Consider the following 550,029-nt stretch of genomic DNA (forward strand, 5'->3'; position numbering starts at 1 on the left):
GTTGTAGCTCTCGGTATTTTTTAGCTAAAAGTTTTTCTGTTGCAGAAGTACAGTTTAATTTCACTTGAAGATTTTCTAAATGTGTTTTATAAAGGCAGATAGATTGCTTTTGAAATTTTTCTGTTTTAAAGAGCTACGGTAGATAATCAGGTAGTTTGGTTAACTTTATAGCGTTTTTCTCTTTGATCAGGTAGTTACCAGCATACTTTGAATAGTATGTAGAATTTAAATATGGAGAAGATTTCATACCAGAATTTTGGGAGACTTGTTGCTTCAAGGGAAAGGAATGTTCTTGGCTTTAGATTGCCCATGTTTCTGCTGTCTACCATGAGATACCTTTTCATGTCCTGAGATTAGTATATAATCTTACTCAATAGAAGTCCTTAGTTTTTCTGTTTTTTGATGTTTTGTTTTTTAGATATCACAGCAAAAAGGAACTGGTTGAATTTGAGTAAGACTTTTTCTTGATTTTGCAGATTGTATTCATTTTTACTTTAAATTGTGTATTATCAAGACTGGTAGTAGTAAACCTGGGAAACAAATTTTTAAATATTTTAGCTAAATGTTTGTATAAGTAATTTATAAGTGCATTTGAGTCTTAAGGTTTTAGAGGTCTGGGGAGAAGTTGAGTTTATTTATCCAGTTTTACTTACCATTGGACTCAAAACTATAGTAAAGTGAGAGGCTAATTTTTATCTGTTTCATGTTACTGCTATTCCTAACACCTGCAAAATTATCTCTTGGCTATCTTTTTATTTATTTTTTTTATTTTTTATTTTTTGGCTATCTTTTTAAATATACATTCCCTCTCTTACCTGCACAGTTCTGTTATGCCCTAGGCACTATGCTATACACACTCTCCTTCAGTAGCTCATAGTCCACTAGAGAGGCTTGTGCATATACCGGTAGTAATGATCTGTGGGATAAGAGCTATGACAGAAGGAAAGTGGTGTTCAGAGTTATAAGGAGGGAACCAATTCTGTTTAAGAATGGGGTAAGTGAAAGTCTTCCCAGAGAGAGTTGGCATTTTATTTCCCCTTTGCTTCTTTCTGGCTTCTCTAGAATGTAGCCCCACTTTACCAAAACCTTTTCTTAGTTTTCTTGTGACCATTCATATTACATCATATCATCACTTTATTCATACCACTCACCATGGAGTTTGTTTATTTTCAACTTATTGAAATCTTATGTTTCAGGGCTGGGCTTGGATTCTACACCAGTATACCTTCTTTACTGTATCTTTCTCACAACTCAGCTGTGTTTTATACTGCTTAACATAGCGAATTACTAATGTTATGCAAAACAGTAATTTATTCATGTGGGAGAGGAAGTATCACATTACTTCTGCATTCCCTGTAGGAATTTTTCCCCCTGTAAGAATTTAAAACAATGTTGGGCTTACAGTAGATGCTCATTTCTTTTTTGCTTATTTGACATAGCTGAAATTTACTTAAATCATCCCTTCATTGATTCAACAAATTTATAGTTAGTACCTACTATGTGCCAAGCACTGTTTCAGGTGCTCAAAATAAAGCAGCAAACAAAGCAGAAAAGGTCCCTGTCTTTATGGAGCTTAAATTCTGTTAGATGTAATGTGCTTTCTGTCATGATTGGTCAGGTTCAAATTATTTATTTTTATTTAGTTTTTAACGATTTTATTTATTCATGAGAGACATAGAGACAGACACAGGCAGAGGGTGAAGCAGGCTCCCCACAGGGAGTGCGATATAGGACTCAATCCCAGACCCTGGAATCATGCCCTGAGCCTAAGGCAGATGCTCAACTGCTGAGCCACCCAGACATCCCTCAAATTATTTTTTTTAATGTTCTCTCTGTAAACATCAAATGGAATATTTTGTTGTTAAAAATTTGCCAAGAACTCTTCCTTTTCCTCTTTGCTTTTCTTCTGTTTTCCATCTTAGTGAATAGAACCATATCCATCAAGGATCCAAAACCTGTCATCCTAAATTTTATCTTCTTTATGGTACATCTCATTCTAATTATGCAGCTTGTTCTGTTGATTTTTATCCCTCTAAAATGTCTCCTATCCATCACCCTTTCTCCATCATATTGCAGCTGACTTAATCTGGGTATTAATCCTTTGGTCTAAACTAGTGTAATAGCCACCAATTTGGAAGAATGTAAAGATGGGCAAAGACACAGTGTCTATCTTCAACAGGACTTTTATAAAATAAAATTCTTACATCATATTTACTAGGCACTAGGACTGTTCTGAGTGCTTTACAAATACAAATATACTCCTTTAATCTTTTGAGAACCTTATGAGCTATGTGTTATTATTATCCCCATCTTACAGGCCAGGTAAATGGAGACATAAAGTAAGTTGTCCTAGGTCAGACAGGCAGGATTCAAAGGCAGGCAGTCTGGCTCCATAGTTGATGCTCTTAATTGCTGTGTGTTCACTGCCTCTTGTGGGCGTAGAGAGAGACACAGCATAGTTCAGTATACTACATATGGCACATGTTAACAATTGAGTAATGCATGAAGTACTATGGGTATACAGAGGAGGAGCATGTAGCCCAACCTCAAGATAGCCTTCCTAAAATTGATGCCTGAGCTGATGGGAGAGGTTTTCCAGACAAGAAACAACAGAAGCATATACTGAAGAGTAAAATAGCATGACAGCTTCAGGGAAAAGTACAGGCAATTCCTAATAACCAAAGGTCAACATTTATTTAACAAATTTATTTGAGCAATGCCAATTGCCAAGCACAGTTCTTGGCATTAGAGTTACAGCTGGTTCTCTTGGAGCTTATAGTCTAGTGGGCAAAGAGGAAACCAGATGTTAGCTAATAGTAGCCAGAAGCTTGGGTGATAATAAATACAGTAATAGTAATAGCAAACATCTGAGTGATAGGTACTATTTTAAGGATTAACCATTTAATTGTCATAGCATTTATGAGGGAAGTACTGTCCTTGATTCCACTTAACAGAAGGGGATGCTGTTGGTTAAGCAACTTGTCTGAGACTACACAGCTAATGAATGTCTTGTGTGAATTCTTGGATTCTTAACTGATTTATCACTAAGGTGAATGATAAATTCATTTGCCCTTACTCAGTTTTTTTTCACCTATTAGTAAACCTTTTAAAACTGTAGAATACTGTAGAGAATAATACAACATGTATGTTCCTATCATCCAGGATTAAATGTTAACAGTTTATTATAATTGTAGGGTTTTTTAAATTTTAAACATTTTTTAAAAAGATTTTATTCATTTGAGAGAGAGCATGAGGGGCTGGGGTAGAAGGAGAGGAAGAAGCAGACTCTGCTGAGCACGGAGCCCTATAATGTGGGGTTCGACCCCAGAACCCTGGGATCATGACCTGAGCCAAAGGCAGATGCTCAACTGACTGAGCCACCAAGGTGCCCCTGTAGTTCTTTTTTTAAAGAAAAAAGTTCTAGATAAGGTTGATGTCCTCTTCCTATCATTCCTTGGTCACATTCCTTTTCTTCTTCAGAGGGAGCTATTCTCATAACTTTGATGAACATTCTTTCCTGTCTGTTTTTAATTCATTTTTTGAGAAGGTAATAGTATGAGCACTGAAGACAGACTGAGTCTGAATCTTTAGTTATGTCCCTTCTTGGCTGTGGGACATGAAGCAAGTTACCTCACTTCCCTGCGTGTCAGTTTATCTGTACATGGGGGGATAACTATAGCGCCAAGCCTGTGGTGGTTATTATGAAAATTATACACTTGAATCAACAAACACATTGTTGATCTGATTGATGACCCTAGAACAGTCCCAGGCACATGGTGTGTTGAGTATGTTTTAATCATTACTACTATAATTACTACTGTTTGTATGTATCCATAAAAATAGTTTGGGGGTTTCTTAAATGTACATAAATGGAATTATTTTACATCTTTAAATATTTATATATTTTTAATTTGGAAATGCATGTGTGTGGCTTTAAGAATAAAGTAATTCTAGAAGACTTGTTACAAAACCAGTTACCCCTGATGCCTCCTTCCACCCTTTCATCCCCCCAAAAGGAATAGTCTCCCCCAGAGCCAATTGTTTTCAACAGTCTTAACTAATTATTTAGATATACATCTCTGTATTTCTAAGTGATATTCTTATGTGACTACTTCTTTACTTTCCAGTTTTTGCCTATATCTTGATTTCCCACCATGGAAGAGAATAGTCACACCTGTTCCCCATGTACCTCCATACTTGTTTTCTTATCCTTCCAGTTAGTTTTAATTTTTGTTAGATCAGTATTTATATTATTGCAACTATGTAAAAACTACCGACAGCCGGGATTTTCAGGATGCTGTAGTTTCCTTTCCTGTATACTTTTTTGTTAATAATAGTCTTTGTTAACAAAATAGTCTTTGTTGTTATTTGCCTAGTGTTATTAACAACTAATTTGTCCCTAAGTTCATCCCCAGCAATCCGCCTCTCTATTTAATATCTTCAGACATACCAGGTATTCTAGCATTTTATCATCCTGAGAAAGTTTCTACAGGAGCATTCTAACCTTTTTCATTGGAAAGTTGAAGGTCTTACATGGTGGTTTTCCTGGGATCTCCCTTCACTGCATTCCTTCACCTTTCTCTTCTTATTAACGTTTATATCCTGTGTTACTGTGTTACTGTCTGATTTTTTAAAAAAATATTTTTAAATTTATTAGAGAGAGAGAGAGCATGAGCAGGGGAGAGAGAAAGAACTTCAAGGAAACTCCCTGTTGAGCATGGAGCTAGATGCAGGGCTTGACCCTCCAACCCTGAGATCATGACCCGAGCCAAAAACCAAGAGTTGGTTGCTCAACTGACTGAGCCACCCAGGTTCCTCTATTTTGATTCTTGGTGCATTTTCTTGGTTTTGTTTTCCTTTCCTAAAGCTTTTAGAATCTTCACTTTAATGTTTTGGCTAGGTGTCTGTGCTAATGGGCCTCTCTGCTCTGAAAATTCATGTCCTTTAGTTCTGAGAAATTTTCCTGAGTTACTTCCTTATGATTTACTCAACTTGTTTTTTGTTGTTGATGATAGTAGTGGTGTGTTGGTCTCCATTTCTAGAATCACTGTTCTTTAGATAGAATTGACTCTCCTAGACCATTCTCTAAATTCTGTTTCCTTCCCAGTTTTTGTGTACTTAATTTGTTCAGAGCTGTTGTTCTCTAGATTTTTATTTTTTTCTCTAGATTTTTAAGTATCATTTTGTTCTTGTTTAATGAATGTAAAGTCGATCAGTCTCTCTTGAGGATATTAATAATTTTTTCTTTCTTGATTTTTCTTCCCCTGCATAGATTCTCTACCTCTAAGTTGCTTTTCCTATTTGTTTTGGCCCGTTTGGTATCGCAGCTTTTCCTTAAATGTTTGGTAATTCTTTGCTATATACTCATGCTAGGGAGTGGAGGACTAAAAAGCTGCTTTCAAAACATAGTGTAAGAATATCCAGATGGCAGAGTAGCAGAGCCTTCTCTGGAAAATGCCATCAGCCTAACTGGAAGAAAGCTATAGATAGTAACACTGGGGATCCCCTCAGGAAACCAGCCAGCCAGATCACCTGACAAAGCTATGTAGATTGGAAATGATGAATACAAAGTTGAGTGTTGGCTACTTCAGTATCATTCTCTATTCTTTTAAGAACTGACCCTGAAATTTTGCAGCTTGCTTGAAGTTTCTTGGTGGGAATGCTTTTGTTATTAAATTATTTTTACAAACAAGTTTGAGGTTTTTGAATATATACATGTACTCCTTTTGTTTGCTCCCACCTTTGCCCTCTTAACCTCATTTTCTTTTTTTTTTTTCTTTTTTCTTTTTCATTTATTTATGATAGTCACACACACAGAGAGAGAGAGAGGCAGAGACATAAGCAGAGGGAGAAGCAGGCTCCATGCACCGGCAGCCTGACGTGGGATTCGATCCCGGGTCTCCAGGATCGCGCCCTGGGCCAAAGGCAGGCGCTAAACCGCTGCGCCACCCAGGGATCCCATTAACCTCATTTTCCTTTCATTAGGTCAGTATATTAGATCCAAGAACTCAAGGGAAATTAAAGTGTTCTTTGAAAGATTTTACACTGATGCCTTTTACCCTTTTAGGAGCACCAGTTGTCTTTAGAGCACTTGGAGGTGATGGAGTCAGGTTTTCTCCTCACTTTGACTTCTATTAATGCAGCTACTTTCCTCACAGCACCTCTTGTGCAAGAAACAAATGATTGGTCTATGTAAGACCATGTGGGTTAATGGCCCTACCAGTAATGGCTAATATGGCAGGTCTGAAAGGCCACACACCAAAAGTCCAAAGACATTCTCATTTTCTTACTGTAATTTCTATTTCTTTCTGGAATTCTGGGTATCTAGAATTTTTTCAGGTTAGCATTTTGATTAACAGAAGAAGCATAGCTTCAGGGAAAGAAGTCCCTACCTAATCTTTTTGTATTTGTTCCTGATGACCTTTAAACCAAGAAAGATAAGGAAGACTGGACTGGATTTAAAAAGGTGAGTAAAACAGAAAAAAGTTTAGTGTTATTCATATATATGTATGGGGGGGGGGAGAATACTTGATAGGTTAAAAGTTATCTTGGCCTTTTCCCTACTACTCATCTACTGGAGATATGGAAGTTAGGAGTGTGACCATTCCATTCAGGTATCTGTGGCAACATTAAAAAATAAAAATTGGTTATAAAAGTAAGCTCTATGCCCAACATGGTACTCAAACTCATGACCCCAAGATTAAGAGTTGCATGCTCTACCAACTGAGCCAGCCAGGTGACCCTGTGACAACTTTTTTTTTTTTTTTAAGATTTATTTATTAGAGCAAGAGAGTGCATGGTGGGGAGGGGCAGAGGGAGAAGGAGAGAGAATCCCAAGCAGACAATGTGCTAAGCGCTGAGCTTGACTAAGGGCTCCATCTCACTGCCCTGAGATCAGGACCTGAGCTGAAACCGAGAGTCCATCACTCAACTGACTGTACCACCCAGGTGCCCCTACAACATTGTTTTTAATACCATGATGCATTATAGAGTAATTGCTGATAAGTTGCTAAGTAAGTATTAAATTTAAAAGGCCAACATTTTAATGAATTGTAAGGATTTTGGAGGTAGGGGTCAAAAGTTGGTTTGGAAGACTGTGTGTGTGTGTGTGTGTGTGTGTATAAGCATGGTGGAAGATAAAACTGTATAGGTAGTTTGGGGTCTTGTTATGGAGGACCGGGCTAAAGGAATTTGTATTTTGACAATCTTGGAATGTTTTTGAACAGCACCATGACATGATGAAAATGAAAATTTAGAAGTACTGATTTGACAAGAATATGGAAAATAACTACTTCCTTTCAACAAGATATGTTGACTACCTACCATATACTATAAGTATGTGCCAGGCACTGAAGTTACAAATCTAAGTAACATAGTCCTTGCCCTAGGAAATAACTACTCAGTAGAAGAAGATATATTAAGAAAACATTTTTTTCCTTTTTTTTTTTTTTTTTTTTAATTTTGGTAAGTGCAATGACAATGGTGTACCTGGGGTGCTATCAGAGCATAGAGGAAGGAACTAACCCACCTAGGAATTCATGAGAGGGTTTTCTGGTTGGATGTGATAACAGCATCTCAAAAAATGAAGGAATGTGGTAAAAAATTGGTGAACATTCCAGGCAGAGGGAACAGTGTAACAAAAGCATAGAAACAGAGGACAAACATGTTAGTTTCATACAACTATGGGCACTTCCCGTTTGCTGTATTCTAAAGCAATAAAAAAAGTGAAGTTAACAAGGACTTTGCATGCCTTTTCTTGTATTAAAGGTGAGAGATGCTGCAGGCCTGAGCAAGGTCAGTTGTGGTAGGGTTGGTGAGAAAGGGATGGTTTCTTCTAGAAAATGTAGGGGTAAAATCATTAGAACTAAGTGATTGGATTTCAGGGACAAAGATAAAGGAGAAGCCTTAAATTGCATGTAGATTTCTGTCTGGGCATTCAGGAAGATTAGTAGCACTATTAACTGAGAATGGACAGGGGAGAGTAGCAAAGCTGGAGTGAAGGCAGTATGGGACAGTTCGACATCTAGGTCCAGCAGACATTTAGGTAAATATATCTGAAGCATAGGAGAATTCAGAGCTACAGACTTTTTGGGGTTAGCTGCTGTAAGTGTTGTTCCAAACACAAGTGTGCATCAGACATGGGTGCTTCTTTGAAGCAAAATGAAAATGGTTCATAGAGGAGCAGTAATATTTAAGCTGCAGTAGAGAATGTCTTACAAAGGAGATTGATCATAACTTCTCAAAGGTTAGACAGCCAAGAGTAGTCTCACAGAACTCAAGGAAGAGAGAATTTATGTTCAAAATTACCAATATCTAATGCTCCAGTGAAGGCTATTTAAATATGTACTAAAACCTTGCCAGTAGATATGACAATTTGGTGATCTTTGTTTGGTGTCAGGAAAAAGGGAAGGAGTGAGAGCGTAACCAGAAAGGTACACAGAGTTGAGGGACGGATTTTGATATTTATATACTGAAGGTGATGAAAGCAGCTAACCCTTCCTGAAAATGTTCTGGATTCCAGGCCTTCTTCCAAGGGCTTTCCATATATTAACTCATTTACTCCACACAGCAACCCTATGAAGTAGATACTGTTTTCCTCATTTTACTGAGGAGAGTTAATCACAGAGAAATGGTTACATGACTAACAACTGGTAAAAGAGCAGAATGAGAATTTGAACCCTGGAATTCTGACACATAGCTCCATTATTTACCACTGTCTCTGTAGAATGGTGGGGTTTGTAGATATGGAGAAGAGGAGTGATCTTAATGGATCAAGATCAGAAAAGACTGGAGGGGGGATAAAGTCAGGAACATAGGTGGGAGTTTTGGTCTTGAACAAGAGTAAGGATATTTTATTCTTGAAGACCAGAAACCAGGGCTACAGGTGGAGGTGGTAAGTTTGGGGGTGTGAGGGTCCAGGAATTGTGAAATTTAGGAATTTAATCATATCAAACTTTTCCCTCTCAAATACATATTTATCATTAGACTTATACACAGATAAGGAAAACTGCTGAAAACAAATGGATAGCTTATCATGAACTATTATTAAGATGTAAACACCATCCAGGTGAAAGAAATTGTCAGCCAATCCAGAAACTTTGTGCTCCATTCCAATTAAAACGCTCTTTTTCTCCCAAAGTGTTACCAGTATCTTAACACTTACGGTAATGTTTTTGGTTTTCCTAACAGTTTTAGCACCTGTTCTAAGTTCTACATTTAAGTTTGTCCTGCCTTTTTACTCCTTTGTCTTTTAAATCTTAACCTACAGATTCTTCCTCAATCTCTGTTTTTCCTTGCCATTAATATGATGAAGAAACCAGGTTTTGACCTTTGAATTTCCAAGTCTGGATTTTGCTGATTGAATACCTATGGTGAGGCTCACATGTTCACTTGGGGTTTTTTTTTTTTTTTTTTTTTTTTTTTTTAATTTCCTATAAACTGGTACTTGGATCTAGAGTTGTGCTAATAAGGTAGCCCCTAGCCACATGTGCCTATTGAACACTTGAAATATGGCTACTCCAAATTGAGATGTTGGCTATAAGTGTAAAATGCATACTTACCTTAAAGATTTATTATAAAAATAATATGAAATATCACTCATAATTTTATATTGACTGAATATTGAATGATACTTTGGATATATTGGGTTAAATTTCCACCTAGTTCATTTTACTCTGTAATGTGGTTAACTAGAAAATTTAAATACATATGTGGTCTATATTGTGTTTCTGTTGGGCAGCACTGATCTAGAGGCTTATTCAGATTCCAGTTTTATTATTTTTTCAAGACTACTTCATAAATAAGAGTGTGTTCTTTTGTTAGGAGGCACGTAGTATCTGGTTATTGTCTTTCTTGTGATATCATTGGTGATTGATACTAAATGCTTAGATAACTTAATTCATTAGAGTTTGCGAAATTCTGAGTTCTAATGAAATCACTCCCTACTCATTTATTATTGCCTTATCTATTATCTGGTTATCCAGGTAGGATTAATGGTTGATTCATTATCTTTATTAACCAGTTTTAAAAATGAATGATCTTCCTACTCAAAAGTGATGAATTAGTTTTCTTTGTATAATTATGAATTCATAGCTTTGAACATATTTGATATAGTTTAGTGCATTGCCCTTATTAGGCTTATTACTAAAATGGCCTGTGGGAACCTTTTCAAGTTGGTTCCTGAGCCCTTTTGACACAACCCTACTAGTCTTTGTTTACTTTTAGATTCAACTTTATCTGTAGTGATACCCTTTTTTGGTACCTGAAATTGACAGTTTGTATCTTCTTTTTATTGATCAATCTGTTTTTACTCATCTTTTCAAAAAAAACTAGTTTTTGGTTTCATGGACTTTTTCCTATTTTTTTTTTCATTTTCTTTTTTAGTTTTCTGATTTCTTAAATTCCTTTCTTCTGTTTTATGTAGTTTCTTAAATGGGGAGTTTAGATTATTGGTTTGAGGTTTTTTTAAAATATAAAGATGTACTGTTAAAAATTTATAAGCAATGTTTTAGTGGCATCCAACACATTTTGATATGTTGTATTTTCTTTTTTATTCATTTAAAAATATTTTCTTTTTTTTTTTTTAATATTTTCTACTTTACTTTGAAACTTCCTCTTTGACTCCTAGGTTATTTAAGTGTATGTTGTTTAATTTTCAAGTATTTGGGATTTCCCAGATTTTGTGTTGGTTTCTCATTTAATTCTGTTGTGGTTAAAGAACATACTTTGTATTATTTTAATTCTTTTACATTTATTCTGATTTTTTTGGTTATCTAGCATATGATCTATCTTGGTTTGTTTTTTTTTTAAAGGTGCACATGTATCTTTCTCTCTCTCTCTCTTCCTATCTCTCTATTTCTGTATCTATCTCTCTATCTCTACATTCAACGTGGGGCTTGAACTTGAATTCAGGACCCCAGATCAAGAGTTGTGAGATGTACCGACTGAACCACTCAGGTGCCCCCTGATACATATTATACATATTATAACTAAAGTCCATAGTTTACATTAAGGCTCAATTCTTTGTATTGTACATTCTATGCATAGGTTTTGACAAATGTATGACATATATTCATCACTACAGCATCATTAAGAATCATTTCACTGCCCTGAAAACCTCCTGTGCTCCACCTATTAATTCTTTGCTCCCTCCATGGCAACCACTGATCTTTTTATGGTCTCCATAGTGTTTTCTTTTCTAGAATGTCGTGGAGTGAAAATTATGTAGTATGTAGCCTTTTCAGATTGGCTTCTTCTTTTACTCAGCAATATGCACTTAAAGATCTCTCATGTCTTCTCGTGGCTTGATAACTACCCCCCCCCTTTTTTTTTAAACACAATAACATCCATTGTATGGATGTACCATTGAATGGATAACAGTATGTTATCTGTTAGCCTATCGAAGGACATCTTGGTTGCTTCCAAGTTTTGGCAGTTTTGAATAAAGCTGCTATAAATATTCATGTGCAGGTTTCTGTGTGAACATAAGTTGGCAATTCATTTGGTAAATACCAAATATTGTGATTGCTGGATTATATGGAAAGAATATGTTTAGTTTTGTAAGAAACTGCCAAACTGTCTTCCAAAATGGCTGTGCTATTTTACATTCACACCAGCAACAAATGAGAGTGAATACCTGATGTTCCATAACCTCCCTAGAATTTGATATCGTCAGTGTTTTGGCCTAACAGGTGTGTAGTAGTATCTTGTTGTTTTCTTTCTTTTTCTTTTTCCTTTCTTTTTTCTTTTCTTTTCTTTCTTTCTTTTTTTTTCTTTTTTTTGAGAGAGAGAAAAAAAAGCATAGGGTTGGTGGGGAGGAGCAGGGGAAGAGGGATAGAGTAGTGGGGGGGAGAGAGAGAGACACAGAGAGAGAGAATCTTAAGAATGTTCCATGCTGAGCTGAGGTGGGGCTCAATCTCACCACACTGAGGTCATGACCTGAGATGAAATTAAAAGTCAGAAACTTACCAACCGAGCCATCCAGATTTTGATTTGCAGCTCTCTAATGCTGTGGTATTGAGCATCTTTTTATATGTTTATTTATCATCTTTATATGGGAAAATGTTGGTTTAAATTTTTTGTCTTTTTAAAATGAGTTGTTTCCGTATTAGGTTTTTAAATTTTTTAAAAAATTTTATTTATCTATTTGAAAGCGAGATTGAGGGGGAGAGCATGTGCGGTGGGGAGGAGGTGGAGGGAGAGGGAGAAGCAGACTCACCCTCAGTCCACTGAGCAGGGTGCCCAATGCGGGGGCTTGATCCCAGGACCCTGAAATCATGACCTGTGCTAAAGGCAGACACTTAACCAAATAAGACACCCAAGTGCCCCTGAGTTTTTTTTTTTTAAATACCTTATTATTAAGTCATCTCTACTGTACACCCATCGTGAGATTCAAATCTACAACCCCAAGATCAAGAGTGGCATGCTCTACCAACTAAGCCAACTGAGCCTATATTGTTGAGTTTTAAGAGTTCATTGTATACTTTGGATAGCAATCCTTTATCAGAGGTGTATTTTGCAAAACTTTCATCCCAGTCTGTGGCTTATCTTTTCATTCTCTTAACTGTGTCTCTGTCACTTTACTTTGAATTTCTCGGTATTATTATATTTTTAGTAAGTTTCTTTTAGAAAGCTGTATCTTTTTACTTTTTTTTTTCCAAAAAACTCACAATCTCTGTTTTTAAATTGGGATATTTATTTACACTTAATGTAAGTTTTTAAAATTGTAAAATACACATAAAATTTAACATCTTAACCATTTTTATTTTTTTATTTATTTTTTTGGGGGGGGACTTAACCATTTTTAGGTATACAATTAATGGTATTCAGTATATTCACAGTGTTGTGCAGCTATCATTATTATCCACCTCCAGAACTTTTTTTAAGAAAATATTTTATTTATTCATTTATTTTAGGGAAAGAGAGTGTGTAAGCAAGTGTGAGTAGGGGAGGGTCAGAGAGAGAGAGAATCTCAAGCAGACTCCATGCTGAGCTCAGAGCCAATTGGGGCTTGATCTCATGACCCTGAGATCATGACCTGAGCCGAAATCAAGAGTCAGACACTTAACTGACTGAGACACCCCTCCAGAACTCTTTATCTCGGAAAATTGAAACTCTACTTATTAAGGAACAACTCCTTTCCCTCCTTTTGACAGCCTCTGGCAACTGCCATTTAACTTTCTATTTCTGAATTTGACTACACTAGGCACCTCATATAAGTGGAATCGTACTCTATATGTCTTTTGTAACTGGCTTATTTCACTTAGCCAGAATTTCCTTTCTTTCTGAGGTTGAATACTATTTCATTGTATGTACATATCCCTTTTAAAAAATCCATTAATATATTGATGGTTTCCTGGGTTGCTTCCACCTTTTGGCTGTTATGATTAATGCTATGAATAGGGGTGTACAAATATCTCTTTTGAGTCTCTGCTTTTAATTCCTTTTGGTATATCCTGAGAAGTGGAATTGCTGGGTCATATAGTAATTCTATTTTTAGTTTTATGAAGAACCACCGTTCTGTTTAATATCGTGGTTGCACCATTTTCCATTCCCCCCAACAGTGCAAGAAGGTCTAATTCCTTCCCATTCTCCTCAACCCTTGTTGTTTTCTGTATCAATTGATAGCTGCCATCCTAATGAGTGTGAGGTAGTTTATACTCAATGTAATTGTGGATGTGTTTGGATTTAACGCTGTCATTTTATTTTTCTCTTTTGTCTCCTCTTTTTTATTTCTCTACTTCCTCTTTCTTGGAGTCTTTTGGACTATTTAAATACAGTTTAGTATATAATTTTATTTATTTTTAGTATATCATTTTAATGTATCTGTTGGTAAGACAGACTTGGCAGATGCAAGGAAAAAATGTTCTTCCCTGGAGCTCCAGGAAGGAACACAAGTCTTTGACACCTTGATTTTAGGTCATTAAGGACCATTGTTTACTTCTGGCCTCCGGAGTTATAGGATAGTACATTTGTGTTATCCTAATTCACTAAATTTACAATAATTTCTTAACAGCAGCAATAGGAAAATGATATAGCTCCACATATGCACCATTCAGAAGCTGGTCTAGGAGGATGTGGGGGTGATCCACATCACAGTTTGCTCTCTGTTGATTTGGGTTAGCTCCTGAGTGTGTGCAACTTGCGATTTCTTTTTTTTTTTTTTTAAGATTTTATTTATTTATTTATGAGAGAGAGAGAGAGAGAGAGAGGCAGAGACACAGGCAGAGGGAGAAGCAGGCTCCATGCAGGGAGCCCGACATGGGACTTGATCCCCCGTCTCCAGGACCACACCCTGGGCTGAAAGCGGCGCTAAACCCCTGAGCACCCGGGCTGTCCCAACTCGGGATTTCATACAGCAATCATTCTCCTGCTCCTTTCTTTTTATTTATGATAGTCACACACAGAGAGAGAGAGAGAGATGCAGAGACACAGGTAGAGGGAGAAGCAGGCTCCATGCACTGGGAGCCCGATGTGGGATTCGATCCCGGGTCTCCAGGATCGTGCCCTGGGCCAAAGGCAGGCGCTAAACCGCTGCGCCACCCAGGGATCCGTCCTGCTCCTTTCTCTTTGAGATCTTCTCCCACACTTTTGGGTTCCTAAGAGCCCCCTTTCCTGGTGGTCTGGCTGGAAAGAGAGAAAAGAAGCTTCAGGGATATGCCCATTATCTTTGTCATTGCTGCCATGGGTTTAGGTCTGGAGAGTCCAGAGAGAGCATTTGTCTTCTGTAATTCTCGCTGCCCTGGAGTGTGATCCAGGACACACAGGAAATAAAAGGCAAACCCAGGAACTCAGCACTGTTTGGGTCATTGTGTGAGTGCTGCATTTCCTGCCCAGTTCACCTGCTTTATGTATTTTGCAGAGTCCTTAGGTAATTGCTTTTCCAGGACTTCTGGGTGTAATCAGTGAGAGAGGGGATGCAAGGAGGGGAGGGGGTAGAGTGTGGTCACTGAATCTTAACCAGAACGAGAAATTCTTTCATTTCTTTATTACTTTAAGAAATTGCCTGTCTTTTTTACCTTCTGTTTGTCATAAGGCATTACCTAATGTTTTTTATTAACTCGTAAGTTCTTCCTACTTTAGTGTACATTTCTAACGTGATCTTTTTTTCCCTTCTAATTCTAATCTTCTTTGTAGGATTCCAATTTTAGTATATGTGCTGCTGAAGCACTCTAATTCTTCCTGAGTTATTTCATATCCTTTGTGAGTTTTTCTAATTCTGGTTTATATTGTTCTTTCATTCTTCCATTATTGTTTTGTGTCCTTTAGCTTGTTTTGAAATAGTAGGTCATAGTTTTCTTGTATTCTTTGGCATGTCTTTCTGGAGGGCTTTTATTACCTATAGGGGGTAGCCTTCTCCTTTTAAAGCTTTTTCTTATAATATATGGGATTTTCCCTCAAGCCTTTTGTTGCTCACTTTTATATGAAATTTTCTTGAACTTTTAGAAGGAAGCCTGAATTTCACAGTGTTAGAGCTCTCTCTTCTGTTATGTTTGTGAAGTGTTTAAATACAGGACTGCTTACTTTCTGAAATCTCTTGACTTTGTTCCTCTCCCCTACTTTTATCTGGGTCTCTCTTTTGTCCCTGTGCTGTTCAGTTTAGACTGTATCCCTAGTAGCTTTGTCCATATGGGATGTGGTCCTGAAAGGGGGCTGGCATTGCCTTTGAGGATTCACAAGGCTCCCATTACCTTCCCCTCACCTGAAGACTAGAGTTTGCAAGGCTTCTTGGACTGCGATGCTCTGAGCTCTGCCCCCACCTCTCCAGTGAGTGTCTGTAGGGGTTCCTAATTCTATTAGTTGCCCCAGGCTCTCTTCACATATGGACCACAGTCTCAAAGGTGTTAGTGGTTTGATTCTACACACTTGGGATTGGGAGTTCCAGACCTTCCTTGTCACCTAGTTTTGTTTTTAGATGTTATCCATGAGTCTATGAATTTTCCATCATGATTTCTCTGTTTTTAATGGGCTGTTGAGAAAGATTCAAACAACGGTACTGCCATTGCACCATCCTCCACCTCAGTTGTTTTTATACAGAGTCATGCTCATGTGCTAAGAATGAGGGGTTCTATGTATGAAATGCAAGGGGGAGGAGAGCTGCTGGAGGTTTGCTGTAGTCACTGATGGAAATAGGGAGCTCTTCAGGAACGATGAGAATAAGGTAAACTCACAGGTGAGAGTGGGGAACATGTTCGAGTCATGGTACCAGCCCATGTGAATGTGGGTTTTTTTTCTCTGGTAGGTATCACCCCAAATGAAGCCTCAGGGGAGGCTGACACCTGGATTAGGATTACAGTTAGGATTATAGTTTTGCCTTGTTGGTCTGGTCCAAGGACTGAAACATCAAGTGGTTGAGATAACTTTTGGGAGGGGAATTTTGTTCCTGGGTATGGGTGGACGTGAGATCAGAGTAACCAGGGTAGGGCTGTGAACTTGGACAAGGGAAAGGATCTGGGAACTGAAAATCTGTAATGAAACTAAAGAGCAAATACAAAAGGGGAATCATGTGAATGTGCTCAATGGAGACTGTTGTCAGAGCTGGAATTGGAAGATTTCATAGGTCAGATACAGGTTAAAAAAAAAAGAGAAGAGTCTAGAAACAGGTGCAATTTCATATATTTGATCCCTATAAGTTATCAAATGCTCTGGAATTTCCAATTTCTCAACAAATGGTGAAATCAGTTGGCATTACTCTACAATTGTCATAGGAGCTTGAGAGCCACAAGTAAAACCACAGGCTTAAAAAAAAAACTTTAGAACTATTAATAAAAACACATGAATAGTCTGAATCATGTGTCTGTGGCTATCTACACAGAGCACAGAGCTTTTCTAATGTTCTCATTATGACAACAAAGCAAAATTAATTTTGATATGAAATAACATTATTTCTAAACATTGCATATAGTTACTTTGCTTATAGCATAAAATTCCTTGGGAAAGTGTTGGAAATTAATTACAAATTTCTATTTTAGCATTTTAATGAGTGCAAAGTATTTTAACAGACTTTGCAACAAAATATCCTTTTAAAAAGAAAAGTGACAATCCACAAGTAGCATTGTACTTAATACGTTACTGAAATAAAGGTTATTGGTGGTGGGAAGAAATTACTTCATATATTTAGAAGAAACATCAGTAAGCTGTCAGTTTTGTCGTTTACCAGAGTTTAATAAGGAAATTTCTTTAATAAGATAATGTTTAAAATGGAGTTGGTTGCAAAGAAAGGAGTAATTAATTGCCTATCACACTATAAAAAATCAGTTTCACATGTTTGGAATGTTTCTTTACACTAATTTCCACATCGTTTGAACTTAAATATGTATACAAAGAATCAAAAAAAGCAAAATATCATCAAAACGCATTTTTTCCCACATGCTTAAGATTTTATAGCTGGAATTGGATGGAAATTTATCTCACTATTAACACAAATGTTAATATAAAAAATACTTAATAGAATTTTTGTTTTAATAGATTTTAATAAGAATATTGGAATTTGAAAGTTTTTAATTTTCAGTGTTGATGGGACAAGTGATGATTTCTCTGTTCCCTGATCTCTGATGCAGTCAGTCCCCTTGTTGAGAAGACTGTCATGTTGTTCAAAATAAATTAATAAAGTACAAAATGCCCGAGAATCTTTTCCAGAAATTGTCAGGTCACACATTTGCAACTATCTAGTTGTGTGGATATGTGGTTGGGTATTTTCGTTGGGTAGAGAGGTTATAGTGTGATTGTTTACTTTAATCTTTTTATATTCCAGCATGAGAGATGCTGAAGTCTTTTTGGTGCTTAGAAAATTGCAGTGAAACATATTTTGCAGTATTCAGAAAAAGGATTTGTTGAGTTTAAAGAATACTGATCTGCTAATTTATAAAAATATCAATTTTAAGAAATACTTTGAGAATTCTAAATCAATTGCTTCTGAATCTTTCACAATATTACCTTTACTCTGTGCATCTTTCAAAGGTGAGGGTCAGATGTATTGACCCCAGGATCCCATGTGACTATGTGCGTGCCCAGGGGTGGGGAGGGGCAGAGGGAGAGAGAGAATCCCAAGCAGTCTCCACATCCAGCAGGGAGCCTGATACAGGTCTTTTTTAAAGATTTTTTTTTTTAATTTTTATTTATTTTATGATAGTCACACAGAGAGAGAGAGAGGCAGAGACACAGGCAGAGGGAGAAGCAGGCTCCATGCACCGGGAGCCCGACGTGGGATTCGATCCCGGGTCTCCAGGATCGCACCCTGGGCCAAAGGCAGGCGCTAAACCGCTGCGCCACCCAGGGATCCCACTGATACAGGTCTTGATCTCAGGACCCTGAGATCATGACCTGAGACGAAATCAAGAGTCAGATGCTTAACCAACTGAGCCTCCTAGGTGCTCCTTGTGTCATAATTTTAGAAGAGAAGTTTTCTAGATTTGGGGGTAGGGGGGTGGGGGGCAATTTGTGGCCAAATACATTTGGAAAACACTTGCTTTGTGTATCCACTTTCGTAAAGTTGGAATGAATGCTAGTCTGTTTTTGACTCTGAGAAGTTCCATAGTAAAGAAACCTGTTTAACCTTGTTTAACCTAGCATTTCCCAAATTAATTTAGTCTCAAAACCTTGCACAGTATACAAAAGTTTATAGCAGCGTTATTTGTAATTATTAAAATGTGGAAGCAAGTCAAATGTCCATTGGCTGATGAATGGATAGACAAAATGTATCCATTTAAAAAAAATTTTAGGTAATCTCTCTGCCCAATGTTTGGCTTGAACTCATGACCCTGAGATCAAGAATCATGTTCTCTACCAACTGAACTAGCCAGGTGCCCCAAAATGTATCCATATTTTTATATATGTCCATTTAATATACTCACTCAGTGGAGTATTATTTGGCCATAAAAAGGAATGAAATACTGATACACACTATAACATAGGGGAATCTGAAGAACACTATGCTAAGTGAGAGAAGCCAGAGACAGGAGACCATACATCACATGATAACATTTGTATGATGTGTCCATAATAGACTAATTCCTAGAAACAAAGTAGATCAGTGGTTGCCATGAACTGGTGAAGAGTGACTGCTAAGGGATTGGGGTTTCATTTTGCTAAGGTGAAAATGTTCTGCAATTAGGTAGTGGTGATGGTAACTCAACTCAGAATATACGAAAAGCCACTGAATTGTATGCTTTAAAAGGGTGAATGTTATCATAGCCAAGTTATGTCAAAAGGCTGTTATTTGATGAATAACCATAAGAAAGAGTCTACACCAACAACTAGGTAAGAAGTCAGGAGGGCTTAAAATAAGGTAGTGGGATGGAGAGGTAGGAGAGAGAGAGTGGAGGGGTGACCTGTAGAGCTCCAAAGACTGATTTCTACCAATGAGGATGCAAAGTCTCCAGGCCGAAACTCTGAGGAGGCAGGCTGATGGGTCCCCTGGCGCACAGGCTTGCACTATCAGTGGCTAGCTTCCCCGAAAATGATGGAATTCCACACACGTGGTAAATAAAAATGCTTGGACAAAAACTGTTGCTTCTTTAGTCATCTGTAGACAAGAGGGATGGTCAAAGCAGTGCACAGAATCATAGCCTTGCCTTTATACTTTCCATAACTCAAAATATTTTTCATGCTGCCAGTAGAGGTTGAGTAATCTGGCTGTCTCTGCTCGTCAGGGTGAGGTGCTCTGTGGGGCAAGGTAAGAGGCCGTGGCCCTTGCCTGCTGAGGACATAGTCTTACTGACCTAGTATGATCCACTCAAAGGCTCTCCTCACCTTTCATGAGGAAAGACACTGAAGTGACCTGCCAAATGCTACATAGAGGGCAACAGAGCACATAGGTTTGAGATTTGGGATGGTAAGCATAGATTTTTGGATTGTCTAGTTTTTGCCATCATGTGGTAAAGGCAGACTTTTTGGAGTTGACTTCACATTTTAGTCAGCCCCTTGACCTAGGTGGGGGGGAACACTTTAACCTACCTCTTGAATGCCAAGGTCATGATTATGCCCTTTATAGCCGAGGATGGTGCAGCCAACAGTGGGCTGTTTTTCCCTTTTCTTAACTCTCCCAGGCTGAGATTGTGGTCGGTAAGAATGTTAGGAACCCCTTAAAGAGTCCTTTACAGAGTGAAGGCTCTCAGGAGGAGTTTCAAATGAGGCAGCAAAGGATGTCTAATGTATCAGTGGACTCTTTTCCTTTCCCTAGAACCATTTCCTGCATAAAGTCAAAGCCTTCAGTGGAGGAGCCAATGTGTTGCTGAGAATTCTTACTAGGCAAAGGGAAAATTGCTTCCCAAGAGGACCATGTCTAACACAGAGCAGCATGTCTGTTCTATTAACGGAATTCTTCTTAGTAGAGATTTCTGAGGTAGCTTGGGGTGGGGGTGGGGAGATGGAGTCTTAGTCTTGGAGTCTTAAGAGCTACATAAGTCTCGTCTGCCATGTGATGTAGCACAGGCTCTCTGGAGTCTCACTGAGTGGGGTTTGAGTGCCAATGTGCCTTAGACCAACTCTGTTTCATGTCTGGAACCTGTGCAGCAGGGATAGCCATCTGCAATATTGTTGGGAGGATTGGATGTGATAATGTATGGAAAATACTTGGGGTATGGCACAACTATTACTGCATACAGGTCACTTAACTTTTCTAAGATTGTTTCTTCCTCAGGAGTGAAGATGATGCCCTGTGACTTTTAGGGTAGTTGAGAGGATAAAATGAGATAATGTATGCAATTATGCTATACCAATACGTGATTGAGATTTAATTAGAGAAGCCCTTCAAGGATCTTGGTAACCCATTCCAGAGTTTTAGTGCTAGTACGTTTATCCTTATGCTGAACTAGAATTTTTCCTTCTTTGTTATTATCCTTTTCATCTCACTTGGCCTTCTAAGAACACAAAAGAGTTCATTTGTTTCATGAAAATCTTCATGCACTGAAAGATATATTCCATTTGCCTTTAACCTTTAGGTTTTTTTTTTTAACCTTTAGGTTTAAAAAAATATTATTACTGTAAATTTTCTTATCTGTAATTCTTTGTTGTTTTATTCTAAACTCTCTAACTTTTCCATTGCTTCTGACAGCCAAAATAAGAAATGATCTTTGAGAGTTTCTCAGACTAAAATATAGAGGGAAATTTACTTTCTATCCTCAATTCCTCGTTAAAATATCTATATCTTTTATTATAAAAGTAACATTTCTTTATATACATTTTGGAGAAGAGGGAAGGAAAATTGCCCACAATTGCATCAGTACAATTAATAGTTTTATGACTATATATCTGGTTATTTTTATGTACATATTTTATGTATATCTTTGTAGTTTATATATCTTTGTACATATCTTACATAATCGCAATCATATACAAATATGAATCTTACAATGTTGTTTATATTGCTGCTTGTCTTTAGCACCTAACCCATAGAATTATAAGGATTCAATGCTCTAAGTGCTTACCACAGTGTCTGGCATAAAGTTAGTGTCAATAGGTTGGAATTAGTTATTATATGACATTTTTCTGATGGGTGCCCAAAAGTGGATTTACTGGGTCAGATACTTTTTACACTCTTGATAATGTCACCTTACACATTGCTTTCTAGAAGCCATTTCAGTTTATAAAGCACTTGGCATTAAAAAGTCTCGTCGCTCCTCGTCAGCACTTGGAGCTCCCCCAGTACCTCCCCACTTTGTTTTTAGGTTTGGGAAGGTAATTTAGTAGGTAAAGATGATACCTCGTTATTTAAGTGTCATTATTTCATAACTACCAATGTTGAACTTGTCTTACATTTACTAGCTAATGTTCCCTCTTGTAGAGTCTGTCTATGACTTATTTAACAATTGGAATCACTTAACGTTTTCTTATTGAATTATGTAGGCTCTTTAATAAAGATATTAATCCTTTGTCATATGGACTGCAAATATTTTTCTTGACTGTTTTCTTCTTATTTTGGCTATGATTTTTAAAAATTCATACATGCACATACACAGACGCACACACACACATACACATGTGATCCATCTCCTATGTGCCTGACCCTTGCCAGGTCTGATGGTAGTACCTTGAGTCCAATGAGAGACTCCTCCCATAGTTACACGGGCTCCTGATACAGTGGTCACACATGTTTTTTATGGTGAAAGTACACAGACTCTTCATAGGCCCAGAGAACACTTTTCCCTTGATTTGGGGAAACAGAAGAAAGGAGCTAACAACTATTGCTTGGTTTTAATAACAGGTTATGTTTCAACTCTTCATGATTGGAATCTTCAAACATTCTCCATCCTTTCCTCTAGGATTGGTGTTTCTGAGGATACTATTTCAGATATTTATTTGGCAAGTAAGTATATGGTCTACCCATCATAGGCTTCAGCTGAGTCCTCTGAAGAGGACTCCCACCTACCCTGATCTACCTTCTTCACATCTTTTCTTGCAAGAAGATGCTAGGTCATAATGATATTTGGGGACTGAGGGCACGGGGCTCTTCACATGGATGAAATGCTGGTGAATCTACCTTCTACTACTACCCTGTTAAATTTAAACTTCTTTCCCTGTAAGAGAGTGAGCAATCCTACCTGGCACCCAGGAAAGCTTTGTGTGGATATCCTTAGGAGAACAAATTGGGTCTGTATGTTCCCTTGCTAAGGAGTGCTGTCCTTTCTCATCATCAAGATCTGCACTAATGTCTATAATAGAGCCCAGATGGCTGATGTGTGAGAGCAGGAGCAGGCCTCCATGGGGTTTCTCCTCACTGTGGCCAGGGTGGTGGCACACAAAGGCATTCCATTGGCTTCTGAGTCTAGATCTATAAATATATTTATTATAATATAACAAGAACTTAACAATAAACATATACTATGTACAATACCATTACAGAGAACCCTGTTTTATATCATTCACAGAAATAGCCAGTTTTGCTCCAGTGTGATAATGAGGAGAGAAACGGAATTTCAATGTCATCTGTGTTGAGTCTTGCTGACCACTAACACCTCCTTTGGAGGCAGATGCACACCAAACGCTAACATTAGCCCTGCCCCAGGCAGTTAGAATTTTGTGCTCCGGTCCTTGGGTTCACACTTGCACCCTGTTTGACATAAATACTTTAAATGACATACAATGTATGTAGTTTTGTGCTTATTACTTTTTAAAAGAATAAATAATATTAAAAACTGCATAACGAAGCTCGGTATCTTGTCCAAGTGGGAGTCACACTTGTAGTGCTAAAAGTTGATGCCCGACATTAGAATCGGAATTTTGTGTCATTAAATACCGAAAGATGGAAAGCATGTCCTGTCCTTTTGTCCTTAGAAATGGTTTTTATCATGAAATGACGGCAAGTTGACTTCCCAGATATAAAAATGGTAAATGCGTATTTGGTACCAACTTCAACTAAACAGCGCAGTGGCGGCGGCTCTCTTCTTGCCCTGGAATGGAAACTGATCACCGCGTGAGGTTTGAGGGTCTGAGGACTGGCAGGAAGGCCTTTCTGTCATGAGCCACGGTGTGACCTTCCTCCTGGCTTCCCTTTCTCTGGTTAATATGCTACAGGAAGAGTGATTCTGCTCATGCCCCCTCAGGCCTTGGCTGTCATGGCTCGCCTACGAAGGCTGTCCCCATCCTGAGAGCTCTTGTGGCAGGTGCCTTAATATATAGCTATAAATATCAAAAATAGTCTCCTGTGCTTTGTAGACATTTATTCTCCCTCCCTCCCTTCTTCCCTTCCCACCCGGCCTGGGTCCTCAGCTTTACCTCATGGAGGGAGCTGGACTGGTGTCATGAGCCAGAACTGGTTTCCTTCTAGAACAGAATCTTCTTTGACAATGCCTCCATGAGGCACAGCTCTTATGGGGGCTGTCTGGGAGTTACATTTTTTAAAAAATAAAATGAGGGCATTCAGCCCCCACCCAGGAGAGATCCTCTATTCTGCACATAGAAAAAATTAGAGCAAATGCCCCTCTCTGGCACTACCTACAAAGAGCTTTGGGAATTCCCGCATTATCCTCTCATGGCCTCCTCCTTCTCTCAGTACTTAAAAATAGCCTTTTTGTTTATCAAGAAAATGCCTTGGAAATCTAAATAATTCATATCGGACAAGAGAAAACTAGCACAGTCACCTGTCCTCCAGCAAAAATGTGGTAGAAAAACCTGTGAAGGACAAAAGGTTCTCCCAGCTGTCCCTAGGCTGCCCCTGCACTGCCACTCCAGCCACACACATCTGGCTCTGCATGGGTGGCTGGACTTCTCTTCGGCCCGGCGGGGACCAGGAGCCTCCTAGGCCTTGTGCCGCCCAGTATTGTCCCTTCTCTTCTATCGGCCACGGAAAAGTGTAGATTGGTTAAAAACAAAAGTAGGAATCAAAGTGATAAGGACACTTTGATCTTATTCCAAGAGAGCCTGACACCTAATATTGTCATAGGATAACTGATCTACGGTTCTTTAGGGATCAGGCTTGCTCTGCAGGAAGGAAAAATCAGCTTCTCTCTCCCAGTCGAAAAATATGTGAAACTCTATTGCACCGGGCAGAGTGAGCGCCTCCATTCAGAGCAAGTGCCTTTGCAGGAGCCCCCAGGCCCAGCTCCTCGGATGGTTGTGGTTCCTGCTGCTCGGAGCACTGTGCTCCCGTTTCCCCCAAAGGCGAGGATGATTTTCTACATTCAATGTAGAGAGTATTCAAAATGTTTAGCGCAGTGATTCCCTTGATTGTGTCTATCAGCCTCTTATTGATGTTGCTGAACATTGATCATTGTGAGTAGCATCTGCCTCACCAGACTCGTCCAGTCTCGTCGCGGGCTTTCTGCTGACGTCAGCCGCTTTGAATATATTTCTTTATCACGACGCAGCCGTGTCTGAACACAGGGCAGGGCATGTGGGGTAGTAGCGTCCATGTGTTGGTCGCGGGCTCGTAGGCTTCCATGTTGCCCAGGGCAGGCCCCTCACTGCTAACAATGCCTCCAGTTGCATAAATCTTGCCATCAAGCACCACGGCGCTGCCGGGGAAAGTGGGGAGAGAATTAGCCACTTAACTTCCAGCTTGGGCCTGGAGATGGATTCTTTTTGTTTTTGTTATTTTTTTAAGATTGTATTTATTCATGAGAGACACACAGAGAGAGGCAGTGACACAGGCAGAGGGAGAAGCAGGCTCCCCATGGGGAGCCCGATGCAGGACAGGATCCCAGGACCCTGGGATCACGTCGTGAGCCAAAGAGAGATGCTCAACCACCGAGCCACCCAGGTGCCCCTGGAGATGGATTCTTAATACCCTGTCCTGGTGCAAGCTGCCTCTCCCCCTTTGCAAAAGTTGTAGGGGGTTTCACTGCTTTTCTCTGTCCTGTGACCCAAACTGGCATAAGAAGAATACCTTGCCTCTAGGGCCAGTAAGGATATGGTGCTTACTGTGGGTGACGCTGATGTATACTGGGCATCCCAGGCCCTACTGGACGATGGAAGGTGGCTAGGAGAACAGCCTTGTGTACAGGCACCTGACTCACTTCACTGGCTGTTTACTGAATGTCATTCTGCGTGGCTCATACAGAGGCTTCGTACCCCTCCAAGTGGAGGACTCTCAAGGATGATGGCAGACAGGGTAATAAGGAGCTAAGTCATAACTGAACACTGACTACTTGACTGGGAGATTCACACTTGCCAAGGCGCTCAGAGTCCCAACTTCCCACTGTGATTTCTGAGCATGAGTGACCCCGTGCTGCTGCCCACCCATGACTGCGAGGGCCTGGTGTGCTCTCTGCAGGGTGGTTACTGTGGCAGCCTGGGGCACCTTCCCATACCACGAGACACTGGCACCGTCCTGTCATCTTAGCCAGCTGTTCCCGCTGACAGCACCACAGCCTGCTCCTGCCTGCACCTACCATCTTAGAGCATTTCAGTGACCCCATCACACCTACAGTAAGACCCATGCATCCAGCCCCAGTTTCTCTCTCATTTCAGCTAATGGCCTGTCTTCTTGACTGTCCCCTGAAACTGAAGAGATACCCTTGCAAAGTCATCACCTCTTTCTGAAATCCTGAGCCTGATATAGAACGTGTCGGTCTAGACATCTTACCTGGAGTTCTAGCTTTATCGCTTGTAGCTGCATGCTACAGGGGCCCTCAGAATGCTCCCTTGGTGGCATATCTTTCCCCTGCTTCTTTTGCAAGACCCAGCTTAAATCTCCTCATAGGCATTAAGTCTTTCTGTGCCCACTGTTAGTCTCAGCCGAGGCACAGAAGTCCTCCCTACAAGTGGTGCTCAGACTCCAGTTGCCTTTATTGTGAACAGCGTATTCAGAGTGGCTTGCACCCTGCCACCATTTGGAGTATGTGACAGGAAAGTAAGGCCCAAGAATCTTCATGCTATTAGGAACTCCGCGGTTATCTGGCCTGCTTCGAAAATAGGAGAACTGCCCCAGAGAGTGGAAGTTGCATGTCCAAGGTCACAAGACACGTGAGTAGTAGGTTATAGCTTTTCTAGCTTTGCTATGCCAACAGCGAATGCTCAGACTGAGGGTTCGGTGATCACCTCTGCATGGGTTCAAGATGTCTTCAGCAGAGATCTGCTATGTAAATGCTGACAAGGGGGTTTCTGGGACGTCTTTTTTTTTTTATTTCCTTGTTCCTCTCAATCCAGGAAAGGGTGGAGCTAGAAGAGCAGGATCTGCTGTCTCACTGCCCAAGATAGTTACTATTTTTCTGGGCCACAGGGCCAAGCCGACCGGGAGCCCAGCCACACTCTGATCCCTACCTCTCTCCTCCTGTGGGGACTGCCCTGTCAGACTCCACGGCGGATGTGCCTCATATGGCTCCTGGATTGGGTGGTCACTTGTCCCATGTAGGGCATTGCACAGGTGTGGGCCTGGCACTACCGCTTGTCTGCAATGGGGCAGGTGGTCCTGGGTGAGAGGTCCCGAGAGAAGGTGTGGCCTCCAGAGACCCGGGGCTGGTGCCTGTAAGAAGCCCTCCATCGTCGCTGGCTTTGAGATGGGTCAGCTGGGGCCACAGGGTTGGGCCTGGGGGCCTCGGGCTGCCCTTGGGCACTTCCTGTTCTGCCCTGGCACTAATGTCCAGACCCGTGGTTGGAGGGGCTCCTGCTCTGGGCCTGGGATTGTTCTGCTCGCCACATGGGGGCAATCGCTATTGTGCTCCAACCTCTCCTGTTGTCTTCCCCTCCCGAGCCCCTCACCTGCAGAACTGGCGAGAGTGATTCATGTTTGGGCCGGCCTTAATGTTCCCTTTCTCAGGGTCGTAGATGGTGGTGGCTCTGGCGTAAGCCCCGCCCAGGATGAAAACGAAGCCGTTGAGGGTGACCGCAGGAGCATACTTGTTGTCTGTGAGGAGAGCAGGGCCGGCGGTCAGGCACCTCTCCCTGGCCTCCCCCTCCCACCCTCTCCTTCGCCAGTGGGCCTCAGAGGACGGGCTCCGCAGGCCCTCCAGGGTCACGGGTTAGCCTGAGGACAAGGCCCAGGGCCAGGGGGCACCAGGCAGGCGCCCTAGCTGGCCCTTTGTCCGGGAGGTGGGGTCAGCCGCCCCCAGGGCTGTGCGACCACTGGGCGCGGGGGCCTCTGGCCTTGGGACACTGCGGATCTAACAGGGAGGCGGGGAGGCTGCGCGGGCCCGGCTGAGGAGAGGCCGCTTCTCACCAATCATCGGGGACTCGATAAAGCTCCACGTGTTGGTCTGAGGAACGTAAGACTGTAGGACGCCGGCAGCTCTGCCCGCCTCGTTCACGCCGCCGAACACGTAGATCTTGCCGCCACACACCGTGGCTGCGGCCGAGTGCACGGCCTTGGGCAGAGGAGCCACAGCCTCCCACTGGTTGGTGATGGTGTCGTACCTGCCGAGGAGAAAGACCAAGGGCCCCACGTCAAGGATGGGCCGCGTGCGGGGCAGGGGTGACAACCAAGGCAGCGGACGTGGGCAGCCACCAACATCTGCTTCCCGCCCTTGGCGTCCCCGCACGGCCCCTGACCGCACGCGGCTGGCCCAGCCTTGCCCTCGCGGCCGGCCTCCCTCCTGAGCCTCGGCGGGCTACCTCGGTGCCGATTCTCGGCTCCTTTCCCTTGCTCGCTACGGCTGCCCGGCTCCTAGGCCCCTTCATTCCTCTCTATCCCGCTCATTCTTACCCTTTCGCCAACAGGGCTGCAATGAGCATCTCCCGGACACCCGAGCTCTGGGTTGGAACCCGGGGAACAGCGAGCTGGACCATGGGAGGGGGAAGAGGAGGTGGAACGGGAGCGGTGGACCAGTGGGAGCCGGTCATGAACTGATGCTGCCGTTAAGGAAGGCAGGGCTACCTAGGATGACGCCCGGGCTCTGGCTTGGGAAATCGGAAGGAGGGGGCACCACTCAGTGGACAGGGAATTGAGGTTGGGGAGTTTAAGGGAGAGAGATGATTTCAGTTTTATTCATAGGAAGTTTATTTTTATTTATTATTATTATTATTTTATTTATTATTTTTAAAGATTGTATTTATTTATTCATGAGAGACACAGAGAGAGGCAGAGACACAGGTAGAGGGAGAAGTGGGCTCCCTGTGGGGAGCCCAATGTGGGACTCGATCCCGGGACCCCGGGATCACACCCTGAGCCAAAGGCAGATGTTCAACCACTGAGCCACCCAGGCGTCCCTTCGTGGGGAGTTTAAAGCATCTGTGGGTAATGAACTGAGGATGATGTGCAGAGGGTGGCTCGTGTGCGACCTACATCTTCAGCTTTGGGATCACTGGCACAGAGGTAAGGGCGTTCACAGGGAGTGTGTGGATGAGAACGAGGCTGAGGACACTCTGGGGGAAATGCTGGCTTTGAGGAGCGGAGCTGGGGTCCTTGGAGGGCTGGTAGTACAAAGGACACAGCTCCATGGGTGGGGATGTGGTGGGAGGACAAGAAGTCCCAAACAGGTTCCTGGGGGTCTTCTCAAGGGTACTCGATACAGAATGGGAGGTGCTGAGCTATTTGTGTATCGAGGAGTGAATGGGAAGGAAGGCAGTGGACGTGACAGGGAGAGACTTCTCTTGCGTGAAACTTAGCTGGGAAAGGGGCAGAGAAGGTGGGACCTAGAAAAGCATATGGAGGTAAGAGATGGCTTTTATCGGTGGCACGCTGATGAATGTTTCAAAACAAGTTCCCGAGACAAAAAGTCCTGATATATAGCACTTGCTGATTTCTGTGATGTGAAATTGGTAGCTCGAAATCTTGGCCGATTTCAAGCTACCAGTGGTACATAGCTGAACATGCCACTGGGAAGAGATGCACAACAGCGTACTGCTGGACAGTATCCCCACCGTATACAGACACACAGATCCGACCCCCAGAACATAGACAGTACAAAATATATAGTATTTAAAAAATGATAGTGAGGAGTTTTGAGTATGGATTTTCTTTGTTTTTTCAGTATAATGTATTTAATTCTAATTTAAATGACTTAATTTTTAGTTAATACCTGTAACTAATGACTAGCTTGCAGAATTCCTTAAAAAGGTAATAATCAGCTCTCAGGAGCCAGTATGAATGAACTCTAGCACACCATGGGTTTTGTTTTAATTTTAGGGGGAAACGTTTACTTGTGTTTACATGCTGATAGGAAGGAGCCCAAATGGATAAGGAAAGATTCAATATATATGAAAGGAGAGGGAAGAGCTGATAAAGAGAGGCTCTTGGTAGGGGGATGTAGGTTGGATCCACAGTGGAGAGGGAAGGGGCATCCACATGGGCATGAGAGAGGAAGGCAACGATGGCATGAGTGTCAGTACATATGCAGGACTGATGGCATTTAGAGGACAGTGTTCTGGATTGATGGCTCCACCTGTGAAGCAGGAGTCCGCGTTGGTGGGGTAGTGGAGTCCATGGGATAAGAGCCTTGATGGGGAAGGAGGAGATGAGAAACACATGCGCTTGAGAGTGGGAGAAATTGCTGACAGGGGCATGCAGCACGAAGGACTTGGTAGACGTTGGAGGACTTCCGTTTGTAGGGGGGCCAATCTACAAGATGGTGGGATTTTCCCCACCAGGCTTCAGTCTCCGGGGGTGGGCATGGAGAAGGGGAAGAGCTACAGGATCGAACAGATCTGTGGCATGTGTATTGCAGGACAAAGTGGCAAAGTAAGAGCACAGAAAAGTGATGGAATGTGAATCCCAGACAAAGCGAGGACAAAAGTGACAACAGGAAGCACCTTACGGAGAGAGACTTGGGATCTAATTGACCAGTCAAGCAACTGGGATATCTGAGGTCTTCCGGGGCAGCTTTTGGATCTCCATTCTGGGTGTCTCTGTCAATCGTTCCTGCAGGGGTGCTCTCACAAGCACTCACTCTGGACCTTCTACTTGGTGGCCCATCTACCGCTCACCACATGGCTCTTTCGAGTGTCCTGGAGCCAAGTTGGGGCCTCTACGGTGGGCTGGGTTTGTCCCAGCACACCTTTCCTGGGAAGGACGCGGGGGGTCCACTTTTCCCCAGGAGCCTCCTTGGGGCACAAGCTCAGTGATCCAGAAGATGGCCTCTCTCAGCCGGTGCCCCTGGCTCTGAGACAGGGGTGAGGGGACAGTGGTGAGATGTCCAGCTCTGTGCCTGCGAAGACTCAGGATTTGAGGAGAGGCTGAAGTACCTTACAGGGCAGCAGGGGCTGATTCAATTAAGCCCCAGACGAATGATATGTGGCTAATAGGCAATGGAGTAAGTGTCTTTTTGGACAGTGTCAGAAGTTCAGATATCTGTTTCTTAAGCCAATATGGCAGAGATCCAACGAGCTCCTGCAGAAGGAGCTGGGTGACAGTGGAAGATTATGTGGCTGTTAGTCTTCAGGCTTTCGGTATAATGGCACATTCCGCCAAATGCGAATTTCCCGAGAGCTTGTTATTCCAGGTGGCTGATTGCCAAGCCACAAGCCCTCCTTCAGCTCAATCTGTCAGCTTCCTGCTTGAGAAGGATATGCTAATGACATGCAAATGACCCTGTGGAGTGAGCACTCTGCTATCATTTATCCGGTAACCACAGCTAGTGCAATATATTGCTATGAAGTATTAGACCTAGTTATTTATATAATGATATAATACAGGTTTGTCTATTGCACTGTTGTTTTAATCTATAATTATATAATCTTGCTCTATTCCTGTAATACAGTAATGTAATATAATTATAATGTACCATATATCTCATTCATTATCAATATAAGAGCAATTTCTACCATTAGTGCTTCCTGGGGAACAAAGCACCCTCGTGTCTGTCCCCATTACCCTGACCTTCTTGTCACCCTGGATTCTCATCATTGCCGCCATGTGGCACAGAAATTACTTGCCCAAAGGAGCTCCGGCTAGGTTCCTCAGGAAGCAGTGGGCATCCTCCACCCCACCTGTATGCACACCACCCAGAGGTCCTGTCCCTGCAAGGACAGCCGCAGGACACCAAAAGGGCTGAGGCAGGGCTCAGGGCACCTGTTATTACTGAGGTTCCCAGGTGGTCTTGCTCACACGATGCCCTAGCTGCTATCTCACAGCGGAACAAAGGCCCTGCCCTGGCCCCCAGGCAGGCCGGTCGAGGCTGCTACCCAGCCTTGGAGAACCGCTCCGGAGCTTGTCCCCCCCTCCTTGGTGCATTTGATCCTCGAACAAATCCCTGTATTTATCAACAAGTATAAGTTTGCAAAATGAGTAATCAGCATCTTAGGAGATTAAAAATAGCTGACAAAAGCAAGACAGGATGACAGATCTAGCTCACTTTGCTCCTACATAGAGAATGTCTCCTTTTTCATGTGTTTATTATTGGATGACGAACGGTCGGAAGCCGGTGCTTCTGGAAGCCTTGGGCCGTGCGGGCCGTGCAGTGGGCCCCACAGAAGGCTGTCAGCAACAGGGCTGACCCTGGTTCAGCAGCAGTGTTAATATCCTCATAATCACACAGGGATTCCCCATTAACTCCAAATCAATATGACAATTAAATGTCGTTACTGAGCCATCTCTGGGCTCCACTTGGGGGAGTTAAAAGCCCACAGTGAACATCCAGAGCTTGTCTCACTCTGAAACTATCTTTGCTGTAACATTTGTCAAGTGTCCAATTAGCCACCGAGGGAAAAATACAAATTGAGGGGTACGTGCAGGTCCACAGGCGAGATGCTGTCACCTGGGAAGACGAGCTTTTCGTGACAGCTGATGACGTGGGTGGAGGGTGGTGGTGGGCAAGCATGAGGGAGGGACATGGAGTGAAGGCTCTAGTGATTTGAGCTGTGCCCTCCTGGGTCGGCACCTGGGGCCAGCTCGGCCTAACCTGCTACTCTCAGACGCACTAGTTTCTCCAAAAGCGGGACAGTGCTGAGGCCTCCCCTGTTTGCTGCTGACTCATGAGCCTTCCTGACTTCTTTCTGCGGCTTCTCCCCCAGGTGTCGGTTCTCGGCAAGAATGGTCTCCAGCTCCAAGGGAAAGACGGAGTATTTGCACCCCGAGAGGTGCCCACCTCCAGCCTATGCCCCTTCTGCCTACATCTGATCCCACACTCTGGCCTGTTGTAAATGGGCCTCAGCAAGGAAGCCAGCCTGGCCTTCCAGCAGAGGGCAGGCTTACACACCTGGTGTCCGGCCCATGGCTTTGTATTCTCTTCTGGAGAATTCCAGACGTTTGGCCAGACCCACATGCAGTGATTGTTCCCCAAGTTGCAAGCACTTTCCTGGGATGTGCGGAAAAGAGGGAGGAAGGGGCTCCCCCGGGTGTGGAGCCTCCCCGCTCGGCAGGGACATGGAGGCACAACCACGGACGTGGGACACATTTGGGCCATCGGTTCCAGCCTTGCCCTACATCCCTGGGAGGCTCTGGGCTGGTACTTCCAGGCCCCATGTGCCTCCTAGCTGCGCAGGCAGGTCGGCCAAAGCCCACAGCTGGGTCTCTGGCCTCCAGCTTATCTGACCCCTGAGTGGGACAAGAGTGTCTCATCCCAGAAGTGGGCAGCTGTCATTTTCCTGCCGCCCCCTCACCATTCTCAGTCCTCAATCTTTGCCGCATTTGGAGAGCCCGGGACTATCGCCTTCTAAATGTCCCGTCTCCGGTTGGCCTCAGCCGGGTCGGTGCTGGGTAGGAGGAGCAAAATGATTTTAGCTTTCGTGACTGTGGCTTCATTACCTCTCCACGTGGTCCACGTTGCCTGCCACACCAAGTCCCCCGAGGGTGTAAATCTTCCCATCGTAGACAAGGCTATTGTGCCGACAGCGGGGGACCGTCATTCTGGAGACGAGGTTCCAGTTATCGAGCAGGGACATGTAGCACCAGACATCGGCCAGCGTCACCCCTGATTCCATCCCACCTGTGGGCAGTATGGGAGGTCCAGAGAGCAGGCAGGGAGTGAGGGAGGCCCACAGCCAGGTGGGCCCAGCCCCAGGGGCAGAAGAGAAGGTTGCACCTGCAGAGTGGACACTTCTGGGCCTTGGCTTTCTTTAGCCCTGGTGTGGGGAGAGGAGCCCTTAGGAAGTCTGTGCCCGGTCCCCAGCCCAGCCCCGAGGGGCCTCACCTGAGAGGTAGATGTTGTCCCCAGCACTCACGACACTGAAGAACTCTCGGTCGTAGAAAGGCAGTGAGGCCAGGGGGTACCACTTGTTGTTCTGTGGGTTCCAGCAGGTGACGGCCACCAGTGAGCGCTGGGTCATCCCCACCATCTGACGGCCCCCGACCAGGACGATGACCTCCGCCACACCTGCAGGGACAGACGCACAGCTTTCGGACACACCTCAACACTGTGAGCATTGGCGCCTGGCGCCTCTCCGGGGGGACCGCCCAGAGTCCTGGGCTGACCCCACGGCTCCTGTGTTTGGGGTGCTCAGGGCACGTCCCTCCATACCTGCCGAGAGGCGGGGCCGGGTTCGGGGTGTCTGCATCTCCTGGCGGGCGTGGGGCAGCATGTGGTAGCGTTTGGCTTCGTTGACCAGGTCCCGGCACGCTTCGGACGACTTGATGAGTTCCTCATTGTCAACCACGTTGAGCAGGTAGCTGGGGTGGATGAAGGGGAGGCGGACCACGGCCAGGAGCTCCGCGGCGTACTGCAGGGGCGAGAGACACAGGGCGGAAGGGGGTCATACAGGTGGAGCCAGCTCTGGTGAGTCATACTGAGTATAGACACGGCTTGCCACGGCCCAGGCAGTGGCAGTGGGGGCTCCCATCAGCCAGAGGCGAAGAATGCAGGAGGTCGGGTGTGCTGGCCCCCCACCCCCCCGCCCTGGGGCGAACCAGCCACCTGCCTCTTCGCCACATTCCTCCCTGCCCCCTCCCAGGTCCTGGGCTTCTGCTTCACCCCAGGCTGCAGGGGGAATGGAATGAGGATCCTGAGCCCTGAAGAGGTGTTCATGGGGCAGGAAGTCAGGAACAGGCGGGAGGGCCCGGGAAAGCTGATAGGAAGGCACCCCTGTCAGAGCCTGCGAATCCCCAGCCCCAACAGGCTCCCGGAGTGGCATCCCATGGCCTCAGACTGGCACCAGGACCCCTTCACCTGCAGTGAAGGCTTTTCATGAACCAACTCGATCCCCTCCTGCCTGGCAATCTCTTTGCTCACCACTTGGCTTTAGTTTCATGCACACTCCTGATTGTGGGAGTGTCACCAACACCAATTGTGGGAGTGTCACTAACACCCATAAGACCCGGTCTCTGAGCTTCGGGGGTGCGCAGTAAAATGGCAGGTGGGGGAAGGGGGTCATTACATAGAGGGCACTAGTGGGGCTCCAAAGAGGAGTCTAGTCAGGAGTTTTGGGGGTGCAGGATAGGAGGCTTCTGGAGAGGATGACGTCTGAGCTGGGCGTGGAAGGGCTGCAGATTTCTCCAGGCCTCAGGTGGAGAGCGGGGAGGATGCCCGAAAGCACATAGAAACACATCGGACCGTGGAGAAAGGTGCATCTGGGGGATTCTGCGGAGCTTATTCTTGTTGGCTGTGCAAGGACTTTGTTGCGGGTGGGGTGTAGTGGGCAGGGGAGATGACACCGGAGAGGCTTAAGGAGACCAGCCTGGCCCCCCGCCCTGCCCATGTCCCGATAGCAGGGCTTGTGTGGTCTTTCCCTCAGAGCAGATGATGGAGACCACGAGGGGCTTTCTTTCTTTCTTTCTTTCTTTCTTTCTTTCTTTCTTTCTTTCTTTCTTTCTTTCTTTCTTTCTAAGATTTTATTTATTTATTCATAGAGACACACAGAGAGAGAGAGAGGGGCAGAGGCACAGGCAGAGGGAGAAGCAGGCTCCATGCAGGGAGCCCGATGTGGGACTCGATCCTGGGTCTCCAGGATCAAACCCCGGGCTGCAGGCGGCACTAAATCACTGCGCCACCCGGGCTGCCCCACGAGGGGCTTTCACCAGAGAAATGACATGATCAGATGTGTTCTTCGGGACACAGGCTGCAGGGTGGGGACCAATCTAGGGTGGGGAAGACAGAAGGCAGGGCCAACACTCGGGGGACAACCTCAGCAATGCTGGTGAGAGGAGGGCCTGAATGGGGAGAGGAAGTAGGTCCTCTCCGGAGGGAGGTACAGAGGTGACGCGTGACAGCAGCGTGCGGCCCATCGGACACGGAAGGCGTGGGAGGAATCTGGGCTTCTGGGTGATGGGCAGAACTGAAGGAAGGAACACAAGACGTGTGGCTTTGGAGGTGTACGAACTGGAGGGGCCTGGGGGACGTTGGCCATAGGCATGCAGCAGGCAACCAAAGACAGAGGTGGGGGCCTGAGACCCAGATGTGGGGGCTGTGGTGGATGGGGCAGTCACTATTCCAGCTGCCCAACCTGCTGGACTGCCTTTCTCCAGGAAGGAATCCTGCCCCTCCCCGCCTGATCGGAGAACCCCCTTCTCCTGGGTGCAGTGGCTGGGCCAGGGTGGAGAGCCCCATGCTGCCCATCCCAGCGCCTGGCCCATCCCTCCCTCCCTTGTGCCACTTCCCACTCCCCATGCAACGAACTACCCTTGTCGTCCACGCTCAGTTGCCTTGAGGCGTTCTGGGCCCCAGCCTCCCTGGCTCTGGCCTCCCCTCTGCTGCTCGGCAGGTGGCCTCTGAGCTCTCCCAAGAGCTACCTGGGTCTGCCCTAGCTCCTGGGGGCCCCTCACATGTTAGAACCAAGGCAGTTCCATCCTGAGCAAGGCCCTCGGCCGGTGCTTTCTGGCCTGGAGATCCCAATGGGGTGCGACTGATGTCCGGTGACCCAGAAGCCCCTCCTGGGGACCCTGCCCTCCTTTCCTTCTGCCCTGGATCCTGCCTCCGATTTCTCCAGCTGCCCCCTCTGAGGGACTAGCCTTCCCTGCTGTGTGGTGTGTGCCGTGGTTTGTCATCTCCAGCACGGTTTCCATTTGGTCTGGGTGCTCCCCACCTCCGCAATAAGCGCAGCATGGGTGGGGCTCCTCCTGCCCGTCTGAGGTCACGGGAGCTTCGGCCTGCCGGCCCCGTGGCCTCTGGCTGGCCTGTGTCTCCTTTGGGTGGGAGGCCAGCACTTGCAACCCTCTGGCGACTGACCTCTCATCTCTCATCCCTCCGTTCACCTCTCTGCGGCCACAGGGGCAGTTCTCTCTGCCCCTGGGCTCCCGGAGGCTCCTGTGTGCTCCCACTGATGGTCAGACCAGACGGTCCTGCCTCGGCCACCTTCCTTCACCCCTGCTCCAGACGCCATCCCCACACTGTGCCCTAGAGGCGGGGGGGGGGGGGGGCGGGGGAGGAGGGTCAGGGCGGGGGGCTACCTGCGCACGGGACACGGGGTCCTTCTTGATCCACTTGATGACAGTCTCATAGACTAGCTCCTCGGCCTTGGTGTTGAGGCTGTCATTGGAGATGTAGGCGATGAAGTCGTCCTTGGAGATGCTGAGAATCTCCTCCTGGGCCGCCACCTCAGGGAAGATCTGTAGCGCGAAGGCCTTGGCCATGTGGTAGAGCTCGCTGCACTGCATGGCCTCGGCCATGGCCAGTACCCCCAGGCAGTTGCTGGCTGTCAGCTGCTTCTCTGGGGACAAGAGCACAGGGCCACTGACCACAGGGCCCTGGAATGGCGGCCATCTGTTCCTATCACGCGATACTCCAGATCTGTCTCGGAACCCGCGTCCTTGGGACCTGTCTTCAGTACCTGGGGTCCCCACAAGACCACTCTGGCATCCCTGGGCTGTGGATCTACCTTCAGGTTTTCCTGGGCCCCGTCTCAGGCTGCCTACCCTGGGGCCTCCCTACCTCAGGTCCCAGCAGGAGGACTGAGGATGTGAGGTGTGGAGCGTCAGCTTCCTCACTGCTGTGGCTTCAGAGCTGGGGCCTGGGCTGAGGGCAGGGGTCATGCTGAGACTTACAGCGTCTTCTAAAACTGTGACAGGCTCCCACTTGAGGATGGCACCAGCAGAAACACCCCTCATATGCCCACCTGCCGCCTCCTGCAGGCCTCAGCCTCACCAACCTGGCCTCTGGGCCTGGCATCAGTCTAGTCGGCTCTCCTGAGGTCTGGCTAATGGTTATTTTTGCCTGGACGTGTCTGGGTCTGTGCTGGTGCATACAGTTGTCCGAATTTTCATCTCCAAACGGCCTTGTGACATCCAGCTGCACCCCAAGCTGGACACACAGCTCTTCCCTCTAACGCCCGGCGAATTTCAAATTTCGTGCCCATCCACACCACCCCTTCCAGGCGATCTGGGCGCACCCTCCGCAGACTCACCGAGGAAGGACACGCAGACTTTGCAGAAGGTGTGGAACTGGAACTTGCTGGCCGCCTCCAGCAGCGTCTTGGCGTTGGCCGAGTCGATGACCAGGGAGCCCGTGTAGACGAACTCCAGCAGCAGCTCGAGGACGTCGGCCTGCAGGTTGGACAGGACCAGCTCCAGCTTCTCCCGGCCGCACTGGCTGCCATCTTGCACCGACCTAGGCACAGAGACCAGGGTGTCCCTTACCTGCCACCCTGCGGCCACAGCGCCGCCTCCTCACAGGGCTAGATCTCCCTGCTCGCCTCGGTCACGCCCTTCATTTTAGGACTCAAGGGACACGGCAATGACACACCTGAACCTAACGACCTGACACAGGATCTGAAAGAGAAGAGTCTGACCAGAGACGCCCAAAAGAACAGAAAACCCTGCTTATCACTACTTGGCATGTCCATGCAAAAAAAGATGCAAATCAAAAAGCATGAGCTGTGGATGGGGACGAGGACCAGGACTGGCCTCAAAGGGAAACAATACGGTTCTGCCCCGCTGCTGGCTCCCGGGGCTCCGCCACCCGCGGCCAGCAGGTCCCGGCCCCGGGGAAGTGGGGGGGCCCGGCTGCCTCCAAGCGGAGGGCCGCCAGCGTGACCCAGGCTCCCAACCGGCCGAGGACACAGCCGATCCGGAGACGCCCTCGATCGCCCCAAGCTGTCCCGGAACCCGGACTCCAACCCCGCCTACTTCCAAAAGCATATTGTTTCCTTTTAGGCATGGAAAGGGAGCCCTCATGACATTGCTTTGAAACTGAGGACGAGACGAGATAGACGGACAGAATGGTTAGAGCCGGGGGAGGGGAAGGGAACAACCAAGGACTTCCGCCACAGACAGCCAGCAGCCATGACCTGGGACCTGGCCCGGGGGGGGCCCTCCTGCCACATGGAACACGGGGTCAGAGGTCAGGGTGGCCTGCGTGTAGAGTGTGCATCGGGCTTGGGAACTGGGGGAGCGGGGGAGGGACACAAATATATAAATATGTTCGTATCTGGTGTCTATAGAAATACAAAACCATTGCAAAGGCTCCTAAGGCCTGGCAGCCGCGCCCTACAGCCGGACCTGGAAGGAAACAGACAAGATGAAGCAGAGATCACACGGGTACAGAAGTGACCAGGAGGAAAGACACCCTGAGCGTTGAGAGTCAGGAGGCAGGTTGTCAGAGGTGGCTGGTTGACACCCCGTCTCGGCCACTCTGACCACGGGTCCTGCTCCTGCCCGAGGCCGCGCTTGCCATGTGGCTGGGAAGTGACCGCTGGCGTCTCCCCTCCTGAGGAGGCCAGGGGCCCCGACCCTCGTGACCGGTCCCCGGGGCGCCCTGGTGGCGGGCTGTGGGGGTGGGGAGGTGTCCAGCAGCTGGAGCCCCCCGAGGGAGGCTGATTCCTGCGTGGGCAGGCAGCCGGAGGGCCTGCGTGCCCCAGCCCTGCCACGGCGGGCGGGCCTGGCCTCTCTGGCCCTCAGGCTCCCCTTCTGCAAAACAAGAGGCTTGAATTGGAGGAAGTCTAGAGTCCCGTGGAGTTCACGTGACAGAGGCTGGAAACACTGCCCAGGAGACTGCTCTACACAACAGAACCGCAAATGCCACCAGGAGAGCAACATTCTCCCCAGTCTGGCCACCAAGGGCTGTTAAGGCACCGATACAACGGGGCGGGGGACAGAGGAAGCTGTGACTTCATTTGGGGCTCCCCTCCCCACAGAACAGCTCATGGCACCGGGGCCTGCGGTAATGACACTGCCTCCAGGCTCGCGGGGGACGGTGCTGCCTGAGCCGAGGGTCTGAGCAGAGCCCCTTCTCGAGCCCACACGTATACACGGTGAGTGTGACTTTTAAAGTGACTTAACACACCGAGTCCTCTGCTGTCGGGATAGATTTTCATGCTCGGGTAACTTTGTTAAGCATAAAAATAGTTCATTATGTGATCATTTGAAAGCACAGAAATCTAACACCCCAGGCCTCAGAGGCCATCTGGTCGACCTCTTACTCCGGCCTTGCGGCCTCTGCCTTCATTCCTACATGCTGTGTCTGGCCTCCCCTCCTCACAGCCTTCCTGCTCTGCGGGCTGGGCCAAAGCCGGGCTGCTCCCCTTCTCCCAAGGCACCCCAGCCACTGCTGCCTCCACTTGGGCTGGCCCTCCTGCCACCTACGGTTCCTCAGCAGAGCTCCAATTCTGTGAAGGGCTGGGGTGGACTTCAGCTGTGTACACACACACACACACACACACACCCAGGAGTGCGTACGACACATGACCCTGAGAACCCCCAGTGTGGGGAGGTGTGTTGGGCAGATGGAAGGCCAGGCAAGTCCTGAGTGCAGAGTTTGATGGAACAACTGTGGTCATGCTCGTGGGAGATGCTTGTCCTGCCCAGAGTCTGAGCCATGGGGAGGGTCCTGTGGACAGGGTGGTGCCTGGATGGCTAACGAGCACAGGGATGACATGAGGAGGCACGTGGGGCGTTGATCATCATGGGTGCTGTCCAGGGTTAGCTGTAGCTGCTCCTTCAGGACCTCTGTGAGTTGCCTGTGGAAAGCAGGGGGCTGCTGGACAAAGGAACTTTGGGGAGTTGCTGGAGGCCCCTGGGGCCAGATACCAGACGTCATGGGCAGAATGACCATTCCACTTGACTACAGAGGAATACTTGGGAACGTAATGGAGGCTTTGGTGGGGAGCTGAGTTCAAGATCTATAGGGGGTGAGGCCCCAGGCAGTGAGGCCTCGTGTGGCTCATCTGCACATGCGAGTCCATGGTCTATGCAAGACCTCTGTGGTACTGAGAGAGGCTGGTGGTGACTCTCCATTGCTGGTCATCAGACGGTCTTGGGACTGGGCCTCAGGTCTCTTCCCCATGAGCAGGGATCCCCTGGGAGGCACTGCCCCTGATGGGTGGCCCTGGTCACCGGTGGGGAGCCATGTCCTTAATAATTGACTTTTCTGTCCCTGTCCTAGCTGGCTCTTGAGGTCCAAGCATCCTGTTCCACTCAGCAGCAATGGGGTACTGGGAGCTGCTGGTTAGTGTGGCATGACATGGCCTTGGAGTGGGGTGGAACAGGGTAGGAATGGTCAGTGATAGCCTTGTCAGGTTGGGCCATGAACCTAACACTAGGGGTGGGAGTATGGGGTAGGCTGGTGCTGTCCAGCCTGCACAGGATCTGGGGCTCTGTCCTAAGACCAAATGCCCCCAGGCTCACCTTCTCACAGGGTAGTGACACAGCCTCTGCTTGGCAGGCCTGGGTCTGTGGATGTACCAGGAATGCCTCATCCCAAATATTAGAGCGTTTGAGATCCCTCCATCAGCAATTCGCTCATGTGGTTAAGCATTGCCTTCTCCAGACTTTGGTCCTTTGTCTACCCCTCACACACCTCAGGGAGCAAATGCTTTCATTTTGCAAGTTAGATCTGGAATAATGGGGGGAGATCTGTGGGGCAGCGATGGATGGGGGGCAGTCATGGAGCAGGTGGTGAATATGGATGGCACCCCGACCTGCTCAGGAGGATGACCCCACTCTTCCAATGCAATTCCTACCCCGCTGCGTGCGTAGGAGCTCAGGCACGTCGCCAGCTCCAGGGCACCAACCCAGCCCACGCTAGCCTCACTGGGTCCCGGGGACCTTCAGAGCTCAGGCGGGCCCTGGCCCACCCGTGGTGATTTGGCGATGCATCTGACTCACATTGTTCTGCTGGTCTCTGAGATGTGTCTCTCTTTTTATGATCTGCTCTTCCAGCCACACCTGTCTGTTCTACCAGGAAAGGGGTGCAGACTGCCACCCACAAACACCCAACTTCACAGGGAAGGAAGGGAAAGGCAGCATATGGCTTGACTATTGTGTTAACGTCTGTTGGGCAACCCTACCTCCAACATCTGTGTCACTCAATTAGGTAGATCCCTTTAAGTTTCCCTGGAGAGAAGGATGGAGGGAGAAGCCCAGCGCCTACCCATGGGGCTTGTGAAAATCAGCTTGGCCCAATCAGTGTGTCCATCCATTTTCATTTAATACAAAAAGAAAATAGAGTTCAAATGTGCCATTGGCTCCAACAGACTTGGTGAGAAGAGGGTTTCGGCTGGAAGGTAGAGTGCCGGGTCTCCGTCCCGCTTGGTGTGATGGGGGCAGCTCTTCTCCGGGCTCCACCTGTTGTCCCACCCAGGCTTGGGCGCCACGTTCGCAGGTGCTGGCAGGGAGGGCCGTACGTCTGTGATCTCTGAAGGACTATCCCTGTCCTCTGGGATGGGGCCTGCAGCCTGCCGGGCCAGGGAGTCTAGCCAATGCCTCCAGTGGCACCAACCATGCCTGAGGGCTCCTTGGCTCCTGGGGATAAGTGAAGGGACTTCTTCATGGGCTCCCCAAAACAGCCAGGGCAGATTCAGGCCCTGCTCAGAGGGGTTGAGAAGTGCCTCTGGACTTGGGAGGCTGTAACCCCAGAACGCCACTAGCTCTAATGGCCACTCAAAATGGCCTTCCCCCTTCCTGAAGCCTGGGGCTCAGTCCACAGAATCCTGGTGGGGTCCCCTCCGGCCTGGATGCAAGCGAGGTGTGGTGATGGCGCAGCCCTATTCCACACATTGTCCGAGGACAAAGCCGAGGCTCCTCTTCCTGCCGTGCTTTCACCTCTGATTGTCACAGGGACTCAATGGGATGACAATGGGGTGCGGAGGCAGCCGGGGGTCTCAGCACCGCTTTGCTCTGCGCCTCCTGACGGCCTCATGTGCTCTTCTCCGTGGCCGCCCGGAGCCCCTCCCGTGCTCCTCACTCCAGAGGACACGGCCTGCTCCCGGGGACGGGGGCAAGTGGCCACAGCCTAGGTACCTGTTTCAGGTGAGGATTGTGTCTTCTCTTGCACAGATCCAGTGGCCAGTTTACAAATGTTTCCAACAGATACACAGGGGTGCATGTGTGCGTGTACACACGCACACACACACACACACACACACACACACACACACACACTCTGCATCCTTTCTCCTGGCCTATCTGTCCACACTGTCAACCCTGAGTTTTATTTTCTTTCCTTATAGACTTCATGCACAAGACTACAATTTTGTTCCTCTCTGGGCTAGCAAATGGACGGTAAGAGCATGAGCTTTGGAGTCAGACCTCAATTCCCATCCCAGACCTACTGGTTACTTAAAATCCTCTGGGCCTCAACTTCCTCATCTGCAAAGTGGGCATATTAATGGTACCTGCTTCTGAGGGTTAGTGGGAGGATTTTCAGGATGACATCAGACATCTCTACACGTCTCCCTGTGGGCTGGGTCGTGGCCTTGTCAGGGAAAAAAGACAAGAGTCTGAAACAAAATAAGGGAAGACTATGGAAAGAAGCCGTTGCAGCCACACCAAAGGGACATACACACGTGAGGAGAGAGCCTGTGGGCAAAGTGGGGGGGGGGGTGGCCCGGGGCTCCTGGGCAGCCGAGCTAGTCGGGAGAGGACACCGTGACACCTGGCTGTCCCGCTCACTGCCTGTCATCCGTATGGAACACACAGCTGACCGTGACACCTCCAGGCTCGGCCAAGGCTGGGGTCCGGCCCCTATGCTGGCCTCGTTCCCTCCATCGCCACCTTGCACCCGGCACTGTGGTGACACTGAATTCCTTGCTGTGCCTGGACACCCTGCTGTCCCGAGCTGGCTCCTGTCTGTCAGCCGAGCTCTGTCCCCCTTGTCAGCCTGGGCAATTCCCATCCTCTGTTCAATACCCATGCCAGATGCCACCACATCCGGGGGCCGTCCCTGAACACCCCTCTTCCCACAGCTCAGCGCTTTGCCGGTGAGCCTCTATCCCCCTGACTGTGCTCAGTCTGCTGTCCTGCTCTTACTTCTTTCCACCCCCTTCCCCCGCCCGGCTGAGGGCACAGACCTGCCTCATCTGGTGTTTCCTGTGAGACCTGGCACCCAGGGGGCTCCTGCTCGTTCGCTGAATGACTTGGTTTCCCATGTCTGCCCCGTGACCCCGGGTGAGGGGGTGTCCACACTGGGGTCTCCACTGGCTGGGGGCTGGGACAGCGTCCTCACTGGGGCTGGAGTGGTGACTGTGTGCCGGGTCCCAGGACGGGGGTGGGCAGGAGTCCAGCCTGAGGGGTGCGGGTCCTGGGGCGGCAGGGAGGCGTCACCCTGCCCCTGACAGTCTCCCTGCGGCCCTCATGAGAGTAAGGACCGGGACACCATGTGGACACAGACTGCCCCTACTCTCTCTGGTTCCCTAGTGCAGCCGCGGAGCGGGCAGGGCCCCACCTCTCCTCCTGGGCCACCCTGGCCGCTGCGCCGTCTCCAGGGTCGCACGCAGACTGAAATCACGTGGTAGCACCAGCTGCTCCTGAGAGTGTGCACTTCTCCAGGATTTTACGTGGCCAGAGAGGACATCACCTCTCTGCAGAGTCTACTTTCCTCCCCACAGGAGGAACTCGTTTGCAGCTATGGGCAGGAACGATGATGCACGTACGCCAAGGTTAGGACAAGGGAAGTAGAATTTAAAATGGCTGCAAATTAACCTTGGGACCTTCAACCACAGGGGCGCCCCTGGGCCCGGCCTCAGCCTCCCCTCCTCCGTGAGTGCCCCTCCTGTACGCCCATGGAGCCTCCCCAGACCTCAGACCTCTCTGGGCTCAGATCCATCTATCTGGCTGCCTACCAGGCATCTCTACTTGGGCATCCGTCAGCCACAAGCCTGCCATGCCAGACGCTCAATTAACCGTCCCCGCTAGCTCTGCCCTGACAGTGGTCCTTGGACCCACGTCCCACCCTGTGACCTCACCTTTCTCACATCCTGGGGCTGGTACATGGGAAGCCTCTGCAGGGCTGGCCGTGCCCACCCCCCGACACTGCCACTCGGGGATGCTGGAGCCTGAAGGAAACCTGGATGTCGTTGGAACCAACCTCCTGTTTTACAGATGAGAAAACCTGAGGCCTGAGAGAGAGGACGTGACTTGCCTAGGGTCATAGGACAAGTGGCAGAGTCCGGTGTAGGACCCAGGTCTCTTAGCTCCCCGGGGGCGAGGGGGTGCCCTCTCCCTTCCAGGGACTGCCTCTTAGCTCCAGCGCCCCCATCCTTTCCAGATAGGGTCACTGAGGCACATCCTACAGTTCTTTCACCTTCAGGTGGCCATCCTGTTCCCACTGCTCTCGATGGTCCCCACATCCTCAGACCAAGCCCAGGGCTGTAGCCCAGGGATTGGACTTGCCTGCCTACCTCACCCCAGCTCACACCCATCTCTGGGAAGGCTCTCTTTCCCTCCACACTGCTTATGATGGTCTCTGTCCCAACTTTTCATTCCAGGCAACCCATGCCTTGTCTGGAGTGTTCTAGAACATTCCAGAACATTCTTTGTATTCTAGAACATTCCAGGCAATCCACCCTTTGCCTGGAATGTTCTTCTTCCTTCTTTTTTGGCCTAAGAAGCCTTCATGACTTTTGGGTTCTCACCAAGTGGTGTCCTCTGTTGTGAAAAAGTTTGGTTTTACACGTAAGGTCTCTAAAGACAGTCAAAGGACTCCTGTGCTCCTCTGGCCCGCATCTCTCTAGCCCAGGGCTGGGCCATCACTGAGTACCAACCTGCCCCTGCATCCTGCCCGCTCTGTGCTCTCCAGCTGGTCTGTAGCAGGGACCAAAGCCCTAGGATGCTGGTCACTGCCAGCACCAGAATTTGCCAAGAGTGGTAGCACAAAGACCTCCCTTGGCCTGAAGAAGCCACTGGACATGCCCCTTTACCCCAGAGCTCATGCCCCTGACCCCTGTGCTTGGACAGAGAGGACCCAAGCACTGGGGGTGGGAGACCCAAGCTGTCCATGAGGCTGGAAGTCACAAAGAGCCTGCCCCTTCCTGCACGGCTGGGGCCAGCGCGGCTGGGTGGGGCTTGCACGCCGGGCACAAGAGATTGGAAAGGAGATGCCAGCCAGTGTGCCATCCTGAAACAAAACACAGTCACTCTGGGGTTAGTTGGCAAGTCCAAACACAGCATTGGGAAGCAAGCAGAGGTCCTGTCCTCCCACTCTGAGCCAAGTCCCAGCTCAGCGTCCGCCCCGGAGAGGCTGCAAGGCAAAATGAGCAGCGGCATTAATCTGCTGATGGGTGAGAGAAACAGGAGCGTTACCCTGGGCCGGCCCCCTCGGCTGCTCTCCCTCACTAAGGAGCTAGAAGGTGGCCCCTGACTTGTTTGCGAGGGTATGAAGCAGACAAATTAAAAAAAAAAAAAAATCAACAAAATGGAAAAAAGAAAAAAAAGATGCTCATGCACCATTAAACTCATTCAGGTAGAAATAGCCGGGGCAGAGGGTGGAGGGGAGGGCGCAAAGGCTGAGAGAGACCGTGTTTAGGACACACCTGGTCTGTGCTCAGACAACGCCGCTTTGGGCTCAGTGTACAAGTATCAAGGCATGCAGCGTGAACGAGGATTCGGCTACAAGTCTCTTCTCCCCGACTCAAGCTGTGGAAAAGCGGCCCCGGGGGGCGCCTGTGCTCCTCAGCAGGGGGTTGGGGGGCAGTCTGGTCGATGTGCTTTCCTGGCATTAAGTTCACTATCGACAGCAGTGATGATGGTGCCTGGGACCCTGTGCTGAGCCAACGGGGATGGTGTGCAGTGGTCCCTTAAAGTGGAGTCTAAAGTTCTCCTAATCCCAGGGAGGGCTTGTGAGCCACTGAGATCTCGGGATCCTCGGGGCAGGGCAGGGGTGTTGTCTACTGCTGGCAGAGGCCCCTGGTGACCAGCAAAGCTGCGTGGGGCGGGCTGGGGGCAGTGGCTGCTCTGAGGCTGTGTGTGAGAGGGCACTCGGGAGGAGGGGGGGAGGAGAGATGGCTACTGGCTCTGTGACAGGGAGTCACGCTTCAGGAACCTGCAAGAGAGGGAAGGAGAAAAGACACAAAAGCGTCCTACAAAGGAACAGACCCGACCACAGCTGGAAGGAAGGCAAACCTTTGAATCAGGTCCTTGAAATACAAGCTGCAGGAAGCTAGAACATTTTGGTGGACTTCAAACTCTCTGCCTTCAACAACAATTTTCAGGTCTGTAAACGCTTTCGCTCTGCGCTGCTGGTTCAATTCCTTCAACATTTCTGCAGAACAGAGAAGACAGACAGGGCCAGGTTCCCATTAAGAGGTTTTTTTCTTGTTTTGTTTTTTTTTTAACCAAAAATTTTTCTTTCAAGAAGTAGAGAAATAGGAAAATACTTGATACTGTTTCTTGGCAAGACTGGCTCAACACAGATTGTCAAAAGAAGTCACAAACAATGCGTCAACGAGCAGCAACAGGAGGAGCCACGGAACCAAAGGAACCACAACTTTTCAAAGCAAAAACAAAAACAAAAACAACCAAAACCAAAACTAGAAAACCCCCAAACAAACAAACAAACAAACAAACAAAAAACCCCCAAACCAAAACAATACAAAAAAAAAAAAAATCAAACCCAGAAATTGAAAGGCTGGGGGAAAAGATTCCCATACCGACAATTGGAAACATAGAGAATACATTATCACAGACAACTAAAAACTATTGTATAATTACAGCACAACTTCTCCAAATGCCAATGAGTGCTGATGGGTCTGATACCAAGTAAAGCATGGCATTGTGATGTCAGATGGGCTGGATATGGTTCAAAGGAATAAAAACCACAAAACCTGCAAAAACAGCGTCCCTTATGTTAAACACTCAAGCCATGGCATGGGGTGAGCTTCTCAGAGAGGGGCCCCCGAGGAAGGACGGGGTGGAAGGGGAGCCCGGAGAGCCCCTCCTTCCATCGCACACCTCTGGGGCCGTTGGGGAAGGCTGGAGAGAAGCAGAGGCTGCGCGCGCCTCCTCCCATTTCCCTGGGTCATCCTCTTGGGGCTCCCATCCTCAGCTGGGGCTTCAGCATGGGAGAGCCCGGCTTGCAACCCCAGCAGGTCCAAGGAAGTGCCCTCTAGGACTTTCCCACCCTGACGCACACCTACCTTTGCCTGGTGTCTTGGGCACCTGAGGCTGGCACAGAGTATCCCAGGCCTGTGGGCTCCAAGCCTGGGGATGCCTCCTAGACCCACCTCAAGACTCAGAAGGGGGGAGGAGAGCCTGACAGCTACCCCGGTTCGTTGGTATAAACTCTAATTAACAAAAGTTAGGGCCTTCAGATGACCAATGCTCCCACTAGCCTCGCCTTGCCTGCCTGCCCCCTGGAACCCCTAGTGGCTGGTAGTGGACATTAGAGGCCCAGATTCTTGGGCCAGGATGACCTGGACTGTTGTCAGGCTGAGTTTTGTCCTTTGACAGGAAAATGGGGGTGGGGTGTCTGCAGAACTGAGCCCTGCTTCCAAGCTGCTCACCGTCACCCTGAGCCCTCCAGGTCTATACTGCACCTGGGCTGGTGTTCTAGAATTACCCTCCGCATGCCCTGCTCGGCCTGACTAGTCATCTCTGTCCACATAGGCCTACACTGGCTGCCTGTCAAGATTCAGCTCTGTCTCTGGACAAGCCCCTGTGCTCTCTGAGCCTCTGTTTCTACATCTGAAAAATGAGGACAGAGGCTCCCTGCTCTCTTCCCAGAGCCTGGTGAAAATCCCTGAGCCCGAGAAGGGGCTTGAGGGCTTTGCAGTCAGGCCAGCCTTTCTTTTTGAGGACGTGCTGGGTTCTGGCTCCACCGAGGACCAAGGCAGACAGTGAGAACAGGGGTCTGAGTTGTGTGGCAGTGCTGAATCACCACTGACCCCATATCAGGCCAAGCACCTGCAGGGGTGTGTGTGGGCCGCAGGCTGGGGCCTCAGGAAGGCTCCCAGTGGGTGTGCTAAGACCTGGACACGGGAGACCAGCAGGCCCAAAGCTGTAGGTGGAGGGTGTGGAGGGCGCCTGTGGGGCAGATAGGGAGCAAAGCAAGGTGATTGGGGGGGGGGGGCGGGGACGGACAGGCAGGGTCAGACCTCAAGAGCCTTGCCAGGGGCTCCAGCTTGGTTTTGGGGGCACCAGGGAACCCTGGGATTCTGTTCAGGGGAGTGACAGGTTTGGACCTGGAGGCCAGACACACACCCCTCTGGCAGCCGCGATAGAGGCGGGATCGTGAGGAATGATGGAAGCTGGAGACCAGATGGGAGATGGGAAAGCACTGGGCCTCACATCCAGGCCTGGTGGGGGAACCTCAACTCTGCCTCCTATCTGCTGTGTGACCTCGGGAAGGTGTCCCTGAAGCCTGTTTCTCCCTTGTTGAAAGTTAAATGAGCTAGCCCATGGTAAACTGTGAGCTGTGGCCAGGGCACACAGTAGGTGCTCAACAGGCGGCAGGCACCATGGCCTCGTCGATGGCAGTGATCGCTTCACGATCTAAGTGGGAAGTGACAAAGACCTGAGCGTCAATGGTGACAGAAGGACAGAGAAAGACGAGTATTTAGACCGTGAAACTGTGGCCCTCAGCGCTGGAGGGATCGTGGAAGCCACAGGTGCGAGAACTACTTCTAGGTTTCTGGGGGGATGCCGGCAAGAGAGGGAATGGTGAGTTCAGTTTGGGATTGGGGTGCGGACCTAGGGGACACTGTAGGGAGAGGTGCGGGAGGTGGTGGCTGGGGCCTGGGCGGGAGGCGAGGCCAGTGGGACCTGCAGCCTGAGCTTGTGGCCTGGGCAAGGATACGATGCGGGGTGATTGGGGGAGACCTGCAGGGTCCAGCTGGGTGGAGGCTAACGGCTTGCTGCACCCACACAGCAGCTCCAAGACTTGAGCCACCAACTGAATTCACTCCTGAAACAGGAGCCAGGTGGTGATGTCAGCTTTTTGGGTGAAGTCGTGAGGGGGTTAAAGAGTTCCAGGCTGGAATTCCAAAGAGCTGGATCCAGGTTCTGGTTCCAGCTTGGCCACTAATTGGCTGCGTGACCCTGGGCAAGTTGCCCCAGCTCTAGGTGCTTGATCCCCTGGAACATCAAGAGGCACCTGCTCTGTTGCCTCCCAGCCTCTCCCTGCAGTGAGTGACAGACGCACGCCCGCTGCCTTAACCATGCCCAGGGGGCCAGGAAAACACAGTGGTTACAAAATACCACTCCTCCTGGGCCCAAAGCGTTCTGATTGTCTTTGAAAGCTCTGACTTCCAACTGAGGTCCCAGCAACGATGACGTGTGCAGCCTCAGCCCGGCCCTACTGCCTGCTGCCCCGGGATTTCTGGTCGGAACTGGGAGGTGCTTGGAGATCCAGGTCACCGTCTAAACGCGAGCACTTTCTACTCTGACTCTGTGGAAATCTGGATTTAATAGCCGGGCAGGATTACTCAGTTTCGGAAAAAAATGTTCAATTTATGAAAGTGCTCACCAGGGGATTCCTTTTTCACAGCAGGGCCCCAAGTGCATTCAGAGTATTGATCAGGCTGTTTGTGCTTACTGCTGCCGGCTCAGTGCCCAGCTGGAGAGGGACAGTGTCTCGGGGCATCGCGACCCAGGATCCACGGGAGGTCAGCACCGGCTCCAGGCACAAGCTGACCTCCTGTCTGCACCCCTACCTACCCCCTCTGTCTCAGCCAAGGACTGAGATGTGTGAGGGGATTGGAGGAATGTGGGGTCCTGGGGAAACTTTTCAACCAGCCATGCTGTGCCCAGTTTGGGCAGTTTGGGGGCTTTGAGGTGGAGCCTGGGGGGGGGCTGAGCCTTGGGGGGAGACTTCAGTAGCACCCCTGCACCCTCAAGAATCTGACCGCTTCAGGCTTGTGGAAGAGAAGTCTTGACCTCAGGGTCTTTCCTTGTTGGCTGATATCAGGGTATTGTTTTCTGGCCTCCGGGGTTTTGGGTGTGGGATGCCCCACCTGTGCCTGTAGGACCCCTCCCCCTTACCTGGCCGCACCATGGGAACTCTGCTGCTCAGACTGCTGGGCAGAAAGCACAGGCCCAGGGGCACTGAATCTCCCCGCTGATTCCTCTCCTCCCCACACCAAGCCCTGCCTCTTTAACAGCCTAGAAATCTCTGCCTTCCATTGTCTTTTGGCCTCAGGAACACCCAGGCCCCCTTCTGAGCCACCACACTCTTCACCTGAGTCAGGGCAGCAGCCTCCAAAGATGTCTCTGTTTCTGCCCCTACGCCATCCAACAACATGGCCATCCATCTCTGCTTAAATAAACCCTTTAAAGCCAAGCAGGGGGAGCAAGTGTCCTCCACTCCCCACTGAAGCCTCCCTGTACCCCAGGCTGCCAGCCTTCACCTTTCTCCCTGCCCTCTTCTCCAATCTCTCCTCCTCCCTTCTTCTTCTGGCTAATTACAATTTTGTCCTGCAATACCAGTTAAGGTGTCACTGTATCCCCAAGCCTCTGCCTCCTCCCCCTCCTCCTCTCATATCCCACCACCCTTCACACTCCTCCATCCTCCCACAGCACCCATGTTTTCTTCTTTAGAGCATACTGTATGTTGTAATGACTTATTTACGTGTATGTCTCCGGACTTGACTGTGATTTATTTATATTTCTATCTTTAACATTTAGCACAGGGCCTGGCATATATACGACTGGTGTGGTAGATGGCAAAAATTCTTTGTCTCCCCTCCCATCATGGGGCGGAGTTCATTTTCCCATTCTTTGCTTCTTGACTGCCCTTGTGATTTGCTTTGACCACAGAATGTGATTGAAGGGACACTGTGCGCATGTGAGCCACAGCCTCAAGAAAATCTGCTTGCTTTTGCTCACTCTCTTGGGATCCCTGCCACTACCACCCTATGAACAAGCCTGAGTGAGTCTTTTGGAGGCTAAGAGGCCACATAGAGCAGAGATGAGCCATTTACACCTGCCAGCCCCCACCAACATCGGCTGAGCCTGACTTAGATCAGCTGAGTCCAGCCCAAACTGCAGACCAGAATCATAATCTAAATCAGTGGTCGTTGTTTTAAGCCACAAAAATCTTAGAGTTGCTTGTTATGCAGCAAGAGCTAACTGATACAGGAAGCACAAATAAATGAGAGGGCTCAAGTGCTCATGGAACTTCCCCTGTGTCAGTCTCTCCTTTATGGTAGCGTTCAAAGCTAATTCTGTTTTTTTTTTTTTTTGTTGTTGTTGCAGTAAAATTTATCATCATAACTATTTTTAAGTGCACAATTCAGTAGTGTCAAGCACATTGACAACGTTGTTCAGTCAATCCCTAGAATACTTCATCTTGCAAAAGTGAAACTCTGTATCCACTTCCCTCTTCCCCAGCTCTTGGGATTGACCCTTCTATTTTCTGTCTCTGAATCTGACTACTCTAGGTAGCTCAAATAAGTGGAATCATGCAGTATTTGTCTTCTTGGGGCTAGCTTATTTAACTTAGTATAACATCCTCAAGGTTCATCCATGTTGTTGCATTTGTCAGAAATTCCTTTCTTTTGAAAGCTGAATGCAATTCTGTCATATGTATGTACCACAGTTTGTTAACCTATTCATTTGTGATGGATGCTTGGGTTGCTTCTGCCTTTTGCCTATTGTGAACAGTGCTGCCATGAGGCCAATTCTTGACACTCTCTGATGGACATCTGTAAATACCCCATCTCAAACCCCATTTTAAGTGGCAAGGTAAGCTGGCTCTGTGGACCCAGCACCAAGTGGCATCTGAGAGAAAGAGGACACTGGGGAGTGTTGGCTGGACCTGGATGCTGTATTTAGAGAAGAGGGAGGCCACAAACAGAACCAAGCCTATAAATGACATTGCCGCAGCCAAGCTTCTGCATATTTTTCACCAAACGACACGAGTTATTTGTCAGAGACTAATGGGCTCATTCCAGCTGGACTAGAAGGGCTGTCTGAGGTGGTAATAAAGAGGAAGAGATGTCAAATATTAAAAGGCAACACATTTCAGTGGCTTTGCAGCAGAGAAGTCCATTAAATCAGAGCCCCGAGAAAGGTTGTATAGCCAAATAATTTTTTTTCAGAGCTCAAGAAAAAACCCAGCTAGGTGATAAATGCTCCTGATTCCAATGGTATTTATAACACATATTTGATAAAGGACTTGAAAAAATTATAAACTCAGAGCAGTTGTGAAATGTACTGAGAAAGCCCAGCAAAGACTGTGTCATGCATGCCCAGAGAATAATTCACCCAGAAGTGGAGGAGCTCAGCATGTGCAGACACAGTGGGGACAACTGGTGGTTTTACACAAACAGAGCTTCCTGCTGCTGCTGTTCAGTCAGGCCACAGACGGTTGGGGACAGGCTCCTGCCCCTTCCTCCCTAACTGATCAGATGTACATATCCCCTTTTCCAAAGAACAGCTCAGAATTGACCTTGTGTGCCAGCTGGGCTCTAGCTTCTGGGTAAGACAGGATAAAACCACCTGCAGACAGCATGCCCAGCCTGAGTTGGAGGGCCAGTCCTCTCCTGGGAAGTCATACCACCCCCGGCCCAGGGCCTGACAGCCTCACACAGGCAAGTCCTCCCTGGAAACGGGTGCTTCTAGAGAAGAGAAGCATGAAAGACTCAGATTTCTTGCCTGACTTATTAGAGTTTTGTGAGGAGACCTTCTGGTTGTCCTGTTGTCCAAATGGAAATTCCTGCCATTTATCTGAAAGGAAAAAAGTCCTAAGGACAGTCACCACCTCTCACCAGCCTGCCTTTTCCAAGTCCAACGCTGGATGACAAGACCTATTTCTCAGGCAGTGAAATTTGGCACTGAAAGGCTGTTCCGTCCCTAGAACCCCTGCCCCAGGGCTGTGCACTAGGGGGTGCTTGATATGCATGTGATGGGCAGAATTGAGGGTTACCTTCCAGTTGGAACATTCTCAGGCCCTCCAAGATGATACAAAAGTCATTAAAATTTTTAAAAATCTTCATTAAGGGCAGCCCGGGTGGCTCAGCAGTTTAGTGCCAACTTCCGCTCAGGGCCTGATCCTGGAGACCTGGGATCAAGTCCCACGTCAGGCTCCCTGCATGGAGCCTGCTGCTCCCTCTGCCTGTGTCTCTGCCTCTCTCTCTCTGTGTCTCTCATAAATAAATAAATCTTAAAAAAAAACTTCATTAAACTGCAGAGGTGGGGGCAGACCTGTGGCTGAACAAGGAAGGCCAGTGGGCAAACCCCAAAGCTGCAGTCAGAGGGAAGTGCCCTGGATTGGGTGGCCATTGGCAACTGTTAGTCCTTCCTCCCCTCAGAAAAGTAGTTTTCACTTGGCTTCTTCCGCTGCTTTGAGGATGAAGACCTAGAGGTGATGGGCACACTCTGAATAATAGAGGATGAAAATGTTGTAGGGGTCTGGGCTACAAGGCCTCAGGGGAAGTCCAGGGCTCAGGAGAGTTAACAGTATGCAGACAGCTCTGCAGGAGCTAGGGACGCTAGGCTAACATTCTGAAGCTTGGATGAGGGGATATGCAGTGAATGAAGCATCCTGGCAAGTCAAGTCAGGACACTGAAGAACTTTGTGGGGACCAGAAGCCTGAAGGTGGGGTTTGCAATTGCCAGGAAGGCCATAGCAGATGGGCTGGGAGCAGCTAGGAAGTCAGAGGTTTGGAGGGAAGTGGTCAGACAGTCCCTCTGAGGCAGAAGTCCTCCTCTAGAACTTGGCCCCAAGGAGGTGGGTGCCCTGAGGAGCCTTGGTCCTTAGGACTAGGGGAGGATGAGACTTCTATCTGGCCCCAGGGAGAGAGCTGAATCTGTTGATGGGGTGGGGCTGGGGAGTTCACCCCTCCACCTGTGCCCCGTGAAAATGCCTAAATTCTGCCTACAGCATATTTAGAGACACTGCTTCTGTTCATTGGAGGGTAGATTGTGGAAGGTGGGGTGGCGGTTGGTTCTCTGCTAGAGGGACTACAGAGTCCAGAGGCCAGGAAGGATAGTGCGGCCATGTTGAGACCCAAATTCAGCACCTCGGAGAGCTCCAAGCACCCGGGGTCAGGGCAGAAGGTGCGGAGGGCTCTAGAGAGGTTAGGGGTGCCGAGTCCACAGCTGGATAAGGCTGAGGCATGGACATCCCCTTTCTGTCTGGTCTTGCATCTGTCCCACCCACTTGCTTCCTCACTAAACAGGTGCGCTGGGCAAGGGGGTGGGGTGAGGGTCCCAGGGACACATATGAATGAACACATTCACAGACCCGAGGAGCTTATGGTTTAACAGGGGACACACTAAATGACTGTGGTGCCAAGTGAGGGGAATTTTACGGGGCAGGCGCTGGGTAGAGGAGGCTCAGAGGAGGGACTGCTGGCTGGCTTGTGGAGCACAGGGAAGACTTGTGGGGGGATGGTGAAGATGTGTAATAGCTCACCAGGTGGGTTGGGGGGCAAGGTGTGACCACATGCATATGTATGTGTGTGTCTGAGCGTGTGGTGTATGTAAGCAGGTGGGCAAGAACATATGGTGTGTGTGAACGTGTGGTTGTATATGAGAATGCATGTCCATGTACAAGCATGTGTGTGTGCATGTGTGCATGCATGTGTGTGTGTGTGTGTGTGTGTGTGTGTGTGTGTGCGGTGTAAGAGGCAGGCCCATATTAGATTGTGGAAGAAACACCCAAGAGACTGGGGGCCATTAGTGAATTTTATGAGAGGCTGAGAGAGTCAGGTTTGTCTCTTAAACTCAGAAACTCTGCTCAGAATTAACCATCAGTGGCCTCACCCCCACACCTCTCACACTCTGCCCCCACCCCTGGTCTTTATACACCATCAAGCCCTTCCTTTCTCTTATTCCAACCCATTCTGCTGCCCCTCTTCTGAGTTTACCAAGTACAGGGCCCTGGGCCCAGAGCTTGGGTCGGGGTGGGAGATACAGAGGAGCGGGGGCAGCAGATGATGAGCAAGACAGTCCCTGTCCCAGGGAATAGTGCAGCTTGGTGTCGACACAGGAGCTACATCAGTGGTGGTAATGAAGGCCTTCTGAGGAGGAGAGACAAGTGGCCCAGGGAGGGAGGGTCAGGGTGGGGTGACCAGGAAGTGCAGGGGGTGTCGGTGGCAGCTAGCTATGTCACTGGTGGAGAACCAAATGGACATAACAAGGGGTATCATTCTTAACTTACTAGTTCATAGTCTAATACTAAATACACATTTACTGAGGGCCATTGTGTGTCAGGACCTGGACCATGAATATGACACCGGTTTCCATCTTCAAGGAGCTCACAGTCTGATGGGGGAGGTAGATGCTGCAGTGGACAAAGGTCAGTTGGGTTGCTTGGCACCAGGATCCCCTTCTATTGGGGAGAACTCCAAGGTGGGCAGGGAACTGGGTCCCGTGAGGTGAGTCCAGAGTGGGCAGCTTCCTGGCAGCTGGCAAGAAGCCATGAGACCTGGGCTCAGGGGTCTGATGAAGTCCTAGGGTGGAGAGTAGAGCCAGCCAGCGATGGCCACAGTGGTTGTGGTGAACTGGCGGAGCTGGTGGCCCAGGGGTGCTTGAGCAACCCAGGGTGGGGGTGGGGGGAGACAGTGCTGGTGCGTCCTGACCCTGTGATGGATCTGTGGGTGCTGCCCTACTCCCCAGCCTCAGATACCTGTTCTGGTTAACTCTGAGAGCTGTGGCCTATGGTTGGTGTCCCACGACCCTCAGTGGCACATACACAATGCATCTGTGTTACACTATGTCGTGTATACCAAAGGTGTATAAACAGCACTAGAAGCAGAGCCTACTTGGGGTAGAGGGGAGCGTGGAGGTGGAAGGGGGAAGGCCCACGGGGATGGGGAACTTGGCGTGGTCTTGGGAGGCGAGTGGGCCTTGTTAAAGGTGGACAGGAGGGCATTTTTGTTAGCAGTTTGCCTGTGCAAAGGCCCAAGTTGCACATCAGCACACTGCAAGGGCAGTCGGCAGCTGAGTAGGGCCGGAGTGGGGGTGGCCAGGTGGAACGGAAGCTGGAACACGAGCAAAGCCCCTTGACAGGGCAGGAACCATAGACTGGGGGCTGGGAGGAAAACTGAGAAAGTCACCTAGGTCACCTGGGGCGTAGAAGAGTGGGGTGGATGGAGGGCAAGTGTCTGGAGAAAGCCAGACCCCTGCCCCGAGGGGCTGCTGTGTTAGGACGCTGGGCAGTGAGGATGAGGCCTGGCCTTTAGCCTGGTGAACAGTGGAAGGGGCCCTGAGCTCTGATGGGGAAGCACAGGTTTTTGAGTGTCCATGCAGGGCTGGGGCTGAGGGAGGGATTTTCCTAGCACCGTCCCCATCTTCAGGCCAGACTACCTCCCGGCTGGGCCCGGGGCATGGCATTCAGATAGCAGGCGCTGGTTGCTGCCTCTCTTCCCTTCAGCATCGTGGATGTGCCTCTCAAGCTGATGGGTCCCCACGCTCTGCCTGGTAGGCTGTGAGTACAGAGGCCCCTCTACGATGAGCAGTCACCAGCCTGTGGTCTATCCTTGGCTGTTACCATTTTACAGCTTCCTATTTTACCACTCACTATTTTAGGGGCAAGACGTCAGATTTCCAAATACATACGAGAGTCTGTAGCTGGCCCCTGCTGGAGAATTGAATAAAGATGTGTGTTGAATGGAGCAGTACTGCATGTGCCCCCAGATAGGGATAAACTCTAGACATCTTTACCCGGAAGACAGAGCTCAGCTAAGGCAGTTGGGGAGCTAATAGTCACCGCCACACTCTGCAACACAGCCCAGCCCCCAGGTTGGAGGGTTGGGGCTCTAGGCGCCTAGCCTGAAAATTCATCACATACATCTGGTTTCTTCATCCGGGGCGAAAGCAGAGAGTATTTGCTACCCTCCATTCCCGGCCAGCGGTCAGGGAGGCAGGAGAGGCCCCCTACGGGAGCTGCTTCCCTCTTTCACTGTCCTGGATTCCCAGAGGGGCTGGGCTCTTCACTCTCATTGGCCACTACTGCCACCCCATCCTCTTTCCATCCAGAGGCCCTGGTTGACCTGCCTTCCCCCAGGTTCCTGAGAAGCCTGGGTGAGACAGCTGTCTGTGTGGATAGCAGAGGGGCTGGCTGGGGAATAGGCCGAGTGAGGGACCCCAGAGCTTCTTCACCCATCACCCCAGGCCCAGGGAAACAGAAGAGCAACAAGAACCCAGAGGAGAAAATAATATCTCAAATAAAGGGTGAACATCTCAACAACCAGACTTACCCTCAAAGCCTCAATTCTCATGCGTGATGTTCTATAGAACCTTGCTTTGTTGTTGCAAACATCCTGAAGACTGAATCCCTACAGGCCCAGGTGGCTAGGGCTTTGGTAAAGTCAGCCACCTGCTCCAGGAGGAGACAGGATGGCACAGAGAAGGGGTGGCAGGAGGTGCTGGGGAGGAGGTGATGGGGGGCAGGCAGCTGAGAGATACAAGAAGTGGGGGAAACAGCACCCCTCCCTTGACCTGCCTTAGCAAAAACCAGTGTTTCCCAAGAATCTCGAGAGCACAGATCCCAGCAAATAAATCAATAGTTTTAAAGGATTTGCAAGAATTAGTGAACCAGAGCTGGGAGCACGATCAGTTCAGTTACCCGGGTAAAGAGGGAAATGAAACGGAAAGCCCAGATGCCAGGGGCTAATGGCAACTCAGAGCACTTCGAATCACATCACTGGAGAAGAGAATTCATGGCCAGAGAGGCCCTGGGGTAAGGATGCAGGGCAGGAGAGCATAAGCCCCTGTGCGTGTGTTTGTAGGGGTTGGGGACCCCACTTGTGCCCTCTGGGGTGTCTGGGAAGGGATGTCTCTGGCTGTTTGCCCCTGAGTCCATCTGTGTCCACCCCTCCTGCTGGGCCTGGCCAGGGTCAGGTCTGGGGCAACACCTTGCTTTCTGTCATTTCAGGGGAGGTGAAAGCCTGGGAGTCATTTCAGTTTTTCATATTGCTAATGGTCTTTAATGATCATACAACAATCGTCATGATCATTTTAGGATAAAAATTAGCAAAAAAAGAAGAAAGTGGTTTGTCCTCCAGCCGACCAGGTGCCAGCTTCAGGCCCTGGAACAGAGTCAGAGGGTCAGGTCTGCCTTAAAGCCAGGCAGGTGTCATACCCATGGAGAAACCATGGCCACCAGGGAGGAGCCAGCCCCTGGTTCATGGTTGGTATCCTTGTCTAGCTGTCATGGTGTCCTGCACACCTGCCTGTCATACTGGCTGGCAAGGTCCTTGGCACTCACCGGCTTGTGGAGGAGGCACCCTAGGCTTGCTCCTAGGAGGTTCCTGGAAGGGTCAACAGGTGGTCTCTTCTGACATCTCCCTTCCTGTCTCCTGTCTGCCAGCTCAGGCCTCTTCCCTGCTAATCCCTCCCTCCTAGGTCTGTGATCCTTGCCTGAGAAGTCTGTCTGTGGTTAGACAGACAGCTCTGGTGTGGTAGAGATACCGCCTTTCATTCCCCGAACTCCCAGAGCTTCACGCAGCCTCTGGTACCCACGGAACCCATGTTGGGGTGGCCCACAGAAGGCACCAGGTGGATCTGCAGTCCTCCGTGATGGCACAGAGTCCAAAGGAGAGCCCTCCCCTCGACTCCAGCTTCAGCTCCAGGCCCGGGGTGGGCAATGCTGGGCCTGACCTGGGAGCTGGCGCTGCCACCTGTGGGCTGTGGTCCGCCTGCCCAGTTCTGTCTTTCTGATAAATAACAGTTTCCACTTGGCATCACAGCTCCTTTTAGGAACAGAAGGCACCTCCAGGCTCCCTGGAGCTTCTATGACTCTACTGTGGTGGCCCAACGCTGGCTCCCACTTGGGGTGGGTATTACTTCTGGTCAGTGGAGGTGAGGGTCTGGGTGGGTAGCTACAGCCCTGACCCCTGGGGGCTGCAACTAGGGCCCAGGGCAGGTGGGGAGGAACTTTCCCCAGCACAACTGACCTAGGGCTAGGAAAGGTCAGCACACCAAGCCATGGGGCTCTGCAAGGCCCCAGGAACGACCCCATGTGTTCCAGCAAAGGTAGATCCAGGAGAGGAGTGGGCAGGGCCACCCTGACTGCCCCCAGAAGCTGCTCTCTCTGCTCCCACCTGCCCCCTGGAGGTTCTGAAACCAACACTTCCCTCCTCGCTCACCCCTGCGGGCGGAGGTACGGCTGTGCCTGTCTCCTGTTAGCAAGGCCTGCATCATCTACCCCAAGCAGCATCTAGCAACATGGTCCATTTGTGTGGCAGCAGGACACAGGGCCTCCCATTGCCCTGATAGGCGCTGGAGATGGGAACATAACAGACTTTGACCATCACTCAGAAAAGCTCTCACAAGCAGAGCCTGCATCTGGCTGGTCTCTGTACCCCAGTGCTTGGCATGGTGTCTGGCCCGGAACAGGTTTCAGGTAGAGAGTGGAGTGAGTGATGGGGTGAACAAATGAATTGTTGAATTGTTGCTGGATTGGAGAAGGTGTCGTGGAATAGGAGGCACTGAGCTGGGTCTTGAATGGGTCGGATATGAGCCAACAGCCGTGGAGAAAGGGCTGCCCCCCAGAGTGAAGCAAAGGCACAGAAGCAGCGACCAGGGACTCTGGAGGGAGGCAGGACAGCTGGACGGGTGGGGTGATGGCATCAAGCAGGGAGAGCGGGAAGCAGCCGAGTGGCAGAAACTGGGGAACAGCCACAGGGAAGGCTGTGAGATGTTTCCAGACCTCCAGCATTTTTCTTTGCCCAAGCAGCACCCCTCGGGGAGGGAAAAGGCCCTCAAGCCCCACGGCCTGGCTCTCTCCCAGCCTGGGGAGACGAAGGGAACAGGCGGGTGGCAACAGGAGGGCTTGTTCGGGAACACATGGCCTCCCTTTCATAGGCACTCACTTCCTGGGCATCTGGAAGTCATCTGGAAGGAGAAAGAACCATGTGCCTGAGACAGAACAGACCCTGGGTCCCACCTGAAGCACTCATATCTCCTAGGGGCTGACTGATGCTCCAGGTGGAGTCCAGGGCGGACTGGGGGTGGGGTGGGGTGCGGGCCAGGAGGAGCCGCCGGGTCTCCAGATGCTCTGGCTGTGCACGGTTTGACGTGGTAAGGTGATGGTGCTGGTGCAGAAGGGTGCGGTGGAGTGCTGGTGCGGCCCTGGCCCTTCACATACCTCACTGTGCTTAAGTTTGGGAGTGTCTGGTACATATGAGGGAGGTGAGGTGGGCACCCGGTGTCTCCAGCTGGAGACCAGGGTGTTTTGAGTTGATGCATGCCTGGCCCTGGCTCAGGCATCAGTCCTCAACCTGTGTATGCGACCAAAGCATTCACCAAGATGCTGACGCTTGGGCCTCACCCCTAGCCTTGTAGCCAATAGTACGGGGGACAATCTGGGCACCAGAACTCCTAAAACCTTCCTAGAAAATTTTAATGTGCAGCAAAGTTTGAGAATCTCTGATCTCATGCCCCAGTGCTGTTGTTTTTGGCCTTTTTGTTCTCATTCCTAAAGTGTCCAGATCTATGTGCTCAGAGCTCAAATAAATTTACTGAAAAAAATAAAATAAAATTAAGGAACAACAGCTCAAAGAGCCAGCAATTTATGCAAATGAATGCAAATAAATACACACTCCATACATATGTTTATGCAAATATTCTTGTGGTCCTTGCAAATCACTCACCCGCCTGCAAGCAGCTGCCTATGATTTCTTGGTGAGAGCCCTGGGCAGGGTGCCCGGGTTAATGACAGGTGATATCACGACCTCCCAGAACAGACATCTCTATTAGTCAACTCATCCCAAACGTCCTCCAGGGAGCTGCTCACTGAGCCCAGCTCTGTGCACCAAAACCTCCTCGCCTACACGTCCCGGCCTCAAGAGTTACTCAAGCCCACAGGCCAGGGAGGGACTGGGAACAGCTGCTCAGCGAGTGTTTCAAGGCCACCAAGCCTGTGGGCAAAGACAATGGGGGCCTGGCAACTGCCAGGGGCCTGATGGCTGCCGGAGGACAGCTCGGATCCCCAAGGGCATAGCTGGCCTGCCTTTTGCTCTGGCCCAGTCTGCGTCAGCTGGGCACTCAGCCCCACTCACACTGAGTGTCCCATGTGTGCCGTTTGCCTGACCAGGTCCTATGGCTCATTTACATAAACCCAGTGGGAGACACTGGACCTCAGAAGAAAACTTGCCTAGTCAAGATGAGAGATTGGCACAAACACCCACATGCCCTCAAAAATGCTCATGGTGGCCCCAATGCCAGTTTGCAACCTATTTTCCCAGCCACAGCCTCCGTAACTTCAGGACACCCTTGTCTTGTTGCCTCAAGGACGAGCCAGTCCTGTAACCCTTTTGGCCCCTGGCTCTGTTCCCTCACTGCTTCTTTCCCACAGGCTCAGCACTCCCAGGGGGTCCTCCTGGGCTGTGCACACACCCTCAATGGGCGGAGGAAGTTCGTCAAGGGGGCTGGGATATGAGTGAAGACCATCTACCAACTGGGGCCCTGGCATTCGGGATCCTAGCTCGGCCTGCTGTGGACAGACCTGCGAAAGTCCCACTCAGTTTCTTATTTCTCTAGTTGCTGCATTCAGGAGATGGCGGACATACCATGAGGGAGGCTCTGGGGAGTCAGAGTATGAGCTCCGTGAGTGCGGAGAGCTTTGTTCGTTATGCACGGTAGGTAGGTAGGCCCGGGCTCACTGCATTGCTGTCGGCCGCCCGAAGGAGTGAGCATTTCCTCCACCACACACCTGCGACGCTATCTTCCCCAGTTGTCCTTGTCACTCCCCCAATGTGGAGTGGGGGAGCCGTGGCCTGTCCCCACGAGGGAGCTCACCTCTGGGAGGGCAGCTGTAGACAATGTTCCCCTGGGCACAGCTCTCCCTTTGGGTGGTGCCGGTGGCAGGGAGATGGCAGAGGGGAATCAATCGCTTCAGGTCGTGAAGGAAATCCAGTGTCTGCTGTTACAGGTGGGTACCGGGAGTCAGGTGGGGGATGATTCTGTCTCAACAAAGACGAGTTACGGCAACTTCTCCATCCAGCACCAAAATCTCTCAGCTCCTGGTGACAACCCACCCATCCAAGCCCTAATGAGCCCTGGAATCCAGTCTAGTGGAGAGAAGTCCACCATATTATATTGGGATATAACAGCTTGGCTTCACTGGCCACCGGTGTCCACTCAGTGCCCTCAGGGGTCATTCTTAGTTTTTGTTGGTCCAACTTTCCAAGAGGAGAAAGAGCTTTCACGTTCAAAGATCTCCACCAAAGTACCACCAGCTAGCTCCCGCTCAGCTACCAGGGTTCCCAGAATTGCCACCCAGGCATGTGACAGAGGTCCAACCCCCGGAAAGCACTATCTCCCTGCTGCCTGCTTCATTCTTGCTGGCTTGAATTGAGCTTCTAAAGGATGATTCTATTCTTTAATTATTTCAGGCTGACCCTTCACCTCTTCAGCTCTTCCAGGCTGTTTGGGAGATTCCCTGTGGCTCCAGTCACTCTGCAACTATATCATAAGGGACAAAGGAGATAAAGGCTTCTCCTTTGGAGGAAAGGGAAGTGATTAGTTCTGGAGCTTCCATGGCTGGTTGGCTGTGGCCCTGGCCATCGAGTCTGGGTCTGTTCTGTGTCAGACTGTGTCTGGAGGGACCAGCCTTTGCCCACATGCTGACCCTGGGGGAGGCTGGCCATGGGCATCCTGAGACTTCCCTCCTCTTAGTTGGAAAATGGCTAGAAAGGTCAAAGGTAAGAGGAAGGTCCATGGGATGAATTTCTGTGGTTAGTGGGATCCACTGAGCTTACAGCGAGCTAAACCAACATTGTTAGGAAAGAGCCCCATCCCCCTCCTGGCTCTGGGTACAGATGTAATGCGGGAGCAACTCACTCAGGACCTGTGGACCCAGGGCTGGTAACCCAGAGTCTAGATTTGAGAGCCTAGAACCAACCAATCTAGAGCCCAGAACAAACTCGGAATTTACATCTAGAGCCTAGAGCCCAACATTTAGAACCTAAAGCCCCAGACAGAGCCCAATGTTTGACATAAAGGCTATAATTCTGATTTAAAAACCTGGCATTCAGACAACTGGATGGAGTCCTGAGAACGGTCCCAGCCCTAGCATGCTAGAAAGTTCCCTTTGCTGCTTCCAGCCCTCTGATTGGCACCTGACAGCGTGTAGTGTATTAATTATGGTCAGAGCTTTTCAACATGCAATAAAAAGCCTTTTAAACCATTCCGATGGGAGGTGATTAACTCTATTAAGTGGCATTATGGATCTTCCTATCTGTTGCTTTCATAAACATACTTGTAGGCGGAATGTTTTATTAAGGGCATAAAAATGTCCCACATTACAATGCATAAGCACATATTGATGTTATATTTCTTTACTGTGCTGCACGCCCTGGTCCCCAACCACTCCGAAAAGAAACTACATGTCTTAATAATTTATGCTCCAAGTTTTAACCAGGATTATCAATGGCAGCTTTTGAGCTTTCTCTTTTGGCAACACAATAGATCATAGTAAAAATGCACCGACAAGCGATGTGTCCGTTTGATTTTTTCCACCTGAATCAGCAGCCCAAACTCCAGACACAGCAGTTTAGGGCAAGCAGCACACTGAAGAATTTAAGTCTAAGCATTTAATCTGTTCTTTCCATAAATTTCTGCTGCTTGTGCTTTATAATGATTCTACCAGAGGAAGTTTATTTATATCGCAGATTTTCAGCATCAGCACATTGAGAACACAAGGGCGATCGCTCAGTCAATAGCTTACAGCCATGTATAATATCACTCCGGAAATCAAAAGCCCATTTGAAGAAAAGAAGGCTCAGATTAAAGTCACTTCAAGACATCCATAACTTGGAACTGGCTGCAGCGAGGTTATAAATAGCCAACCTGCGCATATGCAAATAAGCGCTGCAGACGCGCCTCCGCCGCCGCGCGCCCGGGAACCCCGGCCGCCCCGCCGCGCCCCGCCCCCTCCACGCCCCGCCCCTCCCCTCCCCGCGGCACGTGCTGCGGCGCGGGGGCGGGGCCTACACGTCACAGAGGGCGGGGCCTCCGCTCTCTCCAGCCCGCCGGCCCCGCCCCCGCCCCGCCCCCGCCCCCGCCCCCGCCCGCGCGAGCTGCGCGCGGGAGCCGGAGCCCGAGCCCCGCAGGGGTGTGGGGTGTGGGGCGCGGGCTGGGCTCTACGGCCGGCGAGGACGGGGACCCCGGCGGGAAAACGCAACGGACAGAAGAACCTGGCCCCAGTTGCCGGGCCACGGGGCGCTTTAATTACATCCGCCGCCCTCAGCCATCTTTCGGACCCCATACCTGTCGCAGACGCCCGGGGGCCTCTCCCCTCGTCTCCTCCTGCAGGGGCGGGGGCGGGGGCACCCCCCCAGGGTGCACGCATCCTGCCAACCCCCTCTGATGCCCCCTGATGACGTGATCGCCTTTATCCCCGGCCGGTAATCCCAGGACAGGTGGTCCCCATTTTACAGATGAGGAAAGTGAGGCTCAGGGAGAGTTAACTTGTCCCTTTGCCAAAGAGCGGCAGAAGCAAGGTTTGAATCGAGCTCTGCTTAGTTAAAAATCCTGCTTTGGGTTTTTTTTAATTTTTATTTATTTATGATAGTCACACAGAGAGAGAGAGAGAGAGGCAGAGACACAGGCAGAGGGAGAAGCAGGCTCCATGCACCGGGAGCCCGACGTGGGATTCGATCCCGGGTCTCCAGGATCGCGCCCTGGGCCAAAGGCAGGCGCCAAACCGCTGCGCCACCCAAGGATCCCTGCTTTGGGTTTTAAAAGTTTTAAACCACCGTATCTTGCTGCTTCCTGCTTGCCCTAGCTGCCTTCCTCAGGGCAGGGCAGGCCACTTGGGAAGGTGATGCTCAGGGTCCGAGGAGCATCATAAAGAGCTGTGATGTACACAGAGGAAGGCGATGCCGGTGGTTGGGGCTGGGTAGGATTGGCGCAGAAGGCAAGCCAGAGGGCGGTGAGATCCCTGGGATGTCCCGCAGGCTGGGTGGGAGGAGCTAAGGCAGAGCCCGGGGTCTGGAGCCAGCTTTGGGGCTTGGGCTCTGGTCTTGAGGGACCTCAGGCTTTCAGGAAGGGAGGGAAGGCAGGGTGAACCCTCTGGGAGGGGCTTGGACCTCAGGCAGGGCTGGTGAACTCAGTGGCCATAGTCCGGCAGTTGTACTATCCTGGGCAACCCTAGAAATCGCCAGAGCTGCCAATAGCTGAGAGCTTATATGTATGGCCCAAAGCTCCTGAGATCAGAACAATCCCTCAGGAGAAAGGGGGAACCCTGCTCATTGCCCAGGAGCATGATGTGGTCCTGCATAGCCGGAGGAACCGCACAAAAAGTCAGTTACCTATGGTCAGTGGGCAACAATAAGATAATGAAGTTAGGAACGGCTGGGTGGCTCAGTAGTTGGGTGTCTGCCTTTGGCACAGGGCATGGTCCTGGAGTCCCGGGATCCAGTCCCACATCGGGCTCCCGGGGGGCCCTGCTTCTCCCTCTGCCTGTGTCTCTGCCTCTCTCTCGGTGTCTCTCATGAATAAATAAATAAATAAAATCTTTAAAAAACTATATTTAAAAAAAGATAATAAAGTTAAACCCTGCAAAAGTGTCTGGACAAGAGAAAATGTACCAAAGGGCTGGAAACCTTTGAATGAAGTCATGCAAAATCATGGAAGCTGATGACAGAAAGAAGACAGACATTCTGTCTTCAAGATGGCTTTTGCCTACAGATGCCCTCACTCTGCAGCTGCCTCTGTGTCCTTGCTCAAGTCCTCGGACTCCCACACTCTGTGTTCTGTACCCACAATCCTGTGGGGTTCAGAACCATGGGCAGAATTGAGCGCTTAGGGCTATCGTCCTTCATTCATTTATTCACTCATACAGTCAGCCAATATTTACTGAGCACCTACTATGTGCCAGGAACTGGGGAGACATTGATGAACAAAAAAGACCAAAAGGCCTGCCCCGTGGAGCACTGGTTCTGGGGCATGTTTGGTGACCTGTCTGTCTCCTCCTCTCAAGGGCAGGCGTGGTTCAGCTGGCTCATGAGGGCTGGTCAGTCATGCGTTTGGCTGTACTAGGTCCCAAAGCTCTCTCCGCAAATGGCTCTTCAGAGTCTCAGGCCTCATGACTCATCATCTCTCTTCCCTTCTTTCTTGTGCACCTGGGGGTTGCTCGTATGTTTTGGAGTTCCTGCCCATGACAAGGGTCAGTGGGGGGATTTCTCCTTCCAGGTCAGTGAGCTCATCCCAGGAGGGGGATTATACACTCCCATTCCCACCATCTGCCCCAGTGCGAGGAGGGCTCCAAGCCAAGCCCCAACTAGAGCTTAGCAGGGTGGGGAGCTGGCCCTCTGATGAATACAGAGGGAGGTTGTGCACAGGTGTGCAGGTGCTGCCTGGGGGCTGGGATACAGTTGGAGTCTACACAGGAGGGTCTCCTGGATGAATGGAATTTTCAGAGCTTTGGTTTCTCTCCTTACTGACTGGGCCAGAGGCTCTGTGGACACCTGATTTATCCCCAGCTGCTTCCTGTCTCCAGAGAAGGAGCTCAATCCTTAAGGGCTGGGGGCTGGGAGGACAGTTTCCTGAGTCCCTCTCCCCTTTTTGGCTGTAAGAACTAGCTCTTACTGGGTTGGAATGTTATACTTTTCTGGAACTCTCTGACGGGCACATGCATGACTATTTTCTATAGCTCCTTAGCAGGGCTCTCTGGTTTCTGTGTGGTGGCAGTCACAAGAGGCCTGGGGGGGTGGCCCTGGGGAACCCTGATGAGGTCACACCTCATTTTACCTGAGGAGGACAAGATGCCTCAGCAATTTGGGGATCAGAGGCCAGTGTCAGCTAAGGGAGGAGGTGGCCAGGAGCTGGGGCTAGCCAGAGCCACAACTTGGGTGGAATTAGATGTGACTCTACTACCTGTTTTTCCAGTCAGGGGCCTGTTTGCCGCTGGGCCCCCACTTGGCTGGGCTCTGGCCCAGATCCTGACCCAAGATCCCCCAGCTTGGGGAGAGGAGTGAGTCGCAGGAGAGCACAGTCTTGTCAACCCTAGGCCTGCCACTGGGGCCTGGTGGTTCTGTGTGGTCTAGGGGGCCTGGGAAGGTTTTCTGGAGAAGCAACAAGACTAAAGGCAGGTCTGAATAGGGGTGGGCATTGTGAGCAATGTGCAGAAGCTGAAGTGAGTGTGTTGCTGGGTAGAAGCCCTGAGGGGCCAGACCTGTGGGGCTGAAGCGGGGGAGAGGCTGGAGGAGTCAGTAGCCTTGAGTGACAGGTGAAGGAGCTCCATGAAAAATGAAGACCACTGAAGGTTTGACTAAGGCCTGGTCACACGGTGCTTTAGAAAATCTGCTCTGACAGCAGAGTGGAGGGTGCCCGTGAGAGGGCAGGCCTTCTAGAGGCAGGAGAGGCTGAGGAGCGAGTCCTGGGGGGCCGAGCAGGAGGGAAGGAGGGCCTGGATGAGAGGGCAGGTGAGCCCTGGAGGCCAGTCAGGTGGGCTGAGTCTGAAAGGCTCTGGTGGAGATGAGCTGACAGGCCCCAAGTCCTTGTGTGGGTGTGGGGCTCCCCAGCCATGGGCACAGCTTGGGTCCATGCAAGGGCACCTCCTCCAGGCCAGGCTGCATGGCAACTTGCATGGCAACCTGCACGGGTCTGTGGGGACCCAGGGTCCCCTGAGCCTCTGACACTCTGCATCCAGCCCCTCATTTTATAAATGGAGAGGGAGAGATTCAGTGTGCGGGGTGGCAGGAGCAGGGCTGAACTGGGCTGGAAGCCAGACCCTTTTTGTGCTGTTACAGCAAACACACGCTTGTGGGCATCCTCAGGGCCAGGCCCAGAACTAGGTACTGAGGCTATCATGGAGCTTACATGGCGAAGGGCAAGGCTCTGGGGCCCGATGGCCCAGAATCCACCCCGACTGCATCCCTGACCAGCTGGGTAAACACGAGAAGGTTCCTTCATGTTTCCGAGCCCGTCTCTCTGTGGCATGGGGGTTATAACCGTAGCCGTTGTAAGGATTACACGTGTGAGTGCACGTGCTACCCTTCCACGAGCATTTGGAATACAATACCCTCAATGAGTCACTCTCAACCTGCTCACTTGCACACTGTACAACTCCAGGGGTCGCCATTCACCTCACGCTCACCAACATTTCTTTCATTATTGTGACAATTTTCTGGTAGATGGCAAGCAAGGGTCTTGAGAAAAGGGTATCTTAAAATTTTGCAGAAGGTTGCTAAATTGGCCAGCGGCGGGGGTGTTCTAAAGTCATTCACAGTCGAGTGGGGGAGACAGTCATGAAAATAGACCATCAAGATGCTCGCTGGTGAGACGGGTGAGTGAAGTCTGCACGCATGCTGGGGTGAGCTGAGGAGAGGCTCTAATCCTCCTGCGCTCCTCTGCTTCTGGCTAAGGCTGCTGCCCCAGAGCCCTGCCTTGGAAACTGGGGTGTTACAGAAACCCCGGCCTCACAGGTGGTCTGGGGGCTGGGGAGGGCCTCCCGCCAGGCTCCCTGACTCTTCTGTCCCAACTTCACTACAACAGGCGAGGCTGGGAGGCTGCGGCTCCAGCTCTGAGGAGCCCAAGTGCCTTCCTTCTGCCTCAGAATGTAAATGTTGAGTGCTCTCCTCTGCATTCGATTCCACTGTGGCAAAGGCAGGCGAACACAAAATAAATAACCAGAAGACCTCTGCGCTCTGGCTCTCTCACCCCTTGGTGACTCCTGACTAGCTCAAAGCTCACCTCCCGTGTTGACAACAAGGCGGGCCTGTAGCATATTCAGCAACCCTCTGGCCACCTCCCCCTGTTCCGTTGACTGGCTGCTCCAGCCCCCGGAAAACCAAGCCTCGAGTTCTGTCTATAAAGGGGACGTGGTGGCCTGTGCCGAGCACGTGGAGGGGACTTTTGTGAGCTTCATGTGGAGCCCTCTCCGGCCTCTGCTGCCTCCTGTCTAACCAGCAGGCCGTGGAGGCCAGACCCAGTCACCCCCAGGCTCAGCACCCTGTGCTCACGGAGGTGTCTTCTCCACCCTGGTGACCAGGGGTCCGGGCTGATTCCTGAAGGGCAGGGGCTTTGTGGGGAGTGTGGGACTATCAGTGGGGGTGTGCAGGGTAGGGGAGGAGGGCTGAGAAGAGGAGCGCCAGAGAAAGGGAGATTGTAGGGCCGACTTCAGATGGTGATGCTGCCTCTAGAAGTCTCCCCAGGGCTCCTCATGGGCCTTTACTTCTGAAATCTGGTGACCCTAGAGGGGCTTTTTATCAGGCAGATGAGAGGCCAGGGGAAAAAATGCTTCAACCTCTCTGTTCCTGTACCTGCCAGCACCTTGGGAGCTTGGAAGGCTCTAGAAGCAGAACACCCAAGTGACAAGTCAACTCAGATGAGGCTGATCTGGCCAGAGTGGGGGCCAGTCCCCTCCTCCCGAGGCCCAGCCTGAGTACTCCAGGAGAGCCCCAGGCCCAGGGGAGAAGATGCCAGCTGGGGCTTCAGCTCTGTCCTCCAGGCCTCACAGAGTCCTGAGCTCCCTCCCAGAGAGGGCCAGTGAATTTTTCCTGCTCTGCTGAGCTCCTTCAAAGATATCAGCACATGGTTAATCTTCCTTCTGTTCAGAAATGCAGAGTAATTTGCCCGAATGGGGGTTTCTGCATATTTATACTAATGTCTGTGTTTAAAGCTTATGAGACAGGGAATTGCTGAGAGATGTCCATTAGCAATATATACAGACTGCAATTATTTCTTTATGGTGTGTGGTTTGACTGCAGAATATTTTATTTCAATGGAAGTAGCAGGCTTTGCCTACTGTGTTTTCTTATGGGCCCAAAGAAATCAATAAGAATAGAACAGAAGTGAAAAGAGGCAAGAATAAAAGGAGTGTGACCTTTTAGGATTCTGGGAGCCTTGAATATGCTACTCCAGGAACTGCCTTCGTTCTCAGAATCTAAATGGATGCACCCGAGTGGCGGGGGGTGAGGGGAGTTCTGTACATTTTAGACTGTGAATGAAAACTTGCACACCCTCCCCAGGACAGAGGCAAAGCTCTCAATTCATTCACTCCCATCAGAGACAAGCAGAAAATGGGAGCGAGGGGTGTCCTCAGAAGACCCCATTTTAGAACCTCCAGCATCCCCCCACCCCCCATTTCTAGGCCAGGACAGAAGCTCAGAAGAGAGGCAGGTTTTGATCCGAAACAAAATAAGCCTTAAGCTTAGAGGTTCACAGACCAAGGCTCTCTGGAATCTGCTTGGATTCTGGTAGAAATCCAACTTTTTCATGGGTATGTGTGGGAGAGGTGGAAGGAACAGGGCTGTTTCAGAACCAAAGAACTGGAACAGCCAACGTGAAGGCCAGGAAGGAAGGGCCTTTTGTGGAGTCGCAATCAGTGGGTGCCCCACCTGGGAGAGCGTGGTCGGGAAGCTGGGGGAATGCCTCCTGGCTGAAAGTCCCACCTGTGCTCAGCTAGGCCCCACCTGCATGCCCAAGCCAGCTTCTCCAGACTTTTCTATCTTGGTGCCGAGAGACAGACAAACCCTGAATGGGCCTCACACTAGACTCCCACACACTCTGGAAGATCACCCCAATTATCAGCCCCTGGAGGGGAATCATTGAGCGGGTGGTGGTCCCCAAGATGCAGAACTGTCCTAAAGGGCTTTTTGGATAAGAAAGGCCAGACAAACTGAGCAGAGGAATGCAAATGGATAATATCAGACTTTGTGCAACAGGTATGTCCAAACTGGAGATGCCATCTTCCACACCTTCTCCTGGGGGCCCCTGATCCTCCGGGTCTTTCCTCTTGGGCTGCCCTCACATCTCTCATCCTCCCAGTTGGGCCTTTGCACAGCTGGAGCATCTCCCCAGACCCACAGCTGTGTCCTTCCTGCCAGCGTCTACCATCTCATGGCTTCCACAGAGCGGCTTCCATCTGCCGCCTCAACTTCCCCTCAGTGGGGAGGCACCTTCTTTTCCGGCCTCAGAATAGTTCCCTGAAGTCAATGCTGACTTCTCACTGCCTTCTTGCACAGAAATCTTTTCCAAGAGGTGCTGGGGTCCAGAAGAGGGACAGATGGTCCCTTTCTTTTTATAACACAGCAAGTCTTTTGAAGTGAAGAGCTATGAACACAAGTTTTGCCTTCAGCAGATGTTCTGTGGGCACAACAAATACCACTTTGTGTTCTTCAGCAACTGTGAGCAGTGTTAACTGGAGAGGAGACTGGAATTGGGCAGAGCATTGGTAGAGCATAGTCAGAGGGCCCAGGGGCCATGGCCTAATGGTCCTTATTCAGTCTGAAGTTCGGGCTGACTCGTGTTTCTCCTCAGCCAGTGCCAGGTCTATACTTCCTACAAACTGCTTACTTTCCCCCAGCTCAGGGACCACTGGGCAGCAGTTCTCCCCTGGCAGTGGCCAGTTTTGTAGGGCTGACAGTCTAGCTGTTCTTGTGCATCTCTTCCAACTAACCCTAAGGCTGGGCCTCAGGCTATAGGCTGGGCTGGACACCATTCAGGAGAGTCATGGCTCCATTTGATCACTTTCTTCCTTGGGTTGTCCAGTCCCCATGGTTGTAACTGGGTTGATCTGAGGACTTCGCAAAGGACAAGGATGGCTGGCCAGGCATGACATCTGTTGAGCTCCCAAGAGCTGAAGGCTCTCCAGATGTCAGTAGGAAGCTGGTTCTGGGAATCTCTCCTTATCCATCGGTGACAGTGGTACAAGACTTAGTTAACTACTTCTAAGTGGATGTGCTGCTGTTTGGTGGATTTCAAGAATTGTATTCATTTAAAAGGGCATAAGCTCAATAGACCTTATTAACTCCAAAGATGCATCATCTTTGCACGGAATTGGCTCCTTCATTGGATGACTGGCTCCATTAACTTTATTGCATTGGTAATACTTTGTATAAGGTGTGAGAGATGCCATGGTGGGAAAGAATCTCCAGGGCTGCCTGACTCCCAAGCTCCAGTGGCTTCTGTGGTGGCCAGTGCCCTGTCTGCACCTTCCTCCAATGGTCCAAAGTCCCTCATGGGTTTACTTGAGGAATTATATCCATTCACTCACCCATCCACCCATCACACAGTACTTTTAAGAGATGAGGAAAGAACCCAAGAATCACCAATTTATGTTGAGAGGTATCAGACACATGACCCTAGATGAAAGACAGCCATCGTGATCCATATTTAGCCTGGATACGCTGAGTGACAAGCTAGGGAAGCATTAAGGTGTAGTATGGTGGAAAGGGAATCAGTTTTAGAGGCAGGTGGTTTTCATCCTGACTCTCATTCCCATGCTACCACTTAGATCTGGATGGGTATCTCATCCAAGCCTTGGTTTTCCCTCTGTGAATCCACTCATAGGGCAGCTGCAAGGATTACATAAACGCAGAGTGAATGTATAATGAATACAAAACATCCACTCCGTGCCCTTCCAAAAGACAGGGCTGCATCTACCACCATTGACTGCCGTCCCTACTCCCCAGCTGTGCTCTCCCAGGCAATTCATCACCTTCCCCTGTTGATGAGAATTTACTCCTAAGCAACAACCCATCCCTCTCCTTTCTACCCCTCTCACCCCTTCCACACCACTACAGTGAATATGAGAGTGGAGTATTACTGTAAAGGTCATTTAGAAACCCCCCTCCCTGCCCCATTTTATAGGTGGGGAAAGTGACATTCAGAGATCTCACCAAGATATCACATAGTCCTCAGAAATTGTCTCTAGGGAATCCCCTGTGAAACCCTCCCCACTCCTTAAGCAATTACTTCATCTGCTGCTAGGAGCTCTTTGCCTGGAAACATCTGTCCCTGCAGACTGAAAGCCACATAGAGACAGGGCCCATCATGCCAGGTTGCTCTGGGCCTGCTCACTGGGCCTCTCCAGGCCATGCTGCTGTGATCAGAGTGGCACATCCCACAGAAGCACTGTGCTCACTGCCAGCAGCTCCCCAAGGCACGAATGGGAGGAAGAGTAGGACCAGACACTCACACACGTATGGGGGTCCAGTCATAAATGGTACCATGTAGGCAAGGTCAGTGAAGGTGCTAGGAGTGTGGTCTGACTGGGGAGGAGACATTGTCCAGAAAGAAGATGGCAAGATGACAAGGACAAACTCTAATTCCATTTGCCAACTAGACTGACATGCAGAGTGTTATGGACTGAATTGTGTCCTCCCACCCCATTCATATGTTGAAGCCTTAACTCCCAAAACGACTGTATTTAGGGGTAGTGCCTCTAAGAATTTATTAAAGTTAAATGAACTCACAAGGGTGGGACTCTAATCCACTATGACTTGAATGCATATAAGACAAAAAAGAGACACCAGGAGTGCTTGCACAAAGGAGAGGCCACGTGAGAGGCCACATGAGAAACCAACCTTGCTGGCACCCTAATCTTGGACTTCCAGCCTCCAGAACTATGAAGACACAAATGTCTGTTGTTGAAGCTGCCCAGTGGGTGACATTATGTTATGGAAGCCCCAACACACTAACACACAGCCCATGACATTGGTCCCACAGCGAGTGGTGGAAAACAGGATATGTGCAGACCTGGGTCTGAGACACAGAGCAATGACAACACTGCGAAGTCACTTGGAAGAGAGGAAGAAAAGGCAGTGAGAGGCCACTGGGCAAAACCAGACAGTTCACAGTGCTGTGCTAGGTCATCCAAAAGGCTGCTGGGAGAGCTAGAAAGTAAAAAAGTATTTTCCTGGTGATGCATTGATGAACACTTGGGCTTCCTTCTAAGATACGTTTTTTTTTTTTTTTTTTTTTAAAGAAAGAGAGTTATGCTATGAAAACAGGCAATGGTTAACTATTTTCATCAGATAGCAAACTTTTGGCCATTTTTTCCCTTTAAGCAATTTACACAATGTTTTTGGTTCCTAACCATGCATGTGCTATTTTGATCTTTCATGTTTCTAGAATAGTGAGCATGTTCTTGAATGGGATGTAATTTCAACCAAAGCCGGTGTTGTGCCACGTTTCCTCCAGTTGGTTTCATGGTTTGGGGTACCATTACTTCCCACCACATAGGGACAGGCAGCAGGCACACCACAGCTTTGCCCAGCTCTTCCACTTTCACAACTCATTCCCAACCTCACAAACTGAAAAATGTTAGGGATCAGCCTGACAGGGCATGCCCTTCCTAGCAAAGACAGCGTGCCATTAGATGCCTGCATAGTGATTAGGCAACAGGAAACTTGCCATTAACCTGTCACAATAGGAGAGAGAAAGGTTTACACAGAATATCTGGTCCCTGGGTGTGTTCCAATTTCCCAGTCAGGGGTAAATGGCCCTCAAGGGTTTTCCACCCAGATCAAAGCCCCTGAAGACCATGGGGTCTTGCAAGCCAGACACAGAGCAAGCCAGAGTGGCCTTCTAAAACCAGAACAACTTGACCTTTACCAGAATGACTTGACGTTGGCCAGAATGACTTCACCTTGGCCAGAATGACCTCATCTTGCAAGACCAAAATAGCTAATAAAATAGACTCTTGCCCAAGATCATGGATCCTTATCTGGCCATCATCACTACCTTGGCAGGTGAAGCCAAGAAGCTGGAGGAAAGTCCAGGCTTCCTGAACTTTGTGTACCAAGAGGTCAGGGAACAGATTTCTGGGGCCCTTAGGTGTAAATCACTAGCTGAACCTGTCTCAACTTAGGACAGGTCATATAAACCATTTAAACAGAAGTGTGTGTGTGTGTGTGTGTATAACAGAAATCATGATTTCTCTACTGAGAGTCATAATTCTATGTCACTGGCTCTTATTTCAAACATTCTTCCCTAAGATCTTGCCTCTGTAGGACCATCTCCCTTCTGCTCAGTTTCCCTCCAGCATTCTGACTGCCTTTGAAGGCCCAGCCCATACTGATCTCTTTTCTCTAGCCCCTGTGGCTTTTATTGCTAGCTCCCCTTGGACTCCCCAAGTGGGGTGCAAGCTCCTTCAGGGAGACTGCCATTTCTCCCAGCACCTGGCACAGTGTCTGGAACATTGTAGGTATCCCCCCAGGGCCTCATATTCAGTAGGAGCCAAGAATATTATTGGGCATGCAGCTAGCACATTCTGCAGGATCTTCTGAGTAGGAGAAGCTAAGTGTGGGCCTTGCACACAGCAGGTGACTAATACTACACACATTACTTGGTCCATAAATGCTTGATGGGCACCAGGGAAGGAGGTGACATGACTCAAGCCCTCCAGTGGCCTTTGAGGGTTGGTGATCTGGAACCTAGTGGTTATCCCTGCTGGTATCTGTGTGGGCTTGAGACCAGGACAGCTGGCTTCCTGCTGTGGGTCAGCACCACTTCCTGAAGCCCCCGGAAAGCAAATGTTCCCTCCCTCTGCTCTAATCTGAAGGCCCCTCTCATTCCCATGGTGTCTTGACTCTGCTGGCTCTGCCTGTCAATAGTTAGAGCCAGAGTGTGATTTCTGATCTCACAAATGCTCAGCAGAGATTTGAGGCTGAAATCCCATATGCTATTCCCAGTTGCATGTACTCGGCTCAGTGAGGAGGGGGCCCTGGGTGCCCTGTTGAGCAGAGGGCCCCTGAGAAGGTTGTACAGAGGCTGGGGTACTGGGGTAAGCCTCTGCTCTGAGAACAATATGGTCACTAGGTGGTCTAGTGGCCTTTGCTGCATCTTTCCACTTGCCTGGTTCACTCATCATCAAATGATCTGTTAACATGACAGTTAAGCCATGGACAACCCTCCAGTTAATGATCAACAAACCCCAGGAGACCATAGCCCTGGGAAGCGGAGGAGGGCTTTGTGAGGCGTGGCTGGGGCAGGTACTGCTCAGGCCAGGACCAAACACCTTGTGTTGATGAAGTGTCACATTCCACAGGCTCTGAGACACATATTTCTTGGGTGAGGGTGTGTATGTGTTGGGGGGTGCAGGTTGGAAAGGGAAAGTTAGGGTAACAGTGGATCTGTGCATTTGGTTCCAGATCTGTAGTGAGGGTTATGTCAGTTGCATCTGGGAGATTATTTTGGGCAACCTTGTTCTAGAAACAATGGTGGGCCTGAGTCAAAGGTGCTCCAGACAATATCTCTTCTCCAGGATTCTTTATAGTGGTGGTAGTAATAACAACGGCTAACATTATTGTGGGCTTACTATGCGCCATGCACTGTTTTAAGACTTTGCATATAATATCAAGGCCTTAAAACATGTCTTTGTCTAGGACTATAGCACTAATATTCTTTCCATGTGACCACTAAGGAAACTGAGGCTCAGACACCAGTGTTCTAGCACAGTCCACTGGGTTAGCAGACAGTGGAGGTGGAGTTCTATGCAAGGAGTCTGGTGTGGATCTGGGCTCCCTGCCACCTTCCATGCTGCTGGCCACATGCTCCTAACCCACTCCCTCTGCTTCCATCCTTGGTTGATCCGTCTGCAGGAGCAACAGAATTCCATTTGTCCCATCTACTGATATGGCCCTGGAGGAGGCCCCACGCAGTGAGTTTGGCACCCTGGCATCAAGCTGAATCTAGTAGGATGCTGGGATCCCCTGAGGGTAGATAGGAGGAGCCCTCCTCCCACAGAGAGCTCCTGCAATTAGGGGGAGGGTCTCCGCAACAGCCTGGTTCCTTCTGGTTGTTGGGGTAATGTGAAGGGGTGGAAAGAGTTACAAGGAGGGAAGGCAAGTTCTTCTGTTCAGAGTGGACCCCTGGGAACAAGGTGCTTCAGACAACACCATGTGGACACAATCTTTCAAGACTCTCAAGATAAACAGGCCTTTGGCTTTTTCATGTTATCCTGGGGCCCCAAAGGGCCATGGACACTGAAAGGTGGCTCTGGCGGTGGTAGTGAAGAGGGTAATAGCAAAGACTTTTGTAGTGATTATGACATGCTGGGCATTATCCCAAGGGCTTTATGTAAAGGACCTCACTCAGTTCTCACAATGACTTTAAGAAGCACGTTCTAGTATGTCCTCTCTTATAGACAAGGAAACTGAGGCAGAGTTTCAGATCCCTGGTGCTCTGGGGCAAGTATTTGGGTGGAGGTGCCTGGGTACAGGAGGGACTCTGAAATAGATGGTTTTCCGTTCCCAGCAGTGTGGGACAGGTGTATGTGTGGGGGAGTGGCTGGCCGCAGGGTGAGCTCTCCTGTGGGGACTCTGCTGTGTGCCTGGGCGCCAGCCTGCTCTCTGCACACAAAGGGGAGGTGGCCGGTGAGGAGTCACAGAACCTCGGCGGTGACTCTCAACCTAGTGCTCTGTGCCTTCCTTCATCTAATTCTTCTTGAGCATCTCTCAGCACTGGGCGCTGGTGGGGATACTGGGGGTGCAATGCGAATGGGAGGGAGTCTTGCCTACCGCCACCCCAGTGCCTCTCAGTCTAGCGGGGAGAGTGACACAGGAGCAGGGGGACTGTATTGCAGGTGTGTGGCCAGGCACCGAGCACAGCTGGAAGGGAGACGACCCTGGTCCTGGAGTGGCTTCAGGACAGCCTGTGAGCTAAACAGCAGAGATGAAGGTGGAGGCAGACCCTGAGGCCCCATGTGAGAGGCTGGGCACTGTCCTGAAAGTGCAGGGGGTGCTAAAGGCAGGTGCCGGGGAGTGACAGTATGGGACTTGTGTTCAGCAAAGACCACGTGGGTGCCCCACGGATCCGGGTGGGAGGGGATGCGCCGTGAGCCTGGAGGCCACCAATGCAGGCCAGAGGCGTTGGTGGCCTGAGGAGAGTGGTACTGGGGACAGAGAGAGGAGAGGTGCAGAGAGGGCTCAGTCAGAGGACTTTTCAGACTCAGGGCATAAGGGAGATAAGGGCAGGTCAAGGACAACCACGGGCTTTGACTCTGGACTCCTGGATGGTTTCACGATGTCACTTCTGAGACAGAGGAACAAGAAGAGCAGGTGTGGGAAGCTGATTTCAGTTTGGACATTTTGTGCCTCTGGGCTAGCCATGCGTGGGCAAACAGCTTTATCATGAATTCCCAGCTGCTTCCAGAATATGTACTGAGCAGAGTGCCCTGGCATGTCAGAGGGTGGGGCAGGGATGGATGGGATCTGTGCTGGGCTCCACGCTGGGGAGAGCAGTCCAAAATCTTCCTGCCAGGAAGGTGACACATCCCTCTATGGATGGGGACATGGCGGTCCCATGAAGCTGCTTGACCAGGGGCTGCCAACCGTAAGAACAAGCTTGGGCTGCTGCCATCGCCTCTGCACCGTGGAGGGGCTCTGTTTCCCGCTCCTTCACTAGCTTCTGTCTCTGCTGAACTCTCTAGACCTGGGGTCAGTGTTGACAGGAACACTGGTTTTCAGAGGACAAAGTACTATGTATGTTCATGTCCACAATCTCATTCAAACCTCCTCTATGCCCGGTGAGGATGCTACTGTCATCCCATTTTATTTTTTATATTTTTTAAAGATTTTATTTATTCATGAGAGAGAGAGAGGGAGAGAGAGAGAGACAGGCAGAGGGAGAAGCAGGCTTCATGCAGGAAGCTGGACGTGGGACTTGATCCTGGCTCTCTAGGATCACGCCCCAGGCTGAAGGCGGTGCTAAACCGCTGAGCCACCTGGGCTGCCTGGTCATCCCATTTTAAAGATGGAGAAAAGGAGGCTTAGAGAAGTGAGGAGACTTGTCCACACCACACAGCTATTCACTATGCCTCAAAGAATCTTTACCAGATCCTGTCTTTGCCACTCACGGAGAAAAGGTGGCTGTTGTCCAAGCAGAAGATGACATAGAGACGCACAGAGCTCCCCGGGGGGTGGGGTGGGGGTGGGTTCTGGGGCAAAGATGAGAAGGATGAGGCGAAACTACAGAGAAGGGGCTGAGCACACCCTACAACACAGCTACCTGGGCGTGGGAATCCTCATAGCCCCCTTCCCTGTGCCTACAAAATCTAAAGCCAGAAAAGGCAAGGCTCATCATTTCTGGTCAACTTGGATTTGGCTTTTTGGCTCAGAAGCAAGAGGGAGCATGTGCAACCTTACTTCTCTCTCCCTGGACATGCAGGTAAAAATACAACCTTTCTGCAGCTCACTATTAGTCTGGGGCTTTAAAAGGACTCCGGACCCTCTTAGCCACCAAGAATCATTTGTGGAAAAAGGTAGAGGATAGAAAAATGACACCAAGAGCTTGCACCTCTACCCTGACACAGCTGGGCTCCTGAGGTACCGGGTCAGTGACACTAGACTTCTCTCCTTCATCTCACAAGGCCTGACGTTGGCCACCACCTCTGCCCATGGATTGCTTCACAGTTTCCAGTCCAACAAGACAAAGGCCTCAGGTAGATGATAACAGGATTCAAATGGAACTAATTCTTTTTTCTTCCCTTATCACTTTGCACACACAAAATCTATTTTAATTAGCTTTCAATACATAATCTTTTTTTTTTAAAGAATGAAACCCTACCCCCAAATTGTTCTTAGAGAAAGAAAGATTTATCTTATAAGTTTCTTAAGAAAATCTATATGTGCTCAATGCATTTAAATAACACTCATTAAAGTGAACTGCATGCAAGCTGGCTTCTCTAGTCACAGAAGAGAGACAATCGCTTGACCTATTGCAAATCAAAAAGCATTTCTGCACCACCTTTATTTTTCAATTGGTTAAGTTTTAAATTAAAGTCCCAACGCCCTTTTTGGGAAAGCAGACTAACATAGCCCCAACAGAAATTTCAGCTCAGTCGATTGGAAGATAATTACAAGAAACAAAATGTGAAATTTTAAATCAGGGCACTAATGAAGTCTAAAAATACCAGTGGCCCATCCCTCTGGCTGGCAAGACCTGTTCTTCATGGAGGGGATCTCTCCATAATTACTCAACCCCGTGAGAGGCCAGGTTGTCATGTCAAACAATAGAGGAAAAATCGCGGGACTTTAATGAGCTAGATCTTAAGGAGCTCTATGGTGAATCTTATTATAATGCCGGGCAAGCTTTCAAACAGGAGAAAAGGAAAGTTCCTTTTTTTTCCTTAAGTGGAATTCTGACTGGTGTTGATGCCATCACACGGTGCCTCCTGGTTCCCACTTGGAGTCAGCCGTCTGTCATTTAGGAGTGCGAAATCAATTGGGTTTTGGAGATGTAAAATCCCTAGGGGCAAAATTAAAAGTGACCCAAATCCAAACCCACATAGTCTTGTCAGGAATATGATTCTCACATGGTAAGTTTCAAAGATTTGGTTTCAAAATCTGGGTTTCTTATTTTAAAAAAATATGCAGTTGTTTGACATTAGATCTGACAGACAAATTATAGCTTTAGCAATAAAGGCTTTTAAGATTAGAAATGAAAGGAGAAATTACTTTTAAAAAAACCTCCAAAAACCCACCCAGGCTTGAGTTTGGAGGCATTTGTATGTTCATGCTTCACTGTCTTCACCACAAATATAAGGGGATAAATCAACTGATGAAGGCGGTAAATAGAGAAGTGAGTTAAATGTAGTCTCTGGGGGAACAGCTAGCTCCCTGGCCAACTGTGGAAATCAATGTGACGACGGGCCACCGGTTGTCACTGGCTGGAGCTGGAGGGCTCGCACTGGTTTACCAGAAGGCAGGGCTGTGGACACTTTCTGGGCTTACCCCAGGCGTGGCCCTCACCTCGCACTGGATCTGCCCTTTAGGGGCAGACAGAAAAAATTCCATGGGGGGCCTCTCCTTCCCTCCTGTCTGTGGGCTTGGGCTCACCACGGAGGATGGGTCACACCCTCTGGCCCCAGAAAGATGTCACAGGTGCGGCTCTGCAATGGTCCGCTGGTCCGGTGTGTCTCTACCACCTGTAGCTCCCCGAGCTTATGGGCTCAGTTGCCTGACGATGGGATACACCTGTGCCTTTGGGGAGGCAGCCCCCGGTTCTGTGCTAAGCCCCAAACCAGGGACTCCAGGCCCAACTGGGCCAGTTACCTCTCTGCCCAGAATAAGCCCTTTTCCTAGGTACCTGTCTGAGACTCCGCAAATCGGCAAGACCCTTTGTCAGCAGCCCCAGGAGGCCTCTGGGGGTGGGGGGAGATACGCCCATGCGGGGGGGAGGGAAGCCCTCCCAATGCCCCAGGCTTTGGCACAGCCTGGGGAGCAGCCAGGACATCCAGCTCCCACTGTGTCACAGCTGGCAGCGTATAAACTGGGAGGAAGCTTTTTTTTTTTTTCTTTTTAAGGGAAAGAGAGCTTAACCAAAACAATTCAAACAAAAAAATCAATTTAGTCAATTTTTTTTTTAAAAAAGATCTTAAACAAAGCAAGAGTTTACCAGAATTTAGATGTAATTTTCTATAATTTTGTCATTTAAAACTAGTGCTAATTTCCAAAACAAAGGCAGTTGGGGCGCAATCAGATAGGGAATGAAACCCAGTGGAGATCTAGACACGGCTTTGTTGTTGGGATGCTTGACGAGGTCTGAAAATTGCTCGAAAGGATAAAGATAGAGATGCACGAGAGCAGGCAGGAAAGAATGGCTAGTGGGAGTCGTTGCTGTGTGGAGAGGCAGGGCCCCTGGAGAAGCCACCTCCCGGGGACTGCGAACGCGAAGGCCGGGAAGCGGTACCCAGAGGTACCCAGAGGTCCACACCTCTAGGACCATCTACTCTCTCCTTCCAGAGGAGGCCAGGGTACCCCAGCAGGCAGACTGCCCACCAGGTGCCCTCCTGCCTGCACCTGGGTCCAGGCACGTCTGCCTCCCTCCTCCACTGGCTGTCTGGAGCTCTAAGACATAGCAAGTCAGTCTGGGGCAGATGAACCCCACCCACCAGTCTAATATCTGTGGCCCCCAATCCTCTGCCCCCTTCTGCATTCCAGCTGGATAGACCCCTCAGACAGATGTTGGGAGTGAGGCCTGTTTGCTGATGCACTTAGTCCTAAACCCTAAGGCTGGGAGGCTCAGCTTGCAGGCTCTGTTCTCAAGGATCTGCCTGAACACTGCCCTGGGGCTGGGGGAAATGGGTTAACTGAAGGCCGAGGGTAGAGGTGCTCCTTCCTGGAGCCTCACAGAGCCACGCTTGGGTCTTTGAAACAAAAAATCCCAAGTGGCCCAGGATGGTCTGGGAGTATCTCCTGGGGAGACATCCCTCTCACCTAATTTCTGGGGAGCTGGTCTCATCCAGTAGCACAGCAGGGGGTGGTTATCTGGGCAAGGACACAATTTGTGTTCTGTTCTCATGGGTGGAAAATGGAGAAGGTTCCATGGAGCCCTAAGAGGAGCAGATGATTCCTGCTCATTTCCTACCTGGCCTGGCCTCGGGGTCAGAGGTGAGAATGGCCTAGGGCTTGGGCTGGAGGCAGAAGGACCCCGGACTGTGCAGGCTCTCCCTTCCCTTCCTCTCTTTGCCTGCTCACATGTCCTCACCTCGCCTGTCCTTCCCTCCTCCACCTTTCTCTCTGCCTCCTCTGTCTGGGCCTGGCTGTCTCGGGCAGGGGAGGCCCCACGTCTACTCTGGGCTGGGCGAGGCCAGTGGGGGAGCTGCTGGAGAGCACAGGGTGCCGGGAACCATACTCCTGTCCGCGCTGCATCGTGACCACTCGGGGAAGCCTAGGTGCGGGCACCCGGGAGTATGCGGGCAGCAGAACTTACCTTTGGGGTGCCCGGGGTCGGTGAACTCATACTTCCCCACGCCAATGGTCCGTAGCATCTGCAGCCCGTGGGCCGAGTCAGTCGTAGGGGGCCCATTGGTGGCAGGGGCACCGCTGGGGAGGGTGGCGGACGGCTGGGCTGGTGGTGGTGGAGGCAGCAGGGGCCCTGCCATGTGGCCGTTGCCCACGGCAGTGGGTCCCGGGCGGGCCACCTGCCCCACGCCAGGCAGTGTGGACATGGCCAGGGGCTGCGGGCTGGCATACAGGGCCTGGGCGGGCATGTTGACCACCACGCTGCTTAGTGGCTGAGAGGGTGGCTGTGGGAGCGAGTAGTGGCCTGGCATCAGCGGGAGCTGGGGCCCCACGTGGGGAGGCAGTGAGGGGGTCACCCCAATGACCGGGGCCTGGACGTTCACAGCTGGGCTGAAGGTGGGAGGCTGGGCCACTCCATAGGAGTGTGCGATCAGGGCGGGCTGGCTCCCGGCGGCCACCGTGGTCACCCATGGCCCTGTGCCTGCAAGGGAGACAGAAGAGATGTCATCTGCCGGATACATATTCACTCAGCAAACACTGACTGCCCCAGGCCCTGGGCTGGGTGCTGGGGTCACAGAGTTGGTAGCATAGGATAAGTGCTTTGGGGGTATGTGAGCAGATGGCCGTGGAGGCTCAGAGGGGGAGCACAGTCTGCTTGGGAGAGCTCAGGAGGCAACAAAACAGAGAGAAAAAAAAGGCAGAGACCTTCAATGAGTTCTGGGTTCAAATCTTGACTCAGCCATTTATTAGCCAGCAGCCCTGGGCAAGTTGCTTATCTTCTCTGAGCCTCATTCTTCCCATCTGTTAAATGGAACTAGCAATACCTACCTCAGAGGTCTCCTGGGAAGAACGGAATGAGGAAAATATATTTGGGGAAGGAAAAAAAAAAAAAGAAAAGCTAGCAGAGTGTTTTGCATGTGTTAAATGCTCCATAAATGTTGATGTTTTTCCTTCCTTTCTGGAGAAGAGCTGTCTGGAGGAGGTGGGGAGAAAGGTGGATTGTGAAGATAGTAGGTGTTTGCTGGGCAAGGTGAGAACACCAGAGCCTGGAGCCGTGCAAGAGCCCTGTGGTGCATGAAGGGAGAGCAGGAGGTATGGGCACTAGGGGAAGGCTGGCAGGGGCTGCTCTTCACTGCCCTGCTGGGGGGCCGGGCTTTCTCCTAAGCAACCCCTGCATGGCTGGCCCTGGGGGAAACAGCAGAAGTGCATTTGGCCCCTAAGGAAATTTTGACTGAACAGGGTTGGCCCAGCACACCTCCTGAGTCTTGATATAAGGTTCGAGGCCAGCTGTGCCCAGGTCAGGCAAAGCAGGGCTAGGTCCCCCTGAGGTGAGGTGACATTAAGGTGACCCAAACATGCTTGTGAGTGAAGCCAGAAGATACTGTGACAGGGAAGGGCAGTCTGGGGTTGCCTCTGAGTGAATGAGTGTGGGGCTCAGTCTCCATCACCAAAGGCCACCTTGCTTTTCATGATGCTGCTGGAAGTGGCAGTGAAGACTGGCAAATACTGGTGAAGCAGTACCAGAAAGATTCTAGAATGGATGCCAAGGGGGATTGTCCCCAAGCCTGAAGCAGAGGAGGTGGTATCACTGTGAGCCAGCCTGGTGTCTTAAGACAAGGCTTGCCTTCCTAAGCTCATTTTTCTCTGGAATTAGCCAGGGAGCCTGGAACAATGCACCAGAACTCTGGAGCACAGCTGGTGGCTTCCCTGATGACTCTGGTGAAGGTACAGAGACGCTGGGCCACGGAAGCAGCTGATCTATGAGAGGGCGAATGGCCCAGAGGGTGCTGGGGACCTAGAGGAGGTCTCTAGGGATGTGCACCGAGTCCTGCTCACCATTTTTATCAATGGTTTGGATAATGATAGGGAGGATTGGCTCACCACCCAATCTGCAGGTGACATTACATCGGGAGGGTTAGGCACAGGTCAGCAATAAAAAGCTGGAATTGAAGAGATCTTAAGAGTCCTACAGGAAGATACTGATGAGGACTTGCCTGTGAGTCCCCACATCCCGCTGCCTGAGGCCGGTTGAGAGAGGACACGGACAGGGGTCAGAGTTGCTACCACGACAGTCTTAGGGGCTCACTGGTGACAGCGCATGTCTGGGGCTAGCAACAAATCAGAAGTGATCTAAGGCTGCAATGGTCAAAGTAGAGGGGCTGAACGAAGGAGGGTGGGCATAGCATGTGCAGGTCCTTTGCGTTGGGTTCTGGGTATCTGGGGATGCAGAGGGAGAAGTAATTCTCTGGAGGGTAAAGGAACCAGCAGCCCCAGGCTCCAGAGTGTGGCTGAGGGACCTGGGGTGTTTATCCTGCGGCTGACTTGGAGGGGAGGCTGAGTGAGGTGTCCACATAGCTGTAGGGCTGTAGTGAGGAGACGTGTTTTGCGTATCCTAAGGGGAGGTCTGGGTCCAACATGCAGTAGTGACAGAGAAGGTGTTTGTTTTGGTCAGAGCCAACCCAGTCCCAGTGGCGGGGAGGGGTGGAGCATCCCGGTTCTCATATGAACGTCGGCAAGGTGAAACCTCACTGGCAGGTGTGGCTTGAGAAATGTAGGAACCAGAGTACTAAAGTTTGGGAGGGGCTATTCACAACACCACAAAGCAGACTCGAAGTCACTGCTGTGATGTCATTCTTGCTTCCTCGGCCTCCCAAAAGCTTTCTTGAGTAGCAGAGAAAGGGGCAGAGATGCAGCTGCTGCCCAGGACACATGTGGTCCCTACTCCCAGGCAGCCTGAGGCCTGGGCTGCTGCAGGCCCAGGGACCAGGACCTGCCGAAGAGCTGGAGCACCCAGGGGACCTCTGACGCCTCTCCCAGCCCTGGCGTGGGGGTCTCTGGCTGCCGATGAAGTACGCACCTGGATTGTCGCTCTCCCTCATCTGTTTGGAGGGCGGCTCATCAGTGTCCCAGGGCGTGGACTGATTGATGGGCGTCTGCCCCCACCGGATGCTGGTCGTGAGTCCCTGGGTCTGATTGTCCGCTTTGGAGATTCCAGGGGCCTGGGGAGAAGCAGAGAGGAAGGATGAACACGGCCTGGGAAGGAGGGCTGCCTGGGGGCCCATCCCCTGAGCAGTGCCATGGGGTCAGCGGCAAAGACTGGGCCCTGCAGCCGGCGCCACCAGGGAGTTGCAGAGCATTTTGGCTTAGCGCTTGTAGGCTTCTGCTACCCTCTCACCCCTAGGAAGACCCAACCTGGTGCCTCTCCGGCCGTCCTCTGCAGCCACTCACTCCACCTCAACTATTAGGATAGAAAGCTTTCTGGGCTGTGATAAGTGAAGCTCCCCGGGTTCTCAGGTCGTTAATAAATTGCAACATTTATGGGCATGGGCTGAAGACCAGCTGTGTCCTCAGCCTAGGCTCAATGCCACCACGGGCCTGGCCCTTTGACACGTGAGAAGACGGCTCTCCAAAGCACCACTGTCGGGCCCCATACAGCCTCTGAGGCCCCCAATGTGTCACTCCACAGAGGCAGTGTGGGAAGGTGGGGCTGAGACTCATGGGAGGACGGAATGTTCCCTCTCAGAGCAGGGAACATCATCCCTGGGACCCTCGGCTTCTCCTGGGAGGGTCCTGGCCCCCTTCTGGGAAGGAGGCAGGCTCTCTGTTTCAGGATCTCATTCTCTAATTCAGATATTTAGATTAATGAGAAAATGAACCCCAGGCTGAAAACAAACATTAGCACAACATTGGTCTCTGAGCTACAGCCTTGATGGAATATTATATGGTCATTAAAAATCATGTTTACTGAAATGAGATGGCAAAATGCTTACACTATAATGTTAAATGAGAAAAGCAGGACATAAAATGACACAAACATAAGCTCACATGTAAAACAGTATGTGCAGGAGAGAAAAAACCCCAAATGCTAGCAGGGGTAATATGTGGTGAGACAAATAGGGGTAACTTCTATCCTCTTGTCTCTACTTTTCTGTATTTGCCAAATTTTTTACTATGGCCATTACCATTATAATAAGAAAAAAAGAAAAGAAAGAAGAAGAAGAAATCCAAAAGCATGTGGAGAGCCTGGGACCCAGATAACTGGGTTGTGGTGGGGGTGGAGGGAGGGGTCTCAGTAGAGGTGGTTTCAGGAAGTTTCTGCAGTTCCCAGGCATGCAGCCAGAACCCAACCAGGTTTGGGGTGAAGGAGGAAGTGGGGTTAGGGGCAGAGATGGCTGTCCACCAGGGACAGCCACAGAAGGCCAAAGGGGCCTCAAGGGGCATCGGCAGGCTTCTCTCAGGTGAGGGCCTTGGTTCTCCTGACTTCTCATGGAAGCTAACCCAGTGAGCCAGTTGGTGGGAGCAGCATCCCCACTGGGCCCCTCTGAGCAGCAGGAACGGCTGGGTAGGAGCAGGTAGAGAGGATGGAGGACAGCACTTATTGGGGCTTTGATGCATAATGCAGATGACAAACAGCGCCTGCATTAGGGCCGACTGGGAGGAGCGGAGCCATATCCCATTAGGACCTGTAGGCTGCACAGAACTAATTACATTAGGCTGCACTTTATCTCTGGCCTGCATTTCAGATGCTGCACTTCTGTGAACAGAGCAGGAGACAAAAGGGAAAGAGTGAATCTCCGGAGGAAAGAACAATTCGAGGGACAAGCTTCCTTCTCAGAGGCCGCTGCCCCATTTCTGTCTGTGGGACAGATGGGAGCTTGGGGTTGGCTGTGGTGGTGGAGGTGGTGGTGGTGTGGAGGGGGTGTTAGAGAAGGGGGCTGGGGATTTGGCCACACTCACCAATAGTCCTATGGAATTTATGGAACAAAAGCGTGGCTTCTATAGTGTTCTCTAGAGGGCTTTCCAGAGTGCCCTGTCTGCAGCCACCTCTGCATTCCCAGGTTCCCCTGGGTGCTCGTGGGCTGGGAGGTGCAGAGGTCTCTTCCCATAACCAGATGCATGTGAAGGGGAAGGAGCTTGTGGGATGTCCCATTTGGGGCCCTGTCTTGGGGTGAGGTCTGAAGGATGACACTCCAGCCTCATCCCAGCATCTTCCTTCACGGACAGTATGGAGAGCCCACTGCCAGTAGGGGGTGCTGCAGCCCCTCTCTGCGGCCCAGGGTTCCCGGAGGCCTCTCCGGTCTGAGGCAGGCCTGGTTTTCAGGGCCCTCCCACCCTGCCATTTGTACCCCTCTGAATCAGCATGCGTGCCTCCACCTGGTACTTTGACAGGGAAGGGAAGGGCTCTGGGCGCTTGGGAGACTCTGGCCCTTGCGCAGTTACCACCACCATATAGTGCGGGTCGGGGTCTCCTGCTCCACTGTGAATAATCAGCTTCTGAACTCTAAAACTTTAGGAGTTCCTGTTTTTGCTCTAAAATTGCAGAGTTTCTGCACTTGGAAAACTGCACACTTTCCCAAGGGCTTAGGCCCTTGGCTCCAAACACTCCTGCCAGGTCATTCACTTGAGTGGTTGTTGGTGAGGTGGTTTGTTCAGGAACAAGCACCAGGCCCCTGCCCCTTGCCAGGCCCTGCCCCGGGCACTGGCACTCAGGCCCGCCCTCAAGCAGCTGCTTGGGAGCTCCGCTGGGAGCGCTGAGCTCTGCAAACTAGGCACCTCAGCCTCCCAGGGGAAGCCGGGCGCCCAGGGGTGGGCTGCGGGGTGGCTGGCACTACTGGGTGTGGCTACAACAGGCCTGCTGCTCGGCTGTGTCTTTCATGAATATCACAAGTGAGTTCTTACGTACAAGAACGCCGTTCTGCTGGGAGAAGGGAGACAGGGTCTTTCATTTTTCTCCTTTCGGAAAGATAAATCTGGCCACTCACTCCACGCGCACCAGCAACTTCTGACGCTGCAAGCAAATCACAGCTCAGAAATTTCTATTTGTTTTTATAAAACAATGAAATGAACATTCCTTTCTCCCCTCGGTCTGGAAAAAAACTGGATACGGTCGTGTGCTCTGCCAGGAGCCTGGGCACCCAGGTGGGTGAGGGATGTTGCAGCTGGTGACGTGAGGCACCGCAAAGGGCTCCAGGCCCAAAGGAACATGGTCCCCATGTTCTGGAGGTTTCGGGGGCACCGTGTGGGGGGGTCCATGTCTCCAGCTCTGAACTAAGCTCCTGCTAATACCTTCTCCGTCGGTCCAGAGTTCCCAGAGGTCTGTGATCTGTGACCCCACCAAAGGCTCTCCAGGTCTCTTAAGTTCCACATCTCCCTTCCAGGGGGTTGCCAGTACAAAAACGCCACAGAAGCCAACCAAGAGAGCAGCCCAGGCCGGGGGAGCCTCCTCCGGCCCCCTCCCCCGGCATCATCTGGCACCTAGACATCGGGCCTTTTGCCAGTGTTCCTGGCCATGTTTCTGCTCCCCTGACACGATGACACTGAGCAGAGAGAGGCAGGTGAGGAGAGCCCTCCTCCTGCCTGGTTCTGTGGAGTGGCCCTCTCTGCCCATCATCGGGCTGGGCAGGCTTTTCTCTGCTTCCCTTTAATGAGATGCTAATAGGATGCATCATTAACGCAGTAGCTTTTAAACCCAGAGCTCTTGTAAATTTTCAAAGGTCACATTTTTACGGCAGCTGACAGCATCCTGCTTCTTTCCGAGACTGAAGAACACTAAAGACCCCGATCCTTCACGGGTGCAGCTCTCTGTGAGATGGCAGCAATGAGCCAAAGCGCCTGCTGGTTCGGGGGCTGGGAACCTCCACCCTGAGACAAGCCTCACAGGGCCCCTGGGTTGTGCTCTACCAGCTTGGGGAGAACCAGTTACACAACCCCCACCGAGCTGCACGGGGTGGGGGGTGCTGCTCTGTCTAGGGGACGTGTGCGGGGCCAAAGGTAGTGCACAGTGCAAAGATGCCCAGTGGAGTGGAGAGGGTTCAGGGACACTTTTCCTTCCACGGGGCATCTCGTGCTCACCAGGCGGTTCATCCAGGACACTGCGACCACCCAGGGGGGCTACTTTTTTCTAAGCTGTCCATCCAGAGGGATTAGTTTCTTCTACTCTGCACAAAGGTGCCATGTAGGTGAGCAGGATCCCAGGTGGTCAGGAAGGTTTGAAAGATGGTGGGACGGAGCTTGCCTGGGACCCTCACATGCCCACTTGTTCTTGGACCCACACACTGCACGCGACGACCACAGTCTCCACACACTGCCTTGCAGGGCCTGTATGGACCCCTGTACTGGTGGGCCAGCTCCATGAGGACAGGGAGCCGGGGCAGTGTCCGGCCTGTTGTAGGTGCCCAGGGAATGAATGAATCGGCAACATCTCTGAGCTGCAGTGTTGGCCAACAGTAGGAGCATTCATCACTGTTGGTGCAATGGACATAGGGATGCATGGGGGGCACTTCAGAAGAGCGGACCCTGTAATGGAACAGGGATGTGAAATAGCTTGGTGTACTTGGAAAATGGGAGGCAATGAGCTCCCCTCATTGGGGGAGATTAGGTTTCAGACCATGGGGACCCTGTGTGTTGGGCAAATGTTATTGCCCTGAATGCTGCCAGAGGCTGCTCGGAGGCCTAGTGCCTGGCTCCACTGGCCCCCTCCCATGTGGCTGAGTGGGAGGGAAGACGTGGGATGCTGAGGTTGATGCTTGCCTCCGTGGGGCTGGGAGATCGCCTGGAGAAACCAGAGCTCAGCCTCCTCCACTGTTTGCCCAGGGAGATCAGAAGATGGTGAATCAATAGAGCCTGGAAGTCAGGGAGAGCATCCAGAGGAATGGGGTTGGGGTCAGGCCGCAAAAGCTAGGCGAGATTCACTAAGGGAGATGGATCTGGGCTGAAGTTGCCACCAATGACTACTATGTTTCCAGCCTACATACGTTTGACAGAGTCAGGCTCCAGAGTCCACTTTTGCGGTTCAAGTGGCCTCCTCTGGGAAGGGTGACAATGCCAGCGCCCATGTCGGTCTCCTGCTAATGCTAATAAACCTGCCCCCACAGACCAGAACCTGTGAGCCTTGACATTCTTGTCACTGCGTGGTGCTGACAGAGCTGGCAGGGACTGCCTTCCACTGGGTGTCACTGGGCACAGCTGGACCCCTCCCTCACAGCAGGGAGCCTCCTCCCCCACTCCCCTCAAGGGACCCTGGAGTCCCCCAGCCCTCACCTCGTTTTAATCGGTCACACAATACTTCCCTGCTCACTGTGGGCCAGAAGCACCACTGGACACTGGGTCATAGTGATAGTCAAGCTTGGCTGCTGCCCTCGATGAATCTACACCAGCAGGACAGGATATGCCTGTGCCAGGGACTCATGAGGATGACAGGGGCCAAGAGAGCTACTGCAGGAAACAGACCCTTGATGCTATGACACTATGCCAGCTTGGAGCCAAGCCTTCTAAGAGTTCTCACAGTCTCTTCCTGAGTCCCTCAAATCTCCCAATCAGATGAATACCACCAAGTGACTCTATTCTGCACCATGGAAGCAACAGATGGTCCAGCCCAGACCTCTTAGAGTCTTAGAGTTTCTGTGCACAAATTTGTGAGATACTTTGAAATATTGTTTAAAGCCACTAAAAAAAAAAAAAAAGATACACAGTCTACTGTGTATATTGCAAAATAGCAAAAGACCAAAGAGTCATGTGGGTGTTGCTCTTGACATATAAATGCAACAGTTTTATTTGTATCCTTTGTGTTCCAGAGAGGATGCCAGCAGCACAACTATAGTGGGAACTGTACATAAATGCTTTAGCTAAAGCTGGTATATCCCCCCCCCCCCGCCCCAGGCACCACTGGATGGGGGTGTGAAGGGATCTTGGGTGGAAACTGACAAGCCACGGGGAGGGCAACATGGTGGATAATCTGGGGCTGATTGTACTCTGAGCTTGACCTGCAGCCTCAGTTTTGTCTCATGACTCCCCATAATTTCCACCTAATTTGGAAAAGACAAGCAGTGGCGTGGCACCCTTACAATCTTTGGCTCTGGGTCTTGAGGGTGCCTTCTGATGAAAGACCACTGCTGATCCAGCCTGAGCCCCACGGTGGACTTTTGGCATCTTCTCTGACTGCCTGGCACCCTGGCAATATCCCCCATCTTGAGGTGGAAGCCAGAAAACTTTCTCTGCCAGCTTCCCTTGCAGCTAGATTCCAGGTACATGTGCCCTGTGGCTCAGACATACTTGGGTGAGGTTTTGGTCTGGCGGTTGGGCAACATGAGAAAGCCAGCAGAGCCCCAAAGTCACAGTCTGCAGAGGGTGGTGGCAAAGACCCACAGATTTGGGAGCACACAGATGGTGGAGGCCCTGGGTGTCCCAGGCATAGCATCGACTATGAAAGCTGTCGTTTCCTTTCCCTTCTTACTCTGGGCAACTCTGAGAACAGCAAGAGTAGGTTCCCACACAGCTCCCAGCAGAAGCGACTATGCTCAAGCACCTCTGATCACCAGGCCCTGGGTCCTGCTGGGAAATCACACTGCAGAGGCTGCTAGCTCCAGGACTGTGCACAGCAGGCAGGCCACTCCTGGGAAGAGGCGGATGTTTCATCTCCTTTCCAGCCTCCCTCCCTCTGCAAGGCACTGAGGCTCTTCATGGTGTCTAGTCCTAACCTGTGGGGGCTGATGGAAGCCAATTTAAACTTATTCAGACTGGTATATTGGGCCTGATTGTACGACTCTCCCTGGGGCTCTTGCACCACAAAGCCGAGGCCCTAGGAAGGCAATTTTTTACCTAAAGAATGGTATTCTAATATTGGAAATCCAGGTTTGGGGAGGAGCTATTTTGGTGTCTGGGATTTTTAGATTACAGCTTATGCTATACTAGACTGTTGGCTTTCTAGGACTCGCAAGTTGTCAGTGAGAGCACTGATTCCAAGGTCATGCAGGTAGAGCATTGACCACCTCTAATCTAGGGGTTCTCCAGTGTGAGTTCACATAAATATCTGGGGGTGGGTGTACGTGTGTGTTGGGAATGTAGGTTTCCACGCCAGAGCTTCTGATTCAGTAGGTCTGGGACAGAGAACTCCTAAATGTGGTGGTTTAACAAGCCTACCAGGTAATATAGGTAGTCCACGGACCTCACAGTCTTGACGTTCAAGTTTGCAGGCCTGTGTGCCTGAATGTGGGGAAGCCAGGAGCTGAAGCTGCCAGGCAGGTCCTGAACGGGACAGGTTTTTGGGTGTTGCTCATGTGGCTCACAGGAGCCAGCTACGTGGTGACTCCGTGTTCATGGAGCCCTGGTCTCAGCCTAGGTTTCAAGGGGTCAGAAGGACGTTTTGTCAGATGCTAAAGCTATAAATTTGTGTCCTCTGGGAAGAGCAAATGACATTTATGGGTCTCTCAGTTCTTGTTTCATGATTGCCACTGAACTACAAACAAGAGAATAATCACAGTTAAATCCCCACTTGGGGCTAGGGGAGGCTCTCTGGAGCCCCTCCTGCTCTCATTAATGGGGCTGCCCTCTCTGGCCCCCTGGACCCAGGCCGGCGCCCTCAGCCTCCCCTTCAGAGCACCGCCATAATGTGCTCCGGAGACCGCTGAAATTTCTAATAATACTAACCAATGATGTGTTAAATTGAGACACTTCTGGCTCGAATGCCGGAAACTGCATGATGGTTTAAAGGACCAGTGCTTACCTTTCTCTATCAATTTGCTGCTAAATTACTGCTTTCGGAGCAACTTACAGAAAAGTAATTCTTTATTTAAATTTTAATTTCAATCTTGTCATTTTAAATATATATTCAGATTCCAATCATATTACAGAATATGATGATGTCTCTAGGGGGCAGGTGTTCCTGCCGGGAACCTGGGTGGGGGAAGAAGATGTGATGGGAGCAGTGTAAGAGAGCCCAGGAAGGAGGGAGTGACCCCAAGGCACAGCTCGCCGAGGACAGCCATGTACAAGGGTGGGAGACAGAATGGGAGGCCAGTGGTCAGTCAGCCCCTAACCTGGCCTTGTGATCCTAGGCTTTGTGTCCTGCCCTGAGAGTCACCTGCAACCGCTGACCACTTCCTTGCCTTTTCTCTCACGGGTCACCACAAAGATCCAGCAGGCCCAGCCATAAGCACATGCCAGGAACAGATGAGATGGGGCTGCCGGGACTGCTGCCATCCCAACGGCTCACATTTATTGGGTGCCTCCTACATGGCAAGCACAGGCATGAATGATGTGATTTCCCTCCATGAAGAATTCTGGAGGTGATCTCACCTGTATTGTATAGATGAGAGTAATAGGGCCTGGAGAAGTTTGATAATGGCTACAGTGGGCCACATGTGGGGCTCTAACCCACGTCTATTCTATCCTTAGACCCTCCGAAGAGATCTGGGTTGGCTGGAACATTCCCAGGCCACCTCCCTCCAGCCTACCCCTGCTGTGGCTGACAGCCGCATAAACTGGTTCAGCCGTGTCAAGGCTGCATCCACACTCAACCCTGGTGGAGTGACACTTAGACCTCTCCCCTGGTGCTCTGAGTACCAGAGCGGAGCCATGGCCTCCCGGTCCCCCACTGTGTCCAGCCCACTTGAACCTCCTGCTCTGACCCTGACAGCATGCTGAGCTTCCCTCATGTCTCCCACTTCCGCAGACCCTCTAGACCCTAAGCCACCACAGACGTGTTCCCTCAAACCCTGCTAGTGTGGTCGTGACACTCTCCAGTGGGGCCAATTCTTCAGCTTCAGAGCAGGGCAGTACAGACACCCCCCACCTCCAAAGCCAACATGTGCTGCAGGGCTCACCTTCGAGTCCTTTCTGTCTCCACTTCTCTCCCCCTCTCGCCCTCCCACCCTCTCATCCTCAGCCCCTTTCCCTTGGCTTTCCAACACAGGGAGCAAAAACTTGAAAAAGCGTTGCCTGACCATGCTACCTGCTATTCTAGAACCCATCTGCCTTTTTCTTTCATGGCCACGCCCTGCATGGTGTTCTGGATGCCCCGGCTCCCCTCTGTAACTCTGCCCACCTTTGTGCTCCACTGTAGCCATCCTCTTCCTCAGATTTCCTCCTTCCTCCCTTCCCTTCCATTTTCTGGAACATGCTTTTCCTGGTTTTCTACCTAAGAACTCTTCTGGGCTGATCACTGGCTCTTCCTCACGTCAGCATAGACCTGCGCCAGGGCTCATGCCAGGCCACGCCCTCCTCTCCCTCTCTCAGGTCTGTCTGGGCCTTAACGTCTTTCATAATGATTTTTCTGATAGGAAACGTCTGCGAGGTAGCCATTGTTTTTGATAGAACCCGGCTTCCTATAGTATTCTGGAAGTACATTTGCTTTTTCTTTTCCCCACATCAAAGTCTATACCTTGGAGACATTTCTGCTAAAAGTGCAGCTCAGATGGCTCCCCTCGCGGACGTGAAACAGCCGTGGCTGGGGCCTGTTCTGGTGCGTGCCCTGTCTAGGCCCCCGGCCCCTTCCTCGGGCCTGCCTCCGCCCCCACGGATGGGCCCCGTGGACAAAAGACATGATAAATCTGGTAGAACCGTACAACTCAAAGCTTTCAACTTTCCTCTAACAACTTTCAACTGAAAACTTCTTAGTCCCATTTCCAAGTTACTTTTCATCCATTACAAAACCCACAAAATTTTCAAAGGGGCTTTGAAATAAGATCACCTAGAAAAAAAAAAAAGCCCATCACAAATGAAAGTCTTTGAAAAGAAAGAGGCTCTTTTCTGTGCTTCAGTTCCCTGTGATATCGGTCTCCCTTTCATTCTGCTGAAAGGTGCAGGGCAGGCCTGGCCCTCAGCGGACGCCTGTGATGTGGCGGGAGCCAGTGGCCCAGACGGACAGACGGGGCCGAGGGGGAGCACGCGGGGCACCTGCGCGCAGAGCCGGGCTGGGCCTTTCATCGTCCCCCTGACGGCCGTGGCTCCTTGTAGCCTGCTCGGCCCGCTCCGAGGCCCAGCTGCCCTGCGTGTTCCCGCTCACCTTGGCACAGGTGACAACGCAGCTCCCTCTGGAGCAAGGCGACCTGTCTTCATTCTCAGCGGCGAAGTGGGCGGGAAGGGAGGCACGCACGAGCAGCCTCTCTCTGGCCTTTGATGGGACGGTTCCCAACGCGGGCCCTGCAGGCAGTGACACTCCCGGGACCACCCCGCGACCTCCCAGCCTCAGAGCCTGTGACACGCCCATCCTCCCCAGGAGCAGCTCCAGACTCACAGACACACATCACACAGTAGCCATTTGGGGGCCTCTGTCATTCTCAGATTTGAAGTCCTCAGTGAGGGCAGCCCGGGTGGCTCAGCGGCTTAGCGCTGCCTTCAACCCAGCGTGTGATCCTGGAGACCCGGGTTCGAGTCCCGCGTCGGGCTCCCTGCATGGAGCCTGCTTCTCCCTCTGCCTGTGTCTCTGTCCCCGCCTCTCTGACTCTCATGACTAAATGAATAAAATCTTAAAAAAAAAAAAAAAAAGATGAAATCCTCAGTGAATCTGGTGGGAAGTGCTCCGTGCAGGACCGCTGAGCTAGGAGCTGGTGTGGGGACACACGTGTGTCCCTGACTGAACTATGTGCTGTTCCAGCCTGGCCCTCAGAGACCTGGACTCTGAGCCCCCAAGATTAATTGTGAACCAGGCTCCGGGGCCTCCAGAACTGGTTCCCAACCACCCCAGGGAGCAGTGGGGTCATTTGTCCATCTTGGCCGGGGACCGGCCTGGCCACTCTGCCCCTCGAGACCCTGCCGGGCTCTCCCTAGAGGGCATTCTCGGGTGAAGCCCGGCCTCCTGGGGTGCAGGCCTCACCCCCGGAGCCAGCAAGAAGCCCAGAATGAGACCTGGGAGGCGGTCTGCAGCTCCCCCAGGGGAGCTTTCCTCAACAAACACCTAACGCTCCTTTTAAAACTCCTGTGCTCTACCCTCGCGGCCTCGGCAGAAGGTTCCTTACTTTTTCACACAGACAAAGGCTTGGCAGGGAGAGGGGCCTCGGAGCTCTGAAGCTCGGCCGTGGGACTCGCGCCGCCGCCGCCTCTCTGAGCGGGAAGTGACCTGCGAGCCGGCAAGGCGGTCCCGACACAGACGTCTTTAGCGACCTCATTAGAGCCTTCACAGGCGAGGGGACTGTGGCAGGGTCACCCCAAGGTCAGGCAGGACAATGAGGCAAACAAGGCAGCACAAATGTCCCTGTGAGGCAGCTCCTCAGACGGGGGTGGGGGGGGCACGGATGAAGGAGCTGACACAGGTTTACTGCGGGGACTTCAAGACTTCCCTGAAGCAGGTCAGCACCCGAGCGTGTGCGTCTCAGGACCGCAGCCCGATTCCCACGCAGTACGGGACCGACCAGCTCTGCGGTGGAATATTCCAGAAGCATGCCACGAGGGACCCAGTGGACATCTTCCCTGCTCCCTGGCCCCCCCCCCGCCTCTGCTTTCTGCTCGCTCAGGCTCTCTGTCATGAGAACAACTCGCAGCCTGGCGGAGTCCTGAGGGACAGGAGTGCCCTCTGGCCACAGGCCAGCTCAGCTCCCTTAGTTCAGAATTGAGGTGGTTTGAGTGATTTTGTTTTTTAAAGGAGATGGCATCATTCAGCACCAGTCCATGTCTTCAGAAAGCTTGCTGGGTAGGGCAGACTCTATGCCGGCTCACTGGAGGCCCAGGTGCAAGAGGGAAGTGGTGGTAGGCGGCGATGGGAGTCACAGGGAAGCAGCCCCCTTGGGGCAGATGGTTCCTCCTCCTCATGAGTGACGGTGGCGGAGGAGCCGAGTCCTGGGTGACCAGAGCAGTGGAGGGCCCTGGCCGGGCTCTATAAGAGGATGGCGTGATGGCTGTGCCGTATCCGTATCCTGGAGTGCTTGGACCTGGCTCACCACGGAGACATCTGAGAGATGGCTCACAGGGCTCGCCACCTGTGGCTGCTTGCTGTGGACCCCTGGGTCAGGGAGAGGGGTGCCAGACAAGCCCCCTCCACCGATGCCCCTTCCTCAGCAGGGGTCCAGACTGCCTGGTCCAAGGCTGCCCTCACCGCTGAGCAAGGCGTCTTCCCTGCCACGCATGGCTGACTGGCATAGCTTCGCCCATTCTGTGCCGGGGCTCCTTGGCTTCTGCTGTATCATGCATGCATGCATTCATTCATTCATTCATTCACCCCACACTTACTGAGAAACTATCCAGTGTGGGACGCACAGTGATGAATAATGTATGGCCTAGGAGAGCACACAGGCAAATGGAGGAACCAGGATCATAATGGTAACAGCCAATAGCTGCTGAACCCTTAGATGTGCCAGTTGACAGCCCTCAAAGCCTGGGAGTTCTCTGAGCCCAAGGTCTGGCTGTCCATCTCTGTTCCCTACTGAGTCAGCTCAGACTGCCATAACAAAATACTATATAGACTGGCTGCCGTAACAAGAGAATTTATTTCTCATGCTTTTGGAGGCTGGAAGTCCAAGATCAGGGTGTCAGTGTGGTTGGGCTCTGGTAAGAGCTCTTCTTGGTTTGCAGATGGCTGCCTTCTTGCTGTGTCCTCACACAGCAGAGAGAGAGAGAGAAAATTCTAGTCTCTCCTCTTATGAAGACACCAATCTCTTTATGGGGGCCCCGCTCTCATGATCTCATCTTAATCTAATTATCTCCTAAAGTCCCCATCTCCAAATACCATCATGATGGGGTTTAGAGATTCGATATATGAATTCTGGGGTGGGATACAGTTCAGTTGATTGCAACTACACAGCACGCACACAAGGAGGGTTTGGAAAATGCTGGCTGAATAGAGTGAAGCTCCGTCTGCTGATCGTTTCTGGGCTCCACCTTGTCCACCAGACCCGGGGGGTGGATATTTAATAGAGGGACACCCATGGGCCTGACCAGCATACAGTGGGGCTGCCCAGCAGCCTGAGCTCTAATTTTCTGATGGTTTGCTTTTTTCCTCTCACAACATAATCTCCATGATCTCTAGTCTTTCCTGAATGCTGTCGAAAGGCTTGTTGTATTTATCTCCGGAGAATCCGCCGTGCCCCTGTGCAATTTTCCATTGTCATGGTTCATTTTAATTTCCTCTAAGGCTGTTGGCCACTCTTGTGTTCAGAAATAGCTTGTTCCACTTAATAAAAGCGCTTAAATATGCAGACACGAGAAGTTTCCTTTGCTTGCTCCTAAATATCACAGTAAGTGGAGTGAGTTGCATACCCTGCCTCATGCAGTTAGGCTGAGCACACGCCAGGTGGCTTCCCAGGAAGGAGAAGCTTGGAATGAAAGGTGCGAGGGGAGAAACAGGATCCAAGAATTTCTAGGGGAAACCCAACCAGCCTGGACGCCACACATTGCATTGTCAGGCTGACAGCACACAGGTCTCCTGAAGTGCCTCCCCTCTCCAGAACGATCAGGGCTCTGGGTTCGAGGCCTGCTCCACCTCTAACTTGCCCTATGACCTTGCACGAATCAGGTCACCCCTCAGAGTTCCTTCTTTTTCACTATAAAGCCTGCATGATAATCCTGCTTCAGAGACTGATTTCAGGGCCTAATGCAGGAGCTGGGACAAAGCAAACGGCACACAACATTCAGAAAATGGCACTATAATTACTATGAGGGGACCCAAGAATGCAAGAAGGACGCTGTGCCCCAGGCAGTCTTTCTTCTACATCATTTTGCTCTGGGTGACTGGGGTCAGAAAATTCCCCACAGGCTGTGGATTATCAAGAAAGGACAAGGGAGAGGAAAGCAGGCTGAATCTGAATTTACACACCACACCTGTGGGAAACGCCGTTGTTTGGCCACAAGACCAATGCCAGGGCACCACAGGCTCTGGTGGCAGCTAATCTGAATTCCAGGTCAAGGTCTTAGAGCCGTGGTAGGCTTGTAGACCCAGACTGCCAGGGGCAGAGTCACGGGGCACCCTTCTTCTTCTTAAATAACAATAGTTCTTTCAAATTCTTGATAGAATGGTAGCTCAGGAAGCCAATGCTTACCCTGTGATGCTCAGCAGGACATGGAAGGCTCCTGGTCCTACAGAGAAACCCCAAGCTTAGCTCTGGGGTTGGGCTGGAGGTGGGCAGGGCAATACACTTTCTCAGCCAGATATGCCCCAGGAGAGGGATGCTTCAGGCAGCCACCTGCCGCTCACCCTCAATGCCAACCACTGCTCCCGAGAATCACCTCTGGGGGCTGTTCACTTCTATAAATCGCCCCAAATAAGCCCGTGCCCTCACTCATCTGCAACCAGGGTCAGGCCCTGACATCACAACTTACATTGCTCAGGCAGGGGTAATTTCTAGATCCACTTGAGGTCACATATAAGTTGAGAGCAGAGATAAGGGACTCTCCAAACCTAGACCTTGGTCACAGCCAGCCTGTAGCTCTCCTCGTCTGCATCTGTGTCTTCGTGAATGTAAGACTCCAACCTCCCACAGGGTATGCAATCTACCACCGCGCCCCTGGATGACACACAGGTTTACACATGCCTGCACGTTCACAAAGACGCACAAGTGCACACACACACACACACACACACACACACACACACACATCCTTGCCTCCTGACGCACCAAGCCCACACGTGTGCCTTCTCTACTCCCGCACAAACCCACACAGCCCCAGCCTGCTCAGGCTTGGGGGGAACTCCAGCCCCCACGGGGCAGGAGACGCTGGCAGACATCCCCTGCTTGCCCCACAGAATCTTTTTTTTCTCCCACAGCTCTGAAACACGGAGTCCCCCATGGCCACTTTGAGCTTCTCTCCCAGACACTTTTTCCTAAATCAGCTTCCAATCTGACTCATTTCAGTTTTAAAACAAGAAAACATCAACAAACACGATGGAAGGAAACAGATGGTAACAATTACAGGAGGGAGAAAACAGAGCCGTTCTCTCTACAAGGGGCAGGCAAACATATTGTCCCCAGACAGTGCATCGTGCCCCCAGCTACCACTGTGTGAGTCTGGGTGCCAGGCTCCCCGGGTCCGTCCCCACCATGGGGACAGACCAGCACGGGAGGGGCACAAAGGCCTGCGAGCACCACAGGACAAGGCCCACTGAACCTGGCAGCGGCCCGTGCTCCAAAGAGGGAGGTTGGCTGTTCCAGCACATTCCAGGCTACCTCACCACATCTGATGTCCTGTCTAAGACTGGAGATGTGGGTGGGATGCTTCCTCCCTGCTGCGACTGGCTCGGGCTGTCCCTTCACGACTGCAGCTGCCTCTCTCACCTGGCAGGGCCCCTGACAGCAGGATGGGGTCTCTCACTGTGGGTGGTGGTGACTGCCAGGCTGCCTGGTTCAAATGCAAATCCTACGACTTTCAAGTGGGGTGAGCTGGGCCAAGCTAACAGACCTCTCTGTGCCATCATTTCCTCACCCCTAAAATAGAGAAAATCCTGGAACCTATGCCATAGAAGTATGAATTAATATGTGCAAAGGACTGAGAACCAGGCCTAGCACACATGGATGTGACATGTGGAAGCTGTCTTGTTATGACCCACGCAGACAGCCAGCTTCTTGTCTGGCGCTCAGCATCGGTAAAGGCCTGCCGAGTGGAGGGCATTCCAAGGGGGGGGAAGCCACGCTGAAGGCAGGGCTGAGAGGATGAGCCCTGCTGTTGAGGCAGGATGCCTGAGGGCCCGGAGCAGCACATGGCCTGGACCAGGGTCCTGCGCTGCAGTCAGCTGTCATTTCTCCATCCTGCGTGTTTTTAGCAGGACAAGGTCTCTGCCCTCTAGCAGGTCAGACTGGTGGAGACAGGCAAGGAAGCAGGTGCATCCCAGAGAGATCAAGTGATGTGACCGAGAAGGGGGCACCCACCCCAGCCCTGTGGGCCCGAGAAAGCTGCCTGGAGGGAGGCTGAGTCCTGAGTGGCAGGAGCAGGGGTTGTGGGGGCGGGGGAAGGACCGGTAATGCGCCATTCTGGGCACAGGGGGCATGATGCCTGTGGGGGTTAGACTAGCAGCGCATGGAGAGTGAGCGGTGCCCCAGGCAAAGATCCAATGTCTCTGAGCTGCTGGATGAGAATTATAGTCCCCTCCTTCCCAAGCCTCATGTGAGGGATAGAAGTAAGAACGTGTATCAAAAGTGCCTGGTTGATGCCTAGCGTGTGGGGTGTCCACCACAGGGGACCCCTGTGAACCTGCCATTTGGATAGGACTTTCTCCCATGGGTCCTGTCTTAGACACATTTACACACACAGGCTCTCAGGCAGGATGAAGGCTCCCTGGCACACCGACGATCACACGTGTCCTTACACACTGCTAGGGCCTGAAGTCCGTGCCCGCAGAATTCATGTTCCAATCCTAACCCTCATGTGATGGTGGGGGGCGGGGGCTTTGGGAGGTGATCAGATCTCAGAGGTGGAGCCCTCATGAAAGGGACTGCTTCCCTTTCTGCTGCTCTCCAGGGAGGAAACAGGGTCGGTCAGCAGGCTGCAAGCCGAAAGAGGCTCCCGCCAGAACCTGCCCCTGCTGACATCCTGACCTCAGCCTTCCAGCCTCCTGAACTGTGGGAGACCAATTTCTGTTGTCGAGAAGCCCCCCAGGTCATGGTACCTTGTTCCGGCAGCCTGAGGTGGATAATACATGCACCCGCCCATGTGTTCACACGCGAGGGTACAAGGCGACACCGTTGGCTCACACTGTATATGCCTTGTCTCCCCCCTTGCTTCCATCTGGTCCCCTCCCGCCCCCGGACTCTGCTGAGCCTCCAGCCTGTGGGAGGTCTGTGGCTGCCCGCTGCAGGGCCCTGGGTCGGGGGCGGGGGGGGGGTGCTGCACTTCACCGCCACACAGAGATCCTTCCACGCTCACTGTGTCAGGCGGCAGCAGGCTGTGGGGGCTCCAGGCTGCGGGGGAGGAGGGTATATTCTATTCCCTCTCGCCCCCTCCCAGGGCCTGTTCCTTACAAAGGCGCATCAGACAGCCTCTGTCAAGCATCCCAAAATAAAGAGGGGAGACTCTCCCCGCCACACACGCTATTTTGGCCGCTGCTTCTATTTTAAAACATATTGACATCCCCGCTTGTTCTCCTGGGGGGCTCAGCATCTTCAAATTCTTTTCTGTCCTTTTCCTGGCCCGGAGGAGGCGATCCTGTTTGCACCAGGGGCCAGCGCGCTCCTCTCCTCCCGTTTGCTCCAGGCACCCACTGCTGTTCCTTCTTCAGTAGCCCTCTGGGTAGCCTGGACAAGACGCTTCTCTCCTCTGGGCCTCATACGCTCAGCTGGGAAATAGCAGAGGGTCTCGAACCTTAATGTATGACCTGAGCTGCTAGGGTGTGCACCTTCCTACTTGTTCTCTGAACGCTGGTCCCGTTCCCGGGGACCTGGCTTCCCGTGCAAGTTTGCCCCCGTGGGGATCTCACCATACAGGGTATACGATGGCCCCGGCTTACACTTCTATCTCTGTGGGCTTGGCCTCCTTTCTAAGTGTTGGTGTTTCTCAGGGTGCCATAGTATTCTCATGCCCCCCTCTCCTACACCTGCACGGGACCCTGCTTGCATTTCTGGACCTAATTATTGCCCAACTGTCAAATCTTCATCACTTATAAATTCAAGATCCCACTCATTCAAATGCCTAGCAGATAGCTCCACTAGGATGTCCGCCGACACCTCAGACCCAGCCTGTCCTCCTCCCCAGATCTGCTCCTTCTGCTGTTGGCTGTGTTCCAGAGCTGGTCTCACTGTTGTGCAGGCGGGAGCAGGGACTGAGCTGTACCCCCTCACTCCCACCCCACGTGTTCCTCACCCACCAGCAGCCTTGTGGAGGCTCTCCTCGGGCCTCTCTCAGCAGCTTGGACCACCCTGCCCCTTAGTCTACTTCCACCCGGCTTCCCTGTCACCCAGGGGGACTGCCCCCATCTGTTTGCTGTGTTGCAGCCTGTTTTTTCGTTTTGTTTTGTTTTTGTTTTTTCTAAAATGTTAAGGATGCCCATGTCACTCTTTCCTCTACAACCCTCCAGCCACACCATCTGAGGAGTCAAATCCAAACTCCCTGTGTGGTTCCCAAAGCCCTGCGGGCCCCCTGGGACCCATCTCTGGTCCCCCCTAGCCTAGTCCTTCATCCTTGCCAGCACTGCCTGGCACACAGTCTGCAGCTTCATGTCTCCACACCTTGGCCCAGGTGTGTGCACTGACCTCCCCTTCAGCAAGGCTCACATCATCTTCCCCTTGATGACTCAGCTCGGGAGTCTTCTCCTGAGAAGTGTTCCCTGAATAGCTCCCTGTCTCGCATGTGGCTCCCTGGGTCACAGTATCATCTCTGGCCTCCCAGCACACCCATGAGGACAGAGCCCCTGGGTTCCTGTTTGCTTGTCTGTCCCCCACTAGACCACGAATTCCTTGAAGTCAAAGACTGTGCTTTACCTTTGGAAAGGGTCTGGGACATAGCAGATGCTCAGTAAAGGTTCAAGGTGCGAATTAAGCCTTATGAAGGAAGCTTCTCCACGATGCTCTGAGAGGATGGGGCAGGCTGGGCTGGACTTTATGCAGTTGTTGGCTTTACCAAGGCCCCAGACAGGGTCCCAGAGAGGCCCCCATCTCTCTTTCTGGTTTGATTCCAGGGCGAAGTGTGTTTTGAGTCCTTTCTAATCAAGCTGTCAATAGGGAGTCCTGACACCAGACATTGATTTTTTGCCAAAGGGGAGGTAGAGGCAGCCCCCCCTCTGAATTCTGCATCCTGGCAGTCAGTTCATATTTTTAGACCCTAATCTCTTCTGTCCTCACAGACCATGCCTGCTTCTGCGCCACTGGGACCTGGTTTTCTAAAACCAGTGTCAGAGTTCCTGACACTGAGATGCTTGGATTTCTAGAGGAGCCACAGCTAAGGCCTGCACAAATGGACCCACTCTCTTAATCCATTTCATCCCACCCCCAGTCACTTTGAGGCCCCGGGCCCTCTGGGAGCACCCACTACCCTCAAAATATTTCACTGGCCTAGGCTGGGACCAGACACTAAATGCTGCAGGAGAAGTGAGCCCTCGCTCTCAGCTTAGCCCAGGAGATGCCCCCAGGTGTGACACCTTAGGCTTGGAGCCTCACCTGCTGCAAGGACAATCTCAGGCCCATTGCTTTACAACGTTTCCTTCAGTTTCCTCTCCCTTCTAGCAGGGGATGAGCAGAGGAATAGTCACTGAGTCTGGGGGTCAAGGAGCAGGGGCTGTGGCTGGAACTGCCGCCTGCAACTGGGAAGCCCCCCTGCTTGAGTGGTTGCAGCTGCTGACTGTAGGTCTGGCTGCTCCGTAGCCAGGCGCAGGTTTGGTGCAGGGACAGGTAGCTAGTGAGAGGTTAGAGGGCTGAGGGCCATGGACACCGCAGGTGTGGCCAAGTCACCATATATATGTGCTTGTGCAGTGCCCTTCTCTGTTTGCCTAAGCCGGATGCCCTGGCAAAGGGACATGCACACCTGGAGGGATGCCTGTGATGGTTAATATTCTTTGTCAACTTGGCTAGGCCATGGTGACCAGAAATGTGGTTATACATGATTCTGGATGTCTCAGTGAGGCTATTCTCGTCAAGATTAACATTTATTTTTTTATTTATTTGTTTTACTTACATTCCAGTTAGTTAACATACAGTGTAATCTCAGTTTTGGGTGTGCTGAGATGAACATTTAAATCAGTGGACTTTGAATAAGCAGATGGCTCTTCCTCAAGGAGGTGGGCCTCATCCAATCAGTTGAAGGCCTAAATCAAACAAAAAATGGACCTCCCCTGAGCAAGAGGAGATTTTGCCAGCAGACAGCCTTTGGACTTGAACTGTAACACTGACTTTTTCCTGGGTCTCCAGCCTGATGGGCCACACTTGCCAGCTTCCAGAATCACATGAGCCAGTTCTGTAAAATAAATATTCGGTCTCTATATACATCCTATTGGTTCTCTCTCTTTGGGAAACTCTGACTAATAAGTCTCATTTATCAAAACTGAACCTTTCTTGTATAAGGACTAGTGGGCATCCTGGTAGGGAGATGTGTGATTCGTATATGTACTGCATCTCCTTTAAAAGTTTGACTTGAAGGGTCCCAGATCCTGGTGAAATGGCCCCTGGTGAAAGGATTCTTTTTGTAGGGGGAAGAATCACTACTACATCCCAGGTTGTGACTTTTCAAGGCAGAAAGCCTAATGGCCCCCAGGTTTTCAAAAACTGCAAACCTGGCCATGCCACTCCTGTTTCAAGCTCCTCAGGGGCTCTATACTGTCTTCACAGCAAAGCTTGAGCCCTGCCACACAGCCCATGACTAGCCCCCAAACCAGACAGATCCTGTCTGATTTCTAGCTTCATGGCACACACCACACTCCTCACATGCTCTTGAGCCCTCCCTCTCCACCCCCACCCATTCTTTTCTGGTCTTTCTGCCTTTGTGTTTCCAATCCACACTGGAGTGTTCGGCCACTACCTCTTTGCTTGCCTAACTGGAACTTAAACTTCAGCAGAGATGTTACGTCCTCCAGGAAGCCTTCCCTGACCACTCTTTATGCCCAAATCCAGGCTATATCTTCCTCCTCTGTGCTATGATAGGGTTCAGGGTTGATCTTGATCTTGGGGCTCTTCACAGAGTACTGTCTGTTTCTTCATGTAGGCTGTGAGTTCCTTGAGGGCCTGGGCTGGGACAGATTTAGCATAAGTTTTTGTTGAATGAATAAGAGTACAAATGAAATGATCACTTCATATGGCTTCCCTTGGGTTTTTCCCAGTTGAAATGCTCTGGTGTGTCTGGTGTGTCATTTTTGTACCATTTTCATGGACAGGGTAATGTTATTACCAAGGCCCTAAAGTCATGTGTCAGCTCATGGGTATTGCTCTATCTGGTGAAAAGTGCTACTGATTTAAATAGGAAAATGATAACAAAATTTTATTGAGCATTAACTCTATTAAGTACTGAGCTAAGCTTTTTACTATCTAATCTAATCTACTTCTCATAACTAGGTTCACTAGGTGTAAGCCTCAGAAAGGTTACTTAACTCACTCAAAGCTGCACAGCTAACAACGTGGAGCTAGGAAAGGTAAACCTGTGTACTTAGCTGCTGAGCTTCAAAGCCTAAGATTGTTTTAATTCTTGGTAATAGAGCCTAGGTGGGCTATATAATCTGTACCAGCTGGTCCATTTGGGTGTGCTGAGATTAACATTTAAATCAGTGGAATTTGAACATGGACCTCAAAAGGAACCCCCAGACATGGCTGGCCATTGGTTGTGGATGCTAGGTGATACCCAGTCTCTCGGACAGGAATCTCAGCTGCTTTCAGTTCAGGCTTGGTTCTCGGCCATTGTGGCCCCTCCCTGCCCCTCCTGTCAGCCCCAGGACCCCACTGCCTGGGCAAAAACAGAGGCTGTGCAGGTACAAAGGAGCCATGTACAAAGGAGACCTCGCTGTGGCTGAGTCCACCTTGGGATATGCAGTTAATGGGAGGGCAGCTGTGAGGCTGCTAGAGGGTTTTCTGTTTTTTTACCAAAGCATTTCTGAGGGTATGGGAGGGACTCTTCCGGGGATCTGGGCTACAATCTCAGTGAAAGGGTGTCGACAGCACTCAGATGATGTCAGGTTTTACTCTTAGGTGCTCAGCAGGACCTTGGGGGCAGACCCAGGCCAAACTGGGAAGAGGGGACATGGAGTTGGGCCTGAGTCCTTTGCTCTTCCAAGGGCCATTCTGAGTAGGAGGAGCCAGGAGGGGCCAGATGAGAGAGGCAGGTGGCAGAGGCTGGGGCTAGGCTCATTTCCCTGTACCTCATGTCACCCTCTCCTCATTTCCATTTATAACCTCTGATTTCTCAACAGAGAGGTATGACCACAGAGCTTTCTAGAGCCACTGGCCATATTTTGAACAATTTGGAGATTCAGTGACTCTCTTATAGAAAACATAGCTGATTTGGTCAGGTTATGGATTCAGGAAAAACTATAATATTTCACTCCCTGACTTATTAATGTTCTCTATATTTTCAGGGTTCTCTAGAGAAGCACAACCAATGGGATATATATATATGTAAAGAGATTTATAAAAAGGAACTGGCTCACGTGATTATGGAAGCTAAGAAGTCCCAAATCTGTAGTTGGCAAGCTGGAGACCCAGGAGAACCAATAGTGTAAGATCTAGTCCAAAAGCTGGCAGGCTCAAGGCCCACGAAGAGCCAATGTTTCAGTCTGAAGGCAGGAAGAAAACCAATGTTCCAGCTCAAACTGTCAGGCAGGAGGAGTTCCTTCTTATCCGTGAAAGGGTTAGCCTTTCTGTTCTATTTAGACCTTCAACTGATTATATAAGGCCCACCCACACTGGGGAGAGCAATCTGCTTTCCTCATTCCTCTGATTCAAATGTTAATCTCAGCCAGAAACACCCTCACAGACACATCCAGAATAATATTTGGCCAAATCTCTTGGCCTCCCTTGACCCAGTCCAGTTGACACATAAAATTAACCATTATACGATCTACTACAACTTTCACAATTACATCACCTCTTGTTGCAATTTTTGTATGAATCTGTGTTTGGGGTAGGGAGAGTCCAGGCAGAAAAAAAAAGCCAAAACAATATGAATACTAAGCAGGGTTTGAGAATTCCTTCCATGATTATGGAACATTTCCTCTGGCTCTGCCTTGCCAGTAAATACTGCCCACTCCCAGGAGAGGCAAGGTCTGCCTCTCCTCCGCCCCCGCCCCCAGCAAATAAAATAAATAAGCCGCTTCCCAGCCACATCTGCTCCCACATCTCAGCATATGCTCTGCTTAGCTTGCTTCTTAACTGTTCAAACTATAATGGGCAGTGTCTTCTGTGCGTCCAACACCCTTGGGTACTCCTGCTGGTCCAGCCTTCCCAAGCTGCTGCTTCATGCATTACCCACAACATCAAAAATGTTCCACTGGTGGTTTCAAGATTCCTAAAAAATAGATTCAAAACATCTTTAATACTCTCTGAAGAAGCAATATATCACAGAAAAAGCTGTAACCTTTAGTATGGTTGATATAATCCAGACGGAGGGCTGATTAGCCAGGGAACAGCAGCCAATTCGTATTCTGCAAGGCTGCTGCCGGAGGGGCACGGTAGCCTGTCCACCCACTGTTTGTGCTCCCAAGAAAGAGCTGCCGATTTTCCGAGTGTTTGCCTAATGCCCTTTTATATGACCTGAAAAAGAGTCACAGTACTTGAAGGCGGTATTTTCCAAAAAGCAGCCATCCCCTATTAACACAGCATTCCCGAAAATAATGCTGGGCGTTTGTACAGCAAACACAAGTCCTGCATGGAAGACCTTTCTCTTCCTTTTCATCCCATCCCAGAGCCAGGAGCGAGCGAGAGCACAGAGCTCTGAGGGAACCTTGCCAAGGCAGCCAGACAGAGGGAAAGCTCAACGAATTGCTATGTATGCAAGCTTCACATTGACCCAAAGCCAGCAAGGAGCTCTCTGCCCCCAAACATCAGGGGACAAGTGCGGGGTGGGTGGTGGGCCCACCAAGGCCTCTCTGTCGGCGACTCCGGTGAGGGTCTGCGGCAGGTGCCCCTGTCGAGCCCCAGGAGGATGGGGCCAGGAAATCAGATACTTAGATTTGCCAGGTTGTTTACCCTCGTTTCTTTCTGAAGGTTAATGTTATGGGCAATCATAGCGGGCTGAGAGGAGGAGACGGAGAGGCAGAAGAATGGAAACCTTCAAGCCAGGAAAAGGTTTCGTTTACTTTTGGTAAATCAAAGTGTGTTCATATTTTCACAAAGATATTTCTATTTCGCCAGCTTGCTACTCAAGCAGGGCTGGGCAAACACCCTGTGATTTGGTCCCAGCTCTGATCCAGGGAAAAATGGAAAATAGAGACCCCAACGTAGGGATCGCCCATGGTTCTCCCTTAGCTTCACAAGTCAGAACAGCTTCTGCCTGTAATGGAGGCCCAAAGAGGCTCTCCCACCTTCTGCCTGCCTTGGTCTGAGTGAGGATCCATCGTGAGCCACCCGGGGACCAGCGCCAGAGACCTCTGGACTCAGTGCAAACCACAGCACCGCCTTTCACATCCTCTGTGTCCTTGGACAGGCCACCAGATTTCTCCCAACCTGTTTCCTGTTTTTCTGGGTGGGTGGGGGCAGTTTCAGAGTCCATGGGATGGCAAGAGTGATGGATGCCGAACCTGCAGCCTGGGCCTGGCACAGATCAGGTCCCTCCAAAACAAGAGCTTAGTATTATTCTCATTATTCTAGAAAATGTCTTTGAGAATTGTTTGCTTGGTGATTGAAACCGTGTTTCTTTTTAATAAAATCTTGATTTGCAAAAAGCCCAAAGGCACCTCTGTCTTCTTTATTCAGCAGGGCAGGGAGTGTGGCAAGGAGGACATTTAGACACTCAGCACATGCCTCACTCTGACCTGCTACGCTCTGTTCTCTTTCTGTCTTTCCCTTTGCCTCCCAGTTGAAGAAAGTTTAGATTAGGTGAAATGAGAGCTATGAGGCTCCCATTAGAATAAGGTGAACCCAAGCTGGGTGTGAGCTTTCTGTAGGGTTCAGTGGAAGAAGCTGGTCAGAAAAGAAGGCCAGATGCTCGGTGGGGGTGCCTGGGGCAGGGGATCAGCCTGTGGGGCTGCAGGGGGATGAGGTAGGGATGGGCTGCCTCTGGGGATGCATGGCCAGAGTGGACCTGGCTCAGCAGATGGGAAAGACAGGTCCACATTCCCTGCTGGGACCCACAGCCCTGGAGACATCATCTCCCTGAGTCTGAGGGGACTGACTTTGGGATCCCTCACCAGGAGGATCGAGGCCTGGAAGGCCAGGGGCCGCAGGGAGCCTGGTTCCCCAAAGAACAGCATAGGCGAGACTTGCAGGCCCTGAAGCAGAGGCAAGAATGTTCTCTGACAGGAGATGGAAATGAGCAGAGGCTTATGCTGAATGAGGGGACAATGACATCGCTTTGCTAAAGGCCACTGCAGCTGAACCAGACTGATGTGGCCACTTCATTTTAATCCCAAACCCTCAGCGCCAGCCACGTCCGCACAGTGACCCCAACAGGTGCCTAATCATCTGACTGCAAATGCGGAGCGTGCGGGCGCCTGCGGGTGTGAAGCCACCTAGACCGGAATAATGGGTTTTCTCCGAGGAGCTTGGGAGCGAGCGGGGGCGGGAAGCCCATGCGAGGTGCAGCGTCAGCAATGTTCCTTCCCACCCGGTGCACTCGCCCAGATGCTCTGCAGCGTCCGCGAGAGGGGTGCACACTGCAGATGAAGCCTGGTTCCATGGAACCCAGGACCTCCTTGCTGGCATGATGCCCCTTTTAACAAGACAATTCTTGAAGCAGGATGCAGTAGAGAGAGGCTGCTGGGCATGTGGGCTCCTGGCCTTGGGCCATGAGTATGGCCTTTTCTGAGGGTGTGCTGACACCGGTGAGCTCTGTGAGCTCCTAATGACTCTGAAATCAAAGGCAGGGTTGGGGGAATGGGCGAGTATGTTCTCTAAGCAAGGGCCACCAGGAGGAAAGCATTATTAGCAGCAAACACAAAGGACTGAGAAAAATACTTTGACTTATCTGCTAATTTTATTAAGGCATAAGAGGATTTTAAACCATGCTGGACTTTGAATAAATCTACACAGTGCAAGAGACGTTGAATGAAGCCCACAAATATGGAAGGGCCAAGAAGGATGCTCTGTGCCCAGAGTGGTGTCCAAAGCACCAGATAACCTGCTCTGGCCATTGTGCCTCCTCATTCTGGGGTGTGGAGAAAGGGACATGCCCTGGGGCTCAGAAGACCTGGATGTGGCCCCTGCTGTGTCCCCCAGGGACTCCAAGTGATCTTATGTCTTGGTCTCCCCAGTTTAAAAATGGGATAATGACCCCAGCCTCATTCAGTCATTTATTTGCCAGATAGGTAAACTCCTGCCACATGCCAGCACTGTTCCAGCTCCCTGGGAGATGGGAATGGAAAACAAGCCAACTCTGGCAAGGACCCCACTGACATGGGTCTAGTGGGGTTCAGAGAACAAAATAAAACAAGATGATTTAATGCACAGTAAGTTGTCAGCTAGTGACAAGTACTCTTAAGAAATACGAGGCAGGGTAGGGGTTTCTGAATAGTAGGCGCAGTGCTGGATGTGCTGTTTCATCCTCCAGGACCATTCCCTGCTTCTTTTCTCTGTTCTGTGCCCTGGAACATGACTCCTGAGGACTGCATCTGTGGGCTCCTTTGCCCCCTGGCTCCTGGTGAGTCTGGCCAGTGGAAATGTCCATAGGTTTCTTGCCAAGACCCTGTCAGGACAGGGCTCAGGTGGTGAATGTATCCTCAGCATGTGAGAAGGCTAGTCAAGAAACCAGGGAGGCTGAGGCACCTGGAGAGAGACTCCGGATGATAGATGAACATGGAGGAGTAGCCAGGGCCAATTCTTGTAGTCAAGGGAAGGAGTTTGGTTTTTTTTTTTTTTTTTTTTTTTTTTTTTTTTTTGAGTGACATAGGCTTTTGAAAGATTTTAAGTAAAATAATGAAGACTAGTTGGGAGGCAATACCAGTGGCCTAGGTAGAGAGAAGGTGGCCCTGACAAGATGGCAGCCTGGACAAGGTGGCAGCAGTGGAGACAGCATGAAGTCGTTGGATTTGAGAGCTGCACTGAAGGGAGAACCCATTGGATTTCCTGGGATATGAGAGTCAACAATGATGTGGTTTCCAGCTTGAGCATCAGGGAGGAACGTTCTTGTGAGACACAGGGGGAAGGTCAGTGAACACACGATAAAGTATAAAATGTTGGTGGGTGCTAAGGGGTTGAGATGAAGATGAAGGTGTTCGCAATGGGGCTAGAACCTCACCCAACCTCAGATTCCTGAACAGTATTCTCTCTTCCTCCTTGGGACTTGGGAATAGAAGCCATCACAGCCTCGTGCTTGTTAGAAAGATAAGACTCACATGCAGCAAGAGCAGAGGTTAGAAGGACGCCTTGAGTGACAGGTGAGAAACTGAGCAGTGTGGGCCACACATCCCCCAGGGATGGGGGCTCTGAGTCAGGAGATCTGGATGGAGGGAGAGGGAGGCTCTCTCTGCCTTCCCTGGACTGGAAGCTGGGGCCACCCTTGGCATGACCAGGATGAGGACAAGACTTGCAGAAGAGAATGGGGCTGGGTGCTGAAGTCTGTCCTGGGAAAGACTATAGAGCCATCAGAGGCAATTGGAAGAGCCTATAGGAAGCTCTGAGGGTCCCACCTTGTTCTTGGGGCTCAGAGATAAGTACAAGGTGGGAGAAAGAGCAGTGACCCCCTGGAGGTGGCTGCCCTAGAAGCTGGCTACCAGCAGAACCTGGTGACAATTCAGATGGAGGGTAATGTGAACATCTGTGAGGAGGCTAAGTTTACAAAAGAGCAAAAGACCCAGAGACAGTTTTCTCCTCTGTCAAATGGGAATAATAATAATTCTTACCTCCAGGCTTGTGAGGATCAGATAAAGTACCTGAGGAGGACTGTGTGCTGCAGAGCCACAGTACATGTCCCATGGACACCAGGTTCCCTGGCTTCCCTGGAATGTTAGCCAAATGAGACACTGAGCAGGGGCTGAGCTCTGGAAGGTGTGCAGTTCCAGAGCCAATGGGGGCCTGGTGGGCCCAGCAGACATAGACAGAAGTAACCTGATGTCTTGGGTAGAATTTTGGTGGAGTCTTGTTTTGACAGAGGCAGTGCTGGTCTGGATCTTGGGGAACAGTAGACCTGAATTCCTGTCAGCCACATCCGGGGCACAGGTGCCACTTCCCTGTGGGAACTGTACACCCACGTCCTCCCCCTTGGCAGGCTACTCTAGCCACGTGGACTCCTTGCTAGTTTCTGAACAGGCCACATAAGCAACCTCCTGCCTGAGCCTGTCATGTTCTTCCCTCAAGCTTCCGTGTCACCCATTCTTATCTCCTTGGGGTCTCTGCTCAGATGCCGTCTCTGCTCAGATGCCACTTCAGTGAGGTTCGTCCTGACCCTGTTATTTAAAATTGCATATCCAATACTCCCTATTTATTTTTCTTCATTGTACTCATAAACATTATGTGTGTGATTCAAAAGAATGTGTATGATCTAGTTTTTGTGTACAGTCATATTTTAAGTCATATTTATTAATTGCATTAAATCTTTAAACTCATATTTAAGTCATATTTTAAGTCATATTTATTAATTGCATTAAATCTTCCAAACCCTTACTTTTTTTTTCTTTTTTTTTTGGTCTACTCTGTTATTTAGAGAATGTGTTAAAAATCTTCCATTGTGGTTGTGGATTTTCTGTTTTTATTTTTTTCCTTTGTGGGTCTATCAATTTTGGCCTTATACATTTTGAGGCTCTGTTCTTAGGTGCATACAGTTGTTGCATCTTCCTAGTGAACTGAGGGTTTGTTTTTACATTATGTCCTTGAGCACTTACATTAATTATATCCTTTAGCTCTAGTATTGCTTTTTATCTTAAAGTCTACTTAGAAAAAGAGAAGATACATCATGCAAGGAGCTGGTGTAGTTACACCAATACTAGACTAAGTAGACTTTTAACTTTTAATCTTTCTGCATCTTTTATCTTTTAATGTGTTTTTTTATAAAAAGCACATAGTAAGAATTCTCAGATTCAATTTGAAATGCTTGGTTCTTTTAGTTGGAGCGTATCCATTTGATGCCTTTAGGTTTTTAAATTTATCATTTCATGAAGTGTTTTTCTATTGGTTTCACTTGTTCTACATTCTCCCTCTTTTCCCTTTGCTTTCTTTTGGATTAACTGTTTTATATTATTTCATTGTAATATCCATAGATGTCACCATCTGCATCCTTGACTTACTGAAGTCTAATATCAATTGATATTTACACTCTCTTCTTTGTCAATTCAAGAGCCTTAAAATAATTTAGCTCCATTCCCCACTCCCCGCCAGTTTTGCATCTATTTGATTTCCTTGTATGAGTTAAGGTCCATATAAGAAATTTTTTTATTGTTTTATAAGCCAACATTCATTTAGATACACATTTTTTATTTTTTTCTCCATTTCGTCATCACCTGAAATTCCAACGTTTAATTTTGAATAAATTTTCTTCTGCTTGAAGAACATGCTTTCGTATATTCTGTAGTGTGCATTTTCTGGGGACAAACTGTCTCAGCTTTTGCCTGTCTAGACATTAAAAAAAAACTCCCTTTTGTTCTTGAAGAGTATTTTCACTGGGTATAATATTGTAAGCTGGCAGTTTCTTTCAGCACTTTAAAGATATCCTCTGACTTCCAAAGTTACATGTTTAATTACTATATCTTGAAAGTAATCTGCTTTTTCTTGCTTTTTATAATTTTTTCTTTGTCTTTTGTTTTTCACAGTTGTATCATGAGTGCCTCAGTGGATTTCTTTTTCTTTATCCTGCTTGGAGTTTGTAGTGATTCTTGTATCTGTGACAGTGTCTTTTCAACTATTTGGGGATGTTCTCAGCCATTATCTCTTATTTTATTTTATTTTTTATTCTTTTAAATTTTAATTCCTGTATAGTTAACATATAGTTTAGTTTCAGGTGTACAATATAGTGATTCAATGCTTCCATATATTACTCAGTGCTCATTAAGATAAGAGCCTTTTTCATCCTTCCTCCCACCCGCCTCCCCTCTGGTAGCCATTAGTTTGTTTTCTGTAGTTAAAGCGTCTGTTTTTTGGTTGGTCTCTACCTCTCTTTTTTCCCTTTGTTATTTGTTTTCTTAAAGTCCACTTATGAGTGAAATCATATGGTATTTGTCTTTCTCTGGCTTATTTCACTAAGCATTATACTCTCTAGATCTATCCATGTATTTCATATGGCAAGATTTCATTTGGTTTTATGGCTGAATTATATTCAGTTATATATATCTCAAATATATATATGAAGATGTGATATATATCACATATATGGATGGGCACTTGGATTACTTCCATAGTTTGGCTATTGTAAATAATAGCCAAATAATAATATATGCACCCCAATAAACATAGGGGTGCATATATTCCTTCAAATTAGTGTTTTTGTAGTCTTTGGGTAAATTTCCAATAGTATGACTACTGGATTGTTGGGTAGTTCTATTTTACATTTTTTGAGGACCTTCCATACTGTTTTCCACAGCGGTTGCAACAGTTTACATTCCCACTGACAGAGCATAAGGGTTCCTTTTTCTCCATATCCTCACCAACACTTGTTTCTTGAGTTTTTTATTTTAGCCATTTTGACAGATATAAGGTGGTATCTCGTTGTGGTTTTGATTTGCATTTCTCTGACGAATGATGTTGAGCATCTTTTCATGTGTCTGTCAGCCATCTGGTTGTCTTCTTTGGAGAAATATCTGCATATTTCTTATCTCCATTTAAAAAATTGGATTATTTTGGGTTCTACTGTTGATTTTATAAGTTCCTTATATATCCTTTTGGATATATATATATATATATATATATATATATATATATATATATATATATCTTTTTGGATACCAACCCTTTATTGGATATGTCATTTGCAAATATCTTCTTTCATTCCATAGGTTATTTAGTTTTATTGGTTGCTTCCTTTGCTGTGCAGAAGTTTTTCATTTATATGTAGTCTTAATAGTTTATTTTTGCTCATTTCCCTTGTCTCAGGAGACATGTCCAGAAAGATGTTGCTATGGTCAATATCAGAGAAGTTACTGCCTGTTCTCTCTAGTAGGATTTTTATGGTTTAAGGTCTCACATTTAGGTCCTTAATCCAATTTGAATTTATTTTTGTGTATGATATAAGAAAGTAGTCCACTTTCATTCTTTTGCCTGTAGCTGTCCAGCATTCCCAGTACCATTGGTTGAAAATATTGTCTTTTTCCCATTGTATATTCTTGCCTCCTTTGTCAAAGATTAATTGGCCACATAATTGTGGGTTTATCTGGGCTTTCTATTCTTTTCCATTGATCTATGTGTCTATTTTAATACCAGTACCACACTGTTTTGATTGCTATAGCTTTGTAAACAACTTGAAGTCTGGAACTGTGACATCTCCAGTTTTGCTTTTCTTTTCAAGATTGCTTTGGCTATTTGGGATCTTTTGTGGTTTCATACAGGATTAGAACTGTTTATTCTACTTCTGTGTAAAATGCTGCTGGTATTTTGATAGGGATTCCATTAAATGTGTAGATTGTTTTGGATAGTATAGACATTTTAACAATATTTGTTCTTCTAACCCATGGGCTTGGAATGTCTTTCCATTTCTTTGTGTCATCTTCAATTTTTTTTCATCAATGTTTTCTAGTTTTCACAGTACAGGTCTTTCACCTCTTTGGTTAAGTTTATTCTTAGGTATTTTATTATTATTATTTTATTATTTTTTTTCTTATTTTAAGTAAACTCTACACCACATGTGGGGCTCAACTCATCACCCTGTGATCAGGAGTTACTGACCCTGCCAGCCAGGGGCCCCTATTATTTTTGTTGTAATTATAAATGGAGTTGTTTTCTTAATTTCTCTTTCTGCTGCTACATTATTAGTGTATAGAAATACAATGGATTTCTGTACATTGATTTTGTATCCTGCAACTTTAGTGAATTCATTTATCAGTTCTAGTAGCTTTTTGGTGGAGTCCTTGGGGTTTTCAATATACAGTCACGTTGTCTGTAAATAGTGAAAGTTTTACTTCTTCCTTACCGATCTGGATGCCTTTTATTTCTTTTCTTTCCTTGAAAAAAAAAATATATAGAGAGAGGGAGTGTGTGTGAGCGTGTGAATGGTGGGCAGGGAAGGTACAGAGAGAATCTTAAGCTCATGGGCTTAAGACAAGGACTCGGTCTCAAGACTGAGATCATGAATTGAGCCCAAATTAAGAGTCAGACACTTAACTGACTGAGCCACCCAGGTGCCCCTGGATGCCCCTTTTTGTTTTCTGATTGCTGTGGCTAGGACTTCCAGTACTATGTTGAATAAAAGTGGTGAGAGTAGACATTCTTGTCTAGTTTCTGACCATAGGGGAAAACCTCTCAGTTTTTCTCCACTGAGTATGATGTTAGCTGTGAATTTCTTCATAAAAGACCTTTGTTATGTTGAGGTGTGTTTCCTCTAAACCTACTTTGTTGAGGGCTTTTATCATGAATGGATGTACTTTCTCAAATGCTTTTTCTGCATATTGAAATAATCATGTTTTTTATCCTTTCTCTTGTTGATATGTATCATGTTGATTTATTCGTAAATATTGAACCACCTTTGCATTCTGGGAATAAATCCTAATTGGTTGTAGTGTGATTTTTAAAAATGTATTGTTGGATTTGGTTTGCTAATATTTTGTTGAGGATTTTTGCATCTATGTTTATCAGAGATATTGGCCTGTACTTCTTTTTGTCATGTCTTTACCTGGTTTTGATATCAGGGTAATGCTGGCCTCATAGAATGAATTTGGAAGTTTTTCTTCTGTTTTTGGAAAAATTTGAGAATAGGTATTACCTCTTCTTTACGTAAAAAAAATTTGTGTTGGGATCCCTGGGTGGCGCAGCGGTTTGGCGCCTGCCTTTGGCCCAGGGCGCGATCCTGGAGACCCGGGATCGAATCCCACATCGGGCTCCCGGTGCATGGAGCCTGCTTCTCCCTCTGCCTATGTCTCTGCCTCTCTCTCTCTCTCTCTGTGACTATCATAAATAAATAAAAATTTAAAAAAAAAATTTGTGTTTAAAGATTTTATTTATTTATCTGAGAGAGACAGAGTTTTCTAACAGGCTCCCCGCTGAGCAGGAAGCCCTTTGTGAGGTGAGATCCCAGGACCATGGGATCATGACCTGAGCCGAAGGCAGACACTTGATTGACAGAGCCACCCAGGTGCCCCTTGCCTCTTCTTTAAATGTTTGGTAGAATTTACCTGTGAAGCTGTTTGGTCCTGGACTTTTGTTTGTGGAAAGTTTTTGCTTACTGATTCAATTTCATCATTGGTAAGTGGTCTATGCAAATATTCAATTTCTTCCTGCTTCTGTTTTGGGAGGTTATGTGTTTCTAGGAATTTATCCATTTCTTCTAGATTGTCCAACTTGTTGGCATATAATTTTTCATCATATTTTCTTACAATTGTTCATATTTCTGTGGTGTTGCTTGTTTTTTTTTCTCCTTTTCATTAGTGATTTTATTTGAGTCCTCTCTCTCTCTCTCTCTCTCTCTGAGTCTGGCTAGAGGTTTATCAATTTTGTTGATCTTTTTGAAGAACCAGTTCCTGGTTTCATTGATCTATTCTATTGCTTTTTTAGTTTTTATATCAATATTTCTGCTCTAATCTATTATTTCATTCCTTCTGCTTGTTTTAGGTTTTGTTTGTTTTTCTTTTTCTATCAGCCATTATCTCTTGAATAATTGCTTCTGGCTCATGTTTTCTCTCCTCTCTCTCTGGAATTCCAATCATACATGTGTCAAACCTTTTCATCAAAACCCAAATATCTCTTATTTTTAAATTATTATTGTTATTATTTTTTCTCTTGCCTCTCTGTATTCAATTCTGGTTATTTTTATTCTAACCAATCTTTTAGTCCATATATATTCTCTTAGGTTGCACCTGTTAAGTCATTATAAGTTCTTAATTTGGGGTGTTATGAAGTTATTTATTTATACTTGGTTTAAAAAATATATAGTTTCTGGTTCTGTGTCAAAAACTCTCATTTTGGCTTTTAACACTTTGATCATGGTAAGGTATAGTAATTTTAAAGTTTGTTTCTGATAACTCCAATATATCTGGAACCCTTGTGGGCCTGTTTCTATTTTGTTTGTTTGTTTGTTCATTCGTTTGTTTCTACTGGTATTTGTTCATGTTGTCTCCTTGTGTCTGGTTATTTTCTTTTTCTTTTTATCATGTGCCAGATTCTGTCCTTGCATATTACTTTTAAAGATAATTTGAGGCCTTGGATGCTGTTATCTTCCTTCCAAGATTGTTGGTTTGCTTCTCCTGGGCACCTGGGTGCACTAGCAGTCTAAGATTGCTTTAATTTAATTTGAAGCTGAGAGGCCCAGGGTGCAGCCCTATGGAGTTCCAATCCAAAGCAAGTGAAGGGGTTACTGGTTCCCACTGCTTCCTCTGCAGATTCTGGACTCCAAGCCTGGTCCTCTGATCCCACAAGGCTGTCAAAAGTCTTGCTCAGTCCTCAGCTGTTCCTTCAGAGCTGGCAAAGAGTCCTGGGGAAAAATTAGCCCAAGATGCTCAACTCTGCTGAAACCAGCATGGGCCTCTGTTTCTCCTTGGACTTCGATCTGGCAATTCCTGACTATCTTCTTAGCTCTCTAGAGCCTTCAAGACTCATTGCCTTCTTTTCTAGTTGTGTGCAGCAGAAGGATTGGTCAGAAGTTCCTAGTCAACCATTCTAAAGATTTTAAAAAATTTATTCACGAGAGACACACAGAGAGAGGCAGAGACATAGACAGAGGCAGAAGCAGGCTCCCTGTGGGGAGCTGGATATAGGACCCAATCCCAGGATGCTGGGATCGCAACCTGAGAGAAAAGCAGACGCTCAACCACTGAGCCACCCAGGTGCCCCCTAGTCAAACATTTTAAACATGGAACTCATTAGCACTTGTTACTATGTAGTGTATTATATATTTTTGCTACTAATTTTCTTGCTATCTTCTCATTCACCAGAAGGTAAGCTTCATGAGGGTAGTAATTTTTGTCTGTTTGCTTATTGCTCTATTCAAAGCTCTTGAAACTGTGCTTGGCACATCGTTGGTGAATGGATGCATGAATCTATTACCTGACTCTACAGCCACAAAGATTTACCCAACAAGCAAGAATCTGCATTTCTATGTTGTAGAGGCATATGAGGTCCAGAAAGTAAGGTGACACGGGCCAAGTTTCTGTAGTGAGTTGAGATAGTAAGAACCTGGGGTTTTTGAGTAGCAATTTTGGACACTTGCCCAGTGCACAGAGCTTCTTTGCTATCCTAGAACCAAGGATAGGACTGGAGTGGGGACAAGGAGTGACCTGCCTGTCGGATAACCAATGACACCGAGGATTTCGGGTTCAGAAGCCACACAAGCCCCTACAGGGCAAAGGCAAATAGAGGGCTTGTGGGGAAGTGCAAAATCAGGGAGATGACTTTTTTTAAAGCTTGCCATTCCATGCAGCTCATTCTTTACTGCACCTCCCCAACACCCCAAATTTATGAACTTTATTCCAGGCCAAAAAAAAAAAATGAAGAAAATGTCCATTAAACTGCTCACAGTAGCAGATTCTCCACAAAAGCTCACTCAGATGGTGATGAGATAAGGAGCTAGAAAATCAGTTGGTTTTCCAAGCCACACCAGAATAAATACATCAGGGTGCCTTTGACCGCAGGAGGGCAGCAAGAGTCAGGTGAGGAGCCTGGCCAAGCCACTGGTCTAGGAAGTCCAGCGAGGGCAGGGTGAGGACATACCCCACCCCATGCCCACCCCATGCCTACCCTAACACCCAGGTGAAGGGCCTGTGAGTCAAACATGGGGAGAAAGGACTTTGTGGCTGGGAGAAGGCCAACCAGAGGATGAGAGCTCTCTGCTGCTTCTGGCACCACATGAGCCCTGAGGAGTGTCCCATCTGTTTGTCACACCAGCACTCACCTGCTCAGCCTACTCTTCCCACCTGGGTGATAGGCCTCCCATCACCAAGCCACTGCATGTAATAGTTAGGCCCACAGGACTCTGGAATCACACAAGGGTATGAATTCAAATCTCAACAGGAGTCTGGTTTACAAGTGTGGCTTTGATTACTGGTGTGGTCTTGGGGCACTTATTCCACTTTGTGTCTCAGTTTTCTCTCCCATTAAATGTGGAATAATAAACACTACATCATAGGTTTTGTTTAAATATTACACCAAAGGAACAGATACAGTGCCTACTAGAGTCTGGCATACAGCGAGAGCTCATTAAATACTTATCGTTGTTATTTTCACTTGTCCTGAATCTCTCAACACCCGCCCCTCCGCCCTTTCTCTTTCCCCCAGTGCTGTTACTGATACATAGGCCACCATCACCATGAATTTCTGCATCTGGCTCTATAGCCAGTGTCTCTGCTTCCTGTCTCATCACTCCACAATGCAGCCAGAGAGAACATTCGGAAGTGCGCAATGGAACACTATGACAATAGACCCTTCAGTGGCTCCCCACTGCCCTCAGGATATGGTCCACACTGACATATCCAGCTCATGTCTGACTTCTACCCTTTCAGTAAAAGGGTGGAAAGGACCATCCTCCAAAGGACCAAGCTCTTTCCTATCACAGTCTTTCCCTCTCTGGCCACTCTCACCCGGATATTTCCACCTTATCTTGCAGGTCCAAACTTAGCTCCCAGTACCCACCACTGACGTTCCTGGCTCTGTCGCACCTTGCTATAAAGGTCACACACCTGTCTATAACCACTCCTGGACCTGGAGAGCAGGCTCTCTTAATACATATTTGTCAAACAAATGATTAAACAGTATCAGGGGAACAGGTTAACGGAGTCACAGACGGAAGAGAAACCTGGGACCGACCTCACCTCCCAATTGAAGAGTCTTCTGGAGGCGGCTCTTACACAAACCTCCTCGTAATTATTCAATTCCTGTTCCTAGCGCAAGGCTCACTAAAACCTGTAAATATTTTGTTTCCTAATTGCTTATCTGCACCTTAATCACATAGTAGTTTTATTATTATTGTTACCATTATCGTTATTATTAATGGTGATAAATAAAACAGTGCACAAAAGTATTTCCAGCAAAAAAACAATTGGGTGATTTAGAATTTTTAATTAATAAGAGTTGGGGTTTGTATTGAGTGCTCTGTGTGAGCATGGATAATCCTCAGTGCCTCCCCCAACGGGTTTGGTATCTAAATGCTCCATATTGTAATTTCCATCCTGAGGGGCCCGCAGCACTTAGAAAATTCATCAGTTCTCTGGTTATCTGGTTCCTATCAGCATCGCTTTCTCCAAATGAATGCATTTCAATTAAAGGAAGAATTTACCAGAGTAAATGTGCGGTGTGTATTTTGTGAATTATAGTTCTAACTTTGAATAAACACAAAACAACAAACACTTTCTGAGCTCCTATGATATTGCAGGCATCGAAGATAAGACAAAGAAGCAGCAGCCCGGGCCCCACCTCCGAGGAGACAGGACGTACACAGACCGAAACGTTCGAGTGTGATGCAGGGCAGCAGGCGAGAGAGCTTGCAGGGCGCCTGGGAGATCCTGGTGCAGACAACAAACTAGATGCGTTCAGGAGGAAACAAATCAAAGACTAGAACTTCACAGCAGATCCTGCCATTTTAATGTTTATGGACACAGTTTTAGGTCCCTCGCTATGTGGTAACACCTCCCAAATTATTTCTGTGCATTGCCCACCCCCCCACCCTTGTAGCAGGAATGGAGACAGCCAGGGTGTGTGTGTGTGGACTCCAAGAAGGGACATTTCTGGCCAACGACGGATGGTCTCTACTGGTGACCCGACCACTCACCGCCCTGCCCTCCCCATCCTGAGTTTGTTCAGGGTCCTTGGAAAGAGAGGGCCATGTGAGAATCTCGACTGCTCGAACCGATGAACCGGGGATGGCAGTGCAGGCCACGACAGAGCCTTGCTCACAGAAGGAGCAAGGCCAGGGCCCTTTAAAGAATGAAACACCAAGTCTACACATAATTAGATAGGATTTGATTTTAGATATTCAGTTAAAAATAACTTTCCCCTTTGGTCCAAGACTAGAAAACCAAAGTGGATCACTGGAAGTCTCCACCTGCCTTTCTGCACCCCCTCTGCATTTTTCAGTTCTTTCTCTAGCCCGCCCCAACCCTCTTGGACCCCCCCCTCCCCCCGCCCAGGCCAGCAGGAAGAGACTCTTCTCTGGTGTCAGAAGGACCCCCTCTCAGGCCCCCCGCCCATGTCTGCCACCCCATGTGCTCTGGGAGACTGGCCGGCTGCTGAGTCACATCTCCTCTTCTGCCCTCACTACTCTGTGGGCGGCTGGGGTCCAGGGCAGCGTCTGCCACTTGCTGCAGGCTCAGCAGGTCCCTGGCTCCCTCTCTCCCTCCTTGATGTGCCCAACAGGTGCCCACTTCCCGGGTGTCCAGACCGGCATGAGGGACTCCCTCCCCCTCCACCCTTCTGCTCTTCCTTTGGTTTAGCTTTAAAAGAAAAATGGATAAAATCAACTCACACCATGCAGTGAATGATTTGTTCCCTCAGGGGCTTGAAAGTACTAATTCTGTTTTATAAGAAAAGAAATTTCATAACGTGAACTTTTAATTGTTAAATCGGTTAGGCTGAACACAGAATTTTGGGCAGATCCCTTAAGATGCTTTCAGGCAATGTTTAACACGGTGCCTTAGGTCTAGCAGCTGGAGGGAACAGAGAGTCAGCTACACTACGGGAGCAAGTCACAGAGACGGCAGTCCCCCCGCGGGGCGTGGGGGACTCCTAAACAGATGAGGCCAGGGGGCCTCTGTACCTTGCAGAGGAGTCTGCCCGGTGAAGAGGCCTCCAGCCTTCCTGAGACCCTACTGTGTGCAAGGTCTGGCTTTGCAGCTGGAGCACAGCTTCTATCTGTGCCACCTTCCTGAGCATCTAAAGAATGTTCTGAAGGGGCACCCGGGTGGCATAGTCAGTTAAGCACCTGACTCTTGGTTTCAGCTCAGGTTGTGATTTCAGGGTTGTGGGATCGAGCCCCATGTCAGGCTCCATGCTCAGCGTGGAGTCTGCTTGACTTTCTCCTGCTCTGGTCCCTCCTCCCGCCGTGTTCTCACTTTTTCTCTCACTCTCAAATAAATAATCTTTTTTTTTTTTTTTTTTTAAAGAATGTTCTGGAATCTCTCTCTCTGTCCCCTTCCTTTCAGACACACACTTACAGGTTGACTCTGACCCTCACCCTCTACATACTCTAACTTGTCCTTCAAGAAAAGTCTCCCCAGTTCCTAAAGACTTCGTAGAATTTCATGGTGCTGAAGGACCTGAGGAGGAGGTTCTGGATCTTTTTTTTTTTTTTTTGGCTTCTTTTCTGGTTGTTCTTTTTTCAGGTCCAGAAGCTAGGATATGTGTCAATGTACAAGGACACTTTCATTAGCAAGAATTTGCATGTTCTGAAAACATGACCAAAATTTACTTTATACCTTAACAAAAATGGAGAGAAGATGAAGGGTGTCTTTCACTAGGCAGCTGGGGGGCTGGGGACCATGTTCTCTAGAGGGCCTGGTGGGACCCCTCAGGGTGACAGTGCAGCATGGAAGTCACCAGTGAGAAACAGGGCCAGATTGTCCTTCAAGTGCTGGAGGACTCACACACATCTTACTAAGGAGGTCAGGTCCGGCTGGATCAGGTCTGACTCCAGCAGGCAGGGTGCCACTCTCAGCTGACAGTCCTCTAAGACTTTCCTGCTTCACCATCAGAGAGGCCTGGCCTTGGGTCTGCAGATGGCCAGAGGACAACCATGCCTTGGTTGCAGCCCTGGGTGGGGGCAGAGACACCAGTCAGGATGGGGACCTCATGCCAACAGTTAGCCAAGGAGCAGAGAAGAGGAGGCCTGGAGAGGAGCAGAAAGAGATAGGCTTCAAGGAAGGGGTCCTCTCCAAATTCAGAGGATTGGGGTGGAATTCATACATATTTTAAGTTCTCCTTTCTGATCCCATGCCCATTCTTGCTATTATATATACATATAAATACATGGACTGAAATGACCTGGAGTGACTGGTCTTTCCATTTTGCAGATGGGCACCCAGTGCTCCAGGGGCCTGAGTCCTCAGGGCACGTTCAGTGTCAGAACAAGAAGGAAAAGCTCTCAGTGTCCACCTCCAGGGCTCCTGCTGCTGCCTGGAAGGGACGCTGTCTCCCAGGAAATCTGCCACTTTCATCATTGTCAATTCTTTCCTCTGGTGACACCTGCATCCCAATGGGACCACTTATCAGCAGGCCTTGTAACCAGCAGCAAGTGCCTCAGTTACAGAGAGGAGAAATGATCTTCCAGCTGTCCAATGGTTCTGGGTCCAGATGTCTCATGCTGGATGGCACCAGGGGTCCCATTGGGGCAGCCCCAGCCCCTGGGCACTGATGACCAAGCCCACAGTAAGACTGTCCACCAGGCACCCAGGCCTGAGCCCATGGAATTGACTTCATGGTGCCTTGGCCACCTCACCATAAATCCAGGCACCTGCTTGGGCACAGTCCCCCAGGAGGAGATGGGGACAGTGTCAGGTGACCCGAGGTTGCCCCACAAGATCCGTTCCTGCCCTGAGCTCCATGATGAGCTGAGTACAGACTCCTCTTTGCTCTACCGCTGCATCAAGGCCTCTGCTAACGAGTCCGCCAGGGCTCTGCAGGTGGGAAACTGCTCACCAGGGCTAGACAGATGTTAGACAGGCCTGGGGAGGGGCATGGGGTGCGGGCTCAAATGTGTTCATTTGGCTTTCCTGGACTCCAGCACCAGACAGAGGACATTCTTTCCCGGCCACATTGCTTCTACAAATGCCTCAGAGCCCAGCTGTAAATGAGCGCTGGATGGGAGACCATGAGGCTGTGCCAGCTCTGAAATCTCTGATTTTTGTCCTGAGACACAGAGCTCAGGACCACCCAGAGGTCTCCCAAGAATCCAACAGCCCAGGGCCTGGCTGACTTCTCTGGGGCACAGACCCCTGTCCGGACCCCCTCTGTCCAGCCTCAAAGCCCAACTCAGGAAACTCCTTGACTGCTGCTTGGAGATGGGGGTCTGGTCAATCCTGCTGGGTGACTCTTCTGGCCCAAATCACTCCCAGGCATGCAAGACTGGAGTAGCAGCTACCAGAATTCCCACCAGCTGGAAATTCGCCACTGTTTCAGGTTCTGAGAATCCTGCCCACCTTTACCTCCGACCACTGACCTGCTTTCCTAAGCCCTTGCTTGTCCTGGAGTGGGGGCCCCTGCCCTGACCTTGACCTACCCGGAGAAGAGGAACCATCTAGCCCTGTGACCTCACACCCAGTCCAGCACAGAACTCTGCTCACTCCATATTTAGTGTCTTACTTGCTGATTGGCAAGAGCCATGATGTTGTTTCCTGAGAAATCAGAGGGGTGCACAGGCCGCAGAATCACCGGCAAGTCTGAGGAGGCCCGGGATGGCAGATCGTCTCCCACTTTCTGATGTTTCTGAGCCAATGGGATATGGCCCCCAGGGGCCAGGCCTGGGAGCACTGAGATCCAGCCTTGCACACCTCCATGTCATTCCCTCCCACCCACCCAGGAATCAGATCCTGGAGTAGAGGGCCTAGAGTGTGAAAGAGCATTTGCACTGAGGGCAGCTGCCTAGAGCTCTCCGTAGACTGGGGTAGGGGGGTGGCGGGGGTGGGGGTGTGCGGGGGAGTGGCTGTTACCTGTATTTGCCACTGCCCGTGGCTTTCCTGAACCCCTTTGTGGCTTCCCAAAGGTATCCCACTGACCTCACCCAGGGCCGGGCAAGGTGAGGAGGAGGCTTCCCAGATGAGGTGGATACGCTGACTCAGGCTCAGCCTTGGGGCTGACCAGGACAGAATGTCTCCAGGAGGCCCCTGTGCAGTGGCCACAGACAGTGCTGTTACTAAGAAAAGCCCAAGGAGAAAGGGTAACACAACACGTCCGCCTTGGACTGGCCCTGCAGCGGGGGGGGGCATGGATGACTCAGGAGATGCTCCGGGAGGCACAGGGACAATGTCACGTCTAACTGTCCGGCACGGCTGTCCCCTTGTCTGTTAGGGTGAAGGGGCTCTGAGCTCCCATTGCCTCCAAATTCTGCAAAAACTAGGTATGGCCTGGCAGGCCTCGTGAGCCTCTGGGCAGTGGGCATCCTGGCAAAGGTGCAGAAGACCAGGGGCGCACTCGGGGATCTTTGCTCTTACCCCTAGCCTTGACGAGAGGGTTTCTCCAGGACTGTCACTGCCATGGCCACTGGACTCTCCCTCCACCCTGCCTCAACCTGGCCATTTGGCCTCCTTTGGACCAAAGGACCCTAAAGCATTATTCATGCATGACATGGGAGTAGCGGCTGCAAACTGGGCCTCACCTGTACCCGACACTGAGGAGGCTCAGGTGTGCATCTGGCGTGGCCTGTGAGAGGCTGGGGCATAAACAAATGGCATGCTAGGATAAGGGGTGGAAATCTCTGGAAATGACTCAGAAACGCCATCAGGCAAGATCACGCGGTATGCTAGCTGGAGAACCTACCAACCAGAGACGCACCATTTGTTAGGTTGTTAGGCATCGAATGTTTGTATTCCCCCAAAGTCATATGTTGAAATCCTGACCCTTAGATATGATCGTATTAGGAGGTGGGGGCCTTTGTGAGGTGATTAGATCATCAGTAGGAATGGGATTAGTGCCCTGATCAAGGACACCCCAGGGAGCTCTCTAGAGCTCTTTCTGCCATGTGAGATACAACAGGAAGACGGCCGTCATTAGGACCCTCTCAGCCTGGCACCCTGATCTTAGAATTTCAGCCCGGCGAACAGTCAGAAATAAATTTCTGCTGTTTACAAGTCACTGTGACATTTCTTAGAGCAGCCAGAAATGCCTAAGACGGGGTGGGGGGGGCTCATGTTCTTCACTGGGCAGCTCAGAGCTAACGTGCATTCGCCCCCATTCCAGTGGGCTCACCTAGAGGAATCTGTAGCATCTGCAAGGAGATCACAGGTGGGTGGCTGAGCTCAGCTCTCGCAGACCCTGGCTTGGCCTCGTGTTCCCTGGGGACCGAGGTGGTCCCTCCAGGGTCTGCCCTTATCTGAGGGCAGAGACCCCGGAGGGCAGCATTTACAAGCACAGGTTGGGTTTAATAAGACCCCACACCTGCCCATGCGTCCCTGTGGCAAACCACGGGAAGTGCGGGCATCACATACATACCTGTTCCACTGTGGACGTTTGCTCCCTTACAGCCACATAAATTACTTCCTCTCATTTAACTGCCATGAGCAAATTATTAATATAAATTCATGCATCCAGAGTGAAATCACTGAACTCAGACATTTTACTATCAAGGACTTTCCACCCAACCAAAGCCCATTAAAAGGTGTGTGATTTTTTTTTCAGCCGAGCAGAGCCCGCGTCCCCACTTGCTGAGCCCCTGATAGCCCTGGAAGGCATTTACAAGCTCTTTTTCCCTTTTGAAGCTTTTTGTTCAGTTTTCAAGTGCGTGGGTGTCTATAAGTTGGAGCAGTACTGTGCAGTGGTCGGGAGCCCAGACTTGGCGGGAGGAGTGGGGGGGCGGGGGGCAGACACATCCAAATTTAAACTCCAAACAGTTTGAACATTAGCTAGCTGCAGATGAGCTCCCCAAGGCTTCAGCGTTCTTGTTTGCAAAATGGGAATAACAATACTTGTGTCGTGGGGGTTGTTTCGAGGTGTAAATGAGATGGAGCCGGGTGTTCCACACAGTGTCAGATACACGCAGGTGTTCAGTAAAGGACGGAGGTCACTGTGGCTGCTACTATCCTTCCCTAAGTGAAGGGGCACAGGGGTGAGGGTGGCCCCTTCCGCTCTGTGGCTCAGACAAGATGGTGATCAGAAGCCAAGGGCAGACTCTGGCAGAGAGGGGACGTCCAGGCCTTTCTCAGTCTTCCAGCCCGATGGAGCCCCATCCTTCCCTGCGCTCCCCTCTTTCCGGCAGATTCTCTCACCCAGAGAACCTCCCATTGAAGAAGGTTCCACATGTCTCATCCAGGAGTACAATGGGGGCACTTTCACCAAAAGGGCAAAATGGAGCAAAAATAGCTGGTAGAGGAACACGATTCCCTTCAAAGGAAGGCCGGGGGAGCCCTGCCAGATGAACGTGCAGTGCATGTTCCACTTGGGGTCCCGTGGGCAAGGGTGCTGATTAGACCACAGACAGAGCCGTGAGGGCCTGGTGCCTGGGTGGGGAGACCAAGGCCTTTCTGTCTCAAGGCTATGTCTTCAGCACCTCCAACTCTCACGCTTTCTCCGATCCATGTTCTAACAACATGCTATTTAATATGGGCCAGTCTGAGTAACTTTTTTCTTCCCTTAGATCTATGCCCATAAAAGGATACTGTGTTGTCCAGATTGCCCATAATTCATTATGCTGAATTCCCTTCCATCTGGAGGCTTATACAGTTGTTGAAAAGCTGTCACTATAACCTATTGTCACTGCAACCTTTTATGAACCAGCCTACATTTTTATGTCAAAAATTTATCTTAATGGCCTCACAGCTCTTACCTCCAATTATTTCGGTGTCACCGACCTCCAGCTCAGGCTGCGTTCCAGCTAATATGCGGGGACAAATTCCCTCTTTGCTCCTATCCTGGCCCCCTACTGAAAATATGAAGAAACCTTGTGGTTCATGTGGCATATCCTCTCAAGTGGCAGACATGTGCCACAGCAGGGAACATGAGGGAGGGCCAGGACCTCCGGGGGACACCCTCGGGAAGGTGACGGGATGGCAAAAGCTGCGCTGGACCCACAGGAGCTCTATGTAACCAACGTGTGGAAGGAAGCACGGAGAAGGGACATGGCTCCCAGTGGCAACTTGCAAAGAGGCTGAGCTCATTTTCCCTATTTATATATCTATTTATGGGACAGAGAGCGCATGAGCAGGGGGGAGGGGCAGAGGGAGAGGGAGAGAGAGAATCTCAAGCAGGCTTCATGTGCAGCACAGAGCCTGACATGGGGCTCGATCTCAGGACCCTGAGATCATGACCTGAGCTGAAATCGTTTTCGACACTTAACAGACTGAGTCAACCAGGTGCCCCTTCCCTTAGTTTTCCAATTATAAAAAGTATTCTACACATTTCCTGCCTGCAGCAGAAAGTGCTAGAGAAAAAAAAAAATTATGGGTAAGAATGGTACCAGTATTCGCATTTAAACCTCTTCTCACATTTCCAAAATACATATGAGTATGTGTTTGTATAGATTTACACGTGTGTGCACACATATGAAAATGCTTATATTTGCATACAAAAATTTATATTTTCTAGATTAGATGTATATATCACATAATACACATTTACAAGTACTTAAAGATTTGTCAACACTGCAGAAGATGCCGACGGTTAAAGCCCTGGCTGAAGAAACGGACATTTCTTCCCACAACTTCTCTTATTATTACTGGTGGGAAAAGCCCTGGCTTCTGCATTTGGAGAACTCCTCGACATTTTCTACAGCTGCCTGTGAGGTTTTCAGGGTTACTGTATTTTCCCCAGAGGAAGAAATGGGGACATGCTGAAGGTCCAGGGGACACCTGGGCCTCGAACCCAGGGCTCAAAGCTCTGCTAGTATCCTTGCACCAGCTTCAGATGATTCTGCAGGATGCATTTTTTTCTCCTCTGTTCTCTGAGAAGGGTAACATTCCCTCCTTCTCTTGCCCCTGCCTGCCCCAGTGCAGCTGCTTAAGTCCTAAACGCTCCTTAAATAGGAAGGAATGCTAGGCTAGGAATCTGGGGGTTTCTGTGACCCCTCCCCAGGCAAGCTGGCCTGAGCTGTGGCCAGCTCCCAAGGGGCTCCGTGCAGGGTCTGGCTTTCCCATGCCTCCCCCCATTTCCCAGCCTTCTAGATCTGAAGATGGCTGCTCTGTGATCTGGCAAGCACAGGCACTGAAGCTCTGTGCTCTCAGGCCTAATTTCAATTTTGGCCGTTTTGAGCGATCAGCTCCCTGTGCCGGTATTGGAGGGAGCACAGCCCAGGGACCCGGCATGATGAAGACTCCCAATCATAAGCCAAGTGCACCACAGCCCAGACCTCTGCTGGAGCCTTCCCCTGGGCCACCCCGGGGCCGCACGCGGGCGCTCTGGGAGTCTTCTCTGTTGCAGACCCTGCTATGCTCCGTGAGTATGTGATCTGTCCTTGGAGAGAGGCAGGCAGTTCTTTCTGGGACTGTGTAGTGATAGGTCCCACGCAGCCATCTGTGGCTGCAGGGGGAGCTGTGCATCAGGGAATGTGGGTGCAAACAGGACAGGGCTGTGTGTCCCATGCATAGCCTATGTATGAGTGTGCACATGTGCGTGCAAGCCCTTCAGTGAAAACCACCTGAATTTGAATTTGCATTTTTGCCTGAGGCAAACACAAGAATGTTAAACTCTTGCACTCTTCCTTGGAGTCAGGTGAACCTGGGGTCCAAACTTTGGACGGTCACTTACTTTGCAAATGATTTTGGCAAATGAACTTCCCTAAACCTTAGTTTTTCATCTTAAAATGGGGATACTCATACCTGGGTTTGATGCAAAACGTCTGCAAGGCATTTACCCATGTCCGGCAGACAGTAAGATCCATAAGTGCCAACCATCATCAGCCTTGTTCTTATTGTCAACCCTGAGTGTGCTCAGTCTGGTTATCCCTGTCCCCAAGACAGGATGCCTTGTCCCGTGTGCCCTGCAGAGCCACCCAGCTGATTTCCTGATGCCTCCAAGTCCTGCAGAAGTGAGAGTTCCCTGTAGCATAAGGGAACCCTGCTCCTGGCACTGGGCCCAGAGGTAGTGGAAGCCTTCGTCTCTTTTCTCTAGAAGGATCTGCAAGGGCACCGTCCTGGATAGGTGGTATGTCAGAGCCAGAAGGGACCTTACAGATGCTTGTGTTAGGGGCAGATGAAGGGACACACGGCGGCTTTGCAGCAGAGCCTGGAGGAGGTCCAGGGCTTTGGATCCCGAGTCTAGGACTGTTTGTCCCTAGTGTGCACTCTCCCGCACCCCCCCCCCCCCCCCCGCCGGCTGTGAGGTCAAGCCCAAACTATCATCCAGGTCTTTGAGCCTCTGCTCCTTCTCCTTTCCTCTTCTGCAGCCTTATTCTCCTTGTTCTCTGCTGATCCCACCTGCTTCTGCCACACTGGTGACTTCTGAGCCACTCCCTGCCCTTTCCAGTCTCCACCCAAAGCCATTAGGCTCCAGATGACCACCATGTCTGCTTCCAGTGGCCGCCCTGTCTGCGTAGCCAGAAGGCTAATTACCAGCTGCCTGACCTCAGTCCTGACCTTCTCCTTGCCTAGTTCTGCCTCTGCAGCCAGACCAAGGGCCACTGGAGGCAGGTGCTGGCCGAGCAGAGGAAATAATATGTCCATCAGAGGCCGGGACCTGCATGGATCCTCAGAAAAGAGGGTCTCTGAACACACAGAGGGGCGTGCAGATTTTGGAGTAAGATGTGCTATGTCTTCCCAGCTATGTGACCTCAGGCGGGTTTCCTGAATCTCCAGGCTTCCATCTTCTTTTCTATAAAACAGAGGAAATGGTAAACACATGCCTAATTGCACTTTTTACAAGGAAGCCTCCCCTAAAAATGCCTTTTTAATGTGTGGGTCTGGATTTCAGTGGGAGCCCACCTAACAAAAGCAGGCTCCCCTGTATAAAACAGCAAGAGATATGACTCTGAAAGCTATTTTATTTCTCTTTCCAGGGGCAAGAGACTTTGCCATTAGCTCTCTCTTTGAGTCTAAATGCAGCCCTGGGACTTCCTGCCTCCCCTGGGCACCTATCTGGGGGGGCTGGTACCAATCCAGAAAGTACCAGTTAGTTAGTGCCATGAATAAGAAGGAAGAAAAATCTGAAAAATGGGCAAAGTATGCACCAGGAATCTTCTATTTATTTATGTCCTCCTGGGGGAGCCTGTGTCTGAGATGGAGACAAGGATTTTGCCATTCTAGGTAAGAGATGGCTTTGCCCCAGCATTGAAGTCTTTCTGGCTCCCTTATTTAGAGAGAGATGCTCACAGGAGACGAATTAAAAACGCACTAAAGAGGTACATTCCTGCTCTGGCGGGGGACTTCCCCTAACACGCTGTATTCCTGCTAATACAATCTCCTCTTCCGTCATGGAGAAGGATGACTCAGTGTGAGCTCTATTTTTTGCTCAAATTTAAGCCATGTTGTGCGCAAGGACAGTGTGGCACGGCTTCTGTTTAATCATGGTGAACGTCCGAGTGGCTTTATCTGGTTATGAAACGGGCTCTTTCCTCTCCCCCGGGACAGAGCCACCAGGACACCAAGGCCTCTGCTTGGAGACGGAGTCTCTCTCGCAGGGGCTGATCTTCTGCTGGAGTCTGTATGAGAACTCCAGAACACCCCTGTGGAATGAAGCTGGCTTCATCCTTTAAATGAACATGTTTTTAACCTGCTACTAGCCCGAAGGGGTGGGGATGGGGATGTAGGGATGAACTGGCTGGCTGGGTCCCAGCAGAGGGCACTGCGGCCCGGCGAGGGCCCCAGGGTGCGAGGCTGCTGCCCTGCCCTGCCCTGCCCTGTGTGCTCAAACCACCAAAGGGCCCAGCTTCTCCATGGCAACCCCAAACAGCCCGTTCATTCCAGAGGCTACGCTGGCAGCAAAAGTGGTGCCATGGAATGGTGTCCTCATGACAGACAATGGAAAGTGTGCAAACGGTTCCCGCTGACCACCAGCTGCCTTCTGGGAATGCTTCCGAGGATGATGCCGGCCAGAGATGGCTGAGCTGAGATGGCCATGGGGAGGCAGGGGAGAGTGACTTACAGACCCGGAATCAGGATTTATGGGAGCTCGAACAGACCGCCCTGGCAGCCTCCCTGAAAGGGGTGAGGATCTAGGTGGAAAGAAGACGTGGGCGGGAGGGGAGGCCCCGGGCAGGGCGGTTCCATAAGACTTGGTGGCTCTAGGGTAGCTGGACTGAGCCTCCTGGCTGTGCGCAGGCCGCTGTCCCTTCGGGACGACCGAAGACTTCTGTCCCTGACAGTCAGGAGGCTTCTCCCCTCTCTCTCCTCGGATGCACACAGTCCTGCTCCTGGTCTGGGCAGTGGCCGTCGCCTCCACCCAGCCCTGCTCTGGGTTTCTGTTCTTGCTCGGGTTGCCGTAGCCTCGCGGCCGGACTCCACCCAGCCCCAGGTTTAGACAGACGCCTGTGCCCACCTTCCCAGGCTGTGGCCCAGAGAAAGTGGGAGGGAGGAGCAGGGGCCGTGCTTCAGAGTCCGATGTATTTGGATCTGAACCTGTTGCCTGGATGGAAGTGGCCTTGGGCCAGTCAGCGAGCAGGGACCTCCGCTTTCTTATGTGCATAGCAGAGACAAAAACATCTGGATTGGGAAGGGTTGGGTGGGGGGAACAGAGGGATGCCTTATGACAGCAGGGCTTCTCCTCCCCTACTCACATCCCCCACTTTCCACACCCAGTGCCCCCCTCCCTCCCGGGGCCGTCCTTCTGGGCACCTGCGTAAGAAGACCAAAGTGGGGGAAAAGTGATCACCGAGGGGCACGCCGAGAAAGTCCACCAGGATGTTCTGAACACTCTGTCTCTGTTGTGGTAAACGATGACTTTAATTTACAAAGCAGATGAATACTAAATCTTCATGAAATTAAAAACTATATTATTTATGTGAACGGAAACGGAAAATGTTCTGTAGCTAGCAGTGATCCTGCTTTGTGGGAGGAACACTAAAATAATTAAAACCACTCGTGCTTCAGTAATAAATAATGATAATAAATAAATGTCCTGACCTTAAGCGAAAATATAAAATTAAAACCCATTTGGTATGTAAATTCATTCAGGACGCTATCGAGTCTCCCAGCCTAAGACGGTGTGGGACAGAGGAAGCGTTCACTACATGAATTTTGAAAGGAAAATCAAAGAACAACAGAGTTGTGTGTGTATTGACTCATTATTCTACTTTAATTCCATCTAATGCTGTGTGGAGCCTTGAGGCTGGGACATTAATTTCCTGCTTTTTCTGTTTCACCAATTCCTCATGGAGACCAGGAGAAAGAATTTCAATCCTGGAGGCTGAAATCAGGGGAGGCCAGAAAATTGCAGGAGAGGTGGGGAACTCGAGCCGGAAGGCAATTTTTAACATGTTTACAGAGAGAGAGAGACGCCGAAGAGAAGCCAACAAAGAATGACTCTGGTGCTGTCGAGCCCGGGGAGGGGAGTTCCCAAGGGCCTGGGCCACAAATCATCAGGGGAATGAAGTGTCCCTGGTCTTGGGTTCAGGTGGGCCCCACTGTGGGGCCCGGAGAAGCCAGGCAGGAAGTCTGCGATTGGCCTCTGACTTCGGGAAAACACAGATCAGTTCCAGATGGTGCACGCCGCCCCCGACAGCCTGGCAGCCCAGCGCCCGGCTTTACCATGAAATCATGGAATGTTCCACGGGACCTGCGGCTGCCCAGGCTCCTGCAATAGGGCGGCCCAGGAAACCCCAGGCGTGGGGCCAGGCGGGAAGATCGGAGCCTGCTGTACCATGACCGTAGGGGCACGCTCTTCATTTGGCCCCCTCCTGCAAGGCCTGCCACACCCCGCCTCCCTTTTCACGTTCACAGCTACCTTGTGGGGTGTGTGGGGGCAGGGTTGTGCTTTCCACCTGGACCGGCAGGGAAACTGAGGCACGGGACCCCGCAGTATGTGGGTGGCAGGGAAAGGATCAGGATCCTGCTCTCAGGCTGGTGCCTGACGTCCTCCCATCCCTTCTCCCCCTCACCACTGCCCCAAAGGAAAGGTAGGAGGGGGCCACCCCACGGGAAGGAGGGACCCACGCACGCTCTCTGCTCTTCCAGGACACCTAGGATCACCAGCATCCTGGGGAGACAGGGCCTCAGGGGGAGTAAAAGGCCTGTGGGATTACTGAACGCAGACCCCCGTGTTCACTACTCAGATTCAACCCCCTGCTTGTGCCGGCGGAAAAGATGGGAAAAATCCAACTCAAGCCCAGTGTTTGCACGGCTCCAAACCATCCAGGTTTTGTAAACAAAGCACCAGGACAAATGACTGATTTTCTCCTCTTCTGAATCGCAGACCTAAGAACTTGCTGAACTGTCAACAAGCCACTGGACAAGGTTCCCTGATGACCTGGGATGTTCTTTCTCCCGCTGGAGAGACAATCCGCCCAACTACTCCTGGGAGCCGGGGAGCGCCCCACACAGGAAATCGTGGCCTGCTCCAGGTCAGCCTGGCGGTCAAGATCCCCCTCGACTCCTGCTTGCTTGTTCCTGTGTGACCCTGCCATGGGCGCAAAGACAAAGCCCCTGGGAGGACCAGTGGGCTGGCTGGGAGGAAGAGCCTGAAAAATCTATAAAACCAAGTGCTGTAAGTCCCCTAACAAAGGCTTCCAGGTCAGGCAGTAAGTGTCTGACTGCAGGGCACCAGCGCACCTGCAGGAGGTCAGGGAGGCTCCCACGGCTCGTTTGGGGCCAGAAGACAAGTCCCTTTGCTCCCATCAGATTTACAAAGCCTTCTCCTAGTGACTGTCCTCGAGGTCACTGTTCTCCCCTCTTTTTGGGGCAAATGAGCCTTGGCATGTCCATTCTGGAAAGGGGACTGATTATTTCTGTTAAAAAGCCTATGTGACCTCAAAGCAGGGGCTTGACCTCAGGACAAACCTGGACAGTAGCTGGTCTGGTAGGATCTCTCTGCTCCCCAAGATTCCACGGGACTGCCATCATGTGGAACCCAGGCTTCTCTCTGGGGTGGCCCCTTCCCTGTCCCCCAGGTCCTGGATGGCTGCTCTAGGATGCCAGCAACAGCTCCGGGAGGCTGACTCCTGGGTCTTTGGATCAAAGTAACCTGGAGCTCTGCATGGGCTGCTTAGGGCTCAACCCGGGAATCAATTCCCCTGGAACTAAAGAGACCACCCCCCCCCCACCCTCTGCCACCAGCTAGGAGCTGCCACGTGTAGCCTAATGCCCTGGGCCCCTCAAACCTCCTAAGCCCCTAGTTGTGTCCCCTTTTGTGAACCCACAGCCGTCAGCTGGGCCCACTTTCCCCTGATGACGATGGGACTCCCCAGGGAGCTTCCCTGACGCTTCTCCTTCCATGGCAGTGAGTGGGCACAGGCTGACTCAAATCGGTGCTCAAAAAATGCCCACTCGTTCACCAAATGTTTACAGAAAGCCTTCCGTGCTCCCAGCCCAGCAGGTCCAAGGACAGCTCAGAGGCTAAAGCAGAGTCAGAGGAAGGAGTCTGGGGGCAGTCAAGAGTCTGCATTTCCCACTCAGCACTCCCCAAGGACCTACATATGCCAGACTCAGTGTGGGGGGCAAGGGACGGGGACACAAAGGTCATTCCACCTTGAGAGGCTGGGAGGGGAGAAGATGACAGGGCCAGGTTTTGAGTGAGGTACTGAATGTTCCTTGGTCAGAAGGGGCGATAGAAGGAGTGGAGGCAAAGCTGAATTGGCAAGAGGAAGCCAGGCTGCTCCTCAGGTGGTGCTGGGCAAGTTGGAAGGGTGTGGAACGCAGACAAACCCTGAGGAGGGCCAGTGCCATCCTCTTGCCCCTTTCAGCCCACTCCTCAGTGCGGCAGACAGAGGGGTCCAGCTTGGAAGCCCCAGGGGCACCGCCCTCTCCCAGCTCCTTGCAAGGCCAGGCACGCTCCTCCCTCAGGGCCTCTGCACTATTTCATCCCTCTGTCTGGAATGCTCCTGCCCAGATACCCAGGGGGCTCCCCACCTTCTCCAGGTGTCTGCACAAACGTGGCCTAAACAGGCATACCCTGCTTTCTACCCTGGCACTCTCACACTTCCTTCTCTGCTTAATTTCTTTGGGACACAGGACACCACTTGACATTGACTATTTTATTATCTGTCTCTGTCCCTTAACATGTAAGCTCCATAAAGGCAGGGATGTTTGTTTTGATTAGGCACACAGTAGGAGCTAAATAAAGATTTATTTAGTGAATGAATGAACGCATGAACATCCTCTGGTTGGCCCCCACCCCCCACCTCCACTGAATAAAGGATGCCCTGATTGGCTGCTAACTCAGAGTGGAGCTCTCATCACCCAGCCCCGGGTGTGCGCATTGAAAGTGTCAGGTCCCAGAAGGGCTACTGGGGACTGTGGGTTCTGGGCAGCTGTGACTTCAGACACGGTCCCTGCAGTCTGGAAACTGAAACGCAGCCTCCCTGCCGGTGGTGATCTCAGCAAGCGCTTGGCCACCCTGGGCCTCACACAGGTCTGGAGAGGAATGCAGAGCCTGGGCAGGACGCCTGGAGTTGGATGCAATTTATTATTCCGAAGACTCCCTGAGTTTCAAGGTTTTGAATATTAACCCACATACTTTGAAGGGGGGTGGGGCAGTTGCAAAAAATAAAACCCAAAACCTAAAGGAAACAATCTGGGGAGAGCTGGAGGGGAAGCATGAAATGGATGAAACATATGTGCCAAAGCCTGAACAAACAGAGCGAGAGGAAGGGGCAGCCCAGTCTAGGGCCTTCGAAAAAAATCACAATTTAGAAAACTGCTTGGGAAGAAGCAGAAGACTCCAGAATGTGATCTTTCTTCGAGGCTGCATCTCTCACTGGTACCAGGGAAGGTAAGATACAAGAGGAAGCTAACAGTAAAGGTAACAAAAGGCAGGAGAAGCCCGGGGACTAGGAGGCTCAGCCATACACTTAGCTCTGCCACAGATGCTGTGTGATATATTTCTTCCCTCTCTAGGCCTCTGTTTTTGTCTGTCAAGTGAGGGGTTTGAACACTGGGCCTTCCAGCTAGCTGCTCCATTTCTTGATATTTAAACAGCCTCCTTCAGAACAGCCAGCTGGGCTCTCCCAAGATGCCAGCTGTGTGCCCTTGCAAGTTATTACAATACAGTGGAACACCGAATGGAAGTTTGCAGTTTCTCAGTGCGCAGCCTGTGCAGCTGTACATGGCAGTCTCATCTGCCTGGCACTGTAGGCATTAGTACCCTTTTTAAAAGCTATCACACCCCAATATTTGGGAAGGCTCCTCTGAGAACTGTTCTGGTAAACAGGGGTACTGGATTTAGCTTCTAGACTGTGTAGCATCCAGATGGCTGCTGGGTTGGCTCTGTTTCGCGCAACTCAAATTTTCCTCTGAAGCAGAAAGGAAAACCTTGTTTCCCTGCAGGTCCCAAATGTGCTCTCTGTCTGCTGACCCTTGTGCTGTGTCCAGGAGCGGTTTTAGGAGTTCTTCTCTGGTATCTTGGGCCACGGCTGCTCAACTTGGCTCCTGCTTAAAAGGTGACCTGGATTGACACCTGCCGCCGTCTCCCACCTCCATCTGCAGCAGCGCGGAGAGGTGCAGAGCCGAGGCGGGCAGGGAAGATGAGCGGGGGTTCCAGAGTAGCCCCCCGGGGCCTCTCCCTCTGCCCAGACACGCCCAGGCCGCCCTATTAATAGACCAGCGGCAAGAACCCTGCCTCCTCCCCAGTTTCCATTTCACTTGTACTAGATCTGGCTCTCCCAGTGGGGACAGCTTCCTTGCAAAACAAACAGCAGAATCAATATTTCCTTCACCAGGCGGGGAGGTGCAGGGTCTTCAGATGGCAGGCCTGGCCTCTCTCCACTCCTGCTCTCGGGTCCATGGAGAGGGGCCCTCAGGCACGGGGTCCTTTTCTGCCTCAATTCAGCAGATTGCATTAAATGAACAGACATTTATCGAGCACCTTCCATGTGTCAAAGCCCACCGGGTACGAGGGAGAGAAGAATGACTAAGATCCTGAGCTTGGAGGAGCATTATGTGTTGCAGGAGACAGACACATAAATGAAGGTTATGGGGCGATGTGTCACCGGCAGACAGGGTGAGGCCAGGCAACAGGGGTCTGAAATCCTCCATCTCCGGGCCCAGTCTGTGCATGACACAAAGAGGAAGCCAACTCACACGCCCCACAGCACACACAGCGCGAGCGTGGGGACCTGGGTCTCCCAGGCGGCAGGGTTCTGGGTGAGGTGGCTTCTCCCAGGGGCTGCAGGGACACCTGCCTGGGCCTTGTACCAGTGTCCATCGTCCTGCTAGGACAGCCTGAAACAACCCCTACAATGTCTGGGGGGAGCTTGGTAAGAATGCAAATCCAGGCTGCAGCCCCCAGAGATTTGGAATCCATCAACTTTGGCTGGGGGAGACGTGGCACGTGGGAACCCGGCCGTTAGACAGGACCCGGGGGATTCTGAGCAGGGAGCCCTCCGGTCATACTCCGAGAAGCACTGCCTTGGCCGCGGGCCCGCAGGGCATAGCCCCGGAGACTCAGGTCCCCTGCCCCCCCCCCACTTGGACCCCCGCATGGCCCCCCACCCACAGCGCCACTGCCCGTCAGCATCTGGCGAGTGACCCGTTTGCTGGATGGTTCTCTCAGAGTGGGAAAAAGAGGAGTACAGAGCTGACCTCAGGCCCCCCGACCTCTAGGGCTTGTTTCTCCACACCACAGATCTGCAGGCCCAGGCCTGGCTGCCAGGGGACCCCCTGCCATTCCAGCCAGGGGGCTCTTTCCCAGCTCGGGGCTTAACAGACCTCAGAGTCTCTGGAGCTCTGTGTGTTCTGTGTGTTTTATCAGGATGCTGGGTCCAGGAAAAATCCAAATTCCACATTCTCAAAAGATGTGAACACAACACCGCCCTCCCCCCACTACACCTACTACACCCCCCACTACACCTTACTCAGGTGTGCCAAGATATCTGAGGGTGAGGGGCACCATGGCCCCCAGATCAGCTGCCACGTGCTCCCTTGCAGACTCTCTCATGTTCTGAGTGTTGTGTGGCTTGCTGGCCAGCTGGCCTGTCCTGACTCTCCACTGGGCTCCACCGCGGGCAGGGGCCACCCCGGCCTCACCCCTGCTGTGCCCAGTGCGGAGTCCTGTAGAGGGCTGGGCCCAGGCCAGGCACTGTGTGGCCCTCAGTGAAATCTCTGGCTGACCATCTCCAGGTCCCCAAGTCTCCAGGCCCTGGGCTGTTCCCTCCCTGGCTGCTCCAGAGCCTGCCCTGTGTGTGTGGGTGGCCTCACAAACGGTGTGCCACCTGGCGTGAGACAGAGGCATAGAAAGGTGGAGCCAGTCAAAAGCAGCCAGGCAGGGACGTGGGATTCAGAGCATTTCTCCACTGCAAGGGTTCTGGAGACATTCGGCACACACGGTCTCATTTTTGTTCCATGTGACCGTTCAGCAAAGGATTGTGTCAATTGCTCCATCTCTCCTAAAAACAGCTCTGTGACGACAGCCTCTGTCCCCAGGGAGCTCAAGCAGGACTGGTCACAAATATCACGGGGAGTGAGAAGCCCAGAGGTACTACTATCACAGCCTAGAGAAAAACCACATACGTGGGAAAACAGTCACTTGTGGCCAGGCCACGTGTCTCCAAGGCCTGGGCGCCCGAGGGAGTCCTGGGAAGGCCCTTGTTGGGAGCACCCTGTGGAGCCGGTGGGAGGGGGCGAGTCCAAGGTGGCGAGGGGTGCTGAGGCCCCATGATGCTGCCTCCTTGTCTGGCCTGCTCCCAAGTAAGCGAGGGTGCTCTCCCACCAGGAAAAGGAGAGGCCTGGGCCTGCCTCCTAAGGCCCACTGCTGCCCAGCTTCGCGCCAGCCTCGGGGTGGGGAGGCCAAGAGGAGCCCTTGCCACGGGGTCATTGGGAAATGTACGGAGGGGACAGGTCAAGCCCAAACTGCATGGTGGGGATCAGGATGTCGGAATTGTCAGAGGTTTCTGTGAAGACTGACCAGGGGGGTGGGGTGCAGACGGGGTCTGGACGACAGGGTGGGTTGGGGTGGGCGGAGGGCACGCGAGAGGGCTTTTCAGAAGCCAACCGCCACAGGACAGGCTGCAGACCCCCGAGAGGAGGGTCACGACGGGGCCAGCACACAAGCTTGTTTCTCCTCAAGGCCCTAAATTTTCAGTCCATAGAAACTAAGCCGGTTTTCCTGTCCCCGTGTCGAGGTTCGGTGTGCAGCAGGGATGAGAAGGACCACAGGGACTTTAGACCCTCAACACGGAACAGCTTAGCCGGCATGTTTTAAGGTAATAAAAGAGACTAATGGAGAAGAGGTGCTTCCTTCCCCCAAAGTCTCCATTAAGCTCCGGAGTATGGGTGACACGTAGAGCGAGGAGGACACAGCACAGTTAGAATTCAGCCAGCAAACATTCTAAAATATTCATGAAACACGGGACCAGGCCTGACTGTTAACACTGCAACTGGTTTCCTCCAATAGAGTGACAAATGGGCGCCAAGCACTGTCATCTGTCCCTTTGATCTTTCCTGGTCCCGCCTGGGAGGAGAGTGGGGACTCAGGGCCCAGCCTGCGGGGGGGGGGGGGGGGGGGGGGGGGCGGCGGGGAGAGCTGAGCTCTCCTGGTGGCTTATATTTCCATGTAAGCAGGCGAGAGAACAGTGAATGCCTTCAGACCATGAGGCAAAATAATTGATTCTCCACGTCCTACTCCATCAAAAGTCATTAGTGGGGGGTCCCAGGGATTCCACTCCACCACACTAACCCCCTTTGTGAAAGGAGCATTGTTATATACACAAATCCCAACGAATGGAACAGGCAAAAAAAAAAAAAAAAAAGAAAAAAGAAAAAGAAAAAGCAAATGTCTAAAAAAAGTAAATTGGCCTTCGGAAGAAAATGAGGAAGAGAATAAAATGAACTCCTGGCTTTCTTGGTTAAGAGCTTCTTCAGAGCTTCTAGACACGCTGAGGGGATCACAGTACAAAATTGCTGCAATTTAACAGGACGCCTAATTAAAAGGAGCGACACGAAGGGTCTTTTCTTCCTACTCTGGGTTAGGCTTCTTTCTGTGCAGAGTTCAAAAGTCTGACAAGTCGAGGACAAAGAGTTATGTCCCCAAACAATGAGAAGTAGCATATTGGCTACTGAATTACTGGTTTTTATGTCTGTCTGTCCAACAAATGTGGCTGAAGCTTTTTACGTGCCAGCTGCTTTGCTAGGAGCTGAGGTCACAGAGGGAGTAAGATGCTGGCGGAGCCGGTGGGGGAAAGAGACAGAGTTCAGACAAGTCAAATGCAGTGTGGCGTGTGCCCAGGCGGTGGGGCGCGTGGCCTCCAGAGGAGGGGCGGATGACCCTTCTCCCTCCCTCCTTGTTGGCAAAGAAGACATTCCATAAGAGCCCTCTATTACTCTTCCTGTAAAAAAGTAATGCTTTCAGGGAGCAGGGTATGGGGAGTGACTGCGGAATGGGTCTGGGTTTCCTTTGGGGATGATGAGGATGTTTTGGAACCGCAGAGCGATGATGGTTGCCAGACCTCGTGAGTGTATGAGATGCCACTGAACTGTGCACTTGAAAATGGTGAATTCTATGTTTCCTACCACTATTTTTAAGAAGTAACGTTTTCTGGGGTCACATTCAATTTTAGTTCGGCTCACAGCTTCAAGGGTCGCCCAACTAGGCCTGAGTCGGGGGTCGGGGGCATCTCCAGATAGTGAAACCTGCCCAGAGGCTTGCCACTCAGTCCCCGCTCTTGGCTGAGCTTAAGCATTGGAGATGACAGGGCCCCACCAGGCCACATCACAGCCACCCTCTGAAAGGCCACTAAGTATCGCTCCCAGCAGTATGTCTTCTGGAGCTTTGCCTGGTCTAGTTTTAAGCTCTCCTGTGGCAGAGCGATGACAGTGCTACTCCTCTTGAGAAGAGTCTGCTTTTCCCAGAAGTTCATTTCTGGGAAGGTGGCCGTGGCCTGGGCACAGTCTCCTTCCTGTCACCCCTCAATGCCTCCCGGCTCCACCCTCTTGCTTCCAGGTACATGTGGCTCCCCTCCTCTTGAGAAGAACGCTTATCTGGGAGGGGGTGGCCCTGGGGGCAGGTGGCAGGGCGGGGTGGGGGGAGAGAAGGGAGGTGGTAGAGATGGAGCCTTCCCAGATTTGGCAGTGACCCTGAGCCGGATCCTTCCCTTGGATCTGAACTTACTCACCAAGCATTAAACTCAATGTCTGTGTCCCCCCCACCCCCACCCTTCCCGTGACTGTGCAAATATTTAGCTTCACCTCCGTGCAGCCGGCAGCCCATCTGTTAACACGCTGGCCAGTCTGGGGCCTGGTGGCACGGAACTGACCCAGAAGTAGGTATAATCCTCTCTTCTAAATGTGCTTAATACCATCGATAATCTTGTCACATAAATCTCCCGGTTAGCAGTGAGCTGCAGCTATCACTGCTAGACTCCAAGAATCTTTCAGTAACGGATTCCACCTCCTGTAATCTATCTCCTTTCTTATACCGATTGCAGCTGCCTTGTTGCCGAGTGCTTGGGAGAAGCCCCCCGGCCTTTAACGGTGCTGTTTCTTGGAGCAGTCTCTTGCCGGCCAGGCCAATCGAACCAATCCATTCATTGTTTGGCCTTCTGGGGGGTCCCCTCGGGGTCTCTCTGTGCACCTCTCTTGCGGCAGTTTGCTGTGGGGTCTAGTAGGTACCATGGTCTGAGTCTTCCATTTTATCTCCTTGTTTGGTATAGTTGCCCTTGACTTTCTCCGCCGCCGGTCACCTCCCAAGTCTCTGTGCCCAAGTTGCTGTTCTAGCACGGCCCACTTGGGCCTACAGTGTGGCCAAAGGCTTGGAAGGGTATGATTAGCCCAAATAGTTGATTTGTTTCTCCAAAGAAATTAAACCCAAGTTGTTAAATCACTTCCAAGTGATTTAGGTACCAGCCTAAACACCATTGGGCAGAACCAATACTCCCCAAATGTAGATTCTCTGCTCCCAGTTTCTGCTGTTTTAATCCCCAAAGGGCAAATCTGGGAGGAGTGTGCTTTCTCCAGGAGCACAGTACACAACTGTGTTCCCAACTTCTAAGTGGTTAAAGAATAAATATCCTCTGAGCAGCACTGACGCCTGCCCCAGGATGGGCTTTGGGCCACCAGTGACAGCTGGGTACACAATTAGGATGCGATCTAACTTCATACCCAGACTCCAGGGAGCAACTGGGGAAAAGACACAGGGTAGGTCCAGTCGGCTGACCTGAGCTTCCCTGGGGATCGCTCGTCTCCCGAAATAGGCCCTAAGCCTTGGCTTACACTCGGGTAGTTTTGTCTTGGGGTGTGTGTGTGTGTGTGTGTGTGTGTGTGTGTGTGTATTTGTAGAAGTCCTCTTCTTGCCCAGTGCTTGTGCTGGAACTCTGTAAAATGACCCGTTGCCAATCACACGGTCAATGTGGCATCTTTGAGGATGAGGTGTTGCCAAGACCACAGCTCCAGCAGGTTTTTCTCCTTTCATATACAGTGAGTCAAAGAGGAACAGACATGGCAGCCGAGAGAATTTCCCTCTGAGTGAAAGTCAGTGAGAGGAGAGGGCGGTTCGGGCTTGGAGCTTTTATTTGTCTTGTGTGGTCGTTGGATTTAAAGAATTTCCTTGATAGCTCTCTGCATTTGATCAAGAGCCTTCTGCCAGAGGAATAACCAGCAGAATCTGTCCATTCCCATTTTCTCACTCCAGCCACAGTGAGTCTTGCCCCAAACTCCTAAGTCCATCTGTGTCTGCAGACACCAGCACGTGGAAATGCGGTACCAGGTGCCCTCCCACACTAGGGGCCGCTGCTATAGGATGGGGGAGGGATCTGGGAGCACCTGGCTTCTCACCTTACTCGCCCTTTGAAAGTTTTCCCAACCAGAGTCCCTATGTCACAGGAGGCAGGCATGTGGTCATTAGAAAGCCTTCGGAAGCAGCTTTTGACATGGAGGAAAAAGGTGAGATGGGATTTCATTTCAACTCAGCGGATAGGTCAGCAGGCCCTCCTGCTCCTGGATTCAACTCAGAGCGTCAAGAGCATCCTTTGTGAAAACCCAGCCCCCCTCAGTGGGCCTCCTTTAAGGAGGTACCAGGATGAGACACTTTGGTGGAGCATCGCGGTTCCCTGGGACATCACAACAAATCACCACACAGAGGGGGGCTTAAATGACAGGAATTTATTCTCTCTCAGTTCTGGAGGCCAGGAGTCCCAAATCAAGGTGCCGGCAGGCCGCGCTCTCTCTGAAGGCTCTAGGGAAGAGTCCTTTCTCATCTCCGCCGGCTCCTGGTGGCCGCGGGCGTTCCCAGTTTGTGGCTGCGTCACTCTGATCTCTGCGTGTCAACCTTCCCTCTGCTTCTTCTTCAAAGGATCCTCGTCGTTGGACTGAGGGCCCGCTCTGATCCAGGGCGACCTCATCTTGAGAATCTTACCTTAGTGACGTCTGTGAAGACCATACTTCCAAACGAGGTCATCTCTAGAGGCGCCGGGTGGACCTATATTTTGAGAGGGGGGCAATATTTGACCCCCTACAAGGAGTGCCCCTGAAATAAAATCCTGTCTGTCTAACCCTGCTTTCTCATGGACTCAGATGTTTTAAAGAAGAGATGAGTTTCTTTGGAGGATGCCTATGTTAAAACAGCTCAGATCTCTACCCGGGGAGTGCCAGGAATTCTTAGCGAGTTCACAGGTGAGCACAGGACGGGGTTGGGACACAGAGCCTGGGCCTCCCAACTGTGTCCTCAGTCCACTAACCAGATGGCTGACTGGCCCCCTGAGAAGTCTCTGCGGGGCAGAGAGACCTCCGGCAACTGAAAAGGCAGCTGCCAGTCCCCCAGGGGCCCCTGACACGACCACCCTGAATGGTAGGCACCCCTAAGACCTTTCTGCACTCCACCCCGCACCATCCCTCCTGGCTCAGCGTTGGGGCTTAGCAATGTTAAATAACAATAATAATAATAACACATCGGAGTATGACGCTTTAATAGCCAATCTGTCACTTTCCTACTTTATTTCTGAGATTTTAAGAACTGTGCCCTTCCTGCACAAAACATCAGGGTGCATTTATATTAAAAATGAAACTAATTAAAATGTTTGAAAACCATAAACCACACCACCATAAAACAGCAGCAGCCCTATTTTTCCAGTCTAAAAAGATTTTTCTTCCTCGTTTCATGGCCTTCCCTGATGAGCAGACTGCTACAGGCGGGGAGGCACGAGACCGGGGGGCCTGGGGGCAGTGGTGCTGCCCAATGCAGGCGTGGCATCGGGGAGAAGTAAGGCCAGGGCCGCATGCTACCCTGAGGGACATCAGAATCCAATCCACTTCATGAATGCTTGTGTCTTGGGAGAGGTTTCCAGGGCTGAGCTTGTAGGGTGCACTCCAGCGTTTATATATATATACAGTGTTTTTTTTTTTTTTAAATTCAATTTGCCAACATATAGTATAATACCTAGTGTCTACAGTGTTTTTTTTTTTTTTTAAAGATTTTATTTATTTATTCATGAGAGACACACAGAGAGAGAGGCAGATTCATAGACAGAGGAAGAAGCAGGCTCTCTGCAGGGAGCCCGAGGCAGGATTAGATCCCAGGACCCTGAGATCACGCTGTAAGCTGAAGGCAGATGCTCAACCACTGAGCCACCCAGGCATCCCTGTATACAGTGGTCCTTAAACATACCACCACAGCGCTGAGCGAGGTGTGTGTGGCAGCAATGTGAGGCCCATCGTCCTTCATCACAAATGGGCTGTCCAGGAGGGTTATTCTCCCGTAGGGAAGCAGCACTCACAGAAGTCCCTGCCAAACCACCTGGGCCAGCAGAACCTTCTTGGTAAACAAAGTGTACACATTTGCTGAATGAATAAATGAGACAGGACCCGAGGGATGCGCAAAATGCTGGGTGGGGTCCTGAGGACTAGAAGGAGAGGTGCAGCCAGGTTCCCTGGAAGGCCAGGCCTTTCTCCAGGCTGTGCCACAGACAGTAGGTGCCTGACATCCTTAGAGGAACACAGTAGAAACCAGTGAGATGTCATTGTAAAAACGCTCATACTTTGTATTTTTTCAGACAAGCATCTGTTTCTTTAAAAAAAATCAGCCTCCAGGAATTTATCTATGTAACAAAACTTGTGTTGCATATACTGTTGCCCACATCCCCAGGATTTTCTGAGCACTTCTTGTTTGCTCAGTGATGGGCTAGGTTTTTGATCTGGAATTTTCTTAATTCATACACGAGTCCTGTAAAGTAGTATTATTGTTCCCATTTTACAGATGAGGAAAATGAGACCACAGAATGATTAAGCATCTTACCAATGATACAAGCCCTGCTTTTAACGCCTGTGCTCTTTCCAGTTCACGCTCTGCCTTGTGTGGTACTGTGGGCTCACTCCCATGCTCCAGCCGGACTCACCTGCATCAGAGGTGGGCTTGCAGCTGATGTCTGGCTGAAATGTGGGGCACGAGAGGTGCAGAGGTACAGAGGGCAGAGAGAAGGGGTTAGCAGGGGAGGCTTAAGGGTCTGAAGCCACTTTATCTTCAGGCTAAATTTCGGGTATTTGCACTTTTACTATTTGTTTTTTTAAGTAGGCTCCATGCCCAGTGTGGAGTCCATTGCAGGGCCTGGACTCATCATCCTGAGATTAAGACCTGCATTGAGATCAAGAGTCAGATGCTTGGCACACCTGGGTGGCTCAGTGGTTGAGCATCTGCCGTTGGCTGAGGTCATGATCCCAGGGTCCTGGGATCGAGTCCTGCATCAGGCTCCCCCCGGGGAGCCTGCTTCTCTCTCTGCCTGTGTCTCTGCCTCTCTCTCTGCGTGTCTCTCATGAATAAATAAATAAAATCTTAAAAAAAAAAGAGATGCTTAGCCAACTGAGCCACTCAGGTATCCCTGCACTTTTTTTTTTTTTTTTTTAAGGCAGCTGCATGAAAGATCAGATTTTGTGATGAGGGGAATGGATGGGAAGGAGGGGGGCATACTGGAGTGGGGAGATGAGTGTGGAGGCTATCTCTGTCCCCTAGGTGAGATCTGATGGTGTCCTTCCTGTACTATGGCAGTGGAAGTGGAAATGGAGGGAAATAGGTGAACCTGGTGGCAGTGGTGGAGATAGGGAAGGAGAAGGGGTTCCAGGAGGCTGTGCAGCTGGGCAGGTAGTGGACTTGGCCTGGAGCTGGGTGTGCAGGGGAGGAGCAGAGTGGAGACTGAGAATTGGGAGTTTGATTCTGGGCACATTATATTCGAGACCCCCAGAGGAGGCAGGTATCCAGGAGAAAGACAAGAGCGAGAAGCACGGGCTTAGACCTATAAGAAAGGGCTGAGTTCAAATCCCTCTTCTATCACTCATGAACTGGTGCGCTGAGCAAACTCCCCGGGCTTTCTGAAACTCAGTTTCCTCATGTGCAAAATGGGGATAATTGTAGGCTTTCTAGATGGGGCTATTGTAAGAACTGAGACGAAACATGTAAAGCTCTTGGCGCAGTGCCTGGACCTCCACAAATGGTTTAAAAAGCAAAACAAAATAAAAGCCGCAGAAGAAGACAACTATCACTACAGCCATTGACAGAGAGAATATGGCTTGGAGCCCAGGGCTGTTCAAGGCACGGGCTCTGGATTTGAGATCATCAAATACAGGAGATGATTTTTCATTTCAAGGAAGCACAGTAATTGCTTTGCAAAGTGCCTTACTTTGGGATCCTTTTAATCAGTGAGGAGCTGCATGCCTTTCAAATACATATTTAATGTATTTGTAGGCTCTTGACTACTGTCACTGAGATGCCACATGAAGAACCAGAAGCAGTCACGGAACCTCTACTGAAATGAGAATATATGACCATGGAAAAGTGGAATATGATTTTTAGAAGTGCACAGCTATTTTTTTTTAAGTAAAGCAAGTGATTTCCATGACTACACCTTCTACCCACAATACAATTTGATAATTCAACACTTACTTCCTAAGCACATAGCAGGCAAGTGTGAGGTGCCTGTAATGTGAAACCTGAGGCAGGATCTTATGTCTCAAGGACCCACTTTGCACAGGGAGGGAGACAGAGAAGCAAAGACCACACAATGAAGGCCACGTAATAATAATAAAAGCAGATCACACTTACAGAGAGTCTTCTCGACACCACATACTGCTGGAAGTGCTTTGTATTATTAATTTGTTTACTCTCCCCCACAACCCAATTAATAGATGGTATTATTGTCCCCTCTTATAGAGGAGGAAACTAGGTTCTGAGAGGGTAAGTAACTGGCTAACGGTCACACAGCGAGAAAGTAGAAGAGTCAGGATTTGAACCGGCCAGCTCAAATCTGGAGTCTGGGCTCCCAGTCCCGTCATGGTGCAGGCAAAGATGTGTGTTAAGTACTTACATCTGATGTGCCATGGGTATCCCAACTAGGATTGATGACTGGGGTTGGCCAACCAATGATTGTTTTTGCCCTCCGCATGACCACCAAACCTTTGGCCCCGACTGCCCCACAAACTACAGCCCCTCCTCCTCTCTCTACTCCCTCTTGCCCTGGTTCCTGACAGATCACATTTGAAATCCAGGAACAATACCTCTGATGACAAGGGGAGTCACTCATTTACCAATGACCAGCCGCTTCAGAACTGCCCACAAACTTAGAAATGGTCACAGAATTTCTTCAGCCGCCAGAGTCCCTACACAGGACCAGGTCAGGTAGAGGGCCTTCTGAATAGTCCACGCCACAGAAGCAGGACGAATGTTCACCAGCTCTGCCCAGATCCACGCATGGGGCAAGGACGTGGAGCTTCCTCCCTAACTATCCTTTTTAGATTTTTCCGGGGAGTGAGGGGGCAGCCACTCCTCTGTTCTGAGCCAGATTCTCAGCATTGATAACAAAAGATAGAACTGGACTCCAGCCAGGAAGCCCTGTGTATTTTTCATAGGACCATATGGAGACACCGGGGGTCTGAGCTAAGGGGGAAGGCACGGCATCGCAGCAGGTGACGAAGGATCCTTCAGGTGGCACAGCAGGACCGAGAAGCCCACTGGAGGTGGGTGATGGCCAAGCAGGGCTCATTCCACCAGGATCGAAGCTGCTGATGCTTGGCCAGCTGCCTGCGTGCAGGTGTTACTGGCGCTCCAGTCTTTGCCACCGCGGGAAGCAGAGATGGGCTTCACTGGTGGTGGGAAGGCCGATGCCGACTCAGTCATGTCACCACGGCCCACCTGGGGCAAGGGACACAGGATATCTGGACTTGGGAAGGTTTTCCAAGAAACACCTAGAGCCTAGTGTTGGATGTGGCAGTTACTAATTTCTTCGGGGAGGAAGAGTCTGTTTGGAAGCATAAAGCTCCTTTTATGGAACGTTTGGACCTGCCAGGTGCAAACTTTCCCTGTAGCTGTATGAGCTGTTGGATCAATGGGGCCCCATCAGCCTGGTGAGGGGAACTGCTGGGATCTCAGAAAAGGATAATCCCAAATGCTGAGCACCGGCTTCTTCCTCAATTATTTACAAGGAACACGATGTGGTGCAATGGAACCCGATTCATAACGCCTTTTTAATGCCTTTATAACACAATATTCACAATATTCCCTTCTAATCTAGCAGATGACAAGTTGCCACCATTGAATTCCCATTAATATGAATTATGGGTGCAATATATTTTGCCCAATATCCTCTCCTCTGCCTAATATTGTGGGGGAATAAAATCATACCCTCAGCATATTCTTGACGTGGGAGGGGACAGCAGTGCGAGTCCATTGGCTCTGCTCCTGCCTGGGGTGAGGCTCCCGTGCTGGGCAGACGGGTGGCAAAGCCCTGGAGCTCAGTCGGTGGGGGGAGCTGTGGTGGCTTGAATCCTTCCTCCTCCCTGCCTTCTTCCTGCATGGGGCTGGACAGTGTAAGCCTAGAGCCTACATCACCTCGCTGAGCCATATGAGGAGGACACGTACAGCACCTGCCTTGTACACTCGTGAGATGCAGTGGGTTAACACGGCAAAGACATGTAGAGCCCTGGCTGGCTCATAGCGAGGACTCAGTGAACATTAGCGTCAGTGGTGCTGATGGTGGCGGTGGTGGTGGTGGTGGCAAGTCCAAGGACTTATCTAGGGTCTCAGCTGGCCGGCAGGCCAGGTCTCTACCTTAGAGTACCCTCACTGCTGATGAGACTGAACTGCGCAGTTGAGGTTCTACCTGAAGCCCCAGCTCATGGGGATGGCAGAGAAAGGGAGCACACAGGACCACCAACGGCTCCAGCAGCCCCAACATATCTTCCCAAGGAGGTCAGGCTGCGGCGTGCGTCTACGGTGGGGATCCCCCAGTGAGGCCAATCCCTCAGCCCCCCACGTAGCCCCTACCTATTCCCAGGGGCTCCTCCTCACATTCCAGTCAAGCCCCTGCCTGGAGGCATTTGACCTCCATTCTGGCCACTGGGGTCGGCACTCCCATTTCTCTCAACACGGGCAATCACTCGATGCCCCAGCTTTTCCCGAATTTAAACAGACATTGCCTCTATCTTTTGATGGCAGGGTATTTCTTCATTTTTCATATTTTTTCATTGTAAAATATATAGGATATACCATTTGCCATTTTTCACCATCATGAAACCCAGAGCAAATAGTAGCCTATCTTCTCTCTGTTCCCCCAGGGCAGTGCTAGGCTCACAGAGAAGATAGCGGCCAGTCGTGGCTGCTCCAACCCTGTCCACTGTTAGCGGCCAGCCCATGATTCCATGGCATCTCCAGTCCACAGCCCAGGTGTAAATCCACCAAGATGATGGAGCTACCCCCTTGAGCTTGGGTCCTGCCCCAAGCCCACCTGAGCCATACCTGTGGGCAGCTGTGATGACCCAGAATGAGCTTCTGGAATGAAACAGGCCAAAGCAGTCTGAAAGCAGTCACTGACATGGACGCCAGCCTTGTACTCTGCCGTGGACCAAAACAAGAAATCCTGAGAAAGAGGTTGTGGCCTCAAGGCTCACCAGTCCCCAGTGTCCTGCATCTGAGCAGAGTCTGTACTGCACACAAGGTTTGGATGTTAAGGAAAGAGAGTCAGGTGATCAGAGAAAAAATGAGCAGAACTGCAGTTGGCCCTCTAGGAGGGATGGGGCCAGACCACAAAAACCTACACGTGCTTTGGTGCTAGCCTTCGTGGTTATTTCAAATTGCTGATGAACAAAACTGCTCCAGTGGGAAGCCTGCAGCTCTCTCTTTAGGAGGTACCGTGAGCGCCTGGGAAAGATGTTAATGTCAAGATGTTCTGCCAGTTGCTCATTCAACAGATTTTACTAAGGATGATTCTGGGCAGGGCCCATAGAGATCCCAATGACCAGCTCTGGAGCTAGACTGCCCAGGCCGAGTCTCCGGCTGCTGAGTGATCTTGGCCGAGTCCACTAGTCTTTCTCATCTCTGCTAATAGCAGGTACCTCAGAGGGCCTGATGGGGATTTTATTTTTTTTGTTTTTTAAAAGATTTTATTTATTTATTCATAAGAGACACAGACAGAGAGGCAGAAACATAGGCAGAGGAAGAAGCAGGCCCCCTGTGGGGATCCTGATGTGGGACTCGATCCCAGGGCCCTGGGATCACGACCTGAGCCAAAGGCAGATGCTCAAACAGGTGCCCCTATGATGAGGATTTTAAAGCTTAATGTTGGGGAAGTGGTTAGAACAGTGCATGGCACAAAAGAATTACCATACAAGTGCCTTAAATAAAATAACCAAATGCAAACGGCTGCCAAGAATTGCAGGCGAAAGGGAAAAAGTCCCAAGAAAGTACTAATACTGGAGAGGAAAGTCCTAATGCTGGATAAATAGTAATATTTGTGATCCCGTGAATCCAAATACTTTGGGAGAGATGGGAAGGGATGCAGGACCTAGAGCAAAGGCCTTGATGTGTAAAGTCCATACTGCCATCCAGGCTTCATTGTCTGGACACGGGTCCCATCTGCAAGCCTGTGAAGGCTCCTTTCTGGCTCCTCACATGGGTCCCGTCTTCATCCTCCTCCTCATGGGCATCCACAGAAATTACTCATTCTTTGAAGGTTGATCCATCATGTAAGGAGAGGTGATGTCAAAGGCATTCACCCTCTCCACCCCAGCAATAGAAGCTCAATAAATATTTATATGCATAAATCCATTTATTCTGGTCCATACACACTTGCTGAGAACCTCTATCTGCTGGGCATCACATGGAGCCTATTCCTACAGAGTTCACTGCCTAATAAGGATACAAATGAATAGATGGATAAGTACCCTATAGTATAGGCATTACACAGGAACATAAGCAAAATGTTATGGGGACAAGAGAAATAATAGCAATTTTTTTTTTCCACCACAGATGTAGTAACATGTAGGCTGCCAATTGTTGGATGAACAGCGGCTTTGGGTGGGCAAGAGTGAGTGGCAAGTGCAAAGGTCCTGGGGCATGAGAATTCTTATGTCTGGGGAACTGTGGCTGAAATGGCTGGTAAGGGTGAACTCTCAAGTGACCCCACGGTTCAGGCACCCAGTGTTTTGGTGGATTTCCCTCGGCCAGAAACACAGTCCCATGAAAACACAGGAGTGTGGAAGTAGTAATCTATGTTCTGCTGTTGGCATTTAGCAAAGCCACTGATAGCAGAATCCCTGTATATAGCAGTGAGTGCTGAAATGAATAAATAACAGGTAGACTATACTCACAAAGGTCACTGTAGCTGTTTTCGGCAAACCAATGTGCCAGGCAAGGTCTGGAAAATGCATGAAGGCACCCATGTTGTCATTAGGGAGCCATCCACAAAATGAAAGCAGTTGTGTTTTGTTTATTTTTTATACAACATACAAAATGGAGGAAATATATTAGCTCATGTATCAAGAAGCCCAGAGGCAGGAAGGAATGCACATGAGGGCTCTGGTTCCATATTTCTGGAACTCTGTTGTGTTTTTCCTATTCCTCACGTGTTGGGTTCATCCTCAGGTTTGTAGCATGATGGTCCAAGACATCATGTCCATATAGGACAGTACAGAAGAAAGACCATCTTTTTCTTGTGATTCTTCCTTACAGGGAAGAAAACCTTTCCCCAAAGTCCCCAGACAGTATTACCCTCGTGTTCCACGGCTGGACTTGGGTCACAGGACCCTTCCTAAACCAACAACGGCTAAGGGGATGGGGATCACCAACACCTGGCTTAGAACCACCATAATCCCAGTAGGAGCTGGGGGTTTAATTTCCCCAAAGCACGAGAAAGGGTGGTGGGTACCTGGCCAGAACGGAGATCCTGTTAGGAAGAGGGAGAGAAAATGCACATCTGGTAGACAGCCAGCAACACCCCTACAGACCTCGAAGGTTGTTTCGTCAGGCCTGGAGTTCCCCAGCTTCTCTGCTCCCACAGTGAGAGCGCCCTGACTCATCTGCAGGCTTGGTCATTCCAACTTCCTATTCTTGCCCCTACACCCAACCTGCCAGCTTCAGGGCCACTTCTAACCTGATGAAGGAATTCTTCAAGTAGTATGTCAGGAATGTGAAATGATGTTCAGGGGCCAGTCTAGTGCTGGGCTGGGTATCCTTTAACCTAGAAAAAGGCTACCCTGTGCTCAGAAGGTTTCTCTGCTGCCAGAGGAGCTTCCCCAGGGTAACCTTAAGGCAGATACTGTCCTAGGATCACAAAGAGGATCACAGACGAGTCAAAGCTGGGGCCCAGGGCTAGCCAGTGTGCCGGGAGAGTTGGGAAAATCTGCTCTTGTCTAGGGAGAGAAGAAATCTTTAGGGTGGGAGTCCCAGGCCTGCATCTGACAGCCAACAGGAAGCAGACCAACCCGGGACAGCCATTGACGAAGCTGGGCTCACGAGTTTGTCCTTTTGCCCCAGCCACTCTCAATCACTTAAATCCATGTTTTTAAAATAAAGAAGCCAACTGTGAAAGAATGAGTGATGCCAACTTTCCCCAGCATCTCGAGACCAGCCTCTCAGCCCAGGGGAGTCCTGTGGGCTTTGATTGCTTTCCCCTCCAGGTGTGAGGGACTCCCTCTAGCACCCCAGCTCTGTCTGGATAGGACAAGGAGCCTTGCTCGCTGACAATCCAAGGAGTGGCCTGTGGGGAAGCCAGGCCACTGGGTGGGGGTCTGGGGTGGGGGTTAGCAAGCTTAACCAAAATGCCTTGGCCTCTGAAGCAGGTGTAACGAGGACAGTGTGTGGGGATGGAGGAGTGTGTTCCTTAGGGGACCGTGATAGCCAGCAGCCAAGAGTGTGAGTCTAGGGAGGGAGGTGCTGACCACTGGCCTTCTGCTCTCGGTGTGCACTTTGCTCCATCCCCAGCCCCAAGGACTCCCCTCACTGTGCCAGAGGGTCCAACATGTTGGACCAATAAAAGGCCCGAGAGAGGAGGCTGGAACAGTAAGGGTCCCACCCTGTCAAAAGGAAAGGCGTGTGCACGCTGATGCTCTGTTGAGTGGGTAAGGCCCTTATTTTCCAGGGTAAAATGAGGTTTCTTGCCTACAGTTTCTGCAGAGGCAAATGCACGATGCAAATGAACACGACTGGTGGAGCTGGTAGCTGGAGCAGCACAGAGTCCTCCAGAGCCTTCATTTCAGGGCAGCGACCAGGACGCTGAAACTGATTGATAATCGGCTGCATTACATCAGTTCAGCTCTGCGGGGACTTCACAGTGACTCTTCTTGGTGGCATTATGCTTTGGGAGGGCTCAGGCCAATTTGGCGGCCTGTGTCATGAAAGTGAGTAAAACAGGGACAGGGTCAGCCTGGGTTCGGAGAGAATTCTCTTCCCTGAAATTAGAGGAAATCTGTAGATGCTGATGGTGAACACATTATACAGGGGTATTCAGCTCTCCTTTTTATGTTTATTTCCCTCGAGTTATTTTTAGCATTACAGACAGTTCCCAGTTAGCAAACGGGTTGGGTTCTGAAAGTTCATTTGTAATTTGGCTGTTTAGATTTTGGAACATACTTTCCCTATAAAAAACTATGTTATAAATGGTGATGAGACTCCCAGGCTAGTTCTCCAAAGCCTATTTAACCCATAATGTAGCTAAAATACTGTCCTTTTGCGATGAAAAAAATTGTTTAATTGCAACATGAGTAATTAAGTAAAACAGGGAAAACCATTAAAAGTGAATAAGAAGTAGATTTATGTTCATCTTGAATGATGCTGTTTGCAGAAAACCTAATTTAATTTAAGAAGAGGCCTTTCCAAGGGCTTTTTGGGAAATTGCATGGGATTTAGCCTATTAGGGAGAAAGAGCCGTTGGGCTGTCCAATTTTCGGCTACTGAACATTTGCACCACATAACTGGCTCCCTTTCCTGATTTCAGGCTTGTCAGAAAGTCTTCCCGCGCGGATTCTCACAGGGAGAAATCCACTGGCCAAAATCCATAGGGGTGGATTTTAAAAAATCTGAACCATAGTTAGCATCTGTACATGAGAATGTCCTGAGAACAGCAGTGTCCCAGTCCCACCAACTCTGGACAGGATCACGTGGGGGCCAAGTCCTGGCCAGCAGTGGATTCTCAAGGTAAAGGTACCAAGCAGGGTTCCCTGGGGGCCAGCTGTCCCTCCTTCTCTCTGGCAACAGAATCCTTGCTGGGCACCTTCTTTCTGATCTCAAGAGGCAGCACTTGGTGCAGATGGGAGGTGTGTAACCCTGCTGTGTATGTGTCATATGGGTCCCATATTAATTTCCTACACCAGGCCACATAGAGGACAGTAGCAGATTGACCCCCTCCTTTCTGTTAGAGGCATGCGAGCCTTGGTTTTAAGCCAGCGCGCTGGACAGCCTGGGGGTATGTTGCAAAAATGACCACAAATCTTCCCCTTCTTATATGCCCACCCCTCAGCAATAGATTGGGCAGACTCAATAGATTGGGCAGACCCAAATCTCTGATTTAGCCTTTAAAATTAACTTTTAGGGAGCCTGGGTGGCTCCTATCAAGAAGCAGGGTCTCTCTTCCCACTCCTTCAATCTGGCTTGGCCAGGGGACTTCTTCACCAGTGGGATTTTAGCAAATATGTCTCAAGCAGAGATTACGAAAGCCCTCGTGTGCTGAGCCTTGCCCTCTTGCTCCTCTTGGAAGCCTGAGACGGCCGTGTACACAAGCCCGAGCCCGCCGGATGGAGGGCGGCACGGATGCACGCTGGCTGGCCGGTCCGCTAAGCACAGGTGTGAGAGGGAGGCCACCTAGATCAGCTGCCCTCAGCCAACCTGCCGCTGGCCACAGACAAATGAGGAAGCCGGCCCAGACCAGAACTGTCAGCCAACCCACAGAACTGTGAAGGTGCGAGCCACTAAGTTTTGAGATGATTTCTCCATAGCAAAAGCTAACTTATCTACACACCTGGCTCTAGTCCACGAGATCTCCTGGCAGCTTTCTTCTGGAAGCTAGCCTGTGGCTCACCCCTGACAAATGTGGAAGGATACATAGTCCTCTCCCGTCTCCCACCCCGCCCCCCTGGCCCCCGCCACAAATTTAAGGTCAAGCCACTCAGGTCTGCCCCCCTTAAGCCGTAGGTTTTGAAATGGGTGCTTTGGTAATCGTGACATTTTTCAATTGTACGCATTTCGTGACTGACAGATGGGTTTTAAGTCAATGAAGATAGAATCCAAACCGTGGCTGCGACTCGAAGTGCAGGCAAAACCCATTAGCTCGGCACGAACATGCACAAGCTGTCTCACGGCGCATGATCAGTGCCTGATAATTTATCACAAGGGAAATCACAAATTCTCATTCACGGAGCAAGAACAGTCTTCTGGATAAAATCACGCACAGTCTGGAAATTCACCACAAAAGGGACTTGAGCGATTCTCCCCCCCGAGCCCACTCAGTAGCCTTTCATTTTCCCTGTGAACACAAGAGGGAAGGGAGGTCTGCTTCGTATTCTGTGACTGTGCCCGAAGCATTCCTCATCCGTTCACGGGCCTCGGAACCACCCGCGGCGGGGCCTCACGGTCATTCACACGATTCCCCGTGGACAGCCCGGATCATCTCCCTCGGGAGGGGCGGCTCTGCAGAGAATTTCGAGTGTATGCGGAAGCCACGGTGGCCCATGCCATCTCTCTGACACCCACCTTGAAAACCCCACATGCTCATAAACATAAAAAACCTGGGTGCTTGGTGCTCTGAGGATGGAGCCTACAGGTTTCATGGCCCCTTTTGGTTTTCCTTGGCTTCCGACACAGGCTAAGTCTCTCTCTTCCCAGCCCAGATTTATTTTCAAGGGCTTAGCTCTGAGGAACGATGGGAATGTTTCAGCATGAGTGCTCCTGACCACAAGGAAAAAAGCCCTGAACACATTTCACAGACATCAGCCAGGATTCTGCAAAGTCCATTCTTTCAAGAACAAAATTGCATTTTATGAAGCCGTCCCTTTTCTGTTTCATCTGTCAGGCAGGTTTGCTGAGAATAATTTAAATTTCATGCAGCAGCAACTGTAGGGCAGCAGTGCTTCCCCTCCAGTCCCGCAAACGGGCCTGGCCGCAGGGTCACGTTTCTGCTTCTCAGGGCTACCCTCCTCCCCGGCGTTTGACAGCCAGCAGCCCAGAGTGGCAGCGTGGGCCAGGCACAGGGCTGTCCCAGCTCTCAGTATCCTCAGGCCACATGAGTCAGGGGAGGGGACCGTCCAAGGAGGGCGCCCACCAGCACCAACCGTCAGAGGTTGGACCAAGTGGTATGGACCCCTGGTCTGATCCAATCTCTGATTTAGCTTTTAAAATTAACTTTTAGAGGGATCCCTGGGTGGCTCAGCAGTTTAGTGCCTGCCTTTGGCCCAGGGCATGATCCTGGAGTCCCCGGATCGAGTCCCACATCAGGCTCCCTGCATAGCCCTCTGCTTGTGTCTCTGCCTCTTTCTCTCTGTGTCTTTCATGAATAAATAAATAAAAAATCCATAGGCCATAAAATTAACTTTTAGGGTCGCCTGAGTGGCTCAGTCAATTAAGCATCTGCCTTTAGCTCAGGTCATGATCCCAGTGGGGTCTTGGGATTGAGCCCCACTGGGTTCCTTGCTCAGTGGGGAGTCTGCTTCTCCCTCTGCCCCTGCTCCCCACTTGTGCTCCCTTGCTCTCTTGCTCACTCTCTTTCTCTCACATAAATAAATAGATAGATAAAAATAAATAAGTAATCAAATGTAAACGAAAAAATAAAAATCTTAAAAAAATAAGAATAAGTAAAACGAACTTGTATGGAGGGCTTAATGGGTAGCAGGTACTGTTCTAAGCTTTCCCATAGAACCTAATTTGACCAATCCCACAACATCTCCACGAGGAAGATACTATTATTATTCCCATTTTATAGACAATGAGGCTCAGAGGTGTACTCAGCTGCTAAGAGGCAGAGGTCAGATTCAAACCCAGCTCTGTCTGACTGGACAGCCTGAAGCTCTCCCTAGCTGTACCACATAAAGTTGACAGAACCTTTGGGCTACACTTCCCCACCTCAGCCAAGAGGTAAATATGCCCATATTGTTGCAGACTGGCATTTGCTGTCAGGTAGGTGGATGAAGGGATGGGAAAAGTTATCGTCACAGCGCTGCACTAACGGTTACCATGGAGAACTCACTGTGCCAGGCGGCCCGGGGAGAGGCAAGGAGCCAGCCCGGGCGGTCCGTTTCTCACTCACCAGGGGCCCTCGGCAAGTCTGGTTTCCTGTGGGTCTCACTCTTCTGACTAGCAAAACAGAGGGGCCGGAGGCCACGGTCACTCTGCTCCTCTCAGGCTCTGGGGACTGTGTGTGTGTGAGTGTCTGATGCATCTAATCACGCCCTCCTCCTGCCTCAGTGGCCCAAGAATCTGTGCTTGTCCAACTGGCCTTTCATCAAAGACCAGCAAGAAATCCTCAGGCCACAGAAAAATGAAGAAACATAAAAATCCACTCAGGCCTAAGGCAGCAGTGACAGAAAGAACTGTCACCAGCTCACTAAGCAGCCGCAGGGAACACAGCCAGCCTTCCCTACCCCCGGGAGCTGGGACCGTCCCCGACGGCTCGGCAGAAGCAGCCCCAGCACCGAGTAAGCAGGTGACCATGCCTGTGGGACTAAGGGCAGGAGAGGGGCAGACTGTTTCTGCGTTGCTGGTGATGGCATAGGGTGTTGGGGGTCACCCCCAGCCCCCAGAGAGATGTGATACCCTGCTGCATGCCCAGCCCAGGGGGGATGCTGAGGCCTGACAGTGCTAACACTGAGTCCTCCAGTGTGACTGGCCCATATGTGGCACCAGACAATTCACTGAAGAAGGCCAGCAGTACGTTCAAGCAGCCATCGCCACACTGCAGGGTGGCAGGAACACACGGCTCTGCTCCTGGCTTCTATGTAGCCCTTTCCCACCAGAGCAAGGTCTTGGCTCTGTATACACACCGGGCTTTCCTCTCTCACCACGTGCCAGGCCCGGCTCTGTCCTGAGCACTTTATATATGTTTGAACTCACGCGATCCTCACAACAACTCTGGTAGCCAGGTGCCACTACCTATTCCCATTTTACAGAAGCGAGGCCCAGAGAGGTTAGGTAACTTGCCCAGGGTTGCTCAGCTGGTAAGGGATAGGGCAGAATTCAAATCCATTCTGGCTCCATAGTCTGTCTTTGTCCACAACACTAAGCTGCCTCTGCCAATAACCTCAACGGGAGTGAAAATCTCGGGTGATATGGTCACACTGTCCAGGCCACAGGCCTGTCACGTCCTGACCTGTGTGTTCCTTGAGGGCCAGAGCTAGCCTTTGGCTACTCAGTAAAGATGCAGCTTGCTGACCAGGGAAACCATAGCTTCCTCGGTTTGGGCCTGCATGTCCACTGATGTGGTGGTGGCATGGGGTCGGACAAACAGGCTGGGGGACAGGCATCTGGGGTGGTGAGCAGCAGCTTGGCCAGATGGCAGAGAGGCACCACAGCCCAAATTCAGTGACAGTGTCCTGGACAGAAGCTGCTACTGGCTGCTGACTTCCGTCTGCCCTGTACACCCCATCTCCTGAGCACCTCGACAAACCCAGGCACCTTTGTCTGACTGGACAAGCTCCTGCAGGTCTGAAGCTGGGCTGGAGCTGGTTACGTGTGCCGAGGAGCTGGCTGTCCCACCGGCATGAACTTTTGCCCCCGCTCCCCTCCCAGCACCCAGCACAATCCTCCCCAGATGCTGTTTTCTGTCAGAGGCGGGTTCCTTTCCTCCCATGTGCTGTGGTTTGGGGCCCCGCCAGTGAGGGATGCTGAATATCAAGCGGTTTGGGAGCAAAGCAGGAGCCGTGTGGGCAGGGCAGCCCTGTGTGACGGGCCCTCACTGCCAAGTTCCCGTCCAGCACCCTTGCCTGGAGGGCCAAACCCCTGCCCCAGGTACAGCCCGACAGCATCCCTAAAAGGGCCTCCATCCAGAGAGGGCCGAAATCATCAAGTGGGCTCCCAGGTCCAGCTTCCCTCTCCCGACCTGGTGGAGCTAGCCCCTCTGCCCCCACTCGGCGGTCAGTTCCAGAAGCTGCTATTGACCAGATGGCCAACAGCTGGCCTTCCTGAGTGGCTGCCAGATGTGGCTGGCGGGGCGGCCGGCTGGCTCCACCAGGCAGAGGTCACTGCAGCGGGCCAGTCCTGGGGGCTGGTGCCCAGGGGAGGGCTGCGTTTGGCCGGTCTGGGGGGGCGTCGCACCCACATAACCCTCCAACTCCTCTCCCCCGTCCAACATTCCTTCCCTCCACACCTCAGTGGGGAGGTATTTTCATAACAGGAAAATAAAATCAATAAGGCTCTGCAGCAAGATGTCAGCGTGCTCCGAGCTGGCCTCCAATAGCTCCATTGTCTCGGGCCTCCGCTGGGCTCCGGGCCGGCCGCGCTCCGTTATTAATGGGAAGCAGGGCTGAAAGGGAGTTTTGAAAATCACGGAGACAAAGGCGCAGCACACCTGGAGCTCGGCTTTCCCACACCACGGCCACCTCACAATGGCTACGCCGGGCCGCCCCCGCCTTTCACTTCTCCCGCAACTTTTATGAAAGCAGGGAAGAAAACACTAGCTACACACACACACAGGTGCACGCACGCATGCACACGTACATGCTGCCTCTGAGAGGGCTCCTGGAGGCCGCTCTGAATGGCTGGCAGAGCCGAATGCGGCCTGCAGAGCCCCTGCTCGGCCAAGGAAACAGGACAGCTGTAAGCGGGCTTCCTGCCGCCTGCGTGGGTCCGTCCCTGGAGGGCTCCGGCTGCCCCAGGGGCTCGGAGCAGCGTGACGGGGACCAGCCAGGCCTGAGCTGGACAAGAGCCTCGGTGACATTTTCATTTCAGCATCTCTGTTAGTATCACGGCCTGGTTCATGCTGTCATTTCCAAGGCTGGAGCCGCCTCCAGAAGAGAGGGAGTGACCTGGAGCGAAGGCCCCTGAAGCTGACAGCTGGGGCCCAAGGCCTGGGTCCCCAAGGAAGGTCCAGCCTCGGACCAGCTCTCACAGACTTGGTGTGACTCAGTATCCCCAACCATCAGGTCGGGGACAAAAGTACTGATTCTCGTGGTTGTCTGAGGCTTGGAAGACCTCACGGGCACGAGAATTCTCGATTGAGTTATTCATAAGTATTAGATTTATGACCGTTTCTGCCTGACTGCTGGTCACTGTCTTCTTGCAAACCCGAGTCACTGGTACCCCAGGAAGACTCGCGTGGTCTAAGGTCACCTATGTAAGGGATCTTTCTTGCCAACCTGGCATTGGCTGTCCCTACACATATGAAATAGCATTTACTCAACATGGCATAGGACGAGTAGCTTCAGGTGAGTCGCAGAGAGAGACTTTACGGCAAATAAAACCATGTGAGCCTTCAACAGTTGGCCGGCCCAGCTCCAGAGATGCCAGTCGTCTGGAGAGCACGGTGGCCGGTGCACAGGCCGGGAGCCTGCGGAGTGGCCCCGGGCCTTCAGGGGAAGCAGGGCCCCTGTGCCCAGCTCCTGCTCAGAGAGGACACCGGTCTTACCTTGGTGGTGACGGCGGAGGCAGAGCTGGCCACGAGGCTGGTGATAGCCTCACCGCTGCCCGTAGTGCAGGGAGCCGGAGCCGTGGCAGGCGTGGGCAGCCGGGAGGGCACCACGGGCAGCGGCAGGAGGCCGGGCCGGGCACCGAGGTTACTGGCCGTGCCGCCACCGGCCCCGGCGGTGGCACTGCAGATGCTGGTGGTCCCATGCGTCCCGTTGGCACTCCACTCGCGCCGGTCCCAGCCCACCCGGTAATCTCTTTCGAAGCGGCTGTGGTGCCGGGACATCTTGCCGGGCCGTGGCTGCTCCTCACAGGGAAACAGAGGCCGGACCTGCTGGCACAGAGCGGAGAGGAGGGTGATTTAGACAAACAGCCACGCCGCTCGGATGCCAGGAAGGCAGCAACAACTGTCGGCATCTATTAAGCACCTTCTCTGTGTGCAAAAAAGGCTTTCAAACGACAGCTGATTTCATATTCACAGCAAGCCCACGATGCACGGATCATTAGCCCCCCGTCACAGAGGGGGAATGAATGATTTGTCCAGGATCACGTGGCAAAAGTGGAGGAGACAAGATTTGAACCCAGCCTCAGTTTAAGAGTGATGCTTTTTGTTCGGCAGTGTCATGTTGCCCTGAACGATGTGCTTGTGCTCATTTTAATGATGGTTGGGATTTTATCCCACCATCTCCACTGTGAAAAAAAGATCCTGGGGACTCCTCAGGCCACGCTCCCCTCAGCCCTATGATGGTGAGAGCAGCCACATCTGTAGACCCCCTTCTGGGTGGACAAGGCCCATCACACAAACCACATTTTATCCTTTTGGGAGCCCATTGCCGACCAGGGATGGCTCATCCCCTGTTTGTGGATCAGGGAGCTGGTGGAGAATAAGTGACTCCCGTGAGGTCAGAGGAGTAGGAAGGGAGAAGGTGGCCAGGACCTCTGGCCTTTAGACTGAAGCTCAATGTAGAACTCCTTCTGAAAAGGCGCTTAGCCCCTGGGTGTTAAAAGTTCTTTATAACCCTATGGTTTAGTCACTGGCACAAGACCCCCACCCCCCACCCCGCCACGCTCCCTGTGAACCAGACATCTCCCATGCGACTTTCCTGAATACCTGAATGTAAGGCCCTCAGCGTTGTCATGGAGACCTAGACACCCCAGGGTACGCTGAGGGCCTCTCCCATCATGAGGACTGGGCTTTGCTCAGAATTATAGTGACTTGCCTGGCTTCTTGCCCAGCCTGGGTGTGATGTCACCCTCAGGCATGAAGGATGTAAAGATACAGGAGAGGCTGACTCGGCTGGAGAGGCCACAGCAGGCCTGAGGCAGAAGGGAGGGCGAATGGTAGAGCCAGGGCACGGTTGGCAGGTCGGGGTGGGGTCTGTCCCGCCCATCACATCCTCAGCTCTAGGCACCACGCAGGCGCACTTTTCTTGAACTTTCTTCCACTCTGCAACCACTTCCTGTCTGGGGTGTGAGCTTCTGGACGTTGGGGATAGCCCCTGGCTCATTTTCTTAGCCTGCAAATCCAGTCATGGTGGGGGGCTCTGGAGTTACTAGCTGAGTGGGTAGACAGGCCACCTATTTAAAAATTTCTATCAATCCTGACCCTACTCTGATCTTCGCACACCAGATCTAGTTGCCAACTTCTAGTGCTACAGAATCAGAGCCTGGGCCTACTCCTAGTGACTGCTATCTACGGCCCACTTGTGTGTTTGGTGGGCCCTGGCAGCCACCGACCCCTTCCTTGGCACCGTCCCCTCCAGCAGGCACAAGCAGCACACGAAAGCGGAGCGGACCGTGACCTCTTAAGGCGGATGGTGGGCTCATTGTTTACTTTGTCATCATGCTTCACAGCCTTCACAATGCCATATTATTTTTTCATCTATCCAATAATAAAAAATAAAAATGAATCGCCCTTTGGTCACCTCCTTGCAGACTTCTCTTGAGAGACTACTTTAGTTTAGCTCTTGTCACTTTTATGCCTCCTGCCCACGCCATAACCTGCCCTGATGTGGCTTTTGCTGTGGCCACTCCTTGGGAGCTGGTCTCACCGAAGTCATGAATGATCTGCTTGTGAAATTCCACGGGACACTCACACCTTCTTCCCTCACATTTGGCATGGTTGATCTCTCTCTCTCTCTTTCTAGAAACCTCTTCTCTGTGATTTCTGAGACATTGCTCTCTCTCCTTGTTTTGTTCTCCTACGTCTCTGCTATTCCTTTGTAGTCTCCTTGGCAAGCTCATCCTTGGGGATCTGTTATTTCCTCCTCTTCTTTTCTCACCCTACACACTCTCCTTGGACAATCTCATGAGCTGTCACCTCTTTCCCTGATGCTCTCAAGGCTACATCTCTAGCTCCCTCTCCGTCCTAAGCCCCACACCCTCTGTCCTAGGCTCTGAAGTACACCTTACCTGGCTGCCCTACAGGTACCTCCATACGGTATGTCCCAGAATCGACTCAGTGCTCCTTTGTCCAGTCATTCTCAGGAATTCCCTTGAGAAGACAGGAAGTCTCGTCTGCTCGGCAAGCCCGTTTCCCCATCTCTATTCACATATTCAACAGTGGGGTCTTTGATTCTGTCACCCCAGCTGCTTCTCAAATCTGTTCCCTCTCCCCCTGCACATCCACCACCCCAACTCCTTGTGTCCCGCATAGATTACTTGTCCCAGTCTCCTTGCTCCAGCTTTGCCCTTCTTACCCATTCTCCACCCAACTGCTTTTGTGACTTTTTTATTTTTTAAAGATTTATTTATTTGAGAGAGAGAGCACGAGAGAGACAGAGAGAGAGAGAGAGAGACAGACAGACAGACAGAGAGAGACACAGACAGAGAGAGAACAAGAGAGTGCCAGTGGTTGGGCGGCAGACGCAGAGGGAGAGAGAATCTTAAGTAGACTCCGTGCTGAGCATGGAGCATGACGTGGGGCTCAATCCCACAATCCTGAGATCATAACCTGAGCTGAAACCAAGAGCTGGATGCCCTACCAACTGAGTCACTCAGGCACCCTGCCTTGTGACTTTTGTTTTTAAAGCACAAATCTGATTGCCATACTTTACTCTTCTGTTTTGAATCCCGTCCTTCAGAATAAGGTCCAGACTTCTCAGTGTGGCCCAAGAGACATCTGAGGATTCTAGGCCACTGATCATTCTTTCCGCCCCTGAGGCAATGCCCACCATTCCAAATACCTTGCTAGGTTCTAAAGGCATCATGCCCTCTCTCAGCTTGGGGTTCAAGTCCATGTTGCTCCTTTGCTAGGAATGGATTCTCACTCCACACCCAAGCCCTGTGTGTCTGTTCTAACTCAGCTCAGGCACTGACTCTTCTAGGAGGTTGCATGGACCCACCTCCTCCAGATCAGGCAAGAGGCCCTCCTCTATCTCCCTGGACACTTGGCACCCACCATCATCCCAGCGTCGATGGCTGTGGTACATTTGCTACCTTGAGAACAATTTATTCCTAATTGCTGAATGTTTCCAGAAAAGATGAACACATTTGTGTGAAAGAAGCTCAGAGACAAAAACCCAAGTCTTCCAACTGGAAGTTCCGTGTAGATGCCAAGGTAAGGAAATGTCCTATCTTCCTGGCAAGTCAGCTCTGGCTGACTCCAAGGATGGCTCCAAAGGAGAACAGAATCTCTGCATGTGCAGGGTCAGCTGGACCCCACAGCTTAGGCTCCTTTCCCCCAACATTCACCTGCAAGGCTCTTCCTAACTACCAGTGTCTCAGGGGAGTTTCCCTAGGCTGGATCCTAAGTATGGCAGAGATGAGATGACAAAGTTCACCACAGCATGTCCTCTCTCCAACCACCCAGGAAGACCTCCCCATTGCCTCCCTTGCAGTTAGGTTGGGAGTCACACTTCTGAATTCAGACAGCTAGAGTGAGTGGGAAGGAGATGGAGAACATTCCCAGACCTGACCCTTTAAGAGCATCTTATATTAACCTCATCTCCCTTTACCTGCCACGGCAACCTTGGAAGTGCAAGAGGGTTGCCCCACCAGCACTGGACTTGGCATGAATGGGACATAAATCTTCATCATGTTAAGATGAGATTGCAAGGTTATTTGTTGGTACAGCCTAGCCTAGCCTGATACACTAAGTCAGCACTTACATTCCCACAAAACAACACAACTTCACACATTGTCAAGGAAATCATCTCCTTCTAGCTGGTGAGTGAGGATGGAGATGAGGAGGGCAGACTTGAGATGTACCCCCAGGAGGGCAGAGCATGCTTGGGAGCAGGTCAATGGGCCTCCTGAGGCCCAAGGACACCTCTGATGGCAACAGAGCCTGTCAGCTCGCTGCTTAGGGAGCACCTGCTGCGGCGCACCGTGGCTCCATTGTACCCATGGTCCCGGCAGCCTGCACCTCCCGCCACCCTGCTCCGCTGCTCATCTCTTCAAGGCTCTGTATCACACTAGAGAGGAGCTGGAGGGGACTCAGGCAGCTGGAGGCCACACAGTCTGGTTTGAGCCTCATTAAGTGTATTCAAAACAAAGGTCAACTCTTTGCACGCCAGGTTCGGGTTAGACTTCATTCCTCAGTTTAATTTTCCCTTTCAAATGGAATGAAAGAAATGTGTTGCACAGTTTACCCTGGGTGAGACGGCAGAGTGCCAGCTCCAGCGGTGGCAACTTTAGGATTTCCTGCTGGGCGCAGAGCCAGTGTGTCAAAAAGGTCCCGTGTGCCCACACGTGCGCCCAGGGTGGTAGTGGGGGAGGTGGCAGGAAGTGCACCTCAGGGCGGAAGGAGGCCCCATATGGACGGGGCACTTCAGACAAGCCCGTTCAAGCAATTACACACAAAACACACAGATGTGCTTCCTTGTCAAGGTGAGCACCTTTCCCTGGCAGGCTGCTGGGAAGCTGGCGAGCCTGGCATGGGGCCCTTTACTGAGGGTTGGGGGGGAGTCTGAGCAGCAGCCATTCCCGACTGCTGGGTGCACTTCTAGCTCCTGTCCCAGACCTTTGTCCACCACCTGTCTCTAGATCCCTGAGCTCCCTGTCGCTCCCCTTTCTGCGCACCTGATGCCCAGATCTGAAACATGCCCGGCCTCTACTCCGAACCACAACTTCCCTTTCTTCGGTTTTGCACACCCTCTGAAGAGGAGCCATCCCCTGCTTAGAAGAAACTAAGAATTTGATCCGAAGTTTTAGGTGTTGTTTCTTTTGTTCTTACGTTTTCTAAAACATGTTTAATTACCTCTAGAATGATAGAAGAGGTAATGTGAAATGAAAATAGTTTTCTTCAGTACTTTGGAGTCCTGTAAGAAATAGTCTGGGGCTACGGAACCTACTCTATGCATCTTCCCTGCCAAGAAATGGGGGCTCCGCCCCAGTAAGTGCCTGGTTTAAGGCCCTGTTCAGGCTCTGGAAACCCCACAGAGCTGGACCGCCTTCTGCTCCTGCTCCTGTCAGATCCTGAAACCCGACCAGGCCCCAGGTGTTCGGGCACCTCTCTGGCTACCACCCAGCCTGGTCATTGAATTGTTGGATTTCAGAGCCTCTCTGCAAAGGGATCCAGGCTTCCTGCCCTGTTTGGTAAAGCCACATCCCACTGGGCGCCAGAGTCTGAGTGCTGGGACTGTCCTGTCTGCTCTACAAGCCCAGAGCTCTTCTGACCACTCCAGGAATCAGACCTGGGTCCCCAGGCAGAGGAAAGAGAGCTGAGTCAGGGGTCAAGAGGGCCAAGTCTGAGCCCCAGCACGACCCCTTACTAGCTCCAGGAACTCAGGGTTGTCTCAGGTTGTTCATCTGCAAAGTAGGGAGGGACAGCCCTACTGCCCGCAGGACCATGAGAGGATCCAACGTGACTCCTTGCGAGCCCTCTGCAAGAGGCGAAGACTTATCACTGGGCAATGATCAGACCCTAAAGTCACAGGGTAGAGAAAGGCAGGTCAACAGGAACCAGGTTTCCAGGATGAGGACGAAGGAGAACATCAACTATGAGGTTGTGCATGGTCTGGTGTCTGAAACACACAGCTACAGACTCCCTGAGAGCCCCATGCTAGGTGGATGGGACCTTGTAGGGGGCTCTGTTACTCAGGGCCCCTGGGAGGGAACAGACTTGGGTGAGACAGAGGTCATCGTCAGCTGAATACCTGTGACCTGAGGGTCTTGTACCAGGAATCCCACGTCCTGCTTTGTCCAAAAGCCTTCTCTCTGTAGCTCAGGGTGCCATGACAGACTCAGGCCTGGGCCATCCGGGCAGCCTGAGGACAGCCTGGAGGAGGGGACTCAGCTGACACCCGGGCTCAGCCCCACTGCCTAGGCTGTGTCTCTGTAATTTGGTCTCCTGGACCCTTGCTGGGTCCCAGATCAGCAGCCCTGCCCCCGAGATTTGCATCCACATGAATAACTCATGAGTAAATAATTAAGAGTTGCATGTGCCATAGTTGTTAGTGTTACTATCCATGCTGGGCTGGGGCACAGGGACCACTGTCCAGGAGCCCACAGTGCTAGCCACACAGACAGGCACACTGTGCACAGCTGAGCACACACCAGGACGCCTGTGCTCTGTGTCCGGGGACCCCCGCGATGTGCTCTGGAGGCTGCTCGTGGCCACACATATTGACATGCCTGTGTGCACATGCTGTACCCAAGATCACAGGTGGCTAATGACCCTCCTCTCGCTCATGTCATGAAGGCACGTGCAGGAGCGGGCGCCGGCTGTGAGGGCCCTGAAGGCGTGATTAATCCACAGAAGGTAGGGGAGCCCGCACTGCCTCCAGACAGGGAGCTGAGGAATGAGCCACGGCCTGTCCAGCCCGATTGGAAAATGTATGATTGCCTCATTTGGGGGAGACGTGCTGCCAAGTCGGTTGGAACAGGCCATGCCCATCTTTCTTATTTTCTTCTCCCTCTCTGCATCTTTTAGCCTTTCTTCTGAAGCAAAATAATAAATAGCAGCCGAAAGACCATCTTGGCAAATGCAACACAAAGAAATACTCCAGGTGCTTCTGGAGAAGCCGGCTCGGCCATGAGTTGGCACGGATGCTAGTGGGAGTTGGGGTGCCCTCAGAAATGCCTCCCTGCTTCCTGGGGTTGCTTCAGCTCCCACTGACACCCATCCCTGCCAAGCCCCCACTAACTCTGAAGACTCACTTTTGGCTGAGGCTGCAGGAAGCACTCTCTCACCGGCCCTCTCTCCTTGAAGCGCACAGAGGCAGGCCTGTGGCCCAGCGATGGACTGGCGTGTCCTGCTCCCCATGTGACTGCTGCTCCTGCAAGGATGTGCTCCCTAAAGGCAGGACGCACCCCACCCCCCAACCTCCGTATCCTCCATGGGGCTGTCTGGGCACAGGGTGGGCACTGGGATCAAGGTGGCAAGTCCTTTCCAGCTCAGAACATACCTCAGGGTGGGGACCAGGTGAGGCGAGAGGTGCCTAGGGGGCAAGGAGGATGTGTCAGGGTCCACCCTACACTTGCTCAACCCCGAAAGCTCCTCACATTTACCCGACCCACCTCAGCTAGGGCCTGGCCAGGCCCCCGAGGGAGAGGGAGTCCTCAGGGTGCGTGCAGGGGTTCAGCATCTCCAGGTGGATATGAAATGTGTGGCTAGTGGATGCACCCAGAGGTGCCAGCCTGGGCCCAAGCCCTGTTTCAAATCCTTTGGATCTGATCAGAAGCTAAAAAAGCTCTGGAACATTCACAGGCTAACAGCAGCCTCTGCCTGGTTCTCGTAGGATGAGTGGCTGGAGGTGTGATTTTATTGCTAGCTTTTTCTCTTAAAAGACCAAAGCCCCAGTAGGCTGGACACAGTCACTGTCACACTTTCCCTTTGCTCTGAAAGGGCTTTTTCCCGGGCAAGGTAAGATAGGAGTTTACCCTGGCCAGCCATGAGGATGCTCTTGTGAACCCTCTCCTCCCACCACCACCATCAGTGGCTCACTCAGCAGGGCAAGTGTGGAGATTGTCCAGCCCAGGTGCCAGGCTGGAGTGGCTCATCTCAGCCCTTTAGTGTAGTTGCTGGAAAGTTCCACTAAGACCTGCTATAGCTAGCTCCAAGGTCTGGACCCACAAGCAACCTCTACCAGGCACCACAGGCGGTGGGGGAGGACTCAGGGATGTGAGAACTCAGATTGGACCTCTGACCTCTGCTTCTTCTTCCCAGGTGGCATCAATCTCTGTAACAGAGGGCTTGAGGGTCTCTCTCTCTTTAAAGAAGACTGGGCACCTGCTTAATTTCCCAGGTCTTGGCACATCTGAAGTTTTGGTGGAGACACAACCCAGCAGACCCTAGATTAGTAGGTGGACTGGCCTCAGGGGAGGATGGAGTGGGGTGGGGGGAGTGGCATGAAAGGTCCAGTAGCGATCACAGCAACAACTATATGGCTTTTATAGGGTTATCTCACTCTTGCGACCCTTCACGTGGTTCTTTGAAAGCCACCACATCATTTGCTTTTCACCGCATCCCGGCGGTGTCAGCGGTGTAGGCAGAGATGCACTGACACTCATTTCATAAGTGAGAAAAAGGAAGAGAAGACCAGGGCTGGGACAGTGGCTTGTGCCCCCTCACCCACAGCATGGTTTATGGTCTGCAGCATCACCCTAGGTGCTTGTTGAGGTCCCAGCACTATTGAGGAGGAATTTGCATTTTTCGCAGTATCCCCAGGAGTGGGGGGGACTCAGCTGTAGGTTACAGCCCCAGACGTGCCAGCCTAAGGTCCGCCTCTTAGCCGGACCAGGGTCGGTCGGCCCTAGGACCCAGGCATCCTGACTCTCAGCAACGCTCACCACTGCACCATGGTCCTCGGAAGGCATGGAGGGGTGTGTGTGGGGGGGCAGAGGTATTTTGGGGAAAAGCCATATTCCATAATTACAGCCCTTAATACATGACCCAAAAAGGACAAATGTTTCAAAATGCTTTTCTGATGATAGGTTTCAGGAAAAATGCCACCGATTCCTTTTCTGGGCACAATTGCTCACGCAAAAAAGCAATCTCTCTGCCTCGGGAAGGTGGGATCCAGTGCCCGTTTTAGATGAACAGTATTAAAGGAACAAGCCTCTCATTTCCCTCCCTTCCCATGTGCACCTTTGCTTTGAGAAATCTGGCTGTGGGTTTTGATGTAGTGATTTTTTTTTCGAAGAGGCGCACATGATTCAGAGACTTTTCTCCTGGGACTAATTGACTAGGCATTTGTGCTATTGCTACTGGTGTAAATCATTATAATGGTGATAATGAAAAATAAAAAAGATATTGGAAATGACAGTTGGCAACATAATATCAGCATAAACTGGGGGAAGAAGGGAGGCGTGTATAAATTAGGGGCTCGTAAACATCAGGATCAATGAGGCTGCTGTGGCGGGCACGGTGTGATCGTTTAGAGGGGGGTTAACCACAGTTATCATGACCAGGAGCCATCTGTGTTCCTCTGACTCCTTGTTTTGGGGGGCTCCACGGGCAGCGGGGTCACTGCAATCGGGAGCCTGCAGACACACGCCTGCAGCACCGGGAGCTACATGTTGCAGGCACCTCCCTTCTCCGAGCGGGCCTTCTGCTGTCTCGCAGGCCGCCTCTCGGGCACGCCTGATTATTCCGAATCTTGCAGAATTGACTAATTCAACGAGATCTCTCTTCACAGCAAATGGTGTTCATCAGTGACCCGAGCTGATGAATAAATCCCACTCGGTGCCTGGAGCCAGACCCAGCAGCAAGAGCCGCAGAGAAGAAAGACCGATGCACTCTCTCCATTTGGCTGCCAAAAATGCTCTTGCAATTTGCTTTCTTCTAGACAAGAGTCTATTCAAAAGTCTATTTGGAAACATTAGGGAACGGCCGTCACATGGCCGGCAGATCATACTGCCTGTGACAGGATATTATCTTCCTTGGGAGAGACTCCACCACGCTTTTATTTCCCCGAGTAAGTAGCGTCTGGTGGCTGCGGGATTGCTCCGAGGGCTGGGGACATTAGAATCCCTGTCCAGAGTGAGTGCGGGCCCACAGCCTCGTCCGCGGTCCGCATTCGTGGAACCTTCTCGGGCAGGCACCCGGCTTCCTCTTCCTCGTCTCCACCCCTGGTGGGACCGGGGGGGTGGGGGGGTGCTGCCTTTCCGGAATGCCTTCCTGGGAAACCATCAAGTCGCCGACCATCCCCACCTCTGGGAGTCAGGACTCCGTGTCCCCCCTTCCCTCCCAAGCAACCCCTGCTAGGCAAGCCCTCGTGCCTCCCGGTCCCCGTCGAATCGCATCAGATACACTGACCACCCCTCTGCCCCTCGTGCCTGGCTCCGTGCAAGCTCCTGAAAGCCGGTGAGGAAAGTGGGGCCCCTCCAGGGACGAGCATGCCGTGCGTGGGCCAACAGAAAAGCATGAACACACCAGGGCCCGGGGGAGGCAGCGGCCTGTCTAGGCGGCCAGACACGGGGTGGGTCAGGATGGCCCTGGAGCCCAGAGTAGCTCTGCCTCCCGGGGCTGCGTTCGCTACAGAGGACAGACGGGACTTGAGCTAGGACAGCGCGAGGGCAGGCACGTGGGGGAGGAAATAAATGCAGCGAGGCCCAGGATGGAAATGCCAGCTCCGCCTGCCATGCATCCAGCCTGCAGAGCTCACGCCAGACGTGGGCTCTAACACATCTCTCAATAGGGACAGGAGCCCCAAAGGCCCACGCTGCGCACTGGGGCTTCCTCCAGGGATCAGCAGGGGAGGAGAGGGGTGTGTGTGGGGGGCCACTTGGGAGATGCTTTTGTCCCCTGGCCTGGACCACTGAGCCTTTGTCTTGGCCGCTCTCCTGCTGACCTCTCTACCAGGGGCCAGGCTTGTCCTCGAGCTCAGAGCCCCTTCAGCCCCCTTCAGTTTTGGGAGCTGCTACTCTATCTTTATGTACTTGCTTTAGATTTTCACTGTCTTTATTCTATGTCCGTGTTCTTAATTTAATTTAATTAAAAAAAAAAAAAAAACCCAACCACCCAGACCAGAGGGCAGCCTGTTGCGAGGTTGTGTGTTTTATCACCACCCAAGCATGCAAACGAGGCAGCCTCTGTTGACAAGTTCACATCTCCAGTGCAGAGCTGGCTGTTTGAACAGCTTGTGTGCAGTAATTGAAACATAGATTTTTGTTGCCTTTCTGTTTATTTTTAGATTAACCAAGCAGGGATACTTGGCTTCCAGGCTGCCACTTCCATCCCTGTTGGGTAGCTTGGGACCACTGGCCCCATGAGCACCAGCAGCAAGGACCACCATGTGCCCCCTGAGCTCTCTCCCAGAACCATCCTGGGTTTGTCCCACACCTGACTCTGGTTTTGCCCTTTATTGTGTTCCCCAGGGCCCAAGGCTGGGAAGCTGATGAATACACGATGCCCGCTGGCTGTCTTCTAACTACACTAAACTCTCTCAGAAGCTCTGGAGTCAGCCACCTCCTTTGACGACAGAGGAAGCGAGGCAGAGAGCATGAGGGCAGGGATGGAACTAGAATCCATACCTTCCTGGAACTAGGGGGCTCCCACAGAAGGGTCACATGGCTCAGCAAAGATTCTCTCAGGGTCAGTTTTCTATTTGGGCCACTTAAAAAAAAAATATGATCGCATCAGTCTGGATGGGTGGGTGATGCTACAATGACAGCCCCAAATCCCAGGGGTTTAAGCTATAAGGTGTGCTTCTCGCTCCTGCTGCACACTCCTTGCTGGTCAGCTGGGGCCCTGCACCAGGCTGTCCTTCCCAGGATCCCTGCTCAGAGACCGAGCCTCACCTGGGCTTTGCTGCCCACTCCCGCAAAGGGAAACCATCCTTTCTGCTCTCATGTCTCAAGCCACATGGCCATCTGTAACTTTAAGTGGGTGGGGAAGTGCAAGTATCAGGTACCCAGAAGGAGAAATGGTTGTGGGGGAGAAGACAATGAGGGAAGGGTGTGTGCATGTGTACAGAGCGGAGCGCCCGGTGGGCTGGGCTGTCCTTCTCCAGACCCTGCAGCATCCCTTTAACCACATTCTGAAGGCAGAGCCTGCCTCTTCTTTGTCTCACTGCCAGGCTGGGCATATCGCAGGGGCGCCTCTGACATTTACTGAGCAGAACTGTCCTAAGGGCAGGGGTGTGAGTGAGAAGGACATGACCATGCACAATCTTCAAGTCATTTTCTTCTCCTATGGAGTATCTCCACCTGTACTCTGTGCCACCTCTTCCTGGAAGCCCTCCTGGAGTTTCTCAGGCAGCAGGAACAGCCCACTCAGGCCTCCTCTAGCACCCAGGGCGACTCTCTTCTCATTCTAGATCCCACGAAATGATAGTTGTATGGCAGGTTTATTAAACAGGCTGAGCTCAGTGGGAGAGCAACAGCAAACAGATTTCTTTTTCTCCCTTCTTCTTTCCTTTAAATCCCACTGTCAGACCCAGACAGCTTTATTTGGTGGGGGGCACTTTTGGGTACGACTCCTGTTATTATTACTGCTGCTGCTCGGACTTCTACTACCACGGGCTGTCACCTTCGAGCGTTTCCTGTGTGCCTGGTACGGCACAGGGCTGTCCACACAACAGCTCTTCCAGTCCTCGCGAGAAACCCGTGATGGTGGGGGTGGGGGTTTAAGCAGCTGACAGGTTGAAGTGACCTAGTGGCCACACAGCTAGTCACCAGCAAAGTCAGCTCTGAAAACAATCCCATCCTTGCCTCTCTCCACAGCAGAGCTTTCCTGCAACTCCGACCTCATATCGGATCCACAGCTCCCCACCGCGCTGACCCAGGCTCAGAATCTGGTAGTGGGGCAGGGACGTGTGGTGAGCTCCAGGTCCTGCCTCCTCCACACTCACGAACTGTCTTCTGGCTTCCATGGAGCAGCCAGGAGAAAGGCGGAGAGGACAAGGCCAACGTGTGTCTGGAGCATCACCAACCTGCAGCGGTGGCTCCGCTGCCTGTGGGCACTGCGGTGGCTTCTGTGCTGCGTAAGGGGCAGTCAGGCACAGTCCCAGGGCTCCCAGCTTGAGGGAACCCAGGTCATAGCCCTCCCAGTGTTCCAGCCTCGGGGAGCATCAGGAGGACTGTCTTAAATCAATGAGGGGGGGCATAGCAGGGGCATCTCCCCAGGAGGAAGAGAAAAAAGCCTCAGCACTCCTCCTAGCACAACTCTGCTCAGGGGCGTTCTCTCCTGCAATCTCAAAACCTTCCTAACTTAGGGACTGGGGGAGGCCCAGAGGGGATTTGGGACTGTCTACTTTCTGTTTTTAATGTGGCAATACGGGACACCTTTTATGCTTGGCCTTGAGCCTCATCCGAGTCTCCAAGACAACAGGAGCAGTCTAATTTAACATGCCGCTACAGATGATTCAGTCCTGCTCTAGCTCAGTTCTCACCTCCTCCAGGAAGCCTTCATGATGACGCCCAGTTACTTTCCTACCTCATCCTTTGACTGCGCTGCCTTCTAGCCCTTGCTCTGCAGAGTCCCACGTACGTGATCATGCGCTGAGCTCTGAAAATACACAGCAGTGCCCTCCACCACTGGTTGCCTGGGTGGAAACCCTACTTATCCTCGGTCTGCAGTCACATTTGTGTAGACGCTGGCTGCACCGAGCTCAGCCCCAGGGTCTACTGAGGACAAGGGAGTGGTCAGCCTGAGGACAATTGGGGATGACCGAGTCAGGGCCATCGAATGGGTGCTGGACAGCTGTCCACAGGCCAGATCTCAGCTGCAGCAGCCCCAGGAGAGGGAGTGAGATGCCTATCTGTTCTCAGCTCAGCTGGGTCCAGGCTGCAGGCACAAGAAGCCCATTTACAAGGGACCAGCCTGCAGCAGGCACCCAGAGCAGGGCTGACACCCCGATGTCTGGGGTTCAACAAAGGATGCTACAGAGGTCTGGGCTTGAATATGGGCCGGAGGGGTAGGAAGGGAGTCCCTGCAGAGGCCTGGGGGACTCTGGCGTCAGCAGGCAGCCTGGCACCATTGGGGTGGACTTCCGGGGCCAGAATGAAAGGAGCTCAGTATTCCCCATGCCAGGAGGAGGACTGGCCTGGCACCCCTTCCCTGGCTGCCCAGGAAATGACCATCCACGGAAGCAGCATGTAGGGGGTGCCCCCTCTCCACACCCCCCGGAGCCTCCCACCTAAGGGCAGTGTGTGGTGAACTCATCACGAAGTCAGAGGAAGAAATGCCAACACCCCCTTTGCTTGCCCATATGGGCGTGAGGTGGTGCGGGCATCACTCCCACACCCGAGCTTTCGCTTGCATTGGCTTCCCGACCTGGGGAACCTTCTCCTTGGAGTTAAGCCTTCCTCACTGGGCTGCAAGGGGACGGTGGGGAGGAGACGCAAGGAGCATTTCCTGAGCACCTCCAGCATGCCTGCCATTCTGAAAGTCACTGAGGCTGTGAAAGTCACCGCCTCCATTTTAGAGGGTGGAGGGGACTGAGACTCACAGGTTAGGTGCGTGCTCTTTCTTCTGGCTTTGAGGCCATTGCTCTTTCCATTTCCCTTTTGGGCTTGGACTCCCGACAGCCCCAGCCCTGCGAGCCTTCACCTCAAACTCACGATACTTCTTATAGGCCCAACTGCTGTGACTCACGGCTGTTCTCTCCATCTCCCTCCACCTCCCTCCTGGCCAGCCTGGTATGAGCCCCCATTCTCTCACCTGAGTTTCTGTTGGAGCCTCCGAACTGCCCTGCCCTCATGTAGTGTATTCTCCATGCAGCAGCCAGAGTGACTCTGAGAAAATGTAAGTCAGACCATCGTACTCTTCAACCAAATCCCTCCAATGCTTCCTATGTCGTCTTGAGAAAAAGCCAAACCCTTAAAGGTCCATGTGGCCCTCAGGCCCACTTCCTTCTCTCACTCACTCTCTCCTCTAACCACTCAGCCCTAGCACACTGGCCTCCTTGCAGCTTATCCAGCAGCTTAGGCCCCTTCCTACCTCAGGACCTTTGCACATGCTGCTCCATCTGCTCCCCCCAACTTCCCACCCTTCCCAGGTTATCCACAGGGCTAGTGCCCTCATTTCCCTCAAGTCCCTTCTTAAATGTTACCTTCTCAGTGACTTTCTCTGATCATCTTATTTTAAGATGACCAGCTCTTCCCCTGCTTTATTTTTTGATAGTTCTTATTCCTTCTATCAGTTTCCTTAAATTTCTCTGTCTCCCTCTCACTGAAATGTAAGTTCTGTAAAGGTAGCACTTTGTAAGTATCGATTCATTTAAACCACACACCACTCCACTGTTATGATGGCTCTATCTTCCCGATCAGGAAACAAAGGCATAGAAAGGTCAAACAACAGTCATCCAGCCCAGAGTCATCCAGCTCGGAAATGGCAGACCCAGGATTCCAACCCGGGCAGTGTGGCTCTTAGTCATCACCCTCTGACCACCAGTTCCGTTCGCTGCTGATGCTTGACTCTGACAGTGCCTGGCCTCTTGTCAGCGCTCAGCAAACACTGAGCGAATGAATGAACGTGTGAATCCTGTAAGGCCACATCACAGGGGCCTGTGAGGTCCCCTCCCCCTACAGATTGAGGACCCCTGCTGTCCCCTCCTACATGGCCCTGCCCTCCCAGGCTGCCCACACCTAAGGGGGGCAGTGTCACTCCAGGTATGTTAAGGGAATGAAGGTGCCCTGAGGCCTGAGGTGGTTCCCTCTGCCTGTGGCTGTGGGGGAAGGGCCAGGTCAGGCTGAAGGCCCCACATGTGGGCGTAGGGGTAACCTCGTGAGCCTGGGGTGGGTGGACTTGATGGGCTCCTCTGGCCTGAGCATCCGACTGACTCATAATGCACAGCCCCAGGAGCAGTCGGAGGGAACAGCCGGCGCTCCCCCAGGAGCAGGCACATCTACGATGCAATTCCTTCGAGGAAAATTATTCAGGCAGCCATTTATTAAAACACAACTGCTCCTGAGGAGGCCTTTCGGCAGTGGAAATACCAAATAGCTTTGAAGCTCCAGCCGTCCCCGAAACCGATGAGGCAGGCTCCTAGGCACTATCTGACTTTTCATCTGCTCTTTCCCCATCTGGAAGGGCTAATGAAATGCTACACTGTGAGGAAACCAGGAAATAAGCAGCTTCGGAGGTGAGGGACATATATTTAATTTCTTGCCTTGGTCTGCTATTTGCATAAACCTCAAGGGAATAACCAATAGAGGAAAGAGAAGAGAAAGAACACGACGGTGTCTCGGGGGCCCGGCACCGTGCTTGCAGAACACCTGCGTCTGACATTTAGCGCTCATGGGCGGCCCTGGGAGGGACATTTCACTGCTGGCTCTCCGGCAGAGGCCACTGGTGCTCCCCGCGTCTGTGTCCCCCTCTTTCTTGGGGACCACGGTGGGACAACACTCCCCGGTCCCGCTTGATTCTAGCTGGGGCTGTGTGACTGGTGTTTGTCGGTGTGTGCACATCGAGTGTGCAAGTCACATGGGTCCCTCTAGGTCTACGTGGTTACAGCAGGATTGCCTTCTTCACCCTCTCTCTTTCCCTGTTCCCTGCAGGAGGGGAGGGGCCCAGGTGCCCAAGACCCACCAAGGAAGGAGCTCTGGTTCTCATCAGGGTCACAGAGCAGATCCACTGACCTCCTCCCCCCATTAACCTGGGACTTGGAAAAGAAACAACCTTCTATTGCACTGAGCCACTGCATTTTGAGGTTGCTTGTTTAGCAGGTATCCTGCCATGACTAATGTGATCTTAATTTTACAGATGGGAGACACAGGGTGAGGGAATCGAAAGTGATTTTTCAAGGGTCACCAAGAGCCCAGAGCCCACCACAGACAAGCTGTGTGTTAGTGAGACCTGACTTCCCCGCCTTGGTGGTCCTAGGTGAAAGGCAGCTGTTGTGAGCCTATCTTCCAGATTCAGCTCCCCGGGGCCGAGCAATGCAAAGGCTGACTCCCTGACTCCCTGAGGTCCCAGGCAGGAGACTGGCCCTGTGGGATGGTCGCCAGTGGCCTCCGGCGTGGAGAGTGAATGCAGGAAGGGGAGATGCTGGACCCTGGCTCTCGGGGGGATTGTCTTCTTCCAATGCCCGACAAGCCCTGTGGATGGCACGTGCTTTGTGGAAAAGGTCAACTCCAGAAAGCAGGAGACTCAGCAAATCCCCAAATAGCCAGACCCTGAGCACAGGCCGCCGCTGAGTGCACGTGCCATGTGGAGTGGGAACAAGAGAGGGGCAGAGGGGGAGCGCCTCCCCCCGACAGACCCCTTACGGCCCACGGCTAATCCCCGCTCAGACGGGGCCTCTCTGGGCGGGAGCGTCCGGGGTGTGCAGCTTCCAGACAGCTCTGTTGAGGCTGCAGTAAGTCCTCTAGACGCCTCATGAATTTCTGCTCCTTAATGAACATGTGCACAGGAGAAGATCCGATGGAAGAAAGGGTGGGAAAAGCACACACTTGCCAGGGAAGGAATACGATTGCCAAATGCTGAGAGGCTATTTTAAACAACAGATTAAAGGGATGGAAATGAAAACAGACCAAAACAAAGCACCACACCACCCTGGTTGCCTGGGTGAGCCCTTTACTCTCATTAACACTGCTTCCCAAGGCCACCGGCGCCGACGCTGGAGACGACGACACGTGGCCGGCACTCCAACCACTCCCTGGGGTGCCAATTACTTCCCAGGATTAATTCTTCAGTTTACTAGACAGTTCCATCAGCCGTACCGCCATGGCCAGAAACAAGAGCTCCTGGATGGAAGGCATACCTACTGGTTCCTGGGAGCTGGACTTTGGGCCAAAACCCACACATCCTCTTGCACAAGAAGAAGGCACTAGCCCTGCTCCTGCCCACCTGGGAGCATCAATTGTGTGAGTTTTTGGCTTGGACTTAAAAAACAAACAAAAAAACATGTTTTCAATTGTGAAGGGCTTGAGTAAGAACAGTGAGCATGCTGTGTCTGAGACCAGGAATCCAGGGACAGTAGCTGCCTCAGACACCTAGAGTAACCCTGCATGCTGGTCAGCTTGTCTTACCATCCCGCTAAAACAAAAGACGCATGGAGCCACTGCCAGACTAACAGCACATCGGCCAGCTCTGGCCAGCACTTAGCACCATGCCAGGGGTTGTGAGGGGCAGCAGAGATGAGTCTGTCAAAGGGCTTGCTCAAGAGGTCCACTGTCTGCCTGGGCTGGGCCAATCCTCAAGGGCATCGGAGACCATCAGACAGTAAGTGGGAGCATGCCTGTGAGCTCCCTGAGTTCTGAGACCTGGATCTCTGCCCTTGCCTTCCCCATAGCACCCCACGGTGTTAGCTAGGCATATGGGTACCAATCCTTTGTCCATCCATTCACCCCTCCTCTCATGCACCCATCCATCCACCCACTCATCGATTCATTTCTCCACGCATTAGTGTTATCAACTATTCAGATACTTTGCCAGGCAAGGAGGAAGATTACTATAGAGTGAGAAAGGTCTGAAACGAATTCAACAGCAAAATTTGTGCTGCTATCCATTACTGCTTCATCTGATAATAGAATGACTCCTTCCTATGTGCATGTGGCCTATTAGATATGTTTTGGGTGTTCTGACCCACCCCTGGGGTGAGCACGCAACCAAGTTAAGCAAATCAGTGTGCTCTAGCCCCTGGGCCATAATTACTCATTCAAGGTTGGGGGCGCCTGGGTGGCTCAGTCGGTTAGGTGTCTGCCTTTGGCTCCAGTCATGATCCCAGGATGGAGCCTCCCATTGGGCTCCCTGCTCAGCAGGGCACCTGCTTCTCCCTCTCCTCTCTGCTCATGCTCTCTCTTTTGCTACCTCTGTTGCCATCTCGGTCTCTGTTTCTCAAATAAATAAATAAAATCTTTAAAAATAAGAAAAATTTACTCATTCAAGGTTCTTGGCCCAGACAGACCCAAATGCCTTAGATCAATAGAAGAACTCAGAAAACAAAGGTCTGTCTTCCCTCAGAATCATGAACAGTATGGGTGTTATAAGCTGGAGCTGCTCCTGGCCATCTTCCCTGATTGTGAGGAGGAAGCAATCTGCAGAGCAGAGAATGAAGCCAGCTAGAGAGGCAGAGATGAGAGCCTGACAAGAGTTCTGATATTCTAGGAACCCTTGGGTCTAGCTGTGTCGGAAGCTGTTGCTGAAACTTTCAGTTACAAGAGCTAACACATGCTCTTTTTTGCTTAAATTAGCCTGGGTTGGGTTCCTGTCTGCTGCAATCACAAGAGTTCTAGTATGTTCTAATACTCTCAGAAGAGCTAAGTTCTGTGCTGTTTCAGATGAAGTCTTAAGATGGAAGGAAACTTCTCTGTGACTCTCCAGGAAACAGGAAGGATTCTGAGAGAGGGAGAGGAAAGAAAGACGTTCAAGATGAAAGAACAGTGTGGGCGGCACTGCCCAACAGAATTTTCTGCGATAATGGGGATGTTCTCCAATGGGCTTCGTGTGAGAGAGGATTTTGCCCAACTGCAGGCAAATGGCAGTGTTCTGAGCATGTCTAAGGTGGGTGAGGCTACACTAGGATGTTCAGTAGGTCGGTGTAGGGAAGGCCTTTTCGACCTAACTGTATTTTTAACTTATAAAGATTTTTAAAAATTTTATTTATTCATGAGAGACACAGAGAGGCAGAAACATAGACAGAGGGAGAAGTAGGCAGGGAACCCAGTGCAGGACTCGATCCCCAGGCTGGGATCATGACAGGAGCCAAAGGCAGATGCTCAACCACTGAGCCACCCAGGTGTCCCTATTTTCAACTTATGATGGGTTTATCAAGACGTAGCCATGCTATATTGTTGAGGAAGATCTATATTTAATTTTTAATTAATTTAAATAGTACATGTGGCTGGTGGCTTCCGTACTAGACAGCACAGGTTGGAACAAAGGCCCCTGGGGAGAAGGTGTGAGGAATAGGGGGCCCTTCCACAGGATCAGAGGCAGGCATGAGGGAGACAGATTGAGCATGGACAACTGGAAACACGGACATCACTGGGGAAACATGCAAGTAGCCTGGGAAGGGTCTGACCGTGGCGGAGGAGACAGGGAGGAGGCCAACAGGAGCAGTTACAACGAGACGCCGACCGGGGGCTGGTGTGGCCATTCACCGAAGTGAGGAATGCAGAAGACAATACAGGTGTGCAAGGGAAGTGGAGGACTTTGTGTTTGGATCTTCGGGATCTGAGGTGGGAGGACGTCAGGATATAGGTCATTTAATAGAAAGCTAGAAGCTGGAGACACAAGGTTTCAGAGCCATCGGGGTCACTGGTCAAACTTACAGAAATGTATAGCAAGGCTAGAACTGTGAAGAAGATTCCCAGCACGAGGTGGAAGAAAGAGAGAACGAAGACAGGGGGCATATGAAGTAACCAAAGGAGGTAGAACAAGCAGTCGAGCATCATCCCAGTCTGCTGGGATTATCAGTGAAAGGCTCATTTTTCTTACCTACAGACGTATTTTTGAGATAACTGAAATTGATTCCTTTAAAATACCCACTCTTAAACAAGAACAAAGCATTTTAGCCATTTTAAAGACAAAATGTCTTGAAATACAGTGCTTACTTCCCAACATGCTGAACAGAATGTAACATCACAGGGACACCGGGCTGGAAAGCAGCGTCACGCCAAGGACGCAAGGACCGAAGGGGAGGGGCAGGAGGCAGGAGGCAGGAGGCAGGGGGCAGGGGGCAGGTCTGGGTGCTCCGCCGGGGCCAGGCAGTGCCTCCCTCCCATGCACACTGCATACTAGAGCTTGCGGCTGCTTCATTTCCCATTAGCTTTTACCAAACATTGCTTGCTTCTGTTATCTTTCCAACTCCTCTCTTGCCAGATCGAGTGTTTGCAAAATTTGCTTTGAATTCAGAATCTAGGTAATCAATCTTATAGTCAATTTGTATTTTGTTTTGTTTTGCTTTGTTTTTTTTTAAAAACGCTTCTGAGTTAAAGCCCATGGGATGGATGACAGAGAAAGAACAGATTCTGGGTGCACACATTTGGTGATGCCTATTTGTTCTGTTAGCTCCTCAGAGATGCTTTCCTGTCTTTTCTCAATCTAGGCTCTGGGCTGGGAGAAGTTTCCAGGTAAGTGAGAATTGGTGGAAAAAGCAGATGCCCTGACAGTCTTGCCACCCAGGACCTTTTATTCTAAAAAAGATCAACAGCTCACATTGTCATATCGTCACAAATGTTGAGGACAGACACTGTACACTAGAGTTAGCCAAGTTATAGCCCAGAAAGCTAACAGAGTGACACATTCCACAAAGTGTTCCTCCCCATAACCAGAGATCATTTCTCACGTTCACCCCCACAAAACCACAGGCACACTCCTGCTGGTGTCTGTGATGCACTTTTCAGGCTGGATGCAGTTTCTGGCATGTCAGGGGACGCTGGATGTAGGGGCAGCAGGAAGCTGACCAAGGGTGACAGATCAACCCCCCTAGTGGGGGTTTAGGCCAAAAGCTTTTAGACATCTTGGTATAAAAATAAAACAGAGCAAGAACAGAGCCAAGTGGATCTGATGTAGAATCATAAATTCCAGCTTTACACCAAGGACCATCTGGCTTCCTTGCCAGTGAAGCTGACTTTAGGCATCTTTGTTTCTCAAAGAGTGGTTCCTTGGGAGCTTGTCAGACATGCAGAATCCCAGGCCCCACCCCAGCCTACGGGATCAGAATCCGTATTTTAACATATCTTCAGGGAAACTGGGTGCACATTGAGAAGCGCTGCCCTACCCAGTTCATGGTCCATTTAGGTGCTCAAAGTCTCTCCTGTGCTGGCAGTTGGGAGCCCCGGTCCTAATTCTGCCCTCACTATGGGGGTGATTTAGCTATGTCCTCCTCCTTTTGGCCTCTGTCTTCCCAAATGCTAACTGGGGCCCAGCCCAATGGGTTCAATGATGTGCCTAAGTGCTAATCCTCGAAACGAGGTCTGTAGGTACATCAACAGAGCTGCTTTTCTTTGCAGACCAGAGCCTCCTTTTCTCCTCAGGGACAAATCACCGTGGGATTTCAGAAACATTTCCTACCCTCACATAAGCTGTGGCATGAATCCTGACATCCTCTGGATGCATTCCAAAGCCTCCAGCAGCCCAGACTCAAACCAAGTGAGTGTCATGAGAATCCACCCCTTCCTTCTGGGCTGGCCTATATGGAGGTGCTGTGCTGGCCCAAGACCTGCCTCTCCAGCACCTCTTAGCATGCAGCTTCTTGGAGGTGGCCAAGCCCCACACGCCCAGAATCTTAGTAAAGAGCCCACGGACTACCCCTTCCCAAGTGCCCAGATGGGGCCTCCGGCTTCCTTTCGTCCTTGTGGTTTTGGGCTCTAAATCTGCCAACAGATGAATCCTGGTATATTTTATAGTTAAAACAACTCTGCATTCCAAGCACTAATGCAGCTGACATAATATTGGTCATGAGTGGTTAAACAGGATGCCTCCTCTCGATCTGCTGGAGAGGGGTGTGTGTGTAACTGTGTTACATAGGGTGTCACGGAGCTCATGTTTCTGCTCAGTGCAAGGATCTATAGCTCAAAATCAGCAGAAAATTTACTCTTTATTCCTAAAGGACTTTAACTGCCCTTCCTCTCACAGGAGCTAAACAGAGGAGGCCCAGTGGGGAAACCAGCCCCCTGGCCCCAGAGCACAGAGTGTCCAGTGGGGCTGCAGGCAGGCTGTCCACGAGGAGGGAGGCAGGCAATCACCTGAGGACCATGGATGGCACTGGGAGGGGACTCAGAACAAATGCAGAAGCAGAGACAGAGAGCCAGACCGTAGGCAGGTGGTAACCAGAGGTGGGCTGGTGTGGGGCAAGAGCCACGTACCCTCATCCAGGCTCCACAGACAACAAGAACACGACAGACACGAGGGAGATGCCAGCCAGTCCAGAACAGAACAGAACAGTCTTCCACTGTGCCTGAAGAAGGGTGGGCGCGCGTTGTGTTTTGTTTTTCACTATTCATTAGATAGAAGGAGAAACCAGAAGTTCGTCTTAGAATGTCACTGTCCTTGTTTATAATGTGTGCCATGTATTTTTTGACAGCCACTCTAGAGTCAACAGTATATGACTTCTTTCCACAGCATGGGCTCAGGATCTCTCAATGGATCCTCTTTCCATTTCCCCTCAAGACCCAAATGCAACAGACCTTTGTGGAAAGATAGCAGGAACTCAACATTCCAGGCTTGTTTTGCAAACAAAAAAGGTCAGCAGCCCCTTGCGGAATGCTGCTGTGCCAAGACATTCTCTCCTCTGCGTGTTTGCTGTGAGTTTGAGATGGTGATGGGTGCAGCGTTATGACATTCCGGGGCAAATCCAATCTGATCCTGGGGCAAAGGTGGGAGAGTTGGCCTCCTTAAGTCCTCTGCCATGTGCCTGTCTGGGAGCCTGGCTCCCCGCTGTGACAAGTGCTGGGTGTCACTCTGCATTAGAGGCCATGAGCCAATCCACCCTGACAGCCAGGCCCCTTCTACAGAGTGTGCTGTAATTTCTGCAGCTGGGGCTCCCTTGGGTCTTGCAGATGGGGTCATCCCAATTATGATGCTAGGAGTTTCCAGAGCAATAAAGGAAAATTCACCCCTTGGCTGTCAGGTGGAGGCTGCATGTCACCTGAGAGAGTCAACATGAGAAAATCAAGAGAAACCAGAGGTGTGACTGTGTCTGTCTTGAGAAAAAGATCAGCATTAAGGAGGGACACTTGTCACTCTGAAAGGGCCTCCACTCTGTTTTTAAGAAAAGAGGTAGGAAAAAAAAAAAAAAAAGGAAGAAAAGAGGTAGGCGGTCAGAGATGGTCTATGTTTTCTACATCTGGGTTTTCAGTACAGAAAGTGCATCTCCAGGCAAACATTGCCTCTGAAATAGGAGATGTCACAATTTATGGGGGGTACAAGGTAGGCTCGGGCTTTGGTTTTTTTGGGGGGTTCTTTTAAAAAATTTTAAAATTGTGATATACAGAATATAAAGCTGACCATTTTTGTCATTTTAAGCATAGATTTCAGTGGCGTTGTTGTGTGACCATCACTACCATCCATCCATCTCCAAAACTTTCTCATCTTCAGCTTTGTACTCATTAAACACTAACACTCCCTATTCTTCCTTCCTGAGAGCCCATAGTAATTACCCTTCTACCTTCTGCCTCTATGACTCTGACTCCTCTGGGGACCTCGTAGGAGTGGAATCATACCGTATGTGTCCTTTTGTGTCTGGCTTATTCTAGTACAATATCTTCAACGTTCATCTATGTTGTAGTATCCACCCATGACTGTAGTAGTTCCTTCCTTTTTAAGGCTGAATAATACTGCATTGTATTTTGTTTATCCATCCATCCAGTGATCGAGAGGGCCCTGAGTTGCTTCCACCCTTTGGCTATTATGAATAATGCTGTTATGAACATGGGCGCACAAATATTAGAGGAGCCTTGGGATTTGCATTAATGTTAACCCTCTGCCCTCTGGTGACAGGTGGCCTCCAGCTTGTGACTGAGTGAGGCTGCAAAGCTGAGGGCCGGCACTTGGCAGCTCTGCAGAAGCAGGCTAAGGAAAGGGTGTGGGGGAGTGAGTGGGGGTCTCCTATGCAGCTGGACCAGGCTCAGGGCCGAAAGGATTATAATTCCACAAGCACATAGGCTGTTCTGTCCCTTTCCTTCTGGAGCAACCCTGTGACATGCTGGCTTTAGCCATACTTCTCAATGCCAACTCACCCACAGAGGAAGAAGAAGACAGGAGGACCAGAAGAGGCCCCTCAGCCTTGTCTGCCTAGGCAGGTTGCAATTTTTTTTAAGTAATTTTATGGAGATGCAATTTCCATAAAGTAACTGGTCAGATCTTAAGTATGCAGTTTGACAAGTTGTGACAAATGCATGTGCCTGCATAACCCCTACCCCAATCAAGATGCAGGCCATTTCCATCTGCCCAGAACATTCCTTTGTGCCAGACTGCATTTTGGCAGCTTCTTCTAGAGCCAGTCGATATTGCTGCAACATCAACAGGGTTAGGGGGCTTATAAAAAACCTGTTGGGGGTTCTAGGCTGTGAAACCCAAGATGTCCTCAGCCCTGAGTCACCACAAAAGACAGTTTTAGGTTTTTTTTTGTTTTGTTTTGTTTTTATAATTTTGCAGGTCATTAGCCATCCACAGTGGTCTGGCAAGGGAAGTTTTGCATCCCTGGAGCCCAGAGTAGACCGTGGGACCCAAGTGTCACTTGAGTCCCATTCACTGTACAAACCTGTCTCAAGCACTTGCTCTGTTCAGGGCATGGGACTGGGTGCTGCCATGGCAGGTAGGGGACGCCCAGCTGTATAGGAAGAAGACTGGCATCTGGGCTGGAGCCCAAGGTCAAACCTTGTAACGCCGCAGAGACATCCATCATTCTGGCTGAGGCCCACGGGAAGGCTTTTTGGAGGCAGGGGGCAGTCAGGCTAGCCCTTTAAGGGATGCATAGGATTTCAACACAAGGCCAGAGAGAGGAAATTCCAGGCACTGAGAGCACTTACTGAAGCCCTGTTACCCTGTTACGTAGCAGGCATTAGGTTAGATGCTTCACCTCATGATTTCACATCATAAAATCATCATGATGACAGGGGCCCTACAAGATAGATCATAAGAGGTGCAATGTGGCTAAGTGACTTCCAGGTTCACAAAGCACTGCTCTGGGATTCAACCTTGGCTCTGGATGTTTCTGAAGCCCACGTTCGGCGGCCTGCTGTGCTGTGGGAAGACATTCACTAAAACCAAAGCTTCAGCCTGCTGCACTGAGGGGCCAAGGCCGAGAGGCAGTCAAACAACTGAGGACTTTCAAAGCTCGGTGCTTCCTTGCTTGGTTCAAATTTCACTGAAGATGGCTGGGGCAATACCACATTCACAAAAGGAGCTCTGTAAACTCCACTTTATGTAAGCATATATCTGTTATTTTTTTAATGTCATAGGAAAATCTTATTTATTTAAAGTAATGGGGGCTAATTTAAGTACAATTATTTTTTCTAAAAGCAATCTTAATTATACAAACTGGTCCAAAGCAGGCTCAGAACGTTGGAAGCAGAGAGGGCCTTGTAATTAGCACAACTGCCCACGAATAGACCTTCTAGAGTATGCTAGCATGAGGAAATTCGCTTATCTTCATTGCTATAGATGCCCCTAATTCTTGCTTACGCTGTTAGTCCTGAGAGAAGTGGGGGGATAGTCCTCAAATGACTACAAAGTCATTTCCCTTCCCTTTACCCCAAACACCCCGCTCCACCTGGAGCTTTCTGGGAGCTTCTACTGCACCTGACTTTTACCTGTTAGCCAGGGTCAAGGATCCTTAGAAGTGACACAGAAGTTGTGTCAGAGACCAGGAGCTCCTGCTGTGGCATCAGCTGCGTTACTCCTGAGAGAGGCTCAGATATTCTTTTAACACCAAATGCCATGAATCTCTTTAGCACCCCAGCCCAGACTGTCCCAGCCTCCTCCCCAAAGTGTGGAACACCAGCTCAGAAGCGTGCTCTCAGAAAGACAGACATTCCTGACCCAAGTCCACATTAACCCTGCAGCCCCGGGAATGGGCAATGGGTAGTCACATTACAAGGCACAGCTTATTTTACACACACACACACACACACACTCACACACACACATTCACACTCACAAACACATACGTTCTCCACTGCCTTTGGTCACCCAGGCCTGCCATATATGTACGCCACCCTTCTTCCTCCCCAAATATCTCCAAACTACTTTATCTGCACAGAGGAAGGGAGAACTGCTTCTCAGAGAAGCTACTTGGTGGCAGAAAACCTGTGAGCTCCCCAAAGACCAGGCCACACAGCCCCTCATGCTCTCAGCTGGGGTATCTGAGACACGAGGGAGCTCTTCCTTGGCCCCCAGGACTTCTCACTGCCAGCAGAGCTCCTACTCTCTGCCCATGTGCACACACAGCTGCAGGGCTGGCTCCGATCTCAACAAAAGTTCATCTCCCTCCAGTTGGCAGTCTGGAGCCAGGCCAATGCCCCTCCTTCCCCAGAATGCTCCTTGATTTGCAGAGGCCTGCAGTGAACAACAAACCTCAGTGCCCTGACCTTTCTCCTGGTGCAGAGGGTGGGAGGATGATGCTGGGAATGCACCTCCTCCTGCCCGACACCGACATGCTGACCCACAAACCACAGGCCTCTAAGTGTGGATGAGCTCCCCACACCCCGGGCTTCAGCCACATCTTATAAGCTCACCACTCCCATGGTCTAGTCTTGAAAGAAATGTTTTAGCTTCGAAAGAAGTGTTTTAGCTTTGAAAGAAAGCAGAATTTAGGTTTTAACCAAGGATCCCAGACAAAAGTCTAACCGTGGAGATACAAATCCGGTGATGGCCTGTTTGCAGGGGCTTCGCTCTCGGCCCAGGAGGGGGTGGTGGTGCAAGGAGCAGAGGGGGTGTGAACCCACTACACGCCTCACCAGCTCCCACCCGTCTCCATTCAGCTGCAAGTGGAGCACACTGCAAACCAGAGTATCTCTCCCTGCCAGCGAGCCCTCGCTGTGTGTGTACTCCAGGAGGAGGCCATTACAGGGAGTTAATAGAGTTTTAAATTTGTTTTTAAATTTTATAATGCAATTCATCAAATTCAGTGTCTGAGCACAGCATTCACGTTCAGACGAGGCAGCATATGTCAAAGTGGCCCCAGCCTTCCCCCCACTCCACTTCCCCCAAATGAGGAAAAGTTAACTCTTTAGGGTAACTGTCAGGCATGGCCCCACTTGGGGCGAGAATGGCAGCAGGGTAGGCCTGGGCCTTTCTGGAATTGGTCTAAGGGAAAGGCTGGTGACTTAGCCGAGATGCTCTGGGCACCTTTCATGAGCAGGGGCAATAGAGGCTGCCCTTGGCCTTGGTCACCTCATTGAGAAGGCCACCTGGGAGTGACCGTGACACAGTTCTTTCAGACACGTGTCTGTTAGGGTACAGGTGTCAATGAGAATGAGCAAATACCCAGGTCATAGATGTGGAAAGCAATCGTGCAGTCTGCTGATCAGGGACAGATGTGAGCACAATTTCTGCTATTTTTCACCCAGAAGGATCTCCTTTAAGGACATGTTCAGCTGAACTTAGGATCATTATTGTAAGTTGGGATCAGTTGCTGCTGAATTGGAAATAAGTGAGATTTATGGGACCACGGTTTTGTGAAGAACATCTCGGGTATCAGGACTTGCAGCAGATCTTCTGTATCAGTAACTGCAGTCAATCTTGCCTTTTATTAAGCCTTAATAAGTGACTTCGCTTCTAGGGAAAGTTCCAGAATAGACAGTGCCGGGAAGTGAAACTGTACTGGTCCCAGAGCAGATTACAATAAAATAGTGTCCTCCTGGTGGCTCTGACAGCAGAGCGTTCAGCTCACTGAGATCACAGAGCCCCGAGAGGAAGTACAGGGTCCCCTCGCTGAGCATGACCTGGCAGTGGGTGGAATATGGGGGCATAACCATCAGAGCATGATCGCCAAACAAAGGCCTCCTGTTGGCACTGATCTGCTTCTGAAACATATCTGTTCTCAGTGGATGGAATCCACAGGGTGGCTCTACCCCTGGGCCCCAGCTGTCTGGCCACAGGTCAGGGAGTGGCCACCAGGTGGCTGGTAGTCACTACTGATTGGTGGCGTTGTGCTGGTGACCAGAGAAGAGGGGCTTCACGCAGGCTTCTGCTGAGCCCCAGAAATAGACCACCTCCACCTCACTGAGCAACCAGGTATCGACTTGAGACTTGTACTTCTTAAAAAGAACAGACACAAATAGAGAGTTAACCCTTCCCTGAAGCCACACACCCAATTAAACACCCTGTGCTACTTTTCAACTCTTGGGGGATTTGTGCCCAATGTCTTGTGCCCTTCCAGATGGAGCTCAGGGCTCTCGCTCTACATAGCTTTGAACCTCCTGCTTCTAATTTCACACAAATTAAAAACACAAAGGTGGGGTGGGGCGAGATCCCTGTGTGGCCTCGGCCACACTGAGCAGATTTGGAGACAGATGCTCAGGCCCGGGCACAGGTGGGATGTGGGAGCCGGGGCGGGGCTGGGCCTGGCAGGCGGCAGGAGAAGGGCACGGGCTGGGATGGAGGAAGAACATCTTGAGGTGATGGAAGTCTTTTTGCATTCAAGGGCTTGCCGGCTTCCAACTTGCTACTTATTGCATTGAAAAATATTCCACACGATTGAAGAACTATTTTCCAAAACAAAATGCTGGTATTCATCAGGAGGCGCGGGTTGTGCAGTGTGAACAATTCACTTTCGTTAAGTACCATATGGCCGCTGGTAGGAAAACGCTAACATGTTTCAACAGTACAGCTGGGGTAGGGCTCCTTTATTCACCGTGCAGATGGCTCTAATTGACATCTCTCCTAAAACAGGTCTCCAGCATTTCTGCAGGATCATTAGAGTAATTAGTTATTAAATACCATCACCACTTTTAGAGAGGGGGTCTGATCCTTGGCAACATTCCACAGTGATGGAGCTGACAGGTCCCGGTGGAGGACAAGCGGTGGGAGGGCCAGTGGGAAGGGTGTGCTAGCTCCTCCTCCTCAGTGGGGAGGCCAGGGAAGGACAAAGACTGCTGATTCCAGGACAGCCCCGTGGAGACAGCTCCGACGACCAAAGGGCTCTGGACCAGGGTTCTAGAGCTGGGCTTGTATCTTTAGCTGTGTGACCAGAGGGCTTCAATCAGACTCAGTTTGTTCATCCCTTAAATAGGGGTAATAACATATGCCTTCCTGCTCTGTAGCGCTGAGATTATGCGGTGCAGGGCAGAAGGGCTGGAAGGACGGAAGTGCTATAGTTGAACTGGTTTTGATGCTTATGTTTGAGGCCCAGCCTGGTCCATGTTCACCTCTTTGGCAAGTGATAAGCCGTGGCCTCTCAAGAACTTGGCCACACCTGAGACGTGATCCCTGACCCTGTGACAAGAGAGCCTTTGTTGTATTGTGACCAGATCCACAGGCCAGAAGATCAGTTCAGGGGGTGGGGAGAGGGGATTGTGGGGCTCACACGTGCAGCCGAAGCACTGAGCCCATCATCCTCAGCCACCCCAAGACACAATGGGCTGCCCTCAGCTATCTTGCAGACTCGGTTCCCTCGACCCATCCTGGCCTGCCATGACACACGCCGGGGTATTGCACGGCCAATCATGCTGCCTTGGCGGGAAAGAAAGGAATCTAGGGTGTGCACGTGCTCCCAGGAGTTCTTCCAAAAAGTAAATACATGTATCCAAAGGGTAATATGGATTTAGGAAATAGCCTTTACTTGGAGCTCTTTCCCCACTGATCAAGGGTTAATAGCGTGGCATTATTAGTTTAATTTCACAGTCTAATCACTTTCCTGCTTTATTGATCAAAGGACTTGGAGCAACTGTAATTTGGTGAAGCTGAAAAGTAAAATTCTCGGCTAAGGGAATAAAGCTGGGCGGCTCTGGATCTCTGGGGCCATGCAAGGGAGTACCTGGCCCTGTACACACAGCTCACCTAATGGGCCACACAATCCACAGGTCGTCCAGTCACATTTCCTCCCTCCCACTGGTGAGCCACTGGGAGGGAGCAGGGTCCACACCTCACGGTGACGACCTACTAGCATCGGAAATGGGGACTAGCCTCGGGAAGAGCCCCTCCCTGAACTATACTGGAGCCCAAATCCACCTCGAATGCTACTCTGAGCCCTGAACCGGCCTGGAGCTTCATTGTTAAACACCCTCCGTCAGCAGGGCCCCATCTGTGCGATGGAATTTTTTTTTTTTTTGTCACTTTTTCAAATCAGAATAGAAACAATTTTTAGTCTATAATTATCATTTCTTTTCTCAACAGACAAATGTTTCCTTTTAAATTGTAGGGCGGAAAAAGCAAAGAACAACATTTTAAACCAAAAAGAAAGACTAAAATTAATTTCCTCTTTACAGAAAAATAAAATACAACAGCTCTAAGAAGCCAGGTTTTTTCTTTTCCCAAAAGAGCAACAAATGCAACAGTATATTCATTGCCACCACTAATGCCCGTTTTTAGGAGGCAGGTCCTTGACAGGTGGTGGTGATGGGGTTTGCAGACCTATCTCTGGAGTTAGGCCTTATACTCCGATCTCCTGGACAAGGTGGGCTCCTGATGTCTGATCTCACTCAGGATGGAGGATCTGAAGCCCTCGGTTCAGGAAGCGAGCTCTAGATGGATGGTCCTAGGAGCCAGGGTCAAGGCCTGGGGTCTACCAGTTGGCCCTCAGTTTCCTCATGCCTAAGATGGGAATGCTACTCATTTCACCAGGTTGCTGGGAGAATTCTATGGGCTTTGTGACTCTAAAGCATTGAACAAACCCTGCTGCTTCCACCGTGTAGTCAAGACTAACCAGACTCACTATTAAGAAAAAAAGTCCTGCACAATGCTTTCTCTGCTGGCAAGCTCCTCTGCCCATCCAAGGAAAGGCATCCCTCCCCATCCTGGCTCTCACGCTCTGCCAGCATGCAGGAGGAGAGCTACGGCCAGCCGGGTATTTACTGAGTGTGGTCCTGGGCCCAGCGTTTCAGTGCCCAAAGCTGGGAAGCGCGAGATGGGGTGAGCTGAGAGACTTCTCGGGGAGGGACAGCATGTGCTAAGCTTGGAAGGAGGAGACGCAGGTTGCATTTCAGGAGCTGAAAGTAGTTCAGTGTAGCTGGGCTCTGGTGAGGGAGCAGAAAGGCAGGAAGAGCATGTTTCCTCCGGGTGAGGAGCATCCCAGCTCCTCTGGTCCATGTTAAGGAATCTGGTTTCAGGATCGGCCAATAACGTTGGGACTGCTCAACTAAGGTCTAACGACTGTCCTGGCAGAGGCTCCCTCCCCGCTTCCATCCTTGGCCTCCTCCCTGGGGCAGGGGGCATGTCTCCTGTCCACGAATGTGGTCACTGCTGATCCTGCTATTACTCCTCAGCATGGATTCTTCTGGGAGCCACTGTCACCCAGGGCTGTGCTGGGAAATGTTTGCCAGCTGGCTCTCGTGGTGGTGGGGTGGGGGAGACAAAACAAACAAAACAGCTAGACCCTGATGTGTAGCGTTTGCCAGTCTCTGTTGTATAAACACTCCCGGTTCGATTTCAAGCTACCAACAGGATGTCAGTGACCACAGAGCTGGGAAGAGACGTCAACAATGGGCTCTTGGGAGCCGCCAAGCCAGTCCAGCACACCACCCTCACGGGACTTGGGAACGCAGTCGGAGGGTGGGCTCATGAAGATGCTGCCCGGAAGCTGTGGCTGCTGCCCTGGGGCCAGGAAGACCCACAGCGACCTGGAAGCGGGAAGCAGAGCTGGCCACCATGCCCCCACCCTCCTCTATCTTTTCCTGTTCTGACCCTCAGTGGCTCTGATCCACTAGATCGAGTCCAAACACCTCACTTGGCATTCAAGGCTTTTCACACCTGGTGCCACCTCTTGTTCTCCCCAGGCTCTTCTCGTGCTGTCCCTGCAGAGCCGGCTGTGCCAGCCTCACTGTCTCCTCGTGGTTCCTAGTCATACCCTGAGCTATCCCCACTTCCAGGCCGAGAGCACTCCTTAGGAGTCTCCTGACACCTTCCCTCCTGCATTCCCTGATCAAACCCTTCCTGATGCACCACATCTGTACAAAGCTTTCTCAGAAAGCCCACAGCCCCTGCATCTGTTGGGGAATGAAGTGCACGGTACACACAGGCATGCTCCTGCTTGACTGCACACGCTGTGCAGCTTCCTGGTAGAACAAAGGTTCTGGGACCTTCAGCTCAGTGAATCGATACTCCTTATGGTGGGCTCCCAATTCAAGACTCTTCCTTTTTTTTTTTTAATTGTTTATTTATTTATTTATTTATGATAGTCACAGAGAGAGAGAGAGAGAGAGAGGCAGAGACACAGGCAGAGGGAGAAGCAGGCTCCATGCACCGGGAGCCCGACGTGGGATTCGATCCCGGGTCTCCAGAATCGCGCCCTGGGCCAAAGGCAGGCGCTAAACCGCTGCGCCACCCAGGGATCCCTCAAGACTCTTCCTAACCTGACTGTACTTTCTGACCTTTGAAAACTTCCTCTCAAGGATGCAGAGGACGACAAGCATGAGGGTCCATCATTTGTAATTCCAAGGACAAAATGACCATGGGCCAAGGATGTCAGTGGCTCACTTGCCATGGCCAGGCAAGCCTGGAGAGATGGCTTGGTTACACTGAGAGGGAGCTTAGTGGCTGCCCCAGACCCAGTGAGACTCTTATGCCGACAGGCAGGGCCTGTGGCACAGTCATAGGATCCCTATAATGACCCCAAGCAGGTGGAAAAAGGCAACTGGCTACCCTGTGCACCTGATAGCTTTCTAAAAATAGCTGGTGGGCCCTGCCTCTGCAGGCTTCCCTGTGGGTAGGGGCAGGGACTGGAGATTTTGGGTCATTAAGTTTCAGAGGAGTGAGGCGAGTCACAACTGGTTCTATACCTTGCCCTTCCTGCCCAGAGCTGCAGCAAGACCTCAGCCAGGCACGCAAAGCTAAGGACCGGGCCTGGCCTGCATTACCTCCTGCTTAGCTCTGCCCCACCACCTCGGGTTAGGCACTGTTCCTCTTCGGCTGTCACATGGGAGGGGAAGGGAGACGGAGCAGCAGATGCCAGCAGGCTCTGGGCACCAGTTCTTCTTGGCCAAGGGACCTGGGTACACAGACATTCTCCTCAAACCAAGGCACTGACAGCATTGAACAGAAATGTCATGCTCTGAAGCCACGTGGCGTAGGAGGAAGCAAGAAAGGAAAGGAATTCCCCAGGCCAAGCCCAAGAAAGTCTCCTCTGCCCTCCTGTGGGGCCAGGCTCAGGAATAAGCAGTGGGCAGTGAACAAAGGGAGAGTTCTTCTCTTTCAGGGGCAGGCGGGGCCAGTTTCCTCTGGTTTCCTCCTCCCTCCTCCATGTCTAGACGGGAATATTTTGCTCCCAGCACCCTTAAGTGGTGCATTTTGGCCTCCCATCCCCAGAATCAGCCCTGTGGCTGCACCTGGGTGCCCTGCTGACTCAGGGAAATGTTTTGAAAACAAATCTCAGTCATTATAAGTTAGATCTATTCTTATGGGGCCAGAATGTCAGCAAATTTTGGAGATCACTGCCACTCAGCTGAGAACCAAAGTCCGAGAGGGTTTGAATAAAAAATTAGAGGGGGCTGGGGATCCCTGGGTGGCGCAGCGGTTTAGTGCCTGCCTTTGCTCAGGGCATGATCCTGGAGCCCCGGGATCGAGTCCCACATCGGGCTCCCTGCATGGAGCCTGCTTCTCCCTCTGCTTGTGTCTCTGCCTCTCTCTCTCTCCGTGTCTCTCGTGAATAAATAAAATCTTCAAAAAAAAAAAAAATTAGAGGGGGCAAAATTACTTTCAAATAAGATCCTTAGCAAATATAAATTGCCTCCTCTCCAATCCCCCTACACACATGCACTTGGAAAAGGCTTTTCCAATTCTTTTGCCGAGAGGCAGGGAGACTGGGAGGCTTTTGTTTTCCTGGAACGTTTTCAGACCAAATGTGCTCCTCTCTCTCTCGGCGAAGCCCTTCAGAAACTCCGGCTTTTAGACGCGGTGATTTGTCCTGGGTCTTGGGTGGGGGGACGCAGGGCACTGCTTACTCTGAGAAAGCTGGCACGGTGGGCCAAGAAATAGAAGAGATAGAAGCAAGGAGCACCCCGACATGGCCCGGGCCCGACCCCAGCCCCTGCCTCTCTGAGAAGAAGACCACGGCAGGGAGGGCTGGCGGCCTGCTCCCACGCACTCGCCCTGTGCCCTGCCGGGAGCCGGAGCCGGAGCCGGAGCCGGAGCAGGATCGCGTTGCTGAAATGCGACGCCTGGCCCAGCAGCCTGCCAGCAGCGCGGCCGCGGAAGCCACCCCCCGTAGCTGTGGACACGAATCGGTGTGCCTCTGCGCCGCCCGGCTTCTCCCCTGCCACCTCTTACTGGTCCCCGGGGATGGGGCATCTCCCGGCTCTCCTGAGCCCCTCTGAGCCCCTCCTGAGCCCCTCTGGCCCGAGCGCCTGGTGCCTGGGCCACCGCGGGGCCAGCTGGGCGTCGGTGGAGTGGAAAGGGATGCGGAGGAGAAGCCAGCGCCCCGCGGCCTTGGCTGCTCCCCACTGTGGCTGAGCAAGGCACCTCCCTTGTCCCGCGTCGGCTCCCTGCTCGGGGAAATGGGAATCCTCAGGTCTACTCTACCTACCTCGTGGGGGTGCCGTGGGGGAGGACAAGAAACCCCAGATGCAGAAGGAATTTGGAAGAGGAAAACCCGCTAGTAAAAAAAAAAAAAAAAAAAAAAAGAGTCATTATCATTACAGAGCCGGGCTGGAGGGTCCAGGCCAGTCCCAAGAGAGGTACCAGCCTTCCTCCATGAATCGTCTCTTTATGAGATAAGCACTTACTTCAAGGTTCCCTCTTTGCTAGCAGGAACTGTAGGATCGTTGCCAAGTCCAAGCCGTACAAACAGCAAATAATCACTTGGATGAGAAGCCTGTTGAAATGAGCCTTTGCTGGGGACAAGGTCGGCCAACGGCTTGGCCTATAAATCTGTGCTCCCTCCTCATCTCATTGGCTCTCCCTGGGAGATGAACTCAGCCCGACTCGGGTATTTCACAATTCCCACCACCGCCCCTGCACACAGTAGGGACTCAGCCGGTGTTCACTGACCCGGGGCACCGCAGCAGCAGCCGGACGTGGCAAGGGGCAAAGCCCTGTCCACTCCAACTGGAGATTCACTCCCTAAAGGCCAAGGCAGAGGGACAAATCCGAATCAGACAGCACTTGAGGCTGCAGCACGGGCCTCCAGCCGTAGCTAAAAGGGATTTCAGGGAGTGGGGGAGCCGAGCGGGGTTAGAATTTACATACTTACTGTATTATGTTGCAGCAGTGATAAGACTAAAATTTTAGGATTTTCTTAATGAGACTCCTGCATTCACTGGTTTCCTTATCAGCACTGGCAAGAACCATAGTTTAGCATTTATGTCCTTTGCTTTAGAATGCAAGACAGATCATAAGAGGAATTTGAAAACTCACTATGGGAGAACACCTCTGCACCCCTTTCGCTTTCCTCATGGAACTCGGGCTCTTGGCCCCGGCCTGCCCCAGACACGCTGCACTATTACTCATTGGTATCCCGGCAGCAAGCTTTCCCAGTCCGGAATTTGCTGAACAAAATGCAAATTGGGGCTCTGAAAGGAATCTCTGGAAGCTGGAATGCCGGGTAGTTTAGAACACCTCTGCCCTTCTTTCCCATCCATCTGAGGCTCTGGAACATGCCCCCCAGCTCAACCACCCGGTGCCCGTAACCACCCCTGAGAGGTGCACAGGGTCTAATACTCAGTTCCACAAAGACCGCTCTCATGTCTGCCCACGGGGGCAGCTCTTTGGGGACTGTGATCAGAGCACACAACGACAAGCTCGGTCCCACACAATACATACAGGGCCGAGTTTCCTCTGTGCAGACCCTGTGGGAGTGGCCCCAGGGTGCAGCCTGGCCCCTAGAGATGGTGGGTGACATGGCACCATCTAGAGAGACCTAACGCTGGAGGCGGGAATAAGACTGAGAGTCTGGATCTAGGGTTGGGGTTGGATGAAACCAAACCTCCTCCCTAGGGCCTGGGCTGTAGGCGTCTTCTCTTAGAGCCCTAGACCTTGGGTCCTCTTGGGGCAACCGGCCCACTTTGCACAAGGAGAACCCAAAAGGCCTGCCTCATCTTCCCATCCTCTGAGACTCCTCAACCTTCAAAAAGTCTTTTTTTTTTTTTGATCAGATTTCAAAAGGCAAAAGGTCTCCAGTCTGCCCTGAAATAAGGAAGAGCTACCCTTCCTTTATCCCAAATGTAGCCACAGGTCCAGAAGCAATCAAACAGAGCCTTAGAACAAGCAAAGCATATGGCATCCCCAGGCAGGAGCTCCCTGTGCACAGGGAACCCCAGCATCCTTGTTGGTGGCCTATGAATGCTTCCTCGGCACACTGTTGTAACAAGTAGGTTGGCAGCAGGTGAGAGGGTGCAGTTGCTTCCGGCGACACAATGACCATGGCAAGTTTCATGGATGAGGATGAGAAAAGATGCAGAAAGACTGTGAAAAGCAGGAGCACAGCCTCAGCAAGCAGGACAGCTTTTGGTCATTGGGTTCAGAGTCTAACATCGTAACTACCGCCGTGGGATGCCCAGGGCACCCCAGCACCGCTGTGTAAGAACTGATACTCTTAAGGCCACAGGTGGTCAGGAGAACAGGCTTGGGAATTTGACAGAGCCTTGTGCCCCGGCTCTGATATTTATCACTTGTGTGTCCTTGAGCAACTGGCTTGAACTTTTTGAAACTCTGTTTCCTCATAGGAAATGGGGACACAGGTGATCCCCACTTTTTGCTGGGGGGACTGAGGTTGTCTGTAAGGTGGACAGTGCTTGTGTCATGTAGAGAGCATCCCCCTAGTGAGCACTGCTGTGGAAGAGGGAAGTGGGTGACAGTCCCTTTGGGAGGACATACCCAACATGGTTAAAATAAAACAGAGTTTGGGCTTGGCTGCGGATAGAAGTGACAGTGGAAAGAAGACCCACATGAAAAGCTAGAGAAGTGTGGATGGGAATAAAAAAGGCGTGGCCCCCTCATCACCTGTGGGGACACCTCTGGGTACCAGGCACCGCTTAAGGTACTTGATGTAATTTATCTAATTCCATCCTCCCAACTTAGCTGTGGTTATTACAAAACTCCTGTTTTTTTTTTTTTTAAGATTTTATTTATTTATTTATTCATGAGAGACAGAGAGAAAGAGGCAGAGACACAGGCAGAGGGAGAAGCAGGCTCCACGTAGGAAGCCCGATGTGGGACTCAACCCTGGGACTCCGGGATCATGCCCTGAGCCAAAGGCAGATGCCCAACCACTGAGGCACCCAGACATCCACAAAACTGTTTCATAGGTGAAGAATCTTACACAGGAATGAAGACACTTTCCTAAGGTTACATACCTCGCAAGTGGGATTCAAATACAGTTATCGAAGTCCAAAGACAGTTTTTTTTCTTTCTTTTTTAGAGAGAGAGAGCAAGCAAGGGGGTGGGAGGGGGCAGAGGGAGAGGGAGAGAGAGAATCTCAAGCCAACTCCATGTCAGCATGGAGCCTAACACGGGCTCAATCTCACAACCCTGAGATCATGACCTGAGCCAAAATCAAGAGTCGGGCATCAGTTCTGCCAATGGTCTGTGACATGGTTGAGGGGGAAGCTTCCAGCACATGAACATCATGTCCAAGGAGTCTCCTACGCAGCAGGCAGTGCCCAGAGCCTTCTCCAGGAGTTCCTCTGGATTGTCAAAAAGAGAGTGTTCTGGGGGAGCCCCCTGTATCACCGTCTCTCACGCTGCCGTTACCTCCCACATATACCGCAGCCCCAGGCTCCATGCCTCGGGTGGCCAGCAGAGAAGACACAGAGAAGACACAGAGAGGACACAGGGGAACACTCCATCATAAACCCTCCTAATTCTCATTGTCTGGATCGTGAACCCAGCAAAGAAAAATACTTACAAAGAAAACACCAGAGTGAGGAAGAGGGTCTTTGTAAAGGGTGGGCAGTAATCAGAATTTGTACCCAGAGAAAGATGACAATTGTTAAAACCCTATATGCAACCTGAACTCTGGTTTATGATAATGTAACATTTCGAGCAATAATATTCGGGGAGGAAAGAAATGAAAATGAACTGAACTTTATTCAGGGATCTCATTACTAGGAGTATGGTTCCTTTTGCTAAAATACAGAAATATCTATAATGAGGATTTGTGCTGTCCTAAGAAAAAATGTATGAAAAAGCAGCCTGAAAGCATGGGAAAACTTTGATGTGCTATAATGCAGAAGTTTAGAAGTTTGTTTCCCCCTGAAGAGTCGGGGGTGTGTAAATAGTCCACTGAAAGAAAAGACTTGTGTAATTAATCACTGGTATCGACCCTTCCCAGTGAGTTCTGGTGATCTCACGGTCTTGGGATCCAGGGAACAGGAGTCAGGGCAGTGACCCGGCCTCGACCTCCAGCAAGGGGTGGGAAATCCCAGTGAGTCCATTCCCTGGATTCCAATACAAACAGACAAGGCATGCTTTGTTCTCTCCCCACCACCCAGCCCAGCTGCAAGTCTTTGTTTTTAAGTAGTCAGTGAATCACAGAAGTCCAGACTGAAAGGCTCCTGCAGGCTCCTCTCTCCCTCCAGCCCTCCCATTATACAGACTAGGAAACTGAGGTCCTGGGAAGTACCCGCACTTGCCCTGGATCCCATGAAACTGCAGACATCAAGCCTAAGAAAATTAATGATGCTCACCCCCACCTAGGACCTCACCTCGAGGGGGATCTGGCTCTGCTTGAGCTAGAGTCTGTTTGGCTGAGGGCTTCACCCTCCCCAGGACTGGCCACTGATATTTCTCAATGAGATGAGGAAGACTTTAGTCCCATTCTGCTCTCCCTGAGTCTCCCTTACCTAGCTTCTCTCCTGGGCAGGCAATAATCCTCAAAGATGGTTTATGCTGACACCCATCCTGTTGACAGCCCTCAGGCAGGGTGACACCTGGTCCTGGGCCAGAGCCTGGTCCTGATGTGGGGCTGGCCCGGCTGGCTGGGTGCTGTCTAGAGGCCATGACGCACTGGCCAGCAGAGGAGTCAACGGATAACACAGAAGGCATATTCTGGGGCTCAGTTAGCAGGTAAGGATGTCCAGAAGGAGGAAGAGATAGGGAGGAAGAGGGCAGGAGCCCTGCGGAACCCAAAGCCTGAGGAGGTGATGGTTGCAGCTGGCTAGATAAAGTGTCCTGGATAGAAGATGTGGAGTGGCCAGGCCAGGTTGACAGCGAGGGAGGAGCACGGCACAGGGTCAGTTTACCCAGGGAGATCCATCCCCACCTGGCGGCTGCAGCTTCCAACGGAGCCTCTGAGCACAGGCTGTCAGAGGGCCACTAACCAGCCCTGGGCCTGGAAAGTGCATCTCAGGGCACTGTGTGCAGGACTCCCAGAAACAAGCTCCTTCTCCACAGCTGCCTGGCAGCCCTGGCCCTTGCTGGGCTCACAGACCAGGCCCCTTCCCTGCTCCCAGGGAGTCACGAATAAAAAGAAAGTATTGATTGTTCAAATGAGATAGGTCACTTTGGCTGCTTCCTGAGCTGATCTGGGAGCTTGGGCTCCATTCACAATCCAGAGTCACTCACTCGTTTATTTTTTTTTTTTGGGGGGTGGGGGGACAGTCACTGGATTCATGATATAGAGGCAGGAGAAGGGAGGGGATTTGATTCCCTAACCCCATGGCCTGGATGCTCACTCCTCCCCAGAGGACCAACACCTCACTCACGAGTCAACTGGGTGGACCCCAAAATTCTTATCTTTCTTTCTAGGTAAGAAAAATGTGTTATAGTAAACCCCCCAACATTTCATGCAAATCTTAAAGGGGCAGGGTGATGTGGGCTAAGGCGTCAGACAGCGCCTCTCATGTTGCCTCCATTCGAGATCCCCCAGGGCCAGAGGAAGGGAGCTCCTGGCCTGAAGACTGCCACTGCACTAGTGAACTGGGATCTAGCGGTGTGCTGGTGATCTAAACCCCAGCTCATCACACCTGCCTGCCCCCTGGTAACAACAGTGGTAGCAGTATTTACTAAAATTCCTAATTCTATCCCACCCTTTTCTGAGTATTTATTATGAACCACACATTATCTCATTAATTCCTCACAAGAGCCCTCTGAGATAGGTATTCTTATCATGCCCATTTTATAGATGAGAAAACTGAGTCATTAGAGGTGGAAGATGACTTGTCCCTGTAGTAGCTGATGCAAACAGAAACATCTACTTCCTTGGCCCATGTCATTAACCTCACAAGGCTCAAAGAGCAGAAAGTCCAGTGTACGTGAGGCAAGACAACGGTGCACTAGTGAATTTTTCTAAGGGTGGGAGCTGGTGAGCAAAACTCAGCATGGGCAGCAGGGCCCCTGGAGCAGCTTCCAGCCACCTAGTGTGGCCAGAGATGAGGACGAGGAACCCCATCACGAGAGAAGTGGAAACCGTGAGAGTCTGGTATCCCTCTGTGTCTGCATGTTAAGAAGATGAAAGGAGTACTTGGAAAGGCTGATAATTTCAAATTTTATATTAATTGGGTTCTTTAAAAAATTTCTGTCAAATTGCTTACATGTCTAAGTTTTAAGAAAAAAGAAGTTCACAGATGACAGGCCCCTGGGCCAGAAAAGAGGCTAAAAAATGCTACTACTCGGCCTTGCCCTTGGACCTGGGGATGTGGGAAGCCTGCTCGGCACATAGCTCTCCGCATGCATCCTCTCCGCAGACCCTGTGAGGAGCTCCAGGAGGCAGCTGATGAAGGCACCAGCTCCGTGCTCTGTGCGCCAGGTGGAGGCACACCAGTCATTGGCCTTCCCCATTCCGCTCTGCCTCCCCTTCCCTCAGAGCCACTGGCATGGATTTACACAGGTTGGGGAGGCTTGTTCTGTGCTCAGGACGCTGCTACCCCACACCAGACCAGACCATGGGAGCTTTGGAAGCAGGGTTTCTGTACCCCGATTCCTTCTTGGCCTCCCTAGGGCACAGAGCAAGCCCAGACCGGGGTCCTGGTGGATTTGCTAATTGGCCAACTGGCCTGAGGGTCTACTTCCCAGACCCTTGCTGGTGAGCAGCTCAAATTCTGAAAAGTCTGCCAGGAAGTCGGCTCTTTGTGACTCAGACTGTAATTCCCTGTAGAGACAAAGCCATCAATGGTCATGGGTCTGTGTGGCTAGACCACAGAGGCCAACTTCATAATCTAGCTTGTTGCATCGTGGTACAAAAGCTCAAATTATGTGCATTGCCGCTGGAAGGTCTGCAAGGTCTGCAAGGTGGGTGGGAGGAAGAGGAGAGGGAATGGGTCCCTTCTGTTTCTTGGTGCTAGCACTGTGTTCGGCCAGTTAAGCATTCTCGTGTGTGTGTGCATGTGTGTGTGTGTGTGTGTGTGTGTGTGTGTGTGTGTGTGTAAGTGAATTAAGGGGAGGCTGGCTGAGTATTTAAATCAACAAATCTGGAAACCATGACCGTTGGCTTTGATGAGTGCAATTCCTGAGCTGTGCGTGGGGTGCCGTCCCACCAGTTGCTCCTAGTCAGCCCAGTACATGCCCACGGCACCAGAAACGAGGGTCTTCTGGAAGTGGCACCCTGCCTTGGCTTCTCTTCCCATCTCCTCTACTGCTCTGATGGCCACCCTGGGCAGGGCAGGAGGGACCTGAACGTTACCCTGAAGCCAAGCCCAAGAACTTTAGAGAGCCTCTCCAAGCTTAGTGTCTATTAAGGTCAGGGCTTGGACAGTCCAACCAGAACTCATAGCTTAAGCATTGCCATTGATCATTCATTCCTTCAATAAAGGATGCTTTACCAGTCCCATCCTTTTGTCGGGGATAAATGCCAGTTAAAACGTGAGGGCAGGCTTCCCCTATGTTCTTCATTTGCTCACTCATGGAGCTTCCACTGAGGAACATCTGCTCTGTGCTCAGATACAGTGAGGGCTGGGACTTCTCAGGCTGAGGCTTTGTCAGTGCTCAGGCCCTCAGGGGAGACAGGATGGCCTGGAGTTGGGCAAGGGCCTTGTCCCTGACTGTGCAGAGGTATGGCTTCACTGGAGAGCTGTCTGTGATGCTCTAACACATTATTATCAACTGTTTTTTCTTCTGTGGGTCGGGTGCTATGCTAGGTGCTGGCCATGTTCAAACGGGGAACACAGCATTCCTGCCTTTAAGGGGAGACATTCGTGGTTGATTAATTGTGGTAAGAGTTACAGAGAAGAACCCAGGGGGCGGTATGAGCAGGGACGGAGGCTCCAGGGCCCTCAAGCTTGGCTAGAAAAGGCTTCCGGAGGACATGTGCCTGAATCTTCTCCAAAGTGGGCAAGTCAGGTGAAGAAGAGAGGAAGGACATTCTAGACAGAGAAATTACCTTAGTAATGGAAACAGAGTCAGGAAACTATATGGAATGTTCAGGAATTGAAAGGAGCTTGGGGTAAGTGAAGCAAAGACAGGTGAGAGGGGCATGGGGGAGATGAAAAGATGGAGGGCATGGGGGAGAAGGCAGAGGCCGAGACATGGCCCCAAGCACTAGCCAGGTCTGGCATGTTGGGGGTCTGGCAGGGGGTCCCCCCAAGAATAGCCAAGGGCCCGGGCTAGGGCAGTGATGGCAGGGATGGGAAGGAGGACACGTGGGGAGCAGTCAGGAGGGATTTTGGGTGAGACCTGGCAGTTGGCTAGCTACCGAGTGCATTAAGCACCTTCCCTGTGCTGGGCTAGCAGTGGGGTGGGGGAAAAAGAGGGGCGTCTGGGAAGCACCCTGGATTTCAGGCTGGAGACACAGGGGTGGTGAAATCCTCTGGGATTGGGAACGCTGGAGGAGGAACAAGTCCAGGGATGACTCTGGTGGAAGTGGAGGGACGGGAAGGCTGGCGGGCGGTGTGGGGGGGTGTCCACCCAGGTGAAGGGGGCAGGATGGAGGGAAGGAGACAGAAGGAAATGCTGCAGGGACAGACGGAGGGAATAAACATGAGACTCGACCCTCTTCCCTGAGTCCAGACGTTTGAGTTATGAGACCCAGAGCTGCCCATCGGGCCCCAGACGCGGTCCCTCTTTGCAACCTCACCTCAGAGGAATCGAGCCACATCAATGACTCACTGACCGATGATGTCTGTGCACCTTATGCGCCAAGATCCAGGCTCTGTGGCCAAGGAGCTTCTTCCCCAATTTAGCAGATGGTGGCGCCAGTAATTCTCCCACTGGCCGTCCTCGGACCCCTGTTGTCAGCCCTCACCGAGGAAGAGGAAGCCGAGTGGGTACTTGTCAGGATGAGAAAGAAGGAAGAAACGTACAGAGGCATCTAAAGCAATTTCCACCTGCAGGGCTTCCTGCGAGGCCGTGGCTGCCCACCCACTCCATGCTCCTCTCCCAGAGGCCACTTAAGGGTGCTCCGATCAGGGGTACCACGGCTTCTTCTGGTTTCTACTCCTCTGCCCAGGGCTCCAAAGGAGCTCAGAGGGTTCCAAGAATAGGAAAAGTGGGAAGCCCGATATACAGCTCCTCAGATGAAAACCCGGCAATTGCATTTCATGCTCCTCGGAGGCTCCCCAGCCCCACTCCTTGGCAGCATAATTACAGATGCCTCCCTCCTTACAAACCCTTCCTACGCACCGCATAAAGGAATACAATTTCTGGCTGTCCAAATTACAAGAGACCATAATGCACAAAAGCAATAAACACAGGTTCTAACAGCAATCAGATACCACTTATCGTAAACAATGGTTTTTGTGATTTATTGCGTTTGAAGCAGGTTCAGCATTACTCCTTAGAAGATTTGGTTATTCTTGTTTTCAAGCAGAGTTGCCGGCAGCCAGCTGACGTCAGAAAAAATTGCTCAAGCGCAGCAGATTTTTAAAAATAGGGCCAATGTGGTGTTAAAATAATAATAATAGAAAAATTGGAGTGGCTGTAGGCTGATGTGGAAGTCTAAAGACAGAGCCACTGGGAGTTTGAAGGCTCCCCTGCTAAAGCCCATGCATCCTCAGTAGGTCCCGAATGAGGCTCACCCTCACTTCCTGATGCCCAGGGCTTCCGATCCCTCCCACTGTCCTCCTGTCCCCTGAGTGACGTGGGAGGGAGGAGGAGGAGATCAGTAACCAGAGTGGGCCAACTGACAGTTCGGATTAACACATCAAGCTGTTCAGCTGCTCGGCTTAGGCCTCAGTTAGCTCTGGTAGTTAGATACGAGGTGAGTACAGAAAAGTCAAGTTCAAACAGTGCAACTGGGCCAAGAAGTCTGCAGTGATTATCCAGAAGGACATCGACTCCGTTCTAGAAGGATCAATCTCCTCTCTTCTCTCCTGGACCCCGTCTCGTCCACTCTGCAGGGAAGGTGCTATGGATACTGTCATGAACAGAGGCTGGCAGCGGAGGCTGGGATGGGCTGAGAATAAGAAGAATGCCCACCCAGCTTGGAGCAAGAGTTTTCCAAGTGGGTTCAGAGGCATCCTAGGATCCCCTGTGGGAATTTCAGGGGCTCCTGGAGGAGGTCCCCCCTGATTCAACCAGGGAGCTCTGCTTTTATTAATTGTCTCTAATGGGTTTCTACACGATTGTTAGAAAAAAAAAATTGGATTAGAGAACTAATCCCCAAATAGGAGTCAGTGCCTTCTGCCTCTTTGATCTTTCTCCTTCTCTCTTTGAATCCACCATTTTGCCATGATTTTAAAGCAAAAGTAAAGGGAAGCCTGGCTCACTGCCAGGCCAGGGGACAGTGAGAACCTCTGAGAGGAAGCGTGCTCCCATACTGCGTGGCCCGTGAACTGGGACTTGGTTCTGAGGGAAACGGAGTGACTAGTGTGCATTCAGGACACTGCCTCGCAGGAAGCACCATTTCCACTGCACAAACAGAAGAGTTTGCTCCAGAATCTCCAGGAGCTGGAAGAGACACTCTCTACCCAACCTGTAGTACCCTTGGGACTGAAGGAGTTTGCACACGTGCACACACACGCACCCATGCATGCACATCCTCAGACCTGCCCCTTGCAGGAAGGCTGAGACCCCACGCTGGCTGATACTTCATTTCAGTCTGGGGGGGGCGGTGCAGGTGCAAAGCTTTCTTGCCTTAGTTTGGAGCAGAGAGCAGAAAAATCACTGAGCTATACAGAGCACGGTAAGGAGAATGGATGTTAGTGACTACCCAGTCCCTAGGGAACAGCCATGATCTCTTGTTTGAAGTAAATTCTCAGAACATCACTCACCCAGGTGGAAAAAAATATATCGATCACGAACATTTATTGCAGACTTATATTCCAGGCACTACTGTAAACCCCTTTCATGATTAACTTATTTAATGCTCAATGCATGACCATGCCATAGGTAGGAGAGTAACTTGCCAAGCTCACGCAGCCGGTAGGTGTGAACACAGTTCCCGAGTCCACGGGCCTCACGGCGCTTCCTGCCCATTTCTATGCACGTCTTTTCCCATCAAGAGGCTTGCACAGTTCTGTGTGGTCTCCTGTCAAGTCTCCGCTGGCTGCGATCGATATGCGTATGGGAAGATAGGTGGGATGGCTGTCAGTAAAGACAACCACAACACTCACCAGCTGGAGTCAGAAGTCACCAACAGTGCCCAAACCCGTCCCATCTGCTGTGGGGCCACCGAGCCTCCTTCCTGCTGCACATCTCTCTCCCGAGAGAGAGAGAGAGAGAGAGAGAGAGAGACAGAGAGACAGAGAGACAGAGAGACAGAGAAAGAGAGAGCCACCATGGCCACACACCTCACCAAACGTCCCAAACCTCCAAGTCAGTAGACCTTTGCTGAGTGTTGATGCGTCAGGCACCAATACCCCATTCCAAGACCGCAAAACGGGAATTTCAGAAAAAAAATAATAAAATTTGCTTTTTGGTAGGTAACGACAAAGGTGGTACACTGTTCAGAGATATTCTTAACACCAAGATAAGTTTTTATACAGAGCCTCACATCTTCAAGCTTCTCTGTCCTAACGTATTTCCAGTCCTTGGCCTTGAATTGTTTCTATGCAGAGGGAGATGTGAGCAATCTCGCCCTCTAGGACTGCTTCCCCAGTGCCTCCTACTTCCCGGAAGTCTCCTTCCTTCCAAGTTACCATGGCATTTCGGTCTGTGTTGTGCAATTGGTCACTGGATTATACCCTGTATTCTGTGTTCTTTGATTGTTCAAACAGGTCTTGTTTCTTTGACTTGGCATGTCCTTGAAGGTGGAGAACTCTGTCATCCCCATGGCCACCCCTCCAACCGCCCCCCCCCCCAATAGCAGAACTTCAGAAGTCCTCAGAATCACCTGGGGAGCTAATTTAGTTTATTTAAATGCCAAATCCTAAAGCCACACCCCTAGAGATTTTGCCTCAGTGGATCTGGTGTGTACCTCAGGAATCCACATTTTTATGTAGTGTCCTAGATGCCTCTGATGTTGGCAGTCTCAGGTTCATGTTTTAGGAAACCTTGCTAGCATACCTCTCCAGGAGAGCATCCGCCTGGGTAGAACTGTGTCCCCCCACCAAATTCATACACCGATGCTCTAATCCCCAGTGGCTCAGATTGTCTCCCTATTCAGAGACAGGGTCTCTACAAAGGTAATTAATTACAATGAGGTCATTAGGGTGGACCCTCACTCAACACAACCAGTGTCCCTATAAGAAGAGGAAATCTGAAAGCTGACATAAAGGCTTTGGGAGAAAACGGTCATCTGCAAACCCAGGAGAAAGGCCTGGCACAGATCACTCCCTCATGGCCCTCAGAAGAAACGGACCCTGCTGATACCTTGACTCTACCGCCAGAATTGTGAGAAAATAGAGGTCCATTGTTTAAGCCACCAGGCAGTGCTACTTTGTCGTGGCAGTCCCTGCAAACTAATGCCGCATCCACAGCAGGTATTTTGCAATTTTTTTTTTTTTTTTTTTTTTTGTCCAAACTCATCTTTGCCAAACTTTTTCACTGCCCTGAATTCTTCACTGGGTATTCCTCCCAGGGCTGTGACCTGTTGTCACCCAAAAGTCTGCCAGGCCCGGCTCAGCATCCTGGCGTCAGGGCAGATGATGGCTTGGGAAGGCATCTCTCACTAGCTGCACACCTGCCGGGCCTTGGGATCCCGCCACGGTGCTTCTCCCCGTGGTCAGCAGGAGCCAGCCTCCCCCGGAGCTCCAGCTTCTCGTCACTGCCACCAGCCGGGCACTAAGCTCTGCTCTCCAGGGCTAGGGGCCACCAGCTCATGTGGCCTCCTCCGAAAGGGTGTGACTGCCACTCTGCCTCCCAGATAAGCCAGGCATTATCACCTGGAAGGCCTGGCCAGTGACAAACAGGGACTCTGTGGGCAGACCTTGGGAAGGTGGCACCTCTATTTGTGCCTGTGTCTGTTTGGGAGACAGCAGCAAAGCTTGTTGGGACTCCTCTCATGGTGCCTGCCACCCCCACCACGCCTGGGGTGGTGTATCAAGCTGTGCTCACAGCCAGGGCAGAGTTTAAAAAGGGGCTCCTAGGACACCAGCCCCAGAAACTGCAGTAAACTCTGCATGCCAGACGAGGGGGTGGCTCACCACCAAACCACAGCAGCCACAGTGGCCACCGGTCACACTTCTTGGTAAGGACGCCTCCACCCTCTGGACATCTTGTGTGTTTCTCAATTCATCCCTCACCACAACGACTAGAAATAAGCTTTTCTGCAGGCAAGATTTAAACGAGCTCTCCTGTCACCGAGCACATGGCCTCACACTGAATAAAGGGTCTTTAGAATGCTCAGATCCACCTTCTTCTCATTTCCTTCTCTCCTTGATCCTGTTTTCTCCCTGGGGTATGGGTGTCTGTGCAGCCAGTGTGATTAACTCAGCCGGGACTATAATCTCAGGAAGGAATGGAATGGAAATCATTTTTGGAATATAAATCAAATAGGATTTCAGTTGAAGTTATTTAAAAGAAATTAATTGACTTGTACTCGCCACAATACACTGATAAGAGTTCATTGCCAGACCCATCAGGAGTAATGAAAAAACAGTTAATAAAATTCAGCTGTCAAAAGCAGCCTGCGCAGGCTCTCCGGGGATGTCCCACAGCCCCCGGGTCGCAGGGGGTGGAGCACACCGGTTTGTAGGGGCCAAGCTCAGGCTTTGCTGAATTTTTCTCTTGTGTGGGATTACTTGAGTTTTAATACTGTAAGATTCTTAGGGCTGAGACTTTTTCCCAAGCTGCTTTGTATTTCTATATAGCACCATGCACATATTAAATCACAACCGAAGGAAGGATGCGGGCGAGATAAGAATGGTTTTGCATTCAGTAGTTTGGTTTTTCTTTCTTTTTTTTTTTTTCATTTGCAAGGCCTTCTAAAGAGATATTTCTCCTTCCCCTTATTGACTATAAATGACCTTAAGGAGGAGGGAGTGGCAATATTTAATTAAACACATCTTCGCCTCCTCTCCCCTACTCTCCCAAATCCAAGGAGGAGAATAAGTTATGAACTTGAAAAAACCATGCATGTGCAAAGGAAAGGGAAAGGGAAAGGGGAATTTCTATACTGCAGTGTAAATGCAAGACCCTGGACTTGGCGGCCAGCCCCAGCACCCTGTGCAGTGCTTCCCGGCCCACGTGGGCATCAGTTGCCATTCTCATCAAAGATGTGAGCCCTTGCAATACAGGAGCAGAAATCACCCCATGTCTCTAGGACTCCATCAGCCACAGCCTTCTGGACAGCAGAGCAGCTGCTTCCTGTTCTGAGCTCCTCTCTTGATTTTTCATTTTATTTTGTAGTGGCAGCCTCAAGGCAGGCAGCATTCTAGGCACGTGCCAAGCAGTAACTCATGTGATCCTCACAGAGGCCTTACAAGGAGGTGCTTTTAGTGCACTGAAGTGGGTCCCCCCTCCATTCATATATTGTAGTCCCAACCCCAATGTGATAGTTATGTGGAGGTGGGGCCTTCGGGGAGGCGATTAGCTTTAGATGAGGTCATGAGGGTGGAGCCTCATGGAATGAGACAACAGGATTAGTGTCTCTTTAAGAAAGGATGCCAGACAGCCAGGTGAGGCTGCCATGGGAGGAGAAGGTGAGAAGGCAGCCATCTGTGAGCCAAGAAGAGGGCATTCACCAGAAAGTGGCTGGGCCAGCACCTTGGTCTCAGACCTCCAGCCTCTAGAACAGTGGGTAAATACATTTCTCTTGTCTTAGACACCCAGTCTGGCATTGGGTTACAGCAGCCTGAGCTGGCTAATGCAGGTGGTACCATTGTATCACTCCCATGGGTGAGGAAGCAGAAGCAGAGAACCGAAGACACTTGCCCAAGGTCACATTGTAAGTGGCAGAGCCAGCCCCTGGGACCAGAGGTCTAGCTCCAGTCTCTGCTTTCGAATCGTGGAAGCTGACTTTTGCTATATTAGGTTGTGCTTTACGTTAAATGTCCCCACAAAAAGTCAATGTGATTGGGAATTGGCTTACCAAATTGCTCGTACTAAGTCACGGGCCATGGGACCCCCAGGTGGGAATCCCATATGTGGGCAGGCCTGACGAATCTGCTTGGGACAGGGCACCACATCAAGGCTTTGGGTTTTTATCTGCAAAGTGGAGGAACCCCGCAGCAGGGATGTTGTGGCAGACTGTGATCTCACACTCTTTTGAAACCTCGTCCCTCACCCACCAAGAAGCAGAGTCTAAATTCCCTCTTCTTGAATCTAAGAGGACATGTGATTTGCTTGTAACCAACAGAACAGAGCAGAAGAGACAAGGTGTGCTTTTCAAGGCTAAGCATCAAAGGCAATGTGCTGCCTTTGGGACACACCTGGTCCCCCAGCACCGAGCTTCCATATAAGAAGTGTACCTGCCTTGAGGCGACTACAGTGTGAGGAATCCCAGGCCCAGAGGAGAGACAGAGAGATGTTCCCATTCACAGCCTGTCCACACTAGCCATAAGAGAGAGGATGCCTCTGGATGATTCCAGGCTGGGTGGTAGAGTCACCAGCCTGTGAGTATTCCCAGCCAAGGTCCCAGACATTGTAGGCAAGCTCTCCCGGCTGTGCCTGGTCTAAAGTCTTGACCCAGACTCTCTCTCTCTCTCTTTTTAAAGATATATATATATATATATATATATATATATATATATATATATATATATACCAGAGAGAGAGAGAGAGAGAGAGAGAGAGAGGCAGAGACCCAGGCAGAGGGAGAAGCAGGCTCCATGCAGGGAGCCTGACGTGGGACTTGATCCCCAGTCTCCAGGATCATGCCCTGGGCTGAAGGCGGCGCTAAACTGCTGAGCCACTGGGGCTGCCCTGACCCAGACTTAACAAAAATGGTTGTCCACACACCTAGGTTTGGGGTGGCTGGTTATACAGCAACAATGAGAGTTCACATGGTCTCCCTGGTGCCTGCCTTTCACCACTCCGTCCCTGTGCTCAGCATCAGGCCCTTGGAGGCTGGGCCCAGACCCCCGCTGGGGAGCTGAAAGGAGGACCTGAGGGACAGTGGACAAATTAGATGGCAGGAGCAAATGTGCTGCTCTGGTTGAACTTCCAAAGCCCAGGCCCAAACAAGGGCCTACTGAACTGCCTACAGTACACACATCGGTCTGGGTTTCTTGAATCAAGATATGGGTGAAGAAACACCAGAGCGGATGCCAAAAATTTAGACCAAAGAAAGTCACCTCTTTCTAGAGGCTCTACTAACTCAGGAAGCTGAATCCCTGGAGATATTTGATCCCCAAAAGCGAGCTGCCGTGATCATAGGATGTGGAGCAGGAGAGGAAGGATGTATGTCCCACTGTCACACTGCTTGGACTGGGGCTGGCATGGAGCCAGTTTGTGGCAGAGATAAGACATGTGTAATCCTATTATCTGGCAGGTCAGAACATACAGACTCATCTCTACAATGGGCACTTCTCCCTCTCCAGTTTTTTATCTTTTGTCTTAAATGTTCTGCAAGTCTTTTGTTATTTTCCTGCCCCTTCTCTATAGGATCCTGACACTTGTGGTGCTCACAGGCTCTCAGGAGTGCCAGCAAGTGCACAGACAGCAGGGCACTCCATGCAGCCCCACACAGGGCAGTGATGGGCAGCCTGTGGGAGATGCAGTCACAGCTCTGCTCAGAACTCCAGGGTGGGCTCCATTCTGGCTTTGGAATGGTTTGGAGTGGTTTTTCTGCATTGCATAAAATAAATCTGAACCATCTGAATCTGGGAAGTTCTCTGGCATTAACTCAACATCCAGCTGTCCTTGTGCAGCTCCAAGAGCACTTCTGCCCTGCTCTGCAGGTGCCAGCGGTACAGTGAGCACTGGGGCCAGGTGCAGAAGGTAGGCTTCAAGGGAGCTCTGCTTCCATCTCGCCTGCTCCCCTGGTCCTTTGAGGAGCCAGGCTGTTGAGGTTTGAGCTCTTGGGTGCTGTGATGGTGTCCCACCACATCTTTTCTGAGCTGGACCCAGAAAAGGAGCTGGTGAACCCTGGAGGAGAGGCAAGTGCTGGGGAGCCAGATGGCCTACCGGTGTAATACTCTTTGTCTTTACTTCCCTCGTGCTCTCTCATGGCCCTGGGTAGAGCCCCTTCATATGTTCTAGCCTGATCTCAGCGGCCACAGGGAAGAAGGTAATGGCCCTGAATACCCATAGTTAGGCCAAAGAGCAGTGGGAGTCCTTGTCCTTGACCTAGGACATGGCCTGCAGGAGAAGCAACCCTTGGGGGATAAGAATCGGTTTGAGACTCCTGAGCACCACTCTGGAGGGTCAGGGCTGATTTTGCCAAGGAAGGCAGAATTTCATGGCACAGGCAGCAGGACCATGTGTCTGCAGGCCACTTGTGGGGAAGGGTCAGTCAGGACATGTGCCTTCCATTCCTTCAACTGCATGGAGATAAGCAGCTCTGTTTTTTAATGAATGACCTGTTAACCAGGCCAGCTGCCCAGCCTGTTGGAAAATGAACCACTAGGGGCAGGAATGGGCTCCAAGTCATGCCCATCTGGAGTATGTCTGGACAATGCCTACCATTCCTAGGGAAGTTTGCATGTTTCTCCTCATTTTCTTGAGAAGACGAAAGGTGTCAGGTGTTCACCAGCAAAGTGCTCTGGTTGCTGTGGAGGCTGGCGTGAGGCTGAGCGATGAAGCCGGTTCCCCTGAGAGCTGCCCTGTGGTCAGCCACCCGGCTGACCTGATTAGCTTGGCTGGGACCTGCCTGGCATGTGGCAGATGGAAGGTCCTTGTTAGAGACCCCAGGGGCCCAGAGGTGGTTTCCAAACTGGGTCAGGTGTCCTCCGAAGCCCACCCTCCAGGTGTCTGTAGCATCAATCCAGTCCACGCACCCGGCCATGTCCCCATTCTCTTCCCAGGAACAAAAGGGGCGTTTACTCACAAGTCAGCATCTGGGAGGGCCTGTGCACCACCCCTGAAAATACCTCTCTGGTCACCCAGAGCACCAGGTTCTGTCCACCTGCCTGTTGGAGGTTCTACAACCTCCTGGATGATGGGGCTGAGGGGGAACAGACAGGGCCAGGGTTTTGAAAGCTTGTTCAGGAGGCAGAGATGGAGCAGAACAGGCATGGTGGCAACCAAAGTCAGAGTGTAGGAGGTCTCTCAAGGGTCAGCAGACAATGCACCTGGAGTGTTCACTAAAAGGGGTGGACAGAGAGTGACCAGGATGGTGGGTTTGGAAAGCAGGGGTGCAGTGTCAGCTTTGCAGGAAAGGAGAGAGCTGGTAGGAGTGCCCAAGTGGCTGAGCCAGTGCCCATCATGGCCTTATCTCACCTGGAAGAGAGCCTCCTAGCACACTGTGCACACTTTGGCAGGAGACCCCGCCCCTGTGTGGTGGGAGTTTGGGGGCAGCAGTCACTGAGGCCCAGAGATGCTCAGGGACCCACCTGCCAGGACAAGGTTAGTCTCCTCTGACACCTCTGCTCCCCACCCTCCCAACCCCTGGTCACAGGGCTCTCCACCCTACCTCTCTTGTCAGCACCTGGTCCTCAGTTTCTTAACTTGGGAAGCAAGAGAGAGGTAGGGTGAACATCTCCCCAAGTGAGAAAATGTCAAGAACGGTGTCTGAAAGGCCGGCATGGCAGCAGACTAAGTGTTCCAGCAGAAGGGAGGAGAGAAACTAAGGGTGTTTATTCCCTGCGCGAAGATTAAAGGCAGAAAGACCTTCTGAAAAAGACTGCCTCTTGGGGGCAGGTTGGCAGATCAAAGCCACGACGCGCCCACCAGTGGAGGTTTGAGACGGCTGCCTGGGAGACGAGGCCACCGGACCACTGGTGGAGACTGGGGGGCCCGGGAGGGGCCCGGGGCTCACCCACCGGCAGGCAGGGCTTCAGACCACAGGCCAGGGGCCTCAGGGACACAGCTGCCTGGCCGCAGGCCCCACACTGTGGGCAGCACACGCCAGCTCGAGCGGAGTCCTCACCTGTAGCTCTAGGCCTAGGACAGTAGCAGGATCCCTAGCCTCTCCCCTGCCAGGAGAAGCGGGTGCACCAGCGCACGTGTCCCCGTGCCTGTCACTCACTCACCAGCACCCTCTGCGGTGCCTCTCACACCCCTGTTGCAGAAAGCTCAGGCTGGTGGGGTATCACTTATGCTCTGAACGCTTTCCAAATGAGTGGATTTTCCAGGGAATGACATTTGTCACTTTAAGCACTAAATATTAATTTTTAAAAAATATTTTTTTGGGGGGGGCAAAAAACACTTTTGAAATGTATTATAAATTTGTCTGGCCCTGCACATAACACATAGAACACATATTCTCTTCCCTTCGTGACCGGGAATTGTTCTCAGGAAGACCCGTTTCTGGCCTGAGCTGTCGCTGGTAGAGCTCCCACGTGTCCCGAAGCCCTGGAGCCCTAAGGCCCTCAGGGAGCATCCAGAAGAACACGGTGTGGCCCCTGTTTTGTGGAGCTCACTGGTTGATTCAGAGAGTTCTTTTCTGAGATGTTCCCAGCCCAGTGGACTCCTTTGGGCTGGATCGAGAGGCTCCCAGTGGAGGAGGAGGAAGGATTCGGGTACATAGAAGCATTTGATAATTTATAGGGCCTGGAGGGCCAGCCTGTTCTCCACTGAAACAGGGAAAGCAATAAGTTGCGAGACCATGTGTGAGGACAGAGATGCTGCACTCTGAGGTCTGCGTGCCTCTTCTTCTTCTTCTTCCTTCCTCATAGCAGCTGCCTCTGGGGGTCAGGGCCCTCCTTTCTCACCTGTGGCCTTACTTCATTCCTGGGGATCTGGGTGGGAGCCAGAGCATGGACAGGGCAGCTCCTCTGAAAGAAGGCACAGGGGCAGCCTGGGTGGCTCGGGAGTTTAGCGCCACCTTCAGCCCAGGGCGTGATCCTGGAGACCCAGGGTTGAGTCCCACATCAGACTCCCTGCATGGAGCCTGCTTCTCCCTCTGCCTGTGTCTCTGCCTCTCCCCCCTCTCTCTGTGTCTCTCATGAATAAGTAAATAAAATCTTTAAAAATTAAAAAAAAAAATGAAAGAAGGCACAGGTGCCTCTTGGCCGTGGGCCCGAGACTCCCTTTTGCTGTCTTCTTTCTGGATAAGCGAGGCCGCACAGTCTGAGCTGGGCTAGCAGGGCTGTCGTGTGGTGACGGCAGACATGGGCCTTCTGCATGAACCATAAGCCATCGATGGCACAGATAGCACTACCCATGGCCTTTTCTGTAGTTCCCAGTCTGAGTCTCTAAAACCTACTAAACTTTCACCAATGTTGTCTGCAGTGATCACAGCAGACATTTAAGTGACCAGTGATAACAAAGGAATTGTGAAGCCACAGAGGGTCATGCTGAGGTGACCTCTGACCTTTGTTCCAAACTTCACTTGGATGGGGCGATTGGGTCATAGGCCAGGGAGGGACCTGTCAATGCTCAGGGGGATGACAGAGGCATCCCAGTCCAGGGCTGGGTGTGCCAGTCCCAGGCCACCCCCTCCACTTGCTACAAGCCCACACATCTTAGCATCTTAATCATTTATACCTTTAACTCTCCTGCCTCAGGGTAATTTTATAAAGAGCATGATTATGACATTCAAACAAAGCACACATATTCTTAGGTTATTTTCCCTGATATAAATCTTTATGATTAAATAGGAGAATACAATTATAGGAAAGAGTCAAAAAAATTAAAATTGAAAAAAAAAAAAAAGAGAAGTCGTTCTTCCAATCTTGGCCACCCCTCAAAGACTTGAGTCCTGATGGAGTGTTAGGGAGCAAACCAATGAAGTCAACTGCAGGAGGTCACAAGGGAGAGACCTGACCTAGAAGGGGCTTGGCCACACCTCAGCCTGGCGCTTTGTTCACTTCTATCTTGTTGTAGCTGACCGCCTGAATGCTTCTCTCTGAGAACACCCATGGTGCCTAGCACAGTGCTGCTGCCGACGCACTAGATAGAGGGACAGATCGGAGAGTTTGACAGGGAACCCACGGCAGCTCCTGTGAGAAGATGGAGTTGCCATCAACATCGTGGAATGAGACACACATGGCATCTCAAGAGGCAAGCAAAGTGGCTACAGTAGCATGAGACGGAGAATCAACTGGGCAGACAGGTGGGTTTGCAGGCATTTTATTTTGTAAGGATCAGAGGGATGGAGGCATACAGAAGCCACAGACATCTCTGCCCTCTGCTAGACCCCCTGAGAGCTGTCTGCTCCTCAGAAGCCAGAGAGTCTGGGGCCAAAGAAAAAAAAAGAGTTGGGGTGGGTGAGGTGGGCCTGGGGTACTGCTGAAAAGTGTGACTCCCTCCCAAGAGAACCGCCCACCAGTGAGCTTCCAAGCCGCATAGCAGCATCTCAGGAACACACTGTTCTCTTTGTTGGGGCAGAAATATGTTCGATGCTGATTATGCAGGCCGACGAGCAGGCCTCTCTCTCTCTCTAATCTGGAGCCCTCCTGCTCAGCAGGCACAATTGCATGCAAGCAATCCTGGAAAAAGCACAGAATGAATTTTCTTGCCATCCATTGTTCTCGAGGTATTGCGAACGTCTGAGATTCCAGGTGTGGAGGTGTGCGGCTGATGAGACTTCAGACGACCTCCAAGTCTGAGCCAGGGGGCTGGCAACCTCTGGAGCAGGTCCCTCAGGCTTGGCCACCACAGGGGCTCCCAGGAGCCAGCTGCAGACCTTTCTCAGAGGGGGTCCTCTCTCGGTTTCAAAATGCAGGTGATGTTTTAAATTAAAGCCATGAATTAAAATGCACGTGACAAACCAACCATTCAGTGGTTGCTTCTGGAGTAGGGGGTTGCCTGGGAAGGGGCGGGAGGGGGGGTGGGGAACTTCCTGATGTAAACATTTGTTTTCTTGATAGGGACACTGGGTTACAGTGATGTCTGCATTTGTTGGCACCTCAACGATGGAACCCTCCCCCTAAGAGCTCAGCATTTCCTTACAGAGAAGTTACATTAAACACTGTTATTTAGAGAGGAGCTTCGGGGGGGGGGTGGTGGTGGTGGTGGTGGTTAAGGAATTCTGGAACGATGAGTTTTCCAGATAAAAATGGTAACAGTTTAAAAATCAAAACCATTTTTAGGTTCACTATTTTGAAAGAAAACTAACATGTCCCAACACTGGAAAACTCAGAAAACAAAGCACCGTATTTAAACGCTCTTGCTGACATAGTTTCTTCAACCTGAACACCAATGTTTGCGCTTCATGGGAAGGGCATTACGCTGCTAAGCTGCCCTCCACGGCCACGCTCCCGAGCTGTTTCCACCGCCGCCCGGAGCCGGCTCCGTTCTCACCCCCAGTGACTGTGGCCGCACCTGTACCACCTCCCGCCGCACACCTGCATCTCACTTAGAGTCGGTTCAACCCGTCTCAGCCCCTGCTCCTGCCTTGGCGAAGCTCAGGGTCTAGACAAGAATGGACCCAGGACCCCAGCCAGGACTGGAAGGGAGACTGGCCCCCGTCCCTGCTGGGGGTCTCTGGCTTGAGCTAGACTGCCAGCCGGCGCCGCTCAGAGCAGCTCCTGCGTCCCCGATCCCTGAAATGACCCAGTTCATCACAGCGCCGACGCCCCCGAACTACCGCAGGAAGCAATTTCAGCTAATCAAGACGCTCATCAGCTCTCCAGACTGGGCCACAACTTTTCCAGACAGCACACACGGGCCGGGAGAGGCTCCGCGGCAGACAAGCAGATGCTATTTCCACTTTTGTTCTCATTAAACAGTAGCATAATCATGATTTATAAAAATATTCAAATCTTGAAAAGCATGTCAAAGTGCAACCTCGTCAACTGAACTCAAAAAAGCTTCTCACGCCGCGGGCGTGAGTTGAAATCTGATTTTTTTTTAGAACGGCCTCAAGATGTGGAGTTGCGGAAAGTAATCAGGTTTTCAAACTCTTTTCTAGGAAATAATTAATTATGTTTCCAAACTCAAAATAGACGGGGTGTTTTCTTTTCTTTTTTTTTTTTTATAAACCTAGAAATCAACTTCCCAAACTGTGTTTTAAATCAGAGGAAATGTGTGAAGAGTGGCTTCAAAGTCACAGCTGATCGGCCATCACATAAAACTCATGTCCCCATTCGCAGAGTCTTGTCTGTTTCTCTACCTTTCTGGCCTGGGGGGAGGTGGGTGATGGTCAGGGGGGTCTCTAAATCCACAAACCAGGATCTAACACATGATACCAGGTGGTTTGCTGATTTGTAAGGTTTAAACATAGCAGGTAAATACCCCAAATAACAGATTATACTAATAAAGCTTTCTTCACGGCTTCCCTTCACTTACCGTTTCTTTCTCCCGCCTGTACTATTGAAGAGACCCCCTCGCTCTTTTCAGACACCTGAAGTCTGCTACTCACATTGAGGCTCAGCTCATGTCTCCCTCTTCCAGGAAACTCTCCTGGATTCGCTTTCTGTACACTGGTGTCTGGCATGACTGCACCACCTTGCATCCTTCCTTGCTAACACTGAGTAACTTGTACCCCCCGCCCAGACTATGCTGGGAAGAGTCTCTCCTTTAGGGCTGAGATGAGGGATGGGGGACAGCACAGGGCCTGCTGGACAGCTGGCATCAATACATATCTGTGGGTTTAAGGAGAGTCCTCATATAAGTTAATTATTCTTACAATGCTAAACCCACAGCAAATGCTCTTAAAGAACCATTAAGCCTTCTATCCTAGGAAAAGCAAACACCCCCTACTCATCTGTTTCCACCCTTTTCAGCCAGCGGACAAGGGCTCTATTTCTAGATTAAGGTTCTAGAATCCTAAGCAGCCTATGGAGAAAATCTGTGCCATAAACACAATGAGACTGTTGAGCTATTTCCCTCACCCTTCATTATTCCCTGAGTCCACACAGGGGTCTGAGAGATTCTGGATCTCTAAGTGCTGTCCCACTTGACCCCCTCCCCCCATAACATTTACCCTCTTGGGGGGCTGGTGGGGGAAGGCACAGACCAGGTGCTACCTCCACTTCCCCAAAGGTTTCTCCTCATCCTGGGGTTCTGACTGGCTCCCTTCTTTTCCTAGTACCCCTGCCCGCTCCAGGAAGTATGATTGTTGAAAGCAGGAAGGGATTCTGACTTTTCTATCAGTTACCCCAGAGCCAAGGCACTTCACCAGAGCACCCCAAATCCAGCCACTGCTTGGGCCTGGCAGTTCTGGAGCAAGAAAATAAATATCTATCTAGGCGTTCCTAACTTACACCCAAAGAAGGCACACATTTGTAGTGGGAGGGTCATCCGACTGCCTCCATCTGCCCATTTCCTATGAGGGGTGGCAATCAGCCCCTGGATGTTCTCTCCAAACACCCCAAGGAAGAGAGATGTGGTGGCCATTCTGAACTGTTCTATAGGAAAACCTCACCACCCTGGCCAGGAGTGAATCCTGAACAGCCAGAAATGAAACGGAGAGCGGCAACCCAGGTACAGTTTCAGTGAATGTGGCAAAGAAATATAAATAATAATAATGAAGCCTTGCAAAACCACTTCCTCGGACAGCTGAAGCAGAGGAAACTTTGTGTGGCAAGAAAGAAAATGGCTTTGGGGGGATGTGGAGCTTCTTCCCCCAGGCCGAGCACAAATCTTCTGACTACTAAATGGAATGTGCCTGGTTGCGGGGACCTCTGTAAGCATCCCGCCCATTCTGATTTTCAGGATAATTTCCCACTGAGAGCTCTGCATGCTTTGCCACTTTGAGGTGTAGAAAGGGACAAGATCTTCTGGAGTTTTGGGAGGCATAGAGCAGCCTCACCCAGGCTCTGCTGTGGGGCTTCTGGAGTCATGCTGCTAATAATACTGTGGCTACCAGCCCATGTGGCTATTTCAATTAAAACTAACTTAACTTGAAGATAATTAAAAATTCAGTTCCCCACTCACACGAACTACATTCGAAGTGCTCAATAGTAGTAGACAACATAATGTAGAATATCTCCATGACTGCAGAAGGTTCTGGACTGCGGGCAGTACTGTTCCAGAAAGTCCTTGACCTTGCTGAATTTCCTGATGGAGGTGCCAAGAAAGCAGTGGTGTGGTTGGGTGTTGACTTAGGTGCTAGAGCAGGGCCAAATTCTCCTTCCAGTTGGCTTGCTCTCCTTCCTCTCATTGCTTTCTGACTCCATCCAGAGGGGCTTCTCTCCATCTAGAGGCCTGGAGCTCCCTGCCTGGCTGGGCATTTGTTTTGATTTGCCACATTCACCTGGATGTCAAGGCACTCGTTGGCACGCCAGCCCCAGCCCACTTGGCATTGAGGCCAAGGTAGTAATGCAAGAAGGGAGTGTACCCGGGGATTTCAGAGAAATGAGACTTACTGCTGCCCAAATCCCAGACTTCCCGATAGTCAGGGAAATCTTTGCCTGCTTTTCAAGCAATGACTTTTGTGTTCAAACAAACACACTCACACAAACAAAACTATCATGGCAGCATTTGAGATTGAGAGCTCACAGGATCTTGCACACCTGCACACACATTCACACACGCCAGCATCAGGCCAACCTTCTCTCTCTCCCAGCTGGCATTTTTGCTCTTCTCCACAGATCTCAAGTCCACACTGAAGTGGATCCAGTGATAGATGCTTGAGGGATAGAAATCCTTCCCAGACTCTTCCAGCCATTTATTCTGTCTGAGACCCTTATAGTACCTTCCCCCTGGCCCTCTCTCTCCAGGCAGAGGTGAGTTCTATTTCTGCCATCTCTGTTTACCTTGGTTGACTCACTGTCCCACTGTCCCCCTATGCCCGCAGGCTTGCTTAAGGAAAATGTTTTTTTTGGGTGGTGATATTGGGGGGGTATGTGCACAGGTGCACTGCCTGGGAGTGCTCAGCATCGCTCTGCTCCAGGAAACCATCAGCTCCCCGTGTGATCCTGTGATTCAGGAATTCGGGACCAAGGAGGGGAGGTCAGGAATGAAGAGAGAAGTGGAAGGAGAGAGAACCGAACAGCCAGTGGCCGTGGGAGGGACAAAACCATGGAGAGGTTGCCGAAGAGACAAGAGTGATCACTTTAATCCTGTTTTTAAGAAACCGCAGTTGCCAAGAAAGAAACCAACTGGCCCAAAATATGTGAGGACCGAGGGGAGCCAGGAATTTCATACAGAGAAATAGCACGGTTGGACATTACATTAAGTCATTCTAAAAGGGCTCATAGTTTTGTTTTGCTTCCTATTCTATGAGACATTTGTGATTCTTACATGGCGGCAAAACAAATATAACCATGACTTATGTTTCCCAATTTACAGAGCTGATTTCATGTGCTTTCGACAGGAATATGATATTTCTGACAATCACAATTCTTCTTGTCGCTGGAGTGTTTGGAGGGCAAATGTCCCATATGCCACACTCCCTGATTTGTTTTTAGGGCCTTCCAGGTATGTGAGAAACTCTCATAGAAATGCAAATTGATGGCATCTAAGGATGCAGAAGTCTGAGCTCCTGTGTCTGCATGCTGTAAATAACCTTCCTCCAAGCACTGCCATGGCAGTCACTGGAAGAAGGGGGGAAGCCGGGGAAATTCACAGAACTGAGAGAGCTCCTGTCTTGTCACCATCTCTGGACTCCACAGGATGGCTCTGGCCACTCCTGCTGGGCTGGAGGCTACTGATGCCTTGCATTTTGGCCAGGGCCCTGCTGAAGGATGGAGATGCTGTTGCTGCAAACTGGGGGCTCCTGGGGAGGTGTTCCTTGCCCTCCAAATGGCCACAAGGTGGGGCTGGGGAGGAGAGAGGGGCCAAGGCCAGAGCTCTTCCTGCAGACCTTTTTCTAAATGTAAGGGGTGTTGGAAAGAATTGAGCAAAACAGGTCATTTCAATAGTCTGGCACTATTCTAGTTCTTAAGTTCAGAGGTGGGGCCGAGTGTGCTCATTTTATTGTCAAATTATAAAACTTACCTAAACGCTGCATGTATTGTTTTGAGTGGGTCACATTACATCAAAAATTGCATGTGGTACCCAGGGATGTCTGATGTTTTGGAACGCAAATGCGGAATTTGCTAGGGTCAGTCCAATTGCTAGGGTCAGTCTGGCTCTGGGAACTGAGGCTATCGGGCGGTGAAAAGCACGCGGGTGGCCAGGTGGAAAGAGAACTCGCCTGGGGTCATGCTGCAGGTGACTGGCTGCAGGGGAGGAGTGCGGCCAGCAGATGCAGCAGCAGCTCCAGGATTTGGTCTATAAGCAAAAACAAGCAGTGGGGGAAGAACAGCTGGTGTTGAGTCTGGTGCTAGGATTAGTCTGCAACGCTAATCACAAGAAGTGGAAAAAATTAGGAGGTCCTGCCTGCCAAGGAGGTTTTCAAACACATGCGTATGCTGCAGTCGCGGTGGTATTAGGTTCTCCCATCGCCAGCAAGCAGGCGCCCACTGCCGTGAGCCAGAGCCCCTTCCTGGGTCACACTCAGAGCCTGGCTCTGATGAGACTCCAGAAGGGCCAAGTGCCCTCGCTGGGGCGTGACATGGAGGGGGTACTGTGTGCTGCAGGCCAGCCCTCCGAAGCTCCTCTGTGATGTCCTGGAGAGAAGCTGGGACGAACAGGTGGGGAGAAAGGGAGGGTCCCCAATCCCAGTGGACACACAGCAGGTTGAACGTTATACCTGTTGCCACCCTGGGCAGAAAAATGGTGAGAAAATAACCCTATAGACTGAAATGAGATGATGTTCAGGACCCATCCCTCAAATCAGTGGCAGGGCCAGACATCAGAAGACATGACCTTCCAACACTTCTGCAGCAATATGATTGCCCTGGGCTAGGCGGCACGATAATCTGGACCCAACCCACCAATAAGCACAGTGTGGAGGTGACTGGGGGGGGTGCCCTGTGACCTTGCTACTTCCTCTGCTGCCCACAGGCTCCTTACCACCTCCTAGAATTGCCACCAGAGGGATGCTTCTGGCAGCCCCTCATATCTGGGTATAGTTTCCTTTAAAGATGGGTTTCCCTTCAAACAGAGGAACTAAGGCACTTGGGTTCTTGGGGTTGGGCGTGAGTGGGGAAAGAGATTAGCCCAACAAGATGCAAAGAGGACTTCAAAACAGGTGTAGGCTGAATCATGTCCCTCCCAAATTCCTGTGTTAAAGCCCTAAACCACATTGCGACCATACTTGGAAGTAGAGTCTTTATAGAAGTATTAAGGTTTAGTGAGGTCACAAGGTGGAGCCCTGATCCAATAGGATTAGTCCTTTTATACGAAGAGACACCAGAGAGAGCTCTCCTTTTCTCTCTTTCCTCCTTCCCTCCCTCAGATTCTACAGTATGAATATGAGGACATAGCAAAAAAGGTGGCCATCCACCAGCCAGGAAGAGAGTGCTCACCAGAACCGGACCTGCTGGCACTCTGATCTTGAACGTCTAGCCTCCAGAACTGCAAGAAACAAAGTTTCTGTTGTTTAAACACCTGTGGTATTTTGTTGGGGCAGCCTGAGCAGACTAGTGTAAAAACTGACTTCTACAAAGTGAGGCCCATATGAGAGGCAGGACAGATACCCGATGCTCATAGGGTGTGAAAACAAGACAGGAGCCATGAGTAGTGGGCAGAGGACCAAAAAATGCAAGAAAAAGTAGGTGACAGGTCACCAGAATCCACCCTGGACGAGATAAGAGCTGAGAGAGTCCTTAGTGGTCCTCAGGTTCAGAGCCAGGATGAGGGGTCACTCATGCCACTGCCACTCTAGGATGAGGGGTCACTCAGGTCATCACCAGGCCACAATGAGAGGTCGCTCACGCACTGCCAGTCTCGGATGAGGAGTCAATCATGCCACTGCTAGGCCATCATAAGAGGTCACTCATGCCCCTGGTAGGCCCTCAGGCTGAAACAAACCCTGTTCTCAGAACTCTCCAGAGAAGACTCAGCAGCCTGCATGAAGGTCCCTCCAGTCCTAATCTTGGAAGCATGCCCCATGGATATTCACGGCAAAGCACGTGTCTTTACAGCAGCCTGGAGTAGTTTCATTTCAATTTGGACCGCATGGAGATGAAAAAGATGCTCGGGCCTGTGGTGTGCTTGTTCCCAAGGAACTTCCTGGTAAGGTCACAGGAAAGCCTTTCTGTGGAGATGCTGCTGGTACAGATGTTCCTCAATGTCCTTCCCTGCCTCTCCCAGCTCCCCCAAACCCTCATTTTGGTGTTGCTATTTGCCTCTACAAAATGTGGAGCTTTTCAAAAGACATTCAATTTCCTTTGTTACTATTCAGTTGCCATAGTCAATTAAAATCTATCAATGCCCCTGAATAAATTTGTGCTAGGTGAAGAAAGAGCCTCAGTGCAATCTCTCGACATGATCTCTATTACCTTATGTTGCTTTAATAGCTAGAGTAATAGTTTGTTATTAATGGAATTAAGCAATTCAGTTCAAGCTTCCCAGAGGTCTTATAAGACAACTATTATAATTTGTATTCTCAGATTTTCCATTGAGTAGATGCCATGTGTTTTACATTACTTGCTAATGTTTCGAGAGATAGCAGTAGTATATTTAATATCTGGCTTTGTTTAATGATTCCAAGCCACTTTCAATGTAGGTAAGTGCTGCTGGAATTTTGAGCAGTTTAAAAGTCTACATTGTACAAATAATTATCTGGGATATTATTCAGCCCAATTTCAATTTGTACTTTTATTATGTCATCCATCCATCCAAAAGATTTTATCCAAATGTGTTTTTTACTTTTCTCCCCGAACAGTCTCCTGTCCAGAAAACAGGCTTCAAGTCACAGTCTGTGACCACACAGACAGGCATACACGTGTACACACACACACACAGAGACCACTCTCACCAATTTAGCATATTTGAATAGAGTCATATTTAATCAAAGATCTAAAAAACTTTTTTTGATGGTTGCAAAAACCTGTTTTTAGAAGAAATAAATGTATGCACTGCATTCTGAAACAGCTTGAGAAAACAAGATCTTACAATGTACACCATCTCTGTATTTAAATAGTTTCATTTCTATTCATGAGCTCCCTGATTAGATACATGGAAAATATCATCAGCAAAATATGAATAATTCTGACAAATTAATAGCCGATTTTTTTGTAAAGAATGAAAATATGTGTAAGCATTGCGTCCTCATTAGGCAAAGCTGCTATCAGGGATGCCTGGAAAATTGTGGCCCGCCTGGCCTCGGCACAAATCCCTCCTAAATCACTAGTGGTGGTGAAAGGAAGAACCCTCCACAGGGTGGCGGTGGGGGGCCCCAGGGACCTGTGTGAAAGGGGACCCCTATGTGTAGGAACATGTTGGGGCAAATGCCAGCGGGCCAAGCATGTGCCATGCTCCATTCTCTGCCATTCCTGTGAGGCACACGGGGCAGAGGTGACACAGCCATGAAATCTCAGAGCGGGTAAGGACCTCAGAAACCATTTCTTCCAACCACCAATTACATCTTGGGCTATTCCCACTGTTGCTGGCACGGGAGAGGTTTTATAACCTTAAGGGGCACAGGCACACTTGAACTCTGGCTTTGGGGCTCAGAATCCAATGCTCTTTCCATGGGCTACATGGAAATTCAGTCATACCCATCAGGCATACGCAAGGCCTTCGTGCCAGAGCCTGTCGTCAGCAGTGGGGGCTCGGTGGCTAATGAGGCACAGCCCCATCTTCAAGGAACCCAGAGTGGGAGAGGAGGGGGACATGATCACAGCTAACGGGATGTGACATGGTGGTGGCAAGCACTGAGCATGTCTCGGCTCTATTCCTCCTTGCTCTGTAGCGTTGAGCATGTCACCTAACATGGTGTGAGCAACAGACTTATCCGTAAAATTGGCAATAATGATTCCTACTCGTAGCATGACTTCGAGGTGCTCAAAAGTAGTTATTCTGGTTAGGATTCTGGTCTCACTAAAAAGAGCCTGCCCACACCAGCTCATGTTAATGTTGTGAGGCAATGGTAAGGCTTCAGGGGAGCCAGCAGATGGGCAGACAAGAGCTTCGGGGACCAGTCACGGTGAGCACAGCCTCTTGCCCACGGTTCACCTTCTCCCTCATCTCCCTTCTCTTTCCTCCTAGTCATTGCCTTTAAGACTCGACTTTGTTACTCACAGAACTCCAGAATAACTTCTGTCTTGCATCTGGGATACCATTTGGCTAAAGTGCATGACCCCAAATCGGAACTGTCTCTGGTTCCCTTACTTCCCATTCTAGAATCCAGAGATCCTATTGGTCTAGTTGATTTTTTGAGGTCAAGAGCAATCAGTCCTATGTTGCTGGCCAGCCAGTGGAAGGCCACTCTTGCAATCAGGAATCTGCTCCTAGTCCAGTAAATGAGGCTGAAGGCAGGGATGCTGCACTACCTGCTGTCAGCAGCAGGGATTGTGCGTGGGTACAGATGTTTCCAGAAGGTGGTGTGTGCTAGGCAGGCAGCTCCAAACACATTTGATATGGGAGGCCCTCAAAGGTTCTATCCCTTCCTTGCATTAAATGCATGGACATGTCAGAAGAGCACAAATGTGAATGGCTGCCTCTGCCTTGGGAGGAGGCCTGGGTGGGGTGGGAATGACATTGCAGGGGGGAACTGCAGGTAGAGCATTTCATGTGAGACACTGCAAGTGGGGCATTGCAGGTAGAGCATTGCAGTTGGGGCATTGCAGGTGGAGCAAACAGCACGGGAAAGGCACTGTGGTAGAAAGTACCAGAGTGGGACCACAGGTGGTGCTTTCAGCATGGGCGGGGCAGTGGTGCTTTCAGAGGCAGATGCCTGGACTTTATCCTATACGGACTGGCAGCTGAGTGTGGCTTGTTCCCCGGAGAAGGCCCTCCGGGGCTTCAGAAGGGGAATTAGAAGGGGGCAAGAGGGAGGTAGGGAGAGAAATGGGTTTAGCACTGATGAAGACCTTTGAGCTGGGAAAGAGCAGTGGGAATGGAAGGGAGGCTAGAGGAGAGGCTGGGAGATGGAGCCAGGAGCCTGGGATGTGGGGGTAGAGAGTAATGGGGGAGGGGAGCTCCCACAATTTTGACTTGGGATCTGGGTAGGTGGTACCGCCATTCCCAGAGGTGGGAAGCACAGGTTGAGGAGCCGGCTGGAGAGCCGAGGAATTCTGTGAGGTCTTGTGGCCCCTGAGAGATATCCTGGGGAGGGGGAGGGGGCCATGTGGACGGACCCTGGGGGCAGGTCTTGGAGTCGCCAGTTTATACCTGGGCGACAGGGGATCAACAGTGCCTAGAAGGCTGGGAGATAGTGATAAGGGTTCAAGTTGCCCATTTGGGGATGGGCAGCTATCCAGGGGTGAGAGGGTCAAGAGTGGGGCTGATGGCCCAGCTGGGTGGGATGCTGGCAGGTGTGGGCACTATGGCAGGTGGGCAGCCCCCATCACCCTCAATCACCAGCCCTTCCTAAGAAAAGTCCTAGGCTACTTAGGGTCTGCCCCGACTTTTCTGGGAAACCTAGAGCTCATTTCCGTCTTTCCCTGAGCAGGAGTAAAGAATCAGTGGAGAAACTGTTCTGAAACCCTCAGTCCTCGTGTCCCTGCACTAAAGGCCCCTCTACTGAGCTGTTCCGTAAGAACAGCAAAGCTAGAGGCTGCATCGGCTCACATAACCCCTGGCCTGCAGAAGCTCAGAGCAAGCCCACTGAAGCTTGGAGCTCTTGAGGGGTGCAGGCAGAGGGAGAGACTTTTCCAGGCCACCCGGGAGTCCTCGGGCCTATTGGAGGCTGTGGGCTTCCACAGGGCAGAGGAGCAAGCTGCTGGTCTCCCCAGTAATTTTCATAATAGGATCTCATGGGAGGGAAGGAGGGGTTGGGTGCAGGCTGGCTTCCTAAACTGGCACAGGGGGTAACTCTCTCGACTCAGCCGCTGGGAGCCCGTCCATTTAACCAGCCCTGGGGGGTGGGGTGGGGGTGGGGGGTGCAGTGCATAAACCAGCATTAATATTGAACGACTGCCACTCTGTTTACTTTTACAAGCCCCAACTTCCCATAAATCCAAGTCAGAATCAATCATCTTTTATGGAAGATATTAATGGCAATTCCATTATTTAAATCCAATCAATGTTGGGGCTTTTTTTTTTTTTTTTCCAGCTTTTTTTTTTTTTTGGTTCCTTTGTGTTGAAGCCAAGTAGTGTGGAGGGTGCTTTTGACCAAGCAATGGAGAAAAAATAGTCCAATGACCTTGCTCACATCTCAGTATTTTGGTAAGATAACTGCTTAGGGAAAAGGTTTCCATTTCTGTCCATTTATCCTACAGAGGAGGAAGGCTTTAATTCCAGGGGCGGAGGAAAAATAAAAATTCTTCTCTTGCAGTCACCGCGCCCTGCCTGAGCGCTGTCAGGGACACTCAGCGTCACTGCTTTTTAAACTCAGCCTTAGCGGCCGTCTACGGCTTTCCAATCGAATTCTATTTATTTATTTATTTTATTTTATTTTTCTTTTTTTTTTTTTAGCCATGAGCCCCCAACTCTTCCAGGAATTGGCTTCAATGGCCCACAAAATAGCTAATGTTTAGCAGAAACATGTGGGGGTTCTTTGTTCCCAGAAGTAAAAAGGCACAAAATGAAGACAAACCTAGCAGCTCAGGAGATTATCAACAGGCCAACAGAGGGGCCCACGGGACACATGCGGCACGTACCTGGCTCCTGGCGGCCTCCCCCCCATATGATGTTCACGAAGAAGAGAATGAATGGGTCAAGATGTGGAACTCCTAATTCCACTTAAACCCTGGGGTCAAAGAGGATATCACTAAGAGAACTAGCTTTTCACACCCAAATGTGGGACAGGGACAGGGAGAGACTGACAGTCCCCCTGATACCTGCTGCGAGGCCTCCTTTTGTCGGGCCCTGTTTCTCCCCTGCTTCAGGACTTCACGGGGGTGTCACCTCTTGCAAGAAGCTCCCCCAGCTCCCTGGCCAGACGGCAGCCTTGCACCGACTCATGCGCCATCTACCCCCCTTTCCCCTCAGCATCCCCAGTGGGGGGCACCTCTGTGCTGTGCCTGCAGGACACCTCTGTGTCCCTTGGGGGAGCCTCATCTCCTGCACTAATGGAGCCTTCAGCGGGGAGGGATACAACAGGGCAGGTTTCGGAGAATGCTTCAGCGTGGCAAGAGGCATGAAGGCCTGTGAGTCAGCTGGCTTTTGGAGGAGGCAGCTGGGGACTAGCTGTTCTCCATTTCCACTCAAAACAAAACCAGGGAAAATGGGCTTAAATTGCAGCAAGGGAGATTTAGGTCAGATAGAAGAGGAGCCTGCCAGAGCCACCGGAATAGGGACTCTGGGGGCTGATGGAATTTCCTTCCCTGGAGACCTCAGCCAGCAGGCTTTCGGGCCAGATCCATCCATCCCCACAGCTTGATGCGGGAGGAGGACCAGGACGGCGGGCCCTGGGGGCCCTCCTCCTCCACGGCACCTCCTCACTGAGAACAGGAGGACGAACGACATGTGAGCACACGGAACAGCATCGTTTCTTGGGGCCATCGGAAAGATGTCCTTTCTGTTATAGCCCACGGACAAGCCACGCTCTGCCTCACGACAAAAAACAATTTCTCTCACTCCTTTGACTGCCAGGGCTGGAAACTCCCCCTCCCACCCTCCATCCTTCCCTCAATGAGAGTTTGGTTTTCTGTCAATCCATCCACAACTGGGCGGGCGTGGAAAGTCCTGTCTTAGAGGCCTAAGGAGCTGGCCTGGTGCCCTGGAAGCAGCACAGCAGAGCCTCAGGCCATAGCCACCACCAGTGACAGGAGGTGTGAGCCCCACGAATAGGGCTCTGAGCACAGGTGGATGTGGGCCCCTTTTTTGGGGTGGATGGTGTCACAGTAGTCACCAAAAGCCCTCGGCAATTCCAGTGAGAGGCCACAGTCAAAAGCACCGCCCAGCCTCAAGGCAAATCTGTGACCCACCTGTAACACACATAGGGAACTTTCTAGATCTGGTTTCAGGGAGGCAGCAGTGCCTGTGCCATTTCCTGCTCTTACATTTGTCAGTCCCTGCTCTGCTTTGGACTGACCTCATCTTCTTACAGGCATCCCTGGAAGTTACCTTCCGTCCTTCCTGAAACCGGGTCAGGTGAAAACACAATAGAAAGCTTCCTGCTTGTCCCTGGCTGGGCCCTGGCATGGTTCCCATCCCCACTTCAGGCCTCTGAGGACAGAGGGTCAGAGACCCCTTTCCCGCCCATGGTGGCCGGGTCAGCGCCCTCCCTTCTGGTAAATCCCACAACAGGGTCAATGCTCCCAGTTCTGTAGAGAGCTCTGCGAGGCCCTGGAAGAAAATCATCTGTGTGCTGGTTGGGAGGGGGGCAGAGAAGGGACTGACGGGGATGGTGTCACTGTGTCCAGAACAGTGGCTGGGCCGCCCTTGTCTGCTCTCGTCAGCCTGTGAGACTCAGCCCCTTGATGAACGACATGCTGAGGTCATGGGTCAAAGGCAAGAGGTGTCCCTGGAGTGGAATCTTTCCCCATTTCTGGAAGCAAAGGAACTCAGGACAGGACCAGCACCTCCCCTGAGGATATTCCATCCAACAGAGATGGGAAGGTTCTAGTTGTTTCAAGCTGTTCTAGGACGTAGCAAGGTGACCCCTTCTCCTGGCCTTTGTATCTACCAGTCTTAACCACCCCACTGTCCACAGTAGGAGCGGTCAGAAGGCTCCTTGGGCTGGCCACCACAATTATTGAGAAATTTGCATGCCTGGGAACCACTGTGGCTTCCTCTACCACGCGGCCTGGCCCTGGAGGTTTGTGCAACATTCCAGATGTGTGACAACTACAGGGCCTAGCATTCAGTAACTCCACCCTGCTCCTTGAAGCTCCCAACTCAGAGGAGCTCCGGTAGACTGAGAAGTGTAACTAAGACCTTTCACGACCAGGCCTTAGGGAGCTCACTGTACAGGTACTGATGATGTGCCTCTACCTAGAAGAAGCCAACCTAGTCTTAAAGACCAACCACACGGCATAGGTTTACTTCATCCAGGCAAAAAGCTCCTTCCACAAGATAAGAGTTCTCTGTGGGAGTGTGGCCAGAAGGATGCAATGTCTTCCTGACAGGGAAAAAGTGCACCAGGCCTGTGAGAAGATGGGTGTCCTGAAAACATGCCCTCCTGCTCCCCTTCTCAAGCGCCCTTGGATTGGCTGCCAAGCCTGCCCGCACCATTAACCAGGCAGCCAGCCCAGTGAGTGTCATCTGAAACCCTATGAAACACCTCCAAGGCCCTATCCTTGGTGAGAAAGACTGGAGAGGGGAACATAAGCTCCTAGGACTCCCAGTTCACCTGGGAGGGCATAGGTCACATGGAGACAAAGGCCAGACGAATGACGGGAGGTCGAGGGTCACAGGTGGTTAGAGTGGCCATACTGGCCAAGAGGGAGAGCTCTCACGCCAAGAGGACCTGAATCCCAGCCCAGCGCTTTCAGATCTTGGCTCAGACTTTGGGTAAAATGTGAATTCCCCTGAACCTCAGCATGCTGCCCTGCAAAGGGGGACAGTGACCACACCCATGTGCACAGGGCACTTGGGAGGATTCAAGGAGAAGCTGTATGCCAGTTGTTCAGCATAGTCCTTGGCACTTGGTCATCACTCAATATTGTTACTCTAGAAACCAACTCCTGCCTGAGCCTGGAGGAAGGGTGATGCCTTTGGTCAAGGGTGAGAAGGGAGGAGGGCTGTAGAGGCTCTAGCTATGGGCTGTGCTGATACCGGAGGCAGGGATGGATCCACACCATCCTGGCAGCACTAGCCCTTGCCAAGCCTCCTTCTAAATGGATTATTGTTTATTGGCGGCTTATCCCATCTCTCGGGTTATGAATTATTTACCAGATAATGACTTCATAATTGTTAATGACAGCTGCCCCAAGGACATGCTGACATACCTTCTGAAGCCACAATGCTAATTGTGGTGTAGTCCCAGAAGCCCCCATGTGGCCACATCCCTAGCATCACTCAGGGGGACAGAGTTTGACTGGCCCTTGGGAATCCATCATAACTCCAATCCCTCATGATACAGATAAGGAAACTGAGATCCAAGGATGGGTGAGGACATGCTTCCAGGTCCCAGAGCCAGCCAGTGGCAGCCTGGGGTGGGTCAAGCCCCAGTGTTTCTGGTGATCATTTCTCCGCTGTCTGGGTATAGACTGCTGGGGCAGGCCTAACACAAGGTTAGGGCCTGTCTTCAGGAGGTCACAGGTATGGGGGTGGGGAAGAAAATGAGTCTGTGATGGGTGCTGAGAGATCCCCTCTCCCCCACGCCCGAAGTGAGCAGGAGGGGCCCCAGGATGCCCTGTTGTCCACGGAGAATCAGGATGTAGCTCTATAGCTGCTTGGGGGTCCCTGTGAGCTAAGGAGGGCCACCTCCCTGGGAGCAGAAGTCCTCTGCTGATTAGCTGCATTCAGCAATGCAGAACTGCAGGATGACTGACGGGGAAGGGTGGGGGCAAGGGGTGGGTACACCAGTACCTTCCTTGAAAGTGCATTTGGTCCTGAAGAGAGGATGAATTAAGTTCATGACTCAGTTGGAGTCCTAGCCCCTGAGAATAATAGCAAATGTTTGTAGAGGACTATGCTGCAAGTGCTATTCTAGGCGCTGTGTTACGTTAACTCATTTAATCCTTACAACCACCATATGATGTAGGTATTATTCTAATCCCTGTTTTTCAGATGTAGAAACTGAAGCATAGGGAGGCTCAGTAATATGCTGGAGGTTGCACAGCAGGTAAGAGGCAGGGCTGGGAGCAGGACCAGGCAGTCTGGGTCCACCATCTGGGCTCAACCATTATGCCATGTTGCTTACTAGAAATGTTTCCCAAGTGCATGAATGCAAGGCTGTGAGGCTCCTTTGGATGCGGGACACACCTTTCTAAATGTGGCTTGAATGCGAAATTGGGCATATGGAGACCCTGCTTCCCAGAAGGGCCCAGGGAGGCCTATTTCCTCCTGGATTGTAGAGTGTGGACTGTGCCTGGAACAGCAGGAAGGAGAGCTCTGGCCTGGGGTGTGTGGCCTTGCAAGGACAAGGTCAGTGTCTTGCCCTCACTCCTCTAAGGTTGGCACTGTGAACTGCGGCTGGTCCTTGAGCTCACAGGCGAGATAGGCTGAATGGCCCTCACTCATCCATACATTTGAGGCCTTCTTTGTGCCAGGCTTTGGGGAGGGACCCAGAGGCTAATATAGAGGCCTTGTCCTCAGGGCACTGCCAGCTGTCTCCCAGGGCAGAAGAGACAAGAGCCAGGTGTCAAGTGTTGAGGGTCCCATGATGGAAAGGAGGCAGAGTGACTGAAGGACTCAGGAGCACATAAGCATAGCTAGAGACCATGTGAGGTAGCTTTTTCTATCATCAGTGTTTATTAGGTGCAGAGATCACCTACACCCCCTACCCCTATGTTGAGAGCTCACAGTGGTAGAGGGATGAGCGTCGAGCACACTGGACAGCGAAGGGACCACATCTGACCCAAGAAGAAGCGAGGGAATGGCTGCCAGGGAGAGTAACAGCGTCAGGAAATCCGAGGAGAGAAGATTCCTGTGCGTGGGTGGCTGGGAGCTCTTTGCCAGGAGATGGGTGGGGATGGGAGAGGCCTTTCCGGGATATTCAGGCTTGCAGGATGAGTGCCTAGAGGTGTGATGCACACATGTAGAGTCTATTAGGAGCATGAGGGTCTGTTTGCATGGGAACAGAGGCTGTGTGTGTGTACACATCGGTGGCGGGGGCGGGAGGGGGTGTCACGGGAGGTGAGCTTGGTTAGCTGGTGCGGGGCCTGATTTACCTTAGCTGGTTCACAGAGCCAGAAGTGCGGCTCAGTGTACCCCTGAGCAAGACAGCAGAGCACTTTGAGTGCATTTCAGAAAGCCCTGATCTGGTGCTAAATAAATAATCATACTGCTCATTCTGGGATGGAGAGGCAGGATGCCTCCTGTACACGCTAATGGGAGGGTGAGGCTCTCTGGCTGGCTGGCTGGGGCCGCGTTGTGCTGTTCTGTGAGTGCTGATCTGAGAGACCCTGGGTAGACCCTCTCTGTGTCGGACTTTCATTCCCCACTTAAAGCACCTGTCTGACTGACTACCTGGAGAAGGGGGGCTGGGTTAATTGTTATCTCCTGCACTGTTACTAGGTTACTTTGTAAAATCAGAAATACGCTTTAAATGATTTTTTGTTGTTGTTGCTTTCTTATGAACCAGATGCTTTTATCTAAATGAGTTGCTACAAATATTAATAATAAAAAAAAAAACCCTCAACCCATGAGGGTTGCTAGGCTGCGTCTGCCTTACTCCAGCGAACTGTTGCTCTGCAAATGAGGCATAAGCCCCCTAGTTTTTCAGCCCCTGGCTCACTTACAGGTCAGAGGGAAATATGTATCGGCTATAAATAGCGTGCCTCCAAATGGCTGGAGGAGAGGACCCAGTGAGGCAGTGGAGTGGTCTCTGGCCAGTGATGGTGATGTTATTGCCTGTTCAAGTGGTGCTGGAGCTTGGTGCTGGTGGGTGACAGCATAGGTCTGGCTGACCTGTAGCCTTTAGGCCTCTTGGGTCATGGTGGATGGGAGGAAGGACAGTTTTCTTTCTGGGTTGCTTCTGGAGTATACTGAGGCCCAGAGGATGATCATTCCATTGCTGGCTTGATACATAATAGGTGCTCAATTAATGTTTGTGGAAGACAGGCTGGCACACCATTGACACTTGCTCAGAGCTCTTTAGGCTTCAGTATAAGGAGCGGCAGTTGACATGAAGGCAGGAGGGGCCTCTGGATTAGGAACCAGGGCACAAGGACTCCAGTTCCCCTTCTGCTCTGACTGGCTGAGTGAGCTCGGGCAAGACACTGGCCCTCTCTGGGCTTCAGCTTGCTGCTTGGTGTAATAAAGGACAACAGTAATTTCTCTCTTTCTACCTCCTCAGGTCTCCCTCATGACCGAGGAGAAGGAACTGTGTAAAAATGTGTTGCAAACAAAAAGCAGTAGGTCAGGGGAGGAGATAAAAGAAGTCCTACAATCTAAGCCTTGGATGGTCTAACAAATTGGGGTTGGGGCAGTGGTTGCCCAGAGCACAGGCTGCCAGAAAGTCTCTGTTTTGGGGTCAGAAAGTGCATGGGGAGCTTGGCTGTGAGAGGGCTCTATGAGCCTGCAGCTATGTCTCCATTATCCGGGAGGGTGACTTTCAGAGGCTTAGCACAGCATTCAGTGGCCACCAGGGCCAAGACCTCGTTACCTTTCTTGCTGCATTTCCCAACCCACAGGTCTCTCTTAGTCCTTAGGCTCTGAGCTCTCTTGTCTTTTTATATCTTGAGACTTTTGCACAAGCTGTTGCCATTGCCTGGAACATTCCTTCGGTGCATGCACATGCGCACGTGCACACAGACACACACAAACACACAGACACACACACACACAGACACACACACACACAGACTTCATTTCCAGTTTAAAGCCACCTCTTCTTGGCAGCCTGTTAGTTTTGACCGAACTAAGTTAGTTGAGTACTCTCCTCCACTCACATGGAAGCTCTGGGTCAGGGATTTGGTCTCGCATGGTCACTGCCTAGAATGATGCATGGCATATAGTAGGTGCTCAAGAAATATTTGTTCAGGAAATGAATTGTTCTTTCGTAGCACTTCCATAGTACCAATTCCTATCGTTGCATTTATCACATCTGCTTATAAGAATATATTCACTCTCTGGTCTCTCTGGGCTGCCAGCTGCTTGAGGAGAGGGCTTTTGTCTGACCTCTCTGGACTCTGGCCCTAGAACAATATGCAATGTGGTTGCTACTAAGTGCTTGAAGGGATAAAGGAATGAATGCTGAAATGCCCTCCGTTTCACCACGTACAGGCTGTTCCTCTACAGCTCCAGTACTCCTGCAGTGTCATGCTGTGCGCACGCAAGCGAGAGAGAGAGAGAGAGAGAGAGAGAGAAAGGGAAAGAGAGAGAGAGCAATTTATGATTGAAGGCAAAAACTTCAAAGTTCTTTTGAGTGGACTGTGCATACATGAGATCTTCAAGAAGGGACAGAAGTCCAGTAGTTTAGGAGCATCCTTGCATGGTCGCTGGACAGATGTATGCATGGTGCTTTCCCTGAGCAGGGCTCTGGTGGCAGGGCCACTACTAGCCTATTTGGTATTTCTGCGCAAATTAAAATTCTGTGCAAATTAGGCGTGCCTCCCTCTGGGCGCTCACAGTACACAGCAAAGCTTGTAAGGTGTAGGCTGGGTCAGTCTCGACACCCCCAGGGCCAGGTGCCCTCCTGTAGGGGACAAACTCACAACTGTTCCCAGCAGCCCCAGCCACTGGGGCGCATTCAAGGTAAGGAAGAAGACAGGTCGCTTGGAAAATCAAACTTGGCCACAAAAATAAACTCTGAGGTTTGCAGATAAGCTATTTCTAGCCCAGGTGCCAAATGAGGTTTTGCAGCTAGAGTGAACTGCTGTGTGCGCGCTCCACCCCAGCCCTGTTAACTAACGGGAACTGCTCTGGATATTTGCTGTTCCTGAACAACTTTGCTTCCAGAATGGGGAAAGATTCCACTCCGGGGACATCTCTTGCCTTTGACCCATGACCTCAGCATGTCGTTCATCAAGGGGCTGAGTCTCAGAGGCTGACGAGAACAGACGAGAGGGCGGCCCAGCCACTGTTCTGGACACAGTGACGCCATCCCCGTCAGTCCCTTCTCTGCCCCCCTCCCAACCAGCACACAGATGATTTTCTTCCGGGGCCTCGCAGAGCTCTCTACAGAACTGGGGGCATTGACCCTGTTGTGGGATTTACCAGAAGGGAGGGTGCTGACCCGGCCACCATGGGCAGGAAAGGGGTCTCTGACCCTCTGTCCTCAGAGGCCTGAAGTGGGGATGGGAACCGTGCCAGGGCCCAGCCAGGGACAAGCAGGAAGCTTTCTATTGTGTTTTCACCTGACCCGGTTTCAGGAAGGACGGAAGGTAACTTCCAGGGATGCCTGTAAGAAGATGAGGTCAGTCCAAAGCAGGGCAGGGACTGACAAATATAAGAGCAGGAAATGGCACAGGCACTGCTGCCTCCCTGAAACCAGATCTAGAAAGTTCCCTATGTGTGTTACAGGTGGGTCACAGATTTGCCTTGAGGCTGGGCGGTGCTTTTGACTGTGGCCTCTCACTGGAATTGCTGGGGGAGCCTCACAAAATACTAATGCCTGGGTCCCATCCCGAGAGATTTTGATCTAAATGATTTTGATCTGGTGTATCTAGCCTGGATATCAGAATTTTTTAAATGTCCCCAGGTGATTTTAATATGCAGCCAGAGTTGAGAGCCACTGTCTTGACTTGGAAGAGGCAAACAAGAAGCCGATGTTACAACATGATTCAATATGAGGCAGTATGACAAGGCTGGCGAGAAGAGTATGTCGGTGCTGAAATCAGAGGCACTTCTCCCAAGGGGCCCAGCAAAGGGATCACAGTGACAAGATAAACATTAACTGCCACAGAATCCTGAATGTGGGCACCTCAGTATGATCGATAGGAAAAGAAGATCTTCTAAGAGCCCGTAGGGTTCATGCGAAAGCATTCGGGGGGTGGGGTGAGATGAACAGGGTTGACAATGTGACAGCCAAAGTACCCGGCTTTTGGATGGTTTGATCAGGGAAGGAGGGAGCGGGGCAGGGGGGCGTAGATTTTAGAGTATGTGAAGAGTACATTAATGACATATCACCCAGGAACTTTGTTTTGCTAAATCTCCATAACTTCCATGTCCATTCCTCAGGGCTCAGAGTCCAGGAATTTGGTAACACCTGGGAGTTGAGAGCAGTGTAAAGGATCTAAAGTACACGGACACCCATCCCCAGAAGAACAATGACATTAGGAAGTCTGGGTCCTATAGGACCCAGGGATCTGTAGGTTTTAAAGCTCTCTGGGTGATTCCAGCATTCACAGAGAGCTGATACTTCTGGCCCAGGAAGACCTGCCAGTCTTCTCCTGGGAGTTAGGCAGGACAGGGGTTGCCCTCAGCCTATGCGGAGGGGATGGACTCAGCAGCTCCATGGGGCAGTTTTGCTCAGTTAATGCTGGAGTTGGGACCAGAGCCCAGTGGCTGCTTCCCGGTCTAAGGTCCTATCCATCTGCTGTCTGTGTGGCTACTTTCTGCTGCGTCTTAGAACTAAGATGGTCTGATCTCACAATGTGGAGACAAGAGGACAGTGCCTATCTTTAAGGAGGTTGTGGTCCAGGAAGGAAGATGAGAAATGCAGCGCAGGGAGGAGTGAGTACCAAGGTCCCCAAAGGCTGCCTAGCGGTGAGGCGGCTTTGTGTTAGCCAGGCTGAGTCTGGGATGCAAATCAGACAGGTTGTGACTGACTCTCAGGACTCTGGAGGTGGTCGGGACCTTAGGAGAGAGGTGCCACCTGAGAATGAAGCCCCAGAGACAGCTGGAGCAGAGGGAGTAGAGGGACCGCTGAGAGGAAGGAAAGCTGAGGAAAACCTTACAGCTCCAATGCCCTTACTCACAGCAGGAGGAGGAAGAGGGGCTAGAGTGGCCACAAAGATGGACATGGCCCACCAAGCCAAGGGGGAGAGAGGCCCATGGTCTCCTTGAAGCTAGCAGGGAGGTCACTTGCTGATCCTTACTTAGGTGGAGAGGTCAGGCCAGAGGTCTTGGGTATGATGGCAAAGGTGGGGCTCTGCGGAAGGATCTGTGCTGGGGTGGCTGGTGTGGTTCCACGGACTCCTCGGCGGGCTGAGTGCCCAGAAGTTTCCCAGAAGGTTCCTGGGGTGGTGCTGGGAGAGGAAGCGAGGACAAGGACAAGTGGGGGAGAGAGTGGATGTGTTGGTGAAGGCAGCACTGAAACATCTGCCCATAGGTCTGTCTTTGGGTGGGAGCCATGGAAGCCAAAGGCAGAGGGATGAGAAAGAGAAGAAGGGGGAGGGAATGAAGCAAGGCTGTTGAGAGTGAGGGAGTGAGAAGGGTGTGGTCAGCAAGGGCACCTTCAGATTGGCTTTGCCAGCTGAAGCTGTGGTGAGCGCGCAAGTCCAGGGCAGGGCAGGGCACACGGTGTTCTCTAATGGAGGAGTTCCAAGTCCCATCAGCTTGGGGAGACATCTGCAATGTCCTCTCAGGATGCAGGGCATGCAGGGGGGACGAGGGGCCTGGTTGAGGAGTGCTGAGGCAGGGATCGAGACAGGGGAGGCCGCAGAGGGGCGCTCCTCAGCACTGATGGGGATCCAAGTCTGCCCTTCACCACCTCCAAAGTCTAGGCATCTGTCAATGTCATTCTTGGCTCAGCATTAGGTCCTGCACAAACCAGGTCTTGAGCTTTACCTCCCCTGAGCTCCACCCCTGCCCAAGTCCCTCACTGCAGGACAGGGATCAGGTTTCCCTCCTGCCCGCTGGGTGAGCACCACACTCTTGGTCACTGGCCAGCACAGCGCACCCTTCCCTGCTTTGCACGGGAGCAGGCTCCGTTTTGCAGCAGGATCCACACAGCCCAGCGATCTGGCCCAGTTTCCAGAGGAAGGTGATAGCTTCTTCCACTGGTCACCAGGGGACAGACTGGGCTGTGCAGACTTCCTATCTTCTTGGGAATCAATGGAGCTCTGCACGTGAGGGAAAAGCGAAAAGCACACCCGGGCAGCGGGCCACGTGCTACGGTGTTCCCAGGAGCAGTTGTGGCTGTGCAAGCAGTGATGTATTCACTGAGAGCCCCAGCAGGTGCTGCGTGGGGGTGGTGGAAGGGGATATGGAGATGAATCAGATGTGATTCCCATCCTCCAGGAGCTGGCCAGGTGGTAGGGAAGACTAATGTGAGTTCACAGTGGGGACACCAGTCTACCGGTGGATCGACCAGGTATCCTATGAAGGTCCCTCCCACCCTAAAATATATGCTTCTTGAAGATCAGGATAAAGAGCCATGTGCCACTCTGTGTCAATGGGAAGGAACAGAAGATCCTAAAATAAAGGCCGTTGAACCCATTCCCTTGGGTCTCTAGATCCCTTTCACTCCCGCCACACTCGCATCACCTAAAACTTGGAGGCTTACCCTTGGAAAGCTGACTTCTGTGAAGAGCATTCCTTATTCTCGTCTCAGACAGTCACCTCCACTTCTAGGAGCTAGAAATGCCACCATCACCAGATCCAAGATGCCACTGTCACCAGATCTGTCTAGTTTTCCAACTCCCCTCCTTTCACCTGATAGTCACAGAAGCAAAACGCTACCTAGGGCCTGGGACAACTAACCAGGATGGCTGTCTAGCTGCTCAGTGGCTCAGGGGTGCCATGAAATGCACGCCAACAGCCTACCAGCTCCCAAGGCCAGAAACCCATCTGCCCCCACTGGCTGTCCCTCTTGGGCTGCTAGGTGGGAACAGTGGCAGCAGGCTGGATGCCCAGTGAATGTTTCTTCCATTGTGGCAGCTGATCCAGGCCCAGCCTGGAGCTTCCTCCTGCTTCTTGCTGACAACCATGGCTACCTACAATTCAGAATCCTAGAGCTGCAGTGTTTTTTCTGTAAGCCAAGGCTCTGGGAGTGGAGGACCATCCCCAACCTGGCTGTTTCCGAGTCCATAGGGAACCTGGACATGGCAGGAAATTTGCTAGTCTGCTGCCCTGGCCCCTGATGCGGAAGAAAGCTGGAGTTCAGACCACACAAGGGGGTCCGGGTAGAGGCCATGAAGTTCCTGGCCAGAGGGCACCAGGGTGTGGTGTCTAAGGACACCTGGGGCTGCTATGGCTTGTGCTCACCCAGCACCAGGCACAATGTGCTACACAGAGATGACTCTGGCCCATGGACTTCTAAAGCATCAAGTGCCATCAAGACATGCTAGGCTGGGCCAGCTGAGCCTTGTGTCCTGAACCCCAGCACCCATGCTTCCCTCCTCCAGCCTTCATCCCAGGTCTATCCTCCTGTCCCTTGAGCAATAGCAAACAGGTGCTGGCAACTCCATCTCCAGGCTCTCCTACTTCTGCACATGCAGTTCTGGCCTGCTGGGTGGGTGCTCAAGCAATCTTATCGATCTTTTCATCAGATTTTGTGCCCTTTAAGCCACGTTCCTCCCAACTCTCCTGGCTACCTGGTTTTTACAATCTAGGTTTGAAAATCCTGAATCAAAAGTTTAGGCCAGACCTCTATAAATCTAATCCATGAAAATTACCAAATCACTATGCAAAGATAAATGTTTGTTGTGTTTTTATTTGTAGGAGTGAAATTTAAAAATATACTAAATGCCCACCATTAGGGCACTGGTTAAGTAAATTGTGTAGATTATTATATCCAGATGATATGAAGAGTCTAAAAATGCTACAGATCTGTATTTACTGAGGTAAAAAATGTACATGTGACTATTGTAAAGTCAAAAGAACGCATCACTAAGCAGTACATACAGTGTGATCCCATGTACGTGTGCATGTGTATATACATATGTGCATACACTTTATGTACATGTATAGAAAGAAAGTCTGGAAAGGGACACTAAAATGGTTATTTCTTGGGATTATGACTATAAGTAATTTATATAATTTTAGGTGCTACCTTTTAAAATATTTTTACAATAAACAAATAGTCTTTTACTGATATTGAATACTACTACTTTAATAACAAGAAAAGTTAAATAACCAAAGAAGTAATTCAGGTCTTGAGGAGATTAATGGTCACCCAGCTGCTGGCTGCCCCCAGATCTCTGCACCCCCCCAGTCCCTTGGGGAGCCAGAAGAGCTGCCATCCTGCTCGTAGATTGATTCCTGAAGGATTGGGGCTCGGTGGCTTTGCTAGGTGCTAATCCCACATCGTGTAAAAATCCCCCTGACCAAAGGGCTGAGAGGACCAGCTATACTCCCTCTGGCAGTGCCCGGGTTTGTTGCCTTTCTTATTTGCAAGCGAGCTGAGCAGAGTCTTACCTTTCGATGTCCGTCTCTGGCCAGCTCAGGATTCGTCCCCAGGATGCAAAAACCTCGATGGCCACCAACACTTAGCACAGCGTGAGCATCACCAGGAGGCCAGGCGGTCTAGAAAGAGAAGGAGAAAGGTGGGGGTGATGTGGGAAAAGCTATCATCTTCTGCAGAAGTCTTTTTAGAGTTCCAGTATCTTAGTCCCCACCCTAAGTGGAAGCCTGTCCCTGTGCTGAGTTTCTGAGTGTGGACCATCTCCCACGGGGCGTGCCCAAATGCTGCCACGGGCACCCCCAGACAAGGGGGCCAAGCGGGCAGCAGAGAACCCCGTGGCGCAGACCCTCGATGTCTCTCCCTTGTCTCCCAAACACACAAAGCCCTAATCCCCACATCACAGCCATTAACCGTGGATAAGGGAGAATAATGGCATTGCCTTCCATTTGATTCAAACCCAGGAACTCCAGAGACGGGAAAAATGAGAAATTTAAGTCTTTAATCTAATGCTGAAAAGAGAACAGGACACAAATTCTAGATTTACAAAAACAAATCATTACTTCTTTTAGATAATGGGCAAGGAGACCTTGAGGAGGCAAAGGATGGGTTCCCTGGAAACAATTTTTTTTTTAATATAGATTTAAAACCTAGTAGAAAGAGCCTATCTATTATGGTGAGGCAGGGCTATTCCCAGTTCCCTCTTTCAAATGTAATATATGTGAAAGCCATCTTCACGACAAGAAATGGCATCCTCCACTGCAAAAATGCACGGCTGTCATTACCTGGGAATCGATATATTTTTCTAAACTGAATATATCATTATCAATTGATTTTTCTGTTTCCTCTTAGCACTCCAGAGTCCGGGATAGTAGGGGAAAGCTTTAATGTGATATGAGGGATTTGGACAGGTAAATAAGTTATTGTAAACTAATTCCACCTTGCAACGAGCTTCTCTCCCAACAACGCAACGGGTCTTTCTCCGAGCCTCTTTCAACCCAAGCTTTTCCAGCTGCCACTGACAGAAACACACGTGAGCCATATCAAATAGCCATTTTCAAGCTGAAGGTGGCAAAAATATTATTTTTCCCAAGGAGAGAGTGTTCCCTTTACGATTAAGAAATAACCTCTGTGGGGAAGCAAAGTAAGCCAAGGTCACCATTTAATTTTGACACAGAGCCAAAGTCGTGAGTACATTTCCTCTACCAAGCCTATGTGAAGCACACGGATAAATCAATTGCTTTGGCCACGAAGTATTGACAGTACTGGTGATAATAAACGATCGATGTATTTCTGGGAAAGATCCTTGGCAGATATGTGTTGGTGAAGAGAAAAGCCTGGGAGACAGCAGTCAGATTGTTTTTAGATCCTTGAGAATTTTATTCATTCATTCATTCCCTAAATATTTATTGAGCGCCTCCTGTGTGTCAGGCAATGTTCTAGGCACTGAGGATACATAAGTGAACAAAGGAGAAGGAAAAAAAAAATCCCTGACCTAATGGAGCTCATCTTCTACTGGGGGAAAACACAGAATCAACAATAAGCTTAAGAAGGAAGTACAAATTGTATGGTATATTAAAAGGTAGGCAGTGCTATGCATCAAAGAAGACAGAACAGAAGAGAAGTATCAGTTTAAAGAAGGTGGTCTGGGTAAGAGATATGACATATGAGCTCATGGGAAGTCGATGAGGGAGTGGGCCATGTGGGCATCAGGGGTTGAGCGCTCAGCAAAGAGAAGAGCCAGTGCAAGTGTCCTGGGGTGTGAGAAGGAGGGGGGTGCATACCTCTCGTGCTTCTAGCCCAGCAAGAAGCCCACTGTGGCTGGATGGGGAGAGTCTAGTAGGCCATTCAGCTGGAGCGGTGAGCATCTAGATCGTGTTAAGGCCTTGTAGGCCACTGGAAAGGCTACTAATTGAGAGTCCAAGATTCTGGCCACCCAGCTTTATTTTTTTTTATTTTTTATTTTTTTAAAATAATTTATTTCTTCATGGGAGACACATAGAGAGGTAGAGACACAGGCAGAGGGAGAAGCAGGCTCCATGCAGGAAGCCTGATGTGGGACTCGATCCCTGGACTCCTGGATCACGACCTGAGCTGAAGGCAGATGCTCAACCACTGAGCCACTTAGGCTTCCCATGGCCACCCAACTTTAGAAGGAGCTCTCATTCTCTTGAGACAGACTCCCAGCTCTGTCAACTTCATCTGCTCACCATCCCTTAAACCAGGTGGCTCCGTTCTCCAGGCTGTGCTAGATGAACAGGGCATAGGTCAGACCGGGGCCCAGAGGGGCAGTGGAGGGGGGATGAGCCACCAGGGATGCCTAGCATCTTCTGATAACCACAGCCTTGTCTTCCCTCCTTTGTGTCCCCAGAGGCCACTTTTAGAAGAGGTAACTGAAACAAAGTCTTGAACAAGAATACACTGCACTGCACGCAAGGCCGAGTTCTCTGCGACTTTTCCCTAACATGCTTATGAAGGTGATGGGAGCTGATGCATTAGACATTACAGGTTGTGCTGGGTGTACTCCCCATGTCTGCTTTCCACGCTGTCTGTCCCCAGGGGGGCTCACTTGATCTGCATGGAAGGCATCATCGGAGCTTGGAGACCCTGTGATTCCTAGTTAGGTGCAGGCAGTGTGGACCCCAGCGGGAGACTGGAGACTGGCGTGGGGTTGGGTGTTTATTCCCCTACTTGTCTGCCTCTTTGCAGTCACTTCACGGGCTGGCTGTAACCCTCCACTGCGGGCTTCACAGAACATCCTCTCTGTGCCCCGGCTTTCAGCTGGAAACTGCCCTACCCCATTGAGGGCTGGGGTCGGCCCTGGCGGGGTCTCTGCACCCGCATCTCATTATTATGAACAGCCCTGTCCACCAGCTCTCTTCCCAACACACATTTCAGTGTGCCAGTTTCCCGTTAAGACCCTAGAGGGTAAAAAAAAAAAAAAAAAAAGACCCTAGAGGGTATGTTCTCAGAGGCAGTCGAGAGCAGGGCTTTGGAATCAGGGATCAGATGGAAGCCTAACACTGCCCCTTAGTTTTGTGACACAGGCCAAGGCATTCAATGCCTTCCTTTCTCACTCTTGGAACTAGAGAAACTGATGCATAATTAGCAGCAGCAGCAGCAGCAGCAAGGTCACTGCCTCCGCACTTCCACCACCTACTCCACCGCCCAGGGCAAGGAGCACCTCCTGGCTGACATCTGGGCGCACCCCAACCAGAAACTCCTCCCTCCAGGGGTTTCTAGCTCTTCTCAGCTCCTATTTGGCAGTAGTTCATGTCTCAGTGATTTCACTTATTTCCTCTTGCTCTTCTATACACCCCACCTCTATTCCTTGCAGTCAAATCCTGGGCATCCGGAGAACAGACATTATCTTAATATTTGAATTTCTGGCCCACAGCACCCATCACATGGTGCCAAAGACCAGACCCTCTAATTTGTTAGCTTGTCTTTTTAGGAGGCCTACAAGCTACATCCATGCACCTAAGCACATTCTACTCTAACGAGATGTATGGCGGTCGAAGTGCTTTTAAAATAAATTACTAGAAACTGATTCCTAGTAATAATTTTGTTCCCATGTAAACATAGGAAAACTTTAATTTTCCAAAGACTGTGGCCTGGGGGAAAGGGGTTCAAGAATGAACCCTCCTGGGAGGGAGACAGGGAGACAGGTATGGTTTTCCATCTCCAGGTTGAGGTGAAGGCACTATCTGTGGGTTTGACTTTGACATCTATGATCAAACTGACCCCTTTCTCTTCCACTAATTTCATCATTAAAGGCCAGCTTCCAGGGTTAAGGAAAATAAAATTAAAAAGCCAAGGGATGAGGGACTTTTACCTTTCGTTTAAAAAATACAGTGGGTAGTAAGTCAATGCCTGTGAAAAGGGTCTTACATGTCCCCACTTTGTCCAGGCACTTAAGAGATGCTAATTGAGTTTGGCAGGGCATAAAGGCCAATATGAGAGACCCTCCAATGGGGTCTTTGGGTCAAATAACTGCAGAATGATGCGAGATCTTTAAAATCAACCCCCCAAAAATGTTTGAGACCCTTCTCACTCTAAGCCTATAAATAAAGATGGCTCCTGACATGAACCAAATTGATAGCCAAGAGAATTACAAATAAAGGCCCCAGGATTTTTTTCCTTCCCTATAAAAGATACCAATTTTTGGAGAGAAACTGCCCTTAAGAGAGGATAAGCCAATTAGGGAGTCTCCCATTTGATGCAGGATCAGAGACTGGCCCTGCTTGGGTCTTGACCAGGCTACCCAATTATTGCTCCAGCGCCTGGGCAGCTACCAGCCCTCAGCCAACTGGGAAGCCAGGATTCTTTCTTCTTTGGAAGGAAAAAGCAAAACAACTAGAGGCTGCAAACTATGGAAAAAAAAAAAAAAACCCAGCTCCCACACCCACCTTCCTGTCAGTCCAGGCTCAGGACCCTGGAGCACCCCTGGCACGGGGGTTACAGGCCTGCTCTGAATGTATCCTGTAAGGGGAACTCTCATTCACATTCTCTTAAGAAGAGGGAAAAAACAACCCATCCATTAATAACATCAACCATGGGTTCACCAAAGCCTGCAGGCATCTTGCCAACCCCGAAATAAACACTCTCACAAGGTTTATCCATCAGGTTGGCGACAGTTCATGGGCTGAGGGATCCGGAAGGCTCTGCTTTTACAGAAGAGAATGGACACGCAGAGATGGAGTGTCTTGCAAGAACCCACCCAACACAATGCAGAGGTTTCCTCTTTCCATTAAGGAGCCAGAACCGGCCACTGATGAGACCCATTACTTATTCTCAATGCCGGAATGCACCGCCTGGCCAGCCTTTGTGTGGGCATGTGCTCTTCAAAGAAAGACAGGATCTTCAGAGACTAAGATGGAATCATGAAATTTTCAAAATGCCTCAAGTTTACAAAACCTCGCTCATTCACATTTTCTGATTTACTTTTGCTCAGAAAAGTAAATGAGCTGATTACTATTAGGATTCCCATTTTATAGACAGAAAATAAGAACTGCCTCAAGTTACATGGCAAGTATGTAAGGGAGATTCCAAGCCAGAATTGGAACTCTTGATGTGTGCCTTCCATCCCATGCTTTGTTCCAAATTCTTCAACTGCCTCATCCCAGGGGCCCCAATCGGTGGTAAGATTAGAGCTGTCCTGAGTTCACTCTGCAGTCACCACCCCTGGGCTGGATAAAAGGACAGGCAGCAGGGGGTATCCTCACTCCAGTCTGGTCCTGGTGAGCCCAAACCAACCCTATGACCCAATTCGGCTGCTGCCCCTCACCCACTTCTCCGCAGCCCCTCATGCCCTGGTGATGCTCAGGTTCCCAGGTGACCCCCTCTCACAACACAGAAGCCACAGACTGGCTCCCACACGCCTACCACAAAACCAGTCAGCACTAAGGTAGCTTACCGGATTCTCCATTTACTCTGAACTCAGTGTTTCTCAACCTTTTCTCTTTAATTATTATTATCACTCCCCCCACCAAGAAAAAAATTCAATTCAATTCTATTTAAGTTCTTTCTAATGTCTTTCTTAGACATTCAACTCTAAGGAGTATGATTTTGTCTGGGAGGGTGGAGCTGCAGGGGGGGATGAGCCATTATAGTATCCGCGAGTGTTTATGCCGTCCTTCACTCCTGGAATCGATTTACAACCTCCTCCCTCCTCCTCCCTAGCCCTTGCATTAACTGACTTTCTCCAGACCTGCCACTTCTAGACTTATATGTCAGGATCCAGCACTGCCACCTCCTCTGCCTTAAAAATCCCAGTTGTTCCTCCTCTCTCTTGCTCCCCGCCTGTTCCCCTTCCCCACAGCATTGTCCTTAACGATGTGTCTTCAGGTCACCTGATCTCTCTGATCTCCACTACTGCTGAGCTGCCAGGCCTCCCCGCCTCTCACCAGGATCACAGCAACAGCCCCCAAGTGGCCGGGCTGCCGCCACAGGGATTGTGCTCAACCCCAGAATAGTCATAGCATTCCTGCCCCAAATCCCTCCATGGCAGGGGCCCCGGGATACCCAGGCAAATTCTGATTCTTCCCATGTTCCACACTGTCCAGCCTCCACTGCCTGGGCCACCAGCCCCCAGCACCGCCCCCGCCCCCCTCCTTCCCTGGCCACACACCTGCTCTCCTCCCTGAATCTCCTCCCACCTGCCTTCACCCCTTCTCCTACTGAAGACTTCTCTTTACAGTACAGATACTCTTAAGGAAACTGCTGGCAAATATCAAGCATGTGCATCACCCAATGAAATTTCTTGACAGCCCGTCTCCAGGTCCCCCTTGACTGGTCTGGGCAAGGAGAATGGGCAGAGAAGGAAGAGGGGGTGCCCATAGACTGATCGGATCCTAAATTATGTCACATCAGTGCTCTGCCAGACATGCGACTGGAACAGTTCAGAAAATAAAATTGAAATCAACCCCCTCCCCTACACCCCACCCTGTCGTCTTGTCACCCAGCAGGCCCTTCAGCACTTGCATTAACTAGGAATCCCCTAACTCGGCCCCACCACTCGGTGCCGGCACGCAGACCCTCCTCCAGTTAATACAGATTTCCTGATCAATGGAACTGGAACTGGCATGACCTTTGCATTTTCTGAAGACCACTAAGTGAGGACCGGGGTGGAGGTACCAGGGGACCCAACAGCCTGACTTGCCCATGGTGGCGTGTATAGCACCTGGCACGTAGTAGATGCTCAGTAAGGCTCTGTTGAAGGAAGGAAAGTGCCTACCAGACTCAACTCATTTTCTACAATTTTGCTTCACACATCTGGAGGTTCACACCATGGTTTCATGACGGGAATACAAACCAGCTAAAAATAAAAAAAAAATCAGACATTGCTTCCAGATTTCATTCTTATAAACAGGCCTGCATCCTCCCTTTAAATTGCAATAATTCCTTCCCAGATGTTGCTTCTCCTTCAGACCCATAAATTTAAGCTTTTCATGATGACGCTTCACATTCGCCTGGTGCTGTGGGCTCTTTGGAGTGCTTGTGCATCTTCTCTCCTTCATTAGACCGCCACACGGACCCTGGGAGAGGCAGGACAGGCATCCGCATCTCTAATTCACTGACAGGGAGGCCAGCTGCCGATACTGCCAAGCTGGACCGCAGTGTGAATGGGTTCCCCTCTCCTTCCTGCTGTTGAGAGACATGCAGTACCCTCCTTTCCAGCACCTGCCAGGTCTCCATGTGCAGTGGAGCATGTAGAGAGGCTCACCTCCACCATGTTGGCCTCAGTGGAGCTGTGCCACTTAAAACTCTGACTCCATGTGAGCAAGTCTCTCCTCTGGGTTCTCCCTAACACTCCTGTGAGGCTGTAACATTTCAATAAGAATTGTCTAGAATCTTGGAGTAACACAGAACAGTAGGCCAACTGGTGGGTGGTAGCAGTGCACAGAGGAAGTAGTGCGTGGCCAGATGAGTTGGCTCCCCAGCTATCTCCAGTAGGCTCTACGGTCCCAGTCATGTTCATCCCAGCTCCACAGGGTGGACCCCATCTTAGCATCAACCATGGAGGAACTCACACTCAGGGAAGAGACCACTTCAAGTCTGGACCACATAGCAGAGCCCGAGAGAGTAGAGATTCCCTCTTTCTTTTCTTTTTTAAAAGATTTTATTCATTTGTTCATGAGAGACACACAGAGAGAGAGAGAGGCAGAGACACAGGCGGAGGGAGAAGCAGTCTCCATGCAGGGAGCCTGATGTGGGACTCGATCCCGTGTCTCCAGGATCACGGCCTGGACCAAAGGCAGGTGCTAAACTGCTGAGCCACCTGGGCTGCCCAAGGGATTCCCTCTTTCTTTCCAACTTTCCTGTTCTAGCTTCTTGTCTGAGGCCTGCCGCCTTCCTTGTCATTGGCCCTGGAGTTGTTTGTTTTAGTTCTTTGGGAGCCGTTGACTGTACCTTAAGCCCTCAAGTAGTCAACCACAGCAGAAAACACCCAAGTCCTCTATCTGGGCCACAGCCATCCATGCCAGGGGGCAGGAGAGAGTTGTGGTGACCGGGGAAGTAATCACCAAACCCATTCACTGGATGTGGCATCTGCTCACTGCCAGGGTCTGGAAGGAGCCAGTCTGGCGGACACTTGCTAGCGAGCACACAGTGGTCCCACAGCATCCCCTGCCCCCTTGACACTCCCTGCCCACAGCTTTAGAAAGAAGCAATAGGCAAAAGTGACTTCACAGAGTAAAACATGTTGGGCTTTTAGACTCAGTGTGTTTCTGGTCAGTTCTGGGAGATGCAGAGAGATGAGACAACCCCTTCTCCCAAGTCTGAATCCCCATGGCCTGAATGGCATGGTTGGAGCTTCCTTCTGGATTTACATCCTATTCCCTGTTGCATGGGTTCTGGGGCTGGCTAGGCCTGTGTGTGGTCAGGAGCATGTAGGAAAGGCACTCAGCATAGCCCATGGCACACATAACGGGTGGCTCTAACCATTATTTAGCCATACCTGCTAACTGAAGCACACAGGAGGTGCGCCTAAAATACCTACAGTGCCATGGGGAGGGCTGGGAATCACCCGAGGTGATGCTTTCTCTCAGGAACTCTCCACAGAAGTGAGCATGCAGGGACAAATGCACAGGCAGGGATCTTCCTTGGGAGGTAGTCAAAGCAGTGGGCTGACCACGGGTACAGGAGCCCTGGCCATCTGACACTGGTCAGCTGCCATTCCTTGTCTCCTCCAGCTATGACCCTGAATGTCCTCTGAGGGGGCAGCTTCAGCCTCTCCCCTGCTTCCCTGCCCAGCGATTGGTAAACTAGACTCCAGGCCTGAGGGAAGATGCCGCTAAGGCTCCTATTCCCTCTTTCCACCTCTGTTCTGAACCCAAGCCTACAGGGCCAACATCTGAAAACCACTGCTTCCTTGCCCAGTAAAAAGCTGTTTTATTTGAGTAGATCTGAGGCTGTTTCTATACTCTCAGAGAAAAAAAATTGTGAAAGAAAAGCCTTTGGAGATTACAGTACTTTTTACCCAGATATGATGAGTTATCCATTTAAAAATAAACCATAGACAGGCATGTTTCTCCGTACCCAGGCAGAAAGCAGTCATTACCAGGAATTTCTCTAAGTTCTCTGCTTTTCTTGGCCAATATAGAAACAGCCTAGGAACTGAAAATAGAATTAGGAGCTAATTCTGTTTTCCTGATCTCTACCAACGTGTGCAGGCAAGTGGCTTGATCGCACCATGGCTTCACGTTCCATCTGAAAAAAAAAAAACAAAAACCAAAAAAAAACCATGGAGCCATTGCTCACCAACCTCACGGCACATCTGCGATCTCAACCAGCAACCGAGGAGCCAGGCCAGAGCCCAGAACAGTCGATACAAATGCACGGAATCGCTGAGCTGCGGCCTGGTACGGCTTGATATCCAGATAGAGGCAAGAAACCAAAGGCAAGAGTGGGTGAGTGACAAGCTCAAGGTCACACAGCTGATCAGCAGGAGGGGCAGGATGATGGCAGTGCTGGCTTCCTAATTCCCCCGCTGGTCTCTTTCTCCCCCCCCCTCATCTCTCTGCGGTTTAACTGGACGTGAAGATTCCAGGAAAGTCCCCTAAAAAGGTTAAACAACTTATCAAACCCAGTCTTCCTTCCTGCAGAAAGCCCCCGTCTTCCTCTCTCCTCTCCAGCGAGCAGTAAATCAAATATTCCTTGCTGCATTACTTTTCAAGCTCGATGTTTCTAAATCCAAAGACATCTATAAATAATACATACTCATTTATATGTACATTTAAAAGATTAAAAAAAAGCCATAACAAAGATACCTGTAGATTCTTCTGAATACTAATGGCCTATTTAAAACACAGTGGGAGCAAATGGCTAACGAGCACAGGTAACCACATACACGAATCTCCCTCCACTCCATCTCGGGCTGCACCCAGGAGTGGGGAGCCTCCATTCTGAGCACTCCATTCACTGCTTCTCTCCCACGGTCACATTTAGCCATCTGCTTCTTCTTTTATATGTGGGACTGTGTATTTTTTTTTCCCTCTTCAGTTTTATATGAAACATTTAGCAATGAAGTAGCAAATAAAAATACTACATATCATCTAGAATTCATATAAAATTGTAGTTGGCTTGAACGCATCTAAAGGTTGATAAAAAGAAACACATAGATGCTTCTTAAAGGCTTATTTATATTTTATTACACATTACACACATCACACTCCATTGAGAAAATTTAGAAGTTGATGTGGTTCACTCTGTCACAAGCTGGCATGGTGAAGACTACCGCGTCTAGAGAACATTCTTCCGTTGGAACACAATGCACTTGCTTGCTGTTACCCCAGCAGACGAAAGTGACACAAATAATCCATCAGCACTCACTTAGTCTTTGAAGGGAAGGGTTTCTGTACTCCTGCCCACTCACCCCAGAGTGTGCACTCTTGGCCTCGTCTAGGTACCCCATCCTCCAAAGTGAGGATGTGGCTGCAGCACCATCGCCTCCCAGACAGATGCTCAGGTCAGCTAGAAGCTGGCAGAGTTGGCATCTACCCGGTCACGCAGCCATATGCAGAATTACAGGATGTCACAAGGCTGCGGATGCTAAGGGCCAAGTTAATAACACTCCTGGGACTGAAGGTGATCAGCGGAGGGAGGCCCCAGGCTGCAGGAAGGCTCTATGTCAGGGTGTACTCTAGGTTCTAAAGGGTGAGAGAACCTGCAGAGTCAGCATGGAGACCAGCAGGGTGATTCAGCCACCCCCACACCTGCAGCCTGCCCTCACGGACCACGAGAGAGAGGCAGGAGCCAGAAAGTGTCAGCAGGTGACCCCCACCCAGGCTGGGGAAGGGCCGGGGCAGCCTCTGTTACCGCAGGTAAGGGGAGGCTCTCTTCTAAACCTCAGTCCTGCCAGGGACTGCAGCCTCAGCATCTGCTCTGTTGCATGCTCTCCGGGACCCCTCCCCCGCTTCTGGCATTACAGGGAGACACACACTGCTTGCCACAGTAGGAGACCTTGAGTTTGCTCATGCTCACAGCACATGCCATGTCAAACGTGTCTGTAGCAGGATCATCTGCTGTCGGCCGTGCAGCAACCATGTATGAAAAATAACACTGAGGAGTAAATTAAGTGATCTGTCTACAAGCAGCCTGTTTAGATGAGGAAGGGCTGCTGTTGACAAATCTATGAAAATTATACATAAATTATCTAAAAGCACACAGAGAACATGTTCAGAATGAGGACTTTGATTATGGGCATTTTAAATACAACCCGGATTAAGTCATCTTGTCTTCCTTGAATGGGGTAATAATAATTAAGAGAAGAGGTAGGAGAAATCAATTATACTCATCACCTTCACAACCAAAAAAAAAAAAGTTAAGATTTTTTGTTTTTCAGGATAAGGATGCCTTCACACAGCAAGACTTCTGGGTGCTGCCAAGAATCCTCTGTGAAATGGATTATAGGACAGTGGGATCCAGAGCAGCCCCTGGGTGCCCTTAAAATGGGAAGAAAATGCATGGAGGCCAGGTATGCCTCTCCCTGTGGAGCAGGACCCAGATAAGGATTTGAGGCAACTGATTTCTTTGGGTAGTGATTTCAGAGAGCTTGGCAAGTGGGAAATGACACAGGTAAGTGAAGAAAGCCAACACAGATGGTCCTAAATGAGCAGACCACTGCTGTGGGCACCCAGGCCAATCTCACTGCGAACCTCTGGGGGACAGAGAGGGGCAGGTCTCAGAGGCATCCCTCACACTCCATGGTGTGTGCAAATGCAGCTGGAGCATTTTGCACTGACCCCCCCTTTGTCCTAGGCCGAGAGAGGCTGCCAGAGAATTAACCCCCTGGCATTTCAGGTCTGCCCTAAGTGGTCAGCAAAAGCACTGGGGGCGCATAGTTGGGGAGGACCCTGGGAAAATGAACTTCCAACGTGTGCAAACACACTATGTTGGAACCTTATAAGCTCTGATTACTTGGATGGAATTCAATTTGCCACTTTCAAAAGTCTAACAAAAACAGACTACCCCCCCTCCCATGTAATCACTGAATAATATTATAATCATTTTGGGTGGAAATTGCATTATTTCCCTGATGGAGGCACAGGCTCTGCAACTCTCAGGGCTTCGCCTGCTACATTACTTTTCAAAGTATGAAGTAGCAGGTTCCAATTATCTGAAAAAAAAATTTAAAACAGTAACAGCACAATACATAGTGTGATCCAGGCGGAAAGAATACACATTTTCCAGGACAGGCACCTTGATTGGTAGCTGTAACTGTTAAACACATTTCAGGTAATATAGTGATAATGGACATTAATAGTAGCAATAGTGCTGAAGTGCTGGAATATAATCATTTCTGATTATATTACTATTTCCTTTTGTGGAGCACAGTGCATATTTCCAAACGACTCTATGCTCATTAAAAGACACAAAAGCCCAGCAGCAGGTTGGCAGAAAGGTGGCCGGAAGGTGCTTGTGGTTCCTGGTGCTTGGAAAGTGGGAAAAGATGGTGGTCAGAGTTCTTAGTGGGCTGAGCAGCCCCAGCACCATCCTCTGTGATCTGGCTCCAGCCGAGACCTCTCTGCTGAGCAGCCATGAAGAGTGCCCGTAGGTACGATGTACTAAGCGGATAGGTTTTATTTTTATTTTTATTTTTATTTTTATTTTTATTTTTATTTTTATATTTATTTATTTATTTATTTATTTATTTATTTATTTATTTATTTTAGTGGATAAGTTTTAAAGGAGAATTTGGCAAGTTATAAAATGTTTGTTTATGCTCAGATACATGATCATTTTTCCCTTCATCTCTCATTATCCGAAAAAGGAGATTGCCTTCTCTTCAATATACCCAATAGATTGACTGATAAATTCTTTATCCATAAAAAGGTATCTCACAGTGCACTCTCTTGCCTAATTTAGCAAAAACAGATGTGTAGTTGTTCTTGGGATTATGACTTCATATTTTTAGGATTTGGATATTGTTGTAAATAAGACTAAAAGGTCACTTTAAAAAGATGCCTGACAACAGCTAAATGCTGCAAGAAATCATGAACATGCACCTGTGAGGCAAATGGAAACGGCACAACAATGGTTACACCTGATAGGAATTGGGTCTGGTGGCTTGGGACACAATTTTAAAGGAAGGTGCAATTCCCAGATTCAAAAGTGGCTTCTCCTGAAAACTTGGATGGAAGTAAGAATTGCGACCTCTGGAAAACTGTCAGGGGACTCAAAAAAGCTATTCTAGTGGGGTGCCTGGCAGGCTCAGTCCGTAGGGCACGTGACTCTTGATCATCTTTTTTTGTTTTTTTTTTTTTGACTCTTGATCTTAAGGTCATGAGTTCAAGCCCCATGTTGGGCATGGAGCCTACTTAACAAACAAAGCTGCTCTAGTGATAAAGAGTACACTGGGAACGAAACACCCACTGGAGTTGAAACTGCACGCGACAGGCCTGAATGATGATTCGTGAAATCTATCAGTGAAAAAAGTCGTTTTTTAAAGTTAGCATGCTATAGATGTTCTAATTCTAAAGATGTGTAACTAAGGCAATTAATTACATATTTTAAGTAAATGATAAGTTATCTGTACTACAACAATATACTCCATGTCAGTGTGTAATACTATAGATATGTGCATCTATATTCCCCAAAATTCATATATTCAGTGTGGCTGAAAAGGTTTTTTCAGAGACCTTTTCTTTGGGAAAGTGGGGGAATATTTTATATTTGGGTGGGAAGTTAGTTTTCTTGGCGCTGTAGAGAGGTGGTCACCATCCTGGCAAAGGCCCAATTTAATCTACAAATCAAAGCCACACTAGACAATCTTTAATTCAACAATTCCTTCATTGTACAGATGCGAAAACTGAAGCCCAGAGAACTCTCTGTCCTACCAAGGAATCTTTAAATGACAAAGTGAAATGTGTAAGAAAATCTAGACATCTGACCATGGCTTCTCCCATGGATACGCCATGCAGCAGTGGTTCGGCCTAAGGCTCTTCATCTGGCCGGAGGGAGTAATTTGGGGCTAACCTCAAAGAATCTACCTGTAGTGGGTTAATCTAGAGCACTGCAGTGTTTGCGTTCTCTTCAGGAGGCTTTCCTTCTGGATCACAGACCAGTTTGCATTTCCAAAGCTCTCCCAGAACCTACCAACTGCCTTAAAAAGAAAAAAAAAAATGAAGACACATTTATTGAAAAGCCTATCTAAATATGAAAAGGTACGTCTGGTCTTTTCAAACGGGAGGAAACCATAAGGTGCCAGGCAGGAGCGATCCTCTAGTCCTAACTCTGTCCATCACCCTCGGCCTCCCCCAGCGGCAAAATCTCTTCTCCCCTCTAGCCTGGAGCAGTCCCTTCCACTTCCAATCCCTGGGATCCCGCTCTTCACGCCTGTTGGTGCTGGGCCAAGGCTGCCCACTGGACTACTCATCCTGATAGAAGGAGCGGCTGCTGTTACTAGAAGGTGAGGAAGCCAGATCTACACTGGCTTGTGATGAAGCTTTGGGTGCTGAGACATGCTTTAAATTTTATCACTTATGCAGACCCACTTCTTCCCCCTGCAGCAAAGATAAGAGGAGGAAGGGTGCATCTGACAATGGGTGTGGTGTCCTGCTGAAGCAGTTACAGAGGTTCCTGGGGTCCTCTGAAAATCCCAGGCAGCAGAGAACAATTCTGAGTTCCCAGAAGCACACTTCTCTCTAGTGTTTGTCTTTCGATGGGGCATTTCAGCCACAAAGTGCCTAAAAATTAACAGCGACATGAGAACTCCTAATCAGGAAGGATTAAGCCGGCTAGCCCAAGGCCACACTCCTCAGAGCTGCAGGCGTGGGATTCCTGGAGCAGCTGCAGAAAGCACCGGAGCACATGAATTATGAATTGAGACCCTGCGGATGCTCAAGTCTGGTTCCAGATTCCAAGGGGAGATGGGAAGAACCACATCTCATGCTTGCTGGGTCTATCCTGGCTCCTCCACTGACTAGTTCTCTGGTGCTGAGCAAGCTTCATGACTTCTCTGCCTCTGTCTCCTCAGCTGTAAAATGGGATAACAAGAGCACTTCCTCCAGAGAGTTGTTGGAAGATCAAATAAGGTAATTCAATAAAGTATGCAGAAACGTGCCTGACGCACATAGTATATTCTCAATAAAGGTTAGTGATTTTTGGTTGTTCTCATCTGCCACCAGAATGATCTTCCTGAGACACAAATCTGCTTTGCTCTCATTTGGAATCCTCCCATTGAATAGACAAAATCCAAAATGCTTGGCATGGTATCTATGGCCCTGGCCCTACTCTAGAGACTTCTGCCCTTATTGCCCGCGGTGCCTCGGCTCTGAGCTTCTGGAAGCTCCTGAGTATGCACCATGTTCTTCCTGACCTTCGTGCCTTTCCACAGGTGCTGTGTCCACCTGTCCTGTCTGTCCCTCATCTTCTGCTTGGCCAGTTCCACTGCGCGTGCCTAAGTGCCCATCCTCTGAGCTCCTGCAGTTTCCATATGCACACATTTATTTTTTTTAAAGATTTATTTATTTATTCATGAGACACACACACACACACACACACACAGAGGCAGAGACAAAGGCAGAGGGAGAAATAGGCTCTTTGCAGGAGCCTGATGCAGGACTCGATCCTGGAACCGTGGATCACACACTGAGCCAAAGGCAGACGCTCAACCACTGAGCCACCCAGGTGTCCCATATGCACACATTTATTGAGGCACCTTGTACTCTATCCAAATTTTGGGCCAGATAATTCTTTGTTGAAAGGGCTGTCTGGTACTATGTTGGCTGATTAGCAGCATTCCTGGCCTCTACCCACTAGATGCCAGTAGCATCTCTTCTCTCCCTTGCCCCCAAGTTGTGACAATCACAAATAACTCCAGACATCACCTACTGTCCCCAAGGTAGAAAAGGGGATAAAATTACCCCTGGCTGATAACCACTGTACTCGACTATAAGCCCCTTGGACACATAGGCTTTTAATGTACTCATTTCTGTATCACGGGGACCTGGTCCAGTAGTTGGCAAATAGTAAGCACTCAATAAATGTCCACTGAAAAGGAAAGAAGGAAATACAATGAATTTATGCTCATAACATAGTAAATACCTGCCCCCCACAACACCCAGGATGAGATAGGCATGTGGGATCAAATAATGAATAAATGAACATGACAGCATTTGATAAGTCACTAAACACACAGTGTATTTTTTTTTTTACAGTGTGAGTATTGAACAAACAAGTGCCTCTCATCATTTCAATATCTTAAAGAAAAATGTCAACCCCCCATTGCCTCCAGTTTCCCCACTATCTGTCCTATTTGGCTGCTCTGCATCCCAGCAAAACTTGGGCAGGAGCTGCCTGGACCTTCTGTCTGCTTCCTTACCCACCATTCCCTTTGTAGCCCATCGCTCCGTCTCAAGTTCTCTTGCTAAAGGCACCAACCATTTCCTTGTTGCTAAATCGGGTGAAATGTTTCCACTTTCCCAACTAGTTTGCTCCCTCAGAAGCCTTCTACCCTGATGGCCATTCCTGGGATGCAGGCTTGACAGTCTGATATTTAATAACTGCACGGTGTGGGCACCAACCCATCATAGCGCATGCACTGACCAGTCCGAACGTCCACAGGATATGAGCGGCCAGGTCAACTGTGCCGTGTCTATAGGCTGAATCTCGCTTGAGACACCATCTCCCTTAGCTCAGGGCCACAGCAATCTCCCATTTCCTCCCTGTGACACGGTCTGTCTGTGTTGCAGCTCGCCCACCTCCCTCTGGTTATTAAGTATGGGGGTTCCTGAGGATTTTCCCTAAGCTCCCTTCTTCTGACTTCGTTCTCTTCCCCCAGGTGACCTAAGCCATGCTCAAGGCTTCAGGTACCCCTCCATGCTACAACTCCCCAAAGCACATCTACTTGCAGTCCCCACCTTTCCTCTGGGCTCCATCTCCGATCTGCTTACCTGACACCTCTAATTTGATGTCTCAAAGGCAACTCAACCTATCATGCTCCTTCCTCTGACCAAAACAAACAAAACCAAGCAAAACAAAAAAGCCAGGGGACTTCCCCAGGGCTGCGGATCTTAGTAGACAGCACTTCTATCTCATTGTACAAACTTGACACGCAGCCGTCCTACAGGCTCTCTCCTGCCCTACCCATCCTTCTGAAAGATCTCTTATCTCCATCTGCTTCTCTTTACCTCCATTACCACTTTCCTGTCTTGCAACAGGCTTTTTCTTTGGCCTCCCTGAATCTTCACTTGTTTTGCTCTGATCTCTTCTCACGTGGCAGCCAGAGAGATTTTTCTCAAAATGCAAATCTGATTCTTTCTCTCATCTGCTTCAAGCCTTCCTCATTAGTCCCAGATAGACTGGAGCTCCCGCATGGCCCCAAGGCTGTGTGTGGACTGGTTACGGCCTCATTTTACTCCTCCCCGCTGCTCTCCTCTATACTCTACCACACTGGTCTTAAGTTTCTGGAATGTTCCAGGCTCCTGCCATAGGGCCTTTCGATGTGCTGTTTCCTCTCTTCACCTGGTTATGCTTTTTCAAAGCCTAAATCAAGCATCAAGGGTTCATTGATCTGAGACTCTATCACATCCCTGTTTCTGGAGCTTTGAGAATATATCTTTCCTTTGAGCACCAGTGTTCATGTTTGTGATTATATGATTAATTTGTCTTCTTAGCCTAGAGTGTAAGCCCCAGCAGGTAGAGACTATGTCCACTTTTGTTCACCTCTGTGTTTCTAGCCCAGGGGTTGGCAAACAATGGTCTTTGGGCCAAATCCAGCCCCTTACCTGTTTCTGTCAATAAAGTTTTATTGGAACAAAACTACACCCATGCATTTATGTATTGTCTGTGGTCGCTTTCACCCAACAAGAGTTGGGTAGGTTGTGGCAAAGGCAGTATGGCTCTCAAAGCCTAAAATATTTACGGAAAACATCTGCCAGCCCCTGCTCTAGTCAGAACATCAGCTCCTAGCAGAAAGCAGAAATTCAATACAAATTTGTGAAATGAATGAATAAATGGGCAAGCTGTAAAAAATGAGCTTCTGATATATGCTTTGGTGTCTGCTGAGGGAGTGTCTCAAATAAGCCCTCTCTAGGGCAATGCTGGCCACCTGCAGACCTCCACTGGGGCCCATGGGGGCTGGTATTCATGTGCTGACCCTCATTCTCTTTAGGAGCAGGATTCCTTAAATTTTCTTTGGATTCCTTGCCAACAGGCAAGGAGGGGGCCTTTCATGTGACTGCAGGGCCTCTGCTCTTGGTGCTTCAAAGCCTGGGAAACTCTCATTGGCTATCCCAAACCAGCCAGACCCTGTCGCAATCCTATGACACCCTGAAGGGAGAAAAGGGAATTCCAGAGCCACTCTCACCTCAGGGACATGGGATGGTGATGGGGGAGGACTGTAGGGGTCCAAGGAAGTCTCAAACACGGTGGGCACCCTGGTGGGGTAAGGAGCCCAGAAGTACATCAAACCCCCTAAGGGAACAGAACCAAAGCAGAGAACCAAAAGAGAGAACTGACACTCTCTCCAACTAGTCCAAACCTCAGGATCCTACAACTCAGTGCTCTCACGACCCATAGGAAAAGACTGCCTTAGTCATTCCGGCCCCCAAAGACCTGGCCATTCCTTGTCCAGAGCCCATTCTGAGTTCAGCCTTTGGTCAAACGTCATCCTATAGCCAACCCTGTGTTTGAACCAGGGTCTCTGCCTCGATACCCTGCATGATCTCAGAGCAGGGCCTGCTCTATGCTTCTCTTGCCTCTGTCACGCCCTTTCCAGCTCCAACACCTGGATCAGGAAGGCACAGAGTAAGGCACACAGGAGGGTCTCGGCAAACACCTAGGAAAGGCAAACTGGCTTCAGAATGCACTGGATCCATACAGCACTGCCTCTGACACCTGAGAGGCTAATCGCCACCACCCAGCTCCCTTCTGCTTCTTCTATGGCAGGCCTGACCTGGGGTGACCCTGCCTCCCTCCTCCTCTGCTCAGCACCGTCCCAGCTGGGCCCTGTCAGCACATTTCAAACCAGCCTGGGTGCATCGACTGCCCAGTCCTGTAGGTTTATTGGACTCCAGGCAGGGATCTTCTTGGAGCTGCCATCCTGGTAAAATTTCAAAGTCAAAAAGTAGCTATGTTCTTTTCTTTCTTTCTTTTTTTTGATGGGGAAGATTCCAGAATTTTAATACTCATAAATAAGTTGTAACAAATTCCCAAAGCAGTGATAAAGCTAGATTCAGGCTGAAGCGTTAAATGTGGCAGGAACAAAAAATGCAATGTGAGCATTTACACCAAAGCACAAATAGCCAGAAACCCGCAGAGTTGGTGCGGGAGAATGTTTCCGGCTCTTCACTCATGGGTGCTAGACGCATGCATCACGTGGCTTTACTAGAGAAAGAGTTTCACATTTAGTTCTCAGATGTTTTGTAAAGAGCCACAGAAAAGAGAACGAATACTCCTGAGCAAAGCTCAAAGCACTGCTCCAGATATTCTAGAACATCCTCTTCCAACTGCATCTTTCTGGGTCCCAGGTACGGCTCTAGGAACACTGGGGCACTAAAGGGACCCCCCTGGGGGTTCTGTGGAGGCAGCTCCCTCTCAGTCCTGTCTCTGCCACTGCCCCCACTGCATCAAGGGCTCAGGGTTCAAAATCTTCTCTGCCTTGGTTTCTCCACTTACAAAAACAGAGAGGATGGTGGCTCCTGTCATCCATCATGCAGGAATCTGCTCAGTAAAGGAATCCTTTGAAACAGTCTTGGTGGCTGTATTAGTCGCCTAGGGCTGTCATAACAAAATACCATTGACTAGGTGGTTCAAACAACAGAAATTTATTTTTCACAGTTCTGGAGGCTGGAAGTCCAAATATCAAGGTGTGGGCAGTTCTGGTTTCTCCAGGGGCCTCTCACCTTGGCTTACAGATGGCTGCCTTCTTGCCGTGTCTTCACATAGTCTTTCCTTTATGTGTCCACATCCTTGCTGTGTCTCCGTGAGTCTAAATTTCCTCTTTTTATAAGGACACCAGTCAGATTGGGTGAGGGGCTGCCCACATAACCTCATTTAGCCTCAATTACTTCTTTAAATGTCTGTCTCCAAATACCATCACACTTTGGTGTACTGGGGGTTAGGGCTTCAGTACATCAGTTTTGTGGGGGTGCACAATTCCGTGTATAATAGTGGCTAACAAGTGGATAGAACAGTATGCTTTATCTCATTCTAGGAGAATTAAGAAAAATGGGAGGCTACTCTTTTGTAGACAGGTCACCCAATGGCACACTTGACTGCCCTTGGAGGAAGGTTTTGAGTAGAAAGACAAATAAAATTCTTTTTTTTTTTTTTTAACAAATAAAATTCTTAACCAAAATATCCTCCGTTAACTGGATTCCCATTTATTATTTATTTATTTATTTATTTATTTATTTATTTATTTATTTATTTTACAAAGGGCTTCAGTAAAAACAAATTAATAATGATGATAGCAGTAACAATAATAGTAGACCAACCAACAGCCAACCATACCAAGCAAAGCCACAAACACATTTAACCTAAAATAGCTTAAAGTTGACAAGAAGGTAACTCTGAGCTACAATACCTAGCATTTATAAAACAAATTAGTTAACTTTTTTAGAGAGTGTTGTAAGTCCATCACAAGAGACCATGGACTATATATATGTGGTCCAATTTTACAACAAACCAAAACTTTCTCACCGATTATTTAAGAGACTAATAGACAACAATTCTACCAAAAGGAGCCAGACCCGAGGAGAGAGGAGTTTGTTCTGGAAGCACCACTGGGTGGTCTTATTTAATTCACAGTAAATCTGTCTCCAGAGACTATAAGCTGATCGAACACAGGGTGTGGACGTGAGGAAAAAATAAATGTGCCCCTATCTCCTATTTCTACAAGTGGTCAGACTCAGCATAACATCCTTAGCTCCTGACTTTCAGCAGGAGTGTCCATGGAACATGGTGCCCTAGGCACTGAGGCGAGGGGTGGGGTGGGGGGGTGGCTGGCTGGTCATCCACTTTCTACACTGGGCAGTTAGCTTGGAGTCTGGCAGGCAGGAGGCACCCAGAAATACGTGTATGGAATGAAAAAAACATTACTTGCAGGAGAGACCTGAGCAAGGGGAAGACTGCAGGCAAATGCAGGAATGTAGAGAGGGGAAAACTTGCAGAGAAACTGAGCAGAGCACTCTACCGATCACCAGCAACTGTGTAAACGAAATAGATCATCATTCCATTTTCTGATATGATTATAAAAGGAAGCGGAATAAAGTGGAATAAATAACTGCTTTAAAATGTGTCATCTGCATCTTTTCAAAAATGAACTCCAGATTTCATAAGTAGTGTATATCAAAGTTATAGAAGACATCTTATAGACCAATTTAAAATCTGGGGTGGGGGTTTAAATAAAATCCAGCCTACTAAGCATAAAAACAAAGTTATTTTTAAACCAATTACTTTGTGAAATAAAGAATAACCATACTAGCTTGTTCTTTTACTGGGCTCATCCTACAATTCAGGGAATCTCCATCACCATGTGAGTGGGATGAGAGGAAAGCAGAGGCAGGAAGAGGCTGGCATGTGAGGCTAAGAAGAAATGTTGCAGGAATGCCTGGGTGCTCAGTGGTTGAGCCTTTGGCTCAGGTCGTGATCCCGGGGTCCTGGGATAGAGTCCCGTATCAGGCTCCCTGGAGGGAGTCTGCTTCTCCCTCTGCCTATGTCTCTGCCTCTATCTGTGTGTGCTTCTCATGAATAAATAAATTAAGTCTGAAAGAAAAGAAAAGAAAAGAAAAGAAAAGAAAAGAAAAGAAAAGAGAAGAGAAGAGAAGAGAAGAGAAGAGAAGAGAAGAGAGAAGAGAAGAGAAGAGAAGAGAAAAGAAAAAAGAAAAAAGAAAAGAAAAGGAATGTTGCAGCCTGAGCCTAAAGGGCTTGGGCATGATATTAAGGATTTTGTATTTTCTCCTCCAGCAAGGGGGAGACAACAGACATTTTAAAGGAGTGACCATCTCAAATTTGTATTTTTCAAAAGATGACTTGCCAGTTAAAAGTCCCTAATGAAAATAGTGGCCATCAGCTGAAACACATATAAAACAATTAGGCATTGGACAGGGTCTTCAAAGCAGGCAAATTCTCCTGATTTGCTATCTTCAATGACCAGTAGACAGTGAGCCATTGGTCTTATGTTTAGGGCTCACTGTCCTGGTTTCAAACACTATAAATTCCCTGCAACATAAATTCCCCTCAAACGCTGTGCTAAAACCTTCCTTTTTAAAGAGTAAATGCAGGACAAGTAAAAAAAATGCCACAGTTTGCCAATCCTAAGAGTAAACCTGAATTTTCTTCATCAAAGGGGGAAAAAAAAACCTAGAATACCAAGTCTTTCTCATTTTATGAGCCTGCTTTTTCTAAATATTCATATAAGCTGACCTTTTCAAGGCATCGCCTGGAACTGAAAACATGCTCGTAATAAATTGTGTTTCTCTGGCTTAATTGAAACAGTGTCTTTGCCACGAGTCAGGGGCGCTCGTTTTCATTTCTCAGGGTGCCCGGAGAAGGAGAGTCAGTGAGGCATCATGGGGCTACTAGGACTTGTGCCCTGAGCCCACCTCACACTCACAGTTAGGGTTATGTGTATGTGCAGGACCCTCCTCCTGCATTTCCCATCTCTGAATCCTCCGAAGTGCTTTCCTGGGAACTGTTAATGGATGGTACCTAGGGACCATGGGCATGTTTGGCAGCCTGGTGAAGCCTGTGGACACCTTTCCAGAATAATGCTTTTAAATGTATAAAGTAAAGGACATAGGATGATGAAAGACACCAACTATGTTTAAGTATAGTTTTCAAATTGCTAAAAAGCAAAATGTTAACGTAGCAGTAAATGTCTTTCTTTATTAGTGCATTAAATAATGAAATCTAGTGTCACGTTTAAAACTACCATAATTTCAGAGCAGTGATGAGTGCAAATGATATTTTGAAACATGTGCAACAAGGATGAAAATGTCTGTGATCCCACTTGTGACAAAGTCACGGGTCCTGCTCATACTACCATGGTTCACTGCCTACATTCATAAATCGAAGAAGATGCTAACTTTCATTTGGAAAGAAAAGACACATTCCCCCCCTCCCATTCATATTCACAGACTTCCTGTGCTAGACCAAGTAGAGAAAACAATTAACCCAATAAATGTGCCATGTAATGCTCTAAGGTGGGGATGCTATTGCTCAAACCTATTTAATCACAGAGCACTGCTCTTAAACTTTCTGGGAACACTGCTGCTCCGACACCATGGAACTGTTGTGAAGATTTAACGAGAAGTTCCTTTCCTTATTTTTGAGTGTTTAAGAAAGAAACAATAAATGAAGAGATCAGGAGCGGGTGAATCTAAGGCCTCGACCGATACCCCATGGTCATTCAGGCTCTTGTAACATGCTCCTTACAAGGACACTTCTGAGACTCTGGTAAGAAGTGCGGTGGTGTGCTTTGCCCACCGTGAAGCACTGTTCCAACCAGAAGGACTGCCACTTGGGAATACCATTATTCTGCGTTTTCAGGTGCAGCCAGTGTGGGCTGGACTCATGGTTCCACCATTACCAGCTGTGGGACTTTAAGGGTCATATTTCTTTTCTGTGTCCATTTCCTTATTGGCAAATGGGCCTCTCTCTCTCTTTTTTCTAGTTTCAGCGGTAGAGTTGAGTGATTCATCAGTTGCATATAACACCCATTACCTTAATGCCCATCACCCAGTTACCCCATCCCCTAGGCATCTTTTTCAGAGTTTTCTAAGGAGAAGATAAGGTAATACTACACACGAATGTTTAAAACAGCCTGGCACAAACTGAGCATTCCATAATGCTAGCCACTTTTATTATTTATTGTGGCCTCATCTCAGGCCATGACAATGCCTTGGTTACTCCACTAATGTTTCCTCCTTCATCCTCCAAGTGTCTGAAATGAAACAAAGGCCTAGAAATAGGGGGTGGATCCTTTTCCAGAGTTCTTATAAGGCGGGGAGGAATGCTATACACCCCAGTTCTCTTTTCTTTTTTTTTTTTTTTTAAAGATTTTATTTATTTATTCATGATAGACATAGAGGGAGAAAGAGGCAGAGACACAGGCAGAGGGAGAAGCAGGCTCCATGCAGGGAGCCCGATGTGGGACTTGATCCCGGGACTCCAGGATTGCGCCCCGGGCCAAAGGCAGGCGCTAAACTGCTGAGCCACCCAGGGATCCCCCCGTTTTCTTTTCTTTTCTTTTTTTTTTTTTCCCCGTTTTATTTTCAATACTATTTCAGGAAAGTCTCAATATGGGAGATGTACTATAAGCCAACAGAATTCTAAAGCTTCAGAGAAATCCTACCTTTTGGCTCTATGCTGGCCACTGCTGCATTCTCTGTCACCTTATACAGCATAGGTAGTTCTGGAGGCAAAAGACACAGCCAGAAGTATATGAGGACTAAGCCATGGCTGGGTTATAGTAACCAGCTGATAATGGTGGGGCGAGGGAGTGTCTGCCACACAACTTCCAGAGACGCCAGACGGACCCTCATGTCAGTAAAAGAACATTGAAGGAATAGATAAGAAACATTTCAAACATTTTACTTTTACTTATTTTTTGTGATACACACAATTTATAAAAGGAGACAATGCCGTTCTTGTTCTTTAGAAGTTTACGATCTCTCTGGGGAGACCAACCCAGACATGGGAAGACATAAAAATGCACAAAGAAACCACAGTCCCAGTACAAATGGGGTGGTTACACAGAAGTGCAGCTCCAGTGCTCGGGGGCGAGGGAGTCTGTCTTCTTAGAGTCTACGGAACAGAGCCTCCTTGATCTCAGAAAGTGCTACCCACCTGGAGATGGAAAGAAGAATCTTCCGAAAAGAAGTCAGTAAGTATCTCAGGCTTGAGGGATATATTTTATTTTATCCCATGAATTTTGTAAATGTGTTTGTATCATTTTTATAGTTAATAACATTCACGTACCACACACTGGTAAATACAAAGGGGGTGGCTCCTTTCAACGAAGGCTCTGACAAGACTGACTCCCAACTTTAGAGTAAAAATATTGATACGGAGGAGGGTGATAGTGTGAGTAAACCAGGTTGTCACCCTCCAGCTGACATTCTGAGAACTGTTTAACTATTTTGACCCTCAAAGCCCCAAGAGGGGCCATAAGACTGCCTTGGAAAAACAGGGTGGGTGCAGGAGGCTGCAGACCTGGCTGAGAACTTGCAAGCCATGTGCAGGGCTACTCAGACCCCGGAACACAGGGGCAGCCCTTAAGGGAAGAAGTGGGCAAACTGCAGTAAACATTTGCTGAGGGACTGAACGTAGAGAGACAGGGAGGCTCAAGCAGAGCCAGATAGATCTTCAGGGGAGGCCAGGACAAGAAACACAGCAGGAGCTCACATTTACTGAGCTGTGTCCCAGGCTCAGCTCAAAGCCTTTACATGTGTTAACCCAGTGAACTTTATGGGACTGAGCACTGGATCTCTCATCTTAAGATGGGGAAACCAAGGCACAGAGATATTAAGCCATTTGCCAAAGCCCCACACTCACTTGGCTGTGGAGTCAGGATTCAAACCCACTTATCCGCCTTCAAAGACTAGAAAACTTACTTAGTTTATGCTAAGTGAAAGAATCTGGTCCCTAAAGACCACATTATTATGATTCCATTCATTTGACATGTCCATAATAAGGAAATCTGCAGAGACAGTAGGTAGATTAGTGGTTGGATTGGAAAAGTACATGTGCATTTCTACTTCCTCTCTTGCTTCTCAGCAAAACGGGAATGGGGAATGAGTGCTAACGGGTATGGGTTTCTTTTTGAGGGTTATGAATGTGCTGACCATGGTGATGGCTGCACATACGTGTGAATATATTAAAAAATCATTAAGCTGTACACCTCAAACAGGCAAATTGTATGGAATGGGAGTTATAGCTTAATAAAGCTGTTAATTTTCCTTTCATTTTATTTTTTGCTTAGTTACAATTCATTTCTTGAGGAACAAACTAAGAATACACAACTCTGCTTTCACTGGGGGCCTGGGGAGACAACTTGGCTTTGCTTCAAAGGGAGCCAAATGAAAAAAATGGGAGGAATGTGTCTTTTCTTTAGTGTCTTCCAATATCGAAGCTGCTAACTGAACCCTCAGGCCCGGGGCTGGGGCTGCAGGGAAGGGGAGCCCAAGGATCGGCTGCACAGGGGACCTCGGCCTCCGCTCTGTCCCCACAGCACCGCCGCTGGACAGCATGGGCAGGTTATTAAATATGAATTAAGAAAATGTAAGATCTGCCTGCCGAAATCTAAGCTGTGGAAAAACAACCCTGACCCTTCACATGATCCTGCGGGGCGGGCGAACTGTCTCCGGCCGGTGGCACGTCTGGCCCAGGCAGAGCGGCCGCGCGGAAACCTCAGGAGAGTCCTGCTCTGTGTCACAGAGAAGCCAGACGGGAGCTGGACAGCAAGGCCGGCGTCTGATCCGTGATTAACTCGCTTGCGTTCTCCCCACTTGTGTTCTGAATCGTGGGATTGTTTTCCTTAGTATTTGTCACATTGAAGACATGAGCCTTTTAATTGGCGAGCGAGCAGACATGCAGCTTGAGATGTCAAAAGACTGTCTTTGTTGAGACGCGACTCCCTGATGCAGGAGCCGGCGAGTTAATGGCTGTGTCCCCGAGTCAGCTGGGGAGCCTGACTTGAGCACAGAACCGGCCAAGACCCAGCCAAAAGAATGGAAGATTTAGTTTATGCAGACCTTTGCTAGAGAGCACCCCCAGGGGGGCTAAATTCTTCATTAGATTGGGCCCTATAGGGTTCCAGAAAGTTTGGCCTTCCATGTCCCTGCCCCAATCCAAGCCCGGCTTTCCAAGGCACCAGGTGGATGGGCTTGTCTGAGAGGTTAAATGCTGTGCTCTAAGGTTGATGGTCCTTGAATTCACACTCTTTGCCCTGTAACTTTGTAGTAACCTTTCCACCTTGACCCTGAGCAAGATCATGTGACTTGGTTTGGAAAAGTACATGTGCATTTTTACTTCCTCTCTCACTTCTCAGCAATGGCTGTAAGAACATGCTGGCCAGATTTGCTGTAAGATGAGAGACAAGCCTACCCAGCCAGAGATTTGTGAGCTGAACTCAAGTCTGACAGAGCCCAGCCAAGATAACATAGCCACTTAAGTTATCTGCAGTTGCCCAGAGGCACGGATAAACCCAGTTAAGTCAAAAGAACCAATCAACCTATAAACAGATGAGCAATACTAGATGTTCATTGTATTTTTTTTTTTTTTTTGAGAGAGAGAGAGAGAGACCAAGCACATGCATAAGCTGGGACAGGGGAGGTGGGGTGCAGAGGGAGAAGGAGAAAGAGAATATATATATTTTTAAGATTCTATCCATTTATTCATGAGAGACACACACACACACAGAGAGAGAGAAAGAGAGAGAGAGAGAGAGACTCCATTCAGGGAGCCTGACATGGGACTCGATCCCGGGTCTCCAGGATCACACCCTGGGCTGATGGTGGCACTAAACCGCTGAGCCACCCGGGCTGCCCGAGAAAGAGAATCTTACGCAGGCTCCATGCCCAGTACAGAGCCTGATGCAGGGCTTGATCTCATGACCCTGAGATCATGACCTGAGCTGAAATCAAGAGTTAGAAGCCTAACTGACTGAGTTACCCAGGTGCCCCTAGATTTTGTCTTAAGTCACTGACTTTTAGGATGGCTTGTTGCAGAGCCCTATTGGGTCAACAGGTCACTGACATATCCAGCCAGTACATGGTAGATGGAGATAATCCACAGTAGATGGAGATCATTAATGCCAGCTGCTAAGGGATTCAGAGTCTAGTTCTAGAGACCCCTTTGAACATACAGATACATGGACCAGCTAACTGAAGATCTCTTGAAGGAAGAGAGTGTGGAGAAGACATGTCATGGGGGTTGACCAGGCCAGATAGAACTCATGGGGTAAGAAAGGCAGTAGGATGTACACAGCTTAGACTCTGGAACCTGATAGCCTGGTTTCAAATACTGGTTCCACCATATTCTGTGTCATCTTTGTGAACTTAATGTATATCCCCATACACTGGTCTGGTCAACACCCACTTAATCCTACTCCTGTGTGTCTTCCTGTATTTCAAAGTCATGAAAGCTAAAATGGCAAACTTCTTTGCACCTCCAGGGATCTAGATGTATTTAAGGTTCTACCAAGAAGATGTGCCTGCATGATCTGAGAGGCTAAGGAAATGAGGTGGGGCCATATGGCTATAGATTCTGCTATTCCCCTGCCAAGCAGAGGTGAGGAGACCAGCCCCCGGCTTTATGGATGTGTTGGAAAGCAGAGTACCCATGCAGTAGCTGCGACTCTGAAGCCAACAATTGCAGGGATCCCTCCTGGTCCCTGGGTGGCAGCATCAGTGGGTGTTCCTGAGGTTTGTAGTTCCCATAATGGGGTCCCCAATTTCCAGGCTTTCTACCCACAGAAGCATAACTCTGCAGTGTTGTGTCAGGAATCATTCCTGGAGGCTGAGCCAAGATCCTGCCTATCCAATGATTTTGGAAACTCTTAATCCCCTCCATTAATCTTTTCTTAAATAGCCAGAGAAGTGTCTGTTTTCTGGCTTCTAAACTGTAATGGATACACTTAATCTCTCTGGACCTCAGTTTCCTCGCCTATAAAGGGATACCCATACTTTATGCCTCAAAGAGTTGTCACAAGGATTTGATTAGATAATCCAGTTAGGCAATTGGAGCGGTGCCTGACATACGGAAAACATTTAAAATCTTATCATCATTAGGTTTTGGAAAATTGCTGGCATCAGGGCACCCAGAGTTGACAAATTATGGGGACTGTAAGACATCCAGTGACATGCTGATGTGGGGACCTTTTTCTAGGCTTCTTGCGTGTTTGGTGTGGATCTTCCAGGAATGAGGAGGTTCTTGGTATACTGATTGGGTTTGGATATTTGCAAAGGCTTGGGTATCGCATCATTTCATTCTTTGTGGCCTGGGTCACTTCTGTGCATAAGCTGTCTTGTCAGTCACATGGAGTGAAATCATAGGCATCTGGAGCTTCTGGTTTTATCTAGGTCCATAATCCCTGAGTCCATGTCCTTGGGGCTGAACCTGCTTTGGAATTCAGAATACAAAAGCTACATTTCATGATACTCCCAGGAGGATCTACAAGAGCACTCCTGAATCAGACATATTAGTATTTCTGTAGCAAAAGGTGTGAATATTTACATTTACTGGGAGAAATGAGGAATCCAAAGGCCTCATGTCAGCTTAGGCTAGGTTTTGCTGTCAAATGATTTCTTGTTTCCAGAGCTTTTTCTGTTTCAGTTTTGTGAATAAGGGATACAGGCCTCTGCGTAAGACGTGATGACATGACAATGACTGTGGTCCTGAGGCTGAGGGTCAGCCATGAAGGACTAGCTGGGTCCAAGTCAAGGCAGTTAGCAGGGTTCAGAAAACACATGGGGCCAATGGGCAACTTTTAATACTTGCAAGGGTGCTTGATCAAATGCAACAAAAGCAGGCACCTGCCAAGCAATGACTTCAGCAAAACTGTGTCCTTTCTTCAAACACTGAAGAGAAGAGGAGGACAAGACACCCAAGAAAGACCTATCTAGGAGCACAAAGGGCAGTGCCATCACTTTGGGAGAACAATGAGAACCAGCAGTCTAAGAACCACTCTGGTGGGGGGAGTTTAATTCTGAGGTATATTGTACCTACAGCTCCAGGCTTCCCCATGGAGTTGTCTCAGGACCACGACTCCCACTCACTGCACCCACCCCCTGCAGAGCCTGCACCCAGGCTGTCTTTCTTGGTGCCCATCTAGGGCAGGGTCCCTGTCCTACCCATCTGTTTCCCTCACCACAGGACTGATCACATAGGGCACTCAGGCCATGCCATTCTGGCTTTGGGATTCTGTGCGTACACGTGCAACAAAGGTGCAGATGAATTTATCAAGTGAGAAAGTAAGGTTGGTGTAGCCAACCCAGGTGCAAGCAGGACCCCGGGGCTGGGAAGGCTGGAGCAAATGGAATTTAGAAGGAAAAAGGCAGCCATGGCATCCTAGAGGTGGTATGCTCTGCACATGGTTTAAGGGGCTACTGGACCAAAGAAGAGCTAGGAAGTGAGGCAGACATCGCCTGCACGGTGATGAATGCCTGCAGCAAGGTCTGCATTTGGTCCACAGGATATGCAGCCTTCACTCCGGCACGGACCCCGATGGCAAAGGCGCATCGGGGTGCAGATGCATCTGACGAAGTCAAACACCAATATCTCAGGCTGACTTGGGTCACTAAAAATACTTGTCTGAACCTGCACCAGCTTTTAAAATCCTTCTGCATTTATTTCTCCCTGATCTCAAATGATAGGATTTCAAGGATGAAACTGCTTGACCTGGAAGCAAAGGTACCTTTCTGCATTAGGTAAACCCACTGAAGAGAAGTTCGTTTGGAAAGTGCTGTAAATCTAGCCTGAAATCAAGGATTGCACACTGTTTACGTATTTCAGCAGTACAAAGCCATTGGTCTCATGTATGACCCTTCCTTTTTTTTTTTTTTAAAGATTTTATTTATTTCTTCAGGAGAGACACACAGAGAGAGGCAGAGACATAGGAGGAGAAGCAGACTCCCTGCAGGGAACCCAATGCAGGACTCGATCCCAGGACCACAGGATCACGACCTGAGCCAAAGGCAGAAGCTCAACCACTAAGCCACCCAGGTGCTCTTCGTGTATGACCCTTCCTTCCCTCCCTTCTCCTTCGAAAACATAGTCCCCTATTCCAAAAATGGCTTCCAAAGCTGCATTAAAATAAAAAGTAAGAAAAATAATGTCAGGAAAGGTAAGATAAGAGCAGAAATGACAGAGTGGCAGAGTGAGTGCTCCACAACACTCACGAGTTTTCACCGGGTTTTTTTCTTAGCACATCCCTCAATACAGGACCATGACCTGTCACTGAAGTGTTCTTCATCAAAAGCAATTCCACAGACAGCCAAACAGTAGAGGTTGGTACATGGTACCTAATAGTCCAGCATGACCCAGGAAGAACTTTTAGAGCATCTCTCCCTGAGGACTAGATGTGCTGGCTGTCCCCTAGACCTGCTCTGTAAATACTGCTGCCCTTAACAAAGCTGTTGGTATGATGTGGGCTGCAGAGAGTCAGCTGTGATGTCAGTAACAGTCCAAGCATGTGGACTACAGCTGCTCTCTGCTGAGGTTAAGTGCTTTGTCATACGCTTTTGCCTTCTGAGGTTGGGCTGACTCTGGACTACGGAGGCAATGACAGAGACACAGTGGCCCTCCACTCAGAGATGGGTCAAGGTGATCTTCATGAATCTCAGGTCTGACAGATCAGTGAACAGAACAGAAAACTGGCAAGTAGACCCACGTACCTGTGGAAATTTGCCATATGATAAAGGTGACATCTCAGACCTTTAGGGGAAAGACGCATGGCCTTTTGGAACAACACCACTAGCTCCCTATCTCACAGTATTCACCAGAATAAACTCCACATGGATTAGATGATCTAAATGGACAATTAAATTATATGTGTCCTAGAAATAAAAATTTGGTGAATTCCTTGATAACCTGGGGGATGAAAAGTCTTTCCAATTTTAACATACAATCTAGAGATAATACAAGATTGGTAAGTTTGTCTAAGTTTATCTATGGAAAAAAGTAAATGCATGGCAAACTACATATAAGTAAAGTCAAAAGACAAAGGACAACAGTTATAACTTCTATCAGAGACAAAGGTCTAATCTCTCTAATACCAGAAAAAGCTCTTAAACTTGAGAAGAAAATGACCAAGAGCAAGACAGAGAATGAACAAAAGAGGTTTACCGATCACAGAAAGAGAAAGGAAGATGGCCCTTAGACCTAAGAAAAAATGCTTATTACCCTTATTCAACATAAGATAAATATCAATCACAACTAAGCTGATATAGCACCTCTTCCTCCTGATATTGGCAAAATCCAAAAGTTTGTGGTAAGGCTGTGGAGACCGACTTACCAGTGGGGGAATGCAAGGCGGCATGGCCCCAGAGGAGGGAATTTAGCAATACCAAATGAAATTATGTATATTTTTATCTGTGATCTGTGAATTCCACTTGAAGACATACCTTCACACGTATGAAAAAAACATGCTAGAGGTTACTCATTGCGGCACTGTTGGCAAAAGAAAAGATCAGAAACTATCCCACAGGCCACTGGGCAGGGGCTGGATGAATCACTGCAGGGCTACCACTTGGTATGGAGGAGCATCCCAGGCATGAGGGAGGACAGCCTTGGTGGGCTTACATGGAGACGTGTCCGCATGATGCTAAAAAGTGGGTAAGGCAAGATGAAGAAAAGCATATGCACTAGGCTACTCTTGTCTAGGAAACAAGTAGAAGTAAGACTGAATATAAAATCTGTTTATTTTTACAATAAGATACAGTGGAAAGAAATAAAGAGCTAACAAAATGGTTACCTATGTAGGTCATGTGATGGAAAAGACAGGTATGGAGTCAAGATTGGGATGAGGTGGCTGTATTATACAGTTTTCACTTTTAGAAACCACGTGAATGTTTTTCATTTTCCAAAACACCCACAAAAATTAATTTAAAAAGGACAAGTAAACTTTACAATTTAAAACAAATATCAGGAAAAAAAATTTTTTTTTGAATAAAAAAATAAAAATAAAACAAATGTAAGGGCAGCCCAGGTGGCTCAGCGGTTTAGCGCCACCTTCAGCCCAGGGCGTGATCCTGGAGACCCCAGGATCAAGTCCCACGTCCGGCTCCCTGCATGGAGCCTGCTTCTCCCTCTGCCTGTGTCTCTGCCTCTCTCTCTCTCTCTCTCTCTCGTTGTGTCTCTCATGAATAAATAAAATCTTAAAAAAAAAATAAAACAAATGTCAACAAATAAACCGATTTATTGAATTGATAACATAATCACACAAAGAACAACTTTTAGACACGGTACTCTATACTTTCATAATGAGATATATTCTTTTATTTATTTTAATTTTATTTCAATTCAATTTGCCAGCATATAAAACCCAGTGTTCATCAAGGAGATATATTCTAAGGTCAAAAAGAAATGCAAAGAAAAACTTCACTCAGTAGTTTAGTAATAATATTGGTGTTGTAAATTTGAGACGATTTGATGTGTCTATATATTATTATGGATAGATAGGTACATATGTTAAAGTATAGCAATCAAATTTTCAGTTTGGGAAGAGAGATACAAATATATTTTTTAAAAACTAACAAGTTAAGAAAAATACCCTGAATATTAAATTTGAGTCAGAAATATCAATTTGAACACATTTATTAAATAAATGTGTTTCCTGGTTTTCTCCACCAAATGGTCCTAGAGTGAGCATCCTTAGTGCCCAGATCTTGGTTTTAAATTCCCCACTAAAAAGAACCAGGATCACTCAGGAAAATGGCTGAATCTAGGTCTGGAACAGTGAAAATTCAAGGCCTAACTGGGACATACTGTGCCTAAAAGCAAGGAAGGGCTCAAAGAGGGACACAAGGTCTTTGTTACAAAAACTTTCACCTAATAAATATAAAAAGAATAACAAAATTAGAATATCACTATCTATGGGTGCCTGGTTGGCTCAGTGGTTGGGCATCTGCCTTCAGCTCAGGTCATGATCCTGGGGTCCTGGGATCGAGTCCTGCATTGGGCTCCCCACACGGAGCCTGCTTCTCCCTCTGCCTGTGTCTCTGCCTCTCTCATGAAGAAATAAATAAAATCTTAAAAAAAAAAAAGGAAAAGAAAATCACCATGTATACCTGAAATAACTGGTTTGAGTAAAGGTTCTCAGGGATGAAAAGTCATTGGAAACAGCATATTTGCCCAGTGTTGAAATATCACCCCCCAGGTTACTTGCGATCACAGAGGGAAATAGCTTTCACCACTTGTAACCCAGTGATTAAACTTAACTTTAAGGGATGGGGGACACCTGACATTATGTACCGCTCTGTGTGTCTTGCTATAGGAAGGGAACAGCACCATTTATGAAGTATTATTGACAAAAGTGTAAAATCCAAACCCACTCAAGACTTTAAACCTAACTTCCAATTTATAGGAGATGCAGGGAATGGAAGGACAACTCAGGCACCATTGCAAGGAAATAACTGGGCAAATCTAAGATGTGGAATGTTCTATAAAAATTAGCTGGTCTCTTCAATGTCATGAAAAGAGGGAAAAGGTGTGGGGTTGTTTTAGAATAAAAGAATAGAGAGACATTAACAACTAAATGTAATGTAGGAATGAATAAAAAGTTTTTTTGGCCACTGGGGAAATTTGAATGTAGAACAGATGTTAGATGATAGCAGGGAATTACTATTAAATTTTCTTAGATGTGGTAATAGCAATGTGGTAATATAGGAGAATATTCCTCTAGTTAGGAACATATACTAAAGTATTTAGGGATGAAGAGTCTGGGTATTTGCAACTTTCAAAAGGTTCGGCAACAAACAGAAAGTATGTATGTATATGTACATTAGATAATATGCATACAATTATAAATTAAGCAAATATGTCAGAATGTCAACAATGACTGAATCTGGTGGTATCCGGAAATTTATTTTATTGTTCCTTCCACTCTTTTCTATGTCTGAAATTTCTCATAATAAAAATTGGGGACAGGAAAAAGAATCTTAGCTTTGTTCCAGCAAAAGGCCCAAAGGTGGTGTTGCAATCAGGGAGGCAGTAACAATTTTAGGTTGGAATACAAAGCATAGAAACCTAAATGATAAGGAACCCATAAAATATTTAACTCTGAGCAAAGTAACTTCCTGATGAAAATCCCATGATATTCTGGTTTTGCAGGAAGTACCCTGTTTTCAATGGTAGGCTCTTACACCTTAATAACCGGTGACCACCCCCATGAACCAGGGCCCCTGTATTCACTCTGTGTACATCTGCCCCACATTGACTCTGTGCTGGGCCTTGTACATTCATTTCCTATTGTGGCTGTAACAAATTACCATGAACTTAGTGGCTTAAAACAACATAAATTTATTATTTTGTGGGTTTGGAAGTCAGGAGCCCAAAAGGAGTCTCACTGGGCTAAAATCAAGGTGTCAGTAAGAATGTGCCTTCTGGGGGGTCTAGGTGTGAATCCGTTTCCTTGCCTTTTCCAGCTTTGAGTGGCTGCCTGCATTCCTTTGCTTGTGGTCCCTTCTTCCAACTACAAAGCCAACCTCTGCATTACTCCAAACTCTGCTTCTGTCTCCACATCTTTTTCTCTGACACTGATTGCTCTATCTACGTCTTTCACTCCTAAGTAACATTGTTATAACATTGGGCTCACTCATAAATAATCCAGAATAATCTTCATCTCAAGATCCTTAGCATCTACAAAATCTCTACTGCCAAGTGAAAGATACCATATTCACAGTTTTCAGGGACTAGGATGTGGATATCTTTAGGGGGCCATTATGCTCCATGCCACACTGTGTGACTGGTTTTAGCCAATGAGATACAAGCAAGTATGATATGAGCAGAAGCTTGATATGTGCTTGTCTTCCTATGGATACTTATACTTACAACCCAACCACTGTACTGAGAAAAATCCAACCTAGCCACAGGGAGAGGCCACAGGGAAAGGAAGTAGGCTCTGGTCAGTAGCCTCAGTTGAACTCCGGTCCAACAGCCAGCAACAACTTGTCAGCCAATATGAATGAGCCACCTTTTTTGTTTTGTTTTAATGATTTTATTTATTCATGGGAGACACACACAGAGAGAGAGAGAGGGAGAAACACAGACAGAGGGAGAAGCAGGCTCCATGCAGGGAGACTGATGTGGGACTTGATCCCAGGTCTCCAGGATCACGCCCTGGGCTGAAGGTAGTACTAAACCACTGAGCCACCTGGGGCTGCCCCATGAATGAGCCATCTTAAAAATGCACCTTCCACCTTGGTCAAGGCAGTTAGCTGACATCATGAAGAGCAGAGATGAACCATCCTGGCTGGGCCCTGCCCAAACTGCAGGTTCCTGAGCAAATAATGACTGTTGTTCTTTTAAGCCACTAGATTTTAGTGTGGATTTTTGCCTAGTGATATATAAACTGAAACAGGATGTTTGCTATAAGCCAGTTAAATGCCGGAGAACATATGTCAAAAGTGTTGACTCTGGGTTTTGAATTCAGCAGCCGTCTTTATGGTAATAACTGGGTAGCAGAGCCTGTGCTCTATTAAGCTCTTTCTGAATCTGTGAAAATAAAACCGTGTCACCCACATAAAAGACAGTGCCTTCTCCCCTACTCTTTCTAACAAGAGGGATGCCAACTTATCCATGTTAAGGACCATGTCAAAATAAAAGAGGGCCAGAGTACTGCAGAATCTTCACAACTGTGATAGCAATCTGAAACCAACCTCAATTGTGGCATTAAATGAGATTCTGAGACACACTGCTGCTCCCAGATAACTAGATTAGGATGATTGTTGATGTCACCCAAGTCTGTTGTTTTAAATAACCGATTCAGAGGCTGGTTTGCATAGACTTGGCCTAGTTACTACACCTTGCCCACACATTCCGCTGAACTAGGACTTTCAATCAAGCCAGCAACCCAGCTAAGCCGTAGCGCGGGGGATTGATTTTCAGAGAGTCTTGATCTTGCAATGAGCTTTTGCTACAGTGGGTGGAAACCAGTTACTTTCTGGTGTGTGAGAATTTGTGTTTACAGTTTCATTCCTCTTGGAAAATATGCTTAAAATCATTCATCCTCCATTCCCTTCCTTCTGGTCTACAATGCTCCTAGCAACCGCAAGGGAATAAACAGATCCAGCTTCTAGTCAGAGAAATGGCGCCCAAATCTGAGGCATATTTTTAATTTATAGCTCCGGGCATGAAAATGTTGACCTAGCAAGACATGGGCTTAAATGGTGCCCCAACAGCAAACAGCAGAAATCATTCTTGTTTTTTTCATGGCTGTGGAGGGCTGGCTGCATCTTCAAAGCATTTTCAAGTCCACACGTAACTAACTTGACCTGAGACCCTCAAAATCATCAAGGCTCCTCTTCCTGCTTTGCAGCACTCAATGCACACCTGTGGCTTTGTACCGCTAACAACAAGAGCCGCCCAGCAGATCCACACCTGTGACTCATCTGCTTTTCTTCTGGCTGCACTTGGTACCTAAATCCACAGACAAAGAGGAGAGGCAGCGCTATTCTGCTCCTGAAGCACAGACTTCCACGGTGCTGCAGGCAATAGCCAAACAATTAACACCACATCTAAAGGGAAGAAAAATCAGCTCTCCAAATGGCTTTGTAACATCAGTTTTCAAGGGACTAAAGGTAGACTCCTTTGATGATGGGGGGGAAAAAGAATACACAGAAGGCTATTTACATCTCTTAAATCCATCGATGTTTACCCAGTACAGACAATGTGCTCAGCTCAGTGCTAGGCACTGTGGGTAATAACAAAGGAATAGGAAACATCCCTGTGTACTCAGAGCTCAGTTATCTGCAGTAAAGCTATGGAAGCGGAAGTAATGGAAGGAGCCCGCCAGTTAACGAGGGAAACAACCATCACAATGGCCATGTACTTTATTTTAAGAAGAGTTGTAGATTGGAAAAGCTTGGGGCAGAAGATTAGAAATAGCAGGAGAATGAGTGTCCTAAAAGCTCTACAACTGAGAAATGACAGCTGGAAGCAAAGAAGGGAAGAACGGGGAGGAAGCAATAGCTTTTTTTTCTTTTTAAAAAGAAGACCCAGAACTCACTAAGTACAATAGCCTGGGGCTTTTCAGTGCTGGGGCAAAGGGTCCCAAACATGTCAACAGGCCTTGAGGCATGTGACAATGAGGACAGTTACAACTATTCATAGCCCTCCTCTCATCAAGCTGTAGTTACATTATGTTCTACTTCCTGTGCTTAAAAAGGCAGAGGGTGATGTTCAGTGGTCACTAGTTAGAAAGCTTTCTTCCAAAAAGAGTTAATTTAAGTTTGGGCACTTAAATGAACAAACTTAGTGGAGTAGAAAATTGATTTACGTGCAACAGCAGCTTATTTCCCAAACTCGGGAGGTGAACTTGACTTCTCCTTCACCATGTCACCCAAACAGATTCCCAAGCCCTGTCAATTCTTTGCCATGGCCACTAGGACTGTCCTGCTCAGGATTGTCATGTCTACCTGGACGCGATGGCTCTCAATGGCCTGTAACTTCTCTTGCATCCAGCCTCGCCATGGCTTTCACTTGGTGGCGCCATCTTTGTAATGTGATGCTGTCACTCATGCATAAAACCCTCCAGCGAGCCTGAAGGAGGTATACCTCAGGATGGCCTTCAAGATCATTCACAACCTGACCTAGTCTACTTCCCCAATGCAGTCTCCCAATACCCCTTATCTACCAACACTGCATTTTGTGCCTTCAAGTGTTCACACCGCATTTTCACACCTCTGTGCCATTGGGCATGCAGCTCCCACTACCCAGAACGCACCTCACCGGTGGTCTCACCATAGCTGCTGACATGCCCCATTCCAAAGGCCACACTGAAATGCTGCCACTTTTAGGGTGCCTTTCCTAGTGAATGAATCATGGCCTCTCCACCCCTCCACCACACTCAGCTTCTGCCTCACACTAGCCCCCAGGGCATCAACCTATGGGATGATGGGAAGGCAGGGGGTGGGGCTTTCTATAGCAAGACCACTAGTTCCTTCAGCCAGCACCAGCCCATGCCTCCTCTCTGCTTCCCAGATCCTCCTTCAGCCCACGTCCAGGGACACTCACTACCCCTGCCCCAGGCCTTGGCAGGCACAGGGTGCCAGACCACATGATGACAGAGCATTTGTGTGCAGCTCACAGCTGGACCAGTAGCCAATGGGCCCTGAGGAGGTTGAGGATTTAATCACAGTAATAGCTCAGCGTAGCTAGTCTCGCCCCATTATGGTCAACTATTTACAGCGTGTCAAAACCCAGCCCCCTGCAAAGCTACTTCATCTGACCCACATATTTGTCCTTTTGTAAAAATGTGATAAAACCCCAGTAACTGGTTCACCAGAAATGGCCTGGGGGGAGGAATCTCAAATCTCTCCATTTCTTTCTTTTTTCTTTTTTCTTTTCTTTTCTTCTTTTCTTTCTCTCTCTCTTTTCTTTCTTTCTCTCTTTTTCTTTCTTTCTTTCTTTCTTTCTTTCTTTCTTTCCTTTCTTTCTTTCTTTCTTTCTTTCTTTCTTTCTTTCTTTCTTTGTCTGTCTGTCTGTCTGTCTGTCTGTCTAAAAGGCCCAAGCATGAAATCAGGAGAACTTCAGCCCACTCTGGAACTATATGTTATGACGGCATGAAGTTTCAATTAGGGTTGTATTCTTGATTGGTGCCCTTACCCGAGTGGAGGGTTTCAACAAGGCCTCTCTTCCATGGAACAAAACCATCCTTTTTGCCTTGTCAAAGCAAAGAGTTCCTGGCTTTGGACCATGACCCACGGCCTAGCTTTGTTTTTAAGGATTATACACTCACACCCACCCCACCACACATACCCCCTTCCAAGAGGGAGGGCACTTTACTGTGCAACAGTTGCATTTTTTTATCTTTTAAAAAGATACCATTATTACTTTGTGAAATCAGATTGGGAATCTGCCTGCCTCTGTGATGTGCCTCCTATAGGCACCCTTCTCCTTCCAGCTACTGCAGGGGATGCGGGTTATTCCCAGTCCTAGATCCCCCAGGTAGCCAGAGCACCTGGACAGCACTGCAAGTGGCCTCTGACCACTGCTTTGCCCCCCACCCTACCTGACCCCATGCTCTCTCCTAGGGCCGGCTGTGCAGCAAAGTCTTGGAACAACAGGATAGCAGCAACATCCTAATGGGCCTCTAGCCCTCATAACTCAGGTGCCCTGGCAACTTTGTAAAGGGATTTCAGTACATGCTTTGTAGGATTTCCTTGTCACAGAGCTAACCCTTCTGCTGTTGGAGACTCAGGACTAGCATAGATGTCCCAGGATGGAGGGGCTTAGAGGGACCCTGCAAAAGATGCAAATGTGAGCTGTCCAGAGGGCATTCTCCCTGCTGTGGGTGTGGGCCAGTGGGTGGGAGGCTTTCCCTTGCCATCACGGGGACAACTCAGGACACTCGCTCAGGAAATCAGCAAAGATGCAGAACGAGGCTCCTGGGATGAACCCAGAGGTCTCCTTTGATTCTTCTCTTTCCCTGCCCCATCCCCCCAGGCCCACCTCGACATCCTGTAGGTTCTAGTTCCGAATAACTCTCCATGCCTTTCCTGTCCCTTCGCCCCCCACCACGGTCATGTCACACTGTTCTTGGAATGAAATCTACATGGTCACCCCAGTCCATGGGGTCTCAGGCGTTCCAGTCCCTCACATGTCTCCAGTCTCTCGTCTTAGGCCATGTGTCCCCGGGCCTCCTGTGTTCTGCCTCCTTCCCATTCCTCAGCCACGTCGGCCCCTCCTGCCTCATCTGGCTCAGCCCTGGCTTCTTCTCTTGCAGGTCTCGTTCAAGCACGCCTCCTCAGAGAGGCTTCCTCTGACCTCCCGTCCACGCTCGCTGCCCCGCCTCCTCCCTCAATCCCCCTATCTCGTCGCCTTGTTGGTTTTGTACAGCAGTTCCCACAAGCTGCACTGATTTTTTAAATTTGCTTGTTGCTTGTTTACGAACCATGTCCCCTTTCTGGAAGTGCAAAGATAGGGACCTTGTCACCCGGTGCATTACTGTAGTCCCAGCGTGTGGCACCACGGCAGGCTACCCCTAGCAGGAGTTTGGTAAATATCTGTTTGAATGGATGAATAAATAAGCTTCGCCATTTGAAACAATAGCCCATGAACTAACCAGGTAACTGGGCGGTACACAAAGATGTGTGTGTTGTTCACCAGGAAAGTTTGAAAATAATTTAAATAGCCAACAAAAGAGGATTGCATAAATCAATGCTTCAGCATTATGAATTATTGAATGCTGTTTAACAAGGATGAGTTAGATATTCCAAGCATTGACATGGAAAGGTGCCCAAGATACTCTAAGTGAAAAAAGCAGGTTATGATATGCATAAGCATGATTTCATTTATGGTAAAAAAAAAAACAACAACCAAGAAAACCTGTAACACTAAATACCATGTTTATATGTACATAAAAATCTTAAATGAAAGAGGGAATGAGGAAAAAGAGAACAGATCATCTGGAATCGATACCTATAGTTTTAGACTGTGGTTATCTTTGGGGTAGGTGGTATAATGAGGTATTTTCATAGACTTCTTTTTTGGCTCATATTTTCTGATTTTTAAATAATGAACATATATTGCTTTTGTAATAAGAAAGAAATAAGGGTGGATTTGAAATGAAGAATAATCTTCCGCCATCCGTATTCAGGGCAGCCACCGAGAAGGAGCTACTGCTGGAGGGGCTGAGGGAGCCAGACTGGCCAGGAGCCTGTCATCATGGTCCCCTGGGGCGGGTGGGGGGGGGGAGAGGCAGAGGTGGGGCTGCAGGGAATAATTATTCTCACCCCATTTTGAGCCTGCTTCAGAGAAAATACACTTGTTAGATAATAAAAACAGAAGCCTCCAGGCATATTTCCCTCCCACAGAGAAAGACCAGCTGTGGCTCTCTTCCACATTATTCACCCCATTGCTGCCTTCCACCCTGGGCTCTGCACACAGATCACACACACACGTTTGCATAAAGGACCCATCTGCAAACTCTGGACACCTGTAAACTCAGCTCTAGCCCCTGGGGAGTCAGAAGAGCCAAGGGGGCACTGGCTCCTGCAGACCCCTTGGAAATGCTTGGAAGAGGATCCAAAATCTGATGCCTTCTCCAGCAGCTGCCCACACAGGTGCTAGAAAGCCTTCGGACAATACTGTGGCAGTGGCTCCAGAAGCATCCCCAGGCTGCATGCAGGGAGGGAGGGATAGATGCTATACCCATTCTGTCTCAAGTCTGAATGCTTTTGGTGTAGCCGTACCTAGCAAGGCATTTTAAGCGGTAATTATAAATCAGTGGTAAGGTCAAAAAACCAATCTATAGTTCTTGTGAATTAATTCAAAATGAAATTTTATAGGGACAGTGCTGTGCATGACCAGGGACAATTCTCTTTGCCAGAGCTCTGGGCTTCAGTTTTATCATCTATACAAGTAGGAGGCCAGACCAAACATCCTCCAAGGGCCCTGCAGGGCTGATGGTCTGTGGCTCTGGGATTTGAGGGTCCCTCTTTAGAAGAGACAAAATTCATCCCCAGGCTCTAAAGGAGGCCCATCAACTAGAGCAGTGCCCCTGTTACTGTTCTCAGCAAGGAAGAGATTCCCCCTAGGGGAATGGTATAGGCAGGGTGGTCTTCCTGGTGGAGGTGAAAGCTGAATTGTGCTTTGAAGAATGGGTCAGATTTACATAACTGGAAATGGCCTCGGACACTGATTGATCCAAGGTACTGTCACTCTGGACCAGCCCGAGGGCCCCAAGAGCCCTTCTCAGAGGAAGGACATAACTGGGGGAGGAAGGGTTTCCAGGGCTCAATAGGTTTCTTTTTAAGAACATACACTCTACCATGCAGCCCCAGAAAGTGATGTTTGCGAAGCTGAACAGCCACAGAGGATGATGCCTTCTGAATCAGGAGGGAAATCAGGAGCTAGGTCTATGCAAGGAAGAAGTGTAGAGCAGTACAGTGGTTCTCAAAGTAGGCCAGCATCACTTGGGAGTCTGTTAGCAGCAGAATCTCAGGCTCAGACCTACTGAATCCCAAACTCTCGAGGTGAATCTACTGATTTGCATTCTTACAAGTCTTCCAGGTGATTCTCATATAGGTGATGTTTGAGAACCAGCGCACTAGTGGAAGGCAGGAAAATTCTGGGATCAGAATGCCAGGGTTTGAATCCCAGCCCTAGCCACTGGGTCTCCTCTGCAATCCACTCAACCTCCAGTCAGTTTTCTCTTCTCTAAAATGGGGTCTGTTAATTCCTTCCCAGAAGGACTGATGCAAAGATGCACGTGGTTAATATATATAAAGTGGCTAGGATAACACCACGCGTAAAACAATGATAAAATTCACATGGGAAAAATCATGAGAAGGAAGCTTAACAAAGTGATGGCGATGGGTGGCTGCTGGTTCCTTTCTCCTCATCTCTATTTCCTAAGCTGTTCTTGGGGGCAGTTATGATACTAGCAAAGCAAAAAACCCCATTGACATTGTGCACTAAGAGTCCACATTTGGAGTCTGCTCTATCCTTCAGGACTGGATGGCGGTTTGCAGGGTGAGGAGCACACCTCGGCTGCATGCTACAGCCTCTCCCAAGACTTGGGACGGGGGCGGCGGGCCTCAAACACTGGCAGCCACCATTCCCTGGGCTCACGTGGAGAGGATAGATCTTGAGGTCATCAGCGAGGGACCAGGATCCAGCTGGGTGTGTGTGTATGCATACATGTGCCCAAGTGCGGGCTTAAGTTGGTGAGCGGTAAATGTCCACAACCGTTAACTCAATGAGTTGGTCATTTGTTCCAAGCCCCCTTGTTGTGCATAGGTGGAAGTTGAGGCCCGAAGAGAAGAACCTGCCCAAGCAAGATTATACCTTGAGTGAACAGCAGAGTCAGGGAGAGACTCAAGCCTGGGCTCGGAGGGGGAGCACAGAACTTTCCATGTATTACCTGGAAAGGTGCCTTGATGGGAAAGTGGGGTATCCGGGAAGTGAATACTGAAGCATTTGTGGAAGCTTTGCTGGTTCTGTCAGGGGAGCCAAAGCCCTCTGCACTCTGGGCAGAGTCACTCTAACGTGACTGTCCACACAGACCATGCCTTGCATCTTGTGAACTCTTCAGAGTATGCTGGGCTCCTGGGATTGGGTGTAAGAGGGGACCCTTCATCCTAATTCAGCGATACATTCTTGCGTACACTGAGTACGGATCTCAGCCCAGGTAACGTAACATAATATGTGTGAGGGGTGTGGGAGGCAGAGCAGATTGCTCTTCTTGAACCCAGGACAATTATAACCCAGATGTGCTCTGGCGATGGCAGTTACACACAGCAGGTGTGTGGTCATTGTTGGTGTGGGGACATAAGAGGAGAGGAGACGCACGTACCCCTCAAAACATAAGACAGGCTGAAGTGATCATCGAATCCAAGGAAAATCGGATGGACATTGGGTAAAACCAGAAAAATCCTCTGCTCATGTCAGACCCTAAACACCTCAAAAACATTTCTAGAGCAGCATGGGCCTCAAGTCCCAAAGCTCACATGCAAGGGACAGAGAAAGAAAGACGCAACAACCCGTCCCAGAGTGACTTGTTCCTTGCCACTTCTGCCCACGCAGACTCCCCCAGACGCTGTGCACCTCACCATGCCAAGGCCTCCTGCAGACACAGCCAAAAACTCCTTCCTCTGGATAGCTGCTGTCATGGGGGAGGCCGAGCGGCAGGTGCTTTGTCATTAATCCATCAGCGGCGACGGCCTGCAACGCTCCATCGGGGTGTGACACATTTCAACACCAATCAAGAAATGAGCCTGCGAGCATGCTGATGGCTAATCAAGGCTCCAGACAGGGACGCACTCGGGCACGCTTGTTAATGGCATTCTCTATTAAACTGGAACCGCCCAGGTATAAAATAGCTGCCCTGATAGGAGCCTCCATGAGCACAGGAAGATGGGCAGGTGGACAGCTGATGGGCTTCCAACATTGTTTTACTTAACTACAACACGCCAGACTATTTCTGCAGAACAGCTTCCAGTGTTTAAAAATATGTCACAAAACTGACATCAAAGACCTCACGTGTGAACCAACAGGATTTTACGTTTTTATCTTTAAATATTTCCCAGTAGGTGAATTACCCAAATTAGTCAATAATAGAACCCAAAATGACTATGTTTAGCCAATTGAGTGTGATACCAAAATGCCTGACCGCATGAGCCATCTCTCCCTCAAAGCCATTTTTAACGTGACTGTCCACAGGCGCTGACAGGCTGCAATTTTGCTGTGATGATGGAATGCTGCCACAGAAGGTTACAAGCTCATAAACATGCATGTGGACATAAGGGACATGCCAACCCCCACCCATGCCTCACACAGAACACAAAGTTATCATGAATGCCTACAAGTTGAAAAAATGGTATTCCCGCCAATACCAATTTTTCATCGGGATACATCATCCAGAGCACAGTTTCCCCCTATCAGAGACTTCCTGGCAGCCCAGGTTAAAGAAGTTACCCAGTAAAGAGTAATTTTTGACAGATTCATTCATTTCCTGTGAGAAGCCATATTGTGACATTCGCCTCCATTTTGGTGTAAATATAGAAAACCGTCAAAGTATCTGGCCCAGAATGTTCAACAGGACGTGACGCCCTTCGTAGAAGAGGCTCTCTCATGATTAGCCTGCTGTGTAATTAGCTGACACCTTTTTGTGAAATTTCAGGGGACCCTGAGCTCCAGCTAGGTCCTTGAGTTTGGGGAAGAGTAGGGACCTTCAGAGGCCCCTCCAGCAGTCACCTGGCCCTTGAGGTACCTAATCAGAGGCCTGGGTATCATTAGATAAATCACTCAACACCCCAAGTCTGTGTCTCCCTGTAAAAGGGTGACATTACTTTTCTGATTAGAACAGAAACAGGCATTGGAAAGTAATATTCTTTCTGGACAACATACACAGTCCTTTCAGAGGTCAGATTCTACTGCCCCTCACGTGCACCTCACCCCCATGCCAAGCTGCATCACCCCCACTGGAACACAGAAGCTTCGAGAAGAGCTGTCAGCTGTAACTAGGCCCAGCTGTTCATCGAGATCCTGGCACAAAGAGCTGGCATCTCTGCCCTTTTCTGTCCTGGTTATCGCTCCAAGCACTGCATTTGGTTCTCGGGCCATGCTTTCTGTAGGATGCGGATAAACTATTGCCCACAAAGTGACAGGTGACCAGGATGCTAAGAGGTCATGAAGAATCTGAGTGAAGAGCAGGAGAAGGAGAGGTTATTGCTGGCTTGGTGGTTATTTGCAGCATCGGGGAGGGTCTCATCCCTGTCTGTGCACATCTGAAAGGCTGTGTCCTGTGGCATGGGGGCCAGGTGTGCTCTGAGTGACCCCAGGGGGTGTAGAGAGACCAGAAACCAGAGTGGACAAGCTAGCAGAGGAGGCTTCGTCTGAAGGAACGGACAGCCGTGTGGGCAGCATGCTCCTGCCCCCGGACAAGACCAGCAGCGGCTGGGAAGTCACTTGCCAAGGGAGCCCTTGGGGAGCCTGAGAGTCAATGATTCTATAAATAATAGTACCTTGGATTGATACATTTGAGGATGGGCTGTGGCAGGTCAACCAACTGGAATAGATACAAATAAATGTCCCCGCAGGATGGGTCACAAAATACCTACAGAGCCAGACCACAGTGAAATGGTCTCTGCTGTTCCCGAGGTGAATTCTCTCTCCTGAACATCCCCTCCTCCCCAGCCCATGCCGCCCCTCCCTCGAGAGCCTCTTGCCATGAGCCCGAGGCCATCTCCCAGGGAACAGGAAGGGCACTACCATCCTGTGATTGGTACCTTTTACATGGCACATACTCTTGAAGATTCCCTGCACACAGGAGACCCTCTTGGGCCACCACAAGGCCCTGGGCTAGCTCTTCCCACCTCTGGACTCCTGTCTTTTCCCCTATACAAAAAGAGAGCTGGCTTGGATGACCGGGGCCCCGGGGTCCTTCCAGCTCTCACAAACGGTACGAGTCCTGCCAGGCTGCAAATGTCCTGCCAAGTCATGTGACAGCCAGTTCTTGGAAATGACGTCGCCTGCCTCCTGTCCACCTGGTCTAATCTAAGGCAAGCTGGCAAAGCAGCTTAACTGGGGATTAGCCTCGGGATGCACCTTTTGGGGTTGCTGTTGGGGAGACACACTTCATCAGTGGCTACAGAAATGGGGCTTGGTCCTGCTGCCTGCCTGGGGTTTTCCTCTTTGAAGAATGCACTTTTCACTATGAGACTTAGTTTCAGGAGAGAAGAGGTAAAGTCAACACTGAAAAGTGCCCTGGCCTCTGGCTAGCTTTTGGCATTTGCAGTGGGGTCAGGCTCCGGGCCCGGGCAGGTGCAAAGTGGGCAGGCATTTGTCAAAACTCAGGAGAAACTGCATACTCCATACCTCACAGGGCTGGTCCCTCCCCAGCCTCATGGCCCGCAGCTGGCCTCTCATCCCTGGCTCGTCCTCCCTGCCGGGAGCTCCTGGGTTTTATGCCTCTAGATCAGCCATTTCCAATCCTGTTTTTGACTAATGAACTCCGTTCACAGTAATCTGTAATTTCACAAACTCCCTACAATTAAAAAAAATCATTTTATCATTTTTGCATGGCTTACAGTAAAAAAGACTTTTAGTTAAATATTTTATATGCGTATATTATTCAAAGATTATATTAAATGAACATTAAAAGACGATTTTTAATAACGTCCATTATACATAAGGACACATTTCAGCATTTTTCCATTTAACAAGTTATACACAACATTTCATTTCCTTTAAATTAGTTGTGGAAGGCAAGACTGATTTGTTGACAAATAAGAAACGACATTTTGGTTCTGGGACCAACATATATTTAAAACATAATTGAAACTTAATTATGTGCATCAGCTTCAGAAATAGATAGAAACTGTTTCGGTGACCTGATCTTTAGAATTCTTGCATTTTGAGCTTAAGAAAAATCAACTGCATTATTTTTGTGATGTTCATGCTATCTAAATGATAAGGTAAAGCAGGATTCAGACAGAGCTGTAAGTTCTTCGAAATAACACATTGCTGGCAATAATTTTTTCCAATCAATGAAAAGACAAGCTAGTGAAATTATCTCTGTATTTTCTGTACCCGCCCTCCCCCCCATCACCACCAATTTCCTTCTCTCTTCCTCTCATTTAATGTACTGAAGACAGTTAGATGACCTAAATAAAAACTCGGATCAGATGAGCACAACTTATGTATCTAGAAAAAATGCCTTTGAGGCAAATTTGCAGAATTATCATTCTTCGACTCCTCATTAGCTTGGGGAGGTTCGACATAAATGTTCTTTATGTTTCCTGTCTTTGTCACTTTTTATAGCCAAAGAGATCCACTTTGGCTATAAATGAAACCATATATGACAAATAATAAAAACAATTTAAAAGTATATAGCAGTCAAAGTGAACCAAATTGATAAACCGATCGGTGACAGAGTAATGAACACAGCTGCCTGGTCCCCGCCAGGCACATTTTCATGTGACACACACACACTGTGCGTGCATGCACACTCACGCACATGCACACACACGCTCAGAGGTCCCGAAGCTTCATTTTAGGGAAAACTATGTAAATAACCATTTACTGGCTTTTAAAATACGTAATTCGAAACAAATGCATTTACCACGTTTAACAATGACAAGCCCCAAGCATTCATTCTAGAAGTCTCTTGGCTCTACCCATCTTGGGCTGGAAAAAGATAGGTGGGCGGTGCTTTTATTACCAGAAGATACAGCCTGTCCTGTAGGGAGCTGTGCGTGGAAGGGCCAGCAAGTCAGGCCTGTGGGGGTGGGAAGGGTGGAGGACTGGGAAGGAGAGGAGTGTAGCATGAGGGTCACATCAGTAAAGGCACTATATATGGTGAGTGGGAGGGGAGAGATCTGAGCAGTGGTCTAGGCCAGGAAACTTGCAGGAGGTAAGAGGCACCAGGAGATTTGGGGAATGCATCTTGGGGATGTGATATGTGGGATCCCTGGCAACCCTTCTGGGGAAGCCTGTAACCAAGCTCCCATGATTCTTCAGGAGAGATGTGCTCTTGTTTTCTGTGCATCACTGCTATAGACCGGGGCCATACAGGAGGGGGGAGCCTAGGCGGCTTGGGTTACCTGCCTAGGATATTCCAGGCTGGAGAAAGAGCTCAGGGGGTGCCTCTGAGCACAAGCCACTACCCAGGAGGTAGGGATGTTCCAACCTGACACTCCCCGTGCACCACACGCCGATTAGTGAAAAGTTGGATGAGGTTCCCATGAGCTCCCCCTCCCTGTCCCAGGCAAGGCCTCTCCTGACTGACCCCACTGCCAGTAATAGACCCACCAAGCTGTGGGGGAATCAAACTCCAGAAATCCCTGACGCCATTCTCCTTCAGGGGAACAGGCGTCTAGACTCCTTCTTTAAGCTGCTCGGGAATTTGAGAGGAAAAAGCAGTGATTCTGCAGCTGCTTACGACATTCTCAAAGAGGATTTGAATGCAAGGGCCGACAGAGCCCCGGAGCACAGCCAGCGGGGCAGGAGTCCTTGTGTGAAGGGAAGAGACCCTGGCGTGAGGAGCCGGCCCCCAGGGGACTGAGGTGAGGCGTCCTTGCTCAGCACACACCACCTGAGTCAGCAGGCCCCAGAACAGGCCCGCCCAGCCCCAGCCCCAGCCCCGTAGTTGAGGGGAGTCACCCGGGCTTTCACATTCCCAGAGAGAAGAGAAACAATGAGCAGGTGGGCGATAACCACTTCTCCGACGCAGCTTCTGGGGGAACACCTGTGGAAGCCAGCCAAGCTCCACCTGGCTGGGCCTGCGCTCGCTCGCAGGTGGAGGTGGAGCCCGGCGCCCCAGCCCTGCACGCGACCGCATGCCCACGCCCGCCAGGAGGCCACCGCGGATGGTGCTAGAAGAGCAGCCCCTCCCCAGGAGCCCCGGCGAGCACTCCCCCAGACACACCTCCCAGAGCAACCTCACACACCCCGGGCTCGGACGTGGGGTCCTCCTCCCACGCGTGGCTTGATTCAGGGGGGAGCTCCCTGGCCCTCCCCCACCCCGCCCAGCGGGTGCGCCCGGTCCTGGGGAGAGCGACACCCCCTCATTGCTGAGCGAGCCCCACGAGCGCCAGGCCACGGCGGCCTCTGGCCCAGCCTCCAGGTCCCCGAGGCCAGCCCCCCGCGTCCTGGAAGAAAAACCTCAGCACCCATTCATGGGCTGCTTTTGTTGAATGACTTGAGTTTTTCATTTTCTAAGAAACAGGGACATAAATGGCTTGTTGGCATTTTACCGACGAGGTGTGGGCGAGCGCCTGGATCCCTCGCAGGCTTGGCGCTGAGCGGGAACCAGGGGCCTGCGGGAGGGAGCAGGCGACACGTGTCAGGGCCTCCAGGGGCACCCCTGCCTGCTGCCTGCCTACCCGCGGGCACGTGCATACACACACAGGCACACAACACAGACACACAGACACATACAGAAACACACAGACAGAGAGACGTGCACAGACCACACACACATACAACACACGCACACAGACGCAGACACACAATGCATACAACACACAAACACAGAGACATACACACAATACACACATACACAATACACAGAGACATACACAGACCCCACACACACAACACAGAGACACACATACATACACGCACAACACAGACACATACAGAGACATACACAAACACACCATACACAGAAACAGACATGGAGAGACACGCAACACAGAGAGAGACATACACAGACACAGAAGCACACAGAGACACAGACACAAAACACACATACATACAACACAGAGAGAGGCAGACAGACATACAGACACAAAGGCAGAGACACACATAACACACACAGACACAGACATATACCACATACAAAACAGACACAAAGATACATACAACACACACAACAGACACAGAAATATACACACAGAGATATACCACACACACAGAGGCAGAGACACAGACACCAGATACTGACACATCCTTACAGACACACAGCCATAGAGAAACACAAATAGACAAAGACACACTCATATACAGAGAAACACAGAGACACACAAACACACATACTGACATGCTTACAGACACACACAGACTCACACACAGAGATAGGCGTCGCTATATAGAGACACACACATTCACACTCTTCTAGAACTTTCTTCCTAACACTCAGGGCAAGCAGAATGTACTTTGGACCAGGAACCCTTCACTTCCTCCCCCAAGGAGAAGGTAGTTTAGGCAGAGGTCAAGAAGAGAGGTGGTGAATGATGAGATTCTTTTTTTTTTTTTTTTTGGAATGACGAGAATCTGACCTCGGTTTACCTGCCCTCCCTGTGCCGACCAACTGTCTAATTGGGAGAGAAGCAAATGTGCCTTCAGCAGTGGACCAAGCAGAGATCAACACAATGCAGAACACCCCAAAAGATGGCAAAGAACAGGCCCCAACAGTTGTCTGGTATACAACAGACATCAAGGTTTCTAGGAGTTCAGAGGCTCTGGGATAGGATGGAAAGAGCATTGGTCAAGGGTCCAAGGGTGGACTCGCACCTTGGCTGCCCCACAGAGGGAGGCATTGAATCTTTCAGAGTCTGTTTCCCTCTCTGCAGTGAGGGAACACAGGGCTACCTAATTCCCAAAGGGAAGTACTGTGAGGGCTGGATTAGGTGAGGGAATGCTAACGAAAGCCCCCATATCAGGGCCTGGTCCAGCCTCTGTATGGTCTTTGTCGAGGACTAGAAGAGAATGAGGAACTGATGGGCTTCATAAGGCCTGGGGTCCATGCCGGGATGTGAAGGCTGGCTACGGTTTAGGTGGGCAGATGGCCAGAGCAGGAGTCCTATACATGCCACCCGTGGAGCCTGTTCCACCCTGCTGGGGGATTTGGCCCCAGAAGCCGTTCCTGGAGGAACAAGTGGACACAGACAGCACTCTAGATGGCAGTGACCGAAAGGCAGTCAATACACAGTCCAACAGGCTCTCTATGGAGATGCCCAGGCACAAACTGCTCTGCCCAACTAGCAAAGCCCATTGGACCCCCATCCTGTGGCATTCTCACCAGAAAACACCCATGATGCATCAGCAGATTGCAGGAAGGAAACCAAGATCGGAAAGGTAAGGTGGGCACTCAGAGGGTAGCAGTCACTCTCTGGGCAGAGCCTGGGATGAAGGCACATGAATGCCCTCTTGGTGCCAGGGAGGATGCCAACAGATGATCTGGTCCTTGGAGCCAGCCAGTCTTGACTTCCTGTGGGATTCTGACTCGCCTAAGTGTGCCTCTGATCCTCGTAGCCAGAAGGGGGAGAGACAGCTGTTTGGGGGGAGCAAGGAAGGCAGGATACCAGGTGTTGAGGGGCAACCAAAATGCTGGGTGAGTTCCAACCCTGGACAGGTCCGAATGGCTCAGTTGGCTTTCATTTCATAGAGTGTGGGGGAGTCCATGAGGGTCGGGGGGCAGGAGCAGACAGGAGGGGACATAGTGGTCTGGCCCAGAGCACCCCAATGGTGGGCCAAGGCAATGGCTAACCTGTGCTGCCATACAGGTCACCAAGAGTAGCCTAAATCTCTGCGTGTGGAAAAATATTTTCTTCTGCCCGTGTTCCATGAGGTGAACAAAAGGGGAAAGTGCTGATCTAGCCTCTGTGACCTGTTATATATGAGGCCCCTGAGGCTCACAGAGAAGGGAGCTGTGGAAAGTTGCCCAGCCCGTCAAGAGCCAGCCGGGATGAGGAACCCAATCCTGGAATAACGGACAGGCCTCAATTCCTTTCCTCTCCATGGAAGACTCATGAGCCAGTATGAGAACATTCTGAATAAGAAAACGTCAACATGCAAAAGCTGGCTGCCTCCCAAAGTGCAGCCCGACCAGGGGGACCACCTCAACTCTGCTCAAATGCACCGCCTTGGGCGCCGAACAGAAAGCTCCTCATTAAAGCCATTCGTATCCTGAAGACTAATTTTGCTCAACATTTTTTCAGGGAAAGGGCAATTAAAAATCTATCCTGAATGGAATGAAGACATATTTTTAGAATGAGATGGAGAAGACTCCCTGAAAATAACATAAAACGTCCAAGTCCACAGTGATTAAAAGGACATAAATCAGCTGTGTGCTCTAAGGAGTCCCAGCGCTGGGCCATTCCCCAGAGCCACAGGAAGAACAGCCTCAGGGGGCCCGCCTGGGACACTGCCAGCCCCCTTACTCCCATACCCAGAGCTGGCTTCTTGGCTCCCATCATGCACAGTGCATCAGGGCTGGGGTGGGGGTGGGGGTGCTGATGCCACATGGTCACACTGGTGCCAACGATCCAGCTACAGGCTGAGGCCGGGCTTCCCCAGACAGTGTGGGCAAGCACACCAGCCAGGGGCCTGTGCCAAGAGAAGCACCTGGATGGTCAGGGGTTTTCGCCTGGCCTTGGCCTTCCCTCGCTCCAGACACAGCAGAAAAAGAGAGAAAGCCAGAAGAAAGGAAGAGAGCTTGTTCCGAGGTGGTTCAAGGATGAGGCCAGGATAGGCAGAATTCACAATTTCAAGTCACACATTACACTTCATGGAATCTCTTCTTCGTGGGTAACACTGGCCTGGGAATCTAGAAGCCTCGTTTCTGACTCCACCTATTGTAATTCGGTTAGGAGGACAATTTACTAGGATTTGTAAGCCTACGGTGCCAGGTTCTAAAAATACTGATGTGTAATGTGGCAGGGAAGGAGGCAAAACATTAGTCTTTCAACTTTAGAAAAGGGAGCCCACTCCTCTCCCCTCCTTTACCGTGGAAAGTTATCATCAGGCACACTGGGAAATACACGTTCCAACGAGCCAGCTTAGCAATGGATTCTACGGGACAATTCGAAGGGGTAAGTATTTATTAAGCACATACTATGACTCCAGCACAGTGCTTTGTATTCTTTCTCTTGTGATCTTTGTAAGACCACTGAAAAGGAAGGTATGGTTAGGCTTATTTCACAGCTGAAATGGCTGAGAGGCAGAGGAGCCGCTGCTAACACAGTCAGTAAGCGACAGCACAGGTGTCCGCCGAAGGTGTGAAAGTAGTTCCCGGAGTTCAGCCATCCCCAGTACCCCACACTGGTTCCTGTTTAGCACAGGCTGAAATCTAATCAACAAAGAAAGTTCCTGTGTCAGCAACAGTCCGTGGAGGAGAAAGTGAATAGTAACAAATGCTTGATTACTGTAAACTAGCTCAGAAATGCCAGGGCACTAAATCACGCTGAAATCTAACATTTCCAAACGGAAGCACCGGATCTGCTGGCCCCCCTCGGAGCTTCCCGGGTCCTTCCACAGGACCATGGGTGACTTGTAGGAAGGAGGTGCCCCAGGGCCCAACAGGGGAGCACCAGGTGTGGGATGCGTCCTCCCAAGGGGGTCCTAACAGAGCCCGTCCCCACTCTGTCCCAGGCTGGGGCCGTGGCCACAAAGACCAAGAAGGAAGAGATCTAGAGGTGGGGTTGGGCAGAGGGGCTGTGGTCCGAGGGTGGTAATAGAGATGTCCAGAGCAGATGACCCTCACAGGGCTGGTTTCATGGACCTCCCGGCCAGCCGTAGGAGCTGTGCTGAAGATATGGATTTAGGAACCATTATTTTGGGGAGTCCAGAACATTGCTTAAGAATATGTATAGCAAGAACAACAAAAATGGAGCCCCAAGAGTGGGGAGAAAAGTGAACCTGGACAGGACACTGACTATGCATATTGCTGGCAATGTACTGAGATACTTGTGACTCCTGACAGACCACAGTAGATTAAAAAAAGCAAACTCAGGAAGAGTTTCAATAAATGCAGAGCCAACCGATCTACGAGGTATTACTGAGGGTTGGGAACAACTCAAAGGACAGGGTGAGGTGATATGAGCCTCATGGGCAGAAGAGGACTTCAGTCCTTCCAGGCCATGATGGAGAGTCCATGAAGCACCTCCTACATTTGTATGACTAGAGCCTAGACTCGAGTCTGGGGTCTGCCACCAACTCACTGGCCTTTTGCCAAATGAAGAAACTGAGGCATGCAGCTGGAGAGGGTAACACAGCCTGTCCTGTCCATCCCGACAAGGGCCTGAGGAGGAGGGACAGGCACCAAATCCCGCCCCCCAGGGTAAGGCCTGGGTTGCCTGGGTGTGTTGGCAGTAGTGGGGCTCTGTGCACTCAGGGCTTCTCAACCTGGGGTCCATCAATGTCTGTGACACAACAGCTTCTTTCCAGCCTCCAGGTGTGCGCAGAGAAGAAATAAATGAGGCTACCTGGGGGGTTAAGGATGTCCCCAGATACCTATTACCGTGATGGTGTACCTCCAGCAGCCACAAGAGCAGGTTCTCAGGTGTCCTGGGCTATTTCGGATCTGCGTCTAGAAAGCTGTCAGGTCAACCTCATCATATCACCAATTCCTTATTGGCCATTGATTATGCACCTTATCCATGCTTTCTTAGTCACTGCTCACCAGCATCAGGAGAAGGGAAGATCATTATCTTTATTGTACCTATAAGAAAACGGAGCCTAGAAATCTTTACGTCACTCCCTCAAACCTCAGCCAGTAAGTGGCAGGTGTGGGATTTGGACCCAGCTGTCTGGCGCCTAAGAGCATTGTCAAAACCCATGGTTCCCAGTTTCGTGGGTTTCACGGACAACTGAACTTCCCGAACATTTGGGGACAAATAATAGGCTGCCAACTTCATATTTTTCCAATTAACAATAATGTTTTAAACCCCAACACCTTCAGTCCACAAAAGGAAAAACACGGTTACTGACACACACAGGCACATGCAGCCATACACCTACACTCGAGGAGGAAAGAGACATGGAAGAAAGTCTCGTCGTTCCGTTTGTCTGCCACACCTGAACCCTTGTTCTGTGTCTGGGAAAGGGCAGACACACTCAACCTGCCTCACTCCACCAACCAGAACTGGACACACACTGTCAGTTAGAAACCAGCGAGGCCCCCAAGTGCAGATGGTGCAGCGTCAGAGCAGGAGCAGCGCCCGTTGTCTGAGGCTGGTGGTGGTGGTGGCACAAGCTGGGGTCTGGCCTGGTGGGGCAGCAGTGGGGTTCTTGCTGGGTCAGGTCTGGGCATGACTGGTTGTTCTTTCTGGCGGTGTGGCCTCTGAGCCTGGTTCTCTACTCTCCTGGAGGCTCTGGGCTGCCTTACATCCTTTTAATAAAATCCTTTTCTGCTTCAATTAGCCAAAATTGGTTTCTGTTGCTTGCTACTTAGAATGGTGACTGATAGAACATAATCTTAGAATAAAGGGCGGCACTTTACATGGAATATATTTAGTTCTATGAAAATCTCACCACACAGCATCCTCCCTTTCCTCCTTTTGTTGCAGACCAGTCTGTGTCAGGCAGGGAGGGACTCAGAGGCTGGAGCTGGAGACTGCACTATTCCACTTCCCTACCTCCAGGGGTTAGAAACCAGAACCCGGAGCCCCGCTGTGGGTTGTACCCTCTGCTGAAGCATCACCAGTAGGTCCCCACTGCCTCCTGGTAAAGTTTAAAACCAACCTCTCCAATCCCATCTCTGCTCTGCTCTCCCTCCAGGAACTCTGGACTTTAGCTAAGATGATCCCCCCACCCCCATCTGCAGGATGCAGACAGCATATCCACACTTCTCATCTTTATTCATACTGCTATCCACTCCTCGCCTCTTCTTTTCTGCATTTAAAAGTTGGGCTCATCTCTCCAGCCCTCCTGCTGCCCAGTTTCCCCAGCCCTCGGAGAGCTCTCTGCCTCCTGAGGTCTCTCAGTCTTATGATCTCTGTTAATTCCTTGCTTTTTAGGATTTTCTTTCCAAGGGAAGGCTCAGGTAACACCTCGCCCCACAGCATCACCAGAACAAACACGTCTGCCGGCAGGACCCTCCAGAGCCATCCACCCTGCCTGCCCTGTCTCCCCACACCCTGCAGGCAGGGGGCTAACTGGCAACTTTGCTTGCTCCTCCGAGATCCACTCTGTCTTCTCTCTCTCTCGGTGAGATGGAGAACGACTCATCTCTGTGCTCCTCAGGAGCATCCTTCAAAGACAATTAAGTCCCTCCTCAGCCTCTTTCTTCTGAAATGAAATTATCCCTAATCCTTTCTCCCGTCTTCAAGAGTCCTGTTTTCCGGTGCTTTAATGGAGTGGACTCCATCCGAGGAACACCACAGCTGGAAGGGCCGAGGGGCTCGCAGGCGTCTGTGAGGATAGCAGCCTCTTCTCCGATCACTTGTGAAGTGAAACTACCTGGCTGTTCACCGAGCCCGCCTCCAATTCAATCTATCTCTGGCTGATGCTGGCTCACCCACAGCTGGGCACCCAATCCTCACCTCGAACCTATGAGGAAGGGAAGAAGGATGGCTAGGGACACACTGAGGGCCCTGAATGCCACCTTCCCATGCTGGTCCCCTGGCTGGCTTTGGCACAGAGATGACCTCATCTGACCAAGTCGGTGCCAATGTGATTCTGCAGATGGATGATCTTTCCTTACCAGGGATTCCCCAGCACGAGGCCAAGGAGCTGTTCCATCCGTTTAGTGGTGAAAGTGGTACCACTCTGCCACACCTCGCAGTTCACCAGGCCCCACACTCCGAAGTTCAACCAGTTCATTATATGCATCCCGGGCTTCGCCTTCTCCCAAATAAAATGGAGAACTGCAGGCATTTTCTTGAAGGCAAACAAGAAAATTGCCCAAAGAACCAAGTAATCTTCAAATGTCAGAAACATCCAGTGCGTGAATCACGCTTAAGTAAGAGCACAGGAATTTGGCAAAGTGACAAGCAGTGGTTTACAACATTAAAGGTGATTTGGAAGCAGTCAAATAGTCAGAGGCAGAAGCAGAAGGAAGTCCGAGCCAGCCCCAACCAGTCTTCCCCCTGACAGGCCCACCACCGGCCATTTCTCGGTTGGTGAAAGGGCACTCCTGCTGGGAGCATCTAGAGGCACGGGGACGTGATCCTTGGACCATTGCGGAGGGGGTGGGGGTGGGGGGCGGCGTCAGCCTCATTGGGCCACCAGAAGAGCTCTGCAGCATTGCCTTTGGCCCTCGAGCAGAAGAGACCTGGGCGTGTGATCATGCTGTGGCCTGGGCCTGGTACGCACCATCTTCTCCCTTCACCATATGCAGGATGGTTTATCTTCCAAAAGAACCTACAAACCTCTGTCACCCAGGCCCAGGTGCTCAGAAGGCCTTCCCAGATGCTTCTGGTCCACATGATCTTCACTCCCTCTCTCATCCCAGCTCTTGTGGTCGCCAGCCTCCTTCCCTCAAGACAGTGATGCAGTCCTGCAGTCTCTCTCCAGCCTTGGAAGGCAATTCGGATTTGACCGAATTTGTCAATATGTATATTTGTATATATGGGACATTTGTATATATGGGACAAGCTTTGCATGCGAATCCACAGGCCAGTGATGCTGACCTCACTGCCTGATCGCCAACAAGCTTCTTGACTCCTCTCCTCCCCTTCTCCCCTCAACACCTACAACCTACAACAGGATTGGAAATTCAATAAAGAGCTGATAAGGGAATCATGAACACTGCTTGGGACCCAAAGTCAGAACAATGCACGAATTTGTCTGTATTCCTTCTCTGAAATTCCTCAACTACTGACAAACTCCAAGCAGATCCATGTGTGAGCTGGTTACTCCATGACCTCAAAGTACCCCAGTCTTGGATCTGTTCAGAGGTGCTGGAGGAAGTGAGCCCCAGCTGCCTTAGGTCAGAGCCCTATGACATTTCCTAAGAAGCCTGGGAGTTAAGATCTAATGGGAACTAAAGGTCATTCTAATGAGAATGTGAGTTGGAAAACAACCATGACTTAAATTCTGGCTCTTCCAGAAGGTTATTACGTACTAGACTGGGCCCATGCACAGGGCCTAAGTGATCAGAGAGAAACTTAACTTCCTTAGTTTTGCCAAAAGAGCCCAAGGAGCCCCTCAGAACAAATTACCCAAGACTACTGATGTCAGGAGCTGCTGTGTTCACATCTGGGAAGTCGAGGAGGCAAAACCAGCAGCACCTGTTAAGATTCCAGTCCATTTCATTTCATTTCTCAATGAAAGAAGAAAAAAACAGGATATTTTTGTCTCCTCTCATCTCCTGACAGCAGGAATGAATGAGGCTGAGAAAAAGTCTTCTGGCACATGCAACAAAAGGAAGTCTGGCCAACCTCACAACCCTGCCCTATCTGGACGTGCCCACCCAGACAGCATAGACGTCACACCCCATCTCCCTGGATCTAGTCCCATTACCTGGGCCTGTCTACCCCAATCACACACACATTTCCCCAACACACATACAGTATACTCCAGGCATGGGTACCACTTCACAGTCCCCAAATACCTTCTCTTACTTGTTTCTTCTGCCCCCAATACCCTGTATGTCACAATGCCACTCACCCTAGTCCTCCCCTAACTCTTCTGAATAGGCTCCTCCCTTGCCCAGCCTCATGGGACTTGGGATGTCCTATTTTAGCACGGTCGCATCAACACAATAATCCCATCTCTTCTGTTTGTCTCTTCTCCTAGACTGAAAGTTCCTTGGGAGGGGTATGACCAATGATGTTTTTTGTTTGTTTGTTTGTTTGTTTTTTAAAGATTTTATTTATTTATTCATGAGAGACACACAGAGAGAGGCAGAGACAGAGGCAGAGGGAGAAGCAGGCTCTTGCAGGGACCATGATGTGGGGCTCTATCCCAGGACCCTGGGATCATGATCTGAGCCAAAGGCAGACGCTCAACCACTGAGCCACCTACGTGACCCCCAATCATGTTTTTCACTATTTTTATCCATGTTTCTGAGCCTGGCACACAGTAGGTATTCAATAAATAACCACTGAATGTATAATTATAGAAATGATCTTGAATTGATGCAAACTTCATGTTCTTGCCTCATGCAACTAAATGATCAGGCAATGTATTTTAAGGCCTATCATTCAAAAATGAGGATCTGTAAGGAGGAAGGAAAGTCTCAGGAAAGAGGAGGCAGGAACAGGACAGACCCTGGCTCCATCGAACTACCCTGACACTTACTCCAACACGTGGGACTTATAAGCCCAAAAGGCAAGCAAGAGTTTATAGACAGGACTGTTGACATGTGTGCTTTCTATGTGCCTGTGACCCTTTCACTGCCCCTAGCACTGACACAGCCAGCACGTGGTAGAGGGCACACAGGAAATCTCCACACCTAGGAAAATGTTACCTCTGGAAGCCAGAGCAACAGTAGTGAGAATCAGCAAGAGGTCCCAGGAAGACTGCGTCCAGCTGGCTGGCCCAACGGTTTATCCCTTAGCTCTAAGCCCCTTCTTATTCAACCCAGCCTGGGCAATTCCTCCAAATGCATGTCCCCTCTGAGCAAGAGCCAGGTCCAGACATTTAATTGCCTACCTGCCACCACTGCCATATCTCAGGAACCCTCCCACCTGGTTCTGAACAAAATTCAAATCTTCTCTAGTACCCCTGAGCATTACAGTGTTCCCTAAGACCACAATGACAGCACCACCATCCAGCCATGCCTCAGGTCAGAAATCTCGGGCCACCCCTCTGCTTTACTTCCCCAAGGCCAACCCACCACCAAGGCCTGAAGACTCCACCATTTTTTTTTTAAAAGATTTTATTTATTTATTCATGAAAGACACAGAGAGAGAGGCAGAGACGCAGGCACAGACGTAGAGGGAGAAGCAGGCTCCACATGGGGAGCCTGATGTGGGACTCGATCCTGGGACTCCAGGATCATGCCTCGGTCAAAGGCAGGCGCTAAACTGCTGAGCCACCCAGGGATCCCAGACTCCACCTTTTAAATGTCTCAAACTCACTTACCTCCCTCCATGAGCAACATCATGGCAGTCCCAGCTGCTGCCACCAAATCCCACCTGGATGCTGGCGATCCCCTTGTAACTGTGCCCCATATTCTTCCTTGGTACTCTCCAGTAGGTCCCGCATGGTGGCCTGTGCCATTACTTCAAAATGTCATTCCCCTGCTTTTAAACTCTCCAAGTCACTAAGTGCTCTTGCAATCCAGATAAAGATTCTACCTGTGGCCTGCAAATCCCTGCACGGTCTTCCCCTGCCCAATTTTCTGGTCTCCTCTGGGACCATGCTCCCCCCTGCTTTCCCAGCCCCGGCTTCCCTGGCCTTCTCTCCGTTCCCTAGGAACAGGCCATACTCTCTCCTACACAGGGCTACGGGACGCCCGTGTCCTCTGTGTGCCATGCATCATCCCCACTCCAGCTCAGTCTCCCTTTAAATATTCATGTCGACTCTTACCTGAAACCCCTGAATCCCAGATGAGGTAAGGCTCCCTATAGCAGCACAGTATGGCCTTGGTCTAAACTCTCTGATAACCATGTGTCCCCCACTAGACTGTAAGCTCCTTGAGGTAAACCAGCAGGCCTGTCTCTGCTCACTGCTGAGCTCCAACACCCAGCACAATGCCTGGCACATAGAAGGCACTCAGATATTTGTTGAACTATGAATAATGGGTTTCGGTTTTATTGAGGGAAGATGTATTGCCTTACAGTCTGGTTTCATAGGAGACAAGTTACAACAGAGAGGACTTGCTGATGGCAACATATTCCTTCTGAGGAAGATTTTCAAGTGGGTGAAAAACAACCTCCCTAAACTGGCATACAAATCAAAGAGTAAAAGATGAGTCTTTCGTCCAACGGAGGAAACGCACACCGGCGGTACATTCACAAGCCGTCTGTGTGGGGACGTGGGGAGATTCCGCCCCCATCACAGCCATATGCTAGGGAGAATCAGGGTAGGAGAAATCCTTCCTTCCCCATAACTGATAGAGGCCTTAATTTGGGAAGATGGCAATGTAATGTGAGCTCAGCACAGCTGCTAAGAACAAAGTGCCTAGATACTACAGTTATGTATCTGGTCAGCCTCTCCCTCTCTTGCTCACTTTGAGGGGTTGTCTGCGTGGTGAATATAAGTCTTGAGCATCCTTCAAGGCTCAACAGTGGGCCAAGTGTATCTGGCTGCTTCCTCACCTTCAAGCATGTCTAGCCGTGAGCATGCATCTGGGTAAAATTAAACCTAATATGAGCAACAGCCAATTCTACCAATCAATCTAGGACAAATGTCCAGAGCTGGCTTCTCAATTTTTTTTTAAGATTTTATTTATTTATTTATTTATTTATTTATTTATTTATTTATTTATTTAACACAGAGAGAGAGAGAGAGAGAGAGAGAGAGAGAGAAGAGAGAAAATGAGCTGGGGGGAGGGGCAGAGGGAGAGGGAGAAGCAGACTCTCCTCAATGATTCTTTATGGCAACCCTGCCAACCCTCCCCACAAGGCAGGGCTAGGATCCCCCAAGTTCTGTCTGAGGAATGTGCCATGAGCCACACCATGGCTGCCTATTGTAGCAGGAGAGGCTGGTGTGCTGACTCTATGCCCCAAATAAATGATATTACAAGGATTCAGAATTGGAGCCAGAAAGAAATTTCTCTGCAATGGCATATAAAACACAATGAGATGCCTTTTTCCTCCAAATTAATAAAGATTCTTAACCATGATAATATAAGCTCCCCCAGACACTACTGGTTGTACATACATTTGGTAAAATGATTAGCGTGTTTTGAAAGCCTTCAAAAAGTTCCATTCATAAGAAAATTCAATAAGCTTGCAAGATACAAAATACATAAGAACCAAGAGCTTTCTTATTTGTTAGTAGTAACTCATTAGAAAATACAACCAGACAGAAAGATCTTAGTCTAACTATATGTAGCATCTAGGAATGAAATTTCTAGAATAGTGCAGAGCTCCTATGAAGCAATGTTTACAGAGAGATATGAATGTAAACTTAAATAAACATACACAGAGTAAATGGAATGGCACATTCCTGAATGAGAAGACTCAATATTGCAGTCAGATGTCAATTCTTTATAAATCAATTTATGGATATCATCTAATTCATATGGATAGCATATATAAAGTCAAGAACAGGTTTTTTGTTTTTAGCTTGGTAGAAATGATTCTAAAGTTCACCTGGGCTATGTCAGAGACAGTACCTAAAAATATTTTGGAAAATAACACTAATGCAGATGATCCATACTACCAGTTTTTAAGCATAATATAAAAGCTTCCATAGTTAAAATAATGTGATATAGCATTCGGCTAGATAGAAAAAAATACAGAAGGGAATAAGTAGCCTGGAAACATTTTAGCCTATACCAGCATTCAGTGTATGAGAGAGGTAGCATTTTAAGTGGAGGGGTGGGGGGTGGGGGAGATCATTCAATAAACAGAACTGCAAGAATTATGTAACCACTAAAAAAAAAGTTAAGTTCCTATCTTCTATCTTAAAACAAGATAACTTAGAACTGGATAAAAACTTGAATCTGTAAAATGAAATCATGAAACAAAAAGAAGAAAATGTAAATGAATAGATAGGGAAAGCCAGCATAGGGAAGGATTTTCTAAGCATATAAACGAGAATAAACATCAAAGTGAAAAAGGCCTATAAATAGGATGACAAGCAAATTAAAGGCTTCTATACAACCAAGAAACCATAAATGAATTTAAAAGACAAATGACACACTGGAAAAAATATTTCTAACATTACACCAAAAGGTTAATATCCTTTTATGCATAAAGAGCTCTTGCAAATCAATAAGAGAAAGATGAATATAAATAGAAAAACAGGCAAAGGACAGGAATGTCAATAAACATAGAAACAAATGCTCCAGCCCACTGGTAATTAAGGGAGTGCAGATTGAGACCATGGGATACCATGACTCACCTATCCAACAGACAAAGATATTTTTAAAAATTCTAATAGGTAAGACTGGGGTAAAATGGGTGTTCACGTGCTATTTATGGGAAAGCAAAGCAGCACAGGCTTTCTCGGGGCAATGTAGCAATACAGTTCAATGTGTTCAGTATGCTCCTATCTCTGATGTGATAATACCAGTTCCAGGAATTAATCCTAGAGAAATAATCCAAAATGTCTGCAGATATTTATGTTCAACAATACTCAATTGCAGTGATATTTATAATATCAAATAGTAACAGAATTATCTAAATATCTGACAATAGGAAGTTAGTTAAATAAAATATGGCATAGTACTATAATGGAATGCAATGAAATAGAGCCTTTTAAGATCATGTTTCTGAATATGTAATGACAAGAAAAAAAAAACCAGTACAAGGTTAAGAGGGAAAAAAGTAGGAGATAAAATTATATATATATGTGTGTTTGTGTATATAGATACATATATACTTATATATATAGTATGATAGAAGTTCTGCTAAAAGTGATAAATAATAGATTCTAAAATATTAATTGTTTTTATGTCTTAGTGATGAGATTAGCCATGGTTTTTCTTTCTGTTAAAAATTTCCATAAAGAACATTACTCTTGTAATTGGAAAGTTATATAATTTTTTAAAGCTCAAACCTGGTAATTCTATTTCTAGAACTCTATCCAAAACATTCTCTCATGTATCTCTTATAGCCACCCCATGAGACTGGTAGTATTAGCTCCATGTGATAGAGGCCCCGGGTGGATAATGTGAATGGTCTATGTTACCCTCAGATCTGGGTCCTGTCAGATATGTCTGACACCAAAATTATGAACCAAAATGATACACAAGAATAGCTACCAGAGTGTTATAGTAGGAAAAAACCACACCCGACGGCACTGGCTGAGTAAACAAGATTGCAGGCAGGATGGCATACCATGTAGGCATTAAGAAGTGATGTTTAGGAATCATTATTTTAGAGGAGGGGAGGGGCAGGAGAGAGAGAGAGAGAGAGAGAGAGAGAGAGAGAGAGGGAGAGAGAATCTACTTCATGGGTAGAGCTGGACTTGGGGTTTGATATTACAACCCAGAGATCATGACCTAAACCGAAATCAAGAGGCAGATGCTTAACCAATGGAGCTTCTCAGGAACCCAAAAATCATTTTTAATGGCGTGGGAAAATGCTCTAATGTAAAAAAAACCAAGATGCAAAATTTCATATGCAACAATGGCTCCAGCTATTGTGCAAATGCAAAAAAAGAACACTAGAAGAACATATAATATGAACAAGAGCCATCTCTAGGCAATAGGTCTTTGTTTTTAAAGATTTATTTATTTGAGAGAGACAGAGACAGAGAGACAGAGAGAGCATGCACAGGGGGAGGGGCAGAGGGAAAGAATCTCAAGCAGACTCCCTGCTGAGCAGGGAACCTGACTCAAGCTGAGCTGTAATCTCAGGACCCTAAGATCATGACCTGAGCTGAAATCAAGAGTCAGATACTTAATGGACTCAGCCACCCAGGCACACCTCTAGGCAATAGGTCATTATAGATTATTACTTATGTCTTTAAGCTTGAAAATATTACACAATGGGTATTGCTTTTTTTTCACTCAAAAAAATGACCCATCCATTATAATCCCGTTACCCTCTTTCTTACACCTACCTACCCTTTAAGGCCAAATTGAAGACTCACCTCTTCTATGAAGCTCTCCTTGATTTGCCCAGCGCATACAGCTCTGACCTTCTAAAATATGCGCTCAAAGTAGAGCTTTGACTTTGTGGCTTCAGAAATGGTCACATGCATCTCTAAGGGCATCATAGCTCTTGGGCTGGACTCCCCACCCAGTGTCCCAGAACCACAAGGGTGGGGAGCAGGTAATCTATTCATGCCTTACATGTGTGGCTGTGAGCTGAGCAGTCTTGTGGAATTGGTGTCAAAAGAGCTGCCATCATTGTATCTTCTGTGGTTTGGCCCTCATGGTTGGGGAAAGAGTGGACGATTATTTATGAGTGGGACTAGTCCATGATGAAGTCCACAGAAAGTGAGAAAACTCAGGAGTATGTAGCAAATTTTCCAAAATATTAAGTTTATTCAACTCTCCCATGTTCTGGGATTACATCCTTCCTACTCTTTGGTGTTAAAACACTAGTTATTTATCACAGCAATGGGATGAAGGGTAGATGGCACCCCAATGTTTATAGCAGCAATGTCCAAAATAGCCAACACATGGAAAGAACCCAGATGTCCTTCAACAAATGAATGAATAAAGAGGATGTGGTACAAATATATGTATATACAGTGGGATATTACTCAGCCTTCAAAAAAGAATAAAATGCTGCCATTTGCAATGACATGGATGGAACTAGAGGGTGTTATGTTAAGAGAAATAAATCAGTAAGAGAAAGACAAATACCAGATGATTTCACTTCTATCTAGACTTTAAGGAACAGAACAAACATAGGGGAAGGGAAGGAAAAACAAAATAGGATGAAAACAGAGAAGGAGGCAAACCATCAGACACACTGAACTCTAGGAAACAAACTGAGGGCTGCTGGAGGGGAGGTGGGTGGGGGGAATGGGGTAACTTGGCGATGGGCATTAAGAAGGGCACTTGATGTAGTAAGCACTGGGTGTTACACACAACTGATGAATCACTAAATTCTACCCCTGAAACTAATAATACAGTATATGTTAATTAAATTGAATTTAAATAAAGAATAAAAAAGAGAAGATGGTAATTTTAAAGTGCTGTTTAACAAACTAAAAACTGTTGCTCTTCAGAGAAGTATTCCTAACTACTCAATCCAGAATAGCTACCTTCTCCCAATGATCTTCCCTCATAGCATTTATAATTACCTAGATAATGCTCCATTATTTTATTTGTTTTTGTTTTTTATGCTAAGTTTCCTATCAAGAACGTATGTGGGGTCTTAGCCAGGCTCCATGTTGACACAAAGTAGGTGACCAATAAATGAATGTTCAATAATAAGCCAAGGAAAAGAACTTGGAGCTAGGGAAGGTGCAGGGTCATGGTACTGGGGGAACTTTGGCCAGAGTCTTAAAAAAATAGAAAATGAAATTCAGTAGTTCAGGGGTAACACCAGTTCTAGGAATTAATCCCAGCTCTGTGCTAGCACATGGAATCTTGTATCTGGAGGAAACTCTTGTAAAGGTTTCCTCTGGGTCCCAGTCATTCTGGGAATAAGACATTAGCACCACAGTGAGTAAACACAGTGAGCAGGATTCCTGGCCAGGAGCACTGGCTCGCAGGCTGGCAGGACAAAGTGGAAGCGTACATACAACTCAATTGCAAGCTCCTCTCCATCCCCTGCTTCTGATTAACAATCTCCTCCCCCCTAGGCTCTCAGCTTCTCTTTGGGAACCAAATCGCTTTTTCCAGAAGTTGATGAGAAAATGCCCTCTTGTGGGCGTGACAGTGGACCACCTCAACAGTGTCAAAGATTTCTGAAAATGTCATTATTCAGGAGAATTCCTTCATTAGATTTAATGATTTTTTTTTTTTAAATCTCAAACAGCAACCCTTTGTTAAAGTGAAAATATATTTTCTGGGAGGCCATTAAAGAGTACTCAATTCACTTCTACATGTCTAACTTAGGTATGCAAGTTCTGAATGTCTTAAACAGCATCATCACAAAGAAAATTATTCTCCTTTCTAAACTTCTGTATGATTTGCTAATGACTGGGTGACTTTTTTTTTTTTTATCATCGCCCAGAATCTGCCTCCTTTTCTGCTCCCAGGAAACCATCACCTGAGATTGACAGGCAGCAATTGAAAATAATAAAATTATGTAAGATGAGCTTGTAATCACCAGCATTTCGCAAGAAGCAAAATGCATTTCGCTCTGACTGAGGAACAGAAAGTTTCTTTCTCATTTTAAATCTGTATCAGAGGTAAAGCCTTCTATTAAAACACAATTCTCTGTACACTTACAGTCTCTGGCAGACTGCCAAGGAGACTATCATAGAGCTACCGCTGCAGAGAAGCAGGCCGTGCAAGACATGGAGGTGCGCTCCTAGGGAGGAAGAGCGAAGTCTCCAAATTCATGGGAGGGCTATGCTCACAGTCCCCCCCACTTCCAGAAACACACCCACCCCACTTTCTGGGAGGGGTGGGTATGGGGAAGGGAAACATTCAGAAATTCCTTCCCTATCTTTTGCTTTCCAAACACACACACATACACACTTCAGGTTTCTTCTTCCCTTTCTCACTGCTTTTTGTCGTGTACCCCCCCCCCCCCCCACCACCGTCATCATCAAACTGTAAACGTGTGGTTCAAGACCTGGCAATTGCAACCTTTCTGCTGGATGTGATTTACAGGTACAAGTGACCACTTGGGGGCACAGTTAGTGGAGAAAGCTGGCACCGCATTCGAGGAGGCAGGCTTTTCTGATTTGAAGCCTGTTTCAGCTCCCTTTAAGAAAGCCCCCCAATCTTGGGGCCTGCAGGAGCCCTAGGATGGAACATAACCCTCACAGAGCTGTTCATTTAAGGTGATTCTGAGGTGCACTATGAGGGAGATCTTACGTGGAATTAGACGAAATGATTCTATTCCTTCCTCCCTATAAAACTGGTTGTTTAAAAATTTCTTCTACATGATAGTTTGTCTTTTTCATGTTTTCATCAGTGTTAGTGTGGGCATGTATATACACAAACACACACTGCTCACTACAGGGGCAGTGGGAGGTAAAAATTAACCTTATTAGTATAGTTAGATCTCTTTCCCTTGCTAAATAAAATTTTATTTTTCCCACTTTGAAAAATATGATTTTTTTTAATCTGAAGAATTTTAAAGTAGAAAGATGATCATTTGTTCACATTATGGTACATTTTCAGCCTTTTTTTCTATGCTCTTTTGTTTTTACCTACTTGATGTCATAGTAACTTACACAATATGTGCTTGATTTCCTTTAATTAACAAAATTTCCCTCTTAATTAAAAACAATTCCCTCAAATACCCAAACTCACGATAAAGTCACTTTAGAAACTTTTTTCTCAATCCCCAAAGAAGTGTTTTGTATTTTTCTTTTTGGCTTCCTGATCAGAAGAAAATAAGAACAGTTTTCATGCCACCATTTTGTCAGCCCCACCCCAGTGCCCACATACTCCAAGGATAGGTTTTCCCCAAGACAAGCCAGTGAGGTTTAGAGGTGGGCAGAAGGGAGACATAAACCCAGGGAGAGACAGGGAAAAGAATTGGGGGAGGCACTGGCAACACTGGGGAACGAGATACAGGTTGGGCTTTCATGGGAGACCAAGGATTGAAGAACACATGGCTTAGTGTCCTGGAAACATTTGTGCCTGGTGTGTAGGGAAAAAATGAAGCAAAGATCATCTACTATGGTTCAGATTTGAATGCATGTTTTTTTCACATTCTGGTGAAGGGAATGCTTATTGAGCCACACATCTTAGAGAATAATCCCTACTTCCAGGTGATAATGGCCAACACAGAGAATATTCTACAGGGTTTGTACTTTTGCACCCAGGAGGGCACAAATCAGCACTAGAACCACAGGAAAGGACTCCTCACCCAGACCTGTCTCTCCTGCCCCTCCCTGCACCGTTCATGTTCTTCCCACATTCTAGAATTTGGGATTCCAGTTCCTGCTCTGCTCCTGACTGGCAAATCTTAGATGGCATTTCCCATCTCTGTGCTTTGCTTGTTCAAACTGTACGATGCATCCAGCATTGGTTTAGGCCCTTAGGGGAAAATCAACAAAGATGAGGCAATCAATCCCCCAGAGGCACCTGGTCAGCTGGGGCTCCTATGCACCAGTTAAATGGGGAACCTGGGTCAGGTAATCCCCATGGGCAGGTGGCTTCTCCCGAGGAAGCCATACAGGACACAGAGGCTGTGAACTGGGCAGAGACATAGGCAAGGCTTCTAGATTAGGAATAAGGGGAGGAAACTGAAGGTGGCCTTGGCCAGGCCAGAGAGTAGCTCCTTGGAACCAGCTGATAGTCACTCTGTCAACAGTGCATACTTCCTGCTCCTGCAGCTACTTCAGGGACTCAGTTCTCTCAAAGAGCGGATCCTTCTTCCTGTCCCAGGTCCCCTGTGCTAACCCAGGGGCAGGCAGGACTCGCTATGCCCTGACTTGCTGGGATGGGCTCCACACTCCATCATCCCTATGAGCATCACAGGGCTCATCCACACCCAGGCTGTGCCACCAATTATCTCTCAGAGGTGAACTCCATGCAATGCACCCTCTATATCCTATGCAAAGCCAAGCCCGGTCTTCTAAGCCTACCTTTCACAAGGGAAGCAGATTTGTTAGCTGTACTGGACTTGTGAGCTTTGGGTCTTGGACTGGGGGCCAGGGATATATGGCCTGAGGCTCCAGGATGAGGGAGGGAGACCACAGTAATATACTTGCCCTTGTAGGTCTTCCAAATTCTCCTTGCTCTGTGACTATATCCTCCCCCATGTCTCCCATGTCTCCATAGCTCTGCACCAAAGAGCAACAGTTCAGACTGTACCCCCACACTCTCTACTTGCACTGTCTGCATCCTGCAATGAGGCACTGCCCAGGACTGTGGGAATGAGGGAAACAACAAAACTGAGCTTTCACACAGATGAATTTTGCCGGAGTTCCTGGAAGGCAAGAATTTCCCTCCCACCTCTAATTTCCTATAAGCCCGTGACAGGCAGAACAGAGGGCAGCAAAGCTATTATTAGTGTCATTATAGGAGGTAGCTAGGTTCCAAGAGATGAAGTAAGATCCCACCATTTGTAGGAGGCCCTGCTAGGCTGCTGAGCCCAGATCGACCTGGCAGCGAAGGCCGTGGCTCTTCAGCATGAGGCCTCACCACTTCATGACAGGAGCCGCTGCCCAGAACTCCGTAAAAAGGGGACGCTGACCCCAGAGTCAGACTATAGATTCACTGGAGGATGGGTTACAACAGAGAAGGCAAAATTACTGTAAGGAGAAACTAGCTCATGCATGAGTCTCAGACCAAAGGTGTTAACATGGCCACAGAAAGAATATGTTAACCAGCCTGGAGGCTCCAAACTAGGGAGGAAGGGGACAAGCCGGGAACTGGCCACCCCAGTACTCCCCAAGGAGAGTGCTTTGCCTCCTCCTGTCCCCACACTCTGCCCCACAGGCATCTGGTCACTTCTGCAGGTGGCCACCCCACTGGGGATGGTACAGTCTAACTCAGGGACCTGACCTTTTAAGACCACCCACCAACCCCCGGTCCCCATTGCAGTCACCAAGCAGCCTCTTGATATTTAGCTTCCCCTGTGATGTGCCTTTGGGGAAGAAATCTGTTCAGTGGCAACATATGGGTCTGGTCCATGGGATATCCTATTTCCAGTGTAAGTCACAAAAATGCCATTATCTGGAGACCATTCAACTCTGGGTGTGCTGCCAGTCAAATGGGAAAACCCCAAGCATAGAGAACTGTATGGCAGCCCCAACCTGTGTGGATACCCCCAATTGGCCAAATAACATCCTCACTTGCTGGTGGGTGTCTCCAAACATAGTGCCACCCAATGTCCATCCACAGGAGAATGGACACACAAACTGGTACCACCACGGAATACTACTTAACAATAAAGAATGACCTATAGGGACACATGTCAACATGGACAAATGGCAGACATGGTATGCTGAATGAAACCAGCTGGGCAGCAAAGGAGTACACGCTGTGTATTTCTAAGAAATCAACAGCAGGCAAAGCTAATCTATGGTGACTGCCATCAGAAGGCAGGAGGAGACCAGGAGGGGGATGGCTTGGATTAGGGTGCAGAGAACTTGGCGGGTGATGGAAATGCTTTTATTCTTGTTTCGAATGGTAGCTACACAGGTAGATACGATTATCAAAAACTCACAGAACTGAACATTTAAGAGCTGTGGATTTTATTTTATTTGCCTCAATTATTATATCTCAAATAAAATAAATACAATGCCTATCAAAGGCCTAGGGACACAGCGAATGCTAAGAGTTGGTAAACTGTTAAAGCAAATGCTTCCCCCTGACGCCCCCAGCCAATTATTTAAAGAATTTATCAGGAGAACCAATTTGCAATGTCTTTTTAGAAGTCTGTTATTTTTTATTGTGGTAAAAATGCATAAAATTTACCATCGTATTAAGTGTACAGTTCAGTCAGTATCAGTAAGGATCTTCACACTGTTGTGCAATCATCAACCACCGCTCATCTCCAGAACTTTTTCATTTTTCCAAACTAAAATTATATGCATCAGACAGGAACTGCCCATTCCACTCCCCTCCTAGCCCCTGTACCCATCATTCTACTTTCCAGCTGGATGAGCCTACTTTAGGTACTTCATATATATGGGTTCCTACAATATTTGTCTTTTTGTGACTGGCTTATTTCATAATAACATCTTCAAATTCATCCACGTTGTAGCATGTGTCAGAACCTCCTTCCTTTTGAAGGTTGCATACTATTCCGATATATGTAGAAACTGCAATTCATGTAGCCGTTCATCTGTGGATGAGCACTTGGGTTGCTTCCTCCTTTTGGCTATTGCAAATAATGCTGCTACGAACATGGAGGTATAAAGACCTGAGTCCTTGTTTTCACTTCTTTTGGGGATATACCCACAAGAATTGCTGGATTGATTATATGGTAATTGTAGGTTTAATTTTTTGAGGCAATCCCACATGGTTTCCAGAGCTGTTTGACAATTTTGCATTCCCACCAACAGTGCATAAGATTTCCAATTTCTCCACAATCTCCCCAGCAACTGCTATTTTCTGCTTTTAAAAACTTTTTAAAATAGCCATCCTAATGGGCATGAAGTGGTATCTCATCATGATTTTGATTTGCATTTTCCTAATTATCAGTGATGTTGACTATCTTTTCATGTGCTCATTTGGCTACTGGTCTATCTTCTTTGGAGAAATGTCTATTCAATCTTTTTGCCTTTTTTTTTTTTTTTTTGAGAGAGAGAGAGAGAGAGAAGGAGAGCACAAGTGCAGTGTGGGGATGGGAGAGGGAGAGAGGATCTTAAGCAGGATCCACGCTCAGCATGGAGCCTAATGTGGGGCTTGATCTCAAGATCTTGAGATCATGACATGAGCTGAAATCAAGAGTTGGATGCTTAACCACTTGAGCCACCCAGGTGCTCCTGCCTTTGCCTATTTTTTAATCAGGCTGTTTGTTGTTGAGCTCAAAGTAGATAAGATTACATTGTAACTCTGCACCAGCTGAGAACCCAGTCTCATCCTCCCCACTGCCACAAGCTCAGTCCTTAGATGTCAATCTCACATCCCCTGTACCTGTCTCACTCCTGGTGTGGTCGTGTGGAGCACAGGAGCCAAGAGTTAGGATAGGCAACTTGCCTCCCCTCTTGCTAAGACTGAGGAGACTATCATTGGCCCAGGTGTCTATTCCAGATGTCAAAACATGTTTCTGAAGACCAGACCTCCTGGGAGAGGCACACATGGAATAAAAACAGCTGACAATCACAGCTAGCTCTCAAACTATGACTTGACAGTTCAGTGGGTGCCCACCCCAGCCCGGCAGCCTTCCCTAAGAGCCTGCACCAATAAAGATAGCTTTTTGTGGTTTCTGCAGAATCTAGTAGAGAAGGCTTCAATCCATAGCTGAGAACCTGAGCAAGGTGGGAATGTCCTTCCCGCTCAGGGATGTGAGGGCCACAGCATAAGGAGAGGCAGGAGCTGTCATCTAGAAACCCAGTGCTGGAGCCCTTGCCACAGGATGATGATTTGTATGGTCTATCCCAGCAAGACAGTGTTCCCAGCTGCTTTCCTAGTGGTCTCTCCACGGTTGCCTGCAGTCTTCCCCTTATGTCCCAGTCATGGGTGCCCTCCAGGCTGTACAACCAAGCCCCTCCCTCCAGCAAGCCCCATGATTTCTGCACTGCCAGCTTTCTCCCCCAGGGGTCTCAGAGCACCCATGTCAGATACCAGGGGCCAGGGAGGAAATGTCTCTTCAGGTCATGAGGAAGGTGGTGATGTCACAGAGAGGAAAAAAGTGACTTCCATGAAGCCTGGTTCCCATGAAAATATTCTTCTCCTCCAGGGGGGAGGAAATTTTAAGTCTTAACGTCATTTGATTGTGGAGAAAGGCAGGTTCCCCATGTCTCATGAAGCAATCCAGGTGCTCCCTTTTTTGCAACGTGTTGCTGTCAATTGATAGATTGAGATGCTCTGGCTCTTCTACTTGGCACACCTAGGCTTCAGCAAGAAGTATGTTCCTTTCACAGTTTGAATATTATTCAAGTTTTGATGATTAAAGCTGGTTGGAACAGCATGAACCGAATAGATTACAGCATTCTATTTACAGCAGGCTCTTCGCTAGGAAGATCAGCCACACACATGGCACACAGCCTTCAGGTCTCAGCAGCTTGGCTTCCAAACGCAGTACTTATACTTCTCAAATTCTGTGGCCTTTGCTTCGGGTTCAGAAAACCAGAATCAGAGCTTGGTCATCTTCTATTTCTTCACATCAACCAAATAAGCTAATTCAATGGCAAAATAAACCTGACCCATCATCTCAAGAGGTCAAAATAGTTGTTGCAGAAATACAAAATAGTCTGTTGCAAAAATGCAACAAATGGCCTCAAGAGAAGCGTGAGTATGAGCTCTCACTTGGCATCTGGGAGATGGACTGGGGATGCACGTCAACACCGGGCAGGTGCCCCTCATCACGGCCCACCCAAAATGGCAATCGTGTTCTGGACAGGGCAGACCCAGGAGCTGTCCCCGCTAAGGTGAGCACTGCTGGATTGGCCAGAATTCAGTCCGCTTGTTATCCTAATGGTGGCAAAGTTGGCCTTACTGATGAGAGATTCTAGATAGGAGCTTTAGAAAATCACTGCACAGGCTTTGGCAAGACAATCATATCTGGGCTTCCATGCTGCACTCTACACCCATCTGTGACAAAGGACCAGGTTCTAGGGTTTTGTTGGTATCTCCAATCCATTAAAACCAAACTGTGGTCCTACCATGTCTGGCTAGACCACAGCTCACACTGTATGGCACTCTGTGGACAACACATGTGAGAGTCTGACGTGGCCCAAACTCGTCTATACCTCGTCAGAGAATCCTTAGATCACGCTCTTGGCCATCAAGGCAATGTCAAATGCAACAGAAGTTTCTAAATACTAACTTCCAACGTATCTTATCAAGGACTAGTGACAGTTTGTGGCCTGGCACCAGTCTGAGGACTACACCTAGAGTAGCACTGTTTTTAACTCCTCTCTATTGGCTTGGAGAGCTTGGTCAATGGCAGTAGGATCGAACTTATATGCTGTGAATGGACCCTCACAGCAGCATTCATGATCAGGTTATTCCCCCTCTGGCCTCAGCACTTCCTGGGAAATCCCTGAATCAGAACATCGATCATACTCCACCTGCTTTCCATAGACTTCATGAGGAGCCATGGGCTTTGAGCTAGACTGAGAACTCTCCTGGTTGGGATCTTGTCTCAGGGTGTCCAACAGTGAGAACCCGAGATGGGCCAGGTCCAAGGCTTAAAGACAGAGATGGTCTTTGTCTTCAGGGAGGCCACGATTCCCAAGATGAGTCCAGAAATAACCACTTGTTCAAGTGATTTGGAGAACCCAACCCATCCAGAGACACACTTGTGACATGCCTGGCCCTGTTCTGGGCACTTTGTAAGCGGGAATTCACATCACTGTCAGATCTTCACTCCTCATACATAAGTTTAAGTCCATGCCCCTTAAGTAGCCTCTGACCATGAAGAAGGGAGGCAGTTTGACCTAAGCCTTCAAGAGAATTCGGAATCACACTTTTGCTCAGTTTACAAATGGTGATGACAGCCGTTTAAGTGTGGAGGTATCTGAAATCATACGGGTAAGGTCTCTATTTCTTGGAGTTTATTTCAGGCCTTAAAATAAAATTAGCTGGACCCTCAGCTTATTATAGCAACTGTGGTAATCAGCGAGCAATGTGGCTAAATGTGTAATTACTGTGTTATTTTAATAAGCAATTTATATTCTGTATGAAAAAGGGGTATTGGCTCTCTCCCTTTCTCGTAGGTTGGCAGTTGTCTGGAGGCCAGGCTTGTTCATCCCTTTAAGCCATCCAGCACCGTGTTTGTCGATCTGACTGCTGGCAAATGCTTTCTCGCTCTAGAACTCATCTGAGAAATGGGAGTAACTCCTCCCATGTCACTGGGTGAGCAACAAATGAGATGCCACACGATAGGCGCTGTCCTCTGCACCGTGCCTACTCAGTAAACAGTTGCTGAGTTTACACTCATTTCGAAGTTCCAGGAGCTGAATATCTTATCATTCAAGTTCCTTGAGAGGCTAAGTTTAGTGGCAGTTTTGATCCAAAAGCAAATGCTCAAAAGCCGGCAATTTGAAAAGAGAAGGTAAAACCGAAAGGAAAGTTTATTTAAATCCCGGGTTCACTGTTCCCTACCACATCTCAACGTCTCTAAGTGTCCAAAAGGAAAACAGGGATGATCTGGCAACTGTTAGGTCTCTAATTTGGCCTAAGCCTACAACTAGTTTTTCCTTTTTACAAGACAGAGAAAGTCCTCTTGTCTGTTCTTGCCTCACTGCCTCACCCCTGACCCTGCTTCTGAGAGCTTTGTGGGCATACTTGAAGAAAAAGAAAGCCTCGTGCCTGATTTTACTTTTAGGGTCAAAAACCAGCCCGGGAGTAAGGAAGGGGGAGGTGGCGGGTTTGGACAGGCCGGTGCCCTCTGTGGTCCGGCCCTTGCCTGGCACTTCCTGTGCTGTTACTTAGTTACAGGTGATCATGGGCACCGGTAATCATGCTTTTCTCGTGGTGGATCTCAGACTGGAAAAGTCTTCCTCAGCTGAACGAGGTCTGGAAGAGTTAAAACAGGGAGCCAACATATCTTTGTGGTGTCTGCCACAAGCTCTCTTCACACCCTCTACCTATCTCCCCCCACAAAAAACTAATCTAAAGAAGAAATACAAGAATTCCTGGGTATTTTATTTCCTTCCAAAACAATGCTTTTGTGAAGTGCCACAAATTAAAAAATCTGGTGGGGGCAACGCCCTGCAAGTAAGTGTGATATGAAGGATGGACTTCGTGTTGACTCTCAAAGTGCCAAATAGATTCAAATTATCAGTGGAATGAAGAAGCTCCAAGAAAATTAGTCTTCAAAGTCTCAAGTCATAAATCCTAGAAGATTCCATTTAGATTAGTTAGAATTCATCAACAAGCATATTTTATAGATATGTGCCCAAATATAGTATCTAAAATTCCACACAATAAAAAACCGTGAAGATATAACTACATAGCCACTGAATAAAAAGAAAATCCAAAAAGTAGTCTTTGATGTCTATTACCTGACACCTTCTCTGGGCATAAATTAATGCAGGCAAACATTTTCACTAAGGAGTTTCTGTGCTTAGCACTGTGCTAGGCACTAAAATTCACAAGTGAACAAACCTAGGTTAGTCTTTAGTTCTTCTGGGTGTATCCTTAATTGTCTGCACACCACTTCTACTCTTCAATCTCCTTTTTATTTATTACATGGTCTTCCTACAGGAACAGAAGCATTAAAAAAGCATCTAAAAGATTTTCTCATTAGCCTTCCAGGACCAGAGTAAATGGAAGCAAGTGGGCAATTCTAAAAGTACAGTGAACACTGATCAAACCTGCTGAATAATTCTTACTTAAGCTCATATTCCCTCTAATAGAATTACTTTATTTAAAATGTTCATTAGCACAGACAACACAGTCCCTGGCAAATAAAAGGCATTGTGAAGAAATGCAAATGCCCTAAGGCCCTGTCTAGAGTAGAAGAACACCACGCACACAGAAAAGACAAGACAGACCAACTGGTAGCTGATGGATCTGGGTTCAAACAGCTGTACAATGTGGCTAGATTTGTGGTCTTGGGTCAGCTGATTACCTCTCTGAGCCTCATCTTCATTTGTAAAATGTGGATAATCCCTACCTTGCAGTGCTGATATGGGGATTAGAAATAATATATGTAAAGTACTAAAATATAGTGGGCAATCAAAACTGGAAGCTATTATTATCATATTATTGGCATTTGTTACAGGTTTGATGATTGAATAATAGCTAAATTAGCTGACCTCTAAAATCCCTATCAACTCTAAAATTATGATACTAAAAAATAGAATTAAAAGTTCACATACCAAATCCACTTAAGGATATTTTTAACTATTGTAATTGTGATGCAAATCTCTTATGCTTTTCAGAGTAAGTACTGATAATGAGACTCACAGAATATACATATACACTGTGGTGTACCGTGAAAACATTTATGATCAAATTTAGCAGGATAGGTGTCTACAGTTTGAGATCTCCCGGGGTTGCTGCTGCCAATTCTGTCATTACTACTTCACTTAACTTCTCCTTTCTAGAACACCTCTCTAGGCCAGACACCAGGAATGCATGTTTTACTGGGGTTCTATCGGGCACGATTATTCCCTCCATCTTCATAAAAGAGAACTGAAGCTTACGGGGATTAAGGATCGTTCCAAGGTCACACAGCTAGGAGGCACCAGGGACTGGACTTCAACTCTGACACTAAGCCCTCGTCTTTACCTGCTCTTCAATATCGCTGCAACTCAGACCAGCCCTAAAAGCAAAAGAGAAGAGATTCGAGAGACTTGCCAGGAAATGTACACAGAGGAAAGGAAGAACAAATGTCAGTCCCACCTATTGCATTTTTTGTTTGACTGTATTCTGTTGACTGCATTTTCACCAAGTCTCTTGAACAGAAGATCAATGTAATATATTAGTGTAGAAAGTGATAGAGTAGAGGCAATCCCTCTTCTAGGTATGTCTCCAAAAGAACTGAAAGCAGGATCTCAAAGAGGTATTTGTACACCCATGTTCATTGACACGAGCTGGAGGATTCCACATATGTGAGCTACCCAAAGGAATCAAATTTACAGAAACAGAGAGTAGAATGGTAGTTGCCAGGGGCTGCGGAAGGAGGAAACGGGCAGTTGATGTTTACTGGGAACAAGGTTTCAGTTTTACGTGGGTATCCACAATCATGTGAATATTAATACTACAGAATTATATACATTTGAAATGGTAAAGATGGTAAATATTATGTGTTTTTAAACCACAATTTAAAAAAAGCAGATTATATATTTGTATTTATGTGTGTGTATATGTTTTTATACATATTTATGTATGTGTGTGTAGCCTTAAGAGTTAATGGTTTAAAAATTTCAGAACTCTAGGGGCACCTGGGTGGCTCACTCAGTTAAGCATCTGACTCTTGATTTCAGCTCAGGTCATGATTTCAGGGCCTTGAGATGGAGCCCCCATGTATGTGCTCAGCAAGGAGTCTGCTTGAGATTCTCTCCCTCTGCCCTCTGCCCCCACCTCTGCTCATGTGAATGTGCTCTCTCTCCCTCAAATAAATCAACCTTTAAAAAATTTTCAAAACTCTATAAAATAATTATAAAAATTGATACCTGTGGGGCCAATAGCAGCTTCTGAATGTCTGGGAAACTGATCTCTTGGCCCAAACCCGATCCCCTGCCATAACAGTGCTCAACTGTTCTGTTTTAGCTTCTGAATCATCAGAAGCTGCTGTTGAGAGTCTACAAACCATCTGAGCCTCAAGCAGATATCCTCTCTCAAGGGAAATGAGAAATCTTCCCCTTCCCACCCTAAAGGTAGAAATGCCCCCAAGACAATTAAGTTCATTTCACAAATAGCTGTGTTGCTAATGATCAACTTGCCTCACCTTAATTTGCAGCTCCAATTTCCCTGTTTTCAAGTGATGCCTTTGAAGAAAAGTACAGACTACTTTCCTGGCCTAGGGTGTTGGGAAAGTAAGCCTGTAGCTGTTACAGGAAGAACCACAGAATCTGCCACAGAATCTGCTTTCAGAGTGGTCCTGATCTCTGATCATTTTTGATATGACAGGCATATATAAAGAATCCTGACTCACTTTTCCCTCTTAACCAAATTATTAAGACCACTTCTATGGCAAAATTTACTACAGATGAAAGTACTCTCCGGTGACTATGTTACCCAATTTCTCTAACATATTGGGAAATGGCCCTCAATTTCCTGAGTAATAAATAGCAAATGAGCCTCTTCTGCACAAAATACAAATATCCTTCCAGTTTCTAAACATTTGGGTCTCCGTGTGATTTATGTGTCTACAAAGAGATTTCTTGTTCTCTGGTCATCCACATGGTTTCTGCCTTGGTTTACCTTCACCTTCCACAACCCGTTGCTGAATCTCTTAGTTACAGTATTTCTTCTTCCCCCTACCCCAACACAGGCATTTAGTTGACTGATTATAGAATCACAAGGTTGGTTATAATTCCGTTTCTCCATCTGACTTTGAACTTAAGTGTTCCAATTACTTTGCTTGATCCTAATAAGTCAGTAGCGTGCTAATGCTTGCCTTGATATTTCTGAAATATACAGGGTGTGATTAGCATGGGACTGCATCATTAGAAAGGAAAATGAAAGCGGGTGAGCAACATCATGGCTTGCATTTAAGCAAAGCTGCCTGTTCAGTGAACTTACAATATTACAATGATCCTGGGGACACGGTACGCTGTGACTAAATGTATATTGTATCTGCAAAATCCTCTGATGCTCCAGAACCTTCTGTCTTTTGCTACTACTAGAAAAGATCCTAGAAGGATAGGCCTGTTCCGAGACACGAAGTTCCAAAGTCTGTTTAGGCAGATATATCTGAAGACATAAAGAATCCCTGAACCACAATAGGGCAGGAAAAAAAAATAAAACTTAGAAAGGGAGGAAGGAGCAAAAGGAGGAAGGAAGGAAGGAAGGAAGGAAGGAAGGAAGGAAGGAAGGAAGGAAGGAAGAAAGGAAGGAAGGAAGGAAAAGAGGAAGGGAGGAAGGAAAATCTTTAGTCAATTCTGCTGGATTGCACTGACGTCCCCGGGCCATAAAGCAAGGAAGCTTTACGGTAAGCCTGCTGGAAGAAAAAAAAAAATACTGAGGCACACACACATTATCAAATGAGATGCTAAAAAACTGCATTAGCATCAATGGTGTTAGTGGAGTCTATTTTAAAAATTTAACCCCTCTATATCTGTGTGTAACCAGTAATAGTGTAAACTTTTGGAAACTAGCAGGGAAAAAACAGAAAAGCTTTAAACTGGGAATGATATGTAGCCCAATCAATTGATAAATAAAAGAAAAAAAAAAAGACAGCACAACTGAAATTGATGCCAAAGATTTATAAGGTTGACTAAGTAAACAAAAATGGAATGGATTACCATGGAAATGCATGAATATTGAAACAGGCAAGATTTGAATAGACTAATGATATGCCTCACTTAGACTGACAGGTGTTGATAACAACTCTGACACTCAATCCACACCAACATCCACACTTCTAACATGTTTATTCCTAGAAAACAAGAGCCGATCTAAAGGTTCCTCTGGTAAGAGCTTATAAGAAAAATACATTTTCTAATCTTAAAGGGACTAACTCAATTCTCATCTACTTGAAAAACAAAAAAAGGTTTTATCTATTTGCTTTCTGGATATGAGGAGCTGCAGTTAGCAGAAGTCATTCTCTTGGGCTCTACTAGTCTTTGTTCCAATCAACCTTTCACAAAACTGAATTTTCGGTCTGGCTTATCTCCCAACACTGAGTACTTGAAGTATGACCACCACTCATTAGAAACATAATTAAAAAGACACAACACTAGATCCATCCGCCCCCCCAAGCACATACAGATGAAAACCAATAACCCTTCATCTATTTGTTACCATAGCTACCATAGGATTTTTTTTTTAAATTTCAGTATAACTCTAGGTATTTCGTTTGCAGATTGTTGCTTGCAAATGAAAGTTGGAGACCTATAAATTTCCGTTAACTGTGCAGAAATGAGGAGACTGAGCAGAAGAAAATGTTTTTCTCTTAATCATGGACAAATATGGTTTATAAAATGCTTATACAGAAAAGTTATTAAAATCCGTTAAATGCATCAGCCCATAAGCCAATCTAAATGTCATTAAATTCATATAGAGTTTGAGGACACATATGCTAGTAATTCCCTGATTTATAGTAGGATGATAAATCAAGTGCACTCAGAACAATGTATGGGACAGAGACTCTATTCATCAGTGGCACACAGTTCCATACCTGTATAAACACCCAGAAGATATGACTATTCCAATACATGCATACCAAGCAGCCTTAAAGTATTCACCTGTGCATTACAGGGCAACTACTGAGCCAAGTGCAGGGATGAGCATTCCGTAAAATTGTTCATCACCCCCCTAAGAGTGAAAAAGTTAGCTCTACACTCGGCCAATGTAATTTTTCAAAACATCAGGAATGAAGTGAGCTAATTAAATCTGCCATTCACCCCACACCGAAATAATTCCTTAAACATGCTCTCCCAGGGCTGGGCTGGACATAAGACCATATGGCAGGGGGAGGAACTCTGTAGGGACCAGACAGATGACTTTAAAGAGACTGAAGAAATGAGGCTCAGTACATCTGTAACCAGGACAGATCTGTCACTGCAAGAGGAGTCCGAATCCCGGCGTAGCCCAGCGTAGCTCGGCTGATGAGAGGATGGAGCCTGCATCACTGGAGCCTGACTGTCCCTGAGCTGACGAAGTGGAAGTTTCGCGGGCGGCAGCAGCAAGGCGTCCTCAACCGTCCGGTCCCTCCAGCGCCGAGGTCTTGCCTGATGCTGCGTGAATACCTGGGTCCACCATCCGCCCGGGGCGCGCGGCGCAAGCCCCGCAGGGCAGGGGCAGAGGGTTTGCAGAGCGGCGGGGATGGCCGAGGCGGCGGCTCCTGACCCAGCAGCGTCCCCAGGGGCCCGCGGGAGGGCCAGCTAACTGGCCCCTTCGGGTTCCAGAGCCCAGGGACGAGCACCGGCTGGTGGGCTGGCGGACCCGGGCATCCGAGACTCGCGCTCTGCGCCCACCCCTCCTCCGTGACGGCCGGCCGCAGGCAGGCAGCGCGTCCCCGCCTTCCCCAGCGAACGCACAGCCTACCTGCCCCGGGAGCTGCTCGGACCTGCCCGGCTCCCGGCTCCCGGCTCCCGGCTCCCGGCTCCCGGCTCCGCTCCCCGGCCCGGGCGAGCGCGCCTCTCCCTCGGGGCCCCGGGGCCGGCGCTGCCGGGCGACCGCGGAGAAACCTCGCGCTCCGGGCCGGCGCCAGGCCCCGGAGCCCCGGCCGTGAGCCCTCCGCCACCCCGCACCCCGCCGGGGTCGGGCGCACGTCCACACTCCCAGCTGCACGTCCCGGGGGCCACGTTACCCCCCACATCAACAACCCCTCCGCGTCCAACCCCGCAGCCTCGTCCCTCGCCATCCCCGTGGGCTCTCCCTTCCGCGCTCCCAAACGGTGTTAAGGGAACCGGGCGGGGGGGTCACACCGAGGTCTGTGCGGGTTCCCTCCTCATGGTTTACGAGCTCCTCCGCCGCGAAAGTTACTTGGGATCGAGTGAAGGGACCCGCTCCCCAAATGCAGGGTCTGAGGACGGGAAGGGGCGAAACCTCACGCCGGCTCCCCGCCGCACAGAGGCGCGCGCCTCCCCCCAAAGGGCAGGGCGCGCGGCCGCCCCCGGGGTCCAGCCCTTCGGTGCCTCCTGCTGGCCCCCGGCCGGGCGCGGGCCCTGGGCCACCCCGGGGAGGCGGCCTGGGGAGGAACGCGCACCCTCGGGCCCAGCGCGCGGGCGCCCAGGCCGGGGTCACACTCGCCTCCAGCGCCCCCCGGCCACCGCGGTGCTGGCTCCGGGCAGACCCCGTGCACGCAGGGCCGGGGGCAGGAAGTTTTTTCCCCCCTTTGCCCCCCCAGAGCAGCGCAGGCGCAGGGGCTCCTGCAGCCTTGCAAGTCCAGACGCGGGAGGCTCCTGCCGCCGCCGCCGCCGCCGCGGGAGCCGAGCCCGGCGTTCCGGGTTCTCGGGCCCCGCTCCCAAGCCCGGCCCGGCCCCGCGCAACCGCCAGGACCCGGGGCCCCCGCGCCGCATCCTCGGCGCCCTAGCCCGGCTCTTACCTCCGGCCGCGCCGCTCCGGCCCCGGCCCGACGCGCAGAGAGCGGGGGGTCGCGGGTGGGCGCAGGGGGGCTGATGGACGAGGGACGGCGCCGGCGGGTAGCGGTGGCTGGGGCCGCTCGGGTCCCGGCCGGGAGAAACGGATCCAGGTCCACCTCCTCGCGCCGCGGCTCTCCTCCTCCTCCTCCTCCTCCTCCGCCGCCGCCGCCGCCGCCGCCGCCTCCCGGCAGCCCAGGGAGGATGCCCGCGAGAGGGAAGTCGGTCCTTCCGCCTGCCGGCCGGGGCGGCTACGCGCGGCGCGGCGCGGCGCGGCTCTCACCGAGGCGGCGGCGGCGGCGGCGGCTCCGGCAGCATCGCCCCCGCCCTCTCCCCGCAGCCGCGGCGGCCGCGGGGCTGGGGCTGCTCCGGGCTCGGGCTCGGGCTCGGGCTCGGGCTCCGGGCGGGGGCTGCGCTCAGGCGCGGCGGCCGCGGGGGCTGCGGGCGGGCGCTGCGGGGCCGGGGCCGGGGCCGGGGCCGGGGCGAGAGCTGCAGCGGGCTCCGCGGCGGCGGGGACGGCGGCGGCGGCGCGGGGGCTGGCGCGGCCGCGGCGCGGGGACCATGCTCCCTTCTGGCTCGCTCCGCTCCGGGTACCGTCTTCTTTAGCTGCGAGGGAGGCGGGCTTCGGCGCGCAGCCAGGGGCGGGCGGAGCCAATCACCGGCGCCCGAGTGGGCGGGGGCGGACGGCGGGGGAGGCGGGGCGCCCCCGGCAGGGCACCCGGCGCTGCTCCCCGGGCCCGAGGGATCCCCGGCCCCGCGCGCGCGGCCCCGGCCGGAGCGCCGGCGGGTGTGTCTGTCGGTCCGTCCGCCGCCCCTCCCCCTCCCCTCCCCTCCCCTCCCCTCCCCTCCCCCTCCCCCCCGCGGCGGCTCCCGGCTCGCCCCGCTCGGCGGCCGCGCCCGGTGGATGCGCGGCGCGTGGCCCCGGCTGCTCGGCCCCGGCCTCCCGGCCCCGCCGGCCCAGGGCTGGGGGACGCGGCCGAGGCGGGCTCCCCGGCTGCTCTCAACACCTGAGGAAACTGGCAGAAAAGTTTGAGAACGAAAAGTCCGATCGTCTTGCAGCTTCCGCCCTCCCTAGGACGCTCCAGCCGCGGAGGGGAGCAGGAATCGTTGGAATCTCTGAAGAAGGGCGCCTCGCCCGCGCGCACCGAGTCAGCCGACCCCCCCCCCCGCCCCCCGCACCCCGCCCGGACTCGGCCCTCCCCGGTGCACGCGGGCTCTCCCGTGTACACCGGGCCACCCGCATCCACCCGACCTCTCGGTTGACTCAGCCCCCACACAGGCCACACCAGCCTTGCGCGTCTACACGGACACCCCCCTCCCCAACACTACACCCCCCACCCACCATGGCCTATACGCCCTCACCTCTCTGTCTACACTTGCCGGCTACCCAGACCCTACCAGCAACCCTAATTGGAAAGGTCTGGCTGGAGGCCCGTGGCAGCCCCCAGTGCGGGATTTTCCATGATGCCAGAACATTCCATTTCAGCACCAGTCTTCCCTGGTAACTCTTCCAGTTCTGGTGTTTACTCCCTGACCTCTCCTTCCCCCCCTCTCCCCCGCCTCCCCCTCGTCTGGTTTTGCATTTCAGAGGAAATGTATCTCCTACCCCCAGCCTGAATGTAAAGGTTCGTGGGTTTCAACCTCCTCCCCTCACCCCCACACCCCTCCGCCCCTCCCTGACGGAGCTGCCGAGGCCGGAGGCCCGGGGTAGCAACTGGGGAGGGGGTGCGGTAAAGTAGGGAGCTGCTGGCTGGAACCGAGAAGAGCTGGCCTGGGGAGGGCTTGGCCGGGCCCCGCCCTCCTCCTCCGGGGCCGCGAGGGCAGCTGGAGCCCTCGGTCCGCAAATCCCCTGCGCTCGGCTCCCTCCTGTGATGTCTGAATCCAGGCCTCTGCTCTCCTTGGCTGTAAACTCGGTGCAGGGATTGTGTCTTCTTTAATATCTTGTAGGAAGCAGAGTACAGTGTGGCGGCTGATAAATAATAAATAATAATAATCTACTGAGGGTAGCAGGAGGACTTTCAGTGACAGGGAACGAGGACACCAGGGAAATGGCACATCGGTGAAAGAGTAACTGCATTTCCTGGAAAAAGAAAAAAAAAAATGGAATGAAGTTTTGGGTGTGTGAAGCCTGGGGACAGAGGAGGAATCCACCCTGGATGGAGGGGGCAGCTGGGGAAAGTGGTATGTCTCGGAGGGAGTGACACAGGGTGCCTGCAAGGGGAGGCAATGGGGGAGTAGGGGCAGGAGAGCCCCCAGGGTCCTCAACAATACCTGAAGGGGAAGATAGGGCTTGAATGCTAAGTTGTTAAAATGGTGTATAAAAAGTGATGGAAGAGTACTGTGGATGGGAAAATGGAGAAAAGGGATTATTCAGGATTTTAAAAAGGTAGGCAACAGGTAACAACAGGTAACACCACAAGCAACTTGAGGCAAAGAGGAGGACAATTAAAGACACAGGGTGAGTGGGTGTCCATTTGTGTGTAGGAAGCCACTCTCAGAATTGATCTGCAGGGACACCCCCACCCCCACCCTGGGTGCCATGTAAGTGTGTAAGAATCCACTCTACTCTGTTTGTTCTGGGGCAGCACCATCCAGGACAGCTGCAGGCATCATGGAAGTGTAGCTAAGGTTTGCGGGGTCTGGGGTAGGTTAAGCTCTGGCAATTTGAGGCCAGATCATTTTGAATGAGCCTCAAATGAAAGAAGGAAAAACACGCTCTGAGAATCCTTCCTCAGCTACATCTCTAAGTGAAGGTATGGGGATTCTCCCCGTTTCCCTATAGGCCTTATCATTGGAGAGAAGCCTGGCTGTATTCCCGTCTACACCGAAGAAGACTTCCTTTGGCCTGTGTGCTGCCAAGGGTGCCAGTCTCAAAGTGTAGCAGTGCCTCCAGGGTTCAAGCTGGATAACAGCTCGCTGGGGGTGCCTGGCTTGCCAGTAGAGTGGAAAAAGCTGTGCAAATTAGAATCACAGAGGGCTTGTCTACCCTCTCTCCAACCCACCCATGTTCCATCCCCAGAGCCTGAATGCAAATAAGGATTTCCACAGTCTGAAGCCAAGATCTTCCTCTGCAGTGGGGCTCTGCCCTGCTGGAAGCTGTTAGGAGTTGGACATAGCTGCCTCTGAAGGATCTGCTCTCATCTAGACATGAGCTCCATTTCATCTGGAGCATTGTTGCCCTTGTCGTCTGCCCCAATTCCCCCATGGGCCTTGGCGACCTACACTGGATCTGCTTTGTATAAGGGAACTCCTCTCTTTCTCCACAGATCTTGCTGGTGTCTGCGATCCGTTCTGGGTTATTCACTGCCCTGCTCTCTAGTGTGTGGAAGATGTTCCACGGTTGGCAAGGATCGCTCTCATGGCAAGGGGGTTTTTTGGCGGTTGCACATAGGAACTTCTGCCCTCGTCCAGCATTTCTCCACAAAGCACAAGATGAGCACCATGAAATGTGCTTTTAAAGTCAGCCCTCTCGGGATCCCTGGGTGACTCATGGGATCCCTGGGTGGCTCAGCAGTTTAGCGCCTGCCTTCGGCCCAGGGCGTGATCCTGGAGTCCCGGGATCGGGTCCCGCGTCGGGCTCCCTGCATGGAGCCTGCTTCTCCCTCTGCCTGTGTCTCTGCCTCTCTCTCTCTGTGTCTCTCATGAATAAATTAAAAAAAAAAAAGGAAGCCCTCTCTGTCCTAATGTGAAGGAGTGGACTTGGCGGTGCACAGGGAAGTGCACTGGAATGTTCTAGAGCATTCATTCCCCTGCTATTTGTGTGATCAGACCAGGGCTTTGTGCTAGAAAGGCTACTACCGGTGACTAAACAGGCACCAGAGGAACCCACGTCGGGAGTGCCTGGAGTGCCCACTGTGGCTGAGATGGGCTTCTCTCCTTATGGACATTTATAATAATAGCAACAACAAAACATCTTTTACTCAGTGGCTACTACATGGCAAGCATTGTATCAGGTACTCTACCCATGACATCTTGTTAGTCATCACGGCAACCTGTGGAATTAGTGATGCCAGCCCCAAAAGCTGAGTCATGGAGAGGGTAGGTGATCCCCTGAAATCACATATCCAGGACATAGCCACGCTGGAATTTGAGCCTGGTTGGTTGGTTCCAAAGCCTCTGTTCTTGTCACCACACTCAACACATGAACGCAATTTCTTTTGTCATTAGCCTGGTGATTTTTCCCTTCGAGTAGACACAGTGGATGCTGATTTTGCTTTTATCGGCATCTGGTCCTGGACCCAGAACTGGAAATCAGTCTTGGGATACAGGGGACTGCTGAAGAAGAGGGAAAAGCAGCTCTTTGATTACTGAACGTGCAGGTCACTTGGAAGAGTGGATGCCTCATCAGAAACCCTCAGGTCTGAGAGGACATCTGTTTCTGGGAGTGTAGTGGGTGTAAACAGAGCAGGAGCCAGCCCCTCTGCTGGTTGGGGTTTTGTATTTGCTGTTTTGTTTTTCTAACGTGATGCTCCACTAAAACCACCCTCATTTCCCATCAAGAGCATTAATAAATCCTATATAAGTTGTTGCCCCAGTGGTTAATCAATCCATAAAAATGTATTTAGCACCTACTGTGTGTCCAACATTTGAAGCCCATGGTGTTGATTAAAGCAGGAAGCAAGAAGTCACAGCTGCTGAATGTTCGCTGTAGCCACCCTGCTCTTTGATGCGTCACAAAGGCACATGCTCATCCTTCAGTCAGCCGTTTGCTGAGGACCTCCTGCATGCCGAGTGGGGCTCTGTGCTGGGCGCTCCAAAATATAGGGAAGGTATAAGATAGTTTGTTTCCCAAAAGGGGTCAAGGCAGCCAAACACAATACTTGGTTCTGGTTTTTTTTTTTTTTTTTTTTTGGTTCTGGTTTTTGATAGAGTTTAAGGTAACAATGGTTGTTACCAAGAAATAGAACTCAGGGTTCAGTTGAGGGGAAAAGACTCTAAGTGTTGTGGGGTCCAGGGGATGGTCTGGAGGAGCTGGGCTGGTCAGGATGGCTTCCTGGAGGAGGCCAGTCGTGGAGGGGACTTGTGGAGTGAGGAGGTTTTCATGGGAGGCTGAGGAGCCCAGACCAGCCAAGAGGGCAGAGGAGGTAAGATCCCCAGACTGGGAGACTTGCCGTCTGAATAGCTTCTGAAACATGACTCCTTAACAATCATTTCCTTCGGGTGGAAACGAAAGTGTATTTTCCTTCTCTGCCCAAATCAATGGACTATTAGATTCTAAGATTCGGAATAAAACCAGTGATCTCTCTCTCTCTCTTTTCATTCTCAATGGCAGGAATTCAGCACCTTTTTTTAGTACCCCTGTTTTTGCAGGTGGCAGAGTGCTAATTAGCCACTAACAATTTTCCTGGGTGGTTCCGACTCCAAAACTGACAGGAAACACTGCTTGGGCTTCTTAAGAGAGCGGATTCTACTCTCCCCATTGATAAAGTGATTCTGCAAACACGGTGGTCAAAGAAATGGATTTAATAGTGGCTCCATACATATTTATTGAGTGGTGAATTGTTCAGTTAACTTTTTCCATATTTGAGAAAGGGCCAGTGTTTCCCCACGGGAGAGTACAAAAAAGAAAACCTGAATGATTGGTAGGATAGGTTGTAAGGAGCATTTATTTTGTTTGAGTGTTGGAGGGTTCTTTCACTCGCTGAAGCAGGTTCACTAAAGGGAAAATTCAGGAGACTTTTGAGAGAGGGTGGAATTTTGGTAGCTCTTTGCGTACACATATTTTTGAGCTGTTTTTGAGAATAAAGAGGTAAAGGGCCTGCTTGCTCCCTGTTTGACTCCAGAATCCACTGGTGCCACTGTCTTTTATCTGCCTCTGACTTTTCAGTGGAACTTAGGACTAGGACCATGTCATTAGTGTGGTCACTTTGAAGCCCTGAGGCAGGACAGTGACCATCCAGGGCAGGTGACTGCCCTGCTTTGACTACCTCCAGGACACACCCTCACACTCTCTGCCCTCTGCCAGGACTCAGGCTGCCTGAGAGGGTGTCACAGTCCACACGGGCTGTGGGGGGAGCACAGATGGAGGCAGAGGGAGCACACTGCAGAGCCTTTGGCAGCAGAACCCATTTTCATCAGCTAATTAATGAATGTGGTCAGGTCCAGGGCTCTGTCCTTGGGAGTTACCATTTACTCTCACATCCCCATGACAGGCTGCCTGTCATGTTTGTGAGCAAAAGGCCACCCCTTCTCCCTGGGGTGGGGTGGGGGGGACAAATTCACTCTTCTTCCCAAAGACAGAGCTGTTGGGAATGATGCTCCTCCACACACTCTGGGAGTCTGAGATATTTGAGATATCTAACGTTTTCAGCCACTTTGGAATATGTGACTACGTTTTTCGCCTTTGTGCTTATCTCTACTCGAATCTGTGAGGCTGCACACACTTCCTGTGAAGTGGGTCCGGGAAGAAGAATTCATGAGGCCTTGCCTGGTGGAAACATGATTGTCAACAGATTGGCTCCAGAGGCTCTGTCCTCAGGGAACCAGAGGCAAGAGGGCCTGAACTCAGGGGACCTACTGAATATTTACTAGGGGCCTTAAATATAACCCAGAGTCTGTGATAAAAATCACCATCTGGTCCAGGTGCATCTTGCTATAAGAAAATATTATATTTGAAAATTTAAAATGATATAACAGAAGGACTTGCCAGTTTGCATTACAAAAAGGATGCATGGGCTTCCCTAAGTGAATCTTTCCCCTTTGATATTTAATCTGTGGCTGATTTATTAGAAATTCTGTTCATACCCAACTGGTCAGAGACACATTCATTTATTTTTATTTATTTAAGACTTGTCACCTACTTGCTTTGAAGAGGTCTTGAGTAACTTACAGGTTAAACCACGGGGCAAAGGGAGACATTTAGGAAAGGCCTAAAACAGACAAAACCCAAAGGGAGGAGTTGGGGTTAGAGGCATCAAGCATACAAGATGAATGGGTTCTACAATTAGGTTCTCTAAGGAAAAAAAGGGCACATGCGCTAGGTTACCTGATTGTATAAAGGAAGGCACATTTGTATCAGGTAATAAAAGATGTTTTGAATAGAAACTACTTAAAAATCAGAGACTGTTATAAATTGAAGAATGTAGTATTGTTGAGATAAAAGGTTTCTCCTCTAGACTTTTGGAGACAAACGTGGAAAAGTATAACAGTACAGGCCTGTTATGTTAACATTTTTCACTACTTCTAAACCTTTGAAAAATATTTACCCGACGATTTCATTAAAAAAACATTTCAATCCTTTATAGATTTACTTATTGCCGATTCAGGAAAAGGACTGCAAATCAGACATGTTTCCTTTAGGTGGCTGTGAATTTTCCTGGAAAGCAACAAGTATCTTCTGGCTAACTCTAAACCTTTGATAATGTCAATGTAGCTTTAGGTCAATTTCAAAATTAGCCAGAGAGTTCTGGCTAATGTAAAATTTTACTAAAAACAGCTAGAACTTAAACACTAGAAGAGGTGGGTTATAGAAACCTAGGAGGGCTTAGAGAGAGTCAGAACAATATCTGGGACCTGATATATTTACGTACCAATCTGCGACGAATCCTACTAAACTGAACTTAGGGTTTTAAAAGGCTTGCAGATATGGCCTCACCACCATAATCAAGGCTCTTTTTCCTGGGAATCAAGATCGACATGTGGTTGTAGACATGTACGCACTGTTCAAAAGCAACAGAGATGTTAGCTGGGGTGACAGTATATAAAATGATGACATACTGCTGATGAAAATATCACCAATATCTGGTATTAGTTTAGCACTCACTGTGTGCCAGATGCTGTTCTCAGCCTTTAACTTTCCTCTTAAAATTGTTTCTTATATTCTTTACATCAAAGGATGTGAAAATTGGTGGATCTTGAGTCTAAACATTTTAATGCAGACTCAGAGAGAGAGGGGCAGGTGCTCTATCTGCAGTAGGGAATCTGCATATCATCCATGGCTAGATGGACGATACAGCTGGCTCATTCTGGACACACATCTCAAAACTAGAATCAATGTTGGATGTTGTGTGGTGTCTCTTTGCTACCTAAGCATATACCAGCTACTGGCCCTCGTAAGCTCTGGACATCCCCGGCTGTCTCTCATGTGGGTGAAGTCTGATCTAAAGGAGACTAGAAGATCAATTAAAATGAGAGAGAGAAGCCCAACTGTATCAGTTATCTATCGAAATACAAATTTCCCCCAAACTTAACAGCTTAAACAACATCCATTACCTCGCCCAGTGTCTGTGGGTCAGGGATCCAGGAGCAGTCTAACTGGATGGTACTGGCTCAGGCTTTCTCATGAGGCCTCAGGAAGATGTCATTTGGAGCTACAGTTATCTCAAGGCTCTGCTTAGGCTGGAGGATATGCTTCCAAGCTCACAGGCATGGCTGTTGGCTGGGGGCCTCAGCTCCTCGCCATGTGGATCTCTTTATAGGGCTGCCTCAAGACATGGCAGCCAGTTTCTCCTTGAATAGCAAGTGATGAGAGAGAGAGAGAGAGAGAAAGGAAGGAAGGAAGGAAGGAAGGAAGGAAGGAAGGAAGGAAGGAAGGAAGGAAGGAAGAAAGAAAAGAAAAGAAGGGAGAGTGTATGAGAGAGCACTAGGCAGAAACCGTAACGTCTTTTTTTTTTATTTTTTTTTATTTTTTTTTACTGTAACGTCTTTTAAAACAATCTTGGATGAACAATAAAGACCAACAGAAGTTTAATGTAAGAAGGGACAAAGGCTGTGACTACTGAGAGGTAGGATCACCAGGAGCCATTTGGGAGGCTGACTACCATAGCAATCATTTAAGCTTTCATGATTTCCATGGAGGGGATGAGTGGGGATGGTAGGATGTATTTTACTAGATTTCAGGAATTCAGGGTTCTGAAGGTCCCCACAAAATCAGAGGACATGACGTGAGACTCCAAAAGGGAAGATAGCTCAAGAATGCTTACTGATTGAATTCTTAACATATAATTGCAAGTGTTCTTGAAAAGAAATGGTAAGGTGGGAACAGATGTTGATGAAAGCAGAGTGGCTGTTGGAAAGCTTACCTTCGAGTACAGCTGGCAAAGGAGAGAGGGGGCATCAGTGTAGTAGAGTCACACAGACCTAGTTAAGTCTAATTACTGAGGGCAGCAAAATCGTAAGGATAACACAAAAAGCTTTTCTTATTTGACGTGAGCAGAAAATCAAGAAAGGACCTGACCGGGGATTGTGGGAAGCTGTCTAATACTAAAAATTTCTGTAAAGCAAACTCTTACTGACTGTCACTATGTACCAGGCAAAGTGCCAGGTGCTGAGGATACAAAGATAATTAAGAAAAGGTCGCTGCCTTCGAGGATCTCCCAGTCTAACAGGAAGACACACATATAAACAAACCCATTCAGTGGGATCAGTACTTTAATGAGATTCAGTACAGGTAGAGCAGGGACATTAGGAGAAATACTGCCAGTGCTACTTGGGGGCAGGCGGGTCAGGGAAGGCTGTACAGAGGAGATTACACTTGAGCTGAGTCTTGAAGGATGAGCAGGATTTTGCCAAATGAACAATAGGGGGAAGGGCAGGAAGGAGAACACAGAGGTGTGGGAGCAGGGCAGGCTGGGGAAGCTGCTGGTGCTTCATAAAATTAGAGCAGGGAGGAGAGCACAGATGAGGGTAGAGAGGCTCTGCACTGGGTGTGGGGTCCTGTATCACGATCACTTGGGAGGTTTGTGAAAATGCAGAGCCCCTCAAGCCCAATCCTATGTCCACACCAGCAGACTGTCCACCTTAATCATTTTCTCTGCTTCCTAGACTACATTTCCCAGCTTCCTTGCAGTCACAAACTACATTTCCCAGCCTCCTTTGCAGTTGGACTACATTTCCCAGACTCCTTTGCATTGAGACTCTATTTCTCAGTCTTTACAGTTTGGTGCACTCATGTCAGTGGAATATGAATGGAAGTAATACGTGCCATTTCCAGACCTGACCCATTAAGATGTGCCCTGAATGTTCTCTGTTACCTTGTCCTCTTCTCCATGTCGATGCTGGTGAGCACAGGGATCCTGGAAGCCATATGTTGAGGATGGTGGAGCAACTACATTGAGGAATCCCTGGGTCTTTGCAGTACTGTTTAGAGAGGGCCACCCACTGAGGTGAAACAAGAGGATAAGAAATAAAATTCTATCATGTCTGAGCAGTTGTAAATTTGGGGGTTTGTTTGTTTTTGCAACAAGTGTTACACTTACTAATACAGCAATTGACTTGGCTTCTGAGACAAGAATTCTCTGGAGAATCTGCCTTTTGAACAAGTACTCCAGAGAAGTTTGAGAGTCACTGCGGAAGGGGCCAAGAGGAATCCACCACTCATGAGTGGTAGACTAAGTAATGTGATGATATTTGCATTTTAAAATGGCAGTGAGAGAGCAGAATTTTACCTCCTCCTTCTTTGCCAAGGCGAGCGATCTCCTGATGAGAAAGAAAAAGAAAACTGTGGTAAGAGAAAATTGAAGTTCAAGATGAGTAAAGAGATTATAACAAAGCACCAACCTGCTGTAAATGAGCTCAAGTCTCTTGGCCAGGACAAATGATACTCCTGGGAGTAGAGAACTCACCCACCAACGCTGTAGAGCCTCTGCTGATAATCTTTAAGAAACGTGGAGACTGGGAGAGAAAATGGAACAGGTGAGATGGGAAAACGTAGCTTTTCTTATTGGGGAGAGGGAATGATTCTGCAAGTTACAAAAGCGGGGATATCCTATCCACCCCATTCAGCTGATGATTTAAGCTTGATTTGTGATCACATGAAAAATGGGGACTTCTCAAGAAGCCAATGTGACTTCTTTAAGAGCAGGTCACAACAAGGTAACGGTATTCCCAGTTTTGTGATAGTCTTGCTAGATTATCATGTCAAGGAATTGTGTTAGTTATGGTAGAAAGCAAAGCATACGTCAGCTCAGTATTTGTCAAGGAATCTCACGAGAAATCTTTGCACAAGACAAAGTAATTGTAACTTCAGACTGGTATGCATAGTAGGTGAACTTAAAATTGTTTTACAGCCATTCCCAAAGATGCTGATTTACATTGGTGTGAAAGTAAATTTCTAGTGAAAGGCCACAGTTATGGTCTCATCTGATATTTTTACTAGTGATGCAGATGTAGATGACTTAGTGAATACTTTGCCGATCTTTAGATGACATGTAGAGAACACGTTAGTTGCATAACAAGGCCCCAAAATAGGCTTGAGTACCAAGATAAGAGATGAACCAGACAAATGGTAGGATTGAGCATGTGGGTTTAAACAGTCCTCTGCTCCAGTTTGGAGCTAAAAGATGCAGAAGCCGCAGTTTGAGAGAGAAATGCAGACATGTGGCAAGAGGCAGTGGTGTGGTTCACCTGCTTACAGCCCAGAATGGACTCAGAGTTCAGCCACCACGCCTCTGGCATAGCTGAGACCTGTATGTGGAAGGGCAACAGGAGCAGAGGGGCCCAGGCAGGTTTCACAGGGTCTGATGGGCAGATTTCAGGTCCATGTGAGAGTAAACTCCCTACAGCCATCTCACAGCTGTCCCAAGGGACAGGCTGATGGGAGGTAGGAGCACCTGTCAATGGACATGACCAAGTGCAGAGAGAAAAGTCATTGGGACATCACAGAAGGCATGAAGGGTGTTTGCCTCCCCGCCCCCCAAATCATTGAAGTCCCTCCAAATATTAGTAGCTGCTATTACGGGCTGTCATTTTTCAAGAACTTAAGATGTGCCAGGCCCAGTGCTAAGTGGGCTCAGAAGGCCTGTATGAGTTTCCTTTTGCTGCTGTAACAAATTACTATAAAATGAGTGGCTTAAAACAATACAAATGTATTCCCTCTCAGTTCTGGAGGTCAGAAATGAAGGTGTCTATAGGGTTATGTTCCTTCTGAAGGCTCCAGGGGAGAATCCTTCCTCTTGCCCTTTTCGGCTTCAAGAGTCTCTCTGCCTTCCTTGGCTTTTGGCTCTTTTCTGCATCTTCAAAGTCAGTGTAGCACCTTCAAATCTCTGTCTACCCTTCTATATATTTTTCTCTCTGCTCTGGTATCACATCTCTCCTAACCTTGATCCTCTTACCTCCCTCTCTGAAGGACCCTTGTGGTTACGTTACATCGTGCTCATCCAGATTATCTAAATTCAACTCCCCATCTCCATGGCTTATTGCATCTGTAAAGTTCCTTTTGCCATGTAAGGTACCATATTCATGGGTTTGGGGGAATGGGATGATGACATCGTGGGGAGATGGGGGTTTGTTATTCTGTTGACTATAAGCCCTTTATATATTGTCTCATTTAATTTGATCCATCACTATCTTGATGATTTGGGCCTTATTTCCACTTAACAGATGGAGAATCAGGGCCGCAGGAAGGTTTACCAGCCACACTGTGCCATGGCAAAATAGGGTGGCTGGTATTCAAACTGGGTGCTGACTCTAAAAGCAGGGATTTAACCACTCTGATGCTGCACTGCACATAGTATTATTACTCTTAGAGCCCGTAATTCTAAGCACAAATAATCACTTCTCTTTAATGGTGTTGTGTTAATTTAGTGGTGACATTATTGCAGCTTGTTTTTCTAAAATGTCACAGAAGTCAGACATTTCCAGCTAGTATGAAATTTAACTGGTCTCTCTTACTTTCCCTTCAGCATCCCCAGCTCACCGCAATTCCTCCTCCTGGATTTTGTCACCTTGGGCTTTCTCAGCTACAGGAGTTTGGAACAGTGTTATTTTCTGAATTCAGATCTGACAATCTTTGTAGACTAAAGGTTACACAGCTGCAAAAGTTTGTTTTTAACCCAAAGGAACAGCGTTGTCAGGGAGAGTGTAAAGAGATTCCCAGAAATGCAGGTTAAAAACCTAGTGATTCAGCAAAGTGGCAGGAGCAGCATTACGACGGTGGCATTTAGGTCCCATGACAGGCGTAAACGTGACAGCGTCTGGCTGAAGCCTGCTCCCCCCAAAACTGGAGCTCAGGCCCTGCAGAGGCAGGCAGTGGAGGAGTCTCCTGCCCAGGCCTTGTGTGCTGGAATGTTTTTTCCAGCATCTGAACGTCCATAGCCTTGTCTATACTACTGTGAAGCTGAGAGAGAGACAAGCTGGTGCCCTATTTACAGATGAGACCTCGAGACTCAGAGCTGTGCTCCATCCAGGTCACCCAATCAACTCCTGGCAGACTCAAAGTCAAGGGCCCTGGGTTCTCCTCCTAGCTCTGCCACTAGCTGCTGCTCTAGGACAATGAGTGTGGCAATGGGCATGTTATGTCTTTTCTCTGGTCATCCTTCTGGGATGCTCCCTGTTGACCATTAGGAACTCCACCTGTGGCCCAGTCCTGACTCCACCTGTAGCCCAGGTCTCACTGAGCACACCTGGGCTGGCCTGGGCCCTGGCTCAGAACTGGGTTGGGTGTTAGCTGAGCCCAGCCTCACTAGAGAGAAGCCTTGGGCACCTCTTGGGTGGGGATCCCTGATGACACCAGGAACTGTTTCTCAGCAAGAGAGTGCACAGGGTGCAGGAAGGGCATGGCTGGGAGTGAAGGTCGTGAACTGATGGGGATGCTGAGCAGTGGCTAGATGGCTGAAGAGGAGGGAAGGGCCTGGAGTCTGTGCAGTTCAGCGCTCCTACTCAACTGCTGGAACCCAGCTGGCTCTCCAGGCAGGTCATTCCTAGATTGTTCACATGGCAATGCCATGGCAACTTTCATCAAGCTTATGCTATAATAGTAGTATTGATTGGGCACCTTAAAGTCTAGAAGGAAAGGTTTTGGACAACTTGTTTATGCACTGGGCTGGAAAGGCAGAAAGTGCCTTACTAAGTACCTATTTTGTGTCTGGCACGGGCTGAGGTTTTCACGGACTTCAGTTGTGAGGAATACAGCACAATTCCTGTCCTCAGAGAGGTCAAAGTCCAAATGCCTGTGGGTGCTAACCTTTACCAGACAACAGAAGGAATAAACAAGGTGGTAATTAATGAAGATAAAAGGAAGTAGCAGGAGTAGGAACCAAAGGGCTAAACAGAGTGGTAATTAATGAAGATAAGAGAAATTAGCAGGAGTAGCAGTGAGGAAGTGCTGAGTTTCAGAGTACCCAGGATCTGTTTTTCTGCCAGAACTCTGGCCTTAGGACAAGAGAGTGCTGCTTTTAGAACATTTCCGAATAGGAGGCCTGATTTCTTAAAACTAATGTTCTGCTGCTGACTTGTGTTCTTTGTTTACCTTGTGGTCCACTAGGGCTCTTCGATCTTCTTTTCTCCATCTTGCATCTACCTTTTATATAGCAGCATCTACCTTTTGTATAGTTGCCATCTTTCCCTGGGCTGTTCCTTCTCAACACTCAATATTCCAATAACAAAAAGGTGGAAACAGAGGAAATAATTTTGTAAATGTTCAACTGATTTTATTTTTTCCCCTTCCCCCCCAAACAGCTTTATTGAGTTATAATTTATAGACCATAACATTTACCCATTTTAAGTATGCGATTCAATCAATTTTAGTAAATTTACAGAGATGTGCAATCACCACCACTGGCAATTTTAGAACATTTCCTTCACCAGAGGGAATAATTTAAGGGCACAATACAAGAAATATGGGTATATTCAACCTGCTTGAACATACATTTCTGAAATTATTGTGCTTAAAATCTGTCAGCAAATTTTGAGTTACTTCATGGTATACTTTTGCAAAAAAAGCAAAATGAACTGGAAGGAAGAATTCCTGTGCCTGAAATCTTAAGAAACCATTATCCACTTTGCAGATCACTTCATTAATAAACAGATTATTACAAAAGTAATTATTTTAGAGATGGCAAGTACCATTAGTTAATACTTTGTTGTTGTCTACTGGGACTTATAAAAAGTCTTTTTAATTTGGTCTTCAAAAATCACTTACACCCACAAAACCGCTTCAGTCAACAAAATAAATCTAGGTATGGTCAAACCTTAGTTACCATGGCAAAAACAGCTTTATCTTTTTACCTTTTTAATTTGTTTCCAGTGAGATTTTCTTTCCTCTCCAGAAATCTTTGTTTTGTGGAAAGACTTGTCTGGTGAGTCCCATCCCATTGCTTTGCAGAAGTGGCCACCCCTCTGGCATGAACGACACCATTCAGTCACCCAGTCCTTTGGGGGTGAAGAGTATACTGAATCATGAATGCTCAGATGGCTCCATTGTATGTACCCCATTTCTGAAAGCCCTAGTTAGAAAGTTCCGAATCAGTTGCTGGCTTCTCTGTTAGGTATGCCTTTCCTTTCATGGGCTGATCCCTCTGATCAGGGTTTATAGGATGGGGTAACTCCTTTTTCTTTCTTTTTTTTTTTTTTTATTTCCTTTTCTTCTAGTCTTATATTCTGTCCTCTTTAAGCTGTATATCCTTCAGCTATAGAAAATTGTTTATTCCCAAGCAGAAGAAGAAATCATTCTTCCAGTAAAGGTATAGGAAAAGTGTGCCTTAAGTTGGAAGCTCTTAAAATGCTCTCAAGTTCCATTTGTAAGAGTATATTGGGGGTTAAATATTATACTGCTGTCTGCTTTTTGTTAAAAAGAGACAAATGCCCAGAAACAAAATTACATCAGAGACTTACTTAGTATTTATTTGTAAGTTTAGAAAATGAAGTCATTATACATTCAGAGAAGTGCACAGTATTGAGGATGCCCCCTGACACATTTTTACATAGTGAACATACTCTGATCAAGGTAGAGAACATCGCACACACTCCTAAAGCCTCCTGTATGCCCCACTCAGCCTTATCTCCACAGAGTAGTCAACATCTGTCTTCTATTGAAAATAGATTTGTGTTACCATATAAATGGAATCACACAGTTTACTAGATCCCTGCCCCCGCCCCCCCTTCTATGGTTTTGCTTTCTGAGGCTTTACTTCTTTGTTTTCAGTTACCCCTGGTCAACTGGGGTCTGGAAGCAGATAATCCTTTTGACATATCGTTAGAAGGTCAGTAATAGCTGAATGTTATGTCATAACCCCTACATCCCCGCCTCACTTCGTCTTATCACATAGTATTTTATCATCACAAAAAGAAAGGTGAGTACAATATAATAAGCTATGTTGTATTGTGTGTGAGATAGAGAGAGAGAGAGAGAGAGAGAGAGAGAGAGAGACTCCATATTCCCATTACTTTTCATTATGTATGTATAGGAAAAAAACCATACTATATGTAGGTTTGATACTGTCCATGGTTTCAGGCATCCACTGGGGATCTTGGAATATATCCTCTGCAGATAAAGGGGGACTACTGTATACATATTTTTGTATGACTTTTTTTTTCACTCAACATTAGTGTCTGTGAAATTCATTCATGCTGTTGCCTATAGCAGTCGTTCAGTTTTTATACTGTTTGTTGCATTTAATATTCCATTGTATGACTATACTATGTCATAGTTAGCCTTTCTACTGTTGAGGGACACTTGGGTAGTTTCTAGTTTTTATCTAGTGGGGTAGTGTCCTTATGAACATTTTTTACACCTCTTTCTGTGCGCCTATGTAGGTATGTCTAATAGAGTAGAATTGCTAGGTCATGGGAGTGCAATGTTTAGTTTTAGTAGATAGGATAATTAAGACTTTTTAATTCTTCTGGAGTCAATACTTTCAGGTTGTGATTTAAAAAAAAAGAATTTGTCCATTTCATCTAAATTATCTAATTTTCTCATTGCTCGTTTGATATCTGTACGAATTTCTAGTGATGACACCTTTTTTCATTAATGATCTTATTCATGTGTTCCTTTTTTTTCTTTGATCAATCTTTCTAGGAATTTGTAAATTTTATTAGTCTTTTTGAAGAACTAATTTTGGATTTAGTTGGTTTTTCTCTCCTATATTTTTTCTATTTCATCTTTGCTTACATCTTTATTATTTCTTTCCTTCTAGTTTATTTGCCTTAAACTTGGTGTTCTTTTCTAACTCCTTGAGGTAGTCATTAGATCATTGATTTTTTGCTATTCTTTTTTGCTAAAATATACATTTAAGGGTATAAATTATTCCCTTAAGCCTAGTTGAAGTGCTATGTTACACATTTCTGACATGTTGCTTCATCATTATTATCCAGTTCAGAGTATTTTCTAATTTCCATGGAGATTTCTAATTTCTGATTTGGTTCTTGAATCATGGGTTATTTTGAAGTGTTATTTAGTAACTTCTAAGCATTTGAGGATTTTAAAGTGTTTCATTGACCTCAAGGATTTTTTTCCTACTCTACTAAGAGGACATACTCCATTTAATTTAAATCCTTTGCAATCTATTGAAATCTGCATTATGATTTGGAATATGGTTTATTTTGTTAAATATCCCATGCACACTTGAAAATAATGTAATCCTGCTCTTGTTGGGTTAAGCATTCTACATAGGCCAACAAGGTCAAGTTGGTTTCTCATGTTGTTGAAATCCCCTTTATCTTTACTGATTCATTGTCTGACTAGCCTATCATTTGCAGAAAATGGATATGAAATCTTCAACTATGCTACTGGATTTACTTATTTTTCCTTTTAGCTCTGTCTGTCTGTGCTCTGCATGTTTTAATTTTTGTTTTTAGATGCATACACATTTTAGATTATTAAATCTTTCTGCTGAACCAAATTTTTGTTGTGAAATGCTCCACTTTATTTTCCGGGAATACTTCTTGCCTTAAAGTCTTGCTTTGTCTGATAACAGTATAGATAAGCCAGCTTTCTTTTGGTTAGTGTTTCTGTGGCATATTTGACTTTCAACGTGTAGGTGTCCATCTGCCGTAAACAACATATAGTTGGGTCTTGCTATTTTGTGTTGTTTTTTCCAGTCTGACAGTCTTTTAAGTTTAATTAGACAATTGAGTCCATTTTCAATCTAACAAATTCCCGATTTTTTCGTATTAGTTCTATCATCTTATTATCTGTTTTAAATTTGCTTGATCTGGTTTTTGTTCTTCTTTTCTTTCCCACTGCCTTCTTTTAATAAAGTGTTTTTCATTATTCTAATTCCTTCCTCTATTAGTGTGTTAGTTATAAATTCTTTTATTATTTATTCAGTGTTACCCTAGGGCAGGGGTTGGCATGCTTTTTTATCTGTGCAGAGACAGATAGTAAATATTTTAGGTATAGAGGGACATACACAGCCTCTGACTCCCTCTTCCCTCTGTCTCCTCTCCCTCCTCCTTCTTCAACTATTCTCTAAAAATGCAAAACCATTCTTAGGTCCCAAGCTATATAAAATAGGCTGTGGGCTGGATTTGAATGTGGGTGTTAGTTTGTCAAACTCTGCGAAAGATATACCATATGCCTTCACAGGATCTACTCTCCAATTAATAATTTTACTACTTCCTGGATAATACATGGACCACACATCACCCTAATTCCATTTGCTCAATTCTTTTCTTCCTTTTATGCTATTTTGGTCATGTATTTTATGTCTCTATGTATTTGAAATCTCACAAGACATTATTATTTTTACTGCTTTAAATAGTTAATAGTCATTTTGATTTGCTCTTCTATTTACCATCTGGTGCTCATTCTGCATTACTATTCTTCCAAGTAGGATCATTTTATCAGAGTAACTTTGGTATTTCTTTTAATGTGTATCTGTTGGCAATACATTTTCTAATTTTTTATTTGCTTGAATTTTTTTGGTATTCATTTTTAAGGGTATTTCTGCTGGATGTAGAATTCTAGACTGGCAGTTTCTTCCCTCTGCCCTCAGCCTTTTAGCTCTGTCATTCTGTTGGCTTCTATTGTTTGTGTAGCGTGGGTCTTATTACTTCTGCTGAATTTTTTCCCTCCTCTGGTTATTTTAAGATTTTTCTTTTTATATTTTTTTCTGAAGGTTTAGTATAACGTGCCTTTGTGTACTTTGATTTTGTGTCTTTGAGTTTGTTGTTGCTACTTGAATCTATATACTCTCAGTCTTTATCTCTTTGAATACTGATTCTGGTCTGTTTCCTCTCTTCTAGGATTCAAATTCCACATATGTTGATTCTTTTTACTGTGTCTCTCATGTTATTTTACATTTTTTTATTTCTCTGTGTCTCATTTTGTGTAGATATGTATATGTGTGTTTAATCTTTTCTTCTTCTGTTTCAATTTGATGATTTTTCTACTGACCTATTTTCCAATTTAGTAATCCTCTTTTCTGTTGTGTCTAATCTGCTGTTAAACCTATCTATTACCTGTTTATTGAATCCTTAATTTTAGTTATCATATTTCTGAGTCCTAGAATTTTTGTTTACTTCTTTTAAGAAAGATTCCAGGTTTCTATCTTTCCATCTATTTGAGCATATTAATCTTGGGTTTATAGTCTTTGATAACCACAGTATGTAGGCTACTATATGTTTTCCTATAGTCTCTCTTTTTAAAAAATTTGGTTTTATTTCCTAGCATGTTGTGTAAGTTTTGACTGAATATTGGAAATTGGGAATGAAGAATTATTGAGGCTCTGAATAATTTTGCCTTCCTTTGGAGAGGATATATATTTTTTTTTCCTAGAAGGCAGTATACCTTGATCCTATCAGGAATTGAGATATTTTGAAGTAGGATTTTAGGCTTTGTGAGTGCTGGTCTCTGCCTGGCTTGTCTCATCTCTTAGGATATGATCCTTCATCTGTCTCAATAAAAGCCTAGGTTATTTACTGAAATTTCTCCTCCTTGATGGGGCTTGAACATCAATATTTTTTCTCCCTAGCACTTTGAGACTACTGAAACTCTGACTGGGTTTTCAACCTCTTAGAAGCTGTTTACTGCTTAGTTTCTTGGCCGCTTGCCTATCATGTGGAAAGCTTAGGAATGAAAAAATTCCTTGAGGGAAAATCAAGTGCAGAATGCCTGACTTATTTCTATTTAGGCTCTTTCTCCAGGATAAGAGTTCCTTATGTTCTGAGTAATTTGGTAGATTTGCACTTCAATTTTTGGCTTCTCAGACCACCTAGGCTACTACAGTTCTAGACCAATGTCTCTCCTCTATTTCATTGGTACCTCTTGAGAACTGGAAAATGCCTAGAAGGGAAAACATGAAGGAAATTTAGATTTTACTCACTGTTTCTCTTTTCTCCAGAATCTTGGCCTCTAAAGTCCTGGCTACTTTTACTCTCCGATGACTTTTAACAACTACTTTATGCAATATATTTAACTTTTATAGTTGCTCTTGGCCAAAGTCTCCAGAGATTTGTTTGTTTGTTTATTCATTTTTGAGTCTTGAGTTTCATATTTTATTTATAGGTAAATGAAGAACATCTCCTGTAAATGCTAATTTGGGACAAGAAGAGCAGTATAAAGTAGTTGCTGGTTTCACAGTGATGTGTGAAAGGAGGCTATGCCACTATTTGTTTGTTTGTTTTGAACAATGATTTTGCCATTAATAAGGGGAAAAAAGATGTGATTTCTTCACATTGCACATGTGAAAGAATTCAAAGTAAAATGACTTTTCAAAACTCTACAATCTCTAGTCAAAAGTGTGTGGTAACCAGGATGTCACTTTCATTCAGTGACAGCCCCTGCTTCCCACAACCAATAGTCTCTGAGTTGTTGACCTAATACTCATCAAGGGTATCTGCTTGATTTGGAATGGAGAGACTCTCATCCTTCAGAGCTTGGACTTTCAGCTTCTCAGCTTCCATCTTGGTGTGCTGTTCTATCCCTTGTTTTTCTAGGATTCCTTCAACAGACACTTGGTGGGATGTGTCACTGTCTTTTCCAATGATATTTCTCCTAGTAGGACCACATTTTCTCCTCTGAGAAAGGCATAAAAATGCCTTGAGGAATATCACTGTATTTTTTTGTCCACATGAATATGCTCCACAGCCTGATGTAGCACTAAATTAGCAACTTGATCAATGATTCTTATAAAACCAGTAAATATCCTTCCAATTTGAATCAGGACCAAGTGCTTTTTGTCTATGGCCTTGGTGAGGCTGGCTATGGTGGGCATATAGTTCATTCTGAGCTGAGATAAGGCTGCAGTGTATAGCAGTAGTGGGCCAGCATGACCAATACCTCTTTCTTTCCTCTGCAGTCGCTGCCTGGGCAGGACCCCAACAGGAGCCAGGACCAGGAACAGTATGTCTGTCCCAGCTCTCAGCAGCCCAGATCTGCTGGAAACTCCTCTAGAGATTTATTTTTAAAAGTGGTTTCCAGGACATGTCCCAGGGCCATTGCACATTTAGCTCTGTCTCCTGTACCTTTTTGAGACATCCTCAACCGAAGGCTGCCAAGGTCTTTTGGCTTCTTCAACATCTTTGACAATAAATTATTAAACTCTATTGAATATAATTTGTAAGTTTTAACTATTTTGTGTGTTTTTTTAAAAGATCTTATTTATTTGAGAGAGAGAGTGAAAGAGGAGCAGAGGGAGAGAGACTCGCAGACTCCCAGCTGAGCATGGAGCCCAAGGTGGATGCAGAGCCTTAGGCAGGGCTTGATCTCATGACCCTGAGACCACAACCTGAGCCAAAATCAGAAGCTGAACACTTAACTGACTGAGCCACCCGGGTGCCCCAAACTATTTTGTATTTTAAAATTAAGATTAATGTGCCAAGTATGATTATTCTCAATCAGATCACTCCGTTTACCTCAACACTGATTCTCTATGAAATAAAGTTTACCATCTTCCATTATATATTGTTGTGAGGCATTTCATTTCAAACTTACACACACATACTCACCATATATCATACCTCTTTTGGCCCCTCTGGCAACCCTGACCTGAGCTGACATTCTGACTCTGTTGTTATGTTGCAATATTACCAGAGTGAAGCGTCCTTCAACCCCTGGCCTTCAATTATTTTATTTAGAATAGAGGTAGGGGCAGGGAATCAGATAGCACCAGGTAGGCTCATAGGGTCCTTGCAGCTCTGGTGGTCAATGTGTCTTCTATGCTTTGGTTTGGGGAATCCTTTGTGAAATAGTTGGACACTTAGGCTGATCAGAACAGTGTATCCTTAGACCACAGAGGTCACTCTCCTAAGTCAGTTAGTCACTTGGTTGAGGAGCCATTTTCTCTGGGGCCTGGGACCTGAATGGACAAGCTGAGGCCCTGGGTGGTGGGCTTTCCAGGGAGCCACACCTTGGTGTGAATGACCCAAAGAGAGAAAACTTCTCACACTACACCCAGCACCCCTAGTGCTGCACTGTTCAACCATCTCATCCAGGAATTCCACATCCAGAGGTGATTGATTCTCAGGCTTGTTCCAAATGTCTCCCTCTTCTTCTTCCTGAATCTGCCATCTTGTAAGAAATATATAAAAAAGATCAACCTCTCCTTTGCCCAGAGATAGTTTTAACATCTTCAGTGTAGGATTAGACCCTGTGCAGCCCCAGAGCCTGTTTCCTCCCTTCCTTGCCCAGAGTGATATCAGTGGATGCCGACCCATGCTGGTTGCTTTTCCAGGCTCCCCTGCCAGAGAGCTCCTCTTGGGTTTGGTCAAAGAGAGGCACTGGAGGGAGAACGAAGGCAAAAAGAAGGGAGAAGCTGGCACATTTCTCTTCCCTTCCCTTTGCCTTGAGTTGACTGAGTCCTTGGAAGATCCTGCAAATTCCATGGCCCCCGCATCTCAGCCATTAACTTCCTGTGGTTCTCAGCCTCTGCTGAGTGACCCCAGTTCCCCCCTCAGGTCCTCTGTGGCTCTTCTCTGGATGGCAGTGGCTTCCTGTCGCACTTGTCTCTCGGGCACCTTACCATCCGCTGTTGCCTTTCCAGCCTCTTCTGTCATGTGGGACACCAGCAAGTGTTATGAAATACCTTGTGTACGAATACTTGGAGGGCTTGCCGTTTCTTGTTTACATCCCAACTAACTGAGTTGCTAAAAACCGTACTTCAAACGTCTTTTCCCTTCCTCTGTGTATAATATAAGCATCACCGAAAACACATTTGCCTTCATTTCCTTTAGCACCTCCTGAAGTAGACAGAATTCACTCGCTCTTTTATTCATTCAGTCAATAAATATTTGGTGAGGCACTGTTCTGTCCTGTCGCCAAGTACTGTGCGAAGGGATAGAGCAGTGAGGGAAACCGGTAATGTCCTGACCTTTTAGAGCCCACAGCTTTGTGGGCAAGCCTCAAACCCTTAAAATAAAGGGTGTTGAGAATGAGACACTATCGTCACACACAGCCTTAGGGGACCAACAGAACTGGCTTTATCGCAGCCCTACCACTTGCTTCATATGACCTACTAGGTCATATGAATGTGGGCAAGGTTCTTTGTCATCCCATGCCTCAGTTTCCTCTTTTTAGAAGAGCACTCAGGATCCAGTTCATGCCTGCCTCAGTGTCTTTCCATGTTCAGTTGAGGATGCTGATGCTGCTAACTTAATAGGACTGCCCATGATTAAATGTTTGCTATTAAAGAAAGAGACAGATGCCCCAGAAACAAACTTGCATCAAAGATTTATTTTTAAAAGCAGCTTCTAGGGGAGCACACATTCAGCATTGCTGAGATTCAGGTTGGAGAGTGAGGTGAGACTAGAAATGCGACAGGACAGGGTAACATCCAAAGCTTGGATAGAGACAGCTGCTGGGAGGGGCACCCAACAAACTTAGATTGGCACCCACAATAGTTTCTGCTGATAGCCAATCGGTACCCACACTGGGCCTGCAAGTGGAAGTGGGGCCCTTCTTTCCTCTTTGCTTGCCAAGATGTCACTCCCTCCAGGAGGGTCTCACTGACTTCCAGCCTGGGCTAGGTCTCCCAGTGACATGTCCTCTGTATTTTTCTTGTTATATTGTGATGACAGCCATCGTCATCGTCGTCATCATCATCATCATCATATCATTGCTAATGCTTATAGAGCTGAGCCCCCCAACCCCAACCAACCTGCCATGTTCTGAACATTATACTATGACTTCTCATGGCAGAGTATGAAAAGTAGCTCAGTCCTATGCTATTATTATTCAGGTGTGTGTGTGTGTGTGTGTGTGTGTGTGTGTGGTGTAAATCTGCACGTACCACAATAAAGTCAAGGCAGGACATTTCAAATCATTAAAGATTCAAAGTTAAGCTAGGCAGATTATGATTTTTGTATTAATTGTGTTGCAAATTATTGAATTGCAAGTTGCAATTTCATTTCCACATAAGTTAGAGGTCCACATGTATTGGTTATCAGCACAATTCAGAGGCTCAGATTTATCTTAGTCTTCGTTTTCATTCTTGAGGTGGCATGTGGCAAGTCTCATGGTGCAGTATCTGGTTCTGGACCCATTTTCCTGCCACCCTGTTGGCTCCCCTGCCTGACCATACTCTGGGTCCTTTTGTTGGCTTTATTACCACTGTAGATCCAGATTTAAATGAATCATTTACTTACATTTCACTGAAAATTTTTAATCATCCTACCAATGATATTCTAATAGCATTAAATAACTGCAAAATCTAATAAAAATCAGTCTTAACTTCGTTGGAATCTCATCAAGAATAGGGCTGTTCCTGTTGCTAAATTGTTAGAGATTATTTTATTTGATTTTGTTTTGTTTGCATTGTTCAAGAGAGCAGGGGGATAGATGGAATCATAACCTGTGGGTTCACACACTCAAAAATTCTTTTGTGCACTTTCTGGAGTTTACAAATGAAGAAACTATAGTCCAAACAAGGGAGGGGACTTTTCGAAAGTCCAGCCTGAAACTTGTGGCTATTAAGAACCAGAACTCAGGCCTCCTGCCCCTTGGGCTAGTGTCTCCCCTACAAGAGCTGGGCTTTGAGTCCAGGCACTGATTTATGGATTTGATGAGCATATCGGCTCTTGAGCAATTACTACTAACTGATCAGCCAAGCACTCTTTCACTGAACAAGTCTGGAGCCCCGGGATGGACACCAGCAAGTTTAAGAGATGCAGAAGAAATGAGTGCTGCTCTCTGGAAGACTGAAAAAATCATCCAGGGGTGAGGCTCACATGCCAACGATGAGCTGTAGTCTCCTTAAACGCTGGCTTGTGGTCGCACTGCTTGCCCTGTCTTTTCCACGTGAGTGCAAGGGTGACATCTCTTCCGGTCCTGTGCAGTCCCACAAGGCAGGTATTGACAGAGGCCTCCTATGGCCCGAGTACTGAGACAGGCAGGAGCTGTTTGTCCATTTTAACGAGCAACATCTCCAATAAAAGGACTCATTTGGTAGAATTGAGTGGTTCACAGGCAAAGAAATAAGGGAAGAGGCTCAGGCAGGAAGTCTTTTATGACTTATCAATGCACAAATACTGGCATCTCTCTTTCTTAAAAAGAAAAAACAAAACCCAATGCTAATATTAATAATTATGCCAGCTTTTGTACAGCACTTTGCAGTTGACGACGTGCTTTTGAATGCATTATGTTATCTCATTGCATCAGTGGGAGACTGGGGAAGGGACGAGCAAGGGGGTGGCACCTCCAGAGAATCAGCCTGGCACAGTGGGTGGGCACTACTGCTGAAGTCATCTTGAGGTGAGTGTCCCGTTGGAGATGACCCCCGAGTTGCTATTTTCCCATAGAAACTTTGGCAAGTCTCTCCAGATTACAAACTGGAGTCTGTTCTAGTTTTCACTTCTTGAGCTCCTCGCTTGGCTGGTGCTGGACATCCTTCGTGGCCCCTGCAGGCTGCTCTGGGAAGGGCTGGGCCCCATGCTTGTGCCCATGGTTGCTGGTAGAGTCCTCCTTCCACACAGCGGGGCTCAAGCTAGGAAAAAGTTCTACCACAGATGGGACTTTGCCAGGTGGCACCGTCCTGAGATTTCTGCTGCCATGCATGCCCATCTGCAATAGGCCCTTTAGACGCTGGAGGTGGCCAAGGGACTGAAATGCTCTTGCCAAATAGTAGCACGTGCAGGAAAATGTAGCATTAACATTTTTTTCCAGAACATTTTTTGCTTTCTGGTGGCAGGAAAAACAGCAATGGTAACAAAAACACAAATGCCACCACCAGCATGAAGGTAGCGTGATTTCTCCTAGTCTAAAGGTGTCCCTCCCCTCACCCCAGTAAGATAAATCAGCGCAAGTACATAGTCTCCCTCAGGTGTGTGACTTCCTCCCGACGGGCTCTTCTTCCCTTCCTCCTTTTGCTCACTTTCCTAGGAGGGTGCCTGGGCACAGGATGCCCTCACATCCCCAGCCTCGAGGGGCTTGCTGGTTCACCTGCTGACATGCTCGCCCACTTGTCCTGGGGCAGCCTCTGGCCTCACCTGCTCCGCTGCTGAGGTGCCCACTGCTGGGAGGGAGACTTGTCGCCTGTGCTCTTGGCTCAGCGAGAGCATGGCTGTGGACCCTGGGGCTTGGCTGGAGGAAGCTTCTCACTCCTGAGGTGAGGAGGAGGGAGTGCCATCTTGGGCCTCCTGGCCACGTCCTCAGCCACCTGAGGCTTACCGCCTGGTGCCGTGGTGAGCACCTTGCCCAAGGGTCAGCTTTCCCGTGGGCGCTCTGGTTTTTCTGAGATACATCTGGGAAGTCGGGAGTAAGCTGCAGTGTGCTGGGATTTCCCTGCACATCTGGCAGGCTGACCCTACCAGCCTCTCTTCTGCCCACAGAAGTTTCCACCACTGGAGAGAGCCAGAAATTCATGTCTGACCTCCTCACCACACTTCTCCCTCTCTCTTCCAGCCCCTCCACCAGCATTGGGTGACGTTTACTTCATTGTTCATATTTACTTCATTTTCAGCTTCTTTGTGTCGTACCCTGCTTCTCTGCTCTGTGACCTTTTTTGATGCTTTTTCCACCTTCTCTGGAAAACAGGCCTCATTGTCTAGCTGGGCAGGTGGGGTGCAGGGAAAAGAAAAAAAAATACTGGATTCATGGAATCACATTGGGAGCCATCCTCCCCCCAATTCCCCCCCAAAATCATGTATGTATGTATGTATGGGGATGTATGTATCCCCAGCATGTATTGACGAGCCCCTTGGACATAGTAATTCGGTCACTGTCTTTGGGTCAGGTCACTGCAGTCCCGGCCCTGCCGGCCAGGCCTCCTCGCCTCTGCATGTGGCCGCCACTGCCTCCCTGCCAAGCCACTGTGTGACCCGCAAGCCTTCGGGCACTTTCCCACTCGCAGCTTTCCTTATGGGCCCTGCCCACCTAACACAGAAGGCTGCCAAAAACTGGGCTGGTGAGTACTCTGAATAGAATTTTGGCAAGTGGATAAGGTTTCACATTTACTAAATTTCTGACTCTCTCTTTACATGCACTCAAACTGGGAATCTGGAACGTGCCCCCTTTGGATGTATATATATATTTTTTAAAATAAAATAACAGGCTTTTGTTATTTGGGGGGCAAACCTTTCACCAAACAGATAGAACCAGAGGTGGTCTGCAGCCTGCAATTTGTGCACCTCCTGTAATCTTGCAAAATAAAGACGAATCATGGGCAGTAAGTGCCATGGCTTTATGAGTCAATTATCTTGGGAAATTGGAGTGGGGGAGGGGGCCTGGGCTTTATTTGGGGATAGAACCACGCAATTTGTTAACCTGCTCTCTCTTTCCCCCAGAAGGTCTATGTGTTTCGAAGCTTGGCAAAGGAGAACAAGGTTTGTGTTCTAACAAAACACATTACAACTTTAAGGCAGCCTGTCCGAGTGTTTGCAGCGTGGATGTGGAGTCAGGACAGGGTTCAGTTGGTCCCATTGAGGGGTTTCGGGTGGGATCACAGGGTGGGGAAAAATGTATCTATATGGCTTCAGGTCAGATTGGATCCCCCTGGTGCATACCTTATTGTTCTGCCTGCTGGATCCTCACCCTTCCATTCTGCGTCTTATCTACACCTGTCTCCCCGCTATCCCCGCTGGAGTTTTGCTCAGGCCCATTCCCTGCTGGTGTGGTGCATCCTCTGTCCTCTTCTGGATCCTCCAGGACCCTTGCAACTTGCCCTCTGTGGCTTGCCCTCACAGCCCTGCATAGCACTGTCTCCCTATGAACCCCTGCGACGTCAGATTCCGAATTACTTGGCCTTTCACATGTGCGGGCTGGCTTTGCTGTTAACTTTGCACCTGCCCTCGTTTTAGCCTTCTTTGCTCTTTGCTGCCCCTGAGACAAGGACCGGGTATTTGTTCCTCTCCTCGGTTCTGGTGTCATCCACCTTGGGTCTCGGCTCATCGTCATGATCAGTAACTGATAACTGGGTAATGATAACGTCTTTCTTTTCCTCCATAAACTAAACCCCAACTGACACTAGTTTGTTTATATCCGAATCACCCCCATCATCCAGAAATGATTGGACAAAGCTGTATGTGAACAAATTCTGTTAATTCCTTCTCTGTATCCTGTGTCTGCCGCCCACACTTTCCCCCAAGGCTGGGGCCCTGTGGCAGAGAGAAGAGGCTGAGTCATTGCGTTCGTCAACAGTGTGAAAGCTGGAATTGTCTTTGCCTCTGGAATGGAAGTCTTGAGAAGTTTTCCCTTTTCACCTCGGTTTTCTGGTAAAATCATGAAAACACTGTGATTGTGTCTCAGAGATCTAGAAATATACCACCTTTCCTTAACAGGCATTTTTTTTTTTTAAGTAAATGCTGATTTTTTTAAGAAGAATAAAACTTAGGAAGGCTTCCGAAGATTTTGCTTGGGCAAAGCCAGTGTCTTCCATTAGCAGAGTGATGATGCTGGTGGAGGTGGTGGTGATGTATGCTGGGGGTGAAATGTGGATGGTCAGAACTGGCCAAGCTTCTTCCTTCCCTTTGTAACTCAGTATGGACCCACGGAGCTCCAGTCTCCTGGTTTCCTGAAGCCCAGAGAGGGTCAGTCTGGTCTGTGTTGCTGGCTGGTAATGGTTGAGTTGTTACATCATTTCTGCTGCAGTGGAATTTATTGATATGCAAACTGGCCGCTTGTTAGGAACATTTTCCCCCATGGTGGGGGCTAGCCCACTTGCTACCCTGAGTCTGGCCGGCAGCCCCTTTGCCCTCCTCTGGTCACGGGGATAGGAACGCTTTGTGTTCTGCATATGTGCAGGTGGAAACACAGCCATGATTGACTGGAGAAAAGGTTGCTCCACCAAACCGTTTTATTTACATGGCACCAAATGTCCAGAATCACCTGCGAGCTCTTTTACTCCTCTATACCGACAGAATTGGCCTATTGTTTTGGCACCTGGCGGAGGCACAGGGATAAAGAAATGCTTCAGAAGCTTCAAAGATCTCCCCAGGTGATCTCATCCATACCCAGTGCCTTTAAATGCCACCTCTATTGTGCCAGTCCCTGTTTACATCTCTAGGAAGGACTGTCTCCTCTCTCCAGGTGGGTGTTACACAAGCATCTTAAACCATCCGTGTCTCTAACTGAGCTCTCGCTGTTCCCCCACATTCATTTCTTCTCCACTCTTTCCCACGTCAGAAATTGGCAGCGTCATTTACCTAGTTCCACAAACCAAATCTGGGAGCCATCTGTGATTCCTCCTCTTCTTTATGCCTTCATCAGCGAGGCCGGTTGATTCTACTTCCAGACTTTAAGTGAATCTCCTCCCTTCTCTCCAGTGTGACTCACGTCACCTAGTCTGTGGCAGGCATCCCTTCCCTCATGTCCACTAATGCCTCCTACCGGGGCTTCTTGCTTCTTCTCTTGCTCGCCAATCATTGTGCAAACAGCAGTCTTTTCAAAACTTAAGTTGGATTCCATCGCTCTCTTTTCCAAAACTTTTCACTGAACCTGTTGCACTGAGAATAAAATCAGAACTCCTTATCTTTTTTTTAAACCATTTATTTATTTATGAGAGAGAGAGAGAGAGAAGAGGGGGGAGGGGCATAGGGCGAGGGGGAGAGAGAGAAGCAGATTCTGTGCCAAGCAGGGAGCCCAACACAGGGATTGATCTCACAACCTTGAGATCATGACCTTAGCCAAAATCAAGGGTCGGATGCTTAAGTGACTGAGCCACCCAGGCACCCCCTTTGCCCCCAGCCCCAGCTCCTTATCTTGATTAGTAAAGCAGTTCCTGATCCACCTTTGGTTAGCTCTACAATCCCTGTCTGGTGCTTCTTCTTTTTATCCCATGGTCCAGCTGTGATGGCTTCCCCCATTCCTGGATCACCTCTTTTTCACCCCAAAGCTCTTGCTCACATTCCCTCTGCAGACAACACCATCTTCTTTCTGACCACATGGCTGGCTACTTCTTAGTGTCCAGCTGAAAAGGCCCCTGTGTAGGGAAGACTCTCCTAAGCAATACAGGGGAGTATGTTCTCCAACTGCTTTGACCTTCTTGGTCACAGCTCCCTCCCAGTTTTATTCCAGCACTTCACCTTCTCAAATTGCGTAGTTTTCTGTTTATTTACTGTCTGGTTGCCTCCCTAGGCCATGAATTTGGAGAGGATAATGTCATATCTATCTTGTTTACCACGTACTGCAGGCCTGGTATAGTATTCAACTTGTAACAAGTATTTGTTGAAGAAATACCAAAGATCTACAGAGAGGGCTGGTGGTACTGCCTGGGTAACCCTGCTTAAGAGAGAGCGTGGGTATGGAAGTGCTGTGTAAACCAGAGACTGGTATGAATGACATCAATGGTCAACTGTATACAGTGGGAGAAACAAGAATAGGGGAAAAAAGACTCCTTGCTTGAAAACCAAAACCAACTCTGCTTTCCTAAGTCTAGAGTCAATTGGAAATTGCTGTTTCCAACCCAGCAGTGAATGACTGTGGGGCAACTTCATGATGTATATTTCTTTACACTTCCTCCTTTGCCTTGGCTACTGAGAAGACTAAAGTTCAATTTGGGTTCCAACTGTCATGCAACAATTAGCTCAAACTTCTCTGTTAAAAACAGATAATGCTTTGTGAGGGTACCTAGCACCCTGCCTGGCACACAGAGGAAGTTCAAAATTCAACAGTGATGTCCATGTGAATAGTCTTGTTTTATTATATCTTTGCCATTTTTATTGTAAATGATCTCATATCCTCTTTCGAAGCAGGGAAAGCATCAAGCAGTTTTCCTTTTTATTGCTTTAAAACCAAAATTATTCAGAGTAGCTTAAAATGGAAGCAGATCAAATGTCCATCAACTGACAAATGGATAAATACAATGTTGTCTATCCATACCGTGAAGTATTATTAAGCAATAAAAACTAAGGAAGTGCTGATATGAGCTAGGACATGGATGAACCTGTGAAACACGATGGTAAGTGAAAGAAGCCAGTCACTAAAGACCACATATTGTGCCGTTTCATTTATGTGAAGTGTCCAGAATAGGCAAATGTATGGGGACAGGAAGTAGATTAGTGGTTGTTAGGGCTGGGTGGTTGGAGGCAACCAAGAGTGGCTGCTCACGGGTGTGGAATAATGAAAATTTGGGGGTCGAAAAATGTTCTAAAATCGATGGTGGTGTCTATGACCAGCTCTTTGAGTATAACAAAGACCATTGAATCTTACTTTAAATGGTGAATTGTATGGTATATGAATTATATGTCAATAAAGCCGTTAAGATTACTTAAATTATAGTAAAAGCGCCCCTGGCTCTTCGAGTGCAAGGCTGAGCAGGCCAATCAGAGCGGGTTCCTATCAAAGGGCAGCTTTGATTGGACCCAGATAATAGCTCTTCCCTCCTCCTCCTCCTTGCTTCTCCTCCCTCCTTCCCCCACTTGAATATTTTCTAAGCATTCTTCTGGGGACCTTGACCCAGAGGCAAGTTGGACTTGCCCTTTATCCTCAGGGAGCTAGGTTTTGTTGGGAGCAGAGCAGGGTGGAATATGGAAAGATTTTGCACAGTCAAGACCCAGCCTAACTCGGGCACAGAGAGGGTATTGTGGGGATCTGGCAAGAGAAATCATCTCTGTGGAGAAACATCTTTTTTTAAATTTTACTTTTTTACTTTTTTTTTTATTGAAGTTAAATTTGCCAACATATAGTATATCACCCAGTGCTCATCCCATCAAGTGCCTCCCTCAGTGCCTGTCACCCAGTCACCCCATCCCCCTGCCCACCTCCCTTTCCACCACCTCTTGTTCAATTCCCAGAGTTAGGAGTCTCTCATGTTCTGTCGCCCTCTCTGACATTTCCCACTCATTTTTTCTCTTTTCCCCTTTATTCCCTTTCACTACTTTTTATATTCCCCAAGTGAAGAAGACCATATAATGTTTGTCCTTCTCCGACTGACTTCACTCAGCATAATACCCTCCAGTTCCATCCACGTTGAAGCAAATGGTGGGTGTTTGTCGTTTCTGATGGTTGAGTAATATTCCATTGTATACATAAACCACATCTTCTTTATTCATCATCTTTCGATGGACACCGAGGCTCCTTCCACAGTTTGGCTATTGTGGCCATTGCTGCTATAAACATCAGGGTGCAGGTGTCCTGCCGGTTCACTGCATCTGTATCTTTGGGGTAAATCCCCAGCAGTGCAATTGCTGAGTCGTAGGGCAGGTCTATTTTTAACTCTTTGAGGCACCTCCACACAGCTTTCCGGAGTGGCTGCACCAGTTCACATCCCCACCAACACTTCTTTTTGCCACAGCGAATACTGTTGTATGTCTTCATTCTCGTGCACGGTGCTGGGGACACAGAGATGAGTAAGAGAGCGTGTCCCCGAGGGGTGCGTGGGGCGGTGGCCCAGCCACCATGGGAGGCCCCGCCGGGGCTGTTCAGGGGCACCTGCCAGGCTTCCTGCGAAGGACGAGACCCCTTGGCTTGGTGGAGCAGCTCGGGGCCTGGGTTTTGCAGAGAGCTCAGGTTGGGGCGCACAGCCTCCCTGAACGGGCTCTGGCCCGCCGGCGGCCTGTCGTGGCCCGGGGATGGAGCTGTGGGGGGTGGCCTTGAGGCTGCAGGGGCTCCCGGGCGCAAGGTCCCTGGGGCACAGGTGACACGCGGGCTGGGCGCCGGGCGCGGCGCGGGCCGTTGGCCACTAGAGGGAGCGCCGCATCGTTTCCCTTCCCCGCGCGGGTGGCGGCCAGGGCTTCGGGGCTCCGGGGAAGCTCCTTTGCCCTTCTCCATTTAAAGATTCCCCAGAAGCAGCCAGACTCGAGAATCCTCAGCGCTGTGTGGCAGGGGTTTGCAGAGCCCTTTACTGGGGATGTAGCCCCGGGGCCTCTTGCAAACCCTGGGCGTCTTGGGCAGGGATCCTGGTCCCCGGGAGAAGCTGTCCTTTGCTCCCAGCCCTTGAACACCTGAGAAAAGCAGGGGGAGCCCGTTCTGCTTCCCTGTGAGGGGTCTGGGCCAGCCCTCAGAGCTGCAAAGGGGAGGCCCGTGGGTTCTGGCCAGTGGCTCCGCTCTGTGCCACCTGGAAAAGTAGTTTAGTGCCTGATGGGGAGGGAAAAGGATGGGGAATGGGGCGAGGCCAGGCTGGCAGGACTTGTAGCTGGTGTTAGAGCCCCGAGACAGAAGAGCTGGCTCCCAGTATCTCAACCATGGGGCTTGTGGAACTGGTAGGCACCGGGGAGACCCCAGTCTGGGCAAGAACAGCCCTGCCATGGCTTTCTTGGCATGGCCCTTAGGTAAAGGGCAGCAGAAGATTGCTTGTGGATGCCCCTACACCCTGGCATGAGATACTCCTACAGGTCTAGACAGGGCTGGCTTCCTACAGTGACTGGCTGATAGTTGCTACCTCTAAAAGTAGGGCTAGGACTGAACGAACAGGGTGCCCCAAGAATAAACCCTCATCCTTGGCCACCATTGACATGGTCTCTAAGATTTTGGACCACATCCTAAACCTCTTCTGACTCAAGCCCTGCTGAGGGTGCAGGAGTGCTTGGAGTCCATTTTCTCCCTCCTGCATGGATTCCTGGGTCATCCTTTGCAGTCCTTGGGCCCAGGCAGCAGGGATGCAAGAGCACAAACCAGGGGGCTGTGTGCTGCAGGAAGCTGGTGTACCATCTGCAGCGGGAGCAGGTCAGAGCTGGCCTGCTGAGGCTCCTGTCACTGCTGTGGTTAATGCTGGTGATTACCATGGTTACCCGAGGCTGGAAGCTCTGACAGTCAAAGGCAGAGCAGGAGAAGGATGTCCTCTCCCTGCTCTGAGCCACATGGTTGCCTCTGCCTCTCTGGGAAGGAGTCTCCCGGCAAATATAAGAGCCCAAACCAAAGAAGTTCTATGGTTCAGCTGATTTGTGCATCATCAGTCACCAGCACTGGGAGGCCCTGTCCTGAGCACATTCCCTGTGAGGGAGGCAAAGGAGTTGTCCTCAGTTTCTCAGTCTTAGGAGACCAAGTGCTCAGGGAGTTCAGAGTCAGAGGAAGGAAGCAGTTGGAGGGACGGGTGGAGAATTCAGCATAGGATCTTGAGGATCCGGCAATGACCCTTGGGGCCTGTGCTTCCTGTGCCAGCCCGAGGCCGGACTCGCACCCTGTCCAATGAGGGTGCTGGCTGGGGGAGTCAGGACACCTGCTCTGCCGGTGGTTGGGAGGGCCAGCTCCTGCTGGGTCCTGCTTTCCCCATCTGCAAAATGGGGTTAATAATTACTAATCCCCACCTCCTCCAACTCTGTAGGGAGGATTTTTTAAATGAACAATTTTTGTGCATTGAAATGAGACAACAGATTTCAAGTCTTTGGAGAAAAGTCCTTATTTATTATTATCATCAACTCATTGAGCGGAAATTCCATTTATCTCCTTTGCTGCCTCTCTAGTGCTGCATGAACTGAGAACCATATTACCTCAGTGAGATGGTGGGGCCTGCACAGCTGCCCAAATCCTGTCCCTGGGGGTTCCCAGGGGCCGAGAGAGGCCCCATGGGGCTTCCTCTGAGCTTGGAGCAGACAGCAGGACCGGGAGCAGAGCTCAAACTCCAGGTCCATGTGCTCCATAAGAAGCTTGAAGGCTTTCAAGCAGGGTGCCTAGCCTGGGCTGTGAGCTGGGGAAAAGGAAGCAGGAGCAAGTGGGTGGAGGAGGCCTGCTTTGAAGCTCTTTTTCTTTGCTTCATTATCATTATATATTCATTTTAAAAACGAGAAAATACAGATATGTAAAAAGAAAGAGAGCAAGAACGAAGAAAGAAAATTAAATCATTTATGTTAAATTAATTAAATTCTGATACTTGGTTCTGGTAAAGTGTATAATGTTGAAGGTCTTTGAAAGCTTCTAAGCGAATGAATGAACTCAGATGACTGTAAACTGCCTGATAGATACCTGCAGACTTTTTAAGAATAAAGATTTTTTTTTTCAGAGACGTTTTAGGTTCACAGCAATATCAAGTGGAAGGTACAGAAGGGTCCCGTATACCTCCAGCGCCTACTCATAGCTTCCCCTGTTATCAACGTCCCCCGCTAGAGTGGCACATTTGTACCATCAATGAACCTCCTCCACTGACACATCATTATCACTCAAAGCCCGGGGATTACATTAGCATTCACTTTGCTGTTGTACAATCTATGGATTTGGACAAATGCATGATGACATGGATCCACCATTAGAGTATCATACAGAGTATTTTCACTGCCCTAAAAATTCTCTGTGCTCCATCCATCAGACATTTCCTCCTCTGGATGTATGCACACCGAAACACTCCCTCCCCTGTTGTATTAATATATGTGTTTTTCAGGATAGGATTATACCATCCACACTGATGGGAAACTTGCTTCCCGTCTGAAAAATGAAATGGGGATGAGAAGTATGGAACACTCCCTTCTTAAGGATTTGGACCCGTCTGTTGAGGTCCCATTTGGACAAGGTCAACGAGACTGAAATAAGGAAGGAGAGGGATAGGACGCGAGGAAGGAGAGAGTCCCTAGGAGACTGGGGCAGACAGAGGCACAGAAAGGCCAGGGGTGGGACAGAAAGTCCCTCAGAGATGTGGCTGTGCTGGGCCCCCAGGTGTGCTTCTTAGTCATCACTTCCTTCTCCAGAGTTCCTTGCTCCTTGAAGGAGATCACTCACCAGAAAAAAAGACCCCAGTTGGGGTGGGTATATATGTGTATGTTAGTGGGGGGAGCCTCCCCAGGGCTTTCTGCATTCCCAGCGGATTAGCAGGTGTCCCCTGGTGTGTCTGAGGACCTTCCTGCATGTGAGCTGGGGAGAGAGTTCCCGATAACTCTGAGTCTCTAACTGTCCGCAGCGCTCCCTCTGCCTGTCTTATCTGTGCTGACAGCTTCTCCTTTATCTCTGAGGGTCTGGATCCTGAGGCTCCTTGACCACGGCGCTGTGCTTGAAGGACTCTCTTACTCCCTCACTAGGCCTCTGGCCTCGCACATCCTATCTGCATGGTCCAGACCCACACGCGGCTCACGATGACAGCTGCGGGGGAAGGAGAAGCAGCGCTCTCCTCGCGGAGCACCGGCCGGCCAAGCAGGCCGTCACCATGCCATGAGCACAGAAGCCGGGCACCAGACCTTTTCCTCCCGGGTCAGACGGGACCCCGGGGGTGTCTGACTGCAGACAGGCTCCCAGCTCCCACTAGGACGCACGCCTTGCCTTTCCTCGGAGGGTGGGGCTTTGCACACCTGTTGCTCATCCCCCAGGATCTCTTCCCAGCCATCGAGGGGGCTGTTTAGGAAGATGAGCTGTTTGTTCCTGAAAATCATGCCTCCTGAAGGCTCTGCTCTTTAAGTTTCTTTCTGAGATGGTATGCTTTTTTCTAGCTCAGGTGATGTGCCTGAGGGCTCTATCGCTCACCACGTTATTGTCACACTTCCTCCTGGCTTGGCCCGTGTTGGTGGCAGGGAGCTGCGAGGGAAAGCTGGCTCGTTGGCTTAAAGGCTGGATCAAGGGGCCTCCATTAGTGAAGAGAAACTCGGTCGGCACAAATGTAGAGGCCTCTGGTTAGGCCTTCCGTCTTCTAAGGACTGTGTGGCTACATGTACATGGATGGCTGGACACGCTACTCGGTACATGTTCCATCACGCTCTTCTCTGCTCGAAGCATATCTTCCTGCTGCACTCCTAGTAAACTCTGTGTTCCTCTCCTCCTAACCAGAGCTGCTGGCCCTTCACCTTCAACCTGTGCCCCTTCTTCCCTGCTCACCACGCAACTGGCCCCCAGCCCGTCGGCAGCTGCCCTCCCAGCCCGACAGACTCCTGCCTGCCCCTCCCTTCTGGGCCAACCCTCCCCTGCTTTAGGAACCCACCTCTTCAGAGAAGCTTTGAGGCCACTCTCTGAAGTGGCTTTCTCTTTTCCCTCCTCATGTTATCTATGCTTTTTAAAAAATAGTATGTATTTCAATTTTCTTATTTTTGGGTCTCTTTATTTACTTATTATCTGTCTCTTCAAGGAGTCTCCAGGAGAGCCAGGACCATAGATGTCAATTTTGTTTATCACGGTAGCCCCAGCACCTAGCAGGATACAAGGCATGTAATAAGTATTCCGTAAATAGTTGATTGATGAACGGTTTAGCAACACATGTAAGAATGTCTTGACTCTAGGTGACTTTAAGCTCAATCTGAGTAAGACATATGACCTGTCATTCTCTGGTTGATGCTTGCTTGGAACGAGGGAGAGGACTGCCCCACTCTGCTTACACAAATGTCGTTCTGGAGCTCTGAGCGCAGTGCTGAGTTTAGAAGCATAAGTAACATGTGAACAAAATGGCTCATCCCTGGAGGAAATTGTGACTTGGAACCATGGGCATTGAGGAAAATAAACTCAGGGCCTTTCATTGGGGGAAGGGAAGGCAATAGGGACACCTACAAGCTGTGCACAGGTATCCGAGGCATTGTTATACAGATGCATAGATGAGGGGACCCATCCTGTGTGCTTGGAGTAGGCTGCCTTGAAGGCAGGGATCTCTCCTCACTGGAGTTGTTACTAGAAGCTTCCCTTGGTGAGGATATAGGACTAGATGACATGTACAGTTGCTTTAAATCTGAAAGTGTCCACCTATCTATCATGATTTTGAAATGTTTTTGTTGGGCTGCTCTAACCAGCCTGGGGCAGAGAGGAAAAGCAGACTATTCCTATTTCTTCTTGATTCCTGAAGTAGTTTCTGGCCCTCTAAGTCTGTGTGTATGTGTGTATATTTGTGCTGGATTGGATTCTTGTTGAACGAATATTCACTCAATATTCACTCTCTCTTCCTCCACAGGCTGGCATATCCTTACCTGCCTCACTCACTTTGGGCATGGCCTTGTAACCAGGGCACAGAAGGGGGGGCATGCCAAGGCCTTGAATGTCTGTTTGCATTCTGGTGCTCCTGCCTCCTCCATGACGTAAGTATACCTTGGGTAGCCACAGTTCCAGGATGAAGAGACATGTGGAGAGCAGACCCAACCCAAGTGCAATTGAGTCCAGCCAACCTACAGACCCTCTACTGAAAAGAAATAACTGTCTACTGTAAACCACTGAGATTTGGGGATTATTTGTTACACAGCATTATCACAGAAAACCTAACTAATGGGTGTTTGTGTTATTCTTTATAGGGAAGTACTCCATTACTCACCCCTTTTCACAGAGGACTTCAGGTCTGGAATCTGTGGCGCATCATTGAGGAATTAGGGTTTAGTAAACACTTTCCTCTCCCCTTTAGACTCCTTTCCCAGGCGTCTTCCTCATGTGTATATGTCCCATGTAAACAGGACAATTAACCACATTTACAAAATTCAACCTCCTTCTCCCCTGCAAGCCACCTCTGCTGGCTCTCTGACAAGGGCTAATTCTGTTGTGGGAGGCCCTCAGCTTTACAGGGAAGATGGAGAGGATGAAGCTCAGAGAGACAGGGGCCTCTGAAGCTGCAGCAGCAGGAGAGAAGGAGCCACCAACAGGGCCCTCAGGAAAGATTGGAGGAGGCATGCAGCTGAGCACTCACACAACACGGGGATGTCGCAGACCCAAACCAAAATGTTCTCTGTGATGTCAGGTGAGCAGCAACCTAAGTGCCTCTACCTCCAACGTACCCAGCACAGACATGCTGAAAGTGGCTTTTAAAATGCCTTTGACTCTTATCTCTCTTGCATCATGCTCTGAAATGAAATCTCAAACACTTTAGTGGGGTTTGATGCAAAGAACAGTAAGCAGATAGAGGTTCAGGCAGAAACAGAACAGGAGTCAAAAACCCTGGAGAAAAGCATGAATGGGCTTGGAGAGGACAAATAAAATAGCAGAGACATTTATACGGGTCTCCCCTACCTCTCAGAACAAAACAATTATGAGATAAGAGAGGCATGGATGGGAGGAAATTCTTTCATTTTTCACATTGCAAGCTGGAGACATCCAATAGCCTGTTTATGAAGAACAATAAAGAAGATACATGAACTCAGTAAAGAGGTTGTTACAAATATATCGGGTGGTTTTGAAAGGCCAGGGTTTTCTCCCTGCTTTTGGATAAAGCTGTCAGCTAAGTATTAAAAGATTTTCTCTTTTTTTGCTTTGCTTTTCTTGTTTTTTGTTTTTTTTTTTTTTTGCTTTTTGTTTTTTTGTTTTTTTGTTTTTTTTCAAAAAGCAATAACTGGCACCAGCAGTTTGTTACAATTGGCAGAAAGAGTTATCACTTTTATTTAGGATTTGGAAATGCAATCAAAGAAGGGCAGATTGGAGCTTGAATTAAATGAAGCTTAAACAGCAAAAAGAAAAATCTCTGCTGGTCTTTTAAACAAACAAACACAAAAATTACAGCTCCTTGTTGTTAATTTGAGCTATAAAAAATTTGACACTCATACTTGGTATAATAGTGCCAAGCAGGATGGTTGCTACTTTTTTGTGTTAAGTACTGAATGTTCTGATCACTCTTAAAAGGAAAAACCTATTGTGTTTGGAAACTCTTTAGTGGACCTGACTAGCTGATTGCATGGGAAATCACAGTGAAAACTCATTCTGTTGACTTTAGAGGAAATTATTTCTTCCTAGGATACTTTACATAGACTAAAAATTTGGGAGGATCAGTTCTGCTTAGCTACCTGTTTTCTCATTTGTTGTGTTTTGTAATTCCTGAATTCCAAATTACCTCCTGAGGCTGTGGAAACTATGACTTGCCCTCAAATAATTATTTCGATTTTTTTTGATTCATCATGATCCAGAAAGTCTTCGTATTATCTAGTAACTTCCTTATCTAGATCACAGTTCCGAGAATCAGAAGTATCAAGTTCCCCTGAGAAGATAAAAGAGATGTCACTGTGGTTGCTCTACATCTCGAGCATTTTACCCATAGGTCTCTGGACTCATTCAAGATTCTTAAATTGTAGCAAGAGCAGCAGGCTGGTTTTAAAACCCAGAGTGAATTAGAAGTGAAGAGAGGTCCTTCTATGGGCAGGGATCATGACTACCAGAGATGACAGTAGCCTGTCTGGTAATAAGAGACAGAAATACTATAAAAGAGACACAAACCCACAGAACTCAGCAGTTTGGCTTGATTTAGAAAAGGGATAAATTCTCTCCCAAGTGTGATAGTCAATTTTATATGTCAACTTGATAGAATATGGGATGCCCAGTTATTTGGTCAAATATTATTCTGGATGTATTCTGGGCACGTGAGGGTTTTTGGATGAGATTAACATTTGAATCAGTAGACTGAGTAAAGCAGATTGCCTTCTTCAACATGGGTGGGCCTCATCTAATCAGTTGAAGGCCTGAATAGGACAAAAAGCCTGACCTCCCCTTGAAGAAAGAGGAACTCTTTTCTTTCCGACTGTCTTTGAACTGGGACATTGGCCTTCTCCTATGTTTGGACTTGGACTCAGATGGGAACTTATACCATCTGTTCTCCTGGTTCTCCAGCTTTTGGGCTTGTAGTGGAACTACACCATTGGATCTCCTGAGTCTCCAGCTTATCAACCTACAGATCTTGGGATTTAGCCTCTATAACTTCATGAGCCAATTCCTTATAATTCCTTATAATACCTCACTCTCTCTCCTTTCTCTCTCTCTCTCTCATCCTGGTTCTGTCTGGAGAACCCAGACTAACACGCCAAGCCTTGCTTTGGTCCATGTGGACATGTGATTCAATGACAATGCCCACCCTGTGTTATCAAGGGAAGCTCCAGACCTTGTCCTACTTGCCACACAAGTCTCAGATCAGCTGTCTCTGCCTCTGGACTCTGCCCAGCGCTGAGACCCATGTCTACTCTGTTTGCTCAAGTTCATACCTAATGGGTGGTTATGGATTTGATTGTCACTCCAGCTCCAGAATATAAGTTCCAAGGGACTCTGAGCAGCTAGTTTTTTGCTGCCTTTCTGGCCCACATGCAGTGAGTTGTTTCCCACAAACACTGTGGAATAAATGAATGTTCTCTATACCCTCCCACAATGGTATTGAATAGAAATAGCTTAAGAATTTTTTAGTAGCTAATTTTATTTTATTTTTTAAAAAGTGTTAATGTTCAGAGAGAAAATTCTCAGACTTTCTAAACTGCTTACTTTATCCCCCAGCACCCTTCTTCACCTGTCCCAATGGTACCTAGTACCCGTTGGTATGAAATTGTGCACATGGCACAGTCCATTATAGTGTGAGATGTAGTGCAAGGAAAGAATGCAAATGGAATCTGATTTTCTCAATGAAACAATGCTACAATAACGGTTATATTCCTTATTCACAATTTTTATAGAAGCATTTGATATTTAAATCCTGAAGTATATGTTGGCTAGAAATCAGAGCTACACTTGAATTCTTTCTTCCAGAAGCTTCGGAGTATTGGGCAAGTCCCTTAACCTCTGTAGGTCTGTTTCCTCACTAAAGAGGGGGTCAATACCTCCTTCACCTGGCAGCTGTGAGGGTTAAACTCAGTTATGTATGGAAAGTACCTTGTGTGTTACCTGGCACATAATAAGTGCTCAATACATTTTAATTCCCTTTCTCTCTTCTCCTTTCTCCAATTCCATCAAGTATTATGATAGATGTGTTTCCTGTTCAGTGTAAAGCTTCTTAAAGTGCATATAAATCAATTAAATAGCGCAATGCAGTAATTGATCATGTAACATTTATTTAAGAGATCCTGGGGAGAGGGGGAGAAGATTAAGGGCTTGTGGAAACCTCTAGACAGACCCCAGAAGAGGGCTGCTCAGATGGGGTCCTGTGACATGGTGTGGGCACTCATCGCTATAAATTCTGTGAGAAAGGACAGGGTGGGGTTCAGGGCTGTGACTTATGGCTAGGAATATATGGGTCAGAGAGTGACCCTGAGTGACCCCTGAAGTAAAAGCAAAATGATCAGAGGAGTCACAGAAATGGCCATCTGACCGGTCTTCTAAGTGCAAGATTTGTGAGTTATGTCAATGAGTGTACAAGGTAAAGTGAAATTTCTCACCACTTGACTGAAGTGAAGAGAAAGGCGTGTTTGCGGGCACCTTTCCCCTCTGGCTGCTTCGAAGTATGAATGTGGGAGGGGAGGGTTGGGCAGGATCCTTGAAGGTTTATTTGGATGAGTTTAGGGGGTGCCATTACTGCGAGGGGGGAGTGGGGTGTGCCACAGGCAAATGAAAAAATGTTGAGGTCAATAAGGAATGCTCATTCTGTGGCCAGAGAATGGCCTCCAATGTGATTCAGGTGCTAGGAAATCCTGAAAAAACCCTACACCATCCTTTTCCCCTGGGGGAGGGCAGAGGGAATTCTGTTTGCCCAGGTATCATTCCTTGCTTCTCTGTGCCTTGGTTGACCCAAGTTGTTTTTTTTTTTAAAGATTTTATTTATTTATTCATGAGAGAGAGAGAGAGAGAGAGAGGCAGAGACACAGGCAGAGGGAGAAGCAGGCCCATGCAGGGAGCCCGACGCGGGACTTGATCCCGGGTCTCCAGGATCACCACTTGACTGCTGTGGGCTGAAGGCGGCACTAAACCGCTGAGCCATCCGGGCTGCCTGGTTGACCCAAGTTTTAGAGTGGAATCTGGAGGAGGCCTTTCCTCAGAAAAAGCCATCCCACAGTGTGAGTTGTCATTACCATCCTTCCGCATCAGACAGGAAGACTCTCCCTGCATGAGACATTGCTTGCCTGCACCCCCTGCTCTGCTCCCTCCAGGGATGAGGTAGGACTCTATCCTTCTGTAGTGTGTGAGTGTTGCAAGACAATTGTCCCCTCCTCCCTTCCCCCACCCCTCATCCTTGCATTTTTGCACATCCTGGGAGCAGAGGCTCTGATGGCTTTTGTCTTGACTGTCCTCTGAGATATTTGTAGAGCAAACAGCCTTGGAAGATACAGACTATGTCTCCCTCTGGGGTCAAAAAGAGTAGCAGGTATTTTTACTGTCCAATACAGTAAAAACAGACACCTGGTGGTGTCTCCCACCAGGATGAAAGTCAGGCAGGCTTATGCCCATTTTAAAAGGTTGGGTTTCTTAAGTTTGGATCCGTCTAGCTGTGAAGCAAACCCACTGTGCGTGCGGCATTGGCCTGGGCCCCTCCATGTCACCCCCTCCGGGATCTGGGCAGGCACGAACAACCACAGCAAACCTGATGCTCGTGCTGCTTGCTGAACCCTGAGGAATACAGTGCTTTGTTTCTGGCCCGGAGTCTCATACCTTCTACCAGCATCCAGAAAACTGTGACAGGCTGACTTGTTAGCATGCAAGTAGGATAAAACCTGGGACCCTCCAGAGCTCTTGATAGTGAATTTGTCACCAGTGACTGTCCAGGGCTGGGGGCGAGGCTGTGTCCACTCATAGGAGGCCACTGCCATGCCTGATAATGATCTGGGCAGCAACTTTCTCAGACAGCTCTTGCTCTCTCTCTGCCTCTCTCCTGGCCTGCCCTGAACCTTCCCCGTTAGGATTTTTTGCATCTCTGTGCCTGGGAGATGGCAGGAGATTTTCCCTCTCCTTTCTCCTTGGGGAGAGATATCTGGGCTCCACCAAGCTCTGACATCCTCTGCTCTACAAGGAGCAGTTGGTGTTGAGGCTTCTGGCTTGACTCCTGCCCTCTTCTACCCTGCCCTTTCTCCTGCAGGTGTAGCCTGGTGCCTCTTCTCCTTTTATCCAGGCCTCGATGGTCCACTTGTCCATATGACTGGCAACACCTCTTGTTTGGTAATTTCTGTTTTGGTAATTTCCCCACTGTCAGGGAGAGAAGAGTGTTCCAGGGATGCCGGCTTGGAGGGCAGACTTGCTGGACAAACTTGGGTGAGGTGTGCCCACAGTCTTCCCTGGTCTCTTCATGGCTTGCCTCGGGTTGCTGGAAGGTGAGTGCCTGTCTTTGGTGTGAAGCCCTGGGAGCCTCTGCCAGGCAGGGCCTGGGTTCTACTATTCTGTGCACCTCCCTGTGGCTGCCCCCCCTTCACTACCTGGTACCTACCTGTGAGGACGCACAGTGGCTCAGCTGAACAGCTAGAATTGAACCTGATTCGAAGTCACTGTCTCTCTCTCTCTTTTTTCTCTCTTTGTACCCTATATCTTCATTCTTCAAACTATGTCATGCTATAGTACCTTTCTTAATGAGCTCTTCCTATCGAAAAATACTGCTCCTATAATCATGATCAAGCAATAGACCAATTAGCCTTGATGAGCATGTCCTGCCAAGGGTCCGGTCATGATTACGCTACATAGAACTCAGAGTCCACCTCTTAGGGGAAAATGGGGAAAAAGTGCAAGAAGCCACACACAATGACTCACAAGGTGCATGAGGGGAGTGCGGCAGAGAGATGAGCAGACTGGGGAGGGCAGGAGATGCTTCCTAGGAGAAGGAGGCTTATGTGGGGGTGCATCAAGCCCTCAGCATTCATCTGTAGCAGACTGGAAATCCCAGAATTTAGCACATTTACTTTTTAAGGGAGGCAAGACTTATGGTGGTTTTGCATAGATCTCCTTGCACCTTTTTCAGTGTCCAGAAAGATATTTTTGGGTGTTCCCCTCCCCTGAGTTCTTCCTTGGTCATCCCAAAGGGCAGGCAATTGCATTTGCTCAGTTTTTTTTTCCCCAAAAGAGCCATGCATTTCACTTGTTTTAGGTGATAGAAGATTCTCTCTCTTATTATGCTGAGTGAAATAAGTCAATTAGAGAAGGATGATCATCATATGGTTTCACTCATACATGGAATATAAGAAATAGTGAAAAGAATTAGAAGGGAAAGGAGGGGAACTGAATGGGAAAAATTAGAGAGGGAGACAAACCATGTGAGACACTTCTAATTCTGGGAAACAAAGGGTTGTAGAAGGGGAGGTGGTTGGGGATTGGGGTAACTGGGTGATGGGCACTGAGGAGGGCCCTCGATGGGATGAGCACTGCGTGTGATACTATATGTTGGCAAATTGAACTTAAATAAAAACAAATGTAAAAAAAAAAAGATTTTCCCTCTTTAATGGATGAATGGAATGGATTAAGGAATGTGAAGAATTCTGGAGGCTTTTGGTTTAGAGTATTCTTGGTTTCCTCTTAGCATTCATTCATTCAACCCTTCATCCATCCTTCCCTCCATCCACTGATTCATTCGTTCATTCATTCATTCAATTGACTCAGTGGGTATTATTTAATGAACTCTCTACTCTGTGCTGGACTCTTGGGCCAGGCCTTGTGCTGGGTGCTGGTAAATAGCAGCAAACAAAACAGGCATGTCCCTACTCTTGAGGAACTTGCAAGCAAACGAGGGAGGCAAATAAGCAATAAATGCAAACTGTTTTCATGCTCTGCAGGAAAAATGCAGGGTGCTCTGAGAGCAAAGAAATAAGATGGTCTGCCTGAAGTCGGGTGACCAGAAATGGCCTGGCTATGGAAGTGACATCCCTGCGGAGCCCTAAAGAGTGAGCCAAACCAGCTGGGTGATGAGAGGGAGAAAGCATGCTGGGCCGAATATAGCATGCTGGGTGCTAGCTATCATGCAAGGGTGTGGGTCAGAGGAGCACAGTCAGTGGAGGAGAAGACACAGCAAAAACAAAACGTCAAACCAACTCACAAAACAATGAGTTCCTCAATCTCGGGAAGACCTGAGAAATAGGCTGATTGGGGTCTTCCTGGGTGATAGGCACAGTGAGTTTCTTGCCCTTTAGCTGGACCCAAACAGTGGCTCTCCTGGGGGACACCGAGCAGGGAGGGGGCCAGGGCTATGAGACAGGGTGATAGAAAAAAATCACAGGTGGTTTTCCAGGCCTCCAGGGAACGATGGAGTTCTCATCCCATCACCTCTTACCTTAGAATATACAGTTTTGCAAATGCTTGGTCAAACTGAAAACTCCCTGGACTCAGCGACCCCTGGCCAAGTCTTTGATTTGATTAAGACTTGAGTCTGAATCCTGGCTGCAGAGGTCAGAGACCGGGACAGTTACGACAGGAGTCAGAGGGCACCTGTCATGCAGGTCATGGTACACGGTATGTAGCAGCTCTTTGCGCCGTGGTTGGGAGAAGCTCATTTAACATTTTCTAACATTTTCCCAAGTGAATGAGTGGTCTGTGGGTGCCACAAGAATGCTCATCTGTCAGTTTTGACAAAGTAACAGAGTGTACATTATTTATGCTAAAAATAGTCCATACAGAAGATGAGGCTCCCGTGGCAGGCACCAATGAAATCCTAAGCTTGGGCCAGACCCCCTTCCCTCAGAGGTGATTGACAAAGTAATTTTCTGCTGTGCTCTCCCAAACCAGAGCGTACCAGGCACACCAGCAGCCTTGCAGCCTGATGAAATCACCTGGGCCCCGTCTCCAGGCCTCCTGCCCAGGATGGTCCACGGGCTCAGCGGTCATCTTTAGGATGGAGAGTCCCAAAACAAGGTGGCTTTGGTCCAGCACGGGGTTCGGGAACCGGGTGGCATCCAGTTCCTGGTTGATTATGACCCTCTCCTGTGCCTGGGGAGGGAGGACCAAAGGGGACACAGACAGGGGAAACTGGGCCCCTGAGTCCCCCTTCTGCTCCCACCGTCAGGGCCGTGGTTGCCATAGCTGCCACTGGTTGAGGGCCTACTGTGTGTCGCCCCGCACCGAGTGCTTTATCCGGATGATCTCGGGTCCTGAGCCGAAGGTAGAACTTACACCAGAGGAGTTGAGCTTCTCCAAGACTCAGATGGGGATTAGTCGCCTCTGCATGCTTGCTGGGGCAGGGAGCCGAGAGGTCTGATCCTGTGAACTGTGGGCTGGGTGCCGATTTTTTTTTCATAGCCTCAGAGTTGGGAGCCAGAGGAGGTGGTGGGGATGGTTTCCAGGGGGAGAAGGCAAACTGAAGAGCTCCAAACGGTTCTCGCACATTTTTTAAAAGGCCGATGAAGGCGCTTGCTTTTAAATTTAGCCACATCATCCCCAAATCCCCGCAGTGTGTTTGGGATGTAGAAAGTGGGACAGAGAAGGTTGTGTTTCAGTTCATATGAGAGAAGACCAGCTCAGGCAAGCTGTCCTAGGCCTGCAGCTCCAGAGAATGCAGAGCAGCACACAGTAGGTGCTTATTTGTTATCTGTGGGATTAATTCGAGTCACTGGTTATGGCTGTACACCTGCCCCCCTGTGTGTTCCTGCGGGGGAGGTAGCAGCTCTCCTGTTATCTCATGCGGGCATGCTGTCTGCGGAGTCTCCTGCGTTCCTGTTCGTGGGGGGCGTTTGTGACCCGGGATCAGCAGGCAGCTATCTTCAGAAGGGACCTGTCTAATTTACTCAGAGGCTATGACCACAGATCTGAGGCCCTTGAGCGCTGGGGACAGGCCAGGAGTGTGAGGCTGGGCCATATTGCCTAAAGATCTGCTCCTGCTCCGAGCATCTGTAGTTCAGGGTCTCAAGAGAGCCAGAGCTGCAGTATCTTCTTGATGTTGTTTTTGGACAAAAAAGGCAGAAGACAGGCCCTTTTGCTGGCTGTGGGGGGAAACCCAGGCTTGATTTTTCCCTCTTCTCCAGGAGCGAGCTTGTTTGAGGGAGCAGGAGGGCGAGGCTGGCTTCCTTCCGAGGCCAGATCGGCCTTCGCCCTGTGTTTGTCTGCTGGCCACAGATCACGGCCTGATTGGAACTGACTTTCCCCCAGGCACTCGGTGCAGGCCTATTAGGCTGACAGTCTGTAATGTGCTGGGAGAGGCCCTGAGTTAGCGTGGCTCCCAGGTAGGCCTCTCTCTGCCTTCCTGGGCTGTATCACACATGCTCCCTGCTACCTGCGTGTTCTGGGCCCTGTGCCAGGCTGAGTGGGGGCTGCCTGGAGGGCTGGACTGAGGCAGAGGGCTGCCCTCGATGACCTCAGAATCCAGAGAGGAAGCCTGGCATAGCTGACCCTAAGCAGAGGGCTCTCTGATGAATGGAAGTCCTTCTGCGTGTCACGGGGCAGCTGAGCTCTCTTAGTCTAGGCTACCTGCCCCAGGCTAGCCTGGACAGTTCCCAGGTACCTTTTGCTTGCTCTGCTCAAGCTGTCAGTCAGCCTACATTAAGCACCACTCTGTGCACTCTTGCCAGACCCAGGACAAAGTGGGGACAAGCAGGGGGTCAGAAGCCCTGCATTCTAGACCTGGCCCTGCTGTCAACCAGCTCTTTGGTCTCGAACTAGTCTTTCTGGGCCTCAAGTCCCCATCCGTAAATAAGAGGATTGGATAGTAAAATTTCTATGAGTTCTTCTGTCTTTGATGTTCTAGTTGATTCTTATTCCTCAGTTTTGTCCTGTTCCTGCTTCCAGAACCCAGGGTGGTATTGATCACACAGTTGTTGCTTAATAAATGCTCACTGGCTAGCATGATGCACTACAGCCCAGATCTCTGAGTGCAATGGTCCCTCAGACTTATTTTCTGCCTCCTAGAGATCCAGGATGGTAGGGCACATTCCCTGCCCTGCTAGAAAACGGACCATGTCCATGTACGGGGCTTAATTACTTACTCACTTAAGGATGCCTACTGTGTGCATGGTCCTGGGCCAGTTGGGCAGTGGATGCAGGGCTGGAAGGGGCACCTTGCCATTCACTATCCTTGGGAAGCCCAGGAGGAAGGCTTAGCCCTTGGTTCTGTGGGACATTTATGTTCAGGAGACATTTATGTCCTGGGGCATCCTGCTAGTACCCCATCTTCCAGAGCATATTTTCAAGGTCTTTGAGAGGTCTTCAGCCAGGAGGAGGTAATTGCATGGGCTCCTGTTGCTTAAAGCAGCACCAGCATCACCTGGGAGCTTGCTAGAAATGCAGGATCTCCACCCACAGTGTGGACTGAATCAGAATCTACATTTTAACAAGACCTCAGGGGATTTGGATCCTCAGTAAAGTTGGGGATGCCCTGGCATAGACCATGCTCCCCAGGCATGAAGCCCAGGGCTCCAACAACCCCTCCATAGCCCGTGGCCCTTATTAACTTTTTAGGTGTACACTTGCTCTCACTGAGCCCTGCAAGTGAGAGACTCCTGTCTGTGGCTCTTCTGAGAGTGCCAGGGCTGAGCACTGACTCCATTGGCATCTGTGTTTGCTGAGAACAGTTCACATGGAACCACCCCCCTTTTTGGACCCCCACACTCACTTATTTGCAGAAAGGCTTCTAGGATTTCAAGTTGAACACATTTTAAAAATCCCTTAGAAAAAAAATCCCTTAGACTATGTCTGAAGAAATTCAGTTCAACCTTTCCCTAAACACACACACACACACACACACACACACACGCACTAAGAGAGAGAAAAGAGAGGAGACAGAGAGAGAGAGAGACAGAGAGAGAGAGAGAGAGAGAGAGAGAGAGAAAGAAACAAGTAGGGAAGTCTTTAAAAAAAGAGGTTGCCAAAAAAAAAGGGGTTGCTTCTTTAATGGGTTCTTAACCAGCATCTGTGGTTAGGGTTTCCAGTGGAGTCTATGAGCCCCTGAATTAAAACATGGAATATGTGTTTATATGCATTTTCCTAGTGAGAAAGGGTCCATGTTTTTCCAGATTCTCCAAGGGGTCTATGACCTAAAAAAGTCAAAGAACCCTTGGTCTTGGTCCAAGTGTGTTTCTTGGGATTTGTTTAACACCTTGCTGTTGGAAACAAATCAGGGACCAGCTGAAGGGCTCTTTATGAAAACAGCGTCTGTGCTGCCAGTTAGGCATGACTTTTCTTCCCTCTCTCTGCTCTTCTAAATTTCTCTTTGTTCTTCCTATTATCTCTATCAAGGGCTATTTTCAGGGCTGATTGGAAATGGAGAGTGGGTCTGGCGGCACAGCAACAGGAGAGCATGTTTGCTGGAAAAAGCATGGGCTCTAGTTGAGAGCAAAGGCAATTAGCCCTCAGAATTGGCCCACATTCCTTCCTTTCCTTCCTTTTTTTCTCTTTTTTTAAACAAGTAAACCAGTGAAGCCATTTCCAGAAAATGGCAAAGAGCAGATTCAGGCCTGCAATTTCCTCATCTCTGCCCAGATGGATGTTCTGGGACAGGCGCCATGTCACCGTGCTCTGGACTGGTCTGGGCATTCTGGTTTCAGGGTCTGATTTTCTCTTCATCCTGTAAGGGCTTTGCTGTGCTGTGGGTGGGGGATACTTCTGGGGGTAAGTCTCCTTGTGGCTGTGAGGCTAGCCCCCTTGGGGAGATGTGAGCCCACCACTCTTAACCCTGTTTGCTCCCCAACTCCCTGCTCCTTTAACCCATATGGACTGCAGGAAAGACACTTCTGACATTGACACTGTAGTCAGAATCATTTCCAAGGACCCCCAGCCTGTTCCTGAGTCTGTGTGGCCTGACCTTTTTTTTTTTTTTTTAAGATTTATTTATTTATTTGAGAAAGAGAGAGCAAGTGAGCAGGGGCAGGGCAGAGGGAGAGAGAGAGTCTCAAGCAGACTCTGCTCTGAGTTCTAAGCCTGACTTGGGGCTTGATCTCATAGCCCCAATATCATGACCTGAGCTAAAATCAAGAGTTGGACGCCTAACCGGCTGAGCCGCCGAGTTTTTGGTTGCAGATGGCTGGCTCCTTGCTCTTGAAGGCAGAAGTTGAATTTTCTGTATTTGTGGCATGGCTCTTCTGAGAATGTGGCGTTCATTTCTCCCCATCTTTTCCATGTCTTTGAATCTTCCTGGCCACATTCAATAATAGCCCTTGCCAGGCCTTGCCCATTGCAAGTGGAGACTTGGCAGATACAGAGTCTTTGCTTCAGCCCATCAGGTTTACTTGCTACCCCCTGGCACTCCTCTGATCCCTATGTCTGCATCTTGGCCAACACATCTGCCACCTTCCTGACCTTTCTACTCAAATTCTAGCCCTTCCAAATCCCACTTCCACAGCAATGATAGCATTTCCCATCTGGGATGTATTTGCCCAACCTCCTGTCAGAACCAGATGCTTCTTTCACTTGCTTGAGGACCTTCCAGCCTCTGAAGCTCTCTGTGGGAGGGGACTCATTTACTTGACACAGTCTATTCCATACTGGGTGATTAGCAAGTGTCTTCATTTTGAGTTGAGGTCTGCCTCAGAATCTTCTCTGCACTGGCACATGTCCTCTGAGACTGCATGGTGGGTAGAGGCACAGGCTTTGGAATCAATAGAGTGGACTTTGAATTTCAGCCACCTTATTTTCTGGCTGTGTGACCTCAGGAAAAATCACTTAACCTTCCTAAGCATGAGTTTTCTCATGGCAAACAGGGCTAATAATAATACCTATTTCAGGGGTAGTTGTGAAGATTAAAGATCTTGGAGACACAGAGTGGGTGTGCATTCCAGGAATAGTAGCTCTTGTTACAATTTTACTTTCTGCTTCCCTTAAATGGCTCGTTTGGCCTTAAACTGCTCTGATTTCATCTCATTTTCAGATCTGTGTCTTGATCCAGTCAACTAGACCGAGCTCTTGGAGGATAGGGCAACATCTTTATCTCTATCTCTACCCCACTGGCAGGGGTGGGTGCACCATACATGCTTGTCAGGGGGTAGTTGACTGATTCAAACCAATAGGAAAACATCTACTCTGTAGGTATTTGAATTAAACAAAAGTTGCACATAGTTCAGATTCAATGTTGACTAACCAAGCCTGGTGGATTTGCACTGAATGGGATAGTAATTAATCCCCAAATCACCTCTTCTCTCTGTACATGGCTCTGAAAGGGCACAGAAATAGAGCTCAAGGAGTGCCTGATTGGTTCAGTCAGTAGAGCTTAGGACTCTTGATCTCAGGGTGTGAGTTTGAGCTCCATGTTGGTCACAGAGCTTACTTCAAAAGAAATAGTTGTGAAAGAGTAGAGCTCAATCCCCTGAAGGAGGTGGGGACATTCCACATACTGTTTTAAAGAGCACTGCATCCAAAACTGAGGGATCCATCCCATGAGTTAGCCCGGCAGCAAGTGATGGCACTGCCAGTCTAAGAGCCAGGGGAGGACTTCGGGATGTAGCCAGCTCCCCTCACCCTGCTGAAGTGGGTTGGGAATGGGAAGTGCAGGGAGCGCTGTGGAGTTAATGGTGGGGGCAGGGTGAGTGGAGAGCATTGCTCACTGCAGCACCACCGGGCCATGCGGGATCTCATCAGAAAGAGGTGCAGGGTGCCAACGGCCTAATCAGTGGTTAGAGGGTACCTGCTTCCGGCTCCTCTTCTGTGGCACCATGTTCACTGTGGAGCATCTCAATGGTGCCTTCCTGGGCTGCCGAGACACACAGAAATCCAAACTGCAGGGGGAAGCTGCCTGGACCACTGTTTCTTTCCCTTCGGTCTCCTGCTGCCTGTATTTCTCCAGGCCCTGGGCTGGCTCAAACACTTGTGATGCCTGTGGGATCCTTTGGCCTGAGGTTTATCAGTGTGTGAACCTCTAGGAGTGAGCTTCCCGAGGGAGAGGAGACTGTGGTTTTACTTCCATGCTATCAAGGCGGACGGTGGGGAGGAAGAAAATGTGGGGATTAAGAACTGACTGCTTTAACGAAGACAACGGATCTTTCTGAGTTTATGTGCCACGCAGGCCTCTTGCAGTGAGTAGGTTTGTATTCAAGGAAAACATTTTATTTTATTTTTTTATTTATTGCAAGGGAAATTGGATCAGGGGAACATTAAAAGTGGGAAGCGAAAGCAAAGCGGAAAGCAGAACTCACAGCAAGGCACAAGTTTGAGCAAGCACTGCTCACGAAGCAAGGAGGGAAGTAGCTCATTGGAATGTGGTTCGTCCCTGGGTTCCTGGATGCAAAGGCTCCGGCCTTCTTGTGGGACTGCCTGTAAAGAAAGGGAAACAGAGCTCAAATTGGGCAGTGGTCCCGAGGAACCGGCTGTGTTCTCTGGCCTCCCCTGTTACCTGCCTGCCTGGGAAGAGCTTGTTCTCCTGGATAGTGATACTTCAGTGTAGCCTTATGGGGTGGGAGGCTGGGGAAGGCCCTTCTGCCCACCAAATAAAGAGCACCTATCAAGGGGAGGGGAGAGCCTCAGCCAGAGGTGCGACGTGGGCCCCACCCAATTTCTGCCCTCAGCCTCATTGCTTCAGCCTCAGCTGCTCATCTTGTGTCAAGGGTAGCCTATTACAATGGAGCATGCTGGGGAAGCCTCCACAGAGAGGGCCTGAAGCAATGGGAGGCTCTTCTTCTTTTTTTTTTTTTTTTAAGATTTTATTTATTCATTCATGAGACAGAAAGAGAGAGAGAGAGAGAGAGAGAGGCAGAGACACAGGCAGAGGGATAAGCAGGCTCCATGCAGAAAGCCCAATGTGGGACTTGATCCTAGGACTCTGGGATCATGCCCTGAGTCAAAGATAGACACTCAACTGCTGAGCCACCCAGGCATCCCACAGGAGGTTATTTTTAAGGACAAGGAGACTAAACATGCAAAAGCTCATGCTCTACAGACCAGGTCCTCAGGAAGACCTGGAGGACAGAGCCTCTGGAGTCCTGATGAGGGAGGAGAGGGCAGGAATGATGGTAAGGCGTAGCAGGCCATTTCTTTACTCTTGCTATATTCACCATAGAGTGAATGCTCCAAGGAGCTCTCAGGGATTGGGGCAGGCTGCAACAGGGAAGGGCCCTGGGGCTCTGAATTTTGCTGCTTCAGGAGAGTCACTTGGGAGAGCAGCAGACTGCACAAGGGGTCATTGAGAAACACATGTTTATTGTGTTGAATCACTGGAATTTGGGGCTATTTGTTACCCTCATTGGTTTGTCTTGGCTAGCACAATGTTAACTCAGCTTCGGACTTCAGAGCGTCAGCCCAGCACTACAGACATGACTCGTTCATTCAACAAGCACTTTGGAGTGCCGAACATGTGCTGAGCAGGCAGGGCGGGTGGGCAGATAAGCCCAAGCAGATGGCAATAGAGAAAACTTTAGAGTAACAGAGGAAGGTCATGAGGATAAGAGCAAAGTCCCACCAAGTTGGGCTCAGGTTCCTGGTGAAAGACATTGACCTTGATTTGTTCATCTCCAGGGCCATACCTGTCTGCTGTGGGTGGCAGGGGCTGGCTGAGCAGTGTGATTCGTCTGGCCACCAGACTTCAGGCTTTAGCTGGTGTCTTTGGAGGATGTCACATCCTACAACTAGCAGGTCACCCTTGGCCCCTGGGGCCTGGATCACCCTGAGAGCCAGTCAAGAGAAAAGAGTACAGCTTTCCCCACTTTTGGAATGATAAATGCACTCTGTTCATCCCCGGCTTTATGCGGGCAAAGAGAAATATGCATTAAGGAAAGAGATAACATTATTCCCTCAGCATGTTTGGCTGAAAGTGGTGAGGACAGGCCAGGAGAGCGTTTACGGTGGTCGACCAGGTGCCTGCGCAGAGGCCGTGATGGCTTCAGGCCGCCGAGGTGCTGGCTCATCTCCCTCTGAGCTGCTCACCAGCTTCTCCCAGGGCCACCCCGGGGGCTGCAGCACATACATCTTTAATTTTTTCAATTAACAACAATAGAGAACAAATGGAGTGGAGTTTTAATTATTCATAATTCATTTAGGAATAAAATCTTTGTAAACTAAAGGAAAGGCCAGATTACCTGTTCTTAAAAGAAGAAGAGCAGTGAAAGGGGAGAGGAAATCGACTTACTGAGATGATTTTTCCTAAGCTTTTTCTTTGGTCCATGCAGTTAGAGACCAGAGAGGTAAATGGGCAAGAAGCACCTTCGGTACTGGGGGTTCAGAGGGCTGCCTTTGATCCCCATCCTGGCCTGGTCACTGATACACTGTGTGGCAGCTCACTTCTGTCCTTCCTGTTCATGTGAGCTGTCCCTGCCAAAAGGCCTGAACCGATCAGAGCCGTTGGTATAGAGTCATCGCAGATCCTACCTACTGACAAGTGTTGACCAAGCACTTCCAAGGCACGCATACGCCTTGGGTTCCAAAGTGACACTGACACACAGGACTTATGGGAAAGTCACCCAATAAACATGTGCCTCTGTCCATACATGTATATCTACATGTTACATGCATACGCATGCACCCACCTGCAGTGGCTGTGTTCCTGGGGTTAGGAGTTGTTGGTTGGGCTGCCTGGGGTTGGGGAGATGCTGGAGGGAGGGTGGTGAGATGGAAAATGTAGCCAAGGACAGAGAACTGCCTTAGAGCAGGGTTTGGTGCCTGCTTGTCCCCTGGAGATTTCTGAAGTAGGGGGTTAAAAAGAGGGACTTGGGGGAGGGTCTTGGTAGAAGAGGATGAGATCAAGAGGGCTGTTTCCTGGCATCTTCTGAGGACAGTAAAGGAGATTGCTGTGATTCTCTGGGCAAGGGCATGGGGATTAGAACCCAGGGGCCCCCGGGGCTGCCCATGTGCCTGCTGTTGTGGCTCAGTGATGCCCTCTGAGGAGAAGTTGGGCTATGGACCGCTGATGGGGCCAAAGGGAGCTATCCTCAGTGATGGAGGGAGCTGTGTGCTCCAAAGAAGCCACAGGCACCACTCACCCAACACACATTAAAGCCATAACCAGTAGCCAATGAAGCCAGATGGTGCTGGGGTAAGACCAGGGACACCTTCCCACTGCCACAGGTGACCAATCATGACAGAGGACATCTGACATCTCTCCCACCCCCCTCCCTGACTTCTATTTCCAGAAGAGAGCAGAGAGGAGGAGAGAGACAGGCCAGTGCCCTCTCTCCCCATCCAGGCAACCTGCCTGCTCTGGGTGGAAGTCAGGTGCACCCTGTGGGCTAGACGAGACCTCCAATAACCAAGAAAGACCAGAGACCAGTGGGATCTGCTCAAGATGTCATTAAACGACAGGACAGAATTTTGACAGAGCATGGTCGAAGGCAGCAATGGGGAAAACAATACAGCACTTTCAGGATTTTCCGTCACTGACCTGAGACTGCTCGATAAACCCTGTACGAACCAGCCCGAGTGCCTTGGTGTAGCCTTGCCAGTTGTTCATGGTGGGCATCTGTTCTCATTGGCTCTTTCTGGATCAGTCGTTAAATATTCTGAATATTACCCCCATAGACAGGTGTAATCACAGTGGCAGGAGACACTGAACAAGATAGTTACAATCTGAAATGACCACAGGTATAATCAAATCATCATAATTTTAGGAATGGGCAATAATTAGGCATCAACACAGCTCTGGACCTGGCAAGGCATGGGAAGGATCAGAGATTTGGTCAGTCTTGGATAGTTCTGGCTCAGACCCAGAGATGTGAAGCAGAAAGGCCCAGATTGGGGCTGGGACGGGTTGCACAGATGGGTCATGGCAGAGCAGCATGAACCAAACCTCAAATGAGAAGCCGCACAGGCACAGACGGTCTCAGACACAGAAACCAAAGGCCCTAGACCTTCTCTGCCTGATGCTCTGGGGAGATGGTATCTCAGAGGGATGAGTCTTTTTATATTCTGGAAAATAACGAGAATCCCAGCACTTCAAAGATCCGCCTTTTGTTCCTGGCTCCCTGGGGTTCATCCCTTTGTGGGGAGGCCATCTTGTTGCGTGTTTCGTCCAGGAAATCTGGCCTGGAGATTTCAGAGGTACCTGGTCACGGGTAGCAGGCTCTCTGTGGAGGGTCAGGGGGCCAAGATAAGATGTGGGAGAGGATTTCAGTCTGTGGGTGTCATCTGTCGTGTGTGAGTGAGCAGGCTCCTGGTGAGTGGGTGGCACTCTCAGAGAGCCACGGTGCTCAAGTGGCTTTCTCTAAGCAGGCCCAGTCCCTGGCTTTGCCCCGTCGGGGAACAGTGTCCTGCAGTGATGTCAGGGCTCCCCCAGGCCACCTGTTTGTCAACAGCAGTATGTGAGGAGTTCTTTCAATGACCATATTAATAGAAATGAGTCGAGAAGAGTGTAGTGAAAAGATCTAGAAAAACGGTTACCAGATGGGAAATACAAGCATGATCAATACAACAAGTGATAATGTATTGGGTTTGGTGACTGATTTTTCTTATTCCTTCTCTCTCAGGTAATAACCTCTGCTCTGGTCCAGAGCAGAGGTTTTCATTCCTCCTGGGTGTTCTGTGCTGTTCTCATCAGATCCGCTCTGGATTTTCGAGTTTTGACCTGGAGAAAATTCTCTGTTCCTGCTTCTGCACTTGCTCAGAGGTCCTTTATGAACTAAATCTTTGTTATTATGTTGCTGAGAAGCTGTGCATCCCTTGAGTCTCCTCTGCACATGGATGTGACCTGCCCTCTTTGGTAACAGACGGTGGCTTCTCTGTCTGTTGGCTCGATATTGCAATGCCTCACACCTGAAGGCTCTGCGTTCACTGGATGAATGATTCCATTCTGATTAAAGTCCAAGCTTACAATATATTCCTCCTCCTGCAGACATCGTCGTGGTGTCAGTTCTCGTGCACACCAGTGAATATCTTCATTAGATGAAACACTCAAAGGGTTCCAGTTCAACCATTTTACTTCCAGTAATATCTGGAAGTAACCCACTGGGGTTGCTTGTGGATCTGTGACACCAGCTTCTTGGAACCTTGTGCCATTAGGTCATGGCCATGACTTGTAGTGAAATCCAGGGAAACGTGTGGAGATTTCTGATTTTCTGGTATATTGGTTAGCTCCTAATGATTTGCTAGGGATTCCCAGAGGGCATTCTTCTCCCCCAAAACTGGTTCTGTAAGTCTAAATGTTGCCCTTTGAATCCAAAGTTATTTTAGGGGACCAGAGAACCATTTATCCAGGACAGTTGTGTCTGGATGATTCTGAATGTCGGCGAGCCAGTGAATGCCCTTGAGAGGGAGGGCTGCCACTGAAGGTGTGGCAGGGCACTGTGAGATTTCCTCAGGCAGTTCTGCTTAGAAAGAAGGAAGCCTTTGCTCGTGGCTGAGATCACCAAAGCCTTACCATTATTATCTGTGAACCGTGTCTGTGCATTGGTGGCATGACTGGGGCATACACCTGGGATAACAAAAACCCAAACTGCAAAACCTTGGGTTACCTGTCCACCTTTGGCATTCCATCCCTTGCCCCTGCCACCGGGTCTGGCACAGAGCAAAGGCAAGGTAGACAAGAGAGAGACACAGCAGTGCTCAGAGATCTTGCTTTCTTTTTGAATCTCTTGCCATGATCTCAATCTCCTTCTCTTCTTGGTTTCCAAGATGCTCCCTTGAGAGGTGCCCCAGGCTATGCAACATTATTTATTATATTGATCACCTATAACATCCCCAAAGGCTCGATGTAGAGGGAAGTGACTGGTCCTAATGGCCCAATTAGGTTTATTATCTTCTGGCTCTTGATGTAATGTTTCTGCTGCAGACTGCAGCAAGGGAAAGGAGCCTGGTGGGGGGAAGGAGCCAGGATGGGGAACGTGGGGACCAGAGTTGTGGCTCTAGCTTTGTTGCCAGCTTACTGCATGACCTTGGGTAAGATTTTCCTCCGCCTTGGTCTTAGTGTCCTAATTCTAAAAATAATAAAGAACATTTATTGAGTCATGGGACGGTGGGCTAAATACATTATGTGAATTATCTCATTGAAATCTCCCCACAAACCTACGAAGTACATATTGTTACTATACCAAGGCGGGGATACCGAAGGTGAGAGAGATTATGTGACTTGCCTGAGTTCTTACTGCTGGGAAGCCATAGTCTAGGTTTGAACCTAAGATGTATGAGTGTAGAGCCACCTTCTAAGGCCCTCCACTCTCCTGCCTCTTCAGCTGCTCTTCGGGGGCCCTGCTAACCTGGTAAGAGATGCAGCACTTGCTGCAAATCCTATTGCTAGCCCAACAGCTCCCGCTTCTGCGTGAGGTCCATGAACATTGCAAAGATCTGTCCTATCCTGGATCCTGTAATTGGGACTCCAGCTAGCCCTTGCAATGTGCTGCTGGAAGTCAGAATCCATTTACATTTATATTATATTTGCATTTATAGACTTTACTAAATATAATATTTACATGTAGAAACATATTTTTATTTCTTGGTGAGACTCATTCCCCCTCATTATGCTTCTTGTCTCCCTACCTTCTGCGTTCCAGGCTGCCCAGTAGTGGCAGCTGCCTTGGACCAGCCCCCAGAGAGCCTGGCTGGAGCTGAAAGTTGGTCCTGTTTGCAGCAGTGGTCACTTGACATAAAGGATCAGTGTGTGTGTGGAAGATCACTCTGGAGGCAATGGAGAAGAAAGCAGGGAGATGTGTTTGCCATTTATTTTGGAGGTTGAACCTTAAAGATTTTAGTCAGAGACTTATTGACTGTCATGTGTGCCCAGCTCTATGCCTTGCTCATTGAAGATTTCACTTTACTTTGGATTCTGGGAGCCTATAGTTTTCCATCAGGGTCCTCTCTTTCCCTCTCTCCCACCCCATTTGTTGGCTTAAGCAGCAGAAGTCCAATCCAGGTGCATCAGGCCAGGGACACTGTTTGTGTTGGCATTCCTGGTGTGCTTTGTGTTTGCCCCTTTGCTGCATCCTGCTACAGTATTAATGCCTCTTGAATTCAGCATGCACGTTTATCCAAATAAGGGTGCCTTTTCAAACTGAAAGAGAATCCCAGAGTCCCTGGTGACTGGCGGTGGCTGTTACAGTCCCAGATCTGCAACCTGGGGCTCTCTGTAGGGAGAGGGTGGGCGCATTGTCCTGTGTCCCCTGGAGCCTGGAGGTGGGGGCGGGACCCAGGGCTTCCAGGTGTGCTCTAATGATTGTTTTCGCTGAAGAATTTTGGACTCCGCGCTATACAATTTTCATCCTTTTTGCAAAATGGATGATAATTTGGGTCTGTCTTGACTGCTGGTTTTGCATTGCTAATATTGATGGGAGGAGGATTTTGCCCAAGTTCTCTTAAAATATGAGAATTTCAGTCCAAAATATGTGAATTTTTAATTGCAAGCCTGGCAGCCCTGGGTGGGTTTTGTGTGCAGCATCTGTTCCTTCCTCCGTGCTCCTCCTGCAGCCTCTGCCTCCCTTCTCTTTTTCTTTCAAGCCTTTTTTCCTGGGCTGGGGCTATCCCTGGGTTTTCCTGGCGCCAGGGCCGGTGCAGGCCTTCCCTGGGCAGCAGAGTCCCTTCCTGCCCCAGCACGGGCCCTGCAGCCACGCATTGCCTCCGTCTCTACTACAAATGCTATTTTCCAGGGGGCTCTTGACCAAGTCGCGCACATTTGTCTGGGCTTGGAAGCCGGCATCCTGGGCGAGGTCCCGGCCCTCACACTGCCTGTGGTTCTGGGCGAAATCTCATTACTGTCAGCTGGGCCATTCTTCCCGCTTGAGAAACTAGGCGGTCGGCTGGCTCCGATGCCGTTTATTTGTCATGTTTGCATTGCAGGGGCAGCGACTGTTAAAAGAAACACCCTCTTCTCCTCTGATCCTGCCCACCCCGCTCGTGATCAAACATGGCATGTGCTGGTGCTGTCAGGAAGCCTGAGAATGTACGTTTTTCCTGAGCGCCTTAGCTTTACACAGCAACGTGGGCTGACATTTAAAATTAATCTACGCGGTAAAGTTATTAACGTTTGAATGTTAGCGCTGGAATATCCACGGTGACCTCTCCTCCCAGGCTGGTGTTTGTTTGATAAGGATTCCCAGCCCGTGTCAGAGCCGAGAGCAACACAGTCATACTTGCTTTTTATTAATTCTGATACTGGGTCTCACCTTGGGAGATCTCCAGGAGCTCCGTAGGAGTGCTCGGATTTCTCCAGGAGGGAGCCGGAGGAGCCAGTCTATGCCAGCTAGCCGTCCCCTCCCCAGGCAGACATTGAACACCCAGAGAAGAAAGCAACGGGATTTTTGAGCCGCTCTGGGGCTTTTAGTTGAACACACAGGTTCTCAAAGTTCTAGGGCATGAGCTCTTACACACTCACTTCTAGATGTCCAGGAGAGTGTGCTATTGCATGTCATGGCAAATGACAATCAGCTGGCCAATGTCTATCCAACCGTGACCCGAGGAAAGACTGGCGTCTGGCTCAGCCTGTCCACTACATGGTTTAAGGGGCGTAAGTTAGCCTCTGGGTGACTTACGATTAATGGAGTCATGAAATAGACTTAGGGAGCGTGTCCACTAACTTTTCTGGCAGGTGAGAGAGTCAAGGCAGGAAAGGCATTCTAGAAGGTGGAATAGCATTAATAAAATGGTGCTGAGAAGAAAGGGGTAAGTAGGGGATGTGGTGTAGCTAGAACAGGGTTTCTGTACGGGAACGTGATACCAGTAAAGGAAATCCTCACTGAAGCCAGGTCTGGAGGCTTGGCAGGGGGAGCTCTCACACCCTACCGCCCTACCTCAATTGCAAATCCAACAGGAAGAGAGGGACCTCGCAAGTCCCTACTGCTTTAGCTACTACTTTGCTGTCACAGCAGGTGGAAGAAAGGTTTCCTCCTGCCCCAGCAACAGCCCAGCCAATGAGAGGCTGCCATAACCTAGCCAATGAAAAGCCACTTTACTTTGAACTCCCAGTTTGCGCCAATAGGCTTTTAGTTTATAACAGCCCGCCCAGGGCGCTGCTCTACAAAAGAGGCTCCTGTACTTGGTTGGACACACCTGTCCTATGGTTTTTGGCGTAGCTTCCTTATCTTGGGTTGTAATTCTCTGCTATTCCTGAATAAACCTGTTATTTTTAAATTATATATACATTTTTTGCTGGTGGAATAACTGGTGGTTTATTTTTTAAGGTTAAGAGGAGCAGTTACAGGAGGGAAGTGGAGAGTTTCCCAAGAACCTGGTCGCAGGGAACCACACAGGTGGTTCTTAGACTAAAGCCAGCCTAAGTGGAGAGTCTTTTTGAGGGTTTCTAAGCAAGCCAGTGTCATAGTCATGACTGCACTTGCCAAGGATTAATGTGGCAGCAGATTGGAGGATCCGCTGGAGGGGGACACGGCACCCACCAAGGCCAGCAACGTTCTTGCCATGAGTTTTCCGCCTCCCTCGTCTCCGCGCCTCTGCTGCTGTGTTTCTTCTTGCAGCGGCCACTTGGCCTCCTCCTCCTTCATCTGCACAGCCTGCCCCTTGGTGTTCCAGCGTGCTGGCCTCTGGGGACTATCCTTCTTAGTTGGCACTGCGTCTGGTGCTGCTGTCCCCGCCACAATGACAGGGCTGTGCTATCTGCACTCGTGAACCACCCTGGAAGGCTCACAACTTGGTTCTACGGCCAACTTCCCCCGACTTCAGAGGATGCCCGGTCCCTGCTTCTTCTGCGTTCTTTGCACCATGCTTGCACTTGCCCCTTCTTCTTGGATCTCCAAACTTGTTAACATCCCCTGCATTTCTGCCACCATCCCTGAGTTCATAGTCTTTATGTCCCTTGCATGCCTTCCTTCCCTTTTCCCTCTGCCTGTAGAAATCCGTCTGGGACCCCCATCATGTTCACAAGTCAGCTGCTCTCCTCTGTGATCTCCATGACCTTTCACTTGCTGTGTTTCAGTTTGGGGGGGGGGCGGGGAGGCAGGGTATGTGCCTCTCATCTCTCCAGGGTGCGTGTGGGTTAAGGCTCTGTGACTGTTTGGCCCTTCAGGGGACCGGGCTCTCCCCTGAATATAAGAGGTAGGTGTCACTGTAAATGGGGGTCATACCTTCTCCTGCCCATCATGATTCTATGAGGCAAGACCCTCAAAGCAAATGAGACCCCTAGGTGGCTCTCAGCGTGACAGGCTGTTTCCCAGGAGGGAGCTGGCCAGGATGGGTGGGATCCCTGGGAACGTGAACTTTGTGGCCTTGGATTTCCCAATCTCTCCCTCCATGTTTACCCACTTGATTCTCTCAGTGTGCAGTAGAGACTTTGTGAAGAAGTCATTTCAGCTGAGCTTAAGGAGGTCGGGGCAGGGTGGTGGTGGTGTCTGCTGCTCGGGTGACACCAGAAGCTCCTGGGCTGGGTGGTGTGCATGCAGGGTGAGGCATCCCTGAGGCGGGCAGAGTTGGCAGGTGGCCCAGATCTCTGTCACCAGCCCTCTCCCAAGATCCCTTCTCAGAGAAGAACTTGCAAAGTGCCAGGTGTTGTTTTACTAAAAAAGGTGATTCCCTTACAGCAGAATCAATGTGGCTTCTTGAAGATCAGGAGCTGTGTCTTTGTCATCTTACTTGAGCCCAGAGCCCAAGCACTGAGCCTCTCTCAGAGCTGGCTCAATAAATACCTTTTATTTTCTTCTCATCTTTCTTCCCTTGCCTCCTTCTCCCAACCACAGAAACACACTGATTGTGGGATGAATATAATTTATCAGTTTGAAAGTGAAGATGCAGGGAGAAATGAAAGTCTGTGCACTTCTGTTGTTGATGGTTCTGTGCTTGTGTGTGTTGATGTGCGAGTGTGTGTGTACTGGTATGTGAGCGTGTATCCATGTGCATTGTGTGTGAGTGTGCACGTGTGTATGTTGGTGTGTAGGAAGCAGGGAAACTAGAAAACAGGTGCCTGGGGGCAAGTTTCATGACCAGGTGGGGAGGAGCAGTGAGTGCCCGCCCTGGACAACAGCCATCTATCTTCACCGTCTAGTTTGTCTCTGTCCTTGAGACATTGTCCAGCCCTTGGCCAGAGTCTGCTTTTCTGGCCTGTGATCCTGATCCAGCTGAGGGGCTGCAGGCATGAGGAGGGGTTCATTTGGGAGGGAGCAGGTGCTTCCTCTCCCCATGTCCGCCAAATCTTTCCTCATTAACCAGCACGTTTTGTTTCTACTCAACAACAGGCTGTCTCACGTGTGGCCCTGCCCTCCTCTTTGTGTCCGTCATAAAGACCCCAGCGGTGTGACCTCAAGTGTTTCCTGGAGGGAGCTGCTGCATTCTCCAGGTAAGGATGGTGGCTTCCACAACCCCTCCTCCCTGCTCAGCACTGAGCTGTGTAAATGCCAAGGCCCGCCCCTTAAAAAGAAAAGGTTCTAATAGGAAACGTTCCTATCCATTTCCATGCTGCTCTGGAAGACGTTCAATAAAAATAGCTTTAAGGCTTTAATACTTAACGCTTTAAGATTTTTCTTATAGTGCTGTGACCAAATTAAAAAAAAAATCCCATTTTGCATGAAGATAAAATGATCCAAGTTATATATAAAATATATAACAGTATGGTTATATGTTTATTTATATACATACATAGAAACACACAAAGAGTCACTGAGGTCCAGAATGTACGTACATGGTGCTAGCCATCAGCAGGCTCAACAGATCCTAAAGCATGCGACCAGTAAGCAGAAAGAAGCCTTGATTCCATCTTAGGCCCTGACAACAATCCAGTGACTGGTTCAATTGTGAAGTTTTCTTTTAAAATGAGAGCTGTTTTTTTTTTTTTTTTTTTTTTTTTCGGTGCTTATTTATATATTTATTTTGTTGTGGCACACTGGAGAATCAGGGGGGCCTTGTGAATCCATGCAAGCGTAGCCTGACATGGAGATATGTTAATTAGTTATTTAATATGGCTACAGTTATTTCCCAAGGAAAAAAAATTCACAAACACAACAAGTAATTGCTATTAATCTTAATTATTATAATAACCTTCCTATAAACAATAACTGTCTGGCTACCCTATCACGTGTTTATTTCATTACTGACAAGAGAGATCTTTAAAATCTCATGATAAATTAATGCTTTTACCATTAGCTTCAGTATGTTGGCCATGGGGAAGAAAAATGATTGCACAGTTTACAAAGCTGTTGAAAAAAATTCTTCCGCTCTAGCTCTAATATTCTAGATTTCTCATCCTAATATAATTCTTAATTTTTTATTTCCTTTTCTCCAAATCTCTTCCCAGTTTTGACTTTCTCTGTTTAAATGGCTTTTGTTTCCTAATTGCCCTGAGTGGATGCATGCGTCTGTTTTGTAATGATGTTTACAAGAATCCTCAAAGGATTCAGTGATTCATCTCTGATACAAATGTCAGTGCTGTTGATGGGTTATTTTTTTGCCTCAGGCCACAGTAGATCATGCTTAGCCTTGTCTGGAATAACTAAAGGATGTGTTTATTTAGCACCTCCGTAAATGAACAGAAAGGTTAAAACACCTGCCCAGAGATACCCAGTGAATCAGTCATAGAAACTTGGCCACAGTGGACATATGTGTGGGTTGCCAAGTGTTGGATCCCAAACTATCACCACCACAACCTGTAGATAAGCAAAGCTGAGGCTATTGCTTACCATGACAAGAGAGTGCCAGCTGTACAGAGTTTAGTTGCATCTTGCTGGGTTAAGAGCAGAGTTGGAATATTTAATGAAAATTTCAAGTCTAGCTTAAGCTTTAAATGCAGAAGCTTGGTTAGGACTAGGTAAGAATCATGATTTAATAGGTTAGGATTGGTGAACACACCAAGGTGAGGAGTTTGAAGAGAGGGATTCAAAGGGTCTTGGGGTATTTAATTGCCACTGATGCTTTCTATTCAAGAGCGGAGTCTTTCAGAAAGTTCCTGGTTTGAACGACTTTTACCTTCTGAGTAAGAATGTCCTGGAAAACTAAAGTCATCTTAAGCTAGATAATGAATTGCAGGGATGGTTCAATTTTGCTTTACTATATAGGGTATTTATTTATTCATTTAGTGATTTTTTAACGCATCCTTAGTAATATCTCATGATGAGATGTTTGTTGACTTTGTACTTATACCACCAGGCTACTGTCTATTTCATATTAGCTGTGAGCTTAGCCCTGGCTGTTCCCTCCCCTACCCCAGAGATACTGAACACTTTGAAATGGAAACAAAATTGCAGCCCCTCTTGACCTTGAGCCATCCAGTCAGAGTTGACATTCCCAGAAATACTACCCTGTGCAAGAGAAAGCCAGAGGTACTCTAGATGAAATTACTCATTGAGACCCCGTCTCCCTGGACTTGGAGAGACTCGTGGGGGATACTTGGGCTAGAGTATTTTTTTTTATTTTTATAAATTTATTTTTTATTGGTGTTCAATTTGCCAACATATAGAATAACACCCAGGGCTCATCCTGTCAAGTGCCTACCTCAGTGCCCGTCACCCAGTCACCCCCACCCCCTGCTCACCTCCCCTTCCATCACCCCTAGTTCGTTTCCTGGAGTTAGGAGTCTTCCAACCTTTGAACCAGTGGTCTCAGTCAGTGTGCCTTGGTGCACTAGAAAGACTTGTGAACCCTTACAGGGAAGCAGCCAGCATAGTGAATAAGGTATAAAATTAAATTTTAACAACCCACTGTGGTGGGACACAGTGCAGAGAGAGTAGAACTTGATGCCAGAGTGATAGCATCCTACCACATCTGTGCCATAGAGTGATCACATGTACACTGCAAAAAGCAAGTAATTTGCCTCCTTTATATGTAAAAGAGCAAGTAAATTGATCTAGTCATGCAGTGACACAATGCTGAAATGAATAGTGTGACAATTTGTGTGGAACATAGTCCCTTCAATTGCACTGGCAAAAATTCTGACATTTGAAAGTATGCTGTAAACACGAAAATTAGAGAATGCTGCTTCAAACAGTCTGTTAACATATTAGTTAGGTTAACCTAGTTCTTGACATATACTGTCCCAACTGCAGTGGCTCAACACAATAAAGGTTTATTTCTCTCTCAAGCCACAGTCCACTTTGGGTGCTCCTTGTTGGCAGGTGATGTATCTCCAACTGGTGGTTCAGGGAGCCAGACATTGTCCATGTTTAGACTCCATCATTCCCTAAGACCTCAGAGTCTTCTGCTTCCAGCTGGCAGAAGGGGAAGAGGAAAGGGGAGATGAAAATACCTACTTCTGGGACGCCTGGGTGGCTCAGCGGCTGAGCGTCTGCCTTCAGCTCAGGGCATGATCCTGGGATCTGGGATCAAGTTCCACATCGGGCTCCTTGTGGGGAGTCTGCTTCTCCCTCTCTGCCTATGTCTCTGCCTCTCTCTCTCTCTCTCTCTCTCTCTCTATGTCTCTCATAAATAAATAAAATCTTTTTTTTAAAAAAAAGAAAATACCCACTTCTAAGAAACCCCAACCTGAAAGCAGTGTACATCTCTTCCATGCACATTCCTTTGGAAAGAGTGGGGGCATATTTAAATGAAAGGGAGGGAGGTGCTGGGAAGTGCAGTCTGGGTCTTGACAGCCACCTCCCAGTGACATTCTTACAGTAGAAGGGGCAGCATGATCTAGTGGACAGCTAGTTTTCACTGCCACAATCTGTCCCCCGGATGCTTGAAGTCTGTGCACACCCTTCTCCTATTCTAACCACCCTCACTTCTCCTCCCAATGCATCCAGCTCAAGTCCCTGGAATTTGAACAATTAAGCCTGTGTGTGGCTCAGTGTGACCTAGAAACCAGTGAACCAAAAGACAAGGCGATCTGCCCCCCACCCCTCAGCGTAGACGGTGGAGCAGAGGCAGCATATGCACAGCAAATGCTACCATTCACAAGAGGGAGAGTGGAGGACGTAGCACATGGTGGACCATTGTGGAAGGTCCTGGCCAGCTGTGGGGAAGTCCCTTGGTGAGCCCTTGTTCTACTTGCTCAAGGAGGAACTCTCTTGTCAACTCTTCCCGTGGCCCCCTCCATTCTCTGGAAGGTTTCTCTTTGCCCATCACCCTTTATCTGAGCACAGATGATGTGTTAACTGGGCAGTGTTCCTTCCTTGCTTCTTCCTGGTGCGAGCTGAGTGAGGGGATTGAGGATTCCTTAATAATCACAAGCTTTTTCTTAAGGCCGGGATTATAGTTTTCTTGGTAATATAATTTTGTCAAAAACTCAACAGGCTTTTGATCTTCTTGCTTATTTACGGTTTCATGTGCTCATAACTTCACCCAAAGTTCCTTGCTAGATATAATTGTTAAGCCAGCCTTATTTATATGCACATTTTTCTTTGTGTTTCTGTCTCAGCATGATGGCAGCTACCTTGAGACCATCCAAAACAATAGGCGTGCGTGGGATGACAGCATCCTTAATTTATTCTTTGCCACAGGATTGAGTTCTCCTGCTTACCTGAGAGATTCTAATGGACCTTAGGGACTGATAGCTTGCTTTAGTCTTATATCAGTTATTGTTTGGGGTGTTGCAGGTGGGCCCTGATTTCTGGGTTCTTACTATTCCTTTTAATTTTTTGTTTGCAAACCAGCCAATATTTTTCCTCAGCTCCTACCTTTTTGTTATCCTTTTTTAATGCAGGAAGGAGCAACCAACACACAGTAACATTGTGGCTCTTTCCAACCATTTCCCTTACGCCATAAACATAGTGGGCACTTGGTCTGCCTTCCAAGTAGGAAGGCAGCGATAAGTTTTGAGTGTTTTGCCATGCACACTGGGTTTCCATCTTTCCAGCCTCTAGGATCTATAGCTTTACTGCCTGTTGCCCCACCACTAGGGGGACAGCACATACTTTATATTTTTGTTACTGTGGCTCACCACTTGTTCTGCTCAGTTGGCCTTCTTTCTCTGTGTCACCATCCATTCTAGGCCACACTCTGTCTGAACCCAAGTTTTGGGGCTTGTTGTGGTCTTTCAAATGCTCTTGGCATTTTTGTGATGAGTTTCATTTGATTATTAGTCACAAATTATGGGTAATTTTTCAATTGATCTTTTCTGCTTACAAAGTGTGTCATTAATTAACACTATAGCTAAGCTGTGGCATTCTGAAAATGAATGGAGACAGACTCCGAGTGTGAGCTTCTCATGACGGCTCAATTCTGACTGGTTGAATTTCCATGGGGACGGATTGATTTTAACATCAGTAGGGGAAGCACATTCATAAGGGGACAGGTTGCAGCCACCGTTGGTGTAGTGAAATCAGGTGGTACCCATTTTCTATGTCATGTAGTACACACTAGGATTAAAATGTTTTTCTAGGTAAATAACAGAGTATGTCCAGTTCAATGGAGAAAATTCCACTGAACATAAAACATTTATATTCTGTGTTTATTGTAGTCCAGCTTTTGGTAACTTGTATATATTGGAGATGTGTGGCATGATGTTTTGATATACATTGTGAAGTGATTACCACAATTAAGCTAATTAACACATCCATCATCTTGCTTAGTTACCTTGCATGTGTGTGTGGTGAGAAAACAAGATCTATTCTCTTAGCAAATGTCAAATATACAATACATATATATAATAATTGTATTATATTAACTCTAGTCACTAGAATGGACATTAGATCCCCAGAACTCAGTCATCTTAAGTTTGTAAACTTTGGCCGACATCTCCCCTTTATCCTCACCTCTCAATACCTGGCAACCACTGTTTTACTCTGTTTCTCTGAGTTCAGCTGTGTTCACATTTTATAGTTAGGCCAGGAAGATGTTTAGTGAAATCTAGTTTTATGGTAGAACTTTGTGTGTTCCTGGAGTCCCACTTAGTTGAGCCAGCCAATGTGCAGAGACAGCTGGGGTGGAATTTTTGTCAGTGATTCATGGTACCCAGGTAAGTTGGAGAGACCTGTATTGGTCAGGATGGGCTGTGTTATGCTGCAGCCACGAGCACTACCCTCAACTCTCAGTGAGCTGACCTAGAAAAGGTAATTTCTCATTCACATCACTGACTGACTTGGGTTGGGAGGCTATACTGGCAGCTCTGCCTCAGGCAGTGACTGAGGTAGCTGGACTTCCTCCTTATCATGCTGCCAATTCCAGTGCATGGCCCCCCACTTAACGGTGGAGAAGGAGAGGGCATGCACAATTGTTCCGGAGTTTTATGGCCAACACCGAAAATCTTAAACATAATTTCTGCTCACAACCCACATCACCTGGCCCCAATGTAACTGCATGGAAGTCTGGAAAATGTAGGCTTCCCATGGGTAGAGGAAGGGGAAATGAGATGAGCCCTAAGCCAGTTTCTGCTTTAGAATCATAATGGCATCCCTCTAAATGTGATGTGGGGAGAGGCAACAAGGCCAAGAGGACTGGGAGGGGGATGGACCATGTCACAAATGGACTGGCTGTAGGACTGACTGCATGTTGCATGTGGGAATTCCTGTTTTGTGCTGAGCTTCTGAGAGAAAGGTAGAGGGCTGATTTTGACTGGAGTGGGAAGGAGATACAAGAGTCTATTGCGTATAAACCCTTGCTCATGTCTCTCCCCTGTCCCCAGTTTTAGTTTTATCCATCATGAAAAATTGGTCTTTCACATACTGACACCATTTTGAGCCTGCCAAATGGTGGCCCCACAGTCATGACAATATAGAGGTAGATAGGTTCTATTCGTTTGCCTATAGCAAGATTAAGATTTCCTCCACTTCCCTTAAACATATTCCTGTTTATTTTCTAAGGTGAGTGCATTGTGAATGCCTGTACAGAGTGTTCTCAAGTGGAAATGGGGCTATTTGGTTATTAGTTGATGAACTTGAGTCCTTCTGGTAACTAAAAGGATATTTAGCCAATAAACACACGAAAAGATGCTCCACATCACTAGGGAAATCATTAGGGAAATGAAAATAAAAATTACAGTGAGACACCATGCTGTACACATTGGGATGGCTATTATAAAAATACATATATATAACATATATATATTTATATAAAACATATATATATGAAAACAACAAGTGTTGGGGAAGATGTGGAAAAAATGGAATCCTTAGGTACTGCTGGTAGGAATGTAAAATGGTGTAGTCTCTATGGAAAATGGCATGAAAATTCCTCAAAAAATTAAAAATATAATTACCATATGATTTAGCAGTTCTACTTTTGAGTATATACCCAAAAGAAATGAAAACAGGGACTCTAACAGATATTCATACACCTATGTTCGTAGCAGAAATTCACAATAGTTACAAGGAGGAAGTGACCTGCATATCCATTGCAGATCAAAGGATAAACAAAATGTGGCATATGCATACAATGCAATGTTATTCAGCCTTAACAATAAGGGCTATTCTTATTTTTTAAAGATTTTATTTATTATTTGGCAGAGAGAGAGAGAAAGAGAGAGAGAGAGTACACATAAACAGAGGGAGGGGCAGAGGGAGAGGAAGAGAAAAAGGTTTCCCTCTGAGCAGGGAGCCTGATGTGGGGCTCTATCCCAGGACCCTGGGATCATGACCAGATGCTTAACCAACTGAACTATCCAGGCTCCCCAAAAAGGAGGAATATCTGACACAGGATGTAGCGTGGATGAACTGTGAAGACATTGTGCTGAGTGAAATAAGCCAGTCATAAAAAGACAAATAGTATATGATACCACTGATATGAGGTGCTTAGAGCAGTCAAATTCATACAGAAAGTAGCATAGTGAGTGCCAGGGATGGGGGAGGGGGAATGGAGAGTTAGTGTTAGTGGGATATAGGGTCTCAACTGAGGAAGATGAAAAAGTTCTGGAGATGGACAGTGGGATGATTCCACCCTAATATGAATGTCCTTAATCCTTTTGAAGTGTACACTCAAAAATGATAAATGTGATGTTATATGTATCTTACCACACTTAAAAAAAAAGACATTTCCCTAATTTTCTATCATCTAAACATGTGTGGAGTCTGAGAGAAGGGTGGTTAGGTAGGTTCTGGATAAGGATAAGGATTTTTGGTTGGTTCCCCCTCCACCCCCCTAAAGCTGGCCCACCTGTAAACAGAGCTCAGTCTGTTTCTGCTTCCATCTGAAGGGTGTAAGGGTCTCCTCCTATGGCTGTAGATGTGCGCTGGAGGGGAGGTACCAGTGCGGCAGTAGTGGGTGGCAGGTGCTTGAGCCATCTGCTCCTGCAGGCTTCCTTGTGCTCATGGCTGCTTGTGTTTCCAGATGTACCACTTAGATCTTACTGTGGATCGCTACTATGCCCATGTGACCTGAGGATCGGTTTATGGTGGGTGATTCCTCCTGCATGGTCTTCTGGAGGCCACAGGAGCAGATTTTCTGCCGCTGCTATGGCCCAGTGTCACTCCAGAAAGTACTTTTTGAGTGGCGTTTACTCCTCTGCTGCAGGTGGCATAGTCTTGCTCCAGAACTCCAAGTAACTATGCTGGGACTCTTCTGTCAGAGTTTGCTGTAAATGTCACGTGACATCTTTCCCCTTCCCTTGAAGAGAGTGGTAAGTCAAGATAGATGAAGGTACATATCAGGGAAAAACAGGTAAAAAAGATGGGGGTGTGGTCTCTTGAGATCAGGACTGGTGGGGGGGAGATGCAGAAGGAGATTGCTGTCTCCCTCTCAAGTGTTAGTTCTATGCGAGTTTTATTCATGTCACGTGTATATAGTATTTTGATACAAGTAAGCATTAGTTAAGAACAAATATAATCACCTCTTCTCTGTGATCTGGGCATCATTTACTCACGCACTCGTGCCAGCCTTTATTCATTTGTTCAGTCATTCAATAAATATTTCTTGAGCTCTTTTCTCCTCTGGCCAGACGTTGGGCTGGATACAGGGGATGGAAGGTGAAGGATCATGGTCTCTCACCTTCATATAGTTTGGGGCTTAACTGGAGTACAGACAACCTGGGATGATCAGTGCTATATCAGATACAAGCACTGAGAACGGAGCGCCCAGTTCTGGGGAATCTCCCCTTGGTGGCTTCTGGAAGAGTACTCCTACCCCCAGTCTTCATTGAGGCACCCCAGCTATGACAGTCCTGTGGTGTTTTCCTGTCTGGTGTCTTGTAAATTGTCACTGGAGGAACTGAGCTGGGGGCCGCTCTGGGGCACTGCCCTCAGATGATCCAGATAGTTGCAGACTCTTGCTTGCTATGCATGCCAGGTGTGGGGTAAAGGGCCAGGTAGAGGAGGAAGAATGGACTGAGCCGAGAAGGAGGGACAGTGGGGGCAGGAGAGATGAGACTGAGGCCACCACTGAGAGATTGCCGGGGAGAAAGAGAAGGACTTGTCTTTAGACATTGTTTTCAAGTACCGTTGAAGTGGTTTCTTCGTTTTTATTTTCCATCTTGATGGAAATTTTGTTATTTTTACGCTGTCACAGAACAAATGGAGCTGTGACTTGGAGATCACAATGTATATAGCTGTTTTGATGTACTTTTGACAGTTCTATCACATTTCTGACAGGCACTACTTTTTTCTCCCCTGGGATATCAGGAGTGGGGAGACGGGCTTCTCAGATGCTCTACTTAGGCTCAGGGCAACATCCATGCATGAAGCCTTGTGGGGTCTTGGGGGAGCTTCCAAGAAGCCAGTCCCAGATACTGGGGACCCCAGGAGTGAGGACACAGCTCCTGTGAAAGGGCAAGCAGGGAGTGAGCTCTCGGAGGAGGCAGAGGTGGGCTCTCGGGACGTGGAGTCATCAGGATCAACCTCTTGGCAGAAATGCAAGTCACAGTCACCAGAGAAAGAGGAAATCCATGAGCCGAGTGAGGGGTGGCCATGGCAGGTCCTGTGTGGAGACATGAGAAGAGCAAGTTGATGGTGGGTAGTGAGGTCAGGGGGCACCAGCACGCTCTGAAAAACTGCAAGTTAAGGCTGGAACCTCGGCTGTCTACGTGGGCTGTCCTGAATATCCTGGGCCTGGTTTCCTGTGGAATGAGCACATGTGAGGCCTGGAGCAGGCAGGGAAGTGGGGGTTCCTCAGGCAGAAAGGCCCTCTTGAAATGCCCACTAAGAAGCAGACTGCTGTGCCACATCTGTGAAGCTTCCCCGGTCACCTTGCACCAGTTCATTGGCCACTTTCTTCTTTGAGTCCTCACTGAAGCCCACAAATACTTCCACAACATGTTATTGTAAATAATAATAATTGCTGATAAAGTGCTCACTATGTGCCAACCTCTTCTGCCTTATTTAGCTCCCGCAGCCATGCTATGAGGTCAGAACTGAGGCTTACAGAGGTCAGGTTCACTGTTTTATATGTGTTTCATTTGTACCACTGGGAGCCCACGGCAGGCGTCGGCTGTGTCTTTTTCACCTTTACATACTGGGGCATGAAGCCGCTTGCTTGTTCAGTGATTGAGTGTGAGAGCACGTGGACTGAAGCCAGGCACTAGCCCTTCTCTAGAGAAAACATTGTCCAACTTGGTTTCTACTGGTTTTACATCTCATATTCTATGTTCTGAATCATTCAAGCAGCCTCCTGACCTATGAATTGGCCCTGAGGTCTGGAGAGATCCTTCTAAATGCCAGGATGAAGTAGATTTTCCAGAACTCCTGGAAGGAGAGTCTGTCATCAACTGTTGACAAAAGTATTCAACCTAGAGGAAATCCCGGCCTCAGCTTGTCCATTCTCTGAGGTCTTTAGGGATGGGGTAAGGAATGGCTTCCAGGTCTAAAGAACCATTTCTAATGTTCATGATCATGGTATAAAGTTATCTTTATCTGTTCTTATGCTCTGTAGAGTGGCCATGCTGTGGCTTGTAGAAACCCCTTTTATTTATTCAATACTAGCCTGGACACCCCATAAGTACCAAGCACTGTGGTTAAGGTTTACAGGGTTTACACAAGACAAGTCAATGCAGGACACGTGCTACAATACCCTCTTCTCCTAAGAGGAGGCATAGAATAACAGGACTCAAGAGCCAGAATGCTCGGGTTCAAGTCCTGCTTCTGACCTGTGCAGGCCATCTGGCCTTGGGAAAATTGCATCCTCTGTGCCTTGTCTCCATCAATACAGAGCCATTTTCATACCATATGGGGTTTTATTTATTTATTTATTATTTATTTATTATTTATTTTTTTATAAGATTTTATTTATTTATTCATGAGAGACACAGAGACAGAAGCAGAGACACAGGCAGAGGGAGAAGCAGGCTCCAAGCAGGGAGCCTGGTGTGGGACTTGATCCTGGGACTCCAGGATCACTGCCTGGGCTGAAGACAATCGCTCAACTGCTGAGCCACCCAGGCATCCTGCGTTTTAGTTTTTAAAAAATTTTATTGAAATACAACATGCATATAGACATGTGTACAAATTCAAGTGTATGGCTGATTGGATTTTCAGAGTGAACACACTCAGAATGCCAGCACCCAAAATGTCTGCAGTGCCTCAGAAACCTTCCTCATGCCTCCTTAGAGCAGGAGAAGATTCACTACTCCCTACCCCAAGGATAGCCACAAACCTCACTTCTAACTCCATAGGGTAATGAGTTGTGCCCGTTTGTGAACTTTATACAGAATCATACGAAAGGTGGTCTTTTGTGGTTAGTGTCTTTTTCCCAACATCATGTTTGTGAGATTCATCTATATTGTTATCTGTGATTGTAGTTATTCATTTCCACTTAATTATTTAATAATTCCCATTTACAGGAAGGTTCCAGGACCACAGTGCTGCTATGGTCCATGTCCTCCGGTGCACGTATGCATACATTTCTGGTGGGTACATACCTAGGAGTGGAATGGCTGGGTCATAAAATATACATGTGTTCAGCTTTAGTCGATATGCTGAACACTTTTCCGCAGCACTTGTACAACCAACAGTGAGGGAGATTCTCGGCTGCCCCATGTCCATATTAACACATGAGATTTTCCTTTTCATTGTAGCCCTTCTGGGGGGTGAACGGTGGTGCTGTGTTGGAGGTACAGTTTGCACACCATGAGGTCATTTGGATAATTAGTTACATTGATGTATGAAAAGCAGCTAGTGCCTGCAGAGTGAGCCTGTGTCATCGTTTGTCCAAGCTCAGGCATCTTGGGAGGTGAGGGATGTCCCCAGGCGCCACCTCCCTTCAAGAAGTCACAGTACACATATCCTGACTCCCCTCTTTCAGCATAAGCTGTGGTGTCTGGGCTTTGAAGTTGTCAGTGATTGCAGCCAAGATTCTTGGAACTGAGTGATTGAGGAGTCCAGGATCCCTGGTGACTGAATGAGGAGACAGACACTTTGCTTCCCAGAATCTCTTAATGACTGGTTCCCCCGGAGGGATTTCTCCTCTGACTACCTACCTGGCTCCCTAAGAGATGGGCAGGGAAGTGCTGGACCAGGTGCTAAGTTATGATTTAGGGCTTTTCTTCCTAGGATGCCCCACACTCGAGTCAGCATTGGGAGCAGTCTGTACCGTCCAGGTGTCTCCTGTTGCATAGGTACTGGGACTGGGCAGGGGCAGGTGAGGGCACCAGGCTTCTGTGGAGAAGGTCGCTGTGGGAACTGTGATGACAGCCTGCTTCCCCAGAGTCCTCCTTTAGGTTTCAAAGACATCCTAGACTCCTTTATCACCACGTGCAGCCAGCGGCCAAGACTGGTCTGTATTATGTTCTAATTGTCTTACATCCATTCTTGCAGTCTCTGCCTTGTGCCTGGACCTTTGGAATAGCCACCAGCTGCTTCCAGAGAGCTCTCTCCAAGAGAACCTGACTGTATTAGTTTGCTAGGGCCACTATAACAAAGTACTCCAGCCTGGGGTCTCTCTGGAGGCCGGAAATCTAAAATCAAGGGGTTGGCAAAGTTGGTGCCCTCTGAGGCCTCTCTCCTTGGCTTGTAGATGGCTGCCTGCTTGTGAGTCCTTGTGTAGTTGTACATAGGTGCCCTAATCTCTTCTTCTTATCAATATTAGCCATATTATGATTATAGCCCACTCATGTGACACCATTTGACCCTAATCACCTTTTTTGCAGGCCTTATCTCCAAATACAGTCAATATTCTGAGGTGCTGGTGGTTAGCAGCACCGACATAGGAATTTAAGGCAAGGACACAAACTTCAACCTGAAATGCTAAATGATACATTTTTCTACCTGTGACATGTCTCCCCAAACATGATTTTTGTTTTGCTCTCTTGCCTTTGCTCCTGTTGTTCTCCTGGTTGTAGGTAATTCCCTTTATCTCTATGTCCAGAGACCTGAGCTCTGTCCCCATGTCCACCAGGGAGCCTTTGGTCCTCACATACTGCTCTCCATGCACATCTGTCATGCTTTCCATCTGTTTCATGAGACTGAACACTTAATCCCAGTTTTCTTCTGTTCTTTCTTGTTTTATAGAGCATGTTGTGTCTATTCAACTTGACTATGTGCTCCTTGAGGACCAAACTCATGTTTTTCATTTGCCTTTGCATCTATTTCATGTCAGGCATGCAGCTGGTGATAAATAATATTGTTGATTGGTTGAAAACTGCTTTCTGTGTGCTCTGAGAGGAGCTCCTTAAATGCTAAGCAAAATACCTCTTCGGTAGGGGTGGAAGGCTGCCGTCATCCTTGACTGGCTTTAGGAGCCTGTGGCAAAGTCATTTTCACTTTAAGAGGCAATGAATTCAGGGACCTGGGAAAAGTTTAAACACGAGTCTTAAATTATTTGCTTAGCTTTGATTTTTATTTTACAAGATTCTGGGCAGAGCTGGGAGCTATTTGCAGAAGGGGTGTGTAAGAGAAATGAAGAGAGAGTGGATTTACCTAGATGTTGCCTCATAGAAAAATATGTGTGCACTGGGCAGGGTCTTCTCTGGTTCAGAGGCATGAAAAACTCTGGGTTCTGACCCTGGGCTCACTGGAGGGAGATTTGATTTCTGTTCCTGCTTTTTTGTCCCTCTGCTGGGGATGCATTGAGCTAAGCCACTGTTGAGAATGGCCCCTCTGAGGAAGCAAAGGAAGATCAGCTATTTATAGGCTGAAGTCAGACGTGACCCACCTTTTCAGCCTGTAATTTACAGTATATGATGAGAAAATGAACTTCTATTGCCGCAGGAATGTGAAAGGACAGGAGACCGATTTTTCAGCAGCTTGGGGTTTGGCTTCTGTGCTTATGAAATGTCTGTGAAAATGGCCACTTCGCTTTGCTAGAAGACTGCTTTCCCTGGTCTCCAGTCACTAATGCAAAGGGTGCCCATGTCCTGTCTTTCCCAGGGACTGCGGGCACACTCACAGCTGTGTGGATGGTGGAGGGAGGGAGGTTTGTGTAAGAGGGAGGGGGAAAAAAGAGGGCCAGGAAGGAATAGCAGGAACACAATGGATTTAAGGGAGTGCTCTGGTTTTTACAAAGCAAGCCAGAGTAGTTCCAAGGAGTGGCTTCCCTGGGGGATGGCTTCGATTGACCTCTTAACCAGAACCTTGGCTATTGTTGGGCTATAGCTCCTGGCCTGAGTCAGAGCCCTTGAGGAAGCTAAGGATTGATGATAGCTTTCCAGCCCTCAAAAGACTATTTCTGGAGCTATCTAAAAAACATGCAAAACTCACTGTGTCCTCAATCAAGTAATAAACTTTTATCAAATATCGATCAAAGCTAGGCACTGAGCTAGTTGTAAAGGGGAATTTACCCCACATGGACCCTGTTCTGAATTTAGGGGGAGACTGTTACCATGTCAGGCCCCCTAACCCCTGTCCACCCCCAAACCCTGGCATTTAACATGGTGTCACTAAGGGAGCCTGTGGGCTGCACTGGTATCTTTGCTGGCTCCTGAACTAAACCCTTGACTCACTCCTAAACTTGCATTTCTGACATGAATCCATGGCATGAAATAAGATTGTTAGGGAGGTCTTATGGAATGGGATGAGAGAAGATGAGGACAGAACTCTGGGGGAATATCAGCAGATGAAGCTAAGCACACAAAGGCAATGATAAATGAGCAGAAAGAGGAACCTAGAATCTTGGAAGTGTGGTTATCAGACAGTTTTGAGGAGAGAGGAACCAATAGTTTTAAAAGTAGAAGAGTAAGCATTTGGCAAGTAGGTCTTAGGTGCTTCCTGGGGCTGTTGCTTGAGAAAAGTGTTAGGAGTGGAAGCAGTTGGTTGAAGAGTGAATAGGAAGTGAGGACATGTAGACAGAGGATGTAGCCAGAGAGTTCTCTTTATAGGTGTTCATTAGATCAAACTTTTAATTATGTTATTTAGATATTCTATATCTTTGCTAATTTTTGTTCTCTTTAATGTATTAGTTATTGAGAGAGGTGCTAAAATTTCCCATGGTCATTGCTGATTTGTCAACCTTACACGGTAGTTTTGACAACCTTTATATATTTTGCAATTGAATTCTTAAGTGTGAACAATGCTAGAACTGTGATCTCTTCCTGGAAAATCATTCTTTTTATCATTGGGTAGCAAACATCTTTGTCTCTAATAATGATTTTTCCCTGAAGCTCTCTTTTGTCAGGCTCACTTTGGTTGGTCTTTATCTGGTATATATATATATTTTCCATCTTCTTACACACAATAGCTGTCTTCTGTTTTGAACATGTTTCTTGTAAACAGCATATGACTAGATTTCTTTTTCCTATCCAGTCTGACAGTCTGGGCTTTAATGGATTGAGTTTCATCCATCTCATTTCTTGTGATTACTGATATATTTGGATGCATTCTGTGTTTTTCTTTGCTCACATTTCTCCCCTCCTTTCTTGCCTTCTTTGGATAGATAGCATTTTCTTTATTATTCCTTATCCCTGCTACTTATTTGGAAGTTGTATTCTTTTTCTATTTTCCGATGGTCACTTTAGATATAATTTCATGTACTTTACCTAACATCAGAATTAATCAATAGCTCAGTCATTCTCCTGAAAAATAGAAATAATTTAGAAAGTTTTAACTATGATTACAACTATCCTTATAATAAGTTTCTTTCATCCAGTATTTTTAGTTCCATCTTGATTTTTATGGTCCTCAAATTAGTCATGATTTTAAAAATCATTTATGTTGTTTACATTTATGCACGTATTTACTAACTTCCCTGTTCCTTCTTACATCTCACTCCTCTGGCTTCTGTTTCCATTTCACTAATTTTCATCCTTTATATTTGGTCCAGGAAGAAAATTATTCTTTCAGCAGGAATCTGTTAGTGGTAATTTTTTTTTTTTGTCCTTACTCTTATTCTGCAGTGATAACTTAGCAGGGTATAGAAATCCAAGTGGACAGTTACCTTTTTTCTCAGCTTTTTGAAAATAATATTCTGTTGTCTTCTGTCTCCTTTTGGGACTATTAAGACATTTGCTGATAGTCTTTGCAGGTAATGTGTCCTTTTTATCTGGTACAGTCTTTTTTTTTTTTTTTTTTCTCCATCTGGTACTGTCTTTGGTGACAATACAAACTGACCCTGGAATGTATTTGTTGTTTACTTTCCAAGAACATTACCCTGAATTTTATATGATTAGAAGTTTTTTGGACTCTTCTTATTGAATATGGCACAGTTCTACTGGATAAGTAACACATAATTTTACTTGTGTATTTTTAGATAAATAAAAGTTGAGATTCTAGTATTTTATCTCCATTCCTTAATGAATCATCTTGTGAATACCTTGTGGTTTTTAAAAGTGGGGTGTGCACAGAATTATCTATTTTAAGAGGCTTGCTATCATCTCTTGAAGCTTGCCTGTGAGGAAAAGGGTGTAGGGGGCAGTTTGTATACATTTAATTTTCTAAATGTAAGAGATAGGCTTGACAATTAGTGATCTGTGAAGAATGAACCAAAAGAGAGGAGAATCTGAAGAGATGAGGCAAGAAGGGAAAGCTGGTGAACAGGGATTGGGGAAAGCTTGAAAAGTGAGCAGAACTTTTCTTCCTCTGATATTGGGATTCTATATTTTCTGTCTTTGATTCTTAAGCTTTCAGATCTTTCTGCTAAAGGCAAAGTTCATTCAAGTCACTCTGAATGCCCCCTGCTGTCCTTGACCCTGATCATGTTCTTCAATAACTTTTTTTTTGCTTAATGAAAAAAGTCTAAGCTTCTAAAATGACATTCAAGGTCCTCTGAGATTTAGACTTTTCTTAAATTAGACCACTTCTTAAATGGTCTTATCTCTCATTTCTCCTTTTCACTTACTCTGGCTAGTGAGATTAGTCAACTTGCTGCTTTTTGGACATGCTCTACATATCTCATCTCCTCAGTTTTGGTCCTGAGCCCTCTCACCTTGTCAGGATAGTTGCTTCCCATTTTATCATCTATTCAGATATCTCTCTTTCAGTGTCCAACACATAGTGCTCCTATTCTGTGTTTCCCCTTCCTTAATTCTTCCACCTATGTCTCCATAGAGCCTTGGGCTCTTCCTCACTGCCTACCTTGTATTGTTATTAAATACATGTTTTTTTTTCTTTTTTTTTTCTTTTTACCAGACTAAGAACTTATGAGGGCAGAAAACATGCCTAAATTTACCTCTCTAATTTTCAGTATACTTCATAATTAGAGATGCCCCCCAATAGTCATGAATTAATGTAAAAGGGATTTTTATTTACATCAGTATGAAAGCTATTGCCAAGTATTATGAGATCTATCTGCTAGCTGGGTGGCCTTCAAGTTTTGTGGCAGATGGGACAGCTGTAGAGTGTCTTTGAGCCAGAGGGCAGAAGTGGCCTTGTGTTGGGCTTCCCACTCAGCTCTCATATGTGGAGGGGCCATATAACTCATTCTGCAAACTTGGATAGCAGAGGACTGAGAGACTTTATTAGGATAACAACGCTGTGGCTTCATAGCAAGAGAGAGGAACCCCCCTCACTTTAGTAACTAGGGAGACATGACTCACCCCAAGGTCCACTCCTGCTTCAAGGTCTCTGGGAGGGTGAGTTTGGCTACTGCCCTTCTTTAAGGAATCTATAAACATGGAGGAGCAAGGAATGGACTAGAGTGTCTCTAAGGGATGTTTTACTCTGATAGTATCTGGAGCCGCTCCAGACAAGACTTTCTTTGTCTTCTGTCTCCCTTTCTTCCTATCGCTTGATAGCTGGACTGCATTTGGTTCCTTTTGTGGTATTCAGAGAGGACCTGCCAATTAATCTGTCCACCTGGTCCTAATTAAGAATGACCAAGAGGCTAGACATTCATGAGCCTATAATCAGTTCCTAGAGTTTCTCAAACTTCTCCAAAAGAGTGACACAAAAGCAGTGAGTAGAAGAGGCTGATATTGTTCCAGAATATGACAAAGATGAGGAGATACATTTATGATAAAGGCAAGAGCCTGTAAGGTCCAGGGCCTCACTGAACCTGAGGATGCCTTGTCATCTACTTGTAATTCAAAGCTGACAGCCGGGCAGGAACTTTCCAGGAATTTTTGTGAGATCTAACAGAGAGTCAAGACTGCAGGAAGGTGTCACAGACTCACACTTTGCCACATTAAAGACAACAAAGTAGCTTCTTCATTTTTCTCTCCAGGGCTCAGCATGGCCCGACCAATCAAGGGGTTTTGCAGTATCAGCCACCAAAGACACTTCATTTTCTTGACAACCCCTATGGCATAGGGTGGGTTCTTGAGAAAAATCTGTGCTTTGCTTGGCTGACAATGCTGATGTCCTGAATGCTATCCTTCTCACCATGAATGCCCAAAGAAGGGGGTAGTGAACTTACCTGAATGTACTGAGACCACATCCTGGGGCTGCACCAGGGACTTGACATGCCAGCCGCTCAATGTAGGAAGGTTCATGCTCACCCTCCTCCCCTGGGAGTTCACAATGAGCACGACAGTGTGAAATACACTAAGCTTCTTGACACACAAATTAGAGGCTTTGTTCTAAGAACAGCAAAGTCACTGCCTGCAAGAGCAACTTCCAGCAGCTTCTCCGTGCCAAGAGTCTGCGTGCGAAGCAAACTGCCCACAGGGGGCAGAGGCATTGGATGGGGAAATTTTATATGATTAGTGGGGTGGAGTCAGACCCTCAGCAGTTCAACGCCCCGCCAGGCCTGCTGAGCAGCCACCCCTTGGTTCAGAGCAAGGCTTTCCACAGCAGTTGTTTTCTCCTCTTTCTTTCGAATTGCAAAATGTGTCTGAATGATGGACAGGATTGGGAGTAGTGGTTGTGGGCCTGGATTCTTTGATGCTTCAGCATGTTGTGGGTTCCACAGGGGAGGGATGGCCAGCCAGTCATTTTCTGGGACCCAGTCAGCAATCACTCACTTACACTTTCGTGTGTGCCCTGCAGTCTCTGTGTTGTTTGCTATTACCATACCAAGATGGTGCCTTCCCTCAAGGATGCCCTAAGTCTAGTGGGGGAGCCAGGGGTACACATGGATCTGAGGCAGAATGTGAACAGTGTAGTGCAGTGTGCTCAGTCTTTACAACATATGTCTCCTGTGGAGAAACATAAATCTTGAAAATTCCTTTAAAGTTTGTGTTTCAAAAGCAATAGAGTGGGGTTTTTTTTTTTTTTTTGGTTTCCAAATATGAAATTATAATATTGAATATATTTAAAAAACTACACATGTCCTCCCTGAGATGTTTTTCAAAATTTTTTATTGAGGTGTAACATGCATATATAGTTTATAGTATATGAATTTTTACATACATATGCATTGGTATGAATACCACTCAGATATATATGGAGTATTTCCAACACTCCACAAGGCTCCTTCATGTCCCTTCCAAGTGTAATCCCCCACCCAACTCACCCAGAGATAACTACTATTGTAATTTCTATCAATGTAAATGAGTTTTGCCTTTTCCTGAACTTCATATAAATACAATTGTACATTTATGATTGGTGTCTGGTTCATTCACTCATGTTCCATGTTGCATGAGCAGTAGTATATTCTTTTTTATTGCTGGGTACTATTCCATTACATGACCCCTACGTGATTTATGTATACATGCAACTCCTTTGAGACTCACCAGTGTGGTGTAAAAAGAGCCGTGTTTGCAGCCAGACATAGAAAGTCACAACTTCTTTTCCTTCTTTTCTGTGTGACTCAGAGCAAGTCACTTCAGTTGGTATCTTGGTTTTCTCACTTGTGGAATGGAAGGGGGTCTCTGTACTTACAGTGTGAGGTCCCTGACACAGTACCTGGCACACAGTAGGCATTCAGTAGCTGGCAATGAAGATTATGAAGAGATGAAAGAGTCATGTGTTTGTTGCCACAGGTGTGCAGAGGCTGAAAAGCTCTCTTTACATGCAGGACGTCAGGTAAGTCTTAGTCAGGCTTGTGGAGTGGATTGCACTGTAATCAAAGGTGCCCTGGGGGAAGGCATCCTGTGAGCAAAGATTCAGAGGTCTGAAAATGCAGGGCATATTGGACAGGCAGTCCTGAGGAGATTACCAAGAGGGGTCACTGTGGAGTCCTTACTCCTGCGGGCCTTCTGTGGCAGCTAGGAAGGAAGAACCCACAAGTCCGCAGCACAAGACAATACATAGGGCCAAAGGAGAACACTGCTGGCTTGAGCTGTTGGAGCCCAGAGGCAAAGAGGTTCTGGTACCAGAGGGTTCTAGAAAACTATCTGGGAGAAAGTGGGGAGAAAGCCAAGGCCATGCTGGAAGTAGGAACACTAGTACAGATTTGGGGGATGACAAAATCCAACTCCTGATTCCTATCACTGCCACTCTGGCTAGTGTGTTTTGAGCATTTACTGTGTGCCAGACACTGTTAAATAGAACATAGATGTTCTCATTTAATCTTCACATGGTTAAATGAAGTGGATCCAATTCTCTCCTCCATTTACAGATGAAGAGGCCAAGGTTTAGGGAAGTTAATTAACCAGGCTGAGATTCTATAGCCATTCCCCCAGGGTTTACTTTTCCTTTTGGAGAGGATGAGATCCAATACATTGCCTCACAACCCCTGGGCAGCTGAGCTAGCATCTCTGGTGGCAGCTATTTATCCCTTCTCAATTCCTCAGAACTGGGCAGCCTAATACTTGGATGGATATTTGGTTCCAATCAGGTTGCCTTAAAGGAATTGTGGGCTGGGGATACTCCTGAGATGTGTGTGAAAAATTTCCATGCTCTTGGTAGAGACTGGGAGTTGGGTCTTTATTTTGATTTCCTGGCTGCTGTGGTCTGGCTTGAGGAGAGAATTTGGGGCACTGTATGTTATGGGCTGAATTGTTTTCCCCCTGGTTCATGTGTTGAAGTCCTAACCACCAGTACCTCAGAGTGTCACTATACTTGGAGACAGGGTCTTTTAGGAGGCAGTTAAGTTAAAATGAAGTCATTAGGGCAGCCCTAATCCTGTATGACACATGTCCTTATAAGAAGAGGAGGCTAGGGGGCACCTGGGTGGCTCAGTGGTTGAGCATCTGCCTTTGGCTCAGGTAGTGATCTGGGGGTCCTGGGGTCAAGTCCCACATCAGGCTCCCCACAGGGAGTCTACTTCTCCCTCTGCCTGTGTCTCTGCCTCTCTCTTTGTGTCTGTCATGAATACATAAATAAAATATTTAAAAAAAGAAGAAGAAAAGGAGCCTTGGACTCAGACACGCACAGAGGAAAGACCATACGAAGACCCAGGGTAGACAACCCAGATGGTAGACAACCATCTGCTAGCCAAGGAGAGAGGCCTTGGAAGAAACCAAACCTGCTGATAGCTGGATCTCAGATGTTCAGACTCTGTGACTATGAGAAGATAAATCTGTGTTGTGTAAGCCACAGTCCGTGAGACTTTGTCGGTACAGCCCAGCAGATGAATAGGGGGTGTCATTAAGTTATCTGAAGCTCAGAGAGGCAAACTTAAGGTTTTAATAACAACAATCCAATGTTAATAATCATTGTCAATGTACACTGCATGTGTACTGAAAGGCCATTTTGTGGGTGACATCACTTGGGTATAAACAGGACAACATGTTTCTTAATAAAGCAGGATTTTTTTGTAAAATCCCTACTGTGCAGGGGTCCCAGGGAGTATTCAGCTAGTTCATCTATAGATGAGATAAATACAAAATAATTAACCTTAATGTTCTTGCCTATTTTCTGAGAAAGGCTTCTGTCCCTTAGGTGTTTGTGAGGGTGGGAGGTGGGGGGTGGTCTGCAGGAAGGAAGACCTATAAGAGGCCTCAGGTTCCTTTTCTCAAACATCCTTTGAAATGAGATGTGTCTAGACTCCAGGGGCAGCCAGAGCGCTCACAGAGGGGATATATCACAGAGATATATATCCCGGGACGGTCATAAAAGTCTCCGCTTGTGATGCGTTTGGGTGAGTTACAGAAACAATAGCTTTGATCAAGTGCCCAGCTGTACTCGATTAGCAGAAGGATAATGAGAAGGGAGCAGCAAGGGAGGGGGCAGGGGAGGCGGGGGGCGGGGCTGGGGAGGTGCGGTGGGAGGGGTCTGTGATATTGACCTATTGGAGGCCATTCTCTGAGCTTCCAGGGAGGGACCTGTCGGAGCAGGGTTGGGGGATTCTGGGGCTGCCTCTGAGTGGTAATGACCCCTCCTCTTGGTGCATTCCCTCCTTGCCAGGTGCTTTCACCTTGCGCATCCCAGTTCTTCCTTCCAGCAGCTCGTGATGGACAGAGGCAGGGAAATGGATGCTCCCTTTGGGGCTGGAGGTTGGGAAGGGGATGGGACTGGCAGCCCCAGAGGTGCGGAAGAGGAAAGGGCAGGGAGAGGCAGGCACCTGCTTGGATCCCTGTGGTGCCTGGGATGTGCATGCGGGCTGCGGGTTCTGGCACTATCTTTTTTATCCCCCATTTGGCTTACCCTTGTCTCTCTATTTCTGTCTTCCCCTCTGGAGTCCTGCTCTGCTTGCCTTCCTGCCTTCTTTCATCACATTCTTGTTTCCAACGGCCTTTTCTTCCTCTCCAGTCCCTTTCTTGTAGAACTCCTTCCCCTTCCTCTTCCTTCTGTCCCTCTTTTCTTTCCCCTTTTCTTTTAGTTTTTTTCTCAATAGTGTTAACAATAACTCTTAAAAACTAACCTTCATTGGAGTTTAGCATTCAGAGCACACCAGTCATGACCAGGCATCCTGGACATGCTGAAAAGTAGAGAAGAGCCAGTCTTCACAGAGTTGAGGGTCCAGAGTGAACACTGATGATTATTTATTTATTTATTTTTAAAGATTTTAAAAATTTATTATTCATGAGAGACACAGAGAGAGAGAGGCGGAGACACAGGCAGAGGGAGAAGCAGGCTCCATGCAGGGAGCCTGATGTGGGACTCGATCCCAAGACTCCAGGATCATGCCCGGGGTTGAAGGCAGGCGCTAAACCACTGAGCCACCCAGGGATCCCAACATTGATGATTAAATAAGAAATTATTATAAGACAAAGTTAGGGTTTTAGAAGGTCCATTGAATAGCTCTCTTCTTCCTCACCCAAGAGCTGAGCCAACCAAGATACAAGATGACAGGGTAAGGCAGATGGCAAATCAAAGTGGCACTGGAATTCAGAGGAAGCTTTTATTGGGAATGTAGCTGTTACCTTCAGGCAAATGGTCTGCCTGACACTGAATCTCAGAGTTTGTCCAGCTGGTCCACCAGTCCTAGCAGCCTGGGCCAGGGCAAAACTCCCATTTGTAGTAAGATCCTGCATCCCAGTAAAAGCCCCAGGGGCCGAGCAAGCAGGCATGGAATGTGCTTCCTCCTTGCTCCCAAAGAGGAGGAGGGCTGGGTTCCTCAGGTCAGGTTCCCCTTCTTCTCCTTTGTAAGAGTCAGTATAAACTCAGCATGGATGAATGAGGGGGTAGAGAGAGAGGCTAGGAGTATGATGCTAGTGGAAGCTCACCTCCAATGGAGGAACACACCAAGACTGGAGAAGTAGCTCCCCACATCCTCTGCCCTGCACCAGCACTCACAGCAGGGATGTGTGTGTTTGTGTGAGTGTGTGAGTGTGTGGCAGTACATGGGAAGAACCTAACCTCACCTAATGTAGGAAGTGACATCTAATCTGAGACACACAGGATTGTTACTTACCTTGACGTGATACAGTGTCAGACAAAATTCAGAACAAAGTATGCAAATTTACTTCTCTCTCTAACCTTCTTCTTTATAAAACAAAACTCTGGGGGAAGTGTCTTATTCAGTTATTCTGTCAACAAATATATATTTAATGTTTATTAAATGCAAGCTACTTTACCTGGCAGGAGAAATAGATTAATTGGATGTGGCTTCTGCCTTCCAGGAGCATTTGGACTATATGCTGAGTAAGACATCCTCATAGAAGGAGACACACAGGGCAGGGCTTGGAGCATTGGTTGCTTGTTGTTGAAACAAAGCAAGAGCTCTGAGTGTGCCACACAAGAGTTTTATGGGGCTCATTTGGGGAAAAAGAAAGTTCTCATTAAGGGGTGGAGGTGGTATTTGAGCCATGCCTTGAATGTTGAGTAGGGTATAAACAGATTAGTCTTAACCTTCCTAGTAGAAAGAACAGCATCAGCAAAGTCATGGAGGCCATCAAAGGATGGTATTTGCAGGGATCAGTGAGTAGTCAGTGTATCTTCTATACTGTATAGGAAAGAAGAGGTTGGAAACATCAACTTTGAAGAAGTGGGACCCAGACTCTTGAAAGTCAGCAAAAGGGTCTGCCCACACCACACTTTGATCAACAGCGCTGATGAAGCTTGCTGAGTAGGAAGCATGACATGATTATATGGGTGTTTAGAACACTCATGCCCCTTGCAGTGCTCTTTGGGTTGGAGGGAACAGAACTCAGAGATGGTAGAGATATTGGAAAGGAATAGTCCAAGTTGGAAGTTCTGATTGTCAGCAGCAGAAATGAGGGTGGAGTATGTGGGCAGATTTGAGGGGTTGCCCGTACTGTGGCTTCCCCAGCAGTGCCCCCCTGTGCCCCAACCTGTGAATACCTAAGGGGAAGAAGAAAGGAGGGCAGCTTACTCATGATTGGGACCGGTCAAGGTAGACTCAGAGGAAGCTCATATGTGTGTGGAGTACAGGCCCCAGCGAGAGAATACTGTAGGGTCCAATGGGACAGGCTCTCATGTCAGGTCCTATATCACTGGGGGATGGTGGTAGAGAGTAGACCCAGCAGATGAGCTGGGACTCAGTGAGGTCTGTGGGATTTTGTAGGAGCATAAGTGTTACATGTCCTAACTCTCGGGCTTTGTCTCATTATGTAAATTTTAGGGTCCACCAAAGGCAGAAATAATATGGAAAGCAAGACCCAAGAAAGATAGACTTAAAAACAAACTCATGAAAAAGCTGGATCAGAGCAGCATTCTGAGCCCCGGGTACTGGTCTCTGCTGTAGGACGTTGTCACTTCCCTCCCGAGACGCTGGTGTTCCTCCATTATTGCTTGGACTTCATGACTTCCTCTCAGAAAGAGAAAGGAGCTTATTAAGTGAAGTGGCTGCCAAGTGTATTTTAAGATGAACAAAGCGTAGATCATTTTTTTTCTCACCACATACCATACATAATTGTATGAAGGGCAGGATTTATTTGGTTTGTATTATGATTTTTTTTCCCTCAAGCTTAATTACAGTGTTAAAAAGGCAACTACAACTTGAAAGAAACAAGCTGTACCGTCATGGAGACCAGCATGACCATTCTGAGTTTGAAACACAGTTTCTTTGTGAAGGGAATTAATTGTATATGAAACTTTGGGGCTTATGTAAAACACATTTTTATGAAAATAAACTTGAACAGTCATTAAAATGAATAGTTGTTTTAAATAAGACTCAAACTGCATGGTGGTGCCAAGGATTTTTAGATGCCTTCTTTATTGGCTTTGTTTTGGGTTCAACTCTGCATTTCTAAGACAATATCAGGACCCTGGAGGTAAGTCTTGGCTTGTAATTGGGAATCAAATGTATAATTCCAATGATAGATTATTAGAGGTGGTAAGAAAATGAAAAAGCTTGAATAGTATTTAGGTCTAAATTACTTCATGAATAAATAATTTTATGTTGGAAAATCCAACATGTTAGCAGGAAGTGTTGCCTGATAGTTTGGCTTCAGACCAAGGAACCAGTTAATGGAATACAGCCTTCCAGCTTTGGGACAGTTCTTGGGCAACCTGTAAATCAGGAATGTGAGTGATGACCCCCACTTTATCCTCTGCCAGTGCTGACACAGGGTGTCTCTGGCTTGGAGATCTATATGGTTCAGGGGCGAGTCTAGTGCTGAGCTCTCAGCAAGGTAGTCTACTTGAAACTCACATTTAAACAACTCCTTGGAGGGGTGGGTGGGGGTTAGACACCTTCTTGCCTGGTATCCTACCCCTCTCTGCACCTCTCTACTCTTGTTGATAAGGTGGTTTTTGAGCAGCACTGCTCGGTAGTGGGAGCAACTCCTGTTCTGGGGCAGATGGGAAAGTGACATCCTTTTTAATTGGTGGGAACTTAGGCTTATGTCCCCAGTCCTTGGAAGAATGCCTCACTGTTTCCACACCCCAACCACCCACACACATGTGGTCCCTACCCCACTAAATCACTAGCATCTCTCCTCTCCTTAAGGGTGTGTTTTCCTCCAGGCACTGAGATTCTTGTGGTTATTTAGATAAAAACTTGCATAAGGACAAAGAAGGGAAGATCTTAGAACTGTACATAAGGATGTACAGGCAGAGTGCCCTCATCTAGCTTTGTGTCAAGGTACATAGTTTAATTGATGGTCCGTTGACCTCAATTCTAAACAGGTGATGACACCATTTTGTATTTCCCTTCGAGTTGTGAGTTCTCAGTGATGCAACATCTCATCCTGTAGCAATACCCTTCTCTACCCACTTCTCTGATTCCCTTCTTGTAGTTTTTCCCTGGTTTGGAGAGACACCTAGGGGCAGTCTGAGGCCTCCAGACTAGTGGCAATTTGTGTAGTTAAGTGAGGGAGGTCATACCTGCCAAGCAACAGTAAGTTTCCAGGAAGGTGTGTCCTGCAGCTTCCAGGTGCCAGTCTGAGCTGCCCTAAAGAGGTCTTCCTGTCTTCTGCATGGTGTGCTGGCTGTGTTATTACCACTACCGGCCTCTAGGCATATTCTGCTGACAGTTTTTCTCCCATCTATCCACCATGGTAAAGGTGTTTGTAGACTGGTGTGATGGTATCAGAAATATTGTTCCCTTGGCAACTACAGCCCAGGTCCCTTGGAATAATAAAGCTGCTTAGGTGGCTTTCCCTTATCCATAGATGTGGGACAGACCTCCATATCCCTACAGTCATCTCTGAGAGAGTGAAGACCAGGCAGTTTCCACCATCTGTTGCATGGATAGGGACCCAGTACAAGGCAGGGAACATTTTGGGTGCTTGGAAAGACTTGTGCAGTGATTTTTTTTTTTCATGGTGGAAACCCATTCAAAACTAGAAGTTCTGAAGTGCATTTTAGTCTGGCCCCCAGATGCATGACTGGAAACATGGAGACTTGACATTTCCCTTCCCTTTCAGTGGTATGGCTCAGTGAATCAATTCAAACCCATTAAGATTTCAGAATGACAGGAGGAGAAAATCCTTCTAGTGAACACTCTTAGGATACTGTGACCAAACACCATTTCCTTAGACCTGGACCGTTTTCTCGTTTTGAAAATCCCATCAATTGCAATCCCCTCCTCAAGGCTGAGCATCTGGTTTTTACTTTCCTATTTCTTGGCACAAAGCCTACAGCAAAGGCTCGTGGATATATGAATTACATACTTGTTAGTAACACCATGTTGCCCCATGTTTAAAGAGGTAACATGGAAAGAGTTTTCAATTTTTCTGGGCTTATAAATCTAAAGAGATAATTATCCTTCAAAGGAGTGGCAGTAGCCACGAGGGTCAGGAAACTCAGCATGCTGACCTGGGCTCTGCTCCCAACTAGTCTTATGATCCTTGTTTGTAGGATTCTCAAGTGAAATTGTTTATGTGTATATACCTCTATGTGTGTGTGTGTGTGTGTGATGTCTTAAGCAAACTGGTTTTCTGTGGGAGCACAATTGAATTTTTAAAAATCTAAATTAAGCACATCTTCTCCAGGAGCACATCTGTTGCACAGAGTGAGGCCCATTCCATCAATACAGTTGCCTGCAGAGCAATGAAGTCATCCCAATCTAATTCCTGAAACCAGAAATGAGGATAACAGGCCAGTATTAAATATTAAAGTTTTTCACATTTTGCTGTTGTCTTCCAGAGAATGTAAAGAGCACTGACATATTTCTGGAGCTCAGGTGGATAGCTAATGGACTGGAGGAGCTTTCAACTCAACTGGAGCGATACATAAAGAGAAAACTTAATTACAGTTAGGATTCAGTGGGTTAACTGGGTAAGCAAGCAGTCTCCATATTCATAGCATCTAAGACACTATTGATTTTAAGGTGCACCATTATTTTATGTACCTCTGAGGAAAAAAGTACTGCCAATTAAACAATGACCACAATGCTTTATAGCTTCGAATTGTAATTCTGCCTTATGGAAAGAGCTCTTTAAGGTCGGTGTAGATACTTGTGCATACATTAAAATGGAAATACAAGCAAAATCTGTTGGTTGCAATATTCCTAAACTATCTTCACAAGATGAGTTCTTCTCATGGACTCTGACTTAGGGTTGCTGGTGTCTGTGGTTTTCCAGGCAACGCCTCCCTCTGTGACATTAAGAGTAGTGATTATGAGCATTTCTTCCCAGAGCACTCCACCATTGATCTGGAGTTTTCTTTCTAGATCCTGACACACATTCATAAGTTCTAGAGCTGGGGCTTTCTTGATCTTACCAGAAGATAAGAGTCCAGGACTCACTTTTTTCCCTCTCAAATGCTCCTTAAATGGCTTGTGGATTAAAAGACCAAAGTTTCTCATTATGTAATCTTTCAATCAGGACAACAAAGTGTGCTCATGTGTGGTCAGTGACAATGCTATAACTCATCTTGCTTGACAACAACTGTAAGATGCCACCACCAACACCATAAGGGCTACCCTGCTAAGCTGCCTCCTAGTTCCTATTTCCTTCTTCCCTAATCTCAGATAGCCATTATTTGTAGAGTCTCAGGTATAACTTACCCAATTCAGTGCATGGATGAGAGTGCCTGATGTTCTCAGTGGCCAAGCCATGTATGTTTATTACATGGGACTAGGAAGTTGAAGAGAGAGGGTGGGGCCAAGATTCTTGCTTTTGAGGATCAGTGACTACACTCACTAGTCACATGGAACTCAAGGAATGATCCAGCTCAGACAGCTCCTGCTCAGGAAGTCCAGCTCCAGTACCCTTGCTGTGATGACATAATTGCCCATACTGTTTCATGTTCCCTGCTGTGTGGCATATCTCTGTGTATGTGGCCATTGTGATCTTGAGAGCAGCAACCGTATCTATTTATCTTTGTAACCCAGTGCATAGTGCAACACCCAGGCTTTAGTCGACTTGGGGTGAACATTTGCCAAAAGACTGACGATGGAAAGAATGGAGCAGGAAATGTTCAGGGGCAGGGAAATGTCAGCCAGATTTAGAGAAGATGGGGTCTTGCTGTTTGAGATGGAGGGTGTGTGACAGGAAACAGTGGAAAGTCTAAGCAGGAGGGTAGGCTGACACTGGAGGGCTTTAAGTATCAGCAGGAGGAAGATGGTTTGGCTGCATGGAACCTGACAAAGACTATTTGAGAGCACCCGTGTGTAATCCAACACATGTTGTGTTACAAATGACAGTACGTGTGGTGAAATTGGTCAGTATTAATAGGTATGAGATATTAACAGGTATTAAAAATACATATAGACTGATCCCTGTGCTCTGAAAATCCAGGACAGGGGTGAGTATTAACCATTTATCAGATGAGGTTGTTTAAATAGAGAAACTGAAATTCATTAGTAAAGTAGTTATTTTTAAATAGTAACATTCATTCATTCATTTATTCATTCTATTAAGATTAATACAATAGCCACAGACCAAGCATTGAAGACACGTGGATGCATATGTAGGGGATTACATGTGTGGATATGTAACTTTGGATATGTAAATATATAAGGTATATGTAAAATAGGAAAATATTTGGGATCCTGTGTATTCTATTCAGACTGCTGTGGGGGGAGCAGAGGAGGGATTGTTTTTATATGAATGAGTCAAAGGAAATTCCACGGGGCCAAGATGATTTTTAAGGTATTTATGATCATGACAGAGTTAATTGTCCTCTATGGAAGACTGGTATCTCCTGACAAAAAGGGTTCTGTGGCTAATGAATTTGAGAAAATGGAGCATACTTTGTCCCCATCTTGAATTCACAGTGTGTGTGAATGCATTAAAGCTCCTTCATGATCAGCAATGAAAACAAACAACAAACAAAACGCCAGCTTATTTGGTTTAATTTACCATTTTTCCAAACTTAGTTGACCATGGCACCTTTCTGTGGTGGAACACCTATTAATATTTTAAATTTTAATACCTGTTAATATCTCATACCTATTAATATCTTTACATTATAGTGTAGGAAACATGACTGATGCTAATTTGGATGGGGACTTATCTGAAGGCAATGAGCACTGGATATACTTTCCAATAATGATGAATTTCTACTGTTCTTAGAGTTCTCACAAATAATTGATATTTGTTATATGTGAATGTATGTGTTCATAAGCATGGTTTGTGCCTTTTAGTGTCCAAAATTCTTTTAGCAAAGACCAAAAAATATATAGCTTCTGCCTCAAAAGCCATGTAACTTTGTCCAGGTATGACTATTGTATTGATAACAACTGTTAATTACACTAAAAATGCAAATGATGTTAATGAACTAATTTGGAGATTGGAAAAATATGTATGCTTTAGACATTGTCCTTAGTATTTCTGAATAATAAGAGATTTTAAGACATCCTGATTAGTTGCAATGTTTTCTTGGACTTAGTTTGATATGTAATTTTGGTACGAATGCAGAAATCACTTGTCAAATTACCTGGAGATTTTTTCATCTCGGTGGCTGAATATGGAAAGCTTAAAGCAAAAGGACCCCTATTGTTATAATGAAAAAGTTTAGTTTTAACTGAGCAAAAGAAATAAATATTCACCAATAAACTTATCCTGAAGATTCTATTGTGTCCAGAAGGTTTGAAATGACTTTTGCTTTTTGGTCACCGGTGTCCTGGATTAGGCCATCCCTATCAAACGTGTCTACAAAGTGAAATCTCATATACCAAACCTATATTTCCAATTTAATCAGAAATATATTCTGATTCATAGACTCACAGGTAATGTTCAATTTATACTGATTGGTTGATTGATTGGCTGAGAGCACTAAAATATGGCTCTGGTCATCCCTAATCTTCCCAGTCCCCAGTCCCTTCCCTTTACTCTACAAATAGACCACAGCAGAGTTTAACAAAAAGCATTGCAGCCCATGACCAGGAAAACATGATAAGTGGTTGCTTTGTGATCATTTGAGACATGGCTTCAGGGCTGACATGACTTCTTTGGCATGTATTTGGGTGAAGAGGAGGCTTTTGAGAAGTGTGTGTTAAATGAATGAATGAATGAATGAATGCATGCCAGGTTGCCTTCAGCAATGTTCAGATTTGAGCTTTGTACACATCAAAGGGCAGATCTGTGGATTTCTGAGCAGGACAGTATTCTCCCCTTGACTTACACATTTGCCATAACCTGACCAGATGACACTCCGTGAGTCCCCGGCATAGCTAGACCTGCAAACATTTTCTCTCGCCCCCTCCCCAAGTGTGTTCCTTTCACAACCCTCCAGCCGAGCTCACTCTGTCTGGAAGAGGTGCCAGGAGGGAGGAGTGAGGGAGCACGCCTTGAAAGGCATCTAAGGGTAATGAGAAAAACACATCTCGCTGCTCCTTCTGCCTGGACACAGTGCCTGTGTGAGCTTGTGGGAGAGGCTGAAAAGCACATTCTTTAAAATCCTGGCCCTTAAAAGGAATGCATCTTGCGCTGAAATGTCAGCTTGGCTCTGCCCTGACCGCAGGACAGTTCCTTTATTGCTGACTTTTTGACATGATAAAACCCAGCCCCTTCCCCTCCACTCTGGGGATGGTTCCTAGAACTGATGAAATTTCAACTGTATTGGATTTTTATCACAATTCAAGGATTTTACAAATTGCATTTCTATCCTTCCTTTTTGACTTCCTCCCCCACCACCCCTGTCTCAAAACCACATCTTATCCGGAACCAGTGGCATTAGATGTCCCAGTAAGCCTTTGCTCCGGACCCTGGGGTCAGATGAGTCACATCCATTTCTCTCCACCTTTTAAGAAGCCAATATGGGCCTCCACCTCTCTTGCCCGCAGCAGGTTGGGTCAGATTGTGGGTGGCCTGAGGATGAGCTCATCAGCTTGTCTCACTGCCCAGCTCACAGCTCCTCTTGCTGAACTGTCACTTGCTGAGTTAAATCTGAATTCCTCAAACATCATTCTTCAGCTATTTTCGTCTTTGGAGATTTTAAGCTTCTTTAAATGTATTCCAAGTTTGTTTGGAAATTTGGTTTCACTGACTTCTGACCTTACAACAGGCCCTCTGGGTTTAATTGCCTAACATTAGTTTAGAATTGACCAGACATTACTTCTTCCCTTTCCTTGCAGTTGGAAAAACACACTGTGACTCCCACAGACAAGGGGCCTCTAACTGGCTTTGTTCACCCCTGTCCTGGATTTTCAGAGGCAGACACAGTGATCAGCCTGGTGGCTTTCTGTTTCAATAGACAAACACTCATTGGATACCTACTTGTGAAAGACACTCAAGAGTGGTCTGATAAGACCACTGCAGAGAAAGTGAGAAAGTGGAGCCCCAATTTATATAAAAGCCTCTTTTGTTCATTCATTTGCCTGAGGGTTCTGTGTCCCAGCATAACAGTAGTCAGTCTGCGAGGGGTGAGGATTGCTGGTTTACCTTTTAGGAGTTTGGGGGGACTTAAGATGAGATAAGATGTACATACAGCAAAGTGATATCCCAGTAGGATGAAGATATCACAAGCAAAGTCTCTGGGTTCTCAGGAGGGAGAAGCAGGCATGGTTGGGAATGAAACAAGCATGGTTAAAAAAACAAAACAAAACAAAACAAAAAACAAAAAACAAAACAAAACAAAAAAACAAAACAAGCATGGTAAACTATGTGTCTTGAGCACTGGTAAAGCTTCTGCAGGGCCTGAAAAGGGCCCAGAGAGGAGTCCTTCCCTATCTGCAGGGTTAAAGAACTCACAGTCAACATCTTGGGGAGAGGAGGCTCATGCAGCACACTGTGAATGCTTGTCCAGGGAGAGGCACATTCTTGAGACTGAGCCGCGGCTGGCTGTCACTGCCCAGTTAGTCCTTGTCATTTGTTCTCCTTACTGCATGGTGAGCAGATGGCCTGAAAGTTACGGTCATTCTGGAGAGACTTGTGTCTCCATTTCCAGCTTCATTTCCATGTCCTGGCAGGGATGACCAGGACAAGCTGGCAATGAATGACCTGAACTTTGGTGACCACTTCCCATCCGTGTACCTTACTCCAAACCAGATTCTAGCCATCTCTGCTATCCAGGTTCCTTAGTGACTTTGATTTTCAATATAGTTACAAGTGTCTTGGGGCTTTCAGTGTAATGAAATGGCCTTTAAATAAGTGCAGAGACACTGGAGAAAAGGGCATGACAGATTTTCACCTTAGCTCGCTAGGCATTAACCACTAGTCCTCACCCACCTGGCCACTGGAGTAATGCTGGAGGGTGGGGTGGCGACAGGACGAGAGGCACAGTCTGAAGGAGGAAGGAAAGAACTTTAGGAATCAGCATTGGGAGTGGTGTTTTTTTTTTTTTTTAATTATTATTGTTTTTTTTCAGTCAGAATAGCTTTGTTGTCCCTATGTCTAGAAGCGGGCTGTCATATTTTCACTTCTTCCCACGAATGATCTGAGTAGGTGGGAAATTGCCAGGCTGGAGGGATGTTTGTGCTATGTCCCTGTAAATGTCCTCTGAAAGTCCTCCTGTCTTTTTTCACGCCTTTGTCCTATATATGCGTGCACACTCAGAGATACAGGCATAGACACTTCTGGGACCCTCGAGAGGTAGATGGTCTGAGGATTGTGGTTGGCTATTTTGCAAGACCAGGTTTGTAAAACCAATGCTATGTTGGAACAAAGCCCCGGCCCGGGAATGGGTAGGCTTCAGGTCTGGTTCCGGTTTTTATCCCAATGTGGCCCCAGGCAAGTTATTTTCCCTTTGGCCTCTTATATTTCTCAATTGCACTGTTAGGTGTTAGACAATCTCTGAGGGCTCTCCATGATTCTAAGGATCTTCCTCCCTATCTTATTTGCCTCTCTTAAGATGAGGCAGAGATCAGGTATTGGCCCTGACCAGATCCTTAGGTTCCACTGGGTGAGACATGGAGTAGAAGTGTCAGTATGATGAGTCATGTCTGGTAGGGGCTGTTGGGGCCAAAGCTGGCCATTGAGTCCAAATGTGTTGTCTGTTAGTTAGCTCCAAGGAAACCATGGGACAGCTGCAAATTGGCAATGGCACTTTGTGTTTTCAAAATACAAGTAAATCTCATACTTTCATTGTAGGTCTTCTGGGATTTGGCTCCAACCACTTCTTTACCCCATCCCTCCCCCAGACATATGACATTGAATAAGTTTATGGTAAAAAATGTGATGATTTTATATCTGTATATTTTGTCAAATGATTACCACAGTAAGGTTAGTTAACACACCTGTCACCTCACATAGTTATCCACCCGACTTTTTTTTTTTTTTAATGAAAACTTTTTTTTTTAAAGATTTTATTTATTTATTCATGATAGTCACACAGAGAGAGACAGAGAGGCAGAGACACAGGTAGAGGGAGAAGCAGGCTCCATGCAGGGAGCCTGACGTGGGATTCGATCCTCGGTCTCCAGGATCGCGCCCCGGGCCAAAGGCAGGCGCCAAACCGCCGCGCCACCCAGGGATCCCTCCACCCGACTTTTTTTGTGGTATGTTGCTATTAGCAAATTTCAGGTATAGTACAGTATTGTTAACTATAGTTACCATGCTGCATGTTAGATTCTCAGAACTTATTCATCTTACCATAGGAAGTTTGTACCCTTTGACCGACATCTCCCCATTTTTCCTATCCCCTAGCCTCTGGCCACCACCAATCCATTTTCTGTTTCTATAACTTAGATTTTTAAAGACTTCCCCTAGACCTGAGATCATCCAGTATTTATATGTCTTTGTGTGATTTATTTCACTTAGTTTAATGCCCTTAAGATCCATCTATACTGTTGCAAATGGTAGACTTTCCTACTTTTTAATGGCTGAATAATATTCCATTATATTAAATTCCATTTGCTAATATTTTGTTGAGAATTTTCTCATCTGTATTCATCAGGGATATTGACCTGCAGTTATCTTGTAATATCCTCATCAAACTTTGTTATTAGGGTAATGACCTTATAGAGTGAGTTTGGGAGTGTCCTTCCTTTCCAATTTTTTGAAAGCTTTTGAGAAAGATTGGCATTAATTTTCTTTAAATATATGGTAGAATTTGGGGATCCCTGGGTGGCTCAGCAGTTTGGCACCTGCCTTCAGCCCAGAGTGTGATCCTGGAGTCCTGGAATCAGGTCCCATGTTGGGCTCCCTGCATGGAGCCTGCTTCTCCCTCTGCCTGTGTCTCTGCCTCTCTCTCTGTGTCTCTCATGAATAAAAAAAAACAAAAAAACAAAAAAACAAAAAACCCTTTAAATATACAGTAGAATTCATCAGTGAAACTACTGGTCCTGAATTTCTTTGTTGGGATATTTTTGATTACTGATTCAATTACCTTACTTATTATTAGTCTGTTCAGATTTTATACTTCTTCATGAGTTAGTCTTACTAAATTGTGTGTTTCTAGGAATTTATCCATTCTGTCTAGGTTGTCTAATTTGCTGCCATATAACTGTTTATAGTAGGCTCTTAGGATCCTTTGTATTTCTGTGTTATCAGTTATAATGACTCATCATTCATTTATTTACCTGAGCCCCCACTTTCTTTTTCTTGGTTAGCTTAGATAAAGGTTTGTCAATTTTGTTTATCCTTTCAAAAAAATCAGCTCTTGGTTTTGTTGATCTTTTCTATTGGTTTTCTGTACTCTGTTTGATTTGTTTCTGTTCTAATCTTTATTATTTCCTTCTACTAACTTCGGGCTTATTTTGTTTTTCTTTTTACAGTCCTTGAGGTGTAACATTAGGTTGTTTATTTGAGATATTTCTTTTTTCTTAATGTAGGCATTTATAGCTATAGACTTTCCTCTTAGAACTGCTATTGCTACATCCCATAAGCTTTGGTATGTTGTATTTTCATTTTCATTTGTCTCAAGATATTTTCTGATTTCCCTTTTGATTTCTTCTTTTATCCTTTAGTTCTGCAGGAGTGTGTTGTTTAATGTCCATTGTTTGTGATTTCCCCAATTTTCCTCCTGTTATTGATTTCTAGTTTCATGCCGTGTGTTAAAAAAAGATACTTGATGTAATTTCTATCATCTTGAATTTGTCAGGACTTGTTTGGTCACTTAAAGCACATGGTACCTCTTGGATAATGTTCTGTGTGCATGTGTGAAGAATGTGTTTTCTGCTGCTGTTGGATGGAATGTTCTATATATGTCTGCTAAGTCCATTTGGTCTATAGTGTTGTTCAAATTCTCTCTTTCCTTATTAATTTTCTGTCTAGATGATCTATTTATTATTGTATGTAAGCACTAAAATCCCCTATTGTTATTGTATTTTTGTTTATTTATCCTTTTAGTTCTGATAATATTTGCTTTAAATATTTAGGTATTCTGATGTTAGGTACATAAATATTTATAATTGTTATAATTTCTTGATGAATTTACCCCTTAGTCATTATACAATGAACTTGTCTTTTATGACCATTTTTAGCTTAAAGACTACTTTGTCTAAGTATAGGTACCTCTGCTCTTTAAATTTTTCTTGGTTACCATTTAAACTTGTAAGATATCTTCTTCTGTCCCTCAATTTTAGCCTATGTGTGTCCTTAAAGTTAAAATGAGTCTGTTACAGGCAGCATATCATTCGATCTTTTTTTTCAAAACTGATTTTTTTGTGTCTCTGGAGAATTTAATCTGTTTACATTTAAAGTAATTGTTGATAAGTAAGAACTTACTGTTACCATTTTGTTAATTGTTTTCTCACTGGTTTGTTGTTCCTTTCTTTCTCTTTTAGGGTCTTCTTTTGTGATTTAATGACTTTTGTTGTGGTATACTTTGATACCTTTATCTCATTTTCCTATGTATCTTCTATGGCTTTGTCCTTTGTGTTTACTATGAGGCTTACATAAAATATCTTATGGTTATAACATCCTGTTTTAAGCTGATAACAACTTAACTTTGATAACATATGAAAACTATACCTTTTCTTCTCACATATTAGGCTATTAATGTTATAACTTATATCTTTTTTATATTGTGTACCCAATAACAAATTATAGTTGTTTTCAATACATTTGTTTTTTAACTTTTAAAATTGCATCAAAAATGATTTATATACCACCATTATAATATTAGAGAGTCTGACTCTGATTACATATTTACCTTTATTGGTAAGTTTTATACAGTCATATGTTTTTACATCCGTAATTAGCATTCTTTCATTTCAGCTTGAAGAAATCCCTTTAGCATTTTTTTTTTTGTAAGTCAAGTGTGGTGGTAATGAATTCCCTTAGCTTTTATTTGTTTGGGAAAGCCTTTATCACTCCTTCATTTCTGAAGGACAGCTCTGCTGGGTATAGTGTTCTTAGTTGATAGTTTTCTTCTTTTAGTATTTTTGATATATCATCCCTACCCTCTCCTGGCCCACAAGGTTTCTGCTGAGCAATCTGCCTATAATCTTATTGGCTCTCTTGTATGTGAGAAGTCCCTTTTCTTTTGCTGTTTTCAAAACTCTTTCTTTGTGACTTCGGGCTGGTCCTCTAGATAAAGAGTAATGAAATATTTATCAGCACAGGCTCTGACCTGTCTGATGAGTGCCAGTCATAACAACCAAGATGGTGGCATTGGTGTGTACTAGCTGAGCTAGGCCTGCTGTAGACCACCTATGACAGCAGGAATGTGATGGGACAGTGGCTTAAACAAGAAATTTATTATTTCAGATAAGAAGCCTGGAGGTTAGGTGGCTCCTAGTTGGTTACTTTAGTAACTCAGCTGCATAATGGAAGATTCAGGCTCTCTCTTTTCATCTTTTTTGCTCTACTATCTTTCAGAACTGGTATTGTCTTTAGGCCGTTTCCCCTTACAATAACTGATAGCCTCCTGATAATTCCTGAGACAAAACAAGAAAGTGTATAATCCTTTTTATCAGAAAGAATGATTTTTCCCCGAGAAGCGCCAGCAGGTATCATTGTACATATCATTGCCCACACTTTGGGGTCATAGGTCAATCACTGGCAAGGAGAATGACATCTTCTTGATTGGCTTTTACCGATTGGCATTTACTCCAGTCAGAAGGGGGAGCAGTAGACACAGGAACATCAGAGCCCTCCCAGGTCTGATGGGCTCTTAAGAAGGGGGAATTGGCCTCTGGGTAGCTAAACAAAGATATCTGCCATATGACCCTTCATAAAAGGGAGACAGAATCTGCCAGATTATCTTAAAAGATCCTGGACTTATTCAAATCTTATCTTAAAAACAAAACATCACAAAACAAATCATAGTCAGATGTAAATAAAACTGAAAATTATCCAAGTCCAGGCTAGCCTTTGGGTAGAAATCTTTGCATTTATCATGGGGGTTGTCCAGCTCAGCACTTCTAAATCCTGAGAATTATTCAATAATTTGAGCCTTTAGGAAAACTGCTTATGATTTGAGACAAACAAGATAAACATACATTTCCTCACATAAAATCTATTTCTACTATCTATAAAAAGCATATGAACAAAATTCTCAGTGCTTGTGTATCTTATTTCTAATTACTTGCAGATCAGGTTTTTTCTTTTTTTTTTTTTTCTTTTGGTTCTCATTGCCTGTTAGAAAAAAACTAAAAACCTCAGCAAGATATCCCAGACCCTCTGTGAGCAGGCTTGCTATTAACTCCCCAGCTCCACTACCTTATGAGTCCCTAACTTTGTAGCCACCCAGATATACTTGCAGTGTCTTAGAGATGCTCTTTTCCTTTTCTTTATTATTTTTATTTTTTGACCTCTCATTGTTGTCATTCTGGCAACCTCCGTTCATCCTTCAAGACCTAACTCAATTGTTGTTCTTATAATCACTATCTTTTCCAGGCTTTGCCAGGCAGTTCACGTGCGTCTGCTTGTGTGCAGCCCCAACGTTAAAGCAGCCTTTATCACATAGCTGTAGTTACCTATTCTACTGGGATGTGGGCTCCCTGAGCCAGAGGGGTCACTTTGCTACTCTCTGCCACCTGCTTCTGGCACAGACCCAACATATAATGTGAGTAACAGTGGCAAATAAGTGGTTTCACATGTAAGCTTATCGTTTTCTTAATAAATTAGAGATACCTTGGTAGCTGTATTGCTTACTGCTCTCCTTCATGTCCAAATTGGAGTTATAATCTGATAATTTATGAATAGATTAGCTACTTAGAAATGGGCATGTTTCTGCATATTTACCCTGACGTATATGTACTAATGGCAACAAAAACCATTAGTGAATTCATTATTTTTGAATCCAAGTTGCACTTCTACTGCTAAGGTTAATTATTGATTTGTTTTATTCTATGATTAAAGCCATTAGCCACTATTAGCAAATGACGATGTTTATGCATGTTTGAATATCAGCTGGGTTGCATTTCATAGCAGGGGCCCAAGCCAAATTAGTATTCTCTGGGACTGGCATCTAGAATGGTGATACAAAGGCTTGCTGAAGGTAACCAATGATTTTTCCTTGCAATAGAAGGATAAACAGAACCTGATTGCCTTCACTAATTACTCCTTCTGAGTGCAGACGTTGGCCAGAATTTAGTTTTAGTTGAATTTGCCCTCTGTCCCTTCTGATTTTGAACTATCAGAGACTGAGCAAGACCTCAAGAGTCTAAGAAGTACCCTGGCTCTCCTGCCTACAGATTCCACTTTTTAAATTTTCCTTTATGTGGGAGGTAGAATGGGCCCATTTGGTCCTTGAAATAGTGGGAATGGACTTTGCAGAGTCTGGCTTCACCTGGACACAGATTCTGCCTATGAGAGAAAGACCCTGCTTTTTGAAGTACTCTCTGGACAGGTCACAGCTGTGCACTACCTGGGGAAGTGTTGGCCTGAGTGTACCTGACACCAGAGAAATTGCGTGGCCAGAATTCTCCTACACTGAAGGCAAAGCAGGATGGGGAACATAGTTATGCCTGGCAAAGCATGGGAAACCATTTGGAAAATGACTGGCCAGTGTCTGCTATAACCTCTTGGCTTCTTTCTTGCTGAAGAAACTAAGCTGCATTGAGAGGTTTTTCATACCTAGGCCACTTTTTCAGCCCATCACCTGTTTCTTCGGTGTCATGAGGGAGTCACCTCTAAACTCATCCTTCCCTGAAGGGTCTTCAAGCTTTTACACCTTCAAGCTAGGCAAAGGCAGAAAAAATAGTTTGAGGGCAGAGACAGCCAGAAACCTGAAGTCCTGGAGATCCCAACAGGGCATGGGGCACAAAGTAAACGTTTGCTGAGTGATGATTGGCGGGCTGAATGATTTTAGGTGAACCTAAGGTTCTTGTCATCTGACTGTGACATATATTCATTTTAGAAGACCCATCTCTTTACCCTTTGCACAAGCCTTCCTTATTGTTATCTGCAGTTCATCTTTCCCAGGGAGATGGTTCAATTAAGACAACTCAAAATGAGTCCATGATTCGAGGGTACAGTTGACTGCACTCTGATTAACTCCCTGTTCATCAGTCACAGAGATATATGATGGGAATTACCAGGGCAGGCAGAAAGGAGTCAGGCAGGCTAGTGGGGAAGGGAGGTAGCAGCTAGAAGATCAGAGTTTTGGGATACAAAGAGGAGAAAAGTGAGAGGAGAAGGTGGGTTCCCCCAGAAGAGGAGAAGCTTGGAAGATAGCATGAGACAGCACACAGTCTTTAAAGAAGTGTAATTTTGATGTCATAGCATTTGAAAGCCTGAGTCTGAAGTTGAATTGAAATTTCCTATGATCTGGAAAGGAAAATAAATGTTAGAGAGTGGGAAAAGCTCTGAGGTAGAGGTTCAGCTGAGTGGATTTTGAGGCCTTGAAGTCCAATCTCACCTCAGCCCATGTGATGCCAGTACCTACTTGAAACCAGGAGTGATGGTGCTTCTCACCCAGAGAGACTTTTCCCCTGATGGGAAGACCTTATAGTGCCTTGTGGTTTCATTACCAAGAATATGTGGAAAACGTTTAACCTCATAGCCACATCCAGAATCCTCACTTGATGCCAGATCCCTGTATGCCATGTCTACCAAACATCCCACCTAGATGTCTAATGAGCAGAACACAGCAAAGATCAGCTCTTCCTCTCCTCTTCTTCCATGCCTTCCTCCCCTGTGGTCCCTAGCTCAGGGAATGACACCACTGTCCACATAGACTCTGGGAATGGGGACATCCTGTGCGACCCCCTCCTCTTGATTCCCATCTGTTATAGTCTCTTGTCTACCAGGTCCTGCAGTTCCACTCTCTTAACACCTCTCCAAACCCATAGCTACATTCCTCTTCAGGCTACCAGGATGTTCGATCTGGATTATTGCACCAGTTTCCCAGCTGGGCTTCTTGTCTCCAGTCTGGCCCAGCTGCAGTCCAGTGTCTGCACATATGACAGAGCAACCATTCTGGGGTGAAATTTGCTTTTGTCTTTGGCCTCTTCTTGTCTTCAGCACAGAGACCAGTCTTCTCAATCATTGCTTCTGACAGTGGCACATTTGTCCATCTTCATCTCTGGCTGGTCTTGCTTTTCACCCCCCAGCTCCGGCCGTGTGGAAGAGCTAGTTCCCAGAAGACATCATTTCTCCATCCCCCCACCTCTACAGACTCCTCTGCCTGGAACCATTTCCCCCCACCCTAGTCCCATTTACCTACAAGCCTTGGTTCATTTCTCAGGAGGCAGGCTAGGCATGGCTTCCTGATCTTCTAACCTATGGCTCCTCTCTTCGACTTTCATGACACCACTTCCTCCTGCGTGAACTTCTCACGCCATACTGCTGGGCTTCATGCTCCTACAGTTAGCCTGCTCCACTATGCTCTCCAGAATGAGATTTCTGAAGCATACATATAATTCAGTCATTCCTCAACTTCAAACTTTTTAGGGTTTCCTCCTGACTTTTAGGAGAAATTTTTAAAAATTCCGAGCATCTTTTTCATGGCTCTTTATAGTCTGTCCCATTTCCTCTCCAGTCTCATTTTGTCCCACTCCCCTTTCATTTTGGATACTGCGTGCTTCTGCAGTAGATCCCCAGATTCACCTTGCTTTCTCTTGCTCTGTCTCGAGACCTTTGCCCTTGCTGCTCCTGCTACTGGGAGGTTCCTCCCCTCCACTTCCCCTTTCTCCCAGCAGCCAGTTATAGTTCACACTTCAATTAGACCTCACCTCCTCTGTCAAATCTCCCTTAAGTCCCAAGAGTGTCCTGTGGTTCTCTTCCCTATCCCAGTGGGGGTGGGCTAGGGATTGCATCTGACTCATTCTTCTATCACAGAGTGTAATGTGGTGGTTGACACTGGGCCTGGCTCCATGGGTGTGTGAGTAGTGCAACTGCCAAAGACCCTGTGCTCAGAAGAGCCCTGTGCTTGAGGTTTCATGTTCTATGTCAGGCAACTTGAATGTCTTAGTAATATCATCTTTGAACTTGTGTTTTGTAAGTGAAGTCCAGTGGAACAATGGAGCACTCATTGGAGGTCCCTCCCTTCCACTGCATCACCCAGGCATTGTCTCAGCTGCTCAGTTCCTGCCTCAACCCAGGAACATCTGCCACTGTCAGCCCCCATTGGGGACCTGGGAGAGGGTGTGAGTCATAAGATGGGCCCCTGTGATGGACTGCATTTGCCTCATGAGTATCACTAGGGCAAGCCCGTTCTAGTCGATCAAGTTTCCTCCCATATACTATGTTGGCTTGAGACTCTGCTTAGCCTTGCTGAGCCTTTCTGGAATGGTGTTATGGTCTCTAGAGAGGTAGAAAGGAGGAATAAGGAATACCCTTTCCTGCTTTGGAACAAGTGGCCCTGCTTTTACTATGTTTTTGTGTCACAAATGCCCTACAGATTGTAGTTTGCTGAAGACAAGTTATAGGTCTGGCACATGGTAGGTGCTCAGGGGTGGCTGGGGCTTAGTCTTCTTAAATATCTCCCTAATGCACCCACATCCCTTCCCTTCAGCTTCCATGACCCTCATCCAGGTCCAAGTCGCTCCTTGAACTATTGCGTCAGCTCTTTGTTCATCCCTGTGTCCCAGGTACCTAGTGGAGGGTTTGCACAGAGCAGGAAGGACCTCAGTAGGCATATGATGCATACATGAAAGGATTAAATAAAGAGGAAAATACTCTTTAAAATAGCATGCTGTCAGTTCTGCAGGCTCAAGTGCTTTGTTAAAGTGCCTCCCAGGTATACCATTAATAAATGTCCCTGGGAATTGTTTATTCAATTTTGTACTCTGGCCTCTGCCAGGAGCTGGTCAGAGCCCTGGGCTGATCCGTGCAGATAGTTACTACCTTCCCCTTCACCTTCAGAGAGCCCAGCTTTAGGCAACAGATGGGAAACTACAGAGCCTTCCAAGATTGAAAGCTGTTTTTGAGGCATTTGAATGACCGGGGGGCAGAGTTTATAATCAGAAACCAAGACCTATTAGATTCTCAGTGATCATGGGAGGCCACATCCAAATAGTAATAGCTCTGCTGAACGGGGGCAGGGATGTGGCCCCATAGCTTACATTTGAAAGGAAGGAGGGATTGAGAGAGTGGTGCTTGGGTTAGTCAGTGAGGCATTTTCTCTCTTTGTCTCTAGGAAGTTTGCTGTAGTGCATGAGAAAACTGCTCCTGAAGTTATGTAAGGTTGCCTGTGTTCTGGCTGGTTTAGTCTCTGCTACTCTGGATTCACTGATCCTCAGTGAAGACTAAAAGGTCCAGTGAGCTGAATCTACTTTGCCTTTTCCTAATCTGAGTTCCCATCTAAGCAGGCACAGAATTTGTGCTCACCCATCACTGCCTTGGGCACATCCTCTAATGCTTCAGTGGCTCTTACATTGAGCAACAGTCAAGAAATTCATAGCTGCGATGCCAATAACAGCACACACTATTGTAGGTGCATTCTGCTGATAAAGTACCAAGAAGTACACGTAGTGGCCTTTATAATAACATTGGATGTTTTATTGGAGCAAGTATAATTTTCTGTGGTTCATGCAGTTCAGAACAAGGCAAGTTATGTCTGTCAAGTATTGTTTTGACAGTTGTCATTGCTAAAGAAGGCAAGCATGGTTGGGATGTGGAAGGTCTTTCAATGATGGGTGGTTCCATTGGCACAGTGACATGATGAGAGGAATGAGCTCTGCTTCTTGGTGTTTGCAGTTGTAAACCAACAAGTAATAAAGGCATTGGCTTTTTTTTTTTTTTTTCCATCCGCTTTCTTTACTAACAGGAGATAGAATTCAGATGCTATGGACAATTTGAAAGTTCTTTCTAAGGTCTTTATGGGATCCACCATTGCATTAATTTTAAGGTCATACTTCCTAAAGGCGTCTCCCGACCAACAACTAACCATGGCATGGGTGCTAAGGAAGAGTGATGTGGGACTGCGCCAAGTAATGAATTTGGCTTAAGTACTCCAAAACCCTGGCTGAATCTTTCTTGAAACATGCTGCAGTCCAAGATTCTTCCTCCCAGAATCCTCTTTCTTTTCTTCTTTCCTTTTAGAATTGTCAGAGCTCCATCATAATCTGAAGATGCACCTTTCGTTCTCCTGCTCTGTCATCCAATCTCTTTTATGTTTAATCTCCTTTTGATGTCTTCTTCTCAGAGCCCGAAGTGGATGTAGTCCTTTCCTCTATCTATCCATCTTCAGAGATAAGTAAACTCACAATACTTTTTGCTAATGGGGTTTGTTGATGCTAGGGATCAAGTTATTTATTTAAGAGGTAGTGGAGATCCTAATTGGTGAAAGGAGACTGGAAAGGTGCCTGGGATTTTGGTGTCTTTGAAAACTGTGGAACCTGGGCACCTGGGTGTCTCAGCCAGTTAAGCATCTCCCTTTAGGTCAGGTCATGAACCCAGGGTCCTGGGATGGAGCCCCCAGTTAGGCTCTCTGCTCAGTGGGGAGTCTGCTTCTCCCTCTCCTTCTGTTCCTCCCCCTGCTTGTGCTCAGTTTCTCATTCTCTCCTCTCTCTCTCAAATACATACATAAAATCTTAAAAAAAAGAAAAATTCAAAATGTGGAACCTGAAACTGCCTCTTATGGAGGGCCCAGGGAAGGGAGGGTACAGAAGCCTTGATAGCAGCAGTGGAAGTTACCATGGCTGGTCTGTGTTCAGTTAGTAACAATACAGTGAGGGTTAACTTTGAGCTCATGAAAGTGGTGGTGATTGACAGTAAGATCAGATTCATTGTCAATGACCAAAAATTTCTCCATGTTCCAGTGAAAATGAAAATATGACGATCAAAATTTGTGGGATGCATCTAAAACAGTAGTTAGAGGGAAATGTATAGTACCAAGTGCTCATATTAGAAAAGATGAAAAGCCTAAATTGATGATATAAACTGGGAATTGTCAAACTATGGCAGATGTGTAAAATTGAATCCACTACCTATTTTGTAAATAAAGTTTTATTGAAACACAGCCATGTTCATTCATTTATGCATTGTCTATGGCTGCTTTCATGCTACAACAGAGTTGATCAGTTGTAACAGAGATCATATGAATCTCAAAAACTAAAATAATTACTCTTCCTTATGAAAAAATTTTGCCACCCCTGTCCTAAGCTTCCATTGTAGAAACGAGAAAAAGAACAAATGAAACACAAAGTAAGCAGAAAGAAGGAAATTATGAAGAGCAGAAACCAAGGAAATAGACAAAACAAAAATCAGCATAATCAATGAAATTAAAATATGGTCCTTTGAGAAGATCAATAAAATTGACAAACTTCAAGACACATCGAGCAGGAAAAAAAGAGAAAAAAATACAAGTTGTTGGTATCAGAAGTGAGAGAGGAAACATCATAAAGATTATAGGAGCCATCCCAAGATGGGCCACCTCAGCATGAACATTGTTTTGAGTTAAAAGCAATCAAACCCCAGAAAATTTAGGAAAACCTTTACCTGCCCTCAACTGCCAACTCATCTACATAACAGAGCAACTTTTGTTTTCCAAACATCCCTTTCCACCCTCCTGCTAGTAGTCTTCCCTTTTTTGTATCCTCAGACTCTACCTCCTCTCCTTAGCTCTTAGGAGCCTCAGGTTGTCTGACTGACTTTGGAACTTCCATGTCTGTGTGGGTTTGCTGTACATATCCTATTAAATTGGATTTTCTCCTCTTGATCTGTCTCTTGTCAATCTGACTTTAAGTCCAGCTAGGATCAAGGATCTTGAAGGGCAGAAGAAATTCCTCTGCCCCAACAACATCTTACAAACTTCACAAGTAAATACAGAGGTATTATGAACATTTTTATGCCTATGAGTTTGACAATTTTAATAAAATGGATAGACTCCTCAAAAGACACAAAGTACTGAAGTTTATTCTAAAAGAAATAGATAACCTGAAATATATATTAAAAAATTGAATTTATAGGTAAAAAAAAATTCCCACAAATAAACTCTAGGTCCAAATGGCTTCATTGTTGAATCCTAGAAATATTTAAGGAAAAAATAAGAGCAATTCTGCAGCTCTTCCAAAAAATTATGAAAATTAGTCAAACTGTATACTTAAAATTTATGCATTTTGTTACATATAAATTACACCTTAATTAAACCAGAGTATGGGAAGGACGCCTGGGTGGCTCAGCAGTTGAGTGTCTGTCTGCCTTTGGCTTAGGGTGTGATTTGGGGCGTGATCCCAGAGTCCCGGGATCAAGTCTCACGTTGGGCTCTGTGCAAGAAGCCTGCTTCTGCCCTCTCCCTCTGCCTATGTCTCTGACTCTTTCTCTCTCTGTGTCTCTCATGAATAAATAAGTGGAATCTTAAAAAAAAAAAAAAAAAAAGATAAGGGAGAAAAAAAGTATAATTGTCTCTCCCTATCCCTTTTGACTGCCTCTGCCTTCAGAGATAGCTAGCATTAACCATATACCATATATATATATATATATATATATATATATATATATTCACAAATTGGAAAAGTGCTATAAGGGAAATAAATAATATATATAGCTTCCATTTAAGTGGGGGGTTCAATGCTCATTACAGGTCCTTTGACCACAACTTCTTCATTTTTTCTTGAATGGCTAGATTTTGACGTCAAAATATTTTACTTAAGGGACTAATGAGTGCTGTTTTTCCTGAGTTCCTGCAAATCTGTGAATGCATGTCTGACACCTTTTTACCCGAACAACACCTTGTTGGGCCTACAACTTTTGGATCACACTTTTTTCCTTTAGAAACTCACATATATTGTTCCATCTTCCCCTCTGTATTTTAATGTTGCTGTAAAGAATTATGAGGCTAGTCTTATTCATTAGCCTTTTAGGTACTTTTTTGTTGTTGTTTCTTCTTTTCAAATGCCTAAGGAATTCTCTCAATACTTTTTATGTTCAGTAATTTACCAGGATGGGTCTTGGTAGTGCTCATTCTATCTCAGATTTCCTACAACATGGTCTACTTGGAATGGTCTTTCAGTTATGTAGATTCAGTTCTTCCTTCATTTAAGGAAAGATTTTTTCCTTATTATCTCTTGAATTCGTTTTTGTATCATTTTATTGTGTCTCTACTTCAGAGATACCAGTTATCCTTTGTCCTTTGTTCTATTATCATCATTGGATGATATCTATTATCTTGCAATTATTTTAATGTAGTTATCTTAAGTACACACGGGCCAGCTCTCCGCCCCTCTCCCATAGCATTCTCTTTCCTGCCTCTGATGAGAGGCCTTGTAGACAGCATAGAATGACAGGATTTGGCCCAGGCATAACCATATTTGCAAGGGCACGTGTGGCCCCTGCCTTGTGGAGTCTGCTCAAGCTCCAAGGCTAGCTTTCCTGCAGCAACAGCCTCCCTGTGGGGTTGTCAGGATTTCTTCTGTCCCTCAGTCCTTCATTTCATGTTTCATCCACCTTCATGCCAAACTCAGATCCCAGAAAAGGGTCCTAAATTGACCCCCAAGCCTCCTCTCCCAAGCTGGGTTTCTCATTCCCTAATCCCAGACCCTTCCCTGGGTTTACAGACAGCAGGGCACAATGTGGGGAGTTGAGGGGTCTTTCTGGCCACCCTGACTGCACCCATGTATTGGGTGATCAAAAAGACGCGTCTGCCAGAGTTCCTCACAGCCTATGAGTGTCATATCTCCAGTCTCAACCCTGATTTCTGTGTCATGCCTGTCTTTGTCATCCAGGGTGGGGTGCTTCAGGAGTGCTGCTCTGTCTCCCACCTGCACACTCACGTTGGCTCCGGCTCTGAAGGGTGCCCAGCTCCTCACTCCTCAGGGTTCTTCCACTCAGGTAGCTCCTGCTGTGCAGAAGATTCCTTTCACTCTCAAATGAACTGTGTGTTTCCAGTTTATTGGAAACATCTAATATTTGTATGGAGCTTGATAAAGTGTTAAGTTCGGGGAGGAAACATTCAGGGATGAAGAGCTTTTCTGTTAGGGTGTAATTGCTTTTATCACTTTTAATGGAAAAAGTGCTCGTTAGCCTAGCTACGTGAAATGCACTCCCGCCCCCCCCCTTGATTTATTTTAAGGATCATTGAGATTTTAAAAATATCGCTCACAAAAGTTATTTCCAGTGTTGGTTTTATGCACCCAAAGGTAGTAAAATGGGTGGGCTTGGATTGTCATGTTTCTTTCTTTTCTTAGATGGAAATGCCATCTCTTGCAAAGAGCCTTGGCCCATATTGGACCAGTCTCCATCACTGTTTTTTTTTTTTTTTTTTTGCTCGCAGCAAATTTGTTTCTTTCTGATTATACCCAAGTCCATTGGCCTTGTCAGGAAGACAGCTGTTTACGGGCCCATCTCTTCATCCACTTAGCTGATGATGCTGGACACGTGTGCTTAATTTCACATTCTTTACAGTGCCCAGAAATATGTAGGGCTCCGGGGAGGCTCCAGTGTTTGCTGAATGCTCTGTGGCTTTCTAATCATCAGGAGGGAAAAAAGCCTTTTGAAATGCCTGGGCTGCCACGGACTGGTTATTGCAACCCACTTCTGGTTTTCTCTTTTCAAAAATGATGCTTTGTTTCTGACTAGTGGTTTCAAAACATAAAAATCTCAGCCAGCGTGGTCAGTCAATCTGACCTTCAGACTGAATATTTCCTCATTTGTATGGTTGACTTGTTTGAAACACAGTCCAAAAGGGAATGGAATGATGACTTTTAAGTGAGATTCCACTGATCCCAATTTGACAAAGTCTTTCAGCCCATTGAATGTCGGAGCCTGGATGTTAAGTGTCACTCAGAGGTAACTTGCAAGCAGATAGATTACTGTTGCTGGATAAACCGTAACTTTTCATTCCTAAACTGTGTCACTTTTAAATTCTCAACCCCAATGTCATCGCAATGTGCATTGCATTGAATAATAATTGTATTTCTCACAGGACACCACCAATTTTTTGTCTGACCTTTAAGAGGAAAAGCTTTTTAATTTTAATCAAAGTATTTCCTTTTGAACTTTAAGGAAAGGCTGCTGATTTACTTCTCTTAAGACCTTGACAAAGAGACATCTCTACTTGAGCCAAAGGTTGTTCACTGTTTACTAGAGTGGACCTCATTTTGGATACTAATGAAGTGGAAGCTAATGGGGACAAATTGATCTCTTTACAACATGTCCAGTGAAGACTGGCTAGCTGAAAATTTCATTATCAGCACTTGTAGGAAAACTATAAAAAAAAAGTCAGCAAAAGTCAGTTTCATAAAGTTCCCTTTCAGGGTGAGGAGGATTCTTGGTTGTCATTCATTGAAGAATCTGCTGTAGTTTCTATGATGCTGTAGCAAATAAAATGTGATTTGTGAAGTTATTCTCAACTCTGCTTGAAATGAGGGAGAACCTCATTCCGTTTTCTGAAACTGAAAAATAATTTAAGGAGCAGCATTAAGAATTGCTGTTCTAGCCATTACAACTATGATATAGTGTCACATTTATCGACATGGATAGATAGTCGTATTACGTTAGTATAAAACGTGGGTTACAAAATAGGATGTAAAAGATGAATCTATTTTTTAAAAAAAGTATATGTATTTGCATGGGAAGAGTCTAGAGATATACTTGCATAATCACAATGAGAAGTAAATAAGGAAAAAGGATAAACACATCAAAAAATGAGCAAAGCATACAAACATATAACTCATAAAAAAGAAATGCAAATACACAAAAAAGTGAATATTTTATGCTTTATTTGTGATTACAGAAGGTAATTTAAGATAATAATGAGATACTTTTATTTTGATCAATTTGGCAAAAGTGTTTAAAATAAAGGAATCCTCAGTGTTAGGGATGGGGAAGACAAAAGGTATGCCATTATGTTCCTGATGGTGATTTATTTTAGCACAAATTTTAAAAAACATATATTGTTTACAACTTTATTGGGGTATAATTAGCACAAGAAACTGCACACTGTACACTGTGCATGGTGTCATAAAGGCATATACCACTTAAAGTGTACAATTTGATAACATCTAACATACATATACACTAATGAAACCATCACTACAGTCATGATACTGAATACACCCAACACCCCTCCAAGTTTTCTCCTGCCCCTGCATGTCCCAGCCCCATCCCAGGCATCCACTGATCTGCTTTCAGTCATTACAGATGATATTTTCTAGGATTTTATACGAGACATACTATATGTACCCTCTATTTTATCTGGCTTCTTTCATTCACTATAATTTATTTGAGATTTATTCATGTATCTGTAGTTCATTTTTTAAAATAGCTGAGTAGTATTGTATTATGTGAATATTACTACAATTTTTTCAACTCTGTATATTAGGTATTGTTTTTGTCCCAGTTTTTAAGAATAGGAAACTGAGTTGATAGAGGTAAATTCATCCAAAGTAACCCAGATAATAAACAATGGAGACAAAATTTGAATCCAGACACTCTTACTTTATTTTTTTAAGTAGGTTCCACACTGGGTAGAGCCCAGTGTGAGTCTTGAATTCATGACCCTAAGATTAAGACCTGAGTTGAGAGGGCCGCTTGGGTGGCTCAGTGGTTGAGCATCTGCCTTTGGCTCAGGGCATGATCCTGGGGTCCTGGGATGGAGTTCTGCATCAGGCTCCCTATAGGGAGCCTGCCTTCTCCCCCTGCCTATGTCTCTGCCTCTCTCTCTCTGTCTCTCATGAATAAATAAATAAAATCTTAAAAAAAAAAAAAAAAAAAAGACCTGAGCTGACATCAAGAGTCAGATGCTTTACCAACTGAGCCACCCAGGTGCCCTGACACTCTTACTTTTTAGAATACACATTCCCAAACTTTGAAATATTGTTTATATGATTTAGAAATATAAACAATAGGGGAATGAGTTCACTGTTTTACATTTCTGTAATCAAATTTATACAGTCACTTAAAAATGATCCTATAGGAGAATATTTGAAAAAAACTTTAAGGATATGTAATAACATAATACCGGTTATCCCAAATGATGAAATCATAGATAATCTTAATTTTCTTGTTCTTTTTCCTCCCTTAGAATTTTCAGATTTTTGGACTTTGCTCATAGAGAAAATAAATACATAAAAAGGATGACAGCTCTGGGTGGTTCCATGTCCATTAGCCATGAATGAGTTCTAAAAAGTTGGGCTTTGGCCCACATTTCTGATGCTTGTAGGCTCCCTTCTTTTTCCATTCTCATCTTTTCCCTTTTTCCAAATTTTACTCCATCCTTTGTAGCTCAGCTTCTGTTTAAGCTCTTCAGGAATATCTTCTGTGGTTACACCTACCACCATTTTCCCACAGCACGTAATAGCATGGAAGGGACAATTTAACCAGTCTGATGATTGTCTCTCAGTGATGTTCCTCTCTTCCAAGTCTGGTTACAAACTCCTGGAGGGCAGTGCCACACTCTGCATGATCCTGTGTCCCCTTCTCTGGGCTGGGGTCATGGTGAGCACATCGTGATGAGAACATACCCTCTGAGCATATTAGGACCACACAGTGAAAAACCGCTTCCTTGGCTGTTGGCTCATTCCACTCTTTAGTAGCCCTCTGCAGTGCTGGTGATTGGGTGTGTGTGGGGGGTCTTGTAACCCCTTTTTTACAAGGAAGTATACTGAAGCCTATATTGGGGAAGCAACCTCACTGAATACCACAACAAGTAAATAGCAGAAAAGGCATTAAAATACAGGTGTCCCAAGTGCCAACCATGGTTCTATCTGTGCTGTCACAGGCTGGGGGAATAGTAATGAAGCCCTAATTCCAAGTCTGAGTGCCCTCATCCACCCTTCCTTTTGTCTCATTTCAGCCTCTTGCCCTGGCTGCCTTTGGCTGCTTTCTCTCTGACTTGGAGGTACACACATGACCCTGGAGGCCATCAGTGCTTCCCCATGGATTATCTGCCCAGTGGTTTGGAAAACACCTGCTTTTGAAAAATAAACATGGCTTCTATTATTGGCTCATTCCCCCAGGCCCCAGGAAGTAAATTCTTAATTTCCCTCTCCCACTGCTTGGGTACTGATTTGAATGCCCTGGGCCTGTTTCTGTTGGTTTCCAAGCTGGAAGGGATATGCAGCTCAAGTGTTTGCTTCCATGGGCCAAGTGAGGCACCTTTTCTTCTTCTTAATGAATAAAGTGTTTTTTCTATTGGAAATTTCTTCCTGGACTCCTCATTGTTAACCCCATACATGTCCACGTGGCACACATTGACCTTGGAATTTATAGATTTTAGAGTTCTGAGCGGATGCTTTCCCGGATCCTAGGAGAAATTGGCCACTGGTTGGGGGAAGCGATGTATGCTCCTGACACTTTCCCTGGTAAATTGGGCAGGCTGGCAGCAGACAAAATAAGACACGGGGTCCTCAACCAAGGAGGTGGCTTTAGCCAGAGACAGTAGTTTTGATTCCAGGCCTAGTCTAACTGCATACTCACTTACTTTCTTTTTCTGAACTTGGCAAGGAGGAGACCACCTACCTACCCATTCACCTTTCTCCAGGAACTTCAGCCTCTGCTTTATCTTCCTGGTCTTCATAATTGCCAAGACCATGCTCAGAAGCCAAGACCCATGCTCAGAACCTCCTTATTCTAATCCATCCTGTTTTCTGCCATTTCTTTCCACCCCCAACATGGAGTCAACTCTCTTCTGTCTCTGTGTAGCCCATGGTTCTTCTGGCTCTCAAGACTTTGCTCCACTGTTCCTACTACTTCACAGATTCAAGTTCTGCTCTTTCGTGGTGGCTTAGCTCAAATTCCTGTGTTCTCCAGGAAGCCTTCCTGATAATACTGCCCCATCAGTCTTTGCCCCTTCAGAGAACTCATTTGGGGGTTGATTATATTTGGTTGTCATTACATTGCTTCCTTCTCTCTTTTCTTCATGGTTAGGCAACACACATCTAAGTAGACTGTGAACTACTTGAGTCAGGAATGCTCCTATGATGCACAGCATGGTACTCGTGATAATTACTCAATTGCTTGAAAATTTTAAGGTGTTGTGGAATCTCTTTCATTTAGTTATAGTGTCTCCTGACACTGTAGTAGTTCAGGTGAGAGATTATGAGAACTCTAGTCATGGGACATAGAATAAGGTTTTCAGGGGTTAGCACAGATAGTGCTTAGAGTTCATGGCTATTGGGGAATAGAAGAGAGAAGATTCTAGAATTATCTAGATTTTGGCTCTAGCAACTAACTAGGAGCATAGTGAGGTCATGGAGATAGTGAATATAGGGACAGGAGTGTGTATGTGTTGCATAAATGTGTTTGTTCTGTGCACGTGTTATGTGTGCTTGTGCAGAAGGGGTGGTGGAGATGATGCATTCCCTTTTGGATGTGTTACATTGGAGGCACATGCAGTCCAAACCCCCACCGTGGGCCAGAGCAGACATGGTTCAGACTGTAGCCAAGGGAGTTGTGGACAGACTTGGTCCTTAGGGATTCTCTGTGAGTTAGCCAGGAGGAAAAAGAGCCAGAGCAATGAGCCTAAGCCAAAGTCCTTAGTAATGCTGAGAGTCAAGTCAGGAAAATCAATGCAGTGTGAGTTCCCTGGCATGTCTCCGAATCCCCATGCAGGTCACCTTTGACAGGCTGGTCATGGGCTGCTGGCCTCTGATATATAAAAGGATGACTTTTTTTCTCAAGACAATCAGCCACATTAGTTTTAATCTTATTAAAAGGTAAAATATACTTCAGAAAATTTGAATTTTACACTGTTTAAAGAACATGTACCATAAAAATGTGCTCAAGAACATTTTATTCTGATATGTTCTGTTTTGGATGAAATATAGTACTTTTGATGAAGAATTAGTTGAGATACCATTTCTTCTTTGAGTCTCATGATCAAAATTCAAACAGCTCAGCAATCATTCCTCTCACTTCAATCTAATTTCATATTGCAGATGGCAATGTTATTTGGAGGGAAGGCAAAATGTATAATTCAAGTTTAAATTTCATAGGGATGGAGGTTTTAAGATGAGAGGGGCATTGCCCCAGTCTGGGTCTGGAGGAGCTCACACTTTCTTGTGGGTTAGGCCCAGGCCTATGTGAGGGCAGAGGGACAGCATATGGGAGTTTAGCTGAATGACATTCCAGGTGGGGATGCTGGTGCAATGTCATGGTACCATAGACACTGCCCATGGGACTCAGTGGCTTCCATGTGTCAGAGTTTGAGTGTTTGAACTAAAAATGAAAACTGTTTTCACTCTTGGATTCTTCTGACACTCTGTAAATCACCATTCTGTAATTTTTAGCTTTGTGGGCAAACTCCCCTTGAGATGTGGGAACATGATCTTCAGTCATCCTCACAATCCTTTAAATCAAAAGGCACAAGGGTATTTATGTCCATCATATCTAGAAGAACATAAAGCTATGAATAAGCAATATGACCAGGCCCAGAGAACAATAACCATATCCTGATTACATTACTCCAGGGAGTGTCATATGTTATACATAGAGAAAAAGCCAAGCCCTGGAGGGATGCCATTTTGCCCTTAACCAGAGCCTTATTGGTGTCATGCAGCTTGATGTAGCTGTTCAGTTCTGCATGCCCAGAAACCCAATGTTGTCTTCATAGACAGAGGTGGCCAGATCCATCCCTTCAGAGATGAAGACGCTAACCATGCCATTGTGAGCCTGATGTGTAAGTGGGCACAAGGTCATACATTTACCATCACAGATTTCTAGATGATGATTAGGAAGCTTCATCTCATCACCCAGGGCAGTCCCATCTCTGGACAGAATTTCTGGAAGGATGGATTGTCACCTCAAACTGCTTGGTGACCCAGGAGTTAGAGCCAAGAGCCCTGGTGGAGTTTGATGAATCACTCCCAGCTCATGGAGGAGGCCAACTCTCTGGTGGCCAAATGTCTCTGTCCCCAGTGCTGGGCATTTCTCTCAGGTACTGCTGGACATACATCCTGAATCTTCAAGCTGTTGTTTTATAGCCCTGGCTCCCTGAGGCTATATTGGTCATGCTGGTGGTCTTCAGCAACTCAGATCCTGGCTTCCTTTGTGGCTGGCTTAGCTCTTCCCTGTGAACCCAATTTACTAGTTTTATACCTGGAAGTTCCCTTTATTTATAAATCTAGGGATCATCTCAAATCTCTCCCCTTAAATTATGAAGATTATAAAAATCAGGACCATATGACATGGAAACTGTAGAACTTGGAAAAAATACAAAACAGATAATAATACCATGAGAAAGAAGGATACACAATTTTGGACTCTTCTTGGACTTGGACTCTTCTTGGACTCTTCTTGTGGCTATAAAAAAACACATGTGTATGTGGTTAAGAAAGACCAGAGATTATGGAGAAATGTAAATTTGATGTGATTAGATAGTGGGAGTTTGTGCATCATATTTCTCCTGACATATAAACATTTTCTCATCATAAATGACAAAAGGATACCTTGATCTTTGGATACACAAATTCCAATGGGCCCTGAGTGAGCAATTCATCTGCCTTGGTCAGCCTCTTGGATTCCAGCCTTTGTGATCAGAATCTCTACTTTTGGCCTGAATATACCCTCTACCTTGCCAGACCTCCTAGGAGTGTTGGAGGGTTCTGGGGAGCTTGATTTGCAAACTCTAGCATGGGGGATTCTGAGGCTCTGAGATCAATAACTGAAGGACAGGTCGGGTTAATTTCTATAATTTCTATTTCAGACAGATGCTCAAGCTTGAACTCCTCAAAAGGGAGGCCATGATAGGGAAATGACCAGGGAGTTTTTACCTCCCCAGTTACTATATCTATATCTATATCGATATAGATATAGATATGGTATATATATATATATACTATATATATATATACTATATATGTATATACATATATATAGTAAGTTTATATATATAATATATTTATATATCGATATATATATATAAAACTATATATAAAGTGTATATATATATATATATATTTTTTTTTTCCTTTTTGTCCCACCCATAGTTTTTGAATCTCTCTCTCTCTCTTTTTCCTGATAGCCCCTCTGTTATTCATCTTTCTCTGCCGTTACATTCCTCTCTTCCTTAAACAGAGAAAGCTTTTGTTTACTTACTTGGTCAAGTGAGATAAATGTTTTATAAAATGCAGAGGACTGCCTAATGTGGAGAGTTACTCATGCTTATTTTGCCAGCACCTATTTGGAAGGATCTAACAAAACCATTAATTTATAAGACAGTCAATGCCATAGAATTCTAACCTATGTATGCTCATCAAGGGAGGTGGGAAGTTAGTATATTTACAACATAACAGAATACAGACTCAGGGTTGAAAAATCACTTTGGCACAATAGAGCAAATTGATTAAGTGGGTGATTGGCACTGGCGAGGGGTGGAAGACCTCATGGTGACGTGTCTGGAGAGCAGGACTGGAGTATAAAGGTCTTACTGAGTGGAACTCTTGACTAGTACCTCATGCCTTAGTGTCTTCATTTGTTAAACAAGGGGGTTGACTGGGGAGATCTTCAAAGGCACTTCTAGGCATAATATTTGTGACACACAAAAACATAATTGAGGTCTCCTATTCTGATTTTTCATTCATGGTGGATTGCATGTTACTTTAGTGTAATGGCTACAGCTTAGAGTTAAAAATCCAGAGAGACTATTGTGTGGTGAGGTTTCTGAGATTTGTGGTTTCATTTTCATTGGAAGGTCTCGTTTGTAAATGAAAGTTAAGAAGGTACACTCTGGAGCAGGTGCCACGGCATACGGAGAGCTTCATACTCCATGCCTGGTCAGCAGGTGGAACGATATCCCAACATGAAAGACGGAAGAGGTCGAAGACAAGAACCTGCTGTGACAAATGCAGTCTGGGCTCAGGTTTCTTTCTTTCTTTTTTTTTTTTTTTTTAAAGATTTTATTTATTTATTCATGATAGTCACACACACAGAGAGAGAGAGAGAGAGAGAGGCAGAGACACAGGCAGAGGGAGAAGCAGGCTCCATGCAGGGAGCCTGACGTGGGATTCGATCCCGGGTCTCCAGTATTGCGCCCTGGGCCAAAGGCAGGCGCCAAACTGCTGCACCACCCAGAGATCCCCTGGGCTCAGGTTTCTGCCAGGAGAAAGTTTGGCTTCTCAGGATGCATACATGTCCTCAACCCATGAAACGATCACAGAAATCTAATCCTAGCCCTTTTCATGGGTCTGTGCATATAATATCTCCTGGCATAAAGACATACCCTAGAGAGAAAAATCAAGATGAAATCCTTTATTTTTATGCATTGTGGGTCATCTGCTGAAGAAAGCTGAAGAAGTTATGGTGTTGGTTAAACTTAAATTGTGGTTGTGAATGACCCACAGATCAGAACATTAACTGAAGATTCAAATCCCTATGTGTCCTGCTCTGGAAGCGGAATGGGGCTTTGAGGGATATAGCTGCAGAGTGATGTGTTTTATTGCATCATTGTAAGGCCAAATTTGTGCCTCATATTGAATGTTGTAAATAAAAAATGATATATAAGCTGATTCCATGTGTCCATAAAGTGTTGGGTAATATCAGTTATATATGTATACATGTATACACATATCAGTTATATACATGTATACACATATACATACTTTCATGTATACATGTAAGTATAAATACAATAAAAATTTGAGGGATAAAAACGTCAAATAAGAACAAAGTTAATTATTACGTAAGCTTTATTGCAGGTTTACAAATTTCAGGGTGGCCCTCTTAACAGCTATCTTTGATAGTTGGAGGGTTGTATCATTGGCTAAACTGGCATATCCACTGCCCCAGGCTCATGTTTGCATATGGCATTGTGGAAGGGACAGGTGTGCCTGGAGCTGAGGTGGTCTACATAAGGCTCATCTTTCGGAAAGTAAGCTTGACTTGAGACACCAACAAAATACCTAGACCCAAGTTTAGGCATTGTTACTATCTGTTGGCAGCACTGCATTAAAATAAGGATTAAATTCCTTTCAAAGATTATTAGCTGAGAACCAGCTATGACAGCATCTATAGAAGGTCTTAAACAAATGCAAATTGTAGCCTCTGCCCTAAGTAATTTAGTTTTTTTGTGAATTCTGGAGGTTGTTTGTAATTACAAAAACATACTACGTTGTTTTAGTTAACAGACTGAGTAGAGGGATAAGTCCAGCTGATGGATCACTGAAGGAGGGAGAGGGAGAGAAAGATTGGGGAACAGATAATCAGGAAGCTCAGATCTGCTGCTAAGGGGAGGCTGGGGAATTCATCATAATTTTGAGGATTTTCCTAAAGTGGAATATTGAGAATCCAAGTTAGGGAAAGAAACAAAAATGATGTGGGAACACCAATACATTTCTAGGAAAATGGTTTCAAAAATGTTTGCAAGTCAGTCCATTTCTAGACTTTAATCTGATTGTCCTTTGGGATAGAGATGGGCCACAGAGGTGGTAGGAGTTCGGTCTTGAGCCATTGTGGGGCGGGCCCCCCAGCCAAAGAGCCACTGACTGATAGTCAAGACCTCTGATCCCTTTCCATGGCTTTTGGAAAATGTCCACATTAGAAGATGTTATCATACCCCAAAATCTTTTAATCTTGTTATTATTTATTTCTAAAAAGCATTGGAAACAGAAGAGTCAAGACCATAAGCATTTACGGAATGTCCAGGAAAAATAAAGAGAAACATAAAATCCAAACATTTACAAAGCACTTACCACACCTGGTACCACATGTGATCTGATTCAGTCCTTGTAATTATGTATGTGGCATGTATGAGGTATGTATTACTATCCCTGTTTTATAGATTAGTCATTAATTAGGACAGCAGCCAAAATGGAATGCATGGTTGAATAAGAAGAGAACCCAACTGTCAAACCTGGTGCCCTGGTTAATTGGTGGGTTGTTGGTGGATATTATCTGGCTGGTGTGTCTTTGCTAAACTGTGCATTGACTTTGGTGCAGGAAAAAGTCTTTGGTAAAAATGAATTTATCTGAAATAAACATCACAATATTATGCTTTAAATCTCATGTATCAAAATTCAAACATAGAATACACATATAATTTTCCCCTTCTTTTTAGGTCTCTTTGATTTTAAAACTACTGTAACAATCACAGTCAATTTTAAAGTGTTGATGATAACAATACTGTCCTGAATTTTTATAGAGACTTTTTCTTGCAAGGACCTTGAAGTGCTAAAAATGTTGTCATCCATATAGGCAAACCTCGGGAATATCTAATTTAGCAAATGTCAGTGATAAATTCTTCTGGTGCCATTCTCCATGTCTTTGAATATATTAGAATGCCCCGGAAATAAGAATGTTTATTCCACAGCAATTGACTGCTAGTAATACGGTTAGTTGGTATAATTCCGCTTGTATTTACTGTTTATCTTTTAAATAGCTGCTGAGATTAAAAAGAGATCCTTTACGATTTCTTTCTGTTTCTAAAGTGGTAGGTATTACCCACTTTGCAGTGCTTTCTTCAGGTGGTCTAAGGAAACACTGTCTTTACCAACTTCATCCTATGCTGCTGAGTGCCCTTTCACAAACACAACTGGATTTAAAATAAAAATTGAAATGCTAAAGGGAGCAGATCCCACGAGCCTCCCTTGGTCTGCTGAGCCCACTCACACATTAGTCAATTGGCCTGGTTGGAGACTCCTGGGAGGAGACTTAGCGTGTCCCATGTTTTGTTTTGTACAGATTATGAGGTCATTCTATTTCCCTGCATGATTGCAAGTAGTTCAGTCTTTGCTGTTTAACTTTCAATGACTTCATTAGCGACAACTAAACTTTGTTCACAATAGCAGCATTATGTTTAAGAGTCAATTAAATGCTGGGTGGTATTGTTATTTTTTTAAAAAAGATTTTATTTTTATTTATTTATTTATTTATTTATTTATTTATTTATTTATTTATTTATTTATTTATGAGAGACAGAGAGAGGCAGAGGCAGAGGCAGAGGGAGAAGCAGGCTCCCTGCAGGGAGCCCGATGTGGGACTCAATCCCAGGACCCTAGGATCACACCCTGGGCTGAAGAAAGATGTTCAACCCCTGAGTCACTCAGGCATCCCTGGGCAACATCATTAAATGGACGAGTGCAGCTGGCAGCATCCATGGGGGCTTGCGAGCGAGCTTGTGGTGCCTTGGCTGCTTGGGGCTGTGGCCGGGCCTGGACTCAGATCTCCTTCTCTGGGGCCTCTCCAGCTCAGTTGCTCCTGTTGGCTGGGTTCCTCATCTTTCCCCATCCTTGCCATTGTGTTCACTCCCCACCCCAAGTCCTTCTTATAGATTAAAAGCCTCCCTATTCCTTAGGTTCCAACTCCAGTTCCTTTATCCACAAGCTGTCTCCAATTCTCTGATCATTGCCCATCCCTAGTGATGACAGGAACCGTAGTTATAATTTGGAAATAGCTATTTGTCTCCGTATATGGGGGAGGGTCAGTTAAATCTTAGCACAGACAGGATATAAAGAGAGAGGCATGTCTGGATCTTTTTTTTCTTTAAGGTGTGCACTTTATTGAACTGGTCTCAAGTCAGTGTACAGGTAAGCCCTGGATGCCTCCATGCCTCAGCCCCACTCCCAGGGAGACCAAAAGCCTTCATAAATCTTCAACTGGGGGGACAAAAAACAGGGGCCGTGATGGCAGACCATTCAAAATAAAACAAAAAGAACAAGTATTAAGGCGAAGATTAAAAAAAAATTTGGACTACATAATTTACACAAAAGCAATTCTATTACCCTCCGCTGTCTGTATTACATTTGAGGATGGGGCTTTGTGGCAGCAGTGCCTGAGAGCATGAGGAGTGAGTGGAGAGAGGACTTATCTCAAGGAATTCAGCAGCCCTGGAACAGGGTGCAGGCCTGAGTTGTTCGGTGGGGTTGCCAGCCACTTGACAATAGCGGAATGTGGTCAGTGTGAGCCATTGAGCACTGGGCTGGGTGATGTCTCATTCTTGTATTGATCTTCTAGTTGGCCCTATATTCGTAATCCTTCAAGGGCGGGACCCCTTGCCCTGTGTAGCAGCCCCTGATCTGAATCAAGTGCCTTTTCCAGGCAGAGCTTGGACCTCTCGGGGACGTCATGGCTAAAAGTCACGGACAGATGGGATTATGTCCTCTCCTACCCAGAGGATTAGGGTGTCTACTTCATTTAGTATTCTAATGTGGACACTTTGGATGTAAATGATTATGCTGAGACCACAGGTGCAAGCCTGGACCAACCCAGGTGAACTAAGTGGGTAGTCTGATCCAGGAGCCACCTAGCAAGAGGCAGTCTCCATAATGCTCAGGGCTCTCTCTATTTCCCCTGTACTGGGTCCCTGCAAATTTATATGTCCCTCTGTGCAGAGGAGGAAATGTAGATTTGCAAGAGGTCCTGGGGTGGTCGACAGATACAGATGCAGCCGTGAGCTCACACACACATCCCACTTTACTGATGAGAAGGAGCCCCACTGGCAGCACCCTCAGCTCTGCTTCAGTGGGTCCTGTGCCCTGCTCATGCCCATGAGAGCTCAGGCCAGGCACCCCCAAGGACACGGCCCCTAGAAAAAGGCTCTGAGTCCTCAGAGACCTGCTGACTTCAAGAGCAGGGATTCTAAACTCATAAATGCAGCAGGAGATCTCTCTGCGGTCCACTTGCTGGGCTCACAGAATTGTCTCTGGGTCTAAAAGCAGCAAGCTGCCTCTCCTTCCCCAGAGGGGCCTCCCTGGGGGCTGTTGCCCTGTTTTCCCCTGAATTCCAACAAGGTGTAGGGTGTTCACGTCACCGGAGTCATCTTCCAAATGAACAAATTGTGTTTTCTCCTTCGTTGAACCTGATATTTGAGCCAATCTGTGCAGGCAATTTCCTCGTCTTTGTTTTGCTGACCCCAAGCGCTCTCCAGCCTGGCCGTAATCATCGGGCCTCTCCTGCCGCTGGGAGTCAGGTCCTGTTCTCCAGCAGTAAGGATTCTGCTGAATAGGAAGAGAAAAAGGTCCCAATGATTCCAGGCCTTTGTCTTCCTCTTAGATGTTGGTTATTTACAAAGTCTTCATTTCAGTGTCGAGTTAGAATTTCTGCGTGACACGTGGGAAAGCATGGCCCATTCTGCATCTTCACCCTTCCCCAAAGAGAGCCAGGCTGCTCCCCCGAGGTGGCGCCCCCAGTCCACATTCACCTTGGGGTCTCATCCCTCATCACTACTTTCATCCTTTTCCCAACATTGTGTCTATGTCCTGGGCCTGTGAAGGGAGCAGGGAATTATCAAGCAGGTGCTTCGGCAGGGGTGCAGTGGGGGAAGAGAGGGGCCAAGCTTTCCCAGCTCCTTGTTCCTGCCTTTGGCTCTGTCTCCTCAGATACCTGTTTAGCAGCCATTCTCTTTTGTTGTCTATCCATCTGTCTTTTTGTATCCAACCCCCACATTCCACCAACCCCCCTTTTATTTATTTATATTTATTTTTAAAAAAGATTTATCCACTATTTGAGAGAGAGAGCGAAAGAGAGAGAGAGAGAGAGAGAGAGAGCGAGCTCGACCAAGCTGGGGGAAGGGGTAGGAGGGAGAGAGAGAGAATCCCAAGCAGGACCCCCACCCCCGACTCCCACCCTGCTGCTGAGTGTGGAGTCTGACTCCAGGCTCAATCCCATGGCCCTGAGATCATGACCTGAGCAGAAACCAAAAGTTGGATGCTCACCCAGGTGCCCCAAACCCACAACACTAATTAAGCTTTTAGCAGTTGTGATGGGTGGGATTATGTACCCCTCTCCCTAATTGATATGTGGAAGTCCCAATCCCCAGTAGCTCAGAATATTACTGTTTTGGGAGAAAGAGCCTTTAAAGAGATAATTAAGGTAAAATGAGGCCATAGGAGTGGGCCCTAACCCAATCTCACTAGTGTCCCTCTAAGAAGAGGAGATTAGGACAAACATACGCAGAAGGAAGACCAGTGTGAAGATACAGCAGTAAGATGGCCAGGGAGGAAGAAGGAAAGCCTCAGAAGAAAGCATCTCTGCTGATACCTTTATTTTAGACTTTCAGCCTCCAGAACTGTGAGAGCATAAATTTCTGTTGGGTCAGCCCCCAGTGTGCGGTATTTTGTTATGATAGCCTGAGGTGACACAGTGGTCTCTTGCAATGGGAACCCAGTGATGAGTAAAGAATCCTCCAGTTACTCAGAGCCTAGTGAACAACCTGGAATTGTAAAGGAGTAGAGGCAGAAAGAGTATGTAGGCGATCCCCTGGCTTGCTCTCCTTTCACCATATCTATCAGACAACATTTGAGGGAAGGAGGGATGTGCATAAGCAGTCAGAGTGGTGGCTGAAGGATGGATCCTAGCAGGACAGTGTGGCCTGTGACACATGATTATGACATGGGGATGCCATTTTAGTGGCTTCACAAGATAGAGTAGAAGAACAACAGAGCACACTTGGGCCACATCCAAGGACATACTAAGGGGGCTAAGGTTGTGAAGCAAAATTCATGATGATCCTAGTTGACGTGTATAGGTGCATGAAGCTGGGTTATACGAACACTGGTTTATATTTTTGACATTAATCAGCGAGTGTTCATTAACCAAAGAGCCTTATGCTTTGATAGGCTGATTCTGCTCTGGGGGAAGGTGGAAGAAGAAACCAAGGCCTGTCTTTGGCTTGAAAAGATCTGGTCCTGGCCTTAGGGACACTCCCAGTCACACGAGGGGAGACTTAGCCATGAGATGATGAGAAGAATGTTCTGGACAATGTGGAAGTGGCAGAGTGAGTGGTTCAGACCATGAGGTCAGAGCTGAGGAAGATCAATGTGGGCTAGAGCAGTTCATTTAAGTAGCAATTAGTTATAATTAATCAATTATGTAATTGAGTAGCACTTAATTATTTACTGCCTTGTTCAGTTTTCCAACTGCTTTCAAGTGTTGGCTTTGTTTCCCCAGCCAGGGCCGTAGCTCCCCAAGAATAGGGACAGGCTCATTTATTGGTGTCAGATGGGGCCAGGGTCAGATTCTCACATCTTAGGGCAGTGAGCGGAGGAAAGAGAAACCAAGGGACAATTGCTTTGAGGTCAAAATTGCACGATTCTGCCAAGAAATGACTGTCAAGTGAATCAGCCTTCAAAATAAACACAGAACAGTGAGGAACAAAGGCAACTCAGATGGGTGTGTGGCTTTTCAACTGAAATTGGGCAGCAGGAATGGCAGGGGGAGGACAGGCCCCCTTGGGAATGAATGGTGATAGATAAGACTCATGACATCTGTGTACAGTGTGTGAGGGTGTGTCCCCATAGCTTCCCTGTCATGGGGATATGGACCCTCCTGATGCTTTCTGAAGGGTCCTAGGCTGACCCTTTGGGCTCAAGCCCAGCAGGTCCATATGAGGCTCTAAGAGTCAGCACCAAGGGCTGGAGAATGTCAGGTGAACTCAGAGGACTTGGCAAATTCAACCTCTGGGGCTTTTAGTGCTCTAATGGTATTATTCTTTGGGATCAAGAGCTGCTTCTCGAAAGTCAGCTAGACAGTCAAGGGTAATGCAATGAATGGCTTCTAAACAATGAGTATAGGGTATCCTAGGGTTTTAGGCTTATGGGAGGCACTGCTAAGCTCCAGTGGTATGGCCATCAAATGAGTCTGAAACTCCTGAAAGAACAGATCCCCACAGTTAAGGCTTAATGAGATCCTGAGCTTTGTGGGGAAGCCAAACAGGGCCACCGCCTAATTCTGGGTTTCCCTGGTTGGCTCAGGTCTGGCTCATTTGCAGACAACGATGGTGCCTACTTGCCCTCCATGAGGTCAGTGGTATTATTACCTGTATTCACAAATGGGGCAGGACACCCCGAGACTTGCAGACTGATTGCTTTCATTAACTTTAATTGGATTCTTTCGCACTTGGAAAGAGAAGTGTAACCAGGGTTTAATTGGAAGAGCATCTCAGACCCAGGGTGACATAGGATTGTAAACATTAAAAGTGCTTCAGCTGTGTTGGTGGGAAGTGTCGAAGTCACTTATGTTGTTTGGAAGAAGAGCTTACAGATTTGGGGATAAATTCTGGGCATGTCAAATTTGGGGATTATTTTTGTGCCTGTTTAGAAAAAAAAAGTCGTGTGGAACCACATGTTTGTAGGTGAAATCATGGAGGAGACCAAACATATCCCAACTCTAGCACATGCCCAAAGAAGCCTGTGGAAGCTGGGGGACCCTCAGAGTTGGTCCATTCTCTGGGCTTGCCTGGGGCAGCGTGTGAAGTCTTTGCAGTTGTCCTACCTCGTACTGACCCTTCCCTCTGCTCCCTTGCTTTATGACTATCACATCTTCTGCGTAGGTCACTCCTCCCTCATTTTTCTGCATGGCGAACTCCCACCTGACGTTTAAGGTGTCACAGCTCAGAAGCTTTTGTGTCACAGCTCAGAAGCTTTGGCCAACAGCTCTACAGGACTTCATTCCCCCATGTGCCCACCACTTTGTCATACTCAGCAGCCCAGGTAAACAAAAAGAGGGGAAGGGAGAAAGAAGGGTCACAGATTTAGGAACCCAAACGACAAGTTAAAACACAACTTTTGGGGAGTAAATGGTCTTTTAAAGGAACTGATTGGGACTGTGGTGTTTAGTACGCATCTGTTGAACAAGTGAATAGGTAGACTGATTGATAAACTTAGAATTTGCTCAGCCTTCCCCCAGGTCAGACTACGTCACTTTGTACAGGCTGCTGGCCGGTGGAGGCAGGTGGTGGAGAAGTCAGGCTGATGGTGGCTTGCAGCCCCTGAAGGGGCCCAAAGGATCCCAAAGAGTGGATTGTGCCTGAATCGCTGCCTCAGCCTCAAGTGCCCCTCTGTTGCGGGTCTAGCCCTGAGGGCTGTGCCCCGCACTGAGAGGGTACCAAGTGACATTTGCCCAACACGTCCTATCTGCTTCCTATATTCTTTCCCTGACTTCCCTTGTTTAGAACCGCATCTAGGTGCCTTCTTTACCCTGGGGTGACGAGGAGTATCTCCTCCTGGGCTATCCTGCCTTAAGTGTCAGGCAGAGGTGCTAATGGTAGCATTGCTGAGCCCTGTAAGGAGGTCACAGGGCCATAAGTCATTTTGTGCATCATCTAGTCATTGCTTCTGGGTACAGGAGGTTCTGAGCTTCCTGTACACCCTGGATTAGATTTTCAAAGAAATGTCTCAAGCACGTTTTCCCACTTACCCCTCTAGGAACCTGCTTTAATCTCCCTGCTCTCTGGCGGCTGCCCACGACCTGTGGATGGCTAGTTGGCTGCAAGAGGGCTTGACACTCACCTTCCCGAGATGTGATGAGCTTTCCTTCTGGAGGCCAGCGCTCACAAGTGCAAAGTGCACACACAGGTCACTGGTGAGGAAGCTGCTTCCCCCTAAAGACTGTTCTTTGATTTTAAAAATAGTCTTTCCTAATTCACATGAAGAAATAAGACATCCTCTCAGAAATTTTTAAAAAGAATTTAACTGTTTCATCATTACTCAGAAGGGCAGCTCAGATAGCAGATCCTAGGTAAGATGTGAGGTCTGGCTTGCTGGGCCAGGGCAGAGTCAGCCTCGACTTGCCCAACTGGGTCCTGCAGGCACAGGGGCTGGCTTTCTTTGGCCATTTCGGGCTCACAGGTGGGGCACACTGGCCTCTGCCTTGGCCATGGTCTAGGACATCCCAGCTGAGTGTGGAGAGCTTTTAAAGGCAACTATGGATCCTGCATTGCTCAAAAGGGAGCCTGGGAGCCACATGTGGTGATTGGGCATATGAAAGGTGGCCAGACCAAATTGAAGTGTGCTATACATGTATAGTACGTATACACGCCAGATTCAACGACTTAGTATAAAAGAATGAGGATTGTCTCACTTCTTAATAAGTTTTTATGATGATACATGTTGCAATGATAATATTTTGAATTTTTTGTGTGAAACAAAATATGCTACTAAAATTAATTTTGTGTGGCTACTAAAAAAAATCTAAAATTATATGTGGTTTGCATTCTTTTTCTATTGGGAAGTGCTGGTCTAAGTCCTTTAAGACCAGGAAGAGTGGAGGGAGTTGGAAGACCTGGTGAGCATCAAATCTGAGAAACCGATGGGGCCAGGGACCTGAAGACATGCCACTTACCTTCTGGGGGTAGATATCCTTTGTTAACTTGCCCTGAAGACAACAGAGGTAAGGTTTCCCCTGGAATATTGATTCCCTTTTCAGATCTGGAACCCATACAATACGTATAATATGAAGCACATTTCGGACAGAATTGGCTCTTCTTTTGACCCTGTTATGGGAGAGAACGATGTTGACCAGCTCTGCCCACTTGGGGCTTTGTTATTGTGACTCCATTTGCCAGTTGAGCTTACTAGTTGAGATAATCTATCCACAAAAATTCCCAGACCAGTTCTTCAACTCAAGCTGGATTATGACCACAAGTGACTGAGGACACTATGAAATAAGTCTCGGTAGAGCTTACTAATCAGTGATCCTAAGCCTGAGTACATATGTAACTCTATTCACTATACATTTTTGGGTCTGATTTAACTTTTAGTTGTCTTTTGGTGTGGTATCAGTAAGTATCTTAGGAACATCTGACTAGGGGAAAACTCTCCCGTAGGGTTCCACTTTATTCTCTTGTCTTTTGCTGCCAGGGCTTTATTTCTATATAACGAGGACATCTTCTTCTGTGTTCTGTGCTCGTCTGTGCTAGAAAAGTCATTTTAGACTTCTTGGCCTTATCAAATATGATTTCTCAGGGATATTCATATCTTTAAATATCTGTAAATATCATACACACATAATTCATATGTATGTTTAAATTGAATATTTTATTATTACAAGGTTCACTCTATAAACTTGTTATAATCGTATACAATTCTTTGTGTATTTATACTAAGGATACACTGATTTTAATAGGAGAATTAGAAATGGTTTCAATGTTTTTCGATAAAAGGAATGTTAAAAAATGTATCACCAATTCTATGGAATACATCACATAACCATTAAAAAGTAATACTTTGTACATTTACTTAGCATGTCATTATTAGTAGACTTGATATTGTTTCAGGCAGCCCTGTGCTTTCTCCTCTTTCATCTGGTTCATCTTTATGCTTCTCTACTTGGGTTTTTTCCTTTTTTAAATAAGAATTGTATGTATTTAAGGTATACAACATGATGTTTTGATATACATATACATTGTGAAATAATGACTGAATCCAAGGTAGTTAATCTACCTGTCACTTCACATGGTTACCTTTGTGAGTATGTGTGGCGAGAACATTTAAGATTTACTCTTATATCATGTTTTAGACATACAATGTGATTAGAGTCACCATGCTGTACATTAGATCTCTAGAACTTATTTATCCAACATAACTGAAACTTTGCAGCTTTGACCAACATCTCCCCATTTCACTTAACCCCTACCCCCTCCCTCTATCACCATTCTATGCTCTGTTTCTATGAATTTTGCTTTTGGGATACCGTATGTGAGATTGTACAGCATTCTTCTTTCTGTGTCTGGCTTATTTCACTTAGTGTAATGTTCTAAGTGTTCTCCATGTTGTTGCAGATGACAGATTTCCTTCTTTTCAAAGACTGAATAATATCCCAGTGTGTGTGTGTGTGTGTGTGTGTGTGTGTGCGCGCGCATCCCATAGTATGGTACAGCTCTCTCTCTCTCTATATATATATGTATATATGTACATATAGTATGGTGTATGTATATCCAGTATGGTTACAATACCTTTATCCATTTATCTATCTATGGACACTCACAATGTTCTGTATCTTGAGTATTGTGAATAATGCTGCAGTGAACATGGGGGTGCAGACATCTCTTTGAGATACTGATTTGATTTACTTTGGATATATAACCAGGAGCAGAATTGCTGGATCATATGCTAATTCTATTTTTAATTTTTTTTGAGGAACCTCCATATTATTTTCCATAATGACTATACTAATTTACATTCCTGCCAACACTGCACAAGGGTTCCCTTTCCTCCACATCCTTGCCAATATTTGTTGTCTTTTGTCTTTTTGATTATAGCCATTCTGATAGGTATGAGGTGATTTCTTAATATGGTTTTGATTTGCATTTTCCCTGATAATTAGTAATGTTGAACATCTTTTCATATATCTGCTGTCCTTTTATAGGTCTTCTTTTGAGAAATGTCTATTCAAATAATTTGCCAATTTTTAATTGAGATGTATATATGTGTGTGTATATACTTTTGAGTTGTATGAATTCCTTATATGTTTTGGATATTAACCCTGTGATATTGTGATTTATAAGAAATGTGTATTTGGTCTTTGTCAACAAGTTCTGGCCCACAGCTCCTCAAAGCCTTGGAATTCCTAAGTTTTGTGAGTGATAAAGGTGTCTTCTGCTATGTTAATGAGGTGATTTTTGGAAAGAACCTATGAATTGGGGAGCCAACCATGTGATTAGAAGGTTAGAACTTTCAATCTCCACCCCCACCCCCAGACCTCCAGAAGGGAAGAGGACCTGGAGGTTGAATCAGTTGCCAATGGGTTAATCAGTCATGTCTATGTAGTGAAGCCTCCATAAAAACTCAAGAGGCCAGGGTTTAGGAGCTTCTGAGCTGGTGAACATGTGGAAATTCAGGGAGAGCAGTGTACCTGGAGAGGGTATGGACACTCCATGTCCTTTCCACATATACTGCTCTTTACATCTCTTACATCTGGCTATTCCTGAGTCATACCCTTTTATGATGAACTGGTAATCTGGTAAGTAAAATGTTTCTCTGAGTTCTGTAAGCAACTCTACCAAATTAATCAAACCTAAAGAGGGGGTCTTGGGAACCTCTGATTTATAGCTTGTTGATCAGAAGTTCAGGTAGCAACCTGGGTTTGCAACTGGCATCTGAAGTGGAAATGAGGGTAACTCTTGCAAGGGCTGAACTCTTCTCCTGTGAAATCTGATGTTATCTCTGGGTAAATACTATTAGAATTGGGTGGAATTCTCCTTAGATACCCAGAGTTTTAAGCTAGGGGGAGTCATGAACACCGTAGTGTGGCTTAGGTTACTTTCTTTTGCTAAGGCAACCAGTAGAGGACCAAACACTAAATAGATAAAAGAACTGTCGGTATTGGTATGCAATTAAACACTAAACCATAAAATGGAAGATCCAACAAAATTCTTCTTTCCCCAGTGATGATTACTTGGATTTTTAAAAAAGATTTTATTTATTTATTCATGATAGACATAGAGGGACAGAGAGGGGGCAGAGACACAGGCATAGGGAGAAGCAGGCTCCATGCCGGGAGACTGATGCAGCACTCCATCCCAGGACTCCAGGATCAAGCCCTGGGCCAAAGGCAGGTGCTAAACCACTTAGCCACTCAGAGATCCCCTATCTGGATGTCTTTAAAAGTATTTCAAATATCAAATTGGTTCAAACATCTATTTTGGTGCTTCTGTTTTTCTGGTGTCCTGATGGTGTCCAGTGTCCTGGCCAGTGGGTGCTCTACTAGAGCTGTGGCCCTGAACTGGGAGAAGGGTATGAGGGAAAAAAATGCCCAGAGGAGACAATGAGAACTTTAGTGATAGCCCCTGGGTTGGGGTCATTGGCCTGCATTTCAGAACTCCTGGGCGGGGCTCCTGTCCCTGAAAAGTCAGGGATCTGGGGAGGCAAATCCCTCAATTGGATGTTTTTTTTTTTTTCCTATTCTGTGTCTAGTGACCTACATTAGAATACCTGTTACCAGTATAGTGCCCATAAAGAGGACAAGGACTTACAGTCTACCTTGTTTTAGACTGCAGCAAAATAATACAATCTGTTGAAAGCCTGTGACAGAGTTGTCACTAGAACCCAAAGTCCTTGGTCTGGGTGCATTTCCTAGAGCCCCTCTCAGGCTGTCATAGGTATAGGGAAAGCATATCCTGAGATGCTTCTTTACTCCATTTTTGCTGATTGAACTAATGAATACATGAATGATTTATGCATGATGGTTTTGACCCATACAGCATCCTTCTCAACTATACATCGGGACAACACACCTTTTAATATTAGGCTAAATCTCTTGAAATAATAGTAGATACCAAATATTTATCTATTAGATTTTTAGAGCAGCATTCTTCATTCTAAAACCTCAGGGTGCATTCGAATAAAATTACAAATAATTAAAATCTTTTAAAAAATCATAAAAAACCTTAAAAGCAAAAATGATATTTTATGGTTAATAAAGCTAGAATGTAGGCATGATTATAATGCTATATAATCACGTATGTAATTATTACATAAATAATATATAATCATCCTAATAAACCATGCAATTTCAGCCACTCCTTCCCCTGAAGCTTCTCTATTTATAGGCCTGATGCAGTTGGCAGGGGGGAAAAGATAGATTTAGGGGCGGCTTGAGGATTAAGCACAGTGTGTAACTTGGAAGGGCCTTTGCCGTTTACTAATTTAAGAGGATCTGCATCTGAACTGAATGAGGAAAACCAGCTTTGGCTCAGAAGGGCCCTTAAGGGAATCACCTGGACCCAGAGAGCTGGTTCCTTCCTATCCCCCCTCCCACCTACCCTGATCTCCGACTCCCAACCACACACAAGAGTGCCCTTCCTCATTTCTGCCTTTTCACAGCCAATTAGTATCCCTGGAGACTCATTGCTATCCGCCCCATACCCTCCCACCCCCTGAAGCAGTGCCAGTCTCTGCAAGGCAAGTGGGTCACACAGTCTGGGGATCTTTGATCATTTGCCAGTTGTGTATGGATGCAGTTCTTGCTCCATTTAGCTTGAATTCCCCACAAGGCTGGGACAGTGATGGGCCCTCCTCTTCCCTGGATCTCACTCACCTCCTCTGTCCTGGTGGAAGAGGGCCAGTGGGCTAAGCCAGGCAGTAGTGCTCATCTTGGGGTGGAGACACACCTGCTTCAGACAGGTCGCAAATTCCCTTGGGCAGCGGATCTGACGCTTGATCAGAATCACCTGCAGGGCTGATGATTCTGAAACACTGATTTCCCCACCTTCCTCCTCTCTCCACCCCCCAACCAGGATTTCTGATTCAGTGGGTCTGGGTCTTGATTATTTGCATTATTAACAAGGTGCGAGGACTGCACTTTGAGAGTTGGTTTCAGGGAACATCATACAGGCCTGTCACAGTTCCAAGGCTGTGATGGATTCCCGTGTGACAGTGCTGGTTCTCTCCTAGAGTTGTGTATGTGTTACGGTTCACAAAATACTTTCTCATATATTCTTCTGCAACCTTCCCAGGCAATAGACAAGGTAGGTATTATTGATTCTTGTCTAGCTGCAGAGAGGTGGGGTGGCTTGGTCAGGACCCCTGCTGACAAGCAGGGGAGCTCGGGCTCTCCCACATGGGCCCCTACCCCTCAACACTTCCTTTTTGGATGGGACTTGTTCTACTGGTTTGAATTTTCAGGGAGCTCTTTATCTAGTGATATAGGCAGTGGAACAAAATGTTCACTAGCATCCAGGAGGGTTGATTGCTCCACGAGTCCTGCAGAATCCGTTATCACGGGCTCTTTTCTTTGATCGATAAAGCATACTCTTCTCACACTGGAAAGGAAACAGGCAATAATTTGCAAGATGACACACAGCCTGAGGTCTGGGCCCATCTCCGGGGCTGTTAGTAGCAGCAACATTGTCAGGAGAGAAAAGGCGTACTGAGTTTGGCCATTGCTCACTGCTCCCCATCCAGGTGGATCTATCCAATGACATTCCCCTGACCTCAGGTTCTAGAAAGCCCAGATCTGCTGTGCAAATCACTCACAGGAGCTGAGCAGCAGAAGGGTTTGCCTTTTGAATCTGTACAACCTGTGAGCATGTCTAGGAAGTAGAAGTTTCCCTTATCTCAAGGGCCGTAGGTAATGGTAGGGTACCTGATATGCACATTACCAACCTCACTGCTTATTTCCACCTGAATATCACATTCTGGCCTCAGATAAAACCTCTTTTGAACTACTGTTCATAAAATCTGTATCCATTTTCATAGTGAGATAATCTATTTGTGATAGATTTTTCTGATCTTTTAGGACAGAAATGCCTTGTTTTGGCAGATTATTATCTAGGGATCCCTCCATTATAGCTGGTTCCACTATCCTCCCTCATTTTCTCGTGGAACACTCCGAACATCCAGTGCCAACAAAGCCTGTAGGTCATGGTCAGTTGCCTAAGTCTTGAGCTCCTAAAGTGACATTCAGAAAGAAAAGAATAGCTGAGATCTATATTTTATTTCATGGTTCTACTTTGTCTTATTTGGAAAACACTAGTAGTGAAAAGAAGAATTTCTCAGAGACATCTGTATTTTTGACAATGAGTCTTACTAAAAACAACAACAACAAAAAACCCCCAACAAACAACAACAACAACTAAAAGAAGCTAAGCAGCAGCTTCTAGGTAAAGAGAGCTTGGATTGAAAAGAATTTGAAATGCACGAGCCCAGTCTGAGACCTCCATTCTAGAGAGGACTTGTGCATTCTTTCCCAGGCATTGATCATATCGAGGACTCAGTAGCTTAATTGTCACCAACACACTGTCCCATCTTGCCTTTCATGGTACAATGGATCCTGAACTGTCCCGGCTTCGGTGATGTCTTTTTTCAGGCTTGTTTATCCTTGGGGCTCTGTGGGGAGCTGATGATCCTTTCACAAGATGCACATGCCTCCAGGACCGTGTTGCACAGGATGGACAATCGATGACCTTGTGGTCGCTGCTGTCCTGCAGAGGGCGAGACTGGGGCTATTCACAGCTTGGTAATTGGCCCCGATGCTGAGATCTTCATCCTGAGCAAATGCTGGCATCAGGGGGGCAGTTACAGATCAATGCAGGGGCGCTGAATACACAGGCCCCAGAAAAAAATACCAAAATCAAAAATGGATTTGTGTTTAGCGTGCATTGTATATCCTGGTCTGGTTATGAATAATTTAGCCTTCCCCAGGCTGAATAGACTATATTTAGCAAGCCTATTTTGCTTATAATACGTCCTATTCTTTTATGAAGAAGCATAAAGCATAAGAGAGCTGCTCTGAATTTGGGGTGATTTCATTTAGTGGGAGCAGGAGTGTGGAGGTGTTCTCACTGGCAGCACTGTGCTTATGCCATATGCCTGGGGCAGCCAAGGGCAGAGACCTCAGGGCACTGGAGCTGAGAAAGGCATCAGGATTGTATTTCCCTGATGGTGCGTGGAGTAGGGCTACTTCTCCTGTGATGTTGGTGACTCCTGGCTGGGTCACCTATCCATGAGAGGGGATGTGGCAGGATTTTAGAGGTACTGAGTGGTTTCACTTCTCTCCTGTTTTGTTATAGTCACAGCAGAGTTGGATGACAACTCAAATCAGTGGTTTGAGGGGACTTTATAGACTCTGTGCGAAGCGGTAGGCAGGATGCCCTCCCCACAGGGCATGGTACGGATTCCCAGAGCAGGAACAGTGGGGCTCCTTACCTCTTTCATGCCTTAAACAGTAAGAGTAGAGAGCAGTTTCTGGAACCCAGGCAACCCACACAGCAAGTATGGGCTGTCTGTTGAGCAGAAATTCAGGCTTTGGTTGGAGATGGCCTGTGGTGACTCCATGGGGAGGGTACCAGAAAGATAAATGCCTGAACAGAACTTTCTTCCTTTTTTTCTCATCCCCTGTGGATGTTTATCTAGTGATTGACCCCAAAGAAAGCTCGGAGCAGGGGAGACCCTGATATAATAAACATAGGCCAGCCTCCCAGGGAGAGAAATGTGGAAGACAGATCTGGAGGTACAAATGGAAGATGCCAGTGCATCCCATTACCCCTCTTGTAAGGATACTTCTGCATGTTGCACTGCACAACCTCTAGAAGGTACCTATTAACTTATAAACATCTAACCTTGGGAAAGTGATAAACTTAGCCATTAGTAAACAGTCTGAGATGTCCATCAAATTGGTTGGCAATTTGGCACACAGGATAGGCACATTTTATGGGTAAGGTGGAAATAGTGAGAAGCTAAGAGTGAAGCTCAGGTGATTCATTGAGAAACAGTCTGGGTGAGCTCTCCCCTGGGGGCCTTTGTGTGTGTAACTGTTCTGTATGCCAGGGGAGAGGCAGGTGAAGGTGGGCATGGATATGGAAAACAGAAGCCACTGGTTTTGTTTTGGGACCTACCAGACCTTGAGGTCTTTGGGAGGCAGATACTCAACCCCATTCCTGATTGCCAGGGATATCCCAAGAATTCATTTGCAAGACATTTTTTTTTTTTTTTTAGAATGTAAAACATATTTTCCTGTAAATAGCAATTCTGTGAAAACTGATTATGATTCTCGACTGCTCCTCAAAAGGCTATTTAAATGCTGGGTGGTAAGTACAAGGGCGTTTGTTAAATTATTTTCCTTTTTTTTTTCCAGTATGTTTGAAATATTTCGTAAGTAAAAATAAAATAGATTAAAAATTCAGTTTAATGCATAATGTTCTGACCTCCCCATGTCCTGGGAGGTGGGCCAATGGAGATGATGGAGAAGCCAAAGAAGGAAGAGGATCCTCTTTCCCTTATTTTTGGGGACAAAACTTTCAAACAAGGTACATAGGTACATATGTCCTTGACTTTCCTCCACGTTCCCTTCTGCACCTTCACGGAGCTCTTGCCTCTCATCCAATGTGACAACTCCACACCCCAACTCAGCCCTTTGAACACTGTGCCTTCCTGTTCTCCCCTTTCAAAACCGCCTTGTGGCTAATCTTGGGAAGTGGTTAAGGAAATTATCTACTGATGCTCAATGACAATAATCATTTTACTTGCTCATGCTTCTGTGGATCAGGAATTTGGAGAAAGGATATGGGGACAGATGACAGTATATGTGTGATCTGTGATGTCTGATTTTGACTGGAAAGGCTCACATGGCCAGGGGCTGGTTGGGGCAGCTCAATGGGATCATATGTTTAGGATTCTGCTTCTGGCTGCTGGTTGGTTCTCTGGTTTTCCTCCGTGTGGCTTTTTCATGAGCCCAGCTTAGGCTTCTTCACAGCATGGTGGACTCAGAGTATTTTGATATTGTACATGGTATTCAACTTCTCCTGGAGTAAGTGGAAGCTGCTGGCTCTTTGAAAGACTAGACCAATTACTGTAGAGCCACTTTACCACATGCTGTATTGATAAAGCTGGCCCAGATTCAAGGGGAGGGGGAAAGAGTAGTACCTTTGATGAGTGATGTGACATGTGTGTAACAGCGGGGGAAGAAGTCAATGGTGGCCATTCTTGGAGACTGACTTTCCCACAAAGGAATCAAGCTGACTTAAATTTTTCCTGGGGTGAATGTCAATAGCCTTGTGTGGTGTTAAAAAAATGGCTGCAAATTCTTTGATATTCGTTCCTAGAGAGATGGTCTTCTCTTGGATCTGGGTGGGCATGTGGTTGGTTAACTGAAAGAATGTGGTGGAAGTAAGTCTGGTGGCTTTCAAGGCTAGATCAAAAGGGCCATGAAGCTTTTTCCTGGTTCTCTCAAGATGTTTGCTCAGGGGAAAGCCTGGTGCCCATGTAAATCTGATCATGCAGGAGGAGAGACCACATAAAGGGGCTCCAGTATGCACCTCAGTTAAGCTGTCAGCCAAGAGCCAGCATCAACTACTCCCCATATGAGGGCACCATCTTGGACATCCAGTCCAGTCAAGTCTTAACCTGTTGTAGCCCCAGCTGACATCTCTTTACAACCCCAAACTTGAACATCCTGAGAGGCCATAAGTAAGAACCTCTCAGACAAGCCCTTCCCAAATCATTGACCCATAAAATGGTCAGTAAAATAAAAGAGTTATTTTAAACCTTTAAGTTTGAGGGGATTTGTTATGCAGCAGTATTACCAGAACATTTCATAAAGCTTATGGAGATATCACCATTTAAGCTGTTTCCACGTGAGGAATGGAATTCAGCAGTGAGGTAAAAATATGGGCAATGAGGGAAAGATATGAGCTGGGTAGGTATATAAAGTAGTCAGATTTGCTTTGGCCAAGAGTCTGGCTTCCCCACGTGGCTCCTGCTTTTCATAGATTCTTTGTTTCCTCCCATATGAACCCGCAGATTGTCACAACCTTCAGGCAAGACAGCAGAAGCCATTTCTCTTTCTAAGCTCCCGGGCCCTCATCTGAAAACATGGCACAAATACTTCCCTGAGTTCCTGCAAGGCTTAGATGAGGTAACATTCAAGAAATCATCTAGCACATTGTCTGCTATATAATTATGCAAAAATTTACTGAACATGAATCTGACCAAATATTTACTGAGCAATTAGTTTGTGAAACCTTGTGTTAGTTGCCAGAATTCAGGAGGTTCTTGGAACAAGAGATTGCCTGTATCTCTTGATTACTTTATGTCCAGTTTCTGTACATACAGGGGCTCTTCCCCCACCCCCGACCCTTCCACGCCAAGCTGAGGCTGAGAAAGGGGGCAGTCATGGCTCAAGGATGGAATTTCATTCCTGAATTGTGGCTCCATCTGATCTCTCACTGTGAGATGTGCAGGGAGCCCAGGACCCAGAAGGGTGTGGGAGTTACATGTCAGGAAAAGTTTAACATTTAACATAGTAATTAGAAACAGGGGGATGTGGCGTCAGATTGCTGGGATCCAATCCTAGATTTCCCATTTCAAAGCTAATGAAATAGTGATGATAATAATAGTAACTAACCTCATATGACTATTGTGAGTCTTCAAGCTGAGTGTCAGGCACGCTCTTATGTTTTGTCTAGACCAACCCAGCTCTGATGATAATGATGATACTGTTATATTATCATTGTCATTACATTTAACCTTGAAAACTCAGCACAGACGCCCATAGGCAAGTTCCGGGGATAGGCTGTTAAGGTCTTGAATGGGGGACATAGGCGTTGTGTCCTGTAGAGGAAAGGGGAATTTCTAGCTGGGGAATGACAGGATCAAGCTCCTTCTCCCTCCCTCTCCCCTGCCCCTTCTGCCCTTCCTTTCTCATTTCCTCTTCTCTCCCTTCCTTCAAAATGATGACAGTATGTTCAAGTTGTGCAAATCAAAGGAATAGATTAGAAAAACAGGAGAGTAAATGTGCTCAGCAGACCCCGGAAATCTCCAGGGGATTGGAATCGATTACTCAGTGTGTAACATACAAAATGATCATTTTTCTGCATGTGGTGAACAATTGGAACGAAGTAACTCCCCACTCCAATCCCACCAATCTGGTGGGATTTTCCCAATGATGTTATGGAGTCATAGGAGTGAGCAAGCTCAAGCTGGGCCACCTCCCAATGACCTGTTTTTCCTGGGAGTGTTGATTGCAGAGGAAGAACGGAATGCTTTCCAGTGCACTTAATGTGGAGAGGAGGTTATGCCTATCTTGGGAGGTGCCTGGACCTTGGGAAGTTTTTTGGATGAAAGGATTGATGCTTTATATTGAGAGTCACTGAGGCTTATAAAATATATCCTGTTGCCTTTCCCCATGAGAGGAAAGACCTCTTTATGTGGGCTCTGTGGGAACCCCACATGGCTTCATTATCATCTGGGGTGATTTCCTGGTGTTGGACTTATCTAGGGGCCCCAAATTCCTTCAATACTTGACAACCCCCAAGTGTATGATGGGTGTAGGTTGGAGAATGAACGTCAGAGTTTTGTCTTGTAATTCTTTTTAGTTTCAGTCGAGATTGACCATAAGAACCTGGCTTTAATGAGTTGAAGTCACTATACAGAACGGAGTCACCAGTTTTGGTTGAGTTGCTGATCCATCTATCTGGAAGGATAAGATTCTGATTTCTACCTGCTGCTCATTTTCTTTCATCCTGAAGGTTGAGACCTACTTGAATAAAGGGATGAAGATGACATGAGTTGACAGGCTGTGTGATATCTTTGTGTTTATTAGGAAAAAAACCTACATACTTTCAGGACATGTATAGTGTATTAAACTAATGATTTAGGAGCAACCATGGCTTATATTTTAACCTCCTAATTGTTTTGTTGTTGGGGAGAATTTTATATTACTCAATTGACACATCCAGATGTGGCAGTCTTGCATAAAAGGAAAATTCAGGATAATAGGCTGACCCAGTGCTTCAGAGAAGTGCATGAGCCTGGGAATCCTTTCGGATTCAGTAGTCTCTGATTAATAGGTTAGAGTTTCTGGTTTATTAGATCTGAAGTAGGCCCCAACAATTTGGATTTCTACTAAGTTCTGAAGTGGTGCTGATGCCCTTGCTCTGGGAACCACATTTTGAGATCCCCTTCTCTGGAGCATAATTCTCTGACCCAGAATTTCCCACTGCCAGGCCCTCAACTTGTTCATCAAAACCAAACATGCTTTCTTATTTAGTGGTGCAGTTTGGTTCCAAATATATGACTTTACTTTCTGGAAGAGGTTCCTTCTAGCTCTTAGCAATTTCCTGTACTCTTGGAACCCACTGGTAAATTTGGACAGAGTCTGCAGCACTTCGACCAGCAGCAGCCACCAGCATCAGAGTGGACTAGAACCTGTTTTCCTTTCCCAAACCCCTCATATTCTTCATAATTGTTTCTTAGACTCAAACATTTCCTGCTTGATTTAGCCTGGATATCTAATTTTTGTAGTGTGTAGAGAATATGCCCTGGTGATTTTTGTTACCTAAGTGTAAATAAAACAAGACAAAATTTAGTGTATTAGGAATTATGCAGAGACAGTTTAGTACTTAGGCATCTTAGAACACACTTGTGTGCATACACACGCAGGATGTACAGGGGATGACACAAGCTTCCTTAGAGATGTCCCTGTGTCAGAATAAATGAGAAATGGGCTGTCCTGGCACTTACAGCTGAGCCCACGAAGTTAAGACTCACTGGAGTTTGGTTATTGGTGTTACTATGCTCCCTCTGGGCCATTAAGGAGTGAATTGGGGCACTAATTTTTAGAGACATTGGAATTTCAAGCTCCTTTGCAGTCTTGACAGTAGACCTGGCATGCTTTCAGATGTGGATGACTTTCTCACTGACACCTCGCAGGGCCATAGAACTTTTTTTTAAAAGGTTGAGCACCAAGTCACCACATCTCGTTAGTGACAGCAGTTGCTTTATCTGTGAGAATAACTGTCCTTCTTAGTTTCTCAATTTGTTACCTGTGCAGTGATTTATTACCTTCCAAAGCTGCAGTCATTGTATAATGATGCAAAAATAATGACAAGCCATTCTGATAAACTTTATTACCTGCAGCATCTTGTATTCCAACTGCATTCCAGGATGCTCTATAGGATTATAGAGCATACTCACATGGGTGACAGGTAGCAGAGAGGGTGGTGGCTTCTCAGGCCTGGGAGGAAAAGAGAAGAATAAATGGGTCCCGAACTTCCTAAAGAGAAGCTAAGAAGAAATGGGCTGGGGTGAGTTGATTCCATTTGGGGCACACATGTCAAATGGAGTTACTATCATTTTTATCCCAAGAATGCTGTATTCAATTGACTACATTAAATTGGGAATACAGAATTGGCTTTAAAAAAATCTTTAATGAAATATATGTTCACAAGAATGTATATGGTGTGCAGTTGAATTTCCATTTTTTCTTTAACCCCTACCTTTAGAGCCTCTCCTTTTTTTTTAAGAGTTTATTTATTTATTCATGAGGGACACACACAGAGAGAGAAAGAGAGGCAGAGACACAGGCAGAGGGAGAAGCGGGCTCCATACAGGAAGCCCGATGTGGGACTCGATCCCAGGACTCCAGGATCACGCCCTGGGCTGAAGGCAGGTGCTAAACCACTGAGCCACCCAGAGATCCCCAAGAGCCTCTCCTTTTTATCAAATTATTAAGCTTTCAGCATTTGCATGGGCTCAGATGATACCTTTACTTGAGCTTGTAAAGCACTGCACAATGTTCTAGTGCTAAAGGTTTAAAGGACTCAAGAAGACTGCATGAAGTAACTTTCAGATCTGAAGTTAAAAAAATCTTTCATGCGGAATTGAGAACTAGGATACAATATTATAATCAAATATGGCTGATAAGAGGGTTCTTCCAGTAACCAGAGCTTACTTGATTTTGGTCTATGGTTGGGGGTTGATGGGAGTAGGTCACCCCATTATTTTCCTGAATCAAGAGTAATGAGGGCCCTTGTATAGCTGTGGAGTGGAGGCAAAGATAGGAGTCCTGTGCCACCTTCCATTTTCTTTATGAGGACATGTCATGACCTCAGATAATACCTAATTCTTTTTCTTATTAAGGAGTTATTTATTTTAGAGAGAGAATGTACACAAGTAGGGGGAGCAGCAGAAGGAGAGCATCTTAAAGCAGACTCCTCACTGAATGTGGAGCCTGATATGGAGCTCAGTCTCATGACCCATGAGATCATGACCTGAGCTGAAACCAAGAGTTGGATTCTTAACTGGTTGAGCCACATAAGCACCTTAATACCTCATTCTTTAATGATGGAATCTCTTGGGATTGTACCAGTGGTTCTGGTCCAGGCCTATATCCTGAGTGTGGGGCTCAGTGATAAGGACTGGGAGGGACTATACCAGAGTACAGATATTGCTGGTGCTGACCCATGTCAATTTTTCTCATCTTCACAGGCTCATAGTTGGACTTCATTTCTCAACCTCTCTTGCAGCTAGATGGGACTGTGTGACTTATTCTGGCCAATGAAATGTAGGCATTTCCAAGACTGGCACAGAATCTTCTATGCATGATCTTCCTTTCTCTCTATTTCCACCACCTACCATTGCACAAGACCAATGCAAGCAGATAGAATAACCAGATATGGATGTGGCCTTGGAGGTTGAGTCACTGCATGGAGGAGAGACTCCTCTAATTTTAGTAGACTATGATGTGAATGAGAAATACATCCTTTTATGTGTCAAGATACTGAGATTTCAGAGTTAATTAGCTAATACAGTATAATCTATCCTATTCTGACTTCTTGGCTTTGAGAATCTGTGGAAAAGGTTAGTCCTAAGCCCACAGCTATGTCCTGACCTCCAGGAATTGGCCTAGGTCTTTCTAATTGACCAAGGTTATTTTCCTCTTTTGAGTCTTCAAAACTGAGAAGCATTTAAATGTGAGAATCCGAATGGTGATTCTAACTGTGGAGAGGCCCAGAGGCATAGATGCTTTAAGGGAGACAGTAGTTTCAAGGCAAAGGTTAGAGCAGGCTTTCTCTTGACCCTATCAACAGTTGGGTTAGATAGTCCTTTGTTGTGGGGGCTGACCTGTGCATTTGAGTAAGCTTACATCCTTGGCTTCTCCCAACCAGGTACTAGTGATTGTATCCCCATAGTTGTGGCAACCAAAATATCTCAAGATGTTGCTACATGTCCCTGTGGAGCAAAGTCACTCTTGTTAAGAACCACTGGACTAGAGAAGGCACATCACTGGCCTGAGACATTGGGAGCTTGAGTTTCCTTCTAGTCTGTGGCCAAAGGAATGTTTTAATTATTTATTTTTCTGCTTCATGTCATGTGTTGTAATATTCCTTGCTTCCCAGTAATACATAAAGACCAAAGCTGGCTTTTGGCATTCATGACTCCTTATGAGTGGGAAGGTGTTGCCTCTACTGGTTTCCTTTCTTCTCCCATACCATATTAGTTATCTGTAGCTGCAAAACAAATTACCCCAGAATGTAGTGGCTTTGAGCAACAATAATTGAGTATATCATAGTTCCTGTGGGCCAGGAATTCAGGAGAAGCTTTGTTGGGTGGGTCTAGTTGAGGGTCTCTTATGTGGTAGCAGTCAGGGTGTTGGTGTGGGAATAGTCATCTGAAAGTTTGAATGGGGGTTGGGGGATTTGTTTCTAAGATAGCTCCCTCCCACAGTTGTTGGCAGGAGGCCTCCATTCCTCACCATGTAGGTTTTCCGTGACTGCTTGACCATCATCACAACATGGCATATCACTTCCTGAGAACAAGTGCTCTGAGAGGGTGAGAGAAAACCAGGAGGAAGCTTCAGTGTCCTTTATGACCTGGTCTCTAGGGTCATGCACCATCATGTCTGCTTTATTCCTTTCATTAGAAGCAAGTCACTAAGTTCAGCCTATGTTCAAGAGAAGGAGAATTGGCTTCCACTTCTTAAAGAGAGGAGTATTCAGGAATTTGGGGCCATATTGGAAAGCCATCATATCCCCTGGCTCTGTCTGCTTATATACACTGGACTGCTCACTGGGCTGAGGCCACATGAAGCTTATTCCTAGATTTTGAACACCCCGCACTTCTCCTACCCACAGTACCTTCACTCCATCTTCTAGGCTCTCCAATTCCTACTGGATAGTGGATTCACCCAGGGCTTCTGTTTGGAAAAGCATCTGATAAGCTCATTCAGGGAAGCTGTAGAATAAAGAAGGTTTGGAGTTTGGCCCTTTTCAGAGGTAGCTGCCACTTTGTAGGAACTCCTAAATTTTGTTTCCTTATGACCAAGTAAGTCATGCTAATGGTGGGATTTTAGGTCCTATGACAGGTGTGTGGAGGAGATTGAGAAAGGCTGTTTAGTGCTAGGCACTGGAGAGCTGAGTGCCACCTGCCTCCCAATCTCAGCTCTGTCCAGATTCCCAACTCCAGCTGAGCCCAGTGACCACTCTTGAACTCAGACCAAGTAGCACAATGAGGAGGACAGATTCTGGAGCCAGGCTGCTTGGGTTTAGATCCCAGCTCCAAAACTGTGGCAGAGATTGCTGACCATCTGAGCCTTGTGTTTCCCTTTCATAGTATAGAATGGTGATCAGAAGTGGCCACTTAGCCTGGGTCAATATTTCTTAGTCTTTATTTGCATCCAGGTAGGTATATGTGACTGAGCTTGGGCCTCTGGAACGTGAGTGGAAGTGATATGCCCCTTCTGCCTACGGCCCATAAGCACCTTCCATGTTCCCCTACTCCTCATATGTTCTGGAGGTAGGTTCCCAGAATAACACTGGTGAGGATGACAGGCTACACCTGTCAGTGGGGTCCTGAGTGACTGTGTGTGACTGAGCATCTGATCTTCCTACCAACAAAACTTTCCATGAGTAAGATAACAAGTTTCTATCATGTCATGCCTGTAAGATTGCAGGGTTTATTACAGCAGCTAGCATTACTTAATGAATGGAATTACTTTAATTGTATAATGTTGGGAAAATCCACCTTTCTTGCCTCAGTTTCTTTATCTATAGACTGGGTATCCTGGAATTCATTATCTCATTATCTCACAGGGTTGTAATAATGGATAAATGAGATCAATCCACATAAAACACTTAGAACAGTGTCTGGCTCATAGAATGTGCTCACTAAGCTTATCTATTCTTATTGCTAATTGGAATAAATAATTGCCATCTGCCTGAGCTCTGTTATGTGGAAAAGACTTTTGCTTCAGAATAATTTCCCCTTCTGATTTATGGAGACTTGCTGGGATCCATCTGGGATCCAGCTACAAGGCAAAGCTCTTGTGTATTCTGACTTAAGGAAAATCCAGGTGGGTAGTGGGGCTGGGCCTGCATAATGGTCCTCGGCTATCCATAGGCTTGAGGGTTGCTTCCGGCCATGGACATAGGCAGTGTCCCCACTATGCAAACATCTGATGGTCAGGCCGTGCCAAACCAAGGCACTGGGTGGACAGCTGGTCTCAGCGAGATGGGGGTGGGATTCTTCAGCTACGCAGTGTCCATGGAAGTCATGCAGTGGCCTTGCCTTGGCGTTTTCAGGTTCCACATGACACTGTCACCATCCCGGCAGCTGGTCCTTGCTAAGCCCACTCCTAAAACCAAAGGAGTTAAGCGCTTCCTGGTTCCCCTTAAACAGCCCTCGTTCCTGCTTAGCCAAGCCCATTTCCCCACTTGCACAAACAGAGAATGGCCATTTTTGTTTTAGTGGTGGAGCTGGGGGGCGGGGTGGTGGTGCAGGGTGCTGGGCAGGAGGATTTCCCTTAGACTGCATCGCGACCCGGTTCCTGCTCACCACTGGTTTTCTGTTTGGATATGTCGGGAACTCGGGGGGGTAGTTGTAGTAGCCCTAACAGTGTTATCGAGCTGGGAGATGCACTTGGGGAGGCGTTCACTGCCTCAACATTTTGGCTGCATCTGTGCAGGCTGGGGATTTACTGAGGTCAGCAATGGTTGGAGGATCAATAAAGCATTTCAGATAAAACTCCATTTTTGCCTCCAGCAAATTCCCTGCTTTACTTTGCCTTTGTAAACAGCATCTTAAGGAATGCTGATTGTAAATCATCGCTAGTGCACCTTTACGCCCCTCATACCCCGTGTTCTTTCTGATAATTTTATATGAGAGGCAAGAAGGGGTCTTCGTGCCAGTGAAGACACAGAAGCCCAGAGGACTCAGGTGACTTGCCCAAGGTCTTGGTGAATTAAGGGGGGACAGATAGACTCCCAGGCTCTCGGCTCCTGGCCCAGGGCCTTTGCCCCTGCGTGGCATAGTCTCCAGTGCCTCTCACTTAACTCAAGGCTCGGAAGCTCTCCTGACCTGGCTCTCTGCCCCTGCGTGTCTGATGAGCGCTGACCAGTGGGCAGGCTGCAGGCAGCCACACGTTCAGGAACATTGTCCGAGCTGGAGGCTTACCTCACCTGCTGGCCGGGCAGGCTGGCAGGAGATCGAGTTTGCCTCTGGACCTAATTACCCGAGAAGAAAAGAACAGCTCCCTGTCAATTCCTTGAACTACCCTTTAAGCAGCCTGCAGGGAGGTGTAAACTGAGGATGGGTCTTGCCCTAGCAGGGAAAAATCCAGATGTGGATGTACCAGGCAGCTGACCCGATGCTGGCTGGGTGGGTCTAGAATATTGGCTCTGCTGGGTTCTTGTCAATCCAGAGAGAAGCACCTTCCGGCCTGTGGTTAGCATGGTGGATGTCAGTGTATGTCCGGACAAGGGGATGGACCAGGGGTGGCCAAAGAGCACTTCTCATTCCTGAGCAAAGGGGCAGCATGAAAGGGAGCTAAAGCATGCATTGTATCCTTGTAACTACCTGAAGAATGCAGGGCGTGGGGCTGAAGATCCCTCCAGGGTTTTTTTGTCCAACCCTCCAGACATCCCATTTCTGGAGAGCCAGCACATCCCTGCACCAAGCAAGGCTTTCCCTGAGGCACTGAGAGTGGACGGATGTGTCTAGGAATGGCTCCTCACCTGTGGAATGAGGGCTGGGATCAAGTTTTGTACCTGCAATGGTTCTGTCCCTTATCCCAAGGTACCAAGTCCTTCCGGGAGGAGAGAGTGCAGAGTTGGTTGGCGGCACACACAGGTGCCAGAGCTTTGCCTTGTAGCTGTAGCCCAGTGGGAGACACAGGGGTGGCCCTCCCTGCTGTGGCTAGAGAGCACTGGCATGGAAGGTGGGCAGCCAGTAGCATCTTGATTAGTGGGGGCGATGGGGCTGTCCTAATGTCACTTTGGGGTAAGTGTGTGGTAGCCAGCATCTAGGCTCCCAAGAGCCAACTGAAATTTTTGGCACCTTGGTGAACTGATTGATATCTTCTTGATAGTGTCTAATTGGCCGTGGTGGGAATATTTACACCATGAAAATTGGCAATGGTCCCACCCGGTTGTTAAACATAAACCCATACATCCGTACAGAGTTCCCCAGATGGTGGGGTTTTCTTAGCTTTCTGCTGGACATGCCCAGATTTTGCTACGACTTACATACTTCCTCTTGGTGACTTCCAGGCAACCTCTCTCCTGAGGTGGCATGACCCAAGGTCCCTTCATCTCTCTGTTCCAGCAGGTGTGCAGCAGGTTGTGGTTCTCTCCTGCTGGGGAGGGATTCTGTGTCCCCTAGGCCAGGGAAGAGTCTGGTCAACCTTGAGGTGACACTGTGATTCCACAAGCTGAGCTGCTCTGACCTGCAGCCCCTCCTGTTCCTCTTCCCTTCCAGGCCCTGTAGGCCATGCCAGCCATCCGCTCCTTGCTCTCAGGGTGGACTCTCTGTCGGGCCTGCAGATGCTGTAGAGGTGCGCATTACGCCGTGTCAGTCCCCAGCATTAGGTGGTTGCATCTCAGGTCTTCAGGTTTGTTTGTTTTTTTTTTTTTTTGTACCTTTAAGGGCTTAGCTGATCTAAGGGATAACTCCTAATTTCACTTCATCTTTCTGAGCCAGCTCCCATCTCTTGGTGCTCCCTGTGTGCAGGATCTATGACTTACTCTGTACTTTCTCAAGTGCTTTCCCCAAGCACCATGAAGCTGGCCTTGCTGCTAGCACCGTGTCACTGGCAAGGAATGGCAACCAGCTGTGCCAGCTATGAAATGAGGAAGTGGCAGGAGAGGGACCCAAATCAGATAGTTGGCTTCAAAGTCCCCAGCCACAATGACTCTAATTCACTGTCCCTCTGTCACAGCAATGGTCAAGGACATGCTGCAAATGGTCAGGAGTGAGACATGGCCTTTGACCTGTGCAGCACCCACAGGTTCTGGAAGCCTTCAGTGGCCAGGACTGCTACAGTGTTGGTACACGTTTTTTAGAGGTGGTTCACTGTGTTTGGCATGGATGTTGAGTTGGAAAATGTTTTTGAGAAACACTGCTTGCTTTTTGTATTGGTTCGCTGGGGCTGCTATAACAAGGGGCTCCAAACTGGGCGGTTTAGACAACTGAAATTTATTGTCTCACAGTTCTGGAGGCCAGAAGCCTGGGACCAAGGTTTTGGCAGGTTTGGGCCCTTCTGAGGGCTGTGAGGGAGAATCGGTTCCAGTCTCCTTTCTAGTTTCTGGTTTGCTGGCAATCTGTGGTGTCCTTGGCTTGTAAAGCATCAACTAGATCTTTGCCTTCATCTACACAGGCATCCTCCTGTGTGTGTGTCTCTCTCTGTGTCCACATTCCCCATTTTGTAAGGACACAGTCATATTGGGTTAGGGCCCACCTTGATGGCCTCATCTTAACTAGGTATCTCTTTAGTGACCCTATTTCCAAATAAGGTCACATTCTGCTGTGGTGCCCTACTGGGGGTTAGGACTTCAGCTTATGAATTTAGAGGAGACACAGTTCAACCCATAACAAGTGTGTTCGTATTTGCTCTCAAGCTGAGAAAAACTATTTAAGGAAAATCTTTGTTCTTTCCATTTCTTGTCATAAAACATTTTTTGTGCTGAAACTTCTGATGAAAATAAAGTAGCCACAGTGTTCTCTCTCCTACACCAGTCCTTTCTCCGAAAGATATTTAAAGCACCTCCTTGGGCCATCTGGGAGTGTCTTCCTCGGCCCCCTAAGGACTTCTCCAGACCCTGTCCCTTGGATGTAGTGAAACTGCATGCAAGGGCAATGCTTTTCCTTCCCCAGATGTCTGAGCTATTTCCCTCTCAGACCCCAGAGTTTTCTCTAATGGGCTTTATTTTGATTCCGATGTGAATATTCTGTGCCCCACCAGTGGAACATGCAGCAGGGATGAAAGGCTTTGGTTTACTCTGGCTGAGCTACTGGCCACTGCTGGTTGAACTGTTAGAAGCTCACTGAAAATGGCTGATCCCACCAGTGGAATGAGCCCTCCTTTACAGACCTAGGTGGGATGTGGCTCCCGAAGGGAGGGAAGGTGAGCCTTGATTGTGAGCTGAGGACCTGGACGGGCCACAGGAGAGGTGGGGACTGGGGAGAGGGAGAAGCCACTTAGCCCTGGGATGCTGCTCCTGGGGTTCTCATTGGTGCTCTTTCAGAGGTGCACCGTTTAGGTCCTGGAGGACCTTCTGTGTCTCCCTGACCCACCGACTGACGCTGCTCTTTTAGTCATAGACTAATAAAAGTCTTAGGGGTCACATGATGACCCCCCAAGTTCAATCCATGACCCAAATATTTCTCACAGACTGGACATCTCCACGTGACCACTTATTCACCCCTTTCTTTACTCAACCAAGGACAAGACTGACTGGAAGGGGGCAAGTCGGGGAGGGGAGTGTGTTCTGGGTATAGAGACAAAGGGCCAAAACATCAAGGGAGCTATGACTGTGGCATGTGCCTGACATGAGTGAAGGTGGATCTGGCTGGAGGGTGAATGAAGGGGAGTGAGCATGAGAGAAGGGGAAACACTCGGCATCACATGAGTGAAGTCTGCGCTAAGCCTGGATGTATCCCGAGGGTACTGGGTGGTCCTGTGCGTGAGAACCATGAGAGGCACGAGTGACCACTCTGGGAGGCTGGGGTGGGGGATGATGCTGATGCAGGTAACATCAGGCTCAGAGGATGTATAAGGGGCTCTTGTAATAATGCAAATATTTTCCTGCTCATGGGTCTGTGTTTATAGGCAGTAGGTGGAGTTGGAGCAGGCACTGCGCCTGGGGAGCTGCTGCTCTCAGCTGGCAGAGGTGCTTTCCCTTCTCTTCCCTGGGCTGCAGCAGCTACTGGGCTGGCATGCTCCAGCTCACAAGCTCTGTGCGTTTTTCTCATTCTGAAAAAATACTGGGAGAGCAGGAGGCTGTCAGCTGTGTTTCCTGCCTTACAAGGAGAGCTTTGTTTGAAGAAGTTTCTGAGTGCAAAAGCCAGATTGAATACAATGGAGACACAAAATGAAATTGCTCTTTACAGGAAATACAGGCGCAGTAAAGTGGAGATACACTTGTTTCAGTGCTGCGAATGTCCTGAGCATGTCTAAAGGCTACTGAGTAGGTTAAGCACAAGTGGGAGCCAGCCAAGAAAAGGACGAAGGCCAATCAGAGAGGTTGCTGGGGTGTGTATGTACATGTATGCACACTCACATGCACCCGCATATGTGGCTGGGAAGCATGGACTGGACAGACTCGAGGGAAGTGTTTCAAACCAATTAAAAAGCCCGACATGGGACGAAGCTCTGCTAGAGTGAGGACCCCGGCCCCTTCCCTGCCCACCTGCATCTCTCTGCTCTGTCTCCCTTTGCTCACTGTTGCCTCCATCCAGAGAGTATGAGCACCTCCCCAGTACTCCACATGAGACCATGGGAGAGAGGGGTGAGAAGCTGCACTCCACATACCATGTCTGCAAAGTGGGAGACTCAGTCCCTGAAACAGGACTCTGTACCGGCCTCGGCTCCTTTCTGTGACCTGGTACTTGGTACTTTATACCAGCAGTCAGTCACCAGCCAACAGGTGTTTATTAAGTGTCTACCATATTTCCACATTGCTGTAGGGTCTAAGCTTGCAATCAAGACCGGACCGACAAGCCTGTGGTTTGCAGGTCTTAAGTGTTTTTCTTTGACTTCACTGGTCTATTTATTTATTCATTCATTCATTCGTTTGTTTATGCCTCAAAGCCTTTAGATGGAGCAAGCACTTGCCAGCTAATCATAGTTGTCTCACACCCAGTGTTGGCTTTGCTTGCAGTTCATGTGAAGAGAAAAGATCCACATGCTTGATAAAATTGTGTCTCTTCTGTTCAAGGTGTGAATCAAATTTTGGGCAGGGAGAGTCTGAGCCAGAAGGTACCTGTGAGTCTGAGGCAAATTTGCTCTCCAAAGTCAAAATGGATGAAATGCCATCGAATTTCTCTTGTGTCCAGCATAGCTTCTGTGTACAAGAGCTTTGCTCTTTGGCTCCTTGACAAGTTGAGTTTGTAGGAAACACGTGGTAAGAATGCCTAAGAAGGTGCTTTTGAATGGATGTGCAGTGTTGGGTCCAAACTGGGATGAGGCAGGGGTGGGGACCAGTCTGGATACTCATCTGAGATGATCTCATCCTTCCTGACTCAATGTTAGCACCACCCGACACTGACAACTGACCAGAGCTAGTGCTTTGAGCAGTTAGCTGGGTCTTACCCCTTCCCGCCTACGAGCCCTCATGTCCTTTTATTCATTTAGGCATCCATTCAATACTTGTTTACGGAGTGCTTGTGTGCCAGGCACTGTCCTGGATGCTGAGGATACAGCAGTGAACCCAGACACAAATTCTTGCATTCATAGAACTTACATTCTAATGTGTGGGTGGGGAAGAGGGGGACAGATAATAATACAAATCAGTAAAGTCTGTGGTATGTTAGAAGGAGACAAACCAAATGCTATAGGGACTGGGTTAGGACAGCCAGTAAGGCAGGTGGGGGGATGACATGATGTTAAATAGAGTGGTCAGGGAGACCACTGGGGAGTACATTCGATGCGGGACCTGAAAGCAATGAGGGATAGAATGTGGCTATCACAGGCAAGAACATTCTAGGCAGAAAGACTGTTTGGGGCAAAGGCCCTGAGGCAGAAATAGGTCTTCTGCGTCTGAGAAACAGAGAGCAGGACAGTGGGATGGTTACAGGGAAAGGGAAAGCAGTAGGGCAGAAAAGCCACTGGGGACAGAACATATAGGGTCTTGCAGGTGATCTTCTGTGGACTTTGGCATTCACTCTGATGAGGACAGGAGCCATTGCAGGGTTTTGAACGGCATCATGATCTGCTTACCTTTTATTAAGATCATTCTGGTAGACTGTGGGGAGCAGCAGTAGAAGCAGGGATTCAGTCTGGAGGCTACTGCAGTGGGCCAGGGAAGAGATGACAGTGGTTTGGACTTGAGTGATGTGGTGGCCATGATGAGAAGTGGCTGGATAATGATGGACTTGAAGGCAGAGGAACCATTTATCTCCTAGTCATTGTGGTCTCTCTGGGGGAGGGGGACAGGATGGTTTGGGGATTTACTTTGTCCACCATGTGCCAAGCACTATCCCATGAGCTTCACAGACAGTGTCATTTCATTTAGTCCTCTGGCATCCTGCTGAGGTAGATATGTTTTTCCCCCAATTCCCAGAAGAAGTTGAAACCTAAAGAGATGAATAACTGGCTCAAAGCTTATGGAGGGCAGGAGTGAGTGCCCCACTGCTACTAAACTCCTTATCCTCATCCAAATTGAAAAGGGTTTGGCAGTTTCTGGTTCCAGTGAAAGACGCTGAATGCTCTGCCTGGATGAGGTCAGCTGTGACTCAGCCATAAGTGTCTGAAGAATGGAGCCTTTAGGGAGCTCTGGAAGTCTCAGCATGTTCTCATGTCAGGTGGTTCCATGAATAGGGGAATGGGGGGCTTCCCTGTTCCTTTCTGCACCCCCTATCCAGCCCATGCTGCACCAAGCAGGCTCCTCTTGCTCTGCTTTAGTTTTAGCTGCCCCTGTGCTTCACTCTTTAGCCAAAGCTTGGACAGCATAAGATCAGATTCTATCCTTTCCTAAAATGTGTACTAAGCCCCAAAGAAATAGAAGGCCCAAATCTAAACTTGTGCATGTAACAGGAAGCTGAGTGGATTTTCCTGTTGACCCAGCATTGATGAGTGGGGCTCAAATGGAGGATAAAGAGATGCTAAGTGCTGTGCATGCTAGAGATAGCTGCTGACATCTGGGGCCAACACTAGTCCCACTGCCATCCACTCTGTCACAAGTCCCTCCTCGGTTTATATGTGAGAGAGGAAGTCATCATTGCACACGGTCATTGTGAGGCACATACCTTACCTTCCACTCCAGCCCCCCAGTCAAGTGAAGGGGATCAAGAAAATTGAGGATGCTTATAACAAGAAGATAAAGTTCATATTCTAACTCCAGATTAAGTGTCTGCTTAGACTGACAGCTCTGTGATCCGACCTTTCTCTTGGAAGAGCAGAAGAAGAGAAAAACAGGGAGAGAGGGCAGTGTGAACACAGAGGCGAGCAAGGAAGAGTTTGTATGTCTATGTTTTGGGTGTTTCAAGAGGGCACGTGTTTTCCATGGGTCTAGCAGACAATGTGGAGATGGCGGGGCTTGCGTATCCTGCCTGTGATGCCTGTTGCCCAATGGGTGGTGGACTGTAGCAATGGTAGACCAGAATGTGCTGGGGCTCAGCATCTTAGTAAGTGCTACTACAGCAAAATTACCATATACCTGGGGGGCTCAAACAAGAAACATTTATTTCTCGTACCTCTGGAGGCTGGGAAGTCCAAGATCAAGTCTATCAGATCAGGCGCTTGATGAGGATCTGCTTCTAGGTTCAAAGATGGCAGTCTTCTGGCTGTGTCCTCACATGGTGGGAGGGGTGGAGGAGGTTTCTGGGGCCTCTTTTGTAATGACACTAATCCTACTCTTTTTTTTTTTTTTTTTGACACTAATCTTTTCAAGGTGGCTCCACCCTCATGGCCTAATCACCTCCCAAGGGCTCTACCTCTTAATAGCTTGATGGTAGGAGGTAGGATTTCAATTCATAAGGAATTTGAGGGGTGAACACATTCAATCCATTTGCATAATAAGAGATTGTGCAATCCTTATTGCAAGATGGACCTCCATCCTCCCATTTTAGGGAAGCTTAGAGGGAAGGGGGTGGCCCCAAAGAGGTCCACCTGTGCCCTGTTGAGGACCAGGAGCGAACACTGAGTTAGGTAGCTTTGCTTGCATTCTCTTTCCACTCTCCTCCCAGCCTGGCACCAGAGTAGCCAGTGACTCAAACCACCCCTGCACTGAGCTAGCCAGTCTGTGAGCACCAGTGGCACCTCCTGGGTTCCCTCAGTGAGTGCACTGCATTGAGCTCTTGCAGTTCCTCTGGCCAAAGGGCAGCATCCAGTGTCACCCATGTCACATAAACAAGGGGAAAAGGTCTTTGGAAAAAGAGCACTGGCTGATTAAATTCATGACAAAAGTATGTAAAACAAGGAGGAGACAAAAGGAAGACTTTCCTAAGCATCTTATAATTGGGAAAACCCCAAAGAGGCAGCAGGCAGCCACCATCTGGTATGAGCCTCATCCACACTGGAGAATGTTCTTGGCCAACTCTCTCTGATTGTGAATTTTATGGACTATTTGGAATAGTGACAGCCACAGGGGCTGCCTGAACTCTTAATCCTCACAAGTCAGGGAGTGTTCCCAAATAGCTGGGAACTGGCTGATGAAGGGCATCTTCTTCATATGTAAGCCTTCTTATTAAAGCACTGAGGATTTTTCTTTTTTTAAAGAGGGAAGACACGTTCCTAATTCCCCAACTCCTGCTTTCTAACAGGATAACTAGCTTTTTCTTGGCATGTTTTGTATTTTGGCCACAGCATCTATACATATTTTTACATAGCTAAAATCATAGTGTTGATACAGCTTTGGTCTTTCCTTTAAAGGTAAGTATGGACTTCCAGTTACTCCTCTTCATAGCTACAGAATATTTTATTGTAACTGTCAGGGCAAGCCAAACTGTCCTCATATGGTTTTTTGTGTTTTTCAGATCATATATGTTACTGTAGCGAACATCTTCATTTATGTAGTTGTTTTCTTTTGGAGAATGTTCTGCAGATATATTCCCAAGGGTGGGATTTCAGAGCCAGACTGAGTGGCTGTTGTTGGCCGTGGCCATGTTTTCCTGTCAGTGGTCCTGATGTGCACACTGCACGCTGTGTAATGGGTACTGGTGGGCTACTCCCTGAGGTGCTGGTGGGCTGCAGGTGCTGGTGGGCTACTCCCTGAGGACAGCTCACAGCTCACAGGCAGAGCCACACTGCACAGGAGAAGGCTATGCTTGGCTATTTGCAGGCAACTTGTCCACCAGGATGAAGAGTCATGAAGGAATTGAGTTGGCTTTCAAAGTCTTATGCAGAGAGGGCATTTATTCATCTTTTATGCCTATTCATCTTTTAATTTTTTTTTAATTTTTATTTATTTATGATAGTCACAGAGAGAGAAAGAGAGAGAGGCAGAGACATAGGCAGAGGGAGAAGCAGGCTCCATGCACCAGAAGCCTGATGTGGGATTCGATCCCAGGTCTCCAGGATCGCGCCCTGGGCCAAAAGCAGGCGCCAAACCGCTGCGCCACCCAGGGATCCCCCCTATTCATCTTTTAAATGACTATACCCATGATCAGTTATGGTTAAACTCTTGAGAGCCTACTTCTGTCTGCCACAGTAAGCCCCGCCACCCTTCAGGTAGGGTGGAGTGCAAGTCATTTGTTTACGTTAAATCTTGTTGAGGAAATGGTTCCTGTACCTAGACCTGTGTGGATAGGTCTCATGGGGAGGGGACAGATGAAAAACACATGACCCTTGCTTAGATGAAGCTTTCTTTCACCCATTGCCGTCCTCTGAGTGCTGCTCTATCGTAATGATAATCATCACCAGTCGCACTGGCACACTAATTCTTAACCAAGCACCACCTGCACCTGATCATCTCATTTCGTCTGCACAGCCATCCTCTGATCTAAGTTATGTGATTGTCCCTCTTTACAGAGAAGGAAATTGAGGCACTGAGGGCATATAGCTAACAAGAGGTCGTATTGGACCATGAGGTGGAAAGTTGACTAAGACTCAGTCTCCAGCATGTGTGTGTGTGAGTCTGTGTGTGACATACACCAGGAAGTAGATAGAACAAAACCTCCAGTGGCGCTGAGAGCTCTCAGAAGGACACCTACCCCATACTTGTTTGTGGGGGTATAGTCAAAGTTTCCAGAGGAGCAGATGACGAGCTACGTTTTTAAGTGGGAATATAAGTTAGATAGGAGAAGGCTACCCTATGATTAAGGAAAGAAAAAATTTACTCAGAAGATACTAAATTATAATAGGGGTAAACTGTGGCCCTTGGGCCCTCTGAGGGAGTTGTTAAATCAAGGGGTGTGAGGGAAGAATAAAGCTGAGTCTCTAACTTCCCACTGGTGGCTGGGTCTGGAGCTCAGAGGCGGTCAACAATGGGTCACCCAGGCTGCCATAGCATGGCGGCTGTCAGGGAAGGTGTGATGATGTATATCTTGTTTTCTTCAACAAACATGTATTTTTAAAATTTGATTATGAGGGTTATACTGTATATCCTTGATTCAAAGTCATCATTAATGTTAAGGACTGAATTGTTTGCCTCAGATTCATAGGCTGAAGCCTGAATCTCCCAATGTAACTGTATTTGGAGATAGGACATTTGAAGAGATAATGAAGGATGAATAAGGACATAAGAGTGGTCCCGAATCCAATATGATTGATATCCTTATAAGAAGAGGAAGAGTCACCAAGACCTCAACAGTACACAGAGGGAAGACCACATGAGGGCACAGTAAGAAGGCAACCGTCTACAAGCCAAGGAGAGTGGTCTTCGAAGAAGCTAAACTTGCCCCCACTTTGATCTTGGATTTCCAGCCTCCAGATCTGTGAGAAAATAAATTTCATTTGTTTAAACCACTCCATCTGTGATATTTTGGCAGCCAAGCACACCAATACAATTGATTTAAGAAACACCATCAGTTTAATCGTACTTTGTGGGGGAAGAAAAAAAATCCCACTTCCTTACGTGTGTATATTGATTGCAAGGGTGTACCAAATTTCAAAAATGTTAAAATGTGAGAAACTGTGCATAATTCCCAGATTTGAAATTAGTGGAGTGGAGGACATAAACATTTTTATGATTCTTGATATATATTACCAGAAATTGTAGTTAATACTATTATTCCCTCTCCTAATCTGGACACTGGATTTCAGATCTAATGAGAGCAGCAGATGTAAAACAAAATCATGATTTCTCTCTCTGGGATACAACAGACAAGTTAACTCAGTATAAACACAAGGGTATTTTTATCTTTTTGTGTTTGATTTGATTTTTTTTTTTTTTGATTTGATTTTAAGCTAGAAAGTAACGGTTTTCTTTCAGAAACAGAACTGATACAGTGTGTAAGACATAATCTCATGTCCCAGAATTTGTGACGGCAGTGCAGTCGAGCTCTGGGCGAAATATGGGCTAGAGTCATATCATCCACACTCTTAAACAGGAGCCCCACTGTCACTGCCAGGTCGGGCTCTACGGGGACAGCAGGTGTCTCATCCCTGACCCTCACTGGGGCTGGCTTGAGTAATGGAAGACTCCAACATTTATGACCCAAGACCCAGACTGTTATCTGAATACCTGGGCCACACCTAACTCATTGCCTACACTGCCTCCAGCTCCATGAAATCAGCTAGAAAGTTGTGCAGAAGCCTGGCTTAGGAGAGACCTTCTTCACTGTGGGTGGAGTCCGTGCCTTTGCTTCTCCTTTGGGATCCCATCCTTAAGGGCCCCCTTCACTGCCCCACTCAGGACAACTTTGTGTTTTTAAAAGAATTAGTATGTGGTGAGTTTCTTGTTTCACAGTGGTTTTAAGATAATGAGCCAAAATATAGGACTTTGTATTTTATTTGGACCATGCTTTGCGTTAACCTTGTTCTTGGTACAATATCTTTAATATAGATCTGCATGTCACATACATTGCAGTAACATTGTTTTCATATAACCATATTTGACACCCCATTTGACAATGTCAACATTCACAGTGGTTCCTCACTACGTTTGACAGTATCAGCCCTTAAAGTGTTTTCACAATACTTACATGTAAGCACATTTGACAGGATCAGCCACTGAAATGTTCCACAAACCACACATCCACAGTTTCGAATACCAGCAGCTACAGCATTCACCATGCAGCTACTGCGTAGTGACTGTTCATTTATTCTACATGTTTTTTTCTTTTTCTTTTCCCTTTTTTTTTTTTTTGTGAACTAATGAAACATCAGGCTTCATGATAGGCTCTTTTTGACATCAGGTCCAAAGATCATGAATATTTAACTGACATTTTCATAAAACTCTTAGCAAAATCAAGTAACTATTGACCAACATTTATTGAGCACTTACTATGTGTTGTACATTGATCCAAGTGGTTTTCGTGCAGCAACTCCCTTAATCCTTGCAACCACCTTATTGACATAAGGTAGCTTCTATCAATCCCATTTTACAGATGAGGAAACACAGTATGGAATGGATAGCACTTTGCCTACGAGCGCATAGCTAGAGAAAGGCTAAATTGGAATTTTTTTTTGTATATTTTTTTATTGGAGTTCAATTTGCCAACATATAGCATAACACCTAGTGCTCATCCATCAAGTGCCCCCCTCACTGCCCATCACCCAGTCACCCCAAATCCCCCCACCCGCCTCCCTTCCACTACCCCTTGTTCGTTTCCCAGAGTTAGGAGTCTCTCATGTTTTGTCACCCTCACTGATATTTCCCACTCATTTTCTCTCCTTTCCCCTTCATTCCTAAAACTCTTGTGTTTTTTCTCCTCACTACGCACTGTACGTTACACTATAATTATTACAATAGTGCGTGAGCACATAGAGTAATGTGCTTTGCGGGCAAGCCATCTATTGTCTGGTGGTGTTGAAAGAAGCATGCAGGAGAGGGTAATATTTGAAGGGACCTTAAAGGTTTAATGGGGGTTGGGTCAAATGGAGAAGCTGTAAGAGTGTGTTTAAATTCTAGGAGACACTTAAAAGGTACCACTGGATCAAATTTGGGATGGGGCTGAGAGGTAAAATGATAGAGACAAAATTGAGAAGGACTTTGAATATGTTAGGAGGAAAAACTTTTCCTCTACGCTCTTAGGTTCAGTACCTGGGAACTGCATATTACATTAAGAAAAGATTGAAGGGGGAAAGATGAATAATTTTTATCAATATTTATGTGCCTAGAAGTTCACAGAAAAGAAGTGAAACTTGAAGTGGTTAGATTTGGATGCCTATGTTCCATTTTAATATGGGAAAGGGGTTGGGCTCCAAGAACAATAGATTATGAAGAAGTAATTAGAACATATAAAAAGGAACTAATGAAAGGTTACGGTTATTTTAGTAAGGCCTGTTAATGCAAACCCATCTCAGTGTTGACTATATCTGGTGACAAGAGTCGCTCTTCCCTTCCTGGTATTGATGGAGGTAGTGGTGGGGGTGGGCTGTTAAACATTTTCATGAAGGGAAATATATGTCCTATTTATAAGTGAAAAGGGGAGGACAGAGAAATCTTCCTACATCTGTTCATTCTCAGTGGCCTTACATTCAAAAAAATCCTTATGACAATGTAGTGTGTTCTGGGGTGGTGTCTTCTGATCCCCTTCAAATGTCATGCTAGGAAGTTTGGGCTTTATTTTATGGGCTGAGAGGTTTTAAGCTTTAAGTGGCCTGGTCAGATTTGTGTGCTTGAAAAGGCATTCTGGCTGCAGTGTGGGAAAGGTTTAGAAGGGGAGATGCTGGAAGCAGAGCGCCTTGTTCCACTAGGCTCCACGCATGTGCAGAAGACAGAGGGAGAGCACTGCGTTGGGATTGCCTCTCTTCTTTGTGTCCTCCAGAGGAAAAGCTGGGATTTCAGTTTTCATCTCCCTGTGTGGCTACTGTTTGGAGGCCGCTTCATCTGTGCAGGGCTTATCACTGCTGCTTCCAAGACACAGAACCCCAGAGCCTCTTGAATTCTACAAAGGCCACCTGGGGAGCAGGAGCACACAGGTCACCCCAGACCTCTTGAAGGATCTCCTCAGAGGCTGCGCACGGGAAGTGATCTCTGTCTTGTGCACTGTTGCCTGGTCCTCAACATGTCTGTCTTGCTCAGTACTGCTTTCAACCTCCTTCACCTCTCCTTTGCAAACATTTAACTTTCGACATCAGCTGTTCCTAGGGGACATGCAGTGGGGGCTTCAGTTTTCTTTTTTGTCTTAGAGTGTGGGGCAGCACCCATAGATACATGCACAGGGCCAGGAGGAAGGAGGGAATCCCCTTATTCCTCTCTCGGCACTGCCAGGCGGAGAGTAGCTCCCTGCCCACGCCTGCACAGCCCCAGGAAGCTGGCCCTTCCTCATCCACCTTCCTGCTCCTGCTCGGTGCCTTCCCTCTCCTTTTCTTCCTCTTCGGGTTTCTGGGAGACTAAAAGACCAGTTGAGCTCTCCCAGCTGCACCCCTCCCTGAGACAGTATCTTTCCAGAGCTGGTATCATAGCTTAATGATGTTCCTTCAATAAGGAGAAGGTAATTGATTGTTAAGTGAAAATATAAATTGTAATTGAATCCGTCACATTTCAGTTTTTCATTATCGTGTGACAAGTCTCTTAACGTCTTTGCAGGGACTGCGGAATGGGGGAAGGATGGAGAGAGAGAGAGAAGGAGAGAGAGAGAACTGTTCTGTGTTTCCACATCCAGCGTAGTAGGTGGGCTTCGCTGGGACTCTTGCTCATGTGAGAATGTGTGTGGTGTGCACACACTCACTATACACAAGGTCTCATGAAATGAGGGGAAACACTTCCAGGCCCTTGGCTGCAGTATGCAGGTCTGGTTGGAGCTTCAAGTTTGAATTTCTAGCTCCCTTTTGGACATTTGGATTCTTTAATAAGCTCATATAAGCTAGTGGCATCATGCCATGTGTGTTCACTGTTCTGATCTCATTGAATATTAAGTAGGAGGGATGACATGGTGATTAAGAAGAGGGCTCGTGCACCAGGCTGCTTGGGTTTAGTGCAGTCGTTCTGCCTCTCACTCTGTAGGCTTCTAAGTTACTAACCTATCTATACCTCTGCGTTCCCATCTGTAAACTAGGTATAATTCCTGTTCAGTGTTTAGGACTATGTTGAGGCTTGCAGAGGGTTAAGTGAGGGAAAGTGCTTTGAATAATACATGTAGTAAAGATCCAATAATTACTGGAGTACTATTTTTTCAGACTCACTGTTGTGTTAGTATGAGCCTGGATACTAGAGAACAGAACCCAGGGCCAAGCTCCTGAGGTGGTGGTTTATTGGAAAGGGGGGAGGCTAGAACACTGCTCCCCAGGTAGCAGGAGTGAGGGAAAAGAGGAGGTAGGGCATGGAAGGAAGGACAGCCTGCGATGGCGGGAGTTTTGTGAGGTTTTCAGTATCTCCCAGTTTCACAAGAACACAGCCCTCTGTCCCCACAGGGGCTATATGGAATGATGCGTCTCAGAACAATCCAGGGGGTCGCTGAGGGGGTAGTAAGGGGAGGGGGCAGGGAAGGAAATGTATATGTTGGCCTTTCCTAGCTCCTGCCTCTGGTCAAAACTCACTCCACGGGACCTTGGGTCCTTAGAATTTCTGGACTGTGTTATCCAACCCTTCCTGACAGAGGCAGGGCAAGTCAGACCCGACTGCTGGATCTTTGGAGGCTCCTGCCCCAGGGAATGAGCAGGAAGCCTTACCAGTGCCATCCCTTCTCCCCAAATGTTTAGGGTATAGGGGAAATGGTGGCCAAGGTTCTCTGTTCACCTCATAGCTTAGGCCTGAGGGATATGTGTGGCCTAGTGTACCCTTGCAGATGTATAAAGTAGGCCCCAAATATTTTCCCCTGTGTCACATCAACTCAAACACTTATATGAGTTTTTTGTTTGTTTTTCAAAATTTCATATGAAGAAAGTTCTAAATTTTTCCCCGGACAGGTGCTAACTCATTCCTTTAAGAAATGTAAGCTCTATAAAAATACATATGTGTGTATATGTGTGTATATATGTGTGTGCGTGTACATACTTTGAAACAATTTATAGTCCCATCTTGTAGTGAAGTACCTGCCACCTCCAGATATCAGTAAATGTGTTGAATATTATCTATCCATATTTTCATCTATTCATATCTTACATTTAATTCATACAAGATAAAATGCATAGATATTAAAGGGGGTTTAATTTGATGGGATTTGGCAATTGTGTATGCTCGTATGTCCATTTTTTAGCTTTCATTTCTCTGATCAAATTCCTCATCTTTTCACACATATTGTTGATGATTTCTTTTAAATCCTTTAACCCATTTAGCATAGATTTTCTTTCTTTCAGAGTCCCTGTATGATAAAGCCAACATCTGGGCCTTCTCTCTACAGTTTGATTCTTTTGCTTTTTTCTTCTTTAGGCCATGGGCCACATTTTCTTGCTTCTTTGTGTGTTACCTAATTTTTTAACTCTGTGCCAGAACATATGTATAGAGGGAAGAGTAAGAGAAAGAAGTAAGTAAGCTGTACATCTAGAAAAGGGGAAGCCCCTTCTGTGGGGCTTGTAGAGTAGGATGAGGAGAAAATCCACTATCCAGTTGAGCTGGGCCTGGCCTTGTGGCAGCTTTCGTTAGATTTAGTTCACTTCTGGCATTCGATGCTTTGAGGTGTGATCAAGGCTCTCCCTTCAGCAGGGCTGGGAATCTGAACAGAAGTGAGATTCAAGAGCTCTCTTTAAACTTTACAGCTTTCTGAACAATAGGAGAATCTGTCCATTTTGTAGCCCACCGGCCCATTTTTTTGGTCATTTGAGAATTATTTTTTCTCCCATTCCTGCTGCTTTTCTGTTCCTTGTGAAGGTCCTTTCTATCCTGCTCCCCAGCTTTCAGGCTTTGGAGGGCTATTCCAGTGAGCCAAGTGAAGCTCCTCAGAGCCTTTGTAAGGATTGCTCTTGGCTCTCCTGGCTTCCCCAGTCTCAGCCTGCAGTGGCCTGCACCTGGGCACTGGATGTAGGTCCAGGATGTCTCAGAGAGATGTTCTCAGCTGTCTTGCTGTGCCTCTGCAGTAGGTCTTGTCCTGTGCTTAAGGAAGGTCCCCTATGCTTTGGGAGGGGAGCTTTCTTTCTGGTCTCTGCCCTGCCCCCAGCCTTTAATATACTACTCCCATAAACTTGGTGAAGGCCTATGAGAAAGAAATGGCACATGGGTGCAGAGTGATCTGGAAGGGATGCCATGGGCTTCCTATCTCGCTAGCTCCTACACATGGCAATGAGAGACTTATAAAATGTTTGGCTGCTTTCTCCTTACCTTTGTCTATATTGAATTCCTTCTTCTCCTCCTATGCTGCCAAGGATGAGAGCAACTGTTGGGTCTCTATTCCCCAAGGAAGTGCTCATTGCTTTCTGGAATTTAATTCATGTAGATTAATTGACATCTTCAGCTCTCTGAAGGGTTTAAACACTACAGTTTTACAGCTTATCTGGCTTCTTCAAACTTTAGCATGGAAGTGACCCTCCTCTGTGATTTTCCGCATTCTAAACTCAATATCTGTGTTTTGTAGTGTGGCTTTCTAGAAGTCTTTGCTGTGGGAAATAGCAGGTTTCATCTCTGGACACTGAAAGATTATTAAACTCCAACCAATGGTTGTTTTGGTCTTCTGACATCCAAAGATCCATCTATATAGATGCAGACATCAACATTCTTAAATAAAGCTTTTCACTTTTTCAGGTCATTGCTTCTAGCATTTGGGAAGCAATATCGGGAAGCAATATTAATCTGAATAGACTGATTTTGGTTAGGGGGGTTTAATAAAACAAATATTTTCTTTCTGACTTTAAGCAATGGTTCAAACCAGGTCTGCAGCATGATGGAGACCAGGGCATCCCCTGTACATTTTTGTTAGAGCTAGACAGTCCGGGGAGGGAGACGAGTTTCACAAAATAGAGGGTCCTCTTCATTTTTCATTCTGTAATCAGGGATGACTAGTTTGAATGATCCCCAATATTTACCACCCATTTCATATAAGAGCACTTTCTACTCTATTGGGGTCTCACTTCTTCTGGAGGCTCAATTTGCCTTTGTTTGGGTTTAGGGCTTTCTACTCCTGATCATGGTATATTAACATCCCATAATATCCTTTGGGAAGAGAGCTGAGAAATCACTAGACATTGACAGGGTACTTTGGAGGGCAGAAGGGCTCAGTAAATCAGGAGGAGGAGGTGAGTGTGTGCTTTGTCAAAAATCACAGCTACTGCAAGGAGTACTGCAGTTGCTGTAAATCCCTGGACTCTGTTATGTGGAATCACCATGGGCATGGTTACAGTGCCAGAGCAAATGAGGCACTTTTCATAGTATAGTAATAATAATTTTAATTAATGAAGATCAGCATATAGCTCTTCATGCTCACAGGCAATCATGCACCCCAGTGTACGAAGGAGGTGTGCATCTAGAGACAGGCAGGCAGGCTGGAGAGGCCACTTCTTTATATTTTCCTGTTCCCTGGGTCATGGTGGCAAGGTCACCCCCTGTGCCTTGGGTTTGGCCTGTGGTGGTGAAGTGAGGAAGGCTAACTTCAGAGCTGATTTCTAGTGAAGGATAGAAATACTTTCTTTAGTAAGATGTCTAAACAGACCCATAAAATCTTAAAGAGGCAAGTTTCCCCACAATCATATCATAAAATCGTAGGAATAATTGTCTGGATCTGTGAGGACAACATGATTGAGAAACTGGTGATATCGAGCATGAACTCTGACTCCTGGGTAATTTTGCCATTATATATGGTAAGTGTTCATGTTACTGCAAGTAATCTTATAGATTTTTGCTCTACTTCCACTGACTTTTTAGGTGGCACTGAGGAAACCATCCAGCATGGTTCTGTTTTCATAGGCATATTCTGCAGGGCTGTACATGTCGCCACTGGGCATCCAATATATAACCCAGACTTGGCAAGTTCAACATAGAATTCTTGATTCTTCCCTAAAACTGCTCATGCCTCAGTCTGCCTCATTTACCACTTAAATCCATAAATCTAAGCTCCATTTTTGATGTTATTTTTTTCTTTTATTCTCCTACATCCAAACCATTTGCAAATCCTCTTGTCTTTTCTTACAACACATACCTCAATCCATCTACCATGTCAATGCATATGTACGTGTATGAGATATGCTTGTGCATGTACATATATGTGTGCTTATGTATGCATATGTATGTATATACGGATGGAGGCAGATATATTTTATGCGTCTCTTCCCACCCTCCCAACTCACATGTGAGTTGCATGAGAGCAAGTCCCTTGACTACCAGTGTTTTACCCCTAGTGCTTAGGACGCTCTGAATACCTGAATAAATCCTGAAAGAAAACATCTGGAATTGCAGTTGGGAATTAGGTGTCTTCTACACAGGGGACACCAAGCTCCACAGAGATAGAATCATTTACCTGATTTCATTGGAGAAACAGGTTCTGGGCCCAAAGATACTGGGGAGATGCCTGGTAATGATAAAAATCACAGATTTAAAGTTCTTTGGAACAAAGTTGCCCACTATCAGTCTGAAGTCCAGATCTGGCCTGCACAATGTTTAAAATTTTTTGAATTATTTGACAACATAAAACATAATAGATGTTCTGTGTCTCTTGAAAGTCTGGTTGTCTGGCAACACAGGACTTGTAATCCTGTCTAGCGACACACTGGTAACAGTACTGAGCAGCGGCTGCCCTTAAGCCAGGACCCTGCTGTCTGGTTGGCCACAGAAGGTTCTTCCTCAGCCCATTTCACTCATTTGCATTACCTGCCTGGCCTCTGTAGGCCTCTGAGTTTGAGACCTGGGCCAATTTGGATTTCTACAGACCATCCTTAGGAGCTGGCATGTGGCAAGGACGCTTCCCCAGCACCTTTCCCTTATCACCAGCCTAGGCTCGAGCTCCAGTTCTAAATAGCCTGTGGAGAATTGATGGCCAGTGTCTGATCCCCTTTTGGGCCTGGTCATGTTATACCACAACCCAGTATATTCCTGGGTTATTTCCCAGACATGTTCCTAAGAGCTCGGTGAAGAGAGGGTGAATGCTAATGTCAACCATAGCTTTCATGCCTGAGGCAATGATTTAACATGTCAGTCCTGACGATTTGGCCTTTAGGGTCATCTGCCCAGGGCTACATTGACTACGTGGAAGAAATCATGGCCCAAGTGTCAAGCTTTTTGTTGTCAACCACAACCAGAACATTTTCTCCTCCACTTCCCTTGACCAAAGGATGCTAGTGTTAGGCAGGAAGGCCTCTGAAATCTACTTCTTCAGCCTCATCACACTTTTGTGCTTGGAAGCTGGGGGCCTTCCAGGAGAAGAAATAGCCAGCATGGGTCAGAGTCAGGGCGTCACTCATCCTGTGTTCTTGTTCTTTCTTATATGTGGCCAATTTCCTGGATGTTTTTATATTTCTCAAGGGTGGCAGGAGGTCAGACTTCTGTGAGAAATTACTCCCTAAGATGAAGTTGTGAATCAGAATTTCTCTTAATGTTTCCACAACCATATAGCATAGCCATGGAGCCCAGGAGATTTCCCCTGGGTTGAAAATGCCTATTCATTTTGTTTTGTTGGTAGGTTATTTTTAAATCACAGAAGGAATATAAATAGACAACACCAACTAGCACATGCATGGCATAAAACTCGGGCTCAGACGGCAATCTCTACATCCTTCACTATGGTCATAGCCTGGCATCTCCTCATTTACCCAGTTGTTATTTTAGATCATTCCCATGATCAGTATGTTTAACTCTTGTCTGGGAGGTTCCAGTGTTGAACAAAAGGCATTAGTGGCAGAGGATGCCACTTTCTATGTTTATAAGCAATTTACTAGTTTTCTCAGAAGAGCACAAGAGGGTGTCATGAAACGTCTGTTTTCAGAATCATTAACCATTGATTAAACTCTTGTTTAACTTTGGGAAAAGCCTGTTAAAAATGAATAAAGGGTGACTAACTGGTGACCACTGGGTGCTCATAGGACAGTCCAGCCCAGGTCTGGCTGTGATATATTCAGCTTCAGGCTCTTTGGAAGGCAGGGCTGGTTGGGAACCTTTTGCCTGTCTTGAGTATTTGGTTTCTGTGACAGCTGTGTGTTTTGCTGCCCAGGTTCATCCTTTATGTTGATTTCTATTAGTGAATTTATAAATACAGCCGGAAGAATGCTACTGTCCCTTAGCTCTTGAACCATCATTACGATCCAGAATGGCAAATCCTTTGTAGGAGTCACCTTGGTTCAGCTGGAAAAAAAAAAAAAAATTACTGATGTGCTTTGAAAAGGTAGAGAGAGTTAGAGTTTTTTTTTTTTTTTTTTTTTTAAATATAGCTGAATAGGGTTTTAAGAAAGCAGAATTATAATGTGGAGTGAAAAGAAAAGCGAGAGGTTGGGTCAGAAACTGGGTTATCAGTACAATGCAGAAAGGGAAAATAAATGCTAATAGACTACACATGTGCCCTTCCCGCTAGATTAGAGACCAGGAGGGCGACTGCTCAATGCGGCCCATTGTGCGGCCGAACAGAACACAGGTCTGGGCTATTATCCCCTCCACACCCCCTTGTGCTGCAGATGGTGGTTCTTGCTTCTCTTATCGGGCCTTGCATTCAGTCTCTGTAGCTTGATCTCTTCCTCACTCTTGTGCTCATGCAAAATGGATTGATCTGCTGAAAGAGAGGGGCTGAGAGAGGGGCACGTGGGGACAGCCTGGGGGGCCAGGTGCAGGGACAGCGGGCAGTGTGTGCGGCACAGGGACAGCCCTCAGCTGCCCAGAGAGTGGCCTCGTGCCTTTGTGCTCTGGAGTGCCAAAGCTCTCAGCTGTCCAACAAGCAGCCTGACCCCTTCTGGGGGGACATGGAGCTTCCAGGGAGGCCTTGCTTCCTCACTTGCTGCCCCCTTCCCAGGAGAGCCCAAGCTCTGCTTCTGAGCTGGCGGCTGCAGCTGCGAGTTCAGTGAAGGTGAGCTGGTGCCAGGGAGAGAGCTTGTGGGAGGGATTCCTCCCAAGAGAGCCTGCCCAGAGGGATGGAAGGGGTTGCCCTCAGGGCCAGATCCAGAGCCCTGGGATGGCCTGGCCATCGCTGCTCTTCCTCATGTGTATGAAGCCCTGTGAATGAGTTCACATCCAGGATCTCCCAGTTACCAGCTGGGGGACCTTGGAAAATATACTCAGCTTCTCTGGGCTATAGTTTCTCCTCTGTAAAATGGTACCTAATTCAGAGTTTTACTGTGAAGATGAAATGTATTAATTCATGGGAAGGGCTTAGAACAGTACCTTAGAAAGTGAGCTGTTATTATGACCATCATTACCATTATATATCGTCATGAGAGTACCATGATGTATTATCGTTATTATATGTATGTTGTAATACATATGTTTTATGTGTACGTATGTATTTATATATAGGATCATGGTCTAATTGAAAAGACATGGGCTTTGGGGGCAGGCAGTTTGAGACTTCACTGACACTCAGCATGGGTGTGATCTTTGGTAAGTCACTTAGGCTCTTCTGGCCTCCTTGTCTGTGAAGTGGGGCTAAGCGGTGGGATTGGTGGGAGGATAATGAGATAATGACTATAAATTACCCAGGATAGAGGCTGGCACATTTAAGAAGCTTGATAAATGGAGCTTGTGTTATTTTAACTCACCTGTGCAGACATGTGTTGGATGCATCTGCCTGTGTGCTATTGGTGTCTGGGTGGCTTGTTTCTGTTTTGTATGCATTTGTAGGACGACACATGTGTCTGTTGGCAGGTGCCTGTGGACTGGAGGCCTGAGGCATAATTGGTTGGGTCCTCTTTATGGCTTCTGTGAACCTTCAAGCACAACTTATGTCTCTCCTGGAACTCAGCTGCCTGGTGCAGCTTAAAGCCCCAAAATGCAGTTTTCAGGGGTGAGCTTTGGTCAGGGAGTTAAGAGACAAGTTAATCCTGGCTCCTCACAAGCAGAAAATGGGGACTGGGGCATGGCTTTTCCCCTCCACGTGCCTTAGTTTCATCAGGCAGCTGGACCAGATGAGTCCCAGATGCCACTTACCCCCATCTCTGTCACATGTTGATTTCTTGATTTCTAAATTCTTATGCATCTCTGGTCTCCCTTTTCTATACTTTCCTCGGCCACCATTCCTCCAAAGAGCCCTTCTTTTCCATTCCTCTAGAAGAGAAAGATACACTTTTTAAAAAAAAAAATTATTTATTTATTCATGAGAATACACACACAGAGAGAGAGAGAAGCAGAGACACAGGCAGAGGGAGAAGCAGGCTCCATGCAGGGAGCCTGATGTGGGACTCGACCCCGGGGTCTCCAGGATCACACCCTGGGCTGCAGGCGGCGCTAAACCGCTGAGCCACAGGGGCTGCCTGAGAAAGATATACTTTTAGAAAAGAATGAATGATGTATGCCCTGGGGAATCATATCCAGATGAAGTGTCCTATCCTCTGAGCATCTCTTGCTCTGCCCTTGCAATGGAGGCTGGGATGGAGGCTAGAATGTCAGCATGAACCTAGAGGCAAGTGTCTGATACAGCAGACAAGGCTTGAGAGAGGAAGACATTGACAAGAACTAATATAACCAGATAGACAAGAATCTCAGGATTCCTTGGCTCACTGTTTTCCTATAACTTCCCCTTTGTGGTAGGGATAAGATGTCTTTGAGTGTGGACTGGAGGAGGCCCTAAAGGGGGGGCTGAGCTTCCCCAGCTTGCACGTGCTGCCCCCCAATGGATGGCACAGCCCTCTGGCACAGAGGTAGGGGGGCCTATGCATTTGTGTGCCATGCCTGAAGGACGCAGGAAGCACCATTCATGTTCCTGGTCATCCCAAGTTTATATCACCATTATGACAATTTTCCAGCAGATGGCCATAAAGTGTCTTGAGAAAGCAAGGGCCATTTCTTTATAATTTAAACAAAGTCATCATATTGGCTAGTAGGGGGCTTGTGATTCAAGATCTCTTTGGCCACCTCCACCTGTTCTCCAGCCCTCCCTGTGTCCCCTTTCCAGGTCCGTGCCGAACATCCTTCATCCTCCCTCACCCACGCTCTTGGTTTAACCCTGAGATTTGCACATAGTAATTGTAGGAATCAGGTCAAAATTAACAGCCACGGGGAGAGCATATAGCTAGAGAAGCTTTAAAGCATGCCCATAGCTATTTTTCCCAGAGTCAGTCAGGGGCTGAGCTCCTTCCTTTACTGTTTTCATTTCTGACCTCTCCTTTTTCTGATTTCCTTAAGTTGGAGCTCCTTCCTGCCCATCCAGTCTTGCTTGTTAAATATTCCTGGGGTTGAAGGACCTGTGTTTCTTCTCCCCATCCTCATAGGCAGTAGAATAACAGTAGCTCTTGCCCCTGACTGCAGAGGGGAGGCCCTCATAATGTGTAAGTCCTGTTGTTGAGCCTACAAATCCAGACGTCTTGGATGAGATTTGCTGATGGCCAGAGGAGGTGCCAGTTTCTCTCTTCTCAGGATTTTGCTCATCCATGGAAGCTGTGATCCTAGGCAGTTCTTGGAAACAAAGCCATGCTGACCACAGGAAAGGCAATACTTTTAGAACGAGCATTTTTGAATATGGAGGGCTTGAGGCTCCTGGGTCCCAGGGTGCCCTAGTTTATAGTCCCTTTAGGCTTCATGAGGAAGGTCATTTTTTGAAAAGAGCTTGGACTAGGAGGTAGGGAGCTAGAGTCTGAGTTCCAGCTCTAATACTTTCTACCTCTGCCACTTTTGGTAGTGATATGAATTTTGGACCTCAATGTTCTTACCTGTAAAATTGATTTTATCTGGGATTTTTGCCTTTCATAGTCTTAGCTACACAGAGTCAACCAGAGTCTGGAAACAGATGATTCTCCTTCTGAAGTATCATCATTAAGTCAATAGTAGCTTGGTAGTACATCACAATGCTTACATGATTCCCCTCACTTCATCTCATCGTGTAGGCATTTTATCATCTCACATCATCACAAGAGGAAGGGTGAGGACAGGGCCGCATATTCTGAGACATAGAGATCCACATTCACATAACTTTTATTATAATATATTTTTATAATCTTTCTATTTTATTATCAATTTTTGTTGTTCATCTTTTGCTGTGCCTAATTTATAAATTAAACTTTATAATAGGTGTGTATATATGGGAAAAATATAGTACATATAGGGTTCAGTACTACCTGTGGTTTTAGACATCCACTGGGGATCTGGGAACATGTCCCCCGGGTAAGGGGAAACTACTGTAATAGTAGTTAACTTGTCTATAGAACTGTATTTTCTGACACTGAGTTGGTAGAAAGCATGAAATAGAGTTTGAGGACTGTGAAAATATTAGGGGAAAAGTATCCCTATTCACAGCAGGAATTCTTTTATTTCTCTTTTTAAAAAAATTATTTATTCATTCATTAGAGACGGAGAGAGAGGCAGAGACATAGGCAGAGGGAGAGGCGGCTCCATGCAGGGAGCCCGATGTGGGACTCGATTCCTGGGATCGTGTGTGACTCTGGGATCATGCCCTGAGCTAAAGGCAGATGCTCAACCACTGAGCCACCCAGGTGCCCCTCATGGCAGGAATTCTTAATCTATCCCTGCCCCCCTTTCTCAGGCAGTAATACAATTTTGAGATCCCAGGAATTTTGTACTGACTGTCTCCACCAAGGGTAAATAAATGTTGTTATGTTTGATGACTTAACACCCTTCTTTATTTTTCCAGCATCTGGTATTAAGTTGTTGCTAAACATCAAACTTGTTGTGAAGAAAGGTGATCAATACACAGTGGGGACGCCACTGGGGAAACCTGCCCTCCTCCTATCCCATTGGGACTAATTGGACCTACGCTTGACCAGTGGAGAGAGAAATCCAGTCTAAGGTGTAAGCTCCTGTGTTTCACGTTGTACCACTGCATCCAGGTAGCTCTGCCTTTCAAGTCTTCCAACTGGATAATCCTCACGTGCCAGGGCTCTGATTGAGGGGTGTGATCTGTACACTGCCACCTGTGGATGTCCTCAGCCTTCTAGTTAGGTTCCCAGGAGGGATGATTCCTTTTCCCATATCCAGAGCCCAACCCTGTTGAAGCTGGACATCTCACCTTGCCCTATCGTGGCTCTGCCGGGAAGGCTGCCTCTGAAGGGGGTGCCCCTTCAATTCCCTGCTGGGAAGAGCCAGGGTTCCAAACCCTTCAAATGAAGCCTCACTTGAGGGCAGTTCATGGATCTGCCTGAACCACTACCTTTTGTTTTACAGGGTCACTTGCCAAAACGAAACTGACTCTGAGAAAAAGAAAAAAAAAGAAAAGAAAAAGAAAATTCCTCAGCATTTCGAATACATTGATACATAGGTAAAACAAATCAGTTTGAGTTCTCTCTACACTTTCAACACTTTGTTTCTGAATAATAATAATAAAAAAAATCCCTGCAGCAAATACTATTTTGAGACTAATTTCTGGAGGCTCCTAGCAGACAAATCATTCTTTTTCTTGCTATGATGTTCCTTTTAGTCTTAAATGAAAAGACTTAGGGAAGATGGAGGCTTTTATTTTTCAAACATTGAGCAGGTGTGTTGAGGAGGAAGCCCTGGAAGCTTTGGTGGCTGCGGAGAACAGAACTGGGGGAGACAGGCGGAGGGGCCAGATGGAGGTTTAGGCTGGCAAATAGAATACTCCAATTCTGGGATTCCCAACCAGCCTAGCTAGGTAATTGTGATTGAGCTTGAATCTGGTATAGAGCCTGGGAGGTTTTTTTTTTTTTTTTAAAGGCCCCATTCTATACCTAGGGAGTCAGAATTATCACAGGAGAAAAGTTTTTAAAAATTGTCTACAGTGATTCTGATGCAGGCAGTTCCTAGTGCCCAGAAAGGCCATTTCAAGATGCTCTATGAAGTTTTGGGGCTCCCTTTTGGGATAGAGCCCCATGGACCAGGCCTGTGTACAGGTACGGCAGGCAGCTCCTTGCTAGGGGTGGGTGTGAAGCCGACTGGATGGTGTCTGGGACTTGCTCTGATTTTGCATCAGTACCTGGAGACATTGCCCTTGTCCCCCAGAGCTATCTGCCTGACATAAAGCCATGTTCAGATTCATGCCCAAGGTGAGTGGAAGACATGGTTGGAAGGAAAGAGGCCACAGAGGAGGTCATGATAGTAGTAGTGCAACTTCTTTAGATTCCTAGAGTAAACTATGGACTTTCCTACCTTTGCAGTTTTGTTTTACAAAATCTTCCTGCATCACTTTTCACAATCCCCTCTGTGTATGCTCTTAACAATCCATGAAGACTCATCTCACATTCCGTCCTCCCAGAAGCCTCCTTTGCAAGCATGTCAGGTGTGGAGCTGAATGGTAGAAAGAATCAGAGGAGAATTAACAGCCAGCTCTGCACAGCTAAGCCTGAGGACAATGCTGGCTCCATGAGATGAGGGAGATGGGTCCTATCCTGGGATCTTGGATTTAGGGCAAGACCTCGTGGTACCTGGGCCCCTAGAAGCTTCCACGTCTAGTAGGCCCTGGTCAGGGCTGACAATGGCTGGCATATCTGTGGGAGTGAAGCACTAAGGCTCTGCCCACACTCTGAGGCAGTGAGCTTAATTTATCCTCCAGTAATGCTACACGTTGTAAGGACAAACCAAAACAAACCTTAAATCCAAAGACCTAGGTTTGGGTCAAAGTTCTGTTCATTTGTAGCTATATGCCAGTGATCTTGTATAAATCAACATTTTTGGTTAGATTTCTCAACTGTAATATTGGGATAATAATACATAATTGGGTTGTCAAAAGATTAAGTAGAATTATGTTCAGTGCTGTATAAATTATAAATGTTATAGAAATGTGAACTATTACTGTTACCTAAAACTCTAGTTTCACAAGAATTAGGGAAAGCTCACATCGGAGTCAAAAGGATTTTGCAAAATTATTTAGACCTTTAATTTTCAGAAAAAAAAATTTCTCTCTTCTTCCTTTTCTTCCTCCATGCAAGACACACATGAACTGGACACTTACTATGGGACTTGGAACTGGGGGTGCCAAGAGGGACTAGGTTAGGTTTATGGCTTCATACAGCTCGTGTAATGAGGGACAGAATTAATGAAGAAATAAATTATTCTAAATTGCGATATGTATCATGACAGAGCGGAATACCCTAGGTTCGGAGATTGGGTAAAGGAGGGAATGATTAAGGGTGAGGGCAGGAATCGCTTCTTAATAAAACCGATATTTTCACGGATCCTGAAGGAATCCTCCAGGAAGATAGGGAGGATTGGAGTGTCTAGTCTTTTGGATTGTACCCCGGACTTCCTAAATGATACATGGGAGACACTCTGGATTATGCTGTTTAATTCCTCAGATATTCTTTTCTTAAATAGAAAGTTTAACTTCCTGAACTAAAACTCTAAACTCTATCTCCATTTGTGTAGGCAGCAGCATGACTGTTCTGTTCTAGTCTTGGCGTCTGTCCCACATTTGTCTTGTTTAGGGGACAGCCAGAGAATGGGATGGAATTTACATGTACCACATAGAACTTCCCCTCCTCAGCTCACTTCCTGTACGATTCCTTTAGCCCCTTCTCCAGCAGCTACAGGCACCCTGAATTTTGTCCTCTGGTCCTTCAGGTCGGTAAGTTTATGGGGTTCCTACCAAGTTTTAGCCATTCTACTTGCTGTAAGAAGTCTGCCTTCAGGCAAAAAAAAAAAAAAAAAAAAAAAAGTAAAAGTGGAGAGTTAACCCAGTGCTATTCCTTTCTTCCAAGTGTAGTCCTCCTTTATGTTTCTTCTTGTTCTTGATCCCTTCATGTAGCTGTCTTGAAAATCTTTTCTAGTTTATAGTTATTATCTGCAGGAGGGCTGGTTTAATACCTGGGCATCATACTTAAGGAGCAGACTGTTTAATTAGAGGGACAGGAATCAAACACAGGGAGAAATCAAAGAATGAGTCCAGAAACATGATATGGATGAGTACCTCATTCATTTGTGTATTTATTTATCCAAAAAACAATTTTGAGCAACTGCGATGGTTCGGGCTTTTTTCAAGGCACAAGATAGCATAATGTTGGCTATAGATATACATCTTCAAGTCATTCAAGATAAGAGATTTTTGGAAAGTGTTGATTTAAGAAGAGATTTAAGGGGCAAAAAAAAAAAAAAAAAAACCAAACTAGGATTCAGCTTCTCAAAGGGGAGATAAACGCGGTCTACATATTTGCTTTCCTGTACGGTTTTCATCAGCCACAGATGGCTATTGATCACTTGAAATGTGATTAGTCTGAAATGAGATGTGCTGTAAGTATAAAATACACATCAGATTTTATAGACTCAGTGTGAAAAAGGAATGTAAAATATCTCATTAATTTTTTTTATAATGTACTATTTTGGATATATCTGATTAGATAGATGATTACAATTAATTTCACCTGTTTCTTTTTCCTTTTTTAATGTGTGTGCAATTTTGACACCAATTTCAGCGTGTGTGGTTTTTCCACACCACCAAACATTTTTGTGACACCAGCTCAGTGTTCCTCATATTTAACCCAATTCTGACACTGTCTACTTAGGGATAGCATCAGATCGCACAGGTCAAGGGCTCAGTCCCACAAGACGGCCTCCACTTTGGATGTGGATCACAAGTGCAGCTCATCACCTGTGCTTCTGACTGCCTGGCTACAGATCGGAGGTTCCCACCATTCCCTCCTTGGGTTTGATTAATTTTCTAGAGGGGATCACCAAACCCAGAGAAACATTTTCCTTGTTAGATTGCCAGTTTACTATAAAAGGCAGTAACTCAGGATCAGCCAGGTAGAAGAGGCACGTAAGGCGAGGTATGTGGGAAAGGGCGTGGAACTTTTGTGCCCTTTCTGATAAAGGCACCACTCTCCCCAAATTTCCATGTGTTCTCCATGTGGACCCCTTCCTTTCGGTGTTTAGGGAGACTGCATTACATAGGCGTGATCCATTAAATCATTGGCTATTGGCAATTGATTCTGTTGCTAGCCCTGACCCCCTCCCTGGAGGATGGGGCGGGGGGTGTGAGAAATTCCAACTGTCCATCACAGGATCACAGGGTTAGTTCCCCTGGCAACCAGCTTCCATCTTTAGGAGCAGTCTAAAAGTCACCTCATTAACATAAACTCCAGTATGGTTGAAAGGGGCTTTGGAATATCCAGACATCTTCATTGCTCTTATCATTTAGAAAATTGCAAGAGTTTTGTTGAATTATTTTTTTTTGTTAAGTTTTTGTTTAACTTCCAGTTAGCTAACATACAGCATAATATTAGTTTCAGATGTACAATATAGTTATTCAACATTTCTGTACCACAGCTGGTGAAAATTCCAAGAATTTTAGAAGCTGTATGCCAGAAATGAGATGAAGACCAAATATGCATTTCTTGTTTTAAATTACAGTATCACAGCATTCATACTAGAAAATGGAAAGTTACATATGTGGCTCACATTATTTTTCTATTGGACAGCAGTGGTCTAGACCAGGGTCAGCAAACTTTTTTTTTTTTTAATTAAAGTATAATGAACATACAGTGTTGTATTAGTTTCAGGTATATGTTTCACTCGCCTCCCCTCTGGCAACCACTAGTTTGTATTTAAGAGTCTGCTTTTTTGTTTGTCTCTTTTTTTTCTTTGTTCATTTGTTTCTTAAATTTCACCTATGCATGACATCATATGGGATTATTTCTTTCTCTGCCTGATTTATTTCACTTAGCATTGTACTTTCTAGGTCCATCTATGTTGTTGCAATTGGCAAGCTCTCTTTTTTTCTTTAAAGGGTCAGCTGGTTAGGACCTCTGGGTGGCTCAGTGGTTGAGCATCTACCTTTGGTTCAGGACGTGATCCTGGAGTCCCAGGATCGAATCCCACATCAGGCTCCCTGTGGGGAGCCTGCTTTTCCCTCTGCCTATGTCTCTGCCTCTCTCTCTGTATCTCTCATGAATAAATTTTAAAAAAATCTTTTTTTTATTTTTTAAAAAAGAATCAGCTGATAAATATTTTAGACCTTGCAGGCCACATGCTGTCTGCTGTAACTACTCAGCCATTGTATTATAAAAGCAGCATAGCTAATCCATAAACAAATGAAAGTGGCTGTTTTATTTATTTATTTATTTTTTTATTTTTATTTATTTTTTTTTTGAAAGTGGCTGTTTTAATAAAACTTTATTTATAGACACTGATATTTGAAAGTCTCATCATTTTAATCTCTCCCCCCAAAATCATCTTTTGACTGTTTCCCCCCATCATTTAAAATTTAAAAGCCATTTTTAGTTTGCAGAACATAAAAAACAGGTGACATGCTAAACGTAACTTGTGGGCCATTGTCTGCCAAGTCATTCTGAAGGACCTGAGAAACAATTTGCTTTGAAAAATATCATGTTAAACCAAGTGTGTGGTAGAATGAATTACTATTTGCAGTTCTTCCGGTCTCTTGCATTGGAATTCCATAGTCACAACCTATCCCATGTGACTTTGTGGTGCCAGTTAGTGGAGTGGGTGCAGTGAAAGTCTTGACCATGGCACTTGCATTGGCTATTGGGATGAAGGTAAGAGTGGCAGTGTGCCAGTTCCAGATTAAGGCTTCGGAGGTTTGATGTGTTTCTGCCTATCTTTATGAGATTTCTGTCATTACCACAAATGATGCCTCCTCTTCATTCCTGTTGCTGTTTCATCCTATCTCCCAGAATAAGTACTCATGGAATAGACCAGAGCACAGACATCAGTTGAGATACACCAATCCTAGCCTGATGGGCAGCTTAAAACAGAGCCACCCAGACAAACCCAGGACAGATCAGCAAATTCACAACTGACACATAAAAATATGAGAGAGGTAAATGTTTATTGCTGTGTTACTAAGATTCTGTGGTTATTCATTACACAGCATTTGCTGACCATTACAGATTCCGTCTTCATTTTCCTTTCATTGTATCTTATGTTATGTGGGCCCATCTTGTCCTAATCAGCAAAATCTAGGCTCTTCCCTGCCCATCAAGAGAGATGCCATGGCTGCTGCATTAGTTCTGCACTTGCTTCTAGGATTTCTCAGTTGAAGGTATTGTTTATTTCATGCTGACAATGGGAAAAAGACAGCCAGTTAATCTAGATGCAATTGAATTTAGAAATAACTCAAATCTAATTTTACTCACTTCTTCATTCCCGTTACTCTTTCTGCTTCCTTTGGTTGTATGTGTTTCAAATCATTTCCCACTGTTTATTTCTAATTTCTACTTTATTTTAATTATTTAATAGGTGGCATCTGTGCAGCGCCTGTCATTCATCGAGCAGTTTGTTTTCTGCTTATGGAATCACAAAAATATTTAATCTACTGCTTCAGTGGTGTCACCATCACTCAGACTCTAGAACATGAGATCCTTCCTTCTCTGGGTGGAAGAATAAAATTCTTTAAGGTGACCATGGTCCTCTGAAAGCTCAGCACCCAAACTAAAACTGAGCCCCAGTGAAAGGCAAGTAAAGAGGCTTCCCCTTTGTCTCTGTTGGCTTTTGAGAAAATGTATGTTTTCTTAAATGTCCCAGGTAACCCAACCTGGATGACCTGCTTAATGATTAGTATTAGGGACCAGTGCATATTTTCCCAAGTCACATAACCTTTTCTTTCAGGGGTGGGTGGGGTATGCTGGAGGGGGTGAGTCAAAATGCAGATATGTAGGATTTTATCTACTCATGCTGCAAGGACCTGGCTCTAGAAGCCAAGTGAGTTTTGAGGCATCACTAGTTTCCACAGAAAGGAAATGTTGGAGAAGATGGTGAAAGGCTCCCTGGAGTGTAATTAGCAGCATAAAAATGATGACAAAAGTTATCAGCAGTGTTCTATCCATTTTGCAACTTTCAGAGGTTAGGACAAACCAATCCTGTAAGTTTCCTGCTGATGCCTTCCAATTTGGAGATTTCTGTTCCCTCATCTATAAAATGGGTTGGCCCCATTAAACAGCCTCTTACAGCTTTGCCATCCTAGGCATTGGATGAATTCCATGTTCTTCATCTAATTTGAGAAAATTTCAAATTTGAAAGAGATGCTATCACTTTTTCTCTTGTACTGCTACAAAGGGCTTATCATCCGGCCAGTCTTTGTATTTGTGCAAAGTCTATTGTGGTTTCTGAAATGACATTGCTAGAGGTCTGTTCTTTTGGAATAGGAGCTGAAGAAATGCCCCTTGGGCAGGCATTAAGGCACCTTCGTGAGAATCCGTGTGTGAGGTTAGAGAGTCCATTAGCACCATGTGAGGGATATGACTGTGGGTAAGGGCAGACTTAGCATTTGCAGGAAGGGTATGGTATCCTGGAAACAGTGGAATGGGCATATTTGCTTGCATTACAAAGGAAAGAAAAGCACAGTGAGGGGAATATAGGGAAGCTGTTTTAGGCCCTAGAAGGTTCCCTGGAGCCAAGCAGTGGGGTTTCCAGACAGACCAGAACAGTCTTCCCTGGAACAGATTGCAAGTGAGCTTGGAAGATGAAACACAGGAAGCAGCATGAACAAGCAAGAGAACCTCCTGCCTGGGCTCCCAGCCTCCACTCTGGGTCCTCAGCAATCTGTTCTGTTCACTGCAGAGCAGCCAATGTGAGCATTGGAGACTCACATTGGACTGTGACTTTCCTCAAAACTCTTCAATGGCTTCCTGTCACACTAACAGTGGCCTCAATACACTTAACATCCTTGATAGAACCCTGTCTCATTCCTGACCTCATTTCTTCTCTGCCTCTTCTTGTGCACTGTTTTCCAGATGGATAGGCCTTAGTTTTATTCATCTAGCACACTTTCTACCTTAGCCTTGGCACTAGGTGTTCCCTCCCACTGAAAGCTGCTGCTTTCAGATATTCACGTAGTTCATTTCTTCACTGAATCAAATCTCTCTCCAAATGTCACCCTCTCAACTTTCTTTTACCGCCCGGAATCAACATCCTCAGTCACTGTCCATCCATTGATTCTACCTTATTTTCCTCTCTAGCGCTTATCACTACATTATTATATATGAATAGCTATAATTTCCTATGTGTCTAATTAGAACAGATACTCTTTGAGGAGCACCTGGAAGGTGCTCTGCCTTTGGCTCAGGTCATGATCTTTGGGTCCTGGGATTGAGCCCCATGTTGGGCTCCTTGCTCAGTGAGGAGCATGCTTCTCACTATCTCTGTCTCTCTCTCCCAAATAAATAAATAAAAATATTACAAAATAAAAAAAAAGAACAGAGACTCTTTAAAAGGACAGGAACTTTGCTTCTTTTGTTTTCTATTGAACCCCTAGTTTCAAGAACAATGCCTGGTATATTGTAGATATTCCCAGATAAAGTATTGAATGAATAAACACACAAATAACTTCACTGTCTGGTTGTAAGGCAATAAAAGCTACAGGTGTTCAGGAGGACTTGGCCTGTTGAAATTTCATCCATCTGGTTGGACATTTGTACTAAATAGGTACTAGTAGTTAGATGGAGATAGACGAATGATAGAATCAGCAAACAGGCACTCTGTACTGACATTGTACAGAGGTAGATGGTATGAAAGGATGAATGGAAGAGGTCAGCTTAATAATATCGTTCCATTATCACATAAGGAAAGAGACTCTAAGCCAACCAATGGAAATGATATTGACTTTCAGAGATGTTCCAGAAGTGAGCTGGGGAAGGAAGTGCTTCCTCTGTCTCCATAAGGTTTCAAGTAGGACCAGCATGGAAGCTTGTTAGAAATGTTGTTTCTTTTTTTTTTTTTTTTAGAAGGATTTATTTATTTCAGAACTAGATGAATCATGATGTTCCTCCACGATTCTCAGTTATTTCTAGTCTCTCTTTTTCATCTGAAATCATCATAGTCTGAACTCATGTTGCTCCTTGTTCATAGTTTCACTTTTTTAAATTGTAATTTTTCTGCTTTATCTTGTTTGTGTCTGGAAAAATCCTTCAGATAGCTAAAATCTAATGTTGGTGTCACCTGTAGGGCCAAGCAGGTGATACGTGCTTCTTGGCAGATTGAACTTTATCCTTGAATGGGTGATTACATCTAGCAGGTGTAGTTGAGAGGGTTTCTGGAGGAAGCAAGTCTTGAACTGGACACTGACAGATGGGTAAATGTAGAGAGGAAAGGAGGAAATTAAGTACCAAGGTGCCAGCCAAGGGCCCTGAACCCTGCAAGTGGTGGCAGCTCCCTCCTAGCTTTCCTATAATGGAAGAAAATCCTCTCTCTAGGGCCTTGTTAAGTGTAAGAAACAGGGATCTAGGACAGCATGTCCCCTCTCTATAGCACTGGGCTTCCTGTGAGCTCTGGCCCTTCACATGTGCAGCCACCTCATTCCTGGCACCACACTTCTGGGAATATGCTTGTAGAGAGCACTAATTCTTGCCCAAATTCTAATCTTTTAAGTCTCCAAAACCCTGCTTCCACCTACCTTACCTACCTCCCCTTAGGCCTGAAGGAATAGGAAGGGAGAAAAAAGACACAAACCTGACAAATTGGTATAAATTTGAACCTCAGCCAAGTTTCTTTAGATACACAACCAAAGTGAGCTAATAAGGTGGGGTCTTGAACACATAATTGGGGTAAGTTGAAAGCATGTTACTGAAACCAAATGTTTAAAATAAAAATTGTAAAAGAAAATGAAAAAAACCACAATAAACCTTAATTTGAATTTCTGTTTTCTTGTACCCATGACATCACATAACTGTGTTTGGGGCTGAAGATGGACACTTATTCCACATCTTCCTTAGGGCAGAAAGTGATCTCAGAACTTTGGGTAAAAGAAGATGGTATTGATAAATGAGCACATGAACCAATGTGAAGAGGACACATTTCCTGGTACCAGGAGGTAGCCACAGCCTCTAGATGATCTAAGACTTTGTGAAAAGTCCCTCAAAGAGTATATATATAATTGAAACTTAATCATTTAATCTTGAGACCTGTGGAAGATGGAGAACAAATATCAACCCTTGCTCCCTAAAAGGCACAGACTTTAGCCTTATTGAAAGAACTAGAAATACAAAATTATCTCATCTCCAAAAAAAAAAAAAATGATCCTTTACATCTTTGCCTTTTAAAAGAAAAGTGTAATCAGCAGGCTTGTTAGGCTGTTTAACAAGGTAAAGAATATTAAAATATTTGTCTTGGCTTCGACACTTTCTCAGTGCTATAAAAATCACAGAATAGAGCCTGTCAATCATTTATTTGGCTGCTTGAATGAATGAGCTTGATGGATGCAACAGTCTGTAACTAAACAAAATGCCTGCAAAATTTGGGTTCTTGTAGCTGATGGACTCTCCCAGAGTGGGTCCCAGAGCCGAAGTAGAGATAGCGCCCCCAGTGGGCATGCGGCTGGCACAAATGAAGCTGCTGGGGCTCCTTTGGAGGATTGTCACCAATCTCTTCCTTGCGTGGCTATTGGGTGAAAACCCAGCCTGGAGCTGCCAGTGCCATGGGGTTCGTGCCAAGAATCTCTTTGTCTTCTTGATCTGTAATGTGTCACCTATTGGGTTCTTTAAGGGAGCTCCCAATGAGTAGGAATCCTCCAGTCTTCGTGGTTCTGAAGAAGTTATGAACCGAGGAGTAGGGATGGATTCCAAATGCATGACTGCTAATAGCTGAGTTGGAGATCACAGGCATAGTTCTGTTAACTCGTGGACTGGTTAATTCTAAGCCCCAGAGTGGAGGCAGGCTCAGCCACCTAGCCCATGTAGCTCTGAATGAGACAGGGCTTTTCACAGAGGGAGGGCTGCCCAGGCCAGAGTTTTGGGAAATCTCCTTGTCCTTGGACTGACTAGTTCCCATAAGTAATATAGTTAGAGTTCAGCTGAGCATCCTGAATGCTCGATTCACCAATCAAATGAGTGAGTGATGTGGTGTGGGAGATAGAGGCTAGAGTCTGTCTATGATAGAGTTCCTGCCACTTGCAAGGAAGCATCAGGAATGGAGACAAAGCTTCGTCTACCTCTAAGATCAGCTTGTGTAAGAAGGCTCCCTGGCTGGCAGGCCAAGTTCTCAGGCCCATCTGCTCAAGTGTGCTCCGTCTTCTCTGTTCTGCAGCCTCCCTGGTTCTTAGCACAGACATGGTTGTTCCAACTTTAACCTACTGTGTTCAAAATTAGTGCGATGCACCAAACGCAAATAGAGGGCCTTTGCAGTAGGGCGGCTCTTAGGGCCTCTCTCCACTGTGTTTCCCAAGGCTTCTGTCATGCCATGGATTTATATTATCTCCCATTTATGGGAAGTCACTAGTCTTCTCGGGGACCTCCTGGAATTCTCTCTCCCACACTGTAATTCACACTGCATGCTATCACTGGACTAATTTTCTGAAAACACTACTCTTATTGAGTCAGTCAAACCCTTTGAGCCTCCATTTCCTCATTGCTAAAATGGATATGTTTATGTTTTCCCTGCTTGCCTACCTCATATCATTGCTAAAAGGATCAAATAAGATCCTGGAGGCAAAACTGCCCTGTAAATTGAAAAGTGATGTGGATATGAAGGTGTGCCTTCCCGTGGTAGGACCTGTCATTTCTTCCTGTGGCCTATCAGATCAGGTTTGCATTATTGGGCTTGATGTTCAAGGCTTTATCATTGGGCATGTTCCAGATCTCTCCTCCCTACAACTCTGGTTCACTTTCTCTTCTCCGCCTGTCCTTCTGGGAAGCCTTCCTGATTTCTCCTGCCCTTAGTAGTCTCCCTCTCATCTGAGCTTTTCAGGTTCTACAGTTGGAATAAATTGGTCTCAACCATGGCTACGCATTAGAAATACTCAAAGCTTTTAAGTGACATTGTCTGCATCTCAACCTAGAACAACTGAGTGAAAATCTCTTGGGATGGGCCCAGGATAACTGTGTTTTCTAAAAGCTTTCCAGTGACTCTAAAGTATGACCAAGGTAAAGAACTCCTAGTTTATATCTTACACTCAGCATTGAATTGCTCTTTTTTCATCAGTACATTTTTCACCCAAATGCTCTGTGGATTCCTTGGATTCCTTGTAGTACAGGGGCCCTGTCCTATCTCTTCAACCCTCTCCTTCCTTCTGTGTCCTCCTTGTGTCTCCAGAACACATCTGGTTTCTATGAGTTGAACTTAGTGAATTTGCTTCAGGACACATTTATCTGCTTACTCTTCCTGTCCCCCAAATCTGAACTCAGCAAGCATTAGTGAATAATGTGTGAAGGGCCATAGATTGAATCCAATCTTTGTTCACTGACAGCATTCAGATTCATCATGTATGCCTGGTTGACAGATGAGTGGTATCACAAGTATCTTGTTTGTATGAGGGACCCATCTACTTCTTGAGAGAGATCCATTTTTTGAGGTCATGGGAGTCAGGAATCAACAGAAGTAAACATTTAGAACTAAACATCTAGAACCACCCTTAGAAGGCAATGGTGAAGCATTTTCATGCAAAAAAGAAAATCTCAAAGAAACATGTTCAAGGCCTGGGTGCTTAAGACAAATGTCTTTTAGTGACATTTGCCATAGTTTACTCTTCATTAAATAGTACACAGTGGCCTTCCTTTATGTCTGGTCTCACTATCCCAACAGGATCCTATGTGGTGGTTTATCACATCCTTTTGGAGATTGGATGTTCTAATTATGGAAGAGAGCAACACTTAGAACTCAAGAATGGAATTCCTATTTTCAACAGATACATGCACTTGTATATTTATTTATTTCCCTTACCATTCAGGCACATGTGCCTAGACAATCACTGTGCAAGTAAATGATTGCATGCCCACTCAAGTACACCTTTCCTGCAGAGGGGTTTTCTAATTATAATAATTCTTTCAAACTGATCTGCTCTGAGCAACTTTAGGTTAGCTGCAGTTTTAGTGGAATGCTTCATTTCATTTCTGTTTTTTTTTTTCCTTTTATATGATGTTGGAATTTGTGACAAATTCTAAGCATTATACAAGGTCTTCTGCTTTTCTAGAGTTTTCTTGACTACGTGCTCTGCTTAGGTTCTCTTCAAGACACATCTAGTCTTTATGGGTTGCACTTCACAATTTTGCTTCAGGGAACATCTATTCTTTGGTGCCTGTTTCATGAGAAACCTTGCTTTGGTCTGTGGAAAACAAACAAACAAACATGCTTGATTGTATTGTGCTGCTGCTGAACACTGAGTATCTTCTCACAGATACAAAAACTTTAGACTGTTTACTGTACTTCATTTCCAGCCTAACCTACTGACCATTTAAATCTCACTCCTAATCAGTCATTTGGCATAAACTCAATAGTAAGCTTGGCTTGACAGGCCCATTGTTAACAGTGACTAAGGCACTTTATAAAGTCAATAGTGCCCATTGCAAATGTCTTACCTTGGCTCATACCTGGACAATTCTCTATCTACTGAATGCCTGATTCTTGAGGACACTGAATCTGTATCCAATAATGAGTATTGCGCTATGGCATACAGTGGGATCATAGTTAAGTCCGACTGGTGTTCACCAATGGAATTCCGACATGTTGTATACTTGGTAGACTGGTGTGGTGGGCCAAACAGAAGTACTTCTTGGTTTACTAGTTGGCTCTCTGCTGGCTGACTGGCTTAAATGCTTTTTGGCTTGTCTTTCTCCCCAAGATTTATTCATCTCTTCTTCTTATCTCTTATTCCTGGAAGTCATCATGACCCTCCCTTGGGATCTCTGAGCACTTAGAGCTCTAAGAACTTTCCTCTTCATGCTCAGAAAAAGAAAATGTTGCCCATGAGTGTTTCTTGGGCTTTCATCTGATTGTTGATCAAGCTGTGAGCTGCCCTTCCTTATGATGGGAAGTTTAACACTAAGGAGCCATTGAGTCACTCCTTTACAACAGATTCGTCTGAAACAGTCACAGCAAACTGTTTAGATTACTTTGCAGTAGTTAACATGTTTAGTAGGACATATTCCAGGTACAGACTCTCAGTCTATTCATGACTCAAAGATTTTGGGCTCATAAAGTACATCCATACCTTCATTTGCCTTGACATCATTCATGTGTATGTATATGTACGGTCTGCAGTAATTATGGTGTCTGCCACCTGCTACAGCTCACAAGGTAGCACAAGAGCATTTTTGCATTGGTGGAATGATTTCCAAAATTGACACTTATTTCAATAATTTCTCCTCCCCCTCTCTCAGGGTCAGTTGGCACATCTGTGAAGACTGTTACCCCTTGTGTCCTGGCACCGGAGGATATTGGTGGGGACACCCGGTTCCTTTCTGTTCAGCACAGAGGGAGAGGCACAAGGGTTGTGAGCTCAGCAGTGAACATCTGAGTCTCACGGAGACATTTCAGCAAGTATGCTGGGAGGGCATATGCTTGGAGTTATTTTTCCAGAGTTGGGAGTAGAGCCAAATGTACTTTATTTCACTCATTCTTTTGTTCAACATGATTTAGGATGCTAATGTGTGTCTTTCCTTATTTTGAGAGCTATGTGTGGGGTGGGGTAGAGAAGACAGATTTTTAGAAGATATCTCTGCCCTTGAGTCTGGGGAGACCCCCCACACAGATAACACACAACATACTCACATCCCCCTCCCCCAAGAGTGACCTGAGTGAGGAGAAGCAGCCCTGGATGCTCATTAGGTGGAGTGAGGGGGTTCCATTTTGAGATCTGCCCCCTGGATCCTGCCATGATCACTCTTCAGCTCTACATTCATTCAGAGGCCTAACTAGTCTAGCTGCTGAGCAAAATCAGCACAAAGGAGGAAAAGGAATATTCGGTTTATGTTGAATACCAGGATCCTGGATGGAGAAAGCAGGGGTCCATCTGTTTTGCATCAGTGTTGCAAGACTCAGACATGCCTTTATTGAATGCCTTTTGAATGTACCCTAGAGTTTCTGGGGCTCTGGCCCAGAAAAAGATGCATTTGCTGCAAAAGATGCATTTACTGCAAATAAATATTCTTGTCTGAAATGAAAGCAGTAGATGTGTTTACTCAGGGCTGAGTGGCTCCAGCCCTTGGAAGGATCTGAAAGAGGTCCCGACTCTGCCCACAACTGTGCCTAGCAGGGATACGAACAGGTGTGGGGAGACTTGTGAGGAAAGAGAGATTTACTCAGAGGACTGAGTGAAATCTATACCAGGTGGTCAGGCGAAAGAAACTTTGTTCAGGGGCCCTTTCCTGGGGCCCTCATCCTCCCCCAGAGGGTGGGAGGATACTTGGAAAATAGGAAAGAAGAGAGGCCAATGGCGTGGCTGCATTTTTGATGGATCCAAAGAAAGATGAGTGTTTCCCCCTTCCCCAAATGGGAGGTGGATCTCTAGGGTATCCAGTTTGTGATCTTTTATTCATGCACACAATCTGTTTGGCTCTGTCTTTGGGAAATTACTTCTATTTAGTGCTCTTAATTGCTTAAATTGCTGTGGGTTTTCTGCATTTTAAAAAATTTGGTAAAAGACATGAGGAAAGATTGACAGTAAAATGTTTATCAGGTGAAGATCTTCACAGACTTGTGGACCCGGTTTCATCTTGTGAATACTGGATTTGGAGGCCCAGGAAATAGATAAGAAGTGGTTGATTTTTCACTTGTCCATAAATAGCAAGTGATAGAAATAATAACAATCATGGTTACAAATTTTTGAACAGCCACGATATGTTAAGCACTCAGGATTTTACATCAAATTCAACAGACAAAATGAAAGAATCTGTGATTTTGCTTCTGGCAACTCTGTAACTTCTAGGTCTTGATCTTTATGACTGCTCCCAGTGTTCTGTGAAGCCTATCCAGCCAAACTAGGGAAAGTTCCAGAAAGATCCTGCCCCCTCCCTCCTCTTGTTCTGAGCAGAACACTGTAATGCCTTTCCCGTTTCTTTTTTTTTTTTTTTTGCCTTTCCATTTTTATTGATGGCCACACCTCAGGAGGGAACTGAAGAGGACAGCTCCTGGGGACCTCTTTCGAGTAAGCCAGCAGAACTGGCACTGGCCCTCAAACCCAAGAAAGTCAGACCTGCCTAATAGCTGAGAAGTGACCACAGCAGCCGCCACACGGATGCCTTTGAACCTTGGCTCTGTTTCCCAGCTGCGACTCTTGACTCTTTGTAAACTGTGCATCTAAGGGTGTGTTCCCTTTTTTATTTACACTTGGTGTTACTTGATCTTGCTGACCTCTTTCCAGACAATATCTGTATTATTTGTTACAGCAAATCAGAAAAGTGACCTGCTCATTCATTCATAGAGTTTTATCAGTTGCCTGTGGTGGGTGCATCATTGCAGAAGGGCTTCAAGCAAATGTTCTGAGTGGAAATGTCCAAACTTCTTTAGCATTGGTGTTTGTTGGAGCAGGCCTGAATGCTATCTGTCTGGGGTTTCCAGATCTGTGGACCATGTGATCGTGATTCTGTTCTCAATCTAATCAGTTGTTTACAGAGTACCCTTGATCTCTGGAGACATTCCACCCCTGAGGGGGCATTTGGAAATAAATGAGGGGCCTTTGGTTGACCCCATGATGTGGGCAGGAGGGGTAGGGATGGGTCCTATATATAGGAATTGTCCTACATCCTACATGAATCTCCAGAGTTTCGATGGATATTGATGTATATGGAAAAACTCTTGTTAATTAGCTGAGCATAGATCTTAACTGTTCTACATTTAGCATAAAGTGTGTTTTGTGCACAATTCTGGTCTGCACTGACTTTCTCGGGGACTATTTCTACTGTGCAAATTGAGAAAAGATTGCATTTTATTACGTTCAGAAATTTACCAAGAATTGTTCATATCATTCTGATCATGGAAAATCATTATCACCAATGGCAACGCCTCTCATGGTATCAGAGTTGTGCTACAACATACCTGGAGCAATCTGTTCTCATAGCTGTCTCAGTCCTGGTGAGTCTATGTAAAGACACAAGCATCTGCCCACTTCTTTATTTCTCCTAGTTAGGGATCTTCCTGTGTGTCTGCAGCTTGAAAACCATGTTATTTTGTATGTTGTTTTCTATCTATTTCGCCACTACGTTGTAGTAAGTTCATTTTATTGATGATTGTCTTTGCATGTTTTAAAGAAATCTTTTCTCCTAAGAATGCAGGTCTCTTGTGAAATGAGGTAAGGTTGTACTTTGTTGTGCTCAGGACTTTACCAGGAGTTTTTCACCATCTTGAAAAATGAGCTCACTGATAGAAACAGTCTCCAGTTATCTCAGTCATAAATAGAAGACACTCGAATCTGCCAGCGTTTTTAGGTGTCACATTCATGATGATTCTTTCAGATACAGGGGTGAACATCTGATGACTTTATGTCTTCTAGTGTAATCATGATCACTTACGTATGTATTTTACTGTAAATTATTTCCTTTAATCTCTCCACTTAATAGTCAGGATGATATATTTCCCTTTTTAAAAATTATATTGGTAGGATATATTATCCATGACTTTTGTTTCGGGATAGTAAAGGAGCATGACTGGAAGCTGGTTATAAAAGGAACATTGGTTCTGACAGGGCTCTCTGAGGGGAGGCATTGAGGAAAAACCTTGGTGTAGGCGTTCCCTGGAGTGAAGAAAGCACTAGTTCATTTGCTTCGAGCCTTCATGGGTCAACGTGGGCATCCAGCTTTCTTTGTCACGTTATTTTCCTTAGACACCCATATGACTTGGCTCAAGGTCAATTAGGTAAATATCAGTTGAAAATTTATCTATTGATCGGTTGGTCTAAAATTCAACTTCCTACCAAGTGTTTTACTTTTCATTTGGGTGTTCTGTAACCTTTTTGCATTTTTTTTCTCCCTAAAACACACTACCACATTTGCCTTACCATTCTCTCTCTCTCCCCCCTCCCTCTCTCTATATATGCACATACACACTTCTTTTCTAATACATTTGAGATTATGTGTACAATGATACCCCTCTAAGCACTTTAGTATGCATTTCCTAAAAAACAAGGACATTCTCCTCTAAAGCCACACTACACCTTGCATGATCAGGAAATTAACATTGATATCATACCACCACACACGTGTACTGCCATGGGTCCCATGTACAGACCTTGCACGTTTCAATACCATTCTTTATAGGTGCAGTTCAGCAACACTCATTTCATTTAGTTGTCATGACTCTCTAGTCTCCTTCAACCTGTAGCAGTTCCTCAATTTTCCTTGTCTTTATCACCTTGACAGTTTTTAAGAGGATGGATCAGTTACTTGGAAGACTGTTCCATAGATGGGTATTGTGCTATGATGCTTCCTCAGTAAATATAGAGAAATATAGGTTAGATGCACATTAGTACATCAGTTTGGCTTTGCAAAGCATTATTCCTTTAAAAAGTTTTATCCGTTGTTTTCAATAAACAGAAAAATAAACACATATAAACACACATGTAAAGGCATAAATAATAATTATATATTAAAAGCAAAACTTTTGGAGCTCCTGGGTGGCTCAGTGGTTGAGCATCTGCCTTTGGCTTGGGTCATGATCCCACGGTCCTGGGATCGAGTCCCGCCTCAGGCTCCCTGCATGGAGTGCATTACATCAGATCATGCATTTTGGGCAGCAGTGTCACAGAAGTGATGCTGTGCTCTTCCGGGTGTATAATTTTGGAAGGCGCATGATGTCGGTGTCCCCATTACTGATAAAGACAAAACACTGAGCTTTTGCCACTTATTTAAGCTATGACTGTCAAATTATTCTATAGAATTGGCAGGTATTTTTAAAAGGTGGTTCTTTGAGACTATGTACATAAGCTTAACTCCTTAACTAAATTTTACCCTGGCGCACGAGTATCTTTTGGTGAATCTTACCTGGGTCAGTTCCCGAATGGCTGTTTTCTACGTGTACTTGGCAGTCTCCTGTCAGGTAGAACCTTTATGTATGTATGTATGTACTCAAGGGTTTCTGTTTTAGTCAATGTGTTATAATCCCTTACCATCATCATTTATTTTGGTGCTCAAGTTGTCTTCCCTTTGGCCAGTGGGACAGCTGTCAAGCTGGATCCATATCTTTTGGATATGTTCCCATCATTCTGGCACAAGATGCTCCAGGCTTGTATATTCTCTTCTCCAGCCCTAGAATCAGCCACTTTCCACCCCCAGGAATTCCTGATTTCCTCTAGAAACTATGATCTGATACTGGATGTGCTATTGCTATTGGTGTCTCTTGCTTCCAGGCCTCTCAGACAGAGCTAGAATAGTTCGCTATCTAGCTAGCTAGCTGCATATCTATATCTGTTTCTCTCTAGATGTGTATTTTTATCTATCCACTAGGAACCATAAGTTCACATCAGTATCCCTCAACCCAACATCATGTGGATTATTTGAACATTCTCCTTTCCATATTTGTACCCCTATTCTCAGTAGAGAGAAACCTGGTTTGAGTATCTTTATTTACTTATTTTCTCAGTCACCTTGTATGTAACTAATCTCTCAACCACAGGAGCCATCTCTTTGACTGATCATTGCAAACTCCCGCTGCTCCTCACATGCTGAGAGATTTCTCCCTCCTCCAGCCCCGGTTGATGCCATGTGAAGGTTTACCTATAGTGATATTTTTGAGGTTATGTGGAAAAGAAAGGTTAGATTACCTGTAAATTTTATTTTAGGATAATGGTGCAGTGTTGGAGGAGGTCATCCAGAGGACATGTGAGCCCAATCTAGGCAATAGGAGGCTTCTTCCTCCCTCCCCTGTCTTGGAATGTACCTTCCATCGTTCCCATAGCCAGAGCACTGTCAAGGATTACCCCGAGAGAGCTTCAGATGGTTGAGACTATCTGAACAGTGTACCCAATGAACCCAATTAATGTCTGGGTTCGTTGGGTATAAACTTTGAAGATTCTGGCCTGCAGGCCTGGAGATCTCCTCGTATGGTGCCTAAGACAAGCCTCTTAGGTAAATTCCTTTGGGTATTAAACCTGCTACCTCCCAGTCTGGAGTAGCCTGCCTCTTTTTCTGCTCCCTCCTTGCCCTCCCAGGACGGGGGCCAGCTTACAAACCAACAGGCAGTTTATCTTTATAATGATATACATTAAGACGTATTTATTTTTAATGATAACTCTTATCAATTTTCTTTTCTGTGCTCAAAATTGTTTCTCACATATCATATCTTCCATCTGGTTTCAATTTTCTGTCTGAAAAGTGACTTTATTTTGCCTTTTTCCTAGAATAAGAGTTAAGCTGGCTATAAACACTGCAAAGTGTTTCTACTTCTGTATTTTGAGTGTGTTACTCCTTTCTCTTCTGGGATCTAGTTTTGACTTTGGGAAGCCTGTTTTCAATCTACATGTGATAGCTTTCTTTTCAAATATAGGTTTTAAGATTCTTTGCATTACCTGTAATGTTCTGTAGTTGCACTACGCTTTGTCTAGGTATAGATTTATTTTTATTTCTCTCCTCCTGATACGTTGAAGGCACTTTATTCTCAAGATTTCTGTCTTTCTCAGGGCACCTGGGTGCTGCAGTCAGCTGAGCATCTGACTTTGGTTTCAGCTCAGGTCACGACCCCGGGTCATGAGATCGAGACCTTCCTCAGCTCTGTGTTCAGCAGGGAGTCTGCTTTAAGATTCTCTCCCTCTGCCCCTCCCCTCACTCTCTCTCTCCCTTCTTCTGTCTCTCTCTAAAATCAATCAATCCATCCATCAATCAATCAATCTTTAGAAATAAGTTGTCTTTGTTTACTTCTGAAAAATTCTCAGTTTCCAGATACTTCTGTGCCACCACCTCCATTTCCTTCTTCTGGAGTGCTCATTCAACCTGTGTTTGTGCTTTCCTCTTTACTCCATCTTTCTTAAGGGATCTATCATATTTCTTCTCTTTTTCTCTCTGTGAATGCAGCCTCTGGGTGCACTTCCCTACACCACCTTTGCCTTTTCTACTTTGCTTTAACTTCTGTTTCAGAGCTAGAGTTTCTCTCATTTATCGATTTAAAAATCCTGTTTCTATCCATTACTATAATTTTCATTTTTAACACTTCTTACTGATTCATTTTCATATCATTTTCTTGTTTCACTTTTGCCTTTTCACCATAGAACAAGAGTTCATTGAAAGGCTGTTATTCTTTCATTAATCCACCTAAACATGCTTATTTCCACACTTCAATAAAGGGATATAGATTGATTTTGTGTTTCAATTGCTCATTTTGTTTGCTTGCCTTCCTAGAGTAATATTTCTTTACATGGTTTGGAATTTTGATTTATGGCTTCATTTTGAAGAGGGGGATCTTATTGGTTCTTTGTTATTCTCTCTCTTTTCTCCTGCGAAGGCTCACTCCTATCTGAGTGGTTGTGTGATTGCCATTACATAATCCCAATCGGTGATCCTGAACAGATCCTGCAGGGGTAGTAGTTTCCAGCGCAATTACATAATCAGAGAAATCATTAACCCAGTTCCTCAACTATGTGGGTGCTTTGCTTTGTTCCTGACCTTGGGCTGGATTTGTATTTCTATGCCTCCTAGAGTACATGGGAGTTCTTTTCTGCTTCCTTTGTGTGTGTGTGTGTGTGTGTGGCGGGGGGGGGGGGGGGGGGGGGGGGGGGTTGGGGGATCTACCTCCCAACTTTAAGTATTGAGCCTGTTTCTCACCTCCTGTTGTCCCAGAGAAATTGAACTCTGGGTCCCCGCAGTCTTCGTCTGGGACTGTGATTTCCCAGCTCTTTTTGTTTTGGATTTGCTGTTTTATTTCTGGTCCATTAAGATATTTACTTGTTTCTGAGCCTAGCTATATATTTTTTATTGTTTTAAACAGATCATTGCTACATATTTGGAGCCAGACTGGTAATGTCAAAATGTAAATTTACTGAGCTATTTGGATTGAAAGTTTCTTGCTTCCATTAAGCAGAAGTAACATTCCAGGAGGATACTTTTTAACTTCAGAGAAGCTGCTGGCACATATTCTCAGGTCAGAGTATTGAGAGAGTTTCTCCCCATCCTTCACTGAGTAGAGATTCCCAGTAAGTATCGCTAAGTTGGACCATGCCTATCTTTCAGTGCAGGGACTTTTCCATGGCAAGTGGCTGCCAACAGGTGCCTTTCATTATGGTTCACATGTGTAAAAACCCCAGTTTATTTCTCTCTCGGTGGAGCATAAAGGGCATACTTGGCACATGTATTCTTACTTTTAGAAGGAAACTCAGAGATGTGTAAACCCAGCATCCCTCCCCACACTGCCATACATGTTAGTAATTCTAGGGAAGGCAATTGGATTTTTCAAAACCTATGCAATGGTTGCCCGAGGCAATCTTTATAGATCCTAAAGAGCAATATAACCCTTGCTGACATCTGCAGAGTTAGAAAGTTTTCTTACTATCAAGTCCAGATTGACCTCCTTGTAACTGCTACCATAATGATGCTCCTGGCGTGGGTGCTGTTCAGATATAGGAAGACATCCAGAGTTTTCTCCTTTGGGCTAAATTCTCCTATTTCCTTTAGCACTGTTGCCTATAATTCAGATACCTTATTATTCTGTTGCCATCTCATTGATAAGTGTTGTGTGTTTCTTGACCGTTTGACTGGCTTAAGTGCTTATGCAAAGGAACAGGCAATGCTATAATTTTTAAAGGATGAGAGCGGAGGGTCCCATTTGGTATCTTGTTCCCAGCTCCCCTTGGCTGTGAAGAGGATTCAGTTGGCTCCATGGCTGGCTTTAAGGGGTAGTTGGATGGTATGATTGCATTTGCTTATTGCCTGGGTCATGGAATCCATGCTTTCTCCAGGCATGTGTCCACAATCTTGAGCTTCTACTATGGATTGGCAAGCAATTCAAGTAGTTCTGCAACCCTGCCTTGTTCCTCTTGCAGCCTGGGAATGGCTGCTGACAAACCACTTCTGTAGACAGGGTAATGGTGTATTGATTGCTGAACAGGTGGTAGGGGTACAGTTTGATTTTTAGATATAATTCTATTTTTTGCCATTTGGCTTGTTGCTGGGAGATGTTTATGCTGTTATCTTATTGTGGGATAATTTTGATTTCAATGTTTGCCAGTAGTTGTTTTTACTTCTATTGTCTTCCTTAAAAAAAAAAAAAAAAGGCAGACTGACTGACATGGTGTACTGGGACCATGTGATGATTAAGCTGAGAAAAACCGTGATGTGATTTGCTAAACTGGGGATATGCAAAGAATAGATTCTCACTCAGGTACTTAAGTGAATCTGTGTGCTGGATCTTTTAGGGAAATGTTACACAAAGCAAGCATACTTCATAGAATGCTATAACCCTGTGAGATACTTTTGTCAATAAGAGGCTCCATGATCATATTATTTGCAAGTGATGTATAATATGCCTCCTTCTTGGGGAAAACTTTTAATCTGACCATATGGAAGGCAGTGAGATTTTCAGCAGCAAAGTAATATTTTTTTCTTTTTGCAAAGTAATATTTTTAACTTTGTTTTTTAAACATTGACCATGCTTATTCAGCCTAGGAAAACCCTGGAAAAGAAAACTAAGGTACCCATTAATATCTTGGGAAATCAGCATTCCATTGGACACATTCTGGGAAGTGCTTTACTAAGCTATGTGGTGTAGCTATGAATGTGTGTGCTCCATGTATGTATTCACAAGCATACCAAATGCCTATCCTGGGCCTCTTCCGTCCAAAAGACATTCTCCTGCCTCTTGTTGGGGAATTAATTGGGCAATTTATCCTAAAGGGAATAGCACCAACTCCACAGAAATGTGATCTCTGAGTGAGATGGAGTTCAGTAGTTTTTTTTGGGGAAATAGGGAATGACAGAGAGGGAAGGTCTAAAAATGAAGTGAGTTCATCATAATGCCCTCTGGTAGAACTTGAAGTGAAAATTTTGGTAGCTGGAGGCAGCCAATTGGGCAATGTCAAGGAAGAAAAATATTAATGAATGGAAGAAGAGTGGAGAGCAAGCATGTTCCATGTCTTGGCTGATGCACGAGGGAGATGCATTGACAAAGAAGAAAGAACATTGCCATAGAGGAACAAATTTAGAGGACAGCTAATGAAAGACACTCAATCCTCACTGCACAGTTTGAAATAGTTGTGAAAAGTGTTCAGGACCTCCTTAAAGACCTCTGGGGAGGACATGCTAGGATGTAAATAATTTTCATGAACCAGGGCCTCTTTGCCTGCTGTCAGACATGTTTGAGGTAATTCCTGGCCTGTGTGGAGGCTATAGGGATGGAGGGTGGGGACAATTTGGGATAAGAACTTTGTGATTAAAAACGACAGAGAGAAGAATCCAGATCAAGTCAACTGCTAGGATCATAGTGACTGGGATCCAGGTGTTTCTGAAGGCTATACTTCTCCTCAGGTCTCATAAAAATTGGTTTCCCTCCCTCCTTGAAGCAACACTGGGGTTGTCAATGAAGTTCTTAGCTGGAGGCTACCCAATCGCCATCCAGTCATTAGAAGATAAAAACTATTGATCATTATTTGTCTGCTGCTTGTTGGAACCAGCAGGCCTCCTGCTAATATCTTTATCCACTTCTTAGGCTGTCAGCCTATTGACTTAAAAACAAAAAAACAAAAAAAAACCCAAAAAACAAAAAAAACAGCCCAGCTGATTGGATTGTGAAATGCTGAGAAAATTACTTTTAACCAAATGATGGGAAATTTGAGCATGGAACATCTGTAGCAGAGCATTCAGAACTACGATGACTCTTTTCCAGTCTAATGAAGGTGGGGACGGGCTGGGGGCGGCGAGAGGTCTGTATTTTCTATTTACCTTATGATCTCATCACTTGAGAAAAGCCCAAAACACAAAGAAAGTCAGAATGAAGAAGCAAGTTTCAGTGAGTGACCCAGAACTGCCTACATGACCTCCTCAGCCTTGATTTACTCATCTGGGCAAGGAGTTACTTGGCACTAGAGCTTGTCTTATCTTCTGAGGCTCAGGTAATGACAGGGCAGCACGTGGCTTCTCTGCCAAGGCTGCTGGACCCCTGGGGTATGCAAAGCACAGAGAGGACCAAAGCAGTCCTTGGTCCCTTGTTTTCTGCAGTGAGCGCTGCACTGCAGCCACCTGCAGGTAGTCCTTCCAGGCACACAGGACATTTCCTGGGGCATGCTCTGACAGCGGACCCTGGTAGAGACAAAGGCCAAAAGCACAGAAGATGCTCTTCTTTTAAAAAATTAATCACATGTAATTACAGAGTGAAGAGTACCTCATGAGGGAGATCTCTCAGTGGGAGATTCATCAACAAAATGAGCAGTGTTTTAACTGAGACTTCTTGGGCCCAGACCTATGCAGGTAGAGGAGGGATCCTGATGACAGGGTTCCTGATCTCAAGATCACTGCTGGGGACAATGGTTGATGCTCTTTGATGGGTGCTGGTCACACTGTGTTTTTAACAACTTTATTGGGGTATAACTGACATATGATGAACTTCACATATTTGAAGTACACAATTTGATAAGGCTTGATGGATATGTACACTCATGAAACTATTCCTATAATCAAGACAATGAACTATCTATCATCCACAAAAGATCCTTGGAGCCTCTCTATAATCCCTCACTCCTGCCATTGTCTGCTCCCTATTCCCTGGTAATTGGTGAACTGCTGCCACAATAAATTTGCATTTGTGAATATTTCATATAAACAGAATCTGATACTAAGTACTATTTGACTGGGCTTTTCCTCACAAAGCATACTTATTTTGATATTCAGCCATGTTTTATGTGTATAACTAGTTAATTTCTTTTATTGCTAAGTAGTAGTAGTGTTCCATTGTATGGATAAACCATCATTTGTTTATATAATTTACCAGTTGATGGGAATTTGGGTTTTTTACAGTTTTTGCTCTTATAAATAAAGCTGTTATGAACATTTGTGGACAAATTTTGCTTGTACATATGATAGCATTGTTCAAGTATTCTATATATTTCCCAATTACTTTTTGTAGTTGTTCTATCAATTTTTGGGAGATGAATGCTGACAACTCTGACTGTAATTGTGGATTTGTCTATTTCTTCTTGACGTTCTATCAGTTATTGTTTCATATATTTTAAAGCTCTAAGTTGCATAAACATTTAGGATTGTTCTGTGACTCTGGTGAATTGACCCCTTTATCATTATGACATGACTTTAACTTTGATAATATTCAGTGCTCTGAAATCTATTTCATATGTTATTAATATAGCTATTCCAGATTTCTTTTTATTAATATGAGCATTTATATATACTCATATATGTGTAAATGCACATGTAATATATATATTCCGTTATCTTACATTTAACCATTTATGTTTTTTATACTTTTTATAGGCATCATAAATTTGGTCTTACATTTTTTTCCAATCTGAAAATTTCTACTTTATAAAATAGTTTTATTTTGAAATAATTGTAGATATAGACAAATCCTTTGCTCCCTTTGCTCAGTTTCCTTTGATAATATCTTGTAAACTATAGTGTAATATCAAAATCAGGATACTGATGTTAATACAGTCCACCAGACTTGTTCAGATTTCCTGTTTTGCTTATACTTATTTGTTTGTGTGTGTGTGTGTTCCCCAATCAACACCAAGATTTTTCATGTTTCTCCTTCCTCTGCTCCACCCTGCCCTTGTTTTTAATCCCTAACAACTATCAATCTGTCCTCCATTTCAGACATTCAGTCTTAACCATAAGTATGATGATGTTAACTGTGGCTTTTTTTGGTAGATGCTCTTTACTAGGTTGAAGTAATTCCCTTTAATTCCTAGTTTGCTAAGAGTTTTTATTGTGAATAGATATTGGATTTTGTCAAACATTTTTTCTGCATCATTTGAAGTCTGAAGTCCTATACTTTTGTTCTTTAGCATGTTGATATAAATTATTGATTTTTCAATGTTGAGACAGCCTTGCATACTTGGAATAAATCCCATTTAGTCATGGGATGTAATTCTTTTTGTACATCATGAGTCAATTTGCTAATATTTTGTTGAGGATTTTTGTATCTAAACTCATGAAATATTGGTGTATAGTTTTAATTTTTGTACTTTATTTGTCTGGTTTTGGTAATCTCTGCCTTTCAATTGGAGTGTTTAGATCATTTATATTTAATATGACTATTGATATGGGTAAGTTTGAATCTATCATCTGGCTATATGTTTTCTATTTGTTCCATCTATTCTGGGTTCTCCTTTCCCTCTTTTTCTACCTTATTTTCAATTAATGGAGCACTTAATCTTTTTTTCTATTTAGTCTTCTTTGTTGGTTGACTTACAGCTATAAGTCTTTGTCTTGTTTATTTATAAATTATAGGATGCATCTTTATAAATTATATAAAGAAAATTTTCTTTATAAATTATAGAATACATCTTTAGGTTATCACTATCTACTTTCAAATGATATTATATTATCTCACATGTAAAATAGTCAAGTCCAGGTCCCTTAAAAGGAGAATTATAGACCAATATCCCTGATGAACACATATGTAAAAATTCTCAACAAGATACTAGCCAATAGGATCCAACAGTACATTAGGAAGATTATTCACCATGACCAAGTGGGATTTATCCCTGGGATGCAAGGTTGGCTCAACACTCATAAAACAATCAACATGATAGGTTATATCAACAAGAGAAAAAACAGAACCATATGATCATCTTAATAGATGCAGAGAAAGCATTTGACAAAATACAGCATCTATTCCTGATCAAAACTCTTCAGAGTGTAGGGATAGAGGGAACATTCCTCAGCATCTTAAAAGCCATCTATGAATAGCCCACAGCAAATACATTCTTAATGGGGAAAAACTGAGAGCCTTTCCCCTAATATCAGGAATACGACAGAGATGTCCACTCTCACCACTGCTATTCAACATAGTACTAGAAGTCCTAGCCTCAGCAACCAGACAACAAAAATAAATAAAAGGCATTTAAATTGGCAAAGAAGAAGTCAAACTCTCCCTCTTTGCAGATGACATGATACTATACATAGAAAACCCAAAGACTCCACCCCAAAATTGCTAGAACTCATACAGCAATTCAGCAACACGGCAGGATACAAAATCAATGCCAAGAAATCAGGGCATTTCTATACACTAACAATGAGACTGAAGAAAGTGAAATTAAGGAGCCAATCCCATTTACAATTGCACCCAAAAGCATAAGATACCTAGGAATAAACCTAACCAAAGAGGTAAAGGATCTATACTCTAAAAACTACATAACATTTCTGAAAGAAATTGAGAGGAGATGGAAAAATATTCCATGCTCATATACTGAAGAATTAATATTGTGAAATGTTTATGCTACCCAGGGCAATCTACACATTCAGTGCAATCCCTATCAAAATACCATGGATTTTCTTTAGAGAGTTGGAACAAAGAATCTTAAGATTTGTGTGGAATCAGAAAAAAACCCAAATACCCAGGGGAATATTGAAAAAGAAAACCAGAGCCGGGGGCATCACAATGCTCGATTTCAGGTTGTACTACAAAGCTGTGATCATCAAGACAGTGTGGTACAGGCACAGAAAAAGACACATAGATCGATGGAACAGAATAGAGAGCCCAGAAATGGTCCCTCAACTCTATGGTCGATGAATATTTGACAAAGCAGGAAAGGCTATTCACTGGAAAAAGGACAGTCTCCAATAAATGGTGCTGGGGAAATTGGACAGCCACATGCAGAAGAATGAAACTGGACCATTCTCTTACACCATACACAAAGATAAACTCAAAATGGATGAAAGATCTAACTGTGAGACAAGAATCCATCAAAATCCTAGAGGAGAACACAGGCAACACCATTTTTTAACTTGGCCACAGCAACTTCTTGCAAGATACATCTATGAAGGCAAGAGAAACAAAAGCAAAAATGAACTATTAGGACTTCATCAAGATAAAAAGCTTCCGCACAGCAAAAGAAACAGTCAACAGAACTAAAAGACAACCTACAGAATGGGAGAAGATATTTGCAAATGACCTATCAGATAAAGGGCTAGTATCCAAGATCTATAAAGAATTTATTAAACTCAACAGGAAGGAAACAAACAATCCAATCATGAAACAGGCAAAAAATATGAACAGAAATTTCACCAAAGAAGACATAGACATGGCCAACAAGCACATGAGAAAATGCTCTGCATCCCTTGCCATCAGGAAATACAATACAAAACCACAATGAGATACCACCTCACACCAGTGAGAATGGGGAAAATCAACAAGACAGGAAACAACAGATGTTGGAGAGGATGTGGAGAAAGGGGAACCCTCTTGCACTGTTGGTGGGAATGTGAACTGGAATAGCCACTCTAGAAAAGTGTGTGGAGGTGCTTCAAAGCGTTAAAAATAGAGCTACCCTATGACCCAGCAAGTGCACTGCTGGGGATTTACCCCAAAGATACAGATGCAGTGATAGACCGAGATACCTGCACCCCAATGTTTATAGCAGCAATGTCCACAATAGCCAAACTGTGGAAGGAGCCTCGGTGTCCATCGACAGATAAATGGATAAAGAAGATGTGGTCTATATATACGATGGAATATTACTCAGCTGTTAGAAACGACGAATACCCACCATTTGCTTCAACGTGGATGGAACTAGAGGGTATTATGCTGAGTGAAGTAAGTCAATCGGAGAAGGACAAACATATGGTCTCATTCATTTGGGGAATATAAAAAATAGTGAAAAGGATTATAGGAGAAAGGAGAGAAAATGAGTGGGAAATATCAGTGAGAGCGACAGAACATGAGAGACTCCTAACTCTGGGTAACGAACAAGGGGTAGTGGAAGGGGAGGTGGGCGGGGGGTGACTGGTTGACGGGCACTGAGGCGGGCACTTGACGGGATGAGCACTGGGTGTTATATGTTGGCAAACCGAACTCCAATAAAAAATATACAAAAAAAATAAGGTCCAGGTCCCTTGGACTTTCAAGTCCACCTGTTTTGCTCAGGCTATGTATTGGTCTTGACTAGGTCCCTATCTTTAGGACATGATGTAACTGGGACATTCATGAGGCTCTTCTCATTTGTTCTTCCTGTTTCAGGGATCACTGTCCTTCATTCTCAGATGTACTGTCTTAAAAACCATTGCCTCATATGTGTTGCCTTTTTGTTTGCTCTGTTTTGTATGTTTCAGGTAGGAGGATAAATTTAGTTCCTCTTACTCCATCATGGGCAGAAGAAGAAATTCCATACTGTTGTTTTGATGTGGATTCTGTAAACTTTATGTTAGAGTCAAAGTACTAATCCTTTCAATAGAGTCTCTGTTGTGGATCATAGAGAAGGATCACAAAAAATGAAAGCATCCAGGCTATATGACATGTATTAGGTCTTTTCTTCCAGAAAGATCCCTCCACATGTTGGAACCTCATGGCATGGCAGATGTCTGTGTGTAATGGTAGAAAGAGGATGGTAGGAAGATTCTTCAGAAAGAAGAGGTGATTTGTGCAGAGGGCTTTTGTTATATGCATATTTTTCTCCATCTCACAGCTCTATGAATGAGACTAAATCTAGGACCATGAAATCCCTATTTCACATTTATCAAATAACAACTCTACACCAAAGGCAAAGAGAATTGGAAGAAAGGGCATCACATGCTGAAAGAGCACATAGTCTTAGACTCTGGAGTGTCCTCAAGAATAGACCCCTGACTCTAAGAAAGTAAGATATAATCTTACTTACATCTTTATAATCATTTTCATTTTACATATTCTGACAATAATGAATATTAAAGGACTTACCCAGGGTCTTGTAAAGAGTAACCTCAGTTCTCTTTCCAAGTGTGACAGACACTTGATTTTGCAGTGATTCTGTCTACAGTATTCCTTTCCTGCAGTATTCCTCTCTTTTGCTGTCTCTGGGGTGGTTTCTTCCCCCACCCCCACCCCCCAGCTCTGCCTGTCTTCTGATTAGCTGGTGACATGTTCCCTAACAGCTTTCAGCATATTCTCCCTTTCTGGGTGAGGGCAAAACATACTTCCCTCTGAAGTTTCACTGGGAAAGCTTTAGAGCTACACAATTAACAGTTTCCTCGTTCATTTCCGTCCCCTTGTGGTCCTGGCCTCTGACAGTGGATGGATGGCTGTATCATAACACTCCCTCCACATCATTTGTCACGTCTTGGCACTGTGACAACAGCTTCTCTGTTTCTAGAAGGCCAGGAGCTAGAATGTCAGGCAGGGAAACTAAATAACTTTTCACCCTTAGGACATAGTTCCTTCTTCAGAGAGCTGCAGGCCACTGAAAGCTGGTGTGAGGCCGTTGAGCTATTGAAGCATGGAGCATTTCTCCCACCCTGGAACGTGACTGTGAAGGCTTTATTCTGACCGTGCCTGGTCCTAGAAAATTGTTTTGGAAAAATGACCTGGAAGCTTTGCAGACAGTGGGATCTGTCCTCTTCCCTAAAGCAATGAGCTACAGTGCTCTGGCATCTTTCAGCAAGGTGCTGTCTGCTAGTGGGGAATTATGTAGAACCAAGAGCAACTGTAATTAACAGTTTGGTTTGGAGAATAATAATAGCCATAATGTTAACAGCAAACATCTTTATAAACATCTTTATAGGGATTGCTATGAGTCAGGCACTCTTCTAGGTTCCATAGGTATATTAGCTTATTGAATCTTTGCAACAACCATTCCAGGTAGGTACTATTATTATCTCTATGTTACAGATGAGAGAGCTTAGTGACTTATTGCACTGGGACATTTTTGCAAGTCACTTAGCTAACAGGTGCAGAACATGGATTCAGACCCTGGCATTCTGACTCCAGAACCTGTGCTCTTAATCTCAATACCACATTGCCTCTGATTATGAATATAAAATTCCTCTTCCTTATCAAATCATAACATGGAGAGAAATGAGGCTTTAGATCAGAAAAGGTGGACTTTGGTAGCAGAATAAGGAGGAGAGGTACGTTTGTCTGTAGAACGAAATGCATGTTTAGTGGGTGGTGTAGAATTCATCCTACTGGGATTTCTCTAGCCTTCTCTATTTTTCTGTCCTCACTTGATTTAGGTTCACCCTACATCTAGTTCCGGCCAATGAACTAGGCCAATCAATCCTGTGATTTCCTCTGCTCCCTTTCCCCCATCTGCTGGCCTTTGAACAACCCTGAAGGGCAATCACAACTCTGTGATAAGGCAGAACCAAAGGAGAGGAGCAGCCTGGACCCCAGAACCACTGCTTGGAGGAAGGCTGCTTGGGAGATCTACCAACCCACATAGAACTTGGAGTGAGTGAGCAATAAACTGATATTGTGTTGTTAAGCCATTGAGATTTCGGGGATTGTTCCTTATAGCAGCAAAGATGGACCTCTCCTGATTAACATAGGCTTGCATGTCCCAGCCGCCTATGGCCTTTTCTGCTCGAAGGCCCTTTTCCCTTCAGAGCTTGAGAGACATTGCCTGAGCAGCTAGGGAGGAACCTTGTGCCAGCAACAGTTCAGTGTTTCTCCAGCTTTTGGTATCCCCTCTGCAGGAGGTATGAGAGTCAGGGGAGATGTCTTAGTTTCCTAATATACAAAATGAGTGGAGGTCACTGTGTTATCTCTATGGGCTCTTGAACCTCCATAAATCAGTGATTTATAGTCATGTATCAGAACAATAATAAGAGTTTTTTGGCTGAATTTCAGCTGATGCTCAAAATCCAATGAAAAGGTATGCCAAGTACCCTCACAACTTAAAGTGATATGCTGGCCATCTATAAAGGGCTCTAGAAAGAGGTGACTCTTTTGTCAGCATTAGCTCATCACCCATCTCCAAGATACAAAGGAAAAGAGTAGAAGATAGGAGGAAAGGACAGGATGCCTTTGGGGAAAGTTGTTGGTACATAGTGATTTTTTTCTCCCACATATCCACATAGGAAGGAGGGGTAGAGGCTTTTCCTTTAGTCAAGGAGGCTGCTCAGGAAGCTTTTCTTGTGTTTTCTTGTGTTCTCTGGCCTAAGGCAGGCCCAGCAAATGGACTCTTGGTTAGCTTGAGTGGAGAGAGCAGAGAGGAAAGAATCAGAATTACCTTGGGGATAGTTTGCCCTTCCAGGGTGTGACCAAGCCTACGATGTGAATTTCCTATGGAACAGAGTAAGTTCTGAGGAGGTCTACACAGGGTCCAGCTGCCCACAGGGACCCCATGGAGAGGTCAGGGGAGCTAGGAATGGGGTAGACTACAAGATGCGGATGACATGAGGGTCACAGGAAGCATTGTTTTTGCAAGAGATTGTGAGTTTGGGGTCTCCAGAAAAGCACCCCATAAATAAAAGAATTAGCTTGGGATGACATTCCCTGTGTTCCAGGAACACTGATGCTGGATTATATCTGCACCATTCCAGGAAGACTTTTCCTGCCCATTTCTTTCCCTCCTCTCCCTTGTACTCACAAGTAAGCACTGTATAGTGTGTGTGTGTGTGTGTGTGTGTGTGTGTGTGTGTAGGGGGGTGTGGGGCAAAACAAAAGAGCCAAAGAACTAACTTCTCCCCCAGATGTCAAGGACCACCATGGGCCTGACCAGTGCAATCGTAAACTGGAAGAGATTTTGGAATTTTAATATTACATAGAAGTTGATTTCTTAATGTGCTCTGCAGAGGAGGAGGTTATTTGCTTTTTATCTGAGCATGAACAGAAAATGTTATGAGATTTGTTGGCTATTCATTCAGGAGCAGGGAGGTATGATTCCACAAACAGGTTGAAAGGGGGCAGCTGTGACAGAGAAGTCAGTTCTTGTTGCTTGGGCCCTGTCAAGTCTGGTTCGTTCATTAATCAGTCAAATGTACATAGTATCTCACGTTCTGAAATAGATTCATCTGCATTATCTTTTCAATACCTACCTGTCTATCACCTGGTTGGGTGTACATGACCTGTACCTAACCCATTTGTGCTCAGATATCATGTGGTATTTCCCTTGCTAGGCCTCAGATATGGGCACTACTCTGTGGGGACTGGTTCTGTGCAGCCTCTGGTGCTTACTGCTGCTCCTCTCATATTTGGACACTCCAGATCATGAGCAGTTCTAGGAGACACCTGGGAAGGCTTCTCAGCACCTTAGAAGCTTGCCCCACATGACTTCCCTGGGTGTCTAGAGAAGAGAGAGTATAGTGCACCCAGAGGGTCAGCACTGTTCGGGACAGAGGGACACTTCTGTATTTATAGTACTCTCCCTAACACTTCCCATCTGCCCCTCACTGTTTCCCAGTCATGACCCTCCTTTCTTTGTATTGCAAGGCCAGCCTTTTCACGATTCCTGTTTATATTCTGTATTTGCCCACCTCTGAGGCTTTGCTTGAGTCTGTCTCTGTGTTTTATTTATTTTTATTTTTTTACTTTTTAAAGATTTTATTTACTTATTCATGAGACACACACACACACACACACACACACACACACACACACAGAGGCAGAGACATAGGCAGAGGGAGAAGCAAGCTCCGTGCTGGGAGCCCAATGCAGAGCTCAATACTAGGACGCCAGGATCACAACCTGAGTTGAAGGCAGATGCTCAACCACTGAGCCACCCAGGTGCCCCCAATCTCTGTGTTTTAAATGCCTTCCTTCTATCTCCATTGCCTATGTCTTGACTTTGTCCCAAGTCATGTCAAATTCTTGCATCACCTACAACCACTGCCCCCCGCCCCGCCCCAGCAAGCAAGCCTCTCCTGATGCCTCATAGGAGAGTTGCTTCTGTCCTTAGGTCCATAGTGCGTTGTTATGTCTCTGTGTGGTCACCATGGTCATAGTGACCAGAGCATGTCATTTGTGATGGCTTTGTCTCTCTTACTAGTTTATGAGTTCTCAGAATACAGAGACATGGCTCTACTCATTTCTGTATCATCCCCGGAACCCTGTGGGTACTCACTGAGTATCTGTTAAGTAGAATTAAATGGCAAATTACCAGTTGTGGGTGAATTGTAAAGGATGTGTGACCTGGCATGTCAAAAATATCTTTAAAAAATGTGGGGTGCAAGCCCTAGCACATGTTTAGCTGCCCTGGAATATTTCATGACCTGAGTGGTCCAAAGAAAATCCAGGTGTTCAATTCTTTTAATTCATAGTCATGCCCTGTGAATCCTGTATGAACTTGGAAGGGTAAATATCTAAATCCTGATTGGAAAAAATGGAAAAGTCAGTGATCTGGTTAATATCCTCTACAGCCACTTGTTTGCCAGGTAAAGAAAAAGTGAATTAATTGGGGAAATATAGGCCAGGTTGGGGAGGGGAGGGCTAGGTATTATAATTCTGGATCAGGGAGGGCCCTAAGCATCACAGAAGAGAGATTTTTGTAGTCTATGCTGGCCTGGGGCTATTCATAAGTGGTTCTCAGAAGGTTAGGTGGGTTTTGCCTCACACACAAAAATGGCTGCTTAAGAATGTGTCAGGGAATGGTTTTGAGCCAAGTAATATTTAGGATGACCTAAGTGTCAAGGATGATGGTTTTTCCCTTTTTGTTGGGGTGTGGGATACTGAGTGGATCTCCTATTCACTACGAAGGGGTGATAAGTGTGAAGACAGCAGCATCCATATAACATTAGCACCCAGTTGTGTTTGGCCCTCTCCTTGGGGGTGGGCGAGGCATTGCAGGCAGAGGGCTGGCCATCTGCCAGGGTACATGGCTTCCATTTTAACAGGGTCAAGCTCTGCTATTTTGCTTGCCTACTGCTCCTGATCATTTTTCTCTTCTGCCTTTTATTTTTCCCCCAGACCTTTTGGTACCCAATGATTTTTGATTAATTTATTTACCATCGTTGGGTGATTGATGCTGTTTGGTGCTGGTACTTTGTAACTTTCCAATTCTTCTGGTTGTCAAAGTGACAGCCTGTTGATGATTAATTAAACCCCGTCCCTTGCTCTTTTCATTCTCCCTGTGCGCCAAGGCTCTTGGTTTTCAACAAATATAAATATTTCTAAATGCAGATTTAATGATTGAGAACACCCAATGAAATCCAGAAAGATATATGATACTTTCATTTTTCTTTACTTTCTTACTTAAATTTAATACATTGTGTTTTTTCTATCCCTGTTCTTTTTTTTTTTTTTTTTTTTTTTTTTGAATTTTGGGAATCCTCTTGACTTTTTTGGGAATTCTCCAATCTGTTTTCCTGCTCTTCTGATATCTCCATCTATGCGTAATTCTCCTGTCTCACTTTCTCATCTTTGTCCATCTCCTTAGTTTGGATGAACTCACTTTCCTCTACATAATACATAAGCCTGAGATGGTAGGAAGAAAGGAAACTGGCATTTGTTAAATCCCTATTGTTTTCCTCAAATTCTGAGAGGCACTTTTCTATCAGGCTCATAAAATATTTATTGAGCACTTATTATGGGCCAGAAAACCCCCTAGAACCTCCATACTAGATAGTCTTCTTTATCTCTATTTTATAGAGAGGAAAGCTGAGGCTTTGGGACAATAATCAAGGTGCTTTAAGTCATACAAATAGGAACTGGCAGAGCAGAGATTTGAATGCAATCTTTCTGACTTTATCAACTTGTATAATTTTCTATGACACTATTCTGGATAGATGAAGGATGTGTAGAGCCTCAGAATTTGGAAGAGAACATAAACTTTATCTATACACATGGTTCTCAAACTTAGGTAATTAGAACTCTGCTTGATCAGCTACATAAAAATCACTTGGAAGGCTTATTAAAACACAAATTTCTGGGCCTTGCCACAATTGCTGAAGAAGTCTGGATTGGCCCAGACCTGTCTATTTTTAAAACACTGTCTATATTATTCTGGATCTCAGCCAGGTTAGTGAACTGGCACTATCAGCCAACTACTACCTAGAGCAGGACTTTTCCTGACATTCTTCACTGAGGGATGAACATCCAGCCTCTGTGCAGGGCTCACTGCCCATGTAGTAACTTCCATGACTGAGCAGCTCTGAATACTTCTGGAAAATTCTTTTTCATGTTGATGTATCACCAGTTCTTCTGTGACCACAGTCTGTGACCCTTGCAATATAAATGAAAGTTATTAAGTGCTCACTGTGTGCCAATGACATGCTAAGTGCTTTAGTTCGCTTAAGCCACACAACTCTGTGATGTTGGCATTCTTCTTCTTCCTAGATTGCAGAGGAGACCATTTCATTCTGGAGGTACAAATAATATGTTTATTCGATATATTGTAAACATCTCTCCAGATATTTGCAGATAACATCCTTCCCAATCTCCCCACATTTTCATAATTTAATATGACAAAAAATTCTCTGGGTACTGACTTTTTCCAAGGAAAGGTGCTAATATGACAAAAACTTTTTCCATCTGCCAAAAGAGGAGAGTCTTTTAGCTTAGGTTCTACAGTCTAGTGGGAAAGACCAGTGTGGACTGTAATGTAATTTTGTGTGTGGACCTTGCTTCTCTAAGTGGACAAAGGATCCTTGAGGGCAGAGCCTGTATTCTTCCTTTTTCTTCTCTACAATCAGAGGGTTGGATTTGTGATGGGGAATCAATAGAGATACATTGTCATGGATTGATTGAGAGGTTTTTTTTTTTATTTTTCTCTCCATGGTTCCTGAGTGAGTCAAGCAATTGAGCAGAGAGGAGAGTATGAGATTGTCTTGAATTTCTGAAACATACGCCTTTGAGATGGCTCATGAATTTCTTTGGAGTCCACATCTGTGGATGCGGGGAATGTCTCCCTTGGAGAAAATAGTTGTGATGGTTAATTTTTAAACTTGACTGGGCTGAGGGATGCTCAGATAGCTGGTAAAACATTATTCCGGGTATGTCTGTGAAGATGTTTCCAGAGGAGATTAGTATTTGAAACAGTAGATTGAGTAAAGGAGACCAACCCTCACCAGTGTGGGTGGGCATCATCCAATACACTGGGGGCCCAAATGGAATAACAAGATGGAAGAAGGATGGATTTACTTTCTTTTCTTAAGCTGGGACATCCATCTTTTCCTGTTTTCAAACATCAGAGCTCCTGGTTCTCTGACCTTCAGACTCTGGAAGTTACATTAGTGGCCCATCTTCTGCCTCCCTTGCAAAGCACCTCCCCCCAGCTTTTTCATGCTATCAGACTTGGATTGAATTATACCACTGGCTTTCTCAGTTCTCTAGCTTGCAGATGGCATATCATGCATATCTCAGCCTTCATAATCACGTGAGCCAATTCCTGTAATAAATCTTCCCTTACATATAGCTACATGTGTCCTATTGGTTCTGTTTCTCTAGAGCATTCCAATATAATAGCTGCCTACAATGTCCTAACCCAGTAGGTTAAAATGTTGGATTCATAACCAAAAACATATGGGTTTCCTATCTGTATTACTGACCTTCTCCATGATCTATCTTGGATCTATCCTTACTCTATGCCTTGACTTTTTCCATCTGCCAAATGGGAATACCAATTCCCTATTAGTTCTTAAGGATATGTAGAAGGAAAGTATTAGCTATTATTAATGTACTTCAAACTTCATGGTGGCACTAGCTGCATAAATACAGATCTTTCTTGTTTTAAACAAGTGATGCTAAACAAAACCAAAGAATATTAAATTATGAATTACAGAAGAGATAAATTATGGAGGTAGTTATTATTTAAATTGCAGAAATATTTCTCATTTTCAGCCCAGGGTTCCTTTACAAAGCAATCTGTCTTGTGCTTTTAAAAAAGTAATTCAATTTACCAAAATTTGATTTGCATGCAACTTTTTAGAAACATTTATCATGTAAAGTGAGACATCATCTGACTAAATTAGAGAATTTACCAATATGTTTTGGCTTAAGATGAATATCACTTCCTCTAAGGATGTGAATATTGGCAAATTGAATTTCACTTCTCCCCTTCTCAAAGTGAGACTATCCAAGTCCAGTTTTGTAGCATCTGGTCTGAGCATTAGTAGTCATGGTGGAAATACTTGGCTTCGTGCTCTAGATCTGTCAATACATCACACATGTCTCAGGGAGGTCAACCTCACGAGCAAACCTCAGTTTGCTCATCTGGAAAATGAGATTGTTGGAGTTGATGGTGCCTTCTAGCTTTTGGTTCATTGGTAGTGCTCAGTGATCACTGAGAGTACACAAAGGCAATACCTGGCATCCTGCCCATGTGTAATAAGTATTTCATTGATGGACGAATAAAGTCTTGACTTTCATTTCCTTCCAAGCGAATTCTGAAAATTCCAAAGTTCATTATAAAAACAAAATCAGTTCAGGGAAATCTCTTCCTTTACTCGTCACCGACTTGACCTCCTTTAGCGATTTCCACATCTTTAGGTGTGATGAGAAAAAGACATCAGCTCTGTGTGAGATCAGGATTTGCATTTCAAGTTGGTAGGTTGCAGGTGACAGTTGCAAGTGTGGAGAGTCAGAGATGAGGCGGCCCCTCACCTGTCCTCCTGTGCCGTCTGGCTGCACAGCCCTGCACCTGCCTTGGTGGTCCCTGCCTGTGTCCCACCACCAGCCAGCGGGTGTGCCTTCCTCCAAGGCCTGCATCATCAGAGGTGCTGAGGCTTCTCCAGCTTCTGGGTCCTGGCAGAGGTGTTGTTTCTTCTAAAAGTGGAGGGGAGAGAGAGTTGCTAAGGAACACCATTAATATGCTGACGGCACCACAGTCTCCGAGAGTTTTGGCCTTGGACGTTTGACTCTAATCAGGAAATCATTTTTAGAAGGATTTGTCAGTGTAAGAAAACAAGCTCCTGAACTAAATTAGGATCTGGATGATTTTCCCCCTCCTCTTCCAATCTGCGGTGCGAGGCAGATTGCTGAGCCCTCACGGTTTGTGTGTGGTGCATTTGTTTCTGTTGCACATTTGAATCTGGAGCTCCCAAAGGCGTCTGTGTTTCCAAGGACTGCGTTTTGGAGCAGTACCCTCGGAGGTTTGGGGCTCGGCTCTCCTTGCCTCACACTCGTTGGCTTTCTTGGCAAGGCGGCCCAGCTTCAGGACTCTTTAATCTGATTGTCTTTTTCTTTTCCGTTTCTTCCTCCCTGTAATGAATTCACCGCGTGTCTCTGGGAAATTAAGGTAATCCATTATACTCTTGTCTCCCCATGGTTGCTGCAGGGATAATAGTGTTTAACCCAGCTTCGCAGTATCCTGAGTGGCCTGTCAGGGTCTCTTCTTTAGAAGGACAACTTGAAAACATTTTAATAAATGCTCCTTAACTGTATGCTTTAAAAATACATGGGGCCAACCGGCAAACGGCTCAGGAGTAACTAGCCCAGCAAACAAGACTCGCCATTCATCACTGTTACTTCTGGTTTTCTCCTCTTCCTCTCTCCACGTCCTTCATTTCTCCAGGGGACATGTTGTCTCTGTTCGGGTTAGAATCTTTGTGGGAACCTACGGTTTTGGTTGTTATAAGACCAGTGCCTGCTGCCCGTGCAAATGCAGCCGTCTCCTACCTGGGAGAGCAGTCCAGTGTCTGACCATGCAAGGCTCCCTACAGATGAGCTTAAGGACGGAGAAGTGAGTGCCCAGAGGGGGGCACTTGACAGGATGAGCACTGGGTGTCATACTATATGTTGGCAAATCGAACTCCAATAAAAAAAAAAATCAAAAAAAAAAAAAAAGTGAGTGCCCAGCTCGTGTGCTTCAGAGAGGACTGGGTGGGATGGCCTCAGGTTCTCTATTATATGCCCGTGGTTCTGTTTCTGATGCAGTCAGGGACCATCACACTTAGGGTGGCATGACACGTGCCTGTTGGGCTGGTTTCCTCCTTCACTCTGGTGGAAATGTGTGTTCCTACAACCACAGGCCTGAGGCCTGGGTGTCATTCCTGGAGAGCAGGGTAAAAAGGGCCTCTTAACTTTATCTTCTTATCTGTTCCTCTCCTAAGATAAAGGTGGCTGCAGAGTGGGGAGGTGCCCATCAGCGTGCAATGTGAAGCCACCCTGGGGATCAGAAGACAGAGGCAAGGCTGAGCCCTTTTATGTTTGCAAGGCTGGCTTTTTGAGGGGACATGGCAGCTCATTGTGCCCAGAGGCTTTAGATGTCCCTTCCATGTGCACCCAGAGTACCCAATATTCAACTATTAAAGAGTTCCATTCCTTGGGTTTGGGGGCTGTTTGGGGATTTTCAGAAATGATGTGATGTTAACTCTGAGAGGAATATTTATCTGGTACTTTCTGCTGATGCCATGTGCTTTTCTTCATTGGAAGGTCCTGTGCTGATAAATGCCCCTCAATCTCTCAGACAGAGATGTCCTAGATAAAAAGACCTTATCTGTATGAGGACCGGCTTAAATGAGCATCCAGGTAAATCTGAATGTTCTCATTTCCTCAACTTATGTTAAATGCATTGGGAAAAAAGTTTAGAGGAGTTCTCCATCAAAAAGTATGTGAGGCAGGAAATGCCCTTGTTCTATCTCAAAATAGCCCTTTGTGCAGGATCAACCAGCAGGTCAAGCCTGACCTTCTCAGGAAGCATACTCCTAGGCATACTTCCTACTCTCTGAGCTCCTGCAATATGTACTTCAGAGATTCCACCAGCAAATGGGTTCTATAAACAGGCTTCTAAGCCATTAAACAAGGGCTTCTCTCATTAACTCAGTGAGATTAGGAACCTCAAGCTTGAATTTCTTCTGGAGTTGACCACAGAGGCTATCATGTTCAGTGGATTCCCTGTGTGTGTAATGTGTGTATTTAAGCAACCTTGCCTTCTGCCCCCACCAAATAATATCTTATGAGGCATTCCAAAATACTACACAGGTACAAAGGGTGGGGTGCATTCTTACTGGAGTGGGCAGGGAGGGAAGGACTAGAATATGATCAACTTGGTCCCTTTCCTGGTCCCATCTCCCATGTGGCCCCCACCCCTCAGTGGCTTCCAAGGCACTTCTGTGGAATCCAGGGCTGTAACCACTGAGCATGCTTGACCCTTGAATTTTACAGATGAAGTCACTGAAGCTCAGAGAGATAGCTTAGCTTTGAGTTGCACCATGCACAAAGGAAATGTCTAATATAAAAGCCAGACACACTAAAATTCTTATTACGATGAAGAAGAGTTAACACTACAACAGCTAGAAAAGTACTGTGGCCATGGGCTTTTGCCTTCCGTGGGAAGGAAGACAACTTTTGCTCTCCTTTCACTTTTTCCTGCATTTATGAGCCAGCCTGTTTCCTTCTGGTCCCACACTGCTGTGTACACAGCTAGTAGGGGCTGGGATGAGCCCACAGGAAGGGACTTTCCTTGTGTGCTAATGCAGGAAGAAATGTGGCATCGATCTATCTGCAATTATAAGCTCAATGTGTTTCCCTTGAATTTTTAGAAAAACCAAAGGTACTTTGCAAGTGCAATAGAGCTTCCAATTAGGCAGTTAAGTTCCCCATTTCTATTTCCCTAATGACTTGACTTGCTCTCTTGCTTTATGAAATGAAAATAGCTTTATTTGGGCACAAAGATGCAGCTGATTGCATGCTTAATATGCTTTTGCAACAAGTTCCTGCCTGTTCCTAGCATTTGCAATGGGCAGAATAATACATTTCTGTGCTTCTTTCTGCTATTTATCCATGGTCATTTACTATAGTCCCAAACCTATGGTAACTGAGGGTGGTGCAGTTGATAGACGTGTCCAGAAGACTGGTGTTTAAGCCTCCAGAAGGAAAAGTGCCCTTGAAGGGAGGGCACTGGCCCCAAGGCCCAGTTTGTCATGGGGGAGGGAGGCATGGAGTTGTGGACTTTAAGTGCTGACTGGTGGAAAACAATGGTGGGGCTGGTAGGAATCATGCAGAAGATGTGAAGCCGAGACATGAAGGGCAAAGAAAAGGCACCGGAAGGACATCAGCTGAGTTTTAAGAAAGAAACAGTAGGGATGAAGAATTCAGCTCAGTGAAGATAAAGGGCTAGGGGTTTGGCAATTGCTTCTTCACTTGAAAGTAAGACTTGAAAATAAGAGATGTGCCCTCTTGCAACTTTGGTTGAACACTGCACAGAGGCAGACCCCAGGCTCCAGAAAGCCAAAGGACATGCCTTCTTTGTCTTTCTGGTTTACAGAAAACATCGACTCAGCCATGGCCCTTAGAGTTGTTCAGTTATGTGTGCAGAATCTTTGAAAACCACTTCAGAAAATTCTCGGTGTTCTCTGTCCTCACTTTTACCCTTCCTCTGAGCTCAGTACCAGCCCAGAAGCCTTCTGAGGGCATCCAGCTGGTGCTCCGCAGATCCATTAATGCTCTCCATCTGTGCCATGACTCATAGCACTGTCTCCCAGCTCATGCATACGACCATTCCTTTTCTTCCCCAGCCCCCATGCTGAATAGCTGGGTGCAGGTGGGATTCTCAGAAGGCATGTCACTTGACTCACAGGAAGTGGGATTGGAGCATAGCGAGGCTGGCTGCCTCAGGCTGGAAATTCCCCGGGTTTCCTCTTGCTCCAACCTGGCTGGACCAGCATGTTTTTCATGTGGCCTGTTAGAGGCAGAGCCCTCCATGGAGAAGATCACAACCATGGCTCAATTGTCTGGGGTGCTTTGCAGAGCACAGTGTAATCTGTCTCTGCATGGTCTTGTGGCTACTTTTGGCTTTCTTGTCTAAATTGCCTTGATCAGAGCTGAGATTATAGAGGAACTTGGTCATCGCTGCAAGGCAGCTGTGGCTACAAAATAGAAAAAGGAAAGAATATCTCACATGGGTCGGCTCCTCTGTTATTTCTGGGAATGCTCTGGGCCTTCCTTAAAGTACATCACCTGCATAGCAGTGTTGGCTGGTCTGCAGACAAGAAGACCTGCTTTCCAAGTCTGAAGGAGACCCTGAGGTCATTGTGTCCATTCCCCTGCCTTCAGGCAGGATTAGAGATAAGCTGCCCTGCCAGAGGATAATCTCTTCTACTTGTAAAAGCTTCCAGAGCAGACCTGAATCTCTCTCTAGACCATTCATTGCAACTTTTAACAACCTTCACCATCAGGAAATTCTATCCTAAATCCCTTATGCTGTGGATTAAGTTTTTTTCCTTGTTCCATCCTCAGTAGCCACTGCCAAGACTTAGCCTGCACTGCCTGAGAGCTCTTCTGATACCTGAAGATTGTGTTAAATCTGGTGTGCCTGTCTTCCCCTGATGAATAATCCCAGCCTCCTTTTCTCCCAGGCTCTGCTGCCACCTGCTCCTCACCTTTGAGGCTGCCTTCTGACCTCTCCCTAAGTGCCAGTGTCCCTGGTGGGAGCCCAGAATCAGACTTGGGAGTACAGTGTATTTTTGACCCATCTTAGGTTCTTTCTTGAACCCACAGCATGAGCATTACCTTCATTACCTACATAAGCCACATGGGCCTTATGTGTTGGTGACACTCTCACTCACAGGCTCACAGTCACCTTTTAACCTACTAGCATATCAGGTCATTTTCCTTTATTCCCTTGGATGTTGAGGGCAAGATAAATCTCCCCCATCAGCAATATCACTGTATCATTTTATCTTCAACATTTTGTCTCCAACACTGACCACTACTTCCACTGGAAAATAAGGAGAATCCCTTCTTATTTGAAGGAGAATCCCTTCTTACTTGAATTCCGGGTGCCTGTGGCCCTTCTGAAAGGTTTTGGCAAAAGCAATGAGCAGAGATGGCCAGTTGATTGGATATGGGTCCTCACACTGCTCTAACAACAACTAGCTCTCTTGGTCTGGTGGCCTTCTTCCTTCTCCTTCTCCATGCCCTCTTTGACCTTCTGGTCTTCACTGCTCACTACCACCCTGCCCAGCATACTTAGCCCCATGACTACCCTAGGCCAGGCTAACTCCCACTACCTACTTGCTGCTTGCAGCAGATCTCAATTCCAAGCCACCAAGTGGGTCCCAAAGAGTCTGCCCATCCAGAATGTACTCACTGTGCCCTGGGTAGAGACACAGTTGGGTGAGGTGGCCCTTTTCCAAAGGAAGGTGGGGATGAGGCAGAGGCTTGAGACACAGGCTTGGCAAACTACAAATAGCACATGGGATTTGGCCTGCTATTCACAATAGGAGAGAGATGTCAAAAGGCAGCCCTCTGAAGAGGGCCATGTGTGTTAGGTAGGCATTCTGTGCGAGGACCTTGGGCTAGCAGTCAGAGAGGCTTCCTGGAGGAGGTGGGGTTGGATGGCACCTGGTACTTGGAAGGCAGGTGTTGCCTAGGTCTGTACAGACTGTAAGAGAAGTCTGTGAGAGCTGAGAGGTACTTGGTTGGCTCACAGCTATGGTTCTGCTCCTCTTCTCCAATCCTTCCAACTCTTTCTATCTCTAGCTTCCAGAAGATATTACTTTCCTCCTTTTATTTCATTCATAAGTGAAAAAATACTTAATGAGCATCCTCTCCATGTTTGAACTATTTTAGGCCAGAGGCAGCTGATAACATGCTGCAGTACATGGGTGGACCATGACTGGTTTGGGTGTGTGGGTTCTGATTCTCTTGGTCCCTGGGCTGGACAGACACAGCATGGGCTGGTCAGGCTCCTGGGCCTTGGTCACCTCCAGTCAATGAGTAATTCTGTTGGTTTCCCACTTTGTGCTGTGCAATATTCTCATTTTCCCCACCTACTCTGCATGGGGTTGGGGGCACTGTCCTGGGCCTTGGGATGCAGAGATAACAAGGCAAGTGAAGTTCTACTCTAGCAGGTGTGGCAGGTATTCTGTGACGGCCATCAAGATTCTTACCTCTGGTGTACATGTCTGGTATAACCTTGTCCCCTTGAGTGTGGATGTAGATTGTGAATATGATGGGACTTTCAGTTTTGTGACTAGGTTGTATTTTATGGCACAGTTGATTTTAAAAGGGGTTGTTCTGGGTGTGTCTGACATAATTAGGTAATCCCTCCAAATGGACTTAGTTCTTCCTCGTGGGAGAGATTCAAAGTGTGATGGGGGCTGGATGTGATGAAGATTCTCTGTTTCTGGCTTTGAAGGTAGAAGGACCACATGACAAGGAAGGTGGGCGGTCCCTAGGAGCTAAGGGCAGCCTCTAGGGACAGCCAGTTAGGAGATGGAAGCCCTAGTCCCACACCTGCAGGGAGCAAATCCTGCCACTACCACAGGAGCCTGGAAGAGGACCTTAGGCTCCAGATGAGGATGCAGCCCAGCCGACATCTCTTGTGAGACCTTGCCAGAGAACTCAGTCACTTCTGATGCACAGAATAAGCAGCTGAGTTTGTGGTGATTTGAGATGCAGCAATAGAAAACTATTAATTAGGGGAATTCAGAAAAAAAAATTGAACATGAAAGATTCAGATGGTGGTAAGGATTATGTAGAAGTCGACTAAAACCCAGGAATGTAATAGAGAGAGGATGCTATGGGGAGCCAAGGAGGCATAACCTTTGCTGAGGTGACGTTTAAGTGGAATGCTAAGAAGGACCCAACCTGGTGAAGATCAGAGGACAAAGCCATCCAGGTGGAGGGAACAGCTAGGGCAAAGGCCCTGGCGCTAAAAGACTGGTGTTTTCACATACAAAAAAAAGAGATGTGTAGCTGAATCCAGTCTACAGAGGCAGATACCAAATCATCCAGGGCTTTTGGAGATTGAACATGGCATTTGGATTTTATTTTCAATGTGAGTGAAGCTGAGGAGGGTTTTAAGCAGAAGAGTGACTTCTGCACTGAAAAAAAAAAAGTCTTTTTAAAAAAATATTTATTTATTTAGTTTAGAGAGAGAGAGTGCTAGTGAGCCATTGTGAGTGGGGGGAGGAGCAAAGGGAGAGGGAGGGAGAGAGAATCTTAAGCAGACTCTGCTGAGCAAAGAGCCCAACATGGGGCTTGATCCCATGACCCTGAGATCATGGCCTGAGCTGAAACCAAGAGTAGGACACTCAACCAACTGAGCCACAAGCCGTGCATGTGCCCCTCTTTATTTCTTTTTTTAAACTCACTTCTGTTCTTCTGTCCTTACAGGAGGCTAAGGGCTGTTGGGGACTGGCCCATGAATGAGTATCTGGGGTCTGGATAAACGTAAGGCAGGAGAGTGGGAACAGTCCTAGGGCCCAGCTCCCTGCTCCCTGCTCCTTTGGGCTGCAGTGGCTCACTCCCTGAGGCTGGCCGCTCTGTTGGGCATACTCCAGGGGAGGCCAACCCCTGGGCTTGCGGGGTTCTGGTCACACTGCTGGTGCTCCAGCCTTTACATCACAGTTTTCTCCCTCCCTAGACAGACTCGGGTGTGGAGATCACATGTTCTGTATCTGTGTTGCTGGTGCCACCTCATGCCACCTGTGCTCCAAGCATGGTAGGTACTTGATATATAATTGGCGACAGATGATGGCAAACGGTGGTAGAACTGACTGTGCACGGAAACTGCCATGTGTCGGTTTAGTTATTCGTGCATGCCTTTATTTACTCTGTGAACATTTACTGGGGGACTGCCTTATGCCTTGCTTTGTTCTAGGGGCTGTGGGTACCTTTATCAGATACCCAGTCTGTACCTGTTTTTTTAAGGAGCTTACATTCTTAGAGGAGAGATAGATTTTTTAAAAAGCATAAAAACAGGGAATCAAAGAGAACAATAACAAACAGAGGTAAGTGCTATGAAGGAAATCAACAGGGAAACTAAGTGCTTGGGCCTGGAGCCTCCCAGAAGGACTAACTCCAAGTTCTGAAGGTATAATTTA

At 47.4% G+C, this 550,029-nt stretch overlaps 1 protein-coding gene, 5 long non-coding RNA genes and 1 pseudogene across 9 annotated transcripts; 4 read left to right on the forward strand and 3 right to left on the reverse strand.

The window, feature by feature from the left end:
* The first annotated feature begins 6,476 nt into the window (after positions 1-6,476).
* LOC140601659 (uncharacterized) lies at positions 6,477-23,404 on the forward strand. 2 transcript variants are annotated; one of them, XR_012004652.1, is made up of 3 exons: positions 6,477-8,893; positions 9,269-9,371; positions 22,866-23,404. It is a non-coding gene; the product is annotated as an uncharacterized lncRNA (long non-coding RNA). The 2 variants fall into 2 exon arrangements; XR_012004653.1 differs by lacking the exon at positions 22,866-23,404 and adding an exon at positions 22,202-22,770.
* KLHL29 (kelch like family member 29) lies at positions 22,762-328,443 on the reverse strand. Of its 2 annotated transcripts, XM_072770938.1 has the most exons (14): positions 328,231-328,443; positions 244,981-245,088; positions 163,585-163,914; positions 85,604-85,745; positions 82,715-83,227; positions 46,508-46,646; positions 37,579-37,781; positions 36,626-36,885; positions 33,765-33,963; positions 33,438-33,620; positions 33,053-33,233; positions 27,593-27,786; positions 27,136-27,280; positions 22,762-24,950 (listed from the first exon to the last, which is right to left on the reverse strand). In XM_072770938.1, exons 3-14 carry the CDS (start codon positions 163,867-163,869, stop codon positions 24,767-24,769), a joined length of 2,628 nt encoding a protein of 875 aa, XP_072627039.1. In that variant the 5' UTR covers positions 163,870-163,914; positions 244,981-245,088; positions 328,231-328,443; the 3' UTR covers positions 22,762-24,766. The 2 variants fall into 2 exon arrangements, with proteins under 2 accessions (XP_072627039.1, XP_072627040.1); XM_072770939.1 differs by lacking the exons at positions 244,981-245,088; positions 328,231-328,443 and adding an exon at positions 198,738-198,858.
* Positions 36,639-51,488, forward strand: LOC140601660 (uncharacterized). The gene is made up of 3 exons (XR_012004654.1): positions 36,639-39,423; positions 42,619-48,990; positions 51,137-51,488. It is a non-coding gene; the product is annotated as an uncharacterized lncRNA (long non-coding RNA).
* Positions 41,576-43,826, reverse strand: LOC140601658 (uncharacterized). The gene is made up of 2 exons (XR_012004651.1): positions 42,784-43,826; positions 41,576-42,409 (listed from the first exon to the last, which is right to left on the reverse strand). It is a non-coding gene; the product is annotated as an uncharacterized lncRNA (long non-coding RNA).
* Positions 135,945-139,654, forward strand: LOC140601655 (uncharacterized). Its single transcript, XR_012004648.1, has 2 exons — positions 135,945-138,566; positions 139,121-139,654. It is a non-coding gene; the product is annotated as an uncharacterized lncRNA (long non-coding RNA).
* On the forward strand, positions 235,043-240,585 carry LOC140601657 (uncharacterized). Of its 2 annotated transcripts, none has more exons than XR_012004649.1 (3): positions 235,043-235,179; positions 235,804-235,858; positions 240,380-240,585. It is a non-coding gene; the product is annotated as an uncharacterized lncRNA (long non-coding RNA). The 2 variants fall into 2 exon arrangements; XR_012004650.1 differs by having other exon boundaries at positions 235,064-235,226.
* Positions 328,444-348,736: 20,293 nt separating the features above from the next.
* Positions 348,737-349,143, reverse strand: LOC140600723 (U6 snRNA-associated Sm-like protein LSm1 pseudogene; annotated as a pseudogene).
* Positions 349,144-550,029: the final 200,886 nt, after the last annotated feature.

The sequence above is a fragment of the Canis lupus genome, chromosome 12, assembly GCF_048164855.1.
Source record: "Canis lupus baileyi chromosome 12, mCanLup2.hap1, whole genome shotgun sequence".
Lineage (NCBI taxonomy): Eukaryota > Metazoa > Chordata > Mammalia > Carnivora > Canidae > Canis > Canis lupus.

Bases quoted from the DNA above. Each gene is read 5' to 3' on its own strand.
- KLHL29 (XM_072770938.1), bottom strand. From the start codon at position 163,869: ATGTCCCGGCACCACAGCCGCTTCGAAAGAGATTACCGGGTGGGCTGG. The intron at 36,886-37,578 runs GTGAGTCTGCGG...TCTTGTCCCCAG, and splicing joins AGTCTGCGTGTCCTTCCTCG to AGAAGCAGCTGACAGCCAGC. The intron at 24,951-27,135 runs GTGAGGGGCTCG...TTTCCCCGGCAG, and splicing joins CACTCTCGCCAGTTCTGCAG to CGCCGTGGTGCTTGATGGCA.